The sequence below is a fragment of the Camelus bactrianus genome, chromosome 26 (assembly GCF_048773025.1).
Source record: "Camelus bactrianus isolate YW-2024 breed Bactrian camel chromosome 26, ASM4877302v1, whole genome shotgun sequence".
In the NCBI taxonomy this organism is placed as follows: Eukaryota; Metazoa; Chordata; class Mammalia; order Artiodactyla; family Camelidae; genus Camelus; species Camelus bactrianus.
Window position 1 is genome coordinate 17,819,709 of NC_133564.1, and position 576,716 is coordinate 18,396,424.

A 576,716-nucleotide genomic window follows, 5' to 3' on the forward strand; every position below is an offset into this window, starting at 1 on the left:
AGCCACATGTGTTTAGTGATAACTAAATTGTATAGCATAGCTCTATAATAGTTCTAGATCATACCAGTATATGGTGAGGGGTAGGGAACAAGCAGAGATCAGAAGACTTTGACAGCAGGCTGAGGTGCTTGTTTTGTTTAAGAGGAAGAAATAGATATTAATGGGATCTAAAAAAATTAAGTATAAGATTTAACACATTAGCAGAAACCAACCATAAAATAGACATTGAATTTTAATTTGCAAACGAGAAGGAAAAATTGATCTAATCAGTGAAAGGCTGGAGGGGAGAAAAATATTAAACAAGAAGAAAGGATAGTTACATAGAAAATATAAAATAGGATGACAGGAATAAATCATAATATGACAATAATTAAAGTAAATATAAATAGATTAAACATGCACATCAAATTGCAGACAGGGAAAATGCATTGTTTACGAGGGACATGTAAAATGAAAAGAAACAGAAAAATTGAAAATAGCTAATTAAAAACATGTAAAACCATTATCAATTTTAATAATACACGAAATACAACTTAAGCTGTTAAATGGCATAGCTGAAATATGTGAGTTTATATGAGATAGTTATATGAGGAAAATAAATAATAGGTTAAAAAGAAAGTGATAGGAAAAATATATACATCTAACTCTATTATGAAAAAAGATGTTATCAGGATAAAGTGGTAGATTAACAATTGCAGTTAGTGTTTTTAACATACCTTTGAGAAGATGAACTGAAAGACAAAAATTAAAAAAGGATTTAGAAGATTTGGAAAAAATCCTGGGATCTGGAAGCCTAAACCAATAGATGTAAATAGAGTTTTATACTCCAAAACATAGAGTGTACATTCTTTCTGCACTTACATGCATATTTGTAAGTAAAATCTCAAATTTTATAAAAGCAAATAAGATTAGAAATCAATAACAAAAAGATAGTTTTAAAAGACCTATAGGTAAATCTGATATAATATAAAATAGGTCAAAGATAAAAGTACATCATGAACAGCAGAATGGCTAAAAATTCGAAAACTGAGATGAAACCGATGAATTCTGAAGCCATATATAATACAAAATTGTTATAGGATTAAATGAAAAACTTTATGACACTTACCAGGGAAGAAATGTAATAAATTAAATTAAAATTAAAATGTAATCAAATACCTCTTTCTCCTGAAAAGCTTCAATACCAAATAATTTTAAATATGCATTCTACTTAACTCTAAAGGAACACACAATCTCTTATACAACCAAAAGCTTCCACACTCAATTAAATCTAATAACATGTCAAAAATACATAATAATTAAATATATATTTCAATATCAGACATCCTGTTAAAGTAAATAACCTCCAGCAATGGTCATAACCATTAAAAAAGCTATAGTTTTTTATGGAAAAGGACAGGGGTAGGTATAGCTCAGTGGCAGAGCACATGCTTAGCGTGCCTGAGGTCCTGGGTTCAATCCCCAGTACCTCCAATAAACAAACAAACAAACAAGCTTAATTTATACTCTGCCTCCTCCCAAATAAAGGAAAAAGGAAAAAAGATTTTTTTCTGTTACTACAAATGTTCAGCATAATTTTGGAAGTTTTAGTTAATGAAAGAGAATATGAAAAATAAATCGGATGTATAAGAATCAAAAGGGTAGCAACAGGTCTCATTTATTTGCAGATAATGGGACCTTTTAAATAGAAAATCAAGCAAAATCAATGGAGACACTTAGAAATTATAAAGCTGAGCAAAGATCTTTAATACAGGATAGATATTTCAAGTCAACAGCACTTTTTAATACCAAACTTGAAAATATAAAATGTAAGACATTATTCACAGTAATAACACTTCTAAAATAATTCAGGAATTAATATAATAAAGAATTCAATCTTTTACGTAGTGTAGAAATTGGAAGAGGGACTAGGGTGAATCTGGGTAGTAGCTTTCCAAAGAACTATTTAAGCAAAATGTAACCAAGCTTAGAATTTAAGAAAATATTTTCTTAAACTGGTTTCCAACTATAATACCAGATTCTTCTCAGTGTGTCCAAGATACAATCCAGTAATATGAGTTACTCCGGTTAGAGACTCTGAGTCTTATAATAACCTCCAATCAATTGCCAAATTATGCAGACAATGTACATAATGTTGGCAACCTCTAAAATGGCTCTTCAGTGGACCTGTCCCCTTCATGTTCTTCCTACTTTGAACATGAGAGTGATGTTTAGATGTGCAAGACATCTTGCAACCATGACCACAGGGAGGAAAAACTGCACGCCAGGAATGGAGGAACAGGAGGCCGGAAGGTTCCTGGGTTCCTGATGGCATTGTTGAGGGGAAGGACCAGTCCAGACTCCTTGTTAATGTATCAGATACATTACTTATTAGTTAAACCATCGTGATATGGTTTTCTGCTGTCCACAGCTAAGTGTATCCTTAACTGAAACAGGAGAATAATTTTAGATTTTTGTATCAAAATTTCCATAAGCCATGTAAACCTAATTTAAATTGTATACTTTGGAGGAGGCATAAATTCCTCTAGGTTATATCAGCCAATGATGGATGAAATGAAGAGAACTGCGTGATTGTTCATTCTGGATGCCGTTTTCGCTTTAGCAGAAATTTAACAAAATAAAGAAAGAAATAAAAAATTAGTCAAAAAATAATGAAGACCTAAATCTTTCTTTGCTGTTGGTTTACTTGTAGAAGATCCAGTGAATTTGGACTGGACTGTTCCCAATTCCAGGAAAGTTTCAAACTCAACCCAGGTATATAATAGCTCAGAAAGGTCCCTCTTTTATTACCTTGTTTAACTTCAGGCTTATTAAATGAAATTCCTATGACAACCTGAAGTCTGGTGTTAGAACGAGAGCAATGTATCCAGTATAATGAATCCAACTGTATTTTATCGGTTACTTTTGGTTCCTAAGAAATATACGTGAATTATAAATTTAGAGTCCCATCCAGCACCATCCAGGAAATAGTACAATAATGGTCTAAGAGTCTAATAAATCTCCTTGTTTTATTCAGGGCACTTTGTGGCTAGCAGTAGAAACCAACTCTGGCTGATTTAAACAGAAAGAATTTTATTGAAAGGATGTTAGGTAACTCACAGAATTGCCAAAATAGCTGGAGAATCAGACATGGGAGATAGGCAGGCACCAAGGGAGGTGACTGCTGACAACCACAGCCAAACTCCTATCTGGGTCAGTCTGGCAGGTATATTTCTCTTGTCGTGAAGGGACAATGGAGGCCAATGCTGGCCAGACAGTGCCACAAGTCACCATCTCTAGTCACCACCCCTGGCTCTGATATCTTGGAAAGAGAAATGTGTTACCACTGCCTCTGGAAAAGAATTCTCCTGTCTGACTGTCTGAATTGAGCAATAAGATTTAATAAAAATTTAAAGAAATGAAAGGTGGACAAAACTTAGTACTTTACTGTGTTCCAAATGGTTTCTAAGTTATTCCCTTACTCCCAGAATATTTTATTAAATAAGGGATGGTGTAAGAATGGAGAAAACAAAATAATTAAGAAAAATATGAAAAATTATTGTCAAATAATTAAATGAAATACTCAAAGAATGACAAAGATCTTATTATATTACATGTGTATAAGAATCTAAAATGAGACGCTGGTGCATATGCTGGAGTGATTTGGCTCTGAGTGTAGTGCTGATGTAGAAAAAATAAATATCTTAACTTCCTTCTACACTCTTTCAGGCAACTCCATCAGATGGAGTTGAAATTCCCATTGTGATTGGGCATCCAGGCCTTATTTTTTTTTTTAAGTACAATTAGATTAAATGATTTAGAAACCGGTGCTCACCATATACAAAGTAACTTTGAATGGTTATTTATACAGTTTAGTGTCTTTGGCAAATTACTTGTGCTTTTAGTTTCACTTCCTGAAGACATTTTCCCTTCCTTTTGTTAATTTCGGTTCACTTCCTTTAGTTTCCATCACTTCATTTAACTGAGTTCACATGATGTTCTGAGTAATAATTTACTGTTGTAATTGTCATTTGGGAATAATCCTGTTTGTGCTGGAGAGTTACGAAAGTTCTTACCAGAGAATTTACTTTACCAAGTTTGCAATATTCATGAGTAAAGCAAATTCACAAATGTTAAGAGTTGGAAAGAAAGAAAATCAAGAATTTGGTCTAAGGGTTTTTCTTTAGAACTAAGGAAGACAGATGGCCTGGAAGATTTTTGGTGTCAGATCTGAACTCTAATCCATCAAGGAGAAATATTTGCAGAACTAGGTGGTCAAAATGGCATCCTAGGAATTTCCAGGCTTGCATTCTTGAATTGGAGAGCCCAAAAGACAATTCAAAGAAATACTCACCCTCAAGCATTTTTATGCAAAATGATGAAATTTAGAGGAAAACTGGAAACAGCCAATTTCTGAGAATTATACACAATGAGCTAACTGTGGCGTAATCATAATTTGTGTTAATACTACTGAATGTTTTGGAGATTTGGTTTCTGTGATGAAAACCAGGGTTCTTTCTTTTCCCAGATGACTAGATTGGGTTCTGTTGGTGCACATTCCTTCAGTAGTCTTTCCTGTGTTAATCACACTGACAGTTTCTCCATTGTCTGTCTGCCCCACTTACTTCATAAGCTTCAGAGGGCAGAAATTGGGTCTACTTCTTTTCTTCTGTGTTCCTGTGACCTAGCAGATGTATCAAATATATGCCTGGCACATAGTAAATCCTTCATTATTTGTCAATTGATTGGCAAATGGAAGCAAATGAGTTACACTTAGAAAATTTCATCCTGAAGATAGCCACTGAGAACAGCAGGCAGAAAGGAAATCATTCTAGTTAACTCAGTCTCATTTCTTGACTCCGCAAAGCTCTTGCTAGTTTTGACTCAGTTCCAAGACTCCAAGTCTGGTTTGTGATTGTCCACGTCAAATCCTTGGAGAGAACTAATCTTTGTGTTCAATAGACTTTCCATAAATATTTATTATTTTATTATTATTCATTGTTGATTGGTCTGGGGGTCTTGGCTGCAAAATTTTAAGTAGAGTTTGGTATGAATCTAAGTGAGTATGGAATCTAGAGTTATCTTAAGCAGATGATAAGCCCAGAATTGGTTCTACCATAGACACACACACACACACACATATATAGAATATATATATTCTAACATGTTATATAATGTATGTATAATCTATAATTACATATAATTGGTTCTAAAATATTTATATAATATATATTACATATATATCTAGTATAATGTATATATAATAGAGTAGACCCCTTTCCTATGGCTGCTCTAGGATGACCCAATCTTTAACAGCAGAATATGAAGGTATTGTGTAGTATATTTATTGGGCAATAAAGATGCTAACATTTGTATATTTCCTACAAAGTTCAGTTGAATGATAATTACAACTGATAATAATGGTGAAACATTTTGAAGTATTATATAATAGTATTATATTTATAACCCTTCAATAGCTTCCCATTTCCTTATGCTAAAATTCAGCTTTCTTAATTTGGTTTATCATGACTCTGACTAAGCTTCAGATTACTCCTTCCATACTGCACTTCCACTATTCTAACTTTCTAATTATGCCATTATTTTTCTAGCTTCCAGGCTTTTGTGTTTCTTTATTTTGTTTGAAATATTTTTCTTATTCTTCTTCTCTTTACCCCAACCCTCCCTGCAAAAAGAGAGTTATGATTCCCTGCTAAATGTTCCCCCCATCAACTACCAGTTACTTCCTCATCATCAACTCTTTGCACACATACATTGTTACTTGTTGGGTTTTCTGTGTCCCATACCAGACCATGCATAAGCCAACATGAGGGCACATATTACACTTGGTTCCCACTGCTGGCATAATGCCTCCTGTATGGTTAACAATACCTCTTTGTTGTTAACAATACCTCTTTGTTGGATGAAGGAAAAATGAAAGAATGAACATGTAGCCTAAATAGAATATATTTCTGTACCTATTAACTTAACCTTTTTAACGTCTTTCTGAGAGCTGGGGAAGGGACAATAGGAGAAATGCCATTCTTATTTCAGCTTCTGAGTCAGACCATACACTGTTCACTTGGGGCAGTGGTCCCATTACCAGTCCTATTGGCTTGTATCATATACACAAAATCTTTGTAAAAAGATTTTTCCTTTTTTTTTTTTTTTTACAGACCACTGTGAAGCCATTCACAAAAAGCAGATTTATAAATTTTAGCTTGAGTGTTATTTCCCAAAATATTTGCACAGGTAAGGCTACGTCTCATTGCCAAGACCTTTCCTTTGGTTGCCCAGTCACTTTGGACTCTTCTGTCTTTCATGTTTCTCTTTTGGTTTCAATCACATTCCAGCTGAATGCAATGATGCTGATTTCTTCCTCTTTGCCTTCTCCCCCCTTTGGTCACAGATTTGGATGGAGAACAAATGAAGTATAATGGTGTGTTAAAAGCCCTTTTCCTCAACTCAGCATCCTGTCTCTGACAAGGTCAACCAGGAGGGGTGGAGATAGGGGAGCAATTCTGCAAGAGGTGGTTGATCCCCTTGGTGGTGTCTTCTTCAGAATTTAGGACTGCATCCCCAGAACCTGCAATATGTGTTTTACAGGTTGTTATAAATATGTCCTTTCCTGACTTGAAATACTGAGTTCTCCATGTTGATTCTCTGTGCCGAAAGTTATGTTTCAAACAAAAACCTGCCTTTATGTATCAGAAACAAGATTCAGTATTGACGAAATCGGGTGCGTTCAGGGTGGTATGGCCGTAGACCTAAGATTCAGTATTGATTCAGAAGATTTGGGCTTAATTCTTGACTTGTCCATAACTGACCTGATGACCTTAGGCAGGTCACTTTATCCCTTTGAGACTAAGTTTTTTTTTTTTTTTTCATTTCTAAAAGGAGAATAGGAGAGGAGTCTCCACGGTCACTTACAATTCTGGATTTTATATAAGCTATCTTTGCCATCTTTCCACGTTAACCTAAATTTCTAGCTCTACAAGAATGCCTTTGAACAAAAGTGGGACACCATAGACCTAAAGGTGCAACACTCTGAAAAGAAGGAAAAACACCGAGACATGAATACCAGTGAAACAGTTATGTCCTGTCATGTGTCTATTTTATTACTACCAGAAAGGAAGCATTTCACGTGTGGAAGTTGCGCCATTTCTAAGTAACTTAAAACACCATTTGGGAAGCCCTCAGAAAATTACTGAAAGTTAAAATCATTGTTTCTCTTTACAGAATTAGATAATCAGATAAAACTCTAAAAACACTTTAGCTGCTGGGCTAGAATCTTGAGCCATGTGTATCTGAGTTCTATTTTTCCCTTTAGTCTTAACTTTTATAGTATAACACAAGCAGTATTATTTTGATAACATAATTAACCTGGATGCATTCTCTTAGTAAAATGTTCAGAGAGTAAAGAATTTAACAAAGCAAAGTGGGAAAGTTTGTCTTTACTCTTCATCTCCATCCCCATAGGTCCACATTCCTCCCCAAAAGTAGTCACTGATAAAGCTTTGTTATGTGACCTTCTATTTCTTACCCCAAACACATATGTAAATTCTGCCACTTTTCCTTTTTGTCTTCTGTTTCAACTGCCTCTCTCACAATCACCTCCCTTTTTCACCCCCAAGCCCTGTGTTTGTGAATAACCGGTCTTATGATTATTGTTTCCATTTAAAGTGGCACCTCATCAAAGAGAAGCCTTTGCTACCCAACCTAACTGAAGTACTTTCAGCCAACCTTACCCTATGGTATTTTTAAAATTAGAATATGCTATTTTGTGTCCTTCACAAAGCTGTAAAGTAATTATAAATATATATATTTTTTTCTTTTTTCATTTTCTGCTTTACCTTCTTACTCTCTGTATTGTAAACTAGGACAGATCATGTTAGTTTAAGTTATATAATACATTTAAAAAATCCAAAATTGCAGAATAGATAAACAAGATTATACTGTATAGCACAGGGACTCAAAGAGGAAAAAATGTGATAATGAGTGTGTATATGTCCATGTATGACTGAAAAATTGTGCTGAACACTAGAATTTGACACAACTATTGTAAAATGATTATAAATCAATAAAAAATGTTAAAAAAAACCAAAAAAACAACAACAAAAATCCACAAAAAATAGACATGAGCTTAACGAAATAAATTGATTTTTGTTGGCTAGTTTTTTTTTGGACAGATAAAAATGAAATGGTGTGATTTTCATATTGCTCTGAGTGTATCACTAAGTTGAAGGGCTCATTCTTTTGACTCTTAACGTGAAGATGTATTCTGTGTAACATAGTCATTGCTCAATGATCAGTTGTTATGACCTCTTCTTTCCTTCCTTTGTAATTTTCTTGGGACAGTATTTTAATTGTGCTTTTAAAAATGGTATTCTACTTTAATTATATTATATAATCAGGGTCAAGCTAGTTATTCTGTTAGTGCTCTCCAGAATATTATCACATGGTATTTATATCATTCCACTTAATGCCTCTAAGTGAATCAGGACTCTCAGCTTTGGAACAGAAGTGAATGGTTTTGTGCTTGTACCATAGATCATTCATTTATTCGGAGGAGTTCACTTTGGTGGGCTTTAGGGTGGGGACAATGCACTTTGAATCCACTGTCTTTTAAGGCAATCTCTTTAGATCATATATTAATTATAGCATGAAATGATCTCAATAAAGCAAAAACTGACTGAGATTAGGTCACTTTTGATTTAAAAATTATTCAGTTGAAATTGCTGATTTAGGCGGTCAAAGCCAGCTGAATGTTGGAATATCATGGTTTGATAATTGTTGACATGATCTCATTTATCAGATTTTGGTAGCATGGAGGAACAGAGATAGGTAATTTCTGCATTTCCTGCTTGTGACAAAATGTATCCATGAAATTATTGATCTACCAGGGGAAATACTATTTTTATCAGCTTTACTAAGCTATACCGATTCAAGAAAGATAATAAAAACATATCACACACTGAAAGGATTTCTATTTCTTTAACTGCTAATTCAGTTACTTCAGTAATACAATGGTTAATTTGGTAGGGGATCTTTCTTTTAAATTATATTCTCAGGAAACCATTAAGGCAGTTTTTACTCTCTCAGGAAAATAAGAGGTTTTGGGGAACTGTCTGTAGGACTCCTTTTGAAGAATACTCTAGAGGCTATTATGATCAGCCATCTACAAACTCGTGGTAGTCCTTGTTGAATCAATTTCAATGTAGCTCTTTAGAGAATAGTTGAAGAAATATTCTGTTAGAATAAAGATTTAATTCCACAAAGAGAGGTGACAAAGACCTACAATATCAGAAGTTTCCAGTGAAATAGTTTGCACCTAATTAGAATTGGAATAGTGTCAAATATAAGAAAAAAAAACTGTGTTTAATGTTACATCTATCTATATCTATATATATGATGTACTGCTCAGTATGCTAAATATATATTTAATATGCTAAATATATATGAAATTCTGTAAGTAGTTTTCATTCTTAAATTATATTGTAAGATAGAAAAAAGACATCTAGGCTTCATTTGTATTTACAAATGGAAATGAAAAAAATGAGAAAATAAATGATTCTAGTTTCAATTTGTTTTCTGAAATGGATAACTACTGAAATGGGTAATAATCTTTTTCACTGGTATAGTATTTTCTCTATATAATTAAGAAACAGTTTAGCACATTATTATTATTATAATTTAGCATCTTCAATTTAATTTTACATAAAATGTATTGATTGTAGAATCATGAGTCTTTCTCATTATTTGGTTCCACAGTAATTCCCCAATACGCTTTACCTGCAAAACCACTTTAAAAGGTAATCCACATCCCAAATGTTACAAATCCTGTTACAGTAATTTGCTTAAGATTCTACACACATTTTTCCAGTGTGCAATGAAGCAAAGATAGCTGAAATATTATACAGTTGATGGATTTGACATGGAAATCAACCCAAAGACCTACTTGGGTATAGCAAGACTTCAGACTGGGTCAAATAGACATTCACAGTTACTTCAGTAGAGTGAAGATAAATTCCACACAGATAATTTTCCCCCTCCACATATAGTAAAAGTCTAATAAAAATCTCTGGAATGATGGTATTGGCCATATATAGTATCAGTCTATTGGGGATTAATTGTTCTTAAATGTGATATGAAGAAATTTCCTTAGAGTGTCTTCTTTTTTCTAAGGATAGCTGTTATATGTGCTGTACTTGATTACAAGGATGCAAAATGACTTTTTCCATACTCACCTGTTTCTTGGGAGCTACTCAAAATTTAACCATAACTGATTCCAGTGAAGAGAAAGGTGATTGTGTATTAACTGGATGCAATAAATGTTTTTACTCCTTATAATCAGAGATTAGTAGAATGGGAAGTGAGCACAGTAGTTTGATTGATTGATTGATCAGATATTTGAGATATTAAGTAAAAAGCTTTGTATAGTAACTCCTAACATCAGCATCTCCATCACTCCTGCATATCCCCTCTAGATATTCAGTTTCTCATCTTCTCTCTTCCCATCTAGTGCATGGATTTGCACCATTTGCAATCAGTTCTCCATAAACGCATCTGAGATTGAAAGGAAAAGAAAGCAGGAGTTCCCTGAGATTGTTGTTTTGATGGTTTGACTGAGATAAAACTGTTAATCAAATTTGAACTTCCCTCAACTCTGTGGTCCAGTTCCTTGTCGGAGTGGCCCATATCCCTTTGATGTACTGGAGCTCCCATCCTCCACCTGCTGTGGGTGTTGAGTCTTAAGGGTTCACAGCCTTAGCCATTTGGAAGGATTGCCCATGACTTATGGGAGCTGCTTTGCTAGGAGGTGGTGCCATTCTTGGTGGCCTTTGGCCAACAGCTGACTGGTGTGGTGTAAAAGGCCAGCCCCCTGCCTCTAAGCATCATGTACTCTGTAAGCCCTACTCTGTGGTGTAGTTTTTATGTTCCAGAGCTCTCCTAGGATTAGGCTAGATCACTACTAAGACCGCTTCCTACTTGGTTCTTTCTCCTTCCCTCTTCTGTTCCCTCACATTCCTTTAGGTTTCTCTTGGGAGCAATCCTTCAATAATAATCCTTCGGCATCTGAGACAAGAATTCCTGTTCTAGACATCCACCTTAGATATAATTCCATTTATTCTTCAGGGTGGGGCGTTTTGGGGTACCTGGGTTGGGATCAGTGGAGTGAGGGCACACTCATTACAACCATTGTCCTTTCATTTTATCTCCTGAATTACAACTATAATTTAATAACCTAACTTTCTGTTGTCATTCCGATGAAATACATGAGAGGTTAATTTATATAAGTAAAGAGTCACTATTTGAATGGGGCTAAGATGCTAGCAGTTTTACCCATCATTGCTTTTGATTATTAGTGTAAATATTAGTGAAAAGGCAAGTGGTCCTCAACTGGGATGATTTTTGTCCCCTAGAAGACATTTGGTAAGTTTAATTTGTCAAGAATGGAGGGAGGATACTACCAGCTGAATTGAATAGAGGCAGGGATTCTGCTAAACATCCTATAGTGCACAGAACAGCCCCCTCAAAATAAAGAATTGTCTGTCCTATAATGTCAGTTGTACTGAAGCTGAGAAACCTGATTGAAAGTAAAATCTTTCTCAGTGCAGTGTTCATGAATGAAGTATGGCCTTTCCACAAAAATCATTTATATAACTTAAATTGCAGAAATACTTTATAATATTTATTCTTCTTAGGAGAAGATATGATTATGTCTGTTTTGTTGTTGTTGTTTTTTAATTTGGCACAACTTATAGAAACTCATGGGAGAAAATAAACAATTTCATTGATTTCCCCTCTCTTCCAGAAATTGGCAAAAATAATGAAGGCAGAAATTCTGTTAGTTTCAGAGTTCTGGTTTATATCAAATAAATTTGACTGACATGACTAGACCAAAAATTTTAAACAAGTATTCTCCTCCTTTTTAGTTAAGACTCAGCACTGGAGAAAATGTCAAAAAGGCAATTTTTTTTTTTACTTGCAGAATTTAACGGGGCCATTCTCAGCACTGAGGATATTCACACCTTTTAGCAGAAAGTCATTATGCTTTTGAGTAGTTCAGGAAATAATTGTGTTAAAGATCTTTCTATTCTGGTTTAAGTAAAAACTAATACTTTGAAGTGTTATGATGCACTTAATTAAAGCATTAAGACATATCAATTAATTAATTAGCTTTTGCCTTTGGCCTTGAATGGCTCATGCTGAGTGCTGTGTATTCATTATGGAAATCATGGACTTTTTATTTCTTATAAGATTTAGTAGGGCTGCTGATTGCATCCAGATACTTTTTTTTTCTTTAACTCATTCTTGTCATAGTGGTAGGTCCACTGCATGTTTTCCATTTTGACTCAAGGCATTTTCAGACTCTTTGAAAAGGAAGAAATTTCTTTTTTCTCTACAAAAGTTCTTTGCATTATTTGTCTTCACTCTGTTCTATCCCCAAATCTGGGATCAAAAATGCCTTTGGTTTTCGGGTTCATGAATGTGTTTATATATGAAGCTTTTTACAATAAAGGATGAATTGGAAATAGGCCTTTGGCTCAGAAGTTTTCTTTTGTTCTCGGTCTCTATTATCTCTCCTGGCCCAAGTTCAAGCATCTCCTTTAGCATCTACTTCTGTGATGTGTCCTGTCGTTGCAAGTAAGAACTCTAGGTGTCTGGTCTTAAGCCAAATATTCTTACCAAAGATAGAACTGGCCCCATAAATTCTTTTGATTCTGTTCTTAAAGAAGCTCACCCTGAACTTCTCTGGTTTACTGCGGATTACATATTGCAAGGGTGTGGGTAATAGATAAAGCATGAATGTGTTCTACACATTTTGAAAGGAAATATACTCTGTGAAAATGGAATGGTGGTTGCATTTTTTTCCCCCTGCAGAAATTACAAGACATTTTTCAATCATGTCTTTTCAGTGAATTTGAAAAGTGAACACAATAAATACAAATGAAGTCATGGTCTATTTCATTGCTCTGAAATGTCTTTTTTTAAACACAGATTTGCAGCTTGAAATGTTGACAATCTAATATTTTCCCCTTAATCTCTAAATATAATGTGTTTTGTAGTACTTTTCTAGTTCACAACTCAGAAATGGTATAAAACTGTATTACAGATCATCACATTTCTTGTATTATTTAAAAGGTGCATCGATGATACAAATTTTACCCATAATGATCATGCTCCTAACTGTGGTTTATGTAGTAATATGTAAATCACAGGTGTTTGCTAGGGTTAGAATGAGATTTCTGATAACTAGAAAAACTTTTATAGCTCAAACAGTGTGTCATTATGGGAATCACTGATGAGCTGTATTAGAAAAAAAGTGTGTTTCATATTGATGATTTGCTAAGAGCATTTGGAGCAGAGACTCTTTTGGACATTTTACATTTGTTTGTCTTTCATCATCTTTAGTAAACAGTAAACTTGACTATGTAAAGATTCACTGATTTTAAAGTCAAAACATGGCTATCTTTTCTGGTTAATTTTTTTTTAATCTATTTTTTTCCAGTAGGTTGTTAGTTTCAATATTGCTTATTTTGAAATTTCTTCCTGTTTCCCCCTCCCTGAACCCCAATTTGTTGCAGTTGCTGCCTCTTCAAGAGTCAAAGACAAATGATGGATGGTCGCTCAACTTCTTATAAATGCAGCATGTTTTAGTGCCTTTTCAGACTTGACTTTCATTGCTAGTGTTGATCGATGATATGTTACTTACCAGACACTGAACGGCTACTGGTTTATCACATTCAAGGCAAAACATTTGAAGCAGTATGCAAAGTGGAGATTTCCTTCTACTGGGACAGGGTGATCGACTACCAAAACGAGGAAAGATCTGTGCATCCTAGGAATAGTTCATATCATTTGCAGCCAAGATCTGCTTTGGGGTAATTTTCATACCCTTTTGATGAATAAGTGAATAGATTTTCATCTTTTAATTGCTCTCAATCTCTTTTGAAGGAGGATTTGGGATGACTGGCTTTTTAATGGTCTACTTTCTGAAAATACCTATGGGTAACTTGTATTTAAGAACCAGATTTCTCCTCTTCTTTTTCTGTTTTGGCAATATTGTTGCACATTAATGTCCACCTAGTGTCTGTACAGGGGCAAAAAATGCATCTTTTATTTCATTTGTGTGCTCCAGAATATTTAATATAATACTGGTTACATGGTGAGAACACAACACCTAAATGTTTGTGGCTAATTGAATGACCGACAATGAATGACCTAAATTCTCATTTATCAGTCTCACTTTATTTTTCTGTTTTGAGAAAATGATGAAGGGAATCAAACATTTTGTTAAAATATGATCTTCAGATGCAGTGTAGCTTTATAAGTTGTGTGCTTTTGGTTATTCCATGGTTATACCACAGATGACAGAGAGATGACTGTGAATCAAAGTAGGGAAGAATAGAAAATATATGCATGCAGGTTGAAGTAATAGACAATCTTTTGATGGGATAAATGCTGTGAATAACAGTTCTATTAGGCTCTAGTTTGCTTATCTAGCACTTTGAATTTCTTTATAGTTTATTTGCAGGTCATATTTTAATTTTATGCTTCTTAAAATAACGAATCACTTGGACTTTTAAAAAAGTCAAACGTTTCTGTACAGCATTGCATTCCAAGTGATAAAGCTTAGACTTTTGAAAGCAAAGCAGTACAAATAAACCAGAATTCCCATAAGATTGATAAAAATGAGTAAGATATTTAACTTTTGGGGAGATGACTCTTTTCTATCCATACAGGCTGAAAGGGGATGTTGCTGGTATTTCCAAGTGGATAAAACTGAATGGAATTCATATTTAATGTGCCATTTAAAGGACTTATACAGATTTAGAGGCTGGAAAAATACTGAGACAGTGTAATGTAAATTTATCATCAATTTCATGAAATAAAACTGAAGAAAATAGTTTTCATTCTGTTTTATAGAAATCCTATTGTAACATAATGAACTGTACAACATTAAAGCAGCGTTTTGAAAATAGTCAGGTAGGTAGTTACAGTTTCAAAGAATGACTAAAGACTGAGGAACTTTCTTAGAGTATGAAAGAATTTATAACAAGTTCTAACAGCGTTGTTAACTGATTAAAAATACCTAATAAGGTTGCTGGATTCATTAATGAGTACTTTTAAAGAAAAATTGGCAATAAAACAATAGCATTTGTTTAAACAGAAAAAAAAAATTCCCCTGCATTCCTTCTTTTGAAAGGAAACAGCCGCGTTATGGGTGTTCTCATAGTTTTATGTTGAAACTAGGCACCTTTTCAAAAATTGTCAAGCTTAATGTTTCAAAGACATATTAAAGAACTAAGACAGTGGGTGTGTAAATAAATGTGCTGATTGCATCAACACTATTTCTGGTATTGCTTAGTGATTTTAGAGCTTCTGAAGGGGTATGGTTTTAAAGGTTACCTATCTAAGTCAATAATTTTCCTTTAATAATAATGTATATAAGAAATGACATTAAAATTTCCTTTGTCTAAGTAAGAATTCTGCTCAGTTCAGGACACAGTAATGTATCAATCCCTATTATTTAATTTTCTGAACAAAAGTGTAAGAACATTCTAAAAAATTCTCCATTGATCTAAAAGATTCCAGTTTAAATTTAGTTGTTTCCAAAATAGAAGAAAGTTTGTCAACCAAAGGTGATTTTTAAAACACCAGCTCTATTTCCAGAATGACATAAGTGAACTGCAGAGAAGTAAAAAAGATACATTGCTTTCACTCAGATAGCTTGTAAATTAGCTGAGTTGGTAAAATTAGATCAGTGTACAAAACAATTAGAGAAATAAATGAGCAAATAGTAAAATTGTAGTTAAAATTTTGAACTCTGCATATTCTTTTTTGTTAATATGTCTTCTAGGAAGCTCGGAAGATTGATTCACTACTCTTCTGCATCTTTCATTTGACTTAAAAATTAAGCAAAATAAATAAAACCTAACAAAATGAACAAAGACAAGCTTCCCCACTCCCACCCTCCCCTGCCGCCCCCAAACAAAAAACCCAATAATGACAACAACCAAAAAAACTCAAAATGCTTTGACAAATGATTGTGGAACAATTTTAAAAACTGAGTTTCTGGATATGTAATTACATTTAACATAACTGAAAAAAATAGACAATAATCTCAATGGGAGTTTTAAAGAAAAATTGAAGTGAAATTCACACAAAATAAAATTAACCATTTAATGTATACAATTCAATAGCATTTGGCACATTTGCAATATTGTGTAACCGTCATGTCTGTCTAGTACCAAAACAGTTTCATCAGCCCCAAAGGGAACCCCTTACCCATTAAGCATTGCCTCTCCATTCCACGGTCCTCACAGCCCTGGAACCACTAATCTGCTTTCTGTCTCTATGGATGTACCTAGTACAGGCATTTCATATGAATGGAACCACACATTATGTCACCTTTTGTGCCTGGCTACTTTTGCTTAGCTTAATGATTTCAAATTTCTTATCAGTACTTCATTCCTTTTATCGGCTGGATAATATTCCATTGTATACATAAATCACATTTTGTTTATTTATTCTTCCATCAATGGACATTTGGGTTTTTTCAACCTTTCAGTTATACTGACTAGTGATGCTGTAAACATTCATGTACAAATACTTGTTTGGGTATCTGCTCTCAAGTCTTTTGGGTGCATATCTACAGTGAAATTTTTAGGTAATCTGGTAATTCTATGTTTAATTTTGTTTGGGCAAAGCCAAGTGATTTTTCACAGTGGCTGTTCCATTTTATATATTGATAATGTACGAGGGCTCCAATTTTTCAACATACTCACCAACATAGTATTTTCAATGTATTTTTTTTTTAAATTAGAACCACCTTAGTGCGTGTGAAGTGGTATTTGATTATGGTTTTGATTTGCATTTCTCTAGTGAGTAATGATTTTAAGCACATTTTCATGTGCTTCTTGGCTGTCGTGTATATTCTTTGGAGAAATGCTTAAGTCCTTTCCCCATTTTTAAATTGGATTGTTTGTCTTTTTATTGTTGCATTGTAAGAGATTTTGTCTGTTCTTCTAATATGTATTTTGGATACTAGGCGTTTATCAGATAGATGATTTGCAAACATTTGCTTCAGTTCTTTACCTTGTCTTTTCACTTTCTTGATAATGTTTTTAATGCACAACAGTTTTAACAATTTAATTGATGAAGTCCAATTTAATCTATTTTTTCTTTAATGTCTTCCAAGTTTTTGAGTAATAATGATGAATAGCCATGAGAATAACAGAACTGAATATCAATATGAGTTTTTTTTTTTTAAATTAAAGTACAGTCAGTTACAATGTGACAATTTCTGGTGTACAGCACAATGTCCCAGTCTTGCATGTACATACATATATTCATTTTCATATTCTTTTTCATGGGTTATTATAAGATATTGAATATAGGTCTCTGTGCTTTTCAAAGAATATCAGTTTGTTTTTGAGTGAGTGGAAATGAGGTTAATGTTTAGGTGGTTCGTGTAAGCATTAAAGAGATGGAAAAGCACAGACCAATCTTCAGAGGCAGGAGGTTGGTAATTTTGCTACCTCTTGAAATAAGTATATTATACAAAAAGCAGTATTTGCCTGCTTGGAATTTCAGAAATGTAAACACCCTGAATTGGCATAATATTTGGGTTATTTATAGACCTTGCAGAGGAAAGTGTTTATAGATAGCTTCCTGGTGAATCATATCAGCTTTTCTCAAGATAAGAAATTTATATTAGAAGGCTTGACTCTGACATTTTACGTGGTTTTCTATTGTTAAAAGAGCTCTAAAATTTTTTTTGAGCATTTGTCTCAGGATGTAACCTAATAGTAACATACGTCAACCCCTGGACTTGAAGCTGCTTATAGGCTAAGTTCATATATTATTTTGAATGCCTGACACAAATACTGCAAGTGTGCAACAAATACTTACTGAATGGATAATCGTATAGTGAAGCAGCAGCATGAACTGTGAAGAACGCTGTCTTCTAGTTGTAAAAGTTTGGGGTCATGCTATGAATGAAGACCATTTACATCGGCGGTTTTAACTTGCCTGGACTTCGGTTCTCTTGAATTAAGGAGCTGGTCTAACTTATCTCTTAAGTCCCATCTAGCTACTAAATGTTACAACGTGGGTTCAAGACTGGACTTGTGAGTACCTTTTCCAGTGAACTCAGTTCTCAATGTCTTAAATCAAATCTTACTAGAAGTAAGCCACTGAGTGGTCTCATTATATCACAAGGATTTTCTTTTTCCTTTACCTGAATTGCTATAAATGTAGATGGAATTAATCAGCCTCTACACATGCAGGGACTGTCTATACTCAGATATTTTCTAAGGATAATGCATGGTCTCTGTTCTCAAGGAGCTTATAATTTACTGTAGAGGAGAGAAATAAATATAATATGAAGCAACTAACACAAGAAAGTTTGAGATGAGATGGGCAGAAATTTTATAATTTCTTTGCTGTGAGTCTAGATTTAGTTGAAACTTGAAATAAGTACATGAAGATATGAAGAAGGAAATAGCAGAAGCCTTAGGAAAAAAAAAAGAAACCTATGTGAAGAGATTTTAAAGAGCATATTCTTTAAAATAAAATGTATAAATAAATATAAATATCAATAAAATATTTCTATGTTCTGAATTCATTTTAAACTTTTACTTTTCCTCTCTAAGCTTTCTCCAGGTAAAATGTGTGCTAGCCTCTAGGGCAGTCTTTCTCGGATTTTGATCATATTTTATGGTCTTATTGAATGATACCAATGCTTTTTGCCTTGTACATTTTCCCCCTGTGTACCTAGTGTTTTTCTTATGTACTTTCCTACATACTCGATATTTTCCCTTTAATTAGTTTACTATTTTTACTTAAACCGATGTGTTTTAGAAGAAGTTCGAATAGAAACTCAAATCATTATATATACATGGTAATTATAAGAAGTCCAGTGAAAATGGAACAATGTGATTAAATTCTTTCTGGGTACTGTTGCCTTCCTGAAGCTTTTGCACCTGAGAATTGTTCATCTTTTATTTTTTTAAATGGAAACTTGGCACATTTTTGAGAACTTATTAAACATGCACTGTTCCCTAATGGAGACTTGTTCCTTGAAGAGTTCAGAAGTAATGGGAAGAGTTGCAAAAAAATGGAAAGGGAAAAATTCTTTCTCTAGTCCTACAACCGGGTCACTTCATTATGCATATTCTTTCTGAAAGGAAGACATTATACTTACCTATGGGGAGGCTGGAGGAAGCGTTGATAGTGTTTCCATGACTTGTCACATGTTAAACTTGAGGAGAGATTTTGTGGGCTAAGTGACTTGCAGACTGACATAATGTATTAGGACTACTAGCAATCAAATTTCCCAAGATGTTGAGTACAATTGCAGTGGATTCTCTACCTGAAGCTGAGTCAAATATGAAAATGTACCGTTTAAATTATTTTTCTTTTTCTCTTATCACACGAGGTGAATTTTTCCAATGATAAAATCAATTGATTTTACTTTATGACAGTAGGAGAGGTCAGGTAAGAAATATAGGAAAACCAGGAATTGAATGTGATTTATAACATCTGGAGTTCACAGACAGCAGAGACATAAACTTGGGCTTTCAAAAAATATAAAAAATTCTTAATTTTGCTTAAGACAATAGACACACTGGTAGGTCATAAATAAAATATTCCAAGTATGCTTACTAACCCCTGATGAGTGAGACTTCCTGCTTAGAGGCAGTTGTTAATCTTTCTTAACACCAGTAATCAACAATTCTGAACCAAATGCTATAAACTCAAGTCCATGTTCAATAATATAATCAATGCCATCATTGTTAAACAGAATGTTTTAAAGTGTTATTTTTTTTTTTATGGGATTTGCCTTCCAGTTTAACCGATGTCTTGGAATTTTGTACAAATGAATATTATACCAAATGATAGTGGGAATTAATAAAATGTGTGGGACAAATTCCTGTCTTCAAGGAGCTTATGATCTAGCTATAGTTTACAGCATACACTACAGCAAAGAAGGGCAGCTCCACAAGAGGGACAAAGTCATGTTGTGGGCACGCCACACAAGCAAGGAGCACATTCATGAATAAGGTGGCTTCACGGAGGAGGTGAATGTTCCCAGGCAGCTGCCTTCTTCTTCCAGTGGAGATATTTCCTTGGTGACTGCCTCAGGGTTGAAAGGTTGGGGGTGGAGGAGAGAGTTTGTTCTTGAATTTATGAACTGTGTGCACGAGAAACTTGAGTGCCGGTTGACATTACAGATATGGGCAAAATAATAATCCTTTTAATCATCCCACAGTCCATAAAATGAATGCCTTTTAATGGTGTGGGCATAATGAAAGGAAATATTAAGTTAATTGGACAGACACCATTATAAGGTCTCAGGAGTAAGTACTGTGGCTCCTGTGCTTTGCTCTGACTCTCTCAGGTCATATTTCAAATGACCATTGCAGAGAGAACTCCCAAATATTCTTGGCAAATGTGATTTCTCTCTTTCATTTCTTTCTTTTCGTAGAGTTCGTCACCTCCACTGGCCTTAACAATTACAGTGTAAATGCTGTTCTGAGCTCGCTCATCATTTTTCCTACAGCCTCACCGAGAGGGGGAAAGTTCGGGGTTTTTTGCTAGGTTGCAACTCTTAGTACCAAGGGCCAAGGACTATGGCTACTAAATTCCAAGTCCTCCTTTATGTACTTGCTTCAAAGCAGGCTTGTATTTTCTTAGTATCTTTTACTAATGTATCAGTCACCAATAAAATAGAAGAGGGTAATCCTGATGAAATTAACAGCCATTTTTCATGGCATATCTGATAATGTCCTTTATAGATAATGAGTAATACGCACTTAAAATAATCTCTTGAAACTTTCTTCAAAAACATGTTTTTGGTCAAGTCTTACATTATCTTTCTAAGTGTCTAGATTGTGTATAATAGGGAGCATAAATTCTCTTTCCAGTGACTGCTATGTTCACGTTTCTCATTTTATTTTATTCATTCTATTTTATGGATTTTGTGAAGCTGACTTTCAGTTAACCTAATGCCCCCTGAGGCTAAACTTTTGATTTAAAATTACTGGAAGCTTTGGACTCTCTGGATTCTGTAGTGGATATAGATCCATCTAAGGCTTTCAGTGACTCAGAGCCAGGAAGCCCAGCTTTCAGAGTTGATGCCAGGGACCAGCTGCTGGCCCCAGAGCATGCAAAGGCAGTAGCATGAGATGGCTGGGAATTTGACAGTGTTCCCTGAAACCCAGTGATGGTGCCAGAGAATTCCTCTGCCAGGGTCAAGTGATGCTATAGACACAGCTCTAGTAGCATAAAGCCCATTTCAACCCCTTCAGCACTGGCGCTAAACCATTCATCAAGGACCTCGCATTTAGCCAAGACCCTCCGTGTCACACTACCTGGTGGGGTGTTAATGTGTCTGGGGCCATGCCCTGCATGCTCTTCACGCTCTCACCCTTCTGAATGCTCTTGTCTTTCCATTTCCCTCCACCCACTGAGCTTCTTAGGGCTTCTCTTTGAGGCTTTGCTCCTTTAATCAGAGAGAGTAATTTTCACCAACACCATAGGCTTCCTTTTTCCATAAGTTTCTTTCATTTGGGGTCATTGAGCCAATTCAGGAACGTTCCACTTTACCTCCCCATCCATCCTCTTTGATGTTACCCCAGCCTTAAAAAGGCTTGAGAACTTTCCAGAACTATGTGGACTGATTGGACCCGGTAGCTCTGTCTCCCTCCCTTAATAAGTAAAATATGTCATCCTGTTTCACCGCAGACTGATGTCATCTCTGGCAACTCTGTTTTCCTAACTTGCCCTGAAATCTCTATCTCTTGGTTTTACTTTTATTCTGAGTTTCATCCCTGCTATTAAATAAATGATGCTCTGCGGATGCTCCGTTATCACCCCGCACTACTCACACTTGTGTAAATTCAAGTTTATCTTCCCTTTTACCGCAGTGGATGTAACACAATACAGAGGTAGAAGGAGCCGACAATTTGAAGCTAAAAACACTTGAGCTTGCGGCCTGGCTCAACTTCTTGCAAATTTATGTGACATAGGTCATTCAAGTGTGAATAGTATTACAAATACTACATGTGTTATCATGACATTTTTGTCTCATTTTCTCTTCCTTTGTATTCTCCCTGTCAGTGCCCTAGCTCGTTTATTCATGTCTTTGTAAAATGCTGCTTTGGTAAACTACTTGCCCAAAGTCAAACTCTTTGGTGTGATGCTTGAGAACGACCTTATACTTATTCAAATATATGTTTTCAGATCTCCACTCTTCCTCGAAATTCTCTGCTCTCAACAGCCCTGCTGGTCTCCTGAATCTAACAAGGGATTATGACAGCTCCCCAGCCCCACCACCACTACCCTTCTCTCTGGCTTTCTTATTCCAACTTATTATTCAAGCCCCATCTCACTTTGATTTCCCAGGTATTAGTGTATTAACCTCATTTAATACCTAATTGAAGCAATCGCACCACCTAGCATTTGCCTTGTTCATGGTCTAGGGGCCTGAGTTGTATTATTATGACGGTGTTAATTATTCTCCCTGATCTTTGCTTAACAAGTTATGCCCAAGACAGTCTTTATTTCCTTTGCCTTGGTTTTCTGAAACACAAAATGAGGAACATTGTACCTTTTCTTTATAGGTCTTCATAGGATTTTATAGGTTAATTAAAACATTCTGAAAGGTTTCTTGAATAAAGATTCAGAAAGTTATATATTTTGTATTTGGCTTTCGGTTTTATTTTTCTGTATATTACTACTATATCAAACTATTTTTGAGAAATTAATTTTTCTCAGCTTTTAAAAAACAGTTCTTTAATGAAAGTTCAAACTGACCAGTGACCATTGTAGTGTAGATGGAGTTAAAAAAAAACTATGCTGTGTAATTCCTTCCCACAATTGTGTTTATGTGCACTTCTTAAATATAGTGAAGAAGAAAGACAGAAGGAAAGGAATAAGGGAAAAGTAATAAAGAAAATAAGAAAAGGAAAGAAAGGAAAGGGAAAAAATTCTACAAAGCAAATGACTGAAATTTTTCTACCAAGCTTTTATGGAATTAATTTACTCAAACTTTGCTTTAAAGAAGAGTATTCTGTAACAGAACCATAAATGACCCAGAAACCTAATTGCATCCTTAATACTGGAAATGAGTGGATATAATGGTACATCTCTTTTAACATGGTCTTGGGAAAAAGTCATTTGCAGCCAAATAACCACATCCAGTTTTCAAAATTTTATTTTTTCTTAGGATGAAGATCTTTTATGTGTCTGCCAATAGGTTTCTTTTTTCTTTTATAATCTGGTGGCCAGTGAAGAGATTGGACAGTTTTCATAAGCTGAAAAGTTATTAAGAGACATACATTTGAAATTAAAAGCTTATAAACATGATTAGGTTTGTTTAAGTAAAAACAGCATCGCTTTTCTGATTTCCACTACTCTAGCCCTTGTGTTGATTTAGTTAACGGGTGGCAACGCATGATCTCTTAATCTCTTTGGGCTTCTGGTTCCTTTGGAGGTTAAGTTCAATGGTTCTATACAAAAATGATTCTCAGCTTGGTTGGGTAATCAATACTTATAAGAATCTGATAAAAGCTATAAATTGTATTCCCAGTAAAAATTGTAGTTTCCTAAAAGATATGTACAGTTGACTCTTCAGCAACACGGTGTGAACTGTGTGGGTCCGCTTCGACACGGTTTTTTTTCCTCTAGTAAGTACTGTAAGACTACATGCTCTGCGGCCGGATAGGGAAGAACTTCGAATACAGAGGGCTGACTATAACGTTATGTGTGGATTGTGGACTGCACGGGGGTGGGTTCCCCTAGCTTCTGCATTGCTCAGGGGTCAACTCTGTATGTACATAATTTATTTATATTATAACATGACATGCATGTGTGTGTGTATATGTAAATATATATATATATGTGTGTGTATATATATATACACATACATGTGTGTGTGTGTGTGTGTGTGTGTGTGTGTGTGTGTATATATATATATATATATATTTTCTTTAAGCTGCCCAGTGTCAGCTGCTGGGTAAACAGCATTGTGCAAGTTTTCCTAACAAGCAAACACACCACTAGCACCAACCCCAGGATCTGGAGAGGCCTGTTGCCCTGGCTGAGATGGCACCGATTAGAGCCGCCATGTGGCCTGAGCTCTGCCAATGGAATCATCCCGTCTAGTCCTGGGAATTAGAATCTAGAGCTAGTGCTACAAAGAAACAAGGGATAGCTTTGCGTTTACTCGGGAGACACAAGTGGGGGCAGGATTCAGTGTTCCAGACCAGCAAGACCTGTGTTTCCAGTGGTGAGATACTGTGTCTGCCAGCATTGGGGTCCAAACCAGTCTCTTCTTCTGGTCTGATTTTCCCTCTTGTTGCTTAGCTTCCCTTGGTTTTATAACTGATTTCTAGGCTTTACAGTATCTTGCCAGTAATTCCAACAAACTATCTAATAATTCTTCCACTAAATATATTCTCTGTTTCAGCGCACCAGAATTGATTTCTGTTGTTTGCAAACAAGAGCCCTAATACACATACAGGTAGGAAAACAGTTTTAGTATTTTAATGAGCCCCCTAAGTCCACCCATGAATTCTGCCTCCCTCTCCCATTCTAGTGCTGCTGGTGGTTTGGCGGATTAGCAGAGGTTAGGATGGGGAGGTAGCAGGGAGGGCTGGTTAAGGATGTCTGCTCTAAAGGGCATCAAATTAACTGTTAAAAAATCAGGGTTCTAAAACACCTCACTTTTCTCATTTATTAATATAAGGTGAAAAGTCATGAATTTATGCATATCCATCCTAGAAAGTCAAGCTTATTTTAAAAGGATACATTTGTAATCCCAATTATTTACTTTAGACTTTGGTACCCCTAAATTTTGAACTGTTGAGTGAGGTAAATCTCTGTCCACTGAACAAAGCAAATCAAACAGGGCCCCTCATGAATTCATCTTCTGTGGTATATACTGAAGAGGTTTCATTGGTGAAGGAAGTAAAACAAAAGGGCTTACGTTTGGGCTCACATTCATCTGACCCAGCAATTCTCCCACACTGAGTCTTCTCATAAAAAAAAATTCAGAACAGAAATGCAGGAGGCTGTACCATGTATGTTAGTCTACCTATTATATTCCACAAAGACAAATTTTAAAAATCAACCTCAGAATGTTTACAGAGTAACAGATGGCCTGCAGTTGAATGTCTAAGTTAATATGTAAGGAGCCTACTACATAACTGAATGGCCTGTATGCGCAAACATTGTATAGATTGTGTTAAAAAATAAATGACTGGCACTTAGGCTACAAAGATGACAGTGATGGGTTGTGTGTGTGTGTGTGTGTGTGTGTGTGTGAAATCTTTTCTCCAAGGTCATCACGCCCTTGTAGAACTTATTGCTTGTGAGGCAATCATTAATATTAAAAATTTAAATATAGGAAACTAGGAAGTATGAGATCCAGAGAGTAAGAGCTAGGCAGGTCATGTGACTTCAGAAAATGGAAAATCTCAGTTTTCTTTTTCTCACTTTGATTATGTAATCTTCTGGACAGTCCAAAAAAGTTCAAAAGTAGGCTTTCCTTTTCTCTTTTTTAGAGGTCAGTGTCTTTTGAAACACACAGACAAAATGCTTGCTTTATTGTTTGTTTATTAAATTCCGTTGTTTTCCCTCCCCTCATACCGTAGCTAAGTCTAGTGTCACCTTCTTCCGTGTTTATTGTGCTCCTTGCCTGCAACCAGCAAAGTGACATCAGCAGAGGGGGCCAGATAATGCTTCTCATGTGAGACTTAGGGTTATTCATTCTAGACAGAATTAATGTTTAATGCTTATGCAAGTCTCCAAAGTAGAGTCCGTTCCCCAGGCAGGCGTCGTGAACAGCAGAGCAGACCTGTCCCACTGGCTGGAGCTGAGGGATCATCTCCGTGACAAAGTGCTTCTCCATGAGAACTGAGTCTCTGGTTTCTCTGCTATCAAGGGAGTAGTTTTTGGCCATCTATACTTCTTGTATAATAAGGACACCTGTTTGCTAATAACTGAGCTGAGGGTAACACAATACAGGGTTTTAAAAAATAACATGGGAGTATACTGCAGATCACACAAACACAGATAGATCTTTGCTCTTGGTACCTTAATGGACCATAGCCTTTTCTAAGGGGCTAAATTGACTTACGTATTTTCTAGTATGTATTGCATTTTATTTTAATAAGCAGCTATTATAATTGAAGAGCTCATTACTTTATAGCCAGTGTAACAAACACCATGAAGGTATCATTCATTAAAATGCTTTATCACTGCTTTTTGGTGTCACAAGGTAATAAACAAAGGCAGAGCTCTAAAAGAAATAAATTGAGTTCCACTAGTGAATCAAATTGAGATTTCGTTTTCAGTGAGACTCAGCGTGCTTGAATGCTGCATGGATAAACTAGTGTAGGCTAGAAACAATAAGTCTATTGAGGTGATCTGTGTTGAATGAGCGACTGAACAGAATAAGTCCACCCAAGGGCGTGTTCCTCCTGAAGGAGCCAGGTGTTTGGGTTCCTTTTCTCTTTTACTGGTTGGCAGACTATATAGAGAAGGCTAAGACCTTTTTCAGTCTTAATTTGTGACTGTGCTATAGAGGATGTGACTGAGAAATTAAGACAGGTTAAAATGGGAAGCTTCCCATTCTTATAGGGGTGTCTATAAAGAAAATATTTAGAAAGACTAAAATCAAGATGTGAAGGTATTGATTTTTATAAGGTCTATAGCTAGGAATGTTGATTCATCTCCTTTTGAGAAGTTCAGGAAGTCAAACTGTAATAGGAATTTATGAGTTCTCCTGGGATGTCAGTAAATACAGCTGTTGATGTAAAACATCAAAAGTAAAACTAACCAAGCAATCAAAGGACTTAACTCCCAAATTACCATATTACAAATCCTCTCTTTGATTATATATATGTAATCATATATATTTGAATATATGTACGATCATATATTTGTATATAGAATCATACATATTTGAATACATATATATCTTTGAATATATATATATATATACACACACATATATTTTCTTAGAAGCAGTTGACAGACTCATGGAATATTTGAAATACTAGAATTTATAGAAGTTTTAAGGATTCCATTATTTATCCCTCTATTTTTGTATAAAAAAAACTCAAGCTAGAGGGTTGAATTTGACTTATCTAGTTTCCCATAGTTAATGGCCAGGATAATGCTTCCTTAAAATATAAGGATATATTATATATACATATATTAAATACATCTTTCTATGTCTCTACTTCAAAACTTGAACGTAACTCACTCTGAAAGAAGAGTTTTACTTTGGCCTCGAATTTAACCTCTTTATTCCCCAACGTAGAGGGTATCTGTATCATCGTGTAGAGTGGAAAGTTAACCTACATTGCTTTTGTAATCCATTTTCTACTCACTATAACTATTCTGACCTTCATTATCTTGTAAGTGAAAATGTGACCATATTAACACTGACACCCAAATCTAGTTAGCTCCAAACGTCCACCGGCTCAGGCAGAACCTCAGGGCCAGCCCCTTTCCACGTCATCTCAGGAATTCCTAGAGTGGCCATAACTCAGCAACAACCCAGCTCTTCATGTTTTCTTCCAGATTCTGCTTGGTGGTCGGCTGCCCCCAAGTCCTAAACCGCTGCTGTAAGATGCTGCTGTCACTTTTGGTGCAGCAGTGCAGAGATCATCTGCAGCTACTTCCACTGTGGCTACTTGGACTCCAGGGCAGTATTTCTTGCGCTCAGAGCCTCAGAATATCTTCATACTCTTCTACTGAATCCTTTGGATTCAGAACTCAGATGTCATCCATTTTTATATTTCTTCCCTAAACTCTCTTCTAGCCCCTGGAAACCTCTTCCTTTTCCAGAAAACATTATAGGGCAAGTGGAAACTTGCAGAGGGGGAGAGTGCTGTTCATCTGTCAGCTATGAAAAAGCATTTATCTCCCACCTTTACCCAGTCAAGGCAGCATTTTAAGAACATTTTTGAGATACGTTTTACTTTCTGAGAGTGAAATAATGGGTCATGTTTACTCCAATTAATCACTTCTATTTTGTAAGGATGATGAAGACTTGTGTGGTTTGGCCAAAATATTGAGCCGCCATTAAGAAATATTTTCTAAATTATTCAAATAACAATCCATCTTGGAAGCAACCTCAAAAAGGATAACTTGACCTAAATCTGTGCTTCTAAGTGTCTTACTTTCTGTAAGTTCCAAGTGGACTTCACATCTTTTTCTGGGCCATTGACATGGAAAATGATAATTGGCAGTCAGTGATCATTAAAAAACATTCTTGGATTGCTGCTGTAGCATTGGGCAGCCATTACTGTCATGTTGTGAATAAAAAAGTTAGAATCATAGTATTTTAAAAAATGGAAGGGAACTGAGAAATAAATTTGTTCAACTCCCTTGTCTTATACATAAAAGCAGTCATGTAACAATTTGTCATTTTATAACCAATTTAGAAGCTTGCAATATTCTTCTATAAAACGAAAACATACAATCAAATAAGGCACTATTCCTTGGAGAAAGAGTTTATTTGAGCATCACATTTCTGTTCCATTTAGCCATTGCACTAGTGTATCCAGTGGTAATTTCCACCCTTGATTTATAACAATCCCAGGGACATTTTAGACTCCATCCATGAAATTACTGAAACACCTCAAAAATAATTCACATTTTAATAAAGAATTCCACAAAATACTTTTATAGGAAGGGACTACTTTGCAATAAAATTAGATTAGGTACATAAAGCAGTTTCTAAAATAGTGGGATTCTTAGGGCACTGATAAAATTAGTTGAAGCCTGAATGAATATCTTGAATGGCCGAGGAGGAGGGGGATCAAAGATAAGAAAATTAACTTTATTTTTTTTATGGGTAAATACAATAACATTTAAGTTTCTGCAAATTCAGTCAGGATGTTCAAATTCATTTCCAATTCAACTGATTGCCTTGTTTCTCTTGAATCATGTGAAACCAACCTTGGATCTTCATGACTCCCCGGTGAATTTCCAATTCCTTGCCCTTCCTAAGAGCCATCTGTTGTACTGAAGTTCCCACTGGATCAGACATACACATTTATGTGTGAGTTCATCTTGAGCAGGGACTGTGCCTAATAAATCCCTGGAACTCTGTAGTGGCCAATGCATAGTTCGTTACTAAGTTTATTTTTCTCAAGGTATATTCTCTGACAAGGGTTACATTATGGGCCTAATTTAGCTGAAGCTAGCACACTGACTTCTTCTAATTAATCAAAATCTTTAAAATGATGCTAAAAGCATTGGTGGTCATTGAGAGCCCAGGTCTTTTCATAGAGGTTAAAAAATATTTATCTAAACAGACAAAATGGTCACATGAGTTGAAAATATTTATACAGTATTCTTCCCATGAGTCAAATTCAGATAATGGAGGCCCCCTAGAGTGATTGTATTGACATAGTTTATTTAAGGGCCATTGGATACCATTGACTTAGGAGCAAATTGGTTATAATTCACTCAAGAATATTGTGGTGACTGTGTTCATTGTCTTCTGAAGTTGACTTATAAAAGTCCTGGATGTATTTAATAATGCATTCAAGCAGGCATTTTGCCAAATCCCTTTGAGACGGTATTAAATAGAAAGATATTTTAAACATTCATTTTGATGAATGGCACATAGGTAATGACCTTGTTCAATCCACAGTACACAATTAAGCACTGACTAACAGAAAATTTATTACAGTAAGATGAAATTTGTTTTTGCTATATTGGGTATTTATTGATTTAGCTCAGTGTGTTATTCCAATTTAGGATATTTTGCTTGTTTGTTTTCATTATGAAATTGATACATATTCACTGTAGAAAATTAGGAAAATACGAAAGGAAACGAGAAAATAATAAAAAATTAACTCAGTTCAGAAAAGTAACCGCTATTTTTATTTTGGTCTAAATCTTTTTAGATAAAATATACAGATATATGTTATTTTAATATATTTTTATTTTTTATAATTTTTACTTTTATTTAATTTTGTTAAAAATTTTATACTGATTACCATAAAATTAAAATTAAACAGTACATATCGTCGTGTAATTTAACCTTTTTATATAGTGCATTTATATAATGGAAGTATATTAATGGAAGTACTAATTATGTGTGAACTATTAATTATATGTAAGCTACATAATTTATTTCTCTAACTCTCTATAATTGGACATTTATGTAATTTCCTTTTGTTGCTATTGTGAGTGATTCTTTGATGAACATTTGTGATCTTAAATCTTATTAGCCCCTTTTTAATTATATAAAATTTAAGCATAAGATTATATTTTGTGCCAAATTCCTAGAAATAGACATTTGGATAAAAGGAGGAGAGAACTGTTAAAGACTCTTGCCTTGCATTGTCAAATTGTTCTCTGTAAAATGATTTAATTTTTACTCACATTATCAGTTTAGAAGAATCTATTTTTCTGTTCTTTAATTTTATCAATTTTTGTAATGTATTATCATTTACAACCTTTGTGTTTCTATGAGAGAAAAATATTTACTAATGATATTTTAATATCTAAACCTTATTTTAACAAGTCTTATTTTACCAAAGTAGTATTTGTAGGTATAATTTATAGGAAATTGTGATAGTTCCTACTTTTCTTTTTCATCTCCTATTGGAATGATGTAACATCAAATATTCATTGAGTGGCTACTATGTACAATTCCTCACTAGAATAGTAGTGAACAGAAATGCCAGATTCATGGTGAATTGGAAAAGATGTGAATAATTAGATATCAGGTTTGGCCCATGATCTGGAAGGCAGACCTTTGGATACAGACTGGGGTCAGGGGTTGGCTTACATGTTAGCAGAGGTGATATTTAAAATATGGAACACTCAGGACAGCACATGTGTGGACCAGTCAGAAGGCATACTGGTTGCTGGATCATCGTAAGTGAGGGGACCACAAGGCAGAGGCCCGTGGGATGCTCGGTGAGCTACAGGGCTACATCCTTATAACAGCCTTATTTTTCAGGCTCACTGTTATTGATTAACTTTTCATATTCTAGAAAATGCCATTGAATAGTCTGCTCATGAAATACATAGTAAATGAAAACACTATGTATGTAATAAATGAAAACATTTGTAGGTTTAATTGTAAATATTTTTGTAACTACTCTTCAGACACTTTTACACCTAACAAAATAGCCGACTTCGATGTCATTTATCTTAGCCACTTTGGCCCTGTAATCCTGTCCCTTTTTCTGAAGCTAATTTCATTTCTAGAAGTTGGAATTTCTTTGTATGATGAAGTACCAATAGTAACTTTACCAACATAGGGAGTTTAGAGAAGTCCTTGGGGCTACAAATGAGTTTTGTTATTTTAACTTTTAACTCTATGGACACCTAAATTATTTTAAACTACCAAAATATATATAATTAAAAGTGTATTTATTTGTAAGTAAGCATTGGTTCTTTTGAAGGTGGGCCCTTCAGATGAACACCTTACTCTTTCTAATAGCAATTCACAGAGCACTTAGCATACAATAGTTCATTTATTTATGGCAACAATCTTTCGAAGGCAGCAATATAATTCACATTTTATAAATAAGGAAACTGAGGCTCAGAGAAATCAAACTATTTGCCTTAATGTACACAGCTCATAAGTAGCATAATCAGAGCCAAAATTCTGTGATTTGTTTGCATAAATCTAATGTTCTTTCTACTGTATGCCACTACCTTATGAGTCTGCTTTTTTTAAAAAGTTTTTAGTATTGACTACAATTAATTACATTAATTTTAAAAGAAGATGTTTTAAAGGCCTCTATCAATTTTTAATAGACTAAAAGCCTTTGCCTTTCAGAATGTAGTAAAAATTCTCAATTACATAAACATTGGTTACTTAGGTTCTGTAATATTGAATCATGTTCTCCATTGACAAAAATTTATTAATGCATTTTGATTCTCTTATTTTACATCCCATTTTCATTAACAAACCTCAAATGTGTAATGTGGCACAAATTGTTCTATGTATTTGATGGTCTGTTGGGTTTTTGTGCTATGTATCCAACAACTGCCACCACTCTCCAACCTACAGAAGCAGATGCCTTATGAATTATAGATTTTTTACATAACTGAAGTCAATGGCTACAAGTCCATTTGAATTTTAATAATTCAGACTAATTTTCTACATAGAGTGGGACAAATCCATTTTACATGGTGAAATAATAAAAAGATAAACAAGATTAATTTGGTTTACTCAGGAATATTTTAAGTAAAGGTTGAAATCAAAGTCTACCAACCCCATTAATCAGCATAAGCACTGTAATTCCAAGGGAAAAATCAGGTCCGAATGATGAGGATTTGTCTATTTTCTTTCCATTAACTGTAAAATACAGGGTCTTTTGCAGTCCAAGAATCATATGGTGTATATCCATAGAATATAACATGTCTATTAGAATGACATATCTTGCATCATTGTGATGAGCTAATTTTATGTGTCAACTTGACTGGGACAAGGGAAGCCCAGATAACTATTTAAACATTATTTCTGGATCTGTAAAGATGTTTCCAGAAGAGATAAGCATTTGAATTGGTAGAATGAATGAAGCAGATGGCCCTCTTAAGTTTGGATGGACATCTTCCAATCCATTGAGAGCTTTAATACAAAAAGGTGCAGGAAAGTTAGATTCAATCTCTGCCTGACTGATGAGCTGAGACATTATCTTCTGTCCTCAGCTTTCCTGGTTCTCAGGCCTTTAGACTTGGACTGGCATTTATATCATTCACAATCAGCCTCCATAATTGAGTGAGCTGAAAACTTACATTAAATCTCTTTCTAGATATATATTGTAACAATATTTTTAGACATATAATTATATACTATCTCTTTCTAGATGTATAGTTGTAAAATACAAATACATATATTAAATATATAATAGAAACATCACATATGTATATAATAAACATATAATTAAATATATAAATAGTATATTTATTAGATATATATTTGTATATTTTTTGTGTAAAATTTTTTTATTGAAATCTAGTCAGTTTACAATGTTGTGCCAATTTCTGGTGTACAGCATAATGTTTCAGTCACATATATACATACATATATTCATTTTTACATTCTTTTTCCTTATAGGTTACTACAAGATATTGAATATAGTTCCCTGTGCTATACAGTATAAACTTGTTGTTTCTCTATTTTACATATAGAAGTTAGTATTTCCAAATCCCAAACTCCCAATTTATCCCTTCCCATCACCTTCCCCCATAGTAACCAAGTTTATTTTCTACGTTTGTGAATCTGTTTCTGTTTTGTAGATAAGTTCATTTGTGTTTCTTTTTTTAGATTCCACATAGAAGTGATATCATATGATATTTTTCTTTCTCTTTCTGGCTTACTTCACTTAGAATGACAATCTCCAGGTTGTATATAATATATATTATATAATTATAATATCTAATATATATTAGATATAATTGTATGTAATATATATCTAGAAAGATATTTAATATAAGGTATTAAGGTATTTAACATGGTATGAATTAATGTATAATATTTTATATATATATATCCTATTGGTTATGTTTCTTGGAGAACCCTGCCTAATATGACCATGAACATCTTTATTTTCTGGTTGTGCTGGATGGAATAATGATCCCTCCAAAAATGTCCACGTTTTAATTGCAGAAGCCTGTGAATGATCTTGTGAGGAGACTTTGTCAATATGATAAAGTTAAGAATCTCCATATGGAGAGATGATTATCCTGGTGGTCTCTAAATGTAATCACAAATATCCATATAGGAAAGAGGAGGGGAGATCTGATTACAGAAGATGAAGGTGCTGTGATGACAGAAGACAGACACTAGGCTGATGGTTTTGATGGTGGAGGAAGGGACACTGCCAAGGAATGTCGGTGGCCTCTCAAGGTGAGAAAAGGCAAGGGAATGGATTTTCCTCTAAAGTCTCTAAAAGGAACCGGTCCTGCTGACACCTTGCCTTCAGTGCAGTGAGACTGATATTAGACTTCTGACTTCCATTTACATTTATATTGTTCGAAGCTACTAAGTCTGTGATAACTTGTTATAGCAGCAATAGGAAACTAACACAGTGATAGAACCTATTCTGGAGTTAGTTCTTTTTCTCTTGATAAAATCCCTGTACTCTGTGTCTCTTAGGCAACTCACAGGATGCATTTGCTTTGGGACATCCAGCCCCATAATTCTAGAAGATTACCCCTTACAGGGAGGCTAGTGGATAGACCCAGGCATAAGTTCTGGGGTTTAATGAAAGTCTTACTCAAAGTTTCTGGAAAGGTTCCAGGGAAAGGCAGTTAGGTGGGTCTGGTTGGGCTTTAGGCAAGCCTGCCTTTGTGAGCTCTCAGTGCGCAGTGGTTAGTGGTCAGTCCTTGGGAATGGCACAGCCTGGGTCTTGACACCCGGGTCCTGCCCACTCATGCTTCAATATGCACAAGCAGTTCTGTGCATCTTCCATACCTGAGACCAAGTGTTTGAATCCTGCATAGTTGAGTTATTTCCTGCAAGATTCTCCACCCAGTGGTTATAGACTTGTATTTAGTGCTGCTAATAGTTTATCAGGTTTGACAAAAAATGGACATGGGGCAGGGCATAATTATGCTTAGGCTAGATTCCTATGATGTGTAGAAGAAGAGTAGATCACAGGAGGATTTGAAGCCACAGTGCCTGCAGTGAACACTGGGTGTAGTCTCTGACTGGGGCAGCTCAGAGGCGTGAAGTACTGTGGAGCACCAGTGGAAGAGCTTTGAGGCACAAGGTCAACACCTCTATTTGATCTGTAGTATGTGAGACATCACCTAACACTGTTTTTTTTACTCAGTGCCCTGATTTTTGTCTCTTTCTGCATATCCGTCTCCTGTCACTGTCTCCTGCTCCTTGGCACGGAGCGGGCAGGCAGGGGAGAGAAAGCCCATATGGAAGAAGGAGAATGAAGGTGTGACTTCTGGGGAAAATTCTTTTTAGCTATGGGGCAGATAATTCAGGTTGTGCATGCAGTGGAGAGGGCAGGAACCCAAGTGATATACCAGGCATGCCCATTCTCAGCTCCCTTTGATATTTGGAGTTATTGACAGAGCTATCAATCAATACCTGCCATGAACATTGTCATTGTTCACAGATTGAATAAACAACATATGTCATGTACTTGTGTTACTACATTTCAAATAAAACAAAGTATATATTTATTTTTAAATGCTAATAACTTCACATGAACTATTCCTTTTCTGTTTTATTTGTTCTCCAGCATACCATAGCAAAAATAATAGTACCAGCATGTGGACATCTGGAAATGAAAGGAACTTTTTTTTTCTTCAAATTAAAAAAAAATAGGAGTAGACAAATTCGGACCCTTTAGAAAGACCAAATGCTTTGCTGAATAAACAGAGCCATAGCTTCCCCAAATACAATAGATATTCTGTCCACACAATGTAAGCCTGTCATTGAATGTATTTTGTCTTTTCATTAAAATGTGCATTTGGGAATTAGCCTAATTTATTTCTTTCAAAATTAGTTGTTTGTCATCAAGTCATGGGGTCGTTTAAAATTAAACCATAAACAGATATATTTTAACTCTCAGAAAAAAATATATAGACTGCAAAAGGGGAAAGTTCTCAAAATTCTACCACCTAAGATATTTACTATTAATATCTGGGTGTATATTCTTCTAGAACTTTTAAAGTTAACATGCTTATCTATATTATTTTAAAAGAGATCTTTTTGTGGGCTCTATTTACAGTCTGTCGCCTTTTTTCTTCCATTTACCAGCTTAGGATTAACATCTTTCCATGAGAAGACATCTTGTTAAAATTTGGAATTTCCTATTAAATCGTTTTCAAAGGAATCTGCGATTGAGGTAAATCCAGGTTTCTAGACAGCAGAAGGGAATTCTTGTTTCCCTTTGAAATCGTGCCTGGAAGGTATGACACGTTAGTGTAAGTGCACGAATTTTTTTCTAACACAGCTTCCTCCCAACTAAATAATTATGATTTCTTTCCTTATGCCACATGTTCTTTTATGCTTTTTATTCTTTGTGATTAAAACCTCTTTAATTAGAAGCTAGGGAAATCACTCTAATTTAGGATTCATTTAAAATTCACTGGCTTGGACTCACAATTCTAATCTTTCACTGTTTGTGTCCACGTAGTAGGGTGCTTTTTAGCAATACATATGTTTCTACCTCTAAAAATAAAAGGTTCTTTCAAAGTTAAAAGGCCTTCAGGAATGCACAGATATCAAATAGCACTCTAGAATTTCACAGATTTTTTAGTTTAAATGAGATAGAAACATGTGAACTAAATTTCCTTTAATAAAAACACAAGTTTGCAAATTACAGACTCTGCAATGTTTCCATATGGCTATAACCTCAGAAAGGGCAAACTACATCATCACAGGACAAATTTTAGACGGAAAGAAAAATAAAATGGACTCAGAGGATAATAATAAAATAATTAAATACTTGGAAAATAATATCTGTAGAGCAACAGACAGAATTGTATTTATTGCCTTAGTACAATGGCTGTTAGCGATTACAAACAGGGTTTACAATAGCAAATTGAATAGTGACCACTGCTCACCAACATGGAGAATGAAACAAGAACTAGAAGTCTTAAAATAAAGATTTAGTTCATATCCCTCTAAAAGGAGATTTTTTTTTAAACAGTCATTTAATAGAAAGAGTGACTTTGGTGGGAAGTCCATTGGAGCAGAAGTCAGGAGATCTGAGCTCTGTCTGGGCACTGCCACTTTCTCACCATGAAGTCCTTCATAGACCCTATTATCTCCCTGGATGAGAGCTTACTCATCTTTAAAATAAAATGGTGGAACTAAGAGATTGCTAATATTCCATCAGCCCTGACAGGCTCTGATCAGGGTAATATTCTTACTCAGTGTGGCAGAGACTGTCAGTTGCCTTCTTTTCAACATCCATCTTCCCCTCCCACCTTGTAAGCAAATCCCGATATTTTTAGCTGGCATAATTTTTCCTAGGATGAAAGACTGTACGTCTTAGTTTTCATGGGGCATAGTGTGGTCATGTAGCTACGATCCTGTAAATGAGGTGGAAGCAGATGGACTGAATGGGACTTCAGGGAGGTACGGAGCTGACTCCGCTTCAAGGGGGCCATTTTCTTGGTCTTTCCTTTTTTCCTTTAGACCCAAGACTCAGATGTGCTGGCTTACACTTCAGAAGCCACCTTGAACTGTGAAGTGATCTTGAGAATGGAAGCCATTGTGTAGATGATAGAACAAAGATAACATCCTGGGTCTCCTAAATGCCACCACAGAGCTGCCATGTATGTCCTGGAGGTCTGCTCTGTGCTGCTTTCCATGCGAGAGATGTTCATATCTATCTTTGTTAGGCACTGCTAATTTTTTTTTTCCTGTTAAAGCAGTTGTATTAAATTCTAACTGACACAGTCAATAAAATGTGATGATTGTTGTTTTGAAATAACTACAGCTGTCAATTATTTTGCACTTAGTAGATGCCAGACAGTGTGATAAGTGTTTTATGGACATTGATTTAATTTGCACAATATGAGTATTTTATGTGTTAGGTGTTATCATCTGTAATTTACAACTGAGGAAATGGAAGCTTAGAAAGATTAAGTAGTATCTACAGGGTCATCGTGTAGCTCATAAGTGACCCAGCCTGGATTCTGAACCAGTTTGAGATGACTCCAGAACTTGTTCTCTCTATCAGTGTCATCAGTTTAAAGCAGTCGTTATTCCCTGTGGGTAAAAGATGTACAAAGAGCACAGTGTTAGCTCTTTCTTCCGGAGAGTCTTACAGAATTGTCAAGATGTGGACAACATTACATTCATTCTATTCCCTGAACTGAATGAGGAAACAAAGATTCATCGTGCCGACGGTCACACAGATAATGATGACTATCCCCAAACCTTACCCAGATTATCAAACATTTTACCTTTGAAAGAGATTTTTTTAAAATGGAAATGACATTACCGGATATCAAAGACTACGTCGGGGATTAAATATGATACACGTAAAGTTCACAGTGGACTACTAGGTATACAATAGGTGCTCAATAAGTAATACCTCACAACATTATTATTTAAGGGATCCATAGCAATGTTGTGAAAATCTTGGGGGGTGACAGGCGGAAATAGTAGGTTCAGAAACAACCTCTGCAACTTGATAATTATGTGAACACTTTGGGCATTTAGTTTTCTGAGGAATGGATCACTTATTTTACAGAATTAACATTGGAAGTAATGTTTTCCAAGTGCCCATTCCAATGCCCGACGTGTTTTAAAATCCCAGCAAATGAAAGTATTAATATAATCATTATTGTGATTATTCTTGCAGGATTCTAATAAACTTACTTGCCAACAGTTATTTTCTCATTGGTTTATCAACTCACATGGAAGGGTGCTCGCCGTGGGTTGTGGCTAAGCTACAGCAAGTGTGCCTGTAATTCAGAGGCTGCTGTGGGATGGCTTCCCATCAGAGCAGACACCTGCAGTAAGTACTGTGGCAGACGGTACACTGGGTCGTTCTGCTGGTCCTGCCAGATTGCTTTGGAATTCAAGTTTGTCTCCTCCAATTATTGTTTCTGTCCATGCCTTGGTCTCCTTTCTGCCTTTGCCCTGTAGCCAAGGCCATTCCAACCTCAGTAGGGCAAGAAGGGACTGACGCTTGCTGGAAACAAGGGGCATAATTATCATGGGAGAGATGCACCAGGCTAGATGTGGCTCTGCAAATTGAAATGTGAGAACATTTTCATGTATTTCTGTTTATCATTCTTTCGGCAAATTTTCAGTCTTTTGAAAATTTTATCTCATAAAAATCAAATAATAAATGTATAGTACAGAATGAAATTCTGTGTAGTACAGAATGAAAACACACACATACACTCTACACATGCACAAACACTCTATATTTAACTCCTTGTCACCAACACCGTATTTAGAACCCTATTAGAAAGTTGTCCTCAGTTATTAAGAGTGCATAACTCTCAAAGACTCATGCAAAGTTCTATTTTCTTTGATGACAAGGTATGTGTAAATCAGAGAGGCTGAGACTACAACAGAAAAAAAAAGGTGTAAAGGATTGGGTGGTTTAACTATGCTTCTGTTCTTTTTTATCACTGCATTCTTTGAAGGAAAATGCCAAGTTGTGCAGAAAATCATTTCAGAAGACCTAGTTTACTTAAGTATTTCTTCCCCTCTGCTTTTTCTGTTACCATTACCCTAGAATTACTCCTGCTGCCCTGTAAAGATGACTTTAAAAACAGCAACGGTGTTAGCTTAAGGGCCGCTAGACTCCGGGGCTCTGGGAGTTCAGACTGTGCTTCCTATATTCAATCCAGCACCTGCTGTATTATTTCCAAGTGTGTTATTGTCATGCCTCTCTGATTACTTCTTCCTTTGGGCTCCCATAGCAATTTGTATGTAACACTTTTGTAAAATTTATCAAATTGTTTTATAAATAGCTCTTCATGTGTCTTCAATACATTTGATTTTTGATATCAGAAAACACTATTTCAGTAAATTTTATGTCTCCAGTGAGTAGAATAGTGCTTGGCACATAGTAGATGTTTAATAAATTTTATTGGTTGAATGAAAGCTGTCCAGGTCATGCCCATCTCTTGCAGACAAAGAACCTTAGGATACGATCAGATGTAACATTTGATCTTTTGCAAAATAGTTATTCCTTTGTGGGATCCTTAGACGGGGCTGGGCACACGGTTTCTGTGCCCACGCAAAGAGGGCTCATATGAGCCCCCAGACACCCAATGCCCAGATGCCTCTCGTTTCCCATGAACTTCTGCCTGGCACTGGGCAGATGACATCGCCCCTGGGGTTCCAGGTGAGCAGAAGGCAGTCCCGCCTCCTCTTTGCTCTTGGGCATGAGTTTTGGTGTGGGCGCTGTCATCCTCGCTTGGGTCACCTTTCCCTGTCAGGACTGGGTCCCCAGGTTTCCCCATTCCGCCTTAGAGGCAGAGTCACCTGGGTTTCTTCCTGACTTAAGTGACATGAAGCAGAAGCCATTGGCTTTGTCTCAAACCACGGGGCAGGCTGGCCTCTTTTCTCCCCTCCACCTCAGCACCATGGACCCACCGGCGGCTCCCATTCCCCCGCAAGCTCCCCCTCTTCTTAAAAATACCGTATGTATGACTTAAAGGAAGCGAAGTACCTAACACGTACGGGAATATCTTTTGGCTGTGATGGCCGATATGGGCGAGATAATGGTTAAATATTTACCTTAGACAGAACTGGACTTGGAGCTTTCATACGTTTATTTCTGTGTGGGCGGAGGTGAGGGAAGGGATGACAAAGAGCGCAAAGTGGTGATTCCGCCACAGCCGTCTTCTGCAGGAGCTCAAGGCCTGGCTCTGGCTGAGCTGGGCAGCAAACCAGCTCTGCATTCAGACCGACAGGCTTTCTCTTGGTTGTTTAATCTTGCCCTTACATCAGATGTGCATGGAGTAACTTTTTTCTCTGCTGCCAGTTGGCATGAGAAAGCTGGCTCAGTCTTCCCCTCCCTCTCCCCCTCCCTCCGTTGTTTGTTTGTTTTTAATCACAAACTGAAGTGAGGAAAAATATTCTTTTTTTTTTTTGGAAATTAGTTCTTTTCACAAGGTCAGTTTGTGCCCATTACTCACTGAAAGGAGGACAATTTGAGCAAATGATCACATTTAATTAGAAAAAGAATGAGGCTTAGCTCATAATGACAATGGGCAATTTGAGTAATTAAAATTACTTTAGCAAAGCACTGATTTCTTTTAAATTAAAATTTGCCCAGAAGCTTATTTATATTTTGTATATATTCAAATGATCTTTTTGGTTTTCGGTCTTTCTTATTTTAAACCACTTGTGAGCTGACTTTTCCATTTCTGCTGGAGAATGTTCTGTATCTCAGAGTAATAATTAAGAATGCCCCATAAGTACTTGAAATTTACAAAACTATCTCTCACTGGCTAAACTACAATTCCTTCAGTGTCATAGCTGGGGAAAAGCATAGTAGAATTCTAGGGAAAAGAGTTCTTGGCTTTAGCTTCTTATGTTCAGCAGCCTTATTATTGTTGAGTTCCCCAAGTTAAAATGCAAAACTCTGCTTCTTGGCTATGCCCCCTTCCTTAACCTTAACAAACTATAAGGGTCTGTTTCACTAGTCAGTAACACACCAGACACAGTGCATGAATTTTGTTTTCCACTTTGTCCTTTGTATTTCAGAATGATGATAATAATAATACAAATCCTTGGGTTTGGCAGCCAGACAATTGTATTCTCTTTGTTTCTATCATGTTCCTATGTAAAATGAATTTCTCAGACAGACTAAATGCCTTAAGGGGCAAAAATTCCTGTGATCCTCTCTCCGGGAAATCTTTAAAAATAGAATAAACTTTCATTTGTCTGGGTGTGGTTTTTTAAGCACAGTCTGTCTTTGGCAGAGGGATGGTTTAGTTGACCTATGGATGTTGCTTGAAGCTGCACAATCACTTAGGTGGAGAATTTTCCCTTAATCCTTGCCAGATTAATTTATCACAGCAATGCATGTTCCTATAAATGCTGTAAAACAAAAATGGGGCGGGCGCAATCTTCTTTTCCATTGTAAAGTAATAAAACAGTTTATTTCTCAACTTCGAGAAAGTAAAATTACACCAGGAAAATGTATGAAGCCTTTCTCCTCTTCAAACCTCCCCCTGAAAGATAGTAAAATATGATAAATAGCATGCAACTTAAGACAATATGTTTTCAAACAACTGGACCAAGTCAGAAAAATGGAACCACATGCTCCATCAAGACCACCTTCACGTTCCTCACGTGAATCTGAGGCTGGGCATCTGGACAGAGAAGATTGACCACGCTAAGATGTGCTGATGGGCACTGACAGCGTGGGTCAGGGAGAGGGCTGGGGAAAGTGATTTCACAGATACTGTACATCCTGTCAGCACACAGCCCTGTTATGCATACATCATCTGTCCTCCTGCTGGCCTCCCAGGCACGCTGCGGGCAGCCACAGTTTCCCTGCTGTCCAGTCCCCCCGCTTGGAGTGATTCTGTTTTGGAAGTTTTCACTTTTCTAAGAAATGCCGAAAGAAAAGAATAGTGTTATCATTTCAGTACACTGATCATTAAAACACATATGCATACATTAATACACACAACGGTGGGTCAGTTTTTTAAAACTGTATTTTCTCTGTAGTCAATTTCCTAATTTTATTTATTCAGGTATTTACCAGCTCCTTTTTCAAGAGGAAATTCAAAGTTTGTTTTTTAACAGTCAAGTTTTATTGAGGTATTATTTACTTACCTGATAATGCAGGTATGTATGCAGATCAGTGCTTTTTTTTCTAGTGAATTTATGGAACAGTGTAATCATCACTCGAACCCAGTTTTAGAATGTTTTCATCACCCCAATATGTTACCAGTGCCCATTTGCAGTCAGTCTCTTCATCCAACTCCAGCCCCAAGCAACCACTGATTCCTTCCTGCCCTGTAGAGTTGCTTTTTCTAAAAATTTTATATAAATCAAATAATACAACATAATCCCATTTTTTGAATGCTTCTTTCAGTTAGCATCATGTTTTTGAGGTCCATCTGTGGTGGTGTAGCCTGTATTAGTACTTTTTAAAAAATTGCTAAATAGTATTCTAATGCATGGGTATACCACATGGTTGTTTGTGGGGTTTTTCTTCAATCAGCTCACCAGTTGATAGACATTTGGATTATTTCCAAATTTGAGGCTATCATAAATACATTTCAGATACATGTCTTTTTATATAAACATCAACTTTTATTTTTCTTGGGTAGATAGCCAATAATGGAAATTTTGTGCCATACACTGTTTATGTTTAACTTTTTTAAAGAAATAGAAATAGTTTTTCAAAGTGATTCTGTTATTTTGCATTTGATTGAACGATGTATGAGGCAAATTTCTCCTTGCCAGTATTTCTTATTGTCTGGATTTCGATTATAGTCATTCTAGAGGTTGTGACGTAGTATCTCACTGTGATTTTGATTTGCATTTATCTAATGACTTATGGCGCCTAACATCCTTTCAAATGCTTATTGGACATTTGTACGTCTTCTTTGTGTAAATGTCTATTCAAATCCTTATCCCATTTTTAAATTGGGTGTGTTTGTTTTTTTATTATTGAGTTGAAGCTCTTTATAGATTCTGGATACAAGTTCGTTATGAGATACATAATTTGAAAATATTTTCTATCAGCCTGTGGCTTGTATTCTACTTTTAATGCTGTCTGTTAAAGAACAAAAGTTTTAAAATTTTGATGGAAGTTAATTTATCAATTTGTCTTTTGTAGACAATGATTTTGGTGTCATCTAGGAAATCTTTGTTTAATCCAATTTCATGGGTATTTCCTCTCATGTTTACACTAGAATTTTTATAGTTTTATCTCTTCATTTACATCTATGATCTATGGGTTGATCTTTGTGTATGGTGTGTTATAAAAAGCTAAGATTATTATTGCTATTTTTTGCATATGGATATCCAATTATTCCAGCACCATTTGTTGAAAAAAAATTATCCTTCCGTCACTGAATTTCTTTGGTTCTTTGTCAAAAATCAATTGACCATAAATATAAGGGTTTATTTCTGAACTTTTTATTCTGTTCCATTGATCTATATGTCAATCTTTATGCTAACCACACTGCCTTGATTATTAGCTTTATACTAATTTTTGAAATTGAGTAGTTTTAGTTTTTCTTTTCTAAGTGGAGCCAAATCCTATCCTATTGTCACTGCTTCCACTGTAGGCAATGGTTTAATTTCCACTCCTAAAAAAAGTCATGAGAAAGGGAAAATCAGCTATGCCTTTATACCTCTGCAAATGTGTTAGAAACTTTTTACTGGCTCTTGTGTAAGTTAGCCTTTGCAACATAACAAACCACTTTAAAACTAGTGGCTTAAAAATACAGCCATTTGCTTAGCTTACAGTTCTATGAATCAGCAATTTTGGATATTCTTAGCTAAGCAGCTTTTCTCCTGATCTCAGTCATGTGCCTGTGGTCAGCTGCCAGTCACCTTGGCAGTTCTGCTTCTGGGGGTTAAATGGATGTCAGTTGGGGCGATGTGGGTAACTGGGCCATGTGTTTCTCATCATCCATCAGACAAGCCTGAGCTTGTTCCCATGGCAGCAGGGTACCAATAACAGCAAGAGGAAAGACTTCTCAGTCTTTGCTCATATCTCTTTTGCTAATGTCCCATTAGTCAAAGCAAGTGACAAAGCAAAGACCAGCATCCACACGAGAGGGCTCTACCAAAGGGAAGTACAGTACAGTATGAAATTACAGTATGTATGAAAGAATTGAAGGTGTTACTGGGGTCAATGCACCACTGTTTTTAGCAACCTAGGGGAACTAGCTGCTTTGAATGTGAACAGAATCATGTTTCTGATACGCCAAACCAAAATTTAACAAACCAGTTATTTTAAAGCAAGTTTTTATCATTGGAACTTATTCTAGCATGGATTCCCAATCCACTGAGCCCCACATATCACCCAGTAGCTAATCCTAGAGGTAAAGTATATAGAGAAATAAAATGGTTCCTTATAATTTTCCTTAGGATCACAAAACTTTGGGGAAACCTGAAGTACCAAAAACATTTCTTCGATAAGAACAATTAGAGATTTTCAGTTCCATCCCTTCCTAACTTAGCATGATGTACTTTTGGAACAGGGTAATCTTAGTTATCATATAGACCAAATCTGAAGGTTGCACCTTCAGAGCTACATTGAGGGGGAACGGTGCTCTTTACATGACTAAGTCCAAGAAATCAGAGCATCCTGACATTAGGACACACTCCTTTTGTATAAACAGCCAAGTCACACAAATGTTTTGCTGGGGAAAAAGTGTGCAGGCAGCTACCAATTTTTGGGTGGGAAGACAAGCTCTATTTCCAAATTCATAATAGCCAAAATTAATTCATTATTGTCTTTTTCTCCGTGTGATGTGGGTCACCATCTGCTTTAGAATTCCTACTGCCACTGCTGTTATGAAAACACTTGGAGTGTTTTAGCCATGAGTGGGCTTGGACGCAGACACGAGGAAGGAAGCTGAGTAGTCTGGGCACAGCCCAGTAAGTAGAACTGACCTGCTCCCAAGCTGTATGGCTCTGGTGAGTAGATGTATTATGTTAGAGCAGTGGCTACAGATCAGACATACTCTTTGGGCCAGTCAGGGAAACCAACCACCAATGACATTTATATTAGAAAAAAATAATCAAGCAAATAGATTTACAAATACAATCCATTTGTAAATTGGGATTAACGTGAGTTGTGTTTATTTCAGAATATATAGCTAAAAGCTGGATTTTGTATCAGAACTTGGACAGACTTTTTAGCTAAACTAGCCAATTAATTCAGTTACATGGAGGTCATCCAAACGTGGGTCCTTGATTTTTCTTTTTATCTGACAAGTTTGTTGATTAAAATGATTATTTTAGTGTATTATGTTGGGATTATGAATATGGAATTGGACCCCCCAAACTTTAAGTTATTACAAGTCAAGATCACTTGAGGTGCTGAGTAAGAGACTAGTTCCTTAGTGTTGATGGTCATGGCTGTCATTATATGAAGGAGTTTCTGAGGAAATGAAAGCTTGTCTTTAGTCAGAGATAGGCGTAGTTGCTGCCTTCTCGAATGGTGATTTAATTGAATCACTTGCAAGCTTCAGGCTCTGTTTAAATGTGGATGAAGCAAGAAAGATGATGTCTGTCAAAGATGAGTGGCTTCATTAATTAAATTAGCAGGAACTTTTACTGGCTTTAATTAGTATAAGATAAGCCACAGAAATATAGTAATTAAAGCGTGCTAATCTGATTAGCATCATGATGTGTGTTGTTATAGGCTACTTGCTAATACAGAATCACCAGACTAAGGCTGGAAAGATGCAGGGACCTGTTTGAAAGAAGAAGGTGGTTGCAAATGAAACCCAAACGTGGAGATGCTATTGGATTGCCAGGTTGGAGGATTATGCCTGAAAAACACTGTGAAAATCACGAGGCATTGTTGAATTGATAAAAACCTTCTTTCTGGAAGAAGGGCTATAAAATACATGACCACCTGCAATGAAAGGAGCTAAATCTAACTTCAGTGCTTTCACTAGCCGAGCAAGATTTCAGCCAGCAGAGGCCCACACACTCAAAATTTGAAATTTATGCAGTCGGTAGGGTAGAAAGGTTGTGAGATGTCCATACTTTTTTTTATCCAGACTTAACACAGTGAAGGCAATGTCCACTGGAGGCATTGAGACAAAAGGCATCCAAATATATTGTGGGTTGAGAGAAATGCAGTTTTGTTAAATCCAATGCAGTGCAAATCATACCATTAAATTATCATGTCCATCCTCTCCAATGTCCTGTTTCTTGGTCTAACTTTGCACAGAACTAATTTTAGTTTATGAATGTAGATAGATGGGAACTGTCTCTTTCCACCAATTCCCAGGCCTGCCCCTCTCCATTTTCTGGTTTGTAAAGTTTCCAGTCACCTCAAAAGCCGAATGCTAGAACAAGTCCTCTGTCTGCTTTATTCCCTGTGTGTACACAGAGCGCATTGTTTTTGAGGCTTTTGTAATAGTCGTAAACCAACAAAAACCATAACAAAGCTTCACTATTAAGACAAATCATAACCAAAGTTTTTAGAAGGTATACAATTATAAATTAAATAACCTGGTATAGTTTATATTGACTCAGGCTTCTAGTATCTGGCATTGACTATTTTAAATTTTTATTTCTTCAGTATGGGCTTATTACAAGAATAGATTTTCTTTCAGTTTGGCAAATGCTGAGACATAAGGAGAAATTCATTTTAAGTGGCCAATATTATTACAAAAGGTTATAGTCATTTCAAATCAAATCATTTTTTTAAATAGACATTTTATTGTCAATTTGATGGCATAGATTTCAGCCACAATTGTGTCACCCTGCCTATTGAAATGATTTAGTTCAAAAATACAACAACATATTCACTATAGATTTTTCATTAAAAATATCTACGAAGAGAAGAGAATTTTCCTTGGTGATTGTGGCTAGAAAACAAAACGATGGCATGAACAATTGTGTAATATACTTGAATTAAATTTATTAATTCAATTACTTACATGTATTTAATTCACTAATTACAATTCACGATATGTAATTTATGGCTCTCACAAACTACGATGTGAAGTTCCATTTCAGTTGAACTACTGTGTGTTTGGCAACAGAAATCTTTTTTTCTTAGCCAATGAATATTTGTTGAGAGCCACAGAACATGCATGATTCTGTCCTGTGCATTTGGTATCTTTTTCAAGGAATAGATGTGGTCTGGTGAATAGATAGGCTACTTGTCTTAGTTTTGTAATGGAATGAAATGCTTATAATGCGTGTTCCATACAGAGACTTAGAGATACAAACAGGTAGAACACCGATTCTTTAAGTTCAAAGTCTGTTCTTTTCTTCCTTCCTCCCTTCCCTCTCAGGCTGGAAGCCTGCAGGCGGGGCTGAGCAAGGTGGACGCCTGTAAGTGGGGAGGGCAGTGACATGGTGCAGGTGTTCTTGCTTGAGCAGATTGAGGATGGCGTCTGTGCCTCTGGGGGTGGGATTTTAAAACCCAAACAGATGAGATGAGCAGGAGGAGGAGTAAATGGGGGATGCTTTTGTGGAAACTCCAGTGAAGGAGGGGCATTGGAGTCAGAGTGGGTGAAGAGGGCCTCCTTGCAAGGAGGCAGAAGCGTTGGCCATGATTAGTGTAGAAGGCCCATTGGAGGAGGAGGAGAAAATCCACATGTGGGGCATGGGGGAGCTGGAGTCCAATTCTCTTTCATAGATAATGGTTTTAGTGTCATGTCTAAAAAATCTTTGCCTAACCCAATTACAAGAATATTTTCTCTCATGTTTCCAGCTAGAATGTTTGTAGTTTGATACCTTACATTTAGGTCTATGATCCATCTTGAGTTGACTTTTGTCCGTGCTGTGTTATAAAGAGCTAAGATGATGATTATTATTGCTAATTTTTTTGCATGGGGATATCCAATTATTCCAGCACCATTTGTTGAAAAAATTATCCTTTCCTCACTGAATTTCTTTGGCTCTTTGTCAAAAATCAACTGACCTAAATATAAGGGTTTATTTCTGAACTCTTCATTCTGTTTCACTGATCTGTATGTCAGCCTTTATGCTAATCACACCCCTTTAATTAGTGTAGCTTTACAGTAAGCTCTGAAATTAAGAAATGAAAGTCTTCCTGTTTTTGTGGGAGAGTTGAGTTGGTACTCCAGATAGTGCAAAGGGCAGGTGCACAGCCTGGCAAGATGTATCAGAGCCCAGGAGAGAGGAGGAGGCTGCCTGCGTGTGGGCGCTGGTAGTGAGACCCACCACGGGTCATGAAGCCTGAGAACAAGATGAGGAGAGCATCCTGGTGTGAGGCAAAGGCGATGGCGGCAGTGTCCGTGCGTGGATCCTGGAGGCCAAGCCGTGTGTGGAGGGCACCTGTGCCGGGATGTGGCAGCAGTGGACTGGGGTGGTGAAGAGAACTTCTGCATGCAAATTGGTGGTGGGGGTGATTTGAAGGGAAATTGGTTACCTGCTGGAGAGAGACAGGTTTCTCATTGTAGGAGATAAGGGAAAGGAGAAAACTGGGATAAACGGTAACATGTTAGTTTGGAGTTGAGGTGTTGGTTTGAACTTACGGTTTTCAATACATAGATACAGATAGATACACATGTAAATAAGTATTGATAGGGATGCATGAGTGTACCTATACATGTAGAGTATGTGCACATACGTACATGCATATGTTTACTAACCTTGTCCAATGAGAGGGCCTGGAAGCAGTGGCATACTAGTGTCATCCAGATGTTGGTATGTAAAACCCATGCTCCAGTAAAAGAACCAGGTCTCCTCAGAGAAGTGGCTGATTCCAGAGATGGACCCAGGAAGTCACATAATAAGTATGAGACGGCTCATTATGCCAGAAAATAAGGAAGAACTGAAAGAACAATGAGGATGTTTCAAAAGGACATAGAACCCAGGTGGCCAAATAAGGGACAATTTCAGCATCAAAATAAATGATGGTCAACTTCATCCCTACAGTAGACTACCAACTGATTAATGTGTAAGGAAGAAGAAAATCATTTGGCAGCCATTATAATAATAATTCAGGCAAGAAACATCCATGGATATTAATTAGTTGTAGAAAGTTTAATGAGGAATGGATTATTGCCTTAAAGTACCTTCACAAAGGGACAGAGTAAGTTTACAGCGAAGGAACGGCAGACGACAACTTAACCAGGGGATCAAGGCGAACGTGACCAAATGGGGCAAAGCAAAATTATGTAGCGCTGACGGGCTGCACCGAGGACACAGCATCACACGTATGATATTCCTGCCAAAAATATGTGACCTGAATGGAATCCTGAGGAAACATCAGACAGCCGGAGTGAAGGGCATCTTCTAAACAACTAGCCTGTAGTCTTCAAAAGTCTCCATGCTGTGAAAACAGAGGAAGCTTTGAGAAACTATTTGAGATCCACCAGTCGCCCAGTAGGGTTTAGATTGGAACCTTTTGGTAAAACACGTATTTTGGCCAATTGGGGAAATTTGAACCTGGGTTGAATGGTAGTCATAATTAACACTAAGGTCTTTATTTTGATTATGGTATTAGGGCTTTGTAGGAAACACATTATAAAATCATTGGTGGGTAACAGGGATCAAGGCAGCAAAACTGTATTGAAAGTTTGAAATCATTTCAAAAGAAGAAAGAAAAAGAAACTCTGGAATCTGAAATAATCAGCTTTCCAGAGCTGGCTGCGCTGTGACCTGGCTGTTTGAGGGAGGACAAATTACTTCATCTCTATATGTTTCCATTTCTTCTTCTCTTAAATAAAGGAGTTGGACTAAGTTATCTTCAATTCCTTATAGATCTAATACTGTAAGGCTCTCAGGCATCAGTCAGGAGCATTGTACGCAGGGATTAGGCGAGAATGGGAAAGGGTGGAAAGCTCTGGGAGAGGGAACACCGTGGTTGCATTTTTGTGGAGCCAGGCAGAGGATGAGGGCATTCGAGAAAGGGGAGTGCTCCAGGCAAACAATTTGAGGGAAGTTGCACAACCGGAAGGGACAAGGATATTTTATTTTTTGTTGGGAGGTTTCATGATTCGTCTCTTTCCCTTCCTCACTTCCCTCCTTCCTTTATCTAGCAAACATTTATCAAGCATTTCCCACATTCAAAACACTGGGTGAAACATAGTGGGTAGTAGAGGCAAAAAAGATAGTTTCTGTTCTCAAATTGCTCCCAGTCTAGTTGAAGAGAGACACACACACAAAAACCACACAGACACGTACACACACACACACCTCTCTGCTGAAACTGCATGGTGCTTCTGCCACTCTGATGGTCAGAACTGAATTAGCCTCTTGATCTGGATCTCCTGAGAGATTCCCTGCTCTCTCCACTCCCCCCAAGACATGTCTTCCCCTTTATTTGATTCTTTCATAGATGAGGTGACATGTGCCCCTTTTTTCATCGACAGCTGTAAATTTTATCAGGGGAAGGAAATGCCTTAGTCAAGTGAGCAGTGCTCTAGAGACGTTATCTGCCTAACGACTCTAGGAATAAAATGGAATTTATCTCTTTGATTTTTAAATCTCAGAGAAATTCTACTTTCCCTTTCCTCAAATGGGGAAAATGGCAATTTAACAATTTGTGTATAAAATGGATACTTTTATTAGGGTAAAATTGTGAAATACAATATGAATTAGGTTCCTCTCAAGGATGTAAACCACCTTTTTGAGCTGGTAAAATGATAACGTATATTAATTTATATAATATTGTTATATTATGACATTATATGATGATATTACATGATCATATCAGGGAATTTATATGTATGCCAGTGAAAATCAGTAAGAAAGTTAATTCTTAAATTCCATATTATTTTCTTCATGAGTAGTTTTGGAAGAGACCTGGAAAATTATATTGCTTGAATAAAATATGTTTTTAATGAATTCCCAAATAAATTTTTCCCTAATGTTCATCCTTGTTCATTAAGCCTACATAAAAGAGACTAAAGCAGCCATTAAGTAGTGGTTCAATGGCTCTCTGTTTAAAGAGTATGCTACTGTTCCAACCAATAATGTGTCCATTGTCCTGGGAAATGCTAATTGTTAAATTGATTTTGATATTCATGTTCCGACACTCCAGTTGAACACTGAACAATGTCTCATGTGATGATAGAAAGTAGCTTGTTGTTTGATGCACAGTGATAGCAGGTCCACATCTATCTCAATTATGAGAGGTTGTTTCAGTGCCATGATTGTTTTTCTAAATGTGAATGGCTCAGACCAGAGAAGGGTAATACAAGATATTAAATTATGCTTATTCTTTTCATTAGTGAAGTTGCCCAGATGAATAGATGCTGAGCAAGGAAACAACATTTTGCATATTTGTAATGGATTCCGAGAGTAGCCGAGAAAGCCAGCGTGGCATGACCGAATGCACGATGCTCTAGGAGTTGGGACGTGGCTCTAGTCCAGCTCTGGCCCTCTCTGGCTTCGTGATGTTGGCAAGTTACTCTTTGGAATCTCATCTGAAAAATAAGGATTTGGGCAAAATAATTTCTGAGTCCCAACTTTTTTAATGGAAAATATCACTGTCAAATTTCTTTCTTACCACTTAACTTAATATGGGAAAAAGTGACAAATAGCTTCCCACAAGTCTTTCATAAAATAGTTACCAAGTCCCTTTATGTGCCAGAAATGTGCTTATGCCAAAAGTACAAAAATTAAAATCAATAATAGTGTGTGTCTTCAGGACTTTATAACCTTGTTTAATACTGGGAGACTAATGATAAAATTAGTAGAGCAATGTTATAATAAGTAACAAAATACAACCAAATGTAATGCAAGATCCTGGATTTGATGCTGAATCAGAAAAAAATACTGCTTTAATGAACATTGTTAGAAAACTGTGCTGAATGAATATCAAACTTACTGAATGTAATAATTGTATTGCGCTTTTTAAAGAGAATATCCTTGTTCTTAGGAGGCATGCTAAAATATTTGGGGTCATGATATCTACAACCTAGTCTCAAATTACTCAGCAAAATATACACATATATACATACACACACATATACATATACATATATGGAGAGAGAGAGAAACCGTAGCAAAATGTTTATAGTTGGTGAAAATGGCATGAGTTTATGATTTCCACAACTTTTCTTAGTTTAAATTTTTTCAAGTTAAAATAGAAAAAATAATGTGTAATACAATGCTACTGGAATGCAAGGTAATTACATTCAAAATAATTATAATAGCTAGTCCAATGAAATGGGATGTTAAATTATCTCGTTTTATAAGTCTGAGGCCCCAGAGATGAGACACATCAGTGCAAAGTGTCCAGTGATTCTGAAGAGTAGCACTAGTCATACACCTCCATGGGACAGGTAAGCTGTGGCCCAGACCATGTCCAGCGCATCAGCCTCTCCCAGCTCATAGCAGAGAAGAGGAAGATTATCCTGAGGCACAGAGTGTTTCAGTAACTTTCTCAAGGTCACACAGTAGGGAGCGGAGTCAGGGAAACAAAATCATAATTTTGCCCAGCACTCTCCCTGCCTTGCCTCTCCTCTATACTGCCACTAATAACAGCGTGGAACTCAGTTCGGATGTTAGAATGTTTTTATTTAATTTTCCCTCTCTACTTTTTTAAGTTTAGTTTGGAATGAAAATGTCCAAAGGAGCCCAAATTATGGATGCATGATTGTTACTGAATTAGTCAAACTGAAATTTAGCTAATCTGATCACTCCCACAGCCCGAATTATTGTGATTTTTTCCTGTCATAATGATTATGTGATTATAAATGATTTGTCAATGATAGTGGAGACTGTCACAGCAATCAGATCTACTATGCTGCACCTTGGATCTTTAAGAATATTATATAATTTAATACATGTGTCTTAAAGGAAATGATAGCCATCCAATTCATGATTAGTAGGACTGAGATTAAAATGTAGTAAGAGTGATATTGAGCAGACTTCCGCCAAGCCCTCACCCAAGGTGCTCTTCTCAGGGGATTAAAGGGTCACAAGAAAGATGCTAGACCCACCTGAGGGAAGACAAGACTTCTCATTTTGAGTTTAGGGGAATATAAGTATTGTGGAAGATATTTTCAGCCACACAATCATGAAAGTTTCTAAGTTTCAAAAAAAAGCTAAGGCATAGTCACCCACTTAGACAAAGATATTTTGGGAAGACAATTGTGGATAATAAAGTATCTCCAGAAAAATTCTCTAGAAGAGCAGAAGAAAGAGGAGCTACCCTAGCAGGAGAGAGGCGAGACGTCAAGGTAACGGTAATCTTTGGCTTCTGCAATTTGGGGTAAACCAGTCTTACATTTTATTCCTCTGGTAGTTGTTTCTTTTCGCTGTGAAGATTCAGCCTTCAGAGCAGAACCTGGCAGGATGCGCTCTGCTCATCTAGCCTTCTGGGAAGCTGTCTTCAGGTGGGTAACAGCCACGAGCCCGTGCACTCTTTCATCTCAGCCGAGTGGCAGCGGCAAACTTAAACGAGCCGTATTGAAGTGCTTTTCATGAGTAACTTCAACTCGAGTTTTGAATAATGTTACTTTTAGGTGTTTTTAAAGGCTTTATATGTTCATCATGAAGTCCAATGGAAGGTATTTTGCACTTTGAGAGGAGGAATTATGATGTGAATAATTTCTGAGAATCTAAATTATTTAAATGATCATCCAAAGAAGTTCCTTCTCAGAAGTAACGTTATTTTATACATGTCATGGACGAGGAACTACTGTGCACCATTCAAATCACAATGTTGAACAGTGACTTGTGTATGTAGTGAAGTTATGCAATTAATTACTTACATATATGTTCCTTTTTGGGGGTATCTGATATTATTTTTAATAGTGTTTCTGTCAATTTTCTTGGGATAACAACTGGAAATTCCTACATCAAGGAATTTTTAATTTTTTGTACACAGTTTATACCTCTTTTTTTACTTTTATTTTTCTTTATTTACTTTTTTGAGTTTCGTTGACATACAGAACAATATAAGTTTATGTATAGAATAATGACTTGACTTACCTGCTGAACTGATTGCCACAATAAATTCACATCCATCATCTTATATAAATACAAAGAAAGCTTTCTCCTTTTAATGAGAACTTTTAGGATTTACTTTCCCAGCAGCTTTCAAATATACCAGACAGCAGTGTTAACTATAGTCATCATGTTGCACATTGCATCTCCAGTACTTGTTTATCTTATAACTGGAAGTTTGTACCTTTTAACCACCTTCACCTGTTTCTCCCACTCCCTAACCCCTGCCTGTGGGAGCCACAGATCTGATCTCTTTGTCTATGAGTTTGTTTTTTTAGATTTCACATATAAGCAAAATCCTACAGTATTTGTCTTTCTCTGTCTGACTTTTATCACTTAGTATAATGCCCTCAAGATCTATCCATGTTGTCCCAAATGGCAAGGTTTCCTTCTTTTCATGGCTGAATAATATTCCTGTGTGTGTACATGTATGTGTACCACATCTTCTTTATCCATTCATCATTTGTTGATAGACAATTAGGTTGCTTCTCTGTCTTGGCAATTGCAAATAATGTTGCAATGAAATATGTTCCTTTTGATATTCTCCTGTGACATATGAAGGCTAAACCATATAAATTAGTCTTTGGTTGTGTTTTCGGGATCATTTGTTACAAAATATTTGCTTTACTTTTTAACTGTTTCACATATACAAGTATCGTTTCTGCTCAGTTGTGAGACGTGCAGGGACCTCAACAGAAATGGAGGGAAAATAGTATAGACAAAATCAGGCTAATGGGATTCTCATTGTGGAAAAAGCTGGTCTCCAACATGAGGAAGTGTCTGGGGAAAGTGGTGACTCTGTCAACAGGCAGGGCAGGGCTACTGTCCCAGAGCTCTGATCTGTTGAATAGGACATGGAAGCAGGAAGTCACTGAACAAGGGCTAAGGACGCAGTGAGGGGGATGCTGTCGCCTTAGTTTCAGGGAGTTCTAGCTGTAAGTAGGGTCCCGGGGCAATTTAAGGGTGGAGGGAGTATGTCTCATACCTGAGGCTGGAGAGTTGTTGATAAAAACTCCATGGGTTCACTGTCCAGCCAAAAGGGCTAAATTTTAGGGCAGAACCTCAGTCCCAGTGGCAGGAAGAGTCAGTTCTCTCAGGAAGGCAAAAGGCCAGTCTTCAGGACAAGCGGAGAGTATGGTCAGACCCTCTTCTAAGCTTGGTGGACACCAGACTATGCATACTGGGTTTGGGGCAGAAAGATAAATTCCAGTCTCCTCTGCTGGTAGTCCTAGGGTAGAATTCCTTCAGATGTTTGGTGAGGCTAATTTTCCAGATAAAGTATCGTTGGTACGGGGCAGTGCTTCTGCAGGCAGGAAAGGATTGATGATAAGATTTTAGGAATAAACCTGTCTGTTTCTATTTGAGCTTGCAGAGCCTAGAATGGCATAAGTACAAGGCAGCTACTCAGAGCAGTACTGAGGTATATTTGTGCATCATATATTATGGTTCCCTGGATACGTAAATGAATAGTGCAGATCCACGTCTAGATGCCCATCTCGTCTGCTTAGGATGGTTTTAGAATATATTCAGACCATGGTGCTGGTTTCTCTTCCTAGTTTTGAAAGTGGTATTTAGAAATACTTTTAGTGTTCCATTGACTACACTCAATTAATAATATTAACCTTCTTTAAAACTGAGTTGAGCTCCATACTCATTTGTCTACACCTGTGGATTAGTTACTAAGAACACAGTTGTGGTGAGGTTCCCCACACTGAAAATTGAACATTCCTGAGACTACATAGAAATACAGACACTGCTGTCTTTATTAAAATAGGGTATTTTTCATCTATACAACTGATAAAACTATTGGAAGAAGTGCCCGTTGAACATTAACGGGGGTGATTTGTCCCATGTCCTTCACATCCCCTGAACTCGTAGGCCTCATGAATGCTGCATGGACTTGGAGCTGGTGGTGAATTTTGTCATCAGGGGATGGTGTGTTTCTTTCCACTTGCCCACAGAAAACAATCCACAATTCAGTGTAACCAAACATATGTGTTTTCCATTGTATTCCACTTTGTTTTTCCCTGCACAGGGGCTTTGTTAGTCAGGGTTTCCTTTATAAAATTTGTGTTTTCTGAAATTTCCTTCGTAATTACTAAGTTTAACCTGCTTTCTTTACATAAGAAACCAAAACGTTCAGAGAGCTGAAGTAACTGCTGCCTAGTGTCCAACTGTTAGTATTGCCTAGATCCAGATATCCTATTTTCCAAACTAGATTTTTTTTTCTTTTATAAGACCTAGCTCTGATTTGCAAACCTTTGATAATGTAGTTGTATGAAATTATTTTTAACCACCATCTGCAGCTAAATAATGGGTACGATTCCTACTGCATGCTTCTTCCCTTTTTGGCTGTTTACTGTTACCGAATTAAAGTCTGTTGTCAATTTACATAACACTTAGATATCTGAAAACGTCTGCAACAAGGTATGTTTTCATGAAGTTAAACACTCAAATCAAACACATTAAAAAAACAGTCAGATATCCACATGTCATCTAAATCCACACATTTATAGCATCCTGTGAAGAAGCTCTCCAGATTGATGCGTAAAGTTTTTAATCTTTATGGGAAGGCGCCTTTCACACAGATACTTCCTGAAGTCTTTCCCGTGTTATCCTACACAAAAAACTGAAAGAATAATGCTGCCTCTCCAGAAATATGGTTTCATTAATGTTTTTAAACTGATCTTTGTCATTACCTCGTCTCTTACATTTTGGTTTCTTATGTAAAAATGTCACTCATTTACGTTTACATGGGTATTGTGTTCTCAGTGGTGTCTTTGGACCTGTGTCATCCATTACTTAACACAACCATTAAACCCATTATAAATTTAACGCCAGCAAACAGAAGATGAATAATTACCAATCATTATCAAATAATATGTACCTCAGGTTGTAAAGTTATCAATGTTTATATCTCTGACTATGTATCATTTTCTTTTTAGATGATACTGTACTAACATACTCCAAAAGCTTGAGTTAATTTAAAATCGTATTTTGTATGGTAACATAGCCAGCTGTCGGTCATGTTTAGGCATCTCTCTGAAAGGGATATTAAAATTGTCATAATTGTCATTTGAGTTGAATTCACTTTTATATCTTTAATTATGCCTCAAGGACTTATATGGCCTTAGGGTTTTATAAATTACTCTTATACAGATAAGAAACAATTAGTCGAAAGTAATTGAACTTGTACTATGGCATATTAAGCAATATTTAGCTTATTAAATAGTTAACTCATGTATGTGACTTCAATTTATATATATTATATCTGTAATTAATTTAACTATATATGTATATAGTCCCTCATCTACATATACATATTCTTGTTCACGTACTCAACATGTATTTATTGAGGACTTACTTGATTCAAGGCATGTGGCTAGGACAGAAATACAGCATGGACAGTACTAACATGAACACCTGCTATATGCGTATACATCAGGGAAGAAAAACATTAAAAAAAAATCTCCTGCTTCAGAGTTTGATAGTTAGGGAGTGTATTTTCAGTGTCTGGAGATGTAGTAACAAAAGCACACAGATGGAGAGATGACAGAGTGAGTTGCCCAGACGTGCTATTTATTTTCCATTACCTCTTTAATGTGTTGGTGAAAACCTAAGCTAAGTGTAGCTAAAGGAAACGTAAAATCGGTCCTCTCTGTTGACTTGATTATGTGCGAGGTTGTCCTCTTAGGTTCGATGCTAGTCTTCATTCATATTGTCAAATTCTGGTACCGTGGCCCCTGAATTGATTACATAATTTTTCTAGTCTGTCTGCAAAGTACAAACTTAAAGTACTGCTTTTCTTCAATTATGTATATAACTCAACTTAATTTGTTATTCAGCATTTTTTGCAATGCTGCATGTTTCCACTTAAAATGGTTTCTGCGTGGTCTGGTACATAAAAATGGGCGATTCTTTCCTGTTCTTTAGTGCACAAGACCTGTGAGAAGAAACTTGGACTCTGGTGACAATTTTTTGGAGATTTCCCAGGGAGGATGAATTACCAGGGGTATTTTCTGTACAAGATAGTCAGATTCTAGGCTGGTAATTTACTTTAACAACTTCTCTGTCCTCAACCCCGACCCCCAACCCATGATACACACTCATACACAGCCTGCCTTATAGGTCCTAGTAGTACAGGACTGGGAGAAAGATCACTTCGACTTATAGTGGGAACAGAAAAATGATCATGTTGAATGCTCTGCCGCTGTGTAAAAATCTCTTTACTGTGTAGCTGTCTTTCTGGGAAATTTGCTATATAGTTATTTTATGTTCATTTCTGTGTGGTGGAACAAATAAAAGACTAATAAATGCCAGCTTTTAAAGTTGAAACATTTTGATCATTTAGGAGAAGGAAAAAGGAGGGCATCTTTTATTAAAACATTAAAATAATTATTAATTGGTATTTTAAATAATACATTTATAAAACATATAAAACTTAAAATTCTACTGCTAATTATTAAAACACCTTTTTAAAAAAATCACGCCTACTTTCTACACAGAAGTTAGCTGTTGCCTAGTTTCAATTCTATAGGCTTCTTTAAATACTATATTGATGTTCATTCTACTGTCATTTGAAAGTTTTTGAAGTTTTTGATCTTATGTGTAAAGGAAGAGCCAGCCCTTCAGTGTTTTAGTTGGTGTAATTTAGCTACTATGAAAAGTCAATTTGGTTGAGCAGTGCTTACTATAGACTGGATCACTTCTACTTACGAGTATCGATAAATAACCTCTTACCATTGGTTTAAGTTACTTTAACAAAAACATTATTGCTTTCTTACCATGTGCTAGACACCATACTAGTTTCTGTGTCGGCTAAAATATACTATCTGTCTTTGAGGAGCTTATCACATCGTCTAAGGTGTTGTGAGGAAAGAGAGACGTAAATTTGTATTTTATACTTTTATAATGCATAGGATATAAATATACAATTTCAGTAAAATATGTCAAGAACTGTGGTTAAAATACACATAGATTATTACCCCTTTCTTTCTAATTTCTAATTCCTGCATAATTTCTATTAATAACAGAGTGAGCACGTTGATACGAGACAGGAGTTTTTAAACATAATATTAATAATGAGGGCTCAGAAAGATTGAAAATGCTGATGTTTTATGTGTGAATTGTGAAGTGTGGATGTTAATCCTGAAGAAATATGTTAATAAGCAATGTATATTAAATATACTGATTAAAACTGTCTGATTAATCCAACAGTAAATGCTCTAGAGACATTAAATTGAGCTTTTAAAGAATTATTTATCTACTTAATCTTTTTAATTTCTCAAATACTCTATATCTTATTTACCACTTGCTGGTTTTTGAAAACACGAGAATAATGTTATTTCGATGCTTAAAACATATATTAAGTAGAGATAAAGTAATAATAAATCTTTCTTCTTCCAATCATTTATCTTACCTTTCTAATCTGACTTCATAGTTAACTGTTATGCACGTGTAAGTCTCTGGAGACATTGTAGTAGTACAGTACATGGTTTCAAAGTGTTATGTTCATACAAAATTCCCTTTGATTACCACTTAGAAACCTATTTCAGGAAAAGAGAGTACGTCAACCTGCCACGATAGAAGATATGTAGTGCAGAGAGAGTTCACATCTCAAAGCTAGAGCTTTCTGGAGAATAGAAACTTACTTGCTGTGGGGCAAGGGGATGTCAGAACACAAAGTAGCCACAGGATTTGGCTGCATCTAAACAATAACATTTTATAAAATACAATAATACGTGTTATCGGTTTCATGGGTAAAATTAAGAAGTTTTTAGATGGAATGAGGCCACAGTGATTGAAGTTAGCATCACCCACAGACTTTTGAAGGCTAAGATGAGCATAAGGGATAAGGGAATTTGCAGGTGCTGTGTGTGGGTGAGCATTTCAGTGTCAATAATACTACGCTAGATGTGGGCACGCTGCTAGATATTGACACATCTTTGTCCTGCTCACTTGCATTTTCCATTTCTTTTTTTTTCCCCCAAGGAAATAAGGTAGAACCAGGGACTCTGAAAGGGAACTGCGCGTCCATGCAGGGGGTGGGGAACACAGGCAGAGAAGGAAGTGACGTGTAAGAGTGAGCACAGGAGAGAACAGGAGCCTGGGATAAACTGCAGCAAAGTGGGATCATGCTCTTTTTAGATGTATCTCAAGGTCGTTCTCGAGTTCTGTTTTTTTAGGCGCTTTTGTGGTATTTGTCTGATCTGATCCCACTTGGGTCCTCTGGACCAACAGGGCAAGTATCTTGAGGGGCATCCTGCGTGTAGTTCCTGTGTGTGTGTGTACATTTTCATTCGTATACAGAGGTTTCTAAAATCATCAGCTGGTTGGGAATCTGAATCTCTCAGTCAGTGCTGTCACTTTCCCAACGATGGAGGGAAATATAATGCCACGTGACAGCCTGTCATAGGGACCTTCACACAGCCTTCCTCTGTGAGACATTTCCTAAGGTGGCTTACCAATCTAAAGCTGAACACACATTATTAAGCAACTCCCAAATAGTTTTTAGGGAAAGTGTATCGTAATGGTTCAATGCCTCTTTTCCTCACCTGACCCTAAAACACTTTCTTTTAGTCTGTTGTTGTCAACAATTCCTTTTTCTATACAAATTTAAGCAAAGCACCATACAAAGAAATGTGGAATTAGTTGTAGAGATGAAGACCATTGCTGTAGATCTTAGTAGGTTAGGAAGTTCAATGGTTAGGGCGAATTCTGTAAGTAGAATTCTGTTAGGTGGAATCAAATATATCATCAATAAGACCTTATTCTTAGAAAGGCCAGTTTTATATAGAAAAGTGGTTAAGTTTTGTTGATCCTCAGTTCTGCCTCTCATTTCAGTGCACTTAAACAATGAATCCTTTGTACATGTGCATAAGTAAACTTGTATGAGCAACATTCTAATATTAAGACTGTGGAAATATCTTTGGAACATATAGGCTTTTTTTGGAGGAAGTGTTCATTTTCCATATCTATTTAAATTGCTCTTTTGAAAAGCATTTTGTAGACATTGTGAGTGTGCAGGATGTTGGCTAGAAATCTAAATTATATTTTAGCATCTTTGGAATGTATCTGTCTTTTATATACTACAAGCACTGCAGAAGAGGTAATTCTTGTTGCCTCATTTGTAATTCTGTGATGTAAATTCTGAAGTTTCACAAATTAAATTGGCCATGACAGTAATTACAGTATTAACATGGCTACACATCTCTTTGGTTAGTTTACATGCTTAATTAATCATGTTTCATTTTCTTTCTGGGTTCATAGCAGTTTCTCTCGGTTTTAAATTGAGATTTATAAAAGGGAACATCTTCTGAGGATGCACCAAGTCTCTTGTCCTTAAATAAATGCCGTCTCAGGAGAGCCAAATTAGTCACTGTTGAAGCCAAGACAAGGAGAAGTGGCGCTGGATGTGGAAGGTGAATGCTGAGCTGACAGCAACTCAAGCTCAAAACTTTTGAAGCATGTTTCTGCCACTGGCTGTGTGGCCTGTGGGACTGCACTTCATCTTTTTTGGCTTCATTTCACCTGTCAGTTAAAAAGGGCATAATATTTATATCCTCAGTGTCTTGTAAGTCATTCATTTTTCGATTTTCATAATGAACACTTTGTTCATATTGAAGTGAGCCTGTATTATGAACAAATGATAGGGTCACAGTGAAAAACTCCCTTCCTATGGGAGAGCTCGAGGGACCGCTCTGCTTCCTTTTCAGCTTTACGCCTTTGCAGATGGATGAGGTCAGTGCGCAAAGTATTTGCTGACTCAGCTGAAAAGATAAGGTCCTAGAGTTTCAACCTACCATTTAAAATACCTCCTCTCTAGTCTTTAGTAGAAATAAAACCTGGGAACACTCAGGGCAGACTAAAATCTTATTTTAACTGAGAACCAAAAGTTTTATCAGTAAATATCTGTCTTCTAGGACACTGTTATTCAATAGCTATACCAGAAGAAGAGGATTTCAGATGTAACTGACTTGGCTTTCAAATGTTCTTAGAACCATAGACTTCATCAGCGTCAGCCACTCAGGAAACGTGTCTTTCTCCTGCAAATGTTTGTTATGAAGTGATACACATAAACTCCTGATGAATTAGACTTAATGGTATCTACATTTTGAGAATACCTGCCCATTTTGTTCTTTTTCTTATCTTCCATCCAGTGTTGCCACTCTAATGATGAATACTAAAAACAAAGATCTTAAAACTAAATTAGTCAATTCTGTCACTCACAGAGCAAACATTATTCAAGGAGGCAAAAATTATAACAAAGGCTACAATTAGATTTGGGTACTATTTTACTTATAACTGTAAGTTTTCTTCACATTATTCCTAGCCTATTTCCTTTAGTTACAATGAGTAATACTGTGGCTATTGTGTTCATTCAATGACTTAAAGTATAGTTACTATTTCCCATGTAGTGCTGAGCACTAAACTAGGAATTTCACTTGATAACCCTATCCGTGGCCATTGTTATAACCCTCATTTCATTGATGAAGTGGAGAGGTTAAAAAATATTTTCAAGGTCCATTGACACATAACTGGATAAAGAAACTGTGGTATATTTATACAATGGAATACTACTCAGCCATAAAGAAGAATAAAATAATGCCATTTGCAGCAACATGATGGACCTGGAGATTATCATTCTATGTGAAGCAAGCCAGAAAGAGGAAAAAAAAAAACCCATATGATATCACTCATATATGGAATCTAAAAATAAAGAAGACACATATGAATTCATCTACAAAAAAAAAACCAAAACAGACTCACAGATGTAGTAAACAAACTTATGATTACCAGGGGGAAAGGGGGATGGGAAGGGATAAAATAGGAGTTCGAGATTTGCAAATACTAACTACTAGATACAAAATAGATAAACAGCAAGTTTAAACTGCATAGCACGGGGAACTATATTCAGTATCTTGTAACCTATAATGAAAAAGAATATGAAGACAAATATATGTATGTATATGTATGTCTGAAGCATCAGAAATTGACACATTTTATATGCATATTATAAAGTATGGTACAGGGAAAGAAATTAGGAGCAATGGGGGTTGTGACCAGATGTGTGCATACTAGATATCAGTATTTATTCAGGTGCTTAATGTTATATTAAAAGTGGTGACTGCAATTGTAGTGTTTGTTTCCAAGCAGCTTTGACTGACTTCAGTTCTTGACTATCATTCCAAAAGTCCAGAGTGTTGGATAATGTTCAGAGATGACAGGACATGATGTATGCTGTCTCCTGGAAAATTAGAAATTGAATATTTTTTATTGCAGTTCAATGAGCAGTGATAAGTGCTGAACTGAGATCTCAGTTTAATTCTGGCCTGATTGCAGGTTTCAGGGAAGAGGAAATACTGAGACTCCTCGCTCCCTCCCACCTTCCTGAAAACTCTGGGAAACAGCAGTAGCAGTGGAAGCACAGTGATACCCTTTCTGAATGCTTAGAACCCTTTCCATCACAATCTCTTACCACTGATAAGATCAAATTACATTTTGGTCTGTTTCTGTTCTAGTTATCCATCAAAATTATATTTCTGCTTACATATTGGTAAAAATCTCAGACTATGGATTTGGAGGCTCCGATGCTTGTAAAGACTGGGCTATTTCTTAAGAAGCTGTGCGCCCCTGGGAGATTACTGCTCCCTGGTCCTTCATTTTCTCACCAGCAAAGTGAAGACTGGCTTTTATGATCCTCTGGCTTCTAAGATCCTGATCATTCATGATAAAATACAGAAGGATCCTTAAAATAAGAACATGTTTCGAGGAAATTGGCTCCCTGCTAAAGTCAGAGAAACCGCAAAGCCTGCAGATTTTCCATCCCCTCACTTCGGAAGACATGGTGACCCACGACTCTTCCTGCCTTTCCTTCTGCTATGACCTCTGGCCGGATCACATCTCCCGGGCTGCACTCATCTGAGCAGACCTTGCCAAGAGAACACATGCCAGAGCGGCAGTTGGCTGAGTGGTCCTGGCCAGTGGAGGAGTGACTGGATTGCCAGAGGGCTCTGCTCTGGCTCCCGATTAGTGAGGTGTGATGTGGCTGGGAGGCAGTGGCCTGGCCGAAAGTGTGTTCTTTCATTTCTAGCCAATTCTCAGCATTCTCCACAGAACGTGCCATGCCAGCCAAAACTGCGAGGGTGGATGACACAGCCTCAAGCATACCGCTGTCTCCTAATTTGAAAATTCCAAGGGTTTAGAGGGGAAACATAGTGCAGGGATATTTCTCATTAGGCGACAGACCACTTAACACTTAAAACTTGAGAAAATGGAATTATTTTAAGTCCAGTGAGCTCCAAATTGCTGTCCTCCTCAGATCTTTATTGCTTGGCCCTTGTTAATTTAAAAAGAGATCTTTTTCACTAGCATAGAAGACAAATAGGTTTCATAAGTGAAGATCTAAAAACTGGAGTTGTAATAACATAACTGGGAACTTAGTTTCATTTAGTTTTACCAGTGGCTTTGTGTGTGTGTGTGTGTGTGTGTGTGTGTGTGTGTGTGAGACTTATATGCAAACAAACCATACATGGTCTTCTTCTGAAAGCCATAATTGGGATGACAAAATTGTGGAGTCTCCACTGACGGTCCTGCCATGGAAACACATTGGGGGCCACAGCAACTTAATTATGCCAAGAGTTACTATTAGAATAGGTAAGAACAAACATGAGGAAACTTCTGCAGTACTTCTCCACACACACTTTGCCCCCACAACATTGCTTCCGCTTTGGAAAAATCACTTTTCTGAAATAACAGCTAACTGAAAAGCATCTGTCCCATTAAACAACTATACATTGAATAATAACTAAATTAATAGAAGAAAGCCTGTGAAGAATAACACTTCCACTTCCTTTTCTTTGCAAAGGTCTCTGGGAGCCATGTCAGGAAAATACAATAAAATTTCCCAGCGTAAAAGTTGTGTCCTTCTTTCCTATTCTGTGTATCCATCGTCTATGCCATTAAAAAAAACAACTTTATTATCTCACCAGAAATTTGAGAGCATTTCTCTTTTTTCAATTGAAGTATAGTTGATTTACAATGTTATGTTAGTTTGAGAGCCTTGCTTCCGGTTCTTTTTTTTTTTTTTTTTTTTTTAAATCTGCGTTATATTTTCAGTGTTATGGTTCTGTTTCAGTGTGAGGATATTGTAACTCTTTGCAAAACCGTCATCTTTCTTTGAAGTTGATTCCCCACGTTTTTGGTTCTGATGCAAACCCTTCGTCAGCTACACTTCACGGGGCTCTCATCCCTGCCGTCTACACTTTGCGTGGTCTCTTCCTTTCTCTGAATCTTAAGCCACGAGGAGGCAGGGCCGTTTCCAAAATCAATTCCTGGCAAGAGAGAAAGGGCCTCCATGCATCAGGAAACCATTTCAAAGGTTAACAGTATATCCAAGGGCATTAATTAAACTTCTTTCATAAATAAAGGCTCAGTGCTGTCAAAAGGTGGAGTGCATGAGGAGACAAGTCCAAGGCTATAGCTTCCTTCACAGAAAAAGAAACGAAGCTTTTTGCAGACAAAGCCTATTAAGCACATTCGCCTCCAGATTGTCAGATGTAACAAGTAAGAGGGAGAGGCAGACTAGCGGAAGAGGCCTTAATTTAAGAAACGAAGGACACCGTCTATATTCTCTGTCATTGTTGTCTTGTCTCTAATTCAAAGAGCCCTGAAAATGGTGATAATTAAGCAAATGATTGATACCGAACCAAAGATGACTTTTTAGGTTCATTTGATATCAATTTTCTTCGGGGGGAGTATCTGTTTATTCCTTTTAGCACTGATCCCCGTGTAGGAGAGTAAAAATGACACAGCCTTTGTTAAGACAGTTTAGAAGAATCGGAGAAATTTCCTTCCTAGGCTTTGACTGATGAGATTCTCTGCCAATTTATGAAAGGAGAAAAATGGGAAAAAAATACAGAATAAACTATCATAGACACTTTGGTTAGGGAGTTTAGGTCTGCTATCCACGTTTGACAAAATGATGTCGAGGGCAACAAAATAAACAGCCTGGGTACTAAGCCACATCGAGATGAAGGGCAGGCATTAGAGAATTGTGAAGGAATTTTGGGCACACACAGAGCTAGAGCCGCTTATCCAGGCACCAGGCTGTGTATTACCGCATATTTCTTAGATGTGAGTGAGTGGCATGTCAGAGATTAGGCAGAAAGTACATGATGCAGAAAGAAAAATCCGCTTAAAATATATTTAATAAAAATTCGAAACATCGTGTAATTTAAGAGGTCTATTTTTTTTGCATCAAAATTATTCAAGCTACTTTTCAATGGGGATGTGATAGCTGCTAAATCTTCCAAAAGGGTGATTGACGTGAGGGATCAAGTGTAGTCAATCCCCAAGCCTCAGCTCCAGACTTATTTTCAGTCAGGAGAACGCTTTTCAGGGATCCATGTCCGGTGTCTATCCTTTTCCCTCTTTCTCTCTGGACCTGTTCTCTATCTGTCTCAGTGGCTCACACCCCCTTGAAGACACAGACAGGTGGGGGCAACACAGAAGAAGCAAATGGAGTGGATTGTTTTCAAGGTGGAGAGTGTCAGGGATGGCCGGTGCTGGATACTGGCTAAGTGGATAATGGCCAGGAAGAAGCATGGAAGGGTCTGGACTCTGGCCGGTGCAAGTGATGGCATCACATAGAACTCAGAGCTCTGGAGGCAAGGACGGCCCGAGGCGCAGAGGAGTCAGGAGAAGATGGGAAGTAGATCCTGGGACTCAGAGACTTGTTTGGCTCCGCCTTGAGTGTGGTTTCTGATTGAGACAGGATTGGCTTAAAGGGCCAGAACTAGGGTGGACTAAAGTTTCAGTTACATTTTATCACTTGATATATAAATCTCTTCAGTGTAAGGGGTATGGGTTAAGGTTATATGTAGGGAACATTCCTACAATAGTGGAAAGTATCTCATACAAAACTAATCAAGGAAATCCAAACTCAGGGAGAAAGCAGGACTGAAGACTATGCATGAGAGTGGAGTTCACAGTCCAGAGAAGGGACTGAAGTTGTGGAATATATTGTAGAAACACAAAAATCAGATGAGGGACCTGAGACTCCAGATTTAGAATGCATGAAAATTAAAATCCTGTAAAAGAGTTGAATCCCTGGCAATATTGATCAAGAGAAGAAAGACACAAAAAAATAATATCGTAAATGAAAAGGGGCCCATCCTATAAATAGAAATTAAAAAGGTAATAATAACACTACCAACAACTATATTCCTACAATTTTGAAATCTGAGATGAAATGGACAAATTCCTGGGAAAATATAATGTGTAGAAATAATTTAAAGAGGGTTAAAAGCATAAATAATTCTGTAAGTGTTATGAAAAAGCCTTCAAATCTTCAAGTAAACAGATAAATAAAAATAAAAGTCTTTAAATAAAACAACAGAATCGGATGGTCTTACAGGTGAATTCTACCAAATGTTCAAAATGCAGAATATCCTTAATTTATTTAATTTTTAATTTAACAAACTCTTCTTAATCGTTAGAAAAGAGGGAACATCCAATTCACTTTACAAGAGAAGCATAACTCTTATATCAGAAGCCAAAAAAGATATGTAAAATGGAAAATTATAGGTCAGTTTTACTTGTTGATACAGATTTTGATAAAAATCCTAAAAGTAATTTATATTTAAAAACTTGAAAATCAAATCCAATGTGTATTAAAAAAAAAAAAGAAAATATATCAAGACAGGATTGAGTTTATCCTTAGTAGGCAAAGAGGATTTATATTCAGAAATATAATTCACATTAATAAACATTTAGATGGTGAGTAAAATTAACATTGAGCTTTAACATATTGGAGACTTAGAGAAATCTAGCCATAAAAAATAAAGTATTTAAACTTATTCAACTTGGATTTTTCCAAAATTGACTTGAACATTTAATTATGGTCAATCTTACCATGAAGAATTACTTAAGTAAATGTTTGCTATTGAACACTTAAAATACAAACAAACAAAATGTTTAAGAGCCTCTTAAGATAGATTCTACGTACATAATTTCTCTTTTAGAACAACGTGATGTGCTGCCCTGGAATTGGCCCTGGGACGGGAGCCATGAGTTGGGAACTCTGGCTCTCACACTGTTGTGACGGAGCTAAGTGACCCTTAGGCTCATTTGTATCAGAGCTTTCAAATCCTTGTATTTTACTTCGTCTCCCTAGAGTTTTGAGTTCTCCAGATTAGAAAAATACAGTTTTTTAAACTTTGTGATTCATGCACATTTTTGGATTTGTTGAACTTTAATAAAACTTGCCAAATTAAAAATATTCTTCTGTCATTTTGATAAACTGTGTGGTACCAGGTGTCTAATAAAAAAAGAGTTCCAACAATTTTAGCCTGTGACTACCACGACCCAGAGCCCAAAGAAGAACTGCAAGGCTCCCCCATCTCAGCAGCAGGACTTTGGCGCAGTCATTCTGTCGAGTCTGCTGTGACGTGTGGGGAGACTCACTCCAGGGTTATTTGAACACTGCATTTTTTGCATGAAGTACATGATATTCATGCAGATGTCATGGTGAAATACAGCAAACTGTTAAACTGTTTACAAAAAAAATCACCAGTTTCTGTGTGAAACATGTAGCCTCCTTGAATCTCTGCCTCTCACCTAGAACCTGAGCTCCTACTTCTCTGTCCTGCAGAATCAGAACCCCTTATGGCCATAAGAGTACCTGGCCATTGTGGGCACTGAATCTGTGACCTTTAACGAATTGAATCGGTGATGATTAGAGTTTTACTTTCTACACCAACTCCCCACATCCACTCTTGAAGGCAGGACTTTTTTCTTTTTTAAAAATCATGGTGTCCTCAGAACAGATCTATGGCAAGTAGATGGATAAATAAAGTAATTATTGCATTTGTTAAAGTGAATGACCAAGGCTGTTCAGTCTAACACTGTAGACATTTATTAAAGATATACCATATGTTATCATATGATATGTGTGTGCATTTTAAGCAAGGTCATTGTAGTATGTATAATACAGAGAATAAAAATATCAAAGACTTAGGCAAAAGAGAAGTCTTTATAAGAAAATAAAAAAGTGTTAGCCTCTGAGTTGGCCCCCAATGACCTCACCTCTTTGTCTCCATGCTTTTGTGCAATTCCCTTCCTTTGAGTGTAAGCTGGACCTGGTGGCTTCCTTGTAATTGAATAGAATATACTAGAAGTGATGGGACATCACTTCTGAGATTAGGTTACAAAATACAGTGACTTGCATCTTTATTGCTTTCTCTATTGCTTGCTTAGTCTGCCATGAATGTGAGCTGACCTCTGGAAAGGGCCTCTTGACATGGAACTGAGCAAGGCCTCGGACCACAGTCAGAAACTGAGAATTTCAATCCAACAACCTGGGAAGTGCCGGGTCCTATCAGCAACTATGTGAGTGAGTGTGGCAGCAGACCCTCCTTTAATTAAACCCTTAGTTCAGAAGACAGCCCTCACCAAAACTGGTTGCAAACTTGCAAGAGACCTTGGGGCAGAGGCACCGAGCAAAGGTGCACCTGCAGAAACTATGAGATAATAAGGCTTTGTTGCTTTTAATCCATAATGTTTTGGGTAGTTTGTTACGCAGCAATAGGAAACTAATGCATTCAGGAAGAAAAGTTAACAAATCTATCTATATGTGTATATATATTGGTATTGTGTAGTTGATACTCAATTGCTAGAAGCAAACCAATGTCTTGTCTCTAAGTTATTGGAGAGCGAAAGCAGAGACACACACCACCATTTACAAGAAATAGTATGCAGACAATAAATAGGACTCAGTTGTTTATGAGAATCATTGCTTTCCTTCGTTTCGGAGTCAGAAGAAATGTTTCCCATTAGTCTTCTTAAGGTGCTCCTTGGTGATGTCTCCAACATTATCACTATAATGAATAAACAGTGATCCACAGGTCTATTATCTCTCTCAGTCTATGTCAGTGACAGAGTGCTGAAGCTTTGTGAGTGTTTTTACAAGAGGCAACAAAAACATTATTTTGACGGTCAGGCTTGACTTTAGGAGAAAATTTAGAATATGTGGATATATGGATGAATTCTAGCTCTGTTCTTAATAAGAATTGGAGAGTGTAAACTTCAAGGTTATAATTAAAGGTAAGAACCAAAAGTTAAGGTATTTTGTGCTGCAATTTTAAAAGAGGTCCGTACGTTAAAAAAAAAATCAATAGGTCAGAGGGTACAATCAAGTTCCTTTTTATTAAAATTAAGTACAATAGTGGATATAGACAAGCCACACACATTGGAAAGTAGTTTTGAAAGTGAGGGTAAGGCAAGTAGGCTCATCCTCCAGCAGCCGTTCCAGCCAATGTCAGCGACTAGTTATGTCATACAAGCTTGTCTGTGAAACAGCCCTGGGACGGCCACCAGAGCTTTCCAGTCCTTGTAGTTTCCGTTGTAGCAGTTCCTCTCCCGGAAAGTGCTCATTTTTTCCTGAACTGGGAAATTACAAGGTGTTCAGAATGAATTGCATCTGTTTTCCTTTGCTCACTAGTAGCATATAGATCCCAGAAGGACATTTTATACTGTCTTCAAACTCGAATAACCTTAAAACAGGAACCCTATTAATGACGACATAATAATTTTTCAATTTTTCCAATAAGAAGTTTTATTAGCTTGACTCTTTTCCCTTTTAATCCCCTTTAGTTTTTGGCAAACATTATTTCTGTCATACCTGTCTCCTTGATGTAACTGAGGTCTCCTGCAGTGCCTTAAAAACAAACTTTCTACTTATGCAGCCTCCTCACAGAGCAAAGCCCCATTTTCTGCTCTGCCTTTCCCCCAATTTGACCAAAAGGAATATGAAATCATGGGGATTTATAGAGGGAGATTTGTCAGTCTTACTTTCTTACTTGGACTGCGAGGTATAAATTGAATTTGGGACCCTCTCTTTAAAAATACATTACTTACTATCAGATAAGTTCACATTGGTGTATCAGACACGGATAAGGTGGGATAGAGTGCTCTGGGTTCTAGAATAATGGCTTGCTTTCTTGTGTATGCAAACTTGGTTTTTGTTTCTGCCCACCTCATTTCAACACCCTTCAGTCCTCTGCTGGAGAGTAAATGCCTTTTTTATGTAAAACCGAACAGTCTGAGGACAGCTGAGCTATTTGCTGTCACCATTTTAACAGACACAGCAGATGATGGCATGATTGCCTCAGTGTCGTGGTCAGTACTGCTGGACAATATAGTCTATTGGAACCAATTCATAATGTTATGGCTGCTGCCTTGCTTGCTGACCTCATGTGACTTTGCTTGATGGTAATTGTGGCACGCCAGTGTTCGAGGAATTACCAAATTTAAAAATGAGAAGATAATGAAAGCCATTTTAAAATATGGAGATGGCATATGTTAATATGAAGTAGTCATCCAGATTTCTTAATGGACTGGTTCCGTATTTAGATACTGATTCCAGCCAGACATGGAAATGGGGAGGCCATATGATTTTACTTCAGATGTGTTAAGAGCATTCACGTGTGTGGAATACAGGATTAGCCAAAGCCGTTAAAATTCAGCTGCAATTACAGAATGAACATATTGCCTCCTGTATCTCAGCACTGTTATGTTTCTTCTCTTTAATGGGACTTATTTATTTAGTGATTAATCTGAGATATTCAGTGATTTGCAGTGGGGCTTCTCATCATTACTGTGAATTAACAGAACGGTTCTGTTGTCCTTGGCAATTAGTTGGAGTAGAAAATGAGGGAAAGAGAACACATTCTGAGGGCTGCTCAATACCACCTTTATCTTTCTTTAATGTTTGTTAGCTAAATATGGAATTTTAATTTCCTTCCTAATTATCAAGGAGTCTTTTGCTCAACGGGCATATCCCCCAGGCACCATTGCTTATTTTCACTCTATATTTTCACCTCACTTTTTAAAAAATATATTATTTATGAACTTGCACAGTAGTTCACAGGTATTTCTCTGGGAAAAAAAGAAAAAAGAAAAATCTAACCAATCTTAAATAGCAACTGAAGGTTTTAAGCCTTCTCCTGGGCATCTTCAGTGATGTTGTCTCTTTTGATCCTCCCAAGAGCACTTCACAAATGGCTATAAGGGGATGTACTTCGCCAGGAGAAAACAGGCTCGCTGAGGTTGTTACTTCTTCAGCATCGCGTGTCTAGATGTGTGAACTGAGATTCAAACTGAGGTCTAGTTGTAAAGCCCACAATCGTGACGAAGGAGGACGTTCTTTAATTTACCCTGAACGGGCTTGGGTTTGGTCATCTCATCAGCGTTACTCCCCCGTTACCACTCGGCAAGGGATACTTACCCGGTTTCCCACCTTACCTTGTAGTGGAAGGGCAGAGACAGACAGTCAAGCTCATGAACCTCTGACTTCCTAGGCTTTGCAGATTCTACGGACACTAATTCTGCAGTAACCAAAATTTTTCTTACACTAACATCAGTGGGCATTTTCAGCCCAAGTAGAACATCTGAAATTTGAGCTAAAAACAGTCCCTGCAGTGTGTGTCTACAATCCAAATGATTCTAACAAGTTAGGTAAAGACTTGACATTTTGGTCAGATTCTGCATTGCCAACATCATCATCGTCATCATGATGACAGCTACACTTCATTAATCATGAAATGCAGTCCAGGCATTCAACCACAGAAACACATTGCTGGGTAGGTTATAATTATCCAAGTTTTTCAAATGAGAAAAAAAATAAGATGTGTTGTGGTTAAATTCACCCAGAGTCTTACAGCTAGCAAGTGGAAGTGTTAAACTAGTATTTAAAAACTTGCCCGTTGTTGGTTAACATTTTGTATTTCCCTGGTATTAGTTATATGTAGCATTTTCTCCTAATATTGGCCCTTGGTATTGCATTTATCGTGTTAAGATTTTTTGTTTTTCTACCGAGAATTATCATGGTGACTGAAGAAACGATTTTGAAATCAGTAGTAATTATTTATACAAAGAGGATTTTGAAAATTCAGGATCCTTCAGCAGACATCTCACCAAGAACTTAAGAAAGAGGATTTCAGTCTTACTTTTCATAGAAGGGGAAAACAGAGCCTTATGCAGTATAATCTCTCTTTCCCCATGTGGTTCCCACTGCACACCTTGAGAGTGTTGTCTCTGGATACCAAGACAAGTATTGTTCAGAAAATGCTTTCCATATAGTGCTGTGTCCTCTGTAAGTCCCACTAGAGTAGTAGATTGTGGTGCCACTCACACAGATAACTGGCTCCGAGGAGAATGGTGACCTTAGACTAAAACAAGTGAAAATGCCATCTGCTGTGTGGTTAGATGACTAACCTCCCCATGATCAACAGTCAGCTTTGAAGGTCTATCTATAGCTTTAAAAAAGACCCTGACTAAGCCTAGGTATTAATTATGACATGTCTGTAAATAGCCAACATTTACGCCAAATTGAAAATTACCATTCAGAAATCTTAAAAAGAGAAGATTATCAGAGATCTTATTGGATATGGCTAAAAATACTATTTTAGGTGCAGAAGATACTGTTATCCAAAGGTCTTCCAAAACTTCAATTGCCCAATGCCAATTTATTTATATAGTTATAGATTTTATCTATTGATACATATTAAGTGCATTGTTAAACATATACAGAAATAGAAAGTAAAAATTATGAAACAAAATATATTCTTTCTGCACCTGTAATGGATTATAAAAATTCCCTTAAATGTTTACATTCCAACATGGAGACAATCAACTAATCCAAACTTTTGCTTTTATAAACCGGTTCATATAGCTTATATATGGTGCTTAATTGCACAAGCTGTAATTTGGTATTTTTAGACCTCATCTCACCACGTTAGGTAAACTGTGCATTTTCCCTAATAAAGTTACAAACAGGAGATAAGTCTTATTTTATACACTCCCTAAACAGCGAAATAAACTTGACTAGAGAAAATACTCCTATTAATTCTATGCATCGCCCAGACAACTTTTTTGAATGTGCATTTTGCCCTTCTCAAAGAGATGATCCAGTTAGAACTTGGAAGAAATAAAGGCATTTATTCAAACAGTATTTCTTTGCCAATTCATATTCACCACTTCTAAATCATCTTATTTTCTGCTGCAAGAGATAAATGTAGGAAGCAAGGAAACTACAAAAATGGGGAGGAGAAGAACAGAGAAAGAGGATAGTGGAGTGAAAGCAGACAAGGCCACTTGGAGGGTTATTATCTACTCTGGGGCAGGGCAGAGTGGAAGCCAATTAGGTTACCAAAGACCAGAGCGCCCCTCCCCTTGAGCAAGCCTCAATGAGCTGATGGCTTTTTCTCAGCTGAGTGGGGAAGCAGGTCATGTAAATTGCCCAAAGTGCTATTGAAATCTATCTCCTGGAGGATTCTGGAACATGTCTCTATTTGAAGAGTCTAGTAATTGTGACAATGACAAATACCCCTTGCAGGACACTGACAGACAGTGGAACACTGGAAATTCAGGACTCTCTGATTCGTGTACTGCAAGAGTGTATGCCTATTGATTTTTCTTTTCCTCTAAGAAAACGTCGCTTTGATATATTCTGGCTGCAAAATTGGAAAGTGTGTCTGGTTCTGTTTTGATTTGATTTGATTTGTTTTCCCTAAAGAGAAATGATCCATGGATTCTGTTGGGGATGGAAGGTTGTCCTGTGAAGTGTGATGTTCCTGTAAGTTATCTGGCCCTTAAGATTACTGGCATCTCTGACACGTGAATATGTAGGTTTCAAGGAGGGTTTACTCTTTTCTTTCCCTGAAGTTTCAGAGGGACAAAAATTACCAAGGGCCAGGAAATAGTAATAATAAACTTCACTATATTCTAAGGTCATTATTATTCTCATTTTAATTAGGGGAGAATAAAGCTCATGAAAATAATGCACATATTGATGGCTTTTCACATCGTATCTTTATCATAATCATCACATAGTTATTTTGTGAGGCAGACTTACCTATCTATCTGTATCTACAACCACAGATACAGATCTGTTATTCTTAGTCCTTTTGTTAGTGGTTGAAAAGAAATCAATAAAAATCATGGTTTTTTTTCTAAATGCAGTTTTTTTTGGCAATGCAGCATAAATATATTTGATAAATACGACTTTCATACATGAGAATTCTAACATATGAAAATCACCCTTTGCTAGCTGTTTTTAAATGTCTGTTGTCTTGGTGCTAATTGAGATCTAAATGAGAAAATTTTTTAAAAATCTAGAATAGTGATCTTAAGACACGAATTTACAGCCACTTAAATCATTATCTACATGACGAATTGCGCAGAAAGGAGCAGCAGCCTGAATGTAAAGTAAGCAGTTACTACAATGGTTACATTTTACAATTCCCCTTTGACATCTGTCTAATTCCTAGTGTGAAATAACTTTTGACTCTTTATTAGCTAATTTGAATATATTTTGTGGTCTATATGAAGTAAAGTCCCCTAGAAATTTATAATCCGGAAAGCACTCTTGGTACTTTAAAATCTCTTTGGATTGATATATGGTTATTTCATCCAAGATTACACTTTGAACGGGAGAACGTTACCAAGTTAACTGTGCCAGAGAGAGAGTGAAAGCTAATTCAGCGAAGTGACAGGAAACTTGGAATAAGTAATTTTATTTTGATCTCAGGTCTTCTAAAATAATTTTTAGAATGACCTTGGAAAAATCATGTAACATCCTTTTACCTATTCATAACATAGACTACAGTCATACTTAATTTATAGGATGAGAATTTTGTGAGGCCCAGAAATATTAATCATATAAATCAGGATGAAAATAAAACAAAGGAATAAAAGTTAAAATTTTATTTTAAAAATAAAACAAATTGTTACCTCCAATATCCTCCCATGTTTTAAATTATCAGGTGATGGCACAGTCACACATTTCACTGAGAAAATAGAAGTTCTCAGAAGGAAGCGTTCTCTTTTCTCCGCCATTAAATCCATGTAAATGCTTCCATCTCCCTCCCCATGCTGTACCTTCCTTCTCTCCTGTGGTGGGTGGATGAGGGCTCCTGCTCCCATCTAAGGCAATTCCTCCACTGGTTCTTTCAATCTCATTCTTCTCTACTTAGAATTTTATCCACAAATAATTACCACCCCAGCACCTTTTTTTTTTTTTTTTGGCATTTCAGTTTCACATTCTCTTCTGGGTTATTAACATCATCTTGTTTTAATATTTCATGGCTTAATAAAACCATCCTTCGAGCACACCGACCTATGACTACAGTTCTAGTCTCCTATTCTTCACGCCATGTTTTCTTTACAACGCACTCCATTTGGGCTTCCATTGCCATCAGTCCACTAAAACTCTTCTTGTCCGGGTCACCAGTGACCTTCGTGCTGTGTAACCCACTGGTCACTCCTCTGACAACTGTCAGACTTCATCTCTCAAAAGTGTTTGACATCTTGAATCACTCCCTTCTTGAAAACGTTGTCTGCAACATCACAATTTCATGGTTTCCTATTTCTTACTTCACTAATAACCTGTGTCCTTCAGTGTCTCAATTGTTGTCTTTTCCTTCTGTGCCTGACACCCTAATATTTGGGTCTCAGAGTTTAGTGCTTGGCCCTCTACATACCTGTATCTAAAGCCTCTTGCTAGGATATCTCATTTAATCACGAGGCTTTAATATCATTTATATGCTCAAGACTCTGACATCTGTATCTTTAGCCCAACCACTCCAGACTCGTGTGATCACCTGCCTATTCGACATTGCCACCTACATGTCTAGTAGAGAGCTCAAATTTAGTATGGCCAAAAGGGAACTCTTACTGAGTCTTGTATCCTCACATTTATTTCTCCTCTTATATTTTCATCCCCCTGGTTGCTCAAAACTAAAACCTAGAAACTGTCCTTGATACTTCTTTTGCTTTCCCTTTCTGTATACAACCCAGCACTGAGTTTTGTCGGTTTTAGCTCTGAAATTATCTAGTACTGATCCCCTTTTCCTTTCCCCTCTGCTGTGATCTTCATATATCACATCATCATCACCATCACCACTGCACGGGATGCAAAGACTCCCTAATTAGTGTTCCTGTTTCTGCTTTTGTCCCGTTAATATTTTTAAAAAAATAAGATAGCATGATTTTTTAGTAACCTAGAACAGATCAGATTTTATTCTTGATCAGAATCTTTCAATGGCGTCTATTACTTTTAGATTCAAATGAATCAAATTGAAATCCTTCATCATAACCTGTGAGGCCCCTGTTTTCTCTCTCTCCATCTGCATCTCTCTGTTTCTCCCTCTCACCCACTACATTCCAGCCAACAGGTGTTATTTCTTATCACTTTCTTGCCAAGTTCTCTTCATGCCACTCAATCAGAAGTAATTCACTCCTAGGCAGTTTTTAGCATTATTACTTGTTTTACTTTTCTAGAAACCTTCGATCCTACCTGAGGTTATTTTGTCTACACAAGAGAGGAATCTGTTTAGTTTCACCACTGTGTCCCAGGACCTAGAACCGTCTAGCACAAAGTAGGGACTCAGTAAATATTTGTTCAATATACGGTCCCTATTACGGTCTTCAATTCTTCAGCACTGTGTTTCTTATCTTCTTCTTTAACCTGAACAACAAAGGTCCAGGAATTGGTCAGGCAGAGACAGACTTCTCCTCTATGGGCAAAAGATAAGAATAATTCATGATTATATTAACACTATACACCAGTAATTAATCATAAATCCACTCTCATTGAGTTTTATGATGTGCTGTTATATATTATCTAATTTAACATTCCAGCCATTGGAAATGTGTATTATTATGATGGAAAAATTTTTTTTGTCTCTCTGTTCTCTCCTCCTTAAGGGAGCACTCCTTCCTTATTCTGCAGGAGTTCTGCAGAAACCTTGTGGTTCGATGGATTTGATTTTGCTGCCCGGGACCAAATGCTGTCTGGACCCATGGTCTGAACAATCAGAATTACTTTTATTTCTGAAACCAGAATTGGTTCAGGGCTGATCACATGATCTAAGCATGAATAAATGTGCCTCCCTGGGAAAGCTGCTATTTTTTCTCTGACAGTTCCAAAATTATATAAGACCTCTCAGCTCATGGTACCCCCCCCCAAAAAAAAAAAAAAAAAAAAACGGAGAGAAAAAAACTGAGCTAGCAACTTTCCCATCATGTGTATAGGCCCTGGCTCCTGGCTGGGAATCAAGCCAACCTGAAGAAAACAGTCACGAGTGATGGAGAGAAAAAGAGCCATTGTGTGAGCACACAGATACTGCTGAAGTAAGTCAGCACTTACCATCTTTAGCACTTTTCAGTAACCTGAGGTCATAAATCCCTTTCTGCTCTTAAACTATTTTGAGTTACATTTTTGAAACTTGCATCCTATAAAATCTTAACTAATTCAGTTATTTTTCTCATTTTACAATGGGATGGAGCTCAGAGAGAAATTAAGAAATTTTTTCAGAAAGAAAAAGTTTGAGCAAGCCTCTCTGACTTCAGGTCCTGTGCTCTTATTCGTTGTATTGTATGTCACTAAATGAGCACACTCAGGAGACCTTCATGGATCACACCCTGGAATTTCATGTTTATGAAATACTCCTTTCAAAATTTGACTCTAATGGTGACTAGAATAGGTCGGATAAAGTCTAGCATTTCAACTGTTTTGGGTTTTTTTTTTAAATTTATCTTCCACTTTAAATCAAAATTTTTGTAAGGCTTTTTTCCTTTGGTATATATCTAAGTTTCCACACAGGAGAAAACATATTACATTAGCATAATATTTTAAATTTTATATTTGATTTTTTTATTCTGGTTTTCTCAAAACCCATCATTTAAGTAACTGGAATGAAGCTCAACTAAGTGATGAAATTGAAAGCAGTTGAAAATTATGTAGAATTATATAGATGTCAAGAGAAAGGTTCATAACATTTGGAAGTTGATACTCACAATTGAAATAAAAGTGTAAAATTGATTAGTTTACCAAGAGCCTGTACCATCTTTTAGGAAAGTACAGTATAAAAAATTGGTTGCATTCCAAATTATACAGAATGAACAGGACAGGCTAATGGACTTACAGGTAGGAAAAATGAAAGATACATTCTCATTTCACACTATTGGTAGGTATTCCAGAATGCACAAATAAGCAAGCTCCACATTACCTAAGGCAGGAATGAGAATGGACAAACTAAAATACTCTTTGACTTATGAGAAAGGTTGATAGAATTCAAAGTTTATAAAGACTGACTCACACCACGTTAGCAGCCTCATCATGTATCATTTTGCTTTTTATAGGTGGTTAGACGCTCCATTCGTTAATCAGATCAGAAAACTTGATCATTTTAGATTCCTGCCTCTTTTCAGTTCACCTTCCCTGTCATCACCATTTCAGTGTAGTCCTTCTGTCTTATTGATTCATAACTGGCAAAACTGTTAAGATATTTGAAGTGTACTATGTGATGATTTGATACACATTGTAAAAGGATTCCCCCCATTGAGTTAATTAACATAACCATCACCTCGTTTATTGCCCCCTCCACTTTTTTGGTGAGAGCCTATAATTTCCATCCTCTTAGCAAATTTCAGTTGTACGATACAGTGCTGTCAGCTGTAGTCATCATGTTATATGTAAGATCCTTAGACCTTTTTCATCTTATAACTGAGAGTCTGTACCCTTTTATCAACCTATGCCTATTTCCCTCACCCACTATTGATTCTTAAAATGACTGCCTGGCCACTGCCCTAGTTCAGCATTTCTTGATTGCCCCATCACTGTGTCTCATTTTCTTATTAGGCTGTAATAGGCTCTGCCTATTACAATCCAGCCTCCATACAGCTCTTAGGTGATTATTTAAAAGCACAGATTGACCATATCACATTTATGTATAATACTCTTGAAATTTCTATTACTTGAAACATAAAGTTCAAAAATAATTTCATCCAAAAATACTTGTTAGACGCTTGACTTGGAGATAGAATACAGAATGGAATAAGATGTGAGTCTTCCCCTAAAGGAATATGAATACAGATATGTGATTGGGGAGGTTGGGAGTCAGCCAAAAACAGATCATTTTAATGTAACATGGAAAGTGTTATTATAGAGAGAACCCAGAGTGTAATGGATCTCAGTGAAGGCAGACTTAGCATAACCTAGATTTTCAGGAAGGTTTCCTAGTGGGATGATGCCTGAGTTGAGGCTTAATAAGTCATCCAGGCTTCGAAGGAAGGGAAGCGTAGATGATTATCCAGGCAAACATAGGAGCAGGAGAAAATGTATCAAAGTGTGTAATGTGTCATTTCTCAATGGCTGCAAGCAATTCAGTATTACGAAAACATAAAATATGAGATGGGAAGTAGAAGTTCAGAAGGATGGAAAAGGAGGTAAAAATGAGCTATCATGAATATCACATGCACCTCACAGCCGTTCAACCACCGCTGACTGAGTGCCTGACTATAAGCCAGACCCTCTGCTGTGGATACAGAGTAAGTAAACCCGAGAAAAGCTCTCTCAGCTCTCTTGGAGCTCACGGTCAAGAAGTTAAGAGTCAAATTAAAAAATGAGTCTAAGTTCTGATGAGTACAATGAAGGAGAACACAAATGGCTGATATAAAAAAGTGAGAGGATGGGCATGCTTGAGATGGGATGGCCAGGAGTGGCCTTTCTGATCAGGTCTCATTTACGTATGAGAAGGAACTAACACATACAAAGTTGGGGGGAAAGAGTCCCATTGCAAAGGACCTGAGGTGGGAAAAAGCTTGGCTTCTCCGAAGAACTGAAAAAAGAGCAACGTGGCTTTAGCAAGCAAGGGCGGCACGGAGGCTAAAAATAAGATTGATGAGCTAGGAAGAAATCTCCCTTGCGAGGTGTTGTAGGTCATCTAGATGCGAATGAAAAGCGAATCCGTCCTTTCCCACATTCCCAACGCTTTGCAGACTATGCCTTCTGATGTCTGCACACCTTGCTAAAATGGGATTTCCATGGGGCCAAGAGTTATTCTTTCTTTATCTCTGAACCCTTGACGTCTAGCACAATCCCTGAAATATAGTGCTCTTGGCGTTTTGTTAAATGACTGAATGAATATCTACAGCTTCCATGTTAAGGGTGGAAGCCTGGATGTCTCCTCTTAAAAATTATTCCTCTGATCACTTAGACATGCCCTATGGATTGGAGTCAGCCAAAACAATCTTAGTAATATTCAGAGCTGCTTGGAATTCTTCTGGGTGCTCCTCTTTGGCATCTCCTTATGTTGCTTTATGACTTTGAGCTGTATAACAGCCACATATGTGTAATTAATAAAATACACAAATAGTTTGTGTCTTTATCTTTCAGCCTACAAATCAGAATGAATAGTTGTTATGTTTGATGTGTTCGGTTGTGTATCTTTCTTCAAATGACTCTTACCTCAAAAATTAATGGTATGTCTCACTGCTCCATTCATTCATCAGACATTTATTGCCAGGCATACAGATATCAGTAAGCATAGACTTTCCCTGTTACATGTTAGATCCCCAGACAGACCTTATTCACCTTGTAGATGAAAGTTTCTACTCTTTCCAGCCTCTTCCTACTCTCCCCGCCACCACAACTGGCAACTAGTTTTCTATTGTCTGTCTTCATGTTTGACTTTTTTCTTAGATTCCACATGTAGGTGAGCCCATGCAGTGTTTGTCTTTCTCTCTCTGGCTTGTTTCACTTAGCATAATGCCCTCAAGGTCCAACCATATTATCACAAATATCAGGATTTCCTTTCTTGTGGCTGAATAATATTTCACTGTGTGTCTATATCACATCTTTGTCCATTCATCCACTGACGAACACATGGTGACTATAGCTGGTAACACTGTATTGTACAGTTGAAAGGAACGTTTTTCAATATTAGGCAGCACTTAGGAAAGAATGCTGAAGTTATTCTATTTAGTAGAAGTTTTGTCTACAGAGCAAAGGATTCCAACTTCAGATCATTCGCCTGAAATTTCTTTGTTGGGGAGCTTCCCCAAATGGTTGGGAGTTCTTGTATGGAGTTTCCTGATTCCCGCTTAGTTGTGGAAAAGACATGTGAAACTTGTGCTGTGGCAGGATATCCCGGAGAACTGGTGCTCTGTCTGTTTCTGTGAAGCCTGGTCGGCCCTCTGTATCCATGGATTCTGCATTCAACCAATTGATCAAAAATATTCAAAAAAAATTTCAGAAAGTTCTAAAGAGCAAAATTTGAATTTGCTGCATGGTTGTAACTATTCACATAACATTTACTTTGTATTTACAACTATTTACATGATATTATATTGCATTAGATATTATAAGTAATTTAGAGATGATTTAAAGATGTTTGTAGCTTATATACAAATAGTATGCCATTTTATATAAGGGAATTGAGCATCACAGATTTCTGCATCCTCTGGGGTCCTGGGCCTGATCCCCTGCAGGTACCGTGGGAGTCCTGTATCCTACCTACAGCATAAGAGAATAGGCCTGAATTCTCCAACACGTTACAGTCCTGCTAAATGAGGAGTTAAGGTTTCTGCACTCTGTCCACTACTGTCTTCGTTCTCTGACAGGTGGATGGAATACTAACCTGACTTGCTCAGATTTAGGACACACCTGATTGGCCACATTTACTTATTAAGTCAGTGTGTCTTATTGGCTTCATACTCCAGAAATTGGCTGGACAAGAAAGCCAGCAGATATCTGTCATTTTTCTCTTCTTTTCTTTTTATGTAAGCACTAGTTGCTTTAGTTTCTTGTGGCCATCTGGTGGTAAGATGTATTCTTGGAGGAAGAATAGATTCCACTTGGGTCTAGTTTAAACCATCTGCTCAGTTCACTTTACCAAATAACTGGGTTTTGTGGTTTAGCATAGTTAATAATTAAGTGACATTTGACTTCCCTTTCATTTCAACCACTTAGGTATCCCATCAGAGAAGGGATGGCCAGTCCATGATGAGCCTCAGGTGTCCTTTCGAACTCTGCACAATAGCATATCTTATTGCCCTTAAAAGAATCTCTATAGCTTTTATGTGCTCCCCTATCAATGGGGCGTAATGAAAAAATACTTGGTTATAGATCTATATACATTGGTGTAATTACAGAATCAAAACGACTAGACATATTCTATTTTTCATTTGTCAAATTGTTTCATATTACATGTGACTGATTTGATAATAGCAATTTATATGAGATTCTTCTACCTTCTCCACTGCAATAAACTTAACAAACACCACCCATCTGAACTGCATGGAGACCAGGCCATGGTCCCAGAGATATCCTCACGCTTGTCACAAGACAGAAACATTTACCTGAAAGCCTTTTAAGGCATTCAAAGAATGGGAATTAATTATTTCTCTCCTGGGAGAAACTGATAAAAATTTGAGCAACTATTTGATTGCGTATAACAAAAGCTCTTGAATAGACCTATTGTTAGACTTCAGGGGTAATTATTAAGCGAAATGCTAAGTTTCCTTCATTAAAGACGTGTAGAAATTATCTTGGTTAGACAGAGTTCTTCCTGAAGTAAACAGCATTGCTTTTATGTAATGCTGTGTTTCTTTCAATACCAAAATACTACGCCACATCAATACTTTTATGATTACATTTGATACTACATTTGCCATAAAATTATAACTTAAAAAAACCCATTTTTCTCCAATATATTCTGTGATGGGCGTCTGTAACCTATGTGCTCCTTCCGAGGTGCAGTTAATGATGGCCCCATTATCCGAAGTGTTCAATAAACCAGCTGTTTCATTATGCTGATGGCTTAATCAACAAAACTGCTAACTTCACAATATGTAAAGGTTTATACGTGAATGAAGAGAGACTGTGGATTCTAGATATTTAGCCTCTTTACCTCTGTTAGGAAAAATCCTTACAGCCCCATGCATTTCCTGAGAAAAAATTGTGTGTGTTTTGGTGGAGGGGAGGGGCGGAAAGGATGGCTGTCAACTTCCACAAGTCATTTGTATTGTTTTAAAAATAAGAGGTCAGTTTGTTTCTATAATACAAATATAGAAAGCATACTTCACTTTTACCTTTAATTGTTTTCTTGGAAAAGAATGTACCTGCCTTAATTTTCCTTTCAACTTTGACGTCCTGCTTCTCAGATAGTTGATGACAGTGTGGTGGCTTTGCAAATCTGCAGGTGGTTGTCACAAACTGTACACTTCATTTCAATTCCAAGCCTCAGATGATACATAATTTCTTGGGTGATTATTATTCTCCAACTTAGCATTTTTTTAAAGATTTGCTGCTCTACAACTGTATGGGTATACAATATGATAAAACATTTTCAATAAGCTAGGTAAGAATATGACTAGCATTAAGACAGCAGTATACCCTCTGAACCTCTGTTGATTTTGAGGTCCCTTGATGTTCATAAATAAAACACCGCTGTTCCTATCAGAGGTTCACCTTACTTTTCCCATATTCTCTTTAGCAAAAATTGAAACACTTTTCATTAAAGGTATATACCTTTTCCATACTTAATATAATATTGTCCAAATAAAAAAATTTAAGCTTCAAATATTATATTAACAGCAACTGATAGACTGATAAATATAAACAATTCGTGTTCATGTATATATGTGTACATGTGATAAACTCACAAAGTGATAAGAGAAGTATGGAGATTCTTTGTGCCAATCTGATGACCAGACACACAAAGAAATGATTTAAGATAATATTATCTTTCCTAACACACTGAAAATTCAAAAATTTACCCAAGTCTAGATGAAGTATTTAGAATATTGGAAGGAAAAACGGTCATTTTTTTCCTTACACTTGTACTCTACCCAGTTCAAGATTGGAAGCAAAAATTATAAACTGCTGAGAAATTGCTATGTTGGGTCATGGAGTCTAACCCCAAATTACAGACTATCTTTATCCTGATCATCACCCCCTATTTACTACCTAAATTACTTCCAGAGGCCAAGTCATTCTTCAGTAGTAAATTAGGCACTGAGGAAGATACATGCAATGTTTAAAATCCCTGAAGGAACCCCATGCCCTGTGGTGGGGGTGGGGTGGGGTTGGGCTGTTTCATCCTGCTGTGCAGTACTCCAAGTCTTTACCAGACATCCTGGATGTACTGACCCAACTTGAATTGCAGTTATAGCCATGCTTCTGGATGTATTCACGAATGTAGTCTCTCCAGTTTTCAGCCCTGCAGTGCTGGGAGAATCTTATATCTTGGGGTACAGTCTTGACATGGTACTCTCTGCCACACATGGGTGTAGTAACAAGGCTGTCTCTAATGACTGTTTCCAAGCCATGATGATAAACCAGTTCTGCAGCCTGGGTATCTAAAAATAAAGAACAAGGGACCGTATCTTCCAAAGAGGAAATACAGTTTCTGTGCTACAGGGCTTTTGTCAGTACACACTTTTAGGTGACTGCACAATGCTTTGTGTTTGGATTAAAATAAGAAATACTCGTTTAATCACCAGCTTCCAGATGTTTCTTTGCTGTCATGTAGGTCTCTCCACAAGTGAGGTTTTAATAAGGAAGGTAGAGTATTTTAGGTATCAACTACCTGTTTCTTTATTATTTTTCTCTGCGTATTAAAGTTTCGCGGGTTTGGGGATGGAGATGTAGGGAAAGTTCTACAAAGATACTGACTGTGGTGAAATATGATAACGTTTTATCTTTCAAATATCATGTTTTACTTGGATGGAAAAGTTACAGACTGACATCCTTATGATCTTTGCTTTTCCCCTTGTTTACTTCTACCTCCCGCCTTCCATCAACTTGACACCTCCCCAAACTAAAGGAAATTGACAATTAAGGTTTTTATTTCCTTTCAGAAATCCCTTTCTTTTTTTCTCTCCTCCCTCCCTCCCTAACTCCTTTCTTACCTTCCTCCCTCCCTTCCTCTTTTTCTCTTTCTCTTCTCTGTTTATTTATTTTCACGTTCACAGGAGTGGAAAACACGTTCTCATATCAGTATATAGAATTTCACATTTTCAAATGTGCTTGGGGAAGAAACTGAACTTCTAAGGGTTAGACAAAGCTTCATTTGAGCCTTTAAAACGTGTGAAAATGAAGAGTGCTAAATAATTCTACTCAGATGTGTGTGTATGTAAAACAGAATTTTAGTATTCAGCCTGTTTGCTGGGGTTTTTTGTTTGTTTGTTTTCCTTGCGCATCAGGGTGATGGTTTCAAAAGCCCTTTTGCGCCCATCAGGAACAGGCCACAACAGTAAAATGAACCTTTTGTTTGCCTCTTCTGACCCTGCCCCGTTCGTCCTCCCTCACACCCCAGCCAAAGCTGGACCAAAACGTACAGAATAGTACCTGCAACAGAGAAAGCCATCCTGGTGTCCAGTTTGGCCTCTGCTAACTTCTGATTTCTCTGGATCCACTCTAGCGTTTTCTAGGGATTAAAAAGGCGGTGCTTGTCAGGTTCTTGTCATTGGTGCCTGCAGAGTTAAGAGGAGAGAAGGAGGAATGCATTTTACGTGCCTCCGGAGTGCTGCAGTCTTGGAGTAAGATTGCAGGTTACCAAGAGCCTGAGTTCAACACCTTGCTTTAACCTGTTAAAAAAAAAAAAAGTTTTCTTTATGTCCCTTCACTGCTGGGCCCTGAGGGCAGCCAGCTGGTGCAGCCTGGTGGAGCAAAGGTCATGAACGGGCAAGCGGAGCATGGGGAAACCTTTTAATACATATTTTATATACTCCAGATCACTAATGGGAGCTACACAAACATAGCAATTTGAATATCTACCCCTGGGCCTGTTATTTCTGTTATGAGTTTTGTAGTAAGGGCAAGGATCAGAAAACTTAGACTCTGTTCTTTTAAATACACCTGACTGACAGAAAAAATGCAAAAGGAAGTATTGCACACTGGTTTGTTTATGTTAAGTTAGACAAAGAAAAAAATAACCTTGGTTCCATCTGTATCATCAAGAGTAAACAAATCATCGTAAAAGTATAAAAGCAACAGAGAAATTACCCAAGAAGGAAAGAAATGCCACACAAATATATGGCCTGCCATTAACCTTATTTTTGTAGCACATGTGCCTTCTTAGGACGTTATTTTGAAACTGCTCAGATGATGTCAAAGCCACCATATTTAAAGAAAAAATTTCTTAATGTGGCTACTCTTTGAAAAGCTGAAGAATATTCTGATACTCCAATAAAATCCCAATACTTTAATATACCCCCCAGTTTTTACATGGGCTTTTTTATGTAATTAGTGTATGATCTGGCTGGGGACTCCTTGCCAGCTTCCATTTGACCTGAGAGAAGCTATGTCTCACAGAGGTTTTAGCATTTGGTCCTGGTCACAGTGTTAGTAAAGAGCAGACCCCCCTGGGCTGAGGGAGTTCTTTTCCTGTCACTGAAATTCTTTCGTATGTTTGGAATTAATTTTTAAATTTTACTCAAAAATTTTTCCTTCCAGTTTCATTGAGATATAATTGACATACAGCACCGTGTAGGTTTAAGGTGTACAGCATAATGATTTGACTTACCTACATCATGAAATGATTACCATAAGAAGGGCTGCTCAGCCCCCTTCTTAGAGCCCTGGAAGTGCATGCTTTTCATGACACCTCTGCACGTGCACCCCCCTCCCCCGACCCCCACACAGTCTGACCGTGCTTGACCAGCAGCTGCTGACTCAGTCCTCTGCTGGCCGCACAAGGTTAGGGGAATGTTAATTATTGCCTGTAATCTGCACGGCGTCCTGGAGAAAATGACTAGGGTAACTACCCTTGCCATAGAAACAGACGTTTAGAGAAAGAAGTGCTGCTCTCGAGGGTCTGGACGTTTTGTGGGCACATATTTGGGCGGGAATGTGGATCCTCCCGTCTCATCCTCTTGGTAGGCACCTCAGACAGAGACTCTCCGAGCTAGAGAATGTCAATGCTGATGTTCTAATGCTGACGGGATCTTCACAATCATCCATTCTTTTTGCAGGTAGGGAATCAAGGTTTGAAGAGACTTACATCATTTGCCCAGTTTAACAGAGATTGTAAAAGTTTAATGGAGGAGCAAAAGGGAAAAAAAAAAAAAAAGACAATGTTCTGAGTGTTCTGAGTTTTTACCTTAAGGAAAGTTCTTCCTTAAAATTTATAATCAGTTTTCATACTTCCCATTGACATTATTAACATCTATTCATCCTTTTCTCGCATTCCGTTGGAATCTGCAACATGGACAAGATTCTTTTCCCTGTATTTTGTAGGCACTGAAATGCAGCTCCCTGTGTGCGTTCTCCACTCTCAGGGGATGGCTAGTCCTATCCTTGTCAGCCTGAACTTTTTAGTTTTCTTGACGACATGATAAATTAGGGAACAAAAGGAACTCCTTCTACAAGACAGCAGCACTTTTGGGAGGCTGAACATGAACCTCCGACTCAAGGCTGAGTTATTATAAGAAGAACAGAAAAGGAAGGGAGAAAGTTTTAATTTCCTTCTGTGGAAGACAGTTTGTCAGGACAAGAGACAGACACACGAACGTGCACAGACTTCCACTTCTGTGCCGCGATCGGTAGGGCAAGGGTTTCACCCATGTTGTCTTCAAAGCATTGCCTGGAATACAAAACGACATGGTGTTTCTGGAATACAATTCTGTTGAAAGGCCAAGAACAGATAATAGGTTTTTAATGCACATTTAGGCGTTTTCAAGCTCTCTTTCTATAACCAGAATGGAGATGTTCCTGAAAAGCTGTCTACAGAGGAAAAAGCAATCTGGTTAAAATTCCATTATGTTTTTCTTTGGCCTGCGTTGTATAATTGAAGATGTCTTCCAAACGGAAACAGATCGTTGCTTCATGTAGGGGAAGGAAAAAAGCATACATCGGATTGCAGAGAAATAGAAACAGAAGAGCACTGCCATCGCCCCAGTTAAGGAATATGTAACGTTCACCAGCAAAGTTCCTATTGCCTGTGCCTCCTGCATAAAAGCAGTTCTTCTGTCTTTCTGCCACCAGAGACATCTTCCTAAATCGATCTGATCTTGTATCTGTTTTCAAAATCCTTTGGCTTGATTTTTTTTTAGTAGAAAATTCAAACTTAGTTCTGCTGTCTTCCTATCTCCCTTCCTTTCCTATTGTCAAATTACTTTGCCCCAATAAGGTTCATTAAAAAAAGAAAATAAAAAAACCTGTTTTTAATTCCCTGGGGGCTTGACACAAATTTTTTTCTTTCGCCTGGGCTGTTCTACTCATTCTTCAAAGTTCTTTCCATTCTTCAAGGTCTTGTTGAGCTATTAGATCTTCCAATAATAAATCTCTAATTATCTTGCATGAAGTGAACATGCCCATCCAGTCAGGACCAGCTGCGTGCGTGTGGGACACACTCGGTCAGACGGGGCCCCATGCTCAGAAACGGCCCGTGCTCGGTTTAATGCTCTGCTCTCACCATCTTGAAGTTTGAACAAGGGCCTCTGCATTCTCATTTTGCATGAACCCCCCGACATTTTACAGCCAGGACCTCTTCCAGTGCTCCTGGGCTTAACAATTTTATACCTCTGCACTAACAGTGATCCTCCACACTGCTGGTCTGTAGTTGCGTTTGTGCATATTTACCCCCACGAGAGAGGGAGCTCTAGAAAGTCACAGATCTCCTTTGTTCTGTTCCCACTAGTACCTCGCAGGGCGCTTTTCACAGAGTAAAGATGTTGATGAGAAGGCAAGAATACTGCTCAGAGCTCTTCAGGGAAGACCTGAATAAAGCCGACATCTACAGAGAATAAAGATAAAAAGCTAAAAAGTTTTGCAAACTGAATATGCACCAATCGCTTGTGCTTTGCATTACGTAAGGAAACCCAATCTTATCCTCAGAGCTGAGGAATAGGTACTTTTATGATGTCATTTTACAGATGAGGAAACTGGGGCTTAAAGAGGGAACGTGGCAGAGGTCACATGAGAAGTGGCAGAATCAGAAGTCAGAGTCAGTCTGGCTCTTAAAAAATCAGTGAGTCTGTGTTCTTAACTTGTAGAAGATTGTGAAATTTTCAAGCCAAAAAAAAAAAAAAAAAAAAAAAGAAAGAAAACTGAAAAATCTAATTATATTCTTACTAGAAACAAGGCCAGGGCAACAAAACTGCCCTGTAGCAGTCCCAACCATGAGTTTATAAAATCTACTTACACACACACAGACTGAACTTGTCAAACCAGTTTCCAGTAAGAAAACATTTTTTAGTTTCTGCGAACATTTTTCTGAGTCTGACGGCAGCCCCCCTCCCCGCCACCAAGCCATTCCTTCAACAAACATATTATCTTTGTACTTTAAAATTATCTTTGAGTCGTAAAATTCTGTATGTCGAGAGGAAAAGTGTTTCAGACCATAAAAGTCAAAAAATCTAGGGAGAAAGCTATGTTACGAAGCCAGCTGAGTAAGGGAGTCCAGTGAGACATCAAATCCATGCCAGTGGGGTCCTCGGACAGACTTACAAGAAAGGCCATGGTTTTCCATCCCCTTCCCAGCATTCATGAGCCCGCCGAATTCAGGGAGACTGACTGCCAAGCATCAGTGTAAAAAGACATCTTCCCGAATTGAGTCCATTAGCAGTTTTTACTCATTGATTGTTAAATTACATGTTTCATATAATGAACAAAGCAGACCTGTTTTTCTGCTTAATCCAAATTTATACCATGGATGAGATGCCTACAGTGCCTTGAATATATTACTTTAAGAATTTGCATTAAACACTTCAGGATGCTTCAAAATACAACATACATATGCCGTAGCCTTGGACCTGTGTTAATTTCTTTAGCACAAGGGAGATTTTTTTCAATGAAAACCTCATTGAGTCTGTCTTTCACATTTTTAAGCTACTAAAATGTTCAAAAGCTTGAGTCTTTTTTACAACTTACCCACCTCAATCATTTTCAGTGGAAGATGCAGCTCTTGTGCTTCATTTTGGAGGCACAGTGATTACCACATCCCTGAGCTTCCTGGGGCTTTGCGTTGTTTTCAGCATTATTTTTTAACCTGTAAATAAATTACTTTTCCTCCTCCCACTCCCCAAAAGGCATAATATAAAGAAATAAGAGGTTCGGTTTTCTACTTGGATAAAAAAGTACAGTGATATAAGATATGTCTACTTTTGCAGTGTTGCTTTAAGCTGTCCAGATGCACACTTACTCATAACCCATGAAAATTAAAGTTCCCTTTACGTAGTCATTCCTAAGTAACTCTAGGGGCAAGCAGCCTTAGTGTGTCTTGTTCCCATTTGGCCCTTGTTGGATATCATTTGAATCCTAATTTTGGAAGCTTAAAACCACGTACATAATGACTGACAGTGGGTCAAGATCTGATTCTTACACCATGTAAACGTTGATTTTGTTTGCGACGGAGAATTCACAAGAAGCGTCAAATCTCTTTCTTACCCAGATCTTGAGTTAGGAGGTTTATAGTTTTTCTAGCTGATCAATCCTTTGGGAATAAAGAGTTTTTTTTTTTTTTTTTTTTTTACTGCAAAAGTGAAACCTCCTCTTGAGATAGTAAAGAGGTTATAAGGCACCAGTAAAAACTGCCATATAAAGAACAGCTGTAATTGTTATATATATTTTTATTAATGACAAGCCAGCTGCAATCCAATTTACATCTGCTTTTAAGATGACAGTAAGAAGTTCAGGGATATGTTCCCCAATCAAAAAAAAATTTTTTTTTTAAAGAACTATAAGCATGTTGTAAAAACTATTTCGACAAGACAGAGAAAACGCACGTTTTATTCAGCATTCACCTCGTGTTCTTCCAGGTGCTGCAGAGGTTAAATAATTTAACCTTCTCAGGACTAATGGGAAGAAATTCTTTGTTCTTTGGCAGATAGAGAAACTGAGGCTGAAATTGGACAGGGAGTCTGGTTTATCCAGTTCCAAAGCTTAAATTCCTTTCACTACACAGCGGTAAGAATCATTCTGATCCTACAATTGCTTCAAGTTTGTTAGGACATCGATCTTTACACTTACATAAATAAATAAGAAATGTGATCGTCCTTACTTGTTAATCCCTATACGGAAGATAAGAAAAATTATCTGAATTCTTTAATGGCAAAACTTGTAGTAACAATCTGGACCTAATGGGGAATCACTCCTTTTAGCGCTCCCTGGAAAAAATTCAGGCAGTTATTTCTCTTTCATTTCTAATTCTTTATCTATAGGTGGTATTTAAATTGAAATCATCAGCAGATCATACAGGGGATCAGTTTGTGCCACAAAGTAAAATCAATCGACCGTATTAGAAGAAAAGTTAATAGTCACCTTCACTAAACCCCAGCTTTTGCACCGGGTTTATTATCACCCTCGAAATAGAACCTGCACGATCAATTTCAAATATCAGAGCATGACGCACGCTCTACAGGGAACCCATAAAAGAAAGCAGAGGAGGCAATAGCTCCACAGTTAGAAGAAAACCACGATTTTGATCGTGCGTGGAAAACATCAAATTAAACCTGGTGCTTGGCATTGACTCAGCGCACTAGCTTCTTCCAACACTCGGCTGAAGTTTAATCTCCCGCTAACTCCCCGGGGTGAGGCCTTTATTCCTGCAGCACCCTTGCTGGCAGTGCAGAATTGAACAGGTGCTGTCTTGAGAGAAAGCTTATGATTAGTTTCTTGAAATGTGCAAAATAATGCTTATAGGAGAGCTCTCATAAACAGCTTAGAATCTGAAAACAATTTAAGAGGAATGTGGTTTACAAAAATTTTTTCTTTTCCTACTAATTGATCTCAGGTTTGATGAAAGATTCATTTTAGAAGGATTATTATTATTATTATTATTATTATTATTATTATTATTGTTATTGTTATTATTATTATTATTATTATTATTTCTATGTTCCCAGCTTGGTCCTCAGTCTTCTGTCAAAGACTTGTTCTCATTTGCTTCCTTATGCCTTTTCTTTCTGCACAGCTCTGTATGACCCAGACAGCAGTGGTTTCCTTCCACTACACCCAAGCTGAGGCCGTGATAGATTTCTCTCTGTGTGCAGAAAGGTTAGAAGCATAGAAGGTGATGTTGAAAAAGTAAAGTTATCAGAGTGGGTTAGGGAAGGTGGCCAACTTACTTACCACTGACAGACCCCAGGTGTGCTTTGCAAATCCGGGAGATAACATCATTGCATAGGTGCCAAGAAATGGCACATTCTGATACCACAGGGGTAGTCCTGCAATTTAGGGTCATTATTTCGCCATGTGATTAGTGCCAAGAATGTATATTTGAGGTGGATACTGTTGTCCTAGTCCCGTAGTATCTGAGGACAGCAGACGTGTTGAATGAATGAATAGATGAGAAAGAGATCTGAATTCCATAGATAGAGACAGACGTCTACACAAAGCACTGAGAGATAACCTATGACTAGAAGAAAGCTCAGTGAGGCCTGAGGAGCCAGGAGGAGCTGACATTTCCTCGTGACTGTGCACCTGACACCATACGTGTACAATTCTTTAAATGCCGACCACCTACCAAGTATCTTCTAGACTTGAAGATGTTGATCCCCATGATCCTCACCTCCTGGTAGTCATGCCTCGGTGTTCTCTCCGCTACAGTGAACATGGCTGACCCATGCAGCTAGTAGGATTGCTCTCTGAGGGAAGCCAGCTCCACGTTAGAACACATAGGCAGTTCTATGAAAAAGTCCATTGAACGAGGGACTGAGGCCTCCTGACAACAACCTGCGTTCACTTGCCACACATGCGAGTGAGCCACGCTGGAAGTAATCCTCCAGCCCCAGTGAAGCCTTTAATGACTGCAGCTCCAGCCAGTGTCCTGACTGCAGCCTCGTGAGAGATCTTGGCGAGGAGACCCTGGTGCTAGTAAGCCAGCTAAGCCACTCCCAGATTCCTCACCCATAAAAACGATGCAAAATAATACATTGTAATTTATTTTTTAAAATTGTTTTAAGCCAGTAAATTTTGGGGTCATTTATTACACAGCAGTAGATAGCTAATAAAACCTTTATTACCCTCATATTACAGATGAAGAAACAAAAGCTATGAGAGCAAAAGCAACAAAATAATTGTGCTTCCCTTTATTCAGCATCTGCAATGAAGACTTAGACCATAGAAACTGGATAAAGTATGACACGGGAGCCAAAGCGGGGGCAGCCCGTAGCAGGTGAAGTGAGGCAAAGCTCACTTGTTTATTCATTCATTCAACAAATCATTCTTGAGAACCTGCAGCAGGCCAGGCACTGTTCCCGGCCATGAAGATGCAGCAGTGACCAACGCAGATAAAATTCCCTGCCTTCCTGGAGGCTACATTCTAGTGACAGGTGAGTGATAATAAAAGAATGCACTAAAAGGTAAATTATGAAATATAAGAGAAGTTGAAGGAGAAGCAGGGCTAGGGAAAAACAAGACCACAAGAAAGGCAGCCTGCTGTGGTGCTCCCTTCCTGCATAGTGAACTCTTGTGGCAAAGCCCTTTATCTGAGGCTGCTGAATGCACTGCTCTGAAACGTGAAACATGATCATTTTTCTCTTATTTACACTCATGGATCCCATGTGCCTAGAGCTAAGCCTGGCACGTATGTGTTTAGTAAATATTTATTGCAATGACTTAATGTCTCAGAGGAATAGAATTTTGGGGAATTTAGCTGCCTCAGAAGCTCAGCCTTCTTCAGCTATTTTAGGTTGAGCACGTTATTTAAGACAGAGTGAATTCTGCCAGTGTAACTTCTCTTCCATTCCCAATAGAAAAAAGTCATTGTGTAATAAATACAATTTTCTTCGCATTAGCCATGTCATAAGTTAATCTGAGTATGGAAGATCTTACATTCTAAAACCAATGTGTGCAGCATGCAGTAAGGATTCTGGGATCCTCCTAGAATCAAAATACGAGGTATGGTTATACAGTTCCTCAGAATGTGAACGCATAGCTAGAGATGAACCAGGATGTCTGGTGTTTGCTCCTACTGAAAGGAGACAGGGGACTCAGACTTTGACATGCAGGTATAACCATAACCTTCTTATCAGAATTAGATATCATGGGATTAGAATGGCTTCAGCCCAGGAAACAACATGGGAGTGGACTTAGCAACAGCGATTAAAAGCTAAGCCCCTGGAAATCAGGATAGAAGAGCTTTCCTTCCCTCAGATAGAATTGATTCAGAAACCTGATTAGGTGTGTGGGTGTGTGTTTGTAAGTGGGTCTGTATGTGTACAAATGTGATAATATGCCTTTGCTTTTTGGAGGAGAGATTTCTGGTCAACCCCTCATTACAAAAAGTAGGTTGGAGTAAGGCAAAAACTGGGGCAGTGAGGCAGAGAGATCTTATATTTACTCTTGTGCACGTAACATGTGACTTTTATTTAGGGATATATATCAATTTTGCCTATACATCTGTTATAAAAAGTGAGCTTCATTTCTATGCATATATTATCCATGTGCTCAAATACGGGTCATTTATAGATCTTTAAATATGTCTAATCTGTGAGTGAAAATGTTGGACTACTACATATTTATATCTCTAATTGTATTAGAGTGGAGTATATCTGTGTATGTTTGTGGTTAGCAGAACAATGGCCTCTTAAAAAATGTGTCTGTCCTAATCCTTGCAACTTTTGCATATGTTAAATTACATGGCTAATGGGAATTAAGGTAGCAGATGAAATTAAATTTGCTAATCTGCTGAATGTAAGACAGAAAGATTATCCTGGATTGTCCAGATGGGCTCAGTGTAATCACCAAAGCACTTAAATGCAGAAGAAGAAGGCAGAAAAGTTAGTGTCAGAGGGACAGGATGTGACTCGACTGGCTGTTGCTTGCTTCGAAGATGGAAGGGAGCTGTGAGCCAAGGAATAAGGCAGCTTTTAGAAGCTGGAAAAGGCAAGGAGACGGATCCTTCCCCAGAGCCTCCAGAAAGGAACGAAATCCTTCCAACACCTTAGGTTTAACCCAGAGAAATCTCTTCAGATTTCTGACCTCTAGGACTCAAAGATCATAAATTCATACTGTCTACACCACTAAGTTTGTGGTCATTTTCTAGAGCAGCAATAGAAAAGTAACTCAATGTTATATGCATTTTAAAATTTTATGAAAACACAGATGATTTCAAAAAGTGAAAGATTCAGGAGACGCTTTAGCTCATAGGCTGAGAATTCCATCTGGAAGTCAGACCCCAGGAACAGTCCTTTTCACTCCATCCAACATTCTAATCAATAATGCTTATGTTATCTCGCGTGTACTTGTGGACACCTTGCAAAGCTGCACAACATGCCATAGATTTCCTAAATGGCAACATTTAGAGCAAGTGTTTTCATTTAAATGCTACTTCCTACAACCATTTGTTTCCTTTTTCTTTCTTTAATGCATTTTAATTAAAGGTAAGGAGAGAATAAAAGGGATAGGAGAACTAAGGCAGCTGGAATGCGTAGGTGTAAGATATTGCAGCCTGAAGCCTTATGCTCAGTTTGAAGGTAGAAAAAGTGATTATAGATGTATTTTAAAATGGAATTGTACACAAATCCTAGCTTTGAACACTAAACTTTATGGAAGTCGAAAAAGACGCCGATTCTTTGTGCATGCACACTGGTTTTTCTTGATGCTTAATTAATTCTAATGACAGAAGTCTATGTCACAATTCAACAGGGAGATATCATATTTTAAAAAAATATAAATAATTACACAAATAATTTTCGGGTAAATGCTGGCAGTTACTAATAGTAGTGTCAGTTTTGAACATAGTATTTTAATGTGCAGAATTACTGCTTTAGGTAATATGTTGGTGTTTCTTCTCACCATTTAGATTATCATGAGTGATCTTAAAATCTGTTAAGACACGTTACTAGTGAAATGCATAAGTCAACAGCAAAACTAGAATAACTAATGCCTTGTTTCCTACATCATTAGGCTAACAGAAAACACTGTGGGGATTGCAGTAACTGCTGGTGTGTTGTTATTATTCATTATTAAGAGTAATACTTTTCTTGCCGTATAACTAGTAGCTAGTTTTGTATTTTCACATACAGTAAGTCCCACGGCTCCCTATCTACTCCATATTCAACTCTACTATTTCTAGTGTTCCATTCTCTTCCTGTTGTAAATTCTACTTGAGCCTTTCAGTATCTTGATGGAAATTAATACCTTGCTGAATAGAGTTCAGGGAGTTATTTTTTATTTATACAATAAATATGTAAACATACAAAGCTGAAGCAAACATACCACTTCAATTAAATAATTTAACAATCAAAAGGAGAATTAATACATGAACGTAATGTGAAGACTGAAACTATTCAGAGTGAGAGAAACTTAAACTTCAGTCCTGCTCCACTCCGGTCTGGTTGTATGGTCTACGACAAGTTACTTATTGTATTTGAACCTCAGGGTTTTTTGTTGTTGATGTTGTTAAAAGATCAAAATCTTCCCCTACCTTACAGAGTTGCTGTATCACATGTTTATCTCAATTAGATACGGTATATTGATGACGCAAAATATCCCACCCCTGGCCCTCTTCTTCTTTCTCACCAGGTACCTTGATCTTGGGGTACAGAGGTACATTCTAGCGGTAGGCATGACCTCTATTGAGATATAATGGGAAGACTTCTAGGTCCTCCCTACAAAGACAGAAGGGGACAAGGACACTCTTTCTTCCATGCTGCCATCTGTTTCTTGCCTTTGCACGCTAGTGCATGAAAACATGGTGCTTAGGGTTGCTCCCGCGTTGAGGGACAGAGAAGGCAACTTCAGGAGAAGTCTCCCTGGCTGTCCACCTCTGGAATTACTGCTTGGTGGGGGAAAGCTCTTCTAGTTTCAGGACTGTTGGTAGCGCATTCTGGTATTTTCAATGAACCCCGTACCTAGTAGGGATTGGGGGATCGTGAACTCACCATGCTTTATTAATGTTGTTTAAATTGTCTAAAGATTGTCCCCAGAGGTCTTGATAACATGTTTTGATAAGTCCTCAGATGGGAGAGAAAATTCTAATTGGGAAAACTGTAGACGACTTCATGGTGGAGAGATCAATCCCATTGGTCTGTGATGGGTTTTTAGTCTTTGAGCATGGAGAGGTTGGAAAGGGCGTGTGACAAAATTCCCTGTGAGGGAGCAGCTCCTTTCCCGCAGGTGCAAACAATGCTTCAAGCCTCAGTGTAATTAGGAGAAGAACAAAGGGGATGTGTGAAAATTTGGAGCTTCTCACTCAAGACTGTAGGCTTGCCTTCTTTCTCCCAGATCTTCAAAGTATATTATCACTGGGTTAACTAGGGACTTTGACTCAATAAAGCATAAGTTTAGTCTAGCTTCCTTTTGGACAGTATTTTGATAACTGACTCTAACGGTTTTAGGACACATACAGTTTTGCTTCTGCTTGGATTATTTTCTGGTTTTATTATATTTTTAAGGGAAAAAACAACACTAATTTAGTTTGTAAGTTGGTAAAACATATATATTGGCTAGGGTTTATTGTTTTTGGTTCAGAAAAGTATTATGATTTGTGTCAGTGTGCACAGCCAGTTTTAAAAAATCAGTGAGTCTTAGGGCTTACATAACTTGGCTTCAACGCCAACACTAAGCAACACCTGATGTCGGTGTAACAGAAGGCCAATGATCAGAGAAGGAATGGAGTCTGTGTGCCCCCATCTCTGATCATCACGGTGTAGGCTGGGCATAGCTGCTCTCTAGGCAGGCTGCAGCACAGAACGTCCTCCATGGCTGCTGGGCTGATGATACAGCCTGGAGCATCCTGGTGCCAGGATGAGCCTCTCCCCACACCATGTTACTGGCTAGCCTGACACCAACTAGGACACACTTAGTTTCTCTGTGTAACAAGAAACATATCAAAGGACCTTTAGGTCTACCAACAGAGGTAGGGAGTAAAAAAGCTCTTGTGAGCTGTTGCTCCCTTCATGTTCCTTGGCTGGCTCTGAACAAAACCAGAAATAGAAGAGACGGGACTTAATCACTGTCACATAGTATCTCATCATCATGTCATCTATTTTGGAATATTTCAACTCTGTCAATCTTTTCCAAAATGTTTATCTTTTTAGGTTTTTTTCCCTATCCACATTTTAAGAATTTTCCTATTTTCTGTGGAAGTCTATTTTTGAAAAAAGCACATCTTTGATTACCTTGAATAATCAGAAGTAAAAATAACATTGAAGAGAAATTACAGAGTACCTAAGAATAGACAAAGACTGTGGTGGTTATTAAATATTGTGACCAATGCAAAGTATTGTGATTTTGTTAGGTGGTGTTATGAGGTAATAATATTAGGTGCTATTATTTTGCAAATGGGAAATTTGCTCAAAGTTACATGTCAGTGAGAGGTGGTTAGTGTATACCTTAGTTCTGCCCTTTCTATGTATCATGCAGCTCTAGTATAGATCAGTACTTACACATGGGAGGAAAATAGGGAAAATAAAAACAGAGAAAGAAAAAAACTCCTACAATTTAAATTCAATCAGATATCTGATTTTTAATCAAAGGGAGTCAAAAGACGTCAAGCGCAGAGGAATCATTCCATTGCTGCCAAAATAATTGATTGTATTTTTTTGTTTTTCTTAAAGCCGTGCATTTTAAACACTTAGTGAAAGAGAAGCTTCGTGATACACTGGCGTGAAAACAGAAAATGTTCTAGATCTAATATATTTACCTTTAAATAGAAAACATAGGCAACGATTATTGGTCACCTGTCTGCTATGAACCAGGTGCGTTGTCACACAGGCAGAGAAGGATGTGGTGCTTGCCTTTGCTTGGCTGTATGATGCCCCTACACTGTGAAGTGTAATTTTTCACAGTAGTTTGAAACAGGTGAAATAGGTATTAATTTAAGACCAGAAAATATATATTTGGGATCAGTTCTCACTTTGTAACACTGACAATGAAGGCATGAGTTAATTAATGATTTTAGAAGAATAATCAATGTTTAGTTTAAAAGGGTTTTCAAGTAAAGACTATTTTAGGGTTTAAAAATTACAGTTTAACTTTTTTTAAATTAAATAAATGTGACATTTAAAACAGTGGGCTTGAACTTTTAGTTTTTGGATTGTATGATTTTTGAATGCCCCGTTAACCAAAAATCTATTTTAATTTATCTCAAATATTTGCCATAATTTTTAGAATATTCAGTAAAATAGAAGCCATCAATTTTAATAGCATTGCTTTAGGATTCCGTGTACTCTTAAATTGTGTTCACCCATGATTTACTACATAAGTTTGATTCAGTACGCATTAAGTTCTTTCTTGTTAATGTAAAAAAATGGAACAAATTAATGGTCTAAATAGAAGGGGAAATAGAATTAGAGGAAGCAACACAAATATCGTAGATTATCTGGACTGTTTTTAAATGCTTTGTTTCTTCTCTTTAATTAAGTAAAATCTCCTTTCCATAATTGAGTTTAAAATGGTGAACCCAAGTAATTAAATTTCCCCCAATATTTGTGTTTCTTTGGTAACATCTAAATGTTACAGTATAATATATATAGTCAAAAGGTGGAATGAAATTCTTTTAGGGCAAGTAGGATTTTATGCTTTTAATTCTCCCTTACCCCATCAGATTTTGTTACAATAATATGCAAATAGAATTTCAGATTCCTCTAAGTTTTTTTATACTGTGCTTTTTCTACTTCTGGAGGATGAACTTATATAATTTTTTTTTGTATTTTTTGCACTCCTTGAACTTTTTAAACATCAAAATATACAAATTATTTGTAATCAGAAAAAAAAACTCTTCAATTTTGAAAACAATCATTTTTATTGTTAAAACCTTATCAGAGTTGGGTAGAATCCTTATCACTTTTAATGTGCACACAATATTCACTGAGGATGACTTGTTAGGAAAAATTGAGTCCATTATCCTCCAGGGTTGCACTGGGTGGATTAGTGGATAATCTCAAAGACCCTCACATGAAAGCTCTTGAGTTTAGATCCCTTCTCTGGGCCTGTTATCTGTTTTACCTGAGGCAAAACAGTTACTCAGTTGTTTTTTTTTTGGTTTTTTTTTTCAATTCTGTCCTTAGCTTTCTCTTCTGTAAATGGTTATAAGAATAGTAACTACTTCATAGGATCGGTATGAGGATTCAGTGCGTTAATTTATGCAAAGCCCTTAGAACAATACCTGACATTGTATCACGCTATATTTAGGTGTTATTATGAGCAATAGTAGAGTATGAAAGACTCTAGAAAAATTAAGTTTAAAAAATGGAATTATAGAAATATTAAGAATAATCCAAAACATTCAGTGGCATTTTCCCAGGCCCTTTTCTCTGTGGGGTCACACTGCTCTAGAGGAGGGGGCAACTGAGTGTTTGCCCTATAGATGGAGGTGGAGGAGGCCAGCAGATCTGTGAGCACCAGACCCACACAGATAATTCAGAGGAAAGGAAATACAAATGGCCAATTAACAATGAAAAGTCTTTAACCTAATAATCAATGAATTGCAAATTAAATTAAGGATAAGCTATGATTCACTTATCAAATTAGCAAAGATTATCAAGTAAAGTCTAAAATCCAAGGTTTCAATGATTGGAGGCACATTTTTATACACTGCTGATGGGAGTAGAAATTAATCATCTTTGAGACCAATTTAGCAATATATAGAGGAAACATTTAAATGCCCATAACCTTCGAGTTAACAACTCTCTTTTTGGGGAGTTATGCTAAGGAAATAAAGAGAAGGACATTCATGCCAGCAATATTTATAACACTAAAAGTTTGAAATAATCTAAATTTCTAGCAAGAGGTGATTAGTTTAATACATTGGAGTACAAACGCATGAAGACTATTGGTAAAACTATTACAGTGATATTCATAAGCAGTCTGTAACGACTAAAATTAGGTCGGGAGTATACTTAATCAGTATTGATTAAGTTCCCTCTAGGTGCAAGGAAAGCCAAGGTGGTTGCCTTCTGGTCTTACTCTGCCCCATTATTCATGCTGCTCCTAGTATAACTGGTTAAAGACATAATTGGACATGATCTGCTCTACCTTTTTTTCCTTTGGGAATCCAGCTGCTTGCAGAATGCTTCTGCTTTCTGTTTCTCCTCAGTAAAGAATCTTTCTCCAGGGTCACATTCTTTCCAGCCACAAGGAGAAAGTCTGTTCCACCAAGTGCTGCCCAAGGTAGGGCTCTAAATTCGCCTACTTCTCAGATTCAGTTAGAAAGATTATTTGGCTGTCACACTAAGCCATATACTGAAGCTTAGCTTTTATTGATAAAAAAGATACATTGATTTCCCATCTCTCAGTCCTGTTTTATATCTCTTTTTCAAAAACTTGGAAAGAAAAGTGTTATATTACAGAGGACTCTCCATACTCACCAACATTTGAAATTGCCCATTAATAAAGGCTATATAACAACTTACTCTAAAATGTAGAAGTTACTTTAAATGAACATTTATTGTCTCCCAGTTTCTGTGGATCAGGAATCCAGGCGTGGTTTATCTGAGTGCCCGTGCCTCGGGGTCTCTCACAAGGCTGCAGTCCAGTTTGGGCTGTGGCTGTGGTCTCATCTGATGGTTCAACAGGGCAGAATTCAGTTCCAGGCTCTTTCATGTTGCTGTCAGAATTCAGTTTCTTGCCGCCTGTTGGCAGGGGGCCCCCCTCAGCTCCTTACCACAATGAACCTCTTCACAGGACTGCTCACACATGGCAGCTGGCTTCCCTCAGAGTTTGAGGAGACAGCAGGAGAGGGTGAGCCAGACAGAAGCCACGGTTTCTTTGTAACCAGTTCCAGAAGTGACATCCTTGTTACTTTGGCCGTATTCTGTTCGCTAGCAGTGAGTCACTAATCACTTCTCTTGCACTGAGTCACAGGCCAAGCTCAAAGGGAGGAGATTACACAAGGATGCTAATACCCGGAGGCCAGGATCATCAGGGACCACTTCAGAGGCTGCACACCTCCAAAACTAACATGTACCACAAGCCAGGCACATCGATTATCTCTCTTAATCTTTGTAACAACCCAAGGAGGCAGTTATATAATTATCTTGTTTTTAAAATCAGGAAGCTGAGGCTCAAAGACGTTAGTTAGGTATGTGACTTCAGCACTCACAGGACAGTCAGGTGGCTGATCGGGGATTGGAACTGTGGCTGTCTGGTTTCAGATTGTGTCCAATGAACTACTTGGAAATTTTTAAGGAAAAAAAATTAAATTGCAGGTATATAAGTACATTTCATTTTCTTAGTTATGTTAAAGATACATAGAAAAAGGTGGAAGAAAACATGTTAAAATGTTTTAAAAACATTCAAACTTTTGGATGAAGGAATTATGACTGGCTATTTTTTTCTATTCTTTTTCTGTTAATATTTATTTTCCAAAATGCTTATATTGACCTTTAAATTATCTAACATGGAAAAAAAGCCATAAACCACCCCCCTCCAAAACTATCTTTGTTCTGGTGGGGTTTACATCGGTGCCCTAAGGGTGTAGCAGAGAGAGCAATTCATTTTAAATGCAGGTAATGAAGGGTGTATTGTCTGTAGAGAATTAAAAAAAAAAATAACCCACCAAATGTCAGTCATCTTTTTAATATCACTCAATTCTAAACAATGTCAGTGATAAAATACTCTTTCTTCCTGGGGCATACTGCTGCCACCATTCATTCCCTTTCCCTTCACCATTGACTAGTCTGGGGATATAAAAAACAAAGACACACACACACACACACACACACACACACACACACACACAATTATGTCAGACAGTACTAAGTTCTGCAAAAAAAAAAAGCAGAGTCTAAGGGACAGCAGATGATGGGAAAGTGTGCTTTTTATTTTTAGGTAGGGCCATCAATGAAGACCTTTCCGAAAGGTGACCTATAAATAGGGACCTGAGTAAGCCGAGGGAACATGCCTTGTTTTTATAATTGGAGAAACAGAGAAAACACCGAGTGTCCCATGTAGCCAATAATCCCTGACAATTTCACCATTCATTCATTTCTACATTCTGTCCTTCAGTCATTCAGTTAATCCTTTTTTTGTCAAGTGTCTGCTGTGTGGCAAGAACTCTGCTAGGCTTCGGGAACTTAAAAGTAAATAAAACAGAGACAGCTTCTTCTCATATTAGTTTTAGAACAGAACGGGGAACACAGCTGTGCATCAGTGGGTAACTGAGAGAGGAAACTGATGAGTATTATGAAGGGAATGCTCTCTCATAAGCTGCTGTAAGAGAGAAGGTAACATCTACGGGGGTCAGTGAACTCTGCCACAGAGGTTACTGGAGCTGTAGCTTCAAAAGACACCTTTTGGGAAAAGCTATACAGTAAGAATAGAAACAGGTTAAGGAAAGAACCTTTCAGAATTCCAAAAATTAGCGGTCAAGTCTAGAGGAGGAGCTATAAGACTCCCTGAGGGGAGCAGAACCTGCAGAGAAGTAGACAGAGAGGAGAAAGCCTCACAGACGGATGGCCGGCAGGGAAGGCGGCTTTTCTAGAAGAAAGGTGGGCAGCGGTGTTGAATGAGTGACAGATCAGGTGAGTTGAGGAGTGACAAACACCCTCAGTAGCTGGTGACACAGGTATCAGGAAACTCAGGGACACACTGTGTAGATTGGAGTGGACTGACACATTGATAGAAGAGGAAACAGAAGCCATGTGTACAAGTAACTTTTAAAAGATAATTATCTGTAAAGGAGAAAAAATAGGTGGTAGCTGAAGAGAAAAATGGCACCAAAAAAGGATTTTGGGTGCATTTTTAATTTTTTTAAATATGGGAGAAACTGTAGCTATTGACATTATGATTTTGATTTTTTTAAATTGAAGTATAGTTGATTTACAATGTTGTATTAGTTTCTAGTCTGCAGCATAGTGATTCAGGTATACATACGTGTGTGTGTGCGTGTGTGTGTGTGTGTGTGTGTGTGTGTATCCTTTTTCATTATCGGTTGTTTCAAGCCATTGAATATGGTTCCCTGTGCTATACAGTAGGATCATGTTTATCTCTTCTGTATGCAGTAGTTTGTATCTGCTAATCCCAGACTCCCAATTTATCCCTCCCAACCTCCTTTCCCCTTTGGTAACGGTAAGTTTGTTTTCTATGTTTGGACTCTCTGTTTTGTAAATAAGTTAATTTTGATCTTGTAGAGAGAAAGGAGTTTGGCTAGGGGTAGGGCATGAGGAAGAAAAAAAAAAGTGCTGGTCCCTGAGAATAGGGTTGAGGAAAGAATCCCGGAAGTCTAGGAAAAGCTAAGTTTCCTGTAAGGTTCCATCCAAAGTCCGATTCCTGTGGTTCTTCTCTCTCTTTAGTGGAGGCAAAGGGAGCCTTTAAAAACGTTTGAAAATGTAGATGATTAGAATTTGGGAACCATAAAATGCAAACATCACACCCAAAGATATGTTCATTACTCATCTCACTTTTTAAAGCACTTTAACATGAATTCATTATTTTTATCCCCACGACAACCTGGTGAGGTTGTCAGGACATATGTCGATCAATTCATGTGACTTATCTATGGCAACAGTGTCAAGTATGCTATTTATAAAGTGTCAGATTATAATGTATCACCCTCAGATTTCTTGGCTGTCGTGCCAGTGCATTTTTTTAAACCACACCACATCTCCCTATTTTCCTAAATCCATTAGGAGTAATGAGGAAGTTTATAGCTTGAAAATACAGGCTGAAGACAGTGAAAAAACACCAAAGAGAATGTTTGGCTCCCTCTATCTTGAGACCCAGTTAAATGTTTTCTTTATGTTTATTGAAAGGAAATTACTTTAAATATAATGTACAAAGTATGCTCATAGAGCACACATACAACGTCTTTTACGTGACTTGATGCACACTGTAAATACCTGTCTGCTCTAGGACTTTTTTCAAAGGTCTGCCTTCCCAGGACAGTTCACCTAACCCAGTTCTGGGTGACAGACTCCTGGAGATCTGATTCCCTCAGGCTTAGAATAGACCTCTGAGGTCCCTCGTGCCTCTTGCTTCATAATATTAGCGACACAGTTTAGACAGCGTCTGCCATTCGATGAAATTGTATATATTTTTACTAGATGTGTGTGTGAGTGAGAATATTCTGGCCAAACAAGTGCCAAGCTATATGGAGGTAAATAATAACATGAATAAAATTAAATAAATAATATTAATACCCACTGAGTACTTACTACTTTCTGTTTTCAACAGTTGGAAGTGATCCCATCCTCCTGTTTCTATTTCATTGTTAATGCTTAGTCAAGAACACAGCACTAATTCTGTGGTCAAACCAATACCACGGCTGATCCACGTATGTAGACCAGGATTTCCTTGGAAGCACAGGTAAGCGTTTCCCAACATGTGATGAGGGTCTTAGGAAATAATTGATCTGGTTTCCAGTTCATCATTTAAGACACACTGAGCAGCACAGTCAGCTCTTCTCCGTCTTCTCCAGTCACGCTGAACTGCGCCGCGTTCTCGTTTAACTCCTGGCGTGTGTAAATCCTGTTTGCGCTCCTTGGAATGCTCTTCCTCTCTGTTCTCGCTTCCAAACTCCATCTTGACCTCCATGAGTCTGGCTAATTCCAATTCACCCCCCAGGTCTTTCTCCAGAAAACTTCCCCTGACCACTTCTCCTCCCAACTCCAAGGCTGCATGCAGAGTCTTGGCCATCTTCCCACAGCCCTCTGTCTCCATACCACCCCCTCAGCCAGAAGCCCAAGGACTAGAGGCTCCATGAGGACAAAAATTACGTATTGGTCTCTGCTCAGCATCCAGGGCCTAACACGGTACCAGACACATTTAGCGTCTGAATCCAGGACTACTGCTGTACCTTGGGGCATTGTTTGCTCCATCTTGTGCTAATTCTATTTTCCATTAAGATAAACTGATGGTATCTGCTTTTCAAGGCCCTATAAAAATCAGATAACGCTCATAAAGCATCAGTTCATCATCATTTCATTTGGAAATTATTTTACTTGAACCAGTCGTTCTCAGCCAGGACAGGGACCTTTTGGCAATGCCTCGAGACAATTTTGATGGTCACAGCTGGAGGCTAGTAGCGTCCCGTGGGTGAAGGCTGGGGATGCTCTAAACAGCCCACGATGCACAGGAGAACTGCCCACAACGAAAAGTGTTAGGCGTGACCCCAAATGTTGATGGCGTAGAGATTGCGGAACCCTGCCTGAGACTATTCTCAGTCTTTTTTATGTGCGCGCATCATTCCTTCTTTGCCGTAGCTCACCAGCGCTCTTTATGGCCAGCACTGCCCTTATTTCACATTGCACCTGCACTTCTTGCTGGGTAACAGGCCAAGTGTGGCTGGCAGTGGGATTTAGTGCATAAGAATAATCCTTTCAACACTTTGAACTGAGGCTGTAGAATAGGCATTTTTCTTTTTTTATGGATGGAGTAACTGCCAAACACCAGTATTACAAAATAACCACGTACAAATGTTCTGGAAATTTATTGAAATAAATTGGTGGTCTGCAAAAGTTAAATTAATTTCATTCTTTTCGGTTACCTTGGATTGTGTAGGAAACAGAGAAGCAGCAGAAATAATAAGATTCAGTTGATACCTTCTTTCTATGCAGGTTGTAGGGCTGGGATTTACTTCTGAATGCTGCTGCTGTGCTAAATTTTCCAAACAAGCACGAGGATGTGTGCTCTAACTTCTCAAAGCACTTGAAAAATGTATTTTATTTGACCTCAAGTCATATAAGGAATTCAGCTAAACCTTACTCACTAGAGGATAGGTTAACTCTGTAATAGATGTGTTTGAATCCTGATTTTAAAAGATTTGGCTCCTAATCATCTTGCAGTGATTTTATAGTTACTTTAAAAAATTTTTCTGTTCCATTCTATGAATTATATAGAACTGCTTTTTTACAAAAGGCAGAACTCTGCCTTTGAGGATTGGTTATTCCATTTCAGTCTCTTCCTTAAGATTCTTTTGGTATCATTTCTCTCTCCCTCCTGATTATTTTTTCTTCTACAGCTAAGTATCTTATAAGGGAATGTCTGCTAGTTCAAACCATGTTGAATGTTTACTTGATCCCAGAACTACTGGTGGTTTGGTTAATTCCACCAGACCACTCCAGTGTCTGAGTGTATTTATTATAATTTATCTACTTTAAGTGACTGGCCAAAACAACGGCTTTATTAGCCAGTGCGTACTGAGGAACAAATAAAATACAGATCTTGGAATCTGGATTCTATGTCCTATTTTAACACTTATAATTAATTATTTTCAAATATAAATAATGGAAAGGAGAAAGAAAACTAATATAAGGGAAAATTCAGTTTTAGTGGAAAACCTATGAGAGCTACAGCTTCAGGGCTGGTTTGATCCAGCAGCATATCTTTGTGTACAAAGGAACTGGTTCTTTGTATCTCTCCCCTTTTCCTTCTCTGATGTTAGATTTTTCTTAAGACTGGCTGCCTCCATGATAGCAAGATGCTATAGTTCCAGGTTTTTAAGGATACATCACACAGACTAGAAGAAGGAATGTTTCTTTTGGAAGCTTTAAAAGAGAAAGATTTATTTTCCAGAAATCCCAACAAAACTTCTGTTCTGTCTCATTGGCCCTAAAAGGTGTCATGTGCCATTTCTAAAGCAGTATCTGACTAGAGTAATGTCAAAAATTATTAGTTTAGGCCTGGATAATGGAATCAACTTTAAGAACAAGAGGATAGTATTACCCTAATTGACTTGACCAGTCAGTTTTTACCCCATAAGTAGGGGTGCACACCTTTATCCATGCTCTATTACCATTGCCTATTTTGCATGTCTATCTAACTAACCAGAATGTGAATTCACAAGACTGGGGCTTCTGCCTTATTTCTCTTCATATTCCCAGATTGTAGTACATGTCTTTTTGCATCATAGACATTCAAACTACTCCTACAAGTGTTTCAGCTTGGTTATCTCTCATCAACAACCGAGGCCCTGGTTACTTAGCATAATTAACCGTAGAAATGAATTTTCCTTGGTGAAATTAGAGGTGTTCAGGTTCATAGTGGATGTTAGAAAGAAGCTTGCATGAGCGAAATTAGTGGTGTTCAGGAAATGTGGATTGGCAGAAGTATGTTGGAGACAGTCCATCCTTGCAAGAATATCATGTAGGTATGATGCAGTCCATGTTACCTGATTCCTTAGGGATGGTGCCTGAGGCCTGACTTATTAATAATTCCGTGTCCAATTATTATTTAAGAGGATCCCAGCTATAATATGAGATGCGTCTTATCTGTAACATGTGGTCATTTTTTCTGCCAGTGAACCTGTCCCGAGTGCTATAGTAACACCACGCAGGATGGGAAACTGGAAATTCTTATTAGCTTACACAGCACATAGTAAGGATTGTATTGAACCTGTTACTTTATTCTCACTCACCCATCTCTATTGACAATAATTGTTATTAATTAAAAAGTTACAAAAATATTTTTTTGTGAGCCAATTGCCTTAGGAAATTTTCAAGGAGCCCAGAGTCAAGGAAGAACATGGCATAGTCAATTCTTGCTGAAATTGAAAAACAAATGTATTGGGAATAATAGGTATTAATAATGGGAGGGGAGGATTACTTCTTTAAAGAATAAAAGATCACCTTTAGGTGATCAAGATCAAGTGGAAAAAAAATCCCCAACCAAACCCTCCAAGTCTCCTGAGTGACAGCGCCACCTAGCAAAAGCAACGCTAGTAGACAGTTTATGTACTAGAGTATTGGACACCGGGGGATAAGAGTAAGGCACGTGAATGGAGTGCACAGGATGCCAGCTCTGTGACTATACCCAACACACTTACAAGGGCGTTGTCCCTGGTTGCCATGGAGGTAATGCCCATGAACTAACACTCTAAGGGAGTGTATGATCTCAACATTTCATCTCTGTTTGAGAAAGCCCAAACTCCCTAGCACCCAATAAGCCTTCCACTCTCTGAACCAACCTGGTTTGTCTGGCTTAATTCTCACTCTTTCTTTATCCATCCTACCTACCCCACCCATGTGTCCTTGCAGCTGCTAGACTAGAATGTCCTGTACTCTTTAGCAGCTCAGCACTTTTACGCATGCTGTGTCCTTCATGTCTTTACGTAGAAAGTCTTCGTCCACCACTTACAATTTTTGGCAAATATTGACTTATTCGTCAAGCCTCCTTTCTAAAGTTTTTCTTTTTAGAGAAATTCTTTCCCCTTCCTTTACCAGGGCTAGTTGTTTGCTGTGATTGTATAGCATTCTGTGCAACAGAGATGGAAGTATTTCTCACATTATATTCTTACCTTTTGTTTATTTCTCTCTCTAGTGCCAGGCTGTCGCTTCCTTGAAGATAAGAATTGGGTTTAATTCACCCAGATATCACTATTACTTACCACAGTGCCAGAGACTTAAGTTCAATGCTTTTGTTTTCTTTTGTTTAATGGGTGAGGTCCAGGTTGCCCATTACCCTCCAAAGATCTAAACCTTTCTGAAAAAGTGGCATAGACAATATACCTCTTTCCAGTGCTGCTCTCTCATTATGTCAGTAATAAGATGAACACAAGACTATATGGACGAATATATGGAAGTAATTTTGAGGGCAGAATATATCAAGATAGTCAAGGGAAGGTAGTTGATACATGTGACTCTTTCCCATTCTATAATAGAAAAGAGAAATTGCTAACTGATAAGGGCAATTTCCCACAGAGCCAAGACTAAACTTTAAAGTCTCTTTTAGCAAAGCCTTCCAGACTGTCAGAGCTAATAGTCTGGAGTTGGTGTGTAAGATGAAACTTACATGTCATCTTCAACGAAGTTTCCCTCTTCCTAGTGTGTTGGTCCTCGTGATAAAGAACATCCATTTCCTTGCCTCTGCTTCCCTGACATTGTTCTAAAGAATCTACTCCATTTCACTATTAAGTAAAAAGGAGCAGACTGAATTTGTAGCCAAGCCTTAATTATAAATCGTATTATTTTCCATTACGAGTATGTTTCGATTTTTTGAAGGCATTGAAACTGTTCCACATCTTAACAAAAAATATAAAAAAGAGTTCTGAATCTTGTGAAACTGGATTTTGCTTAAATATTACTGTGATTTATTGTATAATACAGTCTATCTTTAGATTTTAAAAAGCCTATATTTTATGAAATAAACATCATGTTTTATGTCCTGCTATCATGTTATAATTCTTTGTGTTTAGCCAATCCATAACTAGGTGAAGATAAAAGTTTTTTAAAAAGCAATTTTTTAAGTGTTGGGAAACCTGTTTTCCCTTTCAATCTAAATACTTATGCACTTCTTTAGATTTTGGACTTTCCTCTTTTATCATTTCTTTGATACTTTCATTTAAATTTTTTTTCTGTTTTCTTTCATATCTTTGAATCTTGCTGTCGTCAAGCTTTTTATTTTAATTTATTCACATTTGTTCTTTAATCCTTGTATTGAGTCATTACTTCAGCTATTATATTTACCTTTTATTCTCCATTTCTTTTCTATAATATCTTGTTTTGTTTCATGGGTGTATTATATTTTAACATTTGTCTAAGAATGGGAATCCAACGTTTTTAGTTATTTTTTCCTTTTCTTCCCTTACATTAGCTATCCTTACTCCAGTGCTGGTGATTCTTTCTTGCTGATTTTTAAAATTTATTTTGCTTTTAAATATAAAAGTAAAAGTAAGATATGAGTCTCTTCTTACATCTCTGAATAGGCCAAAATTCATTCAGAAAGAGAGAAACCACTCTGGGTATTCCTTTACAGGAAGTATTTGAACACAGGACATTAGGAGTTTACAAAACCATAGGAAGGTCTGGGGTGTGTTTTAGGTCCAGAAAGTTGTTCCTGGTCTTCAGAAAACCAGCAAGTGCAGGGACCAGCGCAGTGAGTGACTCACAGGAGGACCCGGGAGCCATGCGGGCCCACACTCGCCTCCACTGTCTGCTGAAGCCACAACTCCCGCTGACGCAGCCGCATGACGGGCTGCTTCTCTTGCGCCTTCTAGACCATGTGCGGGTGCCTCCCACCGACTCAGGCTGGGAAGTGTGCTTTCCAGGCTTCCTGCCTGAGCGTAAAGGGAAGCAGGGACGTTGCTGAGATGCTCACAAGCAGTTCCACACAACTGCTGTCGCAGCCACGTTCACGTAGACAGGTGGCAACCCAGTGGGAACTTCGTTTGCCAGCTCTGCGCTGTCTTTTTTCTAGCCAGGTCTCCCACCAGACTGAAAAATACGACATGGACATGGGGTGTATGAGGAGAGGCCACGCCATGCTGATCAGTAAACCCGCTCTCCAGTAAGTGGACGAGGAGTTCGCTGTCAGACTCCTCATCCCCAAAAGCAGAATAAAGAAAGATTTATTCTGGCGTGTCACCCTCCACGTTGGGAGCACCAGCTCTCCTCGAACATTCACTTCACTAAATATACTTTTTATTAAATAATGATTCATTGGGTCTGATTGATTAATTCATGCGCTGGTTGATTCCATAAGTTATTTAAGGCAAGCCATAGATATATCCTTACTACATTTAGATTTAATCTACTGAAATCAGTGTCTTTTTTTAGGACATAGCATTGTGCTGGAGATATGGTAAAATATCAGTACACATTTGTACAATTTATTAATTATGTAAAATTTACCCTGTAATCGACTCCTATCTCTCTGTCCTACACACACTTTCTTTTTAATTATCTTGCTTATCTTTTTTTTTTTACCCTTTTTTGAATCTTCTAGGGGATATAGCTGAAGATGTCAAAGCTGTCAGAAGAGACTGAAAAGAAAGTGGAAACAGAATTTTAAAAGGTATTGATAATCGATACCCAACTAGTCCCTCCCTTCTTCCTTATTATTTTCATGAACTGTGTTTATCTTTGCTTGGGCAACAATGAGCATTAGCCTTCTGCTGTGGAAGTTTGGTGCATGGTACCTAGTTGAATGAGCATTCTTACAATATTTAGGCAATTTCATGGCATGTTCTGTTAAGTTGACATGACTTTGATGAGCTTTACAATTTGAACATCTTCTGTATCCTATTTTCAAATTTTATAGCAAAGATCTGTCCACCGAGAAATAGTGAGGTGGAACTCTTTTTGTTTTGATGACCAGGGCGAGAGATGGGAGTAGCACTTCCACTGTTAGAGTACATCTCTCTGGCCGGACACCAAAGGATGTTGCTGTGGGGTTTTGAAAGACTTGTTACACCATTAAAGTCCATCTCTTTCCTAGGAGCCTATGCCATTACAGCAATAATCTCTGTGGGAAAAGCCTTCTTCCTGTTTTTGGCTAGAGGCAGCCCTGCATCTTTGAAACTACTATTTCATGTGTTAGTAAAAGCTCCCTACACAGCGAGTACCTTTCCCATATGATGTTTGAGCTTTGACCTTGAGCAATTTTTATGACATATTATTTAAGAATCTTTAAAAGCTAAGGTATGCTTTGTTCATTTTTCTTATCTAAGATTCATATTGAAACGAAAACCTAGAAATTATGAATGACAGGAACGGGGACTTTAAATGAGGTCCCCAATTCACCTGTTTTCTGTCTGTTTAAATCATTTATTTTTCATTAGCAGAGGTGTTATTTTGTATGAATTTTCTTAGTTTTCCCTTCCTCTTTCCAGGTATGGATTAAAACTGTATATGAAAATTAAAGTACACCTTGAATTAACAAATAATAATGGTGGATCATGAATTTAAAAATTGTGTATATAGTTTTTCAGAGATGTAATGCTACCATATAAATTATATATAGTTTATCCTTATATTCACCTAGCATTTGTCTATAACATGAATGAAAAGAGGCTGGCTATAATGCTCATATGTTACTATATTTTACGTACCAGGAAATTTAGAATTAGATCGGGATGTTTTCAGAAAGCTAGCTAAATCTCTAATTGAAATGAACACTCTAAGCAACGTAGCTAAGGATTATCACTCTACGGTACACAGGCTGGTTATGTGATAGGAAGCCTGCAAATGATTGATATAAGTGGAAAAGGCAATGGAAAATATAGCTACTAGGAATACATCAACTTGATTCAGGAATTGGGGAACCAGAACTGAAGAAACAAAAGAATCTGGTATAAGACATCTGGGTATTTAGTATTTTACGCAAAAACATTTAGGTCTTTTATTTCCCCTTTTCTTTTGGCCTTTGTTTTAGAGTCCAAAAATCTATTCCTTGGAACACATAAGTGGGCCACATTCACATTCTTTTTAAAGAATCTCCCTTTTTCAACTTTAAATTGTAGCATTTAAAAGTATAGGGCAGCACTGTCCAATAGAACTCTCTGCAATGACAGACGTCCTCTGTATCCACACGGTATAATAAGGTAGCCACTAGCCACATATGGTTACTGAACACCAGCAGTGTGACTGGTGTGACTGAGGCACTGAATTTTCATTTCTAATTTGTTTTAATTCATTTAAATTTAATAGCCATGTGTGGTTAACAGCCACCATATCAGCATAACTGTAGACTATTCAGAGTATCAATTTGCCAGTGTTTAAGAGTAACTGAAGTGTAAGCTGCTTCTTAATTACACAAAGATAATGTTTTGAAAAAATATTAAGAGCTTTTTGTCATACACGCGTTGAACTAATTTTAAAGTAGCGTTGCATATATAAATACATCTTGAATATATATATTCATACATACGTATATACTACATGTATATAAATCATAAAGAGCTCAGTAAGACTTGGTTATGCAGTAATATTATACAAACACTGAAGAAGTTGCTATAAAGTTACATGGTTAAAAAATACATGTTGCGTCAACGAACATTGGTACGTATCTAGCAGTGAAACACAAGTTTAATTTTAAATAGGTTCCACTACATATGTAATACCAAGAAACACAGGTGGTACTGTATTTTAATGAATCTCGGTAGCTAAAAAGTAAGGCAATGCAAAATAAATTTGACTGAATTCCTCCGAAGGTAACCATAATTCTTGAAGGCAATCCACCAAAAAGCAGCAGTAAGTACACATACAGTAGTAATTTTGAAGAAAATTCAATGTCATGCTCTGGCACTCAGAAAAGTAGATATATCATTGACTATTATTATGTATCTACTGATAAGTGAACAAGGGTAACAACTAAATGACGTTTAATTATAGTAGTTATATGTTTTAATCTAAAATGTTAATAACTCAAATTTTGTCTCTGATCAGCCTTGTGAAATAAGATTTATTGTCTGGTTTTAATGAAAATGAAATGACCAGTATGCTCTGAATTTCCTGTTTTTGCTGTGATGGCACCATTCTCGCCATCACTAGGGATAGCATATCCTCCCAACGCTTTAGCTTTGAGGCTGAGCCTTCCCTTGTTAATATTTGCTCTTGAGACACACAGTCTGGGGGAGAGTTTGGGGGAGAAATAGATGTTATTCACTGGGACATATATTACTGTATAGATTTTTCACATACACCTAATGCTTCAGTCAAGGTCTAAACATGACTGTAGGTTTGTCTGTGTATGTGAGTGAGGGGTACTTTGGTAAAAAGACAGTACAAAATGTTTCATCTGCTAGAGTCATAAGTTAAGCTGATGCAAGTGTGAATCTAGTAACAGATACTTTTATAGTCAGGAGCAAAATCCAAGACATTGTGGTAGGTTGTATTTAAAAATTATTTATTCAACCAAGCAGAATCTTAAGCTGCATTTGGAACAGTGAGATGCTAGTTCCTGTAGCTCTCAATATACTTCTCGACTGCGGCTTAATCTATAACTGTAGTCTGAAAGGATGATAAAGAATTATGTGTTTGTTCTTTCAACCATTAGTTTAAAATTCCTTTGCAGTTGTGTGCATTGAAAAGAAGCACAAATCAAGTCGTCAGGAGATTGCGTTATTTTTCTGACTCTTTCCCTTTATATCTCTGTGATCTACAACAAATAATGTCATCAGATCTCAGTTGCCATATCCATAAAATGAGAAAATTATATAGATGTACTCTATGACACATTTAATTAAGAAATCGTTCTCTGGAATGAAAGAGACAGAGCATTATATAAGCAGCAGTGCTTCCAGAAAAGGCGTCTATATCCGTTTCTTAAGGCCATCCTAACAAATTACTAGAAACCAAGTGGTTTAAAACCAGAGAAGTTTATTCTCTCACACAGTTCTGAAAGCTGGGAGTCAGAAATGAAGGTGTAGGCAGGGCCACGCTCTCTCTGAAGGTTCTAGGAGACGATCCTCCTTGCCTCTCACTAACCTCTGATGCTGGGCGGCAAGGCTTGGTGTTCTTTGGCCTGCGAATGCATCACTTCAGCCTCTTATCTCTGTCTTCTTGTGATCTTCTCCCCTGTGTGTCAGTGCCTCTGTGTCCAAGTTTCTCTCTCCTTATAAGGACACCATCCTAATCCAGTATGCCCTCATCTTCATTTGATTGCATCTGCAAAGACTCTATTTGTAAATGAGATTGCATTCATGGGGAATGGGGTTTAAAAACTGAGCATGTCTTTTTGAGAACACGACCTGCAAGAGCACCCGAAGGCACAGTCTGTTCCTGTTGAAGAAGGCACAAGTCTCAAACAAAGTAGTGATAAAATCCCAAGACCTAGACACGTGGAGGAAAGAAAAATGAGCATGCAATATGAATATATTTTATATCTTTTGACACAAAAGTATGCACTGGTATAAACACATACTAGCATTCATTGTGAAAACTGGAAACACGAAGTAATACAGAAAACCCTAGTTTAGTGTTAAATAAAATCAACTCATTAGAATGGAAAGGCATGAAGGTGGTCTTAATAGAGGAAGTCAGCTTGAAGAGCCCCAGAGCCTCCGTAAGATTGCCTTTAACTTGGGTCCGCCACAGACCCACGTCTGCCTTCAGCCCGGAATTCTCAGAGACTGGGATCTTAGTATTTCAGAGCTGTTGGGCCTCATGCATGTGACCTCAAGTTAGTGAGGTTCAAAAGAAGTGAACGTAGCAACGCGACATCCCTGTAAATTTCCTGTGGCATCCCCCACAGCCAAGCTTAGATAGTCTCATCCTACAGTAAGCTGCACGGCAGCCGGCCAGAGTGTCAGAGTCATGTGCTCAGATGCTTAAGGACGTTGGGTTTTGCTCATCAGATGCATCTATCTCTGCAGTAGGAAGGTATTTGTTTAAGTGGTCTAGATACTTGAGTCAACCTGACGGATCTTTACAAAATTCAATGATTTGACCAAATAAATGGAGAGCATAATTTCAGAATTAGAATAAACATTTTTTTCCTCAATGCTTTCTGAAATTATGTCTATGGGTGACAGGGTAAGTTAGTATGCGGGATGGAGGGAGACCAAGACTGAGCACATACATCTTTATTCCTCACAGCTTATGCACATCCAGTTCTTTCTCTCAATGGATGTTACAGAGATAAGGATTCCTGAAGCATATTTGCACGTTTTTCATCATTCATGGACTCCATCTTTTCGAATTCCCCCACTCACTAAAACGTGTTTGTAATCCCTGCATCAGTACACATGCTGCTCTTATGGTCATTACAGACATGCCCAGAGCAGCAAGATGTTTGAGTCCGTCTGCGCACGTGTTCCTAACTGAAGCAGAACAAGGAGGCACTCTGCCCTCATGTTTCTGCCCTCCTATGCTGTATCCATGTGTCCTTTCCTGGTCTTTTTAGTGCTACCTTTCCACCAATTTTATGGGGTTTTTTTTTGGTGGGTGATTTTGCTGTTTAAAATGGCCCCCAAACATGGGGTGCTGAAATGCGTTCTAGTGTTCTTAAGAGCAGGGCTGTGCAGGGCTGTGTGATGGGGAAAATCAGTATGCTAGATAAGCTTTGTTCAGGCATGAGTCACAGCGCCGTGGGTTCTGAGCTCAATGTTAATAAATCAACAGGGTACATTGAATAGAGTGTCTTTAAACAGAAACACACATAAAACAAGGTTATGTATTGATTAGTTGATAAAAATGTGACCACAGGCTTGCAGGACACGATCCTTTTATTTCCTCTAGAGCAATGATTCAGTATTCCCTAATTCACTGTTCAAAAGGACCATATAGAACAAAATATCCATGAATAATGAGAATCAATGGTATATATATATATATATATATATATATATATATATATATATATATCTCCACATGCAAAAGAAAAATGAAGTTGAACTCTTTCCTTATACCATATACAAAAACTGACTCATACTGGATCAAAAACCTAAATGGAAGAGCTAAAACTATAAAACTCCTGGAAGAAAACTTAGGGAAAAAGCTTCATGACATTGGATTTGGCAATGATTTCTTGGATATGACACCAAAGGCACAGGCAACAAAATGAAAAATAGATAATTGGATTACATTAAAATTTAAAAACTGCATCGGAGAACACAATAGAGTGAAAAGGCAACACAGAGAATGGGAGAAAATATTTGCAAATCAGATATGTGATAGGGGCTAATACCCGGAATATATAAAGAAATCCTACAGCTCAACAACAACAAAAAACAACCTGATTAAAAAATGGGCAAAGAACTTGAATAGACATTTTCCAAAGAAGATATACAAACGGCCAGTAAGCACACGAGAAGGTGCTCAATATCACTAATTATTAAGAAAATGCAAATCAAAATCACAATGAGACACCACCTCATGCTGATTAGGATGGTTATAATTTTAAAAATAAACAAGCAGAAAATAACAGGTGGTGAGGATACAGAAATCCGAACACTTGTGCACTGCTGGTGAGACTATAAAATGGTACAGTCACTGTGGGAAACAATATGGCAGCTCCTGAAAAATAAAAGAATTATCATATCCAGCAGTTCTCCTTTTGGGCACGTACCTAAAGAAGTGAAAGCAGGATCCTGAAGAGATGTCTGTACACCTGTGTTTATATCATCATTGTATACAACAGCCCAAAGTGGAAGCAAACTAGGGGTCCCTCAACAAGTAAATGGATAAAATGTGGCATAGATACACATTTCAGCCTTAAAAAGAAAGTCTGACACAGGCTACCACCTGGATGAACGTTGAGGACATTATGCTAAATGAAGTAAGCCACCACCAAAAGATAAATATTGCATAATTCCACTTACATGAGCCACCTACAGTAGTCAAATGCATAGAGACAAAAAGTGGAATAGTGGTTTCCAGGGACTGAGGGGAGGGGGAGATGAGTTTTTATTTAACAGGAACAGTTTCAGTCTTGAAAGATAAAAAGAGTTCTGGAGATGCATAGTGGTGATTAAGTGCAATGTGACTGTACTTAATACTACTTAACCGTACACTTAAAAAAGGTTAACATGGCAAATTTTATGTTAGGTATATCTTGGCACAATTTTTTTAAAACTGTAGCTTACTATAGTGGAATTAACATTATAATACATTCTTATTCTGTTATTTTAACCAATAAAACTGCCCAGTTTCAATGGCATGTAACTGATATGAGTATGGAAAAGAAAAAAAATCTATAAAATCTAATGTTTTATATAAATGTTTTCCAGAGGCCAATAAAATTACTCTAAAGAAAAAAAAACTCTTTAGAAGTTTGAAAGAAATGGCACATTTCTTTTTAAGAAGAAAGGACACTGGGTTACTTCATTCCTAACACAGTGGGTTCTGAAAATAAGGTTCAACGTTTTAGGAAAGCTTAAGTGTTTGAGGGAAAAAAAATTCCATTCATAGAGAATTTTAAGAAGGTAATACACCACCTCTTTTAAAACACACACATAAAATATTCACGCACACATTAAGAGCAGCTGTGAAGTCTTGGAGCTGAAGAGATAAAATGTCAGTATCCTTCCTAATGCTTATTTGCACAGTTCATGCCTGTTCAGCCTCAATTTGCATTTGCAGATGGATTATTTTTGAACAAAAGTTTGTATGTTCAACCATTTGCATATTTCAATTCATATTGGGCATGCAAAGCAGCCAATTCATGGTGCGTGACTGTTACTCAGGAGCTGATGTTTGCAAGTCTTATCTGTCCAATGAATGTCCCTTTGGTCCACCCGTCACCATTCTGCTCAGCCAGGAAACCCTGGTAACGGTGGAGGGTGACCTCTGTGGGTTAAGAGTGGCGTGGTGGTGTATGGAATGCTTTCTTATCTTCAGTGATTGCAGGTGAAGTGCCTCTGGGAAGACTTTTTCTCGGGTTACAGACTGCGCTTTAGTAGTTTCTGGAGTGATCGGAGGTGTGGAAGAAGAAAGCCAGCCAGAGTCCCTACGACTATTTATTCTAATGTATGACTTCACAGCTTCAATGTGAGGCCCTGGAGGCACTTTTTCAGGGAAGCACAGTGGAGTGGAAAGAACAGGGGCTTTGGTGACAGACAGCTCGGGGTTTGAGTGTGGCTCCTTTAAAAACTTTGGGACCTTGGTTCAGTCAATTAACCTCACTGATCTTCAGGCTCTTTAAATTGGAAATAACAAGACCTAAACTTGGGAGATTACGGTGTGAATTAAAAGAGATGATATATGGAAAGCGGGTGAAGTGCTTGGCATGCAGCACGCGCTCAATCAACCGTAGCTGATACGGCCATTTTAATTAGATTCCTGTTGCATTTGAGAAGGCTCTCTAGGAAAGGTAAGATGTTCTTTGAGGGTCCAAAAAAGAACCCTCACCCTTGAAGGATGAGAGGATCCCAGAGGAAACTTCAGTGCCTTACTCCCTCTAGCAGTGACCACCAAGCAGAGATTTAACAGATTTGGAGCTTTTCGTTACAATCTGATAGTTTCAGAAGCACGCTGAAAACAAGACGGGAAGCATCAAAGAACACTCTGACACGAGGTTCTTCTCGAAGACAAAATACAAATTCCAGGAAGGCAGGCCCAAGGCTGGCAGTATCATTGTTATTATTACTCACAACTCTCCCATGTTGAGTAAAATGGACCCTGTTAATTGAACAGGCTCGAGTCCCTGGGAAACCTCAGAGTGAATGATTTGTATTTTTTTGCTACTAGAGTTGCAATGGAGATACTAACTTGCTGCTTTACATGAAATCTGCTGGAGAGATCTAAAGTTTACCAATCCTCTTCGCTTTGCTGCTTTTAAGACCACACACACACAAATGTCCTGTCTCAGAAAACCCTTACATATTACAGTTCAATTTTTAGACATGGCAGGGGCTCATTCACAGTGGAATTTATTTCACATTACATCTGGGGCATGCATGAGATTTAAAAGCAATGCTTTTCTACAAAAGCACTCACTACAAAAGACAGATCACACATACTCAGGCTATTTAAAACTCAGCAAGGGGAATATCAACGAATTTTTTTCTCCAAGAATGTGCTCTGATCAACTGGGGAAATAAAATCTTTCTTATGAAAAGCAACGAATTGAAACAATTCTGGAGCATCAAAGCCTAGGGGCACCTGTCCTATTTGGTTGGAATTTGGGGCAGCTTCAAATATGAAGGTAGTGTCTATATAGGTGTATGTGTATATGAATGCTGTTTTTGCCCTTATGAATGGTTTTCTGACTTAGACATCTTCAGTGCTTTTAAGAATATTTATGAAAGAACAAAATACATTTAGTGATTTTCTTTTGGCTTGAGTTACTTATGTATCAATCAAGAACCCCTCAATTGTCAGTAGCTGAAATCAATCTAATGCTATTTTTTCTTAAAAAGGAAATGTATACGCTCTTCAACTGGGACATTCCAGGCATGACTAGCTTCAGATATGGTATGATCTGGTTCAAAATTATCATCAAGAATGCCTTTTCTCCAGGGAAACTTGTGCACTGTTAGTGGGAATGTAAATTGGTGCAGCCACTATGGAAAACAGTATGGAGTTTCCTCAAAAGATGAAAAATGGGACTACCTTATGATCCAGTAAGCCATTCTTGGGTATATATCCAAAGGAAATGAAAACAGGATACACAAAGATATCTTATAATTTTATGTATCAATTAAACCTCCAGAAAGTTGGAAAAAATGCCTTTTTTTTTCCCTTCCACTCCTAATGCATACATGTATGTGCATGTATCTTACTTGGTTTTGTTTCTCAAAACAGTCAAGAGTGGAGGGGTAAAAAGAGGAAAAAAGCATTTTTTTTCTTATATTGAGAGACGTGGAGAGTGAGAGAGAAGAGGGAGATGAGAGACTTGTCATCTTCCTCAGGGAACATTTGATGTCAGTAATTCCTATTTTCCAAATGCCACTTTGTTTCCCTCTTCCTTTCTTTGCTTATGTTGTCCCTTCTGCTTACCTTCCCTCTTGTCTTGGTAGTTTCTGTCCAATCCTCAGAACTTATCTCCTCTAAGAAGCCTTTGCTGATTTGCCAGTCCTCGGTTTTTTTCAGGTTTTGTGTTTCCACTGTACTCTGTGCATGCCTCATTCTGCAAACATGAACTCTCTGATTGCCTTCTTTGAAGACTAAGCAACTCTAGGGTAGGGACATGCTATCTCTAATGCCCAGGAAAGGTCTGACCTTTAGTTATTATTATTATTGTTGTTGTTATTTTTTGGATGATGGAGTGAATGAAAGTAATGTACAATAGGTCGTTTACTTACTCCCAAAGTCTCTGAAGGAACCGTGTTACATCTAATTTATCTGAATTGATTAATACAATTAATTGATACATACCCAATTGGATCATGGCTGAGAAAGTCATCACACTTGGAAAATCCGCAACAACCTCTGAGTTGTAGGCAAAATGATTGGACCAGCAGGTTTCTGAATTCAGTTCTCTCTTGTGATTTTTTTCTACCCAGTGGCTCAGTCACAGAAAACTGCCTCATTAACCAGTCTTTTCTTAACTTGCTCTTCAGCATGACTTTTTCCTTTTGGGGAAAAATAAAACGAAATGGTAATAAATGAGTAAAAATACTGTCTTAAAGCTATCAGTAATTAAACCTAATTTGTTCCCTTAATTCAGTTTCTGAGCTTTGTGAAATGGACCTAAACCAGCCATCAGATCAAGATTTCACTTCTGCCTCTAGATTTATGACACTCTAGATCTGTGGCATTAATTCAGTGTCCTGTACTATTATTATTACATGTTTTTGATTTCTAGCTCTAGATGTACGGCTGCAACTCAGCAGCCCTTGTATTATTGCAACAACCCCCGAAAGGTCTCCCTTCCTCTGACCTCACCCTCCTCCGGTGCACACTCCATCCACACTGCTTCCAAGCTCAGCTTCCCAAAGCAGAGGACCAATCATGTGGTTCTCTTTTCACGGTACTTCATTCCTAAGATAACAGTTCAGATATCTCTGAGATGGCTCGAAGCTCCTCAGTCTGGCCCCTGTCAGTGTTTTCACCTTTCACCTCTGTGTCAGTTTCCTATGGCTGTTGTGACAAACTACCACAAACAACACAAAGTTATTATGTTGCAGTTACACAGGTCAGAAGCCTGCTCTGGATCTCACTGAGCTGAAATTAAGTTGTGCTCAGAGCTGCATTGCATTCTGGAGGCTTGAGGAAGAATTTATTTCCTTGTCTTTTTTAGCTTCTAAAGGCTTCCTGCATTCCATGGCCTGTGGCCCCTCCCTCTGTCTTCAGAGACAACAATGCAGGTCGAAGGCTTCTCACATTGCATCACTGACATGTTCTGCCTCCCTCTTCCATTTTTAAGGATCCTTCTGAGTATATTAAACCTACCCAGATAATCCACAATAATCTCCCTATATCAAGATCCGTTGGTTAGCAACCTTAATTCTCCTTTGCTATGAAACGTAACAGTTTCACAGATTCCAGATATTAGGACATGGACATCACTGCAGGAGCCATTATTCTGCGTACCTCAATGATCCCTCTTGCTACATTGTGATGCCACAACGATCTACTCTCCGCTCTAGTGAAACCAAAGAACTTGCTGTCACTCAAAGCATCCTTCACATTTACACTTGCATGTTGATCCTGCTATTTTCTGAGTTTTACTTTCCTCCCATTCTATCTATATACACATATACATATACTCTTGAAGTGACAACTCAAAGCTTATTTTCCCCAAAGCCTTTTTCCAGTGCCTTAGGCAGAATCAATGCTTCTTCCTTTATCTTCCTACAGCACTTTGTTTATTTTGGGTTAACTGCATTGTATGCTAGGCTAAATTTCCCATCACATTTTAATTCTCTGAAGTTACCTTAATTTATTCATTCTTGCACCTTCTCTAATGTCCAGCAAAAATGTTGGCATAGAAGGAGCTAAAAAATTATGTTCAAAGTGGAATGGATTTCTAAATTTATGAAGTCTCTGGGAGGAAATTATGATCTTCATTTAAATAGTTAAGCTTATTAGGTGGTAAATGTTATTTATTGTTTGGAAGTGGTATGTATCAGACAATTACATAAATTGATGCCACCTGTAGGGAACCACAGAAAGGAAGTAAAGCTTTAGACATATTTTTCAGTCACTAGTGAACCGCGTATTGTGTGTGTTGTTTAATTCCTTCAGAGACTGTAAGACAAGACTCCATGTCAACCTAGAGTGCTCAAAATCTCTTCCACACTACCTGAGTTTGAATTGTATTTGAACACTTTTACAATTACTTCTCTTATTTGGGAGAACTTTCTCAGTTGTAGAGTAATGTATTTCTTTTAGCACCAGTCTTATATGTTGTAGGCTTTCAAAAGGAATTTTAAAAATGGCTTTGTTATAATTGGTACATAATTTTTAAATGAAGATATAATAATCAGGACTTTATGATAACAATTGTAAACACCTTTTCATAATTATTAGAAATCTAACTATAGATTTCCAAAGACAGGATATTTTTCTACTTCTCAAAAATATGAAACATTAAACAAGGAATATGTCTACTGGCATAAGGTCTTTAAATCTACCAATTTATTTAAACATCCATTATCCTTTACTGGATGAGAATGATTCTCAAAACATCTGAAGATCCTTCTCGTAGTCTCACATCAAGTTAGCTGGGATTCAAACTCAGGCCTTTCCAGATTAAAAGCACCTGCCATTTTAGGAATAACAGTCCTACATGCTAACGTCGTACATAGAAAAGTCTCTTAATTTGCCTTCAAAATTAATACCTCTGAATATTCATATTAAAAATCCTGATGTGATGAAGTACATTAAACGAGGCTCCAATTCTCTCCATCCATCAAATCTGAAGCTATTTCACTGGGGCTACTACTGAACTTATTCAGGAAACCTAATCAGAAATAAAGAACCCGACTGATCAGTGGAATATGAATTTTACTGCTGTGTGGAGACATGGTTTTATTGTGCCATCAGGGAAAGTCAGATCTAATTGAGAGATGAGTGACTTACAACCCTCCCTCCCTCACTCCTGCTGTCCTTTAAGGCACCAAGCCAAAGGCTACTTCCTCTTACACTCAGTCTAATTTTTAAACTTTTCCTGGATTTCTTGTTTCCCTTAGATCCTACATCCGACATAACCTTAATGCATCTAGCAAACTTCTTGGCTGCCTAACAGTTCCTGAGAAATTCCCCACCTCCGTTTTTTTTTTTTTTGTTTTTTTGGCTGAAGGTTGTGAAAAGACGAAAAATGGGGTGAGGAGAGACATTTAGATGGTGTATTTTAGACTGCCAGTTCGTATTGCTAGGCTAGGTCCGTGCATGTAAAAGGAAGAGAGGCATCAATCAATAATTCAACACTAAAAATGTAATCCTATTTCAATTATGTGATGTTTTAGCCAGTAGATCTGGCTCGAAGATGAGGACTCCAGCCCAACTTTTCCTTGTCCTGAGAGGCTGGAAGCTGTCGATTAAGCCTCTGTTTATGTACACGGGGCGTTGCTGCTGCAGCCGTGAAAGGAGTGGGAGGACACTGACTGGAAGACAGGTCCATTTCCAGCTCTCTGTCCCCTGTGCTTATATCAAAGTGGGTCTCATATCAAAGTGGATGTGCTGCTCCTGAGAAGGCAGGATGATCAGAATGTCCCTTTCCTCTGGCATGCTAAATCCTCAGATGGCTTCTTTTGTGCCTCATCCAAGTCCAGTCACTCTCACACCAGTGGGTCAAAAAATTAGGCTCATTTCTTTGTGGAACCAGTGGTTTCCCACTGCGTCAACATATGTTACGTTATGTTGCCTTTTACAGTTTATTTTACATCAATATATTTCTAAATATTTATTCCCTGATTCATATGTGTATCCGTTGAAAAAGTATAATGGCTTAATCATGTTGATGGAAATTATTGCTAAGAGGCACAAAACCTGACTTCAAATTTTGGATGATAAATTTGACTATCTAATTTGCCTTAGTCAATGCAAAAATCTTTGGGTAGAAAAGTAGTTTCTTCTTATCTGGAGCAGCTGAGCAGGTTTTTAAAAATCAAGTGGGAACAAAAGAAAGGAGAGACTTTGAAGTACACCTAGAAAAGAAGCAGATTTGTTTTACACAATCAGACTCCAAGGAGAACCTCCAAGAACAGACATGGTCATCCCCAGAGATTTTGAAGTTACTCTCAGCAGCCGAGAGGAAAACAGGGCTTCCTATTTGGGAAATGCGCTTAAACATCTTCTAGTGTAATAACAGGCAGGGACATTTTAGCTTTTTACCAAAGAACAGTAAATAAACATAACTGTATCCAACTCTGTAACCTGATTCTGAGCTGATGCTCCCAATCTGACGTGTACCTTTGGAAGCGGCAAAGGGACTCCTGCAAAATGCAAGTGATGAGAGTCAAATCCAAATGAAGTAGCAAGTCAGATTGTTTTCAAGGGAAAACAAAGCCAAGCAGGGAAGCATTTAGTAAATGAAAAGTGCCCACACATATTCCTCCATGACGTTAGAATCACCCATTAAAATTAGAGCTGAGTGGACATAAACCAAATGCTTTGTAAGAATTTTGATACCGTGTGGTTTAAAAATTTTAAATTTTTTATATTGCAATATAAAAGCAGCAATAAAAGCAACAAAAAACATTTTCCTCCTTCTACAGAATTGCACCAGATTAAAAAAAATAATAATAAACTGTACTATTTAATTAAACTTCAAAACAAAGCACCTAGGATTGAGAAATATCATCCTAGGAGATAGAATTTTTAAACTAGACATTAGTCGTATAAAAGTGAATTGGAAAATAAAGCAACTGATGTTGAAAAGTCCTTTCAGGTGTTAGAACTTACCTCCAGTTTCAGCTCTACTAAGGAAGTTATTTTGTGGTCCTTGTCATTATCACTTCATCTTTTTAAGTCCCAGTTTCCTTATCTACAAAATGAGGGCATTAGACCCAGTGCCTTCCAGCTCTAGTATTTCTCAGATTCTTGAGATGTTAAATCAGACAAATACTGGCTCAAATTTAAGGAATCTGATATAAAAACTTTTTAGGAGAATGGGGTAGGAAGATTTGCCTACATAATTCAGAAATCTGCCTTCATAGTACACATAATTTTCAAAGTGTAAATTAAAAACTCATGAAGAATAAGAAATTGTTGGAGATTATTTAACTTGTTAAATTCATATTAATTATGAATTAATTTGTGTGTGCTGGTATAAATGAACTAACTCCCAGTTAAACAAATACCCCACATATTTACAAAAATTAAATAGTGGAAATATTTTTTCAAACAGACTAAAGAAGAATCGTAAGACTATTGAAAACTGAATGGATAATGCCATCATTTCTGCAGTGTCTCAGGCTTAGTACAGAACCAAGGATTTACAGTAAAGAATGTTTCCTCAAAGATACCTAAATTTATAGCAAATTTTACCAAAGAGATGCAGGAAATTAAAAAAAGATTCTTTAAAAGTATAGTTGAAATGTCCTAATTATTAACTTCTCTGACACTGATAGTATTCATGTCACCTCAAACCCTTGACTTTAATATGTGCTTGATTAGTGTGTATTAGAAACATTGACACCAAGTGATTTTCCACACGAGACTTTTCATTTTCCCTTTTCAGTGAACTGGTGTCTAAATATGTGGATGTGGGAGCTGTTTGGCTAGCCTTCTGCTTCTTCCTTAAACTCAGCAAATAAAGTTTAATTTTAGACATGTCCTTCCACATTTTTATTAAGCATATGAAAAACTTCCTGGCATATCTTTCTGACCAGCAGAAGCACTTTTTCTTTGCTTCTAATTTTTTTTTCTTTTTTTTCCTGTGTGGAGGGAGATCGATAGTTGTAGCAATGCTGGACTTTCTCTATACCCAGTGGAGTAACTTATAGGATTGGTGAGTTTGGAAAGATCTAAAATTTTCCTCTTCATGTTCTCTTACAAGGAAGTCTGGATACAGAAAGCCTACATTTAACTCTGCTCCTTCAAGCTTCCAGTGTTCTAGGCGCTGCCTGGCCTGGACGGATAAGACTGTTTAAAACTGGGAATCAATTTTAGGAGGCCCACTTTCCTCCTGAGTTAAGCCATGTCCCTCAACCTAAACTTTATCCACAAAAAATTGGAAAATCAGAAAGAAGAAAAAGTCTTATTAGATATCCTGATGGCCATGCTGTGAATACAGACTAATTCTCCAGATAAATTATTAAATGATATGTTTTAAGGACTAAGAAAGGGCATTTGCCTCATATTGATTGTCCTCGTATAGTGTAATTTAGTAAATATGAGCTCTGGAATCAGCCACACTTGAATTTAAATCCTGACGCTATTACTTAGTAACTGTGTGGTGTTAGAGATTTCTCCTAATCTGAACTTCAGTTTTTTCAACAGCAAAATGAGAATAATAACCAGTCCCTTTTTAGAAAGATGCATATGAGGAGCTCAATAAATATGAGTCTAACTCTCTTTTGCTACATATACTCCTTTCCATCAGGTAACTTGTATAAAATTTATATGTGAACTGTATGATCGTATTTTGGCAAATCATTTCTAGTGGAAACATTCTTGGGAATGACATATAATATGACAAATATAAAAACAGGAAAATATTTACATGAGGGATACATTTACAGAAAATAAAATTTTGTCTAATGGAAGGAGTTATCTTTTTTTAATAAAATTTGTAAACAGTTAAAATAAAAATCATCTCCAAACTTAGTTCTTGCAGAAAAAAGTCGATTGCAATAGTACTTTCAAGTGCACAGCTCTTTGACATTCAAAGACCCCTTACAATTAAAGTGTCCTTTCTCCTTTCTAGAACCAATCTCGTTCATTAGAACATCTTGAATGATTTGAGTTTCCCTGAAAGGACTGTTGAGACGATCTGGAGCAATCCTAAAACAATCTCTAGTCCCTTAACCCTTAGAAAAGCTATTTTCTTGTGAGGAACTTGATCCCTTCTATTCGCCTAGATGCAGAGATGCTCAACTTTGCTGTGCATCAAAACCAGTCAAGAATATTTCTTCAAAATATCTACCACCAGAGGTTCTGATTCAGACAATGTGGGGTGGGCTATAGGTATGGATCATTTCAAAAATTCCCTAATAATTCTGAAAAACAAAGATTGAGGACCACTGATGGAAGTTTTTCAGTCCCTATTGGGTTGTTCAGTTCCTACTGGGTTCAGGTGAGTCCAGGGGAATTGCACAGTCATCATCAAACAGCATCCAGAATTCCTGGAGGAATCCAGAATTAGTCTTATTTGACTAATTTCTATAGGGTATACTCCAAGGCTCACTGCCGTCTCTGTAAATTAGGGGGTACTCAGGCTGCATTTTCCCTATCTAGAATCCAGGAGACTGACCCAGAGCTAAATTTTTTCCCCTGATATGTAGAGTAACACAATTGTAGTAATTGAGTTGATTCACTTATTCGATTCCATCAGTTGCCATTTCTATTAAATTTTTTTCCTGATGCTTCTCAGCAAAATGTTAAATGGACCTCAAAAATGCCGTAAATTTTCCTTGACCACTTACCAATAATACTCTGTTCTTTCAGTTGTAGACAAGATTTAGTTTCTTTTATTCCCACCTGGTCTACTTTGCACCTGGATAAAATTTAGTTGGGGGTGATGGACTTATTCCAAGTCTTTCTTCAGATTTGATTTGTATCCAATATGATTTAGACCTACAAAGAATTCACCGAAGTGGAAGAACAAGTAATGAAACAACACATTCGATGAGTGCAAAGGGACCTAACGCTGCCTGGCAGTTCGAATTGAAGGGAAATGATGAGGATTCACTTTCCAGGGTAGGAAGTGGTTGCCACATCTTGCTGCTGATGGTAGACACCCTTCTAGGGGGTGGTTCTTCAGGGAGGTATGATTAACTGAGCAAGATTATTCTCTGTTGTGGTTTTGGAAGAACAACTGGGTACGATCACTGTGTTTAAAGAGCACATTTGTTTGGTCTAAATACCAGTGTCTCTCTACGACTACACCCACAGTTTGGATCAGTAATTCATTTAATTTCTGATTTAAACTCATGCTCTAACTCTTAAAGAAAACTGTGCCCACGGAGAAGAAAATCACCAGGGTGTCCACCCTCCCCTGAGACCTTTCAGCAACAAAGGACTTCTCCTTCTTTAGCACATGACTTTAGTGAAAACCCCAGAGCTTGAAAATACTAATTTTTTCATTAAAGTGCCAGAAAATTCAAACCAACGTTTTTAAACAGTGGTTTTTACATACTACTAAAAGCTCTAAAATAAGCAAATTTTAGAACCAGGGTGAAAGCTAATTATAGAAGTTCTTTGCCATAGCTGTTTCTATTTATATTTGTAAAACCACAGAAGCAAATATTGTAAACTTTCCTAACACATCAGCATCTTCTTGTCCTTAAGTTTCTGACTTCTTTGAAGCTGCTCTTGTCTTTCCCTTGAAAACACATTGTGGCTGACTATTCCCATTTCAAGAATAATTTCAGCTTATAGTTTGTAGTCCAAGGGAAAGTATTATTTCCTGAAAATACTGAGTCTCAAGACACTTACATGCAAAGTAGACAAAAGAGCAAAGGGGACGTGCCCAGGGTGCATGCTACCCAGGACGTGTGTATTTAATCTTTCTGCGATTGTTTGCTCCATTAAAAGCGAAAAAAAAAAAAAAAAAAAAAAAAACACCACAGAAGAAACATAGTCAAGAACATGAAATGTCTGCTGTGTTGTGATCTTTTCCACTACCAAAATGCAAGGGTAGCATTTGGGTTGATTTTTAAGAAAAAGAAAAAATTGAAAGTGAAAGTAACTGACCAGAGCAAAAATGTCAAGATATTGCAAAGTCTAACTGAATTTAATGTTTTTGTTCCAGTCTTAGTCTGAAGGCTCTGTAGCCAGTTTTACCTGGTGGCAAGTGACTCAGCTGGCCTGGAGACGCAACTGATTATGAACGTCATTCTCTCCAGCACCCAGCCCCACAGACACACCCAGCTGACCCCGAATTAATCAGTACCCACCTGCACCACGACTCCCAGTCTTGGTTGCACATTAGAATCACCTAAGGCCCTTTTAACAATCCTTATGCCACGTAATCAAATCAGACCAATTAAATTCCCACCTCTGGGGGTGTGGTCCAGTCTTGTGTCTTCCCTCTCCCCTGCTGCAGCTTCAGGCAGGCAGAGTCATGCACAAGGGCCTACGATGTTTAGAAGGCTTGGAGGAAGAGTGGATGTCAGATATATTCCAGGAGTTTAACTTAGAACCTGCCTCAGGGTAAATGCTGGAAGAGTAAAGGAAAAGTGAGCAGGAATGCTCGAGTTAGGTCTCCAGGGTGCAGGCCTGAATAAATGGGCTATGTGTGTGTGTGTGTGTGTGTGTGTCTGCATTCACATACATACGTATCTATAGATATGGTGTTACGTGCTTACCACTATATATGAGCCATAATTCCATGACCATAATCATTTTTGGACCTTCTCTAGGATCATAAGTAAATACCTCAGTATTTATCTCAAACTAGTGTATTGAATGAATGGTCTCCCTTTGAACAAGGGAGGTGTTGTCACAACACCTCACTAATTTCAAAGCTGTTTGTCAGACAATTAAACTATTTGGAACACAGCTAAGAATGGGGAGGAAAACAAAACAGATGTCTCAGGACACTTCAACATCAGGCATTTGATTTATGAAGGCATCATTTTAGTCTGTTTACCCTTAGGTTACCTACAGTTCAAATCAGCCAGGTTTTCTTGGTTTCTTTGATGAAGGGACTTGAATTTTGGAGCCAGAAAGACTGGGGCTTGAATTCAAGTAAATTAACCCTTCTGAGGCTTAATGAGGCTCATTCTCTTCATTTGCAAAGCAGAAATAATGGCATTTCTCTCTAAAGTGATGTTATGAGAATTAAAGAACCCAACGTATGAAAAGAATCTAATGAAACCTGATGGAAAGTATTCTTCAATCGTAATTTCTTTTTCCTCCTTCTTTCCCCAGCCCATGGCAGCTGGAAAGCAGGAGAAGAGTAGTTTTCAAAGGTGCACAGACCAACAACAGCAAGAAACAAGAGATCCAGCCTGACCATAAGAGGTACCAAATAGAAAGCGTAGCTCAGAAACACCATGATCCTTGCTCTCTCTGAGGCCATCCCTGGGTCCCAGTAATCAAGAGAAAGTGAAATCGTACTTGGTATGTTTCTCAGAAGTTGGGGAGACATGCCAGAGACTAAAATAAAGAAGATATCTCCCCAAAATAAAGAAGATAAAGAGAAAATGGCGGGGGTAACTAGTAAAACTTGGCTCAGGAAAGAGAAAAGCTGAGGTGTTCACATGACAAGAAATGGGTGTATTTGAAGGGCTCAAATTAAACTCCGTTTGTGTAGCAGAATTAGCAGTCTCTTTCAGTAAAGGGCCAGATAGTAAATGTTTTCAGCTTTGTGAACCACAAAAGGTCTCGCAAAATCTTTTGTGTGTGTAGAGTGTGTGTTTTGCTGCATTTTAAAAATGTAAAACACATTCTTAGCTCACATGCTGTACAAAAGCAAGCCACAAACTAGATTTGGCCATAGACCATAGCCAGCTGACATTGAGCAATGACATACTGTCCAAAATTACAGCCAAGCGCCTTTTACAAAATTACATAAATTTACATAAATTAATGGGTAAGGTGTATATACCTGCATTTAAGTCATCTCATTAGAAACAAAACTACACTCACTGTCATTTTAAATAAATATGCTCATTGGGGATTGTGCATGCAAATTTGCCTCTACTTATTAACTGGATTTTTAACCAGCCAAAATGATAAATGTTGACAGTAGGTCTCATACACACACCTGAGTGAAAAGTCAAAGCATATCACATAATAAGAGCTGGTATTTATTGTGACGTTACTACGTGCCAGGCGCTGTGTATGTCATTGCTCTGGACTGAACTGCATCCTCGCAAAGTTCTGTGTTGAAGCCCTAAACCCCACTGTGACTGTATGTGGAGTGGGACCTCTAAGGAAGTAATTAATTACGTTAAATGAGCTCGTAAGGGTGGAACCCTAGTTCAGTAAGACTGGTGTCCTAAGAAGAGGAAGGCAGAGCAGGAGCGTGTGTGCATGGAGGAGAGGAGGAGAGGAGGAGAGGAGGAGAGGAGGAGAGGTCACAGCAAGATGGCAGCCCTGCAAGCCAGGAGGCAGGTCCTCACCAGAAACCACCTGCACCAGCACCTTGACCTTGGACTCCCAGCCTCCATAACTGTGAGAAGAAAAATGTCTGTTGTTTAGCTACTTGTCTGTAGTGTTTTGTTACAGCAGCCTGAGCAGACTAACACAGAATTATTTAAGTTAAATCCTAAGACACCCTTTAAAGAAGGTGTTATTGTTATCCTTAGAAAATCTAGAGGCACAGAAAGGTTAAGCAGCATATCCAGTCTTGTCTGGTTAATAAGTGGCAGGGTTGGGATTTGAACCCCGGCAACATAACTCCAGGGCTTGTGTTCTTTCAACCAACTGTCTTTCAACCAGGGTGAGCAGGTCACACTGATGCTCTTCTCTGCTTTGTATTAAGGACAGCTTTCCACTGAGTGAAACAAACCCCACAGGAATCGCTAACTAATGTCGGAGGGTGGTGCTTAAAGTGCTTTAGCATGTGACCACCCGAGGACTTCTCTACGTCTTAATCGTACAAATGTCACTACTTCCAAAAGGAGCAAAACAAAGCAGAGACCAAATAATCTATTGCTTGGCGAAGTAGATGTTGGCATCTGCCCAAGGGAAGAAACATGAACCAAATTTTATTTCTCTTCTTATGCTTCTCTTCTTATGCTTTATATAATATATATGCGCTTACAATGACACCAAGGCAACTTTGGTATAGACATTTTTATGTAAACCTTTTTTTTTTTTTTGCAAAATGTGATGTGAACTAAGGGGAAGATCAAGTTTCCAAAATAAACGGGTACTCCAGAACTTTATGGACATGAAGGGCTAGTGCAGACATTCCCCTGTGAGCCAGCCTTTATTTTGGCAGTCCCTTCCTACCCTCCCTCTCTTTCCCCTGTGGCCCCTGATCTCTGATCTCAGAATCCAGCTTTGGCTAATCCTCAGCAGTGTTACAGCAGAGAAATGCTCAGACTTCGAGATTAATCCTGAACTGAATTAAATTCTAACTGATTACACAGTTGAAGCTTGTTGCGGTGATGGGAAAACCGAGGCTGTGACAGGCAGGAATTATCATTTAAGGGAATCCACGTTGTCAACTCTGGTGCTTACCTGGTCGGCAGTATAATCATCAAAAATGTAACCTGTGGTCTCGAATGGGCTCATCTGAATATTCTGAATGAAAAATGCCAAACCAGAATGCCTCTGGAGGGTGTGAAAGGACTTCACATAGCACACTGGCCCTCTTTGGAACAGTGACAGGTAAAATGACATTCGTTTCCCTGAGTTTCCAAGTGCCTGTAATTTTAGTCATATAGAAATGGCTTTCTGAAATGTCTAAGCAGGCATTTTTTTTATTACTTTTCTAATAAAACATGCACTGAATACTGATGATAAATATTTAGTTGGAGTATAGTAGAAACAAAACCCAAAACATAAATACGAGACGTCAACATTGGTGATGGTTCTCCTATTAGAAAAGGAGAATTTTTTTGAGAAACATAAATTACATAAGCCTTACTGACCAACCTAGTACAGAAATAATTAACTTTATTATTTTTTTCTCCCATTCTTACTTTATAAGGTGAATAGTCAAAAACATTAAATCTATGATGGGTGTGCTTTGTTTGATGCTGAGAAGAAATGGAGCTGTTGGATGTTGTGTATGTGTGTAGACACAAGAGCACCTCATGTTACTGATTTTATCAACAATGGTGGGTCAGTATTTTTTCATTCAACTGCCAACATTTAAGAAGCATCAAAAATGTGTCAAGCACTGTTCTAGCTACTAAGATATAGCAGAAAATAAAGCAAAGACCTCTGCTTTTGGGGAGCTTACATTCTACAGGTGGGAAATAAAAAACAAGCCATGAGTGTAACAAATAAGTAAATCATGTTGTATAAGAAGTTTTGGAGGAAGATTCTAGACAACTGAAAATGGCCCATGCAGGACTTGGTATTTTGAAGAAAAATAAAGTGGCTGGTCTGAGGCTGGAGTGCTGTGAGCAGGGGTTCGTGGCAGGAGATGAAATAGAAGATGAGATTGAAGAGGTGGCAGGACAGATCAGGTAGCGCATTGTAGGATGAGTTACGGCATGGAATTTGATTTGATTTGATTTAATATACAGTGTGTTGGGGGGAAGCTTTTTAAGAGGTGCTCATTGAAAAGTGATGTAATGTAACTCACATTTTAACTGGCTCAACTCTAACTGCTTTGTGAGGAAGACCTTAAAGGGGCAATGGAATAAAAAAGAGCCCACTTAGGGGACTTGGCTGGGGCCCAGGGGCCAACTGATGGTGGTTTGTACTGGAGTGGCAGTGGTGGAGATGTGATCAGTTCTGACTATAGTTTGGAGAGAAGCCAACAGGATTTTCTGATTTGTGAAGAGTAAAAGGAAGAAGTATTAGCCATTAAAAAAAAAGAGAGAGAAATCTTGACATTTGTAACAATATGATGGACCTAGAGGGTCATAGTGATCATTTTGTGATGTATAAGAATATTGAATCATTAGATAGTAACCTGAACGTAACATAATATTATAGGTCAAGTAAGAAATAAAATTAAAACAAAAGGAAAAATATGAATTTATCTGTAATAAAAATCACCTTTCCTTTGGCCTAGGGAAGGGTCATAGAGAGGAGAAACATAATAATATTCCTTCTCATCTACCTTGATTATGACCACAAACCCAGGCAACTGTCCATCCACAGAAACGTTTGGGCAGTACTTTATTATTATGTAATTTTCAGGGGCAGCCCTTGTCTTTCTGAATCCATGAATAAATAGGCCAGAAGGGCAGGATGAGTGGAAACATTCAGTGTTGCCTTTTTCAATGAAAATAGAGTTTCGGATGCTTGACCAAAAGAATTGTATTGATGGATATATGGGCCTGGAACCTATGTATTCAGGCTACAAGTCATATGCTTTCAACAGTGACACAATCCTAAAAGTATATTAACTTGAACACATGACATCTTTGGAGAATGGGAGATAATCTCTTTTGTTTGGCCTAGTTAGGGAGTAACACAAACCTGCTTTAGAACAATCCTGCTACTGAAATAGCAGATTAAATATATTTAGCCATACTTTTCTTTCTATATTTCATTCTAAGTGACCTCCTATTTCCTGGATGAACAGAGATAAACAATTGGCTGCCAGAGGAGAGTTTGGATTCCTATTCCAGAAATGCAAAGAGAGAGAGAGAGAGAAAGTTTGGTGTTTCTTTTTCTCCAAAATAGTTTTTTGAAGCTCACCAACCCTCTCAACAATACTTTTGGAAGACAAAACAAGTTCCTTTGCCAAAGACTTGTTTTATGGAAAGAAGATAAGATTCTTGAGAATCGGCAGCAGGACCTGACTGAAGCAAGGACAAAAGTTTATTCTAAAACTTTAAACTGGAAAAAGAGCAGGAACCCACAGTTGGAGTCACTTCAGCTGAGACGAGGTATCATAGAAGAGGAGACTTGAATGGATTGCTCTTTTGGAGGGCAGGGCCAGACAGGGTGCCTGATCATGGGAATGGGGTGGTGGTTGGGGTGCCTAATTACTGGAATGGGTGGTTTTAGGGATGAGGGTGGGGAAGCTGGGTGGGTGGTTGGCCACATGCAGACTGATGGAGTTGATGTGGAAAATCAAGCACTGCCATCTCTAGTTCCAGTCAAGACAAAGTCTCAGGTCATCCGCTCCAGGTACTGAGAAGTGCAATTCACCCCTGTTGAGAAGCCATGCTGTCTCTTCTCATCGCTCCTGGGAAGGCCATACACTGATGTGGCAGTTGCCTGGATCTACCTACCTGTGGATCACCAGAGCAAAAATTTGCACTGTACTATCTGGACTTTTTCTTTCAGTAGGTTAAAATTCTCACAGGCCCTTAGATACAGAGTATGGAATCCTTGAGGGACTAGTGGTAATAAGCAAGAGGTCACTCCCACCTGCCCAGGACCCAAACTATGGATGACTCAGGACAGTGGTGGGAACTCAGCACCGCTCCTTTCCACAGCCACTGTGCTCCTTTTTGGCTACAGAGCTGACGAGGAGGAAGACTGGGAAGAGGGCAAGTAATGGGGAGTCTGGTTAAGAGGTAATGAAGGCTTGAACTGAGGCATAGGAACACTGGAGAGGCCACATTTTCAGAAAAAAAAAAACAAACCATGTTTCAGTTTTGTCATTAACCAATGTCATGAATTTTTTCTTGGTGATTTTAAAACCTAGGCTGTTTTCCCCCTCTGTGTGTATAATATGAAATAGCTTTTTCATTGGCATGGGAATTAAAAGAATTAATCTATGCAAAACATAGTTAGAAAGGTAAACATACGTCTTTCTTAAGCATATGATATATGCAAAAGCCTAACAGAAAATATTTTGCAGTCTTTGCTATTGAGTATCGTCTGTGTCACAGCTACGCCTTCCCGCCCCACCTCTGAGACCCATTAGAGCAGATAATTATGAGTTGACTAGATACAGTGAAGAGTCAGATTAGGCAGTGATGTAACCAGCAAGAGCCACATGAATTCTTCCTTTCTACTCAGCAGATGATCCTCTGATAAGCTCTTTTGGTGGTGGTTGGACGGGTTTTGGAAATGCAGATGCAATTAATTGCCATGAACCTAGGCAACTCTGCAGCCTAAGAAGAGATCACCCATACCCTCCTCCTCTCGTCTTGTCGTCTCTCCCTCCATCTTTCTGTCTTGGGAGTCTGGCATTGCATTAAGATGCTTAGCATTCTGATTCAAGGTTTAATTTCTGAGATATTTCAAACGAACCACTGCTGGCACTATTGGGACATCTCGTGTCAAATGGAGGATCTGTAAGGCTTCACCACAAAACATACTGTTTCTGATCACCTGACAGCACTTTGGTTGCATTCACAATAGTTACCTTGTCTGTAAAATGTTACTCTCTTTCCACTTGTGTAGTTATGCAGAAATTTCTCTTAGATATTTTCTAGTGTGAAAGTTGGAGAAAGCATAAGTAAATTTCCTAGCTGTATACCTATGCTTTCCATAATGTTATTTCTTTTTTAAAAAATAATAATTGTAAGCATATTTAAACCAATTTGAATTACATTCTCCCCCAAGCTTTACGTACAAAGCCATCCTGTAGTCCATCAAGAAAAAAATGACAATGTACATTTAAAATTATTTTCTAGGTTTGGGAATGAATGCATGTTGGTCCCACCCTTATCCCCTGCCAGATCCTACTTGTTGCAAAGCTTCCATTTGTAAGTCTGCTGGTTGAGAAGAACGGGACTGTTGCTGAAGACTTGAGAATAGGGAAGAACTTCACTGATGTTAGCATAGCGTTTGGTCATAATTTTTTGTGCAGCTGAGCCTAATAGTTCCATCAACAGTGTGCAACATATATGGTTTTCATTCACTTAATAAGAAGTATTGTGAAGCGTTTGAAATAACCTGAATGCCCTGAATGTCTGATAAATAGATAACCTGTTAAAAATAATGTATAGCACATCAACTTAGCTGCACATTATGCAATTATTACATGACAATTATAAAGTTATACAGAGACATGAAAATGCTATAATATTGGAAAAGGAAGCAGAATAAAAAATTATAGCATTCTGTAATTACACGTATGAAAAATTATGGAAATGTTCAGAGAAAAAGAGAAAGTAACGTATTCATTAAGATGACAGAATGGTTATTAAGTTTCTTCTTTAAAGTGCTTCCATTTATCGGTCTCCTGATGTGATGCACCGAGATCTGTACAACGTCACTTATGGCAGTACCCTTGCTAAAGATGCATGAACTGAACCTAATCATGGGAAAACATCAGACACACCCAAAATGAGGGCCAGTATACAAAATAACTGGTCTGTACTCTGCAAAAATATCAAAGCCATGAAATACAAAGAAAGAATGAAACCCAATGCTAGACTACAGAGACTAAAAGACCATTAAAAACTAGAAGCAATGTGTGATCCTGGACCAGAAAAAAATTTTATAGTAGACCCTATCAGGACTGGTAAACATTTGTTAACTTCAGAGAAAACTCACTTCTTAACTGAAATGATTGAAATTTTAACCCATGCCCATTTAAAAAACACTTATGTAGAAAATAATTCAATTAATGATCAGATATTTCATTGTAAAAATTCAGTATTTATATATAATAAATGTTGGTGACATAAAAGTAAAGCTTTAAATTTCAGTATGTATTTTAATAACCATATTTGTTACAAATTTAAAAATTTTATTTAAACATTTATTATGTTTTTTTTATTTGCCTTTCTGATATTTTATAATCAAAATTTCTTGAAATGAATTAAGTTGCTCTATGTTGCTTTATATTTGTCAGGAAGTTTAATAATCTTTATTGTCCCTGTCAATATTCCAGAAAAAAATGGAATATAGTAGTGGTCTCACAATGAGAAATATTTGGTTAGACTGTTGCTTTTTTCTTGGCTTAGTGATACCATATTTGTAATATTACACTTTTAAGGTCAACAAGAGATGTCCTTCTTTCTTAATAAAATAGCTAGAATTTAACATTTTCATATTACTCGAGAAAAATCCATCTGTGGCTGAGCTGAAAACAAAAGAAAAAACAGCAATCACAAAAACAAAGGAAACACATTCATGCCATCATTATCACAATGTGACATGGAGGCAAAAGAGAAAAAGACTCATTATGCTGTAACTCTCTTCCTGGATTGAAACTTTCTGTAGAAACTGGGCTTTGGATCCAATTTATTCATCCAAATTATTCTTTATTTTGTCTAATAGTCAATAATGTAGCTGCCGTTTTCATTTTTGCATACAACAAGTGAACCTATTTTACTTACCCTAACAGCAAGTCTAATGGGTTAGAATTAGATATTCATGAAGATGTCACTTTGCTCTGGGATATATTTTCACTTCAACTGTAACAAAGAAAAACCCCATCCCAGTGCCTTACTTAAGAGATTATTTACCATGTTGTCTTGTTCTTTTGGATTAGCTGTGATTGGAGAAAAGAGGTCTTCCTAGTCCAGAATGACAACTGTCAAAGCAGTAATTGATTCTCTAGCTGTAGAGACAGGTTTCAAACTGCACCTTTTCCTCCACTCAAATCATCTTGACACCAACAACCCAGATTTGCTGTTTGGAGTTAAGAGTTGGCCACAGTATAGAGTAAGGATAATTTGATCTCCACAGGAATTCAGATTCTGATTGGAACCTCGCTGTGTTCTAATCAACAAAACTAATGACCTGTTTACACCATAAGTCTATCCACTAGGAAGCCTTGGATTTTTCCCAGATCTAGTGTTGATCAAGTTTGCCTTGCCATTGCTCATACTTGATCATTAGAAAATCATGTCTAGTCGTGTCCATATTTTTTTATTGAGTCCGTGTATACACATGTTGCTTGCTTGCTAAATGCAAATGGACTCCACACAGTAGTATCACATTGACCTCCTTCAACACATAATGTAAAATGCAAAGCTTTCCCTGGAATCCTTCTTCTCTTTGATGACTTTTTTTTTAACATCTAAACTTACATTTGTTCATGGTAGCATGAAGAAATTTATTACTGCTACTGTTTACACACAATTCTGTATTGTATTTTAAAACATAAAAATGATAACTAGTTTTCTTGCTTGAGGATATTTGACTATTCTACTCAACAACTATTTTTTTTTCAACAACTATTTATGACGAAGCTATTTTGTGCCAGGCACTGTGTCAGATACTAGAAGATAGCAATTACGGAAAAGGGATAAAGGGGAGGATTGGAGAGGAAATAAGAATAACTTCATACTCAATGTATTATATTGATTTATCTTCTTGATAGAGTTAGTAGCTATGGTAAGTCTGACCTACAACCATCAGGACACAACAGACAGGTATATACATACACTTCTTGGTTTTATTAGTTAGCACTTACACATAAACTATTAAAGCTTTTCCTTCTCTCTTAGTTCACGGAGACCACTCTATGAGATGGGTTGAAGCTATAAGAAGGTGCCAAGCAATCAATTCCTCAACAATTGTAAGTACTACAAGAAAGTCTAGCTCATGAACTTACTTACGTACATTTTTCCAGAGGATTAGAATTATCTTATTAGAGATTAAAAGGATAGGAAATTGTGGGCTGAATGAGGCTAGAAATAGAAGGTAGAGCAGATTTCAAAGTAGAAATTGAGGTTTTTGCATTAAGAACTTGGAAGAGACTGTTACAGACGAACTGGCTCTTGCAGATTTCACATTTGAGGTATAATGTTACAATCTGTCTTTGCCATGAGACAAGGAGTGCTTTTGCAAATTGTTAGATATTCAACAATACAATGGAAAAATAATATAAAGTTTTCACGAAGTGAAAGGGTGACTATTTTAAAAGATGCAATATTCCATGCAGTCAGTAAAAGTGATATGAAAGAACTGCTCAGGTCACAACAAACCCAGTGACAAATGAAAGGCTGTCCGTCTAGACCAGCTAGTAACTGAAGAAAAGGAAAAGAAACAGAGTTGATGAATAGTAAGTAAGTAAAGTAGAATGACTTAACCATCGAAGAATTAGAAAAGATCATGGAAAAAATTGATGAAACCTAAGAATTCTTTAAAAAAAATGTTTTAATTCTGCTTTTAAATATAACATAAAGTAGGAAATCCTATACCTCTATATAACATAATAGTGTGAGAAAAAATAAAAGCCCAGTCCATCTACTAACATTTGATTAATTCTATTCTTAGAACTAATGCATTATATTTTATTTTTATCAAAAATCAAATGAACTTGGTTTATAATTTACAACTTGCTGAATTTTACTGAGAACGTCTCAGTAAAGCCTGGCCCAATCCCACACCCCAGTATTTACTGCTACGTCAGTCTCTCTACTGTATGGATTTACTCTAAGTGGCTTTTATCAAATACCAGTGATCAAGGGCTTTCTTTATCTGTGTGTCAGCAGCCTTCTCTGCCTTCCAATTTTGAGTTCCACTTGTCAAGAAATTCACTTTCATTTTAGGTAAGCAATTTGCAGAATTGCCTACATTTTCTATTATCATATTCACTTCCTGGATCATAAGAATATCTTTTATTGTATGTTTTCTCTAAAAAATAGATAAACAACTAAAATCCCTCAAACTTTAGTCTTCTCCATTTATCACATCTATCTATTTATTATCATATGTGTATTATCATACGTGTAAGTCAGTAAGAGGAATTCCAGGAATGTATAAATACCAGCAGCTGAAAACCATTAGAGGTCATGTTAGAGGCTGACCACTACCATCTCCCACTATCATAAACAAAAATATATGACTCTGAAAATTAAAGTCCAATGTTACATTAAATGAATTAACTCCCAGTTATATCATTTTTAGATAATCAGAACAATTATATAAATTTACCCAAAATTTTAAAAAATCTTATTTATAATTAAAAATTTTTTTATTATTATATTAAACTAACTTTAAAATTTGTTGTCCTATTTAAATTTCTTGAAGACTTTGGGTATGTTTAGAGGTGATCTAAAACTGCAGAATGTTATTTTTTCCTATAATCTTAAACCAAAGGGAATACAGATAAACATTTTCTAGAAGTCATTGAAATGAACTATTGCAATCTCTTAGCTTTTGATAATATCTTTCAATAGTAAAACTTAAGTTTGTGGACTTCATTAAATTTCTTTTAAAGTAGCAAGTAAATAGTGCATGTAGCCACAAGGATGAAGAAATGGTTAATTGATAAATCAGCCTGGAATAAAAACTTGATGAAGAGTATTCTGATTTATTTTTTATTCTGAACTGTCTCAGATCAAAGCAAAAACACTAATTAATAAGGAATATTGAAAGAGTTTGCTTTATTTTTTCTCTATTAATAGTATATATAAAATTTTATACATGTTATTATAATTTACATATAAATTCCTGTGTAGATTAGGAATCTGAACAAATGAAATGAACATCCCCTATTTTCAAGGGCAAACACTTTAGGCAGTAGTTAAACAATTTATTGCAAAGAATCGTCTCTTTGGGATTAAAAGAATAGAATTCTGTCCGACACAGTTTCTATTTTATCTTATCTATACACTCTCCGAAATTATGTTAGATTGCTCCAACTATGAACAATATTAGATAAAAGATGATGATGGAATAATACTATCAAGGTGTTGAAGGAAGCAACTTTCAATCTAAAATCTTATATCCAGCTCAAATTATCATTTGAATGTGAGGTGAAATAAAGATAATTATATGAATGATATAAAGTTTGATGAAAATTTAGGAAACAGATGCATTTGAGAAAAAGTCTTATAGGAGTATTCTTTAGCTAAAGAAAAAAATAAATTCCTGAAAAAGATATGAAATAAGTCCAAGAAAGAATTTATCAAATCTTACTTAGTAAGTCTTAATAAGATATTGCTGTTGACCTGTGAACAACACAGGTTTGAACTGTGCAGGTCCACTTGTATGAGGATTTTTTTTAATACTAAATACTATAGGACTATACAATGCACAGTGGGTAGAATCTATGGATTTGAAACTCAGAATACAGAGGAACCACCTATATAAATGGCCAACCATGAGTTGTGCGTGACTCTTCAACTATGCAGAGGGTTGGCTCCACTAACACCTGGAGTTAGTGTTGTTCAAATGTCAGTTGTACTTAAAAACTTTAGGACTAAAGCTCCAAAGCGTATTGGAAATGGAAGAGGGCCAAAGGAGACAAGGGATGATGAAGTAGTTATCAGTTGGAATACACAATATTGAGAAACTTTAGGAATTTATTGAGTAAATATAGGCCTAAATTTGAATAACCACCAGAATAGTAAAAATAGAGTATAAACTTCAAAGCCAGTAAAAGAAATGTTAATGTATCAGATAGATACTAGGACAGAAGAAAAATTAAAGATAAAGACGAAAGTATATGTGTGTTTGTGTATATACATTTTTGTGTGTGTTGAAAAAATGTCTGAATAGAATGGTACCTAAAATAAATTTAAATGAGTTTAATTTAATATCAAATGATAGTGCTTTCACATTACATTTTAAAATAACTAGCATAAGGCCCACTATGTATTTAAAAATTTTCTCTCAGAAAAATATGAGACAAAAGCAAGGTTTTAAGATTTTAAAATATGATTTAAAATTTTTTCTAGGTATAGATGTACATACATACGTACTATACATAGAGAGAGATACAGAGAGAGAATTTATTGCCAACAAACACAGAATAAAAGAGCACATGTGAATACTCCAACAGTTGAGTACGTACTAGGCCAAAATAGAACCTCCATAAAATATAAAGAACCTGTGTTTCCTCAATATAGTGAATTAAAATTAGATATAATTTACAAAATAATAGACTTTAGCAAAATAATAGGTTATATATGTGTTAAAGTTCTTAAAAACCTTCATTTTCAAGCAGTTTCTCACTACTTCTCCTTCTACAAGTACAATTTTAGGTCCAGAATGTTCTATAAGTAAGCTTTACCCAAAATGCAAGAAATAGACATTCTGTATCCTACATGAGTTGTTTCAGAAAATATAAAAGAACTGAAAACTACCCAGTTTATTTTATGAGACCAGTATCATATTTTTAAAAATTCAACACAGCAGAAAAAAAGGTATGTTAATTTCATTTCTAAAGAAGTTGCAAATATCCTAAATGTAATTGTACATAATTAAATCCAAAAGAATAGTAAAACATGAATTAAATGAGGTCAAACCTGGTATTTTTCTAAAATGTGGAAATTTTCATAATAAAAGAATCCTACGAAGTAAAGCACCATAAAATGAATTAAGGAGAAAAATTCCTTAATTATTGCACTGTTTATTTAACAACACTATTAAAGCATTCACACTGCACCAGACACCAGTCTAGGGCTTTACAAATATTAACTAATTTAATTTTCATAATAACCCTATGAGGTAGGTAGTATTATCACTCATATTTTAAAGATGAAGAAACTGAAGCCCAGGGAGATTAATTAGGTCAATTAAGTTCATTCTGCTAATTAGAAACAAAGCTAAGATTCAGATACATGCAATCCGGGTAAGAGTCCAGGTCCAGGTTTTTAATCTGCCTCTTTTGTAATGTGTGCAGAAAAATCATTTGATAAAGTTTAACTTTTATTTATTATAAACATACTAAAACACTAGGACTAGAAGAAAATATTTTAACATAAAAAAGCTGTGTTTGCTAGAAATTTTTCATATTTTAGATGCATTTCTTTTAATTTAAGGAATAAGAAAAAATAACCCCATCACTCCTCCTGTCCAACATTTATTCACTCAACAGATATTTGTCACCCAGTATATTCCAAGCACTCTCCTAGGCACTGGGGATGCAGTCATAAAGAAAACAGACCAAAAAATCCTATTCTCACAAAACTTACATTCTAACAGAAGAAGTAGAAAATAAATAATTGTGTATATTTTAGTATATTGGCTGTGGAGAAAAATAACACAAGACTGGGGAAAAAGAGTACTGGGTGGGAGTAACAAGTTTAAATAAATGGATCAAAAAAGGTACATTTGAACTAGGAGTTGAAATAGGTAAGGTGATGCTTGAGGTTCTGACCAATACAAAAAATAAAAGTAACTTAAAAAATGGGACCAAGAGAGAGTAAGACAGACGTGATGAGATAAAAACTATTGTTAGAAGATGCTCTGGTCACTTACATAGAAAAATCTGCATAGAAGGTTTCTCATGTTAATAAGAATTCAGCAAGTTTCCAAGAATTAAATCAACCTAAAAATCCATAGCACCTTTTTATAACAGTAATAATAAATTAAAATATAATAGAAAATTAAACACCATTCATGTGAATATCTTGAATTTAACTTAACAGAAAATGCTTAAGACTTTCATACGTGTTTGTGGGCGCACACACACACACACGTGCTTTAAAAACTCTAGTAAAAAACTTTAAAGAAGACCAAAATAAGTGGAAAGAAACACCATTTTGTGTCAGTTCTCTCCAAATTAATGTAGACATTGATTATTCAATATTCCCAATAAAAATTCTAGCAAGAATTTACTGGGGAATTTGAAAAACTGACTCTAAAAAATATACTGAAGGTCAACTGCTCACAATTAGCTAAGGCAATTTTGACCAAAAAAAAAAAACACAAAAAACCCAGACTATTGTATTTAGTCGTTACAAAGGTATATTAATTAAAAGAGTATGGCATGAGCATGAAAACAGATTGAATTAGGAATACATTTGTTCAGCAAATCCTTTTATATATGAGAATTTGGTATATAGTTGAGCTGGCATGAAAAATCAATGGTAAAGTGTAGAATATTTGTCAAATTGTATTAGAAAAATTGACTATGTAGAGAAAAATGACTTTGAGCCTACCTCACTATGTATTACAAAATAAACTCCAAATGGTCTGTAGTGCTAAATGTGAAAAGCAAATCTATACTTTTAATGAGAGATGTGCCTTCTTATTTATCAATTTTTGTAAAGAGATTTCTCAAAACATCATCGACCAGCTAGTTTCACAAGCACGCAAGCTCTGAATTACAGCTCTGTGTTTTCCTAGCTCTTCTTGATCTGTTTACATCTACAAGGAAGATAGCATTTCAAAGAAAGGGCGTCCAACTCTGTGAAAACAGGGAGAATTGGTTTATAAGAGGCTGTTAGATTTGGTATCCAGGAACTCATTTGAAACTTTAGAGAAGGGAGTTTCACTAGCCAACTGGAGACACAGTCTTAAAAGCACCCAAAGCATTTTGGCCGTTCTACAGGTGGACTCAGCTTGAGTAAATGTCTGGCAACAGACAAGCATTACTCACCAAGACATTGAGAAATACAGAACAGTTATGTTTATTTTTGTTCTATTTAGAGACGCAGACAAGCTCCTGTAGCCAAAGCAAAACTTGGAACCATTTTGGATTTTGGAATCAGAACTTAGGTTTAATCTTTTGTTTTATAAAAGATTCAGCAGTACTTTTGACAGTCAGTGGTTTTCCCTGATGTCCTAACTAACATTATCTTTCTTCACAAAACAGACTCTCGCAGCCAGGCTGTGGTAAATAATCCTGAAAGCACAATGCTCACTGTCACCCTTGTCTCCTCAATGACTGCACTGCCATGTTTTAAACATTTTGGACCGAAGGCTCTGCACACCCGAGCTAGTTGGTTCCCTGAGAAAATGGGTCATAAAGAAAAGTGGCTTATAAAGCCATCATTATTATTATTATTTTGCCAAGAGAATTGCTTGTATTCTCTTCCCTCTACATCATTCCTTCTCAATGGTAAGAGCTCTATTTTAGAAAGTAGTTTTGAGGTCTTTGAAATTTAGTGGTAAATACACACAGTCATCCATCCAGTATTCCAAATCATAGATCAGAGCGTTGGAAGCATTCCATATGTGTCTCCCTAGGGAAAAAAAATCCTATAGTTAGTTAATGTATGTAAGGAAAGTAGTTTATCTCTAGCAGAGGAGGATTTCCCCACTGCCTGGCTGCTCTAGGGAGCAGTCCTCCTGGAGAGAGCTGGAGAGTGGAAGAAAATCAGTTTTCCTTTTAACATGTGAAAAATAAATTTCTAATCGTGAGGGTTTTCAGAAGGAAAAGCAGACTCTCTCTAGAGTAGTGAGTCTCATGGGACCATAGGTATTTAAGCAGGGCTGGGTAGTTAAATAAATTAAAAAAAACAAAAAACTGTAAACGCTTTCAAGGGCCCAAGTGCCTTTCCAGTGCTAAGAGTCTATATTTCTGAACATCCATTTGAGGATGTAATTGTGTACCCCTCATCACTTACGTAAGCCTCAGGTTTCAAGGGTCAGTGGATGGGGCGTAAACGTCAGTTAAAGCAGACAGCTTTGCAGGGGAAACACATGGAAGCTTTCACATTTTCCTTGGCTCCGTGGGGCACTGTCAAGGTGTAGAAGTAGGAGGAACAATATAAGAAATGAAAGGTGTAAACGTTAAGGTGAGCAGTCACCGAAGGGGGAATGCTTGTTGTCTTACCTCCATGAAAACCGTATAACCCAAGCAAACAAGTCTATCCGTCAGTTCCTTGTCGGTGACCGTGTTTATACCATTCTTCCTGGTTTGAATTCCTCTCCTCCCACCCCATCTCCATGCGTGGAAGTTCAACCAGCGTTCCTGTCCCAAGTCAAATGGAACTTTCCCATAAAATAATTCCCTGATTCAGAAAATGCAGTTAATATAAGAATTCCCTGATTCCCGCTTCCCATGCGTCTTTTCATCTGTTCAGCTTTAGCACAAGATGGGTACTTCTCTTGTAGCCTTTAGCTCATCCTCTGCTTACTACTTTTACTCAAAAAATATCTTTTCTTGCCTAGTGGAATCTAAATTTTTGAGGACAGAAACTGTGTTTAGTAGTCTCTCACACTTAAATGCGTAATTCTCTACCTTATAGCTAGTAACTTTCAATAGAGAGATATCAAATGAATGGAGGAATGACTCGAACGTCCTGAATAGAGGAAAAATGTCAAAGTTGCTTCACTGCAGCAGCACACCTTTCCTTCGATGGAACTTATCTGTCCTTTTATTTCAGACTTTGGGCTGGAAAATGACAGGATGAAGAATTAAGAGGGGTACAAAATTGGGACGTTTGGTGAGGGCACGTGCAACTTCATGAAATATCAGTTTTTGAAAATCGAGGTACAGTTTTTTTCCCTCTTTCAGGTAAGGAGAACTGTGTGCGAGTAGAGTTAAAAAGAGGAAAAAGGCCAAGCAAAGTTTAATTATTTATGATGAAAGGTAGCACCATAGAGCCATTGAGAAAATTATCGAGAAGATGGCTTTGCTTCAGAAAGGTAAACCCTGTCAACAGCAGGAGGTGAAAACCCCAGTCAATAACACTGAGTGACAGGTAAGAAGATTTCAAGCAACTTAAATAAAAAGAAAAGAACTTTTAAAGTCATCAGTGACCTTTTTTCCGTATTTCCATTAAGGTTCTATTCATAAGGAAAATATTCCTCTGTATTCCACAGCAATAGATCTCATTTTTTTTTTTTTAATATGCAGCAACTGCCAGCCAACTAGAAGCTGAGGTGGAGACATTGAACAGCTAGCTTGGCACCCGGTTCTTAATATATGTTCAGAGGGTTAACGTTTGGCAAAGCCAGAAGGATGACAGCCAGATAAAACAGGCACAATCCTCAGGGTGGAAAATAATGTTGCCAGGCAAGCCAAAATATAATTTCTCCTATGTCTTTTCTCTCCAGGAAGTACTTCTGAAAAACACCTTTCCAGCACAATAGTCATTGAATCTAATTATATATTTTTAGACACCACTAACCATTCTTTTTTTTTATTTCTTCCATTTCAAGAAAATTCTGCACATCTGGAAAGAAACAGCAGTGAAGAACAGGAACTGGCACGTTGGCGCTCAGCTCCTACCGGGCATGTTTTGTTTAATTTCCTCTGTTTTTATGACACTTTCCTATGCTGCTACTCCAGACATTCAATAAAACACCTCACCGCATAGAAACCGTAGGGGAAGGAAAACCTAAAGGAAGAAGTCTGGCTGAAGCTCTGAGCGTGTGGTCACTACAACCGTTGGCCAAGGCCAGCGAGAGCATGTGTTCAGGCTTCTGAGAACCACTTCTCTGGGGTCTCCGTGTACAAACTCCCCTGCCTTTTGCACCTGTGACCCGTTGCCGGACACACGGGCGCGCTGCCTGCTTGTGCCTTGTCTTCCGCAGCCCGCCTTCCTCCGTCATGTCAGAAGGAACGCCAAGGGCCGCATCTTTGATTCAGTTTTCCATACTTAACCCATCCAGTCTACAGTCAATCAGCTTTTCCCCTGGGCAGGTGAGAGGTCATTTCTTTCTATCTTTTCAAGTATCAAGAAGCAAAAACTAGTTATGGACACTGTCTAGAGCAAGAGCATGGACTGGTGGAGACAGGGAGGAATTAGATGTGAAATAAATAGGTCAAGAAATGCTCAAAAAATGACGAAATCATGTCAAAAGGATACGTGCACTAGCTTGAGATACCCACTGGCCAAATCTGGGACAATCTTGGGCACTAGAAGTAAGTAATAATAGCAACAGATTATGATCAATTGAATAAAACAGATGTCACACATCCACACAGATATGAATAAATGAATGAATGAGTGGATGAATAAATAAATGAGTGAGTGAATGAGGAGAGATGAAAATATTTTCATGACAGTGCAATGCCAACCAATAAATAGAGAAGAAAACTATAGAATAAGAAAATCATTTGACAGTCATCACAGTAGTAAGTGTCTCAGCCAAAAACATCAATGCAAGTAAAGCAGTTTGGTGAGAGTTAAATGATGCACGAGATTATTTCTATAAATTCAAAGAAATTCTGCACAAGATGCTTGCCAATTACAAAGGTGAAAGAGAGAATCTTTACAACTGGGGAAACCTGGAAGAAGCTACCTTAATCCAATGTTTACGTTTAATATCTCTAGTAATGGTACACATTGAATTTGCTTATAAATTGATGGGGTACAGGGAGAATAATATGGTACCACTTTTCTAATATTCCTGCCAAAAATACTTAACTTGAACCCAGTCGTAAAGGAAAATGAGACAAACCCAAATTGAGGGACATACTGTAAAATAACTGACCTATAATTTGTAAAAGTGTCGAGTCATGTAAGTCAAGTAAAGATGGAGACATAGATCCAATGTGAATGGGACTTAACAGATGTGCCAGCTAAATAAAATTGGATCCTTTTCTGTAAGGGATATTATTGGAAAATGGTGAAACCTGAATAAAGTCTGTGGATTCGATGGTAGGAACGTATCCATGTTAAATTCCTGATTTTGATGGCAATGTTGTAGTTATGTGGAACAATGTCTTTGTTTGTTGGAAATTCATACTAACTTCTTTGGGGGCATCAGGTTGGCAACTTAAAATGATTTAGGAAAAAGAAAAAATCCTCTTGGTATTGTTATTTCAGCTTTCTATAAGTTTAAAATTTGTTTTTAAATAAACCTTTAAACACACTACCCTCACACAGTAGTGCAGATAAAACTGGGGAAATCTGCACAAGACCTGTGACTTCTGTCTATATTTTATCCTGGCTGTGATATTTCTAAAGTTACCAGCTGACAAAACTGATCTACCTGAAAATCTTAAAAAGCAGTTTGGATACACTTACATCAATATTTAAAAAATATTTTTTTATTTTGTAGGCTACAACTCAAGGATTTTTAAAAAAATATATCTTCTGGCCATTATACTTCAAATGTCCATATTTATCCCCTGGGTGTGTGCAGATAGTTGGCCGGGCTAAGTCCTCATATTAACCTCTAGACTTCGTATAAGCATGGTTAACTGAGAAATTCAAAGCAAAACCCCCTTTCTACTCTTTAAAACACGAAGAACGTTTGACAGAGCTATACTTAATGTCTATGAGAATTACTATCTAGTGCATTTAAATACTGTGCATTTAAATGAATAATATATAATTTAGGTCAATTTTTTTTTTACTAAGTTAAGTGTGATTAAATACATTTTCCTCTAATCCTCAATTATTATTCATGCTGGGTTTTTTTCTCACTCTTAAGTAAAATTAGCTCATCCCAAGTCTTTATTGGGTCATCCTAATTTTATGGTACTTGTCACTGGCTCCTCATTTGGGAATTTAAATACCTTATTCAAGTATCAAAAATTTTATAGCCTTTTTCTCTATCTTCTGTAGATTTTCACTTCCTCTTATTATCCCTCTATTAAGAGAGACATAATTAATTCCCACCTAAAAACTAGGAGTGCAAAGTCATAACTTAACTTTCAAGTTCTAAGCTTTCCGTCTGCTTGTCCACTTCCATATGTTCCAACAAAAATTATGTAGCTGAGCAATATAATGGTCTGGAAAAAATGATGATAGTCTTTTAAAGTTTTCACATAAATGTTGTTTACACATGTATGTTAATTTTTTCTCTAAGTACCCTTCCCGATCAGATATTTCACAAATTGTTTTTACCTCCTTTACCTACTCAAGTCTAAAAAAATTTCTCAGTAACTTGGAGTATGTTAAGAAACTATGTAAATCTCTTTTTTTTAAGAAACTATGTAAATCATTTTAAACAAATTTTTTGAACAAAAGAGGGATAGTAAGATACTTAAAAGGAAAAATGACTCAGGGATGCTGTGAGACCAGCATAGGCATTATTATGCAAATATTTGGAAAATAATTTTCAGACTGGCAAATGTTGATGTAGCTTTTCAATCCTGACAGATCTGTCTTCAGGGAGAGTTCTGAAATGCTAAGATTATGCAGTCTGGCCACTGGACATGTTTCTGCCCTGCCCTCGGGAAGCACCAAATCTTTAGGCAACAATGAAAAATGTCTGGAGTTATATACATTCTATTTTTTTCTTTGCTTTTGAGTCCCCTTTCTTTATGAAGAATTTAGAAAAGTCAGGTTGGATTTCGAGGACTATGAAGCAAGGGTCTGAACTGTTCTGTTCTTTTCAGACCCTCTTTAAGGAAAAGGACAGATGTAATCCCTGAAGCTTCCGCAGCTGGCTAGTTGAACTAACATTTGTTGAGGAGAAAGAATTTGGGTCAGAAGCCCAACCAGGAACAAACAGTTGTATTTGTTGGGGGCATACCTTCATGTTACCCTCTGGAAACATAAGAGTCATCACAGGTAAGAGGACGCGAATATACATCTGTTGGAGGGAAGGGCGTGGCACCTGGGGAACCTGGCAGGATGTGACTCTCAAATCTGGGAAACGATGGAGTGTCATACTGAATATCATTAGTTGTTTGAGAACAGCAACCTTCCTAAAACCAGATACTGCAAATCAAACAGGGCAAACGTAAAGACAGACTTCTGAGGGGTACCAGCAGACGGAAGTGGCAAGGAACGTGAGAGACACAGGGAGGTTACACAGTGGGTCCAGATGAATTCTTGAGGACAGCCTTTATACTACGGTAGGGTTTCTTTTAAAACTATGTGCATAATTTTGCTGCCACTGTTGTAGCGTTTGAACTCAACATCTGATGTATTTCCAGTGTTATTCCCTTCCTGTTACTGCCAGAGTGAGTTCTGGTCCTCTTGGATGTCATAAGGCGTAGAGGGATTTATAGATGGATCATGATTTCTCAGGTTTTCTCTCCAGAACAATGCAATTTCTTAAGTACTGCAACCATTCATGTTACAGCAAGACTTGGATATTGCTCAGATGACAGATTTGTGTTCTGTTCTCAGGTGACATGCTGAGTGTGATGTGGTTAGGCTGAAAGGGATTAATGCAAAATAGGATATAGGTTCGTTATAAAGTTGAGAGAAATTTGAGATGGAATGTAGTTGGTGATTGTTGTGCAAATTTCTGTTAGGTGGATGAAACAAAAATGATGGCAAGGGAGCCAGACGTGCCCCTTCGTATTAGAGTGTTCCCTTGGAACTTGTCATCAGGTGAAGGATGGCTTTTATTCTATTTTTCCCTGTGTGAAAGCAATCAGGACACGTTATTCAGCTCTTGACCAGGTGATCATATATATAAGCTATGTCTCAACGTGACCAGGTCTCTGTAGAGTCATATTAAAAGGAAACATAAATCTGACTCCAGAAGCTTTGAGGTATCATTTTTGCTTTTCACCTTCTTAACAAGTCCAGCCAGGCATTTTACTCCATCCATAACACAGGAAGTTTACGAAAAATGTTTTCAAATATAATTTCCTCTTTGGATATTATGCATTCATGAAAACCACACATAGACAAAACAAAAGAAAAATACTTCTGTTCCTTCTTGCCATTCTGCTTCTGTTTCACTTGCTCCTACCTATCTCTGAACCCTCACTCAACACACTCTCATGTACCATGTCCACCACATCGCACCCTCATCAACCCTGTAATAGACACCATTAACTTGCCCTAGGTTTAGCCACTGGGAAAGTGCAGTTTCACAGACAGCCTGCTGTTCGGACTTGGGGCTACAGAGAGGAGGTGAATATATGGCCTTTCAAATAAGAATCCTTGGAATTCAGGGGATGAGGCCATGAATACTGGTATATTAATAATTTGTTTATTTTTCTATTGCATTGCTATTATGGGAATAACATTGTGCAGATGGTTTTGGGAACTGGAGGATGAAGCCATAAGGAGTGGGGAAATACAGTGTTCTTGGTATATATGGAAAGAGTGTGCCATGATAAAATTTTGCAATGAGCAATAGAGCAGCCTAGTTGATTTGTTCATTGGTTATATAGCACCAAAAGTTTTATTCAAAAGCTCACCTGAAATGTTTAGTCTTCATTTTAAAAGGAAAGATAAAAAGATGAAACATAAAATTTAGCTTGAAAAAGGACTGAAAGGAACATCCTAAAACTAAGAGATAAACTGAGAGTTAGAGTTAGATATTATATGGTTAAAAAGCCATAACTCTAAGTACTTCTGAAGTTATGGTGTGAAGAAAGTCATCTTCCAAACGGCATTTATATTCACAGGAAGAATCTCATGGTCCTGGGATAGAGATTGACCCATGATGAAATGTGAGGATAAAGATGATCAGAGAAGGAAAGAGGCAGAGATGCAGAGATAGAGGAAAGAACTAAGCATGGGACAAAAATAGCTTCCAGATTCCTAAATCCATCCTTGATAGCAACATGTAATTTGACCATTAAAAAAAAAACTTAGAAAAAGCAATGTGGACAAATGCAATTTTATAGAACATAATTTCATTGAAAGCAATTTAGTTAAAAGCAAGTTGGTCAGCAGGTCATCTGGCTGAAGTGATGATGGGGTTTAAATGAAAATTCCTAGACACTGCTTTTTGGTTTTTTAGTGTTAGTTATCTTTGGTGCACCATGGGGCACTTTGCAGACTTTCAAACATCATTACATATTCTTTTCCAATTTATAGATATTTTTCTGCTTTTTTCTTTTTAATATCTATTATCATTTTGGTCATGTTCTTTCCTGTTTAAACAATAATTTCTCCTTATTCTCTATCATTTTGTTTTAACATTTCTAACATACTAAAAATATTCCTGCACATTCAGTTTAAGATAAGATGCTAGAGTAAAATAAACAGCTGACATTTGGTAGATTGCCTAATAAATTATTGTAGGTTACCAAATAATGGTATGATCCCATTTCAGCTGACAAGTAAGACACAAAGATGTATATAAGATAGATAAACATACTTTATATTTTAGGAAAGAACCTGTGCAGATAATAAAAAGGTAAATAGTTTGGATAGGTAAAACTCTAAGGGTTTTTTTACTCCCTTTTGTATTTTTCTGTTTTTAAAATACTTAAAAATTTGTGTTTTAAAATATTGAAAAATAAGCTAGTAATGAATCATTAATAAAAAAAAGAACTGAAATTTGAAGAATTGGATTTTTCTGCTTAAAAATTAACAATTTAGATGATTATGTCTATTCTGCTTACCTGACTATGTTTTTTTTTCCTCTGAAGCCATTTTTGTTTTATATTTGAGTCAATCTAATGTTTCTCTATCAAAAATGAAAGTGTGAGCATAGTTGTCTAACAATGGATTAGAAATACAGGTAAAAATAGGGAAATAAGCAGGTAATGCTTGATAATTGGTATGGAAAAATTAAAGAAAGATTTTATCTAGAAAACTCTAACATACGGCAAAAATTCAAACTTTTCACAACATGCAACAAAATAGTCTAAATAAACTATGGTTCGTTAAAAAATAATTTCTCCTGGCAAATAAGACAAATATTTATATAATATATAATACACACACTTTGCATTTTAGAAAATGATCCATACAAATATTTAAGAGGTTAATAGGTGGTTGCACAATATGCAACAAAATAATACTTGAAAAATCAGTTCCTACATGTATTCATTTCTAACAGAGTTCTTCTACATATTAATTTTAGAACAAATTGTTGAGTTGAATAGCTGGGTTCCAGCTAACCTATATTCAGCCAAGTTTAAGCAATTTTTTTTCTACCGGCTACATCGATTGTATCACATATTAAGCTCCCCTGGGCTACTATAAATCATAGCTAATCTAGCAAACAAATCTTGCAGAATCTGATAGAGGTGACTGATACAGGAAAAGACAGAGTATTTGGGCATGAGGTTTTATTAGGGGGGCTTATTGAGAAACATAGCACTGAATTTAAAGGAATCTTCTGGGTGTGTTCTATAGATTGAGGGAGGAGGTAAACAATTTCTAGGACCCTGAGTCTCTGCTTCTGTTAATGTAAGAATGTGTAGGTGATTCCATTTATATTAAAGTGACAAAATTATTTATTCTCAATGTTCTAATTTTTTATCCATTTATGAATGTATGTATGTAAATGCATAGAAAAGCATTCTAAAGTTACAAAGCACACTGCTGGCTTTCCTTCTGAGGAGGGAAATGAGATCGATGGCAACAGTGGTGGGTTTGCATTTTTATCAAATATACTTTAGTATTGTTTGCATTGATTATAAATAAATATATTTCTGTATCAGAAGGAGATGTAAAAGGTATAGAAGACCAGAAGAGCTCAAATAAAGAATTACATGGAAGAGCATTTAATATTTTAAATCTTTTAAATACCTGATGTCTGATTGAGTCTCCAAAGTGTGACCTACTCTGAAAGATATCACCTCCCCACTCCCCCAACCCCCACCACAGGGAGGAATGGAGAAGGAAAGGGAGAGGACAACAATTACTGAAAATCAGCATGTTCAGAGATTTCTTATGCTCACAACAATTTGCTTCTCATAAGAGGGACAGCTAGAAATGATATCCCTAAAACTACTGGGGTTGAGTTTGGCTAAATACTACCATAGTATTTACATGGTTTAGACATGAATTTAAAAATATTAGAATTTTCATTGAGTCAGAAAAAGAATTCTCATAAGTGTTTCCTTTGTATGACTTTCCCCTGGAAAGTGTTGAGTGATGACCACAGCTAATGAATTAGGACATAATGGTTAGCTAGTTGGAGTTTTCTTTCAACAATGAATGCATTTAAATACCTAAGGTTGATGAATTCTTGTCTACATATGCAAGATAGATTAGGCAATTATCCAATAAATCAGGATGATAAACCTATTACAGAGTAAAGATGGGGGTGAGGGTTGTTTTTGTTTCTAGGATTGATGGCTTATATTAGGTACATTTACTTTCTTATTAATTTTTCCTAGCACAAGGTGACCGAACAAGTACTTTGCTTAATGGGTCAAGGTCATGCCTATAGAAGCCTCTCCCTGGATATTTGTTGCAAGAAATTGAACTTGATGTAGGGAAGTTTCCAAAACATTTTGTATTCATCTAGCATTTTATGCTATCATTTTGTCTATTTTCTAATGTTTGATCAATGTACTATTATATTTAAGTTACCCTCTAAAAGATAAAAAAATATGTTTTTAATGAATTAGTCAACGTAATTTTTGAACCAACAGATAGCAGAGAGTAACAAACCTATGGAAGAAGCTCTCGGATACTTTGATTCAAACTTGAATAAAGAATGGAGAACTGAAAAGAAATTCACCCAGACATCTTCTACACAACCTTCAGAGAATTCCCAGTTTGAGGGTGCCTGAGTGGCTTATGAACTGCTCACATTCTTCTCTATGTCAGTATTACACAGTTAACCACGTGCAGCTCAGATCTAAAGTGGATGTTCATTTCTCCAAGTCCTCTCCACGTTGCATGACTACACCATCCTTACCTTAAAGGAAAGAGAAAACCCAAAGTCATCCACAAATCACTGAGATTAACGAGGTGATTTAACAGGTTTTCTGGATAAAAGATTCAAGGTACTAAAGTCGATTTTATTTTTACTATACTAGCAAATAATGCTTAGAAATTGCTAAATACTACACACAAAGACAGCAAAAATGTGACACAGGAATAAAATTAAAAGCAGTGTACATGACTCTTTTGAAGAATAGCATGACATTAGCTGAAAGACCTCCAAGAAGACCTACATCAATGGAAAGTCAGACCACGTACATTGATAGGAAGAGCTCAGTACCATGAATTTGCCAATTTACCCCCACATTGATTCAGAGATTCTTCGTATTGCCAGTAAATTTTTCAAAATAGCTTTTCATAGAACCAAGATGATTTAAATGTGTATATATGAAGAGCAAAGGGCCATGCTGGCCAGTCACACCTGCAGATTGGGTCAGGAAGAACTGCCCTGCTAAATATAATTCTTATTAAAAAGCTATTGTGATTACATAGTGGATATTGATGCAGGAAAAGCCAGATAGATGCATGCAGTGAGTAAAGAACCCAGAAGCAAAGCCATATGTGTATGGAAACATTAAAGTATGACAGAAAACGGAATTGTAGGTCAGTGGACTGGTTCTGAAACAGTTAGCTAAAAATCAGCTCCAGATTGATTAAAAAAAAATCATGTGACAAGAGAAAAATTTTAAATTCAAGATAATATGGGATAACACATTTATTACTTAATGGTGGCAACATAACTTTTGAATAAAAATAATTATAGCCAAATAAAGAAAAATGGCTAAATGGTACCACATTAAAATTCAGAACTTCTGTTCTTCATAAAACACAATAAAGAGAGTGAGAAAACAAGCAAACTTGGACAAATATCAGCCACACTTAACTCTGCTGATAAAAGTTAGTGTATAGAGCATATAAAATTGAATATATAAATTAAACTCAGTAGAAAAATGTGCAGAAAGGTGAACAGGCAGTTCACGAAAGGAATCATTAATGTCTAATGTATGTATGAAAAACATGTTAAACCTCAATTAGGAATCAGAGGAATAAAGGTAAAATCACAATGAGTTAGCTTTTGACACCTAACTTCTGGGAAAAATTTTTAGATATAAGATTACAGGTGTTCAGAAGATTAGGATTCTCAGTAATCATTGGTTTATTGGGGGACAAAATTGGCTTTACCTAGTTAAGGGAACTATGAACGTTACCTAAAAAGCACGGCAAGTCCACTCCCTGGCACATACTCTGAAGAAACTCTTGTGTTTATGCATCAGGAGGTACAATGATGTTTATGGCTATGTTTGCACAGAAGCAAAAACCTGGAAGCAACTCTGTCTTCTATGACCAGAATAAACAAATTAGAGTCACACATTTATACATGCATGCATCTCAAAAAGCTAATATTGAGCAATAAAATAAAATCACATGCACATAAAGCTACACATATATGTGGCGTGATTCCATCATTATAAAAGTAGAATCAGGCCAAACCAAACACCATTGTTTGGTAATATTAATATTTTTATGTAACTATAAATAAATTCAACATAATGGAATAGCAAAGTTATTGATATTGTACAATGGTAGCTAAATGAGTATTTGTCTTATTGTCATTCTTTTAAATGTTATGTATCATATATATTTTTGGCATATATTTTAAAAAGAATAATATGAAATAATATGATGAAAAATTTAATGAAGCTATAACAAATTCATTTTTTGGCAAGCTGCAATGAGAGAGTTAAGAAATTTTCTTCTCTCTGTATCTAATAGTTAATGTTAAATAGAGATTCATGCAGTTTTGGTTAAATTACTTAAATGTTGTTTTTAACAAGTTGTCATACTTTCTTGATAGCTTGTTAAAGAAAATTCAGAAATTTCTATTTTTGTTATGTCATTTAAATGTCTATAAACTAGCATATTCCAAAAAAACAGAGTTACTGTTGGATTTATACATAATTTTCCTTTAGAAATGTATTTTTTTGGAGGGTGGGTATAGCTTAGTGGTAGAGCGCATGCTTAGCATGCACAAGGTCCTGGGTTCAATCCCCAGTAGCTCCATTAAAAATATATATTTTTTTCTTATTATAAAAAAGCATACTGTAGTGCAATATGAAGTCATTAGAGACAGGTGAGAGGTTTGTGGTGCGTGTGTGACTGGGCTCCCTCGGTGTGAGCAGATCTGGTGCATGCTGGGTGGAGAGGTCCTTTTTCAGAGAGGAAGTCTGAGGTGTGTCGCTTCCCCATCACTCCTTGAACTGGAGAGGAAGCCCAGCTGAGGGAGGTCTTCCTCTGGGAGGTGGGGAGCAGGGTGGTGAGCAGAGCATCAGCCAGCTGGACCCTATTCATTACAAACTGAGCCACCGACTCAGGGCCCCACTCTGGATGGGCTGTCTCCCTGCCTTCTGTTTCACTTCGTCCAGCCTGAGGAGAGAGGAAAAAGCACAGTGTAACTGAAAAACACACTGAGTCTAAACTGAGATTTCTGTTAGTCTTTGTTAGTGTGGAGAGTCAGTGGTCAGGTGGAGTCACACCCCAAAGCCTGGGTCACTGAACATCAGCAAGTTTATTTTTAAATCATTATCTTTTTCACTGTGGTACCTCTGACTGGAGAGCAAGTGATACACTGAGCTACAAGTAAAATTTGCTCATTATTTAAAAAATATTTTATAAAGGATTTCACAGCAGAAGAAGCTAATATCACTACCTGGGAAGAAAAATGATAGGGAAAACACTGGCGTTGTGGGTTTTACTAAGTTTGACAGCTCTTTTAAAAACAGGCGGAAGGCATTACCGCAGAGCTGGCTTCAAGGACTGGTTTCTCATTTAAAGGAAGCACGCAAGCGTCCAAAAGCGGTTGTGCTAAGACGTGGGAAAACCGCGGGACTATGAGAATAAAAAAGAAAACACGTTAAAAAAAAAAACAAAACTCTTCTATTTCATCTGAGAAGCTCAGGATGAATACCTTCTCTTAGCTAGTGGGGGAGAGCAGTTTGATGCAGACAGAAAATGGTGCTAAGTGCTCATTACTTTCAACTCTGCGATTTAAATACTCAAGTGCATCAATGGAAGGAAAATTTAAACAGCAAGCTTCACTGCTGTTTGCTCCTAAAAGAAAACGTTCCCTGCAGATTACCACATTTTGTTAAAGTCAACATGGGGATGGATAGCAATTTTGCCGTTTGAGAAGAGGGGCATGTGGGAAAACTGAAATGTGAGCAGAACAACAGTTGGGCTCTCTTTTGTTGTTTATCGGTGCTTTGGGGATTCCCTGCAGCCTTGTCTTTCATGGTTGCTTAATAAATAAAAGTACAGTATGCAGCCTACGCATTTGGGGTGTGATTCATAGAATGGCACTAATTCGCCTATGGGACCCCGTCTGGCCTAGTCCAGGGGGCACATCTTCCAAGCATCTGGAACCACACTGGCAATTTTCCCAAAGGCCAAGGGCTTGAGTTATTGTGCTAATCATTACATGGCCAGCTTGTTATGCAGCCATCTGTATTCCTATGCACTAAGATTGAGTGAAATAAATTTATGGTTTTGAAAGCGTTCATCCTTGATATCCCCTTCACGCTGATTTTTATTCTTTTCAAACAGCCGTGGAATCTGGGACACACAAAACACTGCTCACCCAGAAAGTCCATCCATCCTCATTTGCTTTGCTGCCCACCACCCTTACCTTCGCGGTATCGCCCACCCAAACCTCTGTGGGCGCTCTGCAGCACTGCTGGGCAAGCAGGCTCTGAAGTTAGGGTGCCAGGGTTAAAATCTCCACTTTGTCGTTTGCTTGTTTGTAACGTTGGGCCAATGACTTCATTTCTCTGTGTTTTAGTTCCTCGCTTTGGACATTTCCAAGGAGAAGAATACATTCTCGTCACTGTGAGGAAGAAATGAGCTTAACACATTGCTCTGCGTGCAGTAAGTACTCAGTAAGTGGTGGGTGTAGTTAGCAACATCGCGTGTTGTTACTGTCATTCTATGCCACCCTAGATGGAATCACTTTCTTTCGGCAGCCCTGATTCCCTCAGTTGTGATGTCAGCTACTAGTGACGTAGGAAACTAGAACCAGGAGGCACTGCTGTTTCCCAGAGACGGGAGCTAATCTACAGGGATGTTGCAAAATATGGAAGCTCTTTTGCTGGCATTCATAATATTGCAATCATGGTAGCATTGCAGGAATGCCAGGTGATATTTAACTGAAACGAGAGTGGGAGAAAAGCAAAGAAGGGAAATTAAAAGACAGATGACTCAGAAGTGTGCATCACTTCAAAGGGCAACAGCAGGTAGAAGACGCATTGATGCTTTAGGAACCTGGGAGTTTGGGTAAGAAGAGGTAGAAGGCAGTGCAACATAGAGGGAAGGACTTCTGACTTTGACGGAAGGGCAGTCAGTACTGTATGAAGAAAGACAGGTTGAGCCCTTAGATTATTTTAGATCACGAGGAAACATCACTCAACTAAAATTTACATTGCAAGCCAAGTTTATAAAAATTCTAAGGATGTCAGTTCATTTGTGGGCATCAGCTAATGAAATGGCTGAGACAAGACAATCGGATTTTCTGATGATGTTTTGAGGAAGACGGCTTATTTGATTGCTGGAAGTTAAACTTGTTAATAGAAGATACTTCCTGGATTGAGACATAGGTGCTATTCTCTGTGTAATTTTTTTGAAAAGGATTTTAGTTGGATTTTGCAAACTAATAGGAATTTTAAATTAAAAAATGTTCAACAATCATGTAGGAAGAGTTTTCTATTCAGTGTTGTTACCATCATTGTTATCGCCACCCCCCAGGGTATTTGCTTTGTGCAAGTCACAGTCCCAAGACAGGAGGGGAACAACAAGAGAAGCTGGCCTTTCCTTCCACTTCAGTGGAGCTGAAAGTAGTTTGTATAATGTGATATGAGAGAAAACCTAGTCCCCCGTGTCTCACCTGCCCACTGCCTCCAACGCATCCCGACAGAAAGTTATTTGATAGAATCAGGCCTTGCTTTTCTAGGTATTTAGAAACTTTAAAAAATGCAGTTCACTAGGTGGGCAATGGGAGTTGGCCAGATTACTTAGGAACAAATACTAGAGTGAGTGTTGAGTTCAGAAAACACTTTCTTTTTGACAAGTAGGGCTGGAGAAGCACCGAGGAGGAGAAGCCAGCTCCAAAGAGGGAGAAAAGAAGGAGAAATGGTGTTTTCAACATGGGCTGTGAATGAGGTAAGACGTGCATGTATCTGAGGTCTGGTTTTGACACTTTTCTAGCTGTGTAAACGGCCTTGGGCAAGTTAACTGAACAAGCTAAGCTTCCCACTTTCCCACGTGAAAAATGAGGATTTCCGTGACTGTGAGCATCATGAAATAAGTAATTAGCAATCGTTATTATTAAATAATGAATTAATTAAGCTACCGATAGCAGAGCTGACTTTGCTTTTGCGTTTGCTAGGCTGACAGTAGGTAGAGCGTGGGTGTAAATACACTGATAACATGAAGACTGTGGAAAGGACATACAATACAAATTTCAGAGCAGTGGTCAAACCATCTCTACGGCTGGAGGAAGCCTGAGAGGTCCCATCCAGGCCTGTGGTTTTCTTGACGACCTCACGCTGCTTCATGGCTTTGGCTGGCTACACCTTGGCCCTGGTGAGCGTGTGGTCAGCTGCCCTGGGCTGCATCGCAGCTTCACAGGACGCAGAGGATGTGCGTGCTCCTGTTAGTATCTGACTAGTCTTATTTTTCTCTATAAATTGTTCTGAATTGATAATTTAGTGTCCTACAATTAAAAGCCAGTTGATCTCTTTCTCTTTATGTGTTTGTTTCTGATAAGGCCATGAATAAACACATTTTTAGGCTTTTTAATATGTATTAAAAAGCAAAGAAAAATTATAGAAATAGATTAAAGGTCTACTTTAGTTTCCCTCTTACCTTCTTCTTGCCTTTTGCCAGTCCTCTACCTGCTTTTCCTCTCCCGCTTTGGTTAACAAATCACTTATCAATTTACTTTTCAATATCTTGAACACTTTAAATGAACAAACATATTCTCTGAGTCACAGTACTTGGATGACCAAATGTCCTTTTTATAGTCACATTAGCCATAGCTTTAGATTTAATTATACTGGAAAATTCTACCCCATTGAATTACATATCACACTTCAATATCAACCCTGCACTGAAAGCTCTGATATTGAATTGGTGTAATTTTAACCTTCTGAGAGAATTGGTTGGTATAGAATTTCTAACCAGTCAGTACATGCTTTGACTTTAAGAAACCTCCTTTGAAGAGTGTCTGATTACTTTCAGGGCTTAGGTCTGTCCTTTTGTCCTGACAAACCTCACTTTTCCATTCTTGCTGCCAAAATTTTTTGCCATTGTAGGATTTTCCAAACTATTGCTTAGAAGTCAAATTAAAGGTCTTAGGCAATTTCAGCTTTAAAATGCCATGTAACAGATAGAATGGAGTTTGAATCTGAATTCTACCAGTGAGCAAGTTAGGTCACATCTACACAGTCATGGGTGAATACGGATAAAACCGAAACCTTTGGATTTTTTGGTTCACTATTACTTTCTAAGACAGCCTGCAAAGAAAGCAGAATCTATCTTCCTATTGCTGGAGGAAAAATTATTCTAGAATTTTTTAGTAGACTCAGATCCTCAGACTTTTTAGGAAATACAGTGGATGTTTAATTAATTTGTGTATCTAAAACTTAAATCACATGATTTCCTTCTTTATATGCTGAGTGGAAGTCATTCTAGAGGGCCAATCGAACCTCCCTTTATAATTCTTGCTTCCTCAATGTCTCATCTCAAAGTGTCTTTTTACAATTCTTTTCTCCCTCCACAAAGGCTGAGTTGGCTGATGACTAATGCAAGGTGGAAATAAGATTATGCGTGGTTTAGTTACTTCCTTCCTGCCCTGTGTCCACTCCCTACCGCCCCATGTAGCATGAACAGAGCTGCTGTTATAACCTCTGAATTCTGAAAAGGGGCAGAAGGACTAAGCGGCGAGAATAGAGGAAAACTTCAAGTCAGAGATCCCTACTGATGAAAGGAGGGAGGGGTAGAACAAGGGAAGGAAGGCTCTAGAAAACACAGTAACATGCAAAGAGGAGACAATCCTCTTCAGACAACTTCTAGACTCAGAGAATGAAATCTGCCTACCTCTTCAGGTTGTCTTCTTGATCCCTCCTTCTGCCCTCCATCCTTCCTGCCCCAAACTGGAAGGGCAGAATTTGCAGCTGTTGGCAGAGGAAGCAGGGGTGGGAGCAGGGGAGAGGCATTTCCTTTACCTTAGCTGTATGACTGAGGAGAAGGATTATCTTGGAATGAAGATCAAGGTGTTGATTATTTTATGGAACTAAACACTCTATTTTTCTAAAATTTAGTTTGTATTTTGTGTCTTAAAGTCATCATTGGACACTGTATTACCCAAGAATGTTAAGAAAATAATGGGGCTGCTTTTCTTCTTTTTTTAACCCGTAGAGTAAAATAGGGTCCTGGAAAACTTAATGGCAGTAAGAATTCAAATACGTTTGCTTTGTGAGAAGTATCTCGCACATCAGGTTTGTTCACTGTACTAGTTATAGTGGACATGATGGAATTTGGAAACACCAAGAATCCTAGAAATCTAGTCTTGCCATAAAATACTGGAAAAGTATAGAAAATCCAAACTACTTGAAATAGTTTATGTTTAGGGATAAATATTTGGTCATCTTGGTTAACGATCAACAGCTCATGAGTAAGGCTTGAAAGAGAGTTAGAAAAACATGAGGGCCGACATCTTTACTAGTTTATGGTGTATCTCAAATGGTGTCATGTTTCATCTTTTGTCAGAAACACTTGTAACTCTTAATGGAAATACACAAAATAACTTTGTGGCATCTTGCTGCTGACTGGAGTATGATACAGCTCCTCAATGTTGTTAACTGAATAGTCAAGATCACTTGATACACAAGGGCGTATGTCGTTTTACAGTTCTTGAGCTTTGCTTTTAAATAGCATGCTTCTTCTTACTGAGTCTACATCTAACATCCTTAAAACAGGAAGAAGTGCATGGGTGATTATTTTCACAACTTAAAGCATCACAAGCCTTTCAGTCTGTGATTCCAATTCTTTCCCAAGAAAAGTCTAATTCAAGCACAATTTAGAGATAAAGCTGGTTGTCAGCACCCAGAGGGGATAAGGAGGGTCAAGAATTATTTCAAGGATGTGTCACATGGGGTTCAGATGCCACTGATCCAAATAGGAAGATAAGGGGTAAAAAGTATACTGGTGTTGAAATTCGTTTTTAAGTGAAAGTAACACTAATTTTGAATTGTAATGTTGCTTAGACAGTTGGAAATAATTGGAGCTTGGAGGAAACAACCGTGTTTGAAATTAAGATGTAGACTTGGTCAACATAAATGTAATTTGAGTTGAAACTATAAGAAAGACGCTCACTTTGAGGTTAAACACAAAATGCCATTTCCAAAGCTGGAGTTACAAGTACAAGAGAAAGATAGAAAACCTCCAAGTCAAGAAAACAAAAGAAAACTTTCCTTATTTTGATGACTCGAAATCTTAGAAGCCCTCAAAAAAATTTTTAAGTTAAAGCTAAGTAAAAGTATTTGAAGATCGTGATGGAACAGTGTCATATTTAGGGAAAATATGATTTAGTTGTATTGTTTATAAACTCTAAATATATTTAAACATATTTAATTTAGAGAATATCAAAGACCTTTGTAAAATATTAGAACGTTAAAACCCAGATACTATTTCTATTAACTCATCCCTGAGAGTAAAGTATTTGTATCATAGTCTCAGCTTCTTCTAAATGTAAATTTTATCCAGAAGCGTTGAAATAATTTTGATGATCTTACTGCAAGAATCAAAGTGTTGTGTTCATTGGAATCTTTTCATAATATCTTTGCCTAGTTACAATTAAGATTGTATTTAACTTTTAAAAGTAAAATCATTGATAAAAAAAAATCCCAAAGTGGGTTCTCCCTTCCTCCCTCCCTCCCTTCTCCCTTCCCTCCAACTCTTCCTTCAGCCAATACGTGTGTATCTACATTCAATGTACTATACTAGGTACTTTGGCTGGTGACAATAAGATAGAGTAATATAAAACAGGTACAAAGATAATTATAACATAAGTGAGAATATTTTCTAGTTCATGAGATATGAATTATTGAATGATGGTTATAAATGTTGAATGAAGAAATTCTCTGTTCATTTTTGATTGATTATGTTTATGGAGTCATGTAAGACAAATTAGGATGGAATGATGGTTAATTTCAAAAAAAAAATCACAATGCTATAATTTTAAAAAGGTAAATAGGTATATTATGAAGCAGATAAGCCTGCTGTGCACTTTTGAATTTCATATTGATTTAGCTTCCTACAGAATATTTGCAAGAATATAATTAGTTTTGAATGTTCAGGTAGTGTTATTATCGGGCCATACATATTTAATTCATTCAAGCTCTTAGACCCAAAAGTATATAAAATCCAAGCTGTTGACTGTTAGTTTCAGTAAGTGCATTAGGGCAATTTTTAACAAGTGTTCTTTATGTAATTCAGATTTTCAGACTTGATCATGAACCTTTCTAGAGCACTTCTATGCCAACTAAAATTTAAATATAAACAGGAAAATTTGTAATCCAGTATGTCAATAAAGTCTAACTTGGCATGTTAAAGAAAAAAATAAATGTTTGTTGGGGTTTTAAAAGTTAAAATATCGCTTACTATACACTAATTACCATTGGAAAGAATTTCCTGAGGATTATGAATTCACTTAGCAGTGCACACACATCTTAATTACATAATTACTTGAAGCAACCACGCTAATCCATCTTGTTCGTTTTACACTGTATAAAGGAAACAAACTAATTATGGCTTTACAATGAAGAAAAATACAAACCAGTACTACATTTACTGGGTTCATTCAGTCTTGCACACTCTACTACTTAGACAGGCAGGAAATAGAGAAAAAAACAAAAGTGGTCCTTAGACTGCTTGCTGTAACAGGGTTCTTAAAATTAAGGGAACCCTCAATGAAGGCGGAAGGCACGCTGGTTTTCTTCTGCATTGGAAACTGGCAGCAACATGTTGATCAGGAAGGATACTCGAGGAGAATAACTTGAAATGGGCTAATTTGAACAGGGTGAAGATTTATGTGCAATGACAGAAAAATGCAGGAATTGTTAGTACGGGGCATAGACCAGCCTGATGACGAGTAAAACGTTAGTGTGAGTTAACGTTCAGGCATATGGTGCAACGTACGAACAAGGAGCATGACAGAGAGGAAATAACTGATCTGCTAAGGCAGGCTCACCGTATAGAAGAGCAACCTGGCTTCTACACAGGCTTTCAGTTGAACTAGAATGGCCTGGTATGTGGTCCCTTAAACTCATGCCTCGAAAGGAATAGACAAATTGGGAGCACAGGAGCCAAAGGAAACTATTAGAGTTTGGAGTATTTAGAGCCTTGAAATCACGGATGCAGTCGTGGATAATATCACGGAGCTCAGGTGGCCCAAAAGGTTCAGTCCAGTCTGAACCCACCAGATGTGGTCTTGGATCAAGTTCATGCTGGATTAGCAATTGCCATGCCACTGAAACGATGTGCATTAATTCCGTAGGGCTCCTGGAAAGGCCTCTTTTGTTTAGGGTCCCTACCTGAGAGGCCAACCTGGAAAAGATAAGACCTTGAAGTTACCAGGGAGGGCAGGGCTCAATCTGTGCCAGAAGTGAGAGGTGAGGGTCCTTCCTAAGCATACACAAGCTTGGAAGTAGGACCATTACCGGTTCCAGAACTGTGAGCACAGCTTGTATGTGAGTCATGTGCGTGGGTAATGGCATTTTACAAACCTGGCACATTTACAGTGAAAATATCGGAATGACTTCAATCACTTGATTAAATACTACAGGGTAGTGTGTGTCAAATTTTATTTCTAGTTAGCAATACCATACTTTTAAACTACTACTTGATTATAGATTTAGATTGTAAAATCTGGAGTGAGCTGTCATTCTGAGGGCATAAATATATGATGTTTATTTTAGTCAATTACATATTTCATCTAAAAATAAAGCTGGTTTTCTGGGTCACACACAATTAATTTTCTTATTTTTTATACATTTATCCCTACGGCAAACCAACATTCAGTATCTTTATGGTTGATTTTTGATCAGTGAGGCTGCTGCTCTTCCAGTAAAATCCTCTCCTGACTGTTTTCAATGTGTGTTCCACCCTTGGAATAATATAGACATAAAATGGCCACTATTTCCTTCTGAAACCTGGTATTTTCTTAATTTATACACTGACAGTATTTCTCCCATCATTACATGACAGTAATCAGCTAATACTACATTTAAAAAATTCTCAGTGAGAACATTTATCATGAAATCAATTGCTCACTATTAATTTAACTGGTCTTATATTGCTTTTAATATAAACCAACCATACTGACTAACAAGAATGTGTTGTACACATCTTTTGGGAGATAATTTTCCAAGTGTCTTTTTCATTTTTACATGTCTTGTGACCAGCAGCAATGACTGCTATAGTTCTGTGCTATTTTTTCAAGGATTTTTAAATAGCAAATAGCCTTGGAAGATAGAGATAGTGCAAAAGGCAGTTTTGCTTAATATAATAATTGTTGTTAGTATACTATACTATATTCCTCTAGAACAAATGGGCAGGAAAGTTTATTACCCATTGTAAAAGCCTTGAATTCCCTAAGCTTGGGGTTCTAGTCCTCTAATACGACCCACTGCAGGCACCAGAGTCACCTGCCTCTGCGCTGCCCTTTGAGAATGAAGCTTGCAGAACTGGAGCAAGAAATATTCTGGCTACTGCTATTCCTTGAATAACAAAGTCGTTTATCACTAGCCTTTGAGTCTCATGACTTTTGACAGAATCCCTGAAACTTTGGTGAGCTAACTTATTAGCTTCTAGTTAGGATAAAAATCTCAGACCCTTCGTTGTTCCCGACAACATTGTGAGAAAGACAAAGAACAAAGGGATTTCTTTAGGTGGAAGAAGACAAGGAGACAGGGTTTTCCCTTCATGAACACTTTCTGAATTTCTACCTTTGGTATAAATGTGTGTATGTGCATCAAATCAAATGACATGATTTCCTTAGGTTGTCGTAATTTCCTTTATGCGTGTGTGTGTGTGTGTGTGTGTGTGTAAGAGAACGGGCTCCTGACAGTTGTTGCAAGGATTCAGGAGCTTAGCTTTTAGGAACAGCTGGTTGATTTCCCCCCCACAACTACCTCGGCTAAGAGAAATCAAAGAGTCTCACAGGTGGAAAAGATATATATCATTTTTGACTCTCTGTCTATAGAATATTGAGGGATATTGAAATAGGATTGGACAGACTTCTGAACTAATCTGTAAAAGAAACTGTGTGCGGTTCGTTTAATGAAGCAAATCAAGCTTTCTCTCAAACTCTGTGTCTAGAGTGGGGCTGGGGGGTGGAATACAGGCAGCGTGACTTCCAAAAAAGGGGGATTAGCCCCAAACACATGGCAGGCTTTTAGGAGCTCGGGGAAAAAGTCTTCCTGAAATAGCTCTTCCATTTGCTCTCAGATGCCTGAAATTCTTTATCACCAAAAGGAAATCCTTTCATCCAATGTTTGTAGTAAAGGATTAAAATGCACATACATACACTGGGAAAGGTGACTCCTTGCTTAAAGTGATACTACACGAATACTAGATTTCTGTTTTAACCTGGTAGTAGGGTATAACTTTATGCAGAAGAAGGAAAAGGGGTCATAATGCTTTTATTAAGATAATGATCACTAACCTAATCCAGGTTGGCACGTAGATTTTATCTTGCATGCAAACTCTACTTAATTGTCAGTGGCTTCTTACAGGGCTGTCCATGAAGAATTTGGGGGCACATCTGGGTTTTGTAAAATAGTTCTGCTGACAGCTAGCCATGGCTGCCAAAAGTATCGAGGGAGAGCTGACACCCATGCTGGATATTTGGTGTCTCTGACCACATTCTTAGCTGCAAATGGCGTTCTGCAAGTGCGTGCGTGCATTGAGGATATACCAACATCTAGCGTCCAGGAACTGACGTTAAACATTCATGGGACATTTTTGCTTGTTCCTTTTCAAGTCCCCTTTTCACAGCACATGCGCATGGTTCTTGCTTCTGAGTTTAATATCCAGGTTCCAGCTGAGCCAGGAGGTCATAGATAACGGTGACTGATAAACTCTGGTGCATCAAATAAGCCAGCAAGCATCTACCAGTGACTGTTTAAGCTGGCTAGCTCTACTGCTGTTAGAAACATTTTGCCACAAGTGAAAGAAACTCAGCTTTAGGCAGCTTAAGCCAAAAGAGGAAATTAATAGCTCTTGTTACCAAACTACAGGACAGGCAGGGTGTGGCCTCAAAAATTGCTAGGACCATGGATTTGAATACCATCAGGATGCATTTGGTTTCCTGCTGCTGCCAGTTAGCTTCTCTGCTTAATTTTCATACACAAACATTCTCTATGATGCTGGCACCAAGGAAAGCAGCAGCTTTTGGATTAATTTAACTTTCTGGTTTTATCATCAAACAGAAAGGGGATCTCTTTTCTTAGTCCCAAATAGAGAAGGAAAAAAAAAAAAAAGGAAGTGACAAAGGACTGAAGACTTTGGACAATGTCATAGTTGCTATGATTGACTTTACTTGGCTCAAGGTTGTCCCCAGATATACCTGTGGCCAAGAAGGTGTGTCTGTAAGATTATGTCAGTTCTCTCTTGAACCACAAAGTTAAAAGAAATTTTTCCCAGAAAGTGGAATTCTACTCTTCCTAATATCTTTTTAATTCCAAGATTTCATAGATATTTTGATCAGAGGTGGAAATCTTATCTGAAAGAATTGGGTTTTATTTCTATGTAACAAGCATTTAATTTCCTTAAAAAATACTTTAATAACAGCGTTCTGCCATCTACAAACTAATATATCCTTTTTTAGCATGGTCAAAGAGTTTTAACCAGTCTTGTCTTCTACCTGTCTTTTTAGTCTAGTTTTATGACATTCTCTATCACTTCAAATACCTTTCCTTCCATAAGTCTACCTGCTTCCCACTACTCAATCATTCATTAAATGAACTGTGGTCCTCCCTGTGTTCATGCTTTTGCTCCTCTGTCTAACATGATAAATGTTCTCAACATAGAGTTTCTGCTTACTCTTCAAGATCTAACTCAAAAGTTTCTTCAGCTAGGAAATCCGAACGGTCTGTTTCCTCCCTTGCTTTACCACATGAGGAATTGTTCATTCTCTTTCCCATCCTTCTGGAGGACTTTACTTCGTATTTTTATTTTATAACATATCGCCTTGCATTTTAAAAGCTTTATTGATACATGGTCAATATACCATAATACTTACCTATTTAAATGTACAATTGAATCATTTTGTTATATTCACAGAATTGTACAACCATGTCATCTAGTTTTAGGACATTTTTATTTCTTCAAAACCCTTGTGCTCATTATCAGTGACCCTCCATCCTCTCTTCCACCTCCACCTACTTCTTCCTCCTTAGCTCTATACAGCCACTAATCTACTTTTTTTCTCTATCGATTTGCGTATTCTGGCCATTTTATGTAAATAGATAAATATGTGTGGTCTTTTGTTACTGGCTTCTTTCACTTAGAATGTTTTTGAGGTTTATCTATGTTGTAGTATGTCTGAGTAATTCATTCTTTTTTCTTGCTGAGTAATATTCCATTGTAGGAATATAACACATTTAATTAAATCATTTATCTGTGGATGAACATTTGGATTATTCCCATTTTCAGCTATTATGAATAAAGATGCTATGAATATTTGTATGCAAGTTTTTGAGTGGATATATGTTTGTTATTTCTGTTGGTTGATACCTAGGAGTGGAATTGCTGGGTAGTGTGGCAATTCTATGTTTAACATTTTGAGGAACTGCCAAAATCTTTTCTAATCTGGCTGCATCATTTTATATTCCCACCAGCAATGTATGAGGGCTACAATTTCTACACATCATAGCTTGTATCTTAATTTTTAGTCACCTCTCTCTCTCCCAATAGACTGAAAAATGAACTCTATTGTGAGACGGGTTTCATTCATCTTTGTATCATTAGGATTCTCTAAAAATATGTAAAAAATAGAGGAGAGAAGAAAGGTTGAGTTTGGATATAACTTGATAATTAAAAATTAATCCAATATTTTTTGTTGTTTTCCATCAAATAATCCTGACATTCTTATCAGGGTAGGTTTAAAGTGTTGTTTAGGCAGATGGCCACATGTATTATGCCCGGTACTTACTATCTTACAATCATAACTTTGTTAATATTTTCTTAGGATTATGACCAAGCTGCCATGAGAATGTGATGTTGCAATAGCACAGGTATGTTGGAATTTCAGAATCAATTTTTCTTGGAAGTCTGACTTGGAAGATATTACATTATAGAAAGAAAATCAATTATCATTACAGAGAAAAATAGACCCTAGTTTAGCAAATCCACATTTCCCCACACATGTTAACCTTTTATTGTAAAATAAACCCTGGCTCTGAAATTTCCTTATTATATTTTTATCTAGTTTTCAGTTTCTGAGTCCAGGTAGTGAAATGAATCACATAGGTCTTCATCATTGGGGTTTAACGTAAAACAAAAATTTTCTCAGTGGCAAGACCAAGGAAAGGTCAAAGCAAACATAAATTTTGTGTGCTGTTTTTCTATTAATACAATATAGAATGAATTCAGATGGTTTTATTTTATCCAAAACATATAAGAATGCCTGCCTATTGTGAATCTGCTACTGAATTTTTCTAATTTGCACCTGTTACCTAAAGTTCTTTCTTATAGCAGATCTGACACTTAAAAATAGGGAGAAAAATAAAGTGCTGTAGGCAAGTACTTTTGAAACATAGTTTGATCAAAATGCTTTCAGTCATTTTTCTTTAATTATATGATGGTTTTCAGTCATATAATAATTTATCATATTTTTAATAACAAAGAAGATAAGCCATAAAAAGTAATTTGAGTCATGCAACTCAGATTTTGATTTTATGACTAAGAAAATACCATTCGTCTTTTAAGGTAAGAATTCAGAATCAAATTGTGCAATGACAGCATTTAGCACAATTAGAACATAGATGGAAATGAGTAATTCCTGTTGTTTTGTACCAGAGTGCTTAATTGGTTGTTCATAGGCGACCTGTCTAGGAGGGAACTGGGTTATGAATTTTATTGCTACCGTCTACTTTCATTAACTTATAATTGCTATGTTTCATGAGTTTATAACGTAGATAGAGCTGATGTGTCTCAATCTGCAAGTTCGTTTAAAAAAAGATAATGATTCTAATTCAATTACTTAGGAATTCAACTTTGAGCCAGTTGTCACATGGAGGAGACCAGGTTTGTTGATTTTACTTCACTGTAATACTTCCCGTTTGCCATGGTTATTTGTGCATCCTTTTTGCATATTCGCCACACAAATTTAAGATGGCGATTATATGTAAAATTTCAGGAAGATTAGTACACTGAGGTTTAAAAATTCAAGTGTGCAGTAAGTACTGTCTGGCGAACTATGAGTACCTCCATGTGAAATTAGTCTTGGGCTTGGTTTGCAACTGGTCACCCTTTTATTTCTATATAATCATTGCCTTTGCATCAGGAAAACGAGCACTTCATTTGTTCATGCATTCACTGATCAGATATTCTTGAGAGACTTCCATATGCCAGCATGATTCTAGGCACTGGAAATAGTGTGTGAATCAGGGAGGCAAGTTCTCAGCTCTCAGGGAGTTTACAGGCTAATGGGAGACACAGCCAGCAGATTAACAAAAGAACAATAGATAAAGGTCAAAGTGCTGTAAAAACTAGACAAGGAAATGTGGAAAAGGGAGTTTAGGGTGCTTCATGAGATGGGATTGTTAAGAACGGCCATTCTCAGTAGAGGGCATTTGACCAGAACCCTCAATAATGAGAAGCAAGAAACGTGACAAAGATCTTAGAAAATTTCCTTCTAGGCAGAGGGAACAACCAGGCAAAAATTCTGTGCCTGTGATTTAGCATCATTTGCATTTACTTACTAAAGTTCTTTACATAAGCATTTCACTCATGCTGATAGAGCCTAATTGTATCTGTTCTCACTAAATATTAGTCAGAGGATTGTGTAGTTTGGAGGAAAGATTCATTAACGATCTTCATCTGTATTTATCTGCAAGGATAACATCCTGTGTTTTGCTGGTGCAAGTAGCAGTTAGGGTTGAACTTTCCTGAGTTTTCAAACTAGATTCCCCTCTTGGGATCTGTGGTCCTGAGAGCTGTCATACAGAGAGCAGCAGTGGGTGGAGGGGGATGTGGAACAGCTTTCCTGGATGAGAAGAGAAACCCAGAAGAAATGCTAGCCTCTGGTCTAAAACACCACCACCAACAACAAAACCCTGTCATGTTTCAGTTTTTGTTTTGTAAGAAAGATCGATGAGTTTATTTTATTTTCTGATGTTATCACCATTACCATGCTGAATTGTCATGTTCATTTCTGTCCTTAGAGGCACACAGATTCGTGAATGAATACTTAAAAAACAGATTTCTAACTGTTGTTCCAAGGATTCTCAAATTAGCCTTTGTACTTGATCAAAGCACAATAAACAATATACTTATTATAAAACTACCTTTTATAAAGCTACACATACATTATAATATATACACACTCACACATATACACCCATAGTACATATATGGAGATACATATGTATTTATATCAGAATTACTGAAATCATCTAACATCATCATATAAAACAAAACACACAAAATTAAAGCGATACACCCCCCCAAAAGTCAAATCTGTCAGGTATCTGATTAGACACACCCAGATGCTTGCACATGCGTACTCAAGCACAAGCAATCAGCAAAAGCCGTCTTCCCTCTGAAGGAAGAGCAGAAGGCTGGTGAGATCAAAGAGCTTGGCTGAGGTCACACGGCATCATAGTGGTAGGGCTGAGAACAGAACCTAAGACTTCAGGCTGTTAATTCAGTTCACAGCTCCCTCCTAGGGAAAATGACTGGCCAGCCTGGAAGGTACCTGCACAGACAGTGGCCTTATTCTTCCTTTACTTGCCTAATTTGATGGTCTTTTTCTTTTTCTTTTCTTTTCTTTTCTTTTTTTTTCTTTTTTTTTTTGCCATAGTAGTTAAGTAGGATATTTTGTCAGGCACTTAAAAAGAGGGGTGCCAGCTAATAATGAGTGAGCCAGTGGGTGATTCTGCTGCAGGACTGAGGAGGAATTAGGTATTGACCGTGTATAGAGGCAGAAAGGGACATGACATGGCTTCATACGCGTCCAGTGTTGCTGATAACTCTGACCTTCTTGTTTCTCTGCTGGAAAAAAATTATAGGGCCGAATTGCTCTTTAACCGTTTTCTAAAGGGGGAAAAAAGGATAGTGTTTGAAGCATTGTACTTTTTTTTGCTTTTATTTTATTTAAAAAATCCTTCTTATTGTTACAGCTTTTTACATCATGGTTGTGAAAATTGTTCCATAATGTCAGCCTTCTCTGTATGTTTTCTTATCTTGAAAAATAGGAGTGAATAATGACAATTTTTCCCAGTTTCTTATCACTTTACTATAGCCAATTATACCTAATCATAAGCCACTATTTTTACTGCATAATGCTTTTGAATAGTGTTGGTCTTAAACTGGGTATCTTGTTCCATAGCTGGAGCTGTAGGAATTGTTTTTGAATATTCTCTGAAACGTTTCTTATAATTCCAATGAGGCTAGCCAGTGCCATTGCTCCAGCAAATTTTCCTTATATTGAGATCTCTTTGTCAGCTTCCTGAACTTCAATACGGCTAGTAACTGGCTAATTCTAAAAGGTATAAAAGTATATGTGTGCTTTGTATGAAGGACCTGGGAGGACTATGCATGCATTTTCAGATTTTATATCCTGCAGAATATTTTTTTTTGTCATAGAATTCCTTACTCTAGGTGATTACTTATTAACCTGAAGCAGTTTAAACTTAGCCTTGAACTGTAAACCCTTGGAGAAAGGGGCTGTGGATTATTCATCTTTCATTGCCCAGTGGATAGCCCAGATCCTGGCCCAAGGGCAGAATCTTAATAAATGTTTATTTGATTCATAGCCATACATGTTTGATTCTTATGGAACAACTTTCATCAACCAAAGTATATATATCATGGTAGGTAAAGTATCTCATAAAATCAATTAGCTGATGCACAATTTTGTGTGTGTATTCCTTTTTCTATAGCTGAATTAATGCAGCTGATAAACACTAAGGTTACTGAAATGACATTAAGTAATGATTTTCTCAATGTTTCAGTTATATAGTTTCCAATACATGCAGCTTTATTTATGACACCATTCATAGGTCCTTAACAATAATTGGTAAAAGACCACAAATATGGTTCCCATTACCCTGAATATCTTCCAGAACTCACCTTGGGAGTGCTTCTTATACTCAGATCCTCCTTTGCCTTTTCCCCACCAGCCAGAGCCTTCTCAGTTTCACCCAGACTAATTCTACCAAAAAAAAAACAAACAAAAAAAAAACACCAAAAAAAAAACCAGACTCAGTTGGCAAGTGATTACAAGTCACTTAGCTTCTTGTTGGGTTAATTAGAAGTCATTAACTTTAAGAGTTAAGACACACAGAATACCCGTGCCTTGGGTTTCTGAACTCAATTTGAAGCTACACATGAAAGAGAACATTGTAAATATCCTTACAAAAATATATTTAAAAAGTAATAAGAGACAAAACCCCCAGTGGAGTTCCAAAATAAATAAATAAACACAGGAAGCTAAAAAGTTAATTTTGAAAAATGTGACCTCCTATGGAGTTGGATGCTAGCCAAAAAGCCTGTTCCTGTAATCCAAGGTGGTTTTCCCTGGGGCAGCCAGGTACTGAAGTTACAGTCCCCTTGCCCTAGAGATGTCTTGGCTACTGGAGCGCTCGTAATATTGTCCAGCATGACCTGCAGAACGAGCACGCGCACACTCCCTCACACGCATTCACATGCACAAATACGCATGCACGCCTTCTTTCTTTACTTGATAACGTGAAAATAAAAGGAAGAGTAGAACTAAAAAGGAAAGACAAGCCTTGGAAAGTAGTTGCCTCATTCAAAGTATTTAGGTCTGTACTTCGCATCTGATAACTTATATGCTCATTCCTGGTATAGTTAAGCTAATCTTGTTAGGCATTCATTGGGCATTTAAATTATTATTAATAATCCTGTAATAGTATTCATGTCTGTATGCTAAGAGGTTTATTCATTCAAAGGAATAGTTTATATAAAAATTTGATAAAGAGATTTGAAACTGTAGTGATTTCTAACATTGAAACCATGTTATGAAAATTTACAATTTTGGTTCAAAGCTTACCTACACTTAGAATTTTGAATTTCCCTCTCACTCAAGGTATGTATCTGTCTCAAAAAATTTATGTATTGAACACATGCTATGTTCTCATTAATTTAAAATAAAGATATTATAGATTATTGACGAAAATTATAAACAGGGGAATTGGACAACCCGGGTTTTGAAAAATCTCTCAGTCAAGCATTGGAGTTTCTACATATTCAATCCTGAGATGATTGAAGTTCACTTTCTTTCCAGTCTTCACAACTTTCATTGATTTTTCTTAAGTGAACTGGATGACACATCTGGTACGATGCTGACTGGTAGGGGTGTTAGTGAGCACCTTTGTCTTATTCTCAAACTCATGGAGAAAGCCTTCAGATTTTCTCCGGTAAATATGATGTTAGTTACAGTTTTTTTGTAGATGTCTTTTTCAGGTTGAGGAAGTACAATAAAAAAGGAGCCAGGATGCAGCAAGCTCCGGGGTATGTTGCTGTTGGTGTGTACTGTTTTGTTAAAGTTCTGTTTCTTTTTCTATATATGCCTAAGTAAGTATAAACACACACACACACACACTCTCTCTCTCTCTCACTGTGGGCTTTTGGCTTCAGAAAAGCTATTGCCCTAGAAAAGCCTCAATTCAAAACATTCTCTTTGTGATCTTGCTGTTGTTGGTCTTTCCTGCCAATTCATCGTTGTGCCTCTGCCCCCTGCTCTGCCAAACTGCATGTTTTGTAAGCTGCTTCTTGGGTCAAAGCACAAGATGCGTACAGAGAGGCACACAGACCATAGCGGGGCTCAAAGAATGTTCATATTAAACACTCCTGTAACCTTCATTCGGGTCAGAAATATGAGAACCTTAGACGTGTCCTTTACGCTCCTTCCAGTCTCTGATCCTCTTCCCAAATACCCACCATCCTGACCTCTGACATCATTGATTACTTTTGCCTGTTTTGATCTTCGTATAAATTTATATGAACAAATGCTCTAATATTCTGTCATCTTTTGCTTAATATTGTTTATGAGATCTGTTCATCTTAGAGTAGGTAGCCTGACTTTGTTCATCTTCATTGTGAGGTGGTATTCTTTTGTATGACTGTATGTAAATCCATTTACTAATGACGTGCATCCGGGTTGATTACATTTGGTTATTACAAATAATATTGCTAGAAATATTCTTGTACATATCTTTTAGTAAATAAGTATACCTTTTTCTTAGGCATATATTAGGAGTGGAATTTTTGATCTTTAGATGTTTCACTAATATTAGCTTTAATAGATCCTGCCAAATGATTCCTCAACGTGGTGTCACCAGTTTTCCCTCCTGTCAAAAAATATGTGAGAGTCCTTGTTGCTACATAACCTTGACAACACTTACTACTGTAATTTTTACCATAAATTTAAATACATTTTATTTATTCTGATAGGTGTTTAGTGCTGTCTTTATCCGTAACTGGCAAAACCAAACCCAAACAAAACAAAACACAAACACAATTTCCACTCTGTAGTTTTCTTAGTGTTGTTTGATTTATTGGTGCTGAACAGAATACTGTAATTTTAATGTAGTTTAATTTTTAAATATTTTTCTTTATCTTTAGTGCTTTTTTGTGTTCTGTTTAAGTAGTCTCTGCCTAGACCAAGATCATTAAAATAGTCTTCTGTGTTTACTTCAAGAAGCTTTATTATTTTATAATTAACATTTAGATCTACAATTCATCTGAAATTGATTCTTGCCTATAATGTAAATTAGGTCTAAAGATTGTTTCTATAAATATGTATATTTCCAGTTTCCCCGGTGTCAGTTTTGAAATGTCTATACCACTTCCTCTGAGATGCAGTGCCGTCCTTGTCATAAATTTAGTTCCATCTGTGTTTGTCTGTTCTGGGCTCTCTTACGTTTTGTTTGCATATTTTTTTTTCTCCTTACGTCAAGCCATATTGTTTTAATTGCTATAACTTCATAATGTTTTGAAATATAGAACTAAGTTCTTTAGCTTTGATTTTATCCTTCAAGATTGCTTGGCTAATTTATTGTTTCAGCCACTATTGAGCAGCTTATAAGACTAACCCTCCTGCTGACAATACGAACCCTTGACAAAACAACAAAAACAACCCAGAAAACTCTGAGGACATTGGAGAGCAGGAACACAGAGAGTACCTGAGAAAAAGAAATCAGAGAATTACCTTGGTTCATTTCCTCAGGGCAATAGCCCAGATAGGCAAGAAGAGCCTCACTGTGCTCTGGAGGCAAAGGCAGGTAGGCAAAATGAGTAAAACCCAAGGGGCAGAGACAGAGAACACCACAAAAATGAGCCCCCAAATCTGAAGACAAACTTCTCTTAAATCTTTTCATATTTACCCACTTATTTATCATTTCAAGTATTTGCCATTCTTTCCTTTCAAGTTTTCCTTGGGTGTTAATTCCCTTTATTCTGAAGAACTCCTTTACTATTTCTTACTGTGAAGATTTACTGGCAGTGAGTTCGCTCAGGTTTTGTTTATCTGAATTTCTATTTAGCTGATTTTGAAGAATATTTTTACTAAAAAAAAAAGAATATTACAGTTCTGGCTGGTAGTTTTCTCTTAAAACCCTTTAAAGATGCCATTCCATTGTCTTCCGGACTTCACTGTTTTTGATAAGAATCTCTCAATTCAATCCTTGTTCCTCCGCATGTAAATTGTCTTTTACTCTGTCTGCTTTTAAGACATTTTGTTTATTTTTGATTTTCAGCAGTTTGATGAGATGTGCCTGGATGTGGCTGTATTTGCATGAATCTTGTTCTGGGTTTGCTGTCATTCTGGGATCTGGGTTGATGGTTTTTACCAAATATGAAGAAAATTTGAAGTATCATTTTTTTCAATAATTTCTTTGACTATCCTCTCTGATACAAAACATACATGAACATTACACTGCTTAATGCCATTCCACACGTAACTGCACTTTTTAAAACATTCTATTCTCTGTTCTTCAGATTGGATAATTTCTAATTTTTTTAATCTTCAATTTCATTTTCTTTCTTTTGTGGTCTCCAGGGTGCTGTAAAGTTCACCTGATGAATTTTTATTTCAGATGGTGTACTTTTCAGTTCTAGGCTTTTCCGTTTGCTTCTTTCTAATAGGTTTAATTGCTGTGCTGAGATTCCTCGCATATTTACTTATTATGTCACCTTTCCCTTTACCTTCTTAAAGATATTTATTATAGCTGTTTTAAAATTGTTGTCTGCTCATTTCGGTGTTTGGGTCATAAGCATAACTCGTTTCCTTTTGCTTTGCCCTACTGCCCTTCACAGACATTGCATTTTTAATAAATTGTAGGCTTTTGGCAACTCTCTGTCAAGCAATTGTATTGGCACTGTTTCTCCAACAGTATTTTCTTACTTCGTGTCTCTGTGAAATATTTGGGTAATTTTCACCAGGTTTCAAATTATTATTATATTGGCTACGGTGATCTGTGATCAGTGGTCGTTAATGTTACTATCGTACGTGCAGATGCAGTGGAAATAGCGAGAGAACTCGAATTAGCAACGAAGCTTGGAGGTGTGATTCGATTGCTGCTATTTCATAATAAAAGGTTAATGGATGAGGAGTTACTTATTACGAATGAGCAAAGAAAGTGGTTTCTTGAAATGGAATCTACTCTTAAAGATGTTGGTAAAGACGTTGTGGGGATTGTTGAAATGACAACAAAAAACTTGGAATATTATAGGAACTTAGTTGATAAAGAGCAGGGTTTGACTCTAATTTTGAAAGAAGTTCTGCTGTGGCTGAGGTATTACCAAACAGCAATGCATGCAACTGAGAAATCTTTCGTGAAAGGCGAGGTCAATCGATGCAGCAAACTTCACTGTTGTTTTATTTTAAGAAAATGCCACCTCAGCCTTTAGCAACCACCACCCTGATCAGTCTGCAGCCATCAATACCAAGGTAAGACCCTTGATACAACTTTCCAAAGGCTTAGATTATGGTTAGCAGTTTTTAGCACTGAAGTATTTTTCATTAAGGTATGTACTTTTTTTAGACACAATGCTACTGCACACTTAATAGATGACAGTGTAGCATAAACATAACTTTTATATGCACTGGGAAACCAAAAAATTGAAATATTTGCTTTATTGTGGTGATTTGGAATCAAACTTGCAATATCTCTGAGGTCTGTTGAAACCTGTTTAAATGAATGATTTCATTGTCCTGATTATGAGTATATATATTTTTGCTTTTACACTTATCTAATAATGTTTTGGTTTTGTATGTTAGAAATTTTGGATGATACGTTATAAGGAGTCTGGCTAATATTGTCTTCTTTAGAGGATATTAAATTTTCTTTCTTGTGAAGTTAATTACTAATAGGCCCTCTTGACATTGTCAGGTTTAGCTTTATTCTTTGTTAGAGCTGATTTCCTTTGCTCTAAGTGGTAGCATGTTCAGTCTTTCTCTGTGATTATAGTTCATCCTCCCAAGCGTGGCCATTCTGAGGTCCCAACTGGATGGCCATGGATCTCAGCAAATCTCTCCACTCTGACTGATCTGGAGCTTTGTCCCACAATAATCCCTCTCTGCTAGGATTCACAGAGTCTTGCCTGTGATGTACAGCCTAGTTCTCAGGCAAGAACCTAGGCAGAACCCCAGTTCAGACTTCTAAGACTCCTCTACATTCAACTGTCTTGTCTTTGGATTTTTTTTCCTGACAAATTCCAGCCATTCCCACATCTGTGAATTTCAATGTGTGCTTCCTCAGCTCAGCAAAGCCTCTGGTTCTGCCTGATTCAGGGAGTATCTAGCCACAGAAAGCCTGGATAAATGTTGGACTAACCTTTACTCAAGGATCCATCCTATGCTGCCTGTTGTCCAGTTAAAAGAGTTATCTTGTGATTTTTGCCAGCATTCTAATGTTTGCACGAGATGGGCAAGTACAACACTAGTTACTCAGTCATGACCAAAATTGGAAATTCTCTTGTTTTGATAACAACGTTCTACTAGTCTGAACAGAAGTGTAGTCTTTTAAAATTTCTATTATGCTGAGACTTCTCTGTTTCAGAGATTGTTGTTAAGCCCCTTATTTTTTCTAACAAATTTGAGAAAGGATTTAATCTTAGAAAATACAGACACAGAAGTTGTAAAAGGAGGAATCACTCAAAGTAAGACTGGGTTAAGTTGTGAAGTTCTGTCTGGGGCAGCGCACAGATGGCAGGGGCAAGGCGGTAGACATTGATCTAGGAAAAATGACAGGTTTCAGTGAATTTAGGGAAGACAGAAACCAAACTGCAGAGAAAAGTGGGTGGTGAGCAGGAGGGAAGCATTTGTTCGAGGAAATGTAAGCACGTATATAGGAGAGAAGTAAGATCGTAGGAAGGAGGGGAGGCAAAGTCAGTCAATCATTATTATTAAACAAGAAAAACTTGACCCTTGAGCAGTGTGAGGGTTTTGTGCACTGACCCCCCCCAATGCTGTCCAAAACCCATGTATAACTTTTGGCTCCCCCCAAAACTTAATTACTAATAGCTTATTACTGACCAGAAGCCTTACTCATAACATAAACAATTGATTAACACATATTATGTACATTATGTGTATTAAATACTGTATTCTTACAACAAAGTAAGCTACAGAAACGAAACTGTTATTAAGAAAATCGTAAGGAAGAGAAAATGCATGTACAGTCCTGTGCTGTATCTGTTGATACTGTAAAGTTTCAGTCTGTTTACAAGATGAATCCTCTGTCCATCAGTACCTTCTGTATTGTCTTATAGGATACAAAACACTGTAGATGTTGTATGTATTCCTAACACTAGACATCAAAAGTGAAGAGACAATATGAAAAAGAAATTTATATTTATTTACAGGTGTAATAATTCTTGCATGATAATGAAGAAGCAGTGATATGATTGCTTTATGGTGACTTTGTGTAGCCAGTGGGATAGCTTCACAGTAGCCTAGCCTTTACGATAATACATAAATTGTTATACAGTTTTTCTGCCATACAGTATTACAGTCCTATTTATCACACAGTATTGGAAACATTGTTACAATTAAAAAAAAAAACACTTAACTGTGATGATAGGCTGATACCCTCTTTCTCTACTTAAGAGAGAGGCAGTAATGTAACTCCTTGAAAGCAAAGTTATAAAACAGGAAGAAAACGAACACATTATTAATTTTGTATTAAATATCACTCACTTTATGTCTACAATAGGATAGACTATTATCTACATTTAGTTTATGCATTCATGACATACCTAAATTTTTCTTAATTTTTTTGATATTTCTAGACCACAAGATTCATCTGAGTTTTTCAAATTGTTATAAACTTCAAAAAAATTTTCCAACATATTTATTGAAACAAAATCTCTGTATAAGTGGGCCTGTACAGTTCAAACCTGTGTTGTTCAAGGATCAACTGTATGCTAAAAAAACATGTTGATTTTTGCCATACTTAGAATCCTTGCTTCTTGCTGAAAATATTCATGAAGGCACCTGTATCATCAAACGAAAATGGAAAGCAATGTTCTAAAAATCTGTATAAAAATTCTAAGTGTTTTCCTCTTTATAAATAATGATGAGTTAGAGCACAGGCAGACAATAAAATTCCAAAACAAGAACTAACTTGGTGTTATAAAAATAGAATTGAGCTGCAGATCAGAAGTTTTCAGTTCTACTAAAAATGAACTATAACCTTGTAGGATACAGTTTTCTTACTCATAACGTGAATGGATTCGAGTAAACCATTTTGAACCTCTAACTCAGACTCAAAATGCTGTGTTTCTATAATAATAATGTTTTCATTTTTTAAGTTGGGTCCAAAGATAGGTGAAAAATCAAAAAAAAATGAAGGAATCAGCAGAAGCAAGAAGAATGAAGGGCTCACAATGAACTTCGTAAACCAGAAGAGGCCCTGAAACCCTGAGATATTTTTCCTTGCCTGAAGGCGTAAGACGTGTGGATGATCAGAATAGGGTATCTTAATTCTTAGTCCGTATTGATATACAGGATCTGTGAATGGAACCATACATGCTGTTTCTTGTGTAGTTTCTGTGGTTGCCTTATGATTAGTAGCATGTGTGGATTAACATAAAGGGATTTAGTTTTTTGAGAGCTTGGAGACATTATCTGATTATTTAATACATTTTTGATTGCTGCTGACATCAGAAAATAGTAACCTGGTACTTGTCACTGTTCAAATCTTACTTCAAGTGCTCAGTGCAATCCTTGTAATCTTAGCAGAGAGTTACCGTAAAGATCAAGCTAACACCTGACAACTGTTCAACATTTCATTTGTTTTTTAAAATACAAAGCAAACATCCAGATTGAATTATTGCCTTAATCCATGTGGATCCCCTCAGTCACGGGAAAGCTAGATGAAAGTCAGCAAGACTCAGTACTGTGGCCCTAAAAAGACTCTGCCAATCTAATGTTTAATAATACTTCTTTCAATTATAAATCAATAAAAAATGTTAAAAGAAAATAATACTTCTTTCAGACTGCATTTTTTTTCCTATGGGCAAGCTTTGAAAAATGCAACGGCTAACCTGTGGATCCTTTAGTCATTCTGCAAAGGTAACTGGGGAGAATGTATCAGACAGAGATTAAGTATTTGTCCTGGAGTGTTTCATTGACTAAAAAGTGAAGTTCCCAAGGAGTTATTTTGACTTCAAGATAGGTTTTTGTTTGTGTGTGTGTGTGTGTGTGTTTTAGCAATTATCACAGAGCTAGCTGCACTTAGCCCCAAGTAGGCCAGTTAATTGTCATGACCCAGAAGGGAGCATGGAAAGGGAAATATTAGAAAGCAAACCTTTCAATTTCACATCCTAATCACAGCAGTCTGATCTCTAGAAAGACTTTTATAAAAGCAGTTTTGTATTTCTCCAGATCCTTTCAGGCAAATAACCCCAGGGCTCTGATTTCTGCATCAACATTTCTGTAGCCACTGTGGAATGCAGTCTTTTAACAAGCCCAAGTAGAGTTGCATTGTTTTTCATGAAGTAAACCTTCATTTGTAGAACAAAATGTAAATCTTAGAACTGAGGCGTTTGTAGGACATGCAGATCGCAGCCTTCCAACTTTAACCCGCTGAGTGGAGATGTTTCCATGATTATGTTCAAGCCCCCATCTGAAACAAAAAGCAACATTTCATTTTCCTTTGTGACACCATGTCCTGGAGTTACTCTAATGTGCTCTGAGAATTAAAGGAAAGAAATGAGAGCCTCTTTTGTCTTTCTATCGACTCCTGTGGACTGGACTCATGGTACAGTGAACCAGGCCTTGAAATATAGTTCAAATAACTTTAGGAGCGAAAGAATCATGGTGTTATACACATCTGTGAAAACAGCATACGGCAAGATGGCATACGTGTTGGCTAAGGTATCTGTTAAGTGGAGGAAGTATCATGGAAGTTCCAGAGGGAATGGCCTGATTTGGTGGCTTCCCCATTATTCTCTGGGGTTTATCATAACTGTATAAGCTAGTGTTACTGTATGAGATAATTTATTCTTGTACAGACTGACATTAATTGTAGATAAAGAAAAGTCTCTAAAATTATTCCCATCTGGTTAAAACTTTTCAGAGAGATCATTCTTAAGGCTCTATTCCTTTTCTTCTTTCGTTCGCTAGAACATTGCTCGGTTTAGTTTCCTAAAATTCATAATATGGAATTATGATAATCAAATAAAAACATCTAAATGTTTTTATTACATTACTCGTAATGAATTAATGATTAAATTTATGGCAAGGGAAACAGTACATTGATCTTGCATATACTGGCATTTTTAATCAATTAAAGCATGTATATTAGCCTGGGTTGGTCCACTATATAACAGAAATTACTCACAAATTTATGAAGTACAAGGCTGTCAAAGTTTACCCTCCGCCAGTAAATCAAGCCAGCTCTGAGCATATGTTTTCTTTTTAATTACCACTTAATAGTAATTCCGGGCCTTGCTTTTAAATGGCGTTGGCAAGATAACTTGGCACAGAAGTTGACGTATTTTGTTTATTGGCAAGTTCAGTCTAGCTTCTTTCCTATATTGTTGTGTTTCTTTAAACAAAATCTGTCAATATTCACAGAATTAGATAAATTAGAATTGGCAAAACCTTTGCAGATGATGGAGACTTTCCTCTGACTCATGCCAAATTGCTGTCTACAGATTTTTTTCCTGTTGTTTGGCCTGGTTTTGCCACAACATTAAGAGCAATGTATGAGATATCACTTTCCTTTTCCAATCCTCATGTCTACCCAGGATTTCCCAATTAAGTGATGACTATTTTTAATATTTCTGTTTTATTTCCAATTACGTATTTTTCTGAATTGGATTCTGTTAAAATTAAATCTAGGAACTTTGTTTGCCCTTTTGGTTTCTAGGTTTGCACATTCCGCTAAAGAACTTGCATGCAGTAGGGTTGCTGGGGAGCCCATCCAACAGACTTACGGAAAGATCTACAAAATCATTTTATTGCAAACTATTAAGTTGCCAGAATCCCTTTCTAGAACAAAGCAGAGCAGAAACGCATAAATAGATGAAGCATTTTTACTTACAAGGCGAACCAAAATTGTGGGATTGATCTCTGCACTCTGCTGTCCCTTTCTCCCTCCGGGGTCCTCCTCCCACACTTGTACTGATGTCGCATTGAAATGTATGCTAATGGAGGGACCCAGAACTCCTTTCTCAGGCTTCCATGGCTTTGCACATCTTTTGTCTCTCTTCCTGAGATAGTCTTCACTTTATTTTAAAAAATATTTTATTTATTCACCTTGAACAACTTTATTGAGGTATAAATGGCACACAATGAACTGCACATACTTAATGAATGTAACTCAATGTGTTTTTGTTTTCCAACTTTATTGATATATAATTGACATGTAACATTGTATAAATTTAGTATGTACAAACATAATGATTTGATACATGTGTATATTGCAAAATGATTACCACAATAAGGTTAGTTAACACATACATCACCTCACATAACTGCAATTTTTTTTTCTGGTAAGGATTTTTAAGATTTACTCTCTACTCTTACCAACTTTCAACTGTACAATACAGCGTTGTTAACTATTGTTACCATGCTGTACATTACTTCCCTGGAGTTTATTTAATAACTAGAAGTTTGTGCCCTTTGACCATCTTCACCCATTTCTCTCACCTCCCTCCCTGTCTGAGGCAACCACCAATCCATTCACTGTTTTCATGAGCTTGCTTTATTAAGATTCCACATATAAGTGAGGTCATACAATATTTGTCTTTCTGTCTGACTTATTTCACTTAGCATAATGCCCTTTAGTTTCATCTATGTTGTCACAAATGGCAGGATTTCCTTGCATATTGTGAATAACACTGCAATGAGTGTGGAGGTGCAGATGTCTCTTTAAGATGTTGATTTCATTTCCTTCAAATATGTCCCCAGAAGGGAGATTGCTGCATCATATGTAGTTTTATGTTTAATTTTTTGAGGAATCTCCATACTGTTTTCCATAGTGGCTAAACCAATTTACATTCCCACCAACAGTGTATAAGTGTTCCCTTTTCTCCACATCCTCATCAGTGTTTCTTATCTTCTATCTTTTTGATAATAATATCCATTCTAACAGGTATGAAGTGATATCTAATTGTGACTTTGATCTGCATTTCCCTGATGATTAGTGATACTGAGCATCTTTCCATGTAGCTGTTGGTCCTTTGAATATCTTCTCTGGAAAAAATATCTATTAAGGTCTTTTATCCATTTTTTAATCTTATTATCTGTGGGCTGTTTGTTTTATTTTGTATGTTTATTTTTTGCTATTGAGAAGTATAATTTCCTTATCTATTTTGGAATATTAGCCTGTTATTAGATATATGATCTGTGAATATTTTATTCTCTTTTGTAGGCTGCCTTTTTGTTTAGTTGATTGCTTTTTTGGCTGTGTAGAAGCTTTTTAGTTGGATGTAATCCTACTTGTTTATTTTTGCTTTTGGTGTCATACCCATGAAATCTTCGCAAAGAATAATGTCAAGGAGATTTTCCCATGTGTTTTCTTCTAGGACTTTTATGGTATCAGACCTCACATTTAAGTCTTTGATCCATTTTGAGTTAATTTTTGTGAGTGGTATAAGATAGAGGTTCAGTTTTATTCTTTTCTGTGTTAAGATGTAGTTTTCCCAGCATCATTTATTGAAAAGACTATTGTTTTCCTAGAATATTCCTGGCTTCCCTGTCAAATATTGATTGACCACATATGCATTGATTTACCTCTGGGCTGTCAGCTCTGTTCCTTTGGTCTATGTGTCTGTTCTTATGCCAGTATTATACTGTTTTGATTACTATAGCTTTGTAAAATAGTTTGAAATCAGAGAATGTGGTAGCTCCAGCTTTGTTCTTCTTTCTCAAGGTTGCTTTGGCTATTCAAGGTCTTTTGTGGTTCATACAAATTTCAGGATTGCTTTTGCTATTTTTGTAAAAGTACCATCGGAATCTTGATAGAGATTGCATTAAATCTATTGATAGCCTTGGTAGTATGGACATTTTAACAATATTAATTCTTCTGATCCATCTACACAGAGTATCTTTCCATTTATTTATGCCTTAAATTTTTTTATCAATATTTTTGTGTACAGTTCTACCTTTTTGTTTAAACTTACTGTTAATTATTTTACTGTTTTTGATGCTATTGTAAACAAGATTGTTTTCTTTATTTCTTTTTCAAATAGTTTGTTGTTAAGTGTATAGAAACAAAACTTATTTTTGTATGTTGATTTTGTATCCTGTAACTTCACTGAATTCTTGCATTCTAACAATTTTTGGTGGAGTATTTAGGATTTTCTATATATAAGACCATGTCATCTGTCAAGCAGAGACGATTTTAATTTTTTTCTTTACAATTTGGGTGCCTTTTATTTCTTTTTCTTGTCTAATTGTTCTGGCTAGGACTTCCAGTACTATGTTGAATAAGAGTGGTGAGAATGAGCTCCCTTGTCTTGTTCCTGATTTTAGAGAAAATTTGGTATGATCTTAGCTGTGGGCTTGCCTTACACTGCCTTTATTATGTTGAGTACATTTTTTCTATACCTAAATTTTTAAAAATTATCATAAGTGAATATTGAATTTTGTTAAATACTTTTTTTTGCATCTATTGAGGTTATCATATGATTTTTATCTTTTATTCTATTAATGTGTTATATCCACATTGGTTGATTTGCATATATTGAACCATCCTGGCATCCTAGGGCTAAATCATGCTTGGTTGTGGTGTATGATCTTCTAAATATGCTGTTAAATTCAGTACATGCCTCTGTTAAGGCAGCTGAGTCCTCAGAATTTGTTTCCACCTAAGTCACATCCCAAGCACTCTACCTGTGCATGATGGGGAGAAAAATAAATGATAAAGGAAGGTTTCTAAAGCCAGGTGATTCAACAGACCCTTTAAAAGAATTACTAAAATTAATTTTGGTTCACAGCAATAGCTGTATAGAGAAACTGGCTGTCTCAATTTTTCTATATTTGATTCTACATACTCCAGAAAAACTGGGTTTTCTTTTGACTTTCACTTTGATTTTATTCTCTATTCCTTCCGTTCCTGCTGACCTACTCAGACAGCCCTTAGCTACTGGGTCACCTCTGAAAAAGACTGGCCTTTAGAGCAGCATCAAAGTGGCTGGCTTCCCTCCAAGGGGAGGATACAATCTGCATGGGACTGCGATTCCTGGGGGCGAGATTTTTCGACCCTGGGATTCCCATAGTCATAAAATTCTTATTTTTGGAATAGTCCAGGGCTATTTCAAGAGCAGGCTGAGTTCCTTGTAGGAGCTGTAATACACAGCATTACTTTTTCTGTGAGAAAGTAAGCTAATCCCCTTGGGGATGCTGTGGGAATAATAGCCACAGTGTTAGAACTAATCTACTTTGAAAGTCTAATTCTTAAAAGATGCGTTTTACAATTTTTCAGCCATATTATTTTCACAGTTGAAGCTCTCAAGGTAAAGGGGCATCCAGGGTATTTTTAAAAGATTATTTACTGTATTTTGTCAGAACATTTTTTCCCTATGATTTCATAGCCTCTCCCTCACTGAAGGGGGAAAAATGTTTCTTTCTCTCCCCTTTTTCTTGCTCTTGTCACTGTACTCAAAGGTCTTGGGGAGAGGAAAGATGCACCAACAATTTGCTGGTCAATAGTTAGATTTGGTTTTTCCCGTTTAAAGTGTGTAGTACTTTGTAACCGAACTGATATCTGGGCTGGATGCCCAGTGGAAATTTCAGGAACAGAGGACAGTGTGTCTCCATACGTTGTTTCAAATAGCTCTCCTTGGCTTCTTTTGGGATGTATAATAGGCATTCACATTAGGCCAGAAGGTTATTAGATCTCTGTACGGCTCTGCCCGGCTACATGCCATGAATATTACTCTGTCAACACAAACGTCATTAGAATCTGCTAACACTGAATTACTCCCAGCAGCTTTACAGCTGTCTCACAACATTTGACAACTACCAAGAAACGCATCTTGGCATCAATGAGAAGTCTTCACTGGGCCGATTGATATCTAAAAAGTGTGGGAAACGAAGTGGAATAACAGTATCACTGTTTCAATGTATAATGTTTACAAAATCAGTATTGAGTTCTTTCCCTCTAAGGCTGGGATTGATTTTTCTACGCCACCCACACCCCTCTCCCACTGCCTTTATAGCCCTGGCTACCACAAATATGTTGCAGGAAAATTACTTCTCTACTGTCGCACAATGCTTTTCTTATCTGACTGCCGCAGCTGTCACATATCCAAGTGCTCTTACTTAAGATGTCTACGGCTGGAAACATCATTGCTTATGTTCCTCAGTAGCTGAAGAATATTACCGTAGTGTTTTGTGAATTTAATTCATTTCTTCTCTTTTGCTTCACTGTGCTTTCAATGTCTAGTTCTCTCTCAAACATACTGACATAGACTTTTAGCCTCCTCCATATTGTTCTTCTGTCAACTATTAATGTTTACCCAAAAGAAGATTAAATTAAATTTCAGATTTTAAAAGAATCTGTGAATCTGAGCTTTACAATTTACTCATTAGATTTAAGTATTCCTAATCCGAATCCACAAATAATACTGGTCCTTTTCATTGCTAATAAATTAAGTAATAAATCTTCAAGGTCACCATTCGGACTCCCAAAGTATTCAGCAGTAAGTATTTCTGTACTTGCTTCTCCACATTGTTCTGTTTGCTTTCTTCAAAATCAGATGCCCCTAAAATGGGCATAGAAAGTGAAATATTACACAGAATGAAATGCAATGGTATCCGTTTGAAAACTCATAGGATTAAAGACTTTGCATTCATTTAAATTCTGTATACTTAAATTTCCTTTAAGAACTACTACAGTTTAGTTTTCCCTTTAGTTAATATTATTTATTTGGAGAGTTGTTGTTATCTAAAGTGTACATTCTGAGATAAAATTAAAAAATAAAAAAGCAGTCAAAATATCACACAGAAGACACTAAATTAGTATTTTACAGTATGTTGTTCAAGATCTAGAAGAATTTACACTAGTACAAATTTCATTAAATATTCTTGTCTAACATATGTAATTAACTCTGTTCTCATTTAATAAATGTGACTCTTGGATATCAAGCATACTTAAATGACATTCTCAGGTAAGTTAAAATCATTTTTAACATCATTTAATCTTATTGTTGAGTCTTAAAATAAGTAGAAAGTAATTTACTTTGTCACAAGAATCAGGGCAAACTATTAGTGAAGTTTACGGAAGTGGCAGAATCTTACATGGATCACAATGAGGTTTCTGCGTCATAAAACTTCCCCTGCAAGTATTTGTGTGAGAAATATATCATCTATTAAGTAAATGACAAATACTGGGAGAGGGTCACAGTTCTTACAGAAAGAAAACCCCAAAAGCCATGGTGAAAAACACTGCAAATCTTATAACGGGCAAGAATCTATGATGAAATTATTTTCCACAACTCTTCGAAGACTGCAAAAAAGCCCCCGGTGTCAGGTAGAAGGAAACAGAATGCCCAGCAGTTTTTTTGAGGATTTGATCAAACTAGACTCTCAGGATAATTTTAGCCAAATTCCTGCTACTTTCTCCACAGTAATACTATTCTTTAATTAAGTTCCTTTTCCCATCTGAGTTGTCAGAATAATTGTTTCAACTCCAGACTTTCCCTTTTCCACTTCAACAGTGGATTATTTCATTTTTCTTTTTTAACATTTTTTTTTATTGAGTTATAGTCATTTTACAATGCTGTATCAAATTCCAGTGTAGAGCACAATTTTTCAGTTATACATGAACATACATATATTCACTGTCACATTTTTTCCTCTGTGAGCTACTGCAGGATTATTTCTAATACCTAACTCTAACTTCTTCTGAGTATCCGGGTGTCATATTGTGATCGGTTTAAAATGACTTCTTTCTATTCACAGCAGCAAAGTCAAACAGCATAAAAATATGATTAAGTGTCTTTTAAAATTATATAATTGCTGGTATTACTAGAGAAGACCCTGTTAATTTTAGAGGAAGATGTTGGATTAATTCTGAAAGTGAGGAAGGAATCAAGGCAATTGGCATTTGGATTGGAGCGTCAGAGAAGGAAAGTTCCCTTCCTTTGGAGGGAGGGTTCTTGGCTTACAAGTAGTAAGAAATATTATAGAAAAACAGAATAAAAGGTTGGGAGAACCAAAGTCAGATTTCATATGAAAGTTTAACGGGACGGCACTAGAAGGTCTGCACTGAAACAACAGAAAGGGGTGTAAAAAGATGGTTTTTATAAGACAAATTAAAAAAAAAATGTGGGTAGCACTTACAAGCCTTTTGAAATATAAATATTAACATCCGAATGATTTTAGAACAAATTACATGCTCTGTTTATTCTTAGAGATACATCCTAAGGTTAAAAAAATTCAGGGGAACCTTAAAATTATCTCAATATTTTTGTTTTCATAGTAAGAGTTGTATTGTTTAAGGCCCAAGGGTTGCAATAAAATAGAAAAGAGATATAGCTATAATTTTTTAAGTTAAATAAAACCATGCAATGTTGAAGTTGAAAATACCAAATAAAAATATAATTTTAAAAGACACAGTTTTCTAGTTCTCACCATCAAAAAATATCCATAAGCAATGATGTTGCTCATAGAAATCAGCACTCCTCCCACCCAGATTTTATTTTCTAATTATTATTCACACTGAGGGAATCAGAGACCCTTCGGAAACGACTGATTCTAAAGGGGGGAGCAAAGAGGTGGGAGGGTGTGGTGACAGCCGAGCCTTTCACACCAGGAGTGCCTTCCGTGTTCTGAGAAAGAAAGTGCTCAAGAATGAATGGACTGTGTTAAAAGGACACAGGTGCCAGCTTGAAGTGCTTCCTTCTTGTCCAGACTGAGAGAGTTCAAGTATCAATAATAATAATAGTAGCTATAATCCACTGGACTCCATTACCTAACTACTAACTCCATGAGTTAGTAGTATTACTAGGAAAATATATAAATCAAACAAACTCATTTATCACCGCTAGAGGTGAATAATACATTAATTCCTTTCTTTGAAAACTGGCAGCTAGAAGATGAGAACAAGATATACTATTCTGTTTTTTCTATAAGAGCTGTAGGTTCAAAGATTTTTTAAAAAGTGATGAAGAAAAGCTTTTACTTATTTACAGAAGAATAATATACATGTTAAAAAAGTAAAATTAGAAATCACCTTTTGTTAATCTTAATGTAACAAGGGAAGAAACTTCAATGGATGATAACACTTTTTGGTGAAATGTTGGTAAACAAAGTATTCACATAATGCTGAGTATCTCTTCACAGATTACTTGTTAATTGCAAAGGAGGAAACACACAATTATGATAGAAAGGTCTGACTGTAACGAAATTAATCCAGAATCACCACTTAATCGTGAACGACTGAGACATTCTATAAATGATATGCAACAAGAAATACTGATTTTCTCCATAAACTATTTTTCACAAGAGTATTTAACTTGTATATAATCATGATGTTCATTTAAAATTTCAGTTTATAGAAAATACAGGTGATAGGGAAACACATGAATTATATGATGAAAACACAATCAGACAAATTGCAAAATTTAAGACATTCTATCTACAGGACATCTGGTCTGATGTCTTTAAAAAAAGTTAATAGCTCAGAGAGAAAAAAAAAAGGAAATAGAAACTACTTGATTTAGAAAGGCTTAAGAGACATAACCAGCAAATGTATTGAGTCTTTTTGATTGAATCCTGATGCACAGACGTTTGGGGAAATTTGAACGCAGACTGGGTATCTGATGTTATTAGGGAATTACTGCTGGTTTTATTCGGTGTGATAATGCTACTGTGATCATATGGGAGAGCTTTTCTTCTCATACCAGAGAATTTAGGGGAAAGATTCACAATATCTGTAAATTATTTTAAATGATGTAGCTGAAAAGATAAACATAAGTAATGATACAAGTATATGTTTACATATAGAGTACAGATCTGGAGTAACAGAAAAGGTAAAATGTTAACAGTTATTGAATCTGGATGGGAAGTATGTCTTTTTTGTGGTATTCTATTTTTCTGTATGTTTTAAATTGTTATAATACAATACTTTTTTGTTTTTTAAGAATGTGTGTAACCATAAAGCCCCAGAAGTTACAATAAAAGGTGCGAGAGCTCCGTTGTGTCAAAGCCTTTGCATTGGAGATTCAGAGTCTGCTCCTATGACTGAAGTTGAAAGCGGTAAAAAGTTGACTTGGGCAAAGCAGTAGCTCCCCAGAGGGCTCCATTATTGGAAACACTGGGATGCAGACCTGCAAAATGGGCAGTGTGTAATTACTTCAACACTTAGGTTTAGAAGTTTAGAGTATCCTGGTGGATTCTTGACTCTCGAGATTCTCTGGGTGTTGTTTAAAAGTGAGATGGTCCCAAACGGAATACGCACCCGCCTTCTGAGTCTTCCTGGAGCCGAGCTGTCCTGGTGGAAGTGCTCCAGGCCAGCATATGTCTGGGATCCTACCTCCCAACCCGGATATTCCTAAGCCAAAGTAAAAGCACTAACTGTCTTGGAATTTGCTTTTGCTTCCAGGAGAGTGGGAAGAGGTCTCCTCACGGTCTCGTAGCCAGGCTACCCAGTGCCCCGGCCTCAGAATTCCCTGGGATGGCAGGCCAGTCAGACTCTTCAGCTCCGTAACACTGGGCTAGTCTGTAAGTGCCCTGTCACTGGGAAAATACATGACAGAAAGTGTCTCGCCTGTAAACCTCCACCTCGAGTCCAAGCACTATAAATCACTTGTGCTTTCAGCAGCCTCTTTTTAACCATTCCAGTCTCATGACTGACTCTCTGCTTCCTAGTCCTTTGAATACAAATTTCAGTGAGAGTTCATTACTTTATTGGGAAACATGTTTTCCACCAGGCAGGAAATTCTTTTTATCTTACTAAAGTTGGAACATAATAGTTTAGACATTTCCATTCTCTAAAATATAAAACATCTAGTGCATGGTCATTACCCTAACTACTAAATCAAAATGCTTTTTCTAAAGGAGACATTACGAGTACCTAGAAAAGCCATGAGGTCGGAGAGTAGTCCCTGACCTCCTACAGCCTGAAAAGTGCGGCGTCGGTCACTTAAGTTTTGAAACTGTCAATATCAGCTTAACTCCGTGTCCTCCAACGGTTACACATATTTATGGGAGAGACGGTGATCAATCTAATACGTTTTTCTTGAATTTATCCATAAAATACTAATTTTGCTCATATAGATTTTACGTTTGTTTTCCTCAAAAGCTAAATTCTGAAAGTTAAAACAACAAATGCCATTTTTGAGAATGGTATGTATACACTTTCTGGAATCTTTTATTCTTTAATACCATGAATAAAAATCTTACAAGTGTCATATTTAAGACACACACACACACACACACACACACACACACACACACACACACACACACACACACACAATGAATACACCATCAGAGTTTTTGGCATGTGGATGTATGTTTTAAGAAGTAAAATCTGATTCTTCTAGGCCAAAGCAGTTGAATGTAGTTTGCAGTTTCAGAAAATAGATAGCTCAGTCACTACATGTTGCTTTTCAAATTTTATACATATATATATGTTTACTGGATCCTATTTATCAAAGCTTCTAAGCAATCCCTATTCAGTATCTGGTGTACTGATTTCTGAATGATTTGATGTGCCACTGCCCTGTTAAAAGGCTTTCATTGACTTGTACTGACAATGGGATAAAGACAGAGCTCTCTGACGTAGCCTGTGGATTTACCACTGTCATGGCAGCCCAGCCACGCTTGCCCTCATCCCTCTCCAGCTGCCCAGGCTCTCTTTGACCAGGACTTGCCGCAGGGTCTGCACACAACTGTTTCATCTATTCGGAAGTTACTACCCTCCTTCTCTTGCCTGCTTAGGGCCTGCTCATTCTTTAGCCCTGTGAGTGGGAATCTCATTTTGTGGGGGCTTTGGGGCATAAGGTGTCTGCTTTTTAAAGAAATAGTTCTATTTGGGGAAAATTTTGTCAGGCAGTAGAAAGGATGTTCCATAAGGCACTGCAGAGATAGGGGCTGATAAGAGCTTCTTTGAGACTCTACCGTTAGATGGAAGAACTTGTACCATCCTGCAGCAGAACTGCTGAATTCCGCACTGAGACCGCGTCCCTTGAGTCTTAGAGTGACCATTCATAGTAATCGTGGCTGAGTGAGGGTCACCTCCTTCTTCACGTGGAGGAACTCACGCTAATTTACGGATCAGCTTCTCTTGCTTGTGTTGTTGCTGAAAGGCTTTTTGCCACCTCTCACCTTCCACTATGATAAAACGGGGAATTTTAGGTTCAGTCCATGAATGCAGTTAATGACAGGGGTGACTCCTCTGGACTCAGAGTTCCTAAAGTATCTAGTGAGACCTTAGTGAGAAACAGGAATACTCTTGATTAAAAATGCAATTAAAATCAAATTGTGTGTTTCCAAGAGGATACATCTATAGGGGAGTATTTAATAAGATACTCTCAGGATGATAATTGTATCAAGAGAAAGAGAAAGAAGGAAAAGAAAAGAGAGGTTACTTTTGATGTCTGATTATTATGGAACTAATCATAATATTAACATTTAATTTTAAAATCTGCATGTGCTTTTTTATAAGATGAAAGGAAAACTTCAGTGCCCATCAGATAAGTTTCTCAAAGAAGAATTCAATGATAATATATAAGATGACTACTCTGCACTAATTGGGTAAAATTAAAATCTGTGCAGCAGCATGCTCCTGAAGAGTCTAAAAAGGTATTCCATACTAAAAAGCAAATGTTCAGCGCTCTGCATGCATTTACAATGTGAATAATTTCTTCACTGTGGAAGAATGATTTTTATACCGCAAGATTTTATAAGTTAAGTTAACATTTTATACGTTTACAGGATAAAACAACTGAAACACAAAAATTGAATCAATGATTCATAAATAATGGTAGAAACATTTTTTTCCTATTGCGCATTGACATTTAACTTTACTGTGTTCTTGTAATTTGTGAATTTCCTTGTTTGTTCTCTCTCAATTTGTCATTAAATATTGGAATCCTCCTTCAGGCCATATAATCATAAATAAGAGGAAATTCTCCCTAAAATCAAAAGGCCCTCCCCTTGAGTATCTATCTCTATTAATTTATTGTGGTTTCTGACTTATTTACAACTGTAGACTATGTGACAGAATCGTAACTTGTAAATCTTGTTTACGTATAAGGGTTCCCCATGTTAACTGATCTGGTAAGTTCTTTGGATCCAACAGATTCTGCTTTTATACTGATGTACTGATCAAAAATATATTTTAAAAACACCTTGTGGCATTTTTTTCCCCTTATTCATTGTCTTCTCAGTATGATTGATAGTCTAAGAAGTAAAAGGCACTATTTTACAACATCCCTGCTACCGCATATTTTTAAGTCATTCTTTATTGTGTCAGGTCCTATATTGTTTTGCATAAGATATTCAATTAATTCTCAGCAGAATTACGTATGTTAGGCATTAACGGGTCCATTGTATCGATAAAGAAACAAAGTCTCAGAAGGACATTTTAATTACCTTCACCTTCACAAAACCAGAAGTAGGGATAGAACCAGAATTTAAACCTATGTTGGCCTGACTTCAAAAACTATTCTTTCAAATAAAGCAGTTAATAATAAAATGATACAATTAACTGCCAAGTAAAAAAAAAGGTATTAAATAATTATTCTTATGTATTTAAATAAGACAATTTACATAAACTGTGCAGTACAGTCCGGGCATACCTCAAGAGATTGTGGGTTCAGTTCCAGACCACCACAATAAAGTGAATGTCACAACAAAGGGTCACACAAAGTTTTTGGTTTCCCAGTGCATATAAAAATGATGTTTACACAATATTGTAGTCTATTGTGTGCAACAGCATTATGTCTAAAAAACACATAAAACCTTAATTTAAAAATACTTTATTGCTAAAAAATGCTAACCATCATTTGAAGCTTCATCAAGTCATGATCTTTTTGCCACAGTAACATCAAAGTCACCAATCACAGATCATCATAACAAATAGAATAATAATGAATAAGTCTGAAATATTATAAGAATTACCAAAATGTTACAGACAGAGACACAAAATGAAAAAACGCTGCTGGGAAAATGGCAGCATTAGGCTGCTTGCTGCAGGGCTATCATAAATCTTCATTTTGTGAAAAAAAAAAAACAAAAAAACCCCCCCAAAAAAACACAGTATCTTTGATGCACAATGAAGCAAAGTGCAATACAACAAGGTGTGCCTGTTCCTAACATAGTCATATAATTAAAATAAATGGTCACAATTTTTAACTAGTTAAAAAAATAGGGTTTTACAGATTTATGTCAGGAAAGGCTAACTTCCATAAAGATACTGATCCAAAGATCTCAGTTATTTAAAAAAATAAGTTTCATTCTTGGATCTGTCCTAGTCCAATCAGCAGGGTCAAGATGAAGTGTGGTGGCTCTGTTCCATGAAGTTACTTAGTGACCTGGGTTCTGTCTATGCTGTGGATCTGAAGTCTTTGGAATAACTCTGCACTGGAAGACTTACCTTTACCCAGCAGATAAGGAAAGAGAGAAACCATGGGGGGTAACTGTAAGGTGTTACAGGAGTCAAACCTGCAAGGAGTGTAAGTCACTTCTGCACACACGACACTGCCCAGAATTTGGTCATGTGGGCGCACCCAAGCACTAAGCAAGACTGGGAAGGAGTCTCCTTGTGTGCCCAAGAGCTAAATAAGGAAGGTTTGATGAATATATAATTTTGTCTCTGCCTCAGGAAGCAAAATACATCATTGTCAAAATCACGAGTGGAGACTGGAGTTTTGGCAGTGAAGTTGAAAGCAGTGTATAGGGATAATGTGAGAGGTGAGAATAAAATCCGTCCCTTTGAGAAGAAACCCCGTCCTGGTTCCAAAATTACAAAATAGGCGACCAAAGATTATTCATTTATTTTAGCTTTAAAAATATGTCTGCCTGGTTTATTCTCTTTTACAATGCCAAGGAAAATGAAGCCTGAGTGTTTTAATTATAACAGTGATTTTGTTGCGAATTTAAATATTGCAAATTTAAATAAAACCAGAGTGTTTAATAAATGTCTGAATTGTGACATTGTTTAAAGGGACTATTAATTCACACCTTATTAAATGTGAAGATAATGAAGTTAGAGCTTATTTTTAGAAAATTAAAAAAAAAACTAGTTTCCTATTTTAATTGTGTCTTTCTTGAAAGGAAGAAAAAGACTAATGATACAATCTCGTGCCCAAATATAGTAGAAGTGGCAGCTGAAAAATTGTCTTCCTCCAGCTTTGCCAACGTACACGCTTTCTGGGCTATATGACCACACCCTATTTACTCTCCTTGGCTCGGCTTCAACTGGAGACCGCCATTTCCTTTGGAAACAGCCAGAAACTCGTGGCGACCTTATTACAAACGGTCTACTTTTTTTCCCATGGAAGTATTTCACTCCCTGTATTTTCCATACGATGACTTTGAGAAGGACTTTGTTCCACCACGGTGGCTGCAGGACAGTTCCATCACTCCACTTACCGACTAAGCGCTCAGAAGATAATTTCTAGCAGGGAATTTGTAATTTCAGCACTGTTGACATTTTTCACTCAAATTCCAAGTTTCATTCATCTGTTCGTTTACTTATGCACTCCAGAATACTTTTTGGCTAATCTCTGTAGCAGGCCCCGTGTTTAGGAGTAGGAATCTAGCTTGATAGATCCTGGCTCCCAACTCACATTCTTTTGGGGGAAACAAACACATAATCACATGAATAAAATAAAATCCAGACTGTGAAAACTGTCATAAAAAACAGAAATAGGGTTCCTGGGTCCTTATTTAATAATAATTGGGTCTTAGAAACAGAGAGAAACAATCTAGAGAACTTACTTTAAGATGGTTTGGAGTAGGGAGACCTTTATGGAGGTGAGGTTTAAACTGAGACTCAGTGGATGAGGAAGAGCCAGTCATGTGAAAAGACAACACAAGAGAAACTCTGAAGGTCCTGAGATGGGAGGGCTTCTGGTGTATGACTGGACCAGGGAGTTTAGTGACTGAGAAAACAGGGCATCTGGAAAGGAGAGCAGAGGCCAAGCCACGCAGGGCCCTCTCAGTCACAGGAAGCCACTGAAGGATTTTAGTGGGAAGTGTCTTGCTCCTATGATAGGATTTACATTTTTTTAAAAATTATTTTTGTGGCTTCATGGTTGAGAGGGTTGAAAAGAGTAAAAATAGAAACTGGAAGAGCAGTTAATGAATAATCCAGGCAAAACAACACTGTGGTTTGGATCAGGGTGGTGAGGGTGAAGGTGGAGGAAAGCAAGTAAGACAGATGTGGAAGGAAGCGCCAAGACAGGCTGACGGGCGGGTGTGCGGGGCGGGGGGAGCGGTCACAGGCGAATCTCAGGTTCTTGGCCAGAAACTCCATGCACGATGGCACCCTTTACTGAAATGTGATGGTGATGCCAGGGCTATGTCTGGGAAGGTCAACCTATTTGGGACAGTCAAGCTAACTGAGATGCCTAAGAGGCATTCCACGTAGATTTCAAATGATCAGTTGGATTTAAACCTAGATCTAGGAGGGCATTTTGGGTTAAAGGTATAATCAGTATTTCTCAGCCTATAGCTGGCATTTACATTGATGGGAGTGGTTGAGAAACTGGGTCAGAGTGTATACGAGTAAGAAAAGAGTGCTAAGAACCTAGTCATGAGAAATTTCAGTCTTTAAAAGGTAAATAGAGAGGTTCATGCATAGAATCTATATCCAAATGGCAGTGACTGAAAGAAAATTGCATTAAAATCAATCAAATTTTCTCTTTACTCGGAACTGTCCAAATTGTGGATGCTTAAGATAGAAGAGATGTGATCATGTGTACCCACCAGATATCTGGGTCATGTTCTTTATTGCAAAAGTCATACATAAGATGCTGTTTTAATGTTCATAACAGACTTCCTACCTAACGTATCTTATAATGTTTGTGTGTGTTAAGATTTCCACAAAACCATTACCGTTTTTATTTATTTTGTCTAGATGTAAAGCAGACAGTATGTCACGTTACACATATTGTTAAAATTCCTGCAGCCTAATGTGTACAGATTTGTGAATTTTGAATGATTTGAAGTTCATGAATATCTCAAGGTTGGTTTGTTTTGTCTTGTTCAAACCCTGGATATCATGTTTTTGTAGTTTAATATATTTCTTGAGTGGAAAGAAATGTTTAGATTTTCAGCTAGATGTAAGATCATCAGAGAGAATAGAAGTTAAACATATACAGAAAGAAAGGTAACACATCTTGATAGATATTAGGAAAACCTTCAAATAGTCTAGACAAGTACATTCAAAGTGTATTATTGTTATGCAAAACCCTAGAGAATAAAAGCCTAGGGGAAGTGAATGTATATCATGGGCTTGGACATAAAATGATTGTTAAGTTCTCCATTTTTTAGAAAATGCAACAAAATTTTTGATCAGTAATACAATTGTAAGATCACATAGGGATAAAAGTGTATACAGACATTTTAATTTGACAATTTTATCTCTTATGCCATTGCTATAAAAACCTGATTATCCACACCTGTCAGACTGATAGGCGAGAAGGTCAACTTGCCCGTGAATGCTATTTTCAGACCCTTGCGTGGTTCCATTCCACCAATCCATTTTGCATGCTTTTTAGGTGACCAATTTGCTCATCTCCCTTCCTTAAAACCTGTTTACTATAGTCCTCATTTCCCTAGCTCAGCATTCAAGGCCTTCTACAATCTCGCCATGTCTACCTTGAATCTACTTCCCATACTGCCCACCACTCCCATCCCTATGTTATAATATGACTAATCTACGCGTGGCTCTTTCTTTTAAGTAATTCCTATCTTAAAATATTTTCTATGTATTTCTGCCTCTGCATTGTGATCACTCCTTTGTGTGACATGCGCTTCCTTCTTTTATACAAGAAAGCATAAAATTGGGTCTTAACTTTTCTTTGTCTCCCCCACATTACCTAGACTAGTGCCATATTGTAGACAATAGGTTATCTACAAATGTTTCTTGGTTAATTAGATGATTTATATACAGAATACTTTTGGTGAGAGAGATAAATAAACATGAACAGAGAGGTTAATGCAATTAGATTAAATTTGCCTTCAAAATTTACATCTTTTATACTGTTTCACACTAACTCGCACAAAGAAAGAAAGCAGTGTTAGCAGTCACCTTCTAGATTCCTCTTTTATTTCTCAAGTATTTTTATGTGTAGAAATTTCCTGGCCAGCCCCTGGTGCTTTGCAAACAGGAGGATCTCCTAATATGTGCCACATGAATAAAGAAAATCTCATTTGAAGGTTTAAGGGGTCGGCAATCAGAGATAGATAATAGACTTTCAACAGATGTCTTTTTTTTTTTTTTCTTTCCTTCAGTTGCTCCAGATACTTTATTTTAGACTAAACTTACAGTGGCTAGATAAAAAGGGAGTCCACTTAACTAGGGTATGGGGTTGGTAGCAAAATGCCTTCGTGTGCCACCTAGATCCCCTTTAGGATGGAGAGAACTGCATACCTTAGCTGCCGGGGCTACTGGGTGCTGACATGTCACAGCTGAGTCCTGATGTGAAAATCTCCCTTGGCAGAAGGGAATCACTTGGTCCCATGTTATGTCTCCATCCCAGGGGAAGCCTGCCGCCAATGCTGAGCAATGAGGGCACCTCAGGGACTGACCCCTTTGCCTCAGTAAGGGACAGCCTGTAGGGATCTCAGTTCTAGGATCCCTAAAGAATCATCTGAGGTCCGTGTTGCAGCTGTATCATGGTTCAGTCTTGCCCTGTGGTCAACCCTGCTTCATTCTCTCCCTTGTATGTGTAATTCCCAAGACCAATTCCCAACAAATCTCAAGCGCACAAATCCCCAGTTTTGAGTCCGTTCCCAGGGAACCACGCGAAGGCAGTGTACATCGACAACAAGCACTGATAGCAGCCCGCTCTCACTCCTGCTCCTGCGTACGGGAAGGATTTTATGTGTTTTATTTGAGCCTCTCTGAGTTCAGTTTCTTTTCTGTTTTCTACTATTTCCCTCAAATTTACTGAAATTAATCTCAGTGTTTTAGGGATGTATTCAATGGTTCTCTAAAAAGTTATTTATGTCTCTTGTACTTTCGGAGAAGTAGCTTGGCTTTAAAGAATAAGCATAGTACTGGGACTCAGAAAACTTCTTTTATGTTTTACTTTTAACTTTTCTATGTCTCAGTGTTTACCCTCAGGTCAGTTTAATGGCATCTACCCTGTGGATCTCTGATGGTATTCCCAGTGAGATTAGACACAAACATAAATTTATGGGTTAGAAATAGGTTATCATTTAGAAACATAATTATATATTAAAAAGAATTCCATTAGTAAAAATTATAGGTGAAGTTTTCACAATCATACACTCTTTAACCTCCTCTGATTTTTTTCAATCTGAATTTGTAAATGATTTAAAACTATATAAGTTGAGTCTCAGCAGACTTTAGACACATGTCTACTCTAATTCTCTTTCTCCCGGAAGAAATGGAGGTAACGTAATGCTGCGGAATTGGTCTATTGTTAAATGATAGGTCAGAAAAAGATTCACCACTAGAACCTAGGGGCTCCCATCTCCCTAGTTCTTTAGAGTAATTTTAAAATTTGTAGTGATAATAGAAATTTGGTCAAATTATTTTTGACTTGTAATCCTTACCCACCAGTATTTATTGTTTTGTAAAAATTATTCCATTCTTTCCATTTTGAATAATTCAGATTTGTTTTCATTTCCATTTTTCCCTTTTGATTTAAATATAGCCTTTCAAAATGAACTTACATAAGATTGTGCTGAAATTGTCTCCAAAAAGAGCATGTAAGCCCTTTAATATGAAATTAAGGTAGAGCTAAATATAAACTTAATTCAGTAAACTGACATCTTAGCAAATAGTTGTTTTACCTTTGTGGACAAGTTGGTGTGTGTGTGTGTGTGCATTTTAAAGAAAGGCGTTTTCACACTGCCACAAAAGCGCTCTGTATAAGACAGTAAGTCACATTTGCCATGTAGCAGGAGGCGCTGCCGGGCTGGTCATGACTGACTTCCGTCTCTGACTTCTCCATCCCCCTTAGTCTGTTTGACATTTCTGAAGCCAGTTTTACATTTGAGTGGAGTCAGAAATAATGGCAATAACCTGGAAAGGCTGGGCTCTACAAGGATGGAGAAAAGACATAAATAACAAGCATATGTTCTTACATGAAAAGAGCAAGTGGGCATTAAGTGTTGGGTGAACCCAGTTACAAGCAGAATACACTGAGAGACTGGGAAAAACACACACGGCCTTCTCTAGACCCCCTGCTGAAGAGGCGAGTGCGTCCTCCCCAGTCCTGAGGCTGCTCTGAGGGTGTCCTAGCGGGGCTCTTGTACTAAATGACAATTAGCGACATTCAGGCAAGTTTACGGTGAGAAAGTATTGCCTTTCCCTACCTGCCTACCCCTCAGGCAACTTCCCTCCCGGCCCGGCCCCAAAGCGGGGGCCGCCGCACAGAGCAGCTCCAGGGAGACGCCCTCCCCTGGTGGCGCTTGCCCTGCGCCCTCCTCCTCCCTCCTCCGCCCTGAGAGCCGCCCAGCGGTACTGCGGCCCAGCAGGGGGCCTTGTAGAAAAATTATTTCAAACTTTCTTTCATCTTATTCTCTTTTGATTATTCTTTCTTTTTAAATTTTTTTTTAGTAAAGTATAGTCGGTTTACAGTGTGTTAACTTCCAGCGTTCTGCTTAGTGATTTGGTTATACACATATATACCTTTTCAGATTCGTTTTCATTATAGGCTGTTACAAGGTACTGAATAGAGTTTTCTGTGCTATGCAGCAGGACCTTTTTAAAAAAATCTATTTTAGATATAGATATAGTTAAGATTTAGATATAGTGGTTAGTATCTGCAAATTGAGTATCTTTCTTTGTTTACTTTCGAGGAGCTGACATTTAAAATTTAGATTTTCCTTTTCTAGGACAAGGCAAAACATACGCAGTTCATTCACGATTTATAAACCTAGCAAATGTAGGCACTTCTGGGCATTGCTCGGTTTTTTTCCTTTCAGATCTTGTTAAGAAAATGGCTCTGTAGGGCTTCCGTTGGAGCTTAAAGGGTAGCGGGGTCTTGCCTCTGTCCCCAAACAGTGTAACTAAAGACTCTGAGGCTAGTCAATACTCTTGTTGGAGGATTGAGTCATTTCCCTGCAAGTTGCCGTTTCCCCGTGGGAAATGATAGCCAGCAGACATTCAGCCACAGGAAGGCAGGAATGGAGCCTCCAATTTTTTTTTTTTTGAATCTAAAAATCTCACCTGAAAGCTGTTTACAGAGCGGCTGGCACCCAGGCCAGGGCTGATCAGAGAAGGGCCCACGAAGCAGGGTTGCCCATCGGAAAGCCGGGGAAGGGCGCTGACGGGTGAGGACGGTGACCTTACTGGCAAGCTCTGAAGACCGAGTTTTCAGGGTTGAGAGGAGATGGGAAGTAAATGATGATAAAGACTACAGAAAACACAGTGGCAATGCATTAAAAAAGGAAACGGAACACCACTCTCCCGTCTGGGGAATGATGAGAACGTTAAATCAGGAGGCTCGACTGACATTCCTGCCCTGTGGCCCGGGAAGGGGACAGAGTTTGAGTTAGTACTGAGCCCTCCAGGCCGTCTCCACGCCATCGGACCCAAAGCTGGATAATTATGTTCCTTCTCTTCTCTCCAATTCATCTTTCATCACAAAGCTGGATGACCCGTCATCTCAATAAAACCAACAAAGAAGGTGGAAGTCAGTGTCCGGACACTGCGAGCCTTCCCAAACCAAGGAAATCATATATTTCAACCAGTCATACTGATTTTTTTTAAAAAAAACACCAAGCTATGCGGCTTGGCTGTCAGAGCAGTGAAGTGAAAATAAAATGAGCGGCCAAATGCCTAACCCCCAAGAAATGTCATGGAGAAGAAGCAAAAACACGTAAAAGGGTTTCCTTATTACTACTTTCTTAATGTTTAAATATATGGATTTTCTTATCAGAGCTCTGGAAATGGAATCAGTGACCCATTGGACCAAATGCTTATGTTGAAGAAATGCCTTGAACTTTAAATAAACACCATTTTCTTTCCTCTCGGATTAATTTACTTGCAGATGTGTGACATAGTTCGGGAAAATATACCCAGCTGAAAAATACAGACGAGGGCAGGGCAGAACCTAATTTTCTTACCATTCAGACTTTACTGAACAGACAACATCGCTCTCAAAAGAAACATGAACTTCTCTTTCTTATTTACTTCAGGGACAGAGAGATGGAATTGAAGGCAGAATTCAGTTTCCTCCAGTGACCACAAAATAGCATTTTAAAACCTTGTAGTGCTTTGTATTTGCTGCTGTTTTGTTTTGTTTTTTCTTTGCCTTGGCCAGCTTGTGCCTCTCAAAGCCCCCAGTCCTGCCGCCTCCATCATCCTGCACTGACCTGCGGGGAGGAGGCATCAACCAGCCGCGCAGCGGTAGGGAGTTCACATCACCTCTCCGGGCCCTGGCTTTTCTCTGTAAACAGAGTCTGACTAAATCATATCCTGTGCCAGGGTTTTGGTCTATTATCTAGGTCTGTGTGGGCTTGCTGTTTGCATGTCCCCCTGTGGGAAGACGGAATCTCTGACTACAGCCCCAAATACTAGAGAATCAGCTCGTTAAGGGGCCGCAGCCAAAGAGAACATGCCCGTCCATTTGTGAAAGAGACTGTGGGTGGTGATGCTAGAGTCCCCAGAGCCTCATCCTGCCTGTCCCCCTTCGCCATGGGATGGTTTTCTCCTGTTTTCAGATTAGCAATTCTATAGGTTTGCACTTCACTTTGACTGGTATCTAAAGAAAAAGGCATTGTCATTCCTAGGATGCTTAGAACACAAAACTCTGGAAAATTAAATTCATGCAAAGATCTTCACATCTTAGAACATCAGGGAGAATATTCATCCTGGATGTAGTGCTGATGTCAAATGGCCAGTGATGACAGGTAGCTTGTCGTCTTAGTTGTCACCTCCTTAAGATCCAACAGTTTGTTAAATATTTTTAACATTATTTAAAATACCATTTTGTTGTCCTATAACAACAATAATTTTAAACTGTGTTTGTGAAGTAGTTGTTATTTACAAATAACCTTAGTGAAATGACTTTTCCTTATTTGTAAAACTAAATATTGCTCCTGTTAAACAGAATGAATTGTGAGAATTACCGGGTGTGTTGGTTTCCTGGGGCCGCTGTAACAAACTCCCACAAACCACAGGCCACAGACCCGAAGCAAGAGAAATTTATTCTCTCATAGTTCCGGAGGCCAGAAGTCCAAACTCAAGTGTCAGCAGAGCCTGAAGACTCTAGGGGAGAACCGTAGCCTTCGCTTCTGGGGGCTGCCCAGCAACCTCTGTGATCTGCTGACTGGTCCAAGCGTCCCCAAGCTCGGCCTCCGTCTTTACAGCATTGCTTTCCATCTCCTCCTCCCGTGTCTCTGTCTGTCTTCTTTTCAGTGTCTCAAAAGGGCATCCGTCATGGGAACTTAAGGCCCACCCTAATCCAGGAGGACCTCATCTCAAGATCTTTACCTTACCTGGGTCTACAAAGACCCTATTCCAAATAAGGTCACATTGAGGTTTCAGGTTGATGTATCTTTTTGTCGGGGGGGGGGGGTCACCCTCTGTCTTAGTTTGGGTCCTGTAACAACTTACCATAGACCAGGTGGCCTAAACAGTAGACATTTGTTTCTCCCAGTTCTAGAGGCTGGGAAGTCCAAGGTCAAGGGGGCAGCAGACCCAGTGTCTGGCGGGGGCCTGCTTGCTGGTTTGCTGAAGGCCTCTTATTGCTGTTCCTGTACATGGCGGGGCGTGGAGACAGGAAGCAAGCCCTGTAATGTCTCTTATCAGAGCCCTAATTCCACTCATGAGGCTCCAGCCTTGTGACTGAATTACCTTCCAGCAATGGCCCCCCGCCCCACCACCAGTACCGTCACGTTGGAGATTAGACTTTCAACATACACATTTGGGGGATGGACATGAACATTCGGACCATAGCACCATTCAACCCCCTATGTAGGGGAAGGCCATGGAATTCAAGTGAAGGAGTATCAGCTGGGCCTCAGAAGCCATGGGAATAGCAACCGGGAATTCCCCTGGCAATCCAGCTCATCCTCTCAGTCATCCCCTCTCCCTCTAGGGCCGCCTGGATCCTTATTCTCTTTCCCTCTGGATGTCAGCTTCCATCACTTTTCTCTGTAGCTTGGCTCCCTTTATGGCATAGAGGACCCTGCCCATCACAGATTTACATGCTTTTAGTGTAGGAGGCCCACAGAGAGTGACTGATCTCCCTCAGCCCTCCTTTCCTAAAGCCGAACAATCTCAGGGCCAAGATCAAGCCTCTCCTAGGGGTCCCTTCAGCTAGAGCCTGGTGAACTGGTCAGATAAGTGAGGTTCTGGAAGGGAGAGACATTAAATAAAATCACAATAACCTGGAGGTTAATAAGAAATCAGAAATTCCTACACTCCTTCCAATGTTGCTTGAGAAATCATTTCAGTTTTTAAAACTTTCCCCCAAATAACTCAAGGCCATCTAAAAGGGTTTCTAGATTTAGACTTCCCAGACTCATAATCTACGTCATAATATAACTATCGAGTTTAGCATTCTGTTATTATAGTCAGGGCCTGCAAAGGCTGTCAAGGTAGTGTGCAGTGACTGTCCCTGAAAATCTTTAAAAAGAGCCCAAGCTGCATGGCCTGCAATTAGGAAACACATCCAGCTTTGGTCAAAGGCTCCTTTGAGTTCTATGAAATTTTCTGAGCACGTACTGGGGAAGTGGTCCAAGGGGCCTATGACATGTGATCTCTTTCTTCTGAAAACAGTTCATCATTACCTGGCAGTAGTGGAAGAACCTGTCCTGGGAAGGCGGACGCAGATGTGCTTGGCGGAGTGGTGGCCGGGGTGTATGTGCGTGAACGGGTGTGGCGGGAAGGGCAGCGCTCAGAGAACTTAATGGTAAGAGAGGGAAGTCAGAAGTGATGTCCTGGTTGGAAACTCAAAAAAAATTTCAGGGAGACAGAGTCAAATGTGATGAGCACAACTGAACAGAATAAGTTCGCCTTGACAAGTCAGTGCGCTTCCAGAAATGTGTGACGCTTGGCTTTCAGACATAAAATGCAAACACATGTGCGTGTGAGGGGGCCAGCACTTACGGTGCAGCTTCCAGAACGCAGAAGGGTGGGCGGATAAACAACCTGGGGATCTCAGCGTGAAGTTCAGGTATCAGAGACGTCTGAAGAGCAAAAGCAGCACAAGTTCTCATAAAATAGACCTGGCACGTACCAGGCAGGAAGCTGGCCGGCACGGGAGGAGCGGGGCTGCTGAGCTCACATGCCAACTGCCGAAGTAATGCCATGTGTGTGAGCTACACTCATCAGGAGAGAAATGTGGTAAGAAAAGCTGTCCTGTTACTGAGACCAGAACGGAAATGAAAGACAGAGCGTTTGGTAAGGGCTACAGAGTAAGTCGGATGACCTGTCAATTAATTATAGCAGATTATGTTACTGTCCTGAGTCAATCTGTTAAAGAGTGGTGTTACTGTGGTTGTTGTACAGCGTGGCCTGAATTGTACACCCTCCCCTGCAATTTCTATGTTGAAGCCCCAACCTGCAACGTGACGTACTTGGAGATACAGGTTTTAGGAAGTAATTAAGTTTCAACAAGTTCATAGTGTGGAGCCCTGATCTGACAGGAATGGTGGCTTTGTAAGAATTTGTCTCTCTCTTTCTCTCCACTCACCAAGGAAAGGCTGTGTTAGGACACAGTGAGAAGGCAGCTGTCCTCAGGCCCAGAAACTGATCCCAGAGACATTGACCTGGGATTTCTAGCCTCTGGAACTATGAGAACATAAATTTCTGTTGTTGAACCCACCCAGACCATGGTGTTTTGTTACAGCAGCTCAGGAAGACTGATACCTGTAGCCATAAACATATTTATAATTGTATACATGTGTAACATACGTTTACCTCTTTTTTCTTTATGCTATGAAATTACTCTGACATAATGCTCATATTTGGAGTAAAGAGATCTCCTGCTGTTATTTTCTTCTTTTGGATGGATGTACCATTTTGTGGGTAATTGGATTTTGAGCAACAAAATTCAGAATCAGACTGCCAGTATAATGGCAGAGTAAGAGAGAAAGAAAAGGCTAGAGAGTGGAAGACAGACGGCTGTGAAGTTAGAGGTACAGATCAGAGCATCATGCTAACAGCTCTCTGTTCTTCTCCTAGATGAAGGCGTAGACTGGTTGATCACTGGTTTCCATCAAGAATCCAGACGGGCCCTGGTGGCTGTCCATACATTTGTAAACTTTTAACGTGTTTGTCCTGAATGGGTATGAAAAAGCTGTGAAACACTGAGGAACCGAGATGCTTTGTTCTAGCAAGACCCCACCTGGCAAGAACCACGTCTACATCTTTAGCTAAATTTCAGGAACTTCATCTAACTGTATCGTGGTTGTCTATGTGTGGTTTCTTCCAGCTGAGTTCTAAGCCCACCTTAAACAGTAATCTTTCCAATCCTTTTGTCCATTCTAGGTCCTGTGCTGGGGCCAAGCGAGTGCCAAATTTTTGTTTTGTTTTTTTTTTTAAATGGAGGCACTGGGGATTGAACCCAGGACCTCATGCACGCTAAGCATGTGCTCTACCACTGAGCTATACTCACCCTCCTCAGGTGTCATTTTAATACAGATAATGTAGGCATTTTTCTGAGGAGAGTGAAACACTTGTTCTGAATTTTTTGGAGGTGTTAGATTCCAGACCCCTGTCTTTAGCAGGAACGGAGGAAGAAAGTGCGCACAGCGCTGGCAGATTAGGGAGGGGTGGGCAGGCGTTACAGACTTGGCGTACGCGGGAAGTTTGAGAATAAAAGGTTCAAGAGCAAGGTTGTAAAACCAGCTCCAGAGGTTCAACAAGGAAGGTGCTTGAAAGGGAGCGTTCACGGCATTCAGATACTAGAAGCTGGGTAGGACACGACTTGCTGCGTACATTTATTTGGAGTTTATTTAATTCACACTTTCTATCCGTGATTTGTATATTGAACACTTTTGCCAGATTCTTTTCTTTTGTGAAGGTGGAGTGAATATGCTTCTCTTCCAGCGTGTGTTTTCACTTGCCTTTAATTGAGTCAAAGTTGTTTTGCAAACAGTGATCCATTCAAACGCTATTGCCTGATCCAGTAACAGTAACAGGGAGGACTTCTTGTGCTGTGTAATCATGTAGTCCTCACAACCACCATAGGAGGGAGTCCACATGCCCACTTCACCGCTGGGGACACTGAGGCCTGGGGAAGTTCAGGAACTTGTCCGACATCACACACACACACACACACACACACACTAAAAGCATTAGAACCAGGATACGAGCCTGGTTAGTCCTGCTCCTGGTCTCCTGTCAAACCAACTAGCACAGCCCCTTGTTTCAATGAAACTAGACATGGTATTCTAGAGCTTGCAACCTAGATTCAAGATACCACGTGTGTTTTTCATATATTCTGAGGTTTTAGTCATCTCTGTTTCTACAGACCAGCATATTTCCATCACAACATCAGTGCAGCATCTAGGCGTGAAAACTGAACACGTTGCCTTGAACCGCCCAAATCTGGCCGGTGGGTTAAAGAGCAGCGTGATCACTTTTCCTCTTGACGCTGGCACAGTGCTTTTAAGGTGTCAGAGGATATCGATGTTGACGTATTTCCAGCTCACAGAGTTCTTACCTTTTCTTCAACGCTCTCCAATGCCTCAGCCTTGGTGAGGATGCACAGAAGCAAAGCGAGGCTGAAGACAAACCACAAGCGGAGCACTGGAGGCGGGAGAGGGCGGCGCGCCCAGGAGACGCACACCCCGGGCAGGAAGGCTGGAGTCACAGCAGACAGCCGGGGGGGGGGGGGGCTCGCTGCGGCTCCTGGAGACACGCGGGGGCACCACACGTTAGAACTGAATTCTGCCCAGCCTGTTGCATGAACTGCAAACAGCCTGGCGTCAGAAGGGCCGGTATGAAGGCCAGCTTTTGGGAGGGGGCCGTCTTACCAAATCATTGCTTACAGCAGTCAGGGCAACCCTTCGGAGTTCATCCAGATCTCACAGCCAGCCATCTGGCGTGGCTTCCGGAGAGTCTGTACAACACCCTGAGTTAGACTCCGAGTTCCCAGTACTAAAAACAGGATGAGATGATTGAAGGACTTGACTTTTTGCTAGGAAGCAGCCTCCTCGGTATCCACCAGCTCATTCTCCTCCTCCGAGATGTCTAAGGGTATCCCAGACAGCAGGATGTGACCTCCAGAGGACACACTATAGGTTTCCTTTTGAAGTACAAACGCTGTCTGACATCCTAAGTAGCGTGGACACAACAGTAAAGACGTTCAGAGGAAGTTTTGATCTGAAGCCTTGTAATGTGGCTTCACAGTTTTGTTTCCTGGTTTTGAGTATTTTCAAGGTTGCCACCAGAATCCCTGTGCAGGGAACCAAAAAAAAAAAAAAAAGGGTGTGGAGGAAGAAATGACAGGGGGCAAACCCTGATAAAAGTTCAATTCACTGACAATCAACAGGAGAAAAGACATCACGGGCTGCATATATTAGCACATTATTAACACACCCACTCAGGTCTCGAAATATCCATTTAAAATAACTTAATTAGAACCCAATTATAGAAACTTTCCACACTAACAATGAAACATCTATTTTACGATCATTCTGCCCGTCAGTGGACTTTAATTTTTAAAGATGAACTGCAGTGCCTTTTAACACAAGCACTGAATGGGAAGCCCTACATAACAATCACTTCCACTGCAAACATAGCTCTGCCTTGATTTGAAAACATGAATTCGAGCTTCTCCCTGTAACGTGGAAGAAACAGAAAGCATTCTAGAGTAGAGGATGGTTGTTAGTATTTGTCCTGTTTAAAGAAATTTTAATCTTAGGCACATTAAGCAACTGAACTACGAAATTTGAATTTTGACAACTGTGTGAAAATTAATTAAAAATATATACATATTATGCACGATATTTTTATCATATGCTATCCAATTGTAACTTTTTAAAAGTATATTTTTATTAAAAGTTAACTTGTTAAACATTCTAGGGACCCTGGGGAATGCAGTAATACGAATACAAAGCAAGCAGAAAGTGGCTTCTCGTTTTGTATTTTTGGCCAGAGTCCTCTTTCAGCAAAACACAGGGGAGAGCCAGACCTTACAGTGATGACGGCGCCTTTCCTTATCCCCGACTCACAGAGAATGCGGAGCCTCATGTGCCTCTGCTGGTCACAGTCCTGACCTGGGTTCCACATCCACACGTGTGCTCTGCCCAGCGTCCCCTCTGCCCAGCCTGTCGCAGCTGACATGGAGAACAAGCTCCCCTAAACGGTCTGCAGGATCCCATTAGCTTGCAGTCGCCTTCAGATTCCCTGTGACTGTGTGTTCTAGGACTTCAGAAGTGAGACTATAATTTCAAAACCAAAATCAAGCGGTACCAGTGTCTACTTTACCTAAATGTCCCAGAGACAGGAGCTCCTGCGCACTCCACCTTTGTCATCTTCGTGCTGCAGATGGAGCTGTCGTGGCCACTGCCGGAACCAGCACGTGACTGGAAGGGTAACAAGCAAACTTTGAAAAGCAGAGTCTGTGCTTTTAATATTAATGCAAATGGAGAGATTTGACTTTCTCACTTAAGAATGCCAGCGACACATTTGTTTATTTCCTCCCTCCCTCCAACAAACTTTCCTTGCACAATATATTTGTAGACAATGAGTGTGCAAACCCATCAATGTTTACATGTTGGAAAACTGAGCTTTTAGTGTTACTGTTGCCATTTGGCTTTTCATCAGACTTTTCCTACTCAAAAACATTTTGAGTTTTCCCAGTTTTATACGTTCTCAATCCCAGACTCCTCTGTCTGGTTGTCAGTCCCTTCTCCCATCAGCCACCACACAACATGCTCTTTGAGTTCCCTCTAGTTAAGCCCCGCTCCCCTTCACCTGCGCTCACTTTCACCAGCCTCCAGGGAACTCTCTGAACTCAAAGATCGAACATTGTCTCAAATACCTCGGTCCTTACACACTCAACTTCCTGACTGAGCGCTTAACTGGGCATTCAGCTGCACATTCCATCCAGTGTAATGTGATGCTACTCTCGCACTATTTTCTTCGTGTCACTGTTTCCCTCACCTGCTCTGGAAGCACGAGACAACCAAATCATGAAGGGGTGAGGATGAAGTTCAGAAACACTCAAGTGTTACCAATGCTGTCTCCCGGGTTGGGTGCTGGGTGGATTGGGACGATGGAAAACGGTGACTCCAGAACCTGACGACTTCCAGCAAGGGTAGCCAGAGTGACGTCTCCACTTAGCAGCAGTCCCGTCCTGTAGAGATTCCGGCCCTCCCCCCACCAAGAGGGCGCTTCTGCTGCTCTGATCTTGCTCGGGGCTGAGGAAGCAGAGAGCGGAGCAACTGTCTCTGATCAACTTGGGGCCTTCCATTGTTCCAATGTCATTGCTCCAAGAGTTATTTTTATAGTATACTTGAATAGAATGAAGTCTGCCTTTATTTTCAACCTAGATGGAAAAAAAATAAAAGTGAAACCTTCAAGAAATACAAATCTAAGATGACGTTTTGGAAACTGTATTTTCTTCCTGGAAATAGCACAGCAAACACTATAATAAAATGTTTATAGGATTTTAATACATTAAGTTGTAAGTAAAATGCATGCATTTGAAATGCATTATCATAATTTTATACAGTTTTGTAGAGTTAAGCATATATATATTTATACACCTCTATATTTATACAGATTTCTTTGCATAGATCTATCCAGACACCACCCTTTAAACATATATATATATCTCAGTCTCCAGTGAGAAATACCGAAGTGAAATAGGTCATTTCTTTCCATGGTGGAGCTGATGGCTGACTCCAAGCTGTGACCAAATGATCTCTCTTTGAGGCCAGATGAGAACTATGAACATGGGCTTATTTTTCCTTTTGTGTATCCTCGAGTCCATTAATAATTCTACTTTCATAATGATGAGAGTTAACTTTAGAACAATTTATTTTATGCAAAAAAAGAAAGAAAAGAAAGACTATGAGAAGAGGTCTTTATCTCTTCAAGATGACATAACTTTGGCCGTGGAATTTTTAAAATCTTTGAGGACAATTATGTATTTGGAAGGAAAAATGGGGACTGACTTGGAATCCTTTAGTTAAAACATCACCAGTTACCTTTATAAAGTCTGTACTCTGAAGACATGAAATACGTTCCAACTGCTGGAAACTTTTAGTTAAAACCAATTTGAGTTTTTCTGCTCAGTTATTAGTTCAGTTTGTGAGACCCAGATTCTCTCTTTCTTAACAAAGTGGGACATAAACAATGCAGACTTCCCTAAGAAAATTAAAGAGTGGTGGATGAGATCCTTATACACAATTTCTAATATTTATTTATGCTTACTCCGTATCTTGCATTGTGCCAAATTCTTTGCATGCATCGCCTCACTTAATCTTCACAGCAATCTTATGAGGTAAATACAATTAACATTACCATCTTCTGAGGAGAGGACTAAAGTTTAGAGCATTTAAGTTGCTTAATGTCATAGAATTCTGGCAGATCCAAAATTCACACCTGGACATTCTGACTCTGAAGCTAAAGCCTTTAATCGCTATTCTGTTTTGCCTCCCAGACAAAAATTAGCCTCATTTTTCAGCTTATTTTCAGCTGAAGATGAGCCTCTCCTTGAGAGCACAGTTCTGTAATGATAGCCCAGAAAGAAGCCGAAGAGTTTGCACCCAATTCCGAAATACGGGTTTTTGCCCCATAACAAGCAGTCCCCTAACACCAGCTGGGTGTCCTACAATTCCACTCAGTTCTGTCACCATCTGCCTGGAGATAGTGTCAGGTCCCCAGGTTAAGGGCTCGGTCCTATGAGGCTGCCCTCCGTTTCGGATGCCAATCGCAAATCCAAGTTGTCACCTGTGCTTCTGGCCAAAGGGCTATAGATGGGAAGTTCCAATAACTCCCTCCTTGGGTTCAATTAATTTGCTAGAGGGGTTCACGGAACTCAGAGAAACAGTTTACCTACTAGATTTCTGATTTATTATAAAATGGTACAACTCAGAAACAGCTGAACTGAAGAGATGCAGAGAGTATGTATGGAAAAGGGGCACAGAGCTTCTGTCCTCTCTCCGAGAGAGCCACTGTCCCCAAGTCAGCATGTGTTCACCAGCCCAAAACTTACATCCTTTTCTTTTTTTTCTTTAAGGCGGCTTCACATATAGACATAATTGATTACGTCATTGCCCTCTGGAGATTCGTCCAACCTCCATCCCCTCTTCCCTCCCTGGAGGTCAGGGGGTGAGATGGAAAGTTCCAATCCTCTAGCTGCACGGCTGGTTGTCCTGGCAACAAGCCCCTACCATTAGGTGTGTCCAAAAGTCACCTCATCCACATAACAAAAGACACCTTTACTGCTCTCATCACTTAGGAAATTTCAAAGGTTTTCGGAGCTTTGTGCCAGAAACTGGGTCCAAGACCAAATACATATTTTTTTACTATAAATCACATATTACAAAGCCCAATGTTATGTGTTTTTGAGCACAAGGAAAGAACTTTTCCCCTTAAAGATTAGGGGCAGCTGGTGAATAGACATCGCATCACCCCCTCCTCCAGCACATAGTCCTAGCGGTCTGCGTGCTGGGGACCGCAGCCTCGCGGGGAACGGCGACGCCTCACCGAGCTAGCTGATCTCAGGGATGTACGTGGTGCACCAGCTTGTGCAGTTCTTTTCATCTTTAACCCCCCGGGGGGTAACCTGGACTATTTTACAAACACCTCAAATCTTCACTGTCCTCAAGCAGTAATCTCTGGGCGCTTCCCAGGGTTGATGTAATGTGCGTTCAAGGACACTTTACACAAAACAAATAAACAAAATCAAAATGCTATCCAAACATTGGTTTTCTTTTCTATTCTGTTAAATTTGGGGCTTAAGGATAAGCAGGTTGTACTGAATTGACCAAATATGGGCTATGAGAAGTGCTTTTCAAAATGAGACTTCGCAGATATGTGCTTTACTCTTTAAATGACTTAAATATGGATCACGGCAACATCCCATGTGATCACTTGCTTCTGTGTAATCGCACCTGGGATGCTCTATGTGGAAATATTTTAGATAAAGAATTATGTATCTTCCTTGACTTCCGATGGGATTACATTCCAATAAACCCATCATAAACTGAAAATATCATTAAGTTGAAAATGCATTTAATTCACTGAACCTACTGACCATCAAAGATTAGCCTCGCCTACAGAACACTCACATTAGCCTATAGTTGGGCAAAGTCATCTAACACAAGGCCTGTTTTATAAGAAAGTGTTGACTATCTCATGCAATGTATTGAATACTTCAGTGAAAGTGAAAAACAGTGGTTTTAAGTGTTGTTCGCCCTCTCGATCCTGGGTGACTGGGAGCTGGGGCTGCATCACAGGAAAGGGTTGTACTGCATATCGCTAACCCAAGATCCAAATTCAAACTTCAAAGTATTGTTTTCACAACATCATACAATGGAAAAATCAGAAGTCAAACCATTGTAAGTTGGGGGTCCCATCAGTAACTTGTTGTGTCAATTAAAGTAATAGGAAGCTTGCAGTGTGCGAATGTTGTCTGGAGGTTCAAGTGTGTGCAGGAGGGAGGACTTTGGAAGAGTAGACAGGAGAAAGGAAAGAGGGACTCGGTGAGGTGGCAGGATTCCTGGACCACCGGAGGGACATGGCCAATGAAATTTCCTTTAGCAGAGAATGGTTAATGAATTTCTAGGGAAAGTAACCTGCTATTTTTTCTAAACACTGTAAGTAAAACACATGAAGAAACACACTTGCCTTGTGTTGCTGGAACTCCAGGGGGTGCAGACAGGAGGCAGGACTCCTTGCCTGCGGACTGTGAGCAACAGCAAACCCAAGGTGAGGTAGAAAGGCGGTCACGGTGCAGGAAGGTGGACAGGCGGGCTGCAGGTGGACTGACTCTCTGGCGGATGAGAGAAAACCAGTCTTACTTGTAAGTCCTGGGGGAAGATGATCCACCAAGGAGGAGTGAAAAAAGGAAGATTCTGTTACTGTGGGGGGTGGAGTTTTGAGACACTTTACTCAGGCATTAAAGGAAAGGCCATCCATACAGATGACCTTCTATCACACTTCTTTCAAAGCCTTTACCCTGCCTGCGTGGCGCCTCCAGCCTCCCTGGCAGGAGTACTCAAAGTGAAGCACCGATGCTTCAACCACGTCTCTGCCGCTTCCTAGTAACCACTGCGGGTCCGCCCCATAAAGGTGCCTGAAAGAAGCCTTTTTCCAATGTGCACCTGCGAACGAGGACCACAGCTGCTGGTTACCCTGGAAGCGATGTCTTTCTTGTACCTGCGAAGAGTCTGCTGCACTTGGTCCTCTGCTCTGAGCATCTTCACACTTCAGTGTCACCAGGAGTGACTTTATAGACAGCGTTAGCTGTTTGGGGCAGCAAGAGGCAACTTTCAGGCCGAGCGCAACCTGGAAAACGTTTCTGACTTTGCTGCCTGCTGGGGCCACACTGGCAAACTCCTCCAGCTTCATCGTTACAACCTACTGCTGCTCACAGTCAGGGGCCTTGCTCCTCCTTTTTACCACCATATCCCCAGACATTCAGCAGCGCTTGGCACGTGGTAAATGCTCAATAAATACTTACGTCTCTGAGTGAGTAAACACACTCCCTGCCGTTCATTTCCTCAGTTTTTCCCACTCCGGAATTGCATTCCTAAAATATCCTCATTTTGAGAACCTGCTCAAAACGACACAAATTATTAAAATGAATATTATTCACAAAAGGACGAAACTTACAAAACAGAGCAAGATAGGTCGTGCAATGGATAGACAAGGTTTTTGAAAACATGTATTACCTGTAGCTCTGTTTTTTTCTTTCTTGGAGAAAAGTTTGTAAACCAAAAACAAAAACTTACTCCTGGAGCAGGTAAAGCTGGACTAGCAGATGCATTTTTCACAGGCTTACCATGAGGCTTCAGGATGGGAGTTACCAATAATTCATCAAAGGCCTGACATTATTTAGCAGGAGACAGAGAGAGGTCATTGTCTTTTTCCGGTCCAAAAAGTTCTCCCACGTACTTCTATCCTATTTTTCAAAAATTTGTTTTGACTCCTAGTGATCGATAAAAACTCAGCTTGAATCTCTATAGTAACAAGGATGCCACAGAGCCTCTTCCTTTCTGTTTTGGCCTTTTGTTTGACCAAATACCTTGGCCTCTCTTTGGACCAAGTTACTCAGTAAGTTAAAGTCAAACAGTTACACTTAAAAACAATTTTTTTTTTTTAAAAAAGGCTCCTGAATCATAACAAGTACAAACAAAAACATGAGAATAAATGTGGAAGCCTCGATGGGTTTTCTTTCAGATTCAGTGTATCAGTTTGCCTTTCTAGTTTGGGACACTGGTTCACGTCACAACTGGATAATCACGATTATTAACGATAAAGTATGAAGAGAACACATTTTTCTAAAAACACATCTTTAAGCCGTCGTGACTCATTCACCACTGTAAGAAGCTCCTACAGGCATGTGTTTTCTGTAGCTGATGGCTGATGGTTGGAGCATTCCATAACAGCGTGTGTGATGGAGACAGGAAACGAGGGCAGAGCTCCGCTGCAGGACACAGTCTTGTCAGCAGAGGGTGTGGGGAAGCACCTGTCTTCACTCCGCAGCGCGTAATGACTGCTATTTGCATAACAGCTCTTTCCCGCCTCTTCTTTAAACTTCAGGCACTGTTTATAGTTATCAGACGTCTTAAAACTGACTCAACAAAGTTTATACGTAAGAACATTTAACTCACTAAATGACCTACTAAATTTAATAAATTTGTAAAATTATGATATGGGTATGTAGAAAAACAGTAGTTTTAAAAATATATATAGAAAGCAATTTGCAGCCCATTTATGGACAATAAAATTAAGCTGAATGTGAACTCTTTGGTAAAAGACACACTGAGGTTTATTTGAAAGATGTTACTTTTCTCCTGAAAAAAAAAAAACCCACCTTTTTTGATATGTAAATCAAATAAAATACATCTTTTAACTACGTGGCTGGACATAAATTTTAACTACATTTGTTAATGATTGAAGTCATAAGTGAGCAAAAGTAAATGATCTCAGAATGCATTTTATTCCGTGTTAATAGTATGAATGAGTATTTTTGATAAATCACAATACTATATAAACTTTTATCTATTTGAACTAAAAGGCAATACTTTGAATAATGGGAAAAAAGTAAATTTCCTTAGATTATAAGGGTGGCTGGGGCCCTTTCAACTAATTTTGTGAGTTAATGAGCCATGATATTTTTCCTTAAAGAATGATTTTTCAAAGCATCAGGTGAATTTAGGTGATGAATTATTTTCAAGCAGTACAGAGAGTTCCAAGAGCTAAGTGACTTTTTTCTGATGGTCCTAATAAGAGAGTAGAAATAAATCTGCTATCCAGAGAGAATCTCCTAGTCCTGCTTTGTATACACGCTTCATAGGCTTCATACAATTACTTTGTACTGATTGAGTGTCACAACGCCAACTAGGATTCAGTGGTTTCCAATTGGTTTAGGGTTTGGATGAGTAACTGTCCTGGTTTTAGCACTAACATCTCACATCCAAGGACACTCTTCAGTGCCAGACAGACGTAGATGGTTGGTCAGCTCATCCTGGCCTCGGAGGCATTCAACTCCATGCCTCGTCTGCTCTGGTCTTGGACCCTGTTCTCTGTGAGGGAATGCAGATTGACAAATTGAACCGTGCCAGTTAAAGATAACGCGTGGTGATCATTTGTATTTCTGGAGAAATGAGCTTAGCACAAAGAAATGCTTACTCCGCAGTAGACATATTAAAAAAGAGTTTGTATAAATGAATGTTGGAAGAAATGGAAGATTAAATTGCGTGAGTGCTAGGATTTTGAAGCACAACATAAGAGGCGCAACAGGCATGAATGTGATAGCACCCTTCTTAGAACTTGAAGATATTTGCCAAGTGAGACGTCACCTGCATGACTGCAGAAAAACAAAAGATTGCTTTGCATTGTGTTCATTACTTGTCTTAATCTGCTGGGTCTGGCATTTGGCATTATGGATGACATGTGACCCTGGAGCAGATGACGTTGTCCAGGTTGTAAAATTGCATGGATGTAGCCATATTTCCCTTTCTCATTATCCTATTTAGAAAAATACATAAAACATATGTAGTGGGGGAGAGTGTTTCAAGTTTTGAGCTAAGCTTTGTTCCCCAGAAAACTCAGATGTGTTGGGTCATGTACAAGAGACAAAAATAAATAAGTAAATAAATAAATAGGAAAATAAAAATCCCATGGTAGCTGGGCAAGTTTTTAGGAGCACAAGTCAGGTCCCAGGACAGCCAGTCAGGGTAAGACGTCTTGCTTCGGTGGGTTACTTTCTCTAATTTCTCCCCGCCTTACCCACCTCAGAGACTTATGCCAGGGCTCTGAAGAGGAGGCATGGCCACAAAATGTACGGGAGAATGGCTCAGTGTGGCCTTCTCAGCTGTGGGCAGCCTGTGCAGGAAGTGCAACGGGATGCTGTAAAACCAAGTGCGGTCCAGGGGCTGGAGCTCGTGAAGCTATCACCTGAGGGATAAGCACCACCACCTGATTTTATAACTAGTTATAGGGATATAGTTTTAGTCTCTTTAGGTGCATAGATTCACACGTATGAAAACAGAGGTGCTGACGACGTAATGTACTATGTATACAGTATATGTGCGTGTCCAATCTTCCCAGTTTTCTGATTACATGTATGTGCATTTGTTCTAAGTACACGTATCTGTGTTTATTCTGCCTGGTCTTCTGATTAGGGAAGCTTAACTCATAAAAACTGTTGTTGGCATCACAGTACTGTTCAGAGGGTGACAGAGGGTGACAGAAGGTGAAAAATAATCCTGTACTTAGAATCCAGGAAAATGCTTCATGTGTTAAAAATAAGCAAACGAAAATCGTCAAGCGTCAAAAACCTCCAAAATACTATCCTTCGCACACATTGTTAATTTCTGTGACATTACACTTTCGTTGTTCAGTTTAATTGGGTATTGAATCACTTTTAAGTTCTAAAATTAGTTATATATTAAACTCCTTTGGCGGGGTGGGGGGGGGAATTGAATGACTAGCACAGAATTAAAATATAATCTTCAGAGGAATCAGCCCTCTAATCCAGTTTAGCTTTTAGAAGACTTTGAGAAGATACTCCTTTTCAAAGCATGCCAGATGGAACTTAGTAACGCAGATATTCCACATGATTATGAAAATGAGCACTCATGTTGTACCTCTGACAGTCTTAAAAAAAGAACAAAACCCGGCAACTATGCAGATATATGGGAGGGACCTGGGGGTAATAACACACTAATGCTATCACATATGAAGTCTTTACCAGATTCAAAATCACACTCAACTTTCTTTTTATCTATTCCTTTGAGCAAGGATTTTGCTGAAATAGGATGAGACAAGATTCCAGCAGCCTTTTAGCAGCCAACTCTGCTCCACCTTCGTAACGCATTCTGCTTATCCCCGGGAACTTGTTCTCTTTGAAGTGTTTCACACACTGATTTTGTGTTGATATCCCCCCCTTGCCACCCCCACAGGAGCTTTCTCAGGTAGAGATGCTGTTTACAAATCAGAAATTTCAGGGGTCATTCCTTCAGGCGATCAACCAACAAGCACAAACTAGAGAACGCAGGGAAGCCACTGTTTCATTGTGAGGACCATATTGTGGGTCCCACCCAACCACAAAGTAATGGCCCTTGAACTTTATCACATTACCCCGTTCTGTTCCTTGTCTCCATCCACATAGCCATCTTACTTCATCCAGCAGCTCTCACTCCCCTCCTCTCACCAAGCAATACTCGATGAAGGAGAGATCCTCAGGGACAGGACACCGATAAACGCAGGGATGCACACTCAGCCCAGGGTCGGATCGCTCGAGCTACTCAACACACCACCCTCCTGCAGACATTATGGTGGGACCAAAAATCTTGCCATTTTGTTGCATTTCTGGCAAATGGTCCATTCATCCAGTTGCTACTGTTTTAAAATGCACTCCTCCAAATTAATGCTTTCCACGGTCACAAGCAGGTTGAGCGAGAGAATACGAAACCAGGGGATTAATTTCTCACCACATATACCAATCTGTGCGACTTTTCTTCCGGGCAATGTTGCTGAGGATTCTCTACAATTGGTCTGTAATTATAAATGTAGTAAAAGACTATCTCCCTGTTCATCTTTGAAGGGAATTATGCAAGAGAGGTCATCTCATTAAATCTGATCTCGCCGGAGGGCAGCTCAGCTTAAAAAGTGTAGAAGTGATTTTTGCAAATCAGGAAAAAGAGTGATGATGTATGGTTCACAGATGCTTCATTATTTGAAAAACAAACATGACAAAAGAGGTCGAATGTTAACTGCTGAGTTTATATATAGAACAACTGTGTTACATGTTATGCGTGAATAAGGAAATAACAAGTCAGAACTCCTAAGCTGAGGAAAAAACACAGCATGAGAAAAACCTGGGGTTGCTGTCGAATTTCAACACAACCCGACTCTAATTCAAGTGTTATATTCAGAAATGTAAATTTATTTTGACAAACTTAGAGCAGACCCCTTGAAAGCTCCTTGGGTAGTAGTGGGACTTCTGGTGCAGAAAAGTTACCCTTAAGAAGGCTGTGCTGTCCCAGGGGCTTTGGAGCAAGCTCTTTGTTCAACCAGAGACATCTCAGAAATGTGTGGAACAGGGAAAACCTTTCGCTTCCTCAGTCAACAGCCTTCCGTTACAGAGAAGAGGGACCAGGAAGGCGAGGAAGAGGCACCCCACGTCAGGGGCTCATCTGTCCCAGAAGCCGTCCCCGCATCCACGACGGACTTCTCAGTCAGCAGTGGCTACAATGTAAAGATCCTAACCACAACTTTAGACAGAAACATAGACATTGAAGTAGTTCCTTCCAGGCAAAGCCAGTATAAATTTGTGTTGGCATTGTGGTAGCTTTAAAACACCTGACTGCGGCTAGAGAACCTTGGGGCCAATTGCTTCTGAAACAGTTCCTTGAGACCCTTCACTCCTGGGAGTGTCAGTGTGCTAAGCTGCTCAGAGGAGGCTTCGTTATGATGGTGATGGTCTGCATTTTCCAAAGAGAACTGTTTCAGGTTCTGACTTCTAGAGAGTTTAGTGACAATTTCCTTGTGGCTTCGTCATTCATCACGTGGTCTGTAGAGGTCCACTGCAGCCAGGTTTCCTCAGGAAAGGGGACGGGAGGAGAAGCCATCTGATAGGACAATGAGACATGTAACAACTTCCTAAAGCAGAGGCCGAAGCCATCCTGGGCCGGATGCAGTGACTCAACACCGTCTTGCTGTGTGCTTGAATACATGCTGACCATCAGAAAACTTAGATGGTGATTGTTTTTCTTTTTCCTTCATATTTGTGAAAAGAGCAGCCAGTTTTTGTTAAATGACTAATAGATAAGGATGAATATTTTGAAACCAGAAAAACGGGGTTCAGTATCATGGGCAGGGCTAATAGGCAATACTAAGATACTGAACAAAAGCTTGCGTGTTCCAAACTGCCTAAGCCAGTTTAGGTTTTCTCATCCGTACTACAAAGATGAATATTTTCACATTTTCCAAAGTCAGATCAATATTGTAACAAGAACGTATTTGGTAATGCTTAACCGCCCTCCAAAGGTTACTGAAAAGAATGACTAAAATGATGGTTGTGAACCAATTTTATACAAATATGTGCCGTATACAAATGTTGGTTTTACGGTAATGGTTTGGATTTCATCCCTATCTTAAGTGGAAAATGTTAGAATATGAATTGCATTTATTTTCAGTAGCCTAATAACAGCATGTGTGTTGGAGGAATCCCTTCTCAATCTCACTCTACTCAGTCTTGCTATTAAATACTTGGTAAATTGAGTTGAAAGTGTGCTAATTGGATTTGCAGACAATCCAAAGCCAAGAATCGATGCTTTAGGAGAGGATTAGAGTGTAATAGGATTCTGATAAACTTGAGGAAATAGGCCACTGTCCACCAAATGAGATTGCCTAAATGTGTCCACAAAGCCCAAAGCATAAAACAAAACGAAATGCCTAAAATAACCAAATGCATTCATCTCTGAGCAATGCTGCATTTATGCACACTTACTGAACTTTCATTTTTCTGTCTTTTATTCGAAGTTCAGGTTTTTTCATTCTTCCGTTTCTAAACTGAATTTTCTCCATTGTTATTGCCGTATTGAGTTAAAAAGTGATTTTGCACTGACTGTATTAGCTATAGTGAAAGACTGCATTGGCGATTTTGAGGAAAGCTGCCATTTGATTCCGAACTTAAGGATGCAAAAGGAACTCATGGAAAATTTCATGAAGGCTTTCCACGCATCCCATGATCAGGAGACTAAGACTCACTCAGCACAGAGCGGGGGGAAGCCATCTGGCCATTTTCTCCGTCTGCGTCTCTAACGTTGGGATCTGGATGTCATTATTAGTGTCACTGCTTGAATCACCTCCCACGCTTTTCCACAATCCAAGATCATCATTTTTTTAAAAAGGTGCTTGAGATACTCTGGTCACAATCTTTGATTTTTCAGTGCTTAGAAATTAGAATTACTTTAGTTTTCTATATTTGTGTTGGTGTGGGTTTCCATCTCGCAGTGTCATCATTCTCCGTATTGCTTTTAATGGTGATCGTTAGATGGCCTTTGATAATGCAGCTAACACCCATGCTAGTAAGGCCATATCCTCCAAAATAATCACCAAGTTTGTGTTCGGTCTCTCCCTCCTTTCACACTGTCTGACAGGTGCCTCCTATAATTATCTACAAGTGGTTCTGATTGGGGTTGCATTAGGCTTGTGTATTTTTCCTGAAGAGAACTTTATTGTTGGAGGAAATGACTGAGAGAGGGCATCGTGGATGTGGCAATTGACACCCAGGTCCCTCTTCAAGAACGCCTTGATGCCTCCCCTGCTGGGATGCTGATATCAAAGTCTTCAGCTCTTTTCTGTCTTCAGGGATAGACAGTTTTCTGTGTTGAATTTTTGGACATGAGTCCGTTTTCAAACTTAGAGCCACCTGATTGAAAAGAAACTGGAATTCCAGGGGTCAGGACCCAGAAATCAAACAGCAACTGTTTACAGTAATGATTTCCTGGTCCTCCCCCAAAGTAATTAGTAATGCAATGCCTGGTAAGCCTCTTTGGGTTTTGGAGGTTGCATATTCCACACCTGGAAATACCAGTCTGGTCTATGTACTTAGTGAGTGACAGAAAGGACTGCCATCTTAGAGTAGCCACAGTGGGAGAAATGACGGCGAGGTATTGGCTCCTACTTACCAAGGCTGATTAAGTGCTTTCTGCCATCAGATATCCAACTTGCCAGAAACAGAGACCAACGCTGAGCCTCAGTTATGGCACCATTTCTCCAGAAAGTGAATTGGCCGCTTCGTGGCAAGTTGAGTACACTGGACCCTTCCACCTGGAAGAGCAAAATTTCCTTACCACAGAAGTATACACATTCCAGACTTAGGTTTGCCTTTTCTACTCCAAGGGTTTACAGAGTGTTTGATCTACTGGCATGGGATTCAGCATGAAATGGACTCACTTTACTGCAAAGGCGATTTGAAGTAGGATATCCTGGGGGCCACTAGTCTTATTACATAACGCTGCAGGTGGGACAGAGTGTCAGCGAGGCCTGCTGAAGGCACAGCCTGAGCGCCAGCTTGTTAGCCTTACTCCGTGAGGATGGGTCACTCTCCTGCATGATGAAGTATCCACCTTGAATCCAAGACTTGAAAAAGGACTGTGTCCCAGTAAGGAGAATAAACTGTCTGGGGAACCAAAGGATAGAAGCCAGGTGACCTTACTTATCGTCATTCTCCATAACCCACCAGGAGACTTTGGGTTTTCCACCTCGGCAACTCTGGGCTCTGTATGGTAGGAGATTCTAGTCCCCAAGTCAGGATGATGGAACTGTCTCCATCTGGAAATTTTATGGCCTTGGCAGAGAGGAAAAATGGCCACTCACTCACTGGACCTTAAGGCTTTCTCTAAGAAGAGACATACATCACTTCTGCTCATTCTCCATTGGCCAAAATAAGTCACAGGGCCGAGCCTAATCCTTACCCAGGGAGAGGCAGCAAGTATTTTAAAACAAGACTACCTTTAATCACAAGAATTTATATTATTATACATAATTATAAAGCTTACCAGGAAAGAAAAACAGTGAGGAAAATGAATAGATTATTCCTGTTATTACACTATGTTAATTATTAAAACTATTTGCAGACATGAAAAGTCAAGGCATTTAATGTAATCACGCCGTAAAGAGTGTTTATTTTTTTGTATCATAAAACGGTAGCATAATTAATGCTGGAAAGACATTATCTAGTTTCTGGGACTGCTTTAATTTTCATAATTTTAAATAAATCGATGTGTAAATTTTAAGTCTGGACTTGACTTAAAATTCTAAAGTCAAGTTAAATAAATAGCTGCAGAGTAAGGGGGAAGAATAAAGCGGGGGAGGGGGGAAATGTAGTTCTCTGGCTGAGGATCCCAATTTGCCTAAAAAACTAGTAAATATTGATCTCTAATAGAGGTCAGGTCCTGCAACAGGTGCTTTTAACTACATTTTTGTTATTACCTTTTCTTTAAAAATTCTTTGATTGGTTAGTTTTTTTTCTTTCTTTCTTTTTTATTTGTCAATGAGAAAATATATTGAATTCATCGGCTTCTACATGGCAGAACTAAGATTTAAATCCAGAATATCTGACTTCAATTTCATTGCCTTTTTTTTTTTTTTTTCTATCAATCCACACATTTAGGATCTGAAAGACTGCAAATGAAATTTATAAGGGAGTACCTAGGTTTGGGATCAAACACAGAAATTCTCTACCATCTGGACTACCGCATCCAGGGGGCGATGTTGGCAGTGGATAATTTGGAAGCTGCCAAAGGGCTGCCATCATTAGCTCAAGAAACTCACAGCTTCTCGCTCAGTGCTGCCTGGCTTGTCCGGCCTTGGAGGTGACATGCTTTTCTACAGTAGATAAACAAGCTACCCTGAAGCTCCAGAAAGGAGGGACTCACAGTTTGGTTGAAAGAAAGAGCTCAGGCAGGGTTTCAAATCCATCCACAGAATCCAGGCTCAGGGCTCTGGAATTTCTCCGTAATGTTGCCATCCTCCCACATTAGGGAGGAGCCTTGCTATCAGGTGTGTGACAGTAGGTGGATGGTCAGCGGTTGATTCAATAGCCTTAGGATTCGCAGGGCACGCAATCTGGGGGTTTTGTGGGAATGTTGTGCTTTCAGGTTCAGTGAGAGATGAGCATGTCCATTCTTGTCTAGTCCCACTGAAGACTATCAGAACCCATTTATGGGACGACTGGCTGGAGGTAGAGCCATTCCAGCCACCAAACAAAACGGAGCCAGTGGGTGCCTGAGATGTGATTTCACTACATGAGCTAAGCATATACGTATACATTGCACAAGCATAATTCCTTAGAAGACCACTGGTGATATTTATTTCTCCCATTTTCCTTAGAATAAAAGGAACCACCTTTATTTGGGACCTCACTAGGTCTCATGCTGTAAGTCCTACATTGCAGGTTAGATTTCCCAGGAAACAGGATGCAGGTTGTTTATTTGTGTCTTTGGCATCAACACCAGTGGGAAGAAAGTAGGCTGGGGCCAGTGGCAGGGAGAATGGAGCTCTGGAGGGAAAATGGCCTGCCCGAATCCTCCCACGTTGGGGCAAAACGCCAGGCACTTGTACGATCACCTTCATTACTCCTAAGACGTGGGCTCTCCTGGGAGGGATGTGGTCGTGGGTGAGGCAGCTCTCTGAAGCTGGAGCAATGCCTGAGAGAGGTTACAGATAGAGGCCGTCTCTAGCAGGACTTAAAGTCTGAGGCAACAAGGCGTCCTCTTGGGTATCTACGCAGTGCATCTCCTTGTCCATCACAGTCCACCCCCGCGCCACTCCAACCCCTCTCTTCATATACATCTGGGAAGCAGCAACTAAGGTTGCTGGTGGCCTCTCTGCCTAAAGGAAACTTGGCAGAAGATGATGAGTGACCCGGCCTCCACACCTGCCCCTCATCATCACCTCCCTCCTGTCCTGCCCATGCTCGATTCCCCGCAGCTCTGTGGCACTTCTGCTTGGGAAGTGGCTCACCTGGGACTATGACTACACTCAGCCCCAAAGGACAAAGAGAGAACCCAAGTGTGTCACCAGGTGCATCACCGCACATACTCCTCCACGCCCCACGGTGACCCGCAGTCCTACTCCCACTAGATGGTCAAGCCAATTACCTTGCCAGCTTGGATTTTCCTTTCCTTAACTGCTGGTCTCTGGACACAAGGCGCCCAGGATGGCCAGGCATCATCGCGTGTAGCTGAACAGGGCTCTCATTATATCCACTGATGAAAGTGTTCTTTTTCCATTTTCCTGTGGATATATTAAAATATTTCAAATAAAACTGGTATTATATAATAAATACAGTTCTACTTTTCCCCTTTATTTATCAATACATCTTGTTGAAAAAGACATTCACAAAGCACCCATTTTTACTAGTCAGAGTTCTTGAATAATTTTTTTTAAAAAGGTAAGCAAATAGAAACTGGTTAATTTGCAGAGGCAAGGAGACTGTTGGAAGGATATTGGGTAGTTCATAGAATTAGTCAAATTTGAAAACCCGTCCAGGCAGGAACCAAGGAAGAGGACCAGACAAACAGGCCCAATGAATCGGATCTCTGGCCGCCCCCCGCCCCGCTCACCGGCACGGTGTTCGCTGCCCTTGACCCCGACAGCTTTGTCAGGACTCCTGACTGCACTTGGGGGTGTGAGTCTAACAAGTGGACAAGTGGTGTGTACTGTACCCTCTCACGTAGTAAAAGGAATTATGTCCTTCCTAGATGTTAGAGGGGAAATGTCTTTTCAATAGTCTCTGAAGACATTTTAAGGACCTCTGGGCCTTGAGTGCTTCTCAATTTGTGGCAGTCCGTGGGCAGCGTGACTTTCTTGCAAAATGGCCTTACGGATGGATGACCCTTCAAGAGTCACTGTTAGTTTTCTAGGTTTTAAAGTGAAGCAGACCATGTAATCTGTGTTTTATTTTTCGTCACTCCTGGATCTGACCTTGGGGAGGTTCAAGGGAGGTGGAAGTGGCTCTTTACCTGCGGATGTTTCACAGCGATGAACCCGAGAAGATGCTGTTCAGCAACTCGGAAGAAAGTGCTCGGCTCCGAGAGGGAGGAATTTTTCTCTCAGGACCAATTTGATCCTGTGCCGTAAAATCCTATATTCATTATCAAGTAGCGCTGATTAAATGTTCAGATGTGCAGAGTGCTGTCCTAGGAACCATACAAAGAGAATTATCCTGCCCTGTAGGACCTTAAAATCAAAAGCAGAAATTTATTACCTAAGAGGTGTCATTGAGCACCCTGGGTCGGATGGGACATGAGATCTCCAGTCACTCTAGAATGCTCCGGCCTCCTGAGCATGCTGTTTTTGGTTGTGGAAAGCTTTTGAATTTTTCCCCTCCATGCCATTTAAACCCCACAGTCTAGGGATTAATACTGAGTGTATAGAGAAAATGCAAATTAAATGCACCCTTTGATTGTATTTATTTATTTTATTTACATGGATTCTATATAAAGCTAAAGAACGTTTGCTTCGTTGGTTTTGAACCACCGATTTCTTGAGCAAGTCACACTAGGCAGTTTGAAGTGGCCACAGTGAGTATAAGAGAATCTCTCTGAGCCTTGTCCATTGTAACAATCACAGCAGAGTCTTACCTAGTCTGACCGACTCCCTGTAAGCTGTGAAGAATAAATCCCACGTCACGTCTTTGGTAAGCTGTTGCACTATTTACTATATCCATAGCAACCATATGCTATTTCTGAAGCTTTTTCTTATATTATTGGTCCCATAAACCTTAATATCCTGGAAATCCCAATTTTTTGACACTCAAGCCTCATCTGCCAAAACTTATTTTTGTCCTTAGAAACGGCATAATAATTCTTCATGAAACGACCCGTCCTGATTTCGGTTTAGCAACGTGCACAACACTGTGCCTTCTTATGACTAGTATTCCATCAGTAACCTCCCTCTGTCCCCACCGCCACTGTAATGGAAGCCCAACCTTCAGAAAAAGCAGTGCCACCAAGTTAGCATAGAAGAATAGGGCTGACAGATCTGTGGCTGCCCTGAGAGATGTCAGGATGAGCCGGGTAAAATAACATCATAAAGTCTCAATAATTTTATGCGAAATCTAAATGTTTTGCTGTGTTGGTGACCGTCCCTCATGGGGAGATATTTTTGTCATTGTGGAAGTTGTTTTCATCATTCCTGTGGCTGCAGTATCTCTGTCTCTGCTCAGTCTAGTAGAAGCAGGGACAGATAGCCTGAAGGTTGCGATGAAGGCCAAATCATACTTGGCTCTTCTGTCTCCCTCAGAAATGTGCCCCGTCCTCTTATCCTGTCAGGGAGGGATGCTGGGAAGATTTTTGTGCTGAGTCAGGCAACTCAGTGCTGAGGAGGTAGACCAGTGATACCTTGTAAACTAGTAGCAGAAACCATCCAGCACTGGGCAGGGCAACTGCTGCCTGGTATTTGAGAAGTCTGGCCATAACTGAGTTTTCAGGGAAAGCTTCTGTTTTATTCTTGGGCACAGTTTGAGACTCAGAATTACAGCCCTCAAAAGAAGGACTCTGGCTCATTACAGCAGCTCTAATATCTGGTATCTGGGCTCTGATCCTGCCCTCTGAGTAACCCAATTCTTTACGAATGGGATGAAAACCTTCATGTTGTGAAATCCTCGGAGAGCATCACTCCCTAAACTGTCCTATAGAACAATGGTAAAATCATTCAGAGTCTTCAAGGAGACGGTAAACGTTTTTATTCCAGCCTTCGGTTAAACAGAAATGGAGCATAAGGACTTTAGGGTGTGCGAACAGATACAAAGATGACATAAATTGCAGGCAGAAGACTTAAAGCATTTATACATAAGATTTATAAACAAACTTATTAATCTATAATAAGTAAATACAACATAAAATAAAAGGAAAACATCCACTAGAGAACGCTAGGTAAATTTTTATTAAAATTGTCCATTCTAGTTTCATTTTAGTTTCTGAAATGTGGTTTCCTATATATTATCATAAATAGTTAAGGAGATTAACTCACTCTTCTTGTTTTGTTAAATTCCTTCCTAATCCTTGGACAGAGTTTTGAAAGCGCCTACAATGTCAGCTGTTCTCCCCAGCACTTTGAAATCTGTGTAACCTGGCTATTCGCTTAACCAAGCTAGGTTATTTTTCTACTAAAATCTACTTCAGATTTAAAGTTATTCAAATTATCATTCTACTTTTACTATAGAACTATTTCTAATTATTTTCTTATCCTAAAACTCAACACAGAAGTTAACTATCATTTTCAAGAAATGTTTAAGGAGGCTGACAATGTAAAACAATATATTCTAAGCCACCTAAACAGTCATATCTAGTAATTGATTTGCCAGTTTTGAGCACCTAATATGTGCCGTGCATTCGGCTACATGCTAAGCATAAAGATTTAACTGGTAGCATAATGGCAGAGTAGCCACTATCAGATTGACCTCACATATTTTGTGTACTCCTGTATGAGTACCAGTCAAAACAAAACAAAAATAATTTGCAGAAAGCAGGAGATATAATTTTTCCCTTTGGTTTGAAAGAGTGAGGCTGATTAACAGAAATACCATCTATCAATCGATCTATCATCATCTTTTTGCACACAAGTAGTTTCAAATACAATTATATCAGTTTTTGTAAAGTCATTCCTACTTAGGTAATAAAATGAATTGTTACTTAGCTATTTACAATACTCCTTATAAGAAAATTTTGTTGCATTAAAGTACATTTAAAATTCTCATCTTTATAAACACTTTTTAAAAATGTTATGAGCTGTCTGGATACAGGCACTTGATTCTTCTGTTCAATTTAATTGCATCTTACTGTCTTATTACAATGTAAATTGCATGATATTATAATACACCTAAATATCTGGGCATTAAATATTTATTTGTATCTGAAAATCTGTATAAACCTATATGTGAACATTTGAAACTTGAAAATATGCCTCAAAGTAATACTAAATATGGCAATACAGCTAAAGGAACAATAGAGGAAAAATTAGGAGATAAATATAATTAAAAGTATGTATCATATTTATATCATTGAGTACTCAAAACATTTTATTATGAACATTCTAGAGTCAAGTTTTAAGATGTTCATTAGCACTAAAGGTGTTGATTGCAGAATTAAACTACATAATTAATAAAGGATGATAACTTAACAAAATTATATAAAGTCTCAATCTTTTCTAAGAATTTAAAATATTAATAGTGTAATGTGTCTCACAAAATTTTATTTAACTAATGAACTAAAGGAATTTTTAAATGTAATTTTGTATTTCATTTTCTTCCGCACCTTCTACTTTTTTAATCACTAATCTTTATTTAGTTATCACTGAGGTATAGAAACAATTCACAATTAAAATAAATATAAGTTTTGCATGGTAGCCATCTGATGGCTACTTAATTCCAGTCTTATTTCACAAGACTCTCACAAGAACAACTTGTGAGAAGAAGTAAATTAATCAAATTAAATTATTAAAGGAAGAAGTAAATTAATTCAGAATCTCAACAAACCTCCCTGTCTCTAAATCCTGGACAACAGTATACACATACTTTCTTACAGCACTAGGATACAATTTGGGACTTGTAAGAAAGGGGTACTTGTGCCTAATTTATTTTCCTGAAGCAGTTTAGGGCCTGGACTTTTTTTTTTTTTTTAGTACAAAAACGTTTTCAGGGGTCAATAAACATTGAATGGTTGGAAGAAGATTCTGAAATTGTATATTAAAGGAAGAAAAACATTATTTTCCTAAATCATTTACTTTTATTTTTAATTTTAAAAAATCTAATAAAGTAAGAAGTAGATACACATTTTTAATATAAATAATATTGTAGAAATAGCCATTAAATATGATTATGCAGGGTACAAACGGAAAGACATTTTGAAAAAAATATGAATCCTGTAGGAGAGCTGAGGTTTTTTTTATTTTGGATCATTTATTTTTCCTTACCTAGTTCAACTTGATGCACACATATTGACGATTTATTTTGTACTTAGCATTGTGTTAGTGTTGAAGAGATAAAGACAATGTGGTCTCTGCCCTCAAGAAGAACTTAAAGGTATTTTTCTTTATTTCAGCAGGTTTCCCTATTGAATTATGAAATTAATCTCATGGAGATCATTGTGACAAAAAAAACAAGGGACTGTGAATGTTTGGAACTGGCTATCCATGACCATAATTATGGATGTCACTTGAGTGTGAGAATATGTATTCTTTGACCATAAATTTAAAATTTAAGCTCTGAGGCATATTTATTCTAATTGTAAGGAATATCTTGACCTTCCTGAAAAATCAAGGAGAAATCTGGGGTGAGGAATATTTTGCCCAAAATAAGACATGTGAAAAACATACTCATGTAGAAGTTCTCAATGATCAGATAAATTTAGCTGAAAAGGGTTTCCAAATTTTTTTCTGATAGAGATGGAGGAAATGGGAAAGCCAGTAGAAAGCAATTACTAAGTATGATTAAATCATTTATACGCTAAGAACTATTTTTCAAACCCTCACTAACAATGGTAAAGTAGCTTGATTACATTGTTTATTAATAATCTTCCTCTACTTTGTAAAATCATAAAAATATGAAATTAAAATAAGAAAACAATACAGAAGCTGATCTTGCTATGTTATGGTGGGAAATTCAAAATTTCTTAACAAAACAAACAGTAAAGAGCAAAGAACACAATGTATAACGAACACACACACTGAGAGAAAAAAAGCTGGGAAAGTCCATTCTATATTCATTCGCCCAAATCTGAGCTGTGGGTTTGAGTCTGTAACTTGCTTGTCATTCTTAGTGATAACTCCTTTGTGGACACCCAGCTCATGACTGGATTACTAATTAAATCTCCTAAGTTTAAAATGTTTCTTCTTTTGTTCTTTAGTCTTTAATAATTTCTGAATAGCATTCTTAGCTGCACCCCACCACGCACGCACACACACCCCCCAAAGCTTACATATGGTTAAATATGCCAACCGAAAAGTCAGTGACGTGAACTAAAATCCTGGCTAGGCCCTTAGCCAGTTGTATGAAGATAAACAAAACCAACCATTCTGGACATTACTTCCTCATCTGTAAACTAAGTGTGTTGGACAGAATGAGTCTTAACCCTGGGCTGGTTCCCACACGGCTCTATGAATTTCATCATGTGGGCAGTGACTCACTGTTTTGTACAGCGCCTCTGGTGATGCTGTTGAGAAAACTGACGACCAGTGACATACCCTACGTCTGACTTTTGAAATGAATAAAAACCTAAACACAAATGAATGTGAAAAATTTTGGTTATCCTGTATATAATTTTTTCCAATATACTAAAAGTAATTTTGGTTACTTATAAGATTATAGTTATGGATATATATATATATATATACATAAATATTTAATATTTATAGTAAATATACATATATATTTACTATAAGTAATTATATAAATAAGTTGTTAATATAATATATAAATATAATTATCTATACATCAATATACATATAGTCACTAAAAATAGGCAAATGGACAAAATGCTCAATATATAATATTCTTAAAAATTTAACAGCTCTGTAGAAATAGAAATTATTTTTCAGATTTTTTTTTTTTAGAAAATTCTTTCTTTTGCTTTCAACTAGCTTAATTTTTTGTTCCTGAACAAAAAATTTACCATATGGGTGCTGCCACTCTCCAGCAGTGATTCTATATGAGTGGACAAAAATAGCTAACCCTTCAGATACAGAAACATATTCTATGGTTTTTCATGTGGAAATTTGCTTAATAAGAATTTAATGAGGATCAACCACATGCCAGATTCTGCATGATGTCTAATGACACAAAGATGAATAAGCCAACATCCCTGCATTTGAGCTGCTCTTCTGAACCTACAGACTGTGTTATACTAGAATAAACTCTCTAAGTATTTATAAACTTGAAATCCATATTTGCTTCTTGTAATCTGGTTGTAATTCAAATTGTGACAATGTAGGAAATTCTATCATTGTTTCTATAATTATCTTTGTTTTATTTATGCCCAAATGATTTTCAGCTAATTGAAATCACGTTAACAACTCGAGCGATTCAACTGAATATGTAGGGACTCTGTCAGACTATGGGGCCAAACCCAGCTATGCTCAAAAACCACCTTTTTGAGGAAAAAAAAAAAAAGACTCCTTATGTGTAGTGTTTGTCAACTGCGGGGTATAAACTCTTCTATCATGGTCGATTTTAAGCTACTAGCAATTAACAACCAGTTTGCAAAATTCTTTAATATTTAATGATTTACCAGATAAATTACCAGCCAATTACCAGATAAAACTTTAATAAGTTATAGTCTTCTCACCTTAGAAGGGAGAAACAGGAAGACATCTTATAGGACCATTGCTCCAGCGTAAGTTCTCTGGAGGAACCCACGAGTAAGTAATGAGTGGCTCGGGGAGCTTTGGAGAGAAGGCGCTATTTGAGCTGTTATCCTGAGGGATGAGTAGGTGTTCCCCAGGTCTGCAAAGGTTCCCCAGGTTGAGGTAAAGTGAACACTTAGGAGATGGAGTATCTTGGGGGAAAAAGCAGTACATGTTGAAGACAAGGAGGTCTACAAAGTATAACACGGTTACATTTAGAATAATATAATTCGACCAGCGAAGGGAGGGTCCGTGAGACAAGGGGTACACATGGTTGGCACTAGGAGGGTGTGAGGGCTTCTGATTATGAAGACACATGTGCCATGTTAAGGAATTAAGCCGGATTTAACTTCTGCCTTGAATAGTGGCGTGACAGGCCTGGCTGTCTGTTTTAGGAAGAAAACTCTAGAAGCAGTATAGAGGGAACACTGGAGGTGAAGAGAGAACAGTGGAAGCAAGACCACTTAGAAGGTTACTGCGTGCGGTATTCCATGAGAAAAATCACGAAAGCTTGAATGGAATTGTTCAGTTTGAGGTGTGCTTGTGAAGATTATCTGTTTGTTTTTTTGTTTACTGAGATATAATTAACATATAACATTGTGTAAGTTTAAAGTGTATGATGTGATGATTTGATGCACGTATATACTGTGAAATGTTTACCACAGTAGATCAGTTATCACACCCTTTACCTCACGTAATTACCATTTTGTTGTTGTTACTGTTGTTATAGTGAGAACGTTAAAGCGCTACTCTCAGAACAATTCTTCAGTGTACAATACAGGGCTGTTAACTATAGTCACCAGGCTGTGCCTTCGATCCTTGGAACTTACCCATCTTATAACTGGAAGTTTAACCAGCATCTCTGTATTCTACCCATCACTCAGCCCCTGGCAACCACCATTCTACTCTGTTTCTGAGTTTGATGTTTTTAGATTCTACACATAAGTGACATCATACAATATCTGTCTTTTTCTAACTTATTTCACTTAGCATAATGTCCTCAAGGTCCACTCATGCCACAAATGACAAAATTTCCTTCTTTTCTATGGTTGAATAATTATTCTATTGTTTACATACATATATACCTCATTTTCTTTATCCATTCATTCGTCAATGAATACTTAGGCTGTTTCTGTGTCTTGATTATCGTGACTAACGCTGCAATGAGCACGGAGCTAGCTGGTGTGGGTGTCTCTTCAAAATAGTGATTTCATTTCCTTTGGACTTACACCCAGCAGTGGAATTGCTGGGTCATATGGTAGTCCTATTTTTAATTTCCCGAGGAACCTCCATACTGTCTTCCAGAGTGGCTGCACCAAATCACATTCCCACTGGCGGTGCACCGGGCTTCCCTTTTCTCCACGTTCTTGCCAACACTTCTTATCTCTTGCCTTTTTGATAATGGCCATTCTGACAGGTGTGATGTGACACTGCATAGTTTGGGTTTGTATTTCCCTGATGATTAGTGAGGTCGAGCACCTTTTTCGTGTACTTGTTGGCCATTTGTGTGCCTTCTTTAAAGAAATGTCTATTCAAGTCCTCTGCCCATTTTTAAAATCAGATTGTCTTTTTTGCTACTGAGTGTATGAGTTCCTTATATATTTTTTGCTAATTAAATCCTTATAAGACATTTTATTATTTTTTTTAAAAACCTCCTAAAAAAGCCAAAGACGAAATGTTGTTTTAGTGATCACAATAATGAAGAGTACACATATTTTTTCTCAGTATGCTTTCCCTTTTCATTCTGAGACTATTGTTGGCAGACAAATCGTATTATCTTCTTCGCTGTGTTATTAAAATAGTAAATTTGGTGGAATCTTCTTTTCTTGCCATATTTCCATATAACTTTGCTTTAGTCAGCTGAATTATATTTGATTCTAGATGTAGGAACAAATCAAATGTGGGTAGAAGATGTAACATCTGATTCTAGTGGACGATTCTGCCTAGTCCAGTGTTCATCAAATCAGACATTTTATGGAAATTCAACCATCTTGCCAAACATGTGTAAATAAAGTCTTAATCTTACTTTAAGAGGCATGTTTTATATAAAGAAAAACTGTTCTTCAAGAGCTGATCCAGTGTGCAAAGAATCTGTGTACTTTTTCTTATGACACGTCTTCTCATCCACGTCTCTTTCCCCCCTGCCTTTGAACTAACATTTGTGTATTTCTGATGCAGTGGTAATTCTTTATTCTGTATCTGAAGCCCACAGAGTGCCCCAGGTCAATGATAATGCCAGCACACATGTACAGTTTCATACTGAGACATCTGGGACCGTCTGTCCGGAGGATAGTCCCGTGTGGTGGTTATAGTGGAAGCTCCGTGTGGAAATTTTAAACTTCAGCCATTTGGTATTGTATTTCCTCATGGCATTCAGCCAAACAAATGCAGCCACTGTTTCTTATGACATACTAGCAAGGATGTCAGTGGGGAAAGTAATCTGAAAACCAATGGTACGTTTGCTTATTTGCAAAGCTACTTTTCTGCTAAGCATAAAAGCATTTATTCTTTATTATAGAGAAGAGATAAGCACAGACTTTTATTTGAGAAACAGATTTTAAACCCAAGGGAGAATTGCTTCAAGAACATGACTATATTAGAGTAAGTAAATTAATGAACTAGTATATTATGATGCAGTCACAACCTGGTGATCTTCAGGGCAAAACTGTCCCTTTCTATCTTTTTGGGGGGAACACTTAAAATTTAAAAAAAAAATTTGTACTTTATTTGGTAAGTAAAACACTGTTCAGCTCTACTCTCTCCCAAATGGAGGATGCTCAGCTCTGAACTTCCTCTCACACATTCTGAGTCCATTCTCCTGTGCTATGGTCTGAATGTTTCTGACCCTCCAAAGTTCTTATGCTGAAAATCTGATGCCCAAGGTGATGGCATTAGGAGGCAGGACATCGGGGATGTAACTGACGCCCTTGCAGAAGAGACCCTAGGGGGCTAGCTCACTCCTTTCCTCACGTGCGGACACAAGGGGAAGTTTGTCACCTGCAAGAGTGCTCAGACTCAACCATGCTGGCACCTTGATCTCAGACGTTCAGCCTCCAGAATCATGAGGAGTAAATTTCGGTTGTATGTAAGCTACCAGGTCTGTGGCATCTTGTTACAGCAGCCCCCAAAGACTGAAGAGCTCCTGTGTTCCATGCTTGCAGCAGGTCTGTCTCCAAACTTCATAAGCAACATTTCAAACACGCAGTGTGATGCTGCATATGTGCTCCCATGGGGTAAAATAATCTCTGAGTTTCTCAAAGAACAATGGAGAAGAGAAAACAAAGTCAGCAAGTGGTAAACATTACGAAGATGAACTCATTTTAAATTGAGAAAATCTGCCTATAAGGACAGATCTGGAAACTGAAGGTCATTTTCTGTGTGTCTTGAAGAGTACCACAAACTAGGAAAACATTCTTTCTTGCTCACAGGCGGAAACGCTGCCTCCTGTCCCCTGGTTTCCAACTTCCTCTTTTTTCCTCCCCACACCAGTGTATTCTGCTCTCTTTTTCTCTGGGGTATATGTGCCTTTCAAAACTTAGTTCTCTCACTTTTCCCTTTAAATTGTTTTCTTGTCTGGACTTCTTTCTCCTCTTGCCTCAGGGAATCCTTTCAACACAACTTGTAAGGGCCACGTAGTACAGGAACAATATTCACTTTTGTTTTCCATGAACTTCATCCTCCGTCCAAGTGGTTATGCGCTTTGCCAGAGGGACGGGAGAGCGGGAAGATTTGCCGGGGAGGTTTCCAAGGAGCAGAGAGCCTGAAGGCAGGGAGAGGAGGTCAGGGCCCCGTATCCCACAGTGTCCATTAATCACGAGCTCCTGCCTCTTCAGCTCTGACCGGTGGCCTGGGGCTTGCTTCTGCTGTCCCCCACACTCCCCAATTCGTTTGTCATCACTGTTAACATGGTCTTTGGGTGGAGAAGACTTTACCACACAACGCTGACTTACACAGGAAACAGATACACCAAAAGGAGAGTTCTGTTTCTTTTAAGCAATGTTATAGGAGCAAAGGAAACCTGCTCGTGACTCGTTCCACCTTCCCTTTCGTATTTCCCTCTCTGAGTCACGTCTCATCTCCCTCAGGCCCCCTCCTGGCGGGCCCCCCTCATCAGGGTACGAAGTTTTCCTTTCCTCCAGCCTCCCAACATTTCATGGTTCTCTAATGACAGATACAGAGAACAAAATACAGTGCTTACCTTATGCATCGGATCATCAATGATTAGTTGAATTTAATCATATTTTCTTATTTTATGCTAGATGGAAATTATTTGAGGACAGGGACTGAATCTTGCCAGGTGTCTGTAACTCTCAGCACTGAGCACACTGCCCCGAGCATAGGATACACCCTACCAATTTTAATTGAACTGAGTAGAATCATAGTTTTTGCTTTGATGGGAGATGAGGATGATAGAAATTCTAAATCTATCATGTCAATCTCCCCATTAAAATCCCCATTTCCTGAAATAATTCCCATTAAATCCTTAAGGTTGATACAGTGATAAAAGTCCAGTTTTGGGAATCAGAAGGGAAAATTTAAGTCTCAGTACTCAGCCGGGTTTGGGTCTCCCTGTTTGAAACTGAAATGAGGTAAGGTCTTCATAGAAATGTTGTGCAGAATGGAAGGCACTGAGAGATACCCCAATCCAAGGAGGATTTATATTTTAAGAAGGGGAAACTGAGACAGTCCAAGGCATTCACAGCAGATGAATAAATTAAAAGTTAAGGTTTTGTTCCAAAACCTAGATGGAGCCCTCTCTTCCACATTTAAGCACTTGATTTCCCGCTAAATTATTTTTTTTGTATAACTTGAGATATTAATTGTACAAATAGTAGGACACAGTACATGATTTGTTGCGATATTTTCTATGCTGTCTACTAAGTGGGTCTAAAATCTGGCTTAATTGGAGAGGATCCAAGATATATTCTCCATAACATTTTCCCAAGAGAAGGCGAAGGAGCCAAGAAGGAAAGAGTAAATCACATAAAATTAGGCAAATCTCCACAGTGATGCCTGCCCTTCTCTGTTTTTCCATAGCTGCAGGAGTTGACTAAAGTTATTAGGTCACAGGAGGAGAGAATTATCCAAGTAGTTCTTATTGCTGTTCAGTGAAGTCATGAGGCTCTAACACAATCCTGCTGGCAAGGGTGACTTATGCCAGCAAAGCAACTCCTGTCAGGATTTCTTCTTGACGGGACTCACTGACCAAATTTATAGAAATGCGATGCGACCATTTTTATTATCACAACTTTGTGTTCACATTCTTGCTAATTCCTCACATGTGCTTTGATTGCCTAAGAATGACACTTTAAATTCTCTGAAGAATTTGAAGAAAATATTAAAGATACGTTTAATTGTTAAACATGGCGTGAACACCCACCTCAAATTATCCATTTGTAAGTTTTCCATAGTTTATTGCTCTTTTGATATTCTGGTACATATTATGTGAGATGTAGGAGCAGGTGAATACATTGGTTCTTTGCTTTTGTAAATAACTCATTAAAAATGATATGAGAAAATTAAAGTAAACTTGCATATTCAAAGCATCCTTAATGAGATTGGGAATTTAAAGTAAATTGACCCAGAGAGTCCCTTATATGGAGACAGGTGGGATTCTAATGAGGACACTGAAAAGAGTGTTCAGCTAAGCTGTAATCATAGTCTGTATTTTGGATGTTGGCAATTTACTGAATATTTGTCAGTAATTTACACGAAAAGTACCACGACATGTAAGTAATACCACTTTATTTTTACTGAGGTATGATTGACATACAACATTAAATTAGTTTCAGGCTTACAATATAATGATACTGCAAAATGATCAGCACAATGTCTGTTTACCACCTGTCACCACACAAAGTTACAATTTTTTTTCTTGTATTGAGAAATTTGGAGATTTATATTCAGTACAATATTATTGATTGTAGTCACCATGCCGCACATTACATCTCCATTACTTATTTATTTTATAACTGGAACTTTGTTCCTCTTAACTCCTTTTGCCCATTTTGCCTACCTTCCAACCTCCTCTCCTTGGGCAACCACCAATCTGTTCTATTAGTTTTGTTTTGTTTTCTTTGCTTGGTTTTTTAGATTTCACACATAAGTGAAATCATGTTATTTTTCTTTCTCTGTCTGACTTATTTCACTTAGCATAATACGCTCAAAGTTCATCTATAATGTCTCAAATGGTAAGATTTCGTTCCTTTTATTTTTTATGATTGAGTTCTATATCTATATATCTATATATTTATATACATAGATATAAAATCAGATCTTCTTTATCTATTCATCCATCATCAATAGACATTTAGGTTGCTCCCACAACTTGGCAATTGTAAATAATGCTGCAATGAACATACTGGTGCATATATCTTTTCAAATTAGTTTGTTTTCTTCAGATAAACATCCAGAAGCAAAATTGCTAAATCATACAGTAGTTCTATTTTTAATTTTTTGAGGAATCCATACTGTTTTCTATAGTGGCTGCGCCAATTTAAATTTCCACCAACAGGGCACAAGCATTCCTTTTCTCCACATTTTTGTCAACACTTGTTATTTGCTGTCTTTTTGATGATAGCCACTCTGAGACATGTGAGGTGATATCGCATTTGGTTTGATTTGCATCTCTCTGATGATTAGTGATGTTGAAAATCTTTTCATGTATCTATTGGCCATCTATATGTCTTCTTTGGGGAAAATTTTGTACAAGTCTTTTGCCCATTTTTAAATTAAGTTGGTTGGGGTTTTTTTGTTGTTGTTGTTATTGAGTTGTATGAATTCTTTATATATATTTAAATATTAACTCCTTATCAGATATATGATTTGCACACATCTTCTCCCATTCAGTAGGCTGCCTTTCATTTTGTTGATGGCTACCTTTGTTTATAGCTTTTCAGTTTGATGGAGTCCCGTTCGTTTATTTTTTTACTTTTGTTGTTCTTGCCTTTAGAATCAGACTCAAAAAATTATCTCTAGGACTGATGTCAAGGAGCTTACTGTCTGTTTTCTTTAAGGATCTCTATGGTTTCAGATCTTACATTCAAGTCTTTAATTCATTGCGTTAATTATTGTTCATGGTGTAAGAGAGTAGTCTAATTTCATTCTTTTACATGTAGTTGTCCAGTTTTCCAAACACCATTTATTGAAGAGACTGTTGCCTATTCTTGCCTCTTTTGTTGTAAATTAATTAAACATACTTGTGTGAACTATGTGTCTGTTTTTACACCAATACCATACGGTTACGATTTCTGTATCTTTGTAATATTGTTTGAAATCAGGGAGCATGATGCCTCCAGCTTTGTTTCTCTTTCTCAAGTTCGCTTTAGCTATTCAGGATTTTTTGTTGTTCCGTATACATTTTAGGATTGTTTGCTCTATTTCTGTGAAAAATGCCATTGGAATTTTGATAAGGATTGCATGGAATCTGTATATTGCTTTGGGTAGTATGGACATTCTAATAGTATTAATTCTTCCAATCCATAAGCACAGACTATCTTTCCATTTCATCTTCAGTTTCCTACAGTTTTCAGAGTACAGGTCTTCACCTCCTTGGTTAAACTTATTCCTAAGTATGTTATTCTTTTTGATGCAATTGTAAATGAGATTGTTTTCTTAATTTCTGTTTCTGATAGTTTGTTGTTGGTGTATAAAAATGCAGTAGATTTTTTGTATATTGATTTTGTCCCCTGCACTTTTAGGAATTTATTTGTTCTAACAGTTTTTTGTGGAGTCTTTGAGTTTTCTGTGTATAAAATCTGTCATCATCAAATAGTGACACTTTTTCTTCTTTGTTTCTCATTTGGATGCCTTTTTTTTTTTTTTTTTTTTTTTGGCATAGCTGCTCTGGCTAGGACTTCCAACACTGTTAAATAAAAGTGGTTAGGGTAGGTACCTTTTTGTTATTCCTGATCTAAGAAGAAAAGCTTTCAGCTCTTCACCACTGAGTATGATATTAGCTGTAGGTTTGTCATGTGTGGCTTTATCACGTGGAAGTACGTTTCTTCTATACTCACTTTGTTGAAAGTTCTTATCATAAATGAACGCTGAATTTTGTCAAAAGCTCTTTTCTGCATCTATTGAGATGATCACATGATTTGTATTCTTCATTTTGTTAAGGTGATATATCACACTGAATTGCAGATGTTGAACCATCTATGCATTGCTGGAATAAATCCCACTTGATCATGGTGTAAGATCTTTTAAATGTGTTGTTGAATTTGGTTTACCAATATTTTATTTAAGATTTTCCCATCAATGTTCCTCAGGGATATAGGCTTGTACTTTTTTTTGTAGTGTCCTTGTCGGGTTTTGCTATCAGAGTAATGCTGGCCTTGTAAAATGAGTTTGAAAGTGTCTTCTCTTCAATTTTTTGAGAGAATTTGAAAAGGATAGGTATTTAATCTTCTTTGAACATTTCTTCTATTGTGTTTTTCATTTCATTTCATTTATTTCCACTCTGATCTTTATTATTTCCTTCTTTCTACTCACTCTGGGCTCCCTCTGCTCCTCTGTTGCATGGTTCCATTTTCCTTTCACTCACAATTTAGGTACTGTGAGAAGCGCATTCCAGTATTTCAGATCATTCATGAAAACTATTGCTGCAGTGCTCTGTGGCATGATTTATTCTTGAAGAAAATTTGGTTTAGTGTTTTTGAACTTTGGTTTTCTAAGAATATCTCTACATACAGTCTAAAATTTTAGCGTTTCTGTGTTTATTTTTTTTTTAGAATACATGATGTATTGCATTGAAGCCACTGATTCAAACACTCTCATCACCCAAAAAGCTCTTGAAATTGCACCGGTCACAAAGCTTTTCCAGATAACTGTAGATGAGGAGTGGTTCCATTTCCTCTCATCCTGTTTCTACATGAATTATTCATGAATCTTCACTTTTACCTCCAAAAAATACTTAACTAGACTGCTTGTATGTTTCTCGGCTACTGGTTTGAAGTTCTTTTGTCTAAAGACATAAAAATTTATTTTATGTTTGAGACAATGTTTCCTTAAATTTTAAATCTTTTCAGAACAAGCCTTATAGCAAACACATTTACCTTGATCCCTTCAGCACTTTGTGGTGAGAATTTATATTGCTGAGTGTTACACGGAAATTTGAGGTCATTCACTTTTTCTGAAAGGCAGGCAGGTTGGTATCGAGTCCCAGCTTTTTAGATATTTCTTTTAATTACCTTGAAAGTAAACACACTTCCCTTTTGAGTTGTGTTTCTTCAATTAATGAGATAACAGAGCAGTGTTTACAGGGCATTAGCTGCTCCTCAGTGATAGCAAGCAAAGTACAGAAGCTACATCTGTAATTGGTTTTCTGATACAGCCTCGGCAAACACACAGAAGAGTGAAGTTCATGGAAGGGATAAATGGGTTTAGTTACCTCCGCACGCTGCCTTCAAAGAGTGGTTTAATTATGCTTCCTTACAGCAGCTTCCCTTCCCCCAAACCATTAGAGCTTTTTGATTTATGACACAGGAGTTGAAGCATTCCCAGCAAAGACAGGACTTTCTCCTATCCGAAAGTGTGGCTCCCTGGTGACACTGCTCTGGGAGAACAAATGAGTTTCTCATAGTTCTGGATTATTACCAAAAGCAGGGTCAAGGAAATAACTTTTTTTTATCAACCACACATACCAATGAAAATTCTCAATTAATAAGGTAATTTGTATAATTTACACTTCAATATATATAAAAATGAATCATGGGACATCAAAAGAAATATCACTTTTCGATAGCATCAAAACCATTTTACAAGCTCTGTGATTTGTTATAAATAGGTATGTGTGTTACTTACGTGGGTCAAAATCATGCTTGAAAGGACCAAGGGCCATTTGTTTTTACTAATGATGCGCACTTTTCTCTTAACCAGCGTCAAGAATTTTCTTCCTTGGTCTTAACAAAGGTAAATTTGTTACCAATAAATAAGCAAATAAACACACGCCACAGGCCCTTGTCCTTTAAGAGCTTCAATCATTTTGAAATGTGGTTCACATTTTGTATCTTACAGGTATTACTTCAATTTATGGTAAATAGCGAAAACATCACACATGGGAAGCCTAGCTGAACGGAGCATGGACTCTGTTCCCAAGGAGCTCATGGTCTAGAAGCAAAGCAATCACTACATTATGGCACATCATCACTGTATGAACAGTCATCATAATATTGCCAAAGCAGGTGTGAGCATCTCTTTGAATATCATTTAAGCCAATACTTTCAATGTAGCTCCCATTATATTATAAACTTCTTACGTTCACTCACTGGCACAGACATCATTGGAAAAAGAGGTTTCTGGGTGATTCAAGAACCAGAACAAAGAACTGGGCTCCTAAAATGACTGTTGACACTCCTACATTTAGAAAAGCACCATCGAGCGCATGATCAAGTCCCAGTCATTACCAGGAAGCCACGGAGAGCGCCCAGATCCGTCCTCTAAGTGGAGTGAGTCTAGAAAGTGAAGATCAGCTTTGGGCCTCTGTGGGGTAGGAAGACACCCCAGGAGCACTTCATAGGCACCGCCCTCGTGTACATTTCTCTTTCAAGTTGTAAGAATGGCCTTGAGCCACGAAAGGCCTAAGTAAGACATTTTTACTGAAAAAAATTTTTAATCCAATTACATCTGTTGCTCTTCATTACAAGTTGTAGGGCAAAGTATTTAATCTGAAATATTTCTCCAGTGTGCAAGGCAGGAACTGAGAGGACATCCCCTAGATTTAGTTCAGATAACTCAACATTTTGAGGTTCTTATCATATAGTTTTGTCCTTTGCAAGAGATAGTAGAGCTATGTGCACCCCTGTTCATACTAGTATTATTCGTAATAGACAGGAAGTGACAATAACTTAAATGTCCATCGGTGGAGGAATGGATAAACAAAAGGTGGTGTATACACCCAACAGAATTTATTCAACTTTAACAAGGAAGGGAATTCTGAGGCATGCTACAACACAGGTGAACCTTGAGGACACTATGTTAAGTGAAATAAGACAGTCACAAAAAATACTATATGATTCCACTTATTATGAGGTATCTAAAGTGGTCAGATTCATAGAAACAGAAAACAGAATGGTGGTTACTAGGGGTTGCTGGCAAGGGGGTGGGAAGAAGAATTGTTTAATGGAAACGAGAGCTTCAGATTTGCAGGGGAAAAAATTCTGGAAATTTGTGTCACAACCACATGAATATCCTAAATACTACTGAACTACGCACACTTAAAAATGGTTATGATGGTAAACTTCATGGGTTTTACAATAAAAAAGAGATAATAAATCTGTTCTTACACTTTAAAACGTTATTATATAGTATCAGAAACCTTGACTAATGAAATCCAGAATATGTGTAGATTGGCTTTGGTAGAATTATACCAGCAAATTACACCAAGCAGTGCATGGCAATTAAAAAAAAAAACAAAACCGACAGATAGGAAAAGCAATGTAAACAGACTACGCAGAGTCATGTGACACCGATCTGGAAAATGACTTAGATGGGCCCCCAAGACTCCCTCTCTCTCTCACTCATTCTATGACAACAAATTTGAAATCACTTTATGAGAAAAATGCAAACTCATTAAGGAATATAACAAATCTGTTGTTTGGTAAATCAGATCTCCTAATTAAATTTGGGAGGAAAAGAAAGAACGAGAAAAAGGAGGGAGGAAGGGAGGACAGAAGGAAGGGAATGAAGCCTCAATGGGGAACTTAAAGAGAGACAACATTCTTACTCTTCCTGCAGAACCCATGGTCTGAAGGACCCGCACTTCAAATGACATGGAACTTCAAAAGATTAAGAAAGAGATACACTTTCTGAGACCTCAGAATAGAGCTGTAGAAGCTCAGGGATTTCAGTCTCTACAAAAGAGATTCAGACTGTTACTTGCTCTGTATTTTCCCCAGAGGTTTACTTGGCTCTGGAGGAGAACTATACCATTTGCTTAAAATGACTGGTGTGAGTGTTGACTTTCAGACCAGTGAGAAGTTTGAGATGGAGTAGGGAAGGACCGGCACGCTGCACACACTGCAGTCAGTGTATTTGGTAACACGTCTGTGTGAGATGCATTTGCTGCAAAATGCAAATTACCAAAGCGAAATCTTGGGAAATGTTTCAAGTCAGTCTTGACCATGTGCTTATGGTACCTGTTGGGGACATTTAAGTTTGAGAATGAAATGAGAATTAAGAGAGCTCCACTCATAGAAGCTGCTAGAGAATCTGAAACTGTTCTCCTTTACATAGTCATTCGCCTGAAAGGAGAACAAAGAAAAAGGCTAAGAAAAAAAAAAAAGCTAGCTGATGACAAGTAGAACGGAATGTTGGCACTGCAGAAAGCAAATCTTGAATTTGAAGGCGGTGAAGGTCCCCCTTTTTTATTTCGGGGTAAATGAGGTTAGGAGCTGGTAAATATCTTTCTTGAGTGTGCGTCCTGTAGAAGCATCCTTTTGACTCTATGTATTCCTTTTCTTTTTATCTACATATTAAATAGTTTCTTTATAATTTCTATGTTTAAGAATGGTTGTTTTGTTTTGTTTTTTCCTGATAAAAGAAACCTGGCAAATGATTATTTGGTAGCATTTTTTGTTTTGATGTAAAGACTTGTCACAACTAAATGATAGGACAGAGCAGTTATTTCACATTCTCATATTAAAGACTTAAACATTTATTTTCTGTTGCCAAAAAGACCCACAGAACCATTAAAGCAGACCATGACTTTTATAGTTATGGCTTGAATAATAGCAGGAGTGTGAGCATATCTGAGGAAAAGATGTTTTTATCTGCTCTTCGTGAAGCAGGTAGAGATCTTCTGTGAATTTCACTCGAATTTATTATGCTTCTTACCTGATTGTGTTTGGAGATACAAATTGTTTTCCAGGTAGCACTCAGCAAATAAATGTTAAAAATTCAGTTCTAAATATTTTTTTGAAAGCTGGAACTCTAGGGAAGGTTGCTTTGCTTTTGGAATTTTCTTTATCTTTCTCTCTTTCTCTTTTTTAATTGCTGAAAAACTACCTGACACTCTGGACATTCTCTGATGTTATTCCCTGGAATTATAGAAATGGAAGAATTCACTTATTTCTGATCAGTGCAAAGCTAATCTAAACCCTGATGTGTCTGTACTCAGGGAGTAAGTTCTGCCGTTCAGGGTAAGGGCATCGTCACGCTCTCTGGGGAGCAACTGACATCTGGGCTAAAGAGTGAAAGGGTGGTAATAACAATAAGGTATTATTAGTGTAGTACTTGTAACTTTGCATTATTTTCTCTTGTGTGCCTTCTATCATCCCAACAACTGTGTGAATCATGTTGGGCATATGGTGAACATCAGAATGTTTAAACGCCTTACGTTGCACACATATGCCGTTACTAGGAAGACAAGATTTCAGGATCTAATGAGAATATGGACTCAGCAGAGCACAGGGACCACAGAGAGAAAGCCAGTCCACGGAAGGCAGACACATGCACCTGGACACTCAGATCTCTCGCATGGTTTGCAATCTTGCTGTGTCCCTCCTCAACTTGAAGCTGGCATCCATCCATCCCTACATTTGTATTTCTGCAAGAACTGCATTATTGCTCCCATTACTCTTCTTAATTATTTGCTCCTCTTGTATCCATGCTTTTTGCCATTTGACCAGAGTGTACTGACCCACCTGCGTGAGGCTGGGTGTGGCCAGGTGATCGGCTTTGGAGAACAGTAGATGAAGTTAGGCACAGTGCTGCTTCCGCACACCAGCCTTAGGAGGCATTGAGTGGTATGGCCTCTGCCTGTTGTTTTTCTGGTCTTGGAGAGTCTGCTGCTCCAAGGAGAATGAGAGATAAATGGAGCATACTGGATCCAACCTGGAGCCTACAACCAGCCCAGCTGGGCTCAGTCTACACCAGCTGATTCCCAGATAACCCACAAAAGAGTATGCGAGAACGCTGGGTGCCACTGTAGGTCACTAAGTTGTGGGTGGGTTGTCTTGTAGGACTAACTGATGTCCCAGGTACTATTAACAGTCAAATTTTTCTAATCCATCTAGGCACATGAACCTAGATGGGAAAAAATCTTCTGCCTTCTCTGTTCCTAGGTTACAGTAAATTAGAGTAGCCTCTTGAACTCAAAGAAAATGAGCTTAATAATATTCCCTGTTACCTAATCAGCAGCTATGTTAAGATCTTGCTGTCATAAATTAATCATACTCTGCTGACCTTCAGTATTCCTCTTTATAGAAGGGAGAAGATAATACCTCTTAATTCCGCCTCTTGGAATTCATTTGTTCATTTACTAGCTTATTCAATTAACAGCTGTTGAGAACCCATTATTTTTCTATAATATACAATGATGAATATGATAAAGTCCTGATGGCAAAGGTTCTAATCTACTAGGTACTATAGGGAAAAAAAGTTACTTTTCAATGTAACGAATACTATAATGAAACTACATTCTTAGTAATACAGGTATACAGTGGAGAATACGTCAGGTAGAGAAGCAATGTTTGAGCTGAACCTTAAAGTACTGGGGGAAGGGATGGCAAGGTTATGTCCTCAGAAGCTTCATAAATTCAAGCAAAAAAAAAAATAAATTTATACTAGATAAAGCTATCTAAACAACCTTAACCAAGTGATCGAAGTTATAACCAATAACGGCACAGATAAACTTCTTCCATCTCTGGAAAAGAGGCACTGAGGAGAACTTCGTATTACTTATGTGCTATTTTTGGCTACAAGTGCTTAGCCTAACTCTAATCATGAGGAAAACGAAGACAAATCTACATTGACACATATTTTGCAAAATACTTGGCTGGAACTCTTCAAGAATGTCAATGTCACAGAAAACAAAGGAATACTGAGAAAGTGTTCCAGATTAAAAGAGATTAAAGAAACCTGAAAACTAAATGCATTTGTTGTCTAGGATATTATTGGGACAAATGGCAAAATCTGAGTAAGTTCTGTAGGGTATGTAATAGTACTGAGTCAAAGTTAATTTCCTGATTTTGAAAATCGTACTGGGTATTTAGAAGGAAAGAGTTTAAAACGTGTGGAGGTGCCACGTGTGTAAGTATGTGCGCGTGTGCAGGAGGGGTAAAGCAAAGGTGGTGAAATACGAATGTTTGAGAAATCTGGGTAAATGGCATGGGGGAATTTTTGTGCAATTATTGAAACTTTTATGAGAGTCTGAAGTTATGTCAGAATAAAAATCAAAGCAAAACCAGGCAAAAAATGAGAGAAAGGGTTGAGCCTTGTGTACGGTGACGACAGATCAAAGGTACTGGAAAGAGTGCAAGTCGAGGCATGGGCATGTGCCAAAGCTTGGCGTCACCGCAGGGCCTTCTTCCTGCATTTCAGATGCAGCATATCACTCTGGAATTAGAATACTAACCTTCCTACATAAGAATAAAGCCCATAAAATCAGAATAAACTCTTTGGATTACACAATGTCATTTTTCTGATTTTCTGCTATAATTGCATGAAATCTTACCTCTGGGGGAGACTGAGTGAAGAGTATTTGGCATCTCCTGTATATACACATATATTTTTTGCAACTTACTGTGATTTTATAATTATTTCAAAATAAAGTTTTTTAAAATTGCCTTTGTAAACCCTTCTTCAAAAAAGAGTAAATCTCATACTTTTTCAACCTCATATTGACACGAACGACTTCATATGCTGAGACTTTTATCTCTAAACAAGACTAAGAATTTTTAAATTTATGTTTGTAAACAATTTTAGCAGTTTTTAAATTTAGTATAAATTTCCAAGAAATATTTCTCTAAAATTCCTTTTTGAAGTGACAAAGATTCTCTCTTTGACCAAACTCTAACCAGGATCCTCTATGCCCTCTTCTTGACTAGGTCTCAAGCTTGGCCTATAAAAACTTGAACGAACACTGACAGAGTTTCTAACAGCTCAAAGCTGCACCCCTGGGAAGACTTTAGCCACCCCTAGAGTGCTTGCTTGAGAAAACTCAAGGCTGCCAAAGAAATCCGCTGCTCCAGCCATCACCTGAAGATCAGCCCCTGTGTCCCAGCATCCATGGGAAAGTAGGAGCCTGACTTTGCCAATCTGACAAGCACCAGTTAGCAAACCCAGATGGAATTCACATGGACCAATCCCCACTCCTGCCTTTTGTAAGTTTTCACTTACCAGACCTGTTCACCAAAACCCTGATCATCTGCTCCCCAAACCCATATTTTCTCTTTAAAACACCCATTCACCTCCGTGCAAATCAAAGCTGAGTTCAGTTCACACTGGACTCTTTTCCCTATTGTAGTGGTTATCACTGATTAAAATCTGTCCTTACCATTTCAACTAGTGTTCCGCTTTACATTTGGCAAAGGTTAAATTTTATATTCATTTGCTCTGTAGCTACAGCAATCAAACGTGCCATAAATGTCAGAGGAGCCAACGTTTAAGAAATCCCCAGCAAAATGTACTAAGAGTTACCGTTACGGGCCGTCCATCGGGCATCAGACGTTTTGCATCCATTTTCCTCATCCGCTGCTCACTACAGCCCTGTGGAAAGAAAACCAACAAGCAACAACATCAGAATGTGAACTCGGCGCGTCTGCGTCCGAGGCTCCTGTTCGTTCTGCTGTGCTTGTCAGGTCGTGTGCTACAAAGCACTGTTAACTTCCTCCGGGAGCTCAATATTACATAAATGGAGAAAATTCCTAGCATAACTGCATTAAAGATTCTGACTTGACTTTCGATGTCTGCCTGCTGACGGCTTTTGAGCCTAACCCTCTCTCCGACCCCGGTGTCCCGCATCTGGGCAAGCTGACGTGAAAGTCTGGGTCCTCTCTCTTGTGGCACCAACAGGGAGTTTAAACCACTCAGAAAAGATCTTCATCCCCTCATCTTGTCACTGTTGTGAAAAACCCAGGCCAGGCTTCTCTCTTGCTCTCTCAAGCCGTTTTCAGGTCATTTGGGAAGTTTCCCCTCCTCGCTCTCAAATGTCCCCTCATGTGAGAAGTGAACCGTTCCTGCCCTCTTGGTGGGTGTCTGGCACCATTGGTCTTGGGGACCAATCCAAGTGTTGTGTGGGGTTCATCTTAGTCCTTGAGTGGCCACAAAAATGATGAACCATTTAAATGTGTAACTGTAAAGAAATATATTTTAAGAGAGTATTTTCCATTTACCTAACATGAGAATTATAGAATATGACTTGTCTCTGAAATAGAGCTCTGTAATAGGTAATAGCTCTGTAGTTAACTTACATAAAGGTACCAAAATTCACTCTGCACCTTGATGTTGACAGTGTCCCTACTGTCCAATAACTGGACAAATGTCCATGTTCAGTCTCAAGGATGTAAAGATTTCTGGTTCGTAAAGGTAGCCTGGAATGAGCTTCGTGTGAAAATAGCACATTTACAAAAACACATTCGGTGTGTGTTTTCTCCTGGTGGGAAGATATATTTCTTTAGAGAACTTAGCAATGGTTATGAAAACAATATTAAATCTGCCACTATTCCATCATAACCCTATTTTATACCTTCATTCCTCATAAATGTTTTGCACTCATTACTGACTTTTGACTTTGGGTGTGATATAAAGAAAACATAAAATCATGAAATGGTGGTAACAATTTTCAGTTTAAAAAATCTACTTAATGTTTCTTTGGAATAACATCTCTCCTAATAAAGAGTCCAAAAGTTCACATTTTTTTAAAAAAGTTAAAAGTACATACTGTCAGAAAAAATAAATTCCCCCAAATTCTATTAAGCAAAGACAAATAAACTTTTATACAGTCCTTGCTTTGGCATTCCCATAAATACACATTTTTAAAAGATCAGATAGAGTGAGAAAGATTGTAGAAAGTAAAATTTTATACAGAAAGTTAACTGCACATTTTAGTATTAACAAAAGTCTTGTAATAATTCTCCCACCACATTCAAATATTAATCCCCATAAAAGGAAATACCAGCTTTCAACAGTGGTATAATAGCCATCAGCAGTCATTTTTCCTCTTGGAGTAGGTGGGAGTTCTGACTCCCTGCTTTTTATACCACATGAAGCAACAAATATGGATGCTTCTCTGTTCAAGCACAGAATGGAAAAAGCCCCTGATGGGACTGTCCCACTTAGAGGAGTATTTAAATTATTATCCTTCAGTCCTATTTCTGAAGACTCAGCTACAGTATCTATATCAAACAAGCTAAACAGATTCAATTCTCTCCTCTGAGAATCTATGCTATAAATCAGATCATATTCAAATGCATATGCTCTGCGGTCGAGGTAAATCAGCATGAAACAGCCATAAAACATGTGTAAATACTGTTCATGAGGGCGGAAAGTTTTAATGCTTTACTTCATTCATGGCAGGACAACACTATCATCCATCAGGCCACTATTATTTATATGCAGCTACAAAGTGTACCAAGTATATGGGAGACAGGAATAACGCAAGTTCAGTGAGAAGCCATGAATAATTTCCATTTACTCACTCAACATTTTATTAAGTAATTATTATTAATTTTTTAGATGTTTGAGAACAATGGTGTACAAGATACCCGAGCTCAAGGCACTAACAGTCTAGAAGAGAAGATAGAAATCTGAAGGCATCCTGCAGGATGTGGTGAGAAGTTCAGTAGCAGAACTTGTAAACCGGATGCAGACGATGTAATTGACTTTGCTCTAATGGCTTAAGGAAACTGAAGAAGACTCTTAAGCTTGGGGTGCAAAAAAGGGAGTCCAGGAGATGAGAAGAAGAGGCTGGGACATGATTAAGATAAGCAGCTACTTCAAAGCACAGGAATATGGAAGAGCATGATAGATTCTGGACAGTGTAATGAGAGCACACTGGCAAGAGTGTTGGGTGCTGAGACTGCTAGCATGGACGGAAGCCTTCTAGGGGAGACAGGTCTGGAGCTCCCTGGAGGTCACATTTTCTACATCAGCAAAGGAGGAATGTATCAGTCAGGGTTTGGTGCAGGAACCAGAAACAACTCCAGGTACTTTAAGCAGAAAGTCATTCAGTACAGTGAGTTAGACATTTGCAAAATCTGTAGGTCCAAAGAGTAGGTCTGGGTTACATCTCCTGGAATTACACACAAAACAACACAGAACAGAAAATAGAACTGTCATCCCTGAGGCCACCACACTGGAGATTCACTGGAGATAAGAAGTTAAAGCTGGCTCCTCTGCCACTGCTGCCTCTTAGTATCCAAGAGTCCACGTAGAACTGGCTGCTACTGGACGAACTTTGTATTTCCATGAACTTGTTTGTCAGCAGCAGCATCCAAAACCTTCAGGAACATGGACTCTGGTCATGCCTGCCTTCCAGATTTCTCACAAGTGCATCAACCTGGAATCTTAACATCAAAGGAGTTTGGAGAGTGTAGTTTTTAGCTTTCCAACCTTCCCAACTAAAGATGAGGTATAAGGGAGTTTGAATAAACCAACACAAAATGTCTGGCCAAAAGTTATTAAGAATTCTATGCAAAATCTTGCATATTTGAAATCTTTTATTATATTTCATCTAGTCAATACAGAAATACAGGCATCCCAGCAAGGGCACGGATTAGAATAGAAAAGTTTTACATGTCTATTTCAGTTTTGACGGATTATTTGCATAAGGGAATTGGTTGCTAAGACAATGAAGAGAAATTGCTATCTTATATTTAATTGGGAAAGCTTAAGAAAGGAGATTCTGAGAGCTCTCTGAAAGAGGAGAAGGAAGAATCTTAGCAAACAAAGAATAACAATTTATTTTAGCTCTGGAGAAATGGATGAAGGAAAGGAGTTTAAACTCAGAATAAGAAATTAAGGGAGTCGTAAAAAATAGACTTGCTTGGCTGAGCGTGACATTGTTACTTGAAAAGGCAAAAGAGAGGACGGCCACTGGGCACTCCAGGGCGTGAATTCCGTAGCACGAGGGAGCCAGTGTTTATGTTCATGAAGGCTAAGCTATTTAAAGGCATCCAGGAGGATATCGCCCCACATAGGGTATCCCCCAGAACCATGGGAACTGGGATAGGGAAACAGTGCCAACATCATTTATGGAAAGAATGTCTCAGCTGGAAGGCAATGGTCAGCCTAGAAAAGCAGAAGTCAATTTGTCAGTGAGAGTCTTGCCCTGTGTAAGCAGAAGGGAATCCAAGGAACTCTCTAGAGAAGCATTCTCTTTGCAGGGAACGTTCCCCACACTTTGATGACATTTATACACATCACTTAGGTAAGTGATAATTTTGCTCTGATTTGAAAGCCACTAAGCAGTCTTTGATAAAAAAAAAATTTGACCTTTTAGTACCTTAACATCAGGAAGCAGAGGCTGTGGATGGCGGTGAGAAGAGGACAGCCTCACACACTTATCTTCTGCTTTATCCATCCCTTTAAGTGATGCCGATGCCCAAGGAGCTGCCACCTATGGTCATGCCATGTTCAAGTGTCGAGAAGGAGGCTGAGATTCAGACAGTGGAAGGCAATGAATAAACCCTTTGAGTCTGATGTCCTAAACAACAGCCCGATCTGCATCTCCCCACAATCATGATGGAATCCACGGAAGGCTTAGAGATACTGTGGAATCCCTGAAGTCACAGTTAGAAAAATGATTCTGCCACGTGCTCCGTAAGTTAGGATTTACCCCTGCCTTTGACAGCAAAGAAAGCCTAGCAAGTGTCTGTTGAAACAGAAAGTGAAATTAGGTGGCGGAATCTCGTCCTTCACTGTTAGTTCTGTGACCCCAAAAATATGTCTACATGTGAGGACAGCTATTTTATCCTAGAATCTCCATGCTGATTTTATTTTATTTTTATGTTATTAGTCATGTCTCCTTATACCTCCACTGGAATGGAATATGATAGCTGGCTCTCCACAGAGATCTGCTTGAGGAGTTTCATAAGCATTTGTCAACGCTGCATAAAAATTAGCATCATGTCCTCTGAGTAACCACCCTGCTCGATGGAGCAATGCCAACTGACTCAGTTGCTGCATGAATGTTTCCTTTTATCAACCTCTTCCTTCAGATTTGCTGACATTCCCCTGAATCACGGTTCCTCAACACATTTCACTCATCCTTCGTTTATTTTAAAAAAATATTTGCTGAATTCCTACTATGGGCAAGGCGCCGTGGAGTACAGAAGACCAAATCTGGTATGAAAAACATGCCTCTATGGCTAGGAAAGAGAAATTAAGAAGGAATTAGTAAGCTCTCAGACGAGGAGGATAATGAATGACAAATATCACAATGAAAACACAAAAGGAACTGTTATTTTCACTAGGAAAACCAAGAAATCTTGCATGTCCTTTGAACCATGAGGATGGGGAACATTTAAACAGGCACAAGTATGAGTCTTCGTAGAGAGTCAAGACGAGCCTGAGTCTGTGGGGAACAGAGAATTAATTATTTGGCTGGTGGGTAGGATGCAGGAAAAGAAACTCGAAAGCCTTTGGAATGTTTGCAGCTGAGTCTGTGTGTTGTGGTTAGGTGCCCAGAGTCTATGACTGTGTGGCATCATTTAATGATGCTTCAATGACACATTTCAAAGTGGTCCAGAACAAAGCCAAATAATCCTGTCTAGTGTCAGAGGCATTTCTGAGCCAAATTCCTACGCCAGTTTGCTGCCTCGCCATCCGTGCTGGGCTGAGGATCCGGGCCAAAACGAGCCTAGCGTTCTTTAAACCACAAGCACTTTTGAATAGTGTTTACAGCATCCTGGGCTGAAACTGAGCCTTGGAGATACAAGGAGAGTAAACAAGAGCAAGGCCTCTGGAGTCAGAGAGCCTGTATTTCAGCTCCGGTTTGACACCTTGTTGGATGTGAGGTCTTGAATACATCACCTACTTTCCCTCAATCTTGTCTTTAAAACAAGGACAGTAATTGCACCGCCTACCTGGGGTTATTATGAGAAATAAATGAGTTCGTAAATAGAAAGCAACTGGTGCAGAGTAAGAGCTCAGCGAATATTAGCTGTGGCCATGGTGCTTGTGGTCTGGCAGACATTTCGAACAGAAATAGGCTAGTGCCTGGGAATTCCCAATAGCGGATCAAATCTTCTAAATCCTTTTTCTTTCCGGAAGCCACATTTAGATTAAACGCTATCTCCTAAAGCTCTGAACGTCACTTCTCTGGTTACTGTTTTGCCCATGATAGCTGTAAAGACAGGTTTGGAACAGAGACCCGTCTAGCGTCCAAGGCCATGTTAACGAAGAGCTTAAGAACTGGTCCAAAGTTCAGTGGCCAGAGTGGGGGTTAGTTTCTTTGTTCTACTGTAAGACACCAGCAGAGCGTTTTCTTCTCTCATACGATAGCAAATGTCATAGACATTCTTTAAATTCAAATCCCAAACCTGCCTGACACCCTCCCCACACCCGCCCCCCCCACTACTAAGAATAAGAGGATACATCCTTAATTTGTAACTAGTTGCACAGAATTTCATTGTAGGGACATACCGTAATTTAACAGATTTTTCTGTTGTTTGACATCTGAGTTATTTCCAGTCTTCTCCCAGCAATATTACAGTGAATAAATCGTATATGTATAAAAAAGAATACGTTGGTTATTAAACTCATAGAGAAGCATCTCGGTGTTTTACTTACACGATTAGGATTCGAGACACAGGAAGGCAAGACCTATGTAACTAATACTTTATTCCTTTTGCAATACCTTTTGAAAAGGCCTAGAATTTTCTGGTTTTAGATGAAAGATACTGTTACGTGCTATTTCTCTTCATCTTTAAGTGAAGTTCTAATGAAGTGTGTGTGGAATAAATAAATAATTTGAAGGTGAAGAAGCTTTAGACACAAGGTTGCTGGTATTCTCGCTGAGTGTTAAATACTCTTAAGTTACGCTTTTTTCCCCCTGCTGCTTATCCGACTGCAGCTTTAGCACAGAGAAGAGCAGGGAGCTCCAGCCAAATCCTTCCCCCCTTCTCCTGGGGCTTGATGCTCAGCCACTTGGGCGTGAAAACATTTGGGAACAGGAACGATTCTTGATGGGCTCTTTTGCTCCTGAATTTGGAGGAGATTTAATAAAATCCCCTCCATCCTTTGTTCCCGTCATGTTAAACCACTGTAATATTTTCTCGTGGTGATTACAGAACTGGGAATGTCGGAACACAGTAGCAGGCTCAGGAATGTTTAAACTGAAAAATGCATTACACGAGGAATAGGGCCAATATCTTGTAATAGCTGTAAATGGGATATACCCTTTAAAAATCGTGAATCACTGTGTTGTACACCTGAAACATATAATATTGTGCAGCAACTCAATTTCTTAAAAAAAGTTTAAAAAATGTGTTAGCGTGGATAAGCAATAAAAAGTTGCTTCCTCTAAGTTGCCAAGACCCCACAGAGTAGAGAGCCCCAGGACATCAGGGTCTTCCGCTGTCCTATTCAGTAACTTAACCACACAGCATCTTTGTAAAGCATGGACATCTCCTACACTGATGGCCTTCCCAATCCTTTGCAAGTGTTTTTAGTGCAAACCTATCAGCTCTATGTTTTCTTTAGAAGTCACCTTAACAGAGATCCTTTCTTTCTTCATCACATACCTTGTAATGTTCTATCATTCTTGTCCTTGAGAACCAAAAAATGCTAGAGCTAAAGGTGCTACACAATTAGGTATTCAGGCAAGCCTCTCATCTCAAGAAAGGAAAGTAAGCTCCAAGAAGGTTAAGAGACAGTGAAACTCCTTATTTTAATTTCTATTTTAAAGAAATGTTTGAATCTGGACCGCAAGCCTTGAGAGTAGGAATTTGTTTTACTCATCAATAAATCCCCAGTGACACAATGTTGGAAACATAACAGATGCCCAAACAACATCTGAAGAATGTAAATACCTCCGTCCAAACCCACACAGCGTCAGGCTCAGCGGCACACGCAGAATGACCCCTGCATCTACCGACCTCTCGTCAAGGGCTCGGCCGCTGAACTCTCCCTCCCACTTGGTCTTTTTCTTGGAGAAAAAAATCTATTCTTCTTATTCCCCATGTTAAAAAATATATATATCCAAACATTTTTGCAAATACTAGCCAAAATGTCCTACTTACAATTTTCTCTTCAAACTTCCAGGTAGACATCACCATGATAGTAAACACAGAATCTCCCAATTCCAATAAATCATTAACAAAAATTTTTTAAATCTGAGAAGAGAAAACCTAGCAGAAATTAGACAAAATGAAACAAAAGTAACAATTCTGCCATAGATTTCAGAAAAAAAAAGAGGGAAAGAAAAGGAATGATAGAGAAAAAATACAAAGAAAGGGAAAGGAAAGAAGCATACAACTGTGGTCTCCCCCCATCCTCATCTCACTCTCTGATAGGTGGTACTGAGGAGAGCCATGGTAATAAGGAAAAACAAAAACAAAAACACTGAGGCCCCACACTGACTTGGAATTCGAGTTGAAGACAAATTATCCCCAGGGACCAGAGTGATTCTTGGTACAGTATGTTTAGCACAATCTCAAAAAAAAAAAGAGAAAACTCAGGTACATCAAAACTCTACTCAGCTCAGCTACGCTGGGCTCCGCTTCCCACGCCTGCCCAGGACAGCCTCACACACAGACGTCGATGGTTCAGAAAGATGCACCGTCTCAGATAAGAGGAGGAGGGTATCAGGATTTGAGCTTCAGCTGGGACATGTGAAGAGCTTGGAAGTTGTCACCCTTCGTCCTTACAACACGATGAAAAGCTGAACTAACCAAAAAAGGACTGCGTGGCAATTTAAACTGTGTAGCACGCACGTAACAGGCAGTTTCTTAAAAGGCTAAATATAGAGTTACTGTAGGATCCGGCAGTTGCACTCTTTGATCTACACCTAAGGGAAATGAAAACACGTCCATACAGAGGTGTGTCCACGACACTCACAGTCGGATTGTCCATCACAGCAAAAAGCGGGAACAGCCCACATTTTCTTTAACTGATCAATGAATAAATAAAAAGTAACAAAGCCACACAATTGGGCAACAAAAAAGGATGAGCTCTGATAAACATTACAACCTGATGAACCTTGAAAACGTTATGCTAAGTGAAAGTTAGCCATGAAAGACCACGTAATGTGTGATTCCATTCATATCAAATGTCCAGAACTGGCAAATTCACGGACAGAAAGTAGAGAAACAGTTGCTTTCTTTATTTTGAAATATAACCCTTCACCACTAACTTCAGAGTAAATGTTCGTCAGGAATGACTCACATTGAAATAACCGCAGATAAAATACAGGAACTGTATCCGAGCAGAGCCAGACTGTCACCCTGTAGGTCTTCTAAGGCTTCCAAACTACAGCCAGTGGTTACACACCCTGCTTCTCTCAGCATCTTAAAATGGAAGAATTCCACCCCCCCATATTTTTTGTCTAACAACTCACCCACCACAAAGCATATCTGTTTGGAGACCTCCTCAGTGACATTTCACAATAGTGAGAGCAAATTACAGATTTCTATTATTTAAACATTGCATTCCTAGGGGTTTGCCTAACAACTCTGTGACTATGGCTAGACTTTTTCCCTTTTCATTCTATTTCAAGCTTATATTCAAGTGGATAACAGGATTTTTTTCTCTCCTTTTGGAAAAGGTTTTCGTGTGTGTGCGCTCTGAATCTGCCTGGAAGCGTCAGCTTCAGGGGTTGGTCTCCTCACATCCACTGATGAAGAAACTGTCTTTTACATCATCTGCACTTTCTTATGTCATGTGATAAAAGGTATGTCAAAGCTTTGGATGAAGGGCAGCCAAAAGTATCTTAAAAGCTGAAAACAAGCTATGTTCAGAATGCCTGAGTTTCTGGAATGGAAGTCAAAAACAGTTACTGCATACGTTACTGTGGAACTGCATCCCTTTCATTGTGAGAACTTGGAGTTTTGGGAAAGAGGTGCCCCTAAGTTAAAAAATGGTGCTTGAATCTAGCCTCCTGCATAAATTAGCACAGTTGCCTCTCACAGCATGGTGGCTATCACACAGGCTGTGAGATCGTGGACCCCTTCTAACATCTTCCGTTAGTACCACTTGAAATAGATGACTTCAATTCTTCTCACTCTAGCTTTGCCACATATAAAATGCATATCATTTTTACCTACTTGACAGAATTGTTGAGATAATTCATTGAAAATGCATATATAAATTACCCAGCGCAGTGCTAGAAACACAAACCAATTTTAACAGTGGAATTAAGGATTCACATCTTGAATACAGAAGCTAGGGACTCAATATAGATTAGTTCTTTATTCTGCTTCAGCACTCTAATGCTTTGGATTATATAGCTTATTTGTATAAATTCAAGTATTTATAACATCAAATTGATCAATATTACAAAATCCTTTGAGTATGGCAATTATGTTTCATGATGAAGAAGAGAGATTACTCTATTTTTTTAAATGTAATTTTAAGACAGAAATTCCAAAATAAAACCAGTGAGTTCCCAGGCCAACATGATAAAATATCAAACCATGATAATAATGTACTTTGGCTCAAAATTAAAATTTTTGAAAAGATGAGAATTCTCAAGTTTAGCTTCATTGATTGATATGATTAAAATTGTAATATTTATTTACACTCATATCTTTTATGGTAAAAATGTTATACCTCTTAAGCAAATCTACATTGATTCTTACAATGTAATAAATATTTAGCACCTACTATGTGCCGGGTAGTTTTTAAGTGTTTATAGTACACCAGTGAGCATCAAAGATATCGCCTTTGAAGAGTTTATATTCCAGAGGCAGGGCAACAGACAATCAATTCTACACATAAAAATAAAGAGTATACTATGTTTGAAAGTGGTGAATTCTTTGGGAAATAAAAAGAAAAATACAACAGGGTAAGGAGAATTAAAAGTTTAATGATAGTGCAATTTTAATCAGGGGGCCAGTGTAGGCCTCATCGAGAAGGATTTTAAGTGAAATCACTTAAAGGTGTGAGAAATTTTGCCATAAGAGTCAATTATGGATGCAGAAGAAATGACCAGTGCAAAGGCCCCGGGGTAGGAGTGTGCCTGGCATGTGTGAAGAACAGCAAGGGACCATGTGTCTGGAAGAATGCATGAAGGAAATGTGCTCAAAAAGGTAGCAGAGAGACTTCATCATGTAGGAACTTGTGGCCACTGCAAGGTTTTGGACTTTTACTCCAAGAGAAATTAGAAGAATAGAGTGACCTGCTCTGACCTACATGCAGAAGGAGCACTGGCTCATGTGTTGAGAACAGATGCTGCGGGGAAATGACTAGAAGCATGGAGACCCATTAGGAAGCCACTCAAATCAAGGAAAGATAATATCCCCTTAAGAAAAGTAGCAAGAAGTTGATAAGGGTCTAGATTAGAAGGTGGTGAAGGTCTAGATCCAGGATACAATCTGAAGACAGGATGATTTCCTGGTGTCACACATGTGGCATATGAAAGAAAGAGAGAAATCAAAGATGATTGCAATGTTCTTGATTTGAACAAATGGATAGATGGAGCTTTCGTCGTCAACCCTGATAAGGAAGGCTACAACTTGATCAAGTTTGAGGGCGATGGAGATCAGGAGTTGAGTTCTAGGGAGTGTTTACTTTGGCATCATTACCAATCCAAATGGAGATATCACGAAGGGGATTAGAAATGAGACCAAGGTTCAGGAGAGTGGTCTTCACTGTGGCAGTGACTTTTGGGGTTATTGGCCTGTAGGTGAAATTTAAGGGCATCAGACTAGAAGATGATTAAGACAGTGAAGGCACATAAAGAGTAGGGGACCAAAAACTAAACTTAGGGTATTCCAACGTTAAGAAGCAGAAAGAAAGCATGAATGAGGTTGGAAGGAAACCGAAGCGAATGTAGTGTTCTAGAAGCCAAGTGGGGGTATAAAAAGCTTATGGAGAAAGGCGTACACAACTACATCCAATATGGCTAATAAGTCAAGAAATGTGAAACTATTTTGTTAGGAGCATTGACTGCTGGATTTAGGAATGTAGTGGCCATTGGTGACTGTGGCAAAGCAATTGTAAAGGAAAGGATAAGTGGACACCCAGATCTGAATGTGTTAAGAGAGAATAAGAAAGGGGGAACTTGAGACAATGAAAACAGGAAACTCTTTGGAGTAGTTATACCACAAAGGCCAACACGTGAGCAATAAAGATTTTAAAGATTTGTGACATAACAGGAGTAATGGTAACAATTCGGTGGAGAAGGAAGGCAGAAGACACGGGACAGAGAGAGAATTCCTTCCTTAAAGTAGACAAACAGGGTTAGGTTGGAATGTGTACGTGGAGGGGTTGGACCTACACAGGATCATAAACATTCTACGCTTTCAGACAGGAAGAGTTTATGAGTAGAGGAAGGTGAGTGGATGTCAGAATAAGATTCTGTAGAAACTTTCTTCTCACTGCTTGAATTTTCTCAGTGAAATAAGAAGCAAGATCATTAGCTGAGGATGCAGATGGGGGAGGAAGTATTGAAGATTGAGAAGGAAGAAGATATGCAAGAGTCATCTAGACGTTTGGATAGACTAGCAAGTATAATATGATTGCTGGAGACGTCAAGGACCCACCAGATAACCATGGTCATGAATTGAATGTGTGTGAATAAAAAGTATGAGTGTTCAAGATGGTTGTGATTTTTTACCCAGTTACATTCAGCTGCATGAATGCAGATGTGGAGTAAACAGAAGTGTACTTAACGAACATTGTGGTTTCATCTTAAATATTAAAAAAACGAATTATTAGTTTTCTGTGGCTATTGTAACAAATGGCCACCAACATGGCTCCCTTAAAACAATAGGAATTTAATCTCTCACAGTTCTTGAGGCCAGAAGTCCAAATCAGCATCCCTGGGCTGAAATCAGGGTGTCAAGAGGGCTGCACGCCCCCTAGAGGAGAATCCATTTCTTGCCTCTTCCAGCTTCTGGCGGCTGCCAGCTTTTTTGGCTTGCTGTGGCTGCACTACTCCGAGCTCTCCATCGTGGTCACAGCACCTTCAACACTTGTGTGTGTCAAATCTCCCCCTGCCTCCCTCTTATAAGAATTCATGTGACTGTGTTTAGAGCCCATATGAAAAAGCCAGGATACCGTCTCTGTTTCAAGATTCTTAATTTAATTGCATCTCCAGCTTCTTTTTTTGACATTTGAAATCGTAGTCGCCAGTTCAGGGATTAGGTGTGGGTGTTATATGGAGCGTTTATGCAGCCCCCCACACTGAGCACGTACTCAAGGAAGAACGTAGAATGGCTGATCATGGGATTTCGCTTTCTTAGAATTGCTGTCATAGAATGAGTGAGCTGGAAAGAAAAGAGGTGATGGTCATGGAACATTAACTTATGGACAGAAATAATGACATGTTCGCATGTAGTGGCAATTGCAAGGTCTAGCGTCTGGCTGAAGTCAGGTGAAGGAAAAGATTATCAGAGAAGAGGCAGTCAAGAGACCGAGAAGCCAAACAGTTGGAAAGATCACATTTAGAAATACTAGAATGGTCAAAAAGTGAGACAGAAGTAGAGTGAGTATGTAGATAGAAGTAGTAAACCAAAAAATAAATGAAAATAGCGTAGAGTCAAATTCATGCTGATCACTCACTCTATGTGATGTATATGTGTGTGTAAAATTCTGAAGTAAATTCATCTCGTTCCCCATTGAGTTAAATAATGCTAAAGTGAAAAAAAATTAACAAAATCCAATTATCACTGACAGGATTTTTCTCACATATACTTTATGCCCGCCTGTGTGCTCAGGCACACTGCTATATAGTCTGGGATCATCATCATGGATATGAGTTTGTCCTTTGTGTTAGAATTCGATGATGTTTCCAGGGTCTATCAAGGTGTCTAGAAATGTGTACTTTTTCCTTTTGCTCTAGACAGCTGTGTTTTTTAAGGCTTGTGTCTTCTATTTATATTTTCTGTCACCTTTCTTACTGTTTGGCTGTCATCTGTCACTAAATTTTGCTGTTAGTGTGCTTTTCAGCTCTTGCATTCCCATTTGTAGTTTACAAAACGTCTTAGGTAGGGCAAACAGTGAGAAAAGCTAATTATAATTGTGTCCTAAAAATGAGAAATGTGATGCTGAATGAGATATTCTGCTTCTGAATGAAGTTTATAGAGTACAAAGTCTTTAGCTGATAGTCCATTCTGTATGGCTGTTTCTCGTTTTCACTTGTGCTATGGATGTCTGCAAATTTACTATGAGGTGTCTCTACTGACGCCACACATATGAACACTAATAAATCTCCATAGAAATGAAAGGACTGAACATCAATGGAGATATGCAAAAATGGTGTATGTATCAGCCTGAGTCCTGTCTGGAAACAGACAACTTACTCAAATCGTGTATTCTGAGGAGAGCTTAATAGAAGACTACAGTTAGGGGTATTGTGGGTTTGATTCCAGGAGATCACCACAGTAAAGCAAATACTGCAATAAAGCAAGTCCTAAGAGTTTCTTAGCTTCCCAGTGCATATAAAAGTCATGTTCAAACTTTACTGTAATCTACTAAGTGGGCAATAGCATTATGTCTAAAAAATGTACATTCCTTAATAAAAAATACACAAAAACAAAAAATTAGCTACAGCAGTAACACCAAAGATCACTGGTTACAGAGCAACGTAACAAATAAAATAATGACAAAGATCGAAATCCTGGGCGAATTACCAACGTGTGACTCGGATGCATGAAGCAAGCAAATGCTGTTGGGGAAAATGGCACCATGGACTTGTCTGACTGGGGCCGCCACAAGCCTTTGATTTATTAAAAACACATGATCTATGACAAAGCATAAAGTGAAGCACAATAAAGCAAGGCGTGCCTGTATTTACGAAGCTGTAGGAAGGGGTTAGGAGAAGCTACAAAGGACCGTGTCACAGCTGGGGCTGGCTGCAGGAAGTTGTTTCAAAAACTAGGCTTGAAGTGGCAAAGTGGGGACATCGTTACCAAAATCTGAAGAGACTTGTACCGAGAGAGCTGCCTGGTGGGGCGGGGGTGGGAGCGGTGGTCTTTCCTGGACAGACAGGTTAGCCCATGGGTACCTGATGGCTAGAGAAGGCCCGAGCAATGAAGAGCCTGACTTCCCTTTCCTTCCCCCAGGACTTCCTACCGACGCCTCCCATGAGCCAAGCTCACCCGGAAGTCAGGAAGCGAGCCTGCTGATTCAGTCTGTGCTACTTGGACCCTTAGGGGTAGAACGCAGGTAGAGCAGGTGGCGGGTGGGTATGGAAGGGCCATCAGAAGAAATGCAACATATTTATAAGACAACCAGAACCAGCCTCACCAAAAGAGCAGCACACTAAAACATTACATGCGGGAATTTGAATAATATAATTTTTACATCAGCAATGGGATAAGTATGTAGTTAATGTGATCGGCATGGCATATCACCTCTTTTGAATTTCCTGAAAATAAATTCTCTCTCAAACTTAGAAACAGTCTCAGACAAAAGGTACCAACAAAATGTTTTGCTGCTAATTCTTAATTCAAGGTAAAAAGTTGGGATTATTCTTTTACTATCTATAAAGTCTAGGAAAATATCAGATTCAACAAAATGACTATTCCCAGTATCAAAGAAATGCTATTTTCATGAGTCATTTTTAATAGAGAATTCATGAAGAGTGGATAGGTAGGACCAAAATGACATAGGTACTCTTTGAGGAAAAAATGTTATCTTTGTTATTTTCTGGCAAACATTTTACCTCAGTCCTTCTAGAAGGAAATCTTTAGCTCACTTCCATCATGAAGTTTTTATGTGGAGTATTATACTTTCCTGTATAGTATATTCATATTCAATCCAATTTTAAAATAGGAAAAGTCTACCTTCTGCTCTTGACCACATGTTCCTACTATTCATACTTTTTACAAACTCAACGCTATTTTCTGAAGTGCAAGTAATTAATGTAAAAATTTTATAAAATTCTCTGAGTGTATTTTAGGAGTGAGTAATATAATATTAGGCAAAAAAAAAAGAATAAAATCATGCTAAAATGACCAAAGGAAATCACATTAAAATGCTCAAAATCTTCCTCAATGCTATTTATTAAATGTCTGAGAACATAGTCACCCTCCAATTATCTGTAAACAATTTTTTTAGAAAAATTTTTGTGACTGTAATCAGAAGGAAATTTCTGCATTGTATTCAACGCAATGAGAGATAACGCTTTAGAATGCATGGCAGAATGACCTAGCAAGAATTCTGTAACTGCAGGCTAGGAAAAAGATAAACAAAATCTCATTATCTCTGGGTGATGTGCTGTTATTGTTGTGAGTGTTTCCAAACTCTGTTCCATATCCATTTTCTATAACTGAACAATTTTGGTAAGGTCTCTTTTTATAACATTAAACAAAAATAGAGGTATTAATGCTAAGTGAACCTAAATAGATGCTAATGTCCCTTTAATCATATAAACTTTGCAGCTCAGGAAAGACACTGTATTCCATCTATGTTTAGGCATTGTGTTAGGCATATCAGAGTATAAAAATGAACGTGACACAATTAACTGCCCATACATGCAACAGTTCTCTAATGCAATTACCTTTCCAGGCATTATGTTCGCTGTTGAAGGTATTGAGAAGCACTGACACCGTCCTGTTTTACAGGAACTTCAGTCAGAAGGGAGGGGAGCAGACAAGTGAATAACTTAGTGTGATGTGATAAGTGCTAAGATTGATATATACACACAGTGTTTTTAGAGTGTTAAGGAGAAGCCCATAATTTTGTCTATGCGAGGGTAGATCAAAGCAGGTTATTTAGACCAGAAGTCCATTAGTTAAGTAGGACAGGGGGCATTGACAGTGGGAGGGGAGTATTCTAGGCAGAGAACAGCATGTTCAGGGACCCAAAGGTGATTTTAAATGGTAAGAAGCTACGTTGAAGCTGGACATTAATTAATCAGGATTCTGAAACAAAATCAGAAGTTGTCAAACAGCTAAATATACCCTTCAGTAATGGTTTTGATTTTAAAAAAGAAAATGGGATGTAATTATTTTTGAACAGATACATCAACACCAATTATGGGGACAATCTTTGCTGGTAGGAGAAAGGAAAAACTTCCCTCTAATTATTTTTCACTTTGGAGTTTATGTTGGAAATTGCTAAGAGGGAATTGCATTAAGAAATCTTAATAATGATTACAGTTGAGTAGAAATATTCTCCATATAGGAGCTCACATAAAGGGAGTTGTTGTGGGGATAAAGGAATATATTTATGTGTTACTATAATATTTAAAGTCATTTTGCTTTATAATTAAAATTTATTTTTATTATTATAGCAGCTACGTATTTAGTTAAAAGAAAACGGCCCAGCCTTGTAAGTTACTGCTGCACAAAAAAGTACAATGTAATGCAGTTTTAAAAAAAGGAATGAGGACGCTCTCTATTAGCTGACATGGTAACATAACCAGAATACAATGTGAAAAAAAAGATGCAAAACAGTGCTTATTATACAGCTTCCTTTGTTGCAGAAAAGAGAAAGAGTTCTGTAATATACATACATCATATAGATATGGATGGATATATGTCTATATGTATGTGTATGTGTATTAAATAGATAGACCCACTTGTATTTTTTAAAAGAGACAATGGTTCGCTAAAGGGAGATGGGTTGAATAGGGTATTCAAGGGCAAGGATGGAAGCTCTAATTCTCTGAATGCACCTTGTTTTGTACTTTACTTTAAATTCATGTAAATAGTATGTAATTGATAGACGACTGGTATTGATATTAATAATTAATAGTAATGCATAATCAATAAAAGAGTAATTATATCAAGAAAAAAGAATCTCTGAAAGTGAAAAAAAGTTTTGTTTTTAGTTATCGTTACATACCGATGATTTTAAACAACATAAGTGATGAACTACTCCTCCCTGGTCGGGAGAGCCAACTCTGTGGGTACCCCCCCCCCCCACAACCTGCTCAGTGTGTCGCCAGTTAGAGCCTCTGCATGAATTCTTCCTTGAAGAAGGTCCATGGCAGGATATGTTAGTTGCAGGAGCCAATGAAGTCACTTTTCTGTATAAGTTATTTTGAGTTAAATTTCTGTCACTTCCCACTAAAACAACTTTAAATGGTTCATTGAACAATAGTGAAGTATACATGGGGATTAAATGTGGATACTGAAAATAATTCAAAGAATAGAGAAAAAGTTGAGAGAGAGAATATGGTTAGGAAGAGAAAATAAATTCAGTCACTGGGTAGTGAGGACACCTAGGCAGGTGGAAAAATTAGTTTTTAATCAAAAGCAATGTTGAAGAAAAGGAGTTGATTCAGAACTGTTGAAAAACTATGGAATTATAAACTTTTTAGAAGCAAAGTAATACATTAAAAGGTTGTAACATACAATGTAATATTTAACTATGCTTCAACTTGTTACTATTAATGATGGTGATGAACGAACTTAAACCAATGCATAGTGCAGGAATTTAGATGATAGAGATAAATTATGCTTAAGATATAAATTGCAGATTACAGACAGCAACATCTTAAAATATTGCAAGTTTTGCTGATAGAAATAACATAGGACTCTTACAAAGAAAAATGGCAATGACTGGGGTAAAGTGACAAAAGTTGTAGAAAAGTTCGTATAAAATGGGGGTGATTTCTGCTGCCTCACCTCTGAGCTCTCTCTCTCCATATCTGTATGTATATATACATATACATAGACACACACAAATGTGATGGTCTTAGAAACCAGAAATAGAAACAGCAGCTTAAAATAGAGCAGATCTTTGCCAAGTAAAGCCGGCAACTGCACAACTATGCACTCAAAGCACAACATTGAAAAAAATTTTTTTTAAAAAGATAAAAGGACCAGAAAAAATTACAAAATTTCCATAAAAATCAGAGTCACGATACATTCTCTCCCTACTTCACTGCATCCCCATTCCTGGCTTACATACAGTTGGCCTAAAAATTGCAGTTATCTTTTTTCTTGAAAATGTGTTCATGCAACATAATCATGGCGTACGGTCAATCTTTCAGTACTACCCAATATTAACACATTTTTAGAAACAAACAGAAGAAATGGCAATGAAAGAAGTACTCAGTAGAAAAATCTCTTGAGATCCAATTTGTATGGTACTGGGGAAAATGCCCAGAAGGTCTGCGAACTTATATAATGGGCAATATATACAATGTTCAGAATAATATAGCAGATTTTAAAAAGGAATACAGCTTATAAAAAGGCCTTTGTGTTTAGAATGCCAAAATCCAAACATAAGAACTTCAAAAAATAATGGAAAAGAACCCTCTACATTGAGCCGAGAGCAAATTTTATTTGATAAGAGATTTCGTACATGGAAAATGGGTCTTCTGAATAGTAAAAAAATTCCCACCAAGGATGTTCATTATCTTTCTCCTTTCATGTAACCATTTTTTAAAATGAATCCAACTGAAAAAAATCATTTCAGTGTTTCTATTTTATTTTAATGTGCATCTTTTCAGTAACATCCTTTATAGTAATAAAGATTTTGCTGTCGTTCAAAGACAAATAAGTGAATTACTTTCCAACTTTACAGGCAAGAAAGACAAACTAGAAAAATGATTGTAGCATCATTTATGGGCATATAGAAATTATGTCTTTTCTATTTTATAAAAAAAGATATTAATAAGTGGTTTGGGAAATTATATTATAAAGCATTCTACATTGATTTGTTATCTTCCAATGCTCATTTCTGCCATACACACAAAGCTCTAAAAGATTAAAAATTGGTAACCGTTGTAGTTGGTGCCAATTCTGAAGTTCAAATAGCAAATAACTGTTTAAATTAATGGAAACGGTGTGAAACTGAAAGTTTATTGACTTTGTTAAACTTCAGTATGTACATATAACCAGTCTTCATATGAAAAAACCTCTAGAGGAAAAAGCAACAAAGTTTTTCTAACACTTTCATGAAATTTGTTATCCTTGGTTTTGCCATTCTGATGGTTTTCCTAACACATGGAGGTGTGTTCAGGACACACGAACAAGTATGAATCCTAACGCCAAGTATAAGCCAAAATGAAACTTTGTCTCCACCCATGAACTGCAAACACGAGCACATCGGGAGAACAGTAAGACAATCGTGAGTCCAGTGGACCATTCAGAACGGAAATGTGTCGATGTTCAAAGGCAGATTTAGGCAAAATGAGTAGTTGCGATGTATCGTACAATTTTTTTAGAGGATTTTCCTAATCATTTCTTCACAGCCGTCTGGAGAAGCTGACTTATTTAAAACCAGAAACAGACTGACATCCAACTATAATTAGGACCAAAAGAGTACCATATTAAACTCATTTAAATGTCAATACATCTTGTTTCTGATGGTGTGAATTACCCCAGACGCACCTCCTCAGAGCCCTCCTATCTGAAAGATCCTACTGAATAACCTTTAATAGTGGTGTTGGGCAGGGCTGCAAGTCAGGGCCAGAAAGTTACAACTGGTCGACCTAAAAGCTTGTCAGCATTTCCATCATAAACCTATATCATCTGGAGTTTATATGTTGACTATAAAAGTCAGGCAGGATCCAGGCATTGAAACCTTTTTGGAACAGGATTATATTTTTAGTTCATGTCGACCACAAGGGTGTTAAGAACAGGATTTTTCAGACCCAAATATAGCTGTACTTTACACACATTTAAACACACTAAAATAAACCAGAAATGTCCTGACTATTTCTAAATTCACAGGACACAAAAAGAACACATAATTTTAGGCCACTATCCAAACTCTCTGGTCTGATTTTGTCCAAAATCTGTCTTCCATCATGATGATGCAGAGAGCATTGAAAGCAATCGAAAGTTTTTAGAAACAAATCTAAAGAAGTTGAGGTTTTATAAACTACTCATCTTTGAAGTGTTGCACATGTCCAGAAGCATTCATATGAAATTCATATGAAATAGCCAAAGCTCTTTGCCTTACCTTTGGCTAATTTTTTTTATCTTCCCACATGCTCAAACTTAATAAAACTGCTATTTTTGTAGAGCACAGTTTATTGCATAAAATAATCTAATAGGAAGAATTTTATTTAACTCTACAACAAAACCAAACAAACTGTAATATTACCCTCATTTTATAGAGGAAGTAGTTGAGACCCAGCAGGTAAATGTTTTATTCAGGTCACACATAGGGAATCAGAGCTCATACCTAAATCTTCTGATTTCCAAGTTCTGTCTGATGCTACTGCCGACACCCTGTATTAGTCAGGGTTCTCCAGAAAAAAATAGAGCCAATAGGATGTACATATAGAGAGAAAGATATAAAAGGAGATCTACTATAAGAATTACTCCATGCAATTATGGAGGCCAAGAAGTCCTACAGTCTGCCATCCACAAGCTGGAGAGCCAGGAAAGCTGGTGACATCATTCAGTCCCAGCCCAAGACCTGAGAACCAGGAGCACCGATACCCGAGGGCAGAAGGCAGATGCTCCAGCTCAGGTAGAGACTGAATTCTCAATTCCTGCACTCTTTGATTCTACTCAGGCCCTCAAAGGATTGCATGGGTCCCACCTGCACTGGTGAGGGCAGTCTCATGTACTCAGTCTCCTGATTCAAATGCTCATTTTTTTTCTGGAAACAGCCTCACAAACACCCAGAACTCATACTTCACCAGCTTATCTGGGCATCCCTTAGCCCAGTCAACTTGACGTATAAAATTAGCCATCACGCTCCCCAACCATTTCAACTGTCCTAGCCCCTGACTCACACAGAATGTGCGGCTCTCCATCAGTATGGTCTCCTCTCTTTTCACTCCTCTCTGTTCCCACAGAATTCCAGTCAGCTTCTTCTCTCCACAGCTGGACCCCTGTCAACCAGGTCCATGATATTCCTCCAGCTCAGTGCTTCTCACTTGGCATGATTTTGCCCTCCAGGGAACATTTGGCGATTCTGCAGACATTTTTGGTTGTCAACAACTTGGCCGGGGCCGGGGGGGGGGGGGGGGGGGTTGGGGGTTGCTATTGGCAGACCAGGGATGCTGCCAAACATCCTACAATGCCCTCACACAAAGAATTATCCAGCCCCAGATGTCAACGGTGCTGAGATGAAGAAAACTCGTTCCAGCCAGAACCCTGCATTAACAACTCGAGATCTCTTAACCCTCTGCTATAATCAACTGTTGCCCTTAGGTGACGCCTTCATCTTTCTTCAAATGCTTAAGCAGAGCTGTTAAATGTCCAATGCTATTTGATTAGTCTACAAATCAGATCTAAGCTCACATAAAAACTAAGATGTGAGGTCTATGAAGGTGTTTTGGTCTGTTTTATCGTTCAGTGTCTATTGAGTGCTTACCTTGTGGTGGGGGTTTGATAAATATTTGATGAAGCAATGAAGCAACGCAGGAAAATGCTTTCTCTAGGCCACAGAAATACTTGTTGTCTGACTAAACCGAACTGCTCCCAGTCCTGAGGTTCCCATCCCTCTCCCATAGCCCCTCCTCTCTGGCATCCTCTAAGCCTTCAGAGCAATTGCCCCCTCTCTCTTACCCTTTCAATTATTACACTCTGTTAGCTTATCTTCATTATCTTCAAATACATTCAAAAATCTTACTTTTAAAATAAATCCTGCTACCAAACTTTCAAAACTCATTTCTTTTATTGCTAAGCTTCTAGACTAATTATTGGCTCCAATTCCTCGACTCATACCATGTACAACCTTTAGAAATCTCAGTGGATTTCCCAAATCTCTGCAAATGCTGCTCATCTAAAATTCAATACTGGCTTTCTAATTGCAAACTGAGAAAAGGCCAGTGTCTTTGCTTGACCCTGCTAAAGTGTTTGATATTTTTTAAATCTCTTTCATGAAATTCCTTCCCCTAATTTCTACAAGATTGCATATTGTGTCTTTTCACCTTTATCCTTAAAATACTTGTTCTTATCTTTCTTAGTGGGAACTCTCCCTCTTCTGTCTTCCTTGGTTGGATGGTTTCTAAGATTTTTGTTGTTCTCAGGTGTTTTCTTTTTCTAAGCTTTCTCCCTTAGTCTTTTCATTTACTTCTCTGTGAATAACTAATAAATTTCCACTCCCACGCTTTTGTTATATTTTCTAATCACTGGCTTAACCTGTCAACTGTTACTTCGAACTCAGCATACACAAACGGAAACAACGCAACCATCCTCTCCCATGACTTCGCACCTTCTGCTTTGCAGTCCTCAGTGGCCAGAAGTTTCTGTCTCGGGGCAGAGATAATATAAGAAATCTTCTTTCTTTGAGCCTGCTCTGTACTTAGACCATCCCTGCCATTTTGTCAAGTCAGTGGCCTAAGATCTTGGATTTCATTTCTACAGAACTAGCAATCCCAATGACTATTCTTGCAAGGCCACACTTCAAAATAATAACTCCTGCTAAAGGAAATAATTGTACTATTATGGTAATTGGCAACACTCATATGTGTCTGTGTCATATTAACTTATTTAACACAAAAATTCTACGGGTTAAGTATTATTATTATGCACATTTTACTGGTAAGGAAACCAAGGCAGAGTTAAGTAATTCATCTAATGCTAACGGCTAGTGAAATAGCAAAGCCAGGATTTGAAGAAAGGCAGTTTGGCTCAGGAATCCATGTTTTTAATCACCATATTTTATTGCTTCCTTAAGGCAGGACACATGTAAGAGCAACGGTCAATAATTGGGTGCTCAGAATAGAACAAAGAGACATATTAAAGATGAGCATAGTGGGTTAAATAGTGGCTCCCAAAAAGATATGTCCAAGTCTTAATCCTCAGAATCTGTGAAGATATTATTTGGGAAAAAGGGTCTTAATAGATGTAATTATACTAAGGATCTCTAAGATTTTTCTGGATTTTGGAGAATCCTAAATCTGACGATGTGTCTTTATAAGAAGAGGAGAAAACACAGAGACACAGAAAAGGTGCTGTGAAGATGAAGGCAGAGATTGGAGTAATGGGTCTATAAGCCAATGAATGCCAAGGATTGCCAGCAAGCCTCAGAAGCTAAGACAAAGTATGAAACAGTTTCTTCCTCAGAGCCTCCAAATGGAACCCATCTAGTAGACACCTTAATTTTGGACTTCTGTCCTCCTAAACTGTGAGAGAATACATTCTTGTGGTTTTAAGCCATTAAGTTTGTAGTAACGTGTTAGGACAGCCTTAGGAAACTAATACAATGGGAGAGAATTTTGTGACCTAGAGCAAGAAAAAGAAGAATAGAGTTCTGCAGAACACTGGAGATCCCTTAATGAAATTCATCTCACCAACAGAGTGCTGCTTGATGATAAGATTTTTTTTTTTTGGCTTCTGAAAGATTTTTTTATTTTTTAATTTATTTTAAACATTTTTTAATTGAGTTATAGTCATTTTACAATGTTGTGTCAGATGATTAGATTTTTTTAACTTTACACAGTATACCCTATCAAGTTTTATTGGATTTTTGGAATGAATGAAAAAATTTAAAATAAACACTATTTTTTATTATACTGTAAATGTGCAGAAGTTACATCATTTAAAAAAGCACATGTGTTAAAATGGTGGGTAAAACATTTTACTCACTTTACACATCTACGCTATTAAATATCACTCTGGCTGCATTAATTTTATCAAAAATTCTGGAATATTTTCATAACTTTATGAAATATAGGATCATCTGCTTACCATGGCTGTTATGATTTCATTTACAAATAATTTTAGTTTTTGTAGACATGTAAGTATAACAAACCTTTTCCAAAATATTAACCATTTAGAAATAAAATAATTCCTGGCATCCTGGAATTCAGATTTATATATCATGGAATCCGTATTTACAATATGCTAAAGAGGATATGATTATTTTTTCAAATCAAGCTACATCATTGACAGGTAAAGCTGAGTTGAATGTAGTTTTTGTAAGTACATTTTGGTTCCAAGTGGCTATTTTTGCTGGAATAACATAACAACACTCCATAAAAAACATGTTTTTCAAAAAGAAATCTTTGAAAGAATTAATGGTATGAATTAATAGGGAAAAAATGAGTAAGCACAATGATTAAATTACTAATCAGTAGTGATCCTGGATTCTAAGACAGTGAAAATGCTAAACATAGCTTTCTCAGGTGAAACACCTGGGAGCAACTGTATGTATTTATATTTCTACTCTCTCCCATTATTTCAGAGCCTATTTTTTAAAAGTGGAATAAAAAGGACTTTGAAGATGTGAATTGATTGAGAACTTTGAAACTCTCCTATCCTATATACATCAATCCATCAATCATATATACACATAGGAAAAATCATATATATGAAAATACATATCTGAGATATATGTGGCTCTGATATAGATCTGAAATATATATAGTGCCCTGATATATGATATATATTTCACATATATACTTTTAGATGTTTTTCATAATATATGTGTGTATATATATGTATAGCCTTGATTTCATCCTATTTATTATTATCTTAATTTGGAAATATTAGAAATAAACTATCAAGTGTTTTTACTCTGTGACACATTAGACATCTTGCGAAAGTAATCATGATCAGCACATGTAGGACTCGGCAGCTGAAGGCAAAGAAGTGACGAAAACATTTCTAAGAGCAAAATTTACTTAAGTATCGTATCAATGACACCTGTTTCTAAACAACAACAAAAAATCATTTATACATTTACCAATTGGGTTAATTAATTTTTTTTTCTCCCTGATGGAGACTTGCAGTAATTTAAGGATAGAATCTTGAAATGACAGAAATCATGAGAAGTCAAGTTGTACACAGAGAATTTGTTCATTTTAGACACTTTCTTATCTAGAGGTCGTGCTTTATCTGTGCCCTTGTACAAGATACCCAACCTCGCAAAGCCTGGGTTTCCACCCCTATGAAATGTCGCTGCTGCCCCTCCCTGATGCATTTAAGGAGGAATCCAGTGAAACACTAAGTGTAAAATGCAACCCACAGAGGTTGCTGTGTTCTTCCTTCTCCATCTCATTATCGTTATTATCCTAGGAAGCTCTATGCCCTGCTGATATTTTTCCAGACAAGCAAATTAGAGTTACTCACTAGGCAAAATTGCTTTTGTGTCCTCCTTATTCTAAATATCTGCTGGCCTTGGTTAAACACCAATCCTGATAGATAGATAACATCTTTAAGGGAGCTTCTCTGCTAAGTAATTAACCCACATGCCTTCAATTGTTCACTTAAACAATGTATTTATAACATTCTTTGTGTGCTGGGAGATATGAAGAACAGAAAGGAAAAGGTACCAGCTTATTAAAGCCCATTTGTTGGAACTGGATACAATTTTTTAGTTTGAATAAAATGTTAATTGCGTTGGGAGTGTTTTGGAGAATAGGGAAGGTCTACTCTGAATGAACAATATAAAGTCTGATTGATTCATTAAGCTTGATGTCTTGAGTACCCACATCAATGCTTTTAGCTTTTAAAATAAATTGTATCAATCATTGTTTAAATTTCACATTGATGAAAAAAATGTCTAGCCTATATTTATAATTAATGTCTATATAGTTAGCACAAATGTGGGTGGTGAGCGGAACTACTATGTGAAGGGTCTTTAAGTCGGTCAGAGTGGACGCATTCACAAGTTGTTTCTACGGCTTGGAAAATCTGAACGGAGAGCTAGAAATGCCTGTGTATTTCCCACTCTTCTCTCTAAGCCTAGTTTCCTCATCTGTGAAATAGGAGTGATAACGGTGCGCCCCTCTGTGTTTGTTTTTAGGACTAGAAAATAGTTATAACTTTGGCAATTATTAACAATTATATATAATTGTGTATATTGTATATAAAGTTAATTATATAATGTTTATATATAAATATAGTTACATATATATAACTGAGGCACTTTGCTATGCTCTATAAAAATGTAAGGTGGACAAGATATAATTAACCTTGTATACATTTTCTATTGCTGCGGTAACAAATTACCACAAATTTAGCATCTTAAAACAACACAAACTTATTATCTTACAGTTCTGGAGGTCAAAAGCCTGATGCTCATCCCACGGTGCTAATATCAAGGTGTGTCAGGCCAAGCGCCTCTCTGTTTCCTGACTCATTCGGGTTGTTGGCAGAATTCAATTTCCTTCCCTTCTAGGACTTGCTTTCCTGCAGGCTGTAAACTGAGGGCCATTCTCAGCTTCTCAAGGCCACATTCCTGCCTCATGGCCTCTTCTTCCATCCTCAAAACCAACAACTGTGGGCTGAGTCTCTCTCATATCATATCTCTCCGACCCACCAGGTAAGGTCCTCACCTTTTAAGGGCTCTTGTGATGAGACTGGACCGAATGAATAATTGAGGAAGTCGCCCCATCTGAAGGATTATACCCTTAATCACATCTACAGAGGCCCTTCTGTCCTGTGACATGACATATTCATAGGTTCCAGAGATCGGGGCATGGACATCTTTGGGAGAGTCATTATTTTACTTACCGCAGACCTCAAACTTTTAATATAGCAAGGTAAATAGAACAAGTATATAAGCAGCAGCCACATAAGGCAGAATGTTTACCTAGCTCTCAGGAAACTACAAATACGGTGTTCAACGTCGATTGCCTAATTAGAAGGAAGCAATGTAACTATTCTTTTGTTTGTGAAGAAAAAGCTTTAAAAAATGATTTTTTCTCCTTATAAAGGGGCTCTTTCTGTTACCCTCCCTGATCTCCGTTTGCCTCTCTTTTCTTACTCCTGCAGCAGTTACAGAGCTGTAATGATGGAAATGCCATTTTTATCAGGAGGAAAACCATTTCCCATTTTTAAAAATACAGCTCTTAAACTGATGGGCTTGGGCATTCTGAGTACTTGGCAGATAACCAATTTTAGGGTTTTCTAAAAAAACTGCTTGTGTGTGTGTGTGTGTGTAATATTTGTATAGAAATTCTCCTGTTCCTTCTTTATTTACCCTTAAGAGATTATGATCAGAGGTTAGTTATGTAACTTTGGTTCTCTCCCCTGCGGCTGAATTCTCAGGAATGTTGCCAATATGAGCAGACCATGTTGTATTTCTCCTAACTTGTTTATTATTTTTTTCCTTTTCATATCTCTGTCATTATCATTTGCTGCCCTTCATCACAGCCTAATTCTATTCTTCAGCTCAATCACTGCAGCATGGTGGATTTTTTTCCTTGACCTTTATCTAGCTGTACTGAATGTTTCTTTCTTTAAGTATAAAAATGTTTCCTTTCACTACTTGAGTATTCTGTCTTCTTAATTTAAGCCATATACATATACATATACACATACACACACACACATAGATATACACACACATAGATATATAGATATTTCCATCTCTTCCTTTTGATAGCATTTCATAGCAAACCAGCTAAAAAAAAATTATGACCTAGATCAAACTGGTTAATATCTAGCTGGTCATATGAGTAAAATACTTCTAACAGCTTGCAAAGTGCTAACCTGGTAACTTAAAAACAGGAAGCACTTCTTTTAGCATCATACAAGATGAATACAACGTTTCCAAGCTCCAAAAATGCACATTTTAAAATGCAGTATTTAATTAATAAGAACAAAAAATACTAAATTATGCAAACAGAAGAAATAAAGCATAGCATGTTTGATTGCATGGGCTTGGAAATCGAATAGGCTGGTTTTGGAACCCAGCTCTACCACTTGCTATCTATTTGAGCTCGGGCGGGTATTGTATGGTGTAAAATATGAGTTTCTCACCGGATAAAAGAAAGTCATAGTACCCCTCTTGGATAGTAGCCATGAAAATTAAATGAGATGATACATGTAAGATATTTGATATATAATAATTACTCAATAACTAGGAGTTTAATATTTGCTCAGATTTTTTTTTAAACAGAACTAGACCTAGATTTGCAACTAAGTAAGCAAATGGGGAAGAGGGGCCTCTCGTGCAGCCTCATGAATGGCTGAGGAGACACATCGTGACCACGTGGTCTGTTTAGTGCATCTAACATTTAATGCACATGTTCTTTGTGCCTGGAATTGTATTAAGACCCTAAATATATTATCTCTTTTAATTAATCATGCTAACTCTATGATATAAGCATGGTGACACATTTACTGAAGGAGAAAGTCTTAGTTAATGAAGAGGAGTAACTTCTAGTACACACTGCTGGTTGGGACGGAAATCAAACTTGAATCCTGGTTTCTGGTCCCAGAAACTGTGTATTCATATTTCAAACTAAGCTACCGCCTTTCCCAGAAAGCAGTGGCTTCTCCAGACGTCTCTATAGCTCTCGATGCAATGAAATTCTTAGTGATTCTTTTGAAGTTAAATATAATAAAATAGGCACGTATCATTGATATAGCCAAATTAAAGTAACATGTTGATCATTTTACCTATCTCAGCATAATAAACAATCCCACTAGAGGCTTAAACAGCTGTTCTGTTAGATCTTGATTCTGTGGATTGGCTGGGGCTCTTCTGGGTGGTTCTGCTGCCTCACTTGGAGTCTCTCATGCAGTTGCAGACAAACGGTGGCTGGGAGGACCTGTGACTTCAAGTCTAGCTCCCTGATGCTCCTCCTGATGGCTTCACTTTTTTTTTTTAATAGAGCTTATTTTTTTAGAACAGTTTTATATTTGTAGAAAACTTGAGAGTATAGAGAGTTTCCACACCCAGTTTTCTCTAAAACTAACATCTTACTTAATGAACCAACCATGATGCATAATTATTAACTTAAGTCCATATTTTTTTTCAGATTTGCTTAGTTTATACTTAATGTCCAATTTTTGTTCCAGGAGCTCATTGAGAATATTACATTATATATAGTTGTCATGTCTCCTTAGGCTCCTCTTGGCTCTGACACTCTGGTCTTGCTTTTTTTGTGATGGCTTGGCTCCTAGGTCCTCTCCCCTGCTCTCTCTCTTTCTCTCTACCTCTGTCTCTCTCTTTCTCTCTCACACACACATATACACACACACTCACACATGCAAGGTAGTTTGGGTTTCATACATAGTGGCTCAAGGCTCTAAGACAGAGGAAGTGGAAGTGATCACACTCTGAGGTCTGGGCTCGGAAGTCCCAGAACGTCCCATCCTCTGCATCCTCTTAGTCAAAACCACCACAGAAATCAAGGGAGGGAGCAAAGTTACCCTTCTTGTGGAACACATGTGTGTAGGGATTGTGGACAGAATTGTCAAGAGTCATCTTTAGAGGTGAGCTACCACACGAATGCCAGGCAAACCCCATCGATCGTTTAGTTGATTTTTAAGCAGGTAATGATGAAATCCTTACCATAAAATGAAAACAAAATGGCATGCTGACATTGAATTCAAATTCTTATTTAAGCTATATATCTCAAAAGCAATTGTTGCCATAGGGTATCACCTCATAACACAAATATATATATTTTTCATGGAATTAAATCACTCATAAAAATGTTTAATGTGCCATATATAAATATTTCTTTTTCTTTAATAAATATAAAAATCATGTGAACACTTACAATAAAATTAGTCTTTACTTTTACCATAGGATTAGGAACCGTAGCTCTCTTTAGAAGTCAAGGTTGTCTCCAGGCATTAAAATGGAAATACTGATACTATGACAACATAGCCTGAATTTTTTGCTTTGCAGACGCCAGATTTATTTTTAAATGGTGTGAATCAAATCTTTGCTGAGAGGCCAACTTCAAAATATAAAAGAAAAATTGGCAATGGAAGGATTTTGCTGGTTTGGCTGAAGTCAAGCACTCTACAGCATTTCATTCTAGTGGAGCGTCTGACTGTGAAAATCTTTCCAATTGTAATTCTCTTTGGCTTGCCAAAAGGGGCTTATGAATTAAAGTTAACGTTGCAGGAAATGTCACCTGTCCTTTGAAGGAAAATAATAAATCAAAATGGCTTTGTTCATCATATTTAAAGGAGAAGATGTTGATTTACTTACAGGTCCTCTCTCATTTCTTGATGAAGCAGGTAAATAAATAAAGCAGAATTTCATTGGGATTTTTCACTTTAATCCTTGGTCATCTCTAAACAGGGAAAAGAAAATCGTTTTTCAATACATATGCATAAAAAAGAAAAAGAAAAAAAAAAGAACAGAGACAGAGAGAGAAAGAGAAGGGAGATGAACAGTGTCACATGAGCCCCAAAGTAGAATTCTTCAAATCAGATACCAAACCAAGAAAGATAGATTTAAATTATGTTTTGTTCCTTTCATGGATACTATGGTACAAACTCAAGAATAAGAAGTAAATAAAAACAGTATCTGGAGACTGATTTCTCAAAGATTTGACATATTTGTATATTATATTTTAAGCAAATAAGAACTCTACAAAGCAAACACAATAGAGCTTGAAATTATCTGTATCTCCTTTGCCTTAATGTCCACCCCCAACCCCCAAAAGCTTTCAGCAATAAGCATTGTCTATGATGAGTTCTCACTTCAGAGAAAGAAAGTGACATTTCTGGCTTATCATCCAGACATCACACCTACGATGAATAACTTGATTTTTAGGGTAATTAGCAGTGCTGCCTTCCATATATTAATCTGAAAACACAGAAGAGACGTTTGGTGGTTCGCACCACTGCTCTGAACTCCATTTATTGTTGTTGTTTTAATCACCTACTAACAATAACATTTGGAAATGTTAATGTGGTGATAAATTTAGAAGTGGCCACAGACTTGAAAGATGGAAGATAATGGATGATGACATTTTCTCACTAATATTGCCCTGATGGGATTGATGAAGCCAACGAAGCCAGTTATAAAGGATATGTGGAATATTCACAGAATGTTATTTCTTTGTGCATTTCCTGGTATGGTTTGGAGTAATATAAACAACTTTTTAAATGTGGCTTTAAAATCAGGCAATGTTGCTTTGTCTATTTTTATTGACTGGTTTTTAACTTAAACCGAACCAAATACAACTGTGGACATTTTCACTTGAATAATACACACACACAAAATTAGCTTTTTCTTTTTTCACTCAAGCCTATATGATGACTCAAACACACACGAGCGTTTGAGTGTGGTAATGACACAGGCTTGTAGTCCCGTTCTGTCCTTCTCTGGCACTGAAGATTAGTATATTTCCTTTACAATCATGTTACCATATTGAGATAAACCACAAAACGGTTACCCGGTGAGGAGGAACTAACATTTTATTTCAGTTCTGATTTTGAATCAAAGTAAAATGGTAATAGGTAGATGCCAGATAGACAAAACGCTCAGCAAAAATTTGCATGAATTCACATAATTTCTGTAACTTTATTTCTTCCTTTATTTGGATTTCCATACAGAGAGAGCAAATTTCAATTAAAAAAATTTTTTTTAAATAACTATTGAACCTATCATTGTTGAGGGTTCGGAATTACCTATTTAAATTCTGTTATTAGCCATTGATTCTGGGTCAGTTTCTCACCTCCCTATCATCTCATCTGAATTTCTACTGACAACAGAAGGACTCTTTGCTTTGTAGGAGGATTAGTAGACTGAAGAGAGGCAAATCCCTTTTAGACAGGATATGTTTCCCAGGATTTCTCAGCACTTGTGCATATAATCTACTCCACTGCCCCCAGCACCCAGGGAGAACCCAATAAATGTCGTTGACTGACTGCTTCCTTTTTAGTTAGAAAATGGGGGTGGGGAGAAATTAAACACACTTTCGGTACTTTTCCCAACTTCAATATTTTAACATCTCAAAGGAGCTAAATGTGGTTAAGAAACGGTGTAAGCCATTTTGATTATGTAGCCAGATGAATCTAAGAACAATAGACTTATTTAGAGATGGGGCAGAAAGAGCGGGGCAGAAAGGAAGAGAAGCAGCCTGCCTTGAAGTCAAATTACCTGGTGTTTCTCTCTCAACACTTTGACCCAAATTTAAGGCATTAAATCTAAATTTAATCTGTGATTACCTGTGGAAAGCACCAAGTACATTCATGCATAGTAATAGCAGGGGTTAGGCTGAAGGACACACCATTCTTTGGTCAAAACTTGAAAGTTAATTATAAAGTATACATGAATAAAAAAGAAATTCAAAATGGGAAAGTTTTGAAATAGGACATTTTGAAGTCAATACATTACTTTTGTGCTCTCTTCAACAAATGCAATCATTTTTGAAACTCCTTGAGTATTATTCCAATAATAAAAAAAATATGCTTTCTTAACAACTGTAAAATATCAGGCTTTGGCTATGCTTCTTGAAAATAATGATATTAATAAATAGAAAAGAGAAAAAATGCAGCTCATATGACTTTCAATTCTATATATAAATATTTTATTCCATTTTTCCTTATATGTTAATATTTTCTTTCTATATTCACATTTAAAACTGCATACTCAGGAACTATGTTTCTATTATATTTTACAAAGTTTGATTTTCCTCTGTCTTCAGAATTTAAAAGATTTTCTATAGTTTCTAATAATTTTCATTCTTCCAGTTAAACTTTGCTTCAAAGTGACTACAACATACAGGTTGTATTTATTTACACATGTGGTTTTAAAGATTGGGAATAAATTGACCATTTAAATTCAGATCTAAATGGTCAGATTAACAAATATTTAGTCACAGTTTGCATTGATATATTTAGCTATAATACTAGTAGGAGACATAACAAAATATGGAGGAATTATACCTCCCTATGGTATGATTTCTGTCATCTTCCTTGTTTGAAACAATCTAAACTTGAAAGTATATGGCTTTGCCAAAATGAGGTGAAAAATTCCTTAAAAATAAAAGATTGCATTAGATCAGTAAATTGGCTTTACACTTGAGAAGAATAAACAAATGGATCCTATTTAATTCAATGAAATTAATACGCATATGAAGATGTAGCAAATATACATTTGCTAGCAAGTTACTAACCTTTACCCGCAAAAAGCCACTAACATTTCTGTTATGACTGATCAGTGGATGACAGATGTTTCGGGTCACTTTCTTCCAATTCTCCTGCCCCTTTTCCTCTTCGTTCCTTTCAATTCAATTCCCATCCATCCGCTTGAGTCTAATGAAGTGGAATCAACTCTGGACCAAGACAGCTTTCTGCGAACTGGATGCTGTCAACTGAAATAAAAACACGCAATGTGAAATCTGTGAGTTTCAGTTTTATGGGGGTTCTTACTAAGACTATAGCCCAGGAGATGGCCTCTCAGATAGCCCTGGGAACTCCTCCGAAGAGGTCAGGGTGGAGATCACCATATATGTGATTTCAAAGATGGGGTATGTACAATCAAATACACATCTTAGTAGAAGGTTGCTGCTACTCATGAGGAACAGATATCTTAGTTAATGATTTTAGTGCTTTTCTAAATATGGGAAGATGCAAGGAATTGGGTTCATAAAATTTTCTCCTGAAAATATCTAACTGTCCGAAGGGCTGTTCTGCCAGTTTTCCCAGAGAATAGAGTGCCTCATTCTTGATCTCCACCCTGAACTCCTTTCAGGGTGTGTTGAAGGTCAGCTCAGCAAATGACTCAGTCCTTACAACAAAGCCTGATGGTGAGCAGCATTCTTCAGCCGGCAGTGCCCATCCGGAGTTCATTTTCTGACACTAAGTTTGCCAAAAGCGTTTTTTTCGGCTACTGAAATTAACATTCCAACAGTAACAGAAATTGCTAAATATTTCATCAGCATTTGTAGAGCTACGTTCTCAGTCCTTTGAAGCCATGCATAAGTGTTAGCCCCTCAAAGGAAGAGAAATCGTTCGCCCCAACTGTCAGTTGTTACTTTCAACCAGCTTAGCCACCCATTTCCACAACTAATTTCCCATTCATACCTAGGTTGCCTTGCAACTCAAAGGATAGTAGCCTTGGCATCACCTGGAAGTTGGTTAGAAATTCAGAACTACTGAGTCAGAATCTGCAGGAATTCATAAACTCATATGCAAATGAAAGATCAGCATGCATGGATCTAGATGCATCCACCATCCTAAATAATAAAGCAATGCTGTGTTCTACCCTTAGCTCCATTTCCAGTGCTTACAAAGCTCTTGTCTAGCCTTCTGTGAGTGATTTCTTGTCTGAATGACCTCTTTCACATCTTCCAGCTCCTCTCCCCTGCTCAACGCTCTCCCTTATCTGAGCAGGGCAAAGAGGTACAGTTACACAGCCCCGCATAATCACAGAGACACTCACCTTGGTACCAAGTGCCTACTGCAAGGGTATCGCATGCACAAGACTAAAGATTTTTAAGAATTTCTTTAAAGATCTTTAAAAAAAAATTATAGGTTTTATCTCTCTCTCCATTTTGACCCTCGAAATTTTGCACATAACTAAAACAGCTAAAATTCACTGTTAGGCATTTTTAATATGGAGTTTTTCTGCAACTATTATAACAATTTAACCATTCTCTTTATGTCATCCTTGTGAGCGAGATCATTAGCTTTACCCTGGCTTTCAGATCTGGAGTGGACTATAAATGGATTTTGGAAGTATAGTAAATTAGCCTTTTCAGACTAGAATTATTTTTCTGTCCTAAAGTCTGCAGGAAATATAAAGCTTGAGGAAGAGAATCATTGGTAGTTTGGGAAGCTCTGACAAACAATTAAGAAGAGAGTGATTTAGTACAAAGTTTAGTTCCTGGACAGACTCACTGTTGACTCTGACTTTTTTTTTTAATTTCTTTTTTTTTTTTTTTTTTGGCCAAGACAAAAATGCTACTTTTATTCTATATAAGTGACTTTCATTAGAACTTAAACATAAAATCCAGTAATATTCAGAATGATGAATTGGATTGCATAATTAGTGTTAAGTGGATTCTAAAATATGGAAAATGTCTCTAACTTTCTTGGCTTTAACTAAAAATAGTTTGAGTATATGAGAATTTTCATATGTATATATTGCTCTGCAGTACAGTTCTGACTCTGATTGCATTCAATATTCCACCTGGTTAAAACCATTTTTACTCATTTCTCCTCCAACTGTATAACCTTCTTGAAAACTTTGCTCACTTCCCCTCTTAGGAGCCTTTAAAATGCTTTGAATTTATCATTTCTATGCCGAGGGAGGTTCATTGTAAGAAACCTTGAAGTTTCGGGGGAGCACAACTTGCCACGCCAAAGTGTCTCTTTGGCATGTGGATTGTTTTGACTGGAAAACAGTCAATGCTCAAAATACTCAGGAATACTTTGACCTCCCCCTTAGCTGTCTGAAGACAGTAGAGGACTTGTTCCAGGAAGGGAGCTATCACCACAGATAGCTATCGAACAGCCTATAGCATGAACTAGGTGTACAGACCAGGAGGAACATAGCAAAGTCTGTTTGTTAAAATTCCTCTGTGTTCCACTGTCTCTGCATGACCCAGCAAACATTTGTTTACCAAACATTTCCTTTTCCATTTCCATGTCTATTGCCTTCCTCCCTTTTGAAGTCCCAAATCACTATCCCCAACAGCCTCTTTTGTCTTTAGATGAAGGAAGTATTTAAGGTGAGGGTTTTGACCATTTTGGTGAGTTACTCAGTATTCCTGGGTCTCTTCCATGTATACATGTTACTGAACTTTTGTGTGATTTTTTTTCCAGTTAACCTATCTCGTGTCAGTTTAATTTTCAGGCCAGCCAGAAGATCCTGGAAGGGTAGAGGAAGAGGTCTTCCTCCCAGACAAAATAATCTAAATGTCTATAAATAAGGAAGTGATTAAACTTCAAAAATTGTACATTCACATACTGGAATATTTTGCAATGAAAAAAGTGAAGGTAAAATATGATTGCTAATTTGAAAAGATGGCAAGTATGTTGTTAAGTTTTGAAACAAAAGGGAAAGCTGCAGAGGGCAAAGTGTAATAATTTCATTTGTGTTAAAACCCCACGTACCCTGGACAGAGAAACACAAAGATAGATGGATACCTATAGCTATAGAAAAAGTAAAAGATGAATAGATCGGTATTTAGGTAGGTAGGTAGGTAGGTAAGTAGGTTGGTAGTTGGATAGATATGGAAATAGAGATGGAGGTGCGTTTGGGAAGTTTTGAAAAGGAATCAGTAGATACTGATAACAAATGCTGCTTCAAAGAAGTTCAAATGAAATGTGGGAAGTGAGACGTTTACTCTCCTCTAAACACCTTAATACCGTGTCTGAATTTTTTAATACATGTGCACTACCTTTTTAAAAATTATGTGTTTTTATAGTGTGTAGCATTTACTTTGCATCCCAGATACTCTGCCCATCTTGTTTCTCAGATATTTGTATTTGCTCAGTCATCAATTCTCTAATTTAGACACAGTCACTATACCTACTCATTGCGCTTGGTCTGAATTAGCTTTTGACATGGATTCTGTCTTTCTTCTCTTTTTTGAACTTTAAAGTTTACCTCTCCCAGGAAAGAAACTGATTAAATAGATTTGGGCAATCATTCCCATCTCTTGAGCATGGGTTAAAGTATATTCTCTCTTAAGCCAGAAACCAATTAACTGCATTTTTAACTTAGATATTTAAATTAAATGCTTCCAACATAAGGCACATAACTTTAAATAAAGATGGTTTCTCTAACAACCGTAAATGCTTGTTAAAGATTCAGTGATTTGAAGAACTCTCCTGGAAGAATCATGTTATAGGAAAGAATAGAACTAATTAGGAATATAAATATAATTTAGAACACATCTCTCAAAAGAACTGGTCCTACACTTTACCAATTAATAACAGAGCATACAAGACAATGAATGAGTACTTCATCTTCCTGGATACTTCAGGACTATCATTCAACTTCTAAAATCTTAACTCCTTCAGTTAAATCAGTCTCTACTAACGTGCAGAGAATTGGAAGATTCCTTGCAACCTACACTTCCCATTAGAAACTCCCTCTTTAGTAGCCACCTGATTACGGGCATGTCACACCAGCCCCAACCTCTCCACCATGTTTATAGCTTTAATGGAGTCTCCTGCTTCAATGTTATCTGTCTCTTTCTGTGATTGCTTCACTACAGTTCTGTTTGTTTAGCATCTACCACTGTTTCACATGGAAGCGGGCACTTAATAAATGCTGCCAGCTATGTAAAGGCAACAAGGGCCGTTAAATGAGCAGCTGAACTTCATTCATTCAACACGCGCTTGTTGCACGTTTACTGTGTACATTGTGTTATATGTTAATGGGAGACTATAAAATAATTCCATTTACTCATCCTTACAGTGAGGTCATTGAACTGCGTGATCTCCAAGGTGAACTGCGGGTCTGGTACTCTGCAATTCTAAATGTGCATTTCTAAATGAGAGAACAGTCTCGTTCCTTGACTTAACATTACAGGTGGAGAAGTACAAAATTTATATGTAAGATAGTAAAAATATGAAGAAATAATGAAGAGATGGGCTAATAAAATCTAAAGTAATTTGAGGGGGACTCAGTAAAGAATGCTTTTTAAATGAGGTTAATCTTTAGCTGTATCGTGAAGGCTGTGATGAGTAGCAATTAGAGTAAATTTGAATGAATTCTAAATTGAGGTCAGAAGAGTACTAGAATGTTCACTCTCGTCCCTTCCATGCTCAGAAAAGAAGCCACTTACATGCAGAAGGAGAAGGCAGAGTGAAAAGGAAGAATAATTTTGACTTATAATCAGTGATAGAAGAGGTAACAGTTTACACAATCTAAGGATGGAGTTTCAACCCCATGGATGCTGAGAAATGGAATAATGTGTCTGGTACATGGGGAAAGACTGCGAAGACTGGGATTTCAGAGGAGAAAAAAGGTGATGGTGAGGAAGAGAAAAGGAGGGCTGTATGAAAGTTAAAGACTGTCCAGGAGAACATCTAAGCATCCAGACTTTAAAGCTCTGTGCTTTGCCTGGTGTTGGTCCACAAGACATCTTAGAAAGAGGAACATTAATTTTTCCATTCTCACAACTCAACTCTGTATAGTTGAGATTCATAAAAGATAACGAGTTAAGAGTTGCCTGGAATTCCTTGTCCTTGAAATATTTACTTGGTAAGGAGTTAGACACGGATGAGGAAATGGTAACCAGGAAAATAACTGGTGCAGCATGGCTAGTAAAGACTCTCTCCTAGTCAAAAAGGTGGGGGTGAAGAAAGCACTCGACCCGATTTCCCCTCTAAGAGCACTTACGGCAGCCCTGCATGGGGCTCACTCCAGGAGCAGAAACAGATCCAGGGAAGTAATAGGTCTCATTAAAAAAAAAATCTGTAACATCTTTCCAGAAACCCACTAAATTTGTTGACCCATTTTCAGGATTTTTTTCTCCAATAATTGTTCATAAAGCATTAGAAGCTGACACAAACTAATTAAAATATGCCTAATTCTATATAATCCTGTTCTATATAACCACTAACTGAAAACTTGAGTGAGCTAGACTTTCTTCCTTATATGATTAAATAGACATTATTATTTTTTCTGTCTATTGGATGAAGGCAGTCAAAAGGTATACACCTCCAATTATAAGGTAAATAAGTATTAGGGGTGTAATGTACAACACGATAAATATAATTAACACTGCAGGATATTATATTTGAAAGTTGTTTAGAGGGTAAGTCCTAAGAGTTCTCATCACACGCACAAACACACACACAATTTTTTCTGTGTCTTTAATTCTGTATCTGTATGAGATGTTGGATACTCACTAAACTTGTGACAATCATTTCATGATGTGCAGAAGTCAAACCATGATGCTGTCCACCTTAAACTCATACAGTGTTGTGTATCAGTTATATCTCAATAAAACTGGAAGGAAAAATAGACACTGTAATTTTCTGCTCATCCAGCAGCAACTCAGAATTGAGCAAGGAGTTCAAAAGTGGAGTTTTCAGTGGAACGCAGTTTTCTTTTGCGTGCTAACCCTGCTAGAGATTTATCCTCCAGCATCATTTGTTCACATGTCTGCCTGGAGAAATGATTTTTAAGGACCTTTTCTGGTCAGTTTACCAATATAATTAGTCAACTAAGAATGCGATACAAATGGTATTATCTGTTAGTTTAGTCATTTTCTAAAGATCATGTTATAGAACAACTGAAGTTCAGGAAAAATTATGAACAGGGCTATAGTGTAGCTAGAGGTAAGGGGACATGGTTCAGGCCTTAAAAAAACTTATATGATATTAGACAAATTGTAAATTTTGAGATTTGTGAGCATCATGCCACAATAGAATTGGAAAGAAACATACAGATTTTCTAAGGCAGACCCTTCCATTTACTGTGACAGATATGGACACGGCTGGATTGTTCTGTGAGTGAAAATGCCTCCCCTTAATATTGATGTTAAAATTACACTTGATGTATCTTTCTTGCCAAATGAGTAGGAGCTCCTATGGCAGAAGTATAGGGCAGAAAACCAGAATATTTCTTCTAAATAGTCACAATGGGTGTAGTTTTTCCATGTCTCCTGACCTAGCAGGCATGTGACATCGTTCTGCACCAAGTTAAGACTGGTTATTTATTTTTGGTCTCTGTATTCCCCATGGAAACTCATACAGCAAGCATGATCTGAAAATGTGTCTTTCAGCTGTGTAATTCAATCAGCCCAAACTCTTAAGCCTCTGAAGACGTTGAGAACAGGCTGATATAACTCCCTCCTAGTCAAGCTTTTAAGTTGAAGAACTCCTCGATACAGTGCATTTATACCTGTTCTTTGTCCCTTAATTGTAACAGACTTAGATGAAGTTGGTTCGGCAGATTATAAAGCTACTACAGGACAGAATACTGTGGTGTTTTTTGCTGAATAAAACCTGAGAATATACTTCCTAAGATTCTAATATAGAGATGTGTGTCTGTGTGTTTAAGCATATATGTATGTGTGTGTGTGTGTGTGTGTGTGTGTGTGTATAAATATGTATGTCATTTATATGCATATTATACAGACAGATTTTCCTTTATAATATCACTAGGTGACAAAATGTCAGCATTTTAAAATCTTTCCTATAATTAAACAATAATTTTGAATTGTCAAAGTAAAATACTATTGTATCTTATGAATTTCTTCTTCCTACCTTATATTTTAAGTCTAAAGATCTAATCTTTAAACTGACTACAGTTTCACAAATGCTTTTAAACGTGTTCAGGTTCTAACCCACATACATTATAATTTGATAAAGTGTTTATTAAAATCATCATTCATTCGTTTAGTCATTCAACCAACACAAGGTAGAGCATTACTCTGTGCTGAGCACTGGTCTAGGCCCTGAGGATGCACCTACGGAACAAAGCAGACATTCTGCTTAGAGAGACCTAACCATCATAACATGACATAAATGACTAAAATAAACACACAATTAAAAGGCGATGAATATTATAGAGAAAAGTATAGTGAGTGGGAAAGGGGGACAGAAGATGCCAAAATGTATAATATTAAATAGGATGAGCAACTAAAGACCCCAAAGAAAGGATAACATTTGGACAAAAAAATAAATAAATGTAGTGAGAGAGTGGACATTTGGGAGACGAGGGTTCAGGGAAAGGGACCAGCAAGTGCAAAAACCCAGAAGCAGAAGCCTGATGTGCTCCAAGGGAGCAAGGAGGAGGGAGGAGCAGAAGGAGATGACGTCAGGAAGGCAAGCAAATCCCTTAGGGTCTCAAATGTCTTTAGAGATGTGTGATTTATGTCGTTGGTAAGTCAGGAAGCCCCTGGAAGGTCAGAGCAGGTCAGTGATGTGGTCAGACTTATAGTTTAGTAGAACTACTCTGACCACTGTGCTCTGGAAAGACTGCTGGGAGATAGGATTGCAAGTAGGAGAGACCAGTTAAGACACTAATGAATGTCATAATGTGGATTATTTTTAAAAAGGAAAGGAAGGGAGGGAGGAAGGGAGAGACAGAAGAAGAAACTTAAAGAACCCCCAGATCCTTAAAAAAATAGGTAAGATGTGAAAATACTGTCAAGAAAACTTTGAATAAGTTTTGTTCATTTAAATTTAGAAATTAGTACTGACACTAGACAGAGAAGTTGAAGATTAATATCTTTAGGGAAAGACTAGAGGCAGAGCACTCAAGATTGAGAAACCTAGTGGTGGAGAAATCCATTCAGTGGTTCCCCCAAATGTAGATTGCTTTAAAAAAAATGAATAAACAAATGGGACAATCATAAACGATGGCATAATGGTTAAAAGCTTAGGCTTTACAGTTAGAAGAATATGAATGTTCATCTGTAGCACTTGTCTATTACCTGTAAGATTCTTGGTAAGTAACTTTACATTTTTGAGCCTGTTCCTCATCTGCTAATGCCGGTAACACTAGTATCAAACTCATGGGGTTGTTAAAAAAAGATTAAACACAAATTGATTAAAAACACTGAGCAGAGTACCTGTTTTGAGTGCTCGATAATAATTAGTAGTTCTCAGCTACAATTTATTTTGATATGAAATGTACCAATTACATTTTATAAAGAAAAAATAAAGAAAAGTCATTTTTCGGAACTATTACAGACTCAAGATACCTCATATATATTATGTATGCTTGAAATAAACAACTGCCTTGGAGATTGAGTCAAAGCCCAAACGCTGACAAAGCCAGAGAGGAATAAGCTTATTTAATCAGTCTCCATTTCATTAACACAACAATTGATTGACGTTCTTCATTTGTTCTGTTGAACTCCCCTGCCGTAGCCCACTGAAACCCTATGGCTGGTCCCCGCGCCTACCCGTCACAGCGCAATCCTGTTCCCATTCGTTGAGTCCAGGGCTTAGCAAGGGCTACTCGCATTTTCTCCCAGACCTACTTATGCCAGGTTTACTTATTATTATAACTACATATTTTAATTAGCTGTTTAAAAAAGTGGTGAAATTTGAGTGCCAAAGGGAAGGGCTGCTATTTCTATCAAAACTAATAAAAATGCATTTAAAGTCCTTTGAGCACAAACTGTTAAAATACGCTATTGATGGTACGTGGGCAAGTCAACCAAGCAGACTGGAGTGGAAAAGAATGTTCATTAGGATTCTGCATCCATGCTGCTGTCTGATTGTCATTTAGTTCTAATTCATTCCAAAGAAACCATAATTCTAAAATTATAAAGATGAATTATGAGTGTGATTTATGATAAAAAGATATTGAATCCCCAAACTGTGAACCCATATTTAAAAATGGGTTCGGCCTCCTATCAAAGATTAACGAGATAATAAATTAAAAGCCAATTAGATGGATGGATAAAATATCAATGTATATAAGATCATATTTTATGACTCCCATTTGCTAACTTTTCCAAATAACCAGTTTATAAGAAGATTCACTGAACCAGGTGAGAGGACACAGGCTTCCTCCACTTTTACTGGGGTCCTTCCAGGTCTCCATATGCACTAAATGGCCCCAGAGAAGCAAAATGGACAAGTTGCTCAACACCAGAAGCGTTTCCTCCTAGACCCTCACTGTGCGAGACATTCCACAGTTATGCAACTTACCCTTTCTTTGCTTAAGGGCTGTGACTCAGGCCAAAAAGGCAGGTAAAAAGAGGCATTTCTCCATGAGAGGCAATATCTCTTTAGTTCTAAGGAAAAGAGGCGGGGCTCATATGTGCCCCTCTTTCCAAGAAAGTTGATCATATAACAAAAAATATGGAAACCACTAAGACATTTAGGCAGACTCAAAAAATTGTGATAGCAATCAACTGTATAAGAGCTGATAATTTTGTAAGCTCTAGTGAAAGCTTGCAAGTTATCATTTACCAAGGGTCCCAGGGTAAACAGAAAAGGATAGGCTTTACTTGTGTTAATAATATCAGATAAACTGTTTAAGGAAAGGAGACGTGTTAAATACAATCCTTATATCTGCTAGGCTCCTATACAGCTATCAATAAACACTCGTGCAAGTTAATGCTTAAAAAGAAAGATTTTGGGTGAATTTTTTGAGGCTGTGTTATTATGATATTGTTTGAACAGACTATCATATTTCACGGCACAAACTTGGATGTGAAATATATTGGAGTTTTGATTGCATTTTTGGAAATGAGTAAAAATAAAATACTAAACAGGGCCATTTTGCAAATAACATGAACATTTTAATGGATTAGAAGATATTTTGGGTCGTGTGGACAAAAACTCTCCTGTTTTTTAATCTGCTTTCTATAATGCTATTATATTTTTGTCAGCTTTACCTATTACCTTGTCAGCTCAAGTCTATTGGATTTTATTATGGGTCAGCAGAGTATTTTAAAAAATTTTTTCTAATCTTATACCATTATTTATTCATTCAATAAGCATATTAATGGTCCAGCAAAGGGCTAAACCAGGTCCTTCAATCAAAGATATGTATTTGTCCATTCGGTGATGTAGATTAAGAATTATGGCAATTCTTTACTGGCTGACCTTCCTGCAGTCTCTTCCCTGCCACGTCATCTGCTGTCAGATTCTTCTAGAAAGATAGCTCTAATCTGGTCATCCTCTGCTGAAACCTTGCAATGGCTCCTTATTGCCCCCAGGCTGCTCTCAAGTACTTACCCTGACCCCATGGTCCCAGTCCCTGTTATCTCGTAAGCACCTTTTGAGAGGTTGTACCTCATTTTCTGTTTCTCCGAGCACATCCCCTATACATCAGCAAAGCTGTTTGCTTCATACATTTCATGTTTCCTAAACTTGTTCAAAATATCATTCTTCTCCTTCATGTCTATACCTTCCAATTCCAGCTCAAACCCCACATCTTTCAAGGTTTGAGTTCGTTACATGTTCAAAGAGAGAGAATTGCTTTCTGCCTCACATAGGATGTTTTGTGCATATGGCTTGTTCTTCCCACTAGAATGTGACATTCTTCAGTGCAGGATTAACACTAACTTAGCAACTTTTATAATAATTGTCATGGTTTACATGCTTAGTAAGGACTCAATAAATATTCATGAAGACGGTAACAAGGAGTCATTTAAAATGTGAAAGAAGTTTGGATCAGACAAAAAGTTAATGCTAATTGTATACAACAGAGTCAAAGATTTAAATGGGTAAGGGGGCTAAAAGACGACTTTGGTCTATTCTTTTAAATTTACAAAGTACAAAATTAAGACAGAATGTTAAGAGGTTTGTTTATAATCCTATATCATCTAACCCAGATAGGACAATATTTTGGATAGCTTAAAAACATAACCGCTCATTTCATTTTCTTAAGTCATTCCCACACGTAGACCCAGACCAAGTCACCAGCTCAAATAACCTTACCGCTGAGTTGTAAACTCACCATTCTACCACAGTCAGCCCTCCTTCTTCTTGTCTCACTCACCTAACCAAACCAATGACCTGCTTGTTTTTCTTCTTTTATTTTGACCTACAGGCAGACCTATGATATGATGACGTGGAAAAGAAAAAGTGCTTTGCAGTCAAGTAGATCTGCTTCTTATCCCCTGCCCTGTCGCTTCCTGGAGACATAGTTTGTAGCTTACAGGCTCTCTGAACTTCGACTTGCTTTTTTGTAAATTTAGGATATTAAAAAGATATTAATAGCTAGTATTATGGAGGATATACTTGCCAAGGATATCCTGTTCTAAATACTTTACACTTATTGCCGTAAGTCTCAGAACAACTCTGTGAGGTAGATACCACTATTATCCCGGCACATAGAGATGAGTTAGTTGCTATAATTATCCTCACATTACAGGTGAATTAACAGAGGTACAGAGAGGTTAATTGATTCCCAGACTCACTCAATTACTGAGGAGGGGAGCCAGAACTGAAGCTCTGCTCTTACGACTTCAGAGCTCATACACAAAATGGTTATTGTGAGAATTATCTGCCAAGGTCAATATGTTCGTTACGAAGGGTGTTTCTCAGGACTCTAGGTGAATGCTGCTAACTTAAGAATACCATGCGTTAATTTTACCCTATTGCACAAACTTAGTTGTAGGATTTAAGGAACAAATGTCATGTCACAGACTGTGATCACTCCCCAACTGTTGACAGTAAGAGTCTTTAGCCAACTTTTCTTTTAATGTTGCAATTTCTTAAATCCTGGCAACTGCCTCAAATTCCATAAAAATCAATAGTACTTGTTGATTTTGCCCACGGAAGACTCTCACTAATGACTGGATAGCCATGGGCACCATCCTCCTTAAGTTTTTTGTCACTGTCCTTCCCCCACACTTTTTTCTAACTGCCTTCAAGCAGACAGAGCACTGTCCAACCAGAACCTCCCCCCAGATAGTTCAATTGATTTTGCTAAATGTACTTTTCTGGACTAGTTAGTATGTTTCTACCCATCGTGATATTTTGCTTTCTCCATCGAATTTCCTTATTCAAGCTTTTATGATAAATACTGTACTTTAAACAAATTACAATTTTTTTAAAATTAGTGAAAAGAAAGAAAAAGTCTTTTAGAGACCAATAAATCAATTGTTAAGGCACAAGCCATCTTTACAAGTCATCAGGGAGAGAACAAAACTACCCAGGGCACTCATTTGCTAACATTTTCCTTTCCCACAAACACTGGTTGAATCTTGTCCAAAACAAAAGCTAATGGGGATCATTACAGGTCCAAACACTTTTACTGGATTATAGGTGATACAATTTTGTGAGTTCTCTAAAGATTTGTATGTAATATTTTTGGTTCTGTATTGTTGCTACATTATAAAAGGTTTTTTTTTTAATAGATTTGACATTTCCAGGAAGATTATTAGGGCCAAAAGATGCTATTCCCAAAGCATGCTGTTTGTCCTTTTATCTATAAATTTGTCTTTCGTCCATAAAAGAGGCTTGTGTTTGGAGTCCAGAGACTTGACAACCATAAAACCTCTGAATCTATGATCCAGAGAGGGATGGATGGGGCAGATCAGTGCGTCACCTGAACGGCATGCAGGCATCTCTGTACGGGCTGAAATGTATCATAAATGAAAGTGATCCTTCTCTTCTCTTTTCTTCCCCCGCCTTTCTGCCAAGTAACGACCTACCAGCAGGCTACCCGCTTCTGGTTGTGCTTGTGTAATCTGAATATCAGCTGACATTTCCAGGCCCCTGGAATTCACATAAGATTGGCTCAAGCCCCATCCCAAATCCTGGAGATGACTAAGTCCTCCACAAGAGTTTTGCAGATTTGAGGGGAGGAAGGGGAATTTGAGCAAAGAGACAGGAATGGCATCTTTACGGTCACTTCTGTTTTAGGCTATTGCTTCCTTTGAATTAGTTTATTCTGTTAAGAGGTTCTCATGTGGCCTGTTTTTATGTTGTACACATCACAAACCAGACATGGAACAGTTTCCTCCTCAATTCCACAACAATCTCATCAACTCATATTCCCAAGTGATGCCTAAGCTCCGGCTAAAGACGTTAGCCAAACAGAGAGGTTGAGGCTTTACAGTTCTCAAGGCAATTTTCACAATCCTATCTGAAAATCTCAATCATCACCACCAGATCATCATCGCCAAAGATATCAGCAAATCACCTCCATCATAAAAATTATAGAACCCACTGAAACATCACTTTTAAAAATAATAGAAAATGTTACCAAAATCTTCACTGAAAAGCAAAATAACGGTTTCTCAAAGACCCACATTGTTTATACCAAGCAGTTCATTTGATGGTGAGACAGCATCTTTTCTGCCCAGCCGTGAACACGAGGAGCAGCATTTTGGAATAATTGTTTCCTATTCATATAACTTTTAAAAGAACAGAGTTTATAGCACTTTGCAGAGGAATAATTGGTGCATTTTGGTAAACCATTAAAATATAATCTCTTGCTTTCCACCTTGATGACACTCCCTGTGGTCTGACTGTCGTGAAGGGAGCAGCAGTGGGTTCTGGGTTTGCTCTAGTTTTGCCAGAAAGTAGTTACCTGCTGGGCAGCACAGACCTGAAGACGTACAATTGAACATAAGGTCTTCTTGACTTGTGCGTGACGCGTCCAGTGAGAATTGGTCTATGTAAAGCAGTTGTGAATGCCTGGGTCCCTGCTCTTGGACCAGAGGCTTTTGTGCACTCAGAGGTGATGAGTTCTCTCCAGCTGACCCTGGGCCAAGTGTCTTTCTGGGAAGGTTGACTTCTCTCAACATCCCCTTCCTGTCTGCATTTCTTGGTTACGAGACCTGATCACTTTTTAATATCCTCAAAGCCAGGGATTTCTTCCTCTTCTGCTTTCTCTCCACAGACTCTTCCTTTTCCAAAAGTGTTTACAAACATCTCTATGTCTTCGCTATCACAAGGCTGAGCACATTTCCTGATGGCTGAATAAGCTCCATTCAATACAAATAAATTAAAGAGGAATAAGCAAATTGCTTTAACACCGTGAATGCTCATTAAAACTTGGAAAAGCAGGCTTGTTCCCTTAGAAATACAGTTTCATCAACAGGCTATTGAAATGTTTCAACGCTGAATGTCTGCCTTGTGTGGAGGTGTTAGATTGATACTGTTACATTGGATTTCATTTTCCCACAGCTTTGATCATTTTATTGTGCATCCCATTAAGGTTATTATTTAAAATTTTTAACACAAAGCTTCTCCCTCCTTTTCTGGTGGGCACCAGAACAAAGTTGATCGTGCAATAGAAATGAAATCATAATCAGAGTGCAAAGCAGGAGTGGAAAGATTCCTACTGTTTGTAGAACAGAAAAGGGAGTGAGGAAGCTTGTAGAGGAGACCAGGTTCTTTCTTTACTCTCTTTATAAAGAAAGCAATTTACACAATTACATGTTGAATCGTGTTATCAGAAGTGGCACCGGAGTCAATGGCCTGACCTTGAAAAAGACCATGCTCTTAAAAACTGTAGCTGCAGTGTGATGGCAAAACCCACACGCTGTGGGACCAGAAAGCTGGTCCAGCAGCACCTGCCACTAGTTACGGGAACTGGGTGAAATTACCAGCCCCGCTAGTCCCAGTTTCCTCCTCTATAAAGTGATTTGCATAAAAATAACTTTCTTATATATTATTGTGAGGGCTAAAGCAAAATAATAATGATGATAATAATAAATCAAAGAATTCCACACTGGCTAGATCACATGAAAAACACTCAATAAATAAAACACACTGTATTTTGTCAGTTCTTGATTTGGACCTATTTGAGTATCTTCTGTACCCTCATAAATACATCAGTCAGTTTCTGGGAACAGAGCTGAGTGCGCAGTTCTGGTGGTAGTAAGCCGTTAACAGAATATGCAATGAGCTAATAGCCCAGTTCCACCAGCAGCGTATCCATTACTGCAGTGCCACTGAGAGCAGTACCCGGACTGTCTCTGTCGTGAAAATGTTAGTATCTAGTACGTACTGGAAACAGAATAGGACACAATGGATATTTTGTAACTTGAAAAAATAAGCTGTTTGCAACAGCAGAAAATCTAAAATTCAACAATTGCATGCAAGTATTTTTTTTTAAATCACATAGCAATAAAATTAATTCTTAATGGAAACTGGAATGGAAATATCCAACCAAGTGTGACAGATAGCTATACTGTTGTACAGGTGTGTTCAGATGTTTGCCAAGTAGGTATAAGTTATCATGTGTGAATCAGAACAATGTCTTTGTTCTGTTTGTTATTGGTGGAAAATAAACTTTGTGAGAATTCCCCAAATGCCTGTGTCAGGCATAATTTTTTTAATACTTCAATTGTATGTAGAAATGATACTAGGGGAAGAGAACTTAGAAAGTTTATAGATATTAGAGATGTAGGAAAATGATCCTTGTTTTTCTTGATCTTCCCTGGGGTATTTTATGTAACTAACTGAAATTCTTTTTATTTAAGCTGAATTGCACAGGTTTCACTAGAAAAACTCTAGATTTATCAAAGATGACTGACCTTTAACAATTTTGTGAGTTTAATTTGAAAGTTTTATAAAGCTAATTAAAGTCATTATAATGTGTATTTTTTGTTCAGAAGCGCTTATTTATATTTATATGCATCTTTAATAATCATGGGATGATTAGCATTTTAGTATAACAGGTAGATAAGACCTTCAACTTGCTGATCTAGCTTTTGCTTTTCCTATGTTAATTTATGAATAATTTACATGTGGCCCATGGGCATTTTACAATACACAGTGACCTGGATATCTTGATAAGCTGCTAATTAACAATTTTATCAGCAACCTTTCCTGGGTACGGAGCAGATACGCCTTAGGGACTTTGTGCTTTTAACTGTGTCTAATGTAGTGCTTTACAAGACGGGGATGGGGGTAAAGAACAACAAATTAAGAAATTGTTAGCTCTTATAAGCTACTTGATGAATATTTTGAAAGTCAATTCAAATACTTTTCATAGAAAACTAATACCCCTTCTCTTGTAAAAGGCATCTGTTCGCTATTTTCTATCCTATGCATGTGGGCTATGTAACCTCACTGAGGATGATTTCAAGCAGTCTGAAAAGCTGACAACTAAAGGCAATTTTCTTGCAATAGGAAAATGAATAAAAGCATGTACACGCCAAAGAAAATGCAACTCAACTATGAACCTCTGTAGAAAGTACTTGCAACAAAATAAATAAAAATTTGTCTTGAAAATGAAACATGGTTTCTATTATCCAATTAGAAAATATTTTTAAAAGTTTTGAAAAATTTTGGACTGGAGAAAATCCATTCATATGAAGAGTTCAAAAGAACAGGCACTGTCATAGTCTTCCAATGAAGCAGACAGTGGTGTTACTCTTTAGATAGTAATTTGGCGTTATGTAGTTATTACTCCAAAATTGTGCGTATTTTTTGATCTACTACTCACACAATTAAAAAATATGCTCTAACAAAATAATTCTAAATTCAGAATATATTTCATGAAAAAAGATGTTTATCAAGGCATTATTTATAACAGAAAAGAGACAAAACATAATTTTTCATCAGAAAGAAAATGATTACTTATGCTATTACCATATGATGGAACGTTATGGGCTCATAAAAGTACAACAATGTGGAAAATTACTTAAAATTACATTATATAAAAATATAGTATAAAACTCAATGTTAATAATACTTTTAGAAGATTGGATTATGGGTTGCTTTTTCTTCTCTTTTCTATTTTTATGTATTTATTGACTATATTTTAAATCACTATATAATAGTTTTATAATTCAAGAAGAATAACTTACAGTACTAATTGCAATAATGTAATTGGATATTATGCTATAGACTATTTCATATCTCAGGAAATTATAGCATGTTAAAACAAGATAGCAAAATATGTGATCCAGTTTTCTCAGAAGTGAGGGACCCATTCAAGATTCTTTGTCTCATCCAGTCAAAGCCAGCATCAGTAGTATTGTGAAAATCCTAACTCTGGTTAGAACTCTGTATGTCTAAGAACTGAAAGATGCCACTAGCCAGGTTGGCTGCAGCTTACAGAGAAAAGAGCAACTCTAGCACTGGCAGAGGGGCTGAATACACAGACAAGAGTGGATCGTACCTGCCCTTGTTCATCCTCAGAGCAATGGGAAAATTTTTTTTAATTTTTGAAAAGGAAAAATGACAAGACCCAATTTATACTCTGACCAGATCTTCAACTTTAATTCTTTTGAAACTTGTCCGCATTGTCTTTTTATTGTCTAATTTTTATGTTAAATTTCTATTTTTCTTTCTTGATACTGGTATCTTGTGTTTTCCTTTTTTTTTTCTCTCTCTCTGATTTGTCTTGATAGCAGTTTATTACTTTTATTAATTTTTTAATTAATCAAATTGTGGCTTTGTTAGTATTTCTCTCTTGCATATTTATTTTCTATTTTAGTGAATTCTGCTTTATTTATATGCTTTATTCCACATTATATAGGTTAGAGTTCTTTTCCTAGCTTACTGAGATCAAGTTTAGATTTTTTTTTTTTTTAGTGTTTAGTTTCTAAAATATGCACTCAAATAGTAAATTTCTTTCTAAACTCTGCATTGGCTGCATCTCACAGGTCTAATAGGTTACATATTCAATGGTATTTAGTATAAATATTGTTTAATTTCTAACTTTATTTCTTCTTTTGTCCCAGGGAATTTTTGGAAATACATGACTTAATATTCAAGGGTGTGGAAAAAATTTAACTGAATATTTTGACATTTTATTTCTATCTTCTCATGTTAAATTCATTCATAGAAAAAAGTAGAAGAACTAACAAATCACAAATCCAGATCTTACTGCATCAACCCAGACTATGTGATCCTGGCATAAAGATAAATTTATAGATCAACTGAGTAGAATTAGGAGTTTAGAAATAACCCATTTACCATCAATTGATTTTGACAAGAGTACCAAGACCAATTAATGAGGAAGGAATAGTTTTCAAAAATTGTGCTCAAATAGCCACATGCAAAAGGATAAGTTTTGGCCCTCCACCTCACCTCATTTACAAAAATCAACTCAAAATGGATTATAGACTTAAACATAAGAGCAAAAGTACAATGCTCTTAAAGGAAAACGTAGATGTAAATTTTTGTGCCTTGGTTTAGGCAATGCTTTCTTAGATATAATACCGATGTGCAAACAACAAAGACATATTAGACTACATTAAAATTTTAAAATTTATGCTGCAAATGACACCAACAAGAAAGTTAAAAGACAACCCAGAAAATGGGAGAAAATATTTAAAAATCACACATCCAATAATGGATTTTTATGCACCTACAGTATACAAAGAACATGTAGAACTCAATAATAAAAAGACAACTCAATTTAAGAATTGGCAAAGAATTTGAGTAGACATTCCTCCAAAGAAGATTTACAAATGGACAATAAACACATAAAAAGATGCTCTACATTATCAGTTATTAGGGAATGTAACTCAAAACTGCTTGAGATGCTAATTCATACCCACCAGGATGGCTATAAACAAACATACAGACAATATCAAGTGTTGACAAGGATGTGGAGAAGTTTGAATCAACACTCATTGCTGGTGAGAATATAAAATGGCACAACTACTTTCAAATATTTTGGCAGTTTCTCAAAATGTTAAACAGAGTCACCCTATGGCCCAGCGTTTCCATTCTAAGTATAAACCCAGGAGAAATAAAAATACATGTTTACACAAATGCATGTTCATGATGCCATCATCCAGCGTGGCAAAAAGTAGAAACAGCACAGATGGTCTTCAATGAATTAATAAATAAAATGCTGGAATGTTATTTGACAGTAAAAAGGAATAACGTACAATACATGCTACAGTATGAATGGATCTTGAAAACATTAAGTGAAAGAGGCCGTTCCAAAGGACCACATACTGTATGATTCCATTGATATAACGTGTACAGAATAGGCAAATCTATAAAGACAGAAAGTATATTAGCCTAGTGCCTAGGGCTGGAGGGAACGTGGGAGTAAGGATTATGGAATGAATGATCACAGATGTGAGGTTCATCTCTAGGATGATAAAAATGTTTGAAACTTAGATTGTGGTGATGCTTATACAACTCTGGGTATACAAAACGCCAGTGAGTTGTAAACTTTAAATGGTTAATTTTATGGTATATCAGTTATATAATATTAAAGATGCTTAAAAATTTACACAAAATGCAATGGAAATGACACTGAAGAATGAACACATAATGGTATATTAAAGTTACATCAGAATAAAATACTTTATATATAGTAATATCATATTTATTTTAAACGTATTATCACTTATTTAAATGTACAATCATGAGCTTGGCAGGGGCTCACCAACCCAATGTCTGTATTTCTGCCAATATCACTTACTCTTTAAAGGAATCTAATATGAGATCATGGAGTCCTTCCACATATTTCTGCCAGAAATGATGGTAAACAGACTTAAAAACGATTTTTTCCACAGCTGACAGAAGATCCTGATCCACTTAGAAAAATCACTGCTGTTACAAGAACATATTCCCCCAAGCCTAGTGATCTGCGGCTGTCAAAGGGAAACCATTCATTCTCAGAGCACACTCTTCTGAGAAGTAATTGATACGACTCATTTCTACTTCTGAGTCATGATTTTTCCCAGTAAGCTCAAACTCTCTATTGCATCCAGTGCTAGCAGTAAAGAAGTCATGCCACACAGCCCACTAGCAGAAATGCAGATAGTATCACTCCTCTTTTGTTTTTTTAGAATAAAAACTAAAGAATGGAAGGTTTAGATGATTTTAAGTCTTCAAATACGTGATAACATTTAAAGCCAAGGAATATGAAAGTGTGTGAAAATAATTACATTAATAGTTTCTAGTTTAAGTATCTACCTGTGTTAGAAATTATATAAAATCACCTGTAACCTTCCAAACAACTCTGCATAGGTACAAATGGAGAAACATGAGCTCAGAGAGGTCAAGCCTGTTGCCTAAGGTTACAGTTAATAAGCAATACATACACCCTAAATAAAATTATTTTAAAATTCCCAGCTTATATTACACACACATGCCTAATACATATTTTTCACATATACACATATATCACACAACCATTTATAGTTGAGTATCATAATAAGAGCAATAATTAATGCTTTACATCAGTTTATAATTTTTGAAATTTATCCATCAAGGCTCAAAGATGGTAAGTGGCTTGCTCCAAGTTAACCAGTTAGCTAGAGTCAAGACTAGACTCAAATTTAAGACTTCTGCTGAAAAGGCATTTAAAAATATGTCAAGGGTTTCCTGTGGTATAGTTCCTTGCCTTTGATGAATACCGTGATTTCCATTCTAGGTCAAGGAGCTGACATCTTTTGTTAACTTTTTTTCTTTCCTACCTCTGTCCTGTTTCATTCCAGGGGTTTGAACTGTGAATTGCATTAATAGACATTGATTTTCTATCTCTTCCAATTCGCCTTTCTCCTATTCAGAAGCTGATCATTAAAAGCTGGGTGTGTATATATTCAAGTGAGCTGGGAAGTTGAATAATTATGCAATGGAATTAGACCTCAGGTTCTTTGGCGACGGTGATGATAGCCTAACCTGAATAACCATTTTTTTCCCCAAAATAACCACTGAGCAATGCTATTCAACTCTCTGCTTCACTTAAGTGATATAAATTTGGAACAAGCCACAACTGCCTACTTCATAAAAATACTTCCTCTGAATTTATTACTTCCATAATCTAAAAAGAGCCACCTTTCAGAATATGTCTACAGTGATGAACTCTACCAATTTAAAAGAGAGTACGGCAGTGTGTCAATGAGAACAGAATAATAATAAAACAAATTCAAGGAACACTCAGAATTTATGGATTTTAGATCCCGGGTCTTTAATATTCGTAGTATGTTGGCTTGCTTCTTTCTCTCTCCTGTCCCCAAACTCCCGAGTAACATAATGATGTACTGTTAGCAATACTACACACTGCATTATGTTATTATAAATCTTTTCTTGAAAAAGAGGCATTTTTGTGTTCTGTTACTTTGGCCTGCTCTAATTTTACTCTCTTTCCTTTCTTTTTAATGGTTTTAATGTTCAACTCTTTCAAGAAATATGCTGGTAAATGTTGCTGATTTCAGTACCTTACCCTCCTGGAAACAATCGGCCAGGGATGGACATGTGACCCAAGCGAGGCCAGCTTCAAATTCTCTTCTGAGAGTTTTCTGAAGGGAGCTGGCCGAGAAGGTTATTTGTTCCCTGAGTTTTGTCTCTCCCTCTGGACACTGCTCCTCCCACAGCCCTTCTGGGAGTGATGGCTGCTTTTCTCCTACAAATGTCAGGCTGCTAGGCCTTCTGATGGGGACCCTCTTGCTCCTCCTTGCCATTTCTAGATGATTGTCCCTCTCTCCTCCATAACCTCCTGGCCTGGAATCTAACATCATCAGACCACCTACCAGCACTGTGAGCTGTAGGCAGCTGTGACCTGCAGCTCACTCCTCTCATTCCTGGAAGATCTTCCTTCCTGGCTTCCTGACCTTTCTAGCACTACACATGCATTATTCTTAGTGATTTCAATATCCGCATGGATAGTCCACTTGGTCCTTTAACCTTTCAAAGCCCTTGTCCTCCTCCCTAATGTAGCTCCTCCCTCTCATTGTCATACCCTAGACTTTGTCATTATGACTAAGTACAAACACCTCATACTCTTAATTTCATGCACCACATGCCCCCTCCACAACCTCTTCTTGCTCTAGAACACTCTCTCTAAAACACAATCCTTCCACCCTACAAGCTCTGCATTTCACTGAAGGACTCGCTTTCTCACTGTCTCTAACCCTTCCTTGTTGATTCCCCTCCTGATTCAACTGAAATTATGTGTGTATCTTCTATAATCACTTCCCACACCTTCATCTCCCTTCCCTCTTTTCCTTCCTACTTCCCTAGCAAAACCAACACTGATCATGCCCATCTTTCCATCCACCCCACCCAGCACAGGTACATGTAAACAATCTACATCTGGCTGTCCCACCCAAGGCCAAATAGGACTACACGAAATGACACATTCATCCTGACTGGAATCATTTCAGACGTACAACCATTAACCTCAAGGTGTCATTTAATGCAGCCAGGCAGTTGAATGACTTTCTCTTTGTCCATTCTAACTTGCAATACGTCCCCATTATGCTCGCTTTCATCTGACAAATTTGCTTCTTATTTTTCTGGAAAAAAAAAAAAGTGAAGCTATGGGCATGATTCATGGTTCTCCAGAGAGAAAGAGGAGAGGGAGAGAGAGAGAGATTTTAGAGAATTGGTTCATGCAATTGTGGGAGCTTGTAGAAGCTCCTAAATCAAGGTAGGAGTTGATGTTGCAGCCTTGAGTCCAAAATTTGCAGGCTGGAAACAGGCGTGGTTTCTGCACTGCAGTGTTGGGGCAGTGTTGCCTCTTCTTTAGGAGTTTTGGTTTTGGCTCTTACGGCCTTCAACTGATTGGGTGAGGTCTCCCATATTACATACAGGAATCTGCTTTACTCAAAATCTACTGATTTCAATGTTAATTACACTTAAAAACTACCTTCCAGCAACAGCTAGACTGGTGTTTCACTAAACAACTGGCCATCACAGCCTAGCCAAGTTGATATAAAATTCACCACCACACCATAAGAAGCAGCATATCTCAAGCTCCCACCACCACATCCAGCCTCACACCAGCACTGGTGCCCATATACTCTCTACTTCTCTCACTATAAATCAGGACTTAACCTCAGCACTGCAGACATGTCAGGCCAGATAACTCTTGCTTTGGGCAAGCCATGCTCTACACTGTAAGCTGTTTAGCAGCATCTGTGGCCTCTTCCTCACTAGATTTCAGTAGTGCCTCCCAATTGTGACAGTCAAAAAATGTCTCTAGATATGGTCAAATGCTCCCTGGGGTGGGGATGGGGGCAGAATTTCCCTAGGCTGAAAGCCACTGCTCTAAATAACCTGGGCATTCCTGGAGTCAAGCCCTCAAGATTGGCACTACATCCAGCCTGTCTCCTTTATTCAAGGTCGTTGCTCCTGTATTTCTCCCTCTGCCCTCTACTGTGTCATCAGTTTCAGCAACTTCCCCTTACTATGGGTCATTCCCATCACTATACAAACATGCTTTAATTCTTCCCCCCAAATATCTCTTAGCCCCAGAAAGGGAGTTTTGCCTTGCTACTCTCATCAGTGTCACCAACAACCCCAGTGTTTCTAAGTCCAATCTTACTTGTCTTAGACACAATATACGACATAGTCAATCACTTTTTCTCCTTCAATAATGCTTTCTTCACTTGGCTTTCCGGACATAACACTTTGCAAGCCTTCACCTGACTTTTTTTGCAGGAAATTTTCAGTCTCAGTTTTGAGTTCTTCCTTATCATCCTTACTGTATCAATTTTGAGTCCCAAGATAGTCAGACCTCGAACCTCTTCTCCATTGCACTCACTCAGTTGATAATCTCACCTATCACACATTATCTGTGCCACGATGATGCCTCCATTTCCGTTTCCAGCGCAGTCTGCTCCCATGAGCTCTAGACTCACATATCCTTGCACTTGGTCACCTAGTGACATCCCCTTGATTTTGAATTTGACAGTGGAATGTAGTGTAAGTGGCCACGTGCAAGTTCTGGGCCTAGGTTTTGAAAAATATCTGGGGCCTTCTGCCCCCTAAGAATATGCCTCAACATCCTGCTAGTCCCAGGATGACGAGACAGTGGAGCAACTATGTCCTAACCTGTAGCCTGGAACCACACCCAGGCGAGCTCAGTTCCTATCAGCTGATGCCCAGCCAATTCAGCCAAATGAGGGAGACTATATGACTAGTCTTTAAATACGTTCCGTTTTTGGAATGCTTTGTTACATGCCATAGTTATGACAAAAGCGAATTAAACTCAACTCCTAATTTTTCTCATATACCTTTTTTTTCCCCACTCATCATCCTCACCGATGTTGATGACAGTTCCATTATTTTCACTTCTCAGGCCAAACAACATGAGTTATTCTTGACATCTTTCTTCTTCTCACACTCCACATCCAAACCATCAGACAATCCTGTTTGCTCTATCTTCAAAATATTTCTGCAATACAACCATTTCTCAAGCTTGCTGACTAGCTGTTGCTTAGAATATGGCAATAGCCTGCCAGATGGTCTCCCTGCTGCATCTGCATGGAGCTGTTCTCATAGTTTGTTCTCAACACTGCAGCAAAGTGATCTTGTTTAGTAAAAACCACATCCCTCCTCTGCTAAAACCCTCCAGTAGCTTCTTACCCCACTTGCATTAAAAGCGAAAATCCTAGAAAAAGCTTTCAAGGCCCTGCAGGATCTGTGCCTCCTCCAACACCCTTCATCTCTCTGACAATCTTCCAGATTATCCAAAAGAATATCAAGAAAATAACATATTAGAGCCTTAAAAAAAGTATTTATTGCTGCAAAGACTAACTCCTTTGCAAATTCCCAACACCCTCAGCTCTGCCCTGTTGCAAGAAGCAGTTTATTCGCTTAGAAGGAAGAAAAAAATCAGTAACATAACAAGTCATTAAAAATAATACAGTATTACAAAGCAAAATATAATCTCAATCTTTACGTAATTGCTTTTGTGGCCAGTTTTTGAACGATCTCTGTACTTAGAGATAGCAGCTGTTATGCTGATACATCAGCTGAATGTGTGGGCTTACCTTTCACTCATGGAACCAATAATATTTTGCATCATGAACATAAAATTATCATCTCTTGATTTGTGACTGTACCATTCATTGACAGTCTTAGAGCTGTGGATTTAAACTCTTTTTTTCACCTTTGGTCTAATATATTCTCATCATATATAAAAGATTTTAGTTTTCAAGAAAAGCATGGAAATTACAGCTTGCAATTTTCTAACCTTAAAGGTAATTAATACCTAAAAGTTGCATATCTACACAATGGAATATTATGCTTCTATAAAAAAGAATGCAAACATTCATTTACACTGATACTGAGGAAATCTTCAGAAAATATTATAGGCAAAAAAAGGAAGGTATAGATCAATCTTTGTAGTGTGCAGTCTTTTGCTAGGAAAGTGGAGAAATAATGTATCTGCATATATAAAGAAATACTGAAGGATACAAAAGAAACACAAAATGTGGTTATTTCCTACATAGATCTTTTATATGTCATTTTGGTTTTTAAATCATAGGGATGTTTAAAAATATATAAAGTATTTTTATCTTATTGGATAAGAACAAAGCACACACACACACAAACACACAAAAGAAGAGCTTTCTTTCACCTCCCTTCTCCGGAAGCAGATTAAGATAGAAAAGGAGAACAAAAGCTTGTTATTGTGCATTTTCCAATTATTGTCTTCATCTTTATGAGAATGGGAGTAGAACAAGAGTGCTGCTTTTTTAGCCAGGCTACCCTGTACCATAAAATGAGCATTTTTAGAAAAGTCCTTTTCATATTCACTCAGAATTAAAACTTATTTCTGCCCGCAGCTGCTTTTGGAAGCTGGTAGCTGGCAGCGGAGAGCTGCGGATGTCCGTGTCTGCCAGGGGTCCCGGCACAAAGCAGCAGAGGCTGGTGCATTCTTCTTCACTGTGTTCATGCTCTGCTCAGGCTACTGTTGTTTTCAGAAGCAGTGACATTAATGCAGTGAAATCAATCCATTTTGTGTGACACTAAATATTTTCATTTGCTGTGTAATCACGTATAGAATCCCTATTACCAATGAATCCTGAAGTGGGCCCATGAGACTATCTACATTTGTTGTACAGCAGGAAGACATGGCAACGCCAGTTTTTAAAAGGCAAGTGAAAAAAAAAAAAGCAAGTTTAGGGATATTAATTAACTCTTCATAGTGATCTGTAATTCCCTTAGTTTATTTTTCATGTACCTTACTTTCATTTTGGTGAATAACTTATCCATAATACATATGGCTAATACATGTATCTGAAAATAAAATAGTATAATCCATAGTACATATAATCCAAAAATATTTTTAAAATACTGTGACTTCTCTGTCCACTTAACGTTTAATGACTGATTGACTCTCAATATTCCAACAGATATTAGTAATGAGGTTGCAGACCAAATATTTCTGTGTAATCCCCTCTAAAATTTTTAGGGAAAAGTATGAGCCCCAAGGAAAGACAAATTGTGAACATTTGTTGAATGGATTTGGTAGGCAGAAAAAATGCTAAGAAAAATGGTTAAGAATTAAGTCTTCTCCGTGTATGAATGACATTTAATTTGAAAGAGTTCTCAAAGAATTGCTAACCCAGCAAGAGTTACATGAACAAAGACAGAAGTGCAATTCTTAACGGAAATTTATTCCAGCTATTCACCACCTCCGTGATCAATTTGAAATCTCTCCATCTACTATTTCTGTGTCAACTGAATAAGAAATTTAAAAGAATTTGATAAAACTTAATAACGTGGTCATCTCTAATTTTGCAGAAATTCTTCATGTCCACACATCTAGTCCTATAGAGTTGTTTTCTTAAATCTGGAGAAGAGGAAGGGAAAGAGGGAATGTAAGTAAGTATGCTATTATGTTACTTATAACAGCAGATGGCCTTTTGACAGTCAGCTAGGTAGTCCTATATATTGGGTGGCAAAATTCTTACTGCTTCAGTTAGTGTTTACTTAAAGACAATTCCAACAATGTTCAAATAACCATTTGCTTTATGTGTTAGGAGTTTATTTCACACTGACCTTGAGCCACAGCAGCATTCTAAAGTGCCTTCTGAATTATCAAGGATGCAGTTATGGTCAATTTACTTTTAGTGCTAAGAATATGTTAATATGAATCATTTGAAATGGCAACCCAGGACTAACAGTCTCGCTCTATAGCTGCTTATGCTAACCAGAATATCAAGTTCATAGACGTCCTCGTCGATGTGCGCAATTTGCTGTACTTACAAAATTTGAAGAAAAAAAAAGATAAACGATAATGATAACCCTCTAGAGATGTTTCTTTTGAAACACAGGTTTCCACTCTTTCAGAACACCTTTCTTTTTTTTCACTTTTTCATAATGAAAAAAGTGATCCTTTCCTGCGCTCCCATAGCAGACTCTTTCATTGCATATTGTATTGTTTACATGTTTTATATCTATTTATATGTTCATTTCTCCTCAAAGACATTTAACGTCTAGAGTGCAAGGACGGTCTTATTCATGCATAGCACATGAGTATGCATTGAATTTTTTGGGGGGTGGGGCATTGGCAAACAAGGTTTTTCTTTTGTTTTTACTTTTTATTTTGATATAATTGACATACAATGTTCTATTTGTTTCAGGTGTACAACATAACTACTTTATATTTGTATATATTGTGAAACAGTCACCCACAGGAAGTCCGGTTAACATCCGTCACCATGCATACTTATAATTTTTTTTAAGATCTTCTCTCAGCAACTTTCAAATACATAGTACAGTATTGTTAACTACAGTCACCATGCTGAACTGTACTGAAGTTAACAGAAGGATGTGGCTGTCTCCCATTTCAGGCAGTGCCCAGGCCTGTACGTAACACACGTGTATTAAACCTGTGTTCTGATTGTCAGCACATTAGGACAAGAGCAGGAGAATGAAAAGAACAGAAAACTAGAGGTGCTTGTAGCTGATCTCTGACCAGCGTTATCTGGTGAAAGAAATGAGCACATAGGCAGTAATTACAGTACAAGGAGATCAGTGCTGCCGAGGTCAATGAGATTATAGAAAAAAGAGAAACCCGTGTGAAGAGGAAGTGACACTTGAGTGCAGTCCTAGACAGTGACCCGGAGTTGGCTCACACAGAGGAGAGAGCAGCTCACACACAGACGTGGAGCCAGGAGAGGCCCTCAGTGGTGCAGGCGGTGCAAAGCTCAGCGGGGCTGGGTGGCACGGTGCGCGGAGGCACCGATGGGAGCCAGCACTGGAGGGGAAGACTGGGTCTAGACATGGCGGACTGTGCACCTGTCCTGTGGACTGCAAGACAAAGACGGGAAAGCAGGAGCGAGAAATGAACTGTGTGGAGGGTTGACTGGAAGCAAAATAAACATTGACGCCACTTATAAAAAGAGCTACCTTCTATAGCGCTGGGCTGTTGGCTAGACTATCTACACATAATTTAATTTAATCTTTACAACAATCTTGTGGGTTAAGTGCCATTATCATTATTTCCACTTATAGGTGAGAAAGGCCTAATGGAGTGAAGTCACTTGCCCAAACGTGAGGCAGACAAGTGGTCCAATCAGGATTCAAACCCAGATGCATGTAACTCCAAAGTGTATGCATTAGAATCACTGAATCTATGCCTCATATCTAATTTTGAAAATAAAATTTTGCCATTTGAGACAACATGGATGGACCTGGAAGGTATTATGCTTAGTGAAATAAGGCAGAGAAAGACAAATACTGTATGTTTTCACTTCTATGTGGAATCTAAAAAAAATAAAACAAATGAACAAATATAACAAAACAGAAACGGATGGTTCACAGATACAAGCTGGTGGTTACCAGAGGGGAGAAGGGTGGACAAGGGACAAAATAGGTGCAAAGTTTTAAGAGATACAAAACTACTAGGTATAAAATAAATCAGTTACAAGGATGTCATGTACAGCACAGGGAATATGTCAATATTTTATAACTGTGTCTGAAGCATAGTCTATAAAAATATCAAATGACTATGTTGTACACCTGAAACTAATATAATATTGTCAGTCAAATATACTTCAATTAAAAAAAGACAGAGAGAGAGTAAAGGACCATACTGGGACCATACTCTTACCCCAGAGTAAAGGACCATACTCTTACCCCAGAGGGGATAAGAAACAAAAACAAAACAGAACAGGGTATCGGTGTCCTGGCCATTCCCATTAGGCGTCTTGCTGTTCCCTTTGGAGGCACATCCAGGAACGGCTGCCACAGGGCGTGTGGTCTCTGAGCCACAGAGTTCCATGATGATTGCACTGAGTGCATGACATTGAGGTGACTCCCTAGAACATTTGTTGTGATGCTAATGCCATTTTTAACTGAAAGTGCACGGTCAAAGGCTTTTTATAAACTTCACAGGTTGAATTCCGTGGAGCCCTAAAACCACTGAAGGAAAAAAAAAGCAAAATACTACAATGGCAGCACGGCATATGCAAATGGACTTTGGGTCCCCCAGAATATGTAATTTTTGGACAAATTGCCTGCCATCCTTGCTGTTTTATGTGCTCTGTTTGAGTACCCATATTATGCGTGTGCTTTCCTTTGGGCTGTGAAGTTGATCTTATAATTTTTCTTTTCAACCCATTTCAGTAGGTGTACTAATTTACATTTAAAATATATGGGCAGTGAAGTAATAGCCCCGAGAGTCTCTCTATTACACTGATACTGGTGAGCCTGAACATGACTGCATTGTGTTGGCCAATCTCTTAGGAAGAGTAAGAGAGGGGGGCCCAGAACAGATGGGGGCCTCTCAACCATGACCTATTTAGCTATGATTTCCTTCATCTGGCTTGCCATTTCAGTCTTTAAAACAGCGAGCCATCAAGTAAATGTTAAGTGAAGGGATTTATTTATTTATTTAATTTCTGGCAGCTGAAAAATATAGATGGATTAAGTGTGTAGACTTAGAGCTAGAAAGCTACTTACATCTATCATTGCCCGGGTTTGACTTGGTGGCTGGGAGTCTCACTCCACATTTAATTAAACTTCTTTGCTTTTTCAAATGAAATCTCAGGAACACTCACACACACATACACACACACACACAAACACACACACACACAAAGTGTTTGTGTTAGTGCAAGGCTTCTGTGGCTGCTTGAGTTGGACTGACTTCACTGCATCCTGACTGATCCATCGCCACAGGAAAAGTCTAGTTTGTTCCCTTTTTGCCTGTGCCCTCTAACTTATTTTATTTGAGAAGAATTTGGAATTTGAGTTGTTTGAATACTTTTAAAGACTCACTGCTTGAATTTAGTGTGAATTTCTATTATAACATTGTAAAATTTTAGCAATAATAAATAATGTGAGTAAATAAAATTTTGACCAAATTAGAAGCCCCAGAATGTTTGATTTTATGTCTGCACAATACATAGAAATTCATGTCAATATCACTCTTTCATGGAACCCTGACACTTCCCATACTTGAAACAGAAGTGATGAATAGAGAAAAGATGTCACGAGTTATGTTTCCATCCGCCACCCACTGTAAACACCAATATATTATGACCTACATTAGATGAGAAAGAAGGGAAGGGAAGTGTGGTTGGATATGAGAAAGTAGAGTATCATGTATTTTACAATCAGGACATCAGAGATTTCCTACTAATTTCCATTTACATAGCAATGTTCTACTGAATACTCAAAGAACTTTATAGTAAGATAGAAGCCAAAGCAGCCTACTAAAAGGAGACACTATATTGTTGTTGCAATACGCTCTGCCTTGAAACAAGCAAGAAGTATGTATTAATAAACTTTTATCATAAAGAATAGGTGTAGGTTATTTCTGCTAACAATTTAATCTTATGTTTTTATGAAAATTAATAATTTCTATACACATGACTAAATATCTACCTTCTATTATTCATTTTCATATTACTAATCTAACACTGCCGATTTCCTACGACAAAGGATTGCAGTTGTCAATGCATACTTAAAAATTAAAAATTGAAACATTCATTGAAATTCAATAATCAAGAAAAATTACTGTAATAATATCTGAATTATTAACACATAAGTGATAATGGAGAAATTATGTTAACCAAATTTTATGATCCTCATGAGAAAGAACTATGTTATTAGACAAATATTTTACATCAGACCACTCAGGCTGTTTTGAATATTATTTTGTCAGTATTAATGTGACAAATACATGGTTTGCAAGCTGAGACCTGATGCAATCATACAAATCATTTCTTTGAGTTCAGCTCAGCCCAGAGCCCAGTCTAGAATCACATCATAGACCTAAGTACCTCAACTATTCAGGTTTAAAAAATAGTTCTAGATCAAGTAGGTTAGTAATTAAGAGGAATTTTGATTGGCTATCCAACTTATTAAATAAATGCTTCCTGTCATCTAAATTCAGTATCTATTTATAAAACTTTCTCAATTTCATTAATTATGCAAGTACTTTGTCTAGTCTCAACAATCATTAAAAACTACACATCGTATGTGAAACAAACAAATTGCCAAACCTGGACTGGGGCATGCCCCGTGAGGGCAGACTGGCCAGGCCATTACCTGAGAGATTACAAGGACAAGGGGACAAGGGGGACAAGGTCTAATTACGCTAAGTTCCTAATCACGGAGCATAGATTAAGACACTGCTCAGTCACGGTTTGTGTTCTGGCATTGCATAAGACCTGGCTTAGCCCAAGGCTGTCGGGTCCCAGCAGGCAACGTTTGGCCTATTCAAACAGGATATTGGAGGAGGGTTTAATAAAGAGTCTATTTACAGAGGTGTAAGCAGGGCTGTGGGAACCAAGGAGGGATGTGGAAGCCTCTTGGCAACAGTAGACGGTCATCATTGCTCCTGGGCTCAAAGGAGCCAAGTTAGAGAATTGAAGCTGTAGGGGCAGGATGCTGAAGAGGGGCTGTGGCCTTCGCTGTAGGAGCTTAGCCATTGCCACCGCTCTGCAGGAAAGGGACCAGGAAATAAAATCCCATCTCAAGATTCTTGTGTCTTCTGACAGTCTGCCCAACTTTTCTACTGGTTGAGCCCAGCCAGAAGACAGAGAGCCAGAGAAATCACTAGTGTAAGTCCCTAAAAATTAGCTTCCCGACCAATGTACAGAACACATTGGAGATGCGTGGAGACTGAGTCTGGATGGACAAACAGATAATAGCCAGCACGCTGGGCCTGCTGAAGTGTAATGACCTATGCTGTGCTGCGCTGTATGGACGTCTAAGAAAGGAAATATCCAAGAAAGGAAAAAAAAATTTATTTTTAAAATATTTTGTTCAACATGCATTTTTGCATTAATTTAAAATACGGCATTACAATATTATGTATCTTGACTACTGAGTTTTTTGATGACTACTTAAATTTCACACCCAAACTGTTGCCTCACTCTCATCACCCCTATTCTCAATCCAGGTAATTACAATCCACTTTCTGCATTGTTTGGATTTTTGGTGATTACCTGGAAGCATATTATGTGCTTTGTTATGTTTGCTCCTTTCTTGAATCCATCGTGAATGATTGCTTTAAAATGTAAAATCTGAAGAAATGTGAGCGGACCTGATATGCTCTCTAATATAAAATCTGTTTTTGATCCTGAGTATAATCTGACTCCCAGAGACAAGCCTATACTTGAATGAAAGCTGCTACCAGTAAATTACAAGCAGCAGTTTATTCTATGGCTTAGCTCATAGATTTATTCATTTAATTTTGAGATTAATATCATCCCTTCCACTGGAAGCTTTATGCAGGCAGGCATGCTGGCTTGTTGGCTTTTTGTTTGTTTTTTTCTCACCACTCTAGCCCCAATAACTTGCAGATAATAAGCAATCAATGAAGATCGGCTGAATAAAATGAATGAATTAACCAAAAAGCATACAGTATAGGAATCATGGATTTCAGATAATACATTTCTTGTTAACAAGCCTTAAGAAAAAATGGGAAAACAACCTCTCTGGATAATCGAAAGAATTCTGCCTTCACGTTGTGGCTTGTGGTGATGTAGCATCAGATAATTCAGCTTTGGGAAAAATGGGAGCGTCTATCCCAAGTGGCCAAAAGACTTCATGAGGGTAACATAAAGTCTAGAGCATTTAGTGTCCCTTGCTGGGGGCACACACTTCCTCCCAGCTAACCTCCGTCCGTGTGGGCCCACTACGCACCAGCAAACCTCAAGGAGGAGATACGCAGGAGGTCACTTTATGAGTATCTGTGATGCTCCTTAAGTTAAGTGGCTAAATCTAAGAAAGAATTCTTGAGGCTGTCCCTGGAATGGGACAATTTAAAATCTGACCACTTAGAATTCTGAAATACCTAAAGCATGGTTTAGATACTTGGTTTGGCGTGACAAAATACTTGTGTTGTTTAGAACGCCTCGTGCTCTTTACTCTCCTTCGGTAGGCACGCTCGCGATGAATGTGACATGAATCCAGACAGGCTCGAATCTGAGAACTAGAAATTTCTCTTTCAGATTCTAACACCTGAGTGTGTCCTAAGGAAATACGTCTGTGATACCACAGCAGTGAGCAACACTTGCCTAATGATCCAATTAGCTTGCACTGGAATTCCCTAAACGCAGGCTTGTGAGATGTTACTAGTGTAGTGCGGTCTGTATGTATTTTGTGTGTGTGCGTGTGTGTGTATGGGGTAGGGGGTGATTATGTGGTTAATTTTTTAGCCAAGTGCTGGGTTAAACAGATTCCTTACTTTAAATCTCCTCAGTGCCTAATATGCTGAATTGTGAATCTCCAAGAGAGGAATGTATGAATCTCCAAGATACAATTGCCAATGTATTTGGCTGCCATACCCTTTCCCTATAGCGTTTCACAGGAAAATACTGTTGTATCCAATAGTAATACTTCTGGTTCTGTATTCATTTCCTATTGCTGCTGTAACAAAGAACTACGAAACTAGCAACTTAAAACAATACAAATTTGTGATAGTTCTGGAGGCCATAATTCTGAAATTCGTTTTACAGGGCTAAAATCAAGGTTAAGGCAGGGCTGAATCCCTTCGGGACACTGCAGGGGAGAATATGGTCATTTGCCTTTTCTGGTTTTTAGAGGCTGCCTCATTCTTTGACTCGCATTACTCCAACTTCTGCTTCTGCAGTCACATCCCCTGTTTTCCACAAAATTGGTAAAGGTGAGCCAAGAATCATACTTAAATATCTCATCAGTTTTATAATAAACTTATCCAATTCAAAGTCCATATTGTCTACTCTGTATATTACTTTCACTCATACTATGTGAAGTGCTCATCTGATTAAAACACAATCCCAGCCATCAAATAGTGTATTATTTAATTGTGGATATAAAATTAGTTCCCAGATATCCACATTTCAAGGAAGATTATAAGTGGCCCAAAACGAGTCATAAAAGTGCTTGGGGCTTCAGAGAGAGGAGATAAAAAGACAAAATGATTGGGTAATCACAGAGGGACTCATGAAATAAGTGGGTAACTCTCTAGGCTTGTGACCAGTTGAAATGTGAAGGAGAGGCTAGCAGGGGGTGAGAGAGCAGGGGGTGAGAGAGCAGTGCAAAATTAGCATCACAGAGCCTGACACATAGCACACGCAAGCACTAATGCATAAACTCCGGTGTTTCGAAAGTGCAGCTAAGAGCCAAGTTCAACTGCAATGTATGATGCATGTAAGACAATGGGAAAGAGTAAGCCTGGAAAAGCAGGATGAAGACAGATGGTACACTTTCTCAGTGTTTTGAGTGAGGTAATTTTTCTTAACACCGTAGGAGGTAATTAATTTGGTCATTTGTCATTTTTTTTCCAACAAATCATTATGAGCACCCAGTCCGTGTCTGACATTGTCTAGGCGTGGGGAGGAATGTGGCCCCATCATCACTGGGGGAGTGGACATCACGCAGAGCTTTGGAAAATGTACACTGGCAGCAGAGTAGAATGCCTGGGGTATCGCGTATGACTTCTCCAGGGCTGCCGTGACAAAGTACCATGAACTAAATGGTTTAAACAGCAGAAATTTGCTGTCATAGTTTTGGAGGTTAGAAGTCCAAAATCAGGGGGTTGGCAGGGCTGGGCTCCCTCTGAAGGCTCCAGGGGACAATTTGTTCCAAGCCTTTCTCCTAGTTTCTCATAGTTCCTCAGCTTGCAGCAGTGTGACTCCAATCTTCATGTACCCGTCTCTCCAGGTGCCTGTTTCTGGTTTTGTGTCCAGATTTCCTCATTTTATAAGGACACAGTTATATTGCATTAGAGCCCACCCTGATGAACTTGTCTTAACTTGAGCAGATGCATACACTCTATTTCCGAATAGGTCATGTTCACAGGTACGGGGCAAAAGGTTAGAACTTCAGCATCTTTTGCGGGGGACGTGAATGGGAAATGGGAAACTGAGGAGTGAAGGTCCAGGAACGTTCAGTGCTTTTAGGAAGACATGGCTTGGCAGAAGAGGGGGATTTGCAGTCTCCCTTAAGAAATAATAAGAGCCTAAATGAAGGTCCTGGCCGTGGGATGGAAGAGGCACTGGATGCAGTATGGACCCTACATGCTACGGCATTATTTATAATCAACCTGTTTTTAAAAACTTCAGAGTAAGCAACACAGCTTCTCATTTACAGCTCATCTGCTCAGATGCAGTCGAACTATGAATTTGCTGAAAACTGCGGCTCTCCGATCCATCACTCGCCATGATTCTCTTTCTACTACCGAACAATAATGGAAACAGTCAGCACTATCTACACAGCACAGATATTTTTCTTTATATTAAATTGAATCTGCTTTTTCCCCCTGAAATCATAAATGTTGCATTTTAAATGATTTTCATTTCTTTCTTGTACAGACTGCACTTCTGACTTAATGTCTTGGCAAGCTGAAGATTCTGGCATTGTTTTAAATTTGACTCAAATGCACATACATTTTTTTTCAAATGCAAATAAATTGCAATTATCTGGTGGTAAATGTTTCCTAGAATTCTGCAGTACTCAAGTCTTTTTCAAAACACTTGTCATGCATAGAGTCCTTGATGTATGAATTCTTGCAGCCCCTGTCCTTTTTTAATGAATGTTCTGAGAAGATGTCAAAAAGGAAAATTAAAATCAGTTGTTCCTAATATGACTATCTAGGGAATATCCAAAGCTTTTTAATAAATTCATTTAAGGATGAAAATGGGCCAGAGTATTTTATTCTAACTCTTAGAACTGATAGATTGTCATATTCATTAAAATGTGGGTAAAAATACTAATATATTGCAAAAACCATCACTGGACAATAAAAGTTGAGGTGTCACATATATCATTATGAACAGTTGTTCCTCTCCTGCTTATTAAAATTAAACATAAATACACGCAACCAGTTCTGGGTCACCAAAGAGTGTTCACAGCTTTACCTGAGACATGCATAACTACTTCCTCTCTCTCTTCCCATCTCTTCACCATCTTTTGGTTCAAATTCCTTTTTCTTTGCTTCTGAAATTGTCCAGGGTCACCCCCTAGGCAGCCGGCCAGGCTAAAAGAATCAAAGTGGCTGTTTTACAGGGCTTTGCTCATTATTATTTTAGCAAACTCTTTCCATGTGCCCTGTTTCCCTCTGACTCATATCTCAGAAGAACGAAACTGATTCACGGTTGTGCATTTGTATTCTTGGAAATGACTTTTCATGCGTACTTGCCTTGTATTCAGTATGATCTGAAAAGAACCTTCTCTCTCTTAGAATCAGAAGTAGTAGAATGTAGCTTGCCGTTCCAGCACCAGGAATAAAACTCAGTCTCCCCAGGTTTAGAGCTGGCAAGCCATGAATTCTGACTGCAAATAAAAGAGATTTAAGGAGGTTTAGAAAAAAGTTATAAGGTATCAGTTTCTCATATTTCTTGCCAAATCCAATTTTGTTGGGTTATAATTATTTTAATTAGAAATAGGTCACATTTTTCTTGAAATATGCACTGATTTGTAATCCAAAGGGGAAGTTAGCTTGTTTTATGCGCTGTCTCTTCTCAACATCTCTCTTTCTCTGTCTCCCCTGTTATCAGATGTGATGGAAACTAAACAACAACTTTGCCTATTTGTGAATTTTGTCTGTGTCTAAACTCCAACCTACAACTCTTAATAGCTCTCAACCTTCTTCAAAAGGTGATAACAAGGCGGCCTTGACATTTGGTGCAAATTTATCCGCACTGCTGGGAAAACCACTAAGCCTGAGAGCTACGGATGGTTCATCAATAATCTTCGTGTCGCAGGTGAAGACTAGTAAAATTAGCACTTAATGTAGGCAACTCCTCCTGGCCTTCTTACGTATATTTATGATAGGAAGTGGGTTAGTCTTTCTCTACTCTTGGCTCTTTGATTTTAATATATACTTTCTTCCTTGAAGACATGATTTATTTTTGTGGGTTGCATACCAACCTTTTGGTGGCTGCCTTCTAGCTCTCTCATTAAGTGGTCTACAGGGCCTAAAATTATCTGACCCCAGTTTCACTTCCCAGCATCGTCTCTTTTCTCTCCCTTCTCTCCTGCTCCTTTGTTCCCGGCAGAATGGCGCTCCTCTGTTCTCCACATGGATGCTCTTTTATATTGTTGTGCTTGTTATTGTAATGGTCTCCTTTAATTTCTCTATTTAAAAAAATGCACTCAGCTCGGGGTGGGGTAATGGGTGTAGCTCAGTGGTAGAGCGCATCCTTAGCGTGCACGAGGTCATGGGTTCCAGCCCCAGTACCTCCATTAAATATATAATAATAATAAATAAACCTAATTACCTCCCCCCCAAAAAACCAAACAAACAAACAAAAAAAGATTTTAAAAATGCACTCAGCTCAATTGTTTTCTCCCTTTGGTGCCGTTACTTGAACCCTCTATCCTAAGGCATGGTAAACTTCAATTTTTTTTAACTCCCAAAGCACTTTATTCTCAATGTAGTTTATTTAATTGAGACCATACAAGAATTCACAATAAGTATTCATTTTTCTAGCTTTGTTGAGATATGATTGACATAGAACCTTGTGCTAGTTTAAGGTGCACAACCTGTTGATTTGATAGGCTTATAATATTGCAGAATGATTACCGCTGTAGTGGTAGTGTTAACTAAGACTTCCATCATGTCACAGTTATCATTTACTTTTCTGTAGTTAGAACATTTAAAATCTACTCTCTTGGCAACTTTCAAGTATATAATACAGTGTTATTAACTATAATCACCATGCTGGACATTAGATCACCATCTATTCATCTTATAACTGGGAGTTTGTATCCTTTGACCAGCATGTCCCCATTTTCCTCACCCTCCAGCCCCTGGCAGCCACCAATCTACTTTCTATTTTTAAGAGTTCAGCTTTTTCAGATTCCACATACAAGTAATATCATACAGTATTAACCTTTGTCTGACTTATTTTGCTTAGTGTAATGTCCTTAAGGCACATCCATGCTGTTTCAAACAGCAAGATTTCCTTCTTTCTCATGGCTGGACAATATTCCATTCTCTATATTACATTTTTCTTATCCATACATCCATTGATGGACACAGGTTTTTCCCATATCTTGACTGTTGTGAACAGTGCTGCAATGGAAGTACAGATCTCCTCCAGATCCTGTTTTCATTTATTACACAACTCAATGGCAAAAAATAAAATAATCTAATTTTTTAAATGGACAGAGTACATGAATATACCTTTTTTTTCAAAGAAGACATACAAATAGCCAACAGCCCATGAGAAGGTGCTTGACATGACTTATCTTTAGATACAAATTTAAACCACAATGAAACATCATCTCACGCTTGTTAGAATGGCTACCATCAAAAAGACAAGAAATAACAAGCGTTTGCAAGGATGTGGAGGAAAGGGAACCCCTGTGCAGCATTGCTGTCAGTGTAAACTGGTACAGGCGCTATGGAAAACAGGATGAAGTCCCCCCAAAAGCTGAAAATAGAACTACCACATGATCTAGCAATCCCGCTTCTGGGTATTTACCCAAAGTTAATATTTCCTTAATTAAATGAATTACTTATCTTTTATCCTCAGCACTCGCTTCACCATATTGCCAATGCATTAGAAGCTCCTTCTCCTCTAACACGTGGAAACTGCACATTTCTCTAGGACAGTTTTCATTACATCACAACACAAATACTCGCTTGGTTTTTCCTCTGATCTCCTCTAGATTGCAAACTCCTTGAGGTTACAATCTGTCCTATTGTCAGAGCCTAATACTGGCACACAGTGGTCCCCCGGTAAGTATTGAATGGATGAGTAAATGAACTCAAAGGGCAGGATGCACAGTCCTTGGGCTTTGTGACTGCAGGACCCTTCTTTCCACTGATGTCTCATCCTACTCTCACGTGTGTCCCTCAGTTTAACTTGTAGATATAGTCGTATTTGTGTATTTCCCGCCTGAGCTGTATGACCCAGAAAGCTGTGGAATCTGAGGTTCCAGCTGAGAAGATGAGGGCACCAGATTTATGTGGTTAGAAAGGAATCAAGGGTGGTCCCATGCGATGGCTGTTCACTTGAAAAGATGTAGGAGTTGAGAGAGGAATCTGGCTACAACTGAGATGAAGCCTTTCATTTTCTAGCCTGCATGAAATTTAGACCACGACAAGAAATTCTCATGGTGATATCCTTTAAGTAGTTACACCTAAAAATAAGAAAGCAAACAAACAAAACTTTTAAAACGTCCTCTGCATTTTACTATTCCTGCACCACTTTAAACCTGTATTATCTATAGATGTTATGTTTCTGAGCATAATCTGCTTGATGTCTTTATGGCTTCTTTTATTTATAAACTATTCAATTTTTTAAATTCTTGACTGTCTATGTCTCCATTACGCTGGTATGTTGTTAAAGTGTGACAACAGTAAACTTAAAAAACAAAACTTCTTGTTTTTAGTAAGTTATGAAATAGAAAACAAGGAAAGTAACGTATATAAATGTATTTTCAAATAATGGAGTTTTAATTTTAGTTCAAGTTCAATTGTTAACATATACTTAGGGGATTTTTTTTTAAAAGAAATACCACATTATAATAAGAGGCTTTTAAGCACTAATTGGGAAACATACCTTTTATAGCTTAAATCTCCAAAAATATCTTTTTTTTTTCCTTCTAAAGTGACTTTCTGACATGGCTTCTCTTTGCAGCTAGAATAACTTCACTCATAAACCCCCACGGATTCACGTTAAACTAACCAAATCAAACTTCATAGCTCCTGAGGAATCATTAAAGATTACTGCATCAATTTGCTTACTACATATACGACCTTAGCTAATGCTAGAAGTGTCTTTTTACCTGCTCCAGGTGGATTTTTTTCTTAAGTATTTGAAAGACTTAGCTTTTTGTATTTAAAAAGTAAAGTCCAAATACAGTTTATTCTGACAGTGCTGGGCTCAGATCTCTCCTTGAGAAACTCTGAGAAGACCTTTTCCTAAGATGAAACACACTATTTCGGATCGTTTATCAACCCCCAAGGCCACCCTATGAAATGCGGAGGAAGACTCTTCCCAACTGTACGGTTAAGTACTAATGCGTCAATGCAGTCATTTTAACTGAAGGAGAGCTTCCAATTGGGATAAACATAAATCTGTTCACGAGCACTTGGGAGCGTGTGCTGAAGATGCTGATGTGATTGCTCTCTGGAGGTGAAAACCACAGCCTTACGGAGTCACTGTGCTGGTGGGAAATGCTGTAACCCTCAAAAATGGGGAGGGACCCGTCACCTTGCGGTCTGTTATCATTCTCCCGTCTCCCTGGGACACCACAACCCAGGCATTTCATGCCCATGTTATCCACTCTGTCTACATCTTCCTATCACATCTGTCAATGTTTTCCTATCACACATGTGACAAATATTTATTGTCTACTACATATCAGATGCTTGGGACCAAACAGAAAGAACTCCCTGCTCTATGTGACTTACGTCCCAGTGGGAATGACTGAAAACAGAAAATAAACATATTAGAGTGCTGTTAGAATGATTCAGGCTAGGAAAAAAATAAAAGCTAGCCAAAAATGCTTTGACACTCCTTCCAGCAAGAAATGGGGTGCAGGTCTCCTTTCTTTAGAGTTGGGCAGGCTTTCTGTCCACCTTGGCCAAGAGACAACCGTGGAAAAGACTTTGTGTTGGTTTCCAGTCCCAGACCTGCCAGAGCCTGGCTGCTTCCTTTCCCATGTTCGAAGTCTGGCTCATCTGATGGAAAGTCCATGTAAGACACCCCAAGAGTACATGGAAAGGGGTGCAGGCATGTGGGTTTCCAGCCATCCTTGCCGAGGTGCCAGGCGTGAGACTGAAGCCTTCTCCAGATCCCCCCAACCACTGGCTGAATAAACCGGGTGACCCCGTCAGCGCCACGTGGAGCAGAAGATCCACTCAGGCTTGCTGTGCCCTAACTTATGACCCAGAGATCATAAGTATAATATACTAACTATTGATTTAAACCACAGAATTGAGGATGGTTTGTTAGTCAGCAGTAGATAACCGGAACCATGGTGGTTGTGTCCAGAAAAACACAACAAAACCTCATGCTATGTTATTTCAGGCAAGACCTCAGCGTCTCGTCTGTTCTTTACTGAACGCTAATTAACTCCCTCTCTTATTCCTGACAGCACTGTTCTGGAACTCTTCCACTCTACTGAAACCCAAAACGCATCCCTCCCTCTCCTTACGGCAATCACAAGGCTCTGCCTTGCCCTAAATGAAAATATAAAAGATATCCTAATTTAATACTTACTTATCGATGGTAAATCTTCCCTACCCTGCTTTACCCCAGAGTCCTGTATCTGCAACCATTTTCTCCTCCTTCTCTCCTTTCTTAGAGGAAAGAATCTACACTAATTTCCAAAGGTAATTCTTCCACTTTACTTACAGTCTCAACCCATTTGGTCCTTCTCCTTGGCCCTGGATGTATTTTTCTTCTTCCCCACCATCCTTCTGCCTTTCTTATGCTCACAAATGGCCTTTTCTCAGTTCTCATTCATTTTCTCAGCGACAACATTCTTCTTGAAATATTTTCTTTCCTGGTTTTCTAAGACACTGGATTTTAAACCATCCTGCACATTTCTGCCATAATTATCTTCCTAAAATCAGCATTCTACTATATAATTTTTTTTTCTCATGAACCATCAGTGGCTCCCAGTTGCCTTCTAAATAAAGACAACTATTTTTTCATGATAGACTTAACTCACCATTAGCAACCTCACCCGGTTTGGGCTGTCTTATTTTGTAGGCCACCCTTCAGCTGAATGTTTCTGATTTTTTTTCATGTTGAATCTTCAGCCTAAAAATCTTTTTCTCCCTTCCTGAATTTTACCAGTTCTTTAAGGCACTGCTGAAATCCACCTCTCCAATCCAAGCCTCACTAATCATCAACACGTTAGGAACTCCTCCTTCTTCCCAGCCACATCTAACACCTGTCTTGTATTTCTGTTGTAGCGTTCTTTTTCTATTTTGTTAAATATTTCGAGTCATCATTACTTTTTCAAGATTAATCAGTTTAACAGTATTTTTAAGGTCTATGGGATAGAAGGTGCTGGGATCCATGCTAAGGAAGCAGAGACAATAAAAGCTGTTCATTCTCAAGAAGCGTACATTCTAGTGTGAAGACAACGACTTGCAATAAGTTTCTTTCAAAGACTGGTGGAAGCAGACGGTTGAAAGGGGATTTGCAGAATGAATGTTCTAGTGTGTGTAAGAAACTCAGAAAAGACTTCTAGAAGGAGGCTGAAACTGAGTCTTTAAACAATGTGAGCTTATTCAAGATGAATGAGGGAAAGGCATTCTAGATAAAGGAGGTGATGAAGATGAAAAGCGCTGGGGACACTGACAAAAGTGTGGGCAGATTAGTAATACTTAAGTGTAGGAAGCCTGGCAGAGCAACAGGACAGACAGGTGGTGCTGCAGAGGCAGGCTGGACTAGACAGACCATGGACGATCCCGTTCACCAGGACCAAGAACTTGACCTGAGGCAGAGGAAACTGGCAGTGCAGGGGCCACTTTCACAGAGAAAGAGAAATGACATGACAAGAGATTCCTTGGCAATTCTGGCTTCAAGCCTGTCTTCCCCAGGAAAAATTCAAGATTTTGAAGAAGGTGGTATTGTCTTTATTCCACATTTGTAGAAGCTTCGCAGTGTCCCACACATAGTAGATACTTACTGATGTTTTATTTTATGAATGAAGAGTTTTGAAGTTACTGTGTTTAGTCTGTTCAGTAGATCTGTTGTTATTATTTTTTAACTCTTGAAGTGAAAGAGGGAAAATAGTGCTCAGGGAAAGGAGACTGTGATTCTGTCTTCTCCCCGGGACCTCACATGGGGGAAACTGGGAGCTCTGGGATGGCTCCACCGGGCGATCAAGGCTTTGGAGTCCTGCTGCAAGACCATGGTCCACTACACAGCTTGCAAGATGGCAGTGGCTATGCAGGAAACAACAGGATTTCTGGGCACCTTTCTCTGCACCTTCTGCTTACAATGTAGAGAAACAGAATGGCCTTCAGTGGTAACCACTCCTCCTTGAACAGGCTGCCTCCAGACCTGATTGAGATTTGAGGATAAGTCTTATACAGGAGTTGGTCTTATTTTTATTCATACTCTAATCTATATGTTAATAAGCTCAACAGTTTGGGGTACAAAAATCTTCAGAAGCACTAGCCCAGAGCAGGACTCTTGTTGGACAGTAGCCTGTATCTATTCCCTGCCGTGACTAAGATCACGGCGCGAAATGCCTGTCAGGAGGAAACCCACGCCTTCTCAAGTCGGGTACCTTTCAGTCTGCCGAAAGAGATGAGGATGGTACAGCAGCTGTTACGAGAACGCGCTCATCCTTCACAGATCCGTTGATGGGCAAGGGACCTCCAAGGGCAGCGCTGAGGAACCTGTGTTTAAGAATTGCACCTTGGTGTGGTCTTTGCTGAGTGTCAGATTTTCCCTGCTTCCTCCTCATCTGTTTTCTTCCCCTGTGTAAGTGGTGCTAACAGGAAACACATGATGCTTGCACAGGTAAGGACACAGAGGGTTTTCCAGGTAAGAAAGTTATGACCTGAATATAAGTGCAGGCCACATACATTTCCACAAAGTGTGGGGGAGTGGGGTCAATAATTAACGATGTGCAGTAGGGGTGCAAGATCTGGAGGTACACTCTCTAGTTGTTTCCAAAAGCTTAGTTCCCCAAAGTCATCGCTGACCTAAGGGAATTGGCCTGCGTGAAGCTGAAAGAATAGCTCTGCAAAGGGCCCACGCCACCGTGCTTTCCTGTTTTCTGTCCCCTTCCAGCAATATCTGTCTAGTTTATGGGCAATCCCTTTACTTCCTCCCGGTACCCCTGAGGTGGAAATTGCTTCTGTGAGAGTTTCGGAATTCAGGAGCGTCTGAAGAGCAAGCTCTGTAGTTTATCTTACCTAACAAAATTGCCAGCAAGAGAGAGGCACAAACTCTTCCTCACACAGCTCTCCCATTTGAATGATAAAATCTTCGTTGAGGGGGTGATGAATGTGATAGAAAACACGTAACTTGTTTCAGATGTGAAGAATGCTGACAGCTTCAAAAAACATCGCTTTACCTGGCTTTCTTGGCAAATTTGATTTGCAAGAAAAGCTGGGAGTGAAAAAAAACCATCCAACTGTCATTTTGGTGGTCACTTTTCAAAGCATAGCCATCTCGATTATGCAGTTATTACAGAACTCTGACTGGCTGGAACACAAAAGCCTCACCTGGAGATAAAATTCCCCAGCTTGTGTGGCAACTGTACCAGGAAGTTTCACAAAAGGAAGAGACATTTGTTTCTTTGCTTATTACTTGGGAGTAAATGTTGCAAGTTGGGAGGACTTATAGCAGACACAGTTGTGGGTTCTGGTACTCTGAGTAATGGGTCGTTGATAAATGACTGAAGTCCTTCGAGCCTCCTTTTCTGTATAAATGAGATGCACAATAAAATCTACTCTATGGGAATGCTGTGATGCTTAATGACAAAATGTATGTTAAGCAGTTAGTCCATGACTTGGTATTTGGTAATGGGTATCTACTCTGATTCTTTCATAAGCTCTTTTCTGCCTACCCATCACTAAGTAACACCAACATACGGTAAAAGTACACATGGAGTCCTTTCATTTAGAGAAGCTTAAAAATTTTTTGTATCGTTAATCTTATCTTTGTAGGAAGAATCAAGTAAACACAACTTTCTCGATTGTTTCTGTCATTATTTTTCAAAAATCTTATGCCAACTGAGTACATGAATAATTTACTACCATTTTACTCTAGATTCGTTAATTTATTCAACGAGCGTTTATTTGCACACACCAGTAGAACAAGTGCCAGTGTCAGGCGCTCTTCAAAGCCATGGGGACACTGCAATGAATAAACCAAAGCCCATGCCTTCTTGGAGCTTATATCCTAGTGCATGTGGGCATGGGCTGGAGAGAGCCTGACGGTAAACAAACAGACCCACGTCATACACCAAACAGTGCTAAGAGCCACGGGAAACGATGGAGCAGGGTGAGGGACTGAGGGAGTTTGGAAGCAGGGCTGTTACTATTCATTATAGAGCAATCGGGGAGGCCACTCTAGCAAGGATGAAGGGAAAGTTTATTATAAACACGTTACATGTGCCATTGGGTGGCTGGAGTAAAGATGACCTTTCAACTTCCAGTATGGCTTTTGGTGATCAGGAAGTGGCGTGAAAAAAATCAGCTACCATCCCCCCTGGTGTTTCTCAGATCCGGACTTCACCATATGCCAGCAGCCAACACCATGCGGTAGCTGAGAACGAGAAACGGCTGCACTTTCTATGAGTCATGGTGGATAGAATTCCAATTGTCTATATTTGTCTAGAGGGGAATAAACTTTCTTTTCTAAATATACACTTACCACTTCCCATTGACCAAATTCCCCAATACATATTTCTGCTGGGAAAGCAGGACACAAACCATCTTGTTCATGTAAGAAGCAGCCAATTTCCCTGCTACTATCAGACTTAGAGGTGACACAAAGCATAGACAGTATAAAACTAACATATTTGATGACAGAATAAAGATTTAAAAGACCTTGATGTGCTGGAATTACGACAAAATCAACAAGATGCAATTAGGGAAGATGTATAAAGTCCGACATTTAGATTTTAAAAATCAACAGCATGTGGTTGGAATTAGGGTGATCTTGACGGATACCAAGTCATCTAAAATTAGCACAGATCTTCAATTGTCTGAAAACCGAATACAGGAGTTACTTGATGATCATACTTCGTTTATACCTCAAAAACAGTACTTGTATAGGGACACAATTTGTTAAGGATATTCATAGCTTGTGTTAGATGTGGGCTTCTTGAAGTAGAGGCTGTCCTACCTTTCTATCCCAGCCCGAAGGACAGCTCCTGGCATATAGTATTTTGATCCATGCATTCACTGGACCCAATACAATATTTGATCATAATTAAGAAGTATACTAAACATATAAAGTGAGGAATGTCTCCTTATAGATTGCTGGGCTTAGGCTGACATCTGTAGTGCTGCATTCACATTTGGGTGCCACACTGGCATGTGTCCACTGGATATGATCAGAGAGCTGAAATGCTTTAAACCAACATCACACAAGAAATTACCACATGAAGGTGGAATGTTTCTAAATCTTTGGGAAAGGAAGTTTTGGGGACATGATAGCTGCATTCAAATATATGAAAAGTTTTCATCTAGAAAAACAATTAGAGGTAGCTTCAGGAAAAATAGTCAGATCAATGGATGAAACTACAGAAAAGGAAGATTTCAATTCAACATGAATAATCCAAAATTAAATGGTTGCCTCCAAAACAAGGAGATTCCCATCAGAGGAAGTATTCTGGCTGAATCTGGATTAGCATCTTTCCAGGAATGGGAAGGTGAATTCAAGGGGTCCTAAGATTCTACCAATGTTGATCTGTTGACTTTGAGCTTATTCAGCTTGCCACTAGTAAGAAGTATCCTTGTAAAACAATTGTATCTTAGAGAGAAGTGCTGTCAATTCTCAGGCCATTATTTTTAGAGTTTTTTCCAAGTGAACTCTGCTCTTGACCTAACCATACCATTCCACTGAGCAACATTCTTGCTCAAGCTTCCAATGTTGATTTTAGGAAATGTGGTGTAATCTGTGTGGATTTCTAGGTAGTGTAAGAAGCTAGTATGTCATCTTGCTCACAATTTCTCAAGATACTTGGTGTCAAGCTGCTATTCCTAGCATGCCAAGAGGCTCAGGGTTCTGTGAATCCATGCTCTGTCTGTAGATAAGCTTCTTTGTCACAGATTATAACCTCTAATAAGGAAAACAATGTCTTTCTGGCAGTAGTTAATGTCTTACTGCTCAAGCATAGACTTGTCCATTCATTTGTTCAACAAAAATGCATTTAGTAACATTTATCAAACCCAAGTGAATGTGTTCTAAGGATATAGTGCCAAACAAGATAACCTTGTCTCCAGGAACTTCCAGCTTAGCTTAGGAAACAGACGTTAAGGCCAAACCATTACAACACAGGGTAACATTCACTGTAACAGTGTTTATACAAGACCCAATGCTAGCAAAAGAAGAGAGTCACTAATTCTGGGTAGATTCAAAACAATTCCATAGAGGAAAGTTGAAGTCTTGAGGGATAAGTTACATTTTTTTTAGGCAGACAAGGTCATTTCAGCAAAGAGAACAGGGGGTATTGTTGTAGAGGAGTATTGTTTTGCACTGGGTGCTCAGAGAATACAGAGAGGCTTCATGGGTCCACTGTAAAGTGTGGACGGTAATCTGAGAAGGTACTGAAGAAGGAGGCAGGGCATAAATCACATGGGGAATTGATTGAAGGTAAAAAATAAAAGACAGGAAAACAACTTCAGAGATGAATGCAATCGTACACATGAGAGAATGACCTAAAGTGCCAAGTGCGAGGTTTGAAAAGAATAGAGGGAGTAGTAAGGAAATATGTTTAAAAGAGAAAATTCACAGATTTCTTGAACACTCTGCAGGTGCTGTGCCAGCACTGAACAATTAAAGGTGAATACATAAAATCTTCTGCTTTCAAGAAACTAAGAAGTTCTTGGTAAAGATAAAAGCTCTCATGTTACAGAATCCTGCATCAAATTTTTACTTTTCCACTTGGAATCTCTTTGCATTTCAGCCACCTAATCTGCTGCTTTGAGAACTTTTGTTCACTTTCCCTTTCTGAAAAATCACATAACACTGTCATGGTTGCTTGCCCAGATGAATCATTCTCAAGACCCTCATCCCTCAAAGGAAAAGTAATTCCTAAAGGATGGAATAAAACTTAACTAAAACAAGGGAAGTAGAGATACGGCACATAGTAAGTGCTCAATAAGACACACACAGATGTATCCTTTGTTTTCTTTTTAAATAGCATTTTAAATAAAGGATGAAAATGGGTATTTTTCTAAATATATAATTATGCATATTTGGTTTTTTTTTAATATGGTGGTTCCACCAAAATAATTATTTCTGTAAATTTAAAGGTATGCTCCTAAACACTAATTTTTAGACATTTCTAGTTTCTTGTAGACTAGTTACCAGTATTTTCTAGAAGAAAAAAGAAAGAATGAAACTCTTTATGATATATGAATAATATAATATAATATAATAATAATATATAAGAATAATATAGAAAGAAAAAGATGGATAAATGCTATCTGATCTTTTCACTATAAGCTTTTTTGCTATAAATATCTTTGCTGCAAGCATTTTTGCGACATAACTAATTGGTTATAAGGCAACTTTGCCATAAAAGATTAAATAATTGGTTGAGTTGGGTTTGACACATACAATACAAAAATTATGACAGATGACAATGACTTATCCCAAGAGCTGGTTTCTTATTTTGAAACATACTACAGTGGAGGAGAAAGAGGCTGAAGGCTGAGTGCAGAGTTGAATCCACATTTCCAAAAGAACTTTGAAACGTCTATTAATGGACATGTTGCCAAGAACATATGCCAAGAACATTCAACCGCATAGAGGCTTTCACAATACAACGCAAAGCTTAGTTATAAACATGCACCCTAGTATTTGGAAACTGGTATCTCTCTCAATGAAAGAAGAAATTAGCAAAAAATAAAAAGTGCGATGTTGAATAAGAAGAATCCACAAGCAAAAAAAAAAAAAAAACAAACTTGGAAGACAAGTGCTTGGATAGAATCCACAAAAAAATAAAATCAGTTATTTGTACAGTATCACTATGAAACTACACATATTTTAAATGCATTCAAATATTTTTTATTTTGTAATAAAGCCTTTTTATTTTGATACTCATTTCTCATGTTTCATAATGTCTTTCTAAATGCCCCTCTTTTACTTTTTGCTATTTTATCTTTTATGACAAAACTGCCTTATGGCCAATTAGTTTGACCACAAAAAAGTTCGTAGCAAAAATGCTTGCAGCAAAGATGTCTATGGCAAAGAAGTTTAAACAAAAATACCTAGAACCAACAGATGCTGTTAAAATTAGTGCATATTATTTCTAAATACAATTACTGTATTTATATTTCAATAAGTTAGAAAGTGTTTCTCACATGCTTTTCTTCCTATTTTGTATCCTTCTTCTATTACTATCATGAGTGTCTTGTTTCTACAAATGAGCTTATCAAAATGGCTTTATTAATTAGTTAAGAATATCCATTAAGTTTTCTCAGAACAATCCCTCAGTCTTGGAATTTACAGCTGTTTGAAAAAATTTTTTGGTTGAAACTAATTACACAGAAAAAAATTTACTTCATTATAAAAGTAAAGTGATGTTCTATGAGTTTTAAGAATATAAAGTCATTATCACCTCTAATAACTGCCCATCTTTGACCACCATGCTCATCCACATTTTCTCCTGGAGTGCCTTTAAATCAACATCACCACGTCACCTAATTTAGCATCCATGAGTGCAGAGGGAATAGAAAAGGGAGCAAATTGACTAGACATTTGGTCTTTCTGATTTTGAGTCATTGTGCTGGTAGAATATTTAAGCTCATGGCCAAAATACTCATTCATATTAATGGTGGGGAAAATAATTCTGTACTATCATTTTCATTCCATTATTTAGTCCCAATCAAATAGAGAAATAGATTCTAATCCAAAAAAATAAGCTTCTCTAGTGCCACCCTCTCTACAAATGGCAGAGATATTGAAGTTAATTCCCTAAAAAAAGCTGAAAGAAGCAACAGTAGAAAAGAAGAAATATCATTCTTGTTGGTTCTAAATGAAAGGCTCAGAATGCTTTCTTACACCGGATTTATACCCAAATGTTACCTTCACTAATTAGAAGCTCAAGTCTGTATTTAAAGATATCCCCAACTGCAAATTTACCCCAGGAGCTGAAGCAGAGAGATTTTAAAAATCTTACTATTTTTAGGTGATTTTCACCAGATGCTGTGTACCTCTGTTTGGTGCCTGGTGCCTAGGAACTCCATATGAAGCCAGGTTAACTGTGCTCACATAGACCACTCTCCGTGGCTTAGCAGCATAATCCACCCTCTGAATAATGGGAAGGCAGAGCATTTGCAGTGTGTAATCTGACACACTGATGCTCGCAGAGATGACTACTATGCATTTGAGAACTCAGTCATAGTTAAGTCAACTGTCCTTCTCTTATTAGGTTTGTCCTTTGTGAAACCATTCTCTCTATATTGAAATGAGAATAAACTATATCCTGGTGATAACCAAATTTGTACATAATGTGAGATTGGCTCTGTCCTCTGTTCAGACTGTTCTTTAACCTGGCAGGTGAAAATTCTTATTTTATGGTGGTGGGAAGAAAAAAACGGAAGCACAATGGAGGTCAAAAACTGAGCTGAGATATGGCCAGCTGGGGAACTGTGAAGGATGAGACTTAGCCTCAGTTCCCTGTACTGTCCAGGCTGAATCTTTCCAGATAGGACTGACAGCTTGATGAACTGGGGCCACCAGCTAACATTGCTACTGCTATCCTGGAAGTCACAATGAGCCACAAGACCCAGCAAATCTATCTGTATTCAATGCAAGCAGACAATCACCATCAGGTGAAGTCAGCTGTAGCCCAGATTGGAAAAGATTTGAAGTGGGGAGTGGACTATGCCATAAAGCGACCCTACATTTTACTTGATTCAATGAAGTTTATGGATTCCCTTCATTAGGATATGAGGGATAATAGAGGGTTTACTAGTTGGTTGATTGTATGAGTTGCTTTGGTCTTCGGAAACACGTTAGTAATAAATTCCTGGATCATATCTGAACCTTTTCCAAAGACCCTCTCCAAGGATTTTTTTCACCCCTCCTAGAATCACCTGACATTATGCCATTAAGTTATAATGAGACATGTTGTACAATCTTATAAATATTTTAATACATTCGAGAGTACTCTTGAAGATATTTACCATATCATATAATGTCTTCTATATAAATACTTCTCAGATTTTAATGTCCAAAAAAAATCACCTGGGGATCTTTGAAAGTGCATACTCTGATTTATTAGTCTGGGTGGGAGCTAAGATTCTGCATTTATAGCAAACTCCCAGTGATACAGATGTTGCTGGTCCAAGGATCATACTTTGTGTAGGAAGCTTTATTGATGTCCCTTGGTAGAAATTTAGTCTCAGAAAAGCTGTGATTGCTGGGGAAATGGTTTGTTTCCACTATGCAGTACTGCAACTTCCATTGGGTAAGACCATATGCAAATGCCAATGTTTGATCATTTTTAACATATATTGGGCAATTTCTTGTAATACAGATACAGTATAGTAATGGTATTGTACACTAATCATTTTTTTTCTCTGAGTTAATAGCTAGGGAGCTTGTAACCAAAATTGGGAGCCCCTTTAGCAAAATATAGAGAACCATTTACATGGAATGTATTTTAGGCATTAAGGTCCCCTCTTTATAAATAAGGAATCTTTAAGTTACAAGTAACGCAAACCTAAGCTGACTCTTGGGGAAAACAAATACAGGCTCATATTTTGGAATTCCAGATTTAAACCTTCTCCTTCTGACATGGGGGGAGATAGTGTCAGAGAGTGACATCAGGCCTGAGATTAATACACTCTATCTCTCGGTTTTGTTTGCTTCTGTGATTATTTCATGCTTGGACAGGCTCTTTCCTCACCTAGATGGCTCCTGGTAGCTCTGGGGTTATAGGCTATCTTCTTGGCAACTCCAACATAAATAGAATTTCTCCACCCAGGAACTGAATTTCACTGGACTTGCTTTGGCCAGAAAAATGGAACACTGGTTAGCTAACCCTAGTTCTCATGCCATCTCTAGATCTGTGTCATCTCTGTCAAACCCACCATCACTAAGGGTTGGCCAGGGAATATTCTCCAAGAGAAAATTGGGTGGCTATTACCAGAAAAAGGAAGACTTTTCAGAGTCCTTCCTTGTGATGCCTTTCCTTTCAGGAAGATTATCCACCCCCACTCCAATGCTGTCAGCCCTGGCTTGTGACCTGCTTTGGCAAATGACACGGGAGCAGAAGAGATATGTGTCATTTCTTTGTAGAAGTTTTAAGAATGTAGGCATGTTCTGTAATGCTGTCTCATCCCTCTGCAATATCCCAGATAAACTAGATAAGAGAAGCTCTATCAGTCTGGGTTCTGGAGTGAAGATGGCAGAAAGTGGAATCCATGCTAATTCATGTGAACACATAATGTGAGCAGCAGATAAGCCTTTGCTGTAAGCCACTGAATACTGGGTTTGTAGCTGAAGCGATTCTTAGCACAAACTGACCAATAAAACAGGCAAAAACAATGGGTGCTCACAATATTAAACATCTTATTCCAACATGCACTCTGATTCTCCCTTTCAAACATACAATTTCAAAATATGCCCACATCAAATTTAATGCACATGCTAATTATACACCTAAAATCCACTCACTTCCTCCCCAAGGAAGGGAGTCATAAAATTTTCTCCTCTGAACAAGGATCTGCCTCCGGATCCAAGGTCAGGACCTTTGGGTGATAGGAATTTCCTTAGGTCAGATCCAGATTAGCTTTTACTGGTGGACAAACCTATGGTTAAGTGATATCTTTAAATATATTTAAATTATATATGTAACCATCCCCAATATACATCATATACAGTGGTGGAAATAAAAAAGAATAATTATGAAACAAAACAAAACAGATTCCTCCTCCTCTTTTGGAAAGGAGCTGAAGGAAAACAACAGAATGGTACCAGGTCCAGAGCAAATAAGAATTGGAGCTCTCCCAGCCGGAAGAGCTTCTTGGCTAGCCAACCTATCTTTTCCAATTCTTCTCTCTGTGAGGATCGCCTGTGTTTATTTACCTTCATTGTCACACCTGAGATGGCCCTAGATAGGATTCTCCATCGGGGGCTGCCCCACCTTAACTAGTATCAGGCTCATCTGGGCCTCTACCAGACCATTAGCACATGAGCCTCAAGTGAGGAGTCCAAAGTTACCTGTCCCTTGTCCTCAGGTTTCCTTTTCTTCTTCTTCTTTTTTTTTTTTTAACAAGAAGGACCTTTACCAGGAGGTGTTTGGGTGGGCCTGACCTATATACCTTTCCTGAGGTCCCGTCTTATCCCCCACTCTATTTTTCATCTCATTGCTCTGGGGACACTGACCTAGTTCAGCCATCATCCTAGCTTTATATCCTCCAAGACTCCAGTCACTCAGCAATCACAAATGTCCAGCCATAGTCCAGAAAAGGTCTCTCTGAGAAACAAAATAAAAATATATTTACTTTTTCATTTTCTTTATGCTTTATGCTTTCTTTAAAGTACAAAACTTGTCTCTCTTCATAGAACCTCTGAGAATTAGTCAACACATGCAAAAAAAAAAAGTCCTGTTATTCTTCTACCATATTATTAATCTCTGCCTAGGAAGTATGTGGACTGATTCCCAATCCGTTAACCAATCACTTTGCTACTGTATCATAGGATTTGCAGCTGCCCAGCCAGGGAGAGGGCTTTCAATACGTTTCAGGTAACTTTAGCTCAGCTAATGACACAATTAAGATTCTGTGATTTGCAATATCTTACTTCTAGGGACCTTTTTAAAGTCAGGTTAGGGTTCTTTGAAAACAAGAAAAACCCACTCTGACTGATTAAAGAAAAACAAAAAAAAAAAATTTTTTTTGAAAAGGTCTAGATTAGCTCACAGAAATGAAGAAAAAGTCAGACAACCAGACTTTGGAGAGGATGAGATTGAGGAATCTCCAGAAATACAAGCAGAAGAAAAGAACGGCTTTTAATTTGGGAGAGATTTGTTTCATAGGCAAGAAATGCCCAGCACAGCCCTGAGGTCCTCATTTCTATTTTATCCTACTTTACTCTGTGTGGCTTTTTAAAGCCATTTTTTTAAAAATTGAAGAATAGTTGATTTACAATGTTGTGTTAGTTTCAGGTATAGAGCAACGTGATTTAGTTGCACATGTACATGAATATATTCTTTTCCAGATTTTCCATTATAGGTTATTTCAAGATATTGAATACAGTTTCCTGTACTATACAGTAGGTCCTTGTATTCTGCATGGCTTTTTCAGCTGCCAAAACTCATTTGTAATCAAGATTTAGATTTAAAAAGTAGATAATATCTAACACATGCATCTACTGAAGAGAGTTCGGTTCTTTCTTGAGATTAGAGAAGCTCGTAGCCTCTCATTTGAATCTGAAAGGACATGAATGGATGGCTCATCTCAAATCTGGTTTATCTCAAACCAGACTCAGTGTTTTTCCTTCTCCTCTCACTATTCTTAATGTTTTCTCTCCCCTAAATCTGCCTTCCACCTGGTTCTCCTCCTTCATCTTCTAATTTGGTTTAATGGTGCCAGCAATCCTCCCAAACACCTTTGGTAGAAACTTGGAAATAATTTAAATTCCTTCCCATCAAGATCTACCTTTTCTCCACCCCTCAGATATCATCCAGTGTTGATTCTACCTCTGAACTATCTTCAAAGACTTCTCCTTCCTTTTATGACCCCAATGTCCTTGTCCTAGTCCAGGGACCCTGAATTTTTTTCTTCAGAATGATTTCTGATTTATTTTGGAATCTTCCCAGATCCTTTAAACACATGATACATACTAGTTAAATAGGCAAGTAAATAAATACATGTGTGAGTTTGTAAACTCCGTAACAGCAGTAATTACGTCCTATACACTGTTCTGCCTACAGTTCCTCACACAATGCCTGACACGTGGCATGTCTGCAATGAATATCTGAGAATGAGTAAGTATGTAAACAAGTCACTTTTATGGGTTTTCACAGCATCTACAAAATCACATGGTATTTGCATACAGCATCTCATCAGTCTAGATACGAATTTGCGTGGTCAAAAAGAAGTTATCAAGGACTCTCATCAAAATGCAAGTATCTTTTCAATTCACAAAGTGACATGTATATATAAACATTTAGGAGAAAAAGACAGACTGAGAAGAAGTTCCCTTAAAGAAAAAGTGCAGATTGGAATTTTCACTCATGACCCTTCTTTTCTGTGTTTTTTATTGAGTTTTACCTGGGTTTTAAACACAAGGGGTATTTCTGCAAAGGGAATTCTGTGGGAAGATGGATACAGACAGAGGTGAGACCATAACCTAATCACAGAGGGAGAACAGTGGTGACAGATACTTCCTGCCCTTGGCTTTACTTCTCTGTCGGGCTTCCATTTCACATACTCCCAGCAATTAGCAGTCCAACAAATCCGTCATTGAGTTTTTGGGAAGATGTAGGAACACTCAGTACTAAGTATATTCAATGGTTATCCTTTAGGCTGACTCTCCTCTGAGTTAATTAAATTCAGACAAGCATCTTTCCATTCCCTGGGACTTGGGAGGAGGAGTCCAAAGTACTTGAGAAGTCACAAAACAGCCATTAGATGTTAATAACTAAGAACTGTTCCAACCTCTGCTGGTTTCAAATGAGAGGACCAGAAGCATAAAGCTCCATAGGGCATTACTAACTTCCTGAGGCATTCGGCTGCTGAAAATGAATTCTTCAAATAATAGTTTCCTTTTCCAAAATTTAGCTGGGTCAGATATTTTTAGTTTTAAAGGTCCTACAGGAACATACACAGCAAGGGGGATTCCTGCACAATAAATCACTGGAGGTGTGCCACCTTATGGCTGGAAATTTGAATAAATAACTTTGTTGATTTATAGCAGATGTTTTTTCACTTAGTTGTAGCCCACCAAAGCTCACGTTAAACAGTAAATTCCATGAGACTCAGAACCATTTCTGTCTTGTTCACCGCTGTCTAAATAGCACCTAGCAGAGCATGGCAGATAGTAGGTGCTCAATAAAACTTTTTGAATGGACAAATCAAAGTCCTATCTAAATATATTGCAATCTTCTCTGGTCAACTCGATCAAAACACAAGTAATAAGGAGTTTCAGTCTTCAGACAGAAGGAACAGAAAGAACCTATTTTGAAGTGAAAATTCTTTTCCTTGGTAAATTCTTTAATGGAGTAGGAAGAATAAAGCAGAAGCTTGGGGAACAGAGTTAAAGTCTTTTCATGAAATATTCTCCTTGAAGACAGATGTTTTTCATACATAAGGTATTTTCACATGTATTTCTCAATCATTATTTCTACTGCATCTTTCTATTCTCAGGCCCTAGCCCAGCGCTTGTAAGTTTGAGCTTAATACATGTACATTGAATGAACGTTTATTTTGATCAAACGAACCAAAGATATTCACACCCTATAGGGTAAATGCTCAGAATTTACTCCCAACCGTACAGATGTGCTTCTTCCAAGTCCCCCGTCCTCGTCTTTAGTCCTCTTCATGACCAAAGGTTCTATTGAAAAGAGACTGGATGAACATAATGGCAAAATCAATAAATGTGATGTCAGAAAGTCTCTTCATCTCCAAAATGAAACTTATAATGGCACCTAACCTAGAGTTATTTTCCAGACTAAATGATCTCATATATGTAAAATAAATAGAACATTCCCTGGCACTCAAGTTTTTTTTCCAACAAATGTCATGTATTTTTGTACTCGTTGCTGTTGCTGTTGCTGTCATGAGGCTTAGCCTCAGTTCCAAATACCTCTGACAACTGTAGTTGGCTAAAAGGAAGTCAATCTAAACTAACAAGTCACTGTAGAAAATTAAACAGAAGGCTTGGTCTGTTCTTTTTTTTTTTTTTTTTTTTCCTGTAACACAGGGATATTTTTACGAATAATTTCTAGAGACAGTGTTCCTACTGGAACATTCTTTCATTGCACATTGAAATTTCTGATTGAGCAGAAAGGTACGGAAACACCAGAGCAGGTGGTGCAAGGCAGACGTTTAGAATCTGTGGTGCACTGCACCCCTGACAAATTCATGAAGGTGGACGCATGCTCAGCCTCTCTCTAGAGCCAGTTCAGTTCTCTATTTGCTGCCACAGCTTCCCTTCTCTTACCTGTTCTTTCCTCCTCTCATTCACTTTCTCTTCTAGTCTTAATTCTATTCCATAATCAAACTCTACTTCCTCTTTGGTGAGATGTGACTGTGAGGATGGTATAAGATCCCCCCTCTCATGAACAAATATCCATGGTATTTATTTCATGACCCTTGATATGTGCTCTGGATAACTAACTGGCAAAGCACAGAAGTAGGAGGGAATTCTCCATAGTGTAGTGGTTCTCAAAATGGCACTGGGGGATCCGTTATGGACCTGGGGATTCTCTGTGAGAGTCATTTTTATTTAGTGTTTTAATTTTGATTAAATGTTTTAAAAATTAATATAAGCATTTTCTGAATCATCTGGATGACCATCTTACGATTGCATATTGCTATGAAATTTCAGTACCACAGGTTTTGTTGTATGTTATCACTGTCGTGCTAAATGATTACCTAGAATATAAAAATTAATTTATGCTATATTCCTCCAACTGGGATCAGCAGAACTCCTGAGATTATTTTAGGACTCTGCATATTGTTAAGTTTGAGAAACAAAAAGATAGAATAATAAGACTGAGGGGGACAGAGTCCACGTGAAATAGTAATTAAAGTGAATACACGGTTTTCAGTGGAAGGTAGAAAACAGGTACAAAGAACTCTGGGTGGAATTTATGGTGAATCTTCAATTTCATCAACAAGTACAGAATGAGTACTAATCTGTAAGTTTTGTCCGTACTGAGACAGAAAACTTGGCCACTAACCTCAACAGTTTGACAACAGAAAGTAAGACTGTCACTTACTAAATAGAGCCTACACTGTAAGGAAAGGAATAGAGGAATTTTAAAAGTGCAATGAGGAGAGACAGAGAAGATGGCGGAGTAGAAGGACGCTCGCAGGTCACCCTCTCCCACAAATACACCAAGACCCACATCTACAGACCCACTCAGCCAACCAGAGCACCTGTGGAACTCCGACAGAACATCGCCCTCTTGAAAAGATAAAGACGCCAAAAATCTGGTAGGAGAAAAGGAAAAAAGAAAGAACAAAAGGCAAAGCAGCGCGGGACGGGTCCCGCGGGGAGGGAGCGGCAAAGGAGGACTGGCGCTCGCTCGCTGGGTCTCCCCTCTCCAACTGAGAGGCCAGCGGGACGGAGGGGGAGCCTCCGAGGCTCGGATCTGTACAGAGCAGCCCTTGACTAACAGAACTAAGTTAAACGGGCACAGAGCGTCCCCCCGACACCCAGCCTGAAACGCGGGCCGGCAGCCGCGGGCAGGGCCAGGCTGCACAAGCCAGGCGGAGGACGGAAGTGGCTGCACGGAGGCAGCCCCGGGGGAACGCAAGGGGCTGCGCGCTGTGACTGTGGCTGCACAGGGCAGAACAACCTGGGCCCTCCATAAAACAGCAAGGTTGATGTGCTCTCGGGGGAAGGGTGCACACCCCCATCTCTGAAAACCCGCGGAAAGTTTTCGGGGGAAGAGAGGCGGGGCTCAGGCACAACCGCCATATCCTCTGCGCTTAGCACCCAGGCGGGGGCGGGGGCGAAACCTGCCCCCGAAACGAAGGGCTTAGCAGCCTCAAAGGCCAGACTGAGACTGGCCTGCAGCCCGGGGCAGACAGGATCCTTCCATCCTGGTCCCTCAGAGAACTTTCTCCACAAAGACAAACAGGGAGCTGTGTTTTGGCTCGGAGCAGGGACAGGGCTGTCCCTCGGTCTTCCCCGAGCCCACCTGCGGAGCGCCGACCAGGGCGGAGCGCGCAGCCGCACAGAGAGCGGAGCTACCGGCGGCGCAGGTAGAGCGAGAGCGGCCCCCCGCCTTTCGGGCAGGAACACAGCCCCTGACCGAGGTGCTGGGAGGGGGCACGACCCGCCCTCCTACCTGGCCAGTCTGCAACATCTGACTGCGGCATCCGGAGGGGCAGCGACCCGCCCGCCCACAGCAGAGAGCTGCACCTGACCCAGTGTTAGGAGGAGGCGCGATCTGCTTGCCGACAGGTGCTGGGAGCAGCACAGAAGAGGGCGCCAACGGAGGGCCTCTGAAAACAGCAAGCTGAGCTTCCAAAACAGGACGAAGACAGAAAGACTTCACATTAAAAGCACACAGACTCCAGGAGAACACCGACAACCCCCCCCCCTTTTTTAAATCTGTTTTTACCTGTTCTATTTTCTACTACTCTCTTAATTTTTACTTCTTAATTCATTTCTATTTCTCTTGGGTTTTGATGTCCTGCTATTGATTAGACATAGGTTTCAAATACATCTATTCATCTCCCCCCCCCCCTTTTTTTGTAAAGGTTTTAAAAGGACGTCTCAACCCGATTAATACTCTGCTTCAACTCACTCTTCTATTATTCATTATACACTGTTTTCAAACCCTCTTTCTCCCTTCTTTTAAAATTCTTTCTCTCTCTTATTTTTTTTTCTTTTTTTCCTAAGTTCTATTCCTAAATAGGCATTAGATAGATAAAATCCTTAAGGACCAAAATAAACAACTGATACTCCGTAAACCACAGTGCCAAAGAGGTATGAGCAAGATGAAGAAGCAGAAAAACCTTTCCCAATTAAAAGAACAAGAGAAATCCCCTGAAAGAAAGATCAATGAAATAGACATTGATAGCCTACTAGATCAAGATTTCAAAAAAGGAGTGATCAAATTGCTGAAGGAATTAAAAGAGATAGTGTTTAGAGATATAAAATATGTCAAAAATGAAATTGAAGCTATAAAGAAGAGCCACGTAGAATGGGTAAACTCATTGACAGAGATGAGGAATGATCTAATAGCTGTGCAAAGCCGACTAGATAATGCAGAGGAACGAATTAGTGATCTAGAAGACAGGGCAATAGAAAGCACCCATTCAGAAGAACTACAAGAGAAGCAAATAAAAAATAATGAAAATAGCATAAGGGACCTATGGGATAATATAAAGCGTCCCAATCTTCGCATAATAGGGGTCCCAGAAGAAGAAGAAAGATCAAAGGGGATTGAAAAGGTTTTTGAAGAAATCATGACTGAAAACTTCCCAAACTTAAAGAAGGAATCAGATATCCAAGTACAGGAAGCTCAGAGGGTCCCAAACAGGAAGAACCCAAATAGACCCACACCAAGACATATCATAATCAAGATGGCCAGAGTCAAGGATAAAGAAAGGATTCTAAAGGCAGCAAGAGAAAAGCAAAGAGTAAGTTACAAGGGAACCCCCATAAGGCTCTCAGCTGATTTCTCTACACAAACACTACAGGCCAGAAGCGAGTGGCAAGATATATTCAAAGCCCTGAATGAAAAAAAGATGCAGTCTAGGATCCTTTATCTAGCAAGGCTATCCTTGAGGATAGAAGGAGAAATAAAGAGTTTCACAGACAAAAAAAAAGCTGCAGGAGTTTAGCAACACTAAACCCATGCTAAAAGAAATATTGAAAGGGCTATTCTAAATAGAAAAGCAGCAGGATGCTACAGAAATGAGAAACACACAACTGGAAAGGTGATAACTCATGAATTACAAATAAAGTAAACATGAAATTATAAAAGAAGACATACAAATCACTGAGAGTGGGAGAGGGAGGCAGGGAAATATAGAATATATTTTTCTTTCTTTTTAAAATTTTTTTAACAGTAGGATGGGTTTGAGATCATGTTACTATCAGTTTAATAAAAACAGTTATAGTAATGGGTTGATAGATTTACAAAAAAGGGTAACCACAAGCCAAAAATTTACAAAGGAGTCACAAAAAGTAAATAAAATCCATGATAATACAAAGGAAAATTACCAAACCACAAAAGGAAGAAGAAAGGAACAAAGAGGATATACCAATTCAACTGCAAAGATAAGTTCAAAATGGCAATAAACACACATCTATCATTAATTACTGTAAATGTTAATGGACTAAATGCTCCAGTCAAAAGACATAGAGTGGCAGACTGGATAATAAAGCAAGAACCTTGAATATGCTGCATACAAGAGACCCACTTTAGGGAGAAGGACACATATAAGTTGAGAGTGAAAGGATGGAAAAGGATATTCCATGCAAATGGAAAAGCCAAAAAAGCAGGTGTTGCAGTACTGATTTCAGACAAAATAGACTTTAAAACAAAGGCCATAAAGAAAGATAAAGAAGGACATTTTATAATGATTAAAGGAGTGATACAAGATGAGGATATTACACTCGTTAATATATATGCACCCAATATAGGAGCACCTAAATACATACAAGAATTACTAACAGAGATAAAGGGGGATATTGATGGGAATACAATCATAGTTGGAGATTTTAACACTGCATTAACATCACTAGACAGATCTTCCAGACAGAAAATAAACAAGGCAACAGAGAAATTAAATACTACAATAGAAAAACTAGATTTGGTGGATATTTTCAGAGCATTACACCCCCAAAAAATAGGATATACATTCTTTTCAAGTGCACATGGAACATTTTCCAGGATCGATCATGTACTTGGGCACAAAAGAAACCTCAACAATTTTAAGAAGATAGAAATTATCTCAAGCATCTTTACTGACCACAATGCCATGAAACTGGAAATCAACAACAGAGAAACAAAGGAGAAAATAAGGAAAGCATGGAGATTAAACAATATGTTATTGAAAAAACAATGGATCAATGAGGAAATCAAAGCTGAAATTAAAAAATACCTTGAGACAAATGATAATGAAAGCACAAACACTCAAAACCTATGGGACACAGCAAAGGCAGTGCTAAGAGGGAAGTTTATAGCGATACAGGCCTTCCTCAAAAAAGAAGAACAATCTCAAAGAAACAGTTTAACCCACCACCTGAATGAATTAGAAAAAGAAGAACAAAAAGCCCCAAAAAGCAGCAGAAGGAAGGAAATAATAAAGATCAGAGAGGAATTAAATACAATAGAGATTAACAAGACCATAGAAAAAATCAACCAAACCAAAAGCTGGTTTTTTGAAAAAGTAAATAAAATCGACAAATCTCTGGCCAAACTCACAAAGAAGAAAAAAGAGAGAGCACAAATTAGCAAAATAAGAAAGGAAAATGGAGAAATTACAACAAACAAAATAGAAATACAGAATATCATACGAGAATATTATGAAAAACTATATGGAACCAAACTGGATAACCTAGAGGAGATGGACAAGTTTCTGGAAACATACTGTCCACCAAAACTGAATCAAGAAGAATCTGAACACTTGAACAATCCGATCACTAGAAAGGAAATAGAAATAGCAATTAAAAACCTCCCTACAAATAAAAGTCCAGGACCGGACGGCTTCACTGGGGAATTCTACCAAACATACAAAGAAGAACTCATACCAGTCCTTCTCAAACTCTTCCAGACGATTGAAAAGGAGGGAATACTCCCAAACTCATTCTATGAAGCCACCATCACCCTGATACCAAAACCAGGCAAAGACACTACAAAAAAAGAGAATTATAGGCCAATATCACTGATGAACATAGACGCCAAAATCCTCACCAAAATTTTAGCAAATACAATCCAACAACACATAAAAAAGATTATACATCATGACTAAGTGGGGTTCATCCCAGGGACACAAGGCTGGTTCAACATACGCAAAGCAATCAGTGTAATACATCACATCAACAAGAGAAAGGACAAAAACCACATGATCATTTCAATCGATGCAGAAAAAGCATTTGATAAAATTCAACACCCATTTATGATAAAAAAAACTCTCGCCAAAGTGGGTATAGAGGGAACATATCTCAACATAATAAAAGCTATATATGACAAACCTACAGCCAGCATAGTACTCAACGGTGAAAAACTCAAAAGCTTCCCACTAAAATCTGGGACAAGACAAGGATGCCCACTATCACCACTCCTATTCAACATAGTCCTGGAAGTCCTAGCCACAGCAGTCAGGCAAGAGAAAGAAATAAAAGGGATCCAAATTGGAAAAGAAGAGGTAAAAGTGTCATTATATGCTGAAGACATGTTACTATATATAGAAAACCCTAAAAGGTCCACACAAAAGCTACTAGTGCTGATTGAAGAATGCAGCAAGGTAGCAGGTTACAAAATTAACGTTCAAATATCAGTTGCATTTCTTTACACTAACGATAAATCAACAGAAGAAGAAAGTAAAGAAACAATCCCCTTTAAAATAGCACCCAAAGTAATAAAATATCTGGGAATAAATCTAACCAAGGAGGTGAAAGAATTATACACAGAAAACTATAAACCATTGATGAAGGAAATTAAAGAAGACTTTAAAAAGTGGAAAGATATTCCATGCTCTTGGATTGGAAGAATCAATATTGTTAAAATGGTCACACTGCCCAAGGCAATCTACAGATTTAATGCAATCCCTATCCAATTACCCAGGACATATTTCACAGAACTAGAACAAATCATAATAAAATTCATATGGAACCATCAAAGACCTAGAATTGCCAAAGCATTACTGAAGAGAAAGAAAGAGGCTGGAGGAATAACTCTCCCAGACTTCAGACAATACTATAGAGCTACAGTCATCAAGACAGCATGGTATTGGTACCAAAACAGACATATAGACCAATGGAACAGAATAGAGAGCCCAGAAATGAACCCACAAACTTTTGGTCAACTCATCTTTGACAAAGGAGGCAAGAATATACATTGGAATAAAGACAGTCTCTTCAGCAAATGGTGTTGGGAAAACTGGACAGCAGCATGTAAAACAATGAAGCTAGAACACTCCCTTACACCATATACAAAAATCAACTCAAAATGGATTAAAGACTTAAACGTAAGACAAGATACAATAAACCTCCTAGAGGAAAACATAGGCAAAACATTATCTGACATACATTTAAAAAATTTTCTCCTTGAAGAAATAAAAGCAAGAATAAACAAATGGGACCTAATGAAACTTACAAGCTTCTGCACAGCAAAGGAAACCAGAAATAAAACAAGAAGAAAACCTACGGAATGGGAGAAAATTTTTGCAAGTGAAACCGACAAAGGCTTGATCTACAGAATATATAAGCAGCTCATACGACTCAATAAGAAAAAAATTAACAACCCAATCCAAAAATGGGCAGAAGACCTAAACAAGCAATTCTCCAAGGAAGACATACAAATGATCAAAAAGCACATGAAAAAATGCTCAATATCACTAATTATCAGAGAAATGCAAATCAAAACTACAATGAGGTATCACCTCACACCAGTCAGAATGGCCGTCATTCAAAAATCCACAAATGACAAATGCTGGAGAGGCTGTGGAGAAAGGGGAACCCTCCTACACTGTGGGAATGCAGTTTGGTGCAGCCACTATGGAAAACAGTGTGGAGATTCCTCAAAAGACTAGGAATAGACTTACCATATGACCCAGGAATCCCACTCCTGGGCCTGTATCCAGAAGGAAATCTACTTCAGGATGACACCTGCACCCCAATGATCATAGCAGCACTATTTACAATAGCCAAAACATGGAAACAGCCTAAATGTCCATCAACAGGTGACTGGATAAAGAAGAGGTGGTATATTTATACAATGGAATACTACTCAGCCATAAAAACCGACAACATAATGCCATTTGCAGCAACATGGATGCTCCTGGAGAATGTCATTCTAAGTGAAGTAAGCCAGAAAGAGAAAGAAAAATACCATATGAGATCGCTCATATGTGGAATCTAAAAAACAAAAACAAAAACAAACAAACAAACAAAAACAAAGCGTAAATACAGGACAGAAATAGACTCACAGACAGAGAATACAGACTTGTGGTTACCAGGGGGGTGGAGGGTGGGAAGGGATAGACTGGGATTTCAAAATTGTAGAATAGACTACACTGTATAGCACAGGGAAATATACACAAAATGTTATGATAACTCACAGAGAAAAAAATGTGACAATGAGTGTGTATATGTCCATGAATAACTGAAAAATTGTGCTGAACACTGGAATTTGACACAACATTGTAAAATGATTATAAATCAATAAAAAATGTTAAAAAAAATAAAAGTGCAATGAAAAGTAACGAGAACTTCTGCTTATAAGGAGTTGGAAAACATACGTATCTGCCTCATAACGTTATTTTAAAAGTCAAAATGTTGTACCGTTTAGTTTTTAAAAGCTGTATGTATAGAGCCTAAGAATTAAAAAGATCCATTGCTGGATTTGTACTACCATGTGTCAAATTTTTATTTTTCCTAAAGTTTGACCATCAAGAAGATGTTTGTTATGCCTTTCAAATTTGCAGTTTTTAAAGATGAGACTTCTTAAAAGAATATTGCTGTTTTAAAGCATGCCTAGAGTGACAGTCCATCTGAAGAGGGTTTCTTACTGGGCCTAAGAGTCACTTCATTATCATTTAAAAAAAAAAAAAGCAGTGCAAGCTTTAGACTTTGAAAAAGTGCATTTTGCTAAAATACTGATAAAGCTGACATTTTTTCTGCCTTTGATTTGTGATAGAAAATAAGTTTTAAAGAAGTAATAGTGGTTCATAATTGTTTGTCTACAACTTAAGAGCCCAAAATTATATTTTCTATTTCAGCAACTGATAAAATGTTAAAGCCAAAGTCATTCTTTGAAAAAATTTGCTTAGTCACATCATACACCCCTACTTGCAATCTATAATCCTATATGGCTATCATTTAACCTTTAAAAAGTGCCATTCGTATTTTCTGAGCTACAAAGAAGTTGGCTACTCTTCCTATCCAACGAAGGAAATAAGAAGAATGGATGTATCAAGTGAGGACCAAAAACAGGCTGAGAGAATAGAGGAACGGCCCTGAATATAACATGTACAACTGGTTCTCTCTGATTGAATTTTACAACGGCCAGAGAGGGAAAAACGCAAAGCCCCATTAAGAAGCAAGTTTAAATATGTGTTATGAATCTCCTGGGCTGGCTGTTTCATAATCTTAATTACTGAAGTATAGCATATAAAAGGCCTAAGCCTTTAATTAGAGTAAGTGAAATGGTAGCTTGGGCATCAGGGAAAAAAAAAAATCTGCTGATTGTGATAAAAACAAACCGAAAATAAATAAATAAATAAAAGTCTGTGGTTTAGGGACATGCTTGAACAGTTAGTATTTTATTTATTTTTTATTTATTTAGAAAATGTTCCAACTTTGTTCTAAAATGAAAGGAAGCAGATAACCAATGCAAAAAGCAAGTAAGGAGGAGGGGCAGGGACTGTTCCTTGAGATGCTGCGATGGGGTAAAAAGAACATACCAGTGCTAACTGGGAGTGTTAGCTGGGCAAACCAAAATCATCTTTGAGAGAAGCCTTAGAAGTCCATTAAATACCATTACCTTGCTGTGAAATCTCACCTATTTGAAGTATGCAAAACTGGTGAGCACTCAAGAAGTTTTATGATAGAATGAGTCTCTGGAATTGTTAGTGCCTGAAGAGGGAGGAAAAAGTTAACTGTTTTTCTTTAATGATTAAGGAAAGCCAAGGTTGGATTAAATAGTGATAGAAAGCATTTCATACCCACTGCCAAAGATATAATGAACTTAAATGTAGATACTTGTTTAACTTTATTCTATAGTCTATCCATTTGTTTATGGCATATAATTTAATATTGGTTAGCATTTTATATTTACTACTTTAGTAAATAACGATATTTCATAACAACAACAAGCTTAACTGAGTGCAACGCAGGATAAATGTTCTCAGATCCAGCTATTTCACCCTGGGAAATCTAGTTGGGAGACTAGAACCCAAGGTTGAGTCTTGTTGAGTAAATTGTAGCCATAGTCAGGAAGGAAAAAATGATCCTCCACAAATCTAATTATGCAAATCCAAATCTAAAATCGATGCGGACAATCAATGAAGTAGAGAAAACTTGCTTTAAGAAGTAAAACTTGGAGGGAGGGTATAGCTCAAGCGGTAGAGTACGTAATTAGCATGTAAGAGGTCCTGGGTTCAATCCCCAGTACCTCCTCTAAAAATAAATAAATAAAGCTACTTACTCCCCCCCTCAACAAAAAAATAAAAATAAATAAATTTAAAAATAAAATAAGAAGTAAAACTCTCCATTTCTTTTGTATCACTATGTTTTTCAATGGCTTTCTGAGAATTCTGAATTGGTTTTCTGTAGATACACAATTTTGAAGATTGGTTGTTAACAACAAATTTTTTTGCGCATCTACTATGTGCACATAAAACTAATTTTCTTTTAGCTACATCCACATATTAGGATTCCACTGGCAGTGTTCCCTCTGCATGAGGGGAGGCCCAATTCTTGTCCCAATGACATTGTCCTTTCTGGCATTCACCTGAGCAGGGATCCCCTTCAGTGAGAGTCAGCTCAGTCAAGCTGCCCATATCCCATGTGCTCACTTACTACCCTTGGATGAAGAGGGAGTCTAGTTGACATACTATGGTCAGCCAGGCTGGAAGGACTGCCTTCTACCCATGGGATGTAGGGAAGAGGAAGTTTTGCTTATGTAAACACATGAATGATAAAAATAAGAACTCTGGACCAGTTTTGAATCTGTAAGTTAATTCTGAACCCAGCACTTCAAGAAAAAGGGCTTCTGAAGTTTTGACCCTGTTAAGCTTAGTTGCTTGTTAATCTCACCGTGAGAGGAATACATAAGGTCAGAAATGCATAAATAAGAGAATCTTTGGAGGAGATCGTTACTTAAACTGGAGGTATCTGTAGAAAAATGTAGCTTTATAAAAAAGCAATTCCATACAGGAATTATAATTAAACCAAAAAGACCTTAGACTTCCAGCAGCCAATCAGGAATGTTTTATATTAATTTAGTACCAATGAACTCAAAGCAGATGAATTAAGTCCCTTAAAATTACAAGAGCTGATTCTCTCTTCTTATAACTCAGTGACTCTTACAAAGAGGAAGTGTCCCAGGTGAGACGTGCTTTATAAAATGTGTCTCAGTTTTGTAAATCGCTCCTTGGCCTCCAGAATTGGGGACGAGCTTCAGATTTTTATAAATGCTCACCCTGTTTTAAATCCAGTTTTGTTAAGTTCTGCTTCAGCTATAAATTAATTTTAATATTAGAAAAAATCATGCCTATTGGCCAAAGAAAATAATGTCTTTCCCAACAGAAACTATAGCCAAACTTTAAGGACCCAATATTGTAAAAATGTCCATTCTCCCCCCCCCCCAGTGTATCCATAGTTTCAGTAGAATGCCAATAAAAAAAAGGATTTTTTTTTCATATAATTCAACAAGCTGATTCTAAAATGTATATAGTAAAGGATCAAGAAAGGTGGGGGCTTATTATCAAATATGTTGAACCTACTGTAAAGCAAAGGTAATTAAGATAGCGTGAGATTTGTCTGGAGATAGACAAACAGGCCAAGGAAGCAGAATGGAAACTCCAGAAATAATCCCACACATACAGAAATTTGATAATTAATGAATGGGGCTTGGAGTTCAATGGTAAAGGAGGGACTGTTTACAAGTGGTGCTAGCATATTTAGTTATAGATACAAAATAATGAAAATTGTATTTCTACTTCACAACCTTTACAGATGTAACTTTAAGGTAGATTAAAGAATTTAATTTTTCAGGCAAAACTACAAGCTTTTAAAAGACAATATAAGGAATATCTTAATTACCTCAGGATAGGACTTTAAAAAAAAAGACATAAAAGAACTTACCATAAAAGATTGATAATCCCACTACATTAAAATAAAGAACTTCTGATCATGAAAAGAAACCATTAAAAAGTGAATGGACATGCCTCAAATAGGAAGAATGTGTTTGCAAAACACAAAACCAACAAAGGTTTGGTTGAAGAGCACATAAAGAATTCTTACAAATGAATTTTAAAATGACAAATAATGTAGCAATTGGGAAAAGATATGAATAGAAGTTCCTCAGTAAAGAAAACACAGTCACAATGGATATCTAACATATGAAAACATGCTCAAACTCATTAGCAATCAGAGAAAAGCAAATTAAAACTACAGTAAGCAGCATTGTGCATCCACCTGCAGGGCGGACATCAGTGAACAGTAGAGCAAGGATCTGATTTAACTTTTTGTGCCTTAGCTTTTCCGTTCTGAAGATGAGGATAATTCTTTTCACCCATGTTTTCCATAGTCTGCTCTGTTATTATACATCCTTTTAAATTCTAATACCCTATCTTTTCCATTACATCCTTTCTTCTCGCCCTTGTATCGGTTTCTAATGGATTTAGCAGGAAACAGACTTCTGTTCAACTTGTACAAACTTGTGAAAACATAAAAGGCATGGAAATGGAAATGGAAATTTCAGGCCACCAGATGCCTTTATGCATAAACATAAATAATTCTGCCATAAAGTTGACCTCAGCCTACCTCTTAAGTAGGAAAACACCGTCCTTTAATCCAACCTGGGTAATTATGGATGATTCATTTGCTACTAATTTGCTGAAAATCCAATGCAGAAAATTCTAACAATACATATATTAAGCCTTAAGTTAATACATGACATTCATCAGGAGCCTGTTCATCTGATACTCTTCTTCTAAGGAAGTCTGTAGACTGTGTTTCCTAATCAGTGTAATGAGCTTTTTAGAACTTTTGAAAACTAAGCCTCCTTTCAGCTCTAAGGTTTCAGCTCTGTGTTTTCACTGTTAAGCGTTGTTTACTTCTGTTAAAGACAGACTGAAGAGCTAGCACGGGTCTGCATCTCTCTTCCCCGTCCTGTCTGCTTCCGCGGCTAACTGAGGGTCCCTCCTTCTCCATTTCTGTCTGTCTCCCTCTGTCTCCCTTTCGCGCCAGCTCTTCTTGTCCCTCACACCACTGCTCTTTCACTCGTTCCATAAATAAAACAACAAAAAAGTTAAACTAAGACAATTCTGCTCACTTTCTAAAACATAGTCCTCCCAGCGCTAAAAAGCATTTCTAACGTTCTTCGTTCCACAATACGTAGTTCCAAATCTAACAAAATAAAGGTAACCTGTGTTCCTACTTCTAACCATGACACATTTTCCCTTACCAAATGATATACATTCCCTGGTAATGAACAAATCAGTCATTCTGTGATTAGAAATCAGCGTCCCCAAGTCGTCCAGTCATCCTTAGGAGTTCTCAGAGTGACCGCTCACAGCCTGGTCGGTCAGCAGGGGACCAAGCCCCCTTCACAGTTCACTTGCCCTTTTGCTCTGGCTCCCGGGGAAGCCATCTGGGGAAGGCTTTACCTCTCCTCTAACCTTCCTGAGAAGTTCACTGACCCCAGATGCCAATGAAGTCCCATCCTTGTGGTGACAAAGAATCTTCAGACTCCAGGCAGAGGTGGAGAGAATGGCTTCCTCTCCAGCACACCCCGTACTTCATCACCTAGGCAACAAGGAAGTGCTGTGTCTGTGCTCAACTCAATTCTTCATGAAAAAGCACAGTGCCGGGGCCTGGTCTCCTCCAGGGTCACCCTGGCTCACTCTCAGTTCAAGGGGCACGGGTGGAACAGACCCCTTCCCATAAAGGAAGGATAAAACCTCACATTATTCTTTGAAATTCTATCCCCACTTTCAACTTGAGATCCCTCCTCCTGTGCTATCCTCCTATAATCCATCTCTCACGTTATTGATCCTCCTAAAATCTATGTATTCTCAACTTCAAATTTAGAATTCTCCCTTCCTCCCAGACCCGAAAGCTGCTGGACTGGACCCAGCCCAAACCATTCTAGCTAAAAACAATGGTTTCCATGCATGTCAAAGATATAAGCACATCCTGGAACCATTCCTAGGGAGTCCAACCATTCCTAGGGAGCTCATTAAATAAATAATGAGACTGTCCCATCAGATCTGAAATTTGGACCAGACTAGGATGCTGACTGCCTATCACCCTGAGTGAGAGAGAACCCTGCATTGACTTGCCATACTTCAAGGTCAAGTCCACACTTATCTTCCCATCCAGCTATCTCTGCTCCCTCTTTCATTATCTACAATGCTGTATATTTTTCTGATTACATACAAGTACTCTGTAAAACTTTTGAAAATTGCACAAAAATTATGAAAAAAACATATAAATCACTTTGAAACGTTATCACAAGGGAACAACAGCTGCTAAGATCTTGGCATCTCTGTTTCATGTTCATCTTACGAACATATATGCAAATATAGATTAATTTTACATAAATGGGATCATATCACACTTCCTGTGTACATCTTTGAAAAGTTTTATGGTTTCTTTTTTTTTTTTTTTACTTCCCCCACTCTGCAAGTGCTCTCATCAATTTTTTATCTACTCTCCCTCACTGAGAATTGCTTCCTGTGCGTATGTCTTTCTCGGTCTCTTTCTCTGACTGCAGAAATGCCTTAAGAATGAGACCACAAGCATTCATGTGTCCACCACCTCACTAAAACTAAAATATTATCAACACAGCTATTTCCTCCTCATCGTTTCCCCAATGACACCCCTCCACACATGCAGTAACCACCATCTTAACTTGGTGTTTGTCATTCATGAGAACGAATCTTTTAACTGTGTGTCATATACGTCTTTGTCCCTCAACAATATATAACACTGTCTTCTGTGTTATGACCTTGAAAATGGTCATATTTTATATATTTTCCTGGAACCTCTCTTTTTTTTTCACTTAATGTGGAAATGAATAGCTCTAGTTTATTCATTTCTGGTGTTTTATTTTCTACAACTACACATCTGGTTACGTATTCCCCTGTTAAGGGACATTTTTGTTTCCGTCTCTTTGCTTCCCGGAGGCATGTTGCTGTGAACATCCTTTCCGGGCTGAGAGGCAGTGCAGCTTGGGGTATGGATTCCAGCGTCGGACAGCGTGAATTTGATGTATGGCAGTCCACTTAGTAGCTAAGCAAACTTGGCAAAGTTATTTCATCTCCCTGGGTTTCGGTTTTCCATTTTAAAAATAGAGATAATAATATATGCTTCATGGGAATATTGAGAAGAGTATTAACTTGAAGCATATGTAACTGTGATTTTTGTTGGTCAAAAAGAGCCAAATATCAGATTTTCATATGGTGCAACCTAAAAAATGAGTTGCTACATCCAGTGTGTTTATAATTGTACCTGTACGACCAGTGCTCAGTAAATGTTAACTTTGACAACAGTGATGATGATTATGATGATGTCTCTTTGGGTATCTGTGTATCAGAGTCTCGCTGGCCTATACACGTGGGAATAGAACTGCTGGGGCACAGGAGCCATGCAAATTCAAACAGTACTTCCACAGTGTCCTCCTGGGTATGTTTTATCCTCCCACAGGTTTGGATCTTCTTTCGTATACTTCCGTAAAGTTTTAGAATATTGTTTATAAAGGTTTCTCAGTTTTTCTTCCCCTCCCTCCTCCTGCCACCACCTTCTTCTCCTTCTCCTCCTTCTTTTGCCAATAAAATATTTTAAAATTATATATTCTAAATATTGATTTCTGATACATAACAATTCATTTGATTTTTTTTTTTTTTTTGGCTTTAATATTCCAGATTCAGAGGCTCACATCCTCTGATATCAAGGGTAGACAGAATTCTGGTCCTGTGACTTTTTCATGTTTCTGGAAGATTAGCATGACTTCCTGAGTCAATGATTAGATGGACAGTCAAATGATAAGACACCATCTTTGTTTTCATAGTCAGAAAACTCTTTGTCAGGCTCTCTCCAAGATGGTCACCCAGAACTCTTTAATTTTGCTGTAGCTCACAGAGGAGAAGAATTTGCTCGAACTTTGTACCCAGAGGCCCAGAGGGAGCCGTTGGCTTTACTTGCCAGCAGCTCCCCACCCTCCTCTCTATTGCCACAGCAACCACAAGTGCTGGTTGAACTGAGCTGCCATCTGCCCTCTACCCTCCTTCTTTACTCTTTATTTTCCTCTCTATTCAGAGGATTGAGAGATTCACTCCATTACGTTCATTCTTTTAGTCCCAAGATCAAGGTTCTCCCTAAGAATAGATACATACTATTGAGAATGGCCAAATAAACCAAAATTTCACTAGTTATGAGAACCATGATATGACCTAGAAATTTGTTAGTAACAGGGGAATGCTAAGTTAATGTAAGCAATTATTAGTAAAGAGCCCTGTGAATAGTTTCAAGACAATGCACAGTAAAGCATTTAATGCCAAATGATTAAATATTAAAATTCAATAAATTAATTGGATTTAGAAAAGAGAGAACTACAAAGAGAATCTCCATAAGATAGCACAGAGTAGAATATTTTCCCAGATACATGGGTGTAATATTTGAAAGAAACGTAACTATGTAAAATGCAATCCTTTCTGTAGTTTTCTTGTGCTATTGATTATCCTCTCTCTCCAATTTTTTTTTTTATCTCTAGTTTTTCCTCTCTATTGGCCCTTTCTCATCAGGACTGAAATCTCATTTAGTATTTGCCATCCTTAAAAATAAGACCAAAACTACCGTCTGCAACTGTTGTTTTCTCTCCACTTTTCAAAGCCAACTTTTTCAAAAGCATTCGTTACAGTTTCCATCTCCTCGTCTCCGCCTCCCACCTGCCCCAACCTATTTCATGAAGGCTCGCCACAGTCACCCACTCCGCACCAAAACGGCCCTCACTGAGGTCGCCCTTGAGTCCTCATCTCCCTGAACCTCTCAGAAGCATCTCCTTTGCCAGCCTCTGCCTTTCTCTCCTCTACAGAGCTCAGCACTCCCTTTTTGGTTCTAGGCACATACTCTTTCAGTTCCTAGAACACTCTCGACTCCTCTTCTTGGAATGCTTTTCCCTAGTTTTTCACATGGAAATACCTACTCAGTTTAAATGCTGCTTTCCCAGAAGCCCTCCTCCAACCTCTCAGCCTGGGTAGGTCCACCTGTTGCATATCCTACTTGCAACCAGTAATTGTCCCTCATTTAAAAAAAGGAAAAAAATATATATGAGACTATCTTACTATATGTATACACAGTAGGATCTATCTATCTCTATATATGAGACTATCCTGCTATAATTTTGATGAAATAAATACTTATGTAAGAATGTGTTGGATGTTTACGTGCACAACTAAATTCTAAGCTCCATAAAATCATAAAGTATAACTTTCTTATTCATTGCCACATCTCCAGAATTAGTATATAGTTGGCATAGCAAAGTAATTGTTAATTGAATGAGTGGATAAAAAATTCTAATATATAACCCATACAAAAGAACATATGGGGTTTAAAACTAAAATGAATTTTTCCTACTTATAGAAAAAGATCAGTTGGAGGCTGTCCTTGGATTGAGAGCATCCTTTGCTGAGAACCAAAATGGATGTTAAAGTCTGGACGGTATCCCACTAACAGTGGTGTAATTTGCCTCATGGGTCATATCACTGAGTTTTTAAAATATTTCAGTATACTGACATACCTAAATGGAAACTGTCTTTCTGAAATTGGCTATATTTTCATATGAGTGCCACCATTCCTGAAGAAAAGGCAAGATGCTTTCCCATTAGAATGATTTACTGTTTTGAATAACAATTAAAAATTAGAAGATGAAAGCAAAAAGTCAATATAGATTTATAAGAATATTTAATAAAAGCTTTTTTGTGTGTTATTGCTTATGGGTGGCTTACGTTCTTTCTTACTGTATGATGGGAAAACCTCACTCTGCTACCACAAGAATTATGATGATTCTAAGTCTGAATTCTAGATACCGTGGCTTCCCGAGGGAGCAGACAGCCATACCATTATATGGGCCATTTCCAACTGGGCTGAGAAAAAAAACACTAAGTCTATTCTTTGGAGAACTATTCAGCTCTGGGAAAGGATTATGTAACCTAATAGGTTCATTTTTAAATTTTTCATTTTATATATTTTGCAGGAAAAAAATTTCCTGCATGTAGCCATTAGACAAGGATCATAATCCTCATTGGTGTTATGTGATACTTAATAACAGATGTACATGAGCTCTGCTAAATGGCTTGTAAGATGTTAAAATTAATTCTATGAATAATAGAATAATATGATTTTAAAACAAGTAGAAAATGACAGAAAGATGGGGACAGTGAGAATGCAGTAGACAGTCTTCAAGGGAAAGTTATAAATATGGATTTAAACTGCAGATATACAGAGATTTTTTATCGTTTTTGGATCCCTATGCCACTAATATAAATGTCAGAGGCTCCACATCCTAAATTATCGTTACTGCTGTTTTTGTCTTCCTTTTGCCTGAAGGGTTTGAAAGCCACTATTTTTCACTCTGCTTCAAAGCACCTACCTCGCAGTGGGCACGCTGTATTAATTGAGGTGACGGGGTGCCTGTGTAAGTCACAGCTCCTCCGTTCTGTGCACCGTGGGTCAGATCCACATTTTATAAGCCTCAGAAAGGTAGTGTAGAGCCAGCTTCTTACACAACTATCCAGCAGCAGAGCGTATCTCAAATACCTCAGAATATCAGCTAATTATCGCTCTTCCCTCTTCTCTTGCTCTTTTATCCTTTCTTCCCTTCCTTCCTCCCTTCCTTCCTTCTCTCCTTCCTCCCTTCCTTCCTTCTCTCCTTCCTCCCTTCCTTCCTCCCACCCTCCTTCCTCAATGCCTCCTGCCCTCCTTATCTATCTAATCTACTTCTCGACTGTCTTTACCTCTCCCTCCCTCCAATCTCTCCCTAACACATTGTTTCTGCTCTTATTACTCATCCCTACCAGCACTGTCTAAGAGAACTTTCTGTGATACTGGAGATGCTTCATATCTGCCAGTAGCCACTAGTCACACTTGAGCTATTGAGCTATTTCAAGGCATTGAGCACTTGAAATGCAGCTAGTGGGACAGAGAAAGTAAATTTTAACTATTTAATTAATTTAAATTTACATTTAAAAAGCCACAGATGGCTAGTTGGCTAGGATATAAATACGAACAAAGTGCAACCCTGACTTTTGGAATATGACATTCCAGGGTGCTTTTACTGATGGCATCCTGCACTGGACATTTGGAGGTTTATTAAGTTGGCAAATAGAGTGTTCCTCATCACACAGGAGTTTGACAAACTCAAAATATAGTAGAAAGTCAGACTCACAAACTTGTAGTTACCAGGGGGGAAGGGAGGGTGGAAAGATAAACTGGGAGTTTGGGATTTGCAGATACAAACTACTATATATAAAATAAAAAAACAGTAAGTTCCCACTGTATAGTACAGGGGACTATACTCAATGCCTTGTAACAGCTTATAATGAAAAAGAATATTAAAAGCAATATATACATGTATAACTAAATCCTATGCTGTACACCAGAAATTAATGCAACATTGTAAACTGACTATTCAATAAAATTTTAAAGAAAATATCATAAAGTCAAGACATAAAGCAAGTTTAAATATGAATAAATTAGGAGACTCAAGATAGCAAAAAAAATGCATTGCCAATAAATGTATTAAAAAACAAAATGGAGTAGGTAGGTTTAGATCAAGACATTTGTTTTCCCATGTTTTATATCCTCCTCAAAATAATTTTATTAACAGAGTTCAGACTGTGTTCCAGGCTGAGCTCTTCTACCATCTAGCTGTGTGACGCTGAACAACTTAAACTGACTGTTCTCCATGAGCCTCGAGTGGCTGAAAGCAGGAATAGGGTCAGGGATCTATAACCTACTGCTACAAGGTTGTGGCAGTCAAGCTCTTGGAGATTTTTTCCATGACATCTTTAATTTAATACGTAGCTTGCTTGTGTTTTAAATATTAACCTAGAGATGTGGAAGAAATACTTAAATCACCTCCATGTCTTCGTCTTTGCAGTATTTTTAATACACATGCTAAATACAATCTTAGATTGTCGAGAGAAAGGTAGAGATGGACCGGACAGACAATAGAGAGAGAAGGCTAAACTGAAACTAGAATTAACTTTTAATTTTATACAACTCTTTTTTTTTTTTTTTTTTTTGCCAGAAGGTAGTCCTCAAGCACAACTATGTGTGTTGATAGAGCATAGGTTTTTATCACAGAACCAAAATGCCTCTAAGGAGCATGGAATCACTATGCCTTTATTGGTTTATAGAAGCTCTTAAAAAAGATGGCCTTTTGAGAATATGCTATCAGTATTTTCTGGAGCAGAACTTTTTTTTTTAACATTTTTTTATTGAGTTATAGTCATTTTACAATGTTGTGTCAAATTCCATTGTGGTTATACATGAACATACATATATTCATCGTCAAATTTTTTTTTGGAGCAGAATCTTTTGAAAGGATTTTTGTGTGTGTGTGCAGACTACATCCATCTTGCTTTCTTAGAAAATTTTTCATAAATATTTAGGAGCTAAGGTCTGGTGTGGTGTCTAGACTGTTGTAAAGGAAACTCTAACCTATGTTTACTTAATACAGCAATACTGTGGTTCCTAGAGTTTGGGCAGCCCACAAATTGGTTTTTTTTTTCTTATAATTTTGAATAATTGTGGTATTTAATTTCCCTTTTTCTCAGACGTTGAATACTTCAAAGACTTATTATTTATTCTTTCCCTACTTTTAGGGAAGATTTATAGTGGGCTTTTAACACACTGAGTAATTGTGATCGTCACTTTGTAGATGGAAAGCTTAATTCGATCATTCCTGTGCAGAGACGTTCAGTTCTCTATTATCCACACTAATGGATGGAAGCAATCGAGCAGATAATTTAAGTCACCAAATGGACCAAAATCCACTTTATATCCTACTTTGGAATATGCTTTCATATTTACATTTGAATGTAGGCGTGATTGATATTCAGTCATTCGACCAACATGATGAAAGCAAACATGTGGCAGAGCAGGAACGATGCCTGGGTCAGACCTGCCTCCCTCGCCTCAGAATTCTAACCTTCACAATTCACCGCGGAAAATGGAATGCATCACTTAACATACTGATGAGAAACAGGAGGCTGGAGCAGAATTTCCTTATCTCTCTAAGTTTCTGGCTCAGACTTTTCCTGGGACAGAGAGGCAATTAAGCGCTATGGTTGAGACCATTTCTCTTCCAACTTCTACTGGAAGAGAAAGGTGTAATTACTCCTGGCAGATGATAATGCCAGAGAAATCCTGATCTACACCACTTTAAAAGGCAACTGAAGAATCTTCTATGCCATGGTTAAATATTTCTGTAACTACATTGCACAATGTAGAGGCTGCTTTTCTTTCTCGCTTAGTCTATTGTCATAGGGTAACCACCATTGTAGAAATTTTATACACTCTACCAAGGGTGATGCTAGATGTTGGATACATTAGCTAAAACTCATGAAAACACAGACAATTGAGAGCACTTCTAGATATTAAACTTTAAGTGTGATTATTATTTTAATCATGTATTTCTAGTTGAAATCAATATATTTGTTCACTAAATATATATGGAATGTCCCCTACATGCCACACACTGTGTTAAGGACTGGATATACTATTAAGAATGACACCAATTTTGCCCTTGAGAAGTTTATAACTTGGGACTTCCATATTTTCAGTTTTGCTTAATGAGAAATTTGTTGCCATGGGGATCAGCACGAGATGAATGTGAGCAGATTTAAGAGCGTGGTATGATCCTGAAGTAAGAAGATATTTCCATAAGCCATGCAGGAACATTTATCTCATTACATTATAATCACACTGGGTGCCTAATGATTTATTTTAATTTGTTTCTGCTAAGAATCTCTCACAAACCCTTCCCTGTTTTCACCTCGTTTTTCTTGCTCATTTTCCCATCACTCAAGCTCTACTCTTCACTCACTTTTTTCGAGCTCCTCTTTGGATTTGTGGAACATTTTCCAGCCCTCTTCCAAGGTCAGCTCCACTGTCCCTTTCAAACATTAATGAATTCTTTTGCAAAGCTTCACAAGCATTAAGAATGCCTCACAAGTATGCATAAAATTTTACTACTACAAATAAATATAAGATCAGCCAGAATGGGGTGCATATATATGGACAGAAAAGGGCATCTCTCATTAACGTATTTTAATTAAGAAATATTTTAACTTGATTGAAAAATAGCTTTTTTAAAAAAAAATCTGTCAGCACATGATATAGTGCCTGATTTTATAACAATATCTCTTCTTATTATTAAAATGAAATCCTATCTATGGTGGCTAATCTTTTTACTTTAATTGCAAAACACAGAAATTGAAGGAAGGGAAAACAAGAGGGGACCTATTATCCTATTGTGGACAAGAATAGTGCCTTTCCAGAAGAGACTTTGCTGGGGAATGTCTCATTTTATTTGCATATACTCCTCTATGACTGTATCCCAAAGACGTGCCCATTTACTTCACCAAAGAGGTGTTTCATTTGCTTCAACTCACCAACGTAACTCTGCAGGTCTTTGGGTCACTCCTTTCTAGAGCCTTCCTCCATTTTGACCATCTACTTTAAAACATACATAATGTAACAGTTAAGGACTGTAGTTGTTTGCCACAAATCCATCCACATGACTGGAAAAACATTTAGCATACATTTTCTACTGAATTTGGGCTTTTTCCATCGGTAGCAGGCATCTCTTTGTTACTATCACACGATGTCTAGTGCCAGACAGAAAGTATACTTTAAAAATTTGAGAGTACAGTCCACTTTTTAGTATTTTTCCATGTACCAAGGAACTTTTAATAATAATGAGATAAAGATAATGTCATAAAATATAAACACATAAAAGCCAAATACTTTCTTTTATTTCCTTGGGTATTTAAGCCCTTCTTATGCATTTGTAAAATGGTCCCTTACTCTGGCCTAAGTTATACAAAACACACACAAAGGTAGAGACACAGACTTATAGAAGCATGCTACAGCTTCAGTCCTGATTTACTCTGGCTTTACATTTACTTGAACAGACTTTAGCCACCTGTAATGCAAAGGACCTTCAACATTTTTCCACTAGTGTTATATTTTACTAGAATAGATGAATCTGCAAACCATTTATCCCTACCTACTCCTGGGAAAAGAAAAAAATCTGAATTAAGTGAAGAACGGAGATATCTTTGATAAGGAATAAAATTACCTTTGATGAACTATAATGAGGAAGCCTGTTTTTTCCTAAATATTTCAAATTAAATATTTATAATAGAAATGTAAGTATAAACTAGCACAAAATGAATAAAATAAAGGATCAGTTTCTAGCACCTGGAAGACTTTTATGGGCCCCTAGGGATCCACAATCATTGCTGTAGGAAAGCTATTGATAGCAACCTTGTCTCCTAGTAATTTGTCATTATTTATTCCTTTGTCTAGGGCCAAAATTTTCAGATCTAATGTTCTATTAAAACTTTTCATGAAATATTTTTAATGAAAATGCTCAAACTAGCAAATTTCATATTATATACTCAAATTTTAGATATCGAGAAAGTAAGAAATTAGAGAGACTTCAAAGGAGTTGGAAAATAGAGTCAATTTGTAAATTAACATATTTCATTTCATTAGTAATCAAAATGTGATAGTACTTCTAATCCAGATGATAATAGCTGAAAAGTTGTTGCTTTTATTTTTCTATTTAACAAAGGCTCTTAATTCTCATTTTCTAATACTAACCTCCTCGACTATGTAAGCTTATTTTCACTGGGCCTTAGGTCTCTTATTATTTTTAAGATTAATGATAGCGTTAGGAAGCTATCTGATTCCCTCTTAGGTATTCTATATTTTAGGTTGAAACATTACTAAATAAAGGTATGAAATGGAAAGCCCATATAAAATGAGATAGTGGGAGAAGAAGTGGCTACTGTTAATGAAGAAATGCCTAGTTATGTGAGAGAAATACTAAAAAAAGAGAACAATTAAAATTAAAAATTAGACATGGGATTTAGTTGAAAGAACTAAAATTACATTATTGGGTGAGAAAATGGCTGAACTTGAACTTGAGTAGACAAAAAAATAATTTCAAATTATGGAGTTTTTTTTCTTCAAAATAATGGAAAAAAGGAAGTAGGAATTCTCTATTGAGAAATGTTTTCAGATAGAAAGTGAATAGAAGCTGTCATGCTCTGAGAGTGTGTTATTTAGGAATCTCTTGCATGTAGTGATAAATTAAACTCGAATTGTCTTAAACGATACAGGAAAACCTGAAGCTCAGAAGACTTGATCAAACAGCATGATGATGCTACCAAAGACAGATTTCTTCCATCTCTTCTCTCCCTGTCTTCTACAGTATTATTTCAATCCAAAACTGGCTTTAGCTTTCATCTACACCTCTCCTTCTGGTTAAAAGATGGAGTCCAGCTGCTAGCAGGAGAGACATCCTTACTTAATTATATTCAGTAGGAAGAAAGATTATTTTTCCCCAGTATACTGCTTAGAAAAACAATTCAACTTCCTTCCAAGAAGTCAGCAAAAAATATCCCCACAATTTGCATTTGCCCAAATTGTGTTATGATTACAACAGGGGTAAGACAGTCAGCTTCCACAAAGCACTCATGGGCAAGGGGTACGTACAATTTGGACATAGTTAACAAGATGAAAAGTGAAGGGATCCAGAGCAATCGAGTTTGGCCAGTATCTACTAGTGGGAGGTTATCTGCATTTGCAGTAGGCAATGAGATTCATCCTGGCTTTTGCTACTGTGGTAAGGAAAATCCAAGCTCACTTAGAACAGGGGAAATTCTGTTACTGTCTTGCAGAGCAAGCTGCTACCTTAAGTTGAGAGAAAATGGTGGACTTATCTAGTAGTGATCCAAGTGTCTAATGTCTTTAAAGCCAAGTTTATTTCCTTCTTCTTCATCATTTTTTCTCTTCCTTCCTACTCAGTCCTCAGTCTCAGCACACACACACCTACAAATAATAGACACACAGACAAAAACACAGGAATAACCTGGCATGGTTTCTCTGAATCGACCGAATTGCTTTGATTTTCTTTTTCTTCGTTTCTTTCGTGTCTGCTTTTTTTAGTTCCTGATCAGTCTTTATTTTTCTATATCATCCACTTGTTTGCAGCACTTTGAACAGTAATGTATCTTAGGATTCTTTCAAAGCAGTTTCTAAACATTTTGCAGTAGAGAAAATAACAGATAAATACATGATTTCGTGTAATATATATTTAATGAGAAAAGTGCCTTGAATTATATAAAAGGGATTCTAAATTTTTTTATTCATTAGCTAAACATATTAATATGATTATTTGTTCTATGAGGGACATTCTGAATTATTAAAGATGAGAACTCTGCTGCATATTAAAGCACACACACATGCATATAATTTTTAAAAGGAATTTGAGAAATATTTATAAAAGATAGTCTGGTAGATTGTAGCAAAATGCCTTTGAGCTTTTTTATATATGCTGAGTAGAAACCTCCATGTCAGCTTCATTGATTTTGCATGTCCATAGTTCTGTGTTCAAACCCTTTTCTCAGTGTACTAAAGGACACTTCTCAATTTTCTGGAACCCAACATCTCAAGCCCTTCTTTTCTCAAGAGACTCCCTTATTAACAGGTTAAAAGAACTAGATATTCCCTCTTCTTGGACTCAGGGGAAGTATCACAGCACATGAACTAGGCTCTGCCAGTTGCATGGTTCTGTCCCAGAGTTTTGAATCTTTAGAGAGTGATTCAAAGGTAATGATACTTTTTCTCAAAAAAATAAAAATAGGGTGGGTATAGCTCACACTTAGCACATGCTTAGCATGCAGGAGGTCCTGGGTTCAATATCCAGTATCTTCATTTAAAAAAATTAAAAAGAACTATAAAATTATTTTTAAAAAAACAACTAAAAATAGAACTACCATATGATTCAAAAACACTAATTCAAAAAGGTATATGGACCCTCAGTGTTCACAGTAGCATTATTTACTATTGCCAAGGATGGAAGCAATCTAAGTGTCCATCGACAGATGAATGGATAAAGAAGATGATATACACAACAGAATACTACTCAGCCATAAAAAAGGAATAAAATTTTGCCATGTATAGCAACATGGGTAGACTTGGAGGGCATTATGCTAAGTGAAATAAGTCAGAGAAAGACAAATACTGCATGATATCACATATGAAATCTGAAAAATACAACAAACTAGTGAATATAACAAAAAAAAGAAGCAGAATTGCAAATATAAAGAATAAACTAGCAGTTACCAGTTGGGAGAGGGAAGGGGGGTGGGGCAGCATAGGGATGGGGAGTAAGCAGTACAAACTATTAGCTATAAGATAAGCTACGAGGATATATTGCACAACATGGGGAATACAGCCAATATTTTATGATAACTATAAATGGAGTATGACCTTTGGTAATTGTGAATCACTATGTTGTACATCTGTTACTCAAATATAATACTGTACAGTAACTATACCTCAGGTGTTGTTGCCTAGGATGTGGAATTGGGGATTGACTGTGGAGGGAATGTTCTGGGTCATGAAAATGTTCTGTGTCTTGACTGGGGTACTAGTTACAGAAGTGTACAATTAAAATTGTGTGTATTAGTCTATGTAAATTGACTTAAATAAAGTTAACTTTAAAAAAATGCCAGCACTAGCCCTGGGGACTTGAGTCCACTGGCAAGAGCATCAAGTGTCCTACAGAGTCTTCTTAACTCCCAATGTCCCTGGGGTTTGACCTTGGTTGAGTTTGCAACTCCTTTGGTCCCTATTGGGTTATAGAGCCTGAATTACAGACTCCACCTTGGTTCTGTCAGTTCTGCAACATCCTTCCACTTTTTTAGTTTCTGCTTACTTTAATCAGTCAGGTTTTGCTGCCTGCTGACTAACAGAGCCACCTCAAGATGTATAGGAACAGTGTGATGTAGACTCAGATAACTCACTGGAAATTCAGGGTCTGTTCCGTATAAGCCTAGCTCTTTCAGTAATACGCTGTTTGATTTTGGCAAGTCTTTTTCCCCACCACATGACACAGTCTCCTAATTTGGGAAGTGTACTAACTTACTGTACAAGTCTCCATTATTGTGGTGTCCTTTGCGTGTTGGTTGATTGAGAGCTTTTTTTTTTTTATAAAGGCTCAACTACATTTATAATAAGTGACTTGTGAAAAAAAAAGACAGTTATTTACAGCATTTTACATTTCACATTAGTATAAGTTTTTCAGGGTATCAAAATAAGAAGGGGTGGAGCCAAGATGGCAGAGTAGAGAGATCACAGCTCGCCCTCTCCCACAAATACACCAAGAATTACATCTACAAACCCATTGAATTGCACAGAACACCTACTGAACTCTAGCAGAGTGTCTCCTATTTCAAAATATAGGAAGATTCTCACAAATTCTGACAAACAACAAGTTTATACTGTACAGCACAGGGAGCCACATTCAGTATCTTGTAGTAACCTATAGTGAAGAATATGAGAACAAATGTATGCATGTTCCTATGTGACTGAAGTATTATGCTGCATACCAGAAATTGACACAATACTGTAAACTGACTGTACTTCAATAAAAATATATTAAAAAAAAAGATACATAGATATAGATATATATAAGATATGTACATGTTTATATATATTAAGATATATATGTAAAAACAAGATATGTACATATTGTTTTGGTCATAAAGGTTTTAAGCTGTCACAGCTTAGACTTTGAAAATACTGATTTAAAAAGTAAAATTATGTCAGGAATATTATTGGGTATCTTTAATTTCAAATTAAACTGAGATCTAATTAAACAAGAGTTCTTTATTAATAGTTTTTATTTCTTTGCAGACAAATCTCCTACTAAATGTTTTTTAAATGTTCATTGTTTTTAATTGTTTTTAGAAATTAAACCTAAGGTTATGCTCACAGAAAAAGTTGTGCTTTTTGTGTCATGTTACCGTATGGTTTTAGTGGAATTTTAAGATCATGTCACATTATGAACATATTATTTTATATTTTATTTTATTGTATACATTATAAAATAAAGATATTCATTCAATTGAAAGAGTCCCATACATATGGGGAATTGTATTGATTTTATTTTTTCATTTAGTTGTCTAGATAAATTTTATAATAAAACCAAATTACATGTTTAAAATAAAAACTTGTGCACAATTCCTGATTGCTATACACGTATAGTCATCATGTGGCCCCTAATAATTTGACAATCTGTCAAAAAACAAAAAAGAAAATAGTAATTAGAACATTCCCTTTCTTTTAAAACTTAGATTATAACAATTTCAATGTCATGAAAGCAAGTCATTCAATCCCAGAAAACAATATGCCAGTGTAATTTCAAATAATAGACCACAGTGTGTGGTTTAGCCTAATTAGTGTGGTAAGGAGTATACAATAACTGGATTCACAAGAGTAGCTTCAACTGAGTAGAGAGATTGCCAGGCATCATAAAAATGGTAAAATAGAAGGCATTTTGGAACTGGGACAGGTGCTAAGGATGTAGAAGAACATGGGATACAAATACCATAAGTGTATCAGGTTTTACACATTAAGTGGATGCATAATGTGCATTTTTGTTCAGCTGTATATGTATCTGTCTATGCCTTTTCAAACCAAAGTTTACTTTATTACACATAGTGTCTAATATAATCAGAATTTAAGAATTCCACTAAAAATCTTATCTTTTTAAAGACAAAGCAAGAAAGAAGAGTGAACACAATGAACGGTCTATTCAACTCATCCTTCCTAACTTCATTGTAGATAGTGTTTATACTGCTTTAAATATTTAAACCTTCATGGTCATTATTTTTTATCTAATATTTCTTAATTATTATTAATATAATAATGTAATTAATATAATACTAACATATTTATTTAGTTGTTCATGTATTTTATGGTAATACAATTAACCAATATGTTCTTTCAATATAGTATTTGGTGAGTAACAGTCAGTCAATGACTAAAATAGGTTTTGGAAGGAATTAACAAATTCTATGGAAGTAGCCTTGATTACAGACTGAGAAGAATAAAGGGTTTAAATGCCTTATCAGAGTCAAAATCATGACAGATGTTAAAACCTTGCATGGTGGTAGAAATTAGATTAATTTCAAAAAGATTAAGTAGTCCCTATAAATGCATATAATTCTTAAGGACTGTTATTGACATTTGGCTATCATTGCCAGTATTTGTAAATTGGCATGGTTTTGTCATGATAACTGAATGCCTAAATGCTCAGTGGCTTGAATGAATATGTGAAATCCTTGCCAAGCTGAAACTTGGGAAAATGTTTCTAAACATTTTATACATGGAAAGAGGAGATAAAAGGTGGTCCACAGGTGGCTCCTTAGTCCAACTGCCTCCCCAGTAAGGACGTCCAGGGCAGTGCGGGCAGGGGACCCCAAGGATTCTGGAATGTGTGCAGTATGTCTGGTGTGATCCATCTTTCTTTTGTGTTGAGAAGTGTCACTCTGTATTAGAAGCAGTGTATGCTGACCCTCTCAGTAGGTGTGGATCAGCCTATCAGGAGTAATCAGTGTCCCTCTGCTATCTGTATACAGAGATAATCTGGGGATCCCAGCTATTTCATTGCATCTTACATGCCAATCTGTTCAGAGCCACAAATCTACCTAGAAAGTCAATCTAACCGCATTGTCAATATGTCTCAGGCAATTAGGATGTTCGTTGTACCTTTAAATTGTCCCCACATCTTCTTGTTGGAATGCATCCAAATGGAGACCACTGTTCAAGGAAGTCAGACTGAGGGATTTCTTTGCTCCAGAGTCTCAAAAATGCCCTTTGACTTGTGGATGCTTTAAAGGAGCATTCACTCTGTGGGGAGGGCAATCTTCTCTTGTCTCACATAGCCTCTGTCTCAGCTCTGCAAATCCTACCTATAGTGATCCATTATCCAAGAAGATGGTAGAAGGCAACATTAGAGAAACTGCCACAGACCAGGCTCCAAGGACACCAGACATTTGGGTTACACCGGGATTATGAAAGATAAACACCGCCACAAACAATGAGGACAACTGATTCTGGGGGAAACAAGAATAATACTGCAAAAAAAGTTCTAAAAAGAACTTTAAATTAATTTCTAATTTATTTAGGAATTTGAGAACATGTATAACCATAAAATAACAAGATGCTACTATAAGGAAAGAGCTTTCAGAGAATAGGAAATTGTTTTTAGAAATTAAAGCTAAGGTTATCAAGTAATTATCCACTGAGCTAAAAATCGTATTAGTCAGCTGGGAAAAAATACAGGAAATTTCTCAGAATATAGAATAAAAAGGCAAAGAGATAATATGAGAGAAAAATCAAGAGAAATAAAGACTAGATCTAGGTGGTTCAATAAACATCGAATAGAAGTTTTTAAAGGAGAGGTCTGTGACTACTGCAAAAAGTGTCTCTTTTCCAATAGTTGAAAGTCCTGAAATTGCATCTTATTGGACTGACTTGAATTGTAAGCCTGTCCTTGAAGCAATTACTGCACCAGGGATATGGAGAAAAAGTAAAGGCCATATATCTCTTTTCAAATCTTAAAACTAGCCTTGAAAATGACTTAATACATTTACAGATCTGAATGCACATGTTATCAGTCTTGGAGAAGAGATGTATAGGGAAAATTAGGTTCCTTAACAAGTTGGGTCATCAAAAGATGCTTAAATTTGCTAGGAAAAAAAAAAACCACTATACACTTAGATACATTATTTAAAAGTATTACTATTTAAAAGTATTTAATGATATCAAAATAAAAACTAAAATAACTTCCCTTAATTTAAGAAGACAGATGATGAGAGGAAGTACTGAATAAGCTGAAACTCCTCTTATATGGAAGGGAATTAAGAGGTAATATCCAAAACTGATAAACTGTAAAGAAGCATGTAGGTTAGAATTATGGTGGTAACCACCAGCAGAATTTAAAAGAGAAATGTTTCAAAGTTTCTCCAGGAAATTGGATTGGGTTTGGAAAGAGATTAAAGGGAATCATTTTTCATTGGATACTCTCCTCTATTTTTTTAAAAAAGAATTTCCATGTGTTATTTCTGATGCAAATGTGTTTGTAAATACGTGAAAATAAAATGCCTAATGAAAAAATGCATTAAATTTAGAAAACTTAATTTGGATTTTCTTGCAATGGTATCTGTGTGTACTTGAAATTATATTACTACGTATATATTTAAAACATTTATGTATGAGCTTGAAGAACATACATATTTTTGCACTTGTAAGAACTCTTATGAGTTGGAAAACATGTCTCTATTTCAGTAGTGGACATTTTCCTTAAAGGGTCAGATTGTAAACATTTTAGGCTTCACGGGCCAAGAAAATCAAGGTATCATTGATGTACTATTTAATAAGGGAGAAAAAAATTTTTTCACAAATTCTTGTTGTTGAAGTTCAGACTTTAATAAAAATCAAGTACAATTTTTTGTAATATAAATCTAATGAGAAGGATAAATTTTTTTGGAGAGTAATAACATTTGGCTTAGTTGGGAATTAAAGTTAGTACTCTCTATCAATAAACATGAAATTATCCTGTTAAATTGCTATAAAATTTTCTAAACACTTATAATTTCAATTTCTATATGTATTTGGAGGTGAAAATGGTACTAAAGAGTTTTCAGACTGGCACTAAATAGTTCATTCACTATTTGGATTAAAATATATGTGTGTGTATGTGTGTATATATATATATTCCAAATGGATTGTACTATAATTGCTAACAGAAATGGCCTTGGGGAAATCTGGAATATGCTTTGCTATATCATCAGGGCTTTCTTACTCCTCCAGTTGGACCACACATGTGTTTGTTTCCTTTGCAGGCCTAACTAGCAAGACTTTCACAGATATTCTAGAGGGAGTAAGGAAAAAAAAAGGCAAGTCAATTGGTTGCTCTGTTCAGGCCCCTTTGCTTTGCTTCACTTCTTTTGTGAAGTTTTTCACGTGGTGAATACCCTCAGAATAATCACTAAGAACTAGATTGAGCCCATCAACTCTTTTCAGAGAGAAAAACCACAATTTCCTGAATTCATTACCCAATATTTTATAGTAATTACCTCGCAGTATTTTGTTATTGTAAGATGCATTTATTACTGATGGCACGTATTTACTAATTGTACTCTATTCCATTTTTATCACAAGCCTCCATTTCATATTCCACCAACTCACAGTCCAATAGAATAGAAATATTATGATTCACACTCTATCTAAATGACTCCATTACTGTATTCGGAAGTTTCTGCAAACTGGCAGGTACTAACAGAATATTTATTTAAATTCTCAGTCTCCAGCCACGCTCGTATGGCTATGTGGGTTTAAAATGTGATGGTTAAAATTTTCATTTTGCAGTGATCCTGCTCCCAAATGTATTATGTTAATTTCTTTGAAGAAGCATCTATTACATTTTTAGACACATTTTCCATCATTTTCTTTCTCTGTAAGAATAAGAACACTTTAAAGATACAGCAGACTCTTAATTAACTTAAGAAAAAAAAAAAAACCTTGCTTCCTTTCTCTGTCCCTGTCAAGAGGCAGGAGGACTACATTCCTGAGTTAAAAATCAAAGATTTACAACAGATTCAAGACTACAATTTTTAATGAGATGCACATTCCTTTTCTGAGGTAAGCCTCGCCTAGGGGGTCTGGGAGCAAAATGAGAAGCGTTCTGTCTGCATCTGTTCCAGGCCTCACCTGATAAATTCTTGTGGCACTTTTTTTTCAGTTTAAGAATTTTTTATCTTCTTTTATCATTTCCATCATTAAACACATCTCACATGGCATATTTCTTTTGTCCCTAATATACAGGATGAAGTAACCAAGTCCTGTTCGTGGCAACTGTGTTCCTGAGCATCTGAAATGTTTTCTGCAAATTACTTGTAAACTTCTATGTTCAAATAAATTATAAGTTAATTATAAATTTTGGGTCATAACTTCTAATGTCTCTCATACATATTGCTACTAATGACCTGACATAAAACGAAATATACTTCATATGCTATTTACTGCAGTCACATTAGCTCTAGCTTGTATAAAAATCACCTTTGCATCCAGAGTTGGAGCTCAGCTGTAATTGTGTGCTTTCATGTTACTGTTAGAAAAACAGAAAGATTCCCTTAAGATTAAAGAAAAGTACAGACCTGGGGTAAGCAGTCATGATTTGAAAATATAGTTTTAGAAATAAACGTTTTGATCTTAACAGATCAATGAGGGAAAGAGTTTGTGTACTAGATTCTATAAATGAGTGTGTTTATGTGAAATGCTGAATATAATCACGCAGGCACTAGCGAATGAACATCAGGTTATGTCAAAATACAGCATCTCACTCTGGTTTACTGTCTCATGATGCTGTTTTCAGTCTTCCTCTCAGGGAGAGGTATCTGATGTCAGCAGAGTTGATGTTTCTGCAACTAATGTAATTTCAGACTATGTAATCTAAAGTAGAGCAGCTTTGAGGTTTTAAGAGATTCTTCTTATAGAATATGAGGACACGCAAACACATTCCTAAACCTGCTTTATGATACTTTGAATCCCTATCAACACTGACACTGTGTTAGCCCAGGTACCAACATTATAAATAAACAGATAGAGAATATTCCCGGCAATAAAAGGATCCTATTCAGTTTATGCTTCATAGAATTTTCCAAAATAGAAAATTTCGGCTCCACAGCCTTCATTTTAAGCACCATCCAAATGTGTCCCATATCTACAATCAGGGAGACGGTGGCCATTCAGTAATCTGAGGCTGCTGAAGGAGGTGTTCAGCGATGAATCCAATCAGATCAGTTAAGTGTAGAGACCTTTTCAATTCCAGTGAGTCCCACATTGAATGGAGAATACTGAGTAATCAGAATTTTAAGCAGTGGTCATTGGCACTGAAAACCTATGAACATTCTACAATAGCAATGTTGTAGTAATATCACCTACAATGCTCTTTTAAAATCTTTGATAATAATAGCTAAGACAGATTGGGTGCTTACTGTGTGCCAGTCACTGTTCTAAACATATTTACATACATCAATTCCTTTGATTCTCAAAGCAGTGTTCTAATACAAGTACACTATTACCCCATCTTAAGATGGGTAATGCAAGCATAGCGGTGTTAGCAGTTTGCTCAAGGTCACACAGCATGTACCTTGTGTAACCAGGATTCCAATCCTGGCAGGTTACTGTAGAACTGAGGCTCTTAACCACTAGGTGTTATGATAAACAAATACATTGTGAAATAACTTGTCCTTGTCTAAAACTAAGGGAATTACTTTTCACATCATCATCACTACTACCATTTAAATATTGAATGGACTTGGGTTCAGTTCACAGTTCTACTCCTCACAAGCTCTGCCACCATCATCAAATTTCTTGACCTCTCTGAGCCTTACAATCTCTAAATCTGTAAAATGGAACCATGCCTATTTTGCAGCGTTATTGTGAGATTGTTCGATAATATGCATTAGTAACATATATAAACCACCAACACAGCTTCCTGGCACAGACATCGCAGCTACTCAGCACAGGGTGTCTTTATTACAAGTATGTGTTCATGAGAACAGTAAGTGCATGCTAATGTGCATTAAATTAAATGTATACCAAGTGATTAAGCAGATACAAGTCTGGGTACAAATAAATGATATAAAGCTCAAGGCAGCAAATATGTAAACAAAATACTTCAAACGACATGTTAGGTCATTAAAAAGAGCTTCTCAAAGTGTTTTGCTGTTGTAAAACACTTGGGGATCAGTAAGTAGCAACTGAGGTCCTGAAGAGATGCCTGGGTCCAGGCTTCACACCCTCAAGTTTTGAAAATAGAGAGAGTTCAAGAGAGATGATGTGCGCCTGGCACTGATGTTTGGGCTGAGTTTCAGTGATCATTTTCATACACTGAACAGTTTGGCTGAAAATACCAGTATGCAGGTAGCAGATGTACACAGCATCTCAAAATGATGCTTGCGTTGAGTGCAAATAACCAGATGCTAAAATCTCAAAATCTCCAAATTAGGTCATTTTACCATAAGGCAATGGTTCCCAATCTGTCAGTCCCCAACAGCCTCCAAGGGGTCCTACATTCTACAATTGCACTAAGCTCTATTTTGAAACCAATCACAAGCTGCTATTCTGATTAATAGACTGCAAATTAACATTAATGGATTGCTAAGGTCATAGTAGCGTGTGTGTGTGTGTGTGTGGGTGTGTGTGTTATATACATAAGTTTTTATTTCTCTGGGATAAATGCCCAAGAATGGGATTGCTGGATCATACGGTAAGTGTATTTTTTAATGATTAAATTTTTAATAGACTTCTTTTTGGAGCTGTTTAGATTCATAGCAAATATGGAGAGTTCCCACATACTCTCTGCCTCCACACTTGCACAGCTTCCCCAACTATCAACACCCTGTACCAGAGTCACAATCAATAAATTGATACATCATTATCACCCAAAATCCATCATTCACATTTAAGTTCACTCTTGGTGTTATACATTCTATGGCTGTGAACAAATATACAGTGACATGTATCTACCATATGTAGTATCATACAAAATAGTTTCATTGCCTTAAAAATTCTACATTCTCCATCTATTTATCCTTCTCTCCCCCTGATTATCCGACAACCATTCATCTTTTTACTGTCTCCATAGTTTTGCATTTTCCAGAATGTCATATAGTTGGAATCATATAGTGTGTAGCCTTTTCAGATTGGTTTCTTTCACTTAGTAATGTGCATTTAAGTTTCATGGCTTAATAGTTCATTTCTTTTTATTGATGAATAAAAGTCAGCTGTCTGCATGCAACACAGTTTTTTTTATCCATTCACTTACTGAAGGACATCTTGATTGCTTCTAGGTTTTGGCAATTATGAATAAAGCTACTATAAGCATCTGTGTGGAGGATTTTGTATAGAGATAAGTTTTTAACTCATTTGGGCCAATACTGAGGAACACAATTACTACTAGGTCATATAGTAAGAATCTGTTTAATTTTGTGAGAAACTTTAATTTTGTACCTACTTCCAAAGTGGCTGCACCATTTTGCATTCCCACCAGCAAATGAACAAGAGTTCCTGTTCCTCCACAGCCTAACCAGCATTTTGCTGTTGTCAGTATTCTGGATTTTAGCCATTCTTATAGTTGTATCTCATCACTATTTATCATAGTAGCTTTTTTATTGCTATATATTTTATCAATACATACATAGAGAAAAAAGTGTAATAATTTAACCATAAAAATTCAAAATTTCGATGTGAAAGAGGGACCCTCATATTCACAAAGGCTAGGAACCACTGAATAAGGTCATTCTGATGAGAAAATTGTACATTTCAAGGTGTATGTGTTAAAGTGTCCCATTTGACCTTCTGCACAACTTACGTCTTTGCCTAAAACTCAAATGCAACCTGCCAAGCGAGGCTACGCTTCCTGTTTCTTTCCTGGTTCACATTCCCCCTCAGCACATAATGGAAACTCAGTGCTGTCTTTCCCAAGAGACGTTTTCTAAAACCGCTCCACAAGACACTAATGTACTACAAGATGTCATTAAGTTTTTTTTATTTTAAAAAACTATTTCAAATGTTTGGCCAAAATAATTATTCTAGTTCTTACTTCTCCCTTCCCTGGAAATGCACACAATTCAATAGCTCATTAAAGGGTTTGAAAAGTTTTAAAACAAACCAATTAATGAACTAGCATTATATGTTTTTTATAGATATGGACTATCCATGTCTATAACTGAGACAGAATGTCTATTCATGTGGCAGAAGCCCCATAGTTAACAAGGTGGGAAAGGAGAAATATTCATCCCCATTTCTTTCAGGCAGCATTGAAGTTTTCTAGCAAACATGTCTTGACAAAAAGAAGCTGCATGTTATTGATACTGTCCTTTCTCAAACAAGAGAGTGATTTCTACTTAAAAAGAGAAAGAACAGTTGAGACATGGGAAGGGTAAAGAAGTCAGAGACTGCGTCACACACGGCCCTTCCTGGTCTCGTTACATCTTCAGTACAGTCTGTTGGATCAGGAAAGTGTAGATGGTAGTGAATTTCTTACAGAAAACAGGGAAGGATACACAAGCATGCGAGTGGCCAGAGACAAGCTGCACGGAGAAGGCACAGAAGAACCTGTGCCATGAGCCTCAGGTTCACAGGCTGCTGAGTTCAGGTATCTTAAAGTGCTTTCGCATGTGATGTGAGGAGATGTAAACAAGATGATCCTGCTCATTTTGATGGGTTAAAATAACAACGCATTCAATTCATCAGCCTTCTTAATTTAAACCTGGCTAAGCCACATGGAATCGTAGATCTTAAACCACATTTTTCTCCAGACTGAAAAATGAGTTTCCAAGTAGTTAGAACTGAAGTTTTATTTCTTGTCTCAATGTCCTCTCCTTTTTATATCTTTCATAAACGGCTATTTCAGGAAAAAAAGAGACATCCTGATTAAGCAGCATTCTCTAAAATTTGGCTTTCTTGATATTAACTAAGTTTTGTCTGCTTGTAATAGACAATGATCAGCACAAAGTCACAATCTGGGTTTTGCACAATCTGCGATTTCCTAGTGTTATTAAATAAAACTGGTAAGTAAACAACCAAACTAGCCCACAGGGAAAGGTCCACAGGATATCTGCCACAAAATCTTCATAGGTGGTCTCTTAACACACTGATTTCTAAGACCTCCCTGGAACTGTTATTAAACCCAAGCGCCAGGGACAGGGCCAAGGGAATCGAATGTCAACACCAGTCCCTGCACCCTGTGTTTCTTGCTCAGAAGGTCTGAGAGCCCCTGGGCTGGACCTTCACAGATAGTAAGCCTGGGTGTGAAGGTTACTCAGAGCCCAACGAGAATACATGACAACGGAGAAAAACTAGTTGGAATTATTAAATGTTAGAGCTGAAAAGGGTCTTAAGAGTTGTCTAGCTCAACCTTATGCCTTTATAGAAAATAAAAATATGTTCTTTAACCAAGGTCACTGAATTTGGTCAGTTGAACATCCTTTCCCTTATAAAACATCTTTCATAATAGGAATCAAGGAAATGAAGAAAATCTGAAAGTAGAAAGTTGAAGGAAAGAAACAGATCTCTGAAGAAAGTTAACTCACAGATTTCCCAGAAAAGTTCTAATCTTTCAAGACACACTCAAATTGAATCTCTGATCTTTTTAAAAGTTTTTTTTTTAACCTTTAATTAGCAACTTTTGTCTTAAATATTGATATTGCTTAGAAAACATGACCTAAATATGTGTGGTACTCTGAATCACGAATCCGTACTCTCTTTGACCAGCAAATTACAGAGCAAGCAATCATTTTCTAATTTCAAGGTTCCCTATTCTTTTAGTCACTTAGAATTCAGACTTCAAGCCAATCTGTGAATGCCAGGTTTCTGTTCATTACAAACAATTCATCTTAATTAGCCTGAAAAACTGTTCTAACAAGAAATAAATTATTGAACAGAGAAAGCAAGTTTTGTGAAATGTATAATGTTCATTTAAAACCCTCCTCAAAGCAAATGGCAGTTGAGAACGTGAAAGGTTAGAACGAGAACGTTTGTTGCTGGATTGATTTCAAATCTTCCTCTGGCTGCTTGCAGGTGTAGCAGCGTTTACTTAAAAATTTATTGTAACAGATCCCATCATTATAATCATGATGGTAATCAATGTTCATTAAGGATACAACAAAAATTCCATGATTAAAGGCCATTCGTTTTATCACAATAGGACCATTTATTTATTACTGGGTAAATTGTTACAAATTGCTCCTGTTTGGGGCCGTAGGAACACAGAATGTATGAATTTGGAGATTGAGGCTGAAAACTCCTTCCCTGGGTGAAGTTCTAGCAGTTGAAGGAGAGGGTTGAGTCTGGCAAATGTAAGAAAGGGAGGCTGTGTTTTTATTCACTGCACAGTCCTACACTGTGATGTGACGGTACCAGTTCTGGGCATTGTTCCATGCAAGTCTACTCAGGTCTTCATTTTTCTTGAACAGGTCAGGGTGCCTTCGGGCTCTACTGAAAACTATTCCAAGCAGCATGGAAACTGTGCTGTTGCCTTCCCGTGACTGCATAAGGCACTCTTAGCTACTGCGCGGTGTCCCAGGAAGACAGTGAGAGACATAATAGTAGCTTCATCTCCTTGTTGGTGTGGGTTTTGGTTTCTAAACCAGAATGAAAGTGTAAGATCTATTCTCACGGAGAGAGTGGGACAGTCACGCAGAGGCCGAAAGTGCAGACGTTTCAAATGAAGAGCTTCTTTCCCCGAATCGATATTACTCCCTTTTTAACCATCTACTTCAAACAAACACTGTCACACTTCGCAGCCACCAGTTGGTTCCTCCTACTCCCCATTCAAATTCCAAACAGTCAGGACAAACAAATATTTTTTTGAGACAAACTCAACTGCTCTAGTGTAAAACTGTTTTGGGCTCCTCTCCAGGCCAAACACACTGGCTCAGGAAAATCTCTTTGCTGTCAGACAAAGGCTGTTACTGTAATTCTCATGCAGAGCTTTTCTTAGAGGATCACTCAGCTCATCAGGCAGCGTGAGTCAGACCGTCTTAAGGAACGAGAAGGGAAATACCACCCCCCCACTCCCTACAACCCCATTTGAAAGGTCACATTTGATCTGCTCTCGTTGGCCCTTGAATCAAGGTTAGAGCTAGTAATACTTTGCCTTTACAATTCACTGAACAGGAAATGTGACTCCTGTTTCCTCGTGTCCAGACTGCATGTTTCCAAAAACTCTCCTATTTGGAAGATGGAAATTTGTCCAGGAATACCAAATATGGCCAGCTACTCTTGAGCCCAACAAACCTAACCCAGTGATCCCTGAAATCAGGCAAACATGTGATGGTAGTTTAGAGTCAACTAGGGTGGAAAAAGTAAAACTAGTCAAGAGGAAGCGTGCCAAGAACTTTTATTTGCTCTCAGTTCCGAGCCCACGCATCTGGGTTCACGTTGCCAAGGTCCCAATTGCAAGTGAAAAACTCAGACACATGAAAATTCCATTTATGCAAAACCAAAATCTAGAAGAAATACATCTCTTTTTCTTTCACATAGATAACTTGAAAGGTCACAAGGTCCGATCCCCAGTTCCAGTTTTAAAGTTAGACAAGTGCATTGATTCAGTTTATTCTCTGGCGGTTATTGGCCAGGATTGGGACTTCACTCAGTGCTGTTCCTACCTCCTTACTTAACCTTACTTAACACAATGAACTCCCTAAGCTATCATTTCCCACTCAAAATGAAGATGAGAAGATTATTCGTACTGTGCAATAGTAATCAAATTAAATAATATTATATATAGAAGCCTCATATACAGCACATGATTAACAATCAATAAGAGATTTACCCTAAAGAAAATTAAAGATTTATTTTTAAGTAAAAGTTTAATGAATAATTTCATTGTTATTTTTTGTTTTCCTTGATATAACCACACAGTGAAACTGGAAAACAGAGAAGAGATAGTGTCCCCAGTCGCAGGACCCTAACTCCGTTTGTATTTTGGTACAATTTTCCAGGATTTTTACCTCTATGCATTAAAAAGTAAATAAATTTATTACAATGCGTGGAATACTTTGCTTCGATTTTATGTACAACTTTATCACGAGCATTTTCCCATGTGTCACATAACTGTAATCACCAGCATTATTAATGGCTATCTTATATGCCAGTAAGTGGGTCATTTGATATATACATAATCACTCCCTATTGTTGTCTAAAGAACGTGTTTCCAGTGCCAAAAAATGGAAAGGAGAGCCTGTGATCAATATTTTTCTGCAGAGAGCTTGTCTCTAGTATTTCCATATACCCTACATTTATCTTTATATTCTTAGAGTAAATCTTAAGAAGAGCGATTACCTAGTCAACAGGCACAAGCATTTTTAAGGCTTTTGATGGTTGTTGCCAAGTTGTTTCCAGAGTAAATGATGAAGCAGAGTACAGAAATATCAGTCCTGCACTGTCTTTCCACCAGTGGAAATCAAGAGTTAATCAAGAGGTGTGTCAATGTCAATCAATCAACACCTTTGCCTTAATTATTTATTTGCCTTTCTCTGTCTATCTTCATTAAAGCCAATTAGAGAAAGAAATAGAGAAAATTATTAAGTATTTATTAAGTTAACTCTCCTTAATATAAAAATAAATATTTGGTAAGTTATTAGGATCTAAGCCTAACTCTTTAACTGGCATGAAAAATTGTAACTTTATCTAGATTTTATTTTGTTTCATTTAATGCAGTACATACAGAGGAGATATGCCTTTTTTCCCCTCTCAAAGCAAGTTTGCCATACTGTAAATTCCACATTGCTGGACCATACTTAACTTAGGTTTTTTTTATGAGACCAAGTACATGTGACTGCATGCAATAAAAGAACCCCTAAAGATATAATTTGGCCTTGGGAGGAAATTTGTAATGACTAATTTAAAGCACACAAGTGAGGCTACCTTGCTAGTATGAGTTTTAGAGTTTTAGCAATCATAATCTATCAGCCCTGTAGTTCAGTGCTTCTGTTTGGTATATGCTCACCATGATCTTATTCTTAATACCTCTGAGGCTATCTCTGAAAAGTGTATATTTATTTGTTGCTGCATTTGATCAACCAAAATGCACACCATACCCCTATTATGATCTAGTCATCAGGGATATAACAGGAAATAAGACTAGTCTATGTCCTGTAAGAATTCATCTACCTGCTCTCAGGGCTGATGTGAGCTAAGCCTGAGTTACAATCAGCTTGAGACAGTACTCATCATGGGATACTCCCCAGGTGCCAGTCTGATTCCTCATCTAAAACGCATAGCATTTCTTGCATGTATGGGTCACCCAAGAAAGAAATGTGCCTCTTTGCTCATCCCCTTCAATTCAGCCAAACATTATTTTAGAGTTGTTCGTAAATTACTCAGGCTTCTAATATCAACAAATATTGATACATCCCTGTTCTCACTTAGACCACGTGGGTCTTTCCCCTTGATGTATCTGGCAGCTTGTTAAATACCAGGTCACTAATGTTGGAGCAACTGAAGTGGGAACAGAGTGAAAGCACCAAGACATACATGGGAATAATAATACTGGTGGCTCCTTTTTTGTGAGAATTGAATGGAAAGAAATATACATATATTTGAAATATTCTGGCCCACAGATAAAAATAAACACCAGGGAGAAGTAGTAATAGCAGGTATTGTCTTCATCATCAACATTAAGATAACAGGACCACTGCAGCCACTTTCAAAAACAATTTGGCATTTTCTCAAAATGTTAAACATAAAACTGCCATGTCCCCCAGGATTCCACTCCTAGGTATCTACCCAAGGGAAATAGTACACATATCCACACAAAGACTTACACACAAACGTCCGTGGTAGCATTATCCATAATAGCTAAAACTTGGAAATAATCTAAATATTTGTCAGTTGGTGAATGGATAAACAAAATATGATGGAACACCACTGGATAATTAAAAAGAACAAACTACTAATAGATGCTACGTCATGTATGAACCTCAAAAACATTATACCACGTGAAAGGAGCCAGAGACTTAGAGACCACAGGCTTATGATTCCCTTTATATGCAATATCCAGAAAGGGCTAATTTTTAAAAGACAGGTAGTAGATTAGAGGTTGTCTGGTGCTGAGGGTGGGAAGAGGGGTTAACTGTAGACACTCAGACGGGATCTTAGATGGGTCATGAAAATGTCCGAAAACCGAGTTACGGTGATGTTAGCACTACTTGTCAAGTGACCAAAATTCACTGAATTACACACCTGAAATTGATGAACCTTATGATATGTAAAATATGCCACAATAAACTTCTTAACAAACAAACAAACAAAAAAAGGATAAGAGAACCAAGACCCAAGTATGCCAATTTTCTGGTTGCCTCCTTTATGTACTTAGATAACCTACATCTACTATAACTACATTTACTCAGTTAAAGGTAAGACTGAAAAACTGCATTATTCAGCTGATTGCCTCAATCTTATCCATTGTGGATAATGCAGAGCTTAAAGCGATTTTAAGATTCTAAGTGATATAATCATCTGCTGTTTTCAAGATCAAATAAAGCTTTATTCTATACATAAATATATATGGTGGTAATCATGTAATCTGCACAGACAATCCAGTCCTTCTTCAGATACACACACACAAAACAGCCATCAGTGTGAGCATAACGGAGCATAACCTTTTCCCGCTCACACAGCCTCTCCTCCATGTGATCCTCTTGCCGAATAAAGGAGGCAGCCCAACCCAAGCACGTCCAGTCCCCACGTCCAGTGTCTTACAGCCCCGTTCAGTGTCTGTCATCCATCTTTACTTGTTCCCAAACTGTTCTCATTCTGACCTTCCCATCTCTGAACGCCCAGCTCTGTGACCCCAATCTTGATTCCTGACTCTGTACTTATGACTTAGAATCGATCTCTCTCAGTTTGGATTGCCTGTCTCCTGTGTGTGACCCTGGTAGAAACCCACAGCTAAGGTCACATCACATCCCATTCTGACCCAGATCTCTGGCTCTGCCCCCATCCCTCCCTCACCACCTCTCAGCCCTTTCAAAAAGGAGATCTCTTCTTCTTGTTCACAAAGCATTTTATCTGTACGTCTACTATCACACTTCATGTATTCCATCATGTATTAAATACAGTTATTTATGTAATTGTTGTAACCCAAACTGTTTCATCTTTGCTAAATGGCCCCACAGTATCCAACAGAGCTTTGCTCATTAAAAAAAAAGTGTGTGTACTGATGGGCTGAAATATCTGTTAAGATTATATGAATGAGTTGGCTCTGCAATCCATCATTTCAGTCATCGGTATAGTATGTACAGATGCTTGGTTCATTGCCAGAAAATATTACTTTCTTGTCTTCTTAAAGCACTTCAAAAGGTGCGACAAAAGACTATGAATTTGTCCTGGGTTTTAAACAAACCAGAGAGACATTAAAGCATGTACACAGCTTATCAATATTAAACTGTTTATATGTACATATTCTTTAGATTGTGAGAAAATGGAACTTTGAGGTCTTTGCTAAAGAGTTGCCTGGTTATAGAAAGGATGGGAAACTCAGGCTCATGTAGCAGTTTGTGGAGATACAGAACTCTACACCTAGAGCAAAAAAATTCCACGTCCCCCTCTGTCTCCACTGTGTTATTTCTTAATGCTGCACTTGGCACGACAAAGGAAATCTGATGTTTCAGAGGTGAGTTGCAAAGTGGCCAAACCACTCTTTAGTGCACTATAGCTTGACATAGTATTCACTGCCAGCTTTTTGTTTAAAAATGCCATCAGTTTAACATTAACTGAAAAAGAAATTATTCTCCAGTTTCACTGAGCTATTAAGGGGGAAAAAAAAAGTTCATTGAAACTCCAGGAGATGAAATACTGTGCTTTCAGGTCCTGTTGGAAGCCTTTCAACATTCAGAGCAGAAAATCATAAATGTATTTCTTAAGAAGGAGATTTAGGAACTTTATTGAATGAAAAGTGAGAAAATTAATCTAAGTTTCAGGAAAGATAGTTTGGACCAACAAAATTCGGCAAACCCTGTTTAGATCAGACACTTTTCATATATTCTAGAAACTCTGTGCTATTTACTGCTACCGAATCCTTGGGACATGTCCACGTGCGCTGGAGTCCTGGGTACTAAACCAAAGAAACTTCAAATCAGTTTGAACTATGAAATGCTGTAAGTTACACTACTGACCAAACATTTCTTTATATTCAGTCACCAAATGGTGTTGAGCATAGGTAAATCTGGAGAGGTAAAGGGCTTATGGGGACAGGAGGGAGATACAACAGAAACAGCCAGCACAAGAGACCTCTATCTGCAATAACATTCTCAGTTTAGTTGTAAAGATGGAATGTAACATTCACCTAACAATCAAAGGAAACTTTGCTGATGTACGGAGTATAAACTGAGTCTACATAAATTTGAGAAAAAGCAAGGACTGGATGAGGAGGATGAGGATGAGGAGTGGAGAGGCACTGCCAGGTTATGGAGATTGCAGACTGAGATAACAAGTTTAAAAACCAGAAAATGTGGGTGTGGGCTCTGATCTTATTTGTTAGGTAACTTTCAGCAAGTTGCCTCCTTGAACCACAGGTATATAGGGCTGCGAGTGCTTTGCGAACTGTAAGACTGCTCAAATATTAGCTATTCAGAAGTGACCTCCTGCAGTTTTAGGCAGAAAAGACCACTTTTGAGTGAATTACAAATATATGACTATACCTCTAATCTAACATTTCTTGACATTTTTGTGAAAAATTTTAATTTACATGTTTCACTACTGTGTATTACTCGGTAATTTTAAGATGTATTGTCAAAAAAAGAAAAGAAGCTAACTGAAGGAATGCTGCTAAATGAGTTGATCATGTTACTACCTCATTTTTATAATTGAAAAAAAAATAACCTTAACGCTCATTTCTGGATGCTTGAAAACTAATTAAATATAAAACTATTTAGCTATCATAAAAAAATTTTAATCTATTAAAAAGTGTTACAGTAGATAATGTTTAAAAGTCTAGAAAGCAGCAGTCAGCACCAAAATAGCTATTTTATTTGCTGTTATTAGCACAGTTGTAGATTTCATTTGCTGGAAAAATCACACACACAAAAATAAAATATACATTATAAAAGAGAATGTATTTCATAAGGTGACTTATTTTAAATCATTTTATGGTCCCAATTAGAGCTGAGTTTGTGAAGAAGAGAACCAGACTATATTGATGGCTTTGCAGCTAAGGCTTTTTTTAAACAACTGTTGCTTGTTCTGAGAGATCTGAATATCCTATAGGCAAACAAGCACTTTTAAATTGTCCGTGTTACAAGATAGATATGGGAAAGGAAATAAAATATAAATGAAAATGCAATTCTTTGGGGAACCTCCCTTGCTCTGTCCTTCCATTCCACCAAACTTATTAACAGAGATCATTTTATTGTTGCCTTCTCATCCCAAAACCTTTACTTCTTTTGTTTGATAGTGTTTCCTAGTAGAATTGGAGGGGAAAGGATGGAATGGCCATAAAAGAAACTTTTACTCTTTGAAAGGATATTTTTGTACTTTCTACTTATCACAGAATTGGTATAGAGACAGACTTGATGAAGTATTACAGTAATAAAGCTAGCATAACCACTGAATACAAGATGTATGGACCAGTGACACGGCAGCTAGAGGCAATGTACAAATCACATCTCCAAGACCACGTGTGCTGAGATCCTGTCCAATTTGGTGGGGCATGCCACTATTTCTAAAGATGGCACAAAAATAATAGACAAAAAGCAAAGACAAGCCCAGTGAAGGCCTTGAATGTTGGGACCAAGTTACAGAGGCTTCGGAAGTAGATCCTCTTAATATCAGTGCTATTCATGGTTGGCACACTCTCGAGTGTGTCTTACAGGTTTTTCCATTAGCAGCAGAGACAAGATAGATTTCATGAGTTACTTCCATTATCCACCCTTCCCTGTAGTCACCTCTTTGCCTGTGACTTTGCAATCTCTTCCACAACAGATGACTCTGCTGTCAGCAATTTGACCTGCTCTAGCCACTAGAATGAGATGCAATTGACAGTGTGCCTGGTCTTCAAGAGGCCTTTCGTGTTTCTGCTTGCTCTTTTGTGCTTCTTCTGCAGGAAGGAAGGATTGCAAGATAATCCTTGGGTCCCAGAAGGAGGATAAAAGACACATGGAAGAGAAGCCCACTCAGGGATTCCAACCCCACCCAGACAGCCAACCCTCAACCGGCCACATATATGTGCGTTGGACTGGACCTTCCATTCCATGTCTTATCTAGATCCACTAAACCTGAAAACTTGCAAGAGATAATAAATGATTTTGTTCGAAGCCATTGAGTTTGGGTGCTTGGGACACAGCATTGTTTTTTGGGGGGGGACAATAGGAAACTGATAAAGTAGCTAATCTCAAAACTGTGATCTTCTCTATTTCTAGCACCTCTTTAGAAAAATTCATGCTTTTAGCATGTGTAAGATTACATGCTGGATTTTATTTTCCAAAAATACACACGTAAATCATGCTCAATCTGAAGATATAGGTCAAATGTAATTCAATGAGTTGATTAATCAAATGCAGAATAGGAAAAATCTTAATTCTCTGTTTCACACTAACAAAAATATGAGATGCTCTTCAATTTCCAAATTCTCTGAAACACCGTCATTTTTGTTTTTATCATTTTGCAAATGATATATGTACCTACATTTATTCTACTCATTGAATTACTTTCTTTAAGAAAATATATTTAGAATCAAATAAATTTGTCCATTCGATATCTTAAGCACATTTTTGTGCATGTAAGCAAGCACATAGTTTCTATTTCACATTTGAATATCAACCACAGCCATCTGAAATTATTATACGAACTTTAAGGCTATCCAATAATAACTATTTTTTTCTTTTAAGAAAATGTTGTAAACTTATCTTCTGTTTGATGGGTGGGATAAGAGAAAGAGCAAGTTATGATTTTCTCTTTACCTCTGTCTCTTCCAGTGTCCTTTCCTTTCTTCTCACCTCAGTCTCTCTTTAACTAAATTTGTGAGTCAAGTTTGGCAAACACACTCAGTACATCCTAAGATGTCAATGAACATTTTAACCATCTAAGAAGCTATCAAAAGGGTAAACTAAATTTGTTACAATATCCTGATCCGTATTCCTTCAGCTTAATAATTTAAACTTCAAATCAGGGAGTTGAAAAAAAGTAAAATTACTTTTCAATCACTTTGGCAATCACTTTCTACTTTCTCTCTCTCTGTCTCTGTATTTCTCTGTCACTCTCATTCCCCACCATACCCCATATTTTTCACCTTGAGGGTTCTCTCTCAAATATACTAGTGCATATATATATATATGTATATATGAACCTTTCATGCATGGAGGTGCCACTCACCACACTTAGCATGAATGAGGTTTTTAGTAAGTGTTTGTTCTACTATGAATGAATGCTGTCTTGGCATGATAATCAGTCTAGGATTCATTTTGAAAAGTCTTTGTGTTATCCAGGTTAATCTTTCCCTGTTCACAAAATTCTTGAAAACATGATAAACAGTGTCAAACATTATCAAAATTGTTGAGGTGTTGCATCTACAAGTATAGTCTATGTTTTTAAAGTCTTATTGAAGTTTCAGAATGAAATATGCCAAGATTAATAAAGATACTGTCTTTCATAAATGAATCGTAATGCATGAATATGTTTTCTTCAACTTTACAAGAACAGAATAATTACATAAGTATTCTAACAAAAATTTCTATTTTTCCTTTTTTAATATAATCTTAACAATTTGTAGTTTTGATATTTTTACTTGTTTCTCTGGCAAGGTTTTGAGAATACCTTTCACTGTTCTGGTCTTAAGTTCTTCTCAAAACCATATGTCAGGTGGAAGTCAAAATACATGCAGGTAAAAATTAAAGCAACTTCATTACCCTTAGGTAATTTACTCCCACCTCCTCCAAGAATTCTGGTAACTTGACCATCTCAACTCTATTCATGAACATGCTTCTTCAATTACATTATAACCTTGGAATTCCCATGTTTCTTACATGATACTAAGCTGTCGACATGAGATCTATTAGCTTTTCTGAAGGTCTTTGATGTTTCCATGGCTGTGTAGGTACAATATTTACATGTTCTTTGGTTGGATGGGTTTCATTTTATTCAAGTAGAGGTCTGATTAATTTCAAATTTCAGTGTTCAATCTACAGTACAAAATATAATTTTGCTTTCTAGAGGCTCTCTTTTTTTTTAACATTTTTTATTGATTTATAATCATTTTACAATGTTGTGTCAAATTCCAGTGTTCAGCACAATTTTTCAGTCATTCATGGACATATACACACTCATTGTCACATTTTTTTCTCTCTGAGTTATCATAACATTTTGTGTATATTTCCCTGTGCTATACAGTGTAATCTTGTTTATCTATTCTACAAGTTTGAAATCCCAGTCTATCCCTTCCCACACTCCATCCCCCTGGCAACCACAAGTCTGTATTCTCTGTCTGTGAGTCTATTTCTGTCCTGTATTTACGCTTTGTTTTTGTTTGTTTGTTTGTTTTTGTTTTTGTTTTTTAGATTCCACATATGAGCGATCTCATATGGTATTTTTCTTTCTCTTTCTGGCTTACTTCACTTAGAATGCAAGTGAAACCGACAAAGGCTTGATCTCCAGAATATATAAGCAGCTTATACGACTCAATAAGAAAAAAATTAACAACCCAATCCAAAAATGGGCAGAAGACCTAAACAAGAAATTCTCCAAGGAAGACATACAAATGATCAAAAAGCACATGAAAAAATGCTCAATATCACTGATTATCAGAGAAATGCAAATCAAAACTATAATGAGGTATCACCTCACACCAGTCAGAATGGCCGTCATTCAAAAATCCACAAATGACAAATGCTGGAGAGGCTGTGGAGAAAGGGGAACCCTCCTACACTGCTGGTGGGAATGCAGTTTGGTGCAGCCACTATGGAAAACAGTGTGGAGAGTCCTCAAAAGACTAGGAATAGACTTACCATATGACCCAGGAATCCCACTCCTGGGCTTGTATCCAGAAGGAAATCTACTTCAGGATGACACCTGCACCCCAATGATCATAGCAGCACTATTTACAATAGCCAAAACATGGAAACAGCCTAAATGTCCATCAACAGGTGACTGGATAAAGAAGAGGTGGTATATTTATACAATGGAATACTACTCAGCCATAAAAGCCGACAACATAATGCCATTTGCAGCAACATGGATGCTCCTGGAGAGGCTCTCTGTTTTTAATCTTTTTGCAGAACTAGAAATCCTTTAAATAGGTAGATTTTTCCTAAGTCTTTCTTAGATTTTTCATGTTTCAGTTTTTCTCCAAGCTTTCTGGATTATCTCTATTGCTAGGAGGTTTTATATAACAACTCTACTTCAAAAGTATAGGGCATTCCAAAAGGTAACTGTTTTTTCATTCTGGTAAAAGAGTCAGCACAATGTGAAAGTAAGAACTTGACTTTTGATATCAGAGAATTAAATTCTGATCCAGGATTTGCAACATAATAGCTGTTTGACACTAGACAAAACATTTACCTTCTCTGGTCCTTGGTTCCTTCTTCTGTAAATTGGGAATAATAATATCTTCTCTGATCACTTCACAGAACTGTAAGAGCAAAATTAGACGATGCATGTGTTATACAAATGCATGTGCCAGTACTGTTCAGCCATATATCACCCTGTCTCCAGATCAGTGTTTATTGCTAGGATAAAGTCCAGTCCTATGGTTGCGATAGGTGGGAGTAGCTACAGAAAGAAGCGTAGGTTGAAAAGTAAAAGGCCACATCAATAAAAACTTCACTGTCAAATGACAGCGAGTTAAAACAGTAACATTAGTAGGTAAAGGCACTGCAAAAGGTTGGTAGGATCGATAAGAAAACACATGAGATAAATATATCCCTATCTTGTACTTTCCACACTAAGGATCATTTTTATTAGTAAGACAATCAAGGAATTTTTAACCAGAGATGGGCATGACAGTAAAAGAGAACCACTGTAATACTTCCAGTGTCTTCCTGGGCACAACTAAAGCCAAATGATTTTTTAAAAACAGTTTTTTTGAGATATAATTAAGTGGGAATTCACCCACTGAAGCACACAATTCAACAGCTGGCTTTTAGTGACTACACAGTTGTTTAGCTATCACCACATCAATTTTAGAATTTGTTCATCACCCCCAAAGAAACCCTGCATCCTGTAGCCATTATTCCTGAGGTCCCCCTGCCCTCCCCCGCCCCCCGCCCTATTCCCAGCCCTGGGCAACCACTAACCTACTTTCTGTCTTTATAGATTTGCCTGTTCTGGACATTTCACACGGATGGAATTGTACAATGACGCAGTGTTTTGGGTCTGGCTTCTTTGATGTAGCATAGAGTGTTGAGGTTTCCCCATGTTGTAGCATGTATCTGTACTTCATTTCTTTTTATAGCCGAATTTGTTATTTTTTTTTTTGAAGCATTTCACCTCATTGCTACTTGAACTTTCCGTGGATTTAACTGTTCTAAAATCTGAATACTTAAAATAGAAAGAGTCCTTAGAGATCATTAAATCAAACACCTTTTAATTTTGACGAAAGGGAGTCTACATTGTTTGAGTGTCTGGTGTTTCACTTTGACTTGTGCACAGGAGGATACGGGTCCAGTCTCTGCCCTCTTGTCGTACAAGACTGACTTCCTTTAGCATCTACTCTAAAATGGTAGCAACTCATTTTCAGGTGGTACCTAGTTTATAGAACACTTTCATATACCTGAACTCAGAATCTGCGGATAAAACTTAGTCTGGCGAACAGGCAAGAGAGAGCTAGATACTGGAAGCATAAAATAATTACTGACCAAAATTATCAGATAAAAATTAGACATATCCTAAAAGGATTCACCAAATAGCCTTTAGAAATGACAAATGTAAAGTGCCTGCCCAGTCTCACTGACTGCTTGCTTAATTCCAAATATTATGACATTCTGTTCTTACAATCCATAAAAACAACAGGTACAAAAACCCATGACAGTCTTGATGGCAATGTGGAAGCATTTCTGTGTTGACAAAGTGGTCCTGATTTAGAGTGGTTAGAATGAAGTTGCTCTAAACCAAAACATGGCTTCTCCTTTCCTCCCCACAATGTCATAAATTTTCTGAGACCTTTTACATCAAAGCGACCCAGAGCATGTATTTATATGCAATTCCTGAAGTTTAAAATGCAGTAATTTAATATCAGTACTGATGGAGTATAACCTGCAGAATCAAATGCTATTGGTCCAGCTTTTGGTCAAAAATGAGTAACGCTAGTATGAGTAATGGTGATGTCCTTTCAAAAGATTTAACCCAAAGGTTAAAATCTTATTTCCTTTCTTAAACTCCTTTTCATCTTTTCTCCAGTGCAATATCTGCATGAGTTATTATGCCATCATTGAACTGCTCTCTGACCTCATTAACATTCTTATCTTCCTGAAAAAAAAATGTTAGAAGAGATCTGTCTGGTTATTAGCGCTGCCACCTAAGACTTAAAGCTTGGCTATCTTTTCCAAATACATCTACCTTGAAATATATCTAAGGCTACTTTCCTAAATGTGCAGGGTTCTGATGTTAGAGATCCACTCAATCTGTTTTCTGTTTCACACTTGATGATTCCTCATGCAGGAAATGGTCCAAAGCAATAACTGTGTTTGGAAAAAACAACAACTAAGGCATAAAATTCTAGGAGCGCAACACTCAGTAGGATGCACCACAGAATACAGCTATAGGGAAGAGGCCCTAGTTCATTCCACTGTTTTGATATGTTATGAAATCGATTTTTGCACAAAAGGAAGTTGGCAGATTGCTACATTTGTGGAATGTTTGGTAAACTAATTATAGATTTGAAAATTAAACCACTGCATTTTCAAATGATAATAAGAACAGCATAGAAACTCAGAAATGATAAAAAGGCATATATGTCAAACAAATTTTAAGATACATCAGGAAACATAATATCCTCAATAATAAGGTAATGATTGAAATAATATTACTTACAATTATATGTTTTATGAGCACTTCATGTTTATAGTAATGCCTCAGCAGCTCTGTTCTCCCTCCCAAATTCTTCCATTTCTACTCTCACTTAAAAGAAATAACATGATATCTTAAATCAAAGAGAATTTAAAACACCATATGGTTTGAGAATTTATCTTTCTCATGGGGTACTTATAACTCAATCTAAATGTTTTGTTTCTTTTTTTAGCTTCCTATAAAAGTGTGATTTAAGTCAACACGTGGGTAGGGTATAGAATGGTTTGCCCAGAATTACTGCCCCCCCAAAACACACACACACCTACATACATATACCTGTGTATATGTGTAAATATGTTTGTGTTTATATCTGAATCTATACCAACTTGTCCACTATAGAGTCAAGAAAACAAAGAAAGCGTCCAAGTTTAGTTTGATTCTCCTCCGCCCCTGGGTGGCTGGGGTGGGCAATCTCTCTTTCTATTTTCAACTGGAGTTACTTTCCATTTCTGTTTCTGTTTCTTCCTCATTTAATAAAAGCCTGAACTTCAGATGGGCACATGGCCACTCAGTATAAAGACTGTATCTGTTTTCTCCCCTTGAAGTCAACAGCAGTAATGTATACAACTGCCAGAGCCTGGGCTTTGTTGTTTTGTTTGTAAAGGAGCATGCTGTCTCTCTTTTTCTTCCCTTCTGGCAGGAAGGCACCTGCGGCGGCGAGATGGAGAAGCCTCCTCCTGGACTACAAGTGGGAGGCTGAGTGTCTCATGCAGTGAAGCCACAAGAGCTGAGGACGCCCACGCTGGACTGACTGGGGTTGGATGATGAACAAATACTCTTCCTTCGCATCTAATTGTTCAGCAGGTTTGGGTCGTCTTCTCCACGATATTCATTGGATCAGCCTCCTCTTCACTCCCCGTGTCTCAGTTCAAGGACTGTACTCTTAACCTCTCACCTAGGGTTTTGGTGTGACCTCAAAACCGCTCTTCAAACCTCCAGTTCCTTCCTTGTGCTATTGTCTTCTACGTGTTGCCTCCAAAATAAACTAGGTAAAGTACAAGCTGGGTCATAGAAAAATAAGTAACAGGGTCAGGATTCTAAATCCCCCGTCTTAATACTGAGTGAGAAATCTTAGTGACCTAGAGGATAGCCAGGAAGAGAAAGATGGGTATACTAAGATGAAATGACAGATTGGAGGTATGAGAGGGAATTCTGAAGGATATGATGGGATACTGTCCCTGGGTCTAGGTTAGGTTTCAGATATGGCTGGCCTGTATGTCCTCTGTACCTTTACACAGAGCATCATCTCTGCATTAGTCCTTTAGGAACTCAACACAACCTGGGATTACTGTGAACGACCAGCCACTAAGAATGAGCGTAGGACACAAGAAATAATCTTTCCAGCATCCAAAACCACTTCCTGTATAAATTCATCCTGAAATTTCACCTATGAGGTCATTCTCTTGCTGTAAATTCTCTATGATGAATAATCATATTTGCTCAGCTATTACCTTGAATTGTTCCTGAGTGTGTTCACATGTGCTGATGTTGCCTGTTTCATCTACTTGAAAAACTCTATACTTCTCCATAGCAACCCACAATGTAGTAGTACATTAGAGAAAACCCTAAATGAATATGCTTAATTGAATTGACTATCTCATAATTGATGAAGAAATAAATTTTTTCTGAAGAGAAATTTCTTGATTAGAGATATCAAATAACTCATGAGTCCAGAGCAATGCTAGGATAACACAGGATTTTGATTTTTTAAATCTTAAAATATAACTTCACTTGGCTTACAACCTAGGTCACATAGAAATATTTTATAATCTTGAATGAGAAGTAGTCATAGCTCTTCCCAGATGTTTTACAACCAAAGCCCAAGTGAAACAAAATCAGATGAAGCAAAATGGGGACTTTCAGAGGGAAGGGAGACAAAAATACCACCTTTATATAAATTTAAAAACCACCTCCATGAAAGCATTTGATCTACAATGAGATGGTATTTGAGTTAGGAAAGCTGTGTGCTTTCTAGGGCTTACGTAGTCTAGTTACTGTAACTATTTTTAAAAACAGAAGTTGACCATCAAGACATTTTCTTACCAAGTACTATCTTTACAATCTATTGTCTGCAAATGATTTCTTTATTTAATTAGCTGGTGGCTTTTTGTTCTCTGAGGTGTTTAACATTTAAGTCTTATCTACTTGCTTTTAATGTGCCACAGTGGCATGACTGCCTAATACCTCTGAACTATGACAATGGCCTCCTCTTTGAAAAGACCAAGCTACCATTAGAAATGGGCCATGAAGCAAATGCCGTTAACTCATTTTAAAAAGGGCAGAGCCCAACAAAGCATTACTGACAAACCTGCTTCCCTGTGTCCATTTGTCTGTATTAAACAGCACATCTAATATCTACCTCCATGCATGAGATGGCCTTCTGAAGTATCTCACTATGAAAACCATAAAACGGTTAGAAATTAAATTTACTTTCACGTTTTTCCTTTGAAAGAACAACGTAATTCTCTTATGCGACATTAAATAGTAAACTAAGTATTAATAATTCCCAGTAATAAAAATCATGACTCTAGAGTTACTAGCTTGAAAATATCCATAGACTTTTAAAAGAGGAAAATTCAATTAATAGAGGCAATGATGAAAAACAGGCAGATCAAGGTAGAAGGTCTTTTATTCTTTCCTTGATGTTGGTTGCCAAAGGACAACATAAGATAGACATTTGCATCTTCTCCACATACCGAATGAAATGTTTATTACGAATTAATGTTAAAATAACAGCACAAATGATAAGGAATGATGTCTCTGTCTCTATGTGGGTAGACCTCCTGTATCAACCTTTCACGTTTCATTTTAGAATAAGCTACTGCATTCAGCATTCAAATGGGAATTTCTTATAATGAGGAAAGATAATCAATGCTCTATAAATCCCCTTCTTGGGAGGAAACTTCTGTAGAGTCAATCTTTGTATCTGTTTTCCTCTGTTCTATTCAGAAAATTAAAATTTTATGAGTTTTCTCCTCTTTGGGCTGTCAGTTATAGATGCCATTGCAAAACAAGGCCAGAGTTGATTCTGGTGGGAGCAGTGGCCAGTCAGACAAAACACCTACTCTGGAACTTTCAGAGCAGGTCGGAGAAAGGTGATAAGGTGATAAGGAGTGAAGGTCTGTGTTCCTGCTCCTCAGCGGACCCCAGGGGAGGAAGCCAAGCGCTTGGCAGCTTTGGTTATCTAAGCCAACAATCTTCTGCTTTGTTTTTGTTTTGTTTTACTTATAATGGAGTCTCATTATCTCAGATACATGTATAAACAAAATAATAAAAATTCAAATATTCAAATTATTAGGACTGCATGCAAGACAATCTGTCGTCATCTAAAGCAGAAATAGTGCTATTTTATAGGCAAAGCAAAACACGTAATTGTATCAGTTAGAAAAACCCTGGGGTTTTGTCTTTTATTTTTGCCATAATTTATTCTTGATAATAACCTGTTCTGTCCTTTATTTCCTTCTTCCCTCCTCCCTTTTTCCCTCTCACCCTTTTTTCTTTTGCATATCTCCTTTTCTTTTTTATTTAGGACTACACAGTCATGTATTTTAAAATTCTACTCTTCCTGGTACAGTGGGTATTAGATATTCTATAGCAGATCACCTCAAAGCAGCCCAGCGCATTCACATACCCCATAATAATCACTCCACAAGTGGATTTCAACGTTGACTTCTCGGAGCTGCTCCATCAAATTCACCTGGTTCCCGCCAGTGGCTGCTCTCAAAGTAAACTGCAACCCTGCCCCTGCAATGCTCCTGGGTCCTTGATCAGGACTCACCTGAATATCCTTTGGTTGTTGCTAAATCCTATCCTAGCTCTACTATTTCCAACTTTTCATTTGGTTTCATTGTAGTGCTGACCCCTGTCTTTCAGCACTGTGTAAATTGTATAAGAAAATGCCAAACTTTCTTTGATTTATATTTGCTTGGTGTATATTTTCCCTCCTTTTACTTTCAGTCTTTCTGAATATGTTTGTTTTCAGTTTGTGTAATTACTATGAAATTAAATCTTATTTCTGCCATCTTAATTCACATTTTCAATTTAAATGTAAATTGTAATTACTGTCAGATTAAGACCTATCTCTGTCATCTTGTATTTTTCATTTATTCTTCTCTTTTTTTTACCTTTCCTGCCCCTTTCCTACTTTCAATAACAGAATTTTCTCCTTCTGATTTAAAAGTTACATGCTCAGTTTTTATTATTTGATTCTTGTATTTATCTCGAGACTCATTCTCTTTTTATTGATCCCTATTAATTTCCTAAATTTGTAAATATTTTAGTCTTCCTCCTAACACAGGAAAAACTGGATTATTTTTTAAATCTTATCTCTTACTATTCTGTTACTATTATCTAGAATTCTAGTTTTGGATTATTGTCAATATACTTGTACTTTTTTTCCATCCTTTTATTTACCAAACATAAAAATAAGTTTAAACTAAGATATTTGTTTATTCTTACTTTCTATTTCTCTTTTGGCATCTTCCAGTTTTGTTCTTCAAAAAGTGTGATTTCATGGTGAAAGTTTTGAGAATGCTCTTATTAAATCTTCACCTTTATATATCAACATCTCCCGTTATACTATTTTAAGATTCACTCTTCTTTTTCTTGAACACTTTTTAAACAACACAACATTGTCTTATTTTCATTTTGCTGTTGAGACGCCTATTGCTAATCTGATTTTAGTTTCTTTACAGAGGCTCTTTTTTGGTGAAATTATTTCGATTTTCCTTTGCTTTTGAGTTCTTCATTCTTATTTTAATATTTAGGTATGAATTTTTCCATATCTCTCCATTTGGCCCTTTCTAAGTCTTACCAATTTGAAGTCCTTCAATTTCCTTTAATTTTGAAAATGTCTATTAATTTTTCACATTTTCTCTTTTCATTTTTCTCTCCTTTGGGCACTCTTCCAAAATTTATTTATTCTACTCTTTGTATCTTTTAACTTTTCTTTTATATTTCTATTTCTTTATTCTTCCCTGTTCTCCTTTACAGCTTTTCTTAATCTGATCTTTAAGCTCACTTATTTGCTTTTCAGTGGTACCCATCAGACTATCCCACACACAGTATTCTTTATATCAGCTATTCTACTTTCTTATCTACTATTTCCCCCACATTGTATTTTATGGTTTTTTGTTCTTGTTTCATATTACTAATATCTTAGCTTATTGTCTTAACTGTATTTATCTTTCATTTTAAAAAAAATTTGTCTGCCTTCTCTAATAATTCTCATTCACAGAGTATGCAGTATCTATCTCTTTGTGTTTCTTTTATTTTGGTTTATGAACTCATGTAATGTCTAGAGAACTAAGGCCAGCCCATATTCTATGTCAGTCTTAGGTGAGTTTAAGGGAAACGGTGGGGATAAGATTAAGTACAGAGAGTCTAGGAACCACTGAATCACTAGCATCAATGACTATTCACCAGACAGTCCCTCCTCTCATCATGTTTAGGCTTAAACCTAGAGATGAGGCTGCACTGGAAGAAGGTAGTCTCCCCACGATCTGGTCCACCAGCCCTGAGGGTAGCTAGTAGGAGAGTAGAAAAGCAAATGTCTTAGGAAAGCTGTTAAGTCCACAACTTTTTCAAAAATTCTCCAGCAGGACTTTCAATCTACTTGATATAACTTAAGGATATATGTGTAAGAATCTGGACCGTTGCTAATTTTCTGCCACTTTGGAGGAAAACTAAAAAAACAAACAAACAAAAAAAGCATTTAGAAAGATTTCTTACAGCCCATTCTTTGTTCTCCTGCTAAAACTTCTAGCCATCCTCTGTCCCAGGATCCTGCTAACCACTCTCCCAACCCACATCAGTTGGAGACAGCCTTCAGCCTTCAGTCTTCCAGGGTTCTCGCATCTTCTTTCTCTCTTTCTTTTTTGTTCCTGATATCTTTTTTCCCCTGTTATCTATAGTTTCTCCTGGAGTAGTTTGGGGAAGACACAAGGCCCTCAATACCTGCAGAACCTGCAGGTGCTGGGCCCAAGAGAGGTAGTTGATTAGTTGTTTGAAGTTAGGGAAGTATAATCAGAATATGTTCAAATTCATCATATTCCTAGGATCCTCTTGATTTTAATATTCAGTGCAATATTTCTAAAAATTAGACTACTAGAACAAGTTTCATAGTAACTTCAGGAACCCAAATCATGGGACTTTTCTTGGCTTCCAGTATCTATTTTTGGTAAGTATTAACATGTTTCTTGTTAAATGGCTCTTTTGGAAAGCAATTGAAAAAAATTAAGGTATATTGAAGCATGGGTTCAGTTCTGGATTACACTAACTTTTGAATAATAACTAAGTATATATTGTACCAAAGTAGTCAAGACATTTAGAGGAGGGCAAAATTAATTTTTGTAATTCTTTGGTAATGGTTTTATAAATGAGCGTCATTATTAAGCATATAGACATTTGAAGGGCAGACTGGATTTTGATAAGTGGAGATGGTGAAGAGGATATTTTAGACTGACATAAAGGCAGGGACTAGACAGCAGAGGTGAGGAAGGGCAGGTCATATTTTGGAAAGGCCAAATGTCCCGACTAACTAAAATATGGTAAATATGAAGGAAGTGATTCTGATAATATTTAAAAGGTAGACTGGAACCAAATTATAGAGAATTGAAAGTTTGTGCTTTTCGCCATAAGCCAGTAGTTCTCAGCCCTGGCTGAGTATCAGAATCAATTTTGTAGCTTTTTTGAAATGCCCATGCCTTGGCAACATTCCCAGAGATTCTATTCATTAGCTCTTAGGGGCATGGACATTTGCATATTTTTTAAAATCCTCAATCGATTATGCTCTGTAGGCACAGTAGAAAAACGGTGTCATGGTGATTGAAGTGTGGCCCACTCCATGGGTGGTCAGCCGACTCTGCTGGTCTTCAAACTGTTACCATCCAGGATGAGAAATTGAGAGTGTGTGTGTAAAAATTCTACAGCAATTTGATGGTGTAATTTTATATATGTTAAAACATATAACTTAGAAAGTGGCACTGGATTTTAGATGCCTTTTTTTATTCTTGTGAAATTCGTTTTACTGTATTTTACAAAGGTATTGTTTCTTGTGAAGTTCAAATTTAAAACAAAAACAAAACTGGGCTTCCAATACAAATAGAAAATATTTCTCTAACCCCAGTGCCTTTTGTGAATGTGAAACAATGTTATGAGCATGGTGTTGATCTAATATTAATAAGGCTCTGGCACATTAGGTAGATGAAAGTAGGGACCAGGTAGAGGTTCACATGTTGTGATGTGCTTGGATTCAGTTATGCCAAAGGTAATGGAAAGAAAGGGGAAAAGAATCAGAAAAATACACAAAAAAGAAAAATGAGAAATTGTGAAGACATAAAATTTAGAATAAAAGAAAGGATAAAATAAAAATAAAATAAATAAAATAAAAGGATAAAAAGGATAAAAAATGTTTCTGATATTTCATGACTGAGAAAAACCAAGTGCTATTATTAAGAGATGTGTGGATATCAGTAAGAAAGTGTGGGGAGAGAAGTAGGTTGGGACTGGATGGAGATAATGATTTTTTGCTTTAGGGAAGATGAATTTAAGATGTTCAAAATAAATCTAATGGAAATGTCCCCAAGGCAGTTGAAAATATGGGATGAGGACTTGTTAGAGAGGTGGAAATTGGGGATAATAATTATGAGTGATAATCACAATACCTACAACCAAAGGAGCACTACTGTGACAAGCCTGGGTGCACAGTGGCCATAAACACATGGTACTGCCAGGCCAGTACCCACCAGCTGACTCTCGGCCCTGGATGCAGGTATGACAGCCATGGGTAGGGGTGGGTAGGCAATGGGATCTCTGAGTGGGAAATGACTAGGAGAAAAGAAGGAGTTCGATGAAAAACTCTAGGGATCATCCATACCCTGTAGACTTGAAGTGAAGAGGAGAAAGGGGGAATATTGAAAAGATAGGTTTGTGATATGAAACTGATTTTCTCTTGAAGTCAGGAAGAGAAGAAATTTTAAGAGGAAAAAACCATGGTAAATAGTAATGAATTCTGTAGAGAAAATGAGGAGAATGAGAAGCAAAGTAAAGCATTTGGGTTTAGTGAACAGGAATAAACAGGAAAACCTGAATGAATCAGGTTTAGTCTTATAGGGAAAATTTAAGATATAGTGCAATAAGTAGTGATATTTGGAAAGGATGTTGAGCTAGAAAATATAAATTCTTCTTTAATAAATGTTACCAGAAGAATAAAGGGAAATGACAAGATTATAGTTTAAGAGAGTGGAAAGAAACAACGGCAGTATGTGAAGAGTGAATGGACAAGAATTTTCCAGAACTGATGAGAGAGCTCAGTTCATGGTTACTAAATCCCAAGAAACCCGCAATTCCCAAAATAAGCAATCACAATGCACTTAACGAAACTGTAGCACACCAAATACATGGAAATCTTAACAAAACTGTTAAGAACATTAAACATGTGGGAATCTTGAAAGCAGCCAGATATAAAAGACAGATCATATGTAAAGTGCTGCATAAACTGAAAACAGACTTCTCTGCGGAAACAATGGAAGCTGGACAATAGTGGAATCATGTTCTCAAAGTGCTAAGAGAAAACTCAGAAGTCCGTATCCAGCAAAAATCCTTCAATGGGAATAAAGGGAAAATAAAGACATTTTCAGATAAACAGAACTCAGACCACTTCCCACTAAAGAAAACTTTCCTAATAGAAGGAAGATGATACCAGCTGAAAAGCTGTAGATACAGAAAAGAATCAAAGGCAACCAGACTGGTAAATACATAGAAACCATAAATAAACATTAACTGTATAAAATCATAATTATGTCTTATGGAGTTCAAAATATAAAGAGAGAAATTAAATGACAGCAGCATGCAAATCATGAAGGGGTTCAGGTAGATGGCGTATTTTATGGTCTTTGCCAAATGGAGAGTATACAAGAGGCCAGGCCTTCCTGATGTTCTAGAAAGACTGTTATTACCATGGCTAGGTTGAGGGGTCGGGTAAAGCTGTTAGGAAACTAATGCCTGAAATAAGGACACATCGATATCAATCTGAAAGTGAAGAGAGAAACTGTTGTTACTAGCAGAAGGAAGTTATGAAGAAGATGAATGTGTTGGTCCTCTATAATGGTCAGTGGAGGGTTACATAGATTATCTTAACCTATGTGATTTAATTCTGGCTGCTGTTAAGCATTTATTATTATCATTTCCACCTACCAGTGAAGAAACTGACTTTATGGGGTGAGCTACCCTGTCCTGAATCACAGCAAGTTGCAAAGTAGAGACTGGTGTGTCCTGGCACCATCACCCACCCACCCTCCGAAGGAGGCTGAACTGGGGCTGGGGACGAAGATCTTTGCTCGCCATTCTATGAGTGTCAGGAGGCTCAGCGTTTCAGGCTGCCCCAGTTTCTGCTGGGTCCCAGGGAAAGTAACACCAAACGTGTGTGGACAGAACTCTTCTAAGGTCTCAGCAAGTTATGAAAAGGTCTTATTTTCTGTAATACATTGATCATCTTGATGAATCATTCTTCCTCCCAGGTGAAATTCTTTTCTGTTAACTGCTCTTTTATAGACTGCATTGCCAAGTACCCCCCACCCCCCACCATTGGATTTCACAAGTGTCCGTAATCTTACTTGCTCCTCTCCTTTGTTATTCTGTCTTAGAACTAAGTATCATTGGTTTATTATCTCAGTCCCTTGCTTCATGTTCATTCTCTTTTCTCCCACTTCTCCTTGCTTCTTCTCCAAGCAGAAAAACCTTTTCTGTTTTTTTTTAAAGAACTGATATTTAACCATAAGTCTGAGGTATTACTTTACAACATCTGCAAGTTCCCAGAAATTTACTAGAAATATGCTAACAATTAAATGACACTTCACTTCTTGGCACAAGTAAGGGCTTCTGTTACCCAAGCTCATCCTGGCAGACAGAGGCAGGGTTTTAAATCACCACTGCTGCCCTCTCTCTCTGATGGATGCAGCTCACTCAATTACCAAGGACATCATTGTCCAAATTAAAATCCATTTCTTATTGAAACAGCAGACCATCAACTGTTTTTACTACACTGTTCTTTTTTTCATAAGAAAGGAGGAAGGTAAAAATCATATATTCATAAAAGAAGTAAGACATAGAAATATAGGCACAAAAATATTTCCAGAGTGTAAGTTTTAGGAAATATAGTCAATTACCCAGTGTTTTAATCACCCTGAGGTTGGACCTTCAAACCAAAACTCATACTCTAATTAAGGAAGTCTATCATATATACAGAGCATAAAGCAACACGCAATTAACATTTCCTAAAAATGAAACCGATGCAAGAACATTTTGATTTATTCTAATTGTAATGTTAATTCTGTACCTAATGCAGCAATGGTATTACATTAAAAAAAAAGTCCTTGAAAGGTCTTTCTTCAAATTATAATAAGCTTATATTTCTCCCACTGTAGCTGCTTGTAATGTACATAAAAGTAAGAATTACAAGAATTCTCAATCCATGGATATTATAAAATATAGATGACAGAAACCTGGCCCGGAATGCTCCCAGAAGAACAGTTTGCCACAATCATACTGCAGAGAGTTTTAGGGTAGCACTTTGATCAATCTGCTTCATTTATCTCTATGTACTTGAAAGAAGAGTCTTCGAAATGGCTAAGAGCCAATATTCCTGAATTCCTAAATACAGACTTGCATTTGGCACCTTATTGCTCCACTACAGTGCCATGCATGATCTCACTAACCCTTCAGGAAGCATGGCTTTTAAGCATGGTGGTGGGTACCTTCCCTAGCAGTCCATGCTGTGGTATATAACTGACTATTCTGAAAGCTGATGAACTGCATGTGACTCCTGGCATTTAAAGGTTCTAAAAGCAAAGATATTATTCTCCAAAGTCTGATATTAAACATGAATAATGTGGAAGAGAACTTGAAGAATCTCCTTATCCAAACATTTTTATTTTACAGACAAGGAATCTAACACCCAGAGTGGTAAATGGTTTTGCCCATTTCTATACTAAGTCCTATATAAAGTGGGGACCAAATCAGCTCTGCTGATTCCTACACCTTTGGAGTCAGAAAGATCTGGTTTTAGATTTGAGTTTTGCACATAACACATGAACATGCAAATTACTTTCATAACCCTTGCTTTCCTCACCTTTAAAATGGAAACAGTAATGTGTAACCAGTAGGATGTGAAGATCAAATGAAATAATACATAGAAACCTTTGATGTTCCCACTGTTCTAAGCTGCAGCCCCCAAGGTGATGGTTTTCCTTCTAATGTCATATTCCAAGATGGTCACTAAAGAGCAAATGTGAGCTAAAAATTTATCAGATATTGGCCATGAAGCAAAACTAGAGAAGGCAGAACTTTCAGATATTCAAAATCATAAAGTTGACATCTTACCTAAACTATTCAAGTTGACTTTTCATATAAGCTGTGTAAATAACTGGTGCTTCTTACTGCTCTTCACTTTTTTACTGCAACAAGAGGAAAAATTACATTTCCAAATAAAAAGTTACTATCAATTCATGAGGTGAGAATGGGATAAATAGCTTCCTTGGACATTGGCCAAGGACTGTGCTACGTAAGTATAGAGAAGGTTGGGTGCTAGGTTAGACAGATAACAAAATCACCATGATGTTTTTAGCTAATAATTATCCGACAGCATCTGACACTCTAAGGGATATATATGTAAGGCATTTTAACATCATAAATTAATTAGATATGCTATGTATCACATAGCTTGAAAAAAAGACCATAGGAAAGATAATAGAAATAGGAATTTAACAATAGGACCCAGTATAAATAATGAATTCATCAATTCATTTACTAAAATTTAATATGTATTTATTGAGTCCCTTTTAAAAACTATTTGCAAATCTTGAACTCCCAATTTATCCCTTCCCATCCTCTTTCCCCTTGATAACCATTAGTTTGTTTACTATGTCTGTGAGTCTGTTTCTGTTCTGTAGATAAGCTCATTAGTGTCTTATTTTTTCTTTTTTTAGATTCTACATATGAGTGATACATGTGCAAGTTTTGGGAATACAAAAATGAATAAAATATGATCCCAGCCATTGAAGAATGAATGATTCTAGAATGATAACACATAACCTTTGTAGCACTGAGATATTTTCCTAGTGAGCTTTATCTGCTGTAGAGTCCTCCTTCCAATATTGCTATACCTCTATCAAAAGTCACACAAAGTTAGAAAATACTTTTAAAAAACCATATTCTCAACATCCAAACTCCATTAAAAACCATTTCTATTGTAAGCATAGAAATTTTCATATGCTTTGAGTTGATAGTTTTTCAACAATAAATTTCTTAAAAAAACCACCTTTTTAACTTGTAAAACTTTCTTCTGTTAAAAAAATATTATTTTTCATAAATTTTAAAATAAAATTTATTTAAAAGTCTCAATTTTAATACACACTGTACATAGTTATGCCCACAGAGTACATGTAACTTTGTGCCATTTGTTATACACCTAGTTCTGTCCTAAACATGTCCCCATGTGGTAATTTATTGCTATTTATTTAATGGCTGCATTGTATTCAACTTAAGTAATAATCTACTTAACCATGTCCCTATTATTGAATATTTAGACTGTGTCTGCTTTGTGATTATAATAAACTGCAATTTGTACAGAGCTTTAAAATGGTACTATTCTAGACTCCATTCCACTGAAATCTCCAAATAACAGCTATCATATTCCAAAATGAAGTTAGAGAAACCATGAAGGCTTGTAAGCAAAGAATCCAAAGGGTCTGAGAGATGAGGTAAAGAGGGATAGATTTTTGGAAAAAGCTATCATGAGCTACTACATTTCCCCAAACCTAGGGACCACAATGATGGTGTTTTCTCCTCACTTCAGACCATGAGAAATGATCCACAAGCTTGCTGTGAGGTTCCAGATCCTGGAGTCCAACAGCCTACTCTGGCTCAGTTATGAAAAATCTAAAATACGAGAGACTTTGGGCTGGCAAGGAGAGGTTACTGCATTGTTGGCCAAAGGACATGTGAGGATTATCTTAAATACTCTTGAGAGAATGTCAAAAAGAGAAAGACTTCCAGACGTCTCAGAGGTTACCAAGGTTACCAGCCACCAATCGTGACAGACGCTTCACCAATATCAAGAGAACTGTAAGAGATCTCTAGAAATAAGAGAGTCTTCAAAGAAGCCATGTAAGCGCTCGGTGATGGATGAGTCAGTTTAAATAGCTGCCAAGCCCAAGGAGTGTCTATGCATTCTCCTATCAGTCAGGTAAGGCTTTTTGTGTCCTTTATCAAGTGAAACGTAGTGTGTGAAGGATGGAGAGGGAAGCTGGATGTGCATGGGGGGAAAGAGAAGAAATCTACCATGGCTCTCCTTTCCCATTGCAGGACTGGGATCAGGGGAAAAAAGAAATACTAATTTTGAGTAAATATGAAGGTGTAACTACTCTACTAGAATAAACAAAATTTCTAATATGTAATTTATAGACTATTTTCATTTGTTTGTAAAGTATTGGTAGGACTTTTCATTATCTAAGAAAGATGGAGAATCATAGGACCTGAGGTAATTGTCATCCAAGGAGATGGGAAAAATTAGTCCCACAGAATGGTTTTAATAACAAGTGGGAAGACATTAAGTTGATATCTGGCTATATCCCAAGAGTCTTGCCTCTCCAATATACCAGTTAGACCATAATAAAGATTATATGGCAATTTGTTTTTTTAATGTGTCTCCTTTGCATAAATTCTCACAAATAAGATTGCAGGAGATTTCACATAGGTATCAAACTTTATTTAACCAAATCTTATTTGTGAACACTCTGGGTTTTTGTCTTCATTTATTTTTTATCATGATTGATGACACTGAAAAGAATGTAATTTTATATAATAGATTTTTCCACACTTTTGAATTATTTACTTAAAATAGATACCCATAAATGAGGTTTATGGACCAATGAGTATGCATTATTTTTGCTCTTCATATACATTATGAAATTTTCCTCTCTTCGTATATATTATGAAATTTTCCACCACCTTCATTACTACCAGGGCTATATGATCATGTCTGTTTTACTAGAATTAGGTATTATTAGTTTAAATGCAAAATTAATATATGTAAAATAATACTTATCTTTTAAAGTTGCATCTATTTAAATACTGCAAAACATTCTCCCATACTTTCATCATCTGTAATTTTTTTCTCTGTGGGATGGTTTACATTTTTGCCAATTCATCTCCATGGCATTTTCTGATTATAGGATGATCATGTCTCACATCAGTTTCTCTGGCTGCATTTATACCAGCAGGAAGGAAAGGAGCATTGTAAGGGCTAAGACAGTCATAAATATTTGTAGAAACACCACTGTCCAAGTTTCCCATTCCCTGGGCATGAGCCCTTGATGTTTAGTCAAAGACAATGGAGTTATTAGAAAGATCTTCTTTCTAGGAAAATAACTAATTTCCTTGTTTTGTAAAATATATAGTATTAAGGATATAATTTAGACCAAAGTTGGAAAAAAATCAAGGGAATTTTCTATCTTTTTTGTACAGTGCTTCTAATAAATTTTAGCAATCTTGGTATTATTGGCTTCCTTTCACAGAAAGTCTAAGTAGGACACTGAATAGCTTCTTACTCAGAATAAAGTAAAATCTTCCTATGAAAGAATACTAAAAGGAAATTCTTCTGTAGCTAGTAGAAATTCTCCTTTCTTAAAGATTGTTTTGGTTTTGATTATTAAACTTTACTTTGTAACTTTCTAAAAGTAAAGATATATTTTGCATCCAAACAAGAGGCATTTTTAGGGAAACATTCAAATACTGAAACATTGCAAATATTAAAAACATGAGTCTCATAGAAAACTGCAAAACTGCAGAGGTGATGAATAATGATGGTCACAAAAAAAAACTGGTTAGAAAGGTATTTCACAACAATACCAAAATAGCATTGACATTTAGTTGTGAAAATCAGAAAGCAGAAAATATATTATCAAAATCAGTGATATTTGCCAAACATTTGAATTTTAGATAATAATATATTTCTACCCAAACGAACCCTGCTATTATATCTATGTGACAGCTGCCAAATTGTCCTGGTAGGATATTTGGCCGACGTGCTTTATAGCAGTTCACCCATTTAGTTTAAACAACAGGCAAGGTCCAGAAATAGCAGACTCAGGACATATTTGATCTACAAAGAGCAATTGAGACAGATGGATATTTTTTCCTGCTCAGACCTGCTCATGGTTCTGTAACTTTTGACAAAGATACAATCATAGAAGCTTTGACTTTAACTGGCATGGAGTTTGGGTTGTAAGATGCCAGTCCCCTAAAGGACAGCTTCCATCATTTTTCTCAGGAACCTGAGAGAAAGGTCAGAAGGAAGGGGAAACACAGCTTCCTTTCCTTGGTCTTCTTTAGTTCCTCAGAGCTCCTCCTCTTCTTCTGTATTCCTGAGGCTGGTCCTGCACTCTGCCTGATCTCTTTGATTCTCACTTCTCACTCTGACCTGGCATAGTTATTATGAGCTTTAGAGATAAGAGTGATTCTAGAGAATTATTTGATAAACTCCACCCTCTTCAACCCTTGTGCACTGTTGGTAGGAATAAATTGGTACAGCCACTATGGAAAACAGTATGGAATTTCCTCTAAAAATTAAAAATTGAATTACCACAGGATCCAGCAATTCCATCTCTGGGTATATATTCAAAGGAAATAAAACCACTATCTCAAAGAGATATCTGCACCCTATATTCATTGCAGCTTTATTCACAATAGTGAAGACATGGAAAGAAGCTAAGTGTTCAGCCCAGCCCACCACATAAAATGCAAGCAGACCAAAATCAGTAACATCAGCAATAGTCAATTTGAAAATATAAATAAAAATGCCCAATTATACTAGCAACACACACATTAACGTAGTTAGGAATAAATCTAATGAGAAAAATGTGAGTCCTAGAGAAAGAAAACCATAAAACTGTATTTAAGAACATAAAGGAAGGTGGAAAGAAATGAACTCACATCCCACACCAGGTTAAGAGAGTTCAGTGTAATAGAGATGTCTCTTGTCCATATTTGAATCAATTCAATGAAAACAAAAATTTAGCATGTTTTTCAAGAAACTCAACAAAGAGATTATCAACTTCATCTGGAAAAATAAGTTTAGGAAACACAGACAAAGGAATAAGCAAATAGATACATTGTATATTAGGCATGTTTAAAGAAATTTTTAGGGAAGGACAAGGCTGGAAGGGAAAGGTAAGAGACCAGCCCTTAGAGATACAAAAAGCAAATCATAAGGTTGTGGCAGTGACTCATGTAACATTAAATTACTGTTTTAAGTGAGAGTTTGTTACAAGAAAGTGAAAAACAGTCAGTGCAACAGAAAAGAAAATGCAGAAACAGACCTATGTGTGTCACTTAAACGATGATAAGGGTAATCTTTCAAAATAGTAGGAAAAGGATGGTTGAGGTTTGAAAATTTGGTTATCAACTTGTGGGGTTAAAACAAATTTACAGCTTGTATATCATATATTCTAAATTTAAAAAATAATATTAGTAGGAAAAAATATATAATGGATCTTTAGAATACAGAAGGTCTTAATGCAATAAAGGGAGGAAACAGTAAAGTAAAATACTAACAAACTTGGGGACATAAAATATAAACTCCAGTATAATAAAACAAAGTACCATAAAAGTACCAGTGTACTTTTGATATTAAAACTCTCATTCTGTTAAAATGCCTCTGTTTAGAAACAGAAGACAGACTGGGAGAAAAAAAATTCTACTACATGAAGCATATGTAGTATCAGATGTCTCACCTGATATTGAACATTGCTTAAGAAAATGACCCTGGGTTTGTCTGATTATCTGAGTCTGTACCTAGCTGTGCCACCTACTGTGACCTTGGGCAAGGTTTTTTCAGCTCTCTTTGTCTCAGTTTCCTCATCTGTAAAATGGGGACAGTCCTGCCAAGCTCATTGTACTGAAAGAATCAAATTAGTTAATTTCGCATAAGGTGCTTAAAATGGTGCCTGGACTCATTAGCCATTAGTTGTTATTATTATTACACATAACAAAAAAATAACATCGAGAATATTTAAATATGTAAAGAATTTCTAAAATTAATTTTTAGAAGTACAAAGAATGTAATTTACAAGTGAATAAAATATAGGGACAGATAATTCATAGAAGAAACATGACTGACCAAAAAACAGCAAAAAATCCTCAACTATAGTAATAACCAAAGAAATGTAAATTAAAACAGCAATAAGATAACAATTTGTATCCATAAGATTTAAAATAAATAATTAACGATGATTATAGTGCTGATGTGGTTACAGAGAAACAGCTACTCACATTCAACGTCGGTGAGTATAAACTGATGCACTCTTTTGGAGAGGACATTTGATAAAATGTTACAAAATGTAAAATGTATATACTATCATCTGCCGATTCCACTTCTTAGTGTCTGCCCTAGACAAATACTTTAATCCTGCAAAAATATATTGTTTATAATTAGGGATCAGAGGAAACCTCTAAATGTTCATCAAAATAGCTAGGTAAACAATGGTTCATGGTGCAAGGCAAATGTTTAAAAGAACAAGCTATATCTACACATATTGCCAAATAATTTTCAAAGTCATACTGTCAAATTAAAAAATAAATTGAAGAACAATACATAAAAATTGATCCTATTTTTAAAGCCCCCAGAACAGTGTAATATATAATTCATATATACACAAATATAATATATAAAGCATACTTGTAGAAAATACATAAAATAATACATATGTAAAACACATAAAGACAATGGTCAATTCTGAGACAAGGCACATAGGTGGGGAAAGGGCATTGTAGGAAAAGAATTTTATCAAGGTTGAATTTTATTTCATGTGTATTGACTGAACCATTTACAATGAAATGCACTCACTTACTGAGTGAATTTTAAAATTTAATAAAAATAATGAGACGTGGCATATAAGAAACACTCAGTAAATATTTGCTGTTATGTAGATATGAATATAATGATTAATCTTGAAATCATGTGCTAGGCTCTTGCTCTCAAGGCTCTAAGAGTCTACTTTTCTGACAACCAGAATGAATGGCACTCTCTCTTCTAAATGCATTACAGTTTTTCAGACCGTTTTCGTAGAACCAAAGAAAAGTGAAAGCTTGCATGGTTTTCAAGTGATCAGGAATCTCTGGATTGATTCAAAATGAAAGGAAAGCCTCAATCCTCCTCTTTACTTCAATAGACCTGGCCTAACACAGAGTGTGGTTTTGCAAAGGGCAGTACACTTTCAGATACAAAGAGCAAGAAGAAAATTCACCTTTGAAGGGTTGTATCTTTTTTGTTTTTTTGTTTTTTTAATTTATCATGCTTTATTTTCCATCTTTTAAAGTTAATCATATTAATATGCTGTGTCTGTGTAGCTGACAGAAATGTAATTTATTTGAGAAAAGGAAACACAAATTGCCACAGGTTTTAAATTTTGATTGTTAAAAATATGATACAGTGAAAGCTGATTTGAAACCTCTGAAAACAGGCTCAACAAATTATTTCCAGATAAAATGTTAAATTTTCTATGGCCAGTTTTTACCATGGAAACAGCAATAATTTGGGGTCTGCCCTTCAGCTCGTATCACAGAAATCTCAGCCTTTTCTTTGTCTGTCCTTCAATAATAGATGTAAGGTCAACAGTTTGGTATATTATACTAAATGTAATGGTTGTGTCTAATTTATCCCTTTCTCATCTAATGATAGTTCTTATTAATGTAAGTTATGTGGAGTAGATGGAGTCAGGCCAATCATAAACTCCCCTGACTGTAGTTATAAAATATGCTCAACTTCATAATGATGGAAAGTCATATCTGGAAATTCGGAGGGTATCTTCAACTTGGAAGTTAACTTCTTTGAGTAAATTAGGATTGTCCTTGGCAAATGGTGAAGGACCTCACTAAATGAAATGCATGATTAGATTTACACTGACATAATGTATTTCCCTATGCCTCAATTTATTCATTTTAAAAATGAGATTGGATTAGATGATCTAACCCTATCTTCCAGTCCAAAAAGAAAAAGAAAAAGAAATCTAAATATGTGCTTTCTTATAGAAATCACTCCTTATAAAATTAGACCAATAAGGTAAAAAACAAAAAAAAAATAGATATATCCCTGATGAAATTCCAGAACAGACTATCAAAGGTGTATGTGGTCCACTGATACTTGATAAATAAGAGGAAAATAATAAAGATGGTAATAATAATGATTTAGTAATGGTTGATAAGAAATTTGGTCAAACAATAGCTTCTTTTTTAGGCAGGGTAATTGTACTAATCAATGAAGAAAATGTTGGAAATGTTACATGCCTTCAGTTTGCTGTCAAGATATTTGACGACTTTTTCATATGAAGATTGAAAAATGTGGACAGTGAGGTCTTCTTGTGTCTTGTGACACAAAAGAATTGATTACTGGTTCATTATCAAGATGAAGTTCATTATCATGCTGAAGGATTGACTACTGGTTTATTATGTTTCCTTCTGAAGTTTTTGCCCACGGTCCTGACCCAGTTTACATTTTTTTAAATTAGTAACTTTATAAAGAGTATCAAATTTAGAAATCATTTAAATCAAGGGAGCATAGGTAACTGACACCCAATGACAAAATCATAATCGCAAAAGTTTAATAAGTTAAAGTGGCAAGATTAAAACACAGAGAGGAAATGTAGAAGAGATAAAGAAAAATCTTGCCGTAGCAGTAAAAACAAATAAGTAAAAAATAAAAATCCTGGCTTATCAATCAATCCACAATCAGTACCATGAATAAGACATAGTACTTTATACGTCTAAAGCAAGTTCCACACAAGTCAGCAGTGTGTTGACTTTCCTTCCTCCTTCCAAAACGACTGTAGTTTAAACTCAGCTGCTTGTGTTCAAAACACACAAGGACACAGAGGCACTTACTTACTTGGTTAGTCTACACCTGGAAATCTATGTTTAGTTCTGGGTATCCTATTTAAAAGATAATGGTTACTTCTTTAGTTCTGGCTACCATACTTAAAAACATATTAGAGACAATTTTAGACAAAAGGTGATTTTAAATATGGTAACTCTACTGGAAACTGTCACATGAAGAAGTTAAAGATGTTTTTAGCCTTAAAATGTAAGGTGTGTGCACTTGGGTTTGTGTGCACAATTTTTGGACAGAAAATAAGGGAAGTAAAGTAAAAATACTTCACCAATAACTAGAGGACTGTCTCTTGGAAAACAAATTTGTTACACATTGACTTCTTTTTACCCTGTCTTAATTGTTTAAATAGATGTTTAACCAAAAAAAAAAAAAAGAAATTAGAATGATTCTTCACAGCCACCATTTTTATAACCAAGAAAAGACAGAAGTGGCAAGAAGAGACATACAAGCTTAGTCAAAACAAAACATCCTAACAGTGCTCATGGCGCTCTAGGTTTATTCATCTTGTGTATCTGGTGTCAAGTATACTGGCAGGCAGAGAGCAGATATTCAATAAATGCTGTTTAAATAAATGAATAATGAAAGAATGAACAAGTAATTGCGGAGTGAATGACCTGTGAGGTCCCAGCCACTATAAATGTCCCAGTCAAGGCTGGATGGCTCTCTATCTGGAGTCTCACTGAAAGGATTTCTAAAAGAATATAATGAGACTAGATGACTTCTAAGATGCCTTTTAAATGTAAAAGTGTCCAAGAGATCAAGTAATTATTTCCTACAGTTCTGATTACTATTACAGTTTAAGCATTGGAACTTGTTCAAAGATTAAAGTTTATCATCAAGGGAGGGAAAGAGTGGTATATAAACGTAAAGTTTAAGGTTTCTGATAAGTAAAAGCCTGGTAACGTATTCTCCATATGTAAATAGACTGTGTTGATTTAATTAAAATGCCCTTCAGAAAAGAAATAAAATATTTAGGTTGAATGGCAATGTACAGTTCCACTTTTGTTATCAACTACTGAATGCTTTCTACAGTTTTGGCAATATACGTAACAATTAAATTACAGCATTTTAAAACAATGCTTGTCTACTTTATTTGGAATCCTAACTTACCTATGTAGCATTAGTACATTTTAAATTGAAATTAAGTTTGCTTTTTTCCCCTAGATTAAGGACTGCTGTGAATAAGTAGGTACTTGTATGTCATACTTTAGTTTTTATTGTAAATATTTTAATGTTATAATTCATATGTTATGTCCTACTAGTTTTATTTTTACCTAACAGAGAGAATTTTTTGTATTTAAAATAAACAAAGGTATTACAGACATTGTTAGATAAACAAGGATGGCATACTTAGATAAACAAAGGCATTCATATTCTGTGGCATACTGAAATGATTTAAATTTTTAAAAATACATTGTTGAAATGTTGCATGGGTTTAGATATACAAAGAATAATAATTTTAAATTAATAATAAAATATTAAGTAAACTGAGGAGTTTTAGAAGAGCATAATTATGTAAAACAGACTGTAATGATACACACATATATTTCAATGGTGATTGTCTTTTGCTGGTGGGACTACAGGTGATTTTTATTTTTCTAATTCTTTCTGCATTTTGATAATAAGCACAAACTATTTTAACAAAAGGTAAAAATGATTTATTTTACTTTTTCCAAAAAATTTTCATAAAGAGTAAAATAACATAGTGATACACTATTTAAAAAGCAAAACATTAATTTTAAGCTAACTAAAAAATTATTATTGATCTTGAGTGTCCTTATGTCATACTAGTGAAAAGTTCTCCAATTACATATCTTAGGGGTACCTGGGCAGAACCACATACAGCATCGCTAGGAAATGAATTATTCCATTGAACTGAATACTCCAAATAAGAAAAGGTACTTTTTTAAGCAGTTAAATTGTTGGAAAATTAAACTAATTCATAAAATTTATTTTCCTCCTAAATCATTTTACGTGCCTTTCTTGCTTTTTTGATGTGTCCAGTATTGTTCAGCCTTCTTTTAATGATTCAGTAATATTCTTGTGACTGTCAGTGACCCCGCAGGGGAGCAATCCGTGTCTGCTAAGATGTAACGGGCATTAATGACTATCAAGGCATTAGCTTTTGAGTTATAGTGTTTATTGCTTATAGAATTTCAGTACCAGATACTCCTACTCACTAGGTATTAACAATTATTATATATTCCTACTGTTATTATATTTTTCTCTAGCGTTTATCTCTTCTTCCCTTGCCTTCCCCTAGTTTGTGGCTTCAAATACACTATGGTATGAAAAATAAGCTAACATTGCTTATGGTCATGTTTAATGATAACTTCATTAATTTATTCATCAATGAATATTTTCCGTGGCCAGGCACACTTCAAGGCCCTTTAAACAGCTGTGAACTGGGAGCAGTGCGTGCTTGAGAGAGTCCATGTGGTCAGAGCAACGTGAAGACAAGGTGGTGGTCTCACAGAACATGACCAGAGATGAAATAAAACTCAAGTCATGTGGTGCATTGCAGGATACATAGGATTTTGGTTTTAACTCTGGGAGGGGGTTGGGGGAGAACTGAGTGGTTTTGGACCAGGAAGTCATATGTCTGACTTAAGTTTTTAAATATCACGGTGATCATCCTACTGTAAATAGGTTTTAAAGAAACAAGACTGGTAGAGTGAAACGGGGATAGAAATAACAGAGAAATAACTGAGATGGTAGTAGTGGGTATAAGGAGAAATGGAAACCACAATTTATATTTTGAAAATCAAGTCCACACGATTGCCGCTGAATTAGGCAGGGGCTATGACAGAAAAGAGAAATTAAAAATGCCTCCCCAGTCTTTGGACTGATTAATTGTAACTTTTAATAATTTTTAATTTGGAGCTTATTAAAAGTTACAACTTCTGCTTTGCTTTTAAAAGACACTATCAAGAGAATGAAAAGACAAGCCAGAGACTAGGAATAAATACATGCAAAACAGGTATCAGATAGAGGACATGAATCCAAACTCTGAAAAAAAAAAAACTCTTAAAACTCAACAATAAGAAAAAACTTTAAAAATAGACAAAATATCTGAACAGTCATGTCCCTCCAAAAGGATGGCAAATAAACACATGAAAAGATGCTCAACATCACGTCATTAGGAAACTGTAATTTAAAACAGCAATGTGATACCATGACATGCCTATTAGGAGGGCCAAAATCTAAAAAACTCACATTCCCCAATGACCATGAGGATGCAAAGCAACAGGAATGTTCGTTTATTTTTGGTGCAAATGAAAAAAAAAAAGGTATAGAAGACAGTTTGGCAAATTCTTACAAAGTTAGGCATAGTCTTACCACACAGACAGTAATTGTGTCCCAGGTATTTATCTACTTTATTTGAAAACTTACATCCACATGAAACCCTAAATGTGAATGTTTATAGCTGCTTTACTCACAGTTGTCAAAAACTCAAAGCAAACAAAAAGTCCTTCTTAGACTGTATGATTGCAATTACATGACATTTGTAAAAGGCAAAACTGCAGAGACAGTAAAAAGATCAGTGGTTGCCAGGAGGGAAGAAGAGAGGTGAATTAGCAAACACAGTGGAGTTTTAGGATGATGAAACGATTCTGTATGATATTGTCATGGTGGATGGATAACATTATGAATTTGTTAAAACTCATAAAATTTTATAGCACAAAGAGTAAACCTTAATGAATGCACATTTGAAAAAACAGAGACTGGAGATACCAGAAATAAAGGCGAAATACGACTAGAGAATCCAATTGTTTTATAAATATGTGAAATTGCCTTACTGAAGTGGTAAGGTGGAGGACAGGGGATGAAACACGCCAAGTAAATAACTTCGGAATTACATGGAATCCCCAAGACTAAAGGGAAAGAATTGTGCATTAAGCGTTCTACTCTAGTTGATAAGAGTTGTTTCCCATGAGGGTACAGCTTTTATACGTGTCCGCTGGAACTGAACACCTATGTAAATGGATGGTGGTTGGGGGCTGTCAGGTTTCTCACAGTTGGAGTGAGAATTTACACAGCAGCAAAAGGAGGGGGTTAGAACAATGCATGTGCTGATGGATTAGAGTTGCAGATATCACTATAACTTCACGTCCAGCTGAATATACAGACAGATGGTTACCGATATAAATATTTATGGATGTCTATATCCATGGGCTAGGACACACTGTCATTGCTCTGTCAGCTGAGGAGACCTAAAATAAAGGGCACCCCAGTAGCAAGAAACATACTGAGTGCCCAGCTCTTGGTCTCACGCTCATTCTCCCATAGAAGGAGCCGCTCCTTGGAGGAACGGCTGATTTTTTGCACCGAGCCAGGAAAGCACCTCGTAGTGACAGAGAGTAAGGAAGTGCCTTCTCTCCCCAAAATAAAATCCCATATGGCGAGAGTGTGACACGTCTGGGTCAAAGGGGCACAAATGTAGCTGGAAGAGATCCCAGTAGCCACCACTGGAACGATTTGAGCAGTGAAATAAATAAAGCAGTATTGGTTTATAACCTAAAGTATAAAATAAATATCCGTGAGTCTTTACTGATATAAATAAATGACTGAAGAAATTAACAAGTGGGGAAATGGGGACAAATCTCTTAAGTAGAAAAATTTCCTCTGCTCTCAGTGAGGTGGAGCATAACTCCCTCTCCGCGGGTGTGAGCTGCACACAGAGATTTCCTTCTGAAGAGGGGATTAGGGAAAGTGGGAGTGGTAGAAGAATAACTTTACAGTGGAAAAAACTGTCAAAACTCCTCCACTGAGGTAATTACAGTCCAAAATCATAAATCATGTTGAGCATATATGCCCATGGCATGATGTGATGAAAATGGTACTTCACTTTTGTGATCTTCCTCCCCAGAAGCCATAACCCCAGTCTAACGGTGAGAAAAGCATCAGAAAAACTGCAGTAGAAGGCAGCCTACAAAATACCTGAGTAGCACTCCTCAAACCTGTTGGGGCCACTCAAGTATAAGGGGAGTCTGAGAAACTGTTACAGCCAAGAGGAGCCCAGGGAAATGAGACAAAGTAGCATGGTGTCCTGGATAGGATTCTGGGACACAAAATGGACATTGTGGAAACTACAGGAGTCTAATAAACCATGAAACTTAGTTAATAACAATTTAGCAATATTGCTTCATTAAATGTACTATGCCCATGTAAAATGTCGGTAGTGGGAACTAGTTTTGAGTTTAGGGAAACTAGAAAATCTTCCCAAATTTTTCATAACTCTACAATTAAATATATACATGTCAGTGCTCTCTACTCTACAGTCTCGTCTTTGTATTATTCTTCCTCTCAGGACTTTGAACAATTGTTCTTCTGCCTGGAACACTTTTTCCCTTGCTATTCATCTGACTCACCCCTAATCATTCTTTGGATCCCACCTAAAATTATGTATTTTGTATTATTTGTGTTATTAATTGGTTAAAACCTATCACTTCCATAGACTGTGAGCTCCATAAAAGCAAGGGCCATATGTGTTCCCAGTATCCAGCCTGAGAATAATATTCAATATGCCACAGCTGTAATGAATGGATAGCAGAATCAATGAATCGTGACCTCTCAAAGGTTGTTTACGTACTTTTGCTTCCTTCTTGGCTGCATACAGCATAATTTAAAATTATTGATAACTGATTACTACGTAACCAACAGGGTGATATGAGACATTTTAACTAATCATGCATGACTTACTGCTCATATCAGGGACATATAGGCATAAATGTCTAGTAATTTAAACTCCATGAATGAGCAGTATTTTGCTCCATAATTTATGTCATTGTGTAAGTACTTCATTGAAGCAGAGTGAAATCTCCCAATTTTGAAAAAACCAACCCAAAGCTTTGAAACAAAAACAAAACAAAAACAACTACCCAAACAACTTACCTAGTTAGTGACTTGCTATTTGAAAAACACACAAGAATGTTTAAATCTAAGTGGGCAATTTACATTTCTTCGTTGACAAGGTCGTGTGGCATCAACGTAGGAGATAATATAAATAAGTACCTTAATCAACAATAAAGCAAGATAATAATAACAAGGCTTTATTCTGCATTTATAGCAGTTAATAGCAGCCAGTCCTTAAGGGTAGGTAACAATAATAAATTAAACTGTGCTAAAGGAAAAGTAGCGTCTATTATGAAAGTACCGTGGGATTTCTGAGTCTGTGTAAAGAAAGAACAGAGGTATCCTTTGCTGAAAAACAAATAAGATAATTTAAACTTTAACATTTCTCTTTGTTTAAAATCGGGCTAATTTAAGGAAATGAACCATGACATAAAACTATCACTTTAACTCCTCCAGCATTAGTTCTTTAATTCTCAAACTAGGACTTCTAAGATCATCTAACAACATGAGCTAGTTTTAATGTCTTAAACTACGTGTCCTATTATTAGGAAAACAAGATATGGAGTGGAAGGAGGAGAAAATCACTGAACTTAATAGAAAATGTAATATGGAAAATAATGCAATGATCATCTAAACAAGGTCGTTAATGTTACTAAACGCAAGAAAGACTTTTATATACCAGCTACTGAAAGAACTGCTAAATTATTTGAGTATATGCTACCGTCGTTCGACAGAACTTAAATTTGAATGCAAATGATAGTATGATCTGGCTAATGTCGAGGCATGAATCATGGTTGAAGACAGTTCAGTCAAACTATAATCATGCCTACTTCTTCCTTCATAGACTCGATGAGTCTTCATTTAAAATCACTTATGACCAGAAAGAGCCAAAAAAATAAATCAGCCCTTTTCACTGGTTTGTTTGGCAAGTGACACATTGCTTGAGGTTTTCTTGTGAGAACAAAGAGGAAATAATGTCACACCAAAAGAATTTATAATGATCAATGTTAGTCTAATGCGCATCAAAGGAAGTGATAATAATTTGTTGCTTGTAAAGTGTTGCCCAGTTTTCCAGTGTGAACACGTCACTATCTGCTTCTGCAGAGGAGGGATTTCTGACCAGAGAGGGTGGATATTGCTGCTGAGGATATCTCCTGAGAAGGCTCCGCACCCGTGCTGAACGCATCAGAAGATTAAACGAATGAGTGTGCGTCTGTCCCACCTTTGCCTTTTGACCTTCCTCTCTCGACTTGCTGAGAACTTGACTCTGCCAATTCAGAGACTGCATTCCTGGAGTATCCTGCCCCTACCTGCTACCCTTTGGGCCAAATAACTTCTCTGCTCTTCTGTCACAGAGCAGTTCCTTCCACGAAATTACCACCTTGTTGTCATTAGCGTGTTTGCCAGCAAACCAAGCCTCAGGCTTCTGGTGTGCTTGTAGCTAAACTCTGTAAAATATCTGAGGATGAAAAGGGAGACCCTGAAACGCGTGACACTTCACTCAGCATTGAACAATTTTCGCAAAATTATTTGAAACTTGCCTGCTCTTCAACCAGGAGCAAATGTGAGGCTGTATGATTTTCATGAGTTAGGGTTTCAAAGATAGAAAAGAACTTACATTTCCTAGTGGAAAGGAGCCTTAGCTGCTTCTTGACCCTTCCTGTCAGTTAAGTCATGTTTGAATTGTTCTTGCCTCATGTAATGTGGACGTCTAAAAATGCCAAGGAGCCATCCGCTTATTTCCAGATTTTGCAAAAACCACAAACTTCACTGCTGAAAGGTGGGACCCCACAGGAATTCACATAATTCTGTGGTATACCATTGACTTTAAACAGCCCCGAATGCTTTCTTAAAATGCCCTGATGTGGTCTATAATGGTGGTGACCTGCAATATGAAGTACTGGCACAGCGAGGAAAATAAACACAGGCTTAGTAAAAACTGCTAGCTTATGCTTTGCACATGCGACACTGGCTATATCAAGGAAATCTCTAGCTTGACCAGGAAACAAATACTAAAAGTGAATGCATTATTTCAAGTGGCCAGATAATGTCAGCTTTTAGCATCACACATTTCAGCTTAGAGATCTAAATAAATCACCTCGCGCGCAGAATTTTGCAGTTTATTGTTTGGGAGACAGAGATAAGGTTTTGATTGCAGGATTGAAGTGTGTCTAAGGGGCACAGAGCAAAAGACTTCCCCCAGGAAGTGCTGTTAGTAATGGCACTGCCCATATGATTCCTAAAGTACGAAAAAGTCTACAGCAGGAACAACTACTTGCTCTGTGTTATAGGTTTTTTTCTAGCTTGGAATCTCACAACCAGTTATTTTTAAATTATTTCCTATAATATGGCATTTGAAAACCTCCCCACAGGGTAAATTTTTACTGTATGTGATGCATGATCTCTTTTTGGAGAAACATGCAGTGTACAATTTCAGGGTTTTGGTTAAAGACATCAGTATGGCTGGCCTTTTGCTTTAAAGAGAATAAAAACCACCCATAACCATCAAAGAAAGTCTGATTCTTTCTCCCCCTTTTTTTTCAAAGTAAAAGGAATAATTATTATAGTAAATATAATGACTCTTTTTAGTTAAAAAAATAAATTCTACTTTTTTTGAGATTGGAATAGTTTTGCCTAATATATTATTTCTTTACTCTCAAATTTTTACTTGCTATTTTGGAAACTCTTGTTTTATTTCTTCAAATAGCAATGACTGGGCAAAGTGCCTCGAATGCCTGTGCTTTCTTGTTTGTTTTGCATTTTATACAGTAACATTTCCTGTCACCTTGCCCCTTAGGACAGGTGAATGCTAGGTATTCTCCGATTGTCTATTACATACATCAAAAAAAAAAAAAAAGGTGGCCATCTGATATTCAAATCAACCAGTCTGATTTTTTAAAGAATCATTTGTTAGATTTTAATTTGTATAAAGAAATAAAGTCAGTCTTTCATAGCTTCTAAAATATTTCTTAGATTCTGGCCGTTTATTATAATGGCCAGAATTATAACAAAACAGAAACTACAGTTATTCGGAGATCATTCCTTCCAAATTAGAGGAGTTTCTGAACTTGATTTATTACTTCATTTTAGGAATCTACATCACCCATAAATATTTTCTGCACTCTTTGTCCTAGAGTCTATTCACTTTTCATTTGTGGAATGCAAATTAATTTAGTTAGTCTAGAAAACAATTAAGCTACCCTTCACTTGGTTTTATGTTGTTTTGTGTGTATTTTAAAACCACTTTGTCAACTGATCCAAGTAATTTTTCCTATTATGTTATAATTTTATAGTGTGTACAGTCATTACACTTTACTGTAAAGTGTATGACAATAATTTAAGGCACCATAGATAATTCAAGGTCATTTTTCAAAAGTATTATTTTTTTGCTTCAAAAATACTTTTCCAAACAAAGAGAAAACAATTTTTCTAAAAATATATGGTTCTTGTACCATAATGTGGCATGTATGATGTATAACACACATATAATTTACTATCTATATTAATATGACTTGACTATTCAACTGTCTCCCTCATTGTCATTTTACTTTTTCAAGCAACCCTTGTCCAAAAAGGTAAACATTGCAAACATTATTGTTCAGTTGGGGAATGTCCCCCAAAGCAGTTTAAAGAACATTAGATTACCCAACTTTCAATTAATAGCTTCAAAAGACTGTTTATTTTCCAAGAATGAAACTCTTACCTCAAAACCCATATCTCACTGTGTCCACCATCCTAAATTATAATATGGTGAACTCTACTCAGTCCTAATAAAGTCACTGCATTGAAACGCCCACCTTAAACAAATTATTTAAAATCTTTATAATTATCTTTGCTGTTTTCCTTCCAAGAAGTTACTAAGATTCTGTCAAATGAGTATATTCTTTATTGCTATAAGGAATAAATTCAGCTTTGCTTGTGAAACAGCTCATTTTGGTGGCATTTTCAAGCAGGTTGCCAGATAGATAGATAGCTATACAGATGCATACACCTATGTATACAGCTAAAATTGCGATGAAACACCACATACTATTAGAAAATAGAGAATAAATGCTCTAGACAAAGGGGTTGGCAAACTAGGTCCATGGGCTGAATCCATGTACATATTGTCTGTGGCTGTTTCCGCACCACAGGAGCAGAATCGAGTTAGTTGCTATAAAGAGGGTATGGCCCCCAAATCCTACACTTCTGACGATCTGGCCCTTCACTGAAAAAGTTTGCAAGTCTGCTCTACAGAAAGTAATTTAACCCATTTTTATTTCGGCAGAAAATAACAGTAACTAAAACTTTTATCAGTTGGTCCAGTTTCATGGTCTCTAGAAATGTTCATGTTTCAACGTACCCTTAGAGAAATCACCAATATTCTCCTAATCTTGTATCAGAATGGAAGGGGAGTCATCTTCCCTTTACTAAGAGTTTCTGCTGTTTACAGTATGTCTTCCTATGAAACTCTGTCTGTTAAACAATTCTGCTACTTGCACTGCTTTTTCTGTGAACTTCCTAACCAAGTCATCTCTGTCTAGCTTGGGAATCCAATGCAAAACCCTGGGCTCACGCCTGCCCTTGTGCAGAGATGGTTCCTTCTTTGCTATGTCTGGAGGCTGGAATTCAAATATATAACTGAACCTTTTAAATGAAATACTACTTCCTCTTAGGGTTACTCTAGTTGGGAGTTTACTCAACATGTCTGTACCTGACTATGGTTTGTTTTCTATGATTTTAAATTATTAAAAAATAGGATCAAAGTATTTTAAAGTCCTTACACAGCATAGAATTTAATGTTCTGAATGTAAACTTTTTTTTTTTAATTAAGTGAAAAGACAGATATTCTAATTCTGGCCAAGAGGTACACGTTAGTAAATGTGTATTGTGTATCTTATCAATGCAAAACTCTCTCTCCCCTTTGTGCATCAGCAGTAAAATTAAGGGACTGAATGAATGGCCGCTAAATCTCCAAAGTTCTTACTCTGGAGCAGTCTGGTTTTGTCATTCTGGTTCTGTTCTCCATTTAGTCACAGGGTCTATGGTAACCTGAGCTGCAGGTTGAGATAGATACCAGTAGGTGGCAGTGCTATTCTCATGGTGGACCTTCCCCATGGAGAAAGTCTGCAGAAAGACTGTCCCTTGGAAGTATGCTGCTGATGGCAGAGGGCTCAAGCACATGTCTAAACAAACATCACATTTGTCAACACAAAGAGATAGATCAGTCAAACAAATATAAGAAAACTAACTTGGAAATTGAAAGACAGTATTAAAGGAGAAAAAAATGCTTCTTTAAAGTTCTGTTTTCTTTTCTCACATTGCTTACAGGTTTACATTGCTACTTCATTGTATGGACTCTGCATTTGCATTGCAGGCCTAGGTATGGGCTTGATGGAGTCCTGCCAGAGGCTCCTAAGGTTTCTCTGACATTCAGAAACTTGGAAATAATCTCTTAAAATCTGTCCTAACACCACTGAATTCATGGCTCTTACTGAAGAGAGGTTTTGCTAAAGGAAATGTAAATTTACATTTAGGTTCTCTTCCCAGAGGCTCAACAGTATCCTCTTCCTCAGTCATCCGCCTCCGGTCTCACAGCCTCTGAAGCAGACAATCTCCCTTTCCGTCCCTGCCCTGAGATCTGAGCAATAAACCAAGAAGCAACAGGTTCTGTTTCTCCAGACGGTCCCAGGAGCCCCTTCTCCATCCAGGTAGCATACTGCCCCTCTAGTCTGGTGGCCTTGTCTTTCTCTGATATGGTCAAACTGATAAAAGATAAGCAAGGATTCAGGAATATTTGCTCTTCCATTCCTTAGCTTTGTAAGTTAACTCCAACATGAAACAATATGGGTGGGTTATATAATCCTTAATATTCCTTTTACAAATATCTCCTTGAGATGTTTGTCTATCCATGACTTTGGTGCTTGTCGTGAGCCTGTGGCACCATGCATTTCTTAATTAAGGGCTACTTGCTCCATGAAGAACATATTAGGATCCTTGCTCCTGGAGGTCTGGCTTTATGTCAAATGCTATTTTTGTGCTAACCAAGCTTGACTTACTCAAGGAGCTCAACCCCTTTCTTTCCCAACCAAATACATTTTAACTTAACCTGAACATAAAATATGTCAAATGATTAAACAGTGACTGCCCCATAGAGATGAAGGAACTCTATGGAAATTTCATAAAATGGGAGGTTCTAAAATTAAAAGACAGAAATCACAAGCATAGGTTATGTGTTCCAAGAATTATGGTTTAATTTAGATCTTAAAGAAGTTTCTGTTATAATGACAAGTACTCAGCTCTCATTTGTGTTTTTTCTTGGTGAACCCTCTAGTAGCTGTATATTTCAAGTGTACATTTTAGTACTATCCCCACTTTTTAGTTGAGAAATCTTAGGGAGAATGTTTAATATCTCGCCCATGGACACCCAGTTAGTCCTTTGGCAGAGCCAGGAAAATTGCCAACAAAGCTGGGTTTCTGCAGTGTATTAACCTGAGTCATACTTTCTTGGAAGTCTAATCCAATATCAAAATATTTCCACTTTAATAGCTCACAGTGAAAAAAAAACTGAAAATCTGATATTCTATATACATCTTGGAATCCTTTAAATAAAATGAAGTATTTTTATAAATATTCAGACAGTTCAAATGAAGGAAAGAGTTCTGTTAGCATTGGCATATTAGTTACAGTAAATGAGTTAATGAACAAGATAGCCAATGGCCACACAAGATGATAAAAGTTAAGGTAGATTTGGACAGATTCTCCCTTGGGCTGGCAGCAAGACACACCTGGTGTAGGAGTGACAGATGGAAGAGGGGGAGAATGACACTTGCGTTTGGTTACAGCACTCCTATTGGCCTGCAGCACTGAGTTCTGATATAAAGGCAGCTGCTCACCTCCCCTCTTGGCTGGAAAAAGGATTAGACTACATGATCACAGGTGTAATGAGGAGGATGCATCAAGAATGAGAGACTAAGCAACAGATTTCTTCTGGAAAACGAGAAGGACAGGAAAATTTCTCTTGAAAATGAATACATGAATATAAGCATGCTTTTAAAATGTGTATCTATTTTTGTCTTAAATAATTTTCTCTTTTTACAGAGCTATTTAATGAATACTGTATTTTTCACATTGAAGTCTTAATTGTCCCTGAAAGAGGACTTATCTGAGAATTTTATTTATTTTTCTGAGATTTTTATATTTCACCCAAACCTTTTTTCAAAGGTTTGTTTAGTCTTCCTCAATTATAAAATGATTTTTAACAAGTCATTCAGTTACCAAGTTATGTTTACAGTGATGATCATATTAAATTTTAAAATTGATAAACTACAAAAAACTGAAAGTATGTATTATTTTTGTTGCAAACCCATAATAGATCAAAACTATAAAATTTAGATTTGTAATGTCTTTGCTTTTTTAAGTTTGCAGCACCCATAAAAATGCATCTCACAATTTTACTCCAAGTTTTGCTTTATAATAGCTTTTTTTTAAAACTGATTTTATATGAGTCGATTAGCAAAAACAAATGTGGTATTTATTTCAGCAGGAAGGAGGAATTATGTTTTGTGAGCTGGAACAAGTGAAAACTTACTGATAGCTATATTAAGAAGTAACTTTTGCAAATAAAATACTGTTATCACACCTCATCAAAATATTATTGCTTTCTTTTATTTTTATATAAAAGCTTTCCTTAAATACTTTATGTCTGTTGTTTTAGGTGGGAAGATCAGTTATTTACCTTATAATTTCTAATCTTGCTTGTTATAAAAAAAAAAAAAAAAAGAAAAAGATTGCTGTATGGATAATGGTTGAATTGTTTGCTCAATTTTCTATTGACTATAACCCAAGGGAAGAATTTCTAAAGGGTTGGAGGAAGCAGGAAGGAGTTGTTCTAACAAAGTGCTTGTATTAATAATTGGAAAATCTGTTAAAACTGCTGTCAAATTTCTTAATTGATATGGAAATTTGATTGGGTCCTGTGGGGGAGTCATTTTCCCTGGGAACTCTCTTAAAGAAATTCTGAAGTAAAGAATGATGCCAAGTCAGAAGTTGAAGAGAAGCATGTAGGAGTAATCAGATGCAGAACACCTCTGATGCAGAACAAATCAAACAGCCAAGAATTTCACTGATAAGAGAATCTGCACAGGTGGATTGAAGGAAAAATGTCTACCCAAAGCAAACACAACTTTTTAAGTATTTGAACTTATTAAGTATTTGAACTTAAACAACAACATTGGACTAAGCAAAAATTGGTAAGAGAAATTAATAAAGCAAAACTACAGTTGAGATGATCTTGTTTTTCAGATTTCTTAACAACTTTGCTGGGCATAATTGAGCAGGGATGACAGCTGCTCTTTCTCTGCCAGGGAACTGGGACCTTTCTTTCTCAGTCACTCATTTTGAGGCTTCCCCCTCCAGAGCCCCAATCTGCCTCAGTCACTGTGCGTCCAGACCCGTTCTATTCATTTTCTCTCAACCAAACCCGAGCCAATGAAATAAGCATAGTTTTGGGTAATTTTACAAAGCACTTCACCCCTGTAGGCTGATTTAATTTATTTCCTTTTAGGAGAACATTAACATTCTAGATTCTAAGAGAATGGATCATTTGGGAGTGTGTTAAAGAATGTGGCAAGGCAAGGAAAAAGAGTATATTGTGAAAATAGAAGAGGCCATTTTAAGCAGATCATTTAATTTTTTTTCAAAAGAAATACCTGGGCAGGTTTCTCTAGCAGAATCACAAACAAGGTAATGTGATTTAAAATTAGTTTATAAAATGTGTCATGGAAAAATAGACTGATATGACTCCGGGGATCAAGCCCACTTTGTATTTCAAACCTCGAAGAGCCTCTGTTTGTGGACTCTCTGACTCCCGTGTAGGATGTCAGAGGAGAGTGGCAATAATACTATCTTTGAGAAAATTTAGTGATAGTGACAGGGTAGATGAATGGACCATATCAGGGGGTTATTCATGGTAAACATGGTGTTAAAGAAGGATTCAGTATTGGTGGTTGACTTATTTATTCCCCACCAGAAAAGGTGCTTTGGCTGCAGATTTCACACTGAGAAGAAACATGATCCTTTAGAAAATTTGCCACCAATTACTTAGTCTCCAATTCCAATCTATCAGCTTCACAATTTGTCCATACTTGTCGTAATGTACTGCTATCCTCGTCAGCCACTTTGCAGTTTTGCAATCTTGTGACCTTTTTAAATCCTGAAAATAAAGTTGCAGCATTATTGCTTTGTTAGCACTTAAATTCCCAAATTTTTACGTGTCAAATTGTTCTGGCAAAGAAATATTCAGCAAAGAAAGTACATTGTTGGTGGGAATGTAAGTTGGTGCAGCCACTGTGGAAAACAGTTCCTCAAAAAATTAAAAATAGAACTATCACATGACCGAGCAATTCCACTCCTGGGTACACATCTGAAAAAAATGAAAACACTAAATTCAGTAAGATACATGCAGCCCAACATTCACAGCAGCATTACTTACAATAGCCAAGATATGGAAACAGCCTAAGAGCCCATCAACAAAAGAATGAATAAAGAAGATGTGTTTTATATTTATATACACACAATAGAATGCTATTCAGCCACAAAAAAGAATGAAATTTTGCCATTTGCAAGAAGATAGATGGACCTGCAGGGTATTATGTTAAGTGAAGTAAGTCAGTCATATAAATACTGTATATCACTTACATGTAGAATCTAAAAAATAAAACAAACTAATGAACATAACAAAAAAGAAACAGACTCACAAGTACAGAGAACACACTAGTTGTTACCAGTGGAGGGGGGGAGGGGTAACACAGAGGGAGGGGATAAAGAGGTACAAAATACTAGGTATAAAATCTAATAAATGAGATACAAGAATATATTGTACAATACAGGGAATATAGCCAATATTTGATAATTACTATAAATGGAGTATAACCTTTAAAAATTGTGGATCACTATGTTGTATACCTTAAATTTATGTAATACTGTATATCAACTATGCTTCAAGGAATAAAAGGCATGATTCCCTAATAGAGAAATACTGATACACTGTACTTCATCAAAATTAAAAGTTTTATGCTTCAAAACATGAAAGAAAGAAAGAGAGAGAGAGAGAGAGAGAGAGAAAGAAAGAAAGAAAGAAAGAAAGAAAGAAAGAAAGAAAGAAAGAATCCCAATTTTTGCCCTCCAAAAAAAGAATTGTTCATGAAAGCATTTAGGGTAACTGGTAACTTCGAAATAAAATTAAAGCATTAAGAAATAGATTGTAATAAAAATAAAGAATCCATTCTGAGGGGGAAAAAGCAGTTAAGATTGTATTTAAAATAAGTTAGATGTACCCACTCGAAGCTGTGTTTAACAAAATATGATTTATACGTGCAGCATTTTTTGCTACATAATTTATGAAGCAAAAAAGTGGAATATAGTCAGCATATGGTGACTTGCTTTGGAAGAGAAGATTTAAGCATAATTTAGTCTCTAGTTTATGCCATATTCGAATAAAATATCTGACTTCTGTCTGCTTGCTCCTAACCTCAAGACTCAACCCCCTATGCACACACACTTACCACTACATCTTATACATTTTCTGTATTGCTTTCATTATTTGTTGTTTTTTGACCTTACAAAAGTAATGGCTTCTTATTATGCACTTTTCTTGCACATGATTCAAGTAGTGTGAAGCATGCCTCGCCTGAAATAGGTAACTAGCAGGGCTGATGTGTTTTTGCTTATTTATTTCCAAATCCCAGCTCTCTCAGGGCCCTTTGTGAAATAAAGAGACAGAATAGAGAAGCAGGCTCTGGCAACTCTGTTTCATTACTTCAGACATGCATGGTCTCCTATACAATTTGCTTATTGATCTCAATAATGAAGACCAGAAAATTACATCCTCTTTTGTCGGTGGAGCTATGAATCACAGATTGCTCAACCACTGTCAAATTAAACAACTTGCTGTGACTCATAAAGGATTCACACAGAAGCTAAAATGATCAGCAGCCTGCTGTTGAACCCAGTATATCACTTACGTTAAATATAGTTAACATCACTCTAGACAGCTGTGCCCCCTCCTTCAAGTGAGTTCAAGAAATTGTCCTCCTTTTCAACCACTACTACTTCCATAAGGTTTGAATCCTGTCTTTTCTAAAGAAGATTATGCCAGGTATCTTTCTTTCCTGGAGAATAGAAGCTCAAAAACAATTAAAATAAAAGTCAAGCCAAACAAAAAGCACTGAAAGACTATGATTTCTGTCGGCATTAAACTTCCCAGCTGACACTAGAAATACTGTTCTCTAACACTAATATTTGAACATCCAAGGCCTTCCATACAGTTATTCTATCAAACACCTAAGATTAAATTCAGACTGAGACTGATCTTCAGAAGCAGGTCCTCATCCTAGACCACACACGTGGACCAAGAAGCTGAATGTTTAAAGGGACAGAACTAACAGCGGGATCTGAATTCCCAGCCTCGCAGCACCTAGAAGTGTGTTGCTCATTCAGTATCCAATAAATGTGAGCTTATTTATGAAACTGCTTTAAAGGTTGAAAGCTAAAAATGCATCTGGGTCCACTTTTCTCATTATATGCAGACTAATGATAGAAATTGCAATGCACAGTTTTAATAGGAATTTTGCTTAAAACCAGGTAAGTCATTTTGGACAGGTTAGATGGACTCCCTTGAACCTCAGTTTCCTTATCCAAACCTGAGGGGGTTTATGATGTTGTAGATGCTTTTAGTAGTTCTAACTTTCTATATTTTAGCACCTAGATAATCTCTAAAGCCCATCTTGATTCTAAACTTTAAAAATAATTCTTCGTTAAAGAATTCAATTAGCTTGGACTAGCTTCAAATTTACATTTCCATTTATTTATGTAATTTTCACGCAAATTTAAATGTATTACTTCTGCCCATGAGATCTTAAATTGGAAGGCTTATCTAAGCTAAGAAAATAACCTATTAACAAACATCTCGTGAGACTCAGTGAAATTCAGTATCAACTCATCTTGGTCAGGAAATTCTCCCTTCTGTTGATTTAATTAAGTTTCTGTTTGAACATTCTTTATTGAAGATGAAGAATATTATTAGTCACCATCCTTTTAAAAATAACTTCTTTAAAATTTAAATTTCATCAATAACTAATTTCTATAACCTTGTTTTATCAAAATAATACAACACCATTTCTTTAACTACAAAATTATTTAAGTTATTTACGTCTCTCAAAAAGACAAAAAGCTATGACAGGTAATATAGATACTATATTAGATAAAGAACAATGTATATGAATTGGGTGAACTCTTCACATATGAATTATACAAAGAGGGACGCTGAACATTAAGAAGAAAAATAATTACAAAGATTTCATTCATAGATATGTTAGTAAATTTGTGATATTAAGGACAACATTGATTTTTTTAAACTATACAAAATGTTAATATCTACATGTGAAATTATTCAACACATACACAACAACTTTTGTTGTCTGGAGCAAAGAGCATCTTCTGTTTCCAGGTTAAAATGCAATTAAATTTATTTTCAAAGAATGTTTATTCTTTTGAAGCTTCGTTTGATTTTAGTTGCCTAGTGACATGACTGTTGTTCATATTTAAAGAGAAAACAGTTCTAAAGTGTTATATCATGGTGAGGTATGTCATTAAATTATTATTAGAGATGGACTATATATAGTTTAAAGCCAGTTTTCACTAATGAGTCTTGTAGTGAACATGAAACCAGCATGGGCTCCTTGTACTAATGAATGTTCCTTAATTCTTAGGCTGCTGCAAGACTGATGGAATAATGTTGTACACTGGCTACTAGCAGATTTTGATAAAAACTTGTGTTTCTCATGTCAGAACAAGGCTGACTATGTGCATGGAATAAAGCAATGGCCCCCAACTTTCCTATCAAGAAATTATTTTATTATTTTATGTCTCTTTCATTTAGATCCCTGTTTTAAAGTATTTTTTCCCAATACCGTGAGATAATGAGCGCTACCATATTGGCTTTATACAATGACATTTTTAGTCTGTGGGATGTTTCTGAGGGTGAGTATGTGTTATATTTGGCTTTTTGAAATAATGAAAATATCTTTCATTATCTAATATCTTAGATTATCTAAATCTCTAGGAGTCTGAGAAGCTCAGTCTGGGAATTACTGGTGTAAAGGAAGGCGCACCCAGCTCATAATCAGCAGGCCTCTGAGCCAAGTCTTCCACTAGTTGTGTAACTTTGGTTAACCTTTACCATATTTATAACTAGGTGATTGTTAAGTTACTTTTTAGTGTCAGCATACCATAATTCTGTACTGGGCCACCCACAGGGTGCAATTTCATGTTACAATAAGCTAATTCCCTGAGACTTCTGGTAAATGATTAATGATACTATAGCCTTAAAATCACCCCCTTGCCCCGCTCCTCACTAACACACCTTTCAGTGGTACTTCTCCTTGTACTATTATTCAAACTGTTTTCATTCATGCCTATGCATTCTGTCTCTTATCCTGACTTCATTGACCCAGGATAAACTGAAAGACAAAGCTTTGGGTCATGTATGAGGGAAGAAAAATACATAAAGAAAAACAAATGTGTATATATATGTGTGTGTGTGTGTGTGTGTGTGTGTGTGTGTATATTTGTTGACAAATTTACCAAATTGTTCCTACATGCTATACATTAGACTATAAATGCAAATAAAATAGAAATCAAAACAAAACGATAGTAAACATTTTTAATACCATTTACTAGGCTAAGGGTGTTCCTAAACGATTTGAGTTTTAAAGAGAAAGAAGAGATATTAAAAATAATTGAAGTATAATTATAAAAGTATAAAAAAGTATTTTTGAGTATGAAAAATATTTGAATACTAATAAAATGTATTCTTAAAGTTTATAGCATAAAATATGTATTTAAAAAAATTGAGCTATATCCAAAGGGCAAAGTTTTTTTCAAAAAGTTATATATATATATATATATGTATATACACACACACACACAATGGAATATATATACAATGGTATATATATATATTATATACACACACACACACAAACACACACAATGGAATACTACTCAGCCATAAAGAACACTGAAATCTTGCCATTTACAAAAACATGCTTGGAGATTGAGGATATTATGCTGATTGAAATAAGTAGAGACAGAGAAAAGAAATACTACATGATTTTTACTTATATGTAGAATCTAAAAAAAAAAAAAAACCAAAAGCAAAACCCAGACTCACAGATACAGAGAACAGATCGGTGGTTGTCAGAGGGAAAAGAGGTTGGGGGAAGTGAAAGGGGTAAAGAAGGTAAGGAAGCACAAACTTATCATGAAGATACAAGGTACAGCATGAGGAATATAGTCCATAAAATCGTAACAACTTTGAAGGGTGACAGATGGTAACTAGACTTACTGTGATAGTCATTCCACAATGTCTGCAAGTGTTCAATCACTATGTTGTACACCTGAAACTAGTATAATGTTGTCTGTCAATTATATATATATACATATACACACACACACACACACACATATATATATATATATATATACTATAAATACATAAAAGGGAAAAAAGATATATCTACAGAAGGAAGAAAAAATAAATGTAAAGAGAGAATCTGATAAAATAGGAAATAAAAGAAGGATCAATAAATACAAAAGTTATTTACCCTTTCTTTCCCAAAACAAGTATAATGCACAAGGCTTCAGCCCAATTATAAAGGGAGGGAAAAAAGTACTTACAATTGTATCAGGAATGAAAAGGATACATGACTACTTTAGAATACACTCAGACAACATTGCAAAAATTGTATGTCAATAAATTTGAACAATAATATTAAATTAATAATTTCCTAAAAATATGATTTCAAACCTATGTTTCAAAAAGTATAAAATTTAAATAAAAGAATTACAGAAATTGACTTAGTAGTCTAAATTGCTATGCTTTAAAGGTATAGTTGATTTTGCAGATATATTTTAGACCTTCAAGTAATGTATTTTCACTTTCTCCTTGTTTATTCAAAGAATACAAAAATGTTCTTTTTCCATTTATGGCTAAGTATGTTTCTATTGGACCAACTCTCTCTCACAGATAAGAGCTAAAAACTCTGCACCAAATATTGAAAGAAACATCAACTTCCTGGAGTCACTGGAGAGCAAAAGAAAAAAAAAAAAAGCACAGATTTTCCAATGCGTTAATGAGCAAATACTATCATATTACATAACTAAGCTATTGAATTACTGGTTCAATTTTATGTTCCGATCTAAGAGATCCTGTGGCATAAAAATAGTATTTATTTTGCTAACTTGGAAAAGGTGCCAAGGCAAACACACATCTGGTTATTTATACACTGTTAATTTAGTCATTGTTCTCAGGTTTACCTAAATTTTATGGTGGGAAAAATCAATGACTTCTCAGAAGAAGGGGGAAAAAACAGGCACAAATAGAAGAGAAAGAACAGATTGGATTATAAAAAGGTTTGGTGTGGGTCTTAACGCTGCTGAAGAAAACTAACATTTCAATATTTGGGGTAGATTTTCAGAATAGACAAAGAAACAGTGACGAAACACACTGCTGAATGGAACAGTCAGTGACTACTCCCTAAGGAGAAGAAAGCCAGAAACTTGAATAGAAAGTTGATCAAAATTAACTCTGAATGCCAATAATCTTCAGTCACTGTAGGAAGAGAAAGCCTTTCTCCAGCTGTTTTAGGGGCAAGAATGGACGGCACACCAAAGTGAATCATTCCTGACACCCATCTTTATCGCGTTTTTGAAGGGAAGTACCTATTTTATTTTACAGTATTACTCACAGAAAATAACTTCAACCTAGTACAAACTTTCAATCATCAGTCCTCACTGACCAGCTCTGCTCAGGAGATTTATTAATCATTAGCAAATTAATAAATCAATTCTTCCTGTTTCTTCACCTAGAGATCTGTTGTCAGGGTTGGGCATGACTGTGACATACAGCTCAGTCAGCAGTCTATGAGTCCCTCCACCCTGGGAGCTGACTGCCAGCCTCTGCACAGAGGTCCCTTCCCCACATGAACTTGCTCTCTGCCACACTGTGGTTTACGTTTTAAATCAAATAATTCCAAACACATCCTCTAACATTTGAATAAAATCTGCCTAGTACTTTTTTTGTGACACAGATATACTGAGCAGAAACATTGCTATATTTATGCAAACAGAGAATCTATACTCTGAGGCTTTTCTTAAATTCACAGTCACCCATATGCCTAGTCGATTTACTGTTCATGACTCAGCTTCTTTACTGTTTATGATTCAGATCATTTCTGCCCTCATGAAACTTGCTTACTGATTATCTGAGTGTCTGGTTTGAACCAAATTAGCTATTCTCTAGTTTATATATTCCCCCTTTGGCCAAGTATGTCAAAGATGATAAATGTTTCATAAATTGCTCTTAATTTTATTAGTTGGAAGATGTTCTTTATATGTAAAAGAGTGAATTATACTTAAGGAACAAGGGATCTTCATATCTTAAATTTTAATGTTTGATAGATCAGCAAATCTAAAAAATAAAGTTATAGGAATTTCTGATCTTATCCACAAGCCTGGTCAAATGGACATGATAATATTCCTGCCTTGATTTATTTGACCTGCACTCTTCCTGTTTTATTTTTCTTTTGTTTTTCTTTTCTTTTCTTTTCTTTTTTGTTACTCCATTTCAGATTTTTTTGTTTTTTGCTGTGATCTTCCATCCTTTATATATTGATATCTTTGAGGATTCTAACCTAAACTCGATTCTTTTTCCATCTTTACAATCTCTCTGGCTATCTACTCAGTTGACTTTGATTGCTGTGTATTATCAACTTCAGTGTCTCAGTCTTTACTCCAACCTATTTCTTTTGTCTAAGCTTCAGACTCGTCTGCTCACTCAAGCATGCTATTAAGATCATGGGTCTATTCTGAAGGGGTCTTTCTTCTGACCCTAAGGTTTGACTCTGTTTCTCTGGCTGAGAGTGGACTCCCCAGACCACTAACTTGCGCACTTCAGGTCTCTGTCTTCCAAGAAAACATCAGAATCTTCCAATCAGAGTTCTTAGGGCAGCTCTGCCCAATAGAAATACAGTGCACTTCACGTAAATAATTTACAAATTTCTAGTATTCATGTTAGTAAAGTTTAAAGAAATATGTGAAATTCATTTGAATAATATATTTTATTTAACCAAATATATCCAAAATATTGTCATTTTAACATGCACACATTGTTTTTTCTTTTGATGGTACTAGGTTTTCTGTATTTAACTCACAGCACATTTCAATTCTGGGTAGCCATATGTCAGTGTCAATAGGCTAGTGGCTGCTATACTAGGGAGTGCCTATTTTTAAGGTCTTAGCAGAATCAATCACCTGTTTCTGAGGAAAAAAAAAAAAAGACTCACTACTCTTATACAGAGGATTGCAGTCAAGGCCCTAAATCAGATTGAGTGTCAATGCTTGCTTTAAAGTGAGAATCTTTTCTTTCACCAGAGAACTCATTCTAGATGTGACACTAGAATTTGATTTGGAGTGTACTTCAAGGGTGTAAATTTTAGGGTGTAGGCTTGACCCGCAGTGATTAATACACTAAAGGAGAGTTTAGAAGATCCTGTGATTGAGTCATGACAGACACCTTTAATTATAACATAGCAGAGTGTTGACTCTTCTTGGCTTGTATATGATGTATTTCTTAGCTTCATGAAGTTACCTGTCTTTAGAATCACTGAGAGTTAATTCCAAGATAATTTAATTGACTCAAGCACTACAATAAATATGCTATGTGACTTGTGGGAATAGATATCAAATACTCTGTTGGAAAACAAATCATGTCATTTCATGAAGCTATTTTATGAAAGATGACTACAAAACCCATGAAATAACCCATTTTTTCTAAATTTCTATTTCCTAGATTTATTGTTATTCATAAGCTAATTTCTAAGAAAGTAATTTTAATTTTTTGTATAAAAATCATAGTTATACATTAAAATATACTAGATTTTGTGTTTTCTGAAGTTGTATCTAAAGTAGTAACAGTATTATGCTTGAAACTATCACTCAGTTGCATATCCTAGGCTCACGACTTGATAGCTGTGTGGCCTTAGATAAGTCACTGACTTTTCTGTACTTGAGTTTTTGGTGCCTCGTTTGTAAAAGATACAATGGCATAGATTCCTCTTAGTGTTGATGTGAAGATTAAATGAGTCAATAGGTGAAGAGTATTTTATAAGTCCTTGGCACAGAGTAAGTGCTCAATATATTATTGTTTTTGAATGCCAATTATATGCTAGAGACTATGAAAAGGTTGCACTTAGGTAATTGCCTGTACACTCATTATCCCATTTAATCCACAAAATAGCCCTAGGATGTAACTGCCTCCATCTTGCTTGGAGAAATTTGCTCAAGGTCACACCATCAGACAGTGATCAAGTTAAGGCAGCAAAGATCAAAGCTAACAAAAATGTAGTTATCTTAACATTTCTTCATAGCCTTTCTTTTCTCAGATTTGTCATGAATCTTTTAGTCGGGCCATGTCATATGTTTAGTCCATTCTCCAGAAGTCATGAGATTAGATCTGAATCTCAGTCTGTCTCATCCTTGGTGCAATAAGGAACTGAAATCCTTTCTTAGACTATATGTCAATATAAAGCTTGATTTTTCCAGAAGTCCTGTGAGCCATCTCTGATTTTGCTGATGAAATACCTGTTCGGCTTACACCACAGATACTGTCCTCTTGAATTTTTTTTTATTCAAAGGAGTTTGCACATTTTTATCCATTTGAGAACAAGACTTTCTGCAAATCCATCTGAGACCTACAATACATGCATGTGGATTTTGCTCTGAAAGTAAATTCACCACTCTGCCCTTCAGCCTTTTCTCAGAGTCTCAAGTGTATCAAAGTTTGTTACCTCAGGGGTTGAATGCTACTTTTATATCAGAAGATGAAGCTACACATTTATTACATATAGTTTTCAAAGTATTGTTATAGAGTTATTTTCTCTGCAGCAAGACTTAACTTTCAACATTTAATTAGATGGTTAGTCCTGTTGTGTTTATTTAACATTACACCACCATTGCTTCATGCCGGAGGTCCTCCTCTGAGCTGAGTCAAATGTTAACAGTAAATACCCACTCTTTTTAATAAAAAGTTTAAAATACACAAAATTTAAAAATCTATGATAAATCTAAGTTCTTGATCTGCTAAAATCTATTTTTCAAAAATACATACTTCATCAATTTTTTTTTATCAGAGACTACAGTGTTCTAAATTGGAGAATATCTGGTACCTCTTAATTAATAGAACACTTACAAAGCTTAGTCATGATACTTTATAAAACTATATGTAATAAATTCTTGGAAACCACAGACAGAAAACAATGTCTACATTTGTAAGAGAGTAGAATAATGCTTAGTTAGACCAAATCTATTAGAAACCTACAATAATTTTATAAAACTACAAAAACAACCATAGGTCCTTAGGTAATGTTGGATTAAAAATAAAATTTAAAAGAAAATCAATTTAATTATCAACATAGACATTGCAAAATGGAGATATCTGTTTTGAAAACAAAGTGGCTGGCAATTCCTCATTTGGTTAAACACAGAGTTACCATGTGGTTAAGCAGTTTCACGCCTACTTTTATACCTAAGAGAAATGAAAACACATGTCCACATTGTATACAACAAACATTGTATACAAATGTTCATAGAAGTATTGTTCATAATAGACAAAAATGGAAACAATCCAAATGTCCATCTGATGAATGGACAAATCAATGAGGTATAGCCATACAATGGAATATTATTTAGCAAAAAAAGGAACAAATTACTGACACATATTACAACATAAATGAACCTTTAAAATGTTGTGCAAAGTAAGAGAAGTCAGTCACAAAGGGCCACATAATGTGTGATTCCATTCATATCAAGCGTTGACAATAGGCAAATCTATGAAGTCAGAAAGTAGGTAAGTGATTGCCTAGGACTGGGGAATAAGGGGGAATAGAGGCTAAAGGGTTCAGGGTTTGTTTTAAGGATAATAGATTTTTTTTCTAAAATTGTGGTGAGAGTTGCACAACTGTAACTATACTAAGAATGACTGAATTGTACTCTTTAAATGGGGAATTGTATGGTACATGAATTATATCACAACAAAGCTGTTTCTTACAAAAAGAGAGACAGAGAAAAGTAGGTCTCTGTTAAATGAAAGAAATCTTCATTTCCCTCCAGATTTGTCTGACAATCTCGCCAAAGTATACTGTACATAACACATTGAGTTAATATAAAGTATTTGAATAATACTGAGTTTTAATCATACTCTACTAGTTCTTAATCAAAACATATGCTAGATGAATGCTGTTCAATGTATAATTACTCTTTGCATGGGTTACAATGTTTAAAGAAACATTTAAATACTGTAGTTATGAAAATTCTTTGAAATGAATATTCCACTTATAGAAATATATCCTTTGGAAATAATTAAGCATATGTAAAATTATTTCACTTCAAGGATGTTTGTTAATGTTGTCTCTAATAGAAAAAATTTAAGACAACCAGAATGTCCAGAAGTAAGTGTTAGGTTAGACAATTTCACTTTATGCAGTGATACAACATTTACCCATTTAAAAAAACATTATGGGAATAACTATTGAAATGAAAGTGCTTATAATACAGAGTTGGGGAATAAAATAAGTTTTAAATGAGATGCACAGGAGGAAACCTTTTTTCTTAAAGATATGCACAGAAAATGATCTGTTAATAACAGTGGTTATCTTTGGGCAGTACAATCATGTGATTATGGGTATATGTCTTTCCTTTCGCTTATCTGTGTCTACAAGTCTTTTCCTATAATGTATATCTGTTGATTTGATAATCAGCTTTCTGCTGGGAAATATGAATGGAGCTTGGATCTGCAGGCCAGGGTGTCCACATGTATGGGCACAAAACTCCTTACAAAGCAGGATGGTGCCAGGAGCAGCAAAAGAAAGAAAAAGGGCCGGCAGACCAGGGCCAAGCACCAGAGATTCACTCTCCCCAAGCTTTTAAAATCCAGCATGCAACTGCAAGGAATCTGAGAATTCTAATTCAATCCTGGCCACTTGGGTTTTAATGAAAATTACATTTCTCATGGTATAGGAATAGAAAGATAGTACGTGTATTATTAAACAGTTCTTCAGATTGATATTTGTAGCAATATTTGTAACTTTTAAATATTTAGTTTTACAGTATACAGGCCTCTATGTGCACTGCTGGGCCTAGCAAATGCTATCATCAGCAGATACAACTAACAAAAGTATATTCTCAATGGATAAAGAAGATGTGGTATATGTATATATATATAGTGGAATATTACTCAGCCATAAAAAAGAATGAAATAATGCCATTTGCAGTAACATGGATGGACCTAGAGATTATCATATTAAGTGAAGTAAGTCAGAGAAAGGCAAATATCATATGATATCACTTACACATGGCATCTAAAAAAAAAGATATACCTTTCATTTACAAACTGGAAATAGACTCATGGACATAGAAAACAAACTATGGTTACCAAAGGGGAAGGAAAAGGGGTAATTTAGAAGTCTGAGATTAACAGATACACATTACTATATATAAAACAGATAAACAACAAGGACCTACTACATAGCACAGGGTACTATATTTAATTTCTTGTAATAAGCTAAAAATGGAAAAGAATCCTTATGTATGTTAAAAAAAAAAAGTATATTCTCATCATTCCTTAATGTTTGCATCTTTTTCTCAAGATGCATTTTTTTCTCAAATTCAGTTAACGTGCCTGAGGCCAGGTAATGAGCCTCTCACCCTTGCTGCCAGGCATTAGGAAGAGGGGGATCTGGCCTTTGACAGCTTCTACAGTGGAGGGCAGGGCCCTGCTGACCCACAGGACCACACACCATGGTGATAGTCTGTGCAGTGCATGCTAGGCGGCCAGATGAAACTGAACACAAACAAATACACATTCTACTGGGAGGAATAAGACTAACCTTACTCAGCAAGCTATCTTGGATCAATTTAATTAAGCCTCCTTTTCCTCATACATAAAATCATCACAATGATGCTTGTTTCTTGGGGTTATTGAGAGCATTAAAAAAGATGATTCATTGAAAAAAGCTCTGCAAACTGCAGAGTGTTATCTGAATGATCACATTAGCGTTACTATAATTTAGGGAGAGTGCTGACAGCTGCTAATCAAGAATTAAGAGAAATATACTAAATAGGAGAGACACTGGGCAATGATGAAGAGTGACAGTAGGCATGACTGTACCTGCTTAAACACCATTCTATTCAGACCTTTACATCTTGTGTGCTATACTGTTCAGCCCTACAGTAGAATGACTCTCTCTCATATAATCTGCACAATTTCCTTACAATAAATTTTCAAGCTTCATTTGGTCATCCCCATAAACTCAGTATACTCTAAGCGGGCTGTAAAGTACATTCAAGGATTTCACAATAAACAGCAGAGATCCAGTTATCATTAAAATGAAGTGCTGACATTGGAATAAGGCCACAAGGAAGGGTTCGCTTCTGCTCTGAAATTATAATCATTGCCCTGCTTGGCCTTTAGCAGACTATGAATCATCTGATGTATACCCACCTTGTTTACTAATAAGATATTTGAAATCAAAATGCTGACATGCCCATGTATACCTGATATCAGAAGTAGAAACTATCTTAGCACTGAGTTTCCAAAAAGATAGCTTCTTTGTCAATTGCCTACATTCATTATCTATGTTGGATGCATAAAATTTAATGAGATGATAGCCATTTTCCAATTTTAGCAGAGGATAAGCTAAGAAGTATTAGAGAGTTGGGGGAAAACTTGACAGCAAGTTGGAGATAAAAGAGAGAAAATGGAGGGTTTTGTTTTAGGAGAAGCTGTACATCCAAAAAGCTTACTGTCTTAGGAGACCAAGGAGTTTTGCTGAGACGTTCATCCCCACTCAGAAGAGACCAAAGACAAGCACTCCAGGCAATTAAGAGATTAAGACTGGAGAGAATATTTGAATAAGGATGGATTTACGACACTTGGAAAAAGCCAAGAAAATGAATATTGGACTAGCATGGACTGAACTTGAAACTAGAAAGATCTGTCAAAATCTTGTTTATTTCTTATCAGTACAGAGGACAAATAATTCAAACTGCAGTATCCACATCAACTTTTCTAAAATAAAACAAATCTGTTATTTAGCTATTTTTCCTTAAGACACAAGTTGAGATTAATATTATTAAATTTCTTCACACAAACTATCAATTTATAGTTGCTTATTCAAGCAAGGATAGGGACACTTTGGAAGAACCACCTTGAAGACTTGCCCAGAGAACAACAAATTTGTTTTAACCTTGTGTTGTTTAGTATTGGGATCTAGAAAAGCTAAGTCTATAATATATTGCTTGACAGGTGAATTTAAATGTTACTCATCGTCTCAGATGTCATATGCTGCTCTTCTGTTCCATACCAAGAAAGTTCTTCTAAATCCAGTGCATGGAATAAAGTTGTTCTGGGAAATACAGTGGTAGGAGAGATGGTTAGTGTATCCAAGGCCAGCATGTTATTATCTTATTGAACATAATGTCAGGTGTTATTCATGAAAATATGTAAAACTGCCACTGGTTTCTGGTCAACATCAGTTATAACATTCCTCCAGCACAGCACCACCACAAAACCGACACTGCAACCCGAAGTCATATAAACCCATCACCCAGAATCCTCTTCTCCCAGACACCTGAGTGGCTCTGTCTCACCCTTTATTCAGGTCCCTACTCACATGTCACCTCATCAGTGAGGTCTTCCATGACAGCTCTGTATAAATGGCAACTCTAACTCTCAAACAAGTTCTCTTCTATTTTTCCCTAGATGATTTTTCTCCATACTACCAAGATCATCTAATGAAGTGTATCGATGTATTTGCTTCCATACTCATTGTCCTCTCTCCCTGTACCCTGGCGTGCCCAGCACCACCGCCCCCCAGCGGCACAGTCTGAGCAGGATGTTCACATCATTCAGTGATGGCTCTGTGATGAGAGTGACAATGTACAGACAAGTGAAGGTGCATGAATCCAGCACGTCCTGGGATACACTGTGTGTTTGCCACTGGGTAGCCCAGCAGGATAAAGCTTTATGGGAGTTACGTGGCAGTTAAAAAAGTCACAGTATTCAACTATAAACCTTGTTACTTTCCTTTCCTTTTTTTTTTTTCGTTTTTACCTCAAAATGCAGTTCTTTTTTGAAACAAGACTATGGGCTACTGACAAAATCTTATAAAATAAATGTCAAACTATAACAGCAAGCAAAGGCATGTCAACTTATTGTCAGAGTCTTGGATTAAATTTCCACTTTTTTCCTGTATTTTCACATCTACAGTTTGGAGGAGTCATGTCATGAGTTGTTGCAGACAGTAACTAATGTTTGTTAGTGTGTTTTACATGTAAGTTTTAAACATCATCTTGTAGAGAGCAAAAAGTGTTTTCTGAAACCGTCATAATTCTCCAAAGAGGAAGGGCCTAAATGAAACAGAATGCTAAGATTGCCTAGTTGACAAATGGTTTTGGGCAACTTAAATAACTTGATCAACTATATATATTTTACTTGCTACAGAGCATTTTATGAGTTTTGACCAAACCTGTTCAACCCCATTCTTTCTTATGGCTTAGTTTTTTTCCCCCCTGGGGAATCTCAAACTCAGCATATCCACAGAAGAAATTTTAGACTCTCCAACAGTACAGGCAATGTAGTGTATATTATCTATTCCAGAGAGCAAAATTCTATCAACTGCCCACTGTTCATCCAACCTCACTTCTGATACTTTTTCCATATTTGCATTTTTTGCTATAGATCCAGCATTGAGTTTGTCCAATAAGTCATCTGGATCAAACCTCCATACATTCACCTAGCATGATCTGTTGTTCCAATTTATCAAGTGAATGTCTACAAATACCCAAGGGAAACTTTCTTGATAATTTAGATCCTCCTGTATTCTCTTAGCTCTGTGGCTGTATCTTGGTCATAGAGCTTATTACATATTCATGTGGAATGTGACTGCTTGCTTATTGCTCCCAAGTAATTAAACTGTGTCCAACTCATCTTTTGATCCCACAGTGCCAGACACTGTGCCTGGCACATAGTAGGTGCACAATGGATTTTTGTTAAGTATGTGGGTAGATATGTTAAAATGAAACCTAATGGAGATCATGAACTTATCTTTGCCAGTTCACTGCAATACACTTCTCCTTACTATGGCTGGCACTGATAGGCTCCAACTGAGAATTTTAAGGCTGTCTGGGGCGTGAAAGGTAAAGAAGTCCACCTCTCCTCAGAAGCAAGAATCTCCACCACAACCTGTCCTCCACTCACGTCACTTCAGAAATGAGTAAAAAGGTGGGGGAGGGTATATAGCTCAGCGGCAGAGTATGTGCCTAACATGCACAGGGTCCTGGGTTCAATCCCCAGTATTTTCACTAAAAGATAAATAAGTAAATAAAAACCTAATTGCCCTCCCCCAAATAAAAACAATTTTTTTTAAAAGGAAATGAGTGAAAAGGAAAACACCTTAGGGAAGACTGCCTGTACTCCTGCCTCTTACCAGCAAGATTAACTTCACTTGATACCATGTGGCAAGCGTCTGCTTCTAGGTGAGTCAACAGCTACTTTTTACACGTGGCACTGATAAAATTCAAAATGGGTCACCAGGCAGACTTATCATGAGAAGGATATCAGATTTGGGGAGGCCCAAGGACTTCTCTGCACGCAGGATTATTTTTTAGATGAAAACTGGGCTTTGGTAGAGAATACTCAGCTCTTTCCCTTTCCTCTTACCAGTTCAGATCAGAGGGATCTGAGGGGGTGAATCAATAGATTGCTCCCCCTTCTCCTATTACATCAATTTACCTTTCAATGGAAAATAGACAATTTAGTTAAGCTCTGCATTTCCTGCACTTGTTTCGGATCAATAGTTCATTATCTGCTATATTTGCCAATATGTAAAACCTTCAAGATAGTTGCCATAATTAAATGAAAAACCTGTATTTGCAGACTGTTAGATGATTTAGAATTCAACAGGATTTCTTCTTGCTTTGTTTTTATAGTCTTAGCTTTGACCCGTACTCTGCTTGTCAGTTTTTCTTTAAGAAATATGCAATTCTAAGTGCTTCTCCTTTAGACAGTAGCCTTGACATATCATGTAAGTGGACCACTCACCTTTTACAAAGGAGTTAAGCTACTTATCAGATTTCCTGGCTTCTCAAACCACTGTTTTCTGTCAGGTGGGAAGGACTAACCTCTTGGGAGATCAAGGGCCATTAGATATAATTAACTTTCCCCATTCCTTTCCTCTTAGGAGATGGATTTTTAAACAACCGCCACACATCCCACCCTGGCTTGTGATTACATTCTATTAGAGGTGATGAAGCATCCTCAGAGAAGAGAGCCATCATTATAAAGTGAGTTTAAAAACAAATTCCCATGAGATCTGATAATTATCTTGTGGAGTAGAGATTATCTGCCTACAGTAAGAGGATTTATTTTGTTCATTTACTGTACTCATAATAATAGCTTGCAGCGCGGTGTTAAAAAAAGAGAGTAAAGCAGTGTCTCAGGAGAACAGAGACCCCACGTCAGTTCTGTGAAGGAAATCAGCCACAAGAAGACAGAAACAGAGTGTAAATAACAATCATTCTCTGGGAAATGACTTGATTGACTTTCAGTTATCTTTCATGGTTCATGCTGATATAATTAAACAGGATAGCTAACTGTTAATACTGTTCAGTATCTCTGGTTTTATTCCCACATGCAGTCTATGAATCAGCAGGACATGTTTAAACCAAAGTACTTCATTACCGTCCCTAAATGAGGAAAGCAGTGATGAGAAAACCCACTGAGGAAGGGAAAGCAAGAGAGTGGGAGAGAGAATGAAACAAGAGAAGGCTAGCTTAATCCACATGTGTCAGCAGGAGGAGATGCGACATGATTTAGTCACTCCCCACAGGATGAGAAGCCATGGACAGCTCTGAGCAGAAGGCAGGGGAAAAAGTCGGAGAGTGAGTCGTCATCATTTTGTTTAAAGCGCATTTCCAAAAATTCATATTCACAATTACGTTAAAGCACAAAGTGACATTCCCAAACCAAACATAGATGCATCTTGTACTGTGTACAACCCCAAATAAAGAAATAAGGAGAATGAGTAATGGAGGCCTGTGAGCAATAAGCAAATATTCCCATAAAGGAATCAGGATCTGAATAGCACAGAAATGGACATTTTATATGGCCCTGCAAGAGCAGTTTTTCCCACTCTCTCACTTTGCTGACAGAGACTACAAGCCAGAGAGGAGAGTCATAGTATTATTAGACACAGGCTGGGGTTTTATTCCCCATTAAGTTATGTCAAGGTTATGTTTACATTACATACAAGTAAGTAGCATGTGTTTGTGTATATATGCATTTTTTATTGACCTTTTTTAGGAATACTGTGTTTCTGGATCTAATTGAACTTAAAAGCTTCAGCATAGCAAAGGAAACCATAAACAAAACAAAATGACAACCTATGGACTGGGAGAAAATATTTTCAAACGATGCTATCAACAAAGGATTAATTTCCAAAATAGACAAACAACTCATACAGCTTAATATAAATAAATAAATGAATGAATGAATAAATAAATAAATAAATAGGCAGAGCTCTAAATAGACATTTCTCCAAAGAAAACATACAGATGGCCAACAGGTACATGAAAAGATGCTCAATATTGCTAATTATTACAGAAATGCAAACCAAATCATACCACTCAGAATGGCCACTATTAAAAAGTCTACAGATAATAAATGCTGGAGACGGTGTGGAGCAAAGGGAACCCTCCTACATTGTTGGTGAGAATGTAAATCGGTGAAGCCACTATGAAGAACAGTATGGAGGTTCCTAAAAAAATGAAAAATAGAGCTACCATATGATCCAGTAATCCCACTCCTGGGCATATATCCAGAAACGGTGAAAATTCTAATTCAAAAAGATACATGCACCCCAATATTCATAGCAGCACTATTTACAATAGATAAGACATGGAAGCAACCTAAATGTCCATCAACAGATGATTGGAAAAAGAAGATGCATGTATGTATATATGTGTGTGTGTGTGTGTGTATATATATATATATATATATATATATATATATATATATAAAGATATATATATATATAAAGATAGATATATATATAAAGATAGATATAGATATAGATATGGAATACTACTCAGCCATAAAAAGAATGAAATAATGCTATTTGCAGCAACATGGATAGACCTAGAGATTATCATACTAAGTGAAGTAAATCAAACAGAGAAAGATAAGTATCATATGATATCACTTAACGTGTGGAATCATTAAAAAAAAAAAAGGATACAAATGAACTTATTTACAAAACAGAAATAGACTCACAGACATAGGAAACAAACTTATGGGTACCAAACGGGAAAGAGGCATTAGGGGGCATAAATTAGGAGTTTGGGATTAACATATATACATTATTACATATAAAATAGACAAACAACAAGGTCCTGTTGTATAGCACAGGGAACTATATTCAGTATCTTGTAATAACCTATAATGGAAAAGAATCTGAAAAAGTGTGTGTATATATATATATATATATACATATATATAACCAAATCACTTTGCTATATGCCTGAAACTAACAACATTGTAAATTAACTATACTTCAATAAAAATGGTTAAATTTTAAAAATACACTGTTTCTGTAGGTCTACTCTAAGTATCATATGTCCCAAAACATGAAAAAGGTTTAGAATCCTAGTGGATGGAAAAAATGTTTATTGTACACCTGCTAGGTTTGCAACTAAATATGTTACTTATATTATCACCTTTAACCCTCCAGCAACCCTCAGGGAAGTACTGCATTTTCCAGGTGAGGCACCAAGACTCAGAGGAGTTAAGTGTCAGCTGCCACACTGAAGAGGAAATGGCAGAACCTGAGTTTAAACCTGGGTCATTCGTACCTCAACACGCACAGTCTTTCCTACCTCACTGTGCTGCCATCTGTGCACCTGTTAGCTTGGCTTCAGGAAATTCTGTTTATAAAGTTCCTGCTTATGTTTTAGCAAGTGCACAAGCAGTTGGAAGTTACAGCACCGTGACTCTTAAGTCGTGACTTTTCGTGAAATGACCCGTTGGCAACATTAAACAAGATAGAAAATACTGCGGGCTGTCTGAAAAGTGCTAGAGCGGGCTTAGTTACAACTTCAAACATCAGTCTTCTTTAGTGTCTCTCTCAACATCATTCACACTTACGCTGTAGCCCGACTTATCTCCAGAGAAGCCATCACGTCCCTCAAGGGTTTCAAGGCTTTGGAAGCTGCCTTTGAAGCTTGTTCCCACATCCCTGATGCTGAATTTAAGTTGAGAGCATGTTAGGACTCTCAGCACAGGAATCTGATAAAGTAACTGATGCAGTTTCACTTATGAATAATGAAAGAAACAAGTCAGTCTTTGCTGTTGTTTTTCTGAGGAAGAAAACAGACGTATAGTTGGCCCCCCAGTCTGATTCTAGAAAGAATAATTTATCAGGTGACCTCATCTTTGGAACACAAAAATAAGAGTTAAGAATCCTGACACCCTGGTCAGCTTTAATTTTTTACTAGCAAACGTCTTCAAAAAGGCCAGCCAAGGCATTTAATGGGATTCTGCCATGGAAAACAGGTACCAGACATAAGCTCATCCATTGTCTCTGTCCCACACGTGTTGATACTGGAAAAACTGCCTTTCCAAATTAGTTATATTATGTTAAGATTATGCAACAATAAAAGAATGACCCAATCTAAAATCACCTAATCTATCTAGAGTAGGGGAAAGCAAACTTTTTTTGTAAAGATCCAGATAATACATCAGGCCATCTATTTTTCCATAGTTATTAGCAACAAAAATCTTTAACATGAGAAGCGCTTGTTCATTTACATTTAAGGACAAAGTGGAAAGAGAATTGCGGGGAGACTGTTTGCCTAGCCAAGACTGTGGAAATGGCCGTAGAATGTTCCAGTACCATTGTCTCCTTATGGTAGAGGATTTACTCTTTATTCTGTCTACTTGTAAGAGATATTTAAGAGTCTGAAGATCAGACACACAACACAACAGGTGACTGGCTAGAGAATTCAAGGGTAAATTAAGGGGAACCAGAAAGAAAGGGGTCCAGAGTTGTTCCATCCTGGTAACCTCTGTCTGTTCAAAGCTCTCCAGTCATATCTCAGTCTACTGCTTTTTTGGAGATACCAATACTACGTTCAACAGTTGATTAAATCTCAAAGAGCATCTCTCTGTTTTTAATTATTAAGTTTATTTATAATAGAAAGTGACTATTTTCTATTCAGTTGGTTCACTTTGCTTTGCGTATTGCCGCACTGTACCTTAACCTCTCATCAAACAGCAACATCCTACAATAGAATGAGCATCAGGAGACAGGGCAAAGACGGCGGACTTCAGATGGCAGTCCCACGTGGTTAAGAATCTGACCATAGTTTCTCTCTGAATGCCAGTTGCCTCATGTATGAAATGGGTTGACAGTTTCTAACTTCTAAGGTTGTTATGTAAATTTGAACTACTGAAGTCAATGTTTGGCACAAGTCTAGATGTCTAGCTCATCATGGACACTGAGCAGTAGCTGTTATTACCCCAGAAGAGGGAGGTGCTACTTTCAAAACTATGTCAGGTGTGTTTCTATCACTTGCAAAGCAGTTGAATATCATGGCTACCATACAGGCAGCCTCTTTTTTTCTCTGAGGTAGTACAACTCTAAACAAACCCATGTTATGAATCTTCAAGCATCTCACTGTCCGTGACTCACATTTCTCTTTAACCCCCCATTTCCCTCTTTTGACTCATTATACTTGATAAACTAAGTGTTTAGTTATAGTTCAGGAGGCGGACTTTTTTCATGCCTACACAATGTCGATACATCAAAAGTCTTTTAATTTGATGTAGTCATACTTTGTTTTTTCTAGACTCTGCTTCTACCGTGTCAATGACATTTTCTTTTCTCTCTTTTCAATAGCTTCAACTTCTCTTTCTCCTTTCTTTCTGTGCAGTAACACCACAAAAGTCTCCCCAAATTTGCAAAATAAACACCCCAAGATCTTACCGCACCTTTTAGCCTTTTTCACTCGTGCTTTACTGCTAAAATATTAACTAAGTGGATTATAAGTATTAACTCTATGTTCTCCCATGTGTTCTCTCCTCAATTTCCTATAATCAGGGTAACTTTCTCACCATGCTCCAAAAAGTGTTCTCTCAAAATCACTATAGGATTATTATCTTCTTTGCAATTCTAGAACATTTCGTATGTCCTGATTTTTCCTCTCATTTTTCAATAGTACAGGTGGGTGCTGTTGGCTCTTTGGAGCTCTTTCTTCTATGTCAAGAGAAACAGTAGGCAGCTCAAAGTTTTTATCTCCAGCTTACACCTCCGTCGCACATCCCTATGTTGCCAGTTAGCCTTGGAAATCAACCAGGTAAAAGATGTGGTAAATGCTCTCTTCTGAGAATCAGCGAGATTAACCAAGAAACACGCCCACCCTGATGGCCTCTGAAACCTCTGGAGAGATAGGGAAGCCATGTTTCACAGCTCAAAGGGACCAGTGTCCCGTGGCACTGGGCATTTGCAGACTGCGTGGCCACAAATGTGCCCTATGCAAAGGATAGTGCCTGTGAAAGGCAAGGCCAAAATCTGCCTCAAAAACAGCTCTGGGTCTGTCATAAGTTAAACCGGCGACCCAGACCTCCACAGACCACATGAGGCCTCCACATAGTCACTGAGCAAACAGTAGCCACAGAGAGAGGAGATACTGAGGGGCCAAATGAACCAGCTGCTTGATAGCAAATTATTGTTGCAAGCCCGTTCTTTACAGAGTCTGAATCAAATAATAGATTTTCAGCGTAAGTCATTTTTTGCTTGGTTTCTTCTTTGAAATGGTCATTTTGGGAAATGGTTAATGCCACAAGTATTTTCCGCAGATTAATTCTACCTTCAAAGTATTCATATATGTAAGGATTAAAACTATTACACATACTGGTTATATTGCACAAAAGAATATCTTTCACACCTCATGTGTTTTCTAGTTGAAATTATGTGCTTTTCTTTTCTCGAAGGCTGCAGAAATCTAGACGTTAGAATTACTCTTCAAGAGCACCCGTTCTAATCTCTTATGCAGGGACTACAGATATAAATTTTCAGATCTTTTCTTCATCCTAAAAATACTGCAAGTCCCTTGGGGATTTTCTCTAACAGTGAACCCTAGTGCAAGAACTTTTGATTTTTAAAACAGAAATATTTTATGGGGAAGATACTGGTCAGTTCTATTAGAACACCACAAGGAACTCCCTCCCTTCCTGCCCACTAGCAGTGCTATGTGTGTCCTGTTCACCTTTATTCGCATTAAGTACAGTTTATGTTAGTAACAGAATCCTTCACCTAGGTTCCAGCAACTCTTTGTCAGATACGCTTCTGATTCAGAACTTCTTTTCAACTATGTGATCTTTTCAGAAAAAGAAAGGGATTCTGAAATTTGAAAATAAATGCTTAATTGAATTTGTTTCACATGCTTCCATTATCCCCTCCCTCCAGCACAGACACACACACGCACACACACACACACAGCGGTTAGCAGAAACTCTCTCTCTCCTCTCTCGTCTTGTCTATGTGTTTGTGATGGGTGATGGGTGTTTATGTCGTCGATGCTGGTAATTCACTCAGAATCCACTCTCTTTCTGCGTGGCCCCTGAAGGGCATGTCAGAAGCTGGAATCAGCACATATTGTATCACCCTCTGTGCAGGTCACCTTCATTTCCATGGATGCCATTTATGATTCTTGGCTCATTACTGTATTTTTCCATGTAACGTTCAATCCCTCAGAGCTTCTTACATGCTTAGCATATTTCTACGCGTATCTCTCTTTCATTCCCAATGGAAAGAAAACAAATGCTGACAATATTTTCTTTCTTTGATCACATATCCCTCTGTTCTTGTGTCAGGAAGATCTTAAGATTCAGAAGATAAATTTGAGGTAATGAAAAAAAATTTTTTTTAAAAAAAGCACTGAGGTTTGTCAGTGAAGAAGCCTCTCTTCAATGTTGTGTGTGGCATGGGGAGGAATTTGATGGATGCAGGATTTACATGTATTTTAACAACTGGTATATGGACGTGGAGTTTCCCTTAGGTGATAAATTCTGATTTTCACCAAACTTAAGAATTGCTATCTACAGAATGGGAAGTGGAGAAGGGCAGTAAATATTCTCATACACGGCTGGAAATAATACCAATTAATAAAGCATTTCGTGGGGACAGTGGGCACCACCCACCAAGCCCACTGGCAATGCCAGTGTGGACCCAACACTGTGGGGGGCAGAGGTCACACTTACTGCACTGCATCAATCTCCTTTCTGAAAGCAGCAGCCACTCTGTTTAGGTGCAGAAAGAGCAACCAAATTTGTATTTCAGAAACATCCATTCTAGGTGCTGTGTGGGGACTGGACTTGGGGAGAACAAGTAGGAGCCTGTTCCCATAATCCAGGCACAAAATAATAGTGGCCCAAGTTGGGTAGTGGCACTGGTGATGGATGGAAGTGGAGAGATCTGAGAGATATTTAGCAAGAGAATCAATAGCACTTTCTGACTGATTACAGACACAGAGCCTTAAGGGGACAAAGTCATGGATCATTTGCCAGTTTCTGGATTGAACACTGGATGCACAGGAGTGCTGCGCAGTAAGACTGGGAGGCCTGAGTGTGTTTATGTGCCTGTGTGGAGGGCTGGGTAGGTATTTGGAACGGGGAAAGCTGAGACGCTTAGTTAGGGTTTAAACTCAAAGAGCTGGAAGTGCCTGTAGAACACTTAAGTTGGAAATTTTCTCCAAACATTGCAAGCCTGATCCATTTCTTCCTTGTGCATTTCTGAGCGTCTGGAGGGAGCCCTGCCCTTTATGAGTGAAGGTCAGATCTTTGCGTACTTCTCCCATGCCACCTCTCCTGGCTTCCCCAGATCACACTGACCTCCTCAGCCCCCCAAGTCCTGTACCCCACTGTGTGTGCAGCTCCCCAGCCATTTAGTGTATGGTCCCTTGTATTACAGAGACTTTTATTTCATATACTGCTTTGTGTTACATACGCTACTTTATGTATTACAACAGTATTGAGATATCCCGTCTCCTAACCTACAAGAAGTAGCCTGCACGCATGGAATTGGATTTTTCTTTTTCTTTTCTTATTTGTGGAGCTGTTTGAAAAAAATTAGCAAATGCAAATGTTTCAAATGATCAAAGAGCAGACAAATACATTCTAGACTCTTCAATGTCAGGGAGAAGAGTGAGGAGCTGCATTTGAGTGACACGTTAGAGGACACACAAAGATTGAGCTTTATATATTACAGGGGCCACTGTTGACAGCAGAGAAGAAAAAGTTATTTTTTAAATAAAAAAAGATCTATGCTGTAAATACACAAAATATGATTAGGGTGGTAAGAAGGAAGATGCTAAGGAGAATGAGATGAGGACACCTCTATACAGAAAGGGTGGGAGATCCATTAACGAGAGTAATAGCTAACCATGACGTGATGCTGGCTACGTGTTACCCATCACTGTTTACATGTTACGTATCTTATCACTGGAATCATCATAGCAACCCTACGAAGCAGGAGCTATTATTATCCTCATTTTACAGGTGATAAAACTGAAACACAGAGTGGTGAAGTCACTGTCTTAATCCATTCGAGTTGCAATAAGAAAATACCACAGACTGAGTGGCTCACCAACAACAGAAACCCATTCCCCATAGTTCTGGAGGCTGAGAAGTCCCAGATTACGGCACAGGCAAATGTGATGCCTGGTGAGGGCCCACTTCCTGGTTCAAAGACGGACACTGTCTTCTCGGTGTGTCCCCACGTGGCAGAAGGGATGAGGGAGCATTCTCAGGCCTCTTTTAAAAGGGCTCTAATCCAACTGAAGGGAGTTTCACCCTCATGACCTAATTACTCCCCAAATGCTCCACCTCCTAAAACCATCACCTTCCGTGTTGGGATTTCCATGTGTGAATTTTAGTGGGACACAAACGTTCAGTTCACGGCAGCTACTTCCCCAAAGTCACACGCCCAGGAAGTCTAATCTAAGTCAGGATTCCTAGGTAAGCAGTCTGGGCTCCCAAATAATCTTAGTTTTTTAAAGGAATAAGCACATATAAAGGAAGAATTCTCAATTTGGAGAAAGGGGTGGCAGTGAGAGGCATAAGCATACTGAGCATTTAAATGTGTACACCTTCTGTGTGACCTGCTCCCAATAGAAGTATGAGTTCTACCACCTGAAACTTAGCATAAAATTCTTAAAAGATAATAAGAGCTATCATGTACTAATTGTGTATTTTGTGTCAGGCATAGTGCTAGTGGCTTTCAAATATTATTTCTCATTTTCACATGAGTTATAAGTAATTATTAAGCTCTTATTATACCTAGGAATATTGAGTTTTGAAGCGGTGAAGTCATGCATGCACAGTAAGTAGAAGACTGGAGCTGGGACTCAAGTCTGTGCCTGACCAACACAAAATTCAACCTACTTTCCCCACCCCTGCTCTTACACACTGGATGTTTGTGTGTCCACAAAACTCGTATGTTGAAGCCTTCCCCACCAAAGTGGTGGCATTAGGAGGTGCTCAGGATTAAGATGAGGTCCCAAGGATGGGGTCCTCCTGGAAGGGATTAGTGTCCTTATAAGAATCACAAAGAGCTTGTTACCTCATTCTGTTTGCCTGCGTGAGGATAAAGCGAGAAACTGGCAGTCTGCATCCTGGAAGAGGGCTTCCACCAGAACTCGACCCTGCTGGCTCCCTGATCTTGAACACTCAGCCTCCAGACTATGAAAAGTAAATTTCTGTTGTTTATCAGCCACTGAGTCTGCAGTACTTTGTTACAGCTGCCTGGACTGACAAGACACCTTTAAACAACCTTCTATAGCTGCTGGTTTACAAAACTGGCAAGCCCTTGTGAAGGCGGCTAGTGGTCATTCTCTCAAACCAAGGAGGAAATTGCGTGCTTGAATCCCATCTGAGTTTCAGACAGGTGAGGAAGCTATTTTTCTTTCTTTCTTTCTTTTTTTAACATTTTTTATTCATTTATAATCATTTTACAATGTTGTGTCAAATTCCAGTGTAGAGCACAATTTTTCAGTTATACATGAACATATATATATTGTCACATTTTTTTCTCTGTGAGCTACCATAAGACCTTTTATATTTTTCCCTGTGCTATACAGTATAATCTTGTTTATCTGTTCTACATTTTGAAATCCCAATCTATCCCTTCCCACCCCCCACCCCCTTGGCAACCACAGGTTTGTATTCTATGTCTATGAGTCTGTTTCTGATTCGTATTTATGTTTGTTTTTTTTTAGATTCCACATATGAGTGATCTCATATGAGGAAGCTATTTTTCTACATGTTTGTCAAAATAATTCAATGTTTTGGGCAAAGGTTGCTACAGCAGTGAATGCAGACTACAAACTACATTCCTTTTAAAAAGAATAAAGTCCAGTGCATACACCTGAAAGATGCTGATAGCTAATATATAGAAAAATGTAGTGATCTTTTAAGGATTAATATTCCAAATGTGTAAACAAGGTGAATTCTCATTATTAAAGACATTCTGTACATTCTGTCACTATAGAGGAGACAAAAGGGACTAAAACTTAAAAAACTGAATGTCATCTCCGTTTTCAGCTGGGATGGATGGTAGAAAATTGCTGCATGAATCATGTGGAATAGCTGGAAAAGTAAAGTGGAAAAAAAAAATGGAACATGTCCCATATTTGAAATGAGAAGATTGAGTCTGTTGCCTGGGTTCAGCAAAAGAGCTGTGTGACATTTGGAAGTGATTCCTACCTTCTCCACACTCCAGTTTCCTTGGCTAAAATAAAGATAATAATACCTACTTTATAGGTTGAGCAATATATGTGCAAGGCTTATATACGTAAAGCATTCACTCTATAATTATTGTCCTTAACTTGTATTTCCATAGTGTTATACCTAAAATGCTTTTATATGCACGATTTCATATGACCACACAATATTATAAGATGTTTAAGGCTGTGGTCCCAGAAAATAAAGTTTCCAATGTTAACATTTGAACACAAGAACTATAATTTAAAACCACAGTATTATAGGAACAATAACATTTCTTTAAGACGGCTGGTGCCAATTTATATTTAAGCACGTTTTTACTGTTAGCTTCTAGTTCACCCCACTGTATTGTGAAAGAATGATTTTAACAATCTTCTGTCAGCAGTTCTTTTACTCATTCGTTGTAGAAGATATATGCTGTTATGTTCTTAACTGTTCATTTTTTTCGACACATAATTATCTTATTGTGACAGATAGTGTTTTGCAAGAAACAGAGTAAAGTAACTTTATCTCACTGCTTATACAAATTCAGATAATTAGACAGTGAAATGAGACTCACCTAAGATGATTAAAGAGTTAGAAAATATGGCCTAAGTAGAAAGGTTAACACAATTATACTGGATAATTTTAATCTTTCTTAATAACTAACTGTCTCAGATATCTGCCAGTAATATTCTCTATCTTCATTTTTTACAAATTAAGGAAAAATAAATCTTCATTACTGTATAAGAGATCTAGTTGAGGAACAAAAAATACTTTTTGACAGTATTTATCTAGAGTCGACACGCTTTAGCTACAAGAACTGGGAAGTGAATCAATGGCCCAACTCTACTCCAGAATCAGGAACTTGATCTTGACCATGTCTCCAATGACCCTCCCCTTGCTTATCTGTAACAGGAATAAACTGTGTGCCTCCTGCATCACCAGTGTGAAAATCTAAATGAGAAAAATCTATGAAGAGCACTTTGTAAACTGTGAGGGTTAAACAAATAAAGCTGTTATTAAGTGTGGGAATTGGTGGAAGAAATCCTTTTTTTTTTTTAATTTTCAGAAGTAGGTCTCATCACTCTGGGGTGGTTATTGTCAGCCTTCTGCAAAAGCAGTGAAGAAGGTTAGATCAACACTCCATAAATACTTTGCAATGAGGGGATATTATTTTACTTGCATATGTATCGGGGAACTTAGAGGCACTTTATGCATTTATTTGATGACAAGATATTTTATTACTAACTCTTTGATCATGTGGTATAAAAGTCTTATATGAGCAGTTGTTCTGTCTCCTGGACTCTTCCTTTTCTTTTTCTTTTTTTCTTTTCTTTTTCAATTCCTCTCTCTTGCAAGTGTATACTTCTTTCATTGGGCCATGCTACAACCCCTTGCTCTGTTGTCATCATCACTGTTTCATGACATGCCTTCGCTCATTCATTCAATGAAATATTTGCTAATTAATGACCGTATGTCAGCTGTGCCTCCCAGCTGCTCCCTGCCCTGTTCTATTGTAGTTCATACCCTGCATGAATTCCCCTTTCTCTCTCTCCTGCCCACCTCCATAATAAAGCAGGACGCCCTGGGACCACGCTCATGCTAAGCATTGATTTTAAGTCTAAGAGGCTTAGGATGTCCTACTATGATTTCCTAGTTACTTGAACCACAAACTTCTAGGTCACATTTAGATTCTTTCAGAAATTCCTTATGTTTTATTGGAAGATTTCTTGTTATCTAGAAAGATCATCCTGCTGGGATGGCAAACAGTCAGCATGTCTTAGTCATGTGCCAATTTCTGTCCCTTAAATCCATGATTTCATCCTTTTTATCTACTAGACCTGAAATTATTCTGTTTTCCTTTCCAGCACCAAAGACACAACATTTTGAATTTTTTTAATCCACTGAACTGCATTTTATTAAGTAATTTTTTTCTGTTTTATTAATCAGACGTAATAATCTAAATTCATGATCAGTATGAGATGATTTACCTCACAGAGTTGATAAAATTACAGCAAAGAATTTTGTGGTTTTCATTAGCCTGAGCTGCTTTGTAGAGGGTAAATTTATCAATCCCACTTCACTATTTGGAAATGTTTAAAACAGCTCTATTACGAACTGAATGCTTTTGTCCTCCCTCACACAATTCATATATTGAAGCCCTAACCCCCAATATGATAGTACAGGAAGTAAACACTGGATTATTGATTCCCGTGCACTGTTTTGCTATGTATCTGATACTCTGCTAATACGATGATAGATATGAAATAAGTTTAACATATATAAAATGTAAAAATATTTTTGGGGTACTATGAGGAACACATACTGAATAATTTTTCAGAGCAGAAGATTTCAGTCTTCAAAAAACTCTCTAAAGGCTTGACACTTTTGTCAAGATACATACACACATCATACCAACAACATGTAAGCATGAACCTGCATTGAGAAACAGTCTAAAATAAGAAAATCATTTTAAATGACCATGAGTTCACAGTCAGACCTCCTTACAGACGACTGGCTGCTCCAAAAAGACTTCAAAGAACTCCTGACATGTCCAAGAATAAAGGGAACATTCACCAACAGAAGGAAGAAGGTTTCTAAAATGGACATTTTTCTAATGTGACTCAACATTCTATTTAGAGAGCTGTGGCAAGAGTGCAGACTCATCCATTTTTGTGTTCATTAGTCTTCTCAGTATCTTCCGCTTTGCTAAGATAAAAAATATATATATATAGAAAGAAAAATAGCAGGCAACCTTTATGTACCAATTAGAAGCAAAAGGAAATCAAAATCTAGCATCTATAGAAAGAACAACTAAGGAACATTTGGCCAAGCATAAATTCAGAGAAGACAGCAAATAGTTGACAATCTAGAAACAAGTCATCTTCTCTAAAGGTGTATAATAAAAATGGGGAATGAAGATGCCCACCTCACCTACAGATTCCATAGAAATAGTGGCATTTCAAGGGGTCACATAAAAAGTTTTACATTATTGCAAATTAGCTGCTCACAAAAATCAAAGTTTCATTTTTATAAACTCCTTCCTGCTGCCCAATTCTTCTATGTTGCTGGATTCTACAGTACAGTAGTTTTTTTTTTTTTAAACTGTTTAATAGATTAAGGCTATAACTGGGGTTTAATCATCTCATTATATAAAACTTCCTTCATAGATATTTTGTGAATATTCGTTTTTATTTTACCTATCTCATATTTCAGAAATTTTGAATGCAGACAGTAAACGTTGCTCATCTCTTTTCCAAATGTTTTCTCAAAATCAGCACCTAGTTTGTGTGGCCACTAGCTTTCAGACTTTGTACTCATCCAAGAAACTCCTAGGAGAGAATCAGAGTTTTAGTTGGGAATCTCTTTGGAGGCAGCCATCTCTTATATAACTCAGGCCTTGCTTGTAACCAGATGTGGAAAGACAAAATTGCACGAATTCAGAAAGTATTATAATCACAAAGCTCAGGGGTATTTTATTCCCATTCAGGGGACAGAGGCTTACTCCATCCTCACTGTGAAAACACCTGCAGATGGTTTCCTGGTGTAGATTTACCAGAGCCTGTTTCTAACCCTTAGGGTGAAGAATAAGATCCTTTGTTACAAACCCTAAATGCAGTGTCAACACGCTGAGACCATATACCTGAGCTCTTGTTCCCGAAAGCAAGGGAGAAAATGGCCCTTTAATGTGTACTCTGTCAAAAAAAATATTGGTATTAAGAGTATTTCTCTGAGACTCCTGTGCTGAGAATTACAGCTATGTCCATACACATGAAATAAACAAACTGTCCCGTGGCTGATCTGCTCATTTCAGCTGTCTTCATGATTAATGGGTATTGTCGCACCATTGATTCAACTACCCCAGTTTTATTCATGAACTCTAGGAAGTCTGGTGCAAATAAACATAGCTGGGACATTGGAAAGTGTTCTCACTTATAAGATAGTTTATTTAAGGATCCTTGATATACTAAAAATCATCAACATTTTACTTTTTTTTTTTTAACTTGCAATGTCATCTTTCTTGAGTTAAAATTTGGGGTCTGTATATAATTTGAAGTTCAAGATAATCTCTTCAAAATCTAATAACTGATCATTTCTCTAAAATACTATCAATGATTTATTATGATTCTTATGTTAAATATACATTTAGAACTCAGAGAAAGAGTTCCATCATAATTTGCAAGAGAGTAAAGTCTAAATGTCTGAAAACAGTATTTGGCTCACAGAAACTTACATCAAAGTGCAGTAACTTAGAAAAAAATCCCTTTGTAAAATTTCTTCTAGTGTGTATCACACACAAACATGTCAGGTTTGGCAGCTTCTCCAGATAGCCTTCCAATAATCAAAATTGGACAGTCACCTAAAAGGGTTCAGTAATTCTTATATCTGGGATTTTCAAAAGCTGCCTTGTAAGAAATGTTGTTTTTCTTTTTCTATATTGTGAATATCAAAGAGATTGACTTCCATAGAAGCCATTTGTCGGGCACAGCAAACTACAAACAAATGCACTCAAAGAAAGCTTTGTGTACAGGTGTCATCACTGGCCACACAGTGAAGTTTTAACAATATCAAGTGTCCCGAAGTAAACTGAATTCAAGGTGGATTTCTGTGACAATTCTGAATGTAGAAGAGAAAAGAGAGATCTGTAGGTCTTCATAAAAAAAATTGTTTGCTAATTAAGGTAAATACAATTGGGGCTGTTCTTCTGGAGACATTCTATCAGACACATCAAGGCTATCCTCCAGGAAAGCTGAAGTTCTCTACTAAAATAGAGAAGATTCTGATATCCAAAAATACACCATGTCAGGAAGGCAGAGCATACTAACAAGATCAGAGAATATCTGTATTGCCAATTCATTTCTAGTAAAAATCAGTTGTATTCCTTGTGGAATACAAGGAATGCATTCCTTTAAAGCAGCAATTCTCAAATTCTTTGGTCTCAGGATGCTTTACATATTTAAAAATTATTGAAGAAATCCAAGGAGCTTTTGTATATGTGGGCTGTATCTACAGGTAATCACCCTACTCAAAGTTCATACCAAGAAGTCTTTAAAACCTAAGAACATGCATGTACAAATTTCATATCTGTGAGAGTGATGACATAATCACTTATAATGTAATCTTTGGAAACACTACTGTACACTCGTGGAAGAATGAGAGTGAAATGGCAAACCATGTCTCATTATTAAAATAGGGTGACCTCAAGGAACCCTCCAAAAGGTCTCGGGGACCCCCCCAAGGATTTCACAGACCACACTCATGAGAAGCACCCTTCCAAGTTCTTTTTCTCACTTGTCAAAGAAGGATGTTAATAACCACAAAGAGTTGTTGGGAAGGGTCAAAATAAAAGGATGTTATATAAGGTAAAAGAGCTTTATTAAGTATGTGGTACATAAGCACAAACTTCTCCTAGCTTTAGTTTATCAGTTGAAAACTGGATATAGTGATATCTCCCTTGCAGGGTTCTTATGAAAATGAGTGTCGATGCATGTTTAAGCCAAATAGGCATTAAAAAATTGTAAATCTTATCTAATTTATTTAGCTTATTCCTAATTTTTCATTAATTATCAAGCAAAGCTATGAAAAATATACAATTATTGGGAAAGGTTTATTTTCCTGTGCCACAATGATCATGTAAACAAGAGACATATAAATAACCATCACCTGATTATTGCTGTTATTCCCCAAAAATGTGTCGAATGTTCTGTACTAGATACTGAAAGAAATATGAAGAACAGCTTTTAGGTTCAGTCCTGAAAAGGAATGAGTTTACTGAGTGTTATCAAACATGAATGTAATATTTCACACAAAGTGCAATGGGAGGTAACACCTGACCAAGGGAATTAGCAAAGGCTTCCTAGAGAGTGTAGCATTTGTGGTAAATCTGAAGGAGGAAGACACTTGGACAGGTGTTGAGTGAAGGACATTTTCACAGGAAGGACTCTCCAGAGCTGGAGTGGTATAAACAGGTCAGGGCTGGAGGCCTTCCTCTGCCCCCCACTCCCCAGTGCTAGATCAGGATGAGCTGACAGGAGCAGGACTGAACGGAAGTTTGTGTTAGGAGCTGTTAAGGTTACCCTGACCCCGAACAGGAAACTGACTCTCTTCACTTTGGCAGATGCGAGGTTTACTTTCCAGAGAAGCTGTGTGTGGGTTCAAGGTGTATGTTGCTATACCCAAAACAGAAAGATTAAATACATGCCTGCATTCTGAAGACGGACAGCCCTGCCCCCTGCACCTGCTCTGTGACACTCGAATCCTAGATAATATCACTGAGATGAAAGAATGACTCAAAAGAATTGAGCTATGGATGTTGAATTTGGATACCTACCAAAAAAATGACAGACACCCGAATCAACCTATGGGTGGCTCATCAATCAATAGGCCCATCCAGGTGCAGAGTTTTCAAAACATTGTTAGCCTCTCACTCTTAAGTTTGATTAGTAACCCAAGAAACAAGAATTACTAGATATTTGAGAACAGCTTCTATTATGTAAGATAGAAAGTTTCCTCACACTTTGATAGCTGAATAGTTAGGAAGCTAGATAGGGAAACAGATGAGATAAATAGATAGGTAGATACATAGATAGATAGGTAGATAGGCAGGTAGATAGATAGGTAGGTAGATAGGCAGGTAGATAGATAGGTAGGTAGATAGATAGGCAAGTAAAAGCATTCTGGAGTTAGACTGCTTGGGTTGGAACTCTGGCTCTGATCTTTGCTAAGTGACCTTCAGCAAGTCACTTAAATCTTGAACCCTTAATTTTTCTCATCTGTGAAATGCGGATAATAACAATTTCCATCTAAGAAAAGTGATAATTACATAAAATAAAGTGCTTTATGCAGACTAAGCACTTGATAAATATTTTCATTACAGTTGACAAAACAGGGAAAGGTATGCCTGAGAAACAGAATTTTTTCTGTTTTACTGGGAACATAAAGTAAAATTACTAAGAACATAAAGTAAAAGTATGGAGCCAGATGGTCTGATATCTTGAATAGTACACATTAACATAGTGTTAGAATACACGAGTTCTTCATAGAATATATATATGTGTGTGTGTGTGTATACATAGTTCTTTATATAAAAATACAAAATATTTACCAACCTTTTTCCTACCCAGGAAAAGTGTCAAGAATCAATGCCTCACACACTTTGCCCCCAACAAGAAACAGCCCTTGACTCTTAAGTGCATGGTGTATGAAAAGACCATAATGGCCTAATATGTGTCTCTAAGTACATTTGCTTGTTCACATTGTTGTGAACACTCAGTAAATGCAAAATTAATATATGATTAATTAACAAGCACAACAAAAATCCTCTTCTCCCTCCCGTCCAAATAGGGATTCATAGCCCTTTCGATCTACGTAAGGTCCCTTTCCAAGTCTCAGAAGGTTGGATATGGTGACAATTAATTGTTTAAACACATTATGAAGGTCTATGATGAGAAGCAAACATAAAACATAATAAACACTTGGTAACCAATTTATTTTAATAGCAGTTTCTCTGCCAAGCCAGCAGAATTTTCTAGGACATCCCTCCCTTCCACATTCAGCTAAGAGAGATCAGGGGAATTGCCTTTAAGCGGGCCCACTCATCATTCCCTGAGCAGTCATGAGAAGCCTGCTACCAGACCATTTACATAGCCTGGCTAAAAGAGAAGTGAAGTTTCTGCAACTCTTTGGAGCATAAAGGAGCTGGCTTTTGAAGTAAGAACAATACCATAATCAGGTGTTTCATTAAAAAACATCAGCAAGGCACAAAGAAAATCGGAATTGACACCAGGGAAGATCAGCTATCCCTGCCTAATAGGGGAGCTTGTATTCATGAATGAAGGTTTTTAGATACTTGTCTCTGTCCTTAGCAGAATGTCACTCTTAGAACAAAAACAGTAGCAGAAGCAAGTACACCACTAGGTTAAACTGATCTCAAATCCTTTCTCAAACGTGTCATAACAAATTGTTTTTCCACTGATATCTTAATTCTCTTTAGATTCTTAGGCTCCTAGGACTAAGGTTTTTTCCTGCCCCAATACATTGTATTTCCCCAGAGAGGTTTTCGAGAGGAGGGAAACTGAAGTAGCATTGAAGAAGACAATGCTTAGGGGGTGATTAGTTACCACTACCATGGGCCTAAAAATGCATTTGGAGGAAATCACACAGGAAGGCAACCAGTGGAAGCCTTCTGCCTTGGGTGGGCTAATACACATGTATGCATATACACGTCTGTGTGCGTGTGTGTATAGCCCCTAGTCACCCTTTAAACACTAATCTTCCACAATTTTATACATTTCTACCATGACCAGAAATCTCATAACACATGTGAACAGATAATTGGAAAACTTGGAGAGTACAGATCCCACGGAAACTCTTCTATACTTGTATGGAAAGACTGGACAAGTATGATCTTGCTAAATACCAGGTTAGGGCTAAACACCAATAAGTTACTATAAAGTTATTATGATTTCACTGTATGAGTTTTATTAAAAATGTTGTACTCTACAAATAATGTAGTCAAATTACATAATCTAAGAAGATACGTTTCAAGTAAGACCTTCTTTTCTCCAACCCCAATAATCCTTACCTGCTTAAAACACTACAAAAGCAATACATTTTAATAAAATAACAACAAAATGGACCCAAGTAAATTAAGTAAAAGTGGGTGAGAGGAAATGTTTGTAGCAACTATAGCAGCTGACTTAGCTTCTTCCATAGCTGGACCTCAGTTTACTAATATCTTGTTCTAAATAACGTGTTCATAATTGTCCTTAATTTTTAACATGTTGAATAATAATAGTTCTAAATATCATAAGTTTATTTGTCCTCATAATAAATTTGAAAATATGAAAAACTAGAAGGGAAGTGGTTACCTGTAATTTGTGATTGATGAAATTCGATGGAAACAGTGGACTAGAGTTTTTAACAAGCCTCTTGTGAGCACTGCATCACTAAGTAAAGTCTTTGTCCTTATTGTTAGTTAGCTGTCCAAGTTTGCCACAGGACTTCTATATAGAATGAATGGCTTGTTTTAAAACAACTGCACACACACACACACACACACACACACACACACACACACACACACACACACATTCTTTCTGAGTAACTGAATGTTTTAGAAAGTCTAGACTTTTCCAAGACATTTTTGACTTTAGACATCTTCTCATTTGTTAGATTATATTTGACCATGTGTCCAAATACAGCCACTCTATATTTTATGCATTATTATTACTTGAGATAGAGCCCATTGTTTCATGCCTGAACTTAATATTCACAGATTGATCAGTTGTGTGAAAATCTTTCACAACATTTCTATACAAATATAATGAGTAACAATGACTTAAAGTTCTTAATTCTTAGCTACTCTTGTATTTCCTAACATTCTCCTGCAAAGCAATATTTATTAAGCAATGGCTAAATATGAATAGTATGTTTTAGAAGATGACTAAAATAAGAGGCGTGTGGGGTTTGCAGAAAATCCTCCTGTGGCACATTATTTTAAAGAAATGCTTGAATGCAAATGAGCTGTCCTATGCTTGATGATCCATTTTGATTTTATTATCCCGTGTCTTCAGAAGGAAGATCTTGACAGTCTTAACAATTCGTTTTCTGTTCTCTTTTGAAATTTCTTTTATTTTTAATTTGCAGAAAGGAAATGGCATTTTATTTCCTGCTTTCCATAGACCCAAAAGTCATAAAATTGTAAAGAGGAGAAAAATTGTCAATTTTTTAAAGGTTAAACGCAGGAAAATTAGAGTGTCTGAAAGGGCAGACTCTGAATGGATCCAGTGCTGAAAGGTAGATGGCACTGGAGGGCAAACTCAAAATGAGTATTGAACACCAAGATCAAGCAAGGTAAGTGTGTAAAAACAGCTTCAGGGACACCCTTCCAATTATTTCTTTCAGCTTTATGGTTGCCTTGAGTTGCATCGAGTGTAAGCAGCCATTTAACCAAGGAATGAAAGAATACAATTGTATTATGAAGCAAACCATTAACTCTAGGGGGAAATCCGCAGAAAGGTAAAATCTCCCTTCCCTTCTGCTCCAGATCTTCCCTTTTGAAGTATAGGATGGCAGTTCTGCAAGTGGAAGGACACTCTCAGAAGGCCAAGCAGAAAACTAGCCTCCAATGGCTGAGTGCGGCAGAGTCAGTGCGTCTCCTGGGTTTCACAGAGTAGAACTGTCTGAAACAATCTCTGCAGATGTTAAGTTTCAACGTGGGGAATGCATGATGTCCTGGCAGATGAACTGGAAATTTTTTGTTCTTGCTGTTGTTTGAGACACTGGGATGATACCATCTTGCAGGACCCTTCCATCATAGAGGGTTTTTTACCCTCCCCCATGAAAATACAGCCTCGGGAAGATTTCTCAAGAGCAGATTTCCACCTATCTAGCTAGCTATTTTGTGTAAAAGACAATCACTGGGATGCTCTGGAATTTAGTCTGTCTTGGCAATGTTTGCACATTCGTTAGGGTCCACCTGTACTCTACAGTTCACCCTTTTCTCAAATCAGTACTGAAACTAGCCTCTGAATATTTTTAAACTGTCAAAAAAAACCCAAAAAACAAACAAACAAGCCCCCCAAAACCCAGTGATTTCTCCCCAGTTTTAAAGATACTTAAAGTGGAAGTCACTAAAGTTTTAAAGCTACTTTAGATGAAGTCACTAAAGCACAATTTGGTGCAAAGTTGTCACTCTATGAATCTTTAAGCAAACTCATGCGGAAAATGTGTAAACACCCATTTAATGGGCCAGATGTTTGGGGGTTCTAAACTATTCCTTGTGAATAAAAGGAATCTTTAGTATATTTAGAACTCCTTCTGCATATTCCAAAGCACTTACCTTACTCCTTAGGAATAACAAAAACATCCACATCATCTGAAGTAATTAACACTGACAAGTTGGGGGACAAGTTTTTCAAAGACATTTATCAGCGCCATCCACAGAAACAAGATTTAGGAAACCAGCTTTCTATAGGAGATGATGCTCCACAGTACCCAGGGGAAGACAGCAATCATGGGACACAGTGCCTGCCTTCCAGAAATTTACTACTTAGGTCTTCACCTAAGGAGAAGGTAAGATAAACACCTAAAAAGATAAATAACAACAACAAAAAAAGGGCTGTATACATTGCAGGCAAAAGGAGAGGTACTGTGATATTGTGCTTTATCATAAGAAATATGTATTTGGTCTTGGTCCCTACTTCTGACAAAGAGCTCCTAAAACCCTTGGGATTTCCTAAGGGATAAGAACAATAAAGGTGTCCTTTGTTACGTTAATGAGGTGACTTTTGGAAAGTGCCCAAGGAAGGGGGCTGGTTGCAGGGGAACCAACCAGGAATGGCGGGTTGGAACTTTTAATCTCAACCCCTGACTTCCTGGGAGGGGAGAGGGACTGGAGGTTGAATCAACTGCCAGTGGCCAATCACTTAATCCCTCAAGCCTACGTAATAAAAGCCTCTGTGAAAATCCAAAAGGACAGAGTGTGGAGACTTTCCAGGTTGGGGAACCAGAACACCTCCACGTACCTCCACGTGCCTCCATGCCCCCAAATCCACAAGAACTAAAGCTCCTTTGTTCAGGACCCTGCCCTGTGTATCTCTTCCTCTACCTGTTGTTTCATATCCTTTTATATCCTTTGTAATTAACCAGTAAGCTAGTGGGTAAACTAGTTTCCTGAGTTCTGTGAGACACTCTAGCAACTGAATGGAATCCAAGGAGGGGAACACCTGATTTTTAGCCAGCAGGTCAGAAGCAACTTGGACTTGTGATTGGCATCTGAAGCAGAGGGTGGATTTGTGGGACCGAGCACTTAACTTGTGGAATCTGCTGTGGGCTCTGGGTACATTGTGTCAGAACTGAGCTGAATTGTAGGACACCCAGCTGGTGTCAGACAATTGCTTGTTAGTATGGGGAAAACCTCCCCACACACTGAAACTGGGTGCAGAATCTTAGGTGCAGAGATGTAATTAAAGAAATAAGAGTATATAACCCCAAGGTTGGAAAGGGTCTTAAAAAATCTTCTAGACCAATAACTTACTGATGCTTGAGTCCCTTTTAAAAATAAGAGTTCACACTTATTAAATGTGTATTATTGTGCCAGTCACTGTGCAGAGCACTTTAAAAATATATACTGAAAATATATGTTTCACATGATAATTTCAAGAAATGGAATTTTTTTTCAAATGAGAAAGTTAAAATTCAGAAAAAGCATGTAAATAACTTGTCCAAGATCCCACAGTTATCAACTGAGAGAGCAGTGATCCAAACTCAGGTTTTTCCTACCTATAGCCTGTGCCCTCCACTGGGGTAACAGACTCACCAACAGGGATGACACCATCCTTGGCTCCTTCCCCCAGTTATGGAGATGGAGACTCAGCATGTTCCCAGCACCTTGTTCTACTGTTGGCTGCTGGGGAACCTAGTAAACGCTTCACAGAGGTGAATAGTCCAGAAAAAAAAGGAAGTCAAGAAGTGGATTAAAGAGATGCAAATTAAAATTTAGAAGAACAGATTCAAAACTAGGCAGGTAATGTGTGGAATGAAGATTTATACTCTATTTGGAATAGCCTTTGGTTCCTATTCAACTTTGAACCATCAGCGTCAATCCTGGGTAGCTAAGAATTGCACTCGGAATATGGTATTATTTTTAAGAACTTTGCTTTTACATCATTTTAAAAGATAATTGAAATATGGAAGAACCTACCAGGAGGTGAATATAGTAATATCCAAAGAGCTACAGATGTAAATTTAGAGGATTTAAATTCATGACTGATTGACAAGGCATGTAATGGTTATTGTAGACCATGTGACAAAAGTCCTTTACTTTAGGAATTTATTTTTCACTCAAGAACAACTTTGTCTACATCCATCGTTCTCCCTTGAGTTTTATCTTTTATCTTGTTCAATAGTTTATTTAATTTCAAAGACAGTTAGATAAGCCAAAGTGATGATTCTACAGATGTATAAGTGTATTCGGAGATGAATAAATTATGGACATTTCAATAAGTACCAAATGGAAAAGGAGCAGCTGGTTGCTTGAACACAGATGGGTTTATTGGTTAGAGTAAACTTCATCTTCTCTTTTTTTTTTTTTTTAACTAAGCAATTTTGTCCCCTTTTGTTACTTTGTGAACAATTAACCAAAGTGAGTACTTCTTGATGTTTTAGTCTTTGATAGCCATTACTAAATCTAATGATTTAAAGTTTTTTTTTCTTTTCTCAGTGGCCTAGGAATGTGGGCTGAATCCTTATAAGTGAGGCTTAAAACCTGAGAAAAATATGCTTCATAGCCTCATGAAGAAAACACACATATATCATAGGGATTTCAATCTTGTGGCAGGCTTTTCTGCAAATGCAAATGAAAGAAACATTTATTTTTTTTAATACAGTCTTCCTCTTACTTTGCTAGGCTCTTTCCTTTATAGAAACATCAGTTCAGTCTGGCTATGTAAAATAGCAGGGAATACAGTGATGGAGTGTTTAAAGAATACTGTGTAAATAAGAAAGATAGGATTACTGATTAAAATATCTTTTTAAAAAATGGCACCACTTCACTGCTCCAAATCTCAATGGATTCACCATTCTATACAAGAGAAAATAAAAATTCTCTGACACGGCACTAAATACCTTGCATAACCTGACCACAGTCACACTGATTTGGGTTGCTTATTGAGGACATTAATTGGTATAAGGTATACAAAGATTATTTAAGGAGAAACAGAACAGCAGAAGTTGAGAGTTGAGACCTAGAGTCCATTAGATCTGGGTTAAAATGTAGCTCAGCACTTGCTGGTTTGGTAACCTCAAATAAATTAATTCAACTGCCTAAGCTTTGTTTTCCTCACTAAATGGGGATAATGATTCTACCTTTTCTATAAGGTCGTATAGAAGATTAAATGAGATAATAAATTTAAGTGCTTAGCTGAGTGCTTGATTTTATGTTCAGTACGCATCCTACTTTGCTTCTGTGGCTCTGTTACTGTTGTTGTTGGAATTTTTATCATCTGATTTCTCATATATTTTCCCTTGAAATTCCATCTGCATAGAGTGCTCTTTCATTATCTTTCTGAATGGTAAAATTCACCAAGACTCACCTCTTCTACCATCTGTACCACTATATTTTGCCAGTTTAACGAGAAATTAATTCTCTTTCCCCCAAAAACACTGCAGTTGTTATTGTCAGGAACAGACATTTATATTGAATTCTTCTTACAGGCTTATATAAGTATTTATCTTTTCATGCATTTCCAAGCCATTTAGAAAGATCTTTGAAGGCAGGTACTGTAGCTACTTCTACGTACCTAATAGTTTCTTGCACAGAGTTCTTAGCAATGAATATTTGTTGTTCTAATCATCATGCAATAAATCAAAAGTTCCTTCATCATTGGGTAAAATGGCCAAAGTTCAATGGCTACAGAATCTAATTAGCTGACATTTATTATATGTTCCTGTTGATGCTTATCATGTCCCAGGCATTTTCTCTTAACATTTTAATGTTTCATTTCTTTTAATCTTCACACTGACTCAATGAAGTAGATGTTTTTAATTCATTTAGCTCTAAAGATACTGAAGCACAGAAAGTTTAAAAAAAAAAAAACTTTTCCTAGTGTAAAATAACAGAATTTATATATATATATATATCTATATATATATATCTGCCACCACTTCCTGGCACAGACATCCTAAAACCCTTGTAGTAATTCTAGGTGATAAGAGTGCTAAGAGGATCTTTTGTTCTAATATTTGGTCTTTGATCCCAGTTCCTGACATAACTCCTAAATCCTCTGGAATTTCCTGGGTGATAGAAGTGTCTTTTGCTCTAATGGGGTGACTTTTGGTGAGCTCCCAGATAGCTTCAGGATAGGGAGCTTGGTCACCAAACCCTGCTTAGAAGCCTGAAACTTTCAGCCCCAACCCATCCCCCATTCTCTTGAAAGTGGAGAGGGGCTAGAAATTGAATTAATGATGGATCATGCCTATGTGATGAAGCCTCTGTAAAAATCCTAGAAGTATGGAGCTTGGAATGTTCTGGGTTGTTGACCACGTGGAGGTGCTGGGATAGTGGTGCACCCAGACTCAGCATGGAAGCTCCAGGCTCCTTACCCAACACCTTGCCCTGTGCGTCTCTTCCATCTAAATGTTCATCTGCATCCTTCTGTAAGAAACCGGTAAATGTAAGTGTTTCCCTAAGTTCTGTGAGACATTCCAGAAATTATCACACCCAAGGAGGGGGTCACGGGAAGTCCAATTTATAGCTGGCCAGACAGGAATACAGGTGACAACCTGGGACTTGCAACCAGCATGTGAAGTGGGCAAGGGGGACAATCTTGTGGCACTGAGCCTTTAACCTGTCTGCTCTGACCCTATTTCCAGGTAGTGACAGGTTAGAGTTAAATTGTAGGACACCCAGCCGACGTCAGAGAATTGCTTGATGTGAGAAAAATCTACACACCAATGTCAGAAATATAGAGTGTGTAAGTAAAGAAGAAACATAGAGATGTGTTTTTTTCTTCAAACCAAGGTTGTATAGTCAGTAAGCAGGAGGTGGACACAGGATTCAAACCCAGGCAGACGACCTCTAGATAGAGACCATGCTCTTGTTCAATACTTTTTACCTAATAATATATTCAGATATTACACTGATTTACATTATCTATAAGAATAACATTTAATTTCAATATTTAAAACCACTATAAGACCTGATATTATCATCTCCTCAACTTCTTTTAAATTGAACTAGAAACCAAGAAGCAGAGAAATAACTACAGTAGATGTCATGGTCCTATGTGGAGGCTCCTTTTAGGATGTAGGAAATGAGACCCATTTCCCTGATCAGATATCAAGCTTAAACATACAAGACAGAATATCTGAAAATGGGACTCTTAGTAAAAGACCTGGTGTATATGATGAAAATAATAATAGATAACATATTTTGAAGTAACAGGCATCGTTTTAGGCCAGTAAAGTGGATTATCTCTTTAATTAAAACATACTATGGATATCATTACTGAGAAAGAGAAAAGCAGCCCCGAACAGCAGGGAGGTGGCCTAGCACCATGAGCTACGTCTTGATGTTCTCCTGCTGAACATAAACTGCTTCACAAAGAACCATCTGATAGGGCCACTCTGTGACCAGGTCAGAGCAGGACAAACATATCACTGCTCCATAGTCAAGCCTGAACCCAGACAAAAACAAGAGCATTCTCCAAATCACACACACACACACACAAAAAGCAAACTTAGCCCAGTCAATTCCTGCCTGTGCCTCCCCCATTCCTTCTGTCCTCTGGAGGGGAATTACTAAGATACAAAATCAGGGAACGACTCTGCTCCCCCAAAGCATCCAATCCAGACTGAAACTTCCTTCTTGGAGCCACCTCCAAAACCACCTGACAAAAGCCCAAGTCCGATCATTTCTTCCTGACACTCCTACTGATGTGTTCCATGGTCCCCCTCACTGTGCGCTCTTCCTCACTGTAACATCAATGAGCCAGCTTTGTTCACTGCAAGTTTTCTGGTGCTCTGGAGCTAAGAGCATTGATGCTATCCCGTCACCATGCTGTGGATGAAGAAATTGTGCCTCAGAGAAAATAAATCACTCATTGTTCGAGTCTAGACTTAAACCCAGTTTGATTCTTTTGTTGTTATATTTGTTTCTGTCTGTTTTGGTGTGTTTTTGTTATACAGACTCCAGAGACTGCTCTCCTAACCGCTCAGCGGCATTATACAGCTTCCCCAAGGGAAGACGCGCAGAGTATTTGAGTAAGAGGAGGCCAGGCAAGCTCCAGCAAGGAGAATGGAGGGGGCGCGTGTGAGATCAAGTCAGCGAGGCAAAAAAGTGCTCCAACATGCAGTGTATGTTCGACTGTGGGTCAAACTCAGGATTTTGGATTTATTTTAAATATAAGGGAAAAGCAATAGAGGGCTGTCCCAGGTGTGATCGGATCCTGATTATGTTTCTGATACACTCAGGAGAGGGAAAATCTTATGAAGGAGACTAGAGAGTAGGGGTTGCAGTCGTGGAAGAGGGAGACCCGAGGCCCTGAACTAAGGGGGAAGGAGAGGAAGTGTGGAGTTGAGTAGATCTGGGGTGTGTTCTCCAGGTGGAGATAACAGGCTTTGCTGATAACATACACCAGAAACATTTAATTCCTTTTCATTACTTCTGTGCCTCACAGGACTTAATTTATACTGTTTACAATTTGGTAAAAGAACAATGCTACTTCCAGATGTTTTCAAATCTGTTTGAAAGCTGGTTCATCATCCTGTATACCTATGGCCAAGCTACAAATTATACTCCATGAGTTCTTTAGACATTGCAAAGTTACCAATTAAAATATTACTATACTTCATTAAAAAATTTTTTTTAATGTGAGTAGCTAAACCAAGATTATTTTGATAATACTTGTATCTGTATTTGTTCTGTTTAAAAATTAAAATTCTGCGAAAAAAATGTGACAATGAATATATGTATGTCCATGTATAACTGAAAAATTGTGCTCTACACTGGAATTTGACACAACATTGTAAAATGACTATAACTCAATAAAAAATGTTTAAAAAAATGAATAAATTGAGAGAAAACTACTGAAAAAATATTAAAATTCTGGTGATTAGTTTGAGGATGAATATTATTAAAGAAGTATGTTATAAAAAAACAGTAATAGTCACTGCCAAGAAACAATATATATTAACAATAAATCTTGGAAGATTCATAAAGAATGACCAGGCTGAAACACTGTGAAGATGAATCCCCAATATGCAGTAACAAGAGAAGTTTTTTGTTGTATTCTGCTTTCGTTTTGGTTTCAGACAACACAGAAGAAAAATGAATGGCTAGTAAAACTGCCAAAACAATCTGGTTTTATTTTATTATAAAGTACAAAAGAAAAAAAAATAATTTTTTTCTTTGTTGAGCTTTTCTATCTACACACTAAAAATAGCAAAAGAGTTTGTTTGATAGCATGCCATCCCCACTTAGCATAAGTTTAAAGGCATCCAATAATAGTAATCATTTAGAAGGCATCCAGCAGAAAATATCCCATTGCTATTCATTTATTAGTTCAGTTGAATAGAAACAACAGCAGACTCACATTTAAGAAAGTTAATGATGGGTTTGTTTTCTTTTTAACAAGGAAGAAAGAAAAGAAGCTGAGATACACACTGTTGTTGGAGTCAAAACAAACAAAACGCATCAAAGCAACCATGAAAGCCACCCTGGAAACAAAGGATTCGTCCTCTAGAGAAGACGATAGATACTGGTACAACAGGCAGCCTTAGAATTCTTGGGGAGAAGCTGTGCACACACCACGGTGCATTTGGCTAACTGCTCAGCAGTCTGCACACTGATGTCAGGAATACACTTCTGACCTGAATTCTGATGGTTACACTTAGTTTAGACTTTGGGATAGAACATCAAGTTTGTTCCTTCTTGAATTTCCCAGCCCCAGTCGTAATAATTGGTTTCATCTCAGATAAAAGCTATCCCTGAAATTATCAATGTGATTTCCTTCTTTCTACCTCTAGGGCTCTTTGATTCAGCAAGTATCCTCGTGTTGTGTTATGACTGAACAATAATAAAGAATTGGACTCATGACTTTAAGCAGAGACTTGCTTTTCACTTGAGTATACTATTTCATCTTTAGGAATCCTGGAAGTTTTTACTATTTGGGTAGTAGGTCCAGAGCCCTGTGTATCTGGAGCATGGACAGTCTACTAGCTGCAACCAGAAAATGATGCAACCATGCAGCTGGGATACAGGGCGGAATGTAAAAATGTTAGATGTAGTGGTGTTCTCACTGCACATGTATTAGAAATCACAGGCAAGGAGAGATTGATTTCTTAAGTGCAACTTGGCTGAGCGGAAAAATGGGATTTTAAAATAGCACTATGAGAAATCTTATTTTTCTCCTCAGAGTATTCAATTTACCCTGGTACTTCTGAGCAATGAGCATGGGCACCAAGGCTGAAGTCCAGTATTAGTGGATCTCTTGAATGTGTCAGTGCTGCAGACCATTACCCTGCGTAATCAAATCAAGAGCCTGCAATTAAATCTACCAAGAAGAATAGCATGCTCTGAAATCCTTTCACTGATGGGCACTAAATATGTATGCCCTGGACTTGACAGATGACATCAATATAATCACCTTTAAAAATAATGATAAAAGACTAACTGTTCCTTTTTTATTTACCCCACCAATTTCCTGCAACATCAGGGTCCCTTCCAGAGTCTTTCTGGTCCAGTTACTCCTCAAGTTCAGAACATACAGCATCACTGTGACTTAAATAGAAGGACCCTCATTTCCTTGACCTGGATCAGCTGTATTTATTTCCAAAAATGTTCATTTTGCTTAGAAAGAGATGCAAGTGAGTGACAGGTGTGATTATAGTCTCCTTGCGTCATTATCCAACAACTTATTCTAGGTCTGCTAATTCTCATGATGCTTTGCTAAAGAAATACGAAAAGACAATGTAATTTCTAGAAATGCTAATCAACTCAAGTACACTATCATTGTCAGATTCATCATACCTCTCCTCTTATTTTTCACAAGATTTAGGGAGTTCTCTTTCTGTACAGTTTAGTAATAAGAGACGTTGCAAAGAATAACAGTCAAAGAGGTTGCAGCAGTAAAATTAAATTAGGTTAAAGGTTATAAACTCTAAATGGTAACTAGGCCACTCGGTGTAGACATTAGGAAGGCAAAAAAAAAAGGAGGGTCTCAGCATACTGGCAAACCCACAGAGGCAAGCCAGGGATTAAGGCTCAGGAGTCAGTTTATTGGAATGCTGCCCTCCTGGGAAAGCTCACCCAAAAGAAAGCCTGACTGGCCAAGTGGTTAGGAAGGCAACTGGCATTCAGAAAATGCTATTGAGGGCAGCACCAGCAGATGCAAACCATATGGCATCCTTAGAGATTTACCATTCGTGTTTATGTTTTAAAGGTTCTGAGAAGTCCTGCAAAGAAATTTAACTTAACCAAATATTTTCCACACTTATTTGAGCAAGGAAATACCCTAGCATTTGTTAAAACATGGTTTGGAAAGTTTCTTGATAAGTCAAAGTTTGGTCCAGTTACACTTGGCTCTCTGTGCAATCAATCCATGTCCTGACACATGTCAGTTTCTTGCCAGAAATTGTAAAAATCCAAGTGGATCTATGAACTTGGTTACAAAAATAGTGCAAGATAACATAAATTATATTTTATCTCACTTCTGATACTAAATATTTTTTAACAATGTGTTACCTTGGCAGAAAGGGGATCAAATGAGTTAAAGTGTGTGAAGATAATTGTCATCTATTAACTTCGAGAAATATTTAAGCTTCTCTTAAAGTTTGTCCCAAATAACATACAACCTAGCAAGGGACTGATCAAGGAAGCACATAACAGGCTTTTAAAAATATTGGCTATGGAAAAAACTTAACTGGTTTTTATCTAAAGTCGCAAACTTGCATCATGATTTTCACTATCAGCCCACCAGGCATTTACTAATTGTGCCCTGAACTGAGCACTGCATTTCATCAAAAACATAAAAATCCTGCCGTCTAGTAAGAGAAGTACTGAATGACTCTCTCCATGCCTAGCTCCCCATGTTTGACAAAGTATTCAAAAAGAACTTAAGTATCATTTACTTTAGGCTATAATAGATGCTCTTGTCATTCTCTAATTGGTTAAAACCGGGAAGGATCCCTGGTTTAATTAATTATGAACCATCACAAAAATGTCACCACATTATCAGCCAGTGCTACCTGGCTCAAAACTGTTTCTTGCCGAGAATTTTTTTTTTTTTTTTTAGCTATTCAAGCCCTGTGAAAGCAAATTTGGGAGCTGAAAATTTTTAACAAGTTATTTTGTAACAGTAGTAAATCTTTAATTTTACCAGGCTTCCTGAAACTAGATGGTAAGATGGATAACTTCCCGCCATGAGTCTTTACTCTCATAACAAGTGTGTGTTGCAGGAAGTTGGTGCTAATTAGCTTGTAAAATACAGAACTCCAGAAATTGTATGCCTCATCAGACTATATCCAATGAGAAGACACATTATTTGCAACTGTCAAAGAGTAAAATCAATGATTCAATAAAGAGCAAATTTATCTTGAGGACAGAAAGCAGTCACACTTTAAAAAAATAATAAAACAAACAAAAATATGTAGTCTTGGACAAATTCAACCAAACATTTCTCTTTAAACTTACAATTTTGAAAATTATCCTAAAGTTAGTCATTGCCAATGAATACGTTCTAGGGAGTGGCTGAACAGCATTGTGCCTATAGTTAACAATATTGTGTTGTACACTTAAAAATTGTTAAGGGAAGATTTCATGCTGTGTTCTTAACACAATAAAATATACATATACATGTAATAATAACTTTTAAGACAGCATCTGCAAAATGCAGCGAAGTTCTTTAGAGATTTCTTGATGTTTTAAAATGCACTGATTAAATATTTAGTTATCTTCTCTGGTGCCCACATGTCACATAGGTAGTCAGTTTATTTGCTAAATGTCTCACCACCAAAAAATCTTAGTTAATGCATTCGTTTGGGATTTATCTTTTCAAAGAAATATTTGCTAAAGAAATAGTATCTCAAAAGGAGAGTCATTGCTATTTCTGGACAGTACATAAAGTATCTTGGAGCTTTATGTCTATATACCAGAAGAGATGTATAAGCTATTACAATGTTTATTAACTTATTCAATAGACAAGGGAAATAAATGTCATCTTATAGCTGTTGTACAAATTTTTATGTTTCAGGTTATCTCCCTGTCCTAGATAAACACATGCATACACACATGCAAGAAAAATAAAACTTCAAATATATTTTAATCCAAACATGTTAAGTCAAACGACAAGACTCTAGTGTAATTTTGTTGGACTGATCATGATTGGCATACAAAAAAAAGTCTGAATAGCCAAAATTCTTTTGGTATAGCTCTATGATACCAATTCCTGATTGGATTTCTGTAAATATTTACTGGCTACTGACTATGGGCCATTGTTATGCTGAGATTTGTAAAGAATAAGAAAGTGTTCTTAAGGGGCATATTAAATGTTAGAAAGTCTAATACTAATTTCTAAAGCATGTGAGAGCTGTCTGCAGTCATAAAAACGGTTACATATATATGCATAGATAATCACATATAATTATATAACACCAATGTATACGTCACACCACACAATATGCCACACCATGTTCCAGGTTAAAAAATTAATGATTGAAAGTTGATGTAACAAAATTCCACTGTGACTTCTGTAATCAGCTTCAAGGATCTTGGGTTGGGTTATTGACGTGCTAAAAGAATTAAATATAATACTCTGTGTTTAATGACCCAGATATTCTGAAAACATTTTAGTCAAGGAAAAGCTACTACACTACCATGTTTTTAAAAATAAACTCTCTTCAGGCTTTGTGCCTTTCCAGGCCCATCAACAATTTACTCTAATATGTTTGTTTCAATAAGGGGTACATGAACTCTTTATGGTCTTTAAATATAGCTCATGCAGACCTGCATATTAAGATAAGCTTAGCATCCTTTCAAGATTAAATGGCATTTCCAACAGAATTTTTGCTCAATGTGAATAATGAGTTAAACTCAGAATTACAGGGACTTCTTGTAGTGCCCCGGATTTTAATGAGGACAAGCAGATTTCTTTAGAATATATTTGAAATGGTCTAGAAAACTTTTCACTGGTGAACACCAGAGCAGAAAAGGTGGGCTATTTGTGTCATGTACCATTTCCTCCCTAACATAATTTTGAAATATAAACTTTACAAGGTTGTTTTTTGTTGCGTGGGAAACCAGTGTTTCTGCAAGATAAAAACACGGAACTAATTGTTTATTTTAGAGCCTTTAAACCTGTGCTATTTTATATGCAAATTTACTAGAGTAATTTGTTTTACATGTGTATTAAGCCAAATGGATCAAATTATCTGAGTGGGTTGAACTAAGATGATAGACCGTTTCATTCTATTCGAAGAGAATTGGTGAGTCAGCATTTTATACAAATCTAGTTGAAATGTATTCATGCCTCTGTAAAGCAGTGATAAAGTTAATAAATGAAGACAGTTATTAGGTGTCCATAAAATATCAAAACCCAGCAAATTATAAAACAGTTATCAGCCTGTTTAAAATAACATAACTAGCTCTAAAGCTGGGTCAAAAGTAATGATTCCATCTGTCAGAAGGGCACTCTAGTAAAATGAACCACACTTTTCTGTCTGCAGATTAAGTTTCTTCATAGGATGATGATAATAGATGCTATCAGGAGTTGGACTGTGTGTATCACAGATTACCATTCAGGAGGGTCATTATCTCCCGAACCAGGGTCAGCCTCAATTCTCAGGCTGAAGTGCAGGACTAACCGTTCATGGTCGGCAACAAACTGTGGTCCTTTAGTAAGGGAGGCGTTTCGCTTCATTGCAGTGAAACTGCAATGAAGGTAGAATGACTCTCTTTGATGATGAAATCATGAATCATTTAATATTGTGTGATGAGTTATTTTCAGCAGTTTTTCTTTTCCTTTTCTCTCTCTTTTTGGTCAGTGCTAAAGTGAGCTTTCGCCTGAAGAACACGTCTGCAGTACAAGAGTGTAAGAGTGGTTTCCAGGGGCAGCTTGGCAGGACCACAGCCCTGGGCAGTTTCGTTGCTGAGAGAGTAAGAGGATGTAACAACAACAACAACAACAACAACAACAACAACAACAACAACAACAAAACAGATTCTAACACTTTAGATGACATTTCGTGTCATTATTGTAACAGGGTATCTTGGTATCTTTTAAGAGTCTCAATGCTCTTTTGCTTTTTGTTGTTGTTGTTGTTTTTACAATAATCCTTTATTTAAAAAATATCAAATCTAACTTAGTAGCTCCACAAGAAACTTTGACTTGCTAACAGGAGAGCTAAAGGGTGGTTCATACTGAAGAAGTTCTCATTGAACGTAGTATAAGTTGCAAATGTTTGCCTTTTCAGCAACCTTAGAAACATTTTCAAGTGAAATCATTTTTGTTTTGCTTTTGTTTTCATTTTGCTTTTAGTTTCACAATGTGGTGGCAAATATAAAGGTCAACTTACAAGAAATTTGTTTTCTTTCTATGCCTTCATCTAAGTCCAGAATTCTAACAGCAGATTTGTGACCATTCTACCTAAAATAGGAAACAATCTCCCTGTTAAGAGAATGCTGCAGTTGAAGTCTAGATGTCCACCTTCATAAAAAGGTAAACTATTTATTTTATGTGAATAATGTCCTAAAATCCTCATAATCATCAACCTTTGGGATATGTCCACCTCAAAGTGTTGGAAGAACAACTTAGCAGGATCTACTTGCTAGAATCCTTTATTTTCATTCTCTCTCTCTTTTTTTTTAATGTTATCCCAGGACAAAAAAATGAAAGCATCAAAGCACATACATTTATGAGTCTTGGAAATGAATACTAAACAAAACGAAAATGGGTAAGATTAGTATCCTCACAGTGCCCAAGCCCACATATTCTAATTACAGAGGTTTTGTTTGTTTCTTTTTCTTTCCAGGTGTATTAATAAACTTTTGGTCAGGAAAAGGGAACCCATGAAATAAGTCCTTCTCAATCCTAATGCACAATAGATGGAAGGAATCTGGGGTTCCATACACGTGTCTGCAAAAAGACAAAAGTGACCTCCAAAGGTACATGCTAGCTCTGTTGTGGTGAGTCTATGAGTTCTGATTAAGAAAATGGCCCAGAATTGCTGGCACAGGAGAGGGACAGATGAGCAACCTCAGTGGAAGTTAACTTATTCTGTTATAACATGATTGTAGGCCTTGTACCAAGCGCGCATCTCCACGATTACAGGACTATGAGGTGCTACCTGCACCTACGAAGAGCAGTGAAAGCAATGAACAGAACTCAGACCTTTGTCATGTCAACATTGTTTAAACAAATTTATGCTTAAATGGTCATGCACAGAAAACACTAATTTACAGATGACAAAAACCATTGGAAAATACAAATCTGAGCTTTATCATTTTATAATTTCTTTTCATAGCAGTGCCTGAATTAATGTACTATTCCACACTTGCTCACGTGTCCTCAGATAAATATGTTTCTCCAGCATTTTCCCTTGTGTGTCCACCTTATCTTTAATAACAAGTGGCATCTAAGAGGTTTTGATAAGCTTTTAGAGGCAAACACAAGCAAAGCAGCAAAGTAAGGGAGAAAGCCATTGCTTTTACCACTTTGTAAACAATGAAACTTCCTTTTATAGTTATATCAAAAAAATCCAAATTATTCTTATAATCCCACCAGGCCAAGATTAAACTCTAAACAGGACAGCCAATGTGAGAATGAACAGGGAAGTACTGGTTACAAAGCAGAGTAGAGATGTTTAAGGAATATTTTAAAAATAGACTTGTAAAGGACCTACTGTATAGCACAGAGAACTATATTAAATATCCTGTAATAACCTACAATGGAAAAGAATATATGTATATACATTTATATATATGTATATCTACAGACACATATAGATATACATATATACATATATATAACTGAATCACATTGCTGTGCACCTGAAACTAACAGAACATAAGTAAATACTTCAATAAAAAAAATAAAAATAAATTGGACTTCTGTTTCACAGATAAAAAATAGATTTGTAGAAATAAGGAAGTAACTTGATGAAGCAAATGCTCTAGTGAAAACTTCATCTGTATACGTATCAAGTAGAGAACAAAAAGCAGGTGGAAAGGGAGAGGTTGGCGATAACAAGAAGAAAGTTGATTATTAAGGTAATAATAAAGTCTTTAATGAAATAAGAAGCAAAGGTCCAGAGCTGTACTAGGCAGGATCCCTCTTCCCTAGGCTGTGGATTTAATTCTTGCCTCCTCAGGTCATACCCATCTGGCGGAGGAGGTCAAGGTGATTAGCTATCAAGGTTCCAATCTCTAAACCAAAACGCGTCTCAAAGCTCTTACCTAGTAGCCCACTGGAAACAGTGAAGACTGCCAAGACCGAGAGATAGATATAAAACCTCTAGAACTATATCATAAGAAATCTTTTCTCATTTTATCATTGTGAGAAAAAAATAATTAATTTTTGCCTTTGGCATTGGTTTTAATTCTCAGAACTTTTTGGTAACATATGGAGTTTGTTTTAGTTATGAAAATTAAATGTTTGCTTTAATTGCCAGATGACAAAATTCAAAGTGTACTTTTTTTCTGTAGAATGCAGAAATTATGCTGTGTAACCATGTGAAATATGATTGGCTATTCATCTACTGGCTTGGGCATGACTTTTAAATGCAAATTTTCAAAATCCTTGTGGATGGTGTTATGTTATTTCATCCCACGGTCCTGTGAGATTTGTACACTGTCCATAAAACTCTGAAGTGTGTGTAGGCTTTTTAAGTATCACATATAATTAAGATTAAATATTCACATTATCATGAGCCTGTCTAAAGCAAAGCAAATTCCCAATGGATAATACTTCAGGAAATATTTGCATCCTTAACTTTTGCAGCATTAAATCTGTCTTACTGAGTTAAAGTTAAGATTGCTTTAGTGACCAACTTTGAATGCTAAAAGCTAAATAAATAAATCAGAAACATGACCTAAAAGATAACTAATTGAGCAAAAGAAATAGGTAAACAACATAAATTATAAATTATTGATTTCATTTTCATATTTTAACTAGTTGTCCCGCCAGTAGTAAGTTTACTTTATGTGTGTATGTGTACATATATATTGCCGCTGTTTAAAAACAACATTATTCAAAGATTTTTAAGGGAATTGAATACTTCACAGGCTTAACATCGTGAAATCTTTATCCCTGAAAGGCTGGAAACAAAAAAAGCAAAACACTTTGTCTTTTCTAATGCTGTAATTCTGTTATTTTGGTAACTCTTCAGTCTTCATATTGTCCTCAACTTTTTTAATTGCTAGAGGCAACAATTAAACATCAACTCAATCTATGACTCACATAGTCCTAGAAGAAATCACTGGGAATAGATTGGTCTATCAATCAGCAGTGGAAATACTTGAAGATGCACTGATCTAATAAATGAAAGTTTAAATCTTTAGAGAATGTTTATGACATAGAGATCGATTCAACAAATACATTCTGAACATCTATGACAAAGTGCAGTCCTGGGTCCTTTTGAAGATGCAAATCAAATGAAATCCTTGCCCTCAGGCTGCTTAGGTTATACATGCACTTTAGAAAGGAGAGCTGTGCTTCTATTCAAGATGTTTTGCCTCAGACAATTTTATATAGGAGCACTTAAGACTTTAAGTAAACCTCATAAATGTAATGCCTTTTTTCCCTTCAAGAATAGTGAAAAGTAAAGATACTTACGGGGAAAAGTGCATTTGTATTTAAAGACAATTGAAATTACTTGAAAGTGAAGACACCATAAAATACTACTAACATGAAGCTACACCATTAGAGCCCCAAATAAAGAGACAGGTCCACACTGTTAGCTGCAATTCAGGAGAGGGAAATGGCACTTTCCGGTTTAACAAGCAATTTTGTTTCAGTTAAAAAATATTTTTAAAATAATTCTTAAGAATTTCTTTTAAATAAAAAGTTAACAATGTATGTATCAATCTGAGTATTTTCTGGGGTACTTTTTTTTTTATTCTGGTGGCTTAATTTGAGAAATGCAATTAAAAACATCCCACCCTTGTTACAGAATTTCAAATTGCTTGAAGGAAGAATTGTATTATATTCTTATTTTTGTCCTCAATCCCTAGCATAGAGACTTGCATGTAGGAAAGCAACCAAAGTTGCTGAACATGAGAGCTACTCCTAATATATGTCTATTGGGTTATCTGCAGAAATAGCTTTACCTTCTCATTGTCCCTTCCACCATCTACCACCCCTACCAGCAATTCTTCTCAGACGCTGCTCTTGCTGTGTGGAAAGACGAAGAAGCAGCGGAGTAAACTTTTGGGAGCATGAACAAAAAAGAAAACGGGGCATTTCACAAATGACCAACAGAGTGATGGCAGCCACTGTGATATCAGCTATCAGGTGGGTGGAAAGTATTTATCACCATTTCTACTTTCATGATGCTGTTACTCACTGAACCGCCCAAATTCAGACCATCATATACCAACTAAAGATGTAAGTACCTCATCCAGCAGGGCAGGACATAGGTATACTGTATAATAAATTTTTAATAAACATTTTAGTGAATACATAGGTGAATAAATGAGAAAAATCATTAAAAAATGAAATGAAATGAGACATAAAATGAGTTTAGAGTGGAGAGGGGAAAGAATTCAGGTGGTCTTGGGCCAGAGGTGAGAAGCAAGGCCATCAAAATTCCACATGGATATGACTGGATTTCAGCTGCACTATTGGCCAGGTGACTTTGTACACAGCACTGCCAATAAAAGAGCAGACAGTGCCTCTGTGCCTTTACACACGTGCCACCTTCCTTCTGGAAAGGACTAGCCCCCTCTTACTTACATAACCGTAAGTGTTTATCTCAAGCATTATCTCCTGGAAATTTCTTGTGATGACCCCACTCCTTGTCTTGCTTTAACTCTATTACAGCATTTATCACACTGTATTATAGTTAACGACTTACCTGTTCTCCCAGTCATTAGATAGTCCTGTTCCCTTTTGCATCCCTATTTATTTTCCAGTGCTATATTGACTGGGTATCTTCTGTATCACGTCCACTAGGCAGTGAAGGGTAAACTAGAAGAGTAGACAAAGAAGTTACAATCTGGCACAGTAGTACACTACAATGTAAGTCTTTGTCTCTTGCATGATTTTGTCTCACAAAAATATTCTTGATAATTAAGTGCTTTGCAAATATTGTATTTGTAACTGTTCATAAGAACATCTTAAATTATAGTCATGTGATAGGGACTTACGGAGTTTATGGAGAGTATATGCTTTGTAGGTAATCCCAGTGTTCCTGAAAAAGCCATCATCATCATCTTTACCATCATTATCATCAACATCATCATCTTCAACAGTAGTAACAATTTATCAAGATTAAATATTGAGTTGCTTTGAGAGATTTTTAAGGAAAGCAGAGCAGGGTCTTCAGTATTCTGAAGTCTAGGGATGAGAGCCATGTGTTCTAACCCTAGAACTATTAACTATTAGATTAGGGGAAACTTCCAGGGCAACTGCCATTATTGCTATCAATATAAATGTTTCCATCATTAGTACCTATAGTCTCCTGCCTTCAAATATGAGATGAGAGATAAGCTATTTTATAGAGTCAAAATTTTTTTCCACATAGGAAACTATTGTTGGAGAACAGCAAGTTTTCTGCCACGCCTCTCTTATAATTTACATATCTTATAAATTGTCAAGAAAATTCTACTTAATTGTTTTTTTTTTTCCGGTTGTAGACCAAATCCAATTTTTTTTGTTATTGTTGGTCTGTATAGAGCTTATCTCTCCCTTTTCTGTAAAATAACTATTCCTAATTTAGAAACAAGTGGGTAAGAATTTTTGTGATCTTTTTCTCAGAGGAAATAATCAAGCATTCTTATCATACCCTCCCATTATTTATCCTTTTTTGATCACTTCCAGTTCACTCATTTGTCCTATCTTATAATTCCTCACATTTCTTTTAACCTATGAACCCCATAGCCTATAGCAGACACAAGCACGCACACACACACACTCCTTGCTACAGAGCTGGTACACAGAAACAAAAGATGGCATTTTACGCAATGAAGAAAGTTGAGCTGCATTAATAATATATAAGGGAGTTGTGGGTTCAGGTTTTTTTAAACAAGTCAGTTCAGTTAGGGTGAGTGGAAACCACTGATTCACTAAATGCTAGAATTAAGTAATGAACTTGAATCTTTTTACTCTGGGACACTCCAGCATCTGTCTCTCTTTTCACTTCTGGAATGAGAATGGTGTGGGTTTTATAATAAGCACAGGTTATTGGTTAGACAACCAATATCTGGGAAAATAATATTTGTCTTCTAAATCAAGTATTCAAGAAGCTTTCTAAGAGAAAGAAAAATACCATTTGATATCACTTATATGTAGAATCCAAAAAAGAAGAAAAAAAGAAGAAAGAGGACACTAATGAACTCATCTACAAAAGAAACAGACTTGCAGACATAGTAAACAATCTTGTGGTTACTGGGGAAAGGGGTAGGAAGGGATAAACTTGAGGATTTGCAAATATTAACCACTATGTATAAAAATAGATAAAGAATAAATTTCTTCTATATAGCACAGGGAACTATATTCAATATCTTGTAATAACCTTTAATGAAAAGGAATATGAAAACAAATATATGTATATGTATGTGTGTGTGTGTATATATATATATATACACACACACACATGCATATATACACACACATGACTGAGACATTATGCACCAGAAATTGTCACATTGTAACTGACTATACTACAATTTTTAAAATTAAATAAATAGAAAAACTTTTTGTTAAAAGAAGCTTTCTATAGATCTGGCATGACCCATGACATAGTATGAGAACCAGATACTTTTAAAATGTTTATACAAAATGACACAGTTGTGTCATTTTTCAGGTTTGCTAGTCCCAAGTATGTTAACAAAATTCTATTAATGGGAGTTGTGGGATTTAAAAAAAAAAAAACCAGAAAAAGGAAAAGGAAAGCATATTGTGGTGGAAAATTGTGTGTGGTTTGTGAGTAAGACTTGGGTGTCACGTAGAATCTCCAAGAACCAGCTAACACACTTGGGCAGCTCACTAGTCCTCTCTGCATCTTAATATCTTTGTTCATAAAGTGAGATAGATTGTGTTAATCTGTAGGAATAGGATCATATGACCATTAATGTCTTCAGTTCCCTTCTGACCCTAGATGTATGATGCATTTTTACACTCTGCGGAAAAGAAAACATTAGAAGTTGCAAGATGCAAGAACCATATTATTAATATCAGAAATGAAAGAGGGGCCATTGCTACCGATCTCATGGACATTAAAAAGATAATACAAGAATGTTATTAATAACTCTATAACCACAAAATTTGATAATTTAGATGAAATGGACCAATTCCTTAAAAGATATAATGTACAAAAACACACACAAAGAGAAATAGATAACCTGTGTAGGCCTCTACTGATTAAAGAAATTAAATCAACAATGAATAGCCTTCCAAAACAGAAAGCACCAGGCCCAGATGGTTTCACTAGTGAATGCTATTAAACATTCAATGAAGAAATGATACCAGTTCTCTATAATCTGCTTCAGAAAATAAAAGCAGAAGGAACACTTCCTAACTCATTCAATATGAAGCCAGCACTATCCTAATACCAGAACAGACATTATAAGAAAGGAAAACTAAGAACAATATTCTTCATGAACATACACACAAAAATTCTCAATTAAATATTAGAAATTGAGTCAAAAATGTGTCAAAATAATTAACACAATGATCATACCTGGGATCTATTCCAGGAATGCAAGGATGGTTCAATATTAGAAAATCAATTAATAAAATGCATTGCATCAACAGCCTAAAGAAAGTATAGATGTAGTAATATACCTCATCAATGATGGTGATGATGATGATGATGATAATGGCTTTTTAGGAACTCGAGGATTATCTCAAAAGTATATACCCCTAGTGAGTTCCATAATTACTAAGTTTGGCCAGCTCATGGGAAACAAGAAAACAGTCATTGATTCAAAAGACTTAGAGGTAAGCTGGAGAGTTTAGTCAGACTTCATGTTCAATGCCACAATATAATACCTTAGATAATTTGACTTAATCTTACTTTGCAAGTGTAAATAGCTAAATATAACAAGCATGTTCATTCCATAGAATTGTATAAACAAAATGACTGTACTTCATGAAATAATTTTAAAAATCAAAATTTAAGTCAATGTGCTTTATTTAACATGAAAAGATTCAGGTTTTGGTTTCAGGAGGTACAATATAAACAATCATGAGTTTTCTATTTAAAATGTAAACATATACACAGCTAAGTTTAGGGTTTGTGAGGTAGGGCTGGATTTAAAAAGCTAAGATTTATAAAATAAAATCTGAAATTCAGTGAGCTGAAATATACTAAATACCATAAGACTTGAGGGGGAGAGAATAAAAATGGCTATATGAAATTTTAAATATATTTCTCTTATCTAGAGAATGATTCCAATATAAAGGATAAAGTATAATATTCTAAATGTATGCCCAAGTTCCCCAAATATCTACAACTGAGCTAAAATGAAAGCTCCATCTACTTCAACAGTTAGAAAGAGAGAGTTTCCATTTGAAAGTTCATTTTTTTAATTTTGTACAAAAGCAAACCATTTCTACACTACTATACATTTTCCATAGTCTTCTATTTTTCTGCATTTATTTTCTTTTTTGGGTGCATAATGTATTTCCATCTATTGAAAAAAAGTCTCAAACACTACTGATTGAACTAAATTTTGCTTTTATACCAAGGTGCGTGGGAAAAGAATACTAACAAAGTCATAAACAGTGCAGAAACTACAACCATTTGTCATTTGCCAAGCTACGTTTACACTCTGGCAGGGAAGGACTATAAGGTAACTTTTTCTTAAAATTGCTTTGAGGGTTTATCATGACTAGCACAAGGAATTTTCTCCAGATCCTTATTAAGTTATATATAAGTTGAAATAATGTCCTTTTCCAAAACTTAACCCTGCCACATATCATTATTTATACAAGCATTGGCCCCATTTAAAGTTAGAAGGAAAAAGGCAAAGCAGCAAGTGACATTACTGCAGTTTTCCACAATAAATTATATACCTGTCAAATCTCTAGGGTCCAAAACTGCATCACTTTGGAAGCATGGAGAGTTTTTGACTTTTAAAATTCTTCCATTTAACTTATAAAATATATATGAAAATGTAATTCTTTTTTGCATCTGATTAATCCCTGTTATGAATTTTTTGTTAAAAGTATAACATTTAGAAATCCTTATTGATTGAAGGCAAAAGTATATGCTCACTAAAATATTATAATAATAATGTGGGTTTGGGTTTTTTTTTTTTTCAGTGATGTAACTTTTACAATGAAACCATCACATTCCAAAATATTCATCAGAGATCCACTGAATGTTAGAAACTTAGTATTATAGAAAGACACATCATATCTGGATCTGGGTCCTAGGAGCTTACCATTTAGTTAAAGTAAGTTATATAGTAGTAGTAGTAGTAGTAGTAGTAGTAGTAGTAGTAGTAGTAGTAGTAGTAGTAGTATTAGTAGTAGTAATAATAATAATAATAATAATAATAACAATAATAACAATAACAACAACGATAGTGACAACAAAGCAAACATATGTAATACAATGCTTACATATAAAACAAGGACTATCTCTGTATTTTAGCTATATTAACCCCTTTAATACTTACAACAATCCTACAGAATGGGTAAAATTATTATGATGATTTCCATTTTACAGATAAGGAAATTGACAACAAAAAGAGAAGAAATGGTGGAACTGGAACATGGACCCCACTGGTTTGCCTCCTGGGTCCCTGCTCTCCATTGCCTCTGCTACTGTAACCTGCCATATAATGGCAAAGGTGGCAAATGTTAGGTGCCAAATGAGTTGCACACATAACAAGTGCAATAGAAGTGCAGAGGGTGAGTAGAAGTCACTGTGGGTTGAAGTAGCGGGAAAGAATTTTGAGTATAGAAGAGAAATGGGTCAAGATCTTATGTGAACAGGAAAAAGTTGCTTTGAGCAGGAGAAAATCTACGAACAACAACAAAAAAGCAAAATGGAAATATGTTTGTAAATTTTGAAGTGTATTATCCATGTAAATATCCTATAGGCACCTCAAACTCAACATGCTGCCTTGACATTGTATAAAAATATTTTTCATTTGTTAATTTTTTTTCTCCATCTCCCTGACTAGTATGTAAGCTCTATGGAACAAGATCTTGTCGGACAGTTTATGACTATATCCCTAAAGACTTGCATGTTGCCTGGCGTACAATAGGCAGTGATTTACTTGCTAAATGCCTAAATAATTAAGTATATAAAGTCTAAATTTGGCTCAGCTTCCTTCTCCTCCCAAACAAACAAAAACCACAAAAACATGACTGTCTTAATACGTGTTCCCTGTTTCATGAGTGGTACCCACATGTTCACACAAAGACCTAGAAGTCATCTTTGGTACCTTCATTACCACCCCTCTTACATTCAACCATACAATTTTCTCTCTTCCTCCTAATTATATTTCTAATTCTTCCACTTCTTCTGTTCTCACTGTCATTATTGTATTTCTATTGTGTATTTTGCTTGGAATAATGCTATAGCCCCTTTACACATCTCCCTGCCTTTGATTTCTTTTTCCAATCCATTCTCCACATTGGAGTCCAAGTAATGTTTCTGTAATAAACATCTGGTTATATCATTCTCTTGTTCAGAATCATTCAACAGCACCCATTGTCCTCAGGATAAAATACAAGTTCCTTTACATGGCTTAGAATGTCCTTCATGGTCTATCATGGCATAACTCTGTAATCTCAGCTTCACAACAAACCCTTTCACCACCACTACACTTCTTGGCAGCCTAAATTTTACATTAATGACTCTGAGTTTATCAAATAAATTTCTTCTCTTGTTGTCTTGTTGTTTTGTTTTTGTTTTTTTTAATAATCAACACAACCTGAATCTTTCCTTTCTCCCTGCCCCCTTTATCTTGATGCATAATGTTTATCATTTAGGTCTTGGCTTTAACATCTCCTCTTTTAGAAAGTTTTCCATAACTCCAAAAATGATGTTATCTGATTGATTATGACTCTATTCCTACCTCTACTGCATTCTTTATCACCTTCTTTAAGGAACTGCTGGTTACTTCATAATTATGTCTTAGACTGAAGATTCCTGACTGTAAGAACAGTGTTTTATTATTCACTATTTCATGTCCAATACCTAACCAAAGTTTATGGTTATTAATATAATGGTCAATGAAGTCATAGACAAAGAATATATGAAATCAAATGTTGAGTGAGACTTTTCCTATTGCCCCTAAGTTGGTCACTAGTATCCAAAGCTAAGGATAAGAGGATATTAACACTTCCATTCTAATTAGAGCTAAAGAAAAGCAGAGCTAAATACCTCTCCTGAGTATACAAAGAGGAGCCAGACACTGTGAAATAAATGTAGATGAACTTGAAATCATAGCAATAGAAATTATCCAAACTAAAGCACAGGAAAACAAAGACAAAAATAAAAATAATCAGAGCCTTAGACTTGGAGGAAAGTATCAAGTGGATTAACATAATTATAATCCTTAAAGGAAGAGGGGAGTAGAAAAGATATTTTTAAATAATGGCTTAACATTTTAAATTTGATGAAAATTATAAATCCTGTTTCCAAGAATATCAACAAGCTGGGTAAACAACATGAAAGTCACACTACAACACATCATAATCATAATTCTGAAAAGTCAAAGGTAAAGAGAAAACTTTAAAAGCAACTACAGAATAAAACACATGTACATATAAGAGAATAAAGATAGCAATGATCTCTGACTTCTCATCAAAAACAGTGCGAGACAAAGACACACAGATATGATACAAATCCTGATAGTGGGGATGGGGACTGTTAAACTAGAATTATGTAAGTGGTTAAGAATACTTTTTTCAAAAACGAAGGCAATGTAAATACTTCAAGACAAATGAAAACTGAGAGAACTTATTATTAGCTGATGTGCACAATGAGAACTGTTAAAAGAAGGGGTTAATATCAGAAACTCAAATCTCAGAAATAACGATGTCAGCAATAGAGACTGCGTAGGTAAATACAAAATATACTTTTATTATTCTATTTAAAATATAACTGGTTATTTAAAACAAAAAAATAATAATGAATTGAATGATTAGTAACACATGCAAAAGTAAAATAGTTTTATTAGAGTTCTCCAGAGAAACAGAATCAATGGGATATATATGTATATATCCTGAGAACCAGGAGAGCCAATGGTACAGTTTAGGACAAATATCACTAGGCTCAGGACCCAAGAAGAGTGGATGTTTCAGTTCAGAGGGAGTCAGACAAAAAGACCCTCCTCTTTGGGGGGAGGGTCAGCCTTTTTGTTCTAGTCAGGCCTTCAATTAATTGGATGAGGCCCACCCATATTAGGAATGTAAATCTGCTTTACACAATCTACCAATGTAAATGTTAATCTCATCCAAAAATACCCTCACAGACACACCCAAATTAATGTTTGACCAAATATCTGAGCATCCTGTCGCCCAGTCAAGTTGACACATGAAATTAACCATCAAAATAGTAAAATAATATTGTAAAAGTAAAAACTGAATTCCTAGGGAATGAGAGTGATAAAAGGAAGTATATGGTAGTATATAACTTAAATATACATGAAATGGAATAATATTTTAAGTAAACTGCAATAGGTTAAATATGTATATTGTAGAGACCATTCACTAAAAAAAAAAAGGCATAAAGCTAAAAGTTCACTTGTTGAAATAAAACTATACTAAGTTTTATTTAACTATACTATACTATACTATACTAAAAATATGCTAAGAAGTAATAAATCTAAAAGAAGGCAAGCTAAAAGGGGGAATAAAAACAAAAGCAAATGTTACAAATAGAAAACAGAGTAAGAGATAGACAAACATAATCTTATCGATAATTACACTAAATGCAAATGGTCTACACACTTCAGTAAAAAAGCATACATTTTCAGACTGGGGGAAAGTAAATAAACGCCAAGTATAGCTGTCTATTGGAAAGACACTTTAAATATAAAGGAATAGGTACATTAAAAGTAAAAGGATGAAAAAAAAAGAAAGAAAAAGGGTGCTAACATTAACATAGGAAAGGTGAACTAACTCTGTTAATAACAAAGTATACACTAGTCTAAACTGTTCTTAGAAACAATAATCTATATATATATACATAAACTAAAAAAATGTGCAGTATGTTGTATATATGTATTAACATACAATATATTGTATATATGCAGTCGAACTGTAACAATTCTACCTAATAAAACTGAAAAATGGAAAAAAAAAACAAAATATACACTAGGACAAGAGATATTACAAGGAATAAAGAGGACACTTCTTGATGCTCTTCAGTTCATCAAGAACACATTAAAATCCTAAATGTTTATATCTAATAACCCAGTTTAAAATAGAAGCAAAATGGATAAACTGGAATGACAAATTTAAAAATTCAGTTTTAATTAGAAGTTTTAACACTCCTCTCTTAATAACTGATAGAACAAATAGACACATATTCAGAAAAAGTACGTAAATGTGAATACATTATCAATTAACTTGATCTAATTGATATTTACAGAACAGGTGCTAAATACTAAGAAAGATTTTGCTGAACCGTAAAACAAGCCTCATTAATTTAAAAGCTTTAAAATACTACTAAGCATGTTTTCCTACCACAATAGAGTTAAATTAGAAATTCCAAGTATTTGGAAATTGAATAATATTTTTATAAATAATCTATGAGCAAAGTAGAGAACACAAGGGAAATTAGAAAAAGTTTTTAACTGAGTAACAACAAAACAATATAACAAAAGGTATATAATGCTTTTTATTATGATATCATATTGTTATTGTACTAATGTTAATATTAAAATAATTAATTAAAACAATAATAATATTTAAAAAGAAGAAAGGTCTAAAATCAATGACCTAAGCTTCCATCTTAAAATCTTTCATCCTAGAAGGTAGAAAAATAAGAACAATTAAACTCAAAGTAAGAAGGAAGAAAATAAAAATAAAATTGGAGATGAAATGAAAAACAAACAACAAAGAAAAATCAGTGAAGCCAAAAGCTAGTTCTTTGAAATAAGCAAAATAAAAATTTAAAAAAGACAAACTTTTAATTATAATACTCTAGCAAGTGAGTCGACCCAAATTACCAAGATCAGAAATAAAAGAGGGGACATCATAATAAATCCTAAAGATTTTAAAAGATTATACCTATGAACAATGTTCTAACAATAACCTTGACCAGTTAGACGGAGTGGACCTAGTATCTGCACAATTCCACTGACCAAAACTGTGTAAGAAAGAATTTTTTTAAAAGCCTAGTATTTGTTGTAAGAATTCAGTCTGTAATAAAAATTTTCACACAATAAAAAGTCTGGGCTCCGATGACTTTACTTGTAAATTCTTCAAAATGTTTATGAAGAATGTACCACCAGTCTCACACAAACTCTTCCCAAAAAGATAGGAAAAGGAAAGGCAGCCCAACTCATTTTCTGAGACCAACATTATTCTAATACTAAAATGAGATAAAGATATTTCAAGAAAGAAAGCTACAGACCATTATCGCTCATGAACAGAGGCAAAAATCTTCAAAAAATATATATATCAGCAGGTAAAATCCAAGAATATGCAAACAAAACAAAACGAAACGAAACTCATCACGCTCAAGGGGAGTTTATCTCAGGAATGCAGGGATGATGTAAAATACCAAAGTAAATCAATGCAAGTCACCATATTATGATAAAGTCTCCTAACTGGCTCAGCCACTGCTGGGCACTATTTCAGCTCACCCTCTCCTCTAGCAATTATCCATACGCATGCTTGTATGCATGCCTCCCTGCCCCGACAGACACGTGCGTGTGCGCGCCCGAGCGCGCACACACACCGCAGTCTATGCACAGAGTTTAGCGGGAATAAGGGAGGAAAGAACCACTGAAGCCATGAGTTACTGGCCTGTGAATTTCTCTCACTTCCCAAAGCCAAGCGAGGATGCCAAGAGATTCAATAAGGGGCATCTAGTGGAACAACAATGATGACCTTTTCTGATGAGATTGTGAATATCATGACCTGACAGAAAAATAAGCATCACTTTGCTTTTTACAGTATCTTTCTGTCTTCTGTGAGGTCCTTTGTTTGGTTAGCACCAGTAGAGAGACAAATGTAGACATAGACGCTGGGGCAGAACTAAATGAATAAAGGGAGTGAAGGGTGAGAATAAGGGAAGGGATTTAGGAGGAAGAAGACGAAGATGGCAATTAAAGCTGTGTGGGAAAAGGGAAAAGGAAAAAAGAAAAAAAAACTGTGGTGATGGTTGAACAGTCAGATTTGGGAGGAAAGACATGACTGATGAAAGTCGCTGATGGATTTGCTCCTCCTCCTTCAAACAAGAATCTATAAAACTTGCACTGCTCACAAATGCAGGGAGATTTCAGGAGCTGCTGAATTGTGTGTCACAGACATGTACATACACAAAGACATGTATATCCTTTCTTGTTATCAACTTGTACGATTCTGAAAGTCCAGGATAAAGTCATACAATTTGTCCCTCAATTGTGATCTTTAACAAACATTTACCAAATGAAGGACACTCGTTCTTATTAAGCAAAATCAATTCCCCCTCCAGACCTCATCATAGTTGGATCCTGATTTGGACATCAGTACAAACGTTCCTCCTCAGTGATGCTGTAGAAAAAACAGCTACATATCCCCTAGGAACTCCCTAGAATATCACTTACTTAATCATTTTCATGGTATTAATCACCACCTGAAATTATCTTGTTCATGCATTTGGTTACTTGGTTCATGCGTTTGGTTACAAGGAACCAAATAGCCTCTCTTCTCTCACTGTCATGTAAATTTTATGATAGCTGGAACCTGGTATGCCTTTCTCACCATTCTACTCCTAGTCCCCAAAAGAGTACTTGGTACACAATAAGTGAACATTAAATATTTGTTGAATGACAGAAAGGATAAATAAATAGGTTTGGTGGATATTTTGAAAACATTATACTCTCTATTCAGAGAGGTTCTTAACATGCAAATTAGGACACGTGGAGGGGAGATTTATATCTAAAAGGAAGTATCTGAATCAAGTTAGTATTACTTCTGGAATTCTAAACAAATTTTTTAGCTTTAGAACTAAGTAATTAGTTTGCATATATCAATTACAAAAGAGAGAACTAATCATCACAAAAGATACTTATACTCAAATCTAGTTATAAAGAATCAACATATTTTAAAAAGTAAAAATCAAGAAATTAAGTTATATATTGGTTTGAAAGACAAAATCTCAGCTAACAGTTAATGTTTCTTTATTAGTAAGGAAGCAGGTACCACTCTCACTGGTTTTATATCTTACACACACACACACACACACACACACACACACAAAGTTAAGTAGAAAAGACTTTTAGTTTATCTACTAGTCCTAAACTGAAATCAAAGTCTTCTGGCTTGTGCCCAGAAACTTCATCAAGATCCTACTTCGTGCAACGTTTGTAAAAGATCTACAGTGGATGAGTTCAGCCCAAAGTCACGAGAACACTGTTTGGCCCCCAGCCACGTTCTTCACCTCATATTGACCAAAGCCCATGAAAAAAAATACAGAGATTCAGAATCCCTTGTAAATAGCCTTTCAGAAAACTTTGCCCTCCTATGTTTCATTCCACGCCTATCTGCACCTTAGCCAGCACTGTATCTATTCTAACTGAATGGTTCTTAAAATGATAAAATAGAACAGCAGCTAATAATAAGGTCCTTGACCGTGAATACATCTGTTTGCAGAGAATGGAAGACTAACTTAGCGGATCAATATTATACTCTGAATTGCATTACACCTGGACAGTATAATGCTAACTGGTCTAGAGAAGCATCATTCTAAGTGCTAAGTAACAGGAAGAGTATGTCTGTCATCAATTATGAGCTGGAATTCACACTGTGCAGGGTGCTGTTCAAAGCCACAGGAATTGCATTCTTAGACAACTGTAAATCACAATTTTATTTTAGAACAGGGACTCTGCTTTTTGACTAGCTTTAGGAAGAACATGACACAATGTGAAAATGGACACTTAATAAATATTCCTTTCTGCACCTGCACACAGGGAGCAGGTAATAAATGCTGCTGTCTGACTTGATAATGATGATGCCTGGCACAGTGGAAAGACAATTAATGAATGTTCTTTGATTGATGATGAGACAAGCAGTACAAACATGGATTTTTCTCCTTTGTCAGTTTTTTCCCAAATAGTTCTTTTCTTGTTGCTATGAGTTTCATCTTAAAAATAGATATTTATATATCACTTATTACGTACTAGGCACTAATCTGTTATATATATTTGTTTAATCCTCAAAGCCATCCTAATAAATAATAACAAAATAATGTGCTATTATGATTCCTACTTTTACAGATGAAGAATAGAAAACACAGAGAGGTAAGTATCCTGTCCAAGGTCACATTCCCATTCCAGTAGCTTTCCCCTTTGGCCTATTACATATAGTGCTGCAGTGAACATACACACACACACACATATTGGATGAAGATATTTTCTGTTTGGTATATTTCAGATGTGAAGTTGCTGGATTATGAAATATATATATATATATGGCCATTTTTAGTAAATATTCCTGGTTAATTTTCCTAAGTGTTAGATTGTCTGAGAATTCTGGTTGTTCCACATTCTTACCAACACTTGACATTGTATATATTTTCCATTTTAGACATTCTGATGGATATCTGGTAGTGAAATCTCCCTATGGTTTTAATTTGCATTTCTCTGATGAGTAATGAAGTATTGATACATTTATTGGTCTTTTGAATATTCTCTTTTATTAAGTGCCTAAGTCTTTTGGGGAGTTTAATCAATTCCCTTCAAACTGATATATAAATTCCACACAATCTCAGTTTGCACTTTAGCAGGGTATGTGTGTGTGTGTGCTTAAATTAACAATAAAATTCTAGAAATATATGGAAAAGCAAAGACTCAAGAACAGTCAAGGAAATCTTAAATAAAAGGAATATATATACTGGGAAGATTTACATTATCAAACATAAATGTCAAATGTAAAGCTACAGTAATTTGTACTTCTTGGTATAGGCTATTGGGTTAAATAAACAAACAGAACAGAGTAGAGTCTGGATTTATGACAAAAGTGACAGTGCGGAAAGAATAGTCTTTTTAGGAAGTGGTTCTGGGTCAGTTAGTTAAGAAGAAGGAGGTGAGGGGGCAAGGAGAAATGACAATTTTTGGATAGAGTAATTTTTACCAGTAGTAGGTGTTATAAAGTATGAATAAACTTTGTAAACAACAAGGCATTAGGTAGGTAATAATTATTGCTATTCAAAAAAGGAAGGAAACATTGCGATACAAGTTAGTATAAAACAGAGGTCTATTAGTTTTCTCTGTTTTCCCATCTTTTTGTTCCTTAAAACTATGTTTTTCAATAATGTTCTTGTACAGAAGATATGAATTCACTTTCTAAAGCAGATCTCAATAGAAAAGAGACAGCATTCTGCTATTCCAATTGGTGTAGACTTATCACTGAATTTCAATAGCTCCTTTGAAAGTTTCTAAATTGTTCTCTGCCTATAAAGGAGACCAAATATATTTTATAAAATGATTCTTGATTTCTCAAATAAAGTCCACTTGGGATGTCAGAAATATCCTTATCCTCTTGCTGATATTAACTTGAAATGATACAGCTCTTTAAAAATGGAAGGTTTGCTTTTTATTTTTATGTAGTCATTAATCAGTGTTCACCCAAATAATTCAACCCAACCTAATTCAAAACTGGCATTTCAAACTGGGTCTCACAGCCTCCTGGTTCTCTAATGATCCAGCTGAGACCACGTTAAACAAAATGACTGACAACTTATTCCAGACTAAAACCAATATATTCTCTCATCATCCTTTCTTTTAAGATAATGTGCCTTTAAGTGATAATCCTTCTGACACATTTTCTAAAGTTTAAGGAGTCTGCAAAATAAAGGGTGTCACCACTGAGCAACTCATTCAACTGAAAAATTTTCTTTGAGGTGCAAAACTCATAGGCTTAACCAGCAAGGTATAGACCTTGCATTGTTCGGACAACAGCGCGACTCTCAAGTAACTGCTTATACCCTAGGCACTGCTGCATGCTTCACTCCTTTTAACATTTTTTTTAAATGAACTTTAAATAGGTAATATTCACATCAGCTTTGTGGTGAACTATCTTCCGAAATATTTGTGTGGGAAACAATATAGAGAGAGATGAATCCTGAGTTGGGAAACTATATTCATGGCACAGTCAGGGGAGAAATTCAGATTGGACTCCTGAGAAGCAGAGAGATAAGTTCTTTGGACATTTTTTATTTACTCCTATTGGACTGTATGCCATTTTACCTATTTTGTGTGATTTTTTGTAAACGTCAAGAAATACTATCTTGGAAAATAACTTTGCCATCTTTATAAGGAGATGACTCTCTGAAATATATATGAGCATTTGTGATTCATGGAATGAGACATTTTATTATATATGCATGGCAGCCACTCTACTTCCCTACGTGATTGTTAAATCTGTGTTACATATAAATATGCATTTTGTAACTTGAGCCATAGCTCAAAATAAACAAAGTGATCTTTATTTCTTATTTTGCAGTGATAAACATTTTGATGTTTATGCTTTAAGTCAGATGCAAAAACAAGTTACCAAAACTGTAGACATCCAGTATTATGTAATCATCTGAAACTGTTGTATTAATGATTCTAGTTTAGCACAGAAAATTTCAATTCCAAAAGGTACACACGAAAACAAATTCTGACCTGCACCCCAATGTTCATAGCAGCACTATTTACAATAGCCAAGACATGGAAACAGCCTAAATGTCCATCAACAGATGAATAAATAAACAAGCTGTGGTATATTTATACAATGGAATACTATTCAGCCATAAAAACCGACAACATAACACCATTTGCAGCAACATGGATGTTCCTGGAGAATGTCATTCTAAGTGAAGTAAGCCAGAAAGAGAAAGAAAAATACCATATGAGATCACTCATATGCAGAATCTAAAAAAAATAAATAAATAAATACAAAACAGAAATAGACTCATAGACATAGAATGCAAACTTGTGGTTGCCAGGGGGATGGGGGTTGGGAAGGGACAGAGTGAGATTTCAAAATGTAGAAGAGATAAACAAGATTGTACTGTGTAGCACAGGGAAATACATATAGGATCTTGTGGTGGCTCATAGTGAAAGAGAATGTGACTATGTATGTATGTTCATGTATAACTGAAAAATTGTGCTCTACACTGGAGTTTGACACAACATTGTAAAATGACTATAACTCAATTAAAAAAAGATGTTAAAAAATAAATAAACAAAAAGAATGTTTATCCCCCCCCCCAAAAAAGAAAACAAATTCTGTGCACCAATAAAAAGTGAAGTATAATAAAGAAAGAAAGAATAGCAGAATAGTATGGGACTAAAGTATATTTTGCCCAGTTTGGAGTTTAATGAAACTATTTTCTTTTAAGAATCCAAACTCTGCTTTAATTAGGAGATCAAAGATATCAGACTTAACCAATAATTTTTAACTTCACAAAAACCCTAGAATTGATGTTCTTTGTTTCTAAAATAATGAAGTCTCCTACAGAAGGAAGTAACACTTGCTTACTTAGGCTGTATGTTGTATGTCTAGTGAAAAGATTAAAGCTTATTGGTAATTTCCTAATTTGCCAGCTTCTTTCTTTCTATATTTGCTCTCAAGAGATTAGTGTTGACTTCTGAGAAGGCATGCCAGCTGCTATTAGAACCATCTTTTATAACTCACAATCACTGTTGGTAAAATAGGAAGATGTCAAGGGATTTTATGACTTGTAATTCTTCAACGTGCATGATAAATGAAAAGAATAATTTATATTTCATACATCTCTAATTATGCTATGGTAAAAGGAAGAAGGAAGATAAGTTACAAATTATGCATAAGACCCATCCAAAGCTGGCACTTTCATTCAGGATAAGTTATGGCTCATTAACTCTCTTGTGTGTAGTGTCTGTAGTACTGTTTTCTTGGTCTTACTGTTCATACATTTTAAATTATGGATAAATTGACTATAAATATATATGTGTGTATATGTATGATGTATATATATATGTGTGTATATATGTGTGTGTGTGTGTGTGTGTATATATTTCTAAAGGAAACCATAAGCAAAACAAAACAACAACCTAAGGAATGGGAGAAAATATTTGCAAATAATGCAACTGACAAAGGTTTAATTTCCAGAATACATAAATAGCTTATACAACTTAATAACAACAACAAAAAAAACCCAATCCAAAAATGGGCAGAAGACCTAAACAAGCAATTCTCCAATGAAGACATAAAAATGGCCAATAGGCACATGAAAAAATGCTCAATATCACTAATCATCAGAGAAATCCAAATCAAAACTACAATGAGGTATCACCTCACACCAGTCAGAATGGCCATCATTAAAAAGTCCAGGAACAATAAATGCTAGAAAGGGTGTGGAGAAAGGGGAAGCCTCCTACACTGTTGGTGGGAATGTAGTTTGGTGCAGCCATTATGGAAAACAGTATGGAGATTCTTCAAAAAACTAAAAATAGACTTACCATATGATCCAGCAATCCCACTCTTGGGCATATATCTGGAGGGAACTCAAATTTGAAAAGATACATGCATCCCAATGTTCATAGCAGCACTATATACAGTAGCTAAGACATGGAAACAACCTAAATGTTCACTGATAGATGACTGGATAAAGAAGTTGTGGTATATTTATACAATGGAATATTACTCAGCCATAAAAAGAATAAAATAACACCATTTGCAGCAACATGCATGGCCCTAGAGATCATCATTCTAAGTGAAGTAAGCCAGAAAGAGAAAGAAAAATACCATATGATATCACTCATATGTGGAATTAAAAAAAAAAAAAAAAGAGGACACTAATGAATTCATTTATAAAACAGAAACAGACTCGCAGACATAGTAAACAGCTTACAGTTACCGGGGGAAAAGGGGTGGGAAGGGATAAATTTGGAAGTTTGAGGTTTGCAACTCTTAAGCACTATATATAAAAGTAGATTTTAAAAAAATGTTTCTTCTGTATAGCACAGGGAACTATATTCATTATCTTGTAATAATAACCTTTAATAAAAAAATGAAAATTAATATATGTATATATATGCATGACTGGGACATTGTGCTGTACTTCAGAAACTGACACATTGTAACTGACTGTATTTCAATTTTTAAAAAATTATGAAAAAAATAAATAAAAATTTAAATTTAAGAAAAAGAAGTCATGAATGACCCAAAGTATCTTGGGATAAATATGTGGACTATAATTAGTTTCTTCTTGGCTTTATAGAGAACTATTAAAAAAAATTCTTAAATTATTCACATTATAATGTAATTATAAAAATCAAACAGTTATGTTTGTAAGTATCTTAAAATTTCATCAATTAGTAAGCTACATACATCCAATTTTATCTCTTTTTGTTTTAAAATCTGAAATAGTGTTTGTATGTATATGTATATTCAAGAAGAAATTTTAAAGTCTTCTCTTGTTATCTATTCCTCTGGAATTTGACATGATGAAACTTTTTGATTAAAAAAAGAAGAATTGCATAATTCTCCACTCCTGAAATGTACTCTTGAATCAGTATTATTTGGCTTGAAGTTTATTCAAGTCTTTAAACAAGCATGACTGCGTCTGTATCAGAGGCTGCGGATTTTCATTTGATTTTATTATAAAATAGATAGTATGATATTGTGAACTGCACAGATGATCATAGAGTGAAAAGCTGCAGTTTCCCACTGCACCCTTCCACCCAATCTTTCTTTCCAGAAGTAACCACAGTAAAGAATTTTTGTGTATCACTTTGAGTTAATTTCTAGGCATAGACATGTGGGTTTTGAAGTGTCACACCCTGTGGAGAACAGTGAGAGCAATAAAGCACGTTTACAGGACACCTCTTGTGTGCAAACTATCTCAATAAATTTTATAGAAGACATGGGAGGGAGCAAAAATGGAGAGATCACACTGGCCCTGCCTTCAATTAGGGTGCATTTCTGTAATGCACAAAGGCAACCACCACTATTGTAAAACAACCCTGAGTGTTACACAGTATAAAAGAATGTATTATGGAAGAACAAAAGTGAAAAGGATTCCCTCTATCTTGATGAGATTATTTGAATTAATCATATGATCATGGAGACTGATACTGTATAATGTACTTAGAGAAAGAAAATAGTCCGGCATGGCTCCAGTTTAGAATGTGAATGGGCATGGCAGTTAATAAGGTTGGAAAGGTAAGTGGAGGCCACAGTTGAGATTTTACATAGTAAGCAAAATGGTGACTTGATATTAATGGCTATTTAAAAATAGGCACTCAATATCAGATGTGTATTTTAGAAAAAAAATAAATCCAGTAACCTGTGTTATACAGTATAAACTTGTATATCTATTTTATATATAGTAGTTGGTATCCGCAAACCTCTAGCTCCCAATTTATCCCTTATTCAATATCTTGTAGTAACCTATAATGAGAAAGAATATGAAAATGAATACATGTATGTATATGTATGATTGAACTATTATGCTGTACATGAGAAATGGACACACTGCGAACTGACTATACTTCAATTTTTTAAAAATTAATTAAGTAAAAAATAAAAATAAAAAAATACATCCAGTAGGAAGAATGGATCAGAGATAGAAAAGATTAAGATGAGTAAAATAGGAACTTATTGTGATCCTCCTGGCAAGATTAAAAGGGCTCATAAAAATGGCAAGATTGAACTGAGAGACATTTCAAAGAGGAGGGCTGACGTGAATACAGGGTGCGAACATTTGAATTTGAGGTATGAAGCAGCAGGAAATTGGGGAAGCTTCAATATTTCGTGCTTGACTGATTGTGTGGATGTTGAAGTTATTAATTAAGAAAGGGACTATAGAAGAAGTAGCTGGTGAGGGATGGTGAGGAATAATGAACTTGGCTTTGAAAATACTAAATTTGAATTGTCTGTGGGGCCCTCAACAAAAATTATCCCAGAAGCAATGTCTGGGACATTTAAGTTAATTAAACAGCAAAACTCAGAGCCATAAATTGGAAGATGATTTGCATATAGTTGATATCATGCAGCAAGATATTTTAAATTGAAGAGAGGTCCAAGAGATAAACAATTCCAGCAGGCAGGAAATGCTGAAGAAGAAAGAAAAGAAGGACACAGAAGGACACGTGAAGGAAGGGAAATATCCTAATGTGCATCCGGGCTTCCCAGCATTTCTCTTCTCAGCACCACTCCTGCTCTGGGATAACTCCAAAGCTTTCCTTTGTCACTTTTCTCTAGGCTTTGATGTCTGGTCTATGTGGCCCACTTCTTTGTTATCAGCGCTCAGACTTACATCTTTCAGATACACTCAGAATGAATTTCAGTTCGTTTCTTTTTTCCCTTCTGTCCCTAATAGTTACTTTATTTTGAGTTCAGAACAATTTTTACTGCTAGATACTACATGAAAAAAAAGAAAGGGATTTTTAAAGATAAAAACAATTCGTCATAAAAATTTAAATGCAATCTTAAATTGCTTTACCTTACTATTCGTGTTCTTTGATAGACAGAGAAACCAAAACAAATAAATCTCAGCAACTTCACTGATTCCATTCTTACGTGTTTCTTCTTTGCAACAGCTTTTCTAAAACTCCAATTATCTTTTAGTTCCAGGACTGTGGCTCTGAATCTTTTCCAGAGCGTCTGACTATCTTCTTTCCTATTCGGTACACTTTAAAGTCCCAAAATAACTCTCAGTGTTCAGCAACTGGACTTACCTGTGAGATTCATTTATATCTCAGAGATTATCACATAATCAATGCCTTGTTGCTTAATGTGTGAAAATGCCTTGTGCTGCTGACTTGAGAGGAATAGACACAGGGTATGGAAAGGAGTAATAGAGATTTTTCTCTTCCCCATGTTTTATTCCAGTGTCAACAACTATAACATTTACTGACTGCCTCCCATGCAGCATACTGGGAAATAAAAGGAAATGCCATTTATATTTTCTGTTCTCAAAAAACTCATTAAAGAACAGCTATACAGACCATTGGAAAAGAAGAGATAACCTAAGAAGAGAGAATTATTTACTTAACTTGGCATATACTAAAAAAGATATCACAAAACTATGCAGAATGGATAGAGTATTTAATAAGAATTATTTTGATTAAGTGCTTTGCAGTTTGGGGGGGAAAAGCTATTTAGAACCATACCTCACACCATCAACCAAAATAACTCTATTTAAAGTGTGTTAAAGATACATAGAAACAGACTACAATTGTATCCCCAAATCTTCACCTGAGTTTTTCTTTCATTAACTAATAAAAGTATCAATAGATCTGAGGATAATGACAAACAAGAGATATTTTTAGGTTTCAAAAAGCCACAAATTAGAAAAATAACAGTAAAAAGTTCATTAGTCAAATGGCAAAGGGATAGGAACATGCAATTCACAAAAGAGACAGCACATTTTAATGAAATATTGGCTTTAAAATGTGGGAAAGTATTGAAACTTGATAAATATGGAAAGTTTTACACTAAAACAGCAATGAATTGGCATTACTTTCACATATTGCTGGTAACATCCTAAATTTCTGCAACCATTTGGAAAGTAATTTGGCAACATGAGCCAAAAGACTTTACACTCTTTAAATAAGTAATTGTAGTTCAGGACAAGCATGAAATATGTTCTCAGGGAATAAATTGTAAATTATGATGAATTCGCTTAATGCAGCATCCATTAAAACCTATAAGATCTGTAGAAATAGGGTAAAATCTTTATAATTACAAGCGGAAAATCATGATATAAAATTTCACACACAAGGTAATTGCTACTGGGTAAAATTTATGCGTTCTTTTGAAATATGATGCATAAAACGCACAAATGCGTGTTAGTTGTACCTCGAAAGAGTGTTCTGCAGGGCACTAGGGCAGTTCTGCTTCAGCCTGCAGGTGGGCAGGACTAGGCTCCAGACTCAAGGTTTGGCTCTGCTCCCTTTGTCTCATTTGCAGGGCAAGGCAGAAGGGAAGCTGCTGTTACGGCATACTGTATGCAGAGGGTTCTACAAAAATTGTGTTGGCTGAAGTAATGGCGTCAAGCTCAACATCAGAGGGAAGGAGAAATACACTTTTATTTAAAATCATTTATCCTTTTTATTGTTAAGTCATAAAGAGGTGTCAAAATTGAAAGCAAAAATTACAGGGTAAGACTTAACATAACTACTAAGAGTGTCCAAAGGAAGTGAAAATGGGACTAGTCACTGGGCAATATGAATTCATGAACACGGGAAGGGCAAGGATGGGGAGAACAGTGAGCGTGTGTTGAAGACACTAGGAGAGAGGATCTGGTGAAATTTTGTTCTCAGACAAGCGCTGAGGGAAATAAATAATGGGACAAGATTTTGAACCCCACTATGTGCTTAAGAGTCATGCTCACCATTGGCACGGTCCCTGTCTTCCTCTCCTTCATCAGCCTCTTCTTCATTGTCCTTGATCAACTGCAGATAGTCATCTCTCCGATCTTCATTCTGCAAATTCACATGGCAGACAGAGGGAGTGCTGAATTAACAATAATCCAGTCTACCACAGGGAGATTAATTCTCATCTCTTGGTGTCAGATCCTCATCTGTAAACGAAGGGTGCTGGGTTATATAATCACATCGCAAGTTATTTAATCTGACAAGACCTCAATTTCCCCATTAAGCATGGATGATAACAGTTAAGTATGGATAATATAGTGATAATAGTATCTATTTTGTGGAATGTTGTGGAATTTAATTAGACAGCGCCTGTAAAATACTTCACATAAGTGTTAAACCGTTTGGCAATATGTCCAGCTACGTGAGACATCTGTGACATTTCATAGTCTACATTAAACCATAGAATCCAAAACAACGGGCAGGAAACAAGAACTATCTCTCTCCAAGAATCATCTCCTCTTCTACTCTAAAATGTTGACTTTCTCTGAGGCTTACTTAATACTTCCTTGTCCAAAAATATAATTCAATAAACTACTCTAATTTGAAAATAACTTTAAAATCCACTCACCCAATCCAAGCTGCCACATTTCTCAGCTGATGTCACAAAGCTTCCTAACACATTTCCTACACCCCCATCCCACCCCAGTCTATTCCCCCAACTGGCACTGCTTGGAATTCTCACTGCACGTGAAATAACTCTAAATCCAGACTCCTTAACTTGGCCTTCCTGGTCCCACTCAGCCCCTGTTCTCTGCTTACTTCTCCAGTGTCATCTCAGTCACCCTTTGTTTCTTTATCCTTCTGTTTACCGCACTGGGATTCTCTTATCTCCTCAAATGTGCCATGTCCTACCCTTCCTAGGACTTTTCACATGATGTACACTCCACCCACGATGTTCTTTTCCTCTCCGTCTCTGTTGCCCTCTTCCAACTTCCTCACATCAGCTGACTCATAGTTAGCAATTACAGGGCTGCTCACATGTCACTTCCTAACAGGAGACTCCCTCCAACCTCTGCCACACCCTCTTGTCAGTCTAGAGATCATCCTTTCATAACCCTTCCCCAAGCTTTACATTCTATTTGTTCATTTCTTCGTTTGGTTGTTTGCATGCGTTTGTTGGTTTTTCTTTACTAGAACATAGGTTCACTGAGGGCAGAGTCCTTTCTGCTTTGTTTATTGCTATGTCCCAGAATCTAGAACAGAGGCTGACACACAGAAGTTATTGGATACATTTTTTTTTAATGTGTCTGTGGGATGATTAAATTGTCTCTCTCTATCACTTGAGAGTTTAGTCTACAGGGTCATGGAAACTTAATGTTGGTTGACTGGTTTAGGTGGAGCCTCTATGCGGTGCACAGTAAAATGGTTGAGGCTTAGTTAATATTTGATAAATAAAAATCCCTCCTTCAGAACGCCCTCCTTGCATCTGCACTACATTTCTTGATGTCACTTCCTCCTCAGCTTCCCTTCTACATCTCTGGGCAGCGCCCTGGGGAGGGGTTACATAGGATTTCCACATGGAAGATTCTTCATCTCTGAAGACTTTTGTTGGACATGTTCTGTCCTTTCAAAATTCAAAAATAGAAGAGTGAAACAAAGCTAAGGGATCTGGATGAGGAGGAAGATGGTGAAAATGCTGACAAGTTAATCACTGTAGTTCTTCACACAAGTACTAATGCAAAATGTAACCAAAGGAGGATTTTAGCTTCTTAGCTACCATATTAGTGCAACAAAATGTAATAAAAATTAAGGTGGTTTTTAGAGGAGGCAACTAATTGCATGAAGGAATCAGAAGATTCATTACAGTGAAAGGCTTTTGCTAATATTCCTCCTGGAAATCCATATAACCAAAGAAATTTACTTGCAAAAAAACCTCCTGGACTTCTGATTAGAACCCTGGGCAGGTTTATATTTTTAAATATAAGAACTACTCTTACATGTTTTTTTCTAAATTCCATTAAGAGGCTGTGCTCTGTATCAACTGGTAGGAGAAACCACTAATCCTACAAGGATTGCTTATCATGTCCAGGGAGAAAACATTTTAAAGCAATACAATTCTGACTGTTTCTTAAATAGAAATTTTACTATTCTATATTACATTTTCACATAACATATTATTTGGTGCTCCTGAGCCCTTTTGTAGAACAGAAACCCATAATGGTAAATGTCATGATGAAATGAAGTCAGGGATTATGGAAGTCGTGGAACTTTCATTAAATATGAAATCCTGTATTCACTACCTTAGAATCAGTGACTTTAATACCTGCTTTTCAAAATTTGGTGTCAGTATCAGCTATGTCCCAAGATTAACAAAGTGCACTGAGAATTTAGGCATTGACTTTTAATAAAATACAGTCAACTTATATTTTAAATATATTACTGTGTATGCCCAAATATAAAATGACCTCAAAAGTAATTCTTCATTTTATTCCAAAATGTTTTTGTTCAACTTGAAATACAGGCATATAAATGAAATAATCAAATGTCTGTTTACAATATTAATTATTTCAATTATCCAGACATTTAAAGTTATACTCTGGTATAGAGTCATCAGTAGAAATTTCTGCAATGATGGAAATACGCTATATCTACTCTGTCTAATATGGTAGCCACTAGCCGTGTGCAGTAATGGGCACCTGAAATGTGACTAGCACAACTGAGGAACTAAATTTTTAAATTTCTTTTATTTTAAACAATTTAATTTTAAATTGGCTGATACAACTAGTGGCTACCAAATTGGACAACATGATGCTAGAAAATTCCTTTAGAAATGTTGTTCTTGTTACCCTCTCATTCAAACTCTTCACAGACTTCTTAGACAACACCATCTTCACCAGCATTACAATGATGTTTGATGTGTTATTTAATCTTTTCCACAGCATGTAAGTTTTTACTTCTAAGTTGCTTTAAAATACAAAGAAGATGGAGGGGAAAAAAAAAAAACAGTATGCACAAAGATAGGAACATAGAACAAGAAAAGTGTGTCCCTGATTCTTATGTTTAAAATGAGATTGAGGAGAGGAGACACACAATAAGAAATTCAAGCACCACTGTCTTTGAAGACCGTCCTATTCCTACACTGGGGTTTAGCACTTTGTTCTTCCAAGTTCTTAGGAACCAAAGTATCCCTATGGGAATGCCAGAGCTTGCAAATTATTTTCAAGTAACTGTCAAAAGACTCCTCTACAACCACATCCACATTTGCAATTGTGAGACCTTATCCCTAGGAATAATTACTAAATCGGTTTTAAATACCTTTCCTTCTTCTTTTTTACTCATTAGGTAAGGTGGCTTTTTTAAGCATTAAAATCTAGCAAAGCATGAAATCATTTCTAGCAAACCTGAACTTTGTTGTTCAAAATGAAATGACTGAGAGAGACATATTATAGGAGAGACTTTTTAAAGACACAGATAGCACTGTCTTCTGAAGCATAGTTTTGCAGAAAAACACTGCCTTATATTTGGTAGATATGGTAACTAAGAAAAAGTACAGAAGTGAGAAGTGAAGGATTAGTTTTTTAAAATTTGTGTATTTTCTTTACTGTCACATGAAATATTTTCCATCACCAGACTGTCTTGTTTGTCCTTCCTTTAATTGTCAAAACAACAGTTCACGCAGAATGACTTGGGTTTAGTTGGAAGTGACTGGCATTCTAATGATCACCAAGAAGCAACACTGCAGAAGCCAGGAGGCTCCTAAAAAGGTGAGGAGAGGGATCAAGTGTCAATCCCAAGAGTTTCTGGCATCTAAATAATGATGAGTAATTATGTGATCATTTTATACCTCTGGATATACACAAATAACATATATAGTCATGTATTTTACTGGCAAATAAAACACAACACCCTGCCTGTCATTCCTATAATAAGATGAAAAAACTACTCTCAACATACTCTTCAAACTTCCTTTGGAACTGTCTTCCCCCAAGATTAAATGAATGATGTTTAATATACGCCATTTAGTTCTGCTTTATTACTAAGAATTCATTGAATGGGGTGAATGAAAAGGAATGTTAATCTACCTCAATTCAGAAAAAAATTCTCATATTCATAAAAAGAAATTAATGATCTCCAGAAGCAAATAATTTTAGGATGATAATGATCTTTGAAGAAGAATTAAGGTGCTTTCAGGTGCTCTGCTTGGATCTTTAGCTTAATGGGAAAGATTAATCAAGAGGATAATGGCTAGATGAATATTTTTGTTGTTCTATTTTTAATGAACAAGATATACTTGTATTCATTAAAATTATAAAAAAGATAAATAATGAATCACCCCAAATTATAGAATTTCCATATTTCTTTAAAAACTGACACTGTGTCTGCCAATAATAGCCACATATAATATTTATGAAAGGCTGGCTTTCTGTAATGAGAAATGCAACAATTACCATCATAATAACTTGGTAGGCAAGGATGAAATATGTGGTAATAAAAGCAAGTTTCAAGTGGAGATGGTGTGTGTAGCATTAGAGTTCTTGGACTCAGGAAAGTTTCCAAGGTCTGCAGGGTGAAGCACGTCTTCCTTCACAATCTTTCAAATGAATATGAAACTTCCTTTATATAAAGCAATTTTCATTGTTCTTCCTTATAGATTTTTCACTGTATTTCATTAATAACCCTTCAGACCCAAAGTTTACATTTTTCCCTGAACATCTCCATGTCACTTCTTTATCTTTTTTTTTCCAACTCCACTGTCTCTTATTTCTCAACCATTTTTCTCTGAGTAAACCTTTCTTTTATTAAATCATCTGAGTTATCTTTCAATTATTTTTTCTTCCTCTTTCTTCCTTTGAAATATTTGGGTACAGAAATACTTCCCACAAATGATTTCTAATACCACTGAGTAAGAGATCAACTTATTTTTCTTGCTTTGGAAACCGTGACTCTTAGTGCAAACCAGAACAACACAGAACTCAAGTCCTGGTGGTGGAATTAAAACTTCTATTTGGCTCAATCCTTGCTTCCTAAGATCTTTAAGATTATGACCATTAGCCTACGTTTACTGGCAAAGGTCAAGTAATAAATTTAAGCACAAAATATTTACCAAAACATCTTAAAGTAGTAGAGCATTGAGATGTGACGACTAAAACGAAATTATTAAGATGTTATTTTTAGGCATATACATGTAATTTGATTGGGCATGGAGTTTTATCAAGAAGTATTTTAAATGAAATTAAGTGTCTTTCATATTCTGTAAAAAGTAAGTCTTCCATCCATATCATATGAGACAAGACCATGACAAAATCCGCAAGGGGAAACAAAACTATAGAATGATTATAAAATATTGTGCAGAAATAATATTTAAAGAAAATATATTTAAACTATAATTTTTGAATATTTCACAGCAAATTACTTCAATGATATCTCTGGTTATTATGAATAATTATATCAAGAAGCATGTCGCATTTTAACATGCCTAGTTTTAAGATCTCCAAATGCAAATAAATAAAAGCATTTTAAAGGCATGACAATTTCTCCTGTCATTGCTTAAAACTCTTAATTGTGTATAAGTAAAAATAGTAAAAACACAACAGGAAATAGATTGGAAGCAAGCTGAGCAAACAGACAGTGTTCATAAATGTGTCCGACTTGATACTGAAGTCAAGCGGTTCTAGCAAGGTGACTTGAGAACTTGAGCCATAACTAACACGGGGCTCTACAAGGGGTCTCATCTCATTCTGTGTATGGGTTCAGAGCTTGCCATTGAATTCTATTCTCTATCACCTCCGATTACTCCATGTGAGCCGTTGCGAGTAGACCAAATTGGAGCCACTGGTTCTAATTTATGTCCTTTCTGACCCCTTTCTGAGTCTTCAACTCTTGCTTGCAAGAATGTTCAAAAATGTTTATGTCAAAATAAAACTTGGATAAAAAGTATGGATAATTCAGAATAAAACGTTTAGTTTCCTATTATGCTGATTATTATTATACTAACTGAATGTTTTATTTTGTCTTTTAATGCGGCTCTACTCTGTTACTCCTAGCATGAAAAATATTTGTCAGAGTACATTATACCAACTTTACCAAGGCAATAAATTCTTGACTTTCAACAGAATAATTTTTAAAGTACAAATAACTAAATTTTATATTAAATATTTAAATGTATATATAACAGATTGTATATATACACATATGTGTATTTCATGCAAACATGCACACAGGAGAAGAGGGAGAAATTTCTAGTTAAATATGGTCTTGAGAAATTCTTCTATATGTTGAAGTCTTCAGTTCATCTGACATATGACGATACATACACACGGGGAGCTATATATACATTTATCCCACAGACATTTACTTCAAAATGTTACATAAATTATTGTTTGCCCCTTCCTAAGAAAAAGCTAGAAATAACAGCTCTCTGTATGGAACCCATTTTGGATGGGCAGTGGAGCAAGAGAGCAAATTAAACTCTTCATCTGTTTGTCAGAACTCAAAAGACTGCACTTGAGCTAATTTGTTTAGCTACTCTGTGTGTAGACAGAGAGAGACAGACGTAGAGATAAAATATAAAACATATATTTAATAAATAATCATCTATACTTTTCATTTACATGAAACCATAAAACCACTCCGATGTGTGTATCAGTATGTCTGTGGTATGTGTTATGTTAACAGAGTTTTGATAGCTATGTCCATGAATGTCTTTCAGCTGATCTGGTCATTGAGAATCTAATTTTTTAAACCAGAAATTAGAGTATCAGTGTTGGAGGATCTTTAGACTCCACTTCATTCATTCACCTCTTTTTATGGATGTGATAAATAACATACTGGAGAGCATGTGTCTTCCAAGGGCCAAAAAAACCAATGAGTAATGGGAAGAGAGCCTAAACTGCTGAATCTTCAATACTCTTATTTCTAATTTACTGCACTGCCTCTCAAATGGCACTGTATTATCCTATTAATTGTGTGTCATTGTTAAGCTGGCTCTTTGAGGAACTGATAAAAATCAACTAGTAAAATAAATCATTTTAATGTACACGTGATCCTAGGAGTTTATTCCAAACCCCTTATGGAACAGCAAAATCAAAGCAGATTAAACACTAGGATAGGTGTATCTGAAATTATTTTCATATAGATGGGTTTCTCTAATCAAGAGTACTTTAACCCATTTTAGGCACCGAAAAATTCTAGTTTAAAAAAATACTTTTAGGTAAGGACATTCCATAGGCTCACTTGGCCACTCTCTAACACAGAGGTTCTCAGCCCTCACTGCACTTGCCCCTCAGCTACACCACGACGTGCACCCATGCACACACACTCTCCAAAATCATTTGAGAAAAAAAAAAAAAACCTAGATGATTCAAATGTTCTATGCTTTGCCCACTGCAACCCTCAGACTGAGAACAAGACATAAAAGTAGAGAAACTGGACATAAATAAAAGGTTGGTTCAATCATTTCCTCAGTGACTGTTACGGCCAAGGAGAAGTATCTCGTACTTGTGTAACCTTAAGAGTTCATGAAGCAGATAATCAAATATTACATGATGAGAAAGAAGACTGCTGGGCTTCCTGACTCTACCAGTGAATACCTCTGACCTTGAGGAGGGTACTTAAAATACCACGGTTTCTTTATTTGTAAAATGTGCATAATTCTAGAAAAGGTTCGTTGTGAGGATGGAGGCTCATAATACACATTTTTAGAAACTTCAAAAAAATTTTAAATGCTCCAAAATACAAACTACTATCTGTACGATGCAGTTTATCCACTCCTGTGGGAAAATATGCAGTAGGGACTGTCAAGAATGATTGGATCAAGTGTGAAAGAGATTTGGAGCATTGGTTTATTTCAGTGAATTGCACCAAAGAATTATTTGAAATAAATCTAGCATGCTGTAAAGATAAAGCAGCCAATAAATACCATGGTTTATACTTGCTAACTCAATGCTGGACAAAGATTAAGTGCTTAAAAAGTACAAATAAATGCCTGACATGGAGAAAAAGGAAATGAACTAAGAGAAAGGGAATTTATTAAAATGGAAAATAGGGGAAGACAGTAAGAAGCAAATAAGTGGCAGATAGGAACCTATCACATACGTGAATGAGTCTACACTAGACAGATTCTTTTAGAATTCAACTTCAATGCTGTTTTCCAAAAATTAATAAAGTAATCTTTTTGAATATGTAGTAGTAATACAACAATCTGTCAAGCCTTAAAAAAGAAACACACACACACACACAGAATATAAACTGGTGAGTTTTTATCAGTTTGAACATGCATATCCAGTTTAATTCAGTCCATTTTCTTTATTTCTAATGTGTTAAATACAACTCATTGAATACTTACTATGTGCCAGGCACTGTTTTAAGTCTTCCACATCTACTATCTGATTTACTGTTGGTATCTGCCCAAGAAAATAGGTATTGTCCCTATTTTATCTGTGTGGAAATAGATGTTCTGAAGTATCAGGCTCACACCATAGCAAGTAACTCAACCAAGATGCAGACTTGGTCTGTCCAACTTCAAAGCCTGCAGTTTACAACACCACACTCTCTTTTCTCCCATATAATATTCAAGTGGTGCTGCCATTGCTCAAAAATTTTAATGTCTTTTGAATTTATTTCAAGTTCATTTCCAGGAGTGTTGCAGTCAGAACACTGTCATGAAAAGAGAAACCATGCCAGCATTTCAACAGAGAGAATTATTGGAGGCTTGAAAAGACCGAAAAGAAAATAAGGGGGTTCTAGGTAACACCCCTGGACAGAGACAAAGGGAGGAGGATGGGCTTATCTCAGCCTAGAGTCTTGGAAAACCAGTGGGAGGAGGGCAGTTGCTGTTGACGGAGCTCCTTGGGGGGTCTGAGGAGGGACCCCCCACCCCACCCCGGTCGGAGAACTGGGACTCAGATCTCCATGTAGGGGAGGGGAAGGTGCTGCCTGGCTGGGGCTCACACTTCAGTCGGGACGATGAGAATGGTTCTAGGGGTGTGGAACAAAGGCTGAATCCACCAACACTACACCAAATGCTGCTGCTGAACAGTGCTGACAGAAAGCACTTCATCTCACCTCCTGACTTCCTGTCTTCTGCTAGCGCCTTCTGTAGGCACAAACCAGACACCGTGAGATCGCCCACGTGTTTCCATCCTAGTGCCACAGAGCAGACTATAGAAAGGTAGGTTTGAGCAATAGCAGGACACACACACAATATAATAAGCTTTGTGCTAATGATTGTAAGTGTAACAGGTTATAAATGGAATAGAACTCTTCAGAATGGGTCTTGTGTAGCAAGTAAGACTTAAATTGAATCTTCAGTAGGTAAAGAAAAGGAGGATTGACATTGCATGTAGACATAAACATTGTGTGTTATAAGCAATGGTGTGAGGCAGGAACTGGGTATGTATGCAGACGCAGCGTCAGAGTTAAGATGCTGGCTTGACTGAAAGAGACAGTGAGGCATGGAAAGGAAAGTCAGATTGTAAAAGGAACTAGGAGCAGAATTTCTGAATTGATGGAGAAAATAACTGTGTTTTGGAGCACTGGAAAATGTAAAAGCAGTATTTATTTAGGACAGTCCTACCTCTTCTCAGGCTGGTGATTTCTGTTATATTTTTTTCAAGAACATTTACATTTAAACAAGAACATATTTTTGGTAAGTCTGAGCATAGTGTGCAAGCAAATCAACTAGTTCCTAAATCATGAAAATCGCCACTTTCTTTTGAAGCAAAATGATTTAAAGGGCTAAAAATCAAGCTGTATGTAATAGTCCCGGATTTGTAATTTTTAATTTTCTTCTTTATAACATGTGGATTTTATGATTCTTTTATTTTAAGAACAATCAAATTGGTACCAGTAAGTTTTGAAACTCTCAGTTCCAACAGTGGGCATGCTTTATGATGACAATGACAACCACTGAGGAAGGGACTGGCAGGCTGATTTAGGATTCCGACATATCCACCTGTCCAATATTGGTTGAACATTTAGATTTTGCTCCTTTTTTAAACTGCTGCTTTCAATAAAAAGGGTGAGAATAAAACAAATCTATTTCACTGTCTATATTTCGGTGTGAATATAGTTTACATTAAGAATGTATAATCATGTTTTCACATAGAAATCTTACACATATATTAACTCCACCTCTATTCCTTTCTTAATAATTTGGGTTTGCTTTTCTTACACACATGACTTGTTCTAGTTCAAGTATTGCCTACTGCTTTTCTCTTGAGGGTAAGTAAAGGTGAACATCCCAATGTGTAGAATCAGACGGTTCTAGTTCAAATCTTGGCTAGCCTACTTAGTAACTCAGTGTCTTTGCTCAGGTCATTTCCGTGAATTTCAGTTTCATTATCTGAATATGAATATAGTTCCTTACACTGCCCACCTCATAGGATTTTTTTTCCTATCGCTTAAACAAAATAACAAGGCATTTAGCAAAGTGACTGGCACACATCAAGGAAATGACATATGGTAGCTGTTAACTGTCATTGATGTTGTTAACCATTACAACTACCATGGCTGGAAAACAAAAGCAGAACTGAACCACGAGTGAAAGACTGAATTATCCAAAAATACACTGAAGGCTTATTTCTTTTTGACATGAGGGGACTTACAAGTGGAATCACATCTTTGACTCTGACTTAGAAGAAAGATGGGACTCCCTGCTCTGTCTTTCACCATCCGCAGGAGTCGACGTTGTAATTACTTTGGCTAGCCCTTCCTCTGGGCTCAGATTTCAGCAGGTTTGCACATCTACGACATTTATGAAAGGTACACGCCGTATCTTTTTAATATGGTTAGGGAGGAAAAGCTTTTAAGTATGTATTCCAAACCTCCGATGTGGGTACTTGGGGAACCATGACTAGGTTTCTAAGAAGGCACTGAGAAAAGAAAACTTTGAAAGTACATTTTGGAGGAAACTTTTAAAAATTCTAATTTCCAGTGAAGGATGTGCAGTGTTCATGCAAATATATGCAAATAAATACAGCTGCTTTTCTTTTTTATTCCTAAATCTGGCCCTTTGAAATATCCCAGCAAAAATTATTTGCATGGAGGCTGTAATAAACTGTAGTACATAAAACAAAATATTCTCTGTATATATACTGCCACATTTATTATTATGTAGTTTAGAATCACATTATGTGAAGACTATTATTCTCTGGATGCTGGTGATGGTTCTTATTCAGCTGAGGCTGGCAAGAGTTAGATTTCCTGTTTTGAAGCAAAGAGCATCTCATATACAAGCCCCATGAACATGGAAACCATGTCTTACTTTGACTGTATTTCCAATGTCTAGTACCCCAAACATAAAAATTGCTTAATAAGTATCTGTTGAATAAATGAATAATTAATATCTAGTTTAAAGATTTCCAGTGTTTTCATGATATTCTTAAAGTGTTGAAGCATCTACACCAGTTTCCCTCAAAATCTGTGAGCATGTCTTGTAATTTGAGTGTGAGAAATTGTACGTTGGGTTAAGTTTCCTGTACTAGTGTATCAAGACAAAATCATAGTTTCCAAGAAAAAAAAATTAGAGTTCAGTTTATCTTGTACTATTATAAGAAAAAACACCTGCCTCAGTCATAAGTTATGTTCATAGGCTGGAAGCATCTAGACTTTTCCATGAGGGAGTAGACGTGTAAGGCAGTAGAGGGGAAAATGGCCTAGTCACCCTACTCTGTCCACCCTGTTCACTCTTTCAATTTCAGGAGCGCTGGTACCGCCACCCTTACCCACCTCCACCTCATCTCCACCCACTACTGTCCAGAGCAGACTTGGCACAAAGGTAGGACCAGAGCAATGCCATGAGGACGCCTGCAGCCTTCCTCACCAGTCGCTTGAGGCTGTTTTACATCTACAGAAAGACAAAAATATCCTGCTGTGACCCCAAGGCAAGCTCAGGTATTTATGCCCATTACAAAGGATAGAGACTGGGGGCGGCGGGGTAGTTATTTGACAGATTCAAAGTTGTCAGTAATAACACTGTAACAAGAATACACAGCCTCTAATTTTTTTTTATCATCTTTTACTCTAGGAACACAACCTTTCTTATCTCCAAGAAGTGAATAAATATTGTCTCTGACCAAATTGCAAACTCTAATATTTCACAAATCTCACCAGTTTCTTATAGCCCCAGAAGTTTTCTGCTTCTTATTGGTTCTTATTAAGCCCATTTCAGTGTAACTCTCTCATTGGTTTGCTCCCCTGTACACAAATCTAAATAAGATCACCAAAAAATACGCAATACTATTTAGAGAAAGCAAGCAATTTATAAATAATTGATGACCAATCAAAATGAAGCTAGTTTTCCCAACAGTTGATAAAGAAAATTTAGGTCAACTTTTGAGCACTTAATAAAGTACTGTAAATTAAGCTTTGTAGGTTGATTTGTATCTCAAAATAGAACACTCAGTCAACCTTGCCAACTAACAGTCCTTTTGGTTTGCATTAAGTATCCCAATACTTTTCCCAGAATGTTAAGAAATAATATCTCATAGGTCTACTCTGACATGCTGGTCAGCAGCTTAATTTTCTAGGATATGAAATCTTTATTTGCTTGGAGAAATCATTTCCAATAATGCATTCAAGTTTCAAAATGCACACCTAACCCCACTAAAGACAAGCTAAGAACATTTTTATAATGTATTTCTCAGAAATATCTATGGTTATCGATTAGTTTTTTACCTTTTATCTTCTTTTCTTTTAAATAGAAGACATATTTGCTACCATACTCCCCCCTCCACCACACACACACCTTGTTCTAGATGGAACAAATGAATGCAGTTGATTCTGCATCATTTAACTCACCTTTCTGTCTATAAAGGCAAAAGTGAAAATCTAAATGTGAATCCATCTTTTTTTCTCTTTCTTGGCATTTAAACCAAATTAGAGAACATTAAGTATTAATTGTAGTTGTTTAAAACTCTCCAGAGGCAGCTTTCTAAGTAAGCTGTTATTCCAAGAATAATTATATGGTGATTTTAGAAACAAATATACAAAAACTTGTATCTCTAAATAAATATTATCCTTCAAGAAAAAAAAATAGCAATTTTATTGGAATTACAACTTTTGGCCTCAAGTAACAAGAGACCTGTATGGATTCAAAACCTAGTTCTGCTACTTAAAAATGGGATGATCTAAGGCAAGTTATTCAACATTCTATGCCTCAGTTTACCTGTCTGTATATGGTGGATTGTTACAAAACGTCTTGGATAAAATACACCTTTTTAAATGCATGCCCTTGTGTAGTCCTCTCCCACACTGAATCTGGGCTAGCATTATGAATTGTTTAGACCAATAGAATATAATAGATGTGACATTATGCAAGTCCTGGGTCTAGAAATTAAGAGACTTTGCATCTTTCGTTTTCACTGAAAATGTCCCATCTAGCCTACTGAAGGATGAGTGATCCTGTGGAGAAGACATGTGGTACCTTAGCTGACAGTCAAGAGGCAGACATGTAATTCAGGCCATCTTGGACTCTCCAGCCTCATCATCATCTCAGATGATAGTGGCCACATGAATATTCCCAGGTGGTACCAGTAAAAGAACTATCCCCATTGACAATCCACAGAATTGTTAGAAATGATAAATTGTTATTTTAAGTCATTAAGTTTTGGGGTGGCTTGTTAATGAGCAAAGATCAAATGAAACACTCTATTAATAGGAAAATAATAACAGTTATCTAACAGGGTTTAGTGGAAGATGTCTAATGAAAATGTACATACGCACTCAGAACAGATTCCGGACCATATAAATACTGAGTAGATGTTCACCATAATTATTACTACAAAATAACTAACTGTAGAAGACAACACCAATATACACATGCAAATTCTAGACTCCGTTTAAAACCTGAATATTACTTCAGAACATAAGAAAAGGACAATACGTAGGACAGAAACTCGACTGATTTGAAACCTGGGGGAAAAAACCTGGTAGATGTAATGATGCTTTTAATCAGGGACAAACTAGAGGCCTAAAGACTACATCTACATGGCAGAGTATTTCTTCTCTGTTTTTAAAAATATTTTATTAATTACTGCCATCTAATAATCAGAAGATTGCATGTAAAAATATACATTTGCAGCTTCTGTAAATATTTTGCAGATTTTTCAGGACCTACACATAATGGCCCTTATTCCCTCATCATAACCATCGTCTGGAGCTGACAATCCCTCCACCAGCCTGAAACTGCATGTTTTCTCCAAGCCACAGAGGACTCTATTTTGTCACCTGTTTAGTGACCAAAAAGACCCCTGTAGACATTTGAATTTGGGGACCCCAGCTTTAAATTGATAAATAGAGGGTTAGATCTATATTTCTTAACTTTAAAGCTATGAATTTCTAGAGTTGCAAAATATTTAGACAGTATCTATTTCAACTAATTTAATTTAGAAGCGTGCCACGTAGCAAATTAGGCAGAGCAAAGGCTAGAGTGCAGAGATTCTAAAGCTAGCTCCAGGCGACTTCCTCCTCTCTTTGGGACAACAGCCTGGCCCTTATGAGTTCACGACATAAATTCAGCATTTGGATAGGGACTCAGCGAGGTCCTGTGGGTGTTGGTGGTGAAAAAATAGACAGACATAGTTAAAATGGCACCATCCATTTCTCAGAGGTAGGAAGTAAAATGTGTCACCAGACACAACTTCCAGATCAGTTAGAAATTTTTGCTTTTGTACTATATATTGCTTAAAGTCAGCATTTGCTGTCATGACTTCAGAAGCTTCCCAGATACACAAATGCAGGGAAGGGATATTTCCACAGTCTTAGATGAGATGAACTGACTCGTTTATTTTCTTCCAAATTCTGTGCCATTTTTGAGAACATGATCTTAGCAAGAGTAGATTAAGGGAGAAAAATCAGTCTTAGGTGGAATTGGAGGACCTCAGCATTGAAGGACAATAAAGAATTTTTGAGCAGACTATAGACTTTTTTCCCCAGTGAGGGGGAAAAAAATGCTGGACCAACTGAGTTAGCTTACACCTTCCTCTGTGTGCATCAAGCATGTTGTTCCATTTCTACTGAAGCTCCAACCAGTAATCTCCACACATTGACCTCCTCACTAAAGAAAGTTTTTCATCATAGATTATGACTTTTATCTTTGAAATGAGGCTGCCAGATAAACTCAAAATGCTCAATTAAATATGAATTTCAGATACACAGATCATTTTAGTATAAATACATCCCCATAATATTTGGATCATATTGGAATAAGAATATGATTATAGTAAGAAACTGATTTGTTATTAATCTGAAATTCAAATTTAACTGGGTGTCCTGTTCTGGTTGTTGGTTTGTTTAATTTTGATTTGTTTTTGTTTGTTTGTTTGTTTGTGTGTTTGTTTTTGCTAAATTGGTAATCCAACTTCGAGATAAATGCCAAATACAGTCCTGCTATAGAAGAGAAGTTTAAGAAATGCCATTTCAATACTAAATGGCACTGTTTGCAGTTCCACTTAATGGCATGGTATGTATCATGGCTTCACTGACCTTTGGATGTCACCAGACTCTAATCTGATTTTAGACACAAATCTTACCTCCACTAATAATAATTAAAACCAGCATAACAATATTGTCTAAATCTCTGCAGTGCCTTATGGTTTTCAAAGGTCAGAGGCAGTGCTTTCTCTTTTTAAAATAAATTCTGAATAATCACACAGTTCAACTGTGACTAGAGAGTAAAGAATGCTTAGAATGGTTCATAGAAAGATCTTCATACTTATATAAAGTACTATATTTCTGGTTTGTACATTTTCTCTCACATTTTTAAATCAGATTATTCTTTTTCACCATAACCGTCAGCTTCAGAGGAAGAGAAAATAACTTAATTTAGAACATTGCTGGCTGCAGGTGAACAGGCATTTATTTTTCTATGTCACCCCATTTTTATGCCTTGCAGTCTTCCAACTACTAATTAAGACAAAGGGCAAAATTATATCCTTGAGCAAACAGTCTGGTACCCTTTCTCAGTCTGGGATGTGAGAGACACCACACCTGAAGTATGCTTTTTTCCCTGCCCATAGCCTTTATATAGCATAATAGACTAGCCAAGTACAAGTTGAGCAGACTGAAAGGAAGAAATTGTTCACACTCCTGCTGATGTTGCTGTAAAGTGCAGAAATGCTTCTGTTAAGTTTTTTTCCTCTTTAGAAGAGCACACAGAAAGCAACTTGGCAAATATCAGAATTCACAGTGCCATCTGTCTATTGAAAATACAGTCTCGTTCATTAGACACTGAGATATATATATTGGCTTAGTTTGCTGGTTATTTTTTATTGCTCTCTGTTGACCTGAAAGTAAGAAATTAAGCAGCAGGAAGAGTCATGAGAAATAATTTCTGCTCAAGTCAAGGAAACGTGCTGCTTTTTTAGAGCTTTAGAAAGTCTCTGGGATCAAGAAAGTACTAGAGAATGCTTGAATGAAAAAAAGAAATAGTTACACAGTAATGTGGCAAACAGGTGGGAGCCAGAGTGTGTACTACAGACAGAGCTAATCAAATGTCACCTGTCACTCTTAAGGGATATGGATGTCTTCAGAGCCTAACACTTCCCGTTACCATTTAAGAGAAAATTGTCTCAGAATAAAACTAGAAAATTCAATGAACTGAAGACAGTTTCTGGTGGAACACAATAATCTGTGGGAGTTTTGTTACAATATCCTCTCTTTGTACTGTGCTCCAGAGTTTGTCTCATCTTTCAAAGACTGAATGTTTATCACCCCATCCTGATTCTCTAAGAAACTGTACGTCTCGATTGTTAGAGGGAAAAGTCAAAAACTTCAAAAGTATCCTTTTGAGATTTTTACATATACATTACATATGAAACATGTATTATGTATTTTATATATTACAGTTACATATATAAATGTACACATGTATACACTGATACATAAGTTTCTAAATTTATAAAATGTGTTCTCATTGGTATCTGTATAAATCCTTCTTGGTTGTCTTTCCTGGCGCATAATAAGGCGGTATATTTCAAGGAAATGAGTCAAATCTTAAACAGATTCCTCAGGATCAGGACCAGGTATTTTTGGCTAAAGATCTTCAACATTCTACCTCCTCCGTCCTTACCACAGAGAACGGTGCTGCCATTTTGACAGAAACCACAACCGAAGCCTTTGACGATGGAGCACCACACTGACCGATGAGCCTGGAGAAGGCCCTGAAGGCCACTGGGCTACATACACATCATGCATTCTGGCTCTGCTGTGGGTCATTTGAATTAAAACTAATGCCATTAGATTATAAACCCTTAGTTCATTACAATTTGTATTTCTTTTTCCAGCCCCCTAAAAATTAAAACTCTTAATCTAAAGAAGATGCATAAAGCAGCTTCAATTTACACACTAAGGGAGATTTGTTGCCAATAATGTCTTAATCCCTTCATTCCCTAGCTCCCTTCCCCATGAGTTTATCATTTGAATGTAAATATTTACCTTTAAATTGACTTGGGAAAATTGGGTTAGAGAATCTAAAGGTTTATTGAGAAAGCGGAGCTCGGATTTTAATTTCCCAGTCTTTTTTTTCCTTACAGCCATATAATATGGTTGGGGACAGACCTTCAATACTGATTAAAACTCTTTAGATGTAATTGGGGTGTTTGTGATACGTTCCAGTTTGCTTCTCCCTTAGAGCAAGGTGTTGGTCACATTCCTCCAGCATCTTCTGCTGTACCTGTTTATGAACCATTCCAAAGCAGCCCTGCGTTGACCGGACCAGATAGACGCCTGCAGCAACACGCGCGTGACCAGCAGCTGGAGTTGTGGACGGACACAGTCACCCAGTGCGACCCCAGGCAGATCGGAAGAGGGAGTACAACTGCCTGCGGTTCTGAATTCCTGGCCATTCACAACGTTCATCCCCAGAGACAGTAAAGGTAGGGATTTCAGTTGCTCTAGCACGTAGGGGGATTTCATAATGAGTCAGGCAGCAGAGTAACAGATGGTGCACCGAGTGTAAATACGAAAATACCATTGGAGCTGAAACAGAAGGCCGGCGCTCCCGGGGAAGTTGAGCGAAAACAGGGAGGGCTCCCGCTGTCTCTCGGCTCTTCTCGGTTTTCCTCTCACTTCTCAAGGCACAGACTTTGTAGCCGGTAACACCAAGGGCTCCCACCTGACTGCTCCAAACGCGGGTCCACCGGAGGCCCTCAGCTCCTGATCTGCAGGCTCTCTCATCTCCTTCTCTGCTCAGATTGCCTTCCTCACGTTCCTTCTCCTTCATTTTAGTTCTCTTTAGCATCTTGTCTCCTTCCTCCCCAATTCCAGACTCGATGTGTCTGGCAGAATGATTACAACTCCAGAGCTGTGGCTCTGACCGTATTCCATCACTCTCATTTTTCTTTCTTTTTGTCTTTTTTCTTCTTTATATATAATTGAGCAGTCCCTCCCCGCCCACCACTCCTCCTTTTTGAAATCCTCTTTTTTAAAATAATCTTCCAGATCTTTCCATTAGCTTTTCTAGAATTTCCATTTCCCTTATTAAAGTCAGCTGGAAATTTTGTCAACATTTAATGTGCGTTTGACATAGTGATTTTGGTATAACAATCACCCAAAGTAACACTGTGTCAGGGAAGAAGTGTGGACCATTCTATCTTAAATCACTTATGCACTGCTCTGCAAATAAAATTGTGGAATAGGAAGTCAGGATTCTATAGAGAAACTGAAAATACAGGGTATGGATAAATAACATTTTAAGAGAAATGAGAAAAACAAAATAAGAAAGACACAATATGTACTTCAAGATTTAAAAGCTCATAATGGAATTATTTGAAAACTTTAAATGAATATTTCAAAATTAAAGTGAATATTTTTTCTAGAAAAAATGTTATATTTGACTCAAGAGAAACAGAAAATCTGAACAACAGGTAATACGTAAGAAAGGTTTTTAAATAATTTCTATTTTATACAAACATTTTTGGAGAATAAAGTAGGAGAAAATCACCTGTCTCATTGTGTGAGGCAAAATTAACCTTGATTTATAAGGACAGTGTAACTGACAAGAACAGCAAAAGAAAAACTAAAGGTAAGTATGCAAGGTGATGGATATATTAACTCAATTGTACGAATCTTTTCACAGTGTGTGTGTGTGTATATAAAATCATCATGTACACTTTAAATATATTACAACTGTACTTGTCAAATATACCTCAATAAAACTGAAAAATATTTAACAGATTAAAAAAAAGAACAATAAAAGAAAATTTTGACCAACAGAACATAAATGAAAAAACCCTAAACAAATTATTTGCAAAGTGAATTCAGCAATGCATTAAAAATTATAGTATATGATATACAAGTGGCATATTTTCTCTAGATATTAAAAGCTGGTTTAAGAGAAAAACCTCTTAATGTTTTAAACCATATTAAGAAATCCCACTGGTGGTTCCCAGGGGCTGAGAGGAAATGAGGAGTTGGTGTTTAATGGGTGTAAAATTTCAGTTTTTGCAAGATAGAAAAAGTCCTGGAGACTGGTTGCACAATAATGTGAATATATCCAACACTACTGAATTATGAGCTCAGAAATGGTTAAAACAAGCTTGTTGGACGTATAAATTGGTACAGCCTTTCTAGATTAAAATATATTTGTGGAAATTTTAAATGTGCTTCCTTTTGACCCAAGAATTCAAGAAATTTATCCTAAAGAAAGCAGAAACAGTGTGCAAAGAGCTATATGTGACCCATTTAAGTGAAAAAATGGGAAATGATCTGTTAACAGGAAAAAAAGCAGTTTATAAAAGTTACAGATAATATGATCTATATTTTATAATATGATCTATTTTGTAAAAAAAAAAAACACAAAAAGTAGTATATATGTATGCATTCAAATGCCTTAAAAATTATCTGGAGGTAATGCAGAAGTGACTATTTCTGGGTGCTGGAGCAATGGAGTTCTATGTTTTCTTATTTGTAATTCGACTAATAGCGCCCAGCCAGGAGTGCTATACATCTTTCCTGATAAACTCAAGGGCATTGTGTTATATAGGAAGAATATGGGTTCAGGAACTAGACCAGTCTAGAGACCTTGTGGCAATAATACAAGTGAAATATTATCAAGGACTGCATTGTCGGTGATCTGGACGAAGCTAATCAGAAGTCTGTAAAGGTTCTCCAATCTTTGGTATAGAAAAAGGAATTTTTAAGATTACAAATTAAAACTGGTAGATCTTGATCTCTACCTGGAATCAAATTTGACACCATACTTTATTGAGGACAAAAAACACTAATTTTAAGCTCATTATCTTCAGTGAGGATCTTAAATTGTTTTCACAAACATTTCCTTGACATAGGCTAGGATGCCATTTCTGTCTTATTTTGGTTACATAGTGTGCACAGGTGTGATTTCACTTTGCTAATCAGGATTAAGTGTGTCATGTTATGTTGCTCTCAAACCGTTCACTTATAGTAGTTTATGAATAAACACCTCAAGGACTTAGATTATTTCTATAGGAATAACAAAGTTGACAGAGCTACTCAGAATTGGAGCACCTTCTAAAATTTGTTTCCAGGTTTCTTCTTGTATCTTCAATCTGAGTTATCAAAAATAAACAATAAACAGGCCTGTTTCTTCCTTTTGAGGATGCAGAGAGGTCTGGTGGATTTAATAAGATCCCTGAGATGTCCGTATTTATGTAGCATTATGTACATGCCAGATTCACGAGAGAGGTATGATGTCAGTTTTTTTTTTTCAAATGCAGTATATATAATAAAGGAAACGTAGTGCTGTTTGCTGAACTTCTTTCCTACAACATAAGATTTTCACATTGCAATTCTGCATGGCTTCAAGCTCTAGAGTACATCCAATCACATGTTGCACTCAAGGACCCCTGCCAGCAGTGGACATCAGGAAATAGAGTAACTGTTGCCATATTGCTATTTGAAGATGTGATAATAATTATTTTAAAAGTCATAGGAAATGTGTTTCATGCTCTACAGGCGATATAGATAGATAAATATATATATATTAGCAGTTTATCCCATCCAGGCTTAAAAATTAAGTTTACCATCAGATTCCAGATCTGTCCGGATTCATAGCTTTGTTTATGATGCCAATTTTGTGAAGAGGAAAACTAAACTCAGTATGACACGTTGTGGAGATTGCTGAAGTAGCATATGGTCTTTCCCAAAGATAATATCATTTATTGTATTTAAGAAGAGTCTCTAATTTTCCAGGGGGCTTAGGGTGTTTATGTGGTTCTGGGAAAGGCGGTCTCATGTATATAGTCATTCAGTCTCCTCTCTGGCACATAAGAATGAGCCCTGGGCCTGGAAAATCTTCTTACCAGCAGATGAAGACTCCACACAGCCTGGGCCAAGTTTAGCACTTTATGTGGGAGTGTCTTTCCTTGTTTCAGGTTCAGGGAGTGTTCCTTTGTTCTGTATCAGTGGCCCTCAGGCACTCCCACAGCTTTCAGTATTTCAGACTCCAAGGGGGAGGTCTCAGGTCCTTCTCCTACAGCACAAGAAGGGGCCACGTAGGCCAGTTGCCCTGTGACAGCTGCCTGGGACGCCCCCTAGCCATGAGGGACCCATGTACGTTACCAGAGCTGATCTTGCTCTGCCTCTTCTCGGTGTGAGTACAAGTGTTGTTCCACCCAGTACTTGACTGTGTTGTGTTTTCCTTGGTGACTCCAGCACTGGGATGCAGTGAGCAGAAGGGTCTGGGCTTCTACCCCTGGTGTCTGGCATCGTGATGCCCTGTGCTACCCTCCATTAGTTTGAGCCCTCCCCTGGCAATGGTAACTGTTGCACGGTGTTCTGCTCAACATCTGGAGAAGTTCATCCTTCTTGGCTCTTTGTACTCTTAATCTGGATGCCAAAACATATATCCTGGATGGCTCTGACACCTAATCTAGGCTCACTATGACAAAATCCAGCACACACTTTTGTTTTCATTAGCCAAAAATAATGAAAAAACGAAGCATCATCATTTTCATCTTGAACACTTTTTCATTGTTTTCTACTCATTTGGGTGATAGTAGAGAAGGTGTTTAATAGTAAAATCTTGGGGGCACATTTTCCAGGTAAGAAGAACATTACTATTCAGTTATCTAATGTTCTCTAGTATCTTCCTTCTAATTTACGCATCACTGGCAACAATCAACTTGTCAGATTTATATAGTAGATGAAAACGGAAAATATAAAAATTAAGTCCAAGGCTGCTTTTATTTTTGAAGTTTAAATGGCAACTATTATCCTTTCATATAGCACATTATGTGTGAATGATGTCTAAGGCCATAAGGTTCCATCATGAGTTTTCAGAGCTTTTCGTTTTTTTCACTTTTACATCACATTTTAATCAATGAAGAAATGACTATACTACAGATTTCACGGATAATCTGAAAAACAAGCTCCGTGAAATTCTGGTTTTAAGTTATTATTTCAAAACAAATAATTTATATTTAATTCAACACCAGGACTTCGGATTATATGCAAGTGAAATTAAAAGCCTTTGCCATGCTATTTATATTCAAGTACATAACGGTTTAATTATACTTTAAATCCTATAACAAAATTATGTAAATAAGTCCAAAGTATAAAGTTAAACTCCTTTTCAAAAACATGTGAGTATAAAAGTCAAATTTTTCTAGCTGATTACTAGGATTAAATTTTAACAACAAAAATGTGTAGAACAAACAATTCCAGATTATCTCATTTTGAAGCACTCATTTGCCAATAATGAATTTATTCATTCATCTAAAACAGTTTCTCAACTTCAAAACTACTGACATTTTGGCCAGATAATTCTCTGTCGTGTGCACTGTAGTATGTTTTGTAGCATCCCTGACCTCCATCTGCCCACCAGTTGTGACAAGCAAAATACGTCTCCAGACATTGCCAAATGTCCCCTCATTGCACAGTTGCCTCTGTTTGAAAACCACTGGTCTGAAACATTCCTGAGAGTCTCCATGTGTCAAGCACTGTGTTAGGTTCTAAGGGTTGAGAGATGATTAAGAACCAGGTCATAAAAGCTCACATCTAGAAGTGAAGACATGTAAATATCAATGTAAATAATAATTGAGGTATATTAAAAGAACTATGTATTGAATTACTCAATTTAGTATATTCCCAAACTAACCATTCATTGCATTTGAAAGGCTCATTCAAGAGAAAGTCCTGTGTCATTAATCTATTACATTCTTTAACCAAGCAGGTACCATGAGACTTCTCTAGACCTTAATCTTGCCAAAGACACAGTTCCATAGATTGTGTGATAGTAGAGTCCAACTCAAATCTTTCTAGTCAAAGTTCAATATAATTCTTCCAGATTATTAACTCATCAGTAAATCCTACCTCTCTACAAGCAAACTGAATCCCCAGAATGATCAAGTGTATGTTAGGTCAGGTGAACTAAAGCTATTCAGCTTAGGTTGAAACTCTCAACGAGCTCTAAAAATCCACGTAACTTTAAAATCATGAAGTTACATCTAAACTGCAGATATTTCCTTGTAACATGCTACATCGTGATTCTAATTCCTTTCCTGAAAGTTGCTTTCTAAATGTAAACATATTAATGTTTTATTTGTTTTATATTATAATACATTTCTAGAAGAGAAAACTCTAAACAATGTATGCGTATCTTCTATTGGTTTAATGGAAAAAAGGAAAAATATATTCTGAATAGATAGATTTAGGGCAGATTGCTTCTTTAATCTCAGTCACTGTCAGAGTGAAAAATTAGACATAATTCTTTTTCCTATTTTAGTTCAAAATCCTTACAAAATGGTATTAAAAGCCTTTATTTTTATATATTTAATGTCAAGGAGCAAACTGCCAAAGTGAAGCCGGACTTCAATATCATTGTCTATTGCTGAGATATTGCTTTTTGGAAGTATGATGTCAGATATATTTTCTAACTTTTATTGGATATTCTGCTAAATTTTTTTGCTAAGATTTTCTCATCTAATCCTCAGAATAACATTATGACTTATTATCATTTTACATATGAAGAAACCGAGACTCAAATAATTTGTTCAGGGTCATAAGGCTGGTTATTAGTAGAACTGAAATTTGAAACTTTTTACTCTAAGGTACTCTTCTAAGAGTCAATTGGTAAATTTGTCAGCAATATCTTAACTAAAGAAAATTTGGAGAGGATATACTATTTCCTTGTGGACCACTTTTCTAGAGGTAGCTTACAGAATTAAGAAGAAATGCTTAACTTGATTTATTTATAAGGACAACAAGATATTTCCAACACGTAGCTCACCAGGCTTTACTTCAGAGAATTCACATTATTTGTTAGCTTCTGCTGCTTAATGCCATTCTCTTGGTTGATATCTTATTTCTCACTGAAAAGGATTATTTTATACTATTCAACATTGACTAAAGGCTCTATCCCAAGCAATGAGACATGAAAATAATTGGAAAGAAAATGACAAAACTATTATTTCATGAAAACAATGTGACCCTTAAGCAACTTAACCAGTGTTCACCCTAATCTTTGTAAAATTAGGTTGCCATGTTCTCATCCTACTTCTCAGATGAAATACCTAAAAGTAAGCCGAAGAACCAGGTAGAAACTTTATGCTATCAGAATGTTTAGAAGCCTATTTTCTGGTTTCTAATTCTTGTCAAACAGTTTGATCAATTCTTCATCTACAATCCCTTCTGCAATGATTCCAATTATTTTTAACCCCATTTTTGTAAAATAACCTTTGTTCTTTCAAAATTAGAGAATTGTTATTTTACTGTATTAACTTAAAATGTTCTTCCCATAACAATCAAAGCTAAACATACACCAAACCTATGATCCAGCACTCCTAAGCACATACATAGGAAAAGTGAGTGCATATGTCCAACAAAAACACAGGAATTTTTACAGCAGCATTGTTCATAACAGTCAAAAATCTAGAAACACCCCAAGTGTCTGTCAATAGCAAAATGGGTAGACTGTGATGCTTTCATAAAACAGAACACTACAGAGTACTTAAAAATACTATTTGTATACACAACAACAAGGGGGAACAGCACAAATGTAATGAGAAGCTAAAGAAACCAGACACAAAATACTATTTCTTGTATATAATTTTGTTACTATGAGGTTCAAGAATAGAAAAGATTAATTTACAGAGATAGCGTTCAGAATTGTAATTTTCTCTGGAGGATGTAACAGGTATTAACTGTGAAGAGGCAAAAGATACATTTCTGTAGTCTTATAAATGTATATTAATTTGTGCTGAGGCTACATGGAAATATGGAATATATTTAATACATGTTAACCTAAAATATAATTAAAATATATTAAAAAAAAATCACTGAGTTGCCTACTTCAGATTTGACTATTTTGTTTTGTTTATTCTCCTACAATTTCTCTTAAATCATGCCAGATTTCCTTTTAAATCTGCACACATTGATCCCTCAGGTCCATATTTTACTATGGGGTCACAAAATACACTGATGTGTTTATATCCCAATTTATTATTGCTATATGTTCAGTCACCTGATGGAGAACTCAGCCAAGAGGAGTATAAAGTGTTTATTGCTTTTATTGGCATTACTGACCGTTACCTCTTTGAGGAAGAGCCAGCTATGGATCAAATCCCTTATCTTAGTGCAGATGCCTTAATGCAGAGCTGGTGGAAAATACGTACTTTTATTACAACTGCCTAAATTTAAATAAGTAGGAACAGGCAACTTAAACAAGGAATTAAATGATGGAAGTTATCATAGGTTTTGACCTACCTCTTTAAAAATGTATCTGAATTTATTTTATATCTGATGAATTATTAGGAATAATTAGTAAATACTGCAATGTTAGTAGATCGAAAGTCTGTCAGCAACAAAGAAAATTTAATTATTTAAAAACAACCACTTACATCTATAATTTTAAAATATTATGACAAAAATAACCAATAAAAACACATCAAAGGCAAAGAAAGTTTAAAAATGCTATGCATGGAAGAATAAAAATTAGGAACAAATTTAACATTTACATGCAGGACTTCTACACGGACCACACAATGTTACTGAGACAAGTTAAAGAAAACCTAGATAAATAGAGGTTTGTAACACATTTATAGATTGAAAGATTCAGTATAGTAAAGATGTCATTTCTTCCAATTTGATCTATAGATTGAATGAAATTCAACAAATACCCTAGCTATTTTTTTATTGACAGATACTAAAATTTATGTGAATGCAAAGAGACAAGAATAATCAAGGCACCCTTGAATACAACAAGATGGGAGAATTTACGCTACTCAATATCAAGACTCAAAAGAAAGTTACAGCAGTTAAGACTGTGTGTTATACTGACACTAGGATTAAAAAAAGAGAGATCAATTAAATACAATAGAGAGTCCACAGACAGTTCCATGTTTATATGTACACTTGATGTATGACAAAAGTGGCAGGATGGAAAAAGATGGTCTTTTCAATAAATGGTGCTACGTCAACTGGATATCTGTATGGAAAAGTATATTAAGTTTGATTCCTAATTCATAAACATACACAATAATTATTTCTAAGTATATTGAAAGCTAAAAATGAAAACTAATTTATGAAGCTTTTAGAAAATAATATAAGACATCAGGGCTTCAGAATAGCAAAAGATTTCTTAAATAGGACCAAAAAAACATGAACCTTAAAATAAAATATTGCTCAGTTGGACTATAGTAACTTAATTTCTGTGCATCCAAAGAAATCATTGAGAGTGATAAAACCAGCCATAGGTGGGAGAAAATATTTGCAACACATATAAGCAACATAACTCCTACAAAGCAAAAAGAAAATGACTGACAAACTAATGGAAAAAGCTTGAACAAACTTCTACAGAAGGGGATATTATAACTGACCAATAAACATATTTTTAACGTGTTTAACACCTCAAATTAAAACCACAGGAGATATCATTCATATACCCTCCAGACTCTCTAAAATGAAAAATATACAATAGCAAGTGTTGGATAGAGCAACAGAAACTCTCATACACGGAAGCTGGGTCCGCAAATTGATTTAATCACTTTGAAAAAGAGTTTGGCGTTGTATACTAAATTTGCAAGAAATATATAATCCATATCCCTATAGCCCCAAAAGTTCACTCCTAGAGAAATACCAAACTAAAATGTATCCTGGTAAATGTACTAGAATGTTCACGGCAGCATTATTGGTAGTGGCTACAGACAACCCAAACACCCATCAAGAGTCCAAAGATACATAGATAGTGACACATCCTTCAGATAGAACACTATCCAGCAAAGAAAGCAAATGTATGCAATATTACAGGTACATCTCACAGAGCAGAATTTTGAGCAAAGAAGCCAGGCACATAGGATGTCATACTGTGATTTTTATATAATAAAGACCATTTATTTAAAAGTTCAAGGAAACAAGCAAAACTAAATCGTAGTGTGTAGGAATGAATCCTTAGGTGGAAAACACTAATGAAGTGGGGTGGGGGCAGAAGAATTATAGCAAGAAAAGTCAGGACAGAAGTTGTTGTTGTAAGGAAGAAAAGTGTGGTGATGTGCAGAGGTACTGATGTGTAGGGGTTATGAGGATGCTTCGGGGAAAACTTTAGGAAGAACTTTCTGGCTGTGGGAAACACTTTAGTGTATTATGGGAAAGCCTTTAATGGGACAGAAACCCTTAAAAAGCAGATGGAGAGCCTAGGCTCACATTATTCAAATTTTGGCCAGTGGTACAGCAGGATCTGAGAGCATGGAAGAAATGGAGAACTTCAGGCCCCACCCTAAACCTACTGAACGAGAAAGTATTAGTTTAACAGGATCTCCAAGTGATTGACACACTTTAATTCTAGAGAAGCCCTGGTGTAGGCAAACGAGAATAAATGGCTAAACAGAGCTGAGATAACAGCCATACGGAACGTCAGAAAAAAAATTTTTAAAAGAAAATTATAAATACAATCCACATGGGCCAGAAGAGGATGCAGGTCTGACTAAGCCCTGGAAAAGCACTGCATTGCCAAGTCCTGCCTACAATTTGAATGGAGCTGTAACCTAGACGTAACAGGAGGGCAGGAGGGGTGTCAGGGCTCATCTCCATTGCCCTGAGCCTTGTATTGCAGAGGGACAGACAGACATTCACCAGATCACCATCTATATAGTTTCGGTTAATGGAAATGTGCCAGGTATCTGGGATTATCACAGTTACCAGCATTCCTGATTAGTTCTCATTATTATCAGCAGAGGATCATTTCTGGGAAGTATCCATACAACAGCTGCCTGGTGCACCCCATGCAAATAAAATACCAACTAATAATTGTATCTTTTGCACGCCTGGTCTCCTTTTGAATGAAAAGACCTCTTTTATATCATGGGTGGCACATGCCCATCCTTTTATAAGTGGCAAGTCCTATCCTGAGACTTCCTACTCACTTTAGAGCAGATACATTTCTTGAATATCTTCTCTGCTTCTAAAATTGAACATATGAAATTAAAATCCCAGCATCAGGGGAAAACATTTTTACTGGAAAGTGAAGGATGAAATAAGAAGCTACAAATACCTGTTACCAGGAGGAAAGTTTTCAAGTAGACTATTAATGAAGTACTGACATTTTATTTATAATTTATTTACTTTGCTTTTAAACATAGATCTGGTAATAATTGCTAGCGTTTAATGTAGCAAAAATTTGTTCTTCACACTTTAAGATTTATGAAGGGTAGCCTTTTGTAAACATGTAAAATTGAAAACTGCCACTGAAATTACCTACGAATAATAAAAATTAAATAATTAGACTATTTAAACTTAGACTTTAAAACCTGTAAATTAAAAATTAGAAGCATTTTCTGGATGAATCTAAGTAATCATTGGTATTTAAGGTAACACAGCATATACAGAGGAACTGACATTGGTTGCCCTTCATCAGCAAGTTATCACCCTAGTTGATTCAAAGATTTTTCGTGAAACCTAGTTATCTTCAGATACCTGTAATCATTATTATGTTTAATCCAAATACAAGTTTTTAAGCATTTTAGGTGAAAATAATTTAAGTGATACAATGTAGTGGTAGAGTAAAAACAGAAAGCAATAGTTTAATTTTTTTCAGGTTTTTGTACATCAAAACTTAAATGGAAGAAATCTTTAAGCATTTGCACAAAGCAGAAAAATAAGGAAAGAGAGGTTAACGAGCTCACCTGCACAAGTTAGAACTGCTGTGTGACAGCTGTGAGTACAAATGCAGTCTTATATGGAAAACCAGCAATATGTTAGACTTTTATAGTTTGAGGTAACTCGGGATAGCGGCTAGTACAGGTCAACACAGCCGTGCCATTTACTGACTGCTGACATCCATTCTGATCAATCCATGCCTGAGTGGTACTGGTTGGTAAAGACTCTAGCTCCGTGGGTTAATCACAGTCCATCCTCATTATTCGCAGATTCTATATTTACAAATTAGCTTACTCACTAAAATGTATTTGTAACCCCAGACTCAATACTCATGGTGATTTCTTGCTTAATCATAGACACGCACAGGGTGAGAAAAATATTTGAGAACCCTGTTTCACATGTTCCCAGATGAGGTCAACGAAGCTACCTCTGCCTTCTCGTTTCAGCCGTCACAGAAACGCCCAGAGCTGAGGACGGCAGGGGGCAGCACTGCGCAGGGTAGTGCGAGCCGGTCCAGCTCTGGAGCTACTCGGACCAGGGTTTGAAACCCTCTCTGGCACTTGTTAGTGGAGAGGCCTCAAGCAAGTCTCAATATTTCTGAACCTCGTTTTCTCTTTTATAAAATAGAATAGAAAATCATTCCAGGAACTAAGAAAAAAATAGAATGTACCAGGATGAGCTGTTTTAGGATTTAAGACTATAATCTATGTAAGTTCTATGTATTTATCTATGTATCTGTCACCTACCTATATCTATCTATCTATCTATCCATCCATCCATCCATACATACATCTATCCATACATCTATCTATCTACTCCTAGGAGCAGTGGATCAGCACTTGCTAATTGTGTTGGTGGCAACTTAACTGCCTCAAATAATGCGAATCAACTGTATATAAACACATAAAATATGTATATTATTATATATGGTCACCTCTGTCACATTTAGTTTTGCTTATATATTACATATAATAATTTTTTACATATTATTATCCTTATTTGCTTACAAATTTTCATATAAACTATGTATAAAACAAGACTGGATAAAATATGTATAACTTCATCCTACATATAATTATTCTCCAAAATAATGCTGAGTCATTCTTAAATAACATTCTTTCACATTAAAAATCAATAAAACTTTTGGGTTTTGTTTTTTGCTAATAATAATTTTTATAAGTTTAACTATTGCACCTTCCTCTTTTCCTCCTCCCAAAATCTTGAAGGTGTATACATTAGCTTGACTTCTAAAAAAAAAAATCTCAAAATTGTGCTTCTCCAGTTGTTAGTCTGCAAGAATTTTTCTCTGCAATGCCCCATAACGCTCTGTGATAGTCTTTACCAGAACCTAAGTCACAGGAGTGTTTTATTTAAAGTTGTTTATAACCAGCTTCCAAAAACACTGAATGCCAATTGCACTATACTTTGAAAAGAAGCTATTCGTCACTATAGATTTCTTATCAGATTTTGTTTGTTGCAGAGAAAAGGCCTTTTAGCTTACGTGAAAAATGACTTTTGATTTGATTTAGTGGCAATTTTTAATTTAGGTTTTCTAGTTTCATTTTCTTTTTCCTCTTCTCTAACCATATAAAAATGTCCCAATACTGCAAAATGTGCCTGTTTGATATAAACAAAAGCAAGCTCTAATACAGTAAAAAGTTACGTGCATACTAAAATATGTAATTAGGATGCTTGTTTTTTCATTGAAGGACTCTTTATAAAAATAGATAAAATAAGAAAAATCTAATTATTAGGCATTTCTAAATATTCACAAGTCTACATTACATGACTTTAACTACCTGTTTTGCAAGAGATGTTCCCCTCCCGTGACTAAATTTTAAAGAAAAGAAATTAGCTTTTAATCTTGGACAGCTAGTTAGTAAAATACTAAAATACAAGCAAAATTCTGTAACAAAGAACTAATATGATATATATGGTCATTGCTGACTTTATGTTAGAACTTACAATCTTTTTCAAGTAAGTATTCAAACGTGGCACAATACATTGAAAAAATCTTTTAAAATCTTTTCTGTTTATATAGATAGTGTTTTGCCTCTGGAAGCACTGTGGAAAACACACACACACCAAAAATACTGAGAAGTTTACCAAGGTTATAAAGTGGATCTGTGGTAGAACAAGGAACATAATTCAGATTTCATCCATCATGGTTGTATCTAATAAACTCTTAATTTCTGTTCATTTCCTAACATATAGTACTGTTTTATAGAGGGAAAAAAAGTATTTTACTTTTTTCCCCCCAGAAAGCTACTGGAATATAATATCCTTTGGGGATCAAGGCTTTTCACATTGCCCTTCTAAGAGACTAAATGAAAAATTATTGAGCTCATTAAAGATTAGAGGAAGAAAAAGAAAACTGGAATCAAGAATATAAGGACTTAAAAACATCATACAAAGGTTCATTTTTAAATTCACTAAGAACACTGAACATGTTTCTGAATATCACTGAAATGCTTTTTGTTCCAGCTATTAAAGTTGGATTCTACAAAACTGGATTTTACCCAAAACTCTATTTCCATGTAATAGCAGTAGAACTGGATCTGATATTTGTTTAAAAGAGAGGTAGATCTTTGTATATCACCCATTCACTGGTTATAGCCTTGCAACCCGAAAGTATATACAACAAAATGGTGCCAATCCCAGAAAGAAAAGGAGAGAGGAGAGGCTGCAGAAAATTGTCCTGCCCTGTCCTTGCACTGCTGACGTGACTGATCATATAGAGATGACCTTATAGAGATGACCTTGTACTCTGTCCCTGTTTGCCTCAGAGGCCATTCAACCCAATTTTCACTTAGCCTCACCACCAACGCAGTGCCTGTGTTAGTTATCTGTTGCTGTGTAACATGTTACCATGACTTAGCCTTTAGACAACCCCCATTTATTATCCCCGTGTTTCTATGGTCAGGAATCTGGACACCCACTTAGCTGTATCCCCTGCTTCAGCATCTCTTACAAGGTTGCAGCTGCAGTGTCCACCAGGGCTGAAGTCTCATCGGAGGCTCTGCCACTTCCAAGTTTGCATGGGATTGATTTTTTTATAGTAGATATTTAAACTGTCAAGCTACCTATACTGGAGTTTTCATTTTATTAAACAGATAGGTCAAGTGGAAAAGAAGACAGTTCTCTATGGATCCAGTATTATTCCCCAAAATATACATCTTTGTGTAAATCATGTTTATGCTTTTTCTTCTGCCTGACATAAACTTGCATATCATTCATTTTTATATGTCAAAATCCTGTCCATACTTGTGCTCCTTGGATTTCTCTCTGATCACCCTAATCCAACATCCAGTAAGTCTTGTCTCTAAACCTCCAGATAAGACTCATATTGCTCCTGGGGTGTATCATATTTACTACTTTTTATGTATCCCTTTTACGATGCTGCTGGGTTATGAATGTCCCTCTACCAAAAACAATAGCTTTCTTACTCTTTCACTCACTAAGATATATTTAGTGTTTCCCTGAGCATTTTAGTTTTTCAGTAAATACCTACTGAATACAATTGCATTGTATTATTTTACATATTTCCCTTGTTAATGAAGCCTTTCTCAACATATGTTTAGTGTTTAATGTATTAATAATTACAGTTTTATTGTAAATAGATGATATTTGCTTCCAAAAAGCAGAGTTGGTATCTTTGACATCACATGCAATTTAATTAATAATGATTTAAGTTAAATTTATGGTGACATTAGCATTTACTGATTAATAATACTGGAAATAAACTGAGAGCTCATTCTTCAAAATAGGTACCATAGCTTTACATACAGTAGATAATAAATAAATTGTGGTTTTTTAGCCTTGTCTTTCTATTTTACTTCTTATAAGTCTATGAGTTTAATTTCGACATATCTACATTCTTCAAAATAAGGGTTACATTTTGTTTATGGCCACAGTAATTAAAGGCATTTGAAGTACCTTGACGGTCTTAAAGCATCAGAACCCTGAAACTTAGAATCTTAACTACATAAAGGCTGCAAGCTTTACTGTAAGACTCTGTAGGAAACTGGTGGACACTGGGATTCCTCAGTTGTATTTCCATTTCAGGAAGAACCTGTTTCCCCAGTGGTTGGAAGTGCTGATGGAAGATGGCCCTTGGCTGTCAGCTCTCATTGGAGACTGCTTCTGTTGAAGGACACTGCTTCCCTCAAGTCATGGCTCCATGCAGGGCAAGCCAAACTAATGACTGACCAACAGCGGGGTACAAAGGACCTGCCTGCTCACCTCTTGGAGCAGCTCTGAAAGTTCATCTCAATTTCACAACTCTTGGCAGATTTGACCAATTCCTTCAATGGAACTTCATGTCAGCTCTACCTCGGCCCAACCTTGCTTTCTAGGTAAGAAAGGAAGATAGGAAGGTATCCTTCCACACGAGTGCTAATCTCTAAATTATTCCTTGAAAAACACCTTGTTCGCTCATTTCCATCTCAGCGTCTGCTTCACAAGGAACTCAAGTTGCAACAAACATGAAAATGCTCTTGGTAGGAGACAGAATTTCCACAAAGTGGTAATGATTATGATTCTTTGCTGTTTCTGCCTAGAGAAGTTTTTTCTCCCCCCAACTATTTGTACTACTGACATTATGGGTCAGATGAGTAATTGTCCTTGGGGGATGTCCTGTACGTTGTACAAAGTTGAGCAGAATGTTTGGCCTCTACCACTAGATGCCAGTAGCACATGCACACAAATACCCACACTCTCTGACAAAACTGTCTCCAGACATCGCCAGATATCCCCTGGGAGACCAATCACTGTCCTAAGAGCTAATTTCCTAATGAAAAGCAGTAGGAAAATAAAAAGCAACAGGAGGAAGTTGGTGTCACCCAGACAGTAGATAGTCAGGGGGTAGCAGTTGACAGTATATCAGGTAATAAGGCACAGACAGTAGATACCTGGCAAAGACCTCAATGAACACCTCCCCCCGACACCCTAGCCCTATTCCCCCTCCCATCGCTGGGTTAGCAATTAAGAGTCAAGACAGTACAATTTGAAACTAGGGATCAATGGGTATTTTTCCTTTAATGCCTTATAATGGCTACTGAGTCTTCAATCATGCCAATGCTTGTAAGGTTCATTATTTATAGACGTCTAAAAGGTGTCAAATTCTCTACAGTCATTATGAAAAGTGAGATTCTTCAATTTTACAGAGAAGCTGTAAGTTTTAGTTTTAGTGTTGGTGTTTTTTTTTTTTTTTCCTTCCAAATTCTTTAAGTACCGATGTTCTTAAAAGATTTTCTGATCTGCTTTAAATGTCCTGGGTAACTAAGCAGTAGAGACACTTCCCCCACTTACAATCCCTTCAATTGCATGGGAAGCCAAGATACGAAAATTCTGGAGAAGTTCCCCAACTCTTAAATTCTTCAGAATATATGAAAAGCTGGAGTTGGCCAGAAAGGAAACCTACAGTTGAGTCAAGGGGAGGATCCAAAGCATGTGGGGGCTAGCACATAAAGAATACACAACTTCAAAAGAGAATGTATCTCTTTGTCCTTTGTAGGTATAGTATGTTTTCCTCTTATAAGCTGAAATATATTTAAATAACTTCCCATCACCAAGTTTTTCAATCACCTCCACTTCTGTTCTTGTTACATGTTCCCATCTAAGTTTAAGTTTTAAAAGAAGTTTAAAAAGAGAAGGGTTCTTCTCATGTATGTGTGTCTCATAAAAAAAGATTATAAGCAAACCAACTGCAGAAGAAACAGCTGATTCTCAGCACTATCTTTAGCCACTGTGTTTATTTTTGGATCTAAGATTTGTGTATTTTAAATTTATTTTCTGCTCACCAAGTTCATTTTTACATGTTTATTAATGTACCTTTGTATCACAGGGTTTAGTATTAGCAACTCTGTGGAATAAGCAGCAGAGAGAAATAGCCATGAAATACAGGTAATTTTTAATTTTATCAGGCAATTTCTTCCCATGAAGATTTTATAACTTTCTCATCTCTAATCAAATTCCCTGCGATAGGAATACATTCTAATTACAGCCGTCTGCTCCTAGCAGGGTATTCATCCCAGACCAATGTGTGTGAAACATTCTAATCCATTTTAAGCATGTAATTTGTTTCTGCACTCAAATTCTAGGCAAAGAGCAGCTGTATGTCATTGGAGACATTTCTTACACAATGAGGGCAAGAAAAGTTAAAACTGGGATTCACTCAGTGAAAACCAAAGAATTTCTTCTAATTAGGAAATACTAATCTAGGACATGCAGTAGGCAAAATGAATGACCATTTGGTCACATCGTGCTTAATAAAGTAGTTGAGTCTAGGAAAACCATTACCATCCCATTTTTTCATAGGCTGTAAGTCCCTCCTTTCCTAAGACCCAAAGTAATAATTCATTCACCCAGCCATCCAATCACTTACTTATTCTTACCACAAACATTGGATATTTTGGAGCCAGACACTGTGCTTGTGCTAAAGAAAGTATAGAAGCCACTGAGATTGTTTTAAAAGTTCATAGACAGTGTAAAATAATTGCTACAGTTTTTAAGGTCATTTTTTCCTGATGTCTTGGGGGGGGGAGGAATAATCTGTGGAATAGTCTATTTTGTCCCTACCACACATACGGGATGAAATATATGCAGTATACAATTCCTTCCACAGTTTGTATACTGCTCCGTAATTACATGAACTCAGAAATCTCAGATCCTGAGACATAAGGATGATACATTCTATGACAGTTTTTTGTATTTAAAAGCCAGAATAAAACAGATCAAAATGGACATAGGGACTATAAAAGGAGAAAAAAAAGGCACTACTCAAATTTCCGTAATTAGACGTGACTTTAAAGGAAAATGTAAAATACTAATTCAAATGTTAACAAACGGCCCCTAGAAGACAAGTGTACACACCCACACACACACACACACACACACAGTGTTGGGAGCCACCTCCTGTTAGGCTCTATATTTCTACTACATTTTATAACTTCTACATCAAGTTACAATTAAATGCAGTATACTTTGAACAGCTGTTTCTCAGACTTTTATTACGAATAGCCCTGCTGACATTGCCCTCGTCTCTTCCACACCTTTGCTTCATTTCCACTTTCCCAAATTTCTTGATGAGGTGAAACAGCACACTGAGAGAGGAGGAAAAAAATCCCTACAAAAGACAAAGAAATGCATTCAGCTGACCCAGAGCAGATTGTTTCTTAAAAAGTATTGCGGCTAGCGCGCGCGCACACACACACACACACACACACACACTCTCATGCCTCTCCTACCCAGGTGAGCACTAAGTTTCAGATTTCAGAACAAATGAGCCTATGTACACATCGATACCTATGTGCACCCAAACACATATAACAGAATTTATTTATTTTAGAAGAATGAGAACAAAATGCTAACCAAAAAGACATCGTGTATTTTTGCAATTATTCTTTGTTAAATGCAGAACCAAGATAAAGCTCGGGTGACCAACAAAAAATTCTAGACCCAGAACCAGAGCACCTGGTGGCTATAGGTAACCTCACCGAAGTGGTTCAGCTACGAGAGAGCTGTATCCAGATGTCTGGATACAGAAATTTCCTCTCTGGTCCCCAGGTAGGCATACCCCCACCAGTATCAAATGGGAGTTTGTCCTGGAAACAAGTTTGTCCTCAGAACTGCATCAATGGCATCAACGATGCTCATAGTAAGAGTGGATGACCCGCACTAAAAAAATGCTGTTCCTAAACATGCCATCATTGAAGTTCATTGCTGATTATTGCTTAGTAATACCTGGTCAGCCTTATTTCACTCTTTCTATTACAAGAGCATCTATTAAGAGATTCAGCCTGTAAACAGTTGACTCGGAGCTTACTTCAAATCAGCAAGGCATAGGGGATATAAATAATGCATGTAGTGATGCTGCAAAACAGTTTGAGCACATGCAAAATGAATGACCATATTACACACAGTTTACCAAAGGTTCATTTACGTTTGTTCACAACTGGGTGGCTGCTAAGCATAGACATCTGTATAAATATTAACTGAGACTAGGCTTTCAACAGATCATACTAATTAAGATGCTGTAAAATAATTGCAAACCAGAAGGCTGATCTGTGGTTTACAGCCAGAGCACGTGTAGACTCTGAAGACAATGTACATTGGACAAGATCGGGCGCATTCAGGGTGGTATGGCTGTAGACAATGTACGTTATATTTAGCGTAGACATCACATGGTGAGAAGTAATACAGACTCAGTATTTTTAGTGCCTGAAGCCATTAAAATACCTCCTTAAATAAGATCTTTTAATTACCTTGAAGAGAATGTGAGGTTTATACTTCAGAAAACCCAGTGAGATATTTTAACGTATTTCTTCATATTGAAGTCATTAAATTTTTTTGCCATGTTAAAGGAAGAAAAATCAAAAAGAAATGAAGCAAATAGTGATAAATATCTTTTCAAGATTCACATGAGCTATGTAAAGAAAACTAAGCTCTGGCCTAGTGTTTTTGTTTTTTCATTTCTTTTTAAGCAGCTCCACGTTAAGCTTGTATAAAGCTTGTTGAATTAATTTCAAACGGGTCATATCTGGCAGAGTCGGTCACCGCTGAAAGAGTATGTTCACGGCAGGTGAGTCTGAGCATGTACCATTAATTCCCAGCGGCAGCCTTCTTTTTTGCAATCTTCGCTGTGGGTACATGCTAGTATCTTCAGCTGTGCAGCAAAAGGGCTGGAGCCTTTAACATAAGGTTTTCTGTATATTCCCATACTGAAGCCAGATAATTAAAGAAGTGTCTCTTGAGATAATATAGATTTATTAAAGCAAGAAAATAATGCTTAAATAATTTTTAAACCAAATTGGTTTCCTAGAAACTGCCTTGGGCAGATTCCTTTAATTTAGCAAAGCAAAACAACAAATTTGTAACCCTTTTCACTGAAACCCTTGGTTTCCACTGCACCAGGGGAAAAGATAAATCTCGTCCATTTAGAATTCCTTCCATTAATAATAATTGTTATTTTTAGACATTCATTCTAATCTTCACTCATTTACTTGCTTTGTTTGCTTCTTTCTCCTACAACACCCCTGAAGACCTAAAATGATCACTCTAGCTATATCAAGCTGCTCCTCTTAGTTGTGAATGAAGTATGTATTGACCTCTTATTGTGTGTGTAGCTCTGTTTTAGGCAAAGGGGAATTTTTTAAACCAATGGGGGAACAAATCTCTTCCCACAAAAATCCTTTGAATTGACTGGGTAAAAAAATACAGCCATGAAACAATTAATGAACAAAACAGCACATAGAAATGTGCTCTACTGCAGTTCTTTTGTGCTGGAAACACCAGAGAGACTTCACAGAAAAACTGGAACTTGAGTTGGGCATAGTAGGTTTCATAAAACATGGATGGGTAGAAAGAGGAAGGCGGAACTGACACAGACTCAGACATAAAGGTGTGAAAGAATGTGGTTCATAATACAGAAAAGTATCTATTTGGAGATAGAATACACATGTATTTGAATACTTCAAATTGGCTCAATAGGTTGAAGACAGGACTTTGCTTAAAGTAGACAGCAATATTCATATTGTCTGGCCTTTAATGTCTTGGAACCTTCCAAAGTACTTCAGTATTTGATGACACGCTGATAGCATTTGAAAAGAAAGGAAAAGAACACAAATTGATTCCTACTGAAAGCAACCATTATATTATTTTACTCTTTGGAAGTAACTTTTTCACAAATTGTCATTATAACTTTTGGTCCATCTTAGAGAAAGGATGATCAATTATATTATGAAATAAACAAATGGCAGTGGATTTTACATTTAAAAGTATAAATTGGATATCATGATGACCAATCACTTATCTGATTCAATATCCCTTATCTTGTGATGAGTTCCGCACGAGCAAGAATGATGCCTGTGTGACTTCCCTCCCATGTCTCCATCCCTGTTCACAGACCTGGGCCTGTAACAAGTGCTATTAATAGGTGCTCCGTAACTGTTGGATGAGTGCATAAACGAAGTCATTATAGAAACAGCCCCAGACAATAAGGAAACCAAAACTAGTGCAGATTCATTACCCAAAAATGACTGTGTCAAAAGAAAATAAAGAGTACTTTCAATAAATCCTCTCCCATTCCTAGAAGTCATATGAAAAAGTTTGGGAGAGGAGACTGTAGTAATAAAAGGAAGTTTGTATTTCTTTGTCATTCATGCTAAAGGTTAAAGTTCTTTCTCTTGTTTCTGGCTGACTGAATTTGCACTATACAACTTCGGATGATGAATGATTAGACACTTTATATAGACTTGGGATTTGGGGTTTGGACTTTAGTCTGTGAAACCTAAAGTCAAAATTTGGAAAGCACTGACCTCTCTCTACTTGTTCATATATCATGAAAAGAAATTTCCAAAGTTCTCCAAATTTGGTCCTTCCTTAGAAGAGCTAATTTTATTTACCACTTGATTAATGCAGTAAACATTTAACTAAGCACTTACTATGTACTGTGTTCAATTAGACACTGCATAATATTTATATAGTTGCTATTGATACTGAGTACTTATCGTGGAGGAAATTACACAGAGACAGGATAGGCAAATATAAAAAAACTTAATTAACAAGACAGTATAATATGTATAAATACCATATGAGCCACTTAAGTAGCTTTGTAGGACTTTAGGGAAGTAAGGTTCACTACAAGTGGCACAGTCTTGGATACTTTCATGGAGATAAAGAATTGTACTTTCACAAGTGGATGTGATTTGGCATGATGAAGAGGAGATTAGAGTGCATTTCAGGAATGCATTCATAGCATGAGGAAAATCACCAAGTCTGGAATGGGCCTGATATGTTTAGAGAAAAATATAGATTAGCCTTGCTAAGGAAGACAATTCCCACAGGGGCGGGGGAAGTGATAGGAAAATTACAGTTTTGTTCAGCATGTTGAGAGCCTTAAGTGGCAGCCTAGGCTTTTACGACAGTTCTATAAACTGCAGTTGATGATATGATGAAAAGAGCCATTTTAAGATCGTTTACCTGATGTTCATGCTAGTATGCAGGATAAATGTGGGGTGAGATGTACTAGAGGCGAGATGTGTTAGGAAGCTCTTGGAATAAACCAAGCAAGAGAAAGAGCCACAACCACAGCGGCAGCAGCACAGGACTGGAAAAGAAAGGATGGAGAGGAGAAACATTCCAGAAAAGAAGTCGATGGCACTTTTTGACTGATTGGACTTGAAGGCAGGCTTTAAAGTCAGTTTTAAACTAAAAAAACTGCAAAAAAAGAAAAAAAAAAAAAAGGAAAAGGCAGGGAGGGTATCGCTCAGTGGTAGAGTATGTGTTTAGTACGCACAAGATCCTGAGTTCAGTCCTCAGTACCTCGATCTAAAAACAAAAAGGCCAAACACTAAATAAACAAAATTTAAAAATAAACTAAAACAACAGCAAAATGATAACAGAAGTAAAGGAAGTTCGTGTTTCACTCAGAGAGATGGACCACATAACCCCCAAGACGTCATCTGAACTAAATTCCACTCCTTGTGACTGGACAAATTATTTCCTTCTCTTTCCCCTCTGCCTTTCCAGCTATGTGCATCTATTAAGATCTAGTTCAAGTCATACCACCCCTTGGAAAACCTTGATGACTACTCCGTGCTCTGTATGGGGTCTTTTTCTTTGAGCTCCTGGTGCATCCTCTTTCACATCAATCAGGTGTTTTATTGCATCCTCCTGCGTGTTACAGTATTACTTTTCTGTATGAATTCTTCCTCCCTTATTAGTTTTCATTCTTTCTAGATACAAAAGCTGGCGCTGAATTAAATATTAACTAGTATAAAATACAAACCTATAGATTGAAGTATTAAATTTAAATAAATGCATCTATTTTCACTAGGTCACTGAAAATTTTAATACCCAAAGGACACAGGGAAGCCTATTGCTACTGCCTCGTCAAAAATTTAAATAATGTCTTCTGAAATTCAGAGCTGCAAGTGTTGTTAGATACTGAAGTATAATCTATTAAAATAAAGCAAGAAGCCCTGGAAAAGTGTGGCAAACACCCTCTATTGCTGACTAAACAATTACAAAGCCTAGTCTAAGAGTTACAATGGAGCTAAACATTTCTTACCCTGTACAAAGAGAGACAATTCAATGATGTCTTTGTGCTGCTCAGAAATTCACACAAAGTCACTTTCTGCTTTTTAGTTTGCTCTTTGGCCCTATGTAAAAAGTTGCCACAGAAATTGCTTTGTGCTCAGCAAAAACCCAACCTGTTAATTCCAGTCACTGGAATCACTGAAGGTCAAAAGGTAAAAACCACCTGCTATGGTCACATTTTCACAATTCAGAGATTTCCTCTGTACTCAGCATTTACGTGCTGGTTTCTTTTTGTGGAACATTTTCATTTTCAAAAGTCCTACCTCTTGATTAACTTGCACTTGGTAAACAATCATTTATTAAAAATCACTTGGGTTCTGAGCACAATATTAATGAATTTGGAGAAGAGATGGTACACAAACAATTACACACACAGAAATCAACTTAAATCCTGAAATGGTAACCAATATACTAAACTTGATATTGTATTTTATAAATATATTTTTTAAAAATAGATACTATGTGGAGAAAAAAAAGAAATGATGACATTAAAACATAAAACAGCATATAATTTATGATTAAACAAACTAGAACATTATGAAAATTTCATTGTATGGACTTTAATCTAAATATAGAAATATAATTAGCATTGAGAAAAGGTCAAAAGGAAAATAAAAATGTAAAGATTCATGAGACATTTTAAAGCACAAAAGCAGGAAATTTCCTGACAATTTCTTCTCTAAATCTAAAATGACAAATTTCATCAAATTTGAGATTTAGGTGATAAAAATAAAATATCCAGTGATAACATTTAAAAAATATTCTATAACGATTTATTTATATTAGAGCTTTGTTTTTAAGTAACAGAATGACACATACATTTTTCTAAAGTATATGGTTATAATAATTAATGGCCAAATGAATGAACACTGTCCCTACAATGAGTGGCCCCAGACTACTGCGCCTTTCATATGTCAATTTCTAGCATTTTGTTCACGCCTAGTTCCCCACGTTTAATTTGCCATTCACCATAGCCTACAAAGAGCTAAACAGCACCAAGGGCAATCATGCTGTTAAATCAATTATATGAAATTTTTTTAAAAAAATTCAAGTCTCTTTTTGAGAGCCTGTGGAAAGGTCTGTGAGTTCTCTATATAACTTATATTTGTTCATTATTGCATACTCAAGAACTGCCACATCACTGGTAATCCATTTAATTCAGCAAAGACATAAAAAAAATGCATGAATTAATAAATAAAGCTCAAACATTTGGGACATACTTTTTCCCTATTCTTTGAAATCCTCTTCAAAGTATGTCCAGGCTTGTGTCTTTGTTCTGAATAGGTGCAACTGCTAAATGTTTGACTGTCAAGTGACTGAGGTGCTACCTACCATATGCATTTTTAGTATTTTACATTGAAGTTAAATATATTTTATTTGTAAAATTTTTTAATTGAAAGAAAGAAGTATTGTGGGATGCCAAAGTTGTTTTATTTCAATACCAAATTCCCTCTTTATTTGAACTGTAGGTGTATATAACAAATTCCATTTTTAATCAAAAATATTATGAAGGTTCTTTTTGTCTCCCTGAATGTTAGTAGGAAATTATTAGCTCAAGAGTTAATATTTTAACTCATTGGACATAAATTAGAAATATATGTGGGGTTGATTTTATCCAAGTCTGGAAAGACAGCATTGTATTTTGAAAGGCTATTTAGATTTAAGTCAGAGGTGATCAAGAAGTTAGGAGGGCTAGGAAACAAATTTCAGTAGACTGTGAGATCCCTTAATTTGACATGAAAGGCTAAGATTTCAGGGAAAAGTATTAAGTTTGACATCTTTCCTTTGAAGTGTTTCTGTGTCTACCTTGGTGGGTAAAATGGGCCATGGCATTTCAGAGCAGTTCTCCTTGATGTGAATAGGAGTCCCCAGTTAGGCACTTGCCTATCTTTATGTACGCTGGATGCGTTTCTGAAGAATCTGTCTTGTGGGGAGAGGACATACAATTTCAAATGTCCTAGAGAAGCTGACTTTTTTCAAAAAAAAAAAAACTATAATTAACTCATTTAGAAAATTAATATCTCCCCTAACGCATCCCTTTATATGGTAGAATATTTATATAAAGCAAACTCTCACAGGATGTCACCTGAAAGAAAAAAAAAAGTTTTATGGAATCAAGACCTCTAGAAAAATGTGCATAGCCATCATTAAAAATTGCTCCAGTGATATTTCTTCAAAATGACCCACTCTGCCATTTTGTAACATCCCCCAGGGGGTACGCTTTTAGAAGATTTCCTGAAGAATCATTAAATGTTACCCACTTCATCCAGGATATAAATAGCTTAACATTTCAATCACTTTTATACACATTTTTATTAACTCATAATTCTAATTCTTTCACCATTTATGCTTACCACAACTTGATAAATGAAGAAACTGAAAGTGTCTCCCTAGGGTCAAAATATCAGTAAACAAATAAGCACTCTCACTCCCTTACAGGATTATTAAACCCATTCAGTGACTTTGTATGCCAGATGTGAGCCTTTGGGGAGCATTTCTCCAATGTTGAAGGGTTGTCAATCTAGCAGGAGCCCAAGGTGCTTTTAGAATTCAACATAAGGTAACCATTTTGATAGAAAAACCAATTTTTAAAATTGAGATATAATTTACATACCATAAAATTCACCCTTTTAAACTGCTTACTTTGGTGTTTTTTAGTATATTTGCTAAGTGGTGCAACCATCACCACTGTCCAATTCCAGAATATTTCCATCACTCCAGACAGAAACACAGTACTCGTTAGCAGTGACTCTGCATCCCTCGTCCCTCGGCTTCTGACAATCACAAATCAGCTTTCTGTCTCCATGGATTTGCCTATTCTGGACATCAAAACCAAATTGGAAAAAGAATTATTTCATTGGTTTCTGGGATATTGGCAATCTTCTATTTTTATTTTACTCCTAAAAAAAAAAAAATAGAAACAAGACATCGAGACAATTAGGAAAACTTTGCAGATTTTTTTGTCAACTATTATTTAGTAAGATTCTTTTCTTAGGAAACATAAAAGGAAACTTTCCTTCCTGGAAACAGTTTCCTGGAATTCATTATTTCAATTATTCATGCTACCAAAGAAACCTCCTTGAATATGTTATTTTCTCAAGAGAAGCACATTAACCTAATTATGGTTTATATTTAAAACAAATAGCACTAAACATAGCTTAAACATGAACAGTAACTTTCCTAAAAAGCTGGATGAAATAATTCTCTGGAAAACACTGAAATATTAGGTATTTTAGCATAATTGCTTGATTTTGTGAAAGAGAATCAAGTGCAAGTTTGCTGTGAGTAATATGAAGAATATAAATTCAAAGGTTCCTAAACTGTGTATATTTGAATGAAAAGAAATGTACTGTCTTTGTGATAAAATAATGATACTGTATTAAAATAAATGCATTCTTGGTGGGGAGGGTATTGCTCAGTGGTCGAGTGCATACTTAGCATGCACGAGGTCGTGGGTTCCAGTACCTCCATTAAATAAAAAATAATAATAAATAAATAAACCTAATTACCTCCTGCCCCTCAAAAAAGCATCCTCAGTAGTAAATGGTTTTGCTGACTAGCTTTGTTGAAAAACCTATGATCTGAACATATAGATTCATTCCAGCGGCAGTGCTTAGAGTTTTAAGATTAGGAAGTAGGAATAATGGGAGGCTGCTGTCCCACCATCCTAGTGAGAAGGTAAGGGTCTGGTTTAAGACAGCTTGTGAGAAGAGAAAAGAGGAAATAAGAGATTTCAATGAGGCAGAACCAACCAAACTTGGTAACTAATTGGATGTAAGGGATAAGGAAAACTTTAGAATGGTTCCATAATTTCTTGCTTGAGTGACTGACCATTTAAGAAGAATTTTACCAATGTAGGAGATAGGGAAGAAGTTAAGAGGCTACCAAGAAAAGATAATGTGTTTTGGACACTTCCGCTCTGTAGACTGAACTGTCAACCAAGGATTTGGATATATGGGTTTATTACTCAGATGAAAGATGGAGGCCAGAGAGATATTTGGAAATGATCCGTATAAAAATGGTGGATAGCACAAATTCTGGTTGAAATTACCCAAAATATTTAAAGAGAAAAGAAAGTAGCTAAGGAAAAAGCTGATCAGAAACCAGGAGGGGGAAGTCAAAAGGAGACCTGAAAGCTACTAAGCAAAACAGAGAAATGAGAGGAAAACTAGAAGAGTGACAGAGCAAACACCAAAGCACTCAAGTTTCAGAACAAAGGCACTTGTCAACAGAAATAAATGCAGCACAAAGATTCAGTAAGAGGAGGACTGAGAAAATACTGACACTGCCTTTCGAGCACCAGTAGTGCCTTAGAAGAAAGGTTCAGCACCATTGGAGATGCCAAGTAGGCAGTTAGATTCTTGAGCCTGAAGTTTATAGGCAACTTCTGGGCTAGAAATATGCATGTGGAAGTGCTCTGCATGTAGATGGAATATAAAGTCTGAGGTTGCACAGGACCCATCAGGGAGTGCATGTAGGTAGGTAAAGAGACGATGCCCCAGAACTGAGCCCCTGTGGCTAGCCAACTGCAAGAGGTGACGGAGCAGAGGAGGAACCAGCACTGAAAACTGAAAAGAGGAGGTCACGGAGGCAGGAGAAACATCAAAACATAGCGGGGTCCTGATAGATTTTATTAGCTTAAATCAAGGAGGATAGAGTGACCAGCTGTGTCATATGCTGTTGTCAGATGAGATGAAAAACTGACCATTAGAATCAACACCATGGCTATTACTGGTCATGCTAAGGAGAATTGTTTCAGTAAAATGGTAGGGAAAACACCTACAAAGTACATGAATGCAGTTGCTGGAAGATGGAAAACAGAAATGAAGGATGCCTACCCTGCCTGTGGCCCTAAAGGACCTGGAAAAGCAAATCACTCATTTAGAGAGCCTCCCGGGAAGCAGTGTTTTCAAGGGATAATCAGGTTTCAATTAGGGTGGGAAAAAATGAGGGGAAAGCCCAGAGACCACCCTAAAGAAAAGGTACAGCATGTGTTTAAGAGGGCAGAGAGAAGAGTGGGAAATCAAATTAGTGGCTTCACACAGACTACAAGATTGGGGGCCTGAATGATGACAGAAGACTTGGGGACCTGGTTTCCGGGTGAATGAGGTAAGGATGGGTGAGAGGAACAATGAGCTGAGTGCTGACTGTTTCCTGAAAAGGTGGGTAGCCAGACAGATGTTATGGGTCCAGTGGTTGCTGTTCCTTCCTGCAGGTGCCACTGTCATGGAACCAAGGAGAGAAGAAGGGTTCTGCATGTAACAGTCTTTCTGGGACTTGAAGCACCACATGATGTGAAGCTTCTCCTCTCTAAAGGCATGGTAGTGTGGCCAGTGTGAAAGGGACGGTCACACATGGAGCAGGAGGCTGAAAACAGCCTCTTCATTTGCAGGGATGGAAGGTACATCTCCAGGTATGGTGGCTGGAGCATAAGAAGCTTAGTGGCTGCCTCTTTTTCCCAGCAGTGGAGAGGATGGCTGTGGGATCATCTCTGTAAATAACATCACCATCCACCCGAAAGCTCAAGCCAAACACCCGGGCATTACCTTTGATTCCTTTCTCCCTACTGTACATCTAACCCTCAGCAATTTGTCAACTCTTCCTCCAGATCATACCCTGAATCTGATTGCTTATTCCATTTCTTTTTCTACTACCTTCATTCAAGTTACTACCATGTCTCGTTTACAGGACCTCAATAACCTCCTGGTCAGTCTCCCTGAGTCTACTGTTGTTCCCCAGTGTATTTGCACCCAGCAGCCAGCATGCTCTTTCTAAAATGCAAATAAATTATGTCTATGTTGTAAAATCCTTTCACAACATTTCCGCACTCTTAGAATAAAACCGAAACTCCCTCCCTGACTTACTAAATCTTACATTGTCCAATTCCTGCCTCTCGCTCCATCTTCATCTTCCAAATCTTTCTCTTCTATACCTTCATCCAGTATATTCAAACAAACCAAACTCACTTCTACCTTAGGGCTTTCTGCATTAGCTCCTCCCTCTACCTGGAATATTATCTCTTCAGATTGTCCCATATCAGGCCCTTTCACATTACTCAGATATTTTAAAGAATAATAATAAAGAAAACTTCCTCAGTTTATATAATACTTCCTTAGTGAAGTCTTCACTGACTACCCAATCTTATTAGCCAGTCTCTTTCTCACCATCACAATAATTTATTTTAGCTCCTAGCAGAGTAATCAACACTAACAGACATAATTAATACAGATGTATATACGAAATACATGTGTGTGTGTGTGTGTGTGTGTTTATGTGTATTAGTTTAAAATATCTCTCTCCTACCAATTAAAATGTAAGTTCCATGATGATAGGGCCTTAGTCTTGTTCACTGCAGTACCCTTAGGAATGACAACAGTGCTTGGCACATAGTAGGGCATCAGTAAATAATTTAAAGAAATGAACCAATGGAAGAATTTGATTCAGGAACTGTATTAGGGCTGAAGGATGCAGAGGTTAAACCAACCAACAAAGAAGTACAGTCCTGTCCCTCAAAGAGCTCAAAGCCTAATGAGAAAGACACATACACAGACCTTTACAATACGATGTAGCCAGAGGAACAAAAAGAAATAGAAGGAAAATGTTCTGAGGAGAAGGGAAGGAAGCATGGGCTCCAGGTAAAGAGGATTATCTTTTAAAAGGACAAAGGCCAGAGATAAGAAGATAGGGATGGATGCGGCTGTAGGTATGTCTGTGCAGGCTTGATTTTTTTTTTCTAAAGTATGAAGCAATGTCATCTGGGGAGAAAAGTGGGAGTGGAGGGAGAGAGGGAGGCTTTTTAAGGTCTTGAGGGAGAATCATGAGAGTCTGGATAAAGCCACTGAGGGGAACATAAACGAACATTGCAGAACATGGAAGAATGACAGAACAGATCTGACCGCCCACCCAAAGCTGGAGTCTACAAATACGCAGAGCCCCTGGATTGGTTGAAACAATCCCTTCAAAACACACTGATAAACTTGGTCCCTTTTAAACAGTGGTATTACCAGAGGATTGAGGTGAGTGGGATGGCAAAAATGGATAAAGGGATTCAACTTTATGGTGATGGATGGAAACCAAATTTTTGGTGGTGAGCACCCTGTAGTGGATATAGAAGTAGAAATATATTGTTGTACACATGAAACTTTTATAATGTTATAATGTTATCTCAATATGAAATAAATTTCTTTTTTAAAAAAATGGTCCCTCTTATAAGCAAAACAGGTCAGCTCTGGAAACCACAGCATCATCCTGTATTATGGGAATGAACCCCAAAGTGCTCTGAGGATGTCGTCCAAGAGTGTCATCCAACCCGAGGGAATAAAGAAAGGTAGAAGAATTTGTGAAAAAATCAAAACTGAGCAGTAGCCTCAAATTACAGTCTGACATTTGGTGCATCCATTATCTTTCTTCGGTTTAAGAATCAAGGAAAAGGCTTGTTTTACTATTTGGCGGTTTATATAACTCATTTGACAGTATGGTTTAAGATATTCAGCAATGCCAAATCTTGAATTCATATTTTTCAACTTTGATTTTTTTAAAAAGTTAAAATACTCTTAGGTGATTTTATGAGCACCGTTTTACATTTTACAGGGCACATTTGTATCTGAACCAGCAAGTGTTTCTATTCTTTTCTTCCCTAAATTATTTACATTGCTGTAGCTTTATTTTATTCTTTCCTAATAAAATAAAGTACTGCTCAGAAAACATTTAGATAAAATATCATACAGTTGGAGGAAGAAACTCTAGATTGCAGATTTTAAAATATGCCACATTAAGTGTAAGAGGTGGTAGAGAGAGTACACTACAATGTTGCAATTTAATATCACAAAAAGTGTCCACAGGGTAGAATACAGATTGGAATTTGTAAGGACGTTTTCTTCAATTTATGTAAAGAATGTCATCCTATTCAGCAAGATTTAATCAGGCTACTTGAGACTGAGATACAAGTTTAGAGCTGATCTTAACTTTTTTCCCCACATACTTTGAATGTAAAACTACTTAGGAAATTTTACATTGAATCTACATAGTAAAGATTTCGTATTTTTAATATTTCTTTTTAAAATAAATGTTATTCTAATAAAATGATATTTGAAATGCAAATAAAGCTTTGGAGAGATAAAGTGTTTTTTCTGTGAAACAGGAAACTGACATTGAAAAGTACTTGTTTGAAGTATAAACTGCACTGAATTTGAGTGAAAAAAGTAATGAAAATACTAGTCAAACAGTTAAAAGTGGTGCATATATGAGTTCTATGCTCTTATTATGTTTTCTTCTCAATATATGTTCTATGTTATATAATTCTATAATATTCTATATTTAACTTTAAAATTTAAGCACTAGATTTTAATGTACTACTTTATCATTTGTTAATTTTTGTTCCCTTTTGTACAGAGAGTCACTCTCTACCACTAAAAATACACGAATATTTCAATGGTTAATCTAACCTAAGACAGCATCGCAACAAAAGGGGGAACTGCTGTTGTGAGTTTCTTATGTTATGTAAGAGACTTTTCCTTATGTACCAGTCTCAGTAGCTTATTTACCTGAAGGAAGAATCATTGCAGCTACTTAGCAGGTCTACCAAAACTAACCCCAATTTTACACCTCTTCATAAAACAGCCAACATGCAAAGTGTGAGAAAATAGCCCAACTGAAATACATTACTGAAAAATCTTGGATTTACAAACAAAAGATTGTTGTACAAACAAAAGACAGTTGCAAAACAAACAACAACAACAAAGCAGCAATATGTTCTCACTCTGAGGAATGGTTTTGTACCAGAAGCTGCAAAGTGATTAACTCACTGTTGATTGGTATGGGTCCAGTGGGTCTAGGTCTCTCAAGGGAAATAAAACACCTAAGTGAGTCCATATTATTGACTTACTGTTAACATCAAAACACTATATAAAAATGCCTCAATTTAAACAGAATTTAACATTGTCAAAAATCATAAAGCCGTTTTTATTTTTCCTAAATCAGAATTAAGTTATAATAGCACTAAAGTGGTGTTCAGAGCTGTTAAAGTTACTCGGCTGCCGAGCCAGAGGATTTGATGAGGTATTCACTTTTTCCCTCAAGGATAAAAACGTAATTATCAAAACGTCCTGAACTGAAAAACAGTTATTGTCAGCTGTTCTCAAGGAAGATAAAAAGATCATTTAAGGTAAAGAGATTATGGATAAAAGAGACACAAAATTAAGTGGAAACCGCCAGTGTAAAAAGAGCAAGTTACAAACATCTAAACACTAAAACATTTTATTATAACGACAGAATAGGGCTTTCATTTTTCTAAAAGAACAGCACTGAGTCATTTCATTCATATCTCTGCTGAGTTCATTAAGATTTAAAGATGAGCGGAGACCGGATGATTATTCCACTTTCAATTGTGCTGAAGAGATGGATGGTGCCTCAGTTTCTTAAAATGACACTATCCTGCACTCAGTAACCAAGGGACTCCTTTTCTTAAGTTCACATAAACTGCAAGGGGTACTTAATCCTTTTTTTCATTTCTTACCCCAAAACCTATCTTATTCTAAGTCCTCCCTGCAAAATAAAGATATTAATATCTGCCTCCGTAGGATTGCCAGGAAGATCAAATGCGAGTTAGAATGAATAATGCATGTGAAAAAAACTTGTTCAATGCAGAGCCCTCCACAGAAGACATTATTACAAAGTACTTTATATTTGTAAAGCCTTTCTCAAAGCATCCGCCACTTGCTTCAATTCACAATCATTAATGGAGACCTATAGCATATCAGGACCTCCACTAGACGCTGGGGACTTAAAAATATCCCTGCCCTCGGGAGCTCACTATTGACTCTAGAGGAAAAGACAAATACATCATCAGGTAATCTTGGCTGCACTGGAGAAAAGTGCCGTGGCAGCAGAGAGGAGGGGCGTTCGCTACAGAGTGATTGGCACTTAAGCTAGGGAAATGAGGAGAAAACGCCTGTTTGGGGGACTTGGACTTCTGCAACTTTCCCTACTTTCCTAAAGAACTTGAAGTGATTTCACTTGACCTTGTTACCAACCCTGGGATGGTACAGAGAGATCTACTTTATTTTTTACACAAGGAAAGTGAAGCTTAGAAAAGATTAGCAACTTTACTCTGGTTAAACGATTTGACCTCCAGCTCATAGGTTAAATAATACCTCAGCAGCAAAACTGGTCTCAGACTCAAGAAGTGCTCACCACCGTGTGATACCGTTTTTTTGACATTTGCCAGAATAGGAATGGAGCACGGGGTCTTACTGGAAACTAAACTTTTCATTCTAGGTATGTTTTTTTGGAAAAAAAATCACGATTCTCAGAAATGCAGGTGCTGCTATCGTACATTTAAAATTGAATCAAAACCCATGAAATAAACAAGTCAGTATGCATGTAAATGGTTCACAGTCATGAACAGTTCAGTCTCAAACCCAGTATCTGTTCTGGGAGGATAAATCTCAATTTGTATGTCATAACGAACGTCAAGGTAACTAGTATTGATGTAACAGTTAGCTTGGACACTTTACCCCCATGAACAGTGTAAAAGTCCATACATGTGGAGTGGCCAGTATGGGTTTAAAAAAAGAAGGAATTTTTATTGCCTTCTCCCCAGCCACACAACACACGCACACGCACACACACACACACACACACACACACACACACACAATGCAGCAGTAGCCAACAGCAGCAACAATCCACACAGTGGGAGTTTCCAGCAACCATTTCTCTGCTTCTCAAGAAAGATTTTCTTGAGTATTTTTGAAGGATCTTCCAGAGCTGATTTAGCAATACTCCGCTGTCAATAAACAGAGGTCAAGGAACTCCTCCACATCGTGGGAGTCTGATGAAAGTAAGTATACTGCTTGTGGAGAACAGAGGAAGGAGCAGGATACCAAGCAAAACCAAACCAAATTCCAGAGCGCAATCTTAGCATCCAACAATAAAGAAATACCTTAAATAACTGTCCTCATTTACAAGAGCAAATATTGTGCAGCCATTAAAAATCATGTTCCAATTAATACTTTTTTATGAGTCAATGCTCATGATAGAATAGTAAATTTTTAAAAGCAGGCTACAAAATTAATGGTAATTTACTTAAATATACACGCATTAAGCATGTTTATATATGCTGTGTCATTTCATATGCTTTATATTTGTATAATATGTAATTATATATCATATATGTAAATATTAAACATCTAAATTGATACATATGTGTGTGTGTGTGTGTGTGTGTGTGTGCAGGAAAAACAGACTGAAAAGAAATACACTAGTGTTAACCATCAGTTTTTGAATATGTTTCAGCATTTAGGACCATGAATATTTCTGTTACATTAATAATAAATATTTGAAATGAAAGTATAATTTCCTGGTTAAAGATGAGAGATTGGAAATACATATTAACCTCTGCTTCCTCTCAAGTGTGCACAAAAACAACATAAAAGGATTTGTTTTGTTTTAAGGCATAAACCCACAAGGGCAAAAATGTCAGAAATAGCAAGAAAAATATCAGCAACAACAAAATGCTGGAAGTAGAAAGCAAGTCGATGAGTCATAACAGAGTAAGAGACCTAGAAAAGCTCAAATCAAGGCTGGCCATGAGGAGAAACATGATTTATAGCAGAAAACCCTCAAAGCTCCAGAAATCGGTGGTAACAGAATGAAAAGCTCTTTAAGAAAGCAGGTGGACGCTCCCCTCCCAACATCCTGAAAGTCACACCAGCCAGCCAGTCAGGCCACTAGCATTTCTCCACCGCAGGGAATGATTAGAGTTCATTGTCTGGAACAGGAAACAGAATCTCTGCAATGGGAGACACCAAGAAGAGGTGGGTAGCATCTTGGAAAAAAGAAAAGTAAAAGTTTACCAAATGAATCTTTAGAGTACTCAGCCTTTCCCCTTTGGCTCCTAAAATGCTGGCAGCAGACTTACATCTTCCATCTAGGAAATAGGAGGGTTATTTCTGGGGAATTTGCGAAAACCAAGAAAAAGGACCATAAAAATGTTGGCACTAGGGACCTCCAAAGAAATAGCCTAGCCTATCTCAAACTACAGTGAAGTCCAAGTTGATGAGAAGTGTGTGCCTGTAATTTCTAATCAACTTTTCAGGGCTTCACTCTTCAATACAAGCACAATGAGGATCACCACACTTACGCAGGATTAAGCAAGAACAAATAATGGAAACATTCTGAAATCTAACCAGCTTTCTGAAACAGAGGATGTAGAATGTAATGGAAGACCTAAATTGAAACTTGTAGAGATTACATAGGCCAGGCAGTCAGTGGAACTGACAACTCTGGCAATGACGCTGCTACAAACAGAATGCATACAAAACATTGCTTGAAGTTCAAGAATAAGGAGAAAGGAGGTTTCCAAAAAGAGCAGGTGAAGTGAGAACAAGGCCTGTCATAAGGTTTATGTATAAAGATTGTTTATCAGCTCGGAACTGGTTCAGTGGAACATAACAGAAAGTACAATTTAAAGTGGCTTGAGTAATATTTTTTTTTTCATATAACAGGCAGCCTAGCTCATATGCACCATGATGTTTTCAAGAACCCATGTTTTTCTCTCTCCTTGAGTTAAAGATATCATGTGTCTTTTGTCCTCATGAGTTTTCATCCCATTATTGAAAGATGGCTGTTTACCTTCATACTATGGATAGAAGAAGAGGAAGGACAAAGGGGAAAAAAAGCACAAGCCAGTGAAAGTGTTTCTTTTAAGAGTTCACCGAGAAATCCTACTTGGTGACTTCTGCTTCTGTGTTATTGGTCAGAATTGTGTCACATGGTCACTTATAGCTGCAAAGGATACATAGAATTTTTGTTTGTTTACTTTAAGCTGGACTCATTACTGGAAAATATCAAGTCCTAGTCATAAGGGAAAATGAGAGAATGTAAACTGGGTAGGGAACTAACAGCACACAGCACAGATGATTTTTTTTTTAAAGCTGAAATGTTTCAGTAATACGCTTAAAATTCAATTCCAGTTGGCGGTAAGTTAAATGCACACAATGAGGGAGACCTGTAATTTAATCATCATTATGGGTTGTTTTGTGGACTGGGTGGCAATGACCCCTAAAGAAGGGACCTAAACAAAGGAAATATTAAAGAAACAGAAAAATGGAAAAAGGATAGTTTTCTTGCTTCACCTTTCAGATAACTGCTTTCAAGTGCTTCAGAATTTTTATAAAAGAAAATTTGCATTATACTATCAATATTGTAGTTTGTGACAGTAAGTTAAATATATTTCTTTTTACTTGGTAAATCTAAAAATATACAGAAGCCTGACAATAAACTATCCCAGAATCAATAAAAAAAACTAAAAGTTAAATATAAAAATTGCCTTTCTATTGCATAAAAATGTAATTTCACCAGTTCAATGTATATATCACTCGAAAAAATGTAGTTGCAAAATGCAATTTTTTTCATGCTTTATATTGTTGATTTTTACAATTTAAAGTCAAGAGGGAGAGGCATATATAAATTGGTTCCTTCTTTCTTCCCTGAAGAAGTCACTATTTCTTTTCATTGCCATCTACACTTACTATTATGACTTTTATCCCCAAAGGTGAATATAACAATGTAAAGATGGTATAATTAACAAAATTTTTCTCTCATTATATTTCTCACAGAAAGCTGGAAGCATAAAAAAAAACTGCAATGGCAGATGTTTCAAAACAAAGTAAAGACCTTATTAGGAATAAGAACTGTTAAATGTAAGTATTATAGATGGCCTAGATTGAATTGAATATGATTTTCAGATAATAAATTAATAGGATGAAATGTGTATCTGTATTTATTAAAGGGGAAGAACTTTGTATCTACATGTAGAAATGCAGTATGATCTGATACTCAGTTTGAATTATTTGTCAATTAACAAATGTCCTATTTTCTTTCACATCTTTTATATGGAAGATATACCTTGGGTAATGGGCTACGCCCTTTCCATCTACTAAACTAGAAACGTAAGAATTTTAATAGCATGGACAATGTTGTGCCAGGTACACCAAATACGATCTTTTACTCAATTTATTATACGGCTTTCCCTTACAGGATGGTGAAAAGGAAAACACATTTAGAGTAATCATAAGATAAGACAGATGCAAATTAAAAATAGACGAATTTAGATAAACAACATTACTTACACTCTTAACTCAATTAGTATTTATAGGAAGTGCCTGCCAGGTGTCAAACACTGCCTAGATTCTAAATTATATAGATAAATAAGTCACTCTATATCCTGTAAGAGCTCATCAAGTTCTAGGAAAGAAAGATGTAAAAGTAAATATTTGCAGGCATTTGAAGTGACAGTGATTAAATCTATCCATTAAAGAGTATTGATATGCCAATTTATATATGAATAAACCAAAACTCCAAAAGGTTAGTTCACATTTGCAATGTTATAGAGCTGATAAGTAAGTGATAGATTCAAACTTGGATGCAAAGCTTTTCCTCTGTAGAAAGAGTTAACTTTTTTCCATCCACATTATACAGTCAGAAAATATTTCTGTAGTAACTACAGTGAGCAAGGAATGTGCTATATTAGGCTAAGAAAACAGTAATAGCATATTTCTCTTAGCCATCACTTAAAGTAGGTATAGCCTAGTGCTTAAACCCATTGATGGTCCAATTTCAAATTTCATCTCTCTCTCTCTCTCTCTCTTTCTCTCTCTCTCTCTCTCTCTATATATATATATATAACCCAAGACAAAGTTAATATAACCTCTCTATGGCCATTAAATACAACATGGAAATCTCTATCACGTACAGTGATGAAGAGAAGTAAATGAAATTACATAGTGCTTATCTCATAGTAAATGCTCAATACACGTGAGCAGTAACTATCATTATAAAACTTCCTTATACTGGTATGAAGGGTCTTAGCATTTTGGTATGATTATGTTATAGAAATACACTTATAGAAGAGTCATCAAAATGGGTGGTAACTTAAGGACTAAGAGTAGCATCTCGTGACGACAATATAAGTGACTGGCCAGAAAATGGTTACCACCACAAAAGATGCAATGTTGGGTAAATAAGTGTCAAGGGATTTCTAAAATCTAGTGAGTTGCATGTCACACTGATTTTCTAATTGATTTTTTTAAAGGACTTTTTCTAAACAATAATTGACACCATGCTTTTGCCAAAAACTTTTAAAAGGATTACTAAACCTAGAACAACTGCAATTTATTCCTAAGATTAAGACTGAAATGACAGAGAAAGGAAAAGACACAAAAGAGTAATAAATTTGCTCTCATTATATTGTTTGTGGTGATGAATCGCGTCCGTAAGCTTTCTTGCAGTTTTCTAACCTCTGTTCTCACTTACTCATGAAAGATTACTGTTTGAAGCCAACACTTCTTGTGTTTGATTTATAAACAAACGTTAATATGTATGTTGAAATGTAGAGAAATTTACACATTTGCTCCTAGAATTTAAATAAAAGAGATACATTCAAGTTTCATATTAGTATTTGGAAATGAATTATGGGTAACCACAGGCAAAACATACTGTCAAATAAATACTTTCAGATAAATGTAAATGTTGAAAAGGCTACATGTTTCCAATGTAAATTTTTAAATATATTTAGAACATAATTGGTTAGACACTGATCAGACTGAAAAACTTAATTAGCAGAGGGAGGAGTCCATGCTACAAAAAGGGTAAGGAATATTTTGAATTTGAAATTGAAACCTAAAATAATTTCTTTGTGAAACCTCCTACTGTTGAACTTAAATAGGAAGTCATTTTTTCTGTCTAAGTGAGGTGTGGTTAACCAAAGCTGAAAGACTAACTATTTGAAATTGAAGTACTAAATATTTTATTAATTTTTCTTTTTTACTTTAAGTGAAATAAAAATACAAAAAGCTGATACAAAAAAAACCAAATGCAGGGATGTCATTACATTAGGAATGCAGTTACATTAGGCTCATGTAAATCTTCATTTACCCACTTTTCACACATTTTAATGTAAAAGTTTTATAAGTTTATAAAATGTTTATGTTTATAAAATATGGTCTACTTTTCTCACTTTGTTTTTGTTTGTTTGCCTGAGTGTGTGTGTGTGTGTGTGTGTGTGTGTGTGTGTGTTTATATGAGTAGATCACAGCCAGAAGCGGTAAACTATAAATGTGGGCTTTATAGACAAGAATAAGAAGGCCTGATTGCAGTTAATTTCAGCAAATTAAAAAGAACCTACAAGGAAAACTGACTGGTAACGAAGAAATGCAATCAAGTATGCAATAATATTGATCTTCAAACACAAAGCCGAATAGATAATAAAATACAGTTTCAAAAACCCATTCATTTTTGTTACGAGGATAGAGCAGATGCTGGTTCAAGTACGAGAATAAAACAAAAAGCCCATTGATTATCACAGCTGATACTGACAACACTGGATATACATAACTCTCCGTAGTTTGTTAATTGTTCGTGTCCTCAGGCGAAGTACTAACCCAGAGCTGGCACTGAGCCACTTTTATCTGAACAGACTCCCACACATTAAATATTTAGGTTTCAGTGAGTGAGAAAAAGGGAAGGAAATCAAACAGATTCGGGGGACGTGTGCAGGAGCATTTGTCAGACTATAAACACAGCATGTTCAAAGCCCTTCTCCTACTCCCCTTAAAACTTCTCTTGTCTTTGTTTGATCGACAAAGGTCTCCTGAGCAAAGAGTTTATAAATTACACCAAAACGATGACATGAAATAAATATCTTAATTCCTAAACAGAAATATTATTTTTAGGATTAGTTCTTACAGCAGAACAGCAGCTTATTCAGTATAGAAGGATGTTGTCAGTTCTCTCTGTAGATCCTCATTGTATTAGAAGCAGGACTAGCTCATTCAGACATAGGATGGGTTCTAGAATGACTGCGAGTGGGGCCAAGATTTCAAGATGAAAGTATTGAACTTATTGTCCGAAATCCTTCCCTCCTACTTTCCTTCCTTCCTTCCTTCCTTCTCTCACTCATTTGGTCAACAAAATTAAGACCAGGTTCTAACCTGAAAGGTTAAGTCTGGCAGGGCCTGGGTCATTGTTAATGAGGGACCATTATTCTACCTTCTTGACTTATTTCTACTCTTATTTTCTCACTGCTTCTCTTACAAACTTTCATCAAAGTCTTAAACATTACGCCAGCATAATTCCTTGAATGTGTTGAATAGGGACACCTTTTGGAAAATGTGCTCCCCCATCTAACTACATTTCCCCAGGCAAATGTCATGGAGCTGCCATTCAGTTGGAGAGAGAGAGTAGGTAACTGATTTTTAGAAATACGTAATCTCAGAAACTGAAACTGTTGCAAAACCAATAAAATGTAATACAATAGGAGTGGGTTTGGCATAGAGACCTCCCTAAGTTGTCAGGAATGACTACTCAAATGATGAAGGTTGCCTCATCCAAGATCTGAGTGAACAGCTATCTACACTAGACAAAGCAGAAAGTGCAAAGGCCCTGAGGCCAGGGCAGGCTTGGCATATTCAAGGAATAGAAAGAAAACCAGTGTGGCCAGAGAGAAGGAAGCTAGTAGAGAATGGAAGGACTGTGATAGGAGATTAGATTGAAGGCAGAGACGTGTACTAGAAAGGGAGAAATCACAAGCCACAGTAAGCAGCTTGGATTTTATGCTTGGTTCCATGAGAAGCCATGGAAAACCAAGGAGGCTTAAATAATTAATAGACTATACACAAAGCTTATGAAGCAAGAAGCCGTATCTTTTATATCCACCATTCATTTTTTGCATAAATAAATTCATGTTCTAATGTATTTTTCTAAAATGGAAACAGCTCTAGCTTTTACTTCCATAAGGAAATACCAGAGATACTTTGGCCTCTAATCTTCCAAAAGAACATATGTTTTTATAACACCCTAATTTTCTTTACTGCATCAATTATAGTTACAGTTGTAGCAAATTAATAATTTGAATAATTATCAGTTTATTTTTTGCCTTATGGACCATAAGATCATGTGTGCACACTGGGTGGCTGAACCCTCAGCACATCGCTGAGAAGCCAGAAAATATCTTAATTGAATAAATTAATACAATCATATAACCTTTATTCATTTAATGTAATATGAATATGTCCCATATCATTAAAATTTCTCTGCTTTATACTTTTTGTAGAGCTGCAACATCCTATTGTTGATTAAAGTGTTCCAAGTCTCAAGAGTGTACTTTAAACCTATACAAAAATGTTCTTATTTGCTTAAATCTTTAATTTACATGAACATGTTTAGGTTCCTGGGCTGCTGTCTTGTCTCAGTGTAAATAATATTGAAACTGGGTTTTTACAAAGTCTCTCTTAATCTGTTATGGGTAGAATTATGCCCCCGAAAAGGGTATGCTGAAGTCCTAACCCCCAGCACCTCAGAATGTGACCTTTTTTGGGAATCGTATCTTTGCAGTTGTAATTAGTTAAGATGAGGTCATACTGTAGGAGGGTGAGCCCCTTTAAAAAAAGGAAAAAGAATGTCATGTGAAGAGACAGACATCGGGGAGAAATCCATGGAGCAGTGCTACCTCAAGCCAAGGAACTATCAGGAGCTGGGAGAGAGTCCTGGGACAGATCCTTCTCCACCACCATCAGAGGGAGCATGGTCCAGCAGAGACCTAGATCTTGAACTTCTGGCTTCCACAACTATGAGATAGTAGATTTCTGTTCTCCTAGGCCACCCGGTTGGTGGTACTCTTAGGTTATCTGAGCAGAAAATGCATAGGTCAGTCCGAATCATAACCCAAAGACGTTATTGTGATGCCCACCACACTGGAACTCAAGTCACAGAAAAGGGACATGCAGGCACAAGATTCCCTGTTAAATTTGAAATTCAGATAATCCTATAATATTTAAAACATATTGCAATAAAAATTGTCACTTATCTGAACTTCAAATTTACCCAGGCATCCTGTATTTTTGTTGGCTAAATCCGGCAACCCTAAGAAGGGGACCACCAGGAAGTAAACATTCCCTCGGGGCAAAGTAAGGAGGAGCAAATGCTCTCACTGTCTTCTGAGGGCTTATCCTGATGCTTTGACAGGAAATGGCCAAGTGAAAAGGAAGCAATAAACGCTGACCCTTAGTCAAGTTCAGTGATGTGGGTTTGGCAAAGCCAGAAAAGACAACTGAGGGAAAGAGATGAGCAAAAGGATTGCTAGAAGATTCTGGTAAATGTGTGGCCCCTTGGAAATGGAAGATGAAGGAAAATAAACCCTACTGTTTGCATGTCCTTTGTGATATGGTTTATTAACCCAGGAGAAGTACTACTTTAAAGCACCAGAGATTATAACCAAGAAAGTAGAAAAAGAGTGATAAGAAAGAATATGTAGTTTCCGTTCACTAGTGGAAGGAGTTCATGAGAGTTTTGAAGGGTGACACAGATGTGAAAAATTATTCTGAGAGTGCTAAACACGTTACAGCAAACTTTCCTGGCGTGAATGTAGGAGCAGATGAATATGTCTACTCTCGTTTGATGTCTGTGATAGAAAGAGGAATGATGGGAGGACTCAAATTTAGGTAAGTTCACAAAGACTGCAAAAGAACATGCAAAAAGGGACCTGGCAAACAGAAAGCCCAGAAGACCCAAGATAAATTAGCCTTAGGAAAATTAATACAAGATGAAAATTACCCCCCAAAAGGGTGAGACAGGAAAAAATGAAGTTTTCAGTCGGAAAAGGGCTAACAATAGGGAAAATGGGAAAGCAAGTAAGTTTGAAAATGGTGTTGAAAAGTCCTGAACAGAATTTTTTGACTCAAGAGATGGAATTACTTCCCTGAAGGGCAGGATTCAGTATCCAGGAATTCGCAAATTGTCAAAGTAAGATCCAAACTTTGGTTAGGAAGATCTCAAACAATAACAACAGGGGAAACTCCTACACTCATGTGGGGATAAATCCAAGTGAAATTGCTTATGATGGAGCAATTGTGCTTGAGACATGAAATGAGTCATTGCCCATTTCAATGGCAAAGACAGGTTTGTTTTCCATAAAACAAGGAGTCTAAAGTATATTTCCCACTAGAACCTACAAACCTGAAGCTGATGAATAAACCACTTCAGTTAATCAAAGGACATGTAGAGGGAAACGTAAAGTATCCTAGAGGAGTGTGAGGCTCAAAAACCTCTTCTGAATATGCGGTGTGTTTAAGACTCCATCAAAGGACACTTCAGGACAATTGTACCCTCTGAGCACCAGGAGAACGTCAGCATCAGCAATCTCTGCTGACACTGAAGAACGCATTCCAGACTCTGCCACCTGAGACTAGGAATCTGAGCGCAGTTGCATCCAAAAACATAATGGAAGAGAAAAAGAAGTGGAAAATACCAAAAAAGGTAAACATGTTTGTAGAGAAAAGAAGAAACATCCAGCTGCCTTCTTCAGGTCTCGGAGATGATGCATTAAATGTGCAAAGCAGCTTCCAGCATGATGGGTGAAACCTGGTTGCACTGAAAGAGGAAGAAATAAAGGTAACACCAGATGACCCCAGAGCCTCCTCCTTACAGGAGTAACATAAAGAATAAGGATACCCTGGGTATGCTGCGTAAGTATTTCCCTCTCTGCTTCTTGCTAATGGTAGATAAAAACATCCTCTTCCATTTGCTTTAGCGCTGGCATTTATTAAAGCTACATATATATAAATGCATGTTAAGTTATGATGAATGAAAACAATATTGGTATAAAAGTGTGCAATGACCTTGCACAGGTAGTTTTGAGAGGAAAATTTCATCACATCATCATATATCTTAATACATACATTAGGATTATCTACTGCCATAAATGACGTTTATCAGAAAACTGAAAATAAAACAGTTTACACTTCAGTCACATGCGGAAAATACAAAAATGAAAACAAACAAAAATGGGGGACCTGCCTGTCTTCAAACTCCAAGAGCCAAACTCTCTAGTGGGCGAGTAAGCATGATAAGAAGCATGAAAGAGAATCAAAACCAGGCTGTAATTTAAGATAAAAAGTGACTTAAGTATCACTTAGAGAAGCAGAGGTATTATTATCTCTATTACCAGAGTTCAGAGAAAAAAAATATGCAGGCTGAGGCTTAGAAGATGTTAGGTCCGTGGAAACTTGGGGAAGGACATTCCAATTTGAAAAAAGGATCTGAGCAAAGTTATTTCTTCAACATTAGCAGGAAAATAAGAGCTTTGGAGTAGGAAATACGTATTTTGGTGGGACTTTGGGATACCTAATATGCTCCCATTGGAGTTCATGTATTTACTGTGTCTCGTACGTTTTCACTGCAGTGACCCCAACACTGAAGAACAGTCAAGGCATATCCCTGGGGACACGGGTGACCGCCCAAAACACCTTATCACAAATACACAATTATTTAATCTCAAAAATTCATGTGAGTTTTTTTTTATAATGCTGAATATTATATCCAAGTTTGATTAAAATTAAAATGGGTTCATTCGGGATCAGGTGTTAGTTATCAGGTATCAGATTATCAGTTATTGCAAATCAAAACCACAATGACATATCAGTTCACACCCCCCAGGATGGTCATAATAAAAAATACAGACAACAACGAGCCTTGGGAGAGGCTGTGGAGAAATCTGAATCTTCAGACATTGTGGGTGGAAATGTAAAATTCTGCAGCCACTTTGGAAAACAGTCTAGCAGTTCTTCAAATGGTTAAATACAGAGTTACCATATGACCCAGCAATTTCATCCCTAGGTGTCTAACCAAGAGAACTGAAAACATATGTCCATAAAAATTCTTGTATAAAATGCTCACAGTGGCATTATTCATAAGAACCAAAAAGTGGAAACCACCCATGACCTTCAACAAATTATTAGATAAACAAAATGTGGCCTGTCTGCACAGTGGAATATTATTTGGTCACAAAAAAGGAATAAAGTACTGGCAGGCTACAACATGAATGAACCTTGAAAACCTAATGCTAAGGGGAAAAGCCAATCCCAAAGACCACATATAATATGATTCCATTTAGGTGAACTGTCTAGAACAGCACATCTTTAAGACAGAAAGTAGATTAGTGGTTGCCTAGGGCTGGGGGAGTGGGGACATAGGGAGATAATTGCCAAGTGGCTCACATTTTCTTGTTAGGGTGATGAAAATACTCTGAACTTGATTGTGATGGTGCTTGCACATCTCCAAATGTATTAAAAATCATTGAACTGTACAAGTTAAATGGATGAATTATGTGGTATGTAAGTCATATCAATTAATACCAATAAAGCTGTTTAAAAACAGAATTTTTAAATTTTAGCCTTTTTCTTCTTAATTCCATAGTAATACATACTCAGCTTGACAAAGGCAAGTAATACAGAAGTGTCTAAAGCAAAACATGCAAGTTTGCTGTACCCCCTTCCCTGATGTTACCCCTCTCCTGAAGTTACCTTCTTCTCTAAAGTTATGAAAGTTTGTGCTTTGGAAGACACCTTCCAAATTTTTTCCTATGTTTATATCATAATATGTGTACACATAGGTGTTTATGTGTATACATTTATGCAATCTCATTTTTAAAGAAAATGTAAATATGAGCAGTATTTTTCTGCAACTTGCAAATTAGTATTTTTAACATCCTATAGGTATATTATAGCCCACTACAGGAGAGCAGTTTGCCACGCTAAAATGTCTCACTGGCATGTAGGTTATTTCAAACTTGAATCAAGAATCAAGGCCCAAAACACTCAGGGAAAAAACTGTGACCTCCCCCTAACTGCCTAAAAGAATGTAGACAGAGGGCCTGTCCAGGAAGGGAGTTACCACCATGGATAACTACAGTATGAACGAGGTGTGTAGATGGGGAGGGACCCAGCAAAGTCTGTTAAAATTCCTCTCTGTGTTCCACCGTCTCTGCACGGCCCAGCAAATGTTTGTTTATCAAACATTTACTTTCCATCTTCATGTGAGTTGTCTTCCCTCCCTTTGAAGCCCCAAACCACTACCCGCAACCTCTTCTTTTGTTTTTAGCTGAAAACAGTATTTAAGGTGAGCGTTTCAGCCATTCTGGTGAGTTACCCAGTCTTCCTGGGTCTCCTCCGTGTATACACGTTATTGAACTTTCGTGTGATTTTCTCACGTCAATTTAATGCTGAGACCAGCCAGAACCAAGAAGGGTAGGGGGGTGTTCCTCCCGACACCCACTTTTTCAGTAACGTTAATGCTTCCTGTACCACTGGAACACAGGGGGAACATGTAACCAAATGTGAGAAGCACAGGATCTAGTTTAGCTTTACTCTCTTTAGGAGAAGCTGTTGACAGTTTTCGTCTCCCAGCCCTCTGGGTGTGGAGCGGTGGGAGGAGCAGAGGAGGAATTCTGATGTATGGGGAGCAGAGAAGGCTCATGCGGCCGGCAGCCAGCAGGTACCCCTCCCCTCTCCCATGCCAGCCGGTTCCCAGCAAGCCCCAAGGTCACAATCATGGGCCACCACTGAACTGAGCTTGCTGCCATCTTCCTGTCCTGCAGTAGCAACGGGGCAGACAGTGATCCTGGAAACCTTCCTCCACTCTATTTCGTCTGTGATGCCGGCCCTCTTCCATTTGGAGCTGTCATTTACCAAGAGCCAAGACAACTTATTTTGCCCAGTGGGGTTTCCATAATTGTTATGTAAGTTTGACATGTTAATCTCCCTCCCTCTGGTTTCTGGAGCATCTCTAGGACTGAGACAGGAGAGGGGAAAGTGCATGTCAGTGGGCTAGCTGTCAGTAACCAAAGCCCCCTGCATTATGATTAATCCCCACCTGATGTGATCATTTTGAGGATCAATGGCATATATACAGAGGCAAGCAGGAGATGTTCAGGAAAGTGATTATCTTTATGTCTTTATTTTCAGGATCACAGAGCTAGTCAATGTCAGAATCAGGATTGTGTCCAAATACCTCCGTTCCATATTCAATAGTTTCCATTCTAGCATTCTGATATGCATTAAACATATTCCAAAATGATTATTAAAGAGAGTATTTTAAATCTACCTTAGTATAATAATTTTATTAGAGAAAGTGTAAGGAAGCATCATTGGGGCATCCTTAGCCATTTTTTTTAACAGTTCATGTTTCACCTTAACATATTTATTTTGTGAGCAGAGTCTGTATTTAACAAAATAAAACACTCAGTCGACAACACAACACTACTACATATTTTTCACATCGTATGAGTTCATTTTTTTGCAAGTATGATAAACTATCTTCAGGTTTTTAGATAAGATTACAACTATAACTTTTTAAAACCTAAATTTTTGTTGAGTCCAAGCCATAAAACTACATCAGAAGAATGGAGAACCTAGCCATTTAATCACCCAGATTATCAGCACTTGTACAAAAAGCTCTTAAATGGCAAGAAGATAAAATGTTAAGTGTGGATGGTAATTACTCGCCTTTATCTTTTGTGCCAGGTTTCAAACCTCACCATATGGGTGTTTGTGCAAGATAAAATACCTATCCAAGTGTGTAATGAGGTACAGATACTAAGCTGAACCAGAGGCTATAATATGGAATAGATCAGAGTAGATCAATTCTGCAGAAGTAGAATAGGAAAAAGTTGACTGACAGATCTTCATGACTCCAATCATACACGTATTTTGAGAATCATTTAACAAAATAAAGAAAATTCTACTTCTTAAATTATTTTTTATAGGTAATAAAATACTATAGAGAAAAAAGGAAAGGAACTGGGACAAAAAAAGTAGACTTGCCATCTGAAAATACCCTCTAGAAACAGGATACCTGAATAACTTGATTTGCTCAGGACAGCTCAATTTAAGCATGAATAATTAATATGACCCCTGGCCCCACGTTTTACTCTAAAAAGTATCCCAGTTTGGTTGATAAGTTATATGGTCGCCTCATCTGGAGTGGTTTTTGATAGCTGTTGTCAGAGTCGCCACAGAAGAATTTAAGCATAAAACTTGCCTCCACGCTATGCCACTAAAGGTGGCAGCCAGAAAACATACTTGAGAAGAGAGAGGTTTGTCTCTGATATCTTATCTGATATTTTAATCTCACGCTATAATAAGTGAGAACAAAGCTCTAGACAACCTGAGCTACACTCTGGAGGATGTGACAGTGTGTGTACACGTGTGTGTGTGTGTGTCAAAGACAGAGACAGAGGGAGCCAGCAGGTTTGATCATCTGGGGCAGGAGCTGTTCCCTCTTCACTCCGACCCTCAAAATATGCTGAACAGTAAATATATCAAGTCTAATGTTCAACCGTAATAAAATCAATATATTTTTTTCTGAGCAAAATTTGTATTTTTCAGGAAACAACACAGAAAAACAGAAGAGATGAATGTTTTAATTTGTAAATATTCCCAAGATATATTGTTAAATGGCAAAAGCATCCAGGAAAACATATAGTGTGTTACTATTTGGGGAAGACATAAATATTTGGACATGTTTTGGAGAAAGTGTTTGAGGGATTTTATCACCAAGCAGTTAACAATGGTGTTGTAAATTGATTTATCGTTCCTACCGGCCTTAAATGCAATGGTATGTTCAACGCTCCCTATGTGTTCGCTCTCTCTGTCTCTCTCCCTTCCTCCCTCGGTTATAGTAGAAGCACCTTCAGCCTGAATCCTGAAATGGGAAAACACTCAGAGCCCAGCAGAACCTAGCCGCCCAGCAGCCCTCCTGTGATGTGGACAAGAAATCAGTGGGAAGTTTCTGCTACGACAAAAGGTGACTAGTACAAGTGGTCATAGGTGAAGGGCAGGATTAACAAAAAGTTTTTTCTCATTTCTATAATGAAAGAC